Source organism: Lepidochelys olivacea (assembly GCF_965140295.1).
Source record: "Lepidochelys olivacea isolate rLepOli2 genome assembly, chromosome: 5".
In the NCBI taxonomy this organism is placed as follows: Eukaryota; Metazoa; Chordata; order Testudines; family Cheloniidae; genus Lepidochelys; species Lepidochelys olivacea.
In genome coordinates, this window is record NC_140415.1 from 103,106,306 (window position 1) to 103,555,069 (window position 448,764).

At 41.4% G+C, this 448,764-nt stretch overlaps 1 protein-coding gene across 2 annotated transcripts; it reads right to left on the reverse strand.

Annotated features, from left to right (window-relative positions):
- Positions 1–104,460: 104,460 nt before the first annotated feature.
- On the reverse strand, positions 104,461–371,954 carry GLIS3 (GLIS family zinc finger 3). Of its 2 annotated transcripts, none has more exons than XM_084628537.1 (11): positions 371,443–371,954; positions 359,807–360,286; positions 314,262–314,469; positions 307,270–308,395; positions 194,624–194,785; positions 190,423–190,533; positions 165,794–165,935; positions 144,103–144,271; positions 120,627–120,808; positions 107,157–107,339; positions 104,461–105,385 (listed from the first exon to the last, which is right to left on the reverse strand). In XM_084628537.1, the coding sequence occupies exons 2-11, from the start codon at positions 360,189–360,191 to the stop codon at positions 105,249–105,251; spliced, it is 2,805 nt and encodes a 934-aa protein (XP_084484663.1). In that variant the 5' UTR covers positions 360,192–360,286; positions 371,443–371,954; the 3' UTR covers positions 104,461–105,248. The 2 variants fall into 2 exon arrangements, with proteins under 2 accessions (XP_084484663.1, XP_084484664.1); XM_084628538.1 differs by lacking the exon at positions 371,443–371,954 and adding an exon at positions 367,702–367,829.
- Between the last annotated feature and the right edge of the window lie 76,810 nt (positions 371,955–448,764).

A 448,764-nucleotide genomic window follows, 5' to 3' on the forward strand; every position in this document is an offset into this window, starting at 1 on the left:
CAATCCTATGCACACAACTCCTGTGCCCTGTAACACATTCCTACACACATTCCCAACCATGCACCCTGTAACTTAGCTACTGGTCCCTCTAACATTTCTGCTACATGCAATCTGTAAACCAGGTACACCCTAGAAACTTCCAATAACTTCCCCCAAATACACACATCCGGAATCCTTATGCATACCTGTAACCAGCCTATACCCTCACAAACAATTTGTACCAAAGGCACAGTCTGTAACCCGCTACTCCCTCCCCACACAAAGCCCCTATCCTTACAACATATTACACCCCTTTAGAAGACCTTTAGCATCTTGCATTTCCACACACCACATCTCCAAACAAACTTTAATCCACTTTACTCAGCTTGTATTCTCTGTATCTTCCTAACTACATTGAACAAGGTACAAAATTTTTCACAGCCCTGAGCAATGTAGCTAGGTTGATCTAATTTTTAAGTGTAGATTAGGTCTAAGACCTACAGTAACTGACTGGTGGAGACTTTTTCAGTTAAGAAATAATATTAAAGAATTAGTAAAACTATCACTGTGATCGAGTTGACATCTGGATTATTTGCTAAAATAGAGCCTTATTGTGAGATGCTGAGCAAATGCTGCTCCTATTGTCTTCAGAGGCTCCACAAGGGTGCAGCATGGAGGTGGCGATAGAGCAGAGCACTACAGACGCTTATCTTCAATAAAGCTTACAGGTCAGATGGTGGCCCACAATACAGCCTCTCTACACCACTCCAGGCTGCCAAGGATTTGTCCATCATACTGGGATCCCCAGGTCATGTAGGCCCAGCAGCGAGGTGGCCAGTGCACAGTTACATTCCAACTATTCCTCTCTGATAGAAAGGCCCCTTGAGGCTGTTACCTGTTGGTGTAATTTAGAGCCTATGGAAGTAAAGTGACCCTCCTGACATTATGACTCTTGCGGGGAGAACAGTGGCTATTCACCTCCTGTTTCCCACTGCAAGCAAATAGAGAAGGATGGGAATATGAGGAACCCTGGGTCTGCCACCTACTAGTTGGCTGAGTGATACAGGGGAGAGTAAGCGTAGGTCTGCACAGTAGCTGGAGTATAGTTTCCAGTTTGGGTAGATGTACGCACACTAGTTTGATCAAGCTAGCAGACAAAAAATAGCAGTGTAGCTGTGATGGTGCAGGAGTTTGTCTCAGGCTAACCACCTGAATACAATCCCATCCAAGATCCTAGGTACATATTTGGGCAGCTGGCCTGAGTTGCTACCAGTGCTGCTGTGGCTTCACTGCTGTATTAAGCATGCTAGTTCAATCAAGGCTAGCATGTGTACATCTACCCAAGCTGGAAATTACACCTCTAGGTTCAGCATAGCTGTACCTTAAGGAGCTTAAATAGAAGGGATAGAATAATTTACTCCTTCCCCAGAGTAATGTGGGAGCAGGGGAGAAATTTGTTCTCTTGTCAGCTGCTGAGGCGTTTCAGTTATGTGCCTCCCATTACCCAGGTTAGATTATATGGATACAAGCTGAATGTAAGCAATCATCATGCTACCAGAAAACCAGGAAGCTTTTTGGCAAATGTCATTTGTGGATGGTTCCCGCAGTGATCTGTCTGGAAAGTATCACAGCTTCTCTCTGGATAAAGTTTTTATAGTTAAAGAAAACAAACTTTTAATAGAAATAAGGTTTTTTAAATACAATTATCTATCCACCCTGAACAATAGACATAGCTGTTCTTAATTTAAACTCAACATGTAAACATATACAATTTTTAGCCAAATTACGCCCTTAATTACACACATACAACTCTCCATTGAAATCAAATGGGCATAATTTATCCCTACCCTACGGCCTTTTTGGCAGCCTCTGCATTTGCAACCAAAATCTATGTTTGTGGCTTGCATTTTATATTGTATGTGTAACAGAATATGGGGATGCTGAGGCAATATTACATTTTGTTTCTTCAGCACCTCAGCATAACTCTTTGCTGAAGCACAGGCCAGAGTTTGATATTTTTTCAGAAAGCATTAGAGTTAAACTGCAGGGCTATCGCATGTAAAATCTTGACAAGTAGGTGTTAATGGTTTCCAGTCAACTTCAAAGAAAGAGCCACACATTTTAGTGAACAAACATTCAAAGCACACAGAATAGAAATAGTATGAAAATTGTAAATAGTATTTAGAATGCTATGAGTAGCTTTTAAACAAAAGCTAGTAGACAAATCTACATGTGTTCTTGATATAGCCTCTACCCATCCATTGTTGCTGTTACATATTTGAAATTCAAATGTAAGGTTTCAACATAACATTTACACTCCTATACTTTAGCACACACATATAAATACATTCCCCTCCGGTATTCTTTCAGAGATGATTTCTCAGTCTTTATAGTGTGACTATAATATGTAATGTCTGGCACCGGGACTTTTCAGAACTTGAAAAGAATGGTAGAATCTCAGTCCTTTTCCGGACACTTCAGAACGCTTTCAAACAGTCTGTGGTCTCCAGAGCTAGTGGTATTCCAGCCCCTGGGTTAATAGTTGACCAATTCTCAGATTCTGGTGAAACAAAGATGTAGCCTATATCCAAAGTAGTACAGGTACTGGGATCAGTATATATAAGATCCACTCCCTGAATTTCTATAAGGCTTTCAATCTGTAGAACACTATGTTCTCCCCATAAACCCAGCTAAATTAGGTAAGAATGTAAAATCCCACATCTCACTCCACACTGCCCTTGTTCTCTCTCTAACCAAAACAGAATCCCAGTTTAAAGCAGTTAGCTAATAGCTAAGAGTAAGTTCCATAGGCTCTGTAGCATCTATGAGTACCAAATGCTTCCTTAACACTCTCCCTCTAGGTCTACTAGAAGTGTAGTTTCTGCCTCATTAATCAAACTGATAAGAACAGATTTAAAAATTTTATTAAAGCTAATGTTAAAAAAAATGTATAATACACAGGTTAAGAAAAAAGAGTGTCTGTACATCTGGGTATAGTGCTTAGATTATCCACAAATACAAAGTTTGTTTTAAAAGTCAGAAGATACATATAGTGCATGATCAGCAATAACCCAAATTTTGGTGAATAAATTTACTAATACAGTTTAGATCAGCTGTTCTCAAACTTTTGTACTGGTGACCCCTTTCACATAGCAAGCCTCTGAGTGCGACCCCCCATTGTAAATTAAAAACACTTTTAAATATATTTAACACCATTATAAATTCAGGAGGCAAAGCGGGGTTTGGGGTGGAGGCTGACAGCTCGCAACCCCCCATGTAATAACCTTGTGACCCCCTAACGGGTCCTGACCCCCAGTTTGAGAACCCCTGGTTTAGATATTAGCATCCAAGAATCCACTCTCCCGCTAGGTCTGTAATACACACCACACTATACCAAACATTTCCTGCTTCCCTGGAATAGCACTCACCTGTATCCAAAGTGGCACATGTAGATAAGACATGTCTTGTCTACACTACAAAGTTTTGTGAACGAAAGTGATGTAGAAAATCAAAAATCTACATAATAAAAATTGGAATGTCATGTTCACACTCGCTCCCTCTGTCGGCAAAGCACGTCCACAGTTAGGGCACTATCATCGACAATGAGAGCGATGCACTGTAGGTACCTATCCCATGCATCTTGGGACCGGGCTCCATGTCCCGTGATGTATTGCTTTGTGTCCCAGCACGCCATGGGCTTCAGGCTTTCTTTTACAGCTTTTTTTCAATGGCCCTTTTTTGCTATGCACCCCGGCATCTTTGTGAGAAGGGACGGATTCTGCACTGCTCTCCTATGCATTGTTAACTGTCATGAAGACATTGTGGATGGCAGTGCGTTAATCACTAAGTTCCTAACTGAAGAAGACTCCCAGTCGCCTGACATACTGTGTGATATGGATAGGAGCAACTTTAAATTGCTTTTGGCATTCACAGAACAGCTGCATAGGATAGACCATCACTTTTGGGATCATGAAACAAGCACGGAATGGTGGGATCGTATCATCATACAAGTGTGAGATGATGAGCAGTGACTATAGAACTTTCAGATGCGGCAAGCCACCTTCCTGGAACTGTGTGTAGAGCTCTCCCCAGACCTGGGGTGCAAGAAAACTAGAATGAGAGGTGACCTCTTGGTAGCACGTGGCAATTGCTATGTGGAAGCTGGCAACTCCAGATTGCTACCACTCAGTCGCGAATCAATTTGGAGTGGGGAAGTCAACCGCTGGGGCTGCGTTAATGCAAGTGTGCAGCACAATAAATCACATCCTGCTATGAAGGACCGTAACTCTGGGAAATGTATGTGAAATAGTGGATGGCTTTGCAGAAATGGGTTTCCCTAACTGTGGAGGGGCAATAGATGGCACACATATTCCAATTTTGGCATCAGAGCACCTCGCAACAGAGTACATCAATAGGAAGGGGTACTTCTCCAGGGTGTTGCAGGCATATGTATATCACAATGGGCATTTCACTGACATCCCGCGGTGGTCCGGGGCGGTGCATGACTCATGCATCTTCAGGAACACTGGCCTGTATAGAAAGCTACAAGTGTGGACTTTCTTTCCAAACCAGAAGATTACAGTGGGGGATGTTGAAATGCTCATAGTGATCCTGGGAGACCTAGCATACCCCTTAGAGCAGTGGCTCATGAAACCTTACATGGGAAACCTGGAAAGCTGTAAGGAGCACTTCAACAACAGCCTGAGTAGGTGCCGGATGACAGTGGAATATGCCTTTTGCAGATTAAAGGTGTGCTGGCGATGCCTTTATGGCAGGCTAGACCTTACTGAGGATAATATTCCTATGGTCATAGCCGTGTGTTGTATGTTGCATAATCTTTGTGAAGCTAAGAGTGAAAGGTTTGCTCGGGGTGGAGTGTTGAGGCAGACCACTTGGCTGCCGATTTTGAGCAGCCAAATACCAAGGCTATCAGAGGACTCCAGAGGGGGGCAATTCGAAACAGGGAGGCTTTAAGACAACACTGAAAATGAGAACCAGTAATGTATATCTCTGTGATTGGTGCTACGATGTTACATGTAGTTTTTCTAGAAGTAATGGTGACATTTGGGGCCTTACATTCAAGCAAGCACATGAATAAACTGCTTGTTTATGTATTGGTAGTGCCTGCTATCTCAATTTGTAGAGAACAAATAAAGATGAGTTACCATTCAAAAACGTTGCTTTTATTGCACAGGAAACAACTCACACAAACACACATAGATGCTTGGTGGGAAAGGAGGTAACTTTCAGAGCTGTGTGTAGGTCCAGCTATCATTATGAAAGTTGCCAAGGGGGTGGACTGAAGGGGAAACCCAGAAGTCCCAGAAAGTGGAAAGCAATGTTTGGGCAGAGTTTGGAGGCAGCATGGAAAAGAGTTCTGAATATGCTGCAGGGGAGGGCAGGCACGGATCTGCTCAGTCTGCAGCACTATTAAGGACTTCAGCATTTGCGTTTCCCCTTCCATTAATTTAATCATCCACTCAGTAGCATCCTTAACAAACTCCTGATTTTCTTTTCTGTCCTGCCTTTTGGCTTCCCACCACTCCTTGTGTTCCCTTTTCTCTGCATTGGAGGAGTGCAGTACCTCCGGGAACATGTCTTCTTTGCTCCATCTTGGGCGCTTTCTTATCTGGCGGAGACGCTCGGCTGGTGTGTGGGGGGTGTTCCTGAAGGCCACATCTGCCAAAGCACAAGGAACAATGCACAGAAGCATGATTGTTAAAGTCACGCACAGCATTGAAACATTTCAGTAAAATACACCTTTTGCAACAAAACAATCATTTTCTCACTGATTCTTGGCAAGCACACATATCTGCGAACACCCAAAGCATAGTGAGTATTGGTGGTGGGGGGACGCTCCACATGGGGAAAAGAGCACTCACTCTGCAAGGATTGTGGTGCAGCCAACTAGGGGGAAAAATCTAAAATTCTCCCACCCTTTTCCACAGGTGGGTGTCATTTTAGCAGGGAAATTAGGGTACATCTACCACATGCTTGAGGCTTCTGCTCTGCTCCCTGTGCTGCTCACCTGTGTGCCGCTATGGTCCCTGCACAAGTGATTACCAAATGGCATGTGTTGTGGAAAACGAGTCACACCATCTGTTTGGTTCAAACAGTCTGAGGTCCTTTTATTTGAATACAAGCATGCAGGGAGAAGGAGTCAGAGATGGCCACACGCAGGTGCCACCCTGGTCTCTTTCTGTCCTGCCCCTATAATACCAGTCTTACATAGTTTTTTACATTCAAGTCAAATGATACATTTCCTTAATTTTTTTATCACTCAAGCATTGTTAATAAAGCCTTATAAGGAGCCAAAGTAAACAGTTTCATAATTAGCACTGTGCTGATGCACTTCGTTATTATCAAGATCTGCGGTTTGCTTGTGGCAGCGTTTTGCCTAGGGGCTTTTGCAGGTTTAGGGGTGGGGGGTTGCATATAATGGACAGCTAGGTACTTGAGCTAGGCTAGAGGTTGGCCTAGTTCGTTATCTGGGTCAAAATACTACAGCCCAGCATATGCAAATGCTCTTAGCTTAAGCTAAGTCTTACAGGATGCAGGCCTGTAGGCCTCTTGCGTTACCGCTCTTGCCTATGCTGCATATAGTGCATAGATCTTGTCACAGAGTGGGATGGGGTCAGGTTCAACAGCAAGGTTAACAGCAATTTCCCCCATAATTTCCCCGTTTTGTACTTTTAGCACAACTATTAGTTTTAAACGTTCATTTTTATCAAACCTTGTATTTTTTTATTTTAAATTAAATGGCTTAGCCTTTGGGGTTTTAGTTGAATGCAACAACAATGCATGGTTAGGATAAATATGGAAGGTGCTAGTTTTATTACATCCCTTACAATAACGATAACATAATCCTAAACTAAATAACACTAAAAGCATTAACATTCCCATTGTAACAATATGATGGGGTTGTTGTATAGCCTTAGTCACAGAACACAATACATTATACTTAGTACATAAAGTAGACACTTTATAGGCTGTATGGAAAGCATGCTTTTTAATTTGATATATTTTTTGGAGCATATGAATTTTTTCTTGTAATTCAGGATTTTTTTAACCTCTGGTAGGATTGAAAGCAAATTTTAGAATTGGTCAGGTACTAAACTAGTCCAGTTAAAAGGGTATTTGGAACCTAAGGGCTAATTGTAAAATTTTATCCGCAGGCCAATGAATGATATGATTGCCTGGGGCTATAGTGAGATTAAAGTGTACATCATTCAAGGTAGTGGTCTTAACATGCACACAGCTATTATTAGCTTGGAAAAGTAGGTGTCCTGTCAGGGTAGTCCTGTGTCCCATACCCTCCCAACAAATGGTGTCATGAACAGTGATAACCTCTCCTGGTTTTAGTTTACGTACACACTGAAGTTGATGGGGTTCTAACGGCCAGAGTGGCTTCCAATCCCTACCCAAATGTCGGGCGTTATTCCAGGAGCACTGACTACAAATCAGTTGGGCATACTAGGTAGTTCAAATTCCCAGATGTCTCGGTGAATTATCCAGTCCCACATGCATCCTCCTCACGGACCCGGCAGGATTTGGAAGGTGGGAGCCCATACCCCTCCGACCAGCCCCTATGCTTGGAAGGAGCACTTAGAACATCTGCATTTTCACTTAGAAAATCTCCAAGTGTGTCTCCACGGCCACAAATCAGATGGTACTCCCGAAGTGACTGTAAGGGTAAAGGGCCATGCCTGATGTTCAAGATCCCTCTGAATGGCCGTGAGCTGGTCATTCAGAAAATCCTGAACCTCTGAACAAGCCTGATCCCACTATAACGCCTTTCCACCGTTGGTGATACCCAGTACCATCTCTGTTAACGGCTTTTGGGTCATTGAACTAAGGGCTGAGATAATGTATAATTCACCAACACCAGCCTGAACCTGGGCTAGCTGTGCTCCAGTAATAAGGCCCATGGCTTTTTCCAACTGTCCCAATTTTTTCCTCATGTTGCTGACCTTTACGGATATTCCAGATTGCAGCTATGCTATTTGCACCATCCCATAGGTGTCCAGCCAAGTCCCTCTTCTTTCTAGTGGAAACTCAAGTCCGTTGCTGTGCCAACAGAATGGCAGCTCCTTTTGAACAATTAGGATATACAGAGGTAATCTGAAAACTAGATAAGGGTAGTGTAAATTTTATAGTCCCTAGGGTAGCATTAATTATAGTCCATTGAAACGCCAACCCATTTCTCTTTGAGGAAGTATTATATCACATTTGATGGCTGAACACCCTATATACTGTCATAAATATAAAGGGAAGGGTAACCACCTTTCTGTACACAGAACTATAAAATCCCTCCTGGCCAGAGGCAAAATCCTTTCACCTGTAAAGGGTTAAGAAGCTAAGATAACCTCGCTGGCACCTGACCAAAATGACCAATGAGACAAGTTACTTTCAAAGCTGGAGGGGGTGGGGGGACAAAGGGTCTGTCTGTCTGTGTGATGCTTTTGCCGGGACCAGATCAGGAATGCTCTTCAGAACTCCTGTAAAAAGTTAGTAAGCAATCTAGCTAGAAATGCGTTAGATTCTATTTTGTTTAATGGCTGGTAAAATAGCTGTACTGAATGGAATGTATATTCCTGTTTTTGTGTCTTTTTGTAACTTAACGTTTTGCCTAGAGGGATTCTCTGTGTTTTGAATCTGATTACCCTGTAAGGTATTTACCATCCTGATTTTACAGAGGTGATTCTTTTACTTTTTCTTTAGTTAAAATTCTTCTTTTAAGAACCTGATTGCTTTTTCATTATTCTTAAGATCCAAGGGTTTGGATCTGTGTTCACCTATGCAAATTGGTGAGGATTTTTATCAAGCCTTCCCCAGGAAAGGGGGTGTAGGGCTTGGGGGGAAGACATCTCCAAGTGGGCTCTTTCCCTGTTCTTTGTTCTTCACGCTTGGTGGTGGCAGAATAGGGTTCAAGGACAAGGCAAAGTTTGTACCTTGAGGAAGTTTTTAACCTAAGCTGGTAAGAATAAGCTTAGGGGGTCTTTCATGCAGGTACCCACATCTGTACCCTAGAGTTCAGAGTGGGGAAGGAACCTTGACATATACTCTTGAGAGGCCTCAGCATCAATAGCATAGGATGGGGTGTACTGCAATATGGTACAGTTTAAATTATTAGTTATTGGGACATTTTCAGTACAAGTAAGCTTTTCAGCAGCAGAACAAACTTTTTTGGGGTATTTGTTTGATTATTCACCAGCTGGGTGATCAAATAACAGTAAGGGCCTACTTCATCCAATACACTGTGGAGTACAGGAGCTGATATCATATTTACCCCGTCACAGAACCCATTAATCTCAATTTCTGATTCCTGTAGCTCATTTGTAGTAATACTATATATTTTTATTTTCACTGACCCATTTGAAGGCCTGGACCATTGGGTTTCATTAGACTATATAGTATTATCTGTATTTGGGTAAATTTTAGGGGTGGTGACAGAGGTGGAGGGAATGGTGGGAGTAATGTCTATGGTAGCAAGATGTTTTTGGTATTTATCCTCCAGAAGCCAATTAGGGAGGGCAGTGCATTTTGATGGTACTTGTTAGTAAGCACAGAGCCCAGCCCCCGGTAAAATACCCATCCCACCACTCAACTTCACACTTCCAAGCGTAGTCCCCACAGTCCCCTCCCTGCCAATTAACAATACTTAGTCTTTTCCATCAGGGCCAATTCCTAATGTCTTTTGTAGTCAGGAATCCCTGGACGTTGGTGATTTCAGCAGAGCGAGTGTTCCTTCTTTTTACTTGGAACAGCCATGGTTTAGCATTATGCAGGGGAGAGGTTACTAGCACATCACCCTGTAATGGTTTGGTTCTTCTAGCAAAGTCCAAATGCAAATAGTTTTGTCAGTGGATAAGGGAGAGGTTACTAGCACTTCACCTTGTTCTTTTCTCCTGCTGTCCAGAAGGAACGGCAGCATCAGTTGGAGGATCATCCTGAGGTGGAGGGATGGCAGTCAGTCCCAGGCACCCCAGAGCTGTGTTGGTAATTAACAGGAATTGGTAAGGGCTTCTCCAGCGCAGGGCCAGGACGGTCTTTCACTGATGGACCGTTATATAGACCCAGTCTTTTTTGGTCCCAGCGAGTGGCAGGGTTGCTCAGGATTCTTGGATAGTGCTTCTTTTACCTGTGTATAAAGAGACCTGACACACTTCATTAGTGCCTGGCGATAATCAAGCATTGTGCCATTCATTAAATGAATGTCCATCTGAGCCAGAGCCAGTGGGGGCGCAGCCAGTAGTTGCATAGGGTACCCCGTTAGACTTTCATGAGGGCTGAGTCCAGTTCTTCGATTGGGAGTGGCCCTCGTATTCATTAATGCTAATGGGAGGGCATTTGGCCACTTTAAATTTGTTTTAGCACAGATCTTGGCCAGTTTATTTTTCAAAATCCCATTTTGATGTTTTACTGTCCTGGCAGACTGCGGGTGGTGCTGGCAGTGGAGATTGTGTTGGATCTGTAAAGCTGCACATAACTTGTTATAATTTGTCCAATAACATTAGGTCCATTATCACTGTTTCTACTCACAGGTATGTCAAATTGTGGTACAAAATTCTTAAACAAAGTTTTACAACAGTTTTGGCATCTGCCTTTTTACAGGGAAAGGCCTCAACCCAGTTGGAAAATACATTAGCTAAAACAAACACACTTAAAATTACAACATTTAGACATTTAAATAAAATCAATCTGAATATTTACAAAAGGTCCCCAGGAAGGGGGATGTGCTGCTTGCCCAACCTTGACAGCTTTACCAACACTATGTTGCTGGCAGATTACACACTGTTGGCAGTATTGCTTAAAATAGTCCTTTCTTTGTAAATACCCTTGCTGATTGCAGGCAAAACTGAGGAATTACTCCCCATATTTCTCTGCATTTGTTTTATAGGCAGGTCAGGTTTCAATGGCTTCTATCTTTATTATTTAGGTGATTTGCATTAACACAGACATTCTCGGCTTACTTTTGGATTCAAAGTTATTAGCCACTTAGAGTCTTTGTCTCAAAATGACGCAATTAACTTCCAGCTTTTAACTTCTGCTTTTAAACACACATTGATTTGAAAAGGAAAAAACACAACCCATTTTGGCTCCCCTTTGGCAAAATGACCATTGATTACACAGAGCCACCTTAGGACTTAGTGTGGGGCACTGACTACAGCTTTTATCTTCTATTTGTTACCAAAACAGATTTAAAATCTTTTCCCATTTTCCTGGCTTTGACTGCCCTGCTGCAGCCACAACTTTGGTCTTTATTTAAAAACATTTAATTTTAAATCTTGTAAAGCATTAAATCACCTTAAGGATTAATGCTAAATACCAAAATTAAACAACACTAGTTTCTTTTGTCTGGCAAAAGTATTTTTTGGGTTTACAATTTTAAAACAACACCAATTCATCTTAAACTTATAAAACAAAGATTGTTCATAGTTAAATGATTCCACCTAAATAACCTCTTGCCTGGATTATCTACAGACATTCCCAAAAGGAGTGGCTGCAAAGAAACTAAGAATTTTCTTTTCATAACACCTTCTTTTAACATTTGTACAAAGTTTCACTGCTTAATTTCCTCCAGTAACTACACAGTTAACCTTTCCCTTTTTTCTTTTAACTTCCTTTACTGTGGTTGCCTGCTTGTCTGGGCCCGATCCTTTTTTTTTCTTTTTTTCTTCTTGTTACATTTTTTTTTTCCATGGGCACAGGTATTGTTTCACTACCAATTTAGCAAGGAGGGTGGACTTTTTGACTAACCCCCCTTTTATTTATTTATACACACCTATTTACATACACGCACATTCATTCCTCATATCTAGATGCATCTTATTTAACAATATCTTTAATCCTTTATGTCCGGACTTAATACAACCTTTTCCTTATTTGAGGTGGTAACAACCCCTCAGCACCGGTGCTTTGCTGGAAAGGATAGTAGCAGGGGGCTAGGGAAAACATGAATGGTAAGGAGAACAGCAGCATTAACAGCATGGTGAAATGGGGAGTTACACTCACTGACTGTAGGAATGATGTCTCTTTGCTGAATTAAGGAGGTGATTACTGGTCAAATTTTTTCCTTGGCCTATTTTGAGAGAGGATTCAGGTGAATTTTAGGAAGAGATCTTGCTGGGTTCAGGTGGAATTTTAACCGGTTGGGCAGACCCAATGTACCCAACCTGGTCAGCATGATCAGCCCACGGGGGGGGGGGGGGGGGAACCTTAGTCAGCAGTTCCTGCTGCAATGAGGTCTCCCTCTTGGAGTGTCCATGTACATTTTAATTTACATAGCAAGCCTCTTCCCAAAAGGTTAACCCGTGAGCAAGGGCTGAGGAGGAAGGCATGATGGTCAGACAGAGGACCGATAGAAACAGTCAGAGGTAAAGAGATGGGGTGGGGATTAGGAATATTGCCCACCGCTACTGAAGTTTAAATATAAGTTTATAGGATCTTCAGATGGAGCTGAGGGGGTACCCCAAAGAGGCTTTAAAGGGTAGAGAGATATCTGCTGGCCAGCAGGTGCTTGGAGAACCCAATTTCTCTTTTGTCTCCATTAATTGTGTTTTAAGTTTCTCCTGGGAGTCCTTGAGACTCCTCCTTTGAGATTCATGGTGCCGTTTTTCTGTTTCTCCATACCAATTGAAATATGCATCAAACATTTGCCAGAAGTGCACCTCTGAGGTGCACAATCTTGTCAAGGGCAAAACTTTCCCTCTGGGGAGACCGTAATTTTGAATCATCCCTGGTATACCAATTCCATTTTTTCCAGAAACTTGCAAGTGAAAGGACTAGGCCTTTTGGCGGGACGATGATCCCTCTGGACCCACCGGCCCCCATTTCTTCCCCTTTCGGGTCCTATTCAGAGGGTGGACTTTTTTAGGGTGTCCACAACCTTCCTACAGCCCCCTTTCACCAAAGAGCGTCAGCTAGTGCCGCATGCTCTATCGCATCAGGCGAGGTGTAAGACCAGTCAGTGGTCCTAGCCTGTGACCTTCCCCACAGCCCCCTTTCGCAAAGAGCATTGGCTAGAGCTGTATACTCTGTCGCTTCAGGCAAGGTGTAGGATCAGTCAATGACCAAAGAATTAGGGTCGTCCAAAGACGGAGCATAGGGACACCCATGCTTTCCTTGCCTTAGACGGGGTCCGTTTCACCGGTCAAACCATGCAGAAACGACCCATCTTGGCCAGGGCTTTTACCGCCCTTCTCCGTTGGGGCCACAGAGCTTGCTTTAGAGACACCTCTGGTCATGAGCAAAGCTTTGCAGAGGGCTCTGGGCGTCTTTCTGTGATCCTTACTTTCACACTGACACACACACACACAGACTAAGTCCTAAACAACCACCTTTGTGACTTTTCCAGCCTACCTGAAGGCATCAGAACTGTCTGAAAATAAAGTTCAGATCCAGCACGCAACTCACCCAATTCCAGAGCCTACAGTCAGTTCTCCACTGAAAACCCAATATAGAGATTTAAAAGGTCTCTTACCTTTTACATGGCACCTTGGGTTTGGAGGGAAATGGCCTGCGGTTCTCTAGTCATGGATGGTATATGGTGGATCCCGGACAAGCCCCCAAATTGTTGTGGAAAACGAGTCACACAATCTGTTTGGTTCAAACAGCCTGAGGTCCTTTTATTTGAATACAAGCATGCAGGGAGAAGGAGACAGATATTGCCAAACGCAGGTGCCATCCTGGTCTCTCTCTGTCCTGCCCCTATAATACCAGTCTTATATAGTTTTTTACATTCAAGTCAAATGATACATTTCCTTAATTTTTTTATCACTCAAGCATTGTTAATAAAGCCTTATAAGGAGCCAAAGTAAACAGTTTCATAATTAGCACTGTGCTGACGCACTTCGTTATTATCAAGATCTGCCGTTTGCTTGTGGCAGCGTTTTGTCTAGGGGCTTTTGCAGGTTTGGGGGCAGGGGTTGCTTATAATGGACAGCTAGGGACTTGAGCTAGGCTAGAGGTTGGCCTAGTTCGTTATCTGGGTTAAAATACTACGGCCAAGCATATGCAAATGCTCTTAGCTTAAGCTAAGTCTTACAGGATGCAGGCCTGTAGGCCTCTTGCGTTACCGCTCTTGCCTATGTTGCATATAGTGCATGGATCTTGTCACAGAATGGGATGGGGTCAGGTTCAACAGCAAGGTTAACAGCCATTTCCCCCACCCATGGGAAAGTTTCCTACAATGGGGGAAGGAACAGAGCTGCTCTGCCAAGGAACCTTCGGCCGAGGATTGCCGAGTACCTCCAGGAAACTTTCCTAGAAATTTCTCTGAACAATTTCCATGAGATCTCAGTGTGCATCAACACCCTGTTCCACTGTACTGATTAGCTACACGGGGAAATGTCCAGCTCACAGAAACACAGCCAGCCTTCTACATTTTCATACCCTGAACCCACCTACGCACTACACAAACCACAGCCACTGACCAGGCATCTCCTCTCCTGAATCTTGCTTGATGGAGAGGAACTGCTGAGACTGGCTAGACATCTCTGGAGTGGTGAACAGTTCCTGTCTGCCTGCCCCACTGGGTGACCCTGCCGACAGCGCCACATTGTCATGTAACTCCACCTCTTCATCAATAACTTCTTCCTCCAGGTTAGGTCCTCTTTCCACCGCATCCATGCCCGCCAAAGTATCCACAGGGCTTTTGGCAGTGGAGTCGCCACTGAGGATAGTGGCCAGCTCCTTATAGATCCTGCAGGTCTTAGGTGCAGCACCAGAGTGATGCTTCAACTCCCTTGCCTTAGGGTACGCCTGCTTCAGCTCCTTTATCTTTGCTCTACACTGCAGCATGTCCCAATCATAGCCCTTTTCGCACAAGCCTCAAGAAATGTCCCCGTAGGTATCCCAATTCCTATGGCTCAAGCGCAGCTGGGACTGCTCAGCCTCCTCTCCCCATATACTGAGCAGATCCAGCAGCTCCGCAGTGGTCTAAGTGGGAGAGCATTTGCTTCGATAACCTGCCACGGTCACCTGGGAAGATGTGATGAGACCTCTCCACGCCGACCAAACAGGAAATGGAATTTTAAAAATTCCTGGGGCTTCTAAGGGGGAGGGGCAGATGGTTGTTTACCTGGCTGCAGGGCAGTGGAGTTCAAACTGCTGATCAGAGCGGTCATGACAGGCATTGTGGGACAACTCCTCATGGCCAATTAAAGCGATAAAATCAAGCATGGTGTCTACAGTGGCACTTTGTCGACAAAAATTTAGAGGAAAAAAACTTATGTCTCTCATCCGGGTGGTTGAATTTTGCTGCCAAAAGTCGCATCACGGTTTGTACACGTTCACTGCTTTGTCGACAAAAGCTGCCTTTTGTCAATAAAACTATGTAGTGTAGACAAGGCCCAAGTCTTCACAGCAAACACAACTCTTCGTCCTGTATGGATGGTCCACAGGGCTATCCTTAACTCATATTTGTAACCTGCTGCCCCCCTAGACTCTGATTGGTTCAGCTTTCAGAGGGTAACTGAGTGTGACCCGCCAAGTGCTTACCTACAGTGAAAATTTCTATGCAACTTCAGAAGCAGCTACTAAGCATGTCCAGTAATTGCCACACTCTATTTCCCAATGTTTCTGTACCCTTATAGCTGAATTGCATTCCCCTGTATATGTGTTGCGACAGAATATTCCAACTAAAATCCATGTCTCCTCCCACTGCTTCTGTCCCTTTCTTTGAGGGCTACAGTATAAAGCTTGTGGGTTACATATGTGTGGTCAGTTGGCCAAACATGTATAATGTTAAAAAAAATTCCCAATAGGAGTTGAGTATGTAATGAAGGGCAGAATTTGGCCCATAGAAAGAAAAACTATAAGAGATTTGTACCCTTTTATTTAGAATGTTACCTTTTTCTTTTCTTTCTTGTAATAACTTTTTTACTTTTAATGTTAACATTATGCCTTGATTTTGGTATACTCTTGTGAAATTTGGCACACTGATTTTTCTTTCTGTATTTAATGAACAATTGTGTGGAGCCTAGAGAAAACATCTGTTCAAGCTTCTGGTCTATTATTTCATTCTTGCTCTTAACTCATACACTAAAAACCTATCAAACTCAAACCTGTTTGTTGTATACAGAAGGTTAAAATTGTTGCTAAAATGTTTAATATTAATAATTTTCATGTAGCATCTAACACCTCAGTCCTCCAAAGTGATTTAGAAGTGTGTAGACCCTCATGCAATGAGGCATCCCATTGATCCCAACTGGACTCTGCCAGGGTCTAAGAGTTCTCATTTGTGGTCCATTTTGCAGGAGTGGTCTTTATCTGAGCATTTAGTTATGGCAACATCATATCTTTAGCCAGTTGGCTAAAGTACACATGTAAAATGTGAAGCTGCAAACATAGTTTGTGATTGTAAATGCTAAGCATTTGCATGTATATTTTTTATGCCACTTCCGAAAATAGGACTTAAAATCTGCATGCAATTTTTGCATAAACTTGCATGTGTGTATGTCATTTTTATTCTCTTGAATTGCTTTAAAATAATTTGTGTGTCTAGAATTGTATGTTATAATTTGCATGGGCAAATATTTTAAAAAGGAGCTCACTTCAGTTTGTGGTGTGCGTGTGAGGAGCTGGGAGCAAGAGGCACTAGGAGCTGAGAGTGAGAACGCGGACTGTTCGATGACTGAAGTGTACAAGCATTATCAGACACCAGGAGGAAGGTTCTATGGTGAGGATAAAGAAGGGGTTGGGAGGAGGCCATGGGGAAGTAGCCCAGGGAGTTGTAGCTGTCGCATAGCTGTTCCAGGAAGCACTCTAGACAGCTGCATTCCACAGAGCCCTGGGCTGGAACCCGGAGTAGAGGGCGGGCCTGGGTTCCCCCCAAATCCTCCCAACTCCTGGTCAGACACAGGAGGAGTCGACCTGGACTGTGGGTTCAGAAAAACGGCCAAACTGAGGGCTACCGTGAAGCTCCAAGGCGAGCAAATCCGCCAATAAGCGCAAGACCCACCAAGGTAGAGCAGGAACTTTATCACACCAGATTGACTATTCTCCAGCAAATTATGTTCATCTATGAGTCTGACAATTTTGTTCTTTACTATAGTTTCAACCTATTTGCGCGGTACTGAAGTCAGGCTTACCAGCCTGTAATTGCCGAGATCACCTCTGGAGCCCTTTTTAAAGAGAAAAGAAAAGGAGTACTTGTGGCACCTTAGAGACTAACCAATTTATTAGAGCATAAGCTTTCGTGAGCTACAGCTCACTTCATCAGATGCCCGATGAAGTGAACTGTAGCTCCCGAAAGCTCATGCTCTAATAAATTGGTTAGTCTCTAAGGTGCCACAAGTACTCCTTTTCTTTTTCGGATACAGACTAACATGGCTGCTACTCTGAAACCCTTTTAAAGTGGCGTCACATTAGCTATCCTCCAGTCATTTGGTACAGAAGCTGATTTAAATGATAGGTTACAGACTACAGTTAGTAGTTCTGCAATTTCACATTTGAGTTCCTTCAGAACTCTTGGGTGAATACTATCTGGTCCTGGTGACTTATTGCTGTTTAATTTATCAATTTGTTCCAAAATCTCCTCTAATGACACCTCAGTCTGGGACAGTTCCTCAGATTTATCACCTAAAAAGAATGGTTCAGGTTTGGGAATCTCCTTCACATCCTCAGTCGTGAAGACCGATGCAAAGAATTCATTTAGTTTCTCCTCAATGGCTTTATCGTCCTTTCGTGCTCCTTTAGCATCTCGATCTTCCAGAGGCCCCATTGGTTGTTTAGCAGGCTTCCTGCTTCTGATGTACTTAAAAACATTTTTTTGCTATTACTTTTTGAGTCTTTGGCTAGCTGTTTTTCAAATTCTTTTTTGGCCTTCCTAATTATATTTTTACACTTAATTTGCCAGAGATTATGCTCCTTTCCATTTTCCTCACTAGGATTTAACTTCCACTTTTTAAAGCATGCCTTTTTGCCTCTCATTGCTTCTTTTACTGTGTCGTTTAGCCACAGTGGCACTTTTTTGGTTCTCTTACTATGTTTTTTAATTTGGGGTGTACATTTAAGTTGCACATCTATTATGGTGCCTTTGAAAAGTTTCCATGCAGCTTGCAGAGATTTCACTTTTGGCACTGTACCTTTTAATTTCTGTTTAACTAACTTCCTCATTTTTGTGTTGTTCCCCTTTTTGAAATTAAATGGTACAGTGTTGGGCTGCTGTGGTGTTTTCCCTGACATAGAGATGTTAAATTTAATTATATTATGATCAGTATTACCAAACAGTCCAGCTATATTCACCTCTTGGACCAGATCCTGTGCTCTACTTAGGACTAAATCAAGAATTGCCTCTCCTCTTGTGGATTCCAGGACTAGCTGCTCCAAGAAGCAGTCATTTAAGGGGTCAAGAAACTTTATCTCTGCATCCCATCCTGAGGTGACATGTACCCACTCAACATGGGAATAGTTGAAATCCCCCATTATTATTGAGTTTTTTATTTTAATAGCCTCTCTAATCTCTCTGAACATTTCAAACTCACTATCACCATCCTGGTCAGGTGGTCCGTAATATATCCCTACTGCTATATTCTTATTATAGGAGCATGGAATTACTATCCATAGAGATTCTATGGTACAGTTTGGTTCATTTAAGATTTTTACTTCATTTGATTCTACGCTTTCTTTCACCCATAATGCCACTCCCGCACCAGCACAACCTGTTCTGTCCTTCCGATATATTTTGTACCCTGGTATTACTGTGTCCTATTGATTAGCCTCATTCCACCAAGTTTCTGTGATGCCTATTATATCAATATTCTCACTTAATACAAGGCACTCTAGTTCACCCATCTTATCATTTAGACTTCTAGCATTTGTATATAAGCACTTTAAAAACTTGTCACTTTTTAGCTGTCTGCCATTACATGATGTTATTGAATGGTAAGTGATGGTCACATAAACACCACCCTATACTGGAAACCTACTGACCACTATACTTACGTACATGCTTCCAGCTTTCATCCAGACCACATCACACAATCCATTGTCTACAGCCAAGCTCTAAGATACAACCACATTTGCTCCAATCCCTCAGACAGAGACAAACACCTACAAGATTTCTATCAAGCGTTCTTAAAACTACAATACCCACCTGGTGAAGTGAAGAAACAGATTGACAGAGCCAGAAGAATACCCACTAGTCACCTACTCCAGGAAAGGCCCAACAAAGAAAGTAACAGAATGCCACTAGCCGTCACCTTCAGCCCCCAACTAAAACCTCTCCAGCGCATCATCAAGGATCTACAACCTATCCTGAAGGACATTCCCTCACTCTCACAGATCTTGGGAGACAGGCCAGTCCTCGCTTACAGACAGCCCCCCAACCTGAAAAAATACTCACCAGCAAGCACACACCACACAACAAAACCTCTAACCCAGGAACCTATCCTTGCAATGAAGCCCATTGCCAACTCTGTCCACATATCAATTCAATGGACACCATCATAGGACCTAAGCACATCAGCCACACCAGAAGAGGCTTGTTCACCTGCACATCAACCAATGTGATATGTGCCATCATGTGCCAGCTATGCCCCTCTGCCATGTACATTGGCCAAACCGGACAATCTCTATGCAAAAGAATAAATGGACACAAATCAGACGTCAAGAATTATAACATTCAAACACCAGTCGGAGAACACTTCAACCTCCCTGGTAACTCAGTTTCAGCTCTAAAAGTCGCAATTTTCCAAAAACAAAACTTCAAAAACAGACTCCAATGAGAAACTGCTGAATTGGAATTAATTTGCAAACTGGACACCATTAAATTAGGCTTGAATAAAGACTGGGAGTGGACGAGTCATTACGCAAAGTAAAAACTATTTCCCCATGCTATTTTCCCCCTACTGTTACTCACACCTTCCTGTCAACTGTTTGAAATGGGCCATCCTGATTATCACTACAACATTTTTTTTTCTCCTGCTGATCATAGCCCACCTTTTGATTGGTCTCGTTACAGTTGGTATGACAACACCCAGTTTTTCATGTTCTCTGTGTATATATATCTGTGTATATATATCTTCCTACTGTATTTCCCACTGCATGCATCCGATGAAGTGGCTTTTAGCCCACAAAAGCTTATGCCCAAACAAATTTGTTAGTCTCTAAAGTGCCACAAATACTCCTCGGTTTTTTTTGCTGTTACAGACTAACACGGCTACCACTCTGAAATCTTTTCATTTGACTGTTTCTCATCAGATCCTATATGTATTTTATCATCTTCCATCCTTTCCTCCTTACTAGGATATAGAGAATCTCTATGAATAGATCCTCCCCTAAGGGATGTCTCTGTCCGAACCATGTGCTCCTCCTCACCTGTCGGCTTTCCCCCAGCCCTTAGTTTAAAAACTGCTCTACAACCTTTTTAATTTCAAGTGCCAGCAGTCTGGTTCCATTTTGGTTTAGATGGAGCCCATCCTTCCTGTATAGGCTCCCCCATCCCAAAAGTTTCCCCAGTTCCTAGTAAATCTAAGCCCCTCTTCCCTACACCATCATCTCATCCATGTATTGAGACCCTGCAGTTCTGCTGGTCTAACTGACCCTGCATGTGGAACTGGAAGCACTTCAGAGAATGCTACCATGGAGGGCCTGGATTTCAGTCTTTTACCTAGCAGCCTAAATTTGGCCTCCAGGACCTCTCTCCTATCCTTCCCTATGTCGTTGGTACCTACATGTGCCACGACCATCAGCTCCTCCCCAGCACTACACATAAATCTATCTAGATGTCTCGAGAGATCTGCAACCTTCACACCTGGCAGGCAAGTCACCATGCAGTTCTCCCAGTCTTCGCAAACCCAGCTATGTTTCTAATCAATGAATCGTCCAATACTAATATCTGTCTCTTCCTAATAACTGGAGTTCCCTCCCTCATAGAGGTATCCTCAGTGTGAGAGGATACCACAACATAATCTGGAAGGAGGGTCCCAACTATGGATCATTTCCTTTGCTCCCAGTTGGATGTTCTCCTTCCCTGAGACTTTCATCCTCCTCAACAGCACAGAGGCTGTCAGACCCGGAGCGGGACCGTTCTACTGTGTCCCAGAAAATCTCATCTATGTATCTCTCTGTCTCCCTTAGCTCCTCCACTTCAGCCACTCTGGTCTCCAAAGCCCATGATGGTCTCTGAGGGCCAGGAGCTCCTTGCACTGGATGCACACATACGCCACCTGCCCATAGGGCAGGTAGTCATACATGCTGCATCTGGTGCAATAAACTGGATAGCCCCCACTCTGTTGCTGGACTTCTTCCTGCATTCTCTTTTTACTCCTGAAGCTCATTCCTTTGTCATTGTTTTGTTTTTATCAGGGCGTGGTTTTGGCTTTAAGTTTAAAGAATGGTAAGTGTATCTAGCCCCCCCCACACACACACACACATACACACACACTCTCTCTCTCTAAACTCCCTCACAAAACTCCCCTGTTAGCTGCTTCTGTTCACTGGCTCCTCTGGTTGCTTAGGAGCAGGCTTTTTAAAGTACTGGTCTTCCTGAGTATCCCGGTTCCCTGATTAAAGGTTGATGGGTGCTAAAGGGCTTAGGGATCAAAGCCTCTTTAAGAAGCTTCCAGCCTTGCCTAGCAGGCTGCTAGGCTCAGCGCACAGTCCCCCAAACAAAGAGACACCAGGGAAAATTTCAGCCAAGCAGCAAGCACATCACAAACACAAAAACACACACTACAGACAACAAACTTACTCCAAGGGTCTTTTCAAATGGAAAGCTTTAGAAAACATATATGACATGATTATTTTGAAGTGGATATACTGAAGAATTTTTTCTCCCACAGAGGTTGAAGTACTTATTCAAAAATAATTGTACTTCACTAACATGAAAAAAATATTATGAACTTTGGACTGCTGATTCACAAAGATATTAGGGGGAAAGTGTAATGAAGAAGTGAGGACAATTTTTAAAAGATGATCACTTAAGTCCCTTTTAATTCAATACATTGATTGGGCTCTGAAATTATGAAGTAATGCATTTAAAAATAAGGTAAAGACATTTGATTTGCAGTATAGGGATGTCCTATTTGCAGCTGCAGACATATGACACCATAATTATAGACTTCTTATTAAAATGTGATATAATTCTTCATCTAGAAGAAATAACCTTTAAAGAAAGAACCCTAATTTGAATTGAAGATTGATGAAAGATTGGTAGTGCTAATGAGAATAGTAAAGATTACATAAAAAATAGTAGTCCCTGGCAGAAGATTTTTAGCAGGGTTAATTATTAAACATGTCTGTCTTCTGAATGAGAATTTTTAAAAATCTGCATTTAACTCTTCATAAAATCAAACCTAGAATTCAGTAAGAAAATTAAAACATTGTACAGAGAATAATAATAATAATCCAGATAAACGGATGGAGAAACCAGTTGGTGAAACTCCCACTGAAGTCGACACAATGGATCCTCCATTTGAAAGGTCTGTAGTATAGTTTTAGCTTGGATACATATTGCCTTATGCTAGTACTCTGGGTCAGCATTATGCTAATTCTCAGCAAAGTATTAGAGGGCACTACGTTGCTGGAGTTGCTGATTTTCAAGTGAGACATAAATCTAAGGTCCTGATACTTTTGATCATTCAGATTCCCATGATTCTTTCTGTAAGAGCAGATGGTTAAAGCCAACACACTATCCAAATTCCAATTTGGACAATTACATTCTGTATAACTAAAATTTCCCCTGAAGTTCCTAGTCTTCATTTCCATATCTAAACCTGTTGCATAGTGTGGCTCTTCATTGTTAAATAGAGGGCATGTTTTAGCCAAATTGGCCGTGCTTCTATGGTAGATGAGGTGTTTCCTTTTGAGTTGTGAATCTCAGAAAATGCTACTGAATTTGAAAGCACAGAAGCATATTTCTAAAGATACTTAGTGCAAGCAGCTCACCTGAGACTGCAGATATGGCCATTATATTGGATCATATTAAAGAAGTTCTGTATTAAAATCACAAATGAGTTTGATTCCCCATAGTTTAAATTCCAGGGTATTACTAATTAAGAGGTCTCTTGGTTTTTGGTACTGTTTCTCTCCCTCTCTGTGTGAAACTTGCAAGCTGCTAATTGTGTTAGTACATTCTAAGACAGAGTCTGTTCTCAAAGCAATTCTTTGTAACAACAACTACTCACACAGAGAGAGACTCAAAGCAATACTCTGTAACAACAGAAACAGCACCCAGAGACTCCCCACCCTTTTGTTGTATTCATCTCACTTTGTTAACAATTGTGATTAAAATAGAGATAGAGGATGGATGTGGATGGATGCTTGGTGTGGATAATAACTGAATGATCAGGGAGGTGCCAGCCTAAGAATCCAGTGTCCATTGGCTGAAGAAGGCATCAAGTGGAAATAACCAGAGGACCCCCAGAGGGCAGACTGGAATCCACCCAACAGCCTCAAGAATCGAAGAACCAAAGAACAAGATAACATCTGGCAGCACGGAGTCGTCAGGAATGTGCCATCTACTGATTGATTCAGCAACAGCATGATGAAGCAATTCCCATAGACTGGCACAGGAAGAAATTCCTACAAAAATGGACTCTAGAAAGTGAGAACTTTGGGGTCCGATTCTGCAAACCAACTTCCAGGAGCATCAGATGAGCATCTGACAAGGCCCTTCTCCCTCCTCATATCCAGGCCACCTGGCCAGTGGCTTGGCATGAGCAACTCTAAGGCTGATAACTATGATGACAACCTTGCAGAACCTGTGTATGTGTGTGTGTATGAATGAATGTGTGAATAAATATGAAATTGAATGGAATGTTATAGCTATAACTAACCGCTTACTATGATTCTTTCTGTATTCACAATAAATGTGGCATTTTGCCGTTTCCCCTTTAATAAGATTCTGCTGATTTTTATTTTATTGGTATAACATTAACTTCCATCACTGTTGAACAACAAAAATTATAACAATTGTGTATTTGCATATGTATTTTATAGGATGTTTCATATCTTAAGGCTTTGGATGGGTGCATTTTAAAATAAATATAAATTAAATATACTCATCAGAAATCAGAGGTTATCAGTTTTTAACTACTGTGGCATGCTTTACCCTTTTTTTTTTGTTAGTAAAGTTTAGTGGAAACTGTAAGGGCTAGATTGTGCAAATTGCACACTGCCAACAGTAATAATAAATTTGCACTTATATAGTGTTTTCATCCACTAGAGCTCAAAGCACTTTATCAAGTAAGGTAAGTGTAGATTACCTCATTTAAATAGATGGGAAAGCTGAGAAAGAGAAATGAAATTATTTTCCCAAGATCACACAGCAGGTCAGGGCAAGAACAAGGAATTAGAACCCAAATCTCCTGACTCCCAGTCCAGAAGTAATTACATTTTCCTCTAACTGGATTATTATTACACATGTTTATAAGGCACTCATTTAAGAATATGCATTTTGAGATTTTCAGAATTCCTCCCTGAGCTCCACAGTGCTGAAGAGCATTGCTACATCCCTTCTGGGGGTGCACCATACCAGTTTGCTTTGTGGCATGCTTCAGAAAGGTAGAGTTGGTCTATGGCCCTACACTCTCCCTGCTCCTTTCAGGTGGATTACATCCTGAAATAACAGTCACTGGTGTGGGGGACTACAGTTGTGGAGAGCTCTTATCTGGGCAACGCAAGCATAGAGAAAGGCACTTTCTGCCTTCTGCCGTGGACACCCAAGTAAGGGCCAGCCAGAATCTGTCCTTACATTTGCAAGAAAGATGGTCTGAAAACCAAAAAATGGAACACATTTAAATGGGCACCTTTCAAGCATGTGTGGTATCTAATTCAACTAACTTCAAAGAGGAATGGTAGGTAGGCAGAATGGCCAAAGTACAATTTAGCAATATGGGGCCAGCAGTCCTATTCGTCTGGAAAGTACCATGGACTCTCTAATGACTGAATGTTTAATGGAGCTACTAATGGGAGAAATCTAGTGGTTGGGGTAGGAATCTTTTTTAAAAGACTTTTGGGGTTTGTGGTCAATGTTTAAAGCTTGTAAATATCACAAGAAAATGTGAGTAAATTAAATTACATAGTGGTTTCTTGGGGAGAACTTCTTAGGTTTGGGGCTGCCCTTTGATGAAGAGAGTCTTTTTAATGTTTATATTTTAAAAAATTGTTATTAAAATGTATAATTGCATGGCATGCTGATTGGTAGGGAAAGTTAAAAATAAAAACATGAAATAAACTGGTGATCAATGTAATGATGTTTCATTTTAAAGCTACTGTATTGTAACCTGAGAACCCCAGCATAATTGGGAGTTAGTCTAGTTTACAAGGTGTTTGATTGTGGAGCAAATTGCTAGTACTCTGCTTATTAAAAAACCTTAACTGTATGTTTGTGTGTACCTGAATTGTCTGAAACACAACACTGTTATCAGGACATCAGTTTTACACATTATCTGGCAGGTGGCAAAGCTGAAATGTTAATATAGTGGCTGTACTATAACAGGTGAAAATTAACTGAGACGATTAACATTTAATAATTTCCAGTTACAACATCCTTCCAGACATTTCTATGATTTCTATGTTAACTATCTGAATCTTCCCCCTTTTGGGTTGACACTTTCTAGATGTGGTCTCTGCCTGAAGTGAATGTCCATGTAAACTTGAGCAAAAACTGGTCAGCTGTTTAAGCATGAAGAGAGTAAAAAAACACTTTCCCCATAATAAAAAAATTCCTGACGTGTGTCTGTGTGTGTTCATCCAATCAAATCAGCTGACGTTTGAAAGTTGAAAATTGGCATGTCAATAGCCTTCAGTGAAGACCAGGGCACAGATTTGTTCTGGCCAAAATCAAATTTTTATATGACTAAGTGTTAGCACTTAGCAATCATACATGGAGCATACACAGTAAATTGTGTTCACTAAGATTGCTAACTGTGACTCTACGGGCATATAGAGCAAAGCCATCTTCCCAGTGAATTGGCTCATCATCTAAATTGCTACAAATTGGTAGGAAGAACTGGTGCAGAGAGAAGGGTTCTTGGGAACTTGTATCATGTAGAGGTAAAGAATAAGGCCTTCTGTGGACCTCATAAGGTTGACAGGTGCATTGTCAAAATTTCTTCCAAACCTTATAAGTTCTACAGGAGCCCCTGGCTTAATTCCTGAATATTTCAGCAGTTCTGCAGCTGGGGAAGGCCTCTGAGCTAGTGGAAAACATAAGTTCTGCCAGATCAAAGGGCTCTGCTCCAGTGGAGCTTAGAAGGACTTTTGCTGCAATTGCTCCTCCTGACAAGTGAGAGTCACACTGACACTGAGCACAGGAACTGAGACCATGGACACTGTCTTCTCCTGTGCTCTGAATGTTCCTCCTGCTGTTTTGCAGGAAGCAGAGAAAAGGAGCAAGTGGCCTGATCTCAGTGCAGAGGGGTGAGGAGAATGACATGGGGTAGACTGGTATGAGCAGCTGAGGTAGGTGGAAGTGGTAGGGGGAGATTGGGACATGTAGCCAAAGAGGGTGTTGTTGGGAGATGGGGACAAGGACAGGTTGGATGGGATGGGGTTAGGTTTGGGAGGGATAGGGGCAGAAGGGTCTGTTACCACTAAATACACTCCCCTCCACAAACTGGAATAGAACCCATTATTCCTGAGTATCAACATTCCTCTCCTGTCAGCAGATAATTGTGAAACCCACTGGCAAAGTGTGTGTTTCACTTCCCTCTAGTGATTGACCTACATGGAGGATTACAACCTCCTACTGCTACCGGTTACTCTGTAACGTCAAATAGCAGAGATCAGTGCTGTGGATCAAAAGGTTCCAACCCTGTTGATGAACCATATAGTAGTCAACATGATTCCACAGGATGAAATTCTGTTTTTCAGTTTGCTTTTATTTTAAAAAAACATGAAATCATACTCAAAAACTATATTAAAAGAATATTAAGATTGCAAAATCAAGTATTTAAAACTTGGAAGTATCAGAATGAAGGTTGTCTGTTCAACCTTAATTTGCTCCCCATGTGCATATGCATTATGATATCATCTTTAATTACATCATCAAACTCTACTTTTTCCACATTTTTGCCTCATTCAGTGCAACCTTAACTTTCTTTTATACAGTGTTTTGTAGTTAATTGAATATTAAAGTTGTACAATTAAGCCCTTGGAAGTCAGGAGATGCCTAATTTTGGTTTACATGTATGACCTTGACATTAATATTGTAAACATTTAAAAATATTTTATTTTAGTGTTTGAAAAACAGTAAGTTCTCGTGTAATGAAAGACTATCATAATGCATGAGCCAATGGAGGCAGAGTTAAGGCTGAAAAATCAACCTAAATTCGGGCATTTCTGAAATTGAGCACATAACTGTAGAATATTAATGTTTTATTAGCATAGATTTTGTATGAATTTTTAGAAGGCGGTATTAGGTCTAATTCTGTTGTCATTTACTCTCATGAATCCTCACTGACTTCAATATAGTTGCACAGGTATGATTATAAGTATTCATTTCTCTATGTGGTGTGTATATGTAAAATTGAAGAATGAAGGAAATTGTTCTCAGACAAACTATTTTACATATTTATGTATTTTCTTGTTAGTCAAGGGTGATACTTAATGAGATTACTGACCATACCCTTGTAAAATAAAAGTGTACTATTTTTATTAGTTACTTTTCTATAAATGCAGTTCCCATGTAAGCATAGCTCCTTATGAACTACAAATATTGCAGTGTATGAACAGCATGTCTTACTTTTGTTTTTTCTTTCTTTCTATTTCCCTTTTCTGTCTTTTTGGGCAACCTCTGGAGAGCTCAGTATTATTTCCCTTTACCTAATAATAATTCAAATGAAAACAAACATTTTATATTTTTACACTATTATATTTTAATACATTGGTGCAAAATCAATATTATTCTATTGGATTTTTCCCTTAGTACTTATTGTAATTTCCTATGACACGGTTCATGCAAAAATAATGTTTAATCAAAATTTTTAAAAAGCTATATATCTGATTTCAGCCCTTTAGATTAAGGCTACAGGCTTCACTCTTAGGAAAAGTACAAATTTATTAGTTTACTTAGAACTGTTGTAAATTTCAGAGTATGATCCTTCCACTGTGTTCTAAATAAAATCATCAGTTCATGGTTACTAATTAAAGTACAGTTCTACTCTGAAACGTAAAAGGAGATGCCTATTCCACAAATGTGCTCCTTGTGTGCAGATAGTATGTGTATTAGTTCTTCCTACTTTTATCCTCCCTACCCTAGCTCTTTTTTGCAATTGGCCTCTGTGGGTTCTTTTTGGTGCCTTTCTTAGGCATTTTGAGGATGGTATAAGCTGAGGGACCATGACAATATTGTGCTGAGCACTCTGGCAACTAGACAGAAGCCAGGTTGAATTTATCAGCTAATAGGAATTATTGAAAGGAAAAGAAAAAATAATAACATGGGGTGTCTTGTAATTAAAGACTGTACCATAATTCATATGAACAAGAGGGCTGAATTAAGGTTACACAGACAACCTTAATTCTGGCATTTCCTAACTTTTGCAACCATAACATTCTTTTAACTTTTCTTTTAACATTCTTTTAACTAAAACAAAAAGGAGTCCTGTGGCACCTTAAAGACTAACAGATCTATTTGTGCATAAGCTTTCGTGGGTAAAAAACCACTTCTTCAGATGCTTGGAGTGAAAATTACACATGCAGGCATTATATAATGACACATGAAGAGAAGGGAGTTACCTCACAAGTGGAGAACCAGTGTTGACAGGGTGGATGTAGTCCACTCCCAATAGTAGAAGAGGAGGTGTCAATTCCAGGAGAGGCAAAGCTGCTTTTGGATAACAGATTGACAGAGCAAGACGGGTACCCAGAAATCATCTACCACAGGACAGGCCCCACAAGGAAAATAACAGACCACCACTGGCCATCCCGTACAGCCCCCAGCTAAAACCTCTCCAGCACATTATCAACGATCTACAACCTGGAAAACAATCTATCCTGGAAAACGATCCCTCAAGCTCACAGACCTTGGGAGACAGGCCAGTCCTCACTTACAGACAGCCCCCCAACCTGAAGCAAATACTCACCAGCAACTACACACCACACCACAGAAACACTAACCCAAGTACCAATCCCTGTAGCAAACCTCATTGCCTACTCTGTCCCCATATCTACTCTAGCAACACCATCAGAGGACCCAACCACATCAGCCACACCATCAGAGGCTCATTCACCTGTACGTCTATTAATGTTATATATGCCATCATGTGCCAGCAATGCCCCTCTGCCATGTACATTGGCCAAACCGGACAGTCCCTACGTAAAAGAATAAATGGACAAAAATCGGACATCAGGAATGGTAACATACAAAAGCCAGTAGGAGAACAATCTTCCTGGACATTCTATAACAGATTTAAAAGTAGCTATACTTGAACAAAAAACCTTCAGAAACAGACTTCAAAGAGAAACAGCAGAACTAAAATTAATTTGCAAATTTAACACCATTAATTTGGGCTTGAATAGGGACTGGGAGTGGCTGGCTCATTACAAAAGCAGCTTTGCTTCTCTGGAATTGACACCTCCTCATCTACTATTGGGAGTGGACTACATCCACTTGATTGAATTGGCCCTGTGAACACTGGACTTCCACTCGTGAGGTAACGCCCTTCTCTTCACGTGTCATTATATAATGCCTGCATGGGTAATTTTCACTCCATGCATCTGAAGAAGTGGTTTTTAACCCATGAAAGCTTATGCACAAATAAATCTGTTAGTCTTTAAGGTGCCACCGGACTCCTTGTTGTTTTTGTGGATACAGACTAACATGGCTACCTCCTCATTCTTTTAACTGTATCTTTTAACTGTGTCTTTAGTGCATCTTACAGAGACTGATGGAATGCAGGCTGGCAGATCATCCCCTGTCAAAATGGTAGCTGTTAGAATAGTGCGGAGAACAGGGAAGTCAGCTCCTAACTATTCAATAAAGTCTTCATTGGGAGTTTTATCATCCTGTGAAGTCTGTACTTTAGGGATCTGAGTGGAGCTTTCAGAGATGAGAGAGTGTGATGGAGTTCCTTCCTTCATAAAGGCAAATCATACTAAATGTAAAACTCCCTAAGCTTTTAAAGTAGTCCCAGGACCTTTGCTCTAAAGAAATTCCATTGTTATAGATCTTCTTTGGAGGCACTGGTCAAGTTTATAATGAAAATATCTTACATATTCATTTCAACCTCAAGGATCCTAAAGTACTTTTATATGTATTCATACATGTGTTCAGTGCATAAAAATAACACACAAGAGTTAGGAAAGGAAGTAAAGAATACTGAACACAATTGAAACTGCAAGGGCAGAATAAGTAAACATTATGCAGTTATCAAGATTGGAATCTGGCCAAAACACCAACAGCAATTCTTGCAAGAAATGCCCACAGGATCTTTAATGAGATGTGATAAAGAATTATTTTACATCCTGGCCAAAAACATGCTGCCTCCAGCAGTACAGTGCCTCCCTAACATAAAGGTTTTTTCGTTTTGCATTACCAATTTAAAGTTTGCACACTAATTTGTAGCCTTGGGTGATGAGTCTTTAGATGAAAATTCTATTTGCATCGTTCATATCTTGACTCAGACTCAGCATGCATATAACCAGTAAGGAATACCAATCTGCCATCTCTGCTTGTCATTACAGAAATCCCTTGCTAGCCTGGGGTGAAGAAGGTAGCACTTTCAAGAGTTATTGCAATTAACATTTCACTGCTGGAGAGAGTATTTAAATCATGTTTGATTACAAGCTTTCAGACCTTCTAGGTTCTAATGGAATATTTGCCTATGTAAGCTTTTTGGGGCAGGGACTGTGTCTTCTGTCAACCTAGCTGTGTCTACACAAGGAGTTAGGTCAGCATTGCTATGGAGCTCAGGGAAGTGGATTTTTCACACTCCTGAGCACCGTAAGTTATGTCGACATGAGTTTTAAATGTAGACCAGGCCTCAAACATTTATAACTTTAAGCATGGGAATAATTCCACTGAAGACAATTGAATGATTACTGTTCTTAAAATCAAATACATGCATGTTTGCAGGATCAAGGCCTGTAAGTCTTTTTATTGTTGATGACTCATTGTTTAATCCTTTATCTCTCTTGAAAGAATGGCAGCTAAAAAGCCCCCAGGTACATTGGCTTGCTGGCAAAAATGAGATCAGGCATTACATTCTCACCTCTGCTACAATTTCCCCACTAAAACCTTCATCAGCTCACCAGGTTGGTCCCTCATTTGTGTCAAACAAAAACAAACAACAAAAGAAAAATGCAAAAAGGGAAAAGTAAAATTAGATTTAAAAAATTCTTTCAATTTTAATGATAAATAGCATACCTGACAGTATTTCTCTAATTGCTAGGTATCTATAAAATAACCTGGGCTTGATCCTGCAAACACTTATTGGATTGCTAGGCATAGTGCTATACTTAGTAGAAGAGTTTGCAGAACTGGGCATTTGGACTGGTTAAAGTCATGCTTCAAATGGCTTCAAATGGAACCAACCCAAAATGAGCTTAAATATGAGAAAGATAATTTAATGTTTTAATAGTCCACTGCAATCGTGTGCGTGTCTATAAGATACTGAATATTGGGAAACACTCCTCTGAATGAAAATCCTTAGCAATGCCTCTGGAGAATTCATGCTTCAACCCCTCATGCATTCCTTTGGACTAAGGTTCATGCTTAAAGGACAGTTGTAATTGTTGTGTGCTTTGGTACAAATAGCCTACACATAGAAACCCTAAGCTGATTGTGCACTCTGTACATGTACTTTGTGCTTTGATTGGGACAGACCTATATTTTCCTTCCTAGAGTATAGCGAGGTCTAACCTAAATCATACCTGAGCCTCAGTAGGCACTGTCTGTTTAGATCAAATCTACTCTTATCTGCTTTCTCCCTCTTCCTAGTTATGCTCATTAACACCTGGGTGAGTTACTTTTGCCTCAGTTATAGCTCTCCTGAGCAGCATTGCCACTTACCCACACAGTACCCTTTTTATAAAAATGGATCAGATGTTTCTAACTCCTCAGATGCATCTGCAAGAGGAAGTGAAACCATATGGGACCCTGTCCCCCATAAGTAGTATGGCTTTCAGGAGTCTCCTCAGCATTTTGGAGGGATAAGGCCTAACATCATGGTCTAAAAATAAACAGATGGTCTCATTATTAGTACAGGTTATTTCTTAACCAGAAAAGAGTTTTATACGTTTGCTTAGCACTTTTGGAAAATAATTAGGGCTGTTGATTATTCGCAGTGAACTCACGCGATTAACTAAAAAATAATAATCGCAATTAAAAAAATTAATTGCAATTAATTGTAGTTTTAATCACACTGTTAAACAATAAAAGAATGCCAATTGAAATTTATTAAATATTTTTGGATGTTTTTGTACATTTTCAAATATATTGATTTCAATTACAACACAGAATAAAAAGTGTAAGTGCTCACTTTTTATTATTTTTATTGCAAATATTTGCACTGTAAAAATGATAAAAAAATTTACCACATACAAGTACTGTAGTGCAATCTCTTTATCATGAAAGTGCAACATACAAATGTAGATTTTTTTTATGTAACTGCACTCAAAAACAAAGTAAAACTTTAGAGCCTACAAGTCCAATCAGTCCTACTTTTTTGCTAAGACAAACAAGTTTGTTTACATTTAAAGGAGATAATGCTGCCCGCTTTTTATTTACAATGTCACCTGAAAGTGAGAACAAGCATTGCAAGGTATTTACGTGCCAGATATGCTAAACATTTTTGTGCCCCTTCATACTTTCAGGTGTCTTAAAAAAGCAACACTCTGATGCGGAAACTACAGAACCCAAACTGCCAAAAAGGAAAATCAACCTTCTGCTTTTGGCATCTGACTCAGATGATGAAAATGAACATGTATCGGTCTGCACTGCTTTGGATTATTATTGATCAGAACCCATCATCAGTATGGATGCATGTCCTCTGGAATGGTGGTTGAAGCATGAAGGGACATATGCATCTTTTAGAGCATCTGGTATGTAAATATCTTGCAATGCTGGCTACAACAGTGCCATGTGAATGCCTGTTCTCACTTTCAGGTGACATTGTAAACAAGAAGCAGGCAGCATTATCTCCTGCAAATGTAAACAAATTGATTTGTCTGAGCGAATGGCTGAACAAGAAGTAGGACTGAGTGGACTTGTAAACTCTAAAGTTTTACATTGTTTTATTTTTGAATGCAGTTATTTTTATACATAATTCTACATTTGTAACTTCAACTTTCTTTTGTTTTTTACAGTGCAAATATTTGTAATCAAAATAAATGTAAAGTAAGAACTGTATACTTTGTATTCCATGTTGTAATTGAAATCAATATATTTGAAAATGTAGAAAACATTCAAAAATATTTTAAAAAATGATATTCTATTATTGTTTAATATCATGATTAATCACGATTAATTTTTTTAATCACTTGACATCCCTAAAAATAATTTCAAAGTTTAAACTTTTATTCTAGCTCCTCATGGGAATAATTTAGGCCTGATCTTCACTTAAAACTTTGGTTGACATAGCTACAGTACAGAGAGGTGTGGATTTTTCACACCTGAGTGCTGTAGCTATGCTGACCTAACCGCCAATGTAGACCTAGCTAAAACAAAGGAAGAACTCCTTCCGGAGCTGTAGCATGTGTCTACACTACAGGGTTATGTCACTATAATCCTCATAGTGTAAATGTGCCCTTAGTTCCTTTACTGTGGGCTAGATTTTGCCATGCTCACTCTCGCTGAGTAACACCATCCCCCTTCAAGTACTACCACTGAAATCACTGGAATTGCTTGCAGAGTGTGGTACTACTCATTGTAAGGAAGGGTGATACACTCCACCTTATATTAGCATGGGGCATTGAGATTTAACAAACATAGGGAAAACAGATAAAAACACAGTAAATTCATGGTGCAAATTAATGATTAGATATGAAACAAAACTGAAATCCACTGAAGAATTGCTGACATCTCATGGAATACACAGTACTAAAAACAAGAGTTTCCCCTTATTTTTTTATTTAAAGAAAGCAGAATTTTTGTTTCTGTCTGCTCAGTTACTTATTCCTTTATTTAATATTATAATTTTTCATTTGTGATATCACAAATAAAGGTGCTGCTGGGGAGGCAGCCATGATGTGACCAATGGATTTAAGGTGAAATACTGTTCCTAGCTTCTGTCTTGCAAGAATGATGTTCAATGAGAGTGTTCTCACTGACTTACACAGGAACAGTGTGTGAACTTGGGAACTGTGACTTCAGGTGAATTATAAGCAGCAACAAGAGTGTTTCAATTCATAAGAAACAAAGCTTCTGAATTCATGCAAATACCCTGAATAATTAAAAACTTTCTCCTCTTGAGTTTTGCTGAATGAGGCATTCTAAAAGGGCACAAACTATCACCGGACAACTTTAACTCTATGTCAACAAAGTTTTTTGCTATTCAATTATACTGATCTTGATCCTGCATTCCTTGCATACTCAAAACTCCCATGAAAGGAAGGCAAGTCAATAGCAGTTTGGGGTATGTAAAGAACACAGAACCAGGCCTTAGCATTTTAAATGAAATGTAACAGTTCCTTTATAACAATTTAAAAATGATTTTTGCCAAGAAACCAGTTCTTCAAGTGAAAGTTGGCTATTGAACAATTGTGAATGAAAAAACTCCAAACATTTTCCCATCTGCTTTTCTAGATGCTTAAATGACAATAACAAATCTAAATGGGAATGGAAATGTTATTTAATACAATGCTGAAGCGTACAACCAACATTTTAGGAATTGTTAGGTGAAAATTCTTTTTTTACCCCAAAATAATTTTCCTTGCTTTCCATCACAACTCTCTTCTGTCCCCCATTACACGATATATCTGGTGGAAGGACAGCCTGAATGAGTGGTCTTAATATTTCCACTGAGCCTGACTGTGCCTTAGTATTTATAACTAGGCTATTAAGGTTCCCCATCTAGTCTACTGTGTCCCATTCGTACCAAATGAACTTGCTGGGGCTGTGTATAGCAGAATTGGCATACACAAAATGGATTTTGTATGCTCTTGTGACAGGGTGAATGAACTCAATATTACTGTTTGTCTTTGACCTGAATAAGACTTCCCCAGCTCTGCTGTTTAACTTAGTCATTCCAGAGTGTCCGCCCTTCATATATCCTTTCCAACACTGGCTTCCAATCAATGTGGGAACTCCTATTTTTTAATCTTTCATAAGTATGCCTAAAATTGCTGAAAGCTCATTGTATATTGGGAATCCACAGATCAGAAGTGTTGATTCCTCCATCCACTACCTACAGCTTGTAATGTTTTTCCATCCTTAGCTATTCCCTCCTCCTATCTCATCCCATACGTTTGGTGACGCAACACATGATGCTTGCCCCCCATTCACGTGTACTACCTGACAGACTGTTTTAGAAACTATTCAGAAAGAGTGATACTTGCAGTTACCATAATATCAGCTGAAGTCAAGCACATTAAAACCATGTTTGCAAGTCATGGACTCCGAAGGCCTGCAATAATTGATTCTAGCTCCCTAAGCTACTATTTGCTCTCCCTGAGCCTTTTTCTAGTTGTCTGAATCACCCTCTCATCTTTTTCTATTATGTGTTTGAGTTTTTCAAATCAGCTGGCTGTTTGTTTCCTGTGTGTGACATGCAGAGCAATCAATGGGTATTGCTGGTGCATGAGTGGTTTAACTGTGCCTCCTGTCTGAACCAGGCACCAGGCATAACTAACTTAGGAGCACCTGGCAGAATGTTTGGGCTGCTGAATGCTTTTGAAAAGGTCATTTGAGTGCTCAGCTCCTCTCCAGGCCCTGACACTGCCATCTTGAAGGGCTTAGCATCCAGAGCACTCAGAGAACAGTACATCTGCAAACCAGTTCTGAAAAGCTGCAGAATGCCTACACATGTGCTGGGCTCCATTTGGAGTATGCAACAGGCTACTTGGGCTGTGCGAACATTTAGAAATTTCACCAATAGTGTGTGGAGCAGAAAAACCAAGCTCAAAGATTGGGCTCATTGTTTTCACAGTCATTTCCCATAAGATGTCTTTAGAATGTTTTTCGAATGAAAAGAAAAAAATGATTGAAATCAACCCAGAAGTCTTAACAAGAGAGTGGATCATATTAGCTGACAGTGCATCACGTTTGTTAAACATACATTATACTTGGCCTCGCCTGATGCTGAAAGCAACCAAAACAAATCCGCTCCAGAAAAGCTGCTTTTCTGACTTTTTGCCTTTGCTCTTTCTGCTTCTGAGCTGATTGTTGTTGATTGCTGCCAACCTCTACATTGTTTAATGGTAATTCTCATTAGTGTGCTGCCTTACACACTTTCTATCATCTTAATACCAAGAGCCAAAACTTGCTATGATCAGGGAGACAAGGAAATCTAGGGCTAATACTCCGTAGCTAGGACAATATATAGTACATTAGCACAAGTGCATTGCTCACCTGTCTTCCCCTGCTGTTGACTGCAGGGCTACTGCCATCTCCCCTGCAAAGTGGGGATCTTCTGATCTATACTACACCTTCTGGTTTTTCCTACACTAGATTTTTTTGAGTCTCTGTTCCTGCTCTGAACACATATGCTGCTTTTAGTTTTTGTCCACTAATTTGATGAATTCCAACGTTCTAGTGCGTGACTGGAGTCAGTCCCCCTCTGGGGCTAACATCATTAACCTTGCTTTGTGTGCGTTGCTGTGCAGTAGCCAGCAGTATGGACTGAGTGTTCCATGTCTTTTGTATGGCTCTCCACATTAACATGCATTATACCAAAATAAACTGAATTTTGTTTACCATGTTTCAGATGCCTGAGCAGATGAATGGTACTCTAAGAATATATGTTCAACCTTGCATATTCACAGTCTATTTAACATTGGCCATACTTCTCACAAAGGCTTTCAGATACCATCTGTTGTCACATGATTGTGTGTGCCAGGTCCTTATAAGAAATGTATTTGATCACCCAGCTTCTAATTGCTTCTTTAGAAATGGTAGAATAAATAAGGTACTAGCAGGTTTCAGATAAAAGGAATTACGTGTATATCCAGTATAGTAAATTAAAATGGCATTCTAAGCATATTTCCACTCATCCTGGCCATAATGGGCCACTCTGCACCCCTGATCATGGGAGTGACCAGATTTCTCATTTCTATGGACTTAATCCAGAGTTGTTCAGACTGTGACTAGCTGACTCAACTATGTTTTAATACAAAAAAATCTTACCTAACATTTTCCTACAGTTCTGCCAGTGCTAAACACCATCGGCCCCAGTGTCTGCCGTTGGGATATCATATTGTCTCTGAAATAAAGAACTCTGCTCAGTGCTACATCGAGAAAGGCCGATTCAGGGAGCAGCTGTGAAGATGTAACAATGTTACCAGCTGTCATGATTTTATCATGAGTCTCATGATATTTGGGGTTCTCGGTGAAGTTCCAGCACATGGAGTCATGTGATTATCTCAGCTTTCATTTACAAAAACGTCTGGAATTTGTGGTTGCAGAGAAAAGCTTGAAAACATGACCCCTCAAAACTCAAGGGGAAAATAAAAAGAAACAAAAACGTAATATTTAAAAAAAATCTTTTTAAGCCAATCTCATGATTCTGGCGGCTTCACTCAAGCTGCTTGAACGCTTGGGGTTGGCACTACTACTAGAACAGCACCGAAAGAACAAACTGGTAATCTACCTTTCTGAGTTGCTGTTTTTTAAAGTAGTACTGGGGAAGGAGAAGAAACATTGTGGGGGAGAAGGGAAAAGGACATATAAAATATTCAGAATGAGACCAGCGTTACTTTCTACTTGCCTCACAAAAACCCAAGTGTACTTGTTCTGCTACAGTACACAGAAAATCAAGTCAGGGTTAATTATTTATTGATTTTAATTAAAATGGCCACTACACCTATAGCAAATCTAAACAACAGGGTGTTTTGCCTGTCACGTGAAAGCAACTGAATCATTATTACTTTGGCATGGATTGAGTACTAAAATGAAACATTTGCAAAGTAAGAGAAGCTTTCTTGGGATAAAAGAAAAGGAGTACTTGTGGCACCTTAGAGACTAACCAATTTATTTGAGCATGAGCTTTCGTGAGCTACAGCTCACTTCATCGGCATCCGATGCTTTCTTATGCTTTCTTTTCTTTTATGCTTTCCTTTTCTTTTTGCGAATACAGACTAACACGGCGGCTACTCTGAAACCTTTCTTGGGATAGTTAAACAAGGCAATAAAATAAAGAAAGGTTTGATAGTCACAAAGAAATGTATAGCAGTGTACCACTTGCACTTTGTAAATGTTTATCTTGTTTACTTCCTTTACCTTAGGTCAGTGGTCCTAAAAGTTTTCCATACCAGGACCCTCTTCCCATTTAGCCAGGAGCTAATTAGGACCCACACCCATTTCAAAAAATATGGGAAAGACAGCATAGTTGCTACCATGTGACACCTGGGGTCATGATCCCCTGATTTAACTAAATAGTAGTAGTATCTAGAGGGACTGCTGTTATATGTTATATGAAAAAAATAAATAGCACTTTATGAAGTCATTCACATCCATAAAGATGTACTTCACATATGTTAATGTTGAAGATGATGGAAAAATGTGTTTACATCAGTGTACCCTTTTTAGTCCATGCATGAGTAATATGGCACAGCCCTGCACTATGTAAGATGCCCTAGAATCATGTATATCACTTTAAAATAGTACCATTTGTCTCTAATTTAAAAAAAGTAAAAGCAGCTTGTGCGGACAAACACTGTCAATTCTGTGTTTTCTTCTTCTCCTGGCTTGTGCACTTACAACATGATGTAACAACTGCATTATTGAATGTTCATGTTTTATTATGACCTTCTGCTGGCTGGGGAGTTAGAATGGGCTGTCAGAGTGAGCACATGTAACTGAATGATCTTTCAGCATAGAAACTTATATCAGCCCTGCTGAGGGAATCGCAGCTCCACCTGCCGACTCTATGTCTGCCTGCTCTGAAAGAATGAAATGCATAAATAAGTCACATGGCAGTGGTTTCTAGTATTATTTCTCAGTGGAAGTGCAGTTTTCAAAATATTGATCAGAATCAGATCCGCACCAGCTTTAAAGCTGAAATTGCACTAGTTGGTTTAAACAGTGTGTATGTGTTTGTGGTGGCTAAAACATCTAAGTAATTAGTTCAGATTCATGAATTGTTAAAAACACAACTCTCTGGGAATAGTGCACTTTCTAAAAATAGCACCTTTATACCATACATTCCTATACTGTTACTGACCTAAGAGTTTGATTTTAAATAGTGCCTTGTTGTATCCAGAGTCAGAAAGTTGTGTCAAGTCACCCATTCACCTCTGAGGAAGCTAGTGAAGTTCAACTCTCCACAGAAGAATTCAAAGCAATCCTAGGAAGCTCCATTACTTCAGACATTTAAAACCAGATAAAGCAGTGGGAAATGTATAGCAGAGAAGAATCCTGCATTTTCAAGAGCATGGACCTTTCCATCTCTTAGTCTATAGTGTAGATTTTATTTAATTTCCTAATGCATGCAGATACAGAAGCAGTGTTGCACTAATACCACAAATGAGTCAGGTAAAGTGCTATTTCTTTAAATTTCTGACCCCTTTCTCTTCATCTTAGCTGCTTCTAAAGCACTCAATCTGTAGTCACAACTATTTCCTACTGTGTAACATTGTTATATGTCAAGACTTATATGTCGTGGTGGCATGAATGCAGCATTTGCCCTTCTGTTTACTGTTCTGCGGTAAAGAATAGTGTATTAGGATAAAATGGTGTGCATTATTCTTATTTGTGCCTAATTCTTCATTGAGAGACTCACCTTCAATTCCTATTAACTTCATTGGGAGTTTTCTATATTTCTCTGAGGATGGAATTTGTTTACATTTTGCTTTCCATTTGACTAGACGTAGGCATAAAACTTTGGGTTTACTTTATAGCAGTCTACGTTGTAAATGCTCATATATTTTTCATTAGAAGCTAGTCATCACCCAGCATACTGTCTCTTACAAAGGAATTTTCCCAGAGGCTAAGGAGCTGTAGAATTTATTCTTAGTACAACACCACTGAATTTAGAGCTTCAGATTATATGCATACATTTCTCGAGAGGATACACAAAGACTGGGGCTGAATCCTAGTCACATTGAAATGAATGGCAAAATTTCCATTGACTTCAAGAGGATCAGAATCTGCCCCTGGTTTCTAGAAATAAATAAATAACTACCAGGTAAACTTTTAGTGCCATGTGTGCAAGACTTGAATTGGAGCAGCTCACAAAGGGGTGGGGGTGGGGCTACTGCTGTCTGCTTGAGGAACTGCAAGTGTGCAGCATGAGAGGCAGTACGTGAGAAGTGAAGGGAAGTTTGTTGTGGAGGTGAAGAATCTGTGAGTGGGTGTTGGTGCTGTGATGTTTGGGTGGGAAGATAAGTGGACTAAGTTGATCTGAATATTAATACAGCCGTAACTAGTGATGGCCTGATTTCTACTGATTGACTGGATAGGAAATGCACTTGAGCCAACAGTAACTAAGTTTTTGTAGATAAACATATATGGTTCTCACTTCCAGCTATTGGACCTACTTCTGTAACCCTTACTTACATAAAATTGCAATCAGTGGAACTCTTTTTGAATGGTCTACTTATAATATAACCCCTTCATTACTCCTTTCTCCTCCCATTGACTTGTTTCTCTGTCTTTTCTGTTCTTGAGGTCCAAGGAACCTATGTTTAACAGAAAGAGGGCAGGAATAAGAGTGAAATATTTGTACAGTTACGTGTTTTGTCCATTGGATCAAACAGATTTCTGCTTCCGAGAAACCAGAGGTTTTGTAATCTTAAAGATTTTAGAAAGACGTTCTCTGAAGTTCATAGGAGGAACCTCGCAGACTCAACAGGAAAGGTGAGAAAATATCTACTGAAAAGCCGACAAGGGCCACTTGACAGGTATGCAATGGTAACTACAGGCTTTGCTCTCAGACCAGGGACGGAGTTTTCAAGTACAAATAACTAAAGGAGAACACAATTTAAAAAGTATAAGTGGCAGATGTTATTAATAGACTGGCTTAGATTAGTTAATTAGCAAAACCCTGACACTCCGTTACTGTCAGTCCCTATTGATACTCTGCTGTACTTTAGAAAATTTGCAAAACTTTAGGCCAGATCTTTAGCTGTAGCGCAAAGCTGTCCTAACCCTAGCTGATCTAGCCATTGCTAGATTCCTAGTTTAAGAGCTAATCTTGGCTGAGACTCATTGGAAGAACACTTTCCTTGGCGCACACAGACCACTGTGAAATACCTATTACAGAAACCAATATGAATGAACAATCCTTGCATTCTTTCAGTTGTATATTACATTTGGTTTTGCATTCATTTCAGTATAGTTTTAAAAATTTTAAGTTAAAATACTGATAATTTATAAACAAAAACAAAACAACTAGATGTGCCATATTGAGTTAAAAATACATATCTTTCTTTCCCAGAAACTCTTCAGGTGAAAATCCCATACTTTAATAAGGCTTTTATGAATGCATTCACCTCGGGTGAAATTCACTCCTGTTCAAAGGGCCAGCCAAGGCCTTTACGCCACTGGAATTTGCCCCTTGTGTGCCTCTTTCTGTAGATAGCAGCATTGATGGCAAAGCCTTGACTGGTCCCTCTAAGACATACTGCTTATTTACAGTAGATTGCTATTCTGCATTAACATGCAGTTTCTAATGACATACACTGTGTATGACAAACCAGAAATACTATCATTTTTCACTCACTACTGCTTTGATTGTAAAAGGATTAAACAGACTCTCTTAGCACCAACAACTGTGTTGTAAATATTATGTGGCATAAACAACAGATTTAGCATGTGAAGTTGTCTGTGTACTGCATGGGGCTTCTGGTGGAAAAAAGCAAAGCCCTAAAGTCCCTAACTTCTCAGAGAAAATGGTAGGAGACTATTAAGAGTCTCCCTTACACTCCCAATGCGGGTTGCCACACAGCATTACTTTTGTCCTCTGTCTAGGCCTCTTTACCTTTAATATTTGTTCCCTCTCTGTGATTAATTAGCAACCTGTTGCTCACCTCCTTGGACTCTCTTCTGATTGCTCTAATCCTGCACAGGCTTGCTTAGTCCCCTGCATCTAGCCTCTCTTTCAGTCTCTTTCCTTCCCCCAGCCTCGACTCTCTTCCCTGAAATCACCAGCCTCTGGGAACACAAGCACTGACTTCCAGGCTGCTGCAGTCCTGGATGCCTCTGTACAAGTAGTGATAAGCACACCCCAACCCCCAGATCTGCCAAGCATTCCCCATAGCATTCCCCATAGTCCAGCCCCTTAGCCACTGAACACTCACAGAATTACCAGGTCTGCTGTTCCCAAAGGAACAGTACTCCACAGCTTGCTAGTTATACCTCAGAACACACCTCTACTGAACACACAGCAATTAGATATATTTATAGTGATAGTGCAAACAAGAATAAGTTTATTATCAAAGAACAGAGATTCAAGCGATAGTGAGTAAGAATATTGGAAACAAATGGTTACATATAAAACAAAATCATAACTTGCTTTCTAGATACTAAATGTAACTAGCAAATTATCCTCCTGTCTAAAGAAGCTTATCTCACCAGAAGTTCTCTCCAGCATTTTCAACCAAGTCTGGCTGAGAACCTTTTGTTCATGAAGCAACTTGCTGTCCATTTACTTCCTAGGTAAAGCATGCCAGGATATGTCTTTGCACCTCAAAATATGCCAACACGTGCCTTTGATACGCACCCTGAGATAGGGCCCCCTGCTGTTTACCCCTTCCTGTTACTTTTCTCTCTTTCAAGATTTCACAATCCTTCGTTAGCATTTAGCTCAGACTGGTGAACGGAGGCCCACTGTGACCCATACAATCCTTAATTTACATGTAAACAGACAGATGGATCAATGTTTTTGGCCTGAAAGAAAACATTTTTCACCTTTGTTGATGACCAGTCCCTAGGCACAGACTTTAAGAATATAATTTTCAGTGTATATACATAACTCCTTACATAACCAGTGTGGCACAGGCTTGTATTAGAGACCTCACGTGACGCCTTTTGGTGAACACACGGGATCCCTGGTACCTCTGTGCCCTCTGTCAGCTGGCATCAAGGGGTCCTTGAGTCACAGCTACCCAATAAATAATTTCTCAAGGCAATGTAAGGTTAAGAAAATTTTGTACAGATTGCCTATAACTTAATGTAAAAGCTAATTATCCTGCGTTTCATTTTCAAAACTGTTGAAAGTAGCAACCCTAACCACAACATTCCTCTATTATCTTTTTGGACGATCTATATTATTTTTCTTGACTGTGCCTCTCACCTTATTTTGACTTCTACTTGGTCTACTTTTGCTCTCTCCAGGTTCTGTAATTTCCTCTAACTTTAGCCTGTGCCAAACATTCACCTCCTTAGGAGATTTTTCTCCCTTTGGTGCTTTATTTTCTTAATTCCATTGTCCTTATTTAGACTTTTTGGCTCTAAAACCTCCCTTAGAATCCAGTGGTTTGCTGGTTTACTAGCTACCTATTCTTCAGTTACTGCCCTGGCTGTTGTGTATCCCCTTTCCTCAGTTTCTAGAACTTCTCTCAAGTGGTGTAAATACTAGTCATTCCCCTCTGATGCTCAGACTTTTCTTAGATAGCTTCTGCTCTCTTTTTTCTTTGGGTTACTGCCTCAACTTTGCTGTACTTCCAGGGCCAGCTCCAGGCACCAGCGAAACAAGCAGGTGCCTGGGGCGGCAAATGTAAAGAGGCAGCAGGACATCGGGCTCTGGCAGCAATCCACCCTCGGTGGCGGCGGCAATTCAGCGGCCACTCCGTCACAGCGCGTTTTGCACTCGGCAGCAATTCGGCGGCGGGGACGCAACTCTTCTTCGGTCGCCAGCAGCAATTCAGCGGCCGCACCATCACTCTACCTCCGTGTTCGGTGGGCAGGATTCTGCCTCCCCGTTCGGCGGCAAGATTTTTTTTGGGGGGGGAGGGGGGGCTTGGGGCGGCAAAAACACTGGAGCCAGCCCTGTTTACTTCTATTTTCTCCAACTCTGCAGCAAGATTGTTTTTATGCTGCCGCTAAACCCAATGGGAAAACAGAGGTTTTCACCAACATAGAAATACTTATACCTTGGAACACCACCTTACAAGCCTCATAGCCTTCAGAGCACAAAATAAAAATGTTTTCTTTGGTGGAGGAATGTACTCCTACTCTATGTCTTACTTTGCCTTTTTGGAGAACTTCTGACAAGTTCTTGGTTAGCTGTGGATGAATCTTGAGCTTTCCTTGCAACTGGTGACCTACCCAGAAAACAGATGAATCACATCTCCCAGCTGTTAGTCTATCTAATTTTTATTATGAATATCTGTCATGCTCTTATGTTGAACAAAGTGATTTAGATGTGCAAAACATTGTCTGCAGTGGAGTTCAAAGTAGATTTAGCTCTTCATCTGCTCAGAACCCTGTATAGTCCGAAGCATTTGTCACCTAAATTGTACAAGAGAAGGTTCTGTTAGCCCAAGACTGTGCATTGTTCAAAAGACTAGCCAGAGATAACTGTTCAGAAAACAACGATGGGTATCTAGACTGCACTGAGAGGAGAAATTTATTTGAACCCAGATGACAGGAAAAACTACCTGTTTCATCTTTACAGAAAAAAATGGATTTTAATCATGAGCTTAGTATTTGTTAAAATTGGCAGCTTATTTAGGGAAATTTTTAATTGAATTTATTACAATTAGTCCCTTCTTGTTTTCTTCCCCACTCTAAGATTTATTATTGAGGTTTCAAGGATGAGCCACATGCAAGTAAAAAGGCCTAAACCGAGAAACATCTTTAATAAGACTAGGTTGAAGTAAAACTTTATTATATAATCAAACTACACTTGTATTGATTTAATTGAGTTTATTTTACTATCTTAAGTTTTAAACTGAATTGATAAACATTGAGTTATTCTTAATTCTTGAGTTAGATTTCACCACTGGTGGAATCCAAAAGAAAATAAATCAAGACTCTAAAGTGGGTTAATATTCTTTCTTCCGGGGAGCAGGAACTGGACTTGTACTGTGTGTGTAGTATTCTTGTAGGACGATAGTTCAAAGAATCAAGGTTTGTATTTTGCTTTGAAAGAACTGAGGTTCTTGATCATCCTGATCTTTCCTAGAGCAAGTTCCAGCATCTTGGACCGGTTTCTGAGAAACCTCCATACCCTACACATGGGTTTCACTCTTGAGGTTGACAGTTCCACTGGAACACAGATGTCATGGGAAGTGTAGCGGGGTGGATACCCGCTCGGGCCCAGAGGGGTTTAAGATAGCCTTGGGAGAGGGCTGGGGCAGGGGAAGAGCTGGGCTGATTGGCAGAGCAGCCACAGCTGGGGGACATGCCCCAAACAGACCCAGTGGGCCTTATAAAAGCCAGGGAAGCCAGGAGCAGAAGAGACACTCTCTCTAGTTTCTGAGAGGGAGGGACCTGGCTGCAGGGACCTAAGCAGAGTACCTAGATTGGAGCAGGGCTGGGGAAGGGCCTGAGGAGCTGGGGAGCTCCAGCCAGGAAAGTCCCAGGCTGCGGCCTAGCATTAGGCCCAACAGGTACTGGGGTTGCAGGGGGCAGCCCAAGGTTAGACAGAGGCAGCAGGTCCAAACCCAACCTTGCCTGTGATGAGTGGCTCATACTGCAGTCTGCCCCAGGGCGCAAGGGCTAGCTGGTGACTGGCAGGAGCCTACGACTGAGGTGAGGTACGGATAATGGGTGGGGGGTTCCCCTGGGAGGGGAAGACCCAGAGCTGTGGGGTACTTCCAGGGGGCAGCACCCAGTGAAAGGGGCACCGGGGTCCTGGAAGGGACACAGGAGCCAGCAGCAAGGCGAGACACCAGCCTGAAGAGGGTGCTCCAGAGGCTGGAAAGCTAATTCCCAAGGATGACCAGCAGGAGGCGCTGCCAGTGAGTCTGTGCCCGGTTACAGGAAGTCATGATCTCATAGGGCAACATAATCCTTCTGGTAACTTGGACTAGTCCCGTGGCAAGCTTCGAAGAGAGTACTGAAACCTTGGATTTGATCCAGGATTCAATGAATAGCCTGTGAAGAGAGGGAGGTACCAGCCTGACTTGCTCTTGGTGACCTGTATTGCTAAATAGACAGGCTGCCATGTTTTTAAAAAAATGGTGGTTTTACACTGATAATGGCAAATATCAAGCTTGGAAGTCACAAATACATACAATACCTGTTCTCCCATTGTCACAGCACAGCAATGCTGCTACTGCTCTTGAAAATGGACAACATTGCTGACATCTTTATAATAAAGGTGTGGCAGCACTTATAAGGTGAGCACGAAAGGCCCAAGATGAACAGTTTTGGGCTAGTCATTTCCTAGGTGTAAAATGCAGGGGCAAGGAGAAAGAGCTATGTGGTAAGCAGTCAGGTAGGCTTTATGATTCAGTGTAAGATCATGGAAAGAGACAGAGAGAGAAAGGCAAGACAGCTGCTTCTGGGGACAGAGTAATGGCATGTTGCCCAAGGTTTCTGAAGGAAGGAGTTGCCCATTACCTCCTCTATTGAAGGAAATAGAACTTGTGTACATTTTGTAAATACACAAACTATATTAAGAAAATACCTAATGCTGTGTCACCAATTTCTGTTCCAACTAGGAAACTGACCTTCAAGGCCCCAAAAATCTCTTACTGCATGACTGAAGGGCAATCGTATGAGCATGTGGGTGAGAAAATTCCATCTTCACAAACTTTGAACACAAGAGATTAATGTTATGCCTGTTACATGTGATGCAACATCTCACATTCCTCATCCATTCTATTTCTGCAGCAGAGCTCTCTTCCCATCCTTAATGCCCTCCTCTATTTGTTCATCCTTACCATTTTCTCTTCTCTCTTACTAAAGAGTATCATTTTAAGAACTTGAGCTTTGCTGGTGATTCTGCTTTTCTCTCATTCTGAAATCAGAGTATAAAATAGCTCCAGTTTCTGTAGGCTCACTGGCACATAGAAAGTAATGCCAAAAAGGAAAGAAGGAGACATTGCTGAAGATCACTGTAAAAATAAGGACCAAATTCTAATCTCAATCATACCAGTACAAATCCACAAACTTCAGCAGGGTTGAACAGAGAGCAGAATTTGACCTCTAATCATTTTGTTGAGTCACTGATATATAAAGCAGTGGTTCTCAAACTTATTTGATCACGCCCCCCTTCTTTGTGTCTATAGCAGTTTATGCGCCCCCCCACTCTCCTCACACAAGTACATATTACCAATAAAAATGCAACTCATTAAATATTAAAAACAGTAAGGCATTGATTCAAACAGAGCTATTCAAGTATATAGCAATGTAAATTTTATGTGAGATACTACTTACTGGCATCACGTTGTTAGTGTGATGGGTGCACCTGTTTTTTGGAGAAGAGAAATTCCACAAATTGCACAAATGAGCTAATTATCCATTGTAATAAGAGCAAAAGCAAAACCATGATTGTGGTCAATGCTTACAATTAAATGTACACGCTGTCGTAGCAAACTGATTAACCTACAGATGGCAACAACTTCGTATAATGCTATACAAGCTTAACAGAAATGCATCAAAATGTACAGTGCCATCTGAGGACCTGATATGTCTGGAGGAATCATGTTTTCTAGTTATTCATTGCTGTAGGTAAAATGTGTGCAGTAAGTTTTTCCCCTAAAGATTCTCAGCAACCTCTTCCCTCCTCCCCCACCGAATACATTCTGTGCCCTCCCAGTTTGAGAACCTCTGATATAAAGGGCAAACTCTGCATATCAAACTCCCATTGTAGCCAATGGGAGTTTGGAGTAGACAGGGAATGTAGACTCAAGCTCTACAGTATGTTAACATTCCATAGATTATTAAATTGACTCTCAAATTGTTGGTATAAAATATGGTATATACTTTTTCATAATTCAATTTTTCTGTGCTCTTATTTAAGGAGAAAACAACAAAACAAAAACAGAGACACAGTCACATAGATAGGATGGATTTAGGTTCATTTTATATTATGTTTCTTCTTTGCCAGACCTCAGTTTCCTGAAAATCTTTTTAACCTTTTATACGCAGTTAAACTTTATCAATAATATTTTAGATTTCACCCATCATCAATAAGAATGAAAAACATTCGCCTCATCTGAAATTATATTTTAAATGAATGACAGACTCTCACATTCTTGAGATTCTGCTCCACCATGTTTATTTAAAATCCCATATTATTTCAATCATTTTCTATTTTGTTTCCTTGTTTTATTTTCTTTCCTTCTTGCATGTAAAATTGTTGGTTGTTGCCATGGTAATTCTAATTGATTTCTTTCTCCTGTTTTTGCAGGCTTTTACAAGACTTATACAATGAGTCCTTCATATGGTTATTTTTATCTCTGAAGATTTATAATAGTCTCTAAAAAAAAATGCTGTTTAGCAAAAGCATCAGATATTGCCATTCCCAAATTTAGGAGTTCCTCTCATTAAAAGTGAATGAGTCTGTCTAAATCTTTTCCCAGAATTGGGCTGGGATTTCATGAGGCTGTAGAATTGCCTTCTGTTGACCACTATACCATTTATGCACTTCACACTGTTTCAGGTATACTCTCTGTTGGCATTCATGCCTGGCCAGAAAATACATTCCTGGATCATCTCAAACATGCCTCCACCCAGGTGTGAAGAATGTATCCATCTCATGAGGTCAGCTCTAAAATTTCCTGGGATTACTGCTTGGTTCCCCATAAATAAAATAATTTCTTACACATCCAACTCATCCACAGGAGATTACCTCCTACTACCGGATGAGGGAACTTTCTCCTTTTGATCTGACCCAACCCTAGAAGTCTGAATCATTTTACTGCCTGCAGCACCCCATCCTGTTCGGTGTTTTGTTGGATTGCCTGGAGCCTCCCATGAGAGATGCACAGGTATTGTAACACGTTGACAGACTTTCTCGTGTTCCACAGAGCCATCTGTGTATATGCCTTCAGCTATGACTTTGCTGGGCTGTACCTTATCCTCACCTCATGGCACTGGAGCCTCAATAGCATGTGTTGCACTCAGGTGCACCCAACAGTGACTTCTTCATGATACTTTCGAATGTCTTATGATCAGACTGCAGGTCTACCTTGTGCTCAAAGGTTAATTGATGGAATCATTCCAAAGAGCACAGCCAGTAGCTCCTTTTCTTTCTGAGAAAATCCCCTTTCTGTGTCTGTTGGAGGGTCTACTAGCAAATGCTATGGGCTGCTGGCTTTGCATCAATGCTGCTCCTAGGCTTCCTTCTGAAGCATCACAATATAGTTGTAGCTGCTCTGCAGGGTAGTAGTAATTTAGGACTGGTCTCATGTTTATGATTTCCTTTACTCTTTCAAATGCCTGCTCTTCTGACAATCTACACACTGCAACATTGTGTGTTAACTGTCTCAAAGATTTCTGATAGGCATACACAGGGTTCACAGGTTTCTCATAGGCATATGCAGAATCTGGAAAGATAGTCATCTGTCCCTATAAATCGCTGGACTCCCTTTGCAGCCTTTAGTCTGGGCATTTCCTTATTGTCTCTCAGTTTCTCAGGGTCTGGCTGTAGTCTTTCAGAAGTGAACAGATGTCCAGTTTGACCTCATCTTCAATGTGTCTGCATTTAGATGCATTTTCCACTCCTGGCAACTGTTTACAAGTTGTCACAGCTTGGTGTCATGGTCTTGGATTGCCTTTTCCTTGGTATCTTATCTCCTACAATAAGAACGTCATCAGCTACAATCTTGACACCTGGGAGTCGCTCTAGCGCCTAATTCAGTTTACACCGGAACAGCTCTGGGGCTGGGTTAATGCCCACAGGTACTCATACCCAGCAGTACCTGCCAAAAGGTATGGCAGGTGTTGTCAAGTGACTGGATGGCTCATTGAGCTCAATATGCTCCAACCCATCCTTGACATCACAAAGAACAAATACTTTTGCCCTGAATAGATGAGGTAGTATATCCTCAATCACTGGTAGAGGATAGAGACTTCTTTTCGATGCTCTGTTAAATGGTTTTGGCTCACTGGAGATCCTCAGTTAACTGAAGGTTCTCTTACCACTGCTGATCCACTCTGTGCAAGTTTCAACAGATGTAACGATGCCACCTCTTTGCAGGCTTGCCAGCTCCTTCTTCTATTGCTCAAAGAGGGCTAACGGAACTCTGTGTTTCAGAAGTCTCACAGGCTATACATGGGCGTTTATTTCTAACTTCAGCTTGGCCTCAAGGTGTCTATCTCCTTGAAATATATTCTTATATTCTGTTAGACTGCTGGACAGAGCCCATGGTGACTGTTCTCCGTCCTGTCTCGCATCAAGGATATTCTGGTTTTGTACTGCGATCATATCCATGGCTTGCACTGCTCTGCTGTCCAGCAGTAGGTGGTACTCTGGCATGTCAACTACTATAAACTCCAAACAATAATGTCTCTTGTTTCATGGGTTTCTTATCAACAGCCTGTATTTACCCACTGGCCACAGAATCGTTTATTGTACATCACCAGCATTTGGTCACATTTTTCCAGTCTAATATTGCTGTTTATCAGAGTTGCTGGGATTACATTGCAGATGGCTCTGAAATCCAGCTGGACTTGAATTGGTGGTTGATCCAAAAATATAACTGCAAATATGGCAGTTGAATAGCTGGTAACCTTCTTTGGAAGTGCATGTATATTAAGAGTCTTTGGTCCTGCTAAAGTCACCCCGCAGACATCTTCCTTTTCATTGGAAATCTGGACATTCTTAACCACTTAATGTACTACTGCTTTTTAATTCTTGAGGTACCTGTTGGTTTAGGTCATCAAGTGGCTCTGTTTCACACACCTTGTGTACTGCTGCCCATAGGCTGGGCATTTTTCTTTCTGGCTTCCCTGCTGCTTTCTACAGTATGTACATTGGACCATGATGCCTGCATTCTTCGTCAGTCTGTCTATGCTTCCTGGGTTTCTTTAATACTGTGTACTTTTGTGTCACTAATGGCTGTCACTGTTTTTATCCTTTTCCTGGACAGTTCAACTGCCCTTGCTATTTGGAGGCATTTCTCTAGGGTTAGAACTGTTTCTCTCAACACGTAAGCTTCAATCACTTGTCTCACAAACAATTCTGTCTCATAGAATCATAGACTAAGGTCAGAAGCGACCATTATGATTGTCTAGTCTGACCTCCTGCACTACGCAGGCCACAGAATCTCACCCACCCACTCCTATAACAAACTCTAACCTTTGTCTGAGCTATTGAAGTCCTCAAATTGTGGTTTAAAGACTTTGAGGTGCAGAGAATCCTCCAGCAAGTGACCCATGCCCCATGCTGCAGAGGAAGGCGAAAAACCCCCAGGGCCTCTGCCAATCTGCCCTGGAGGAAAATTCCTTCCCAACCCCAAATATGGCAATCAGCTAAACTCTGAACATGTGGGCAAGACTCACCAGCCAGCCACCCAGGAAAGAATTCTCTGTAGTAACTCAGATCCCACCGCATCTAACATCCCATCTCAGGCCATTGGGCATATCTACCGCTAATAGTTGAAGATCAATTAATTGCCAAAATTAGGCTATCCCATCATATCATCCCTTCCATAAACTTATCAAGCTTAGTCTTGAAGCCAGATATGCCTTTTGCCCCCACTGCTTCCCTTGGAAGGCTGTTTCAGAACTTCACTCCTCTGATGGTTAGAAACCTTCATCTAATTTCAAGTCTAAACTTCCCGATGGCCAGTTTATATCCATGTGTTCTTGTGTCCACATTGGTACTGAACTTAAATAATTCTTCTCCTTCCGTGGTATTTATCCCTCTGATATATTTATAGAGAGCAATCATATCTCCCCTCAGCCTTCTTTTGGTTAGGCTAAACAAGCCAAGCTCTTTGAGTCTCCTTTCATAGGACAGGTTTTCCATTCCTCGGATTATCCCTAGTAGTCCTTCTCTGTACCTGTTCCAGTTTGAATTAATCTTTCTTAAACATGGGAGACCAGAACTGCACACAATATTTCAGATGAGGTCTCACCAGTGCCTTGTATAACAGTACTAACACCTCCTCATCTCTACTGGAAATACCTCGCCTGATGCATCCCAAGACCATATTAGCTTTTTTCATGGTCATATCACATTGGCGGCTCATAGTCATCCTGTGATCAACCAATACTCTGAGGTCCTTCTCCTCGTCTGTTACTTCCAAGTGATGCATCCCCGGTTTATAACTAAAATTCTTATTATTAACCCCTAAATGCATGACCTTGCACTTCTCACTATTAAATTTCATCCTATTACAATTACTCCAGTTTACAAGGTCATCTAGATCTTCCTGTATGATATCCCGGTCCTTCTCTGTATTGGCAATACCTCCCAGCTTCATGTCATCCGCAAACTTTATTAGCACATTCCCTCTTTTTGTGCCAAGGTCAGTAATAAAAAGATTAAATAAGATTGGTCCCAAAACTGTTCCCTGAGGAACTCCACTAGTAACCTCCTTCCAGCCTGACAGTTCACCTTTCAGTGTGACCCGTTGTAGTCTCCCCTTTAACCAATTCCTTATCCACCTTTCAATTTTCATATTGAACCCCATCTTTTCCAATTTAGCTAATTCCCTATGTGGAACTGTATCAAATGCCTTACTGAAATCAAGGTAAATTAGATCCACTGCGTTTCCTTTGTCTAAAAAATCTGTTACCTTCTCAAAGAAGGAGATCAGGTTGGTTTGACACGATCTACCTTTTGTAAAACCATGTTGTATTTTGTCCCAATTACCATTGACCTCAATGTCCTTAAGTACTTTCTCCTTCAAAATTTTTTCCAAGACGTTGCATACTACAGATGTCAAACTAACATGCCTGTAGTTACCTGGATCACTTTTTTCCCCCTTCTTAAAAATAGGAACTATGTTAGCAATTTTCCAGTCATACGGGTCAACCCCTGAGTATACAGATTCATTAAAAATTCTTGCTAATGGGCTTGCAATTTCATGTGCCAGTTCCTTTAATATTCTTGAAGGAAGATTATCTGGGCCCCCCAATTTAGTCCCATTAAGCTGTTCAAGTTTGGCTTCTACCTCAGATGTGGTAATATCTACCTCCATATGCTCGTTCCCATTTGTCATCCTACCATTATCCCTAAGCTCCTCATTACCTTATTAAAGACTGAGGCAAAGTATTTGTTTAGATATTGGGCCATGCCTAGATTATCCTTAACCTCCACTCCATCCTCAGTGTTTAGCAGTCCCACTTCTTCTTTCTTTGTTTTCTTCTTATTTATATGGCTATAGAACCTTTTATTATTGGTTTTAAATCCCTTTGCAAGGTCCAACTCTACATGGGTTTTGGCCCCTCTCACTTTATTGCTACATGTTCTGACCTCAATAAGGTAGCTTTCCTTGCTAATCCCTCCCATCTTCCATTTCTTATAGGCTTTCTGCTTTTTCTTAATCACCTCTCTAAGGTGCTTGCTCATCCAGCTTGGTCTACAACTCTTGCATCTGATTTTTTCCTTCTTTCTTGGGATGCAGGCTTCTGATAGTTTCTGCGACTTTGACTTGAAGTAATTCCAGGCCTCCTCCGCCTTTAGATCCACAAGTTCTTCAGTCCAATCCACTTCCCTAACTAATTTCCTTAATTTTTTAAAGTTAGCTCTTTTGAAATCAAAAACCCTAGTCACAAATCTATTTTTGTTTATCCTTCCATCTAGTTTGAACTGAATTAGCTCATGATCGCTCAAACCAAGGTTGTCCCCTACTACCATTTCTTCTATGAGGTCCTCACTATTCACCAAAAGCAAATCTAAAATGGCATCCCCTCTTGTTGGATCATCAGCTACTTGGTGAAGGAATCCATCAGCTATCGCATCCAGGAAGATCTGAGCCCTATTATTATTACTAGCACTTGTCCTCCAGTCTATATCTGGGAAGTTAAAGTCTCCCACGATCACACAATTCCCATTAGTATATACTTATTTAAAAACATTAAAGAGGTCTATCCATATCCAAATCAGATCCCGGCAGTCTATAGCACACCCCAAGCACTAACCCAGGGGAGGTTCCTAGTAGCTTTCTTCCCCAATGTGATTTTTGCCCAGACAGACTGTCATATCCATTCCATTCCTTCTTGTTTCTTTACAGTCTACCTCATCATTGATATACAATGCTACTCCACCACCTTTGCCTTTATTTCTGTCTTTCCTAAACAGCACATACCCTTCAATAGCTGTAGTCCAGTCATGACTACTATTCCACCATGTTTCTGTTATCCCTATATCTGGTTTCACTTCCTGCACCAGTAGCTCTAGTTCCTCCATTTTATTACCTAGGCTCCTCACATTAGTGTACAAACATCTTAATTTTTGCTGTTTGGCCTCACTCACATTCTTTACCCGATTAGGCAAAGACATTCTACCGCCAGTATCACCTATTAGACTGGTATGTACATTACCGTTCCTCCTTATGTCCATTCTCCTACCCATGGCTGTATCCTTTCTTACTTCGTTTTCTTTCCTCTCAATGTTAAAATCCAGCATGGAGATTACCTGAACATCTCCCAACCATCTCCCCCAGATTCCTAGTTTAAAGCTCTCTTGATCAGTTGTGCCTTCCTCCATCCTAGAAGTCTATTTTCCTCCTTACTCAGATGAAGTCCATCCTGAGAGAACAGTCCTCTGTCCATGAATGCTTCCCAGTGGCCATACATCCCAAAGCCCTCCTTATAGCACCGCTGCCTTAGCCATCTGTTAAGCATCATAATCTTGTGACACCTTTGTTGCCCTTCTCTAGGAACGGGCTGAATCCCACTGAAGATCACCTGAGCCTCGATTTCCTTAAGCGTCTTCCCCAGCCTTGCATAGTTTCCCTTGATACATTCCAGCAAGAATCTAGCCGTATCATTTGTTCCACATGAAGGACAATCAGTGGATTCTTTCCTGCTCCTGGAAAAGAATGGTGTAGTCTCCATTAACTCTTGCCCTTTTCCTATAGGACTAGCTGCTCTTCTCTTCTTCCTTGCCCTCTCACTTTCAGTGACCACTCGCTGTGCCCCTTCTTCATTTTCCAACTCCGCAGACCTGTTCCTGAGCTCTGTTTCTCCTTCACTAGCCTGTCTTTTTCTCTGCGCCACATGCTTCCACTGTCCACTTTCCTCACCCAGCAGTATCCCCTCAGAGTTCTTTGGTCCTGCTTCCATCTGCAAGTCTGAGCTTTTCTCTTCAGCCTCCTAATATCTTTGCTCCATCATCTGCTTGAACTCCCTTCTAAACTCGACCAGAGTTTCCACCTGCATCTCCAATCCTCGGATCTTTTCTTCCATCAGCTTTATCAGGCGGTACTTCATGCAGACTAAACTCTTTTCAGGTACCCCCTCCAGGATCATGTACATGCCTCAGCTTCTACATCCCGTCATCTTCATTGTGTCTTCCACTACTTGGGTCACTACTTGCCTCTGTATCTGTCATTGCCTTCTCACCTAAGTCCTGTTAGTCAGGGAAACACAAACCAATCTACATATCAGAGTCATTGCAGTTATACTTCTGTGACCATAGCTCCTACCCCTAAATTACAGTTCTTTTCCTTTTCTGCACAACAGCAGAGTGATAATTTGACACCGGGTAAGAAGGGGGTCTGTTTGGCTCCCTTGTGAAACGATTCCTGATGCTTGTCAAATGATGCCTATTGTAAATTATTGAGAACACTGAAGAGCAACATGGCTTCCATCACCCTCCACATTCTTCACTGAAGGTGAGCCTCCCCCACCATGTGGCATTTGGGGGTTTGCTATCTGAAAGCCTGAGATACCATTTCCTTCAGAGAACACATCTCCCAGTTGTGCCACTGTTGCACTCCATGCCCCCAGTCACTGTAGGGGCTGTTTTACAAAATGAAATGATGAAATTTTGGCTCCGTCAGTCACATTACTGTTCAATATTTGAGGACAATTCATTTTAGCTTCACAAAAGTTAGCAATGGGCTTTTCTAAATAGAGCTTGAACATCTTAAAAATAAATCGGAGGATTTAATGCTCTGTAATTATCTTGTCTATTATCTCATCTGCTGCTTAATCTTTCATTCCTTCCCTTGATCTTTTAACTATATGGGGGGTTGCCATTTTTGCATATCTCCTGAAGCAAATTGAGTATTTTCAACGGTTTTTTCCCCTACTGAATCTACCAGTGCTTCATAATATTCACTTTAAGGAAATTAACTCTTGAAGTTTTATATAGAGGAGATGGCTGGATATTTTAATCTTGAAAAAGGTACTTAATTATGTTGTTTCATCACAGTATGTGAATACAAGGGGAAAATATTTTGTAATGTGCTTAGAGGATGAATGATAACACTACTGCTTTATTATATAATCTTATGGACCACGGTACAGCAGAACTAAAATTATTTCAGGAGATAATGACTTTATAAATATACCTGGGGAGAGAAGGGACTTAGGATACATCTACACTTTGAACTGGAGGCATAATTCCCAGCTCAAGGAGACATACCTGTGCTAGCTCTGATTGAGTTAGAGCACTAAAAATAGAGGGTTTTGGCAGTGGCAGGAGCAGCAGGGCTGGGAGAAGAAGCAGGGGCACTTGTCACCCTGAGTAGGTGCCTACTGTCTTCGATGGGTATGTATACAGTGGCTAGTCTGTCCCGCAGCTTGTGTTCCCATGGCTACACTCTTATTTTTTGTTCTTCTTATCTTATACCTCTCTATTCCACACAGAGCATAAGGTCTTCACCACTGCCTTCTATTTTTGACAGTCTCCTGCTGCAGTCTTTGCTTCTTTCCATGTAATTTTAATAGCTTTCAAGTCTGCTTCTATTGTGAATTACCATAGTAGCCTTGGTCTACCTTGTTGCCTCTTGCCCTGGGTGTTCCAAGTCCTGTGCCTGTTTTGTTATGTTATTCAGGTCTTTCCTCCATATTGGTCATAGCCATCTCCATTTTAATTCCTTAATTTTCTGTCCTATCAGTTTCTGTTTTATCTTCCTCCAAAGTTCTTTTTCTGATTTTTTTTTTCTGGTCATCTGAAATTGAGGATGTGTCTAAGGCAGCTGTTTATCAAAACTTGGAGTTAAGCTACTCAGGTCTTTAACTCTCCAAATTTCAGCACCCTTTTGTAAGACTAACTTTACAATGGTGTTAAATATTTAAAGTTTAATTTGAAGGGCAAGATTTCTGTTTCTCCAGATCAGCTTCAGAGTTACAAATGCATGTGTGGCTTTTGCTATTCTGCCTTTCATGTCTTCATCTGTTCCACCTGTTGTACTTATAATGCTACCATGATATGTGAAATATCAGATTTCTTGTGTGTCAGTCCCAGAAAGTATTATTGGTGTCTCTTTTTGTGTGTTGATTCTCATGGTTTTAGTTTTCTCAGTGTTGATTTTCAGCCCTACTAATTGTGCATAGGAGATAATTTGTTTTGGTTTGCATGTCTGTGTAGGTATGGGATAGCAAGTTGAAGTCATCTGTAAAGTAAAGATCATCTGACTTCTGTGTAAGTCTATTGTATGCCCCTTGGTTGTTCTGTCTCTCCCATTACCCAGTCCACTACCAGTAAAAGGATCATAGGCGAGAAGACATCCTTGTCTGATGTCCATAGTAACCTCAAATGGCTGAGTCAGTTTATTATATATTTCTTGGCATGTCATGTTTTCATAGAAGCTCTTAATTATGTTCACAAATTCTGGAGGGATTCCATAGTGGTGTAGCAACTTCCATAAAACTGTCCTAGCCACTGTATGAAAGACATTTTGGAAATCTATAAATTCATATAAAGCAGTGACTGCTGTTCAATTGACAGTTCTATGATGATACGTTGGGTTACTATTTGATATACACCTGATTTCTCCTGTCTGAATCCTGCCTGTTCTTAGCATAATCTTAAATCTACTACCTTCTCTATTCTGTCTAGAATAAAGCATTTAAATACCTTACTTGCAATAGAAAGCAATTGAATGCTCCTCCAGTTTTTACACTAGTTGAGGTCCCCTTTCTTTGGTTGCTTTACTATATGATCCTTTTCCACTTGTTTGGTATTTTTATTCTTCCCATATCTTTCATAAGAGGCCTAACAAAATGTCTACTGTGTTCTTCAAGTCTCCCTTAAGAATCTCCCTTGGAATGTTACCTGGACCTGGAGCCTTTCCACTTTTTAACCAATTGATTGCCCTCTCTTTCCAAAACTAGTGACCATTTTATCAGGCTTTTGGCTGCCCTCCTTGAAAGTATCAGACCCATATCTCTGTGAACATTTGGTAGTCCAGAATGTAGCAGGATGTGTTCAGTTGACAACGTAATTTGTCTTGCTTTCACTTAAGCCTAGAATATATCTGTCCATTTCTTTTGTTACTTGGATTATTTTACCAGGTTCATATAGCATCTTCACATTTCATGTAACAATTTTGTTAATGTACTTAGGAGAGAGCAAATTCCTCAGTAGCTTTCTTGTGGGTTTGCCCACGGCATCATCTCTCTTCTAGGTCTATTTGAATTGAGTTGAGTTGGATTGAGCTTGTTGAACTGAGCAGTAGCGTAGTGCCAAAGAGTGGCTGGCCCCTGTGATGAAAATAGGTCCAGCTCCCCAGTACCAGAGAACATGCTCCCAAATGAGCCAATTAAGGGGAAAGGGGCCTGGGAATGGCACCTGTGCTATAAGGGGCCTGGGAATGGCCTGCCAAAGCAGGAAGGTTTGGGAGGAAGAGAAACCATTATTTGTGTAGATTATGGATGGACTTTAAAATTTTATTTTGAATGTTTGATAATTTAATAAAGTGTAATCTCCGAGGGGTGGGTATGGATAAAAGTATTTTTTCAGTTTCTTGAATAGTCCAAAAGGGGAAAGTGAGGCAGGCTACTTGTAGCATGAAGCTAGGCCACAAGGGGGCATACAGGAAGCAGCCAACCCAGTTACATGTAGGTTTCCCTAACGACTTTGCTATTTTTTTTAAACAGGTGCAGGTCATCATTATCCCAATCCCCTACCAGAGAGGGCCTACCCTTCAACATATCTAGTGTAGGTGACCTTACCAGGAGTTATGCACCCACCAGCATAGCTCTTGGAGTTATAGGGGCACACTAGCCTTCCCACCACATCAAGGCACAGTCCATGGGGAATGATTTTTTCTTTTCCTCTATAACTAATAGCCAAAATGGATTTCCTCGAACAAATCAGGTCTAATCAACATAATTCCCACCTTTGACAGGGTTACTGACCTACTGGATGAGGGGAAGCAGTAGATTTGATATCTTGATATTAGTAAGGCTTTTGACACAGTCCCACATGAGATTCTCCTAAGCAAACTAGGGAAATATGGTCTAGATTAAATCAGATTTGCACCCATATTATAGTAATTTTTAAGACCATATTCAGAGTGTAGTTATCAATGGTTTGCCATCGAAATCAGAGGATGTGTCTAGTGGGGTTCTACAGAGATCTGTCCTGGGTCCAATACTAGTCAATACTTTCATTAATGACTTAGATAATGAAGCATAGAGTATGCTTGTAGAATTTATGGATGACACCAATCTGGAAGTTGCTACCACTTTGGAGGACAGGATTAGAATTCAAAGGACCTTGATATATTGGAGAATTGGTCTGAAATCAGGAAGATGAAATTCAATAAAGACAAATACAAAGTACTCTGCTTAGAAAGAAAAAAAAATCAAATGCACAACTACAAAATGGGAAATAACTGGCTAGATGGTAGTACTGCTGAAAAGGATCTGGGGGTTATAGTGGGTCATAAAACTGAATGAAAGTCAACAATGTGATGCAGCTGCTAAAAAGGCTAATATCATTTTGAGGTGGATTAATAAGAGTGTTGTATGTAAAACATGGGGGATAATTGTAATGTTCTACTTGGCACTGGTGAGGCCTCAGCTGAAATACTGGGTCCAGTTCTTGGCACCACACTTCAGAAAAGACACTAAAAAATTGGAGCGAGACCACAAGAGAACAACAAATTATAAAAGGTTTAGAAAACCTGACTTATGAGGAAAGGTTTTAAGAACTGGGCAAGTTTAATCTTAAGAAAAGAAGACTGGGGGGGGATGACCTAATAACACTCTTCAAATGTGTTATAGACTGTTATAAGGAGGACCATGATCAATTATTCTTCATGTCCACTGAAGGTAGGCAAGAAGTAATGGCCTTAATCTGTAGCAAAGGAGACTTAGGTTAGATATTCAGAAAATTTGTCCAGCTATAAGGATAGTAAGCCCTAGAAAAGGTTTCTAAAAGATATTGTGGAATCCCTGTCATTGGGCGGTATTTAAGAAGAGGCTAGACAAACACCAGTCAGAGATGGTCTAGGGTGACTTGGTCCTGCCTTAGCACAGGAGGATGGACTAGATGACTTCCAAAGGTCCCTAATTTCTATGATTCTGTTTTTAGCAAGCTAGCACGGGTTTTTCTCCTCAAGCTGTAAATCACCCCCGGCTCAACGTGTAGTCATACCTTAATAGTGCAGGTCATGCAGAGGACTGGGCATTATGATAGCCTTTGATCTCTGGGTCACTGGTTTGGAGTCAACTGAAAGTCTTCACCACTCAATGACAATGGTGCTGGAGCTTTATGTGCTGGGGGTGCTGCCACACCCCCTGGCTCTAAGTAGTAATAACAAACACCAAATACATGGGTTCCTTGATTTCCATCAGCAGCACCCCACTTATAAAAATTGTTGCAGCACCCCTGCTCAGTTGTTACCCAAGGACCAGCCCTGGTGGCTTCACTCCAGTTTTTAGTGGATGGTTTTCTACATCACCAAATCAATCAAATGCACAAAACACAGTTTGGAGAGATGTGCTTAACTCTTTGCATTCAGAATCTGTCCTATTCAGATACAGGGCCTGTGTGCATGGGGGTACTTAGATGAGGGAGTAGGGGTGAAAGGCCTCCCTTCTGCTGTCATCTTTTCTCCTCCTGGAAGCTAGAAGTGGGAGCACTGAAACAAGAGGAGATGATGATGATGATTAATTGTACAAACACATAACAGAGACAGGTTTTCCTAACTTCTAACAGTCCTTGCTCCAAAATGCTAACAGTCTAAAATGAGACAGTAAATGGATACAAACAGATGGGGGAGCATGAGCAAACCATGAGATGGCACAGATCAGCTTGTAAAGAGTAGATGAAGGGACAACAGGAAGATAGGCAATATTGAAAGAGATGAGATGGTGGTCAAAAATGGTCTTTCCCCACTCAGGAGCCCAGGGAACTAGACATTATATTCTCCTTTTCCCCACAGTCCAAAGGATGAAGAGCTGCGGGTGAAGATTGTGTGCCCCTGCTGAGTATCTGGATACTAAAGAATTAACCGTGTTTTACTACTCTCTTGTAACATGAGCCCTGACTCAGAGAAAGGCTTTATCTTCATCTAACCGAGCCTTGACTAGGATCAGGCAACAATAAATCAGTCACTGGACCCTCAGAGTGCCCAGTCATTTCTGAGCTATAAGCACTGCACCCCTCCCCCACACCATTCGAAACAGGGGCTAGATGATTCCCCCCCCCCCCACTTTTCCTTTATAGTGGTTTAGAAGAAGGAGAGTGGCTGGCTGCAACACAAATGCCACTGGGTCTTTTGATATGGGGTGGGAGAAACTCACTGATCTGTGCTCCTATTCTAAGAAAAACTGTCACTAACCACAGCAGGCCTCATGCCAACTGCTTTTCCAAATCTAAATAGCAGGGATAGTATCTATTTGAACTCTAATATTTGTGATATACAGCACCTGACACCTGGCACTCTTGTTAGCAGTCTCAGTAAAGAAGACAGCAATTAAATTACCCTCCCGGCTCGATCAGGGCTGAGGCACATTGGCAGGGCAATGTGTGGGAAAGCTTTCACTGGTGCCTATTCTTGTGTATCTGATCTGTGTATAAACAGAATACAAGTTTCCAGAGCTGTCAGTCTAGTGGAGACAAATCATCGGTAATTTTTACCTCAGCTAGTCAAAGTCAGCTCCAGGAGGGGGATATAGAGTTGACCTTGAGTATCTACACTGAAGTCAAAACTACCCATGACTTACTTACACTAGGGTTTTGCATCAAGACAGCTAACTTGAGTTAGCTTTCCTCTCACTCCCCTCCTCCAGTTAAGACATAGTCTGAGAGGATGCTGTGACTTCAGGCAGCACAGAACTGTAACAACTAGGACCAGTCAAAAAAATTTCCATTAAAACTTTTCAGGGGAAAATTAGGGTTTTGACAAAATATTAAAGAAAGCAGATACTTACCATACAACTTTCTTTTTTTACATCAGAAAACTGAAATCAATTTTTTTTGGCTGTAAGCTTTTTTTTTTTTTTTTTTTTTTTTTTAAGAAAAGTCAAGAATTTATTGCATGAAAAAAACCCATTTTCCTAACAGCTCTAGTAATGACCTACATGCTCAGCTTTGAGCCAGACACAGATGTGCACTCACAGTTTAGATTCCCCCAATCTACAGTGATGGCAGGCTTCCTCTACCTGCACCTTTTATGCAAAGTGTATCATTATTATACATCAGTGAGACAGGTGAAGTATATTTATGGGGTCTGAGTCATCCTACTGTGTGTGGACCTTGGAATGGGAGTGAATTACTGGCCAATTCTACCATACATTTGATAAGCTCACTATAAGTTTCATAAAAACATAATGCGAATGGCAGCAACTGGAGAAAAGTAAACACAATATGATTATTTTCCCAAGTATTGTTCCATTTGATGAATGAAGAATTTATGCTGCTTAAGGGTATGCCTAGATATTTGGTTAATTAATTTATTATTATTATTATTATTAAATAACAAACTTCCATCTGGAGATGTGGTCTCCAACCCTGGAACGTTTTAGCTAAAAGAAAGAGAGTCATATTTTGAGTTTAGGTTTTTTTTAAGGATTTATTTCATCTCTGGAGTCCTGGGTTAAAATTTGACATGTCATATGAAAATATGAATTTGGTGAACTTTTTCTGTGCTCATACGATTAAAACCCCAGAGTCCAACGCCATTGTTCTAGAGATGTTTCAGGTCCAGATAAAGATGTATCGGTAGAACTGTGGTTTCATTTCAGGAAAGCATTCCTCTTTAGGACAGCACTTAAGCATGCGCTCAACTCTTACTGAACTGAATCTGAGTCACAACCTGCTTTCCAGCCTGGTCCTGGGCAGAGTAGCAACATGACCACCCCAAAAAAAAAAAGTTTGACAATAGTTTGGCTGTGGATGTGCTGGGACTGCTGCCTATCATGCTGACCAGAACTGTCATTTTTTCTTGTACTCCCCCCGTCTCTCTGTCCGTATCAATCTGTTATCTCTTATCGTATACTTAGTTTGTAAATTCTTTGGGGTAGGGACTGTTTCTTTGTTCTATGGGGTCTGAGTCATCCTACAGCACCTAGCACAGGTTTCAGGGTCCATGACTAGGGTGCTAAGGTAATGCATACAACAGCAATGACTGAGCCCAAAGTGATCATTTTCCTATCATGGTGTCCTGAACTTTTAAAATTCCATTGATCATCTGTCACATTTAGGTTTTGTAAAAAAATTAATAATAATAATAATTAAGGGGTATATTAACTAGATATCTAGCCAATTTATTAATTTTTAAGAATGTAAAGTAACTTCAGGCTCTACAAGCTGCCCCTGAGTCCCCCAGCCACTTTTTGTGATTTTACAACCACAGTTTCCTATATTTTAAAGTTGTTCTTCTTTCCCCTCACAAGACCCACACAATGAAGGGGAAACTAACTGACTCACTGTACAGGGAAAAAACATGAAACTGACTATACACAAATGCTGAGTAGGCACACATGCTTCTGTGATGGGCTGTAGGCAGACAGAAATACACACAGGAAGCAAACTGAAAAGACAAAGAAAGATGGTTTGTTCTCTAACTCTCAGCGTAAGAATATTTAGCATAACTTGTAACAAAAATAGATAAACAATTTCAGAAAGAAGTGCCATTTTAAAATTGATAGTGTCCCTGTAATGAAAATATTTTAATGATTTTTTCAAACAATTCATTTACAACAAATGATTTTTTAAAAAAAAATTAAACATTTTTCTGTCAAGGGTTACAAGTCAAACTCCACAATGTTGTGCTAGTACATATGAAACAGATTGCGAAACTGAATACGAACAAAAGTGAAATTGCTTAGTCTATTTTCATTGTCCAAGATGAATGAAATACAAGAAGGAAATACTCAGCATAAATAATGCAAAACAATTTCATTTTTCATACTGCAAAATATTCTAAAGGATTTTTTAAAATCTGATTTCTAACCTGACCTTGTCCCTTTCAGTTTGTGAGTTGAGGCAATAACTTCACACGCCTACACATCCTTATAAATAGACATCAGCAAAAATTAACCTGCCCCTTCAGGGTGGTAATTGGTAAGATAAGTAGATATCATTTGCAAAAATAATGGTTTCCCAAATTTGATTCTATAGGAGATGCTGAGACAGAATGTCTGTAGCTCTGGAATATAATAAACTTTGCATTTCTTTACTACATAGGACACTTCTATGTAAAACAAGAAACAAAAGAAACATTTTTTGTATAGTGTGCTATAAAAAGTGTTAAACTGAAACCAGTCTACCTTTTTGGTGAAGAGGTACATATAAAGATGAATCTTGATTTACTTTATCCATAAGCCAACTGTCCAACTATATAAAAATGCTTCCTAGCTGTTTGCCAGATCCAATGCCCACAAAGGTTAATGGAAGTTGGATTGTGCCCTATCATACCAACATTCATAGCAACAAATTGTTTTAAAGTCTCATTGAAAACATGAAGTTCTCAGTGCGTACACGTGTACGGTTAAAATGTGTTTGTTGTATGAAATAATACTGGGCACTAATATGGGTGTTTATATTTTTCTATAGACATAAGTTTTAAAAACTTATCCATACTATATCATTTTACTTTATGGGGGTGGAGTGGTTCTGTGGTGCCTCAGTTCTCCACAGGAAAGTTGAGACAAGCTGTATTAACTCACCAGAGCATTCCTGGCAAGGTTGTAGATGGGACCCAGCTCAGATCCCTCAGCCTCAACAACTCTTGCCCTCTTCTTGCATGTGTGGATCTTGGAGGCCATGAAGAGCTTTCTATTGGGTTCTGGAAAAGGGGAGGACAGTGCTCTGGGAGGAGGATATTCTCTACATGCAGTGTTAGAGGAGTGACAAGGTCCTAGATCCTCAACAGTTAAAATGGCATTCTCAGATGAGACAAATTGCTCATTCATCACAGATTTATGTAAATCGAACAACTGGCCAACATTTTCTCATAGGGCAGCATGAGATGCACCTGCATCTGAAGTTATTAACCAGCTACGAAGACACTGGTGCCAAACTGATTTATACAGCATGCCACTGTCTCAGATATCTGAATTGTCTCTGTCAAGTCAATATAGTATAGCTAGATAAAATAGGCAGAGTAGCTGGAGAGAGATGAGCTGACTCCATATTTGAATTTGTCAAAAATTAGCATTAAATCCAAACATCAATAGCAGTTCAGATACAAATTTATATCCAGCACTTGTACCAATCTGGCAGAAATCTGGGATTTCTACATGCCCTAACATCCTCCTCCTTGAGTCCCCATTCATGTTTACTTTCCTCTGACAAGGTAGGCCCACAGGCATTCAACACATGCTTGGGCTCTTCAGGAAATGTGGTCTGACCACTCCCCCCACCTACCTTTTTAGAGTGAGGAACGGGATACTACTATGCAAGGACAACACCCCTTTTCATTCAGCATTGTCACTTGGAGGGGAGGGGATGGTAGCAGACCCAATCCCCCTCGAGTGCAGACATGGGAGATGGGAGTGACACAGCTCGCTCCCCACTGTTACTAGAACTACAAGCTGAACACAAAATCTGACTGTACGAATCCTGCTCTTCAAATTTCATAGCCTCTAAGCCACTAAACAACTTTCCTTCAAAATTGGTTTATTCCTTAGAACTCAATGAGATTTACAAAACGATCTAAGTTTGATGAAAATTTGTTCAGCCATTGCTGAATTGTGCACAAGATTTTAGATTTAAACCTATGGGAGTAAAAAGTTAAGAAAGAATATCACATAGAAAATGGCTACACAGACTTTGGCCAAAAATTAAAGATGGAAATTTTTAGCCAAGAGGATTTTGAGAAAATTATGTGCTATTGAAGAGCTATGTTCCTGCTATAAAATATTTGGCAATTAAAATGTGGCACTTACCTAAAATTCTCCCTGCTTTTCCAATGCGATAAGGTGTTCTTCACTTCCACTTTCACATTGTTCAGTAGTAATGCTGTGCGCTGTTATACAGGTGCCAGATTTCACTATAGAATGACTTTATTTCGGCAGTGGTTGAGGGATCTGAGACAGTCAGGGTCCAGACAATCCAAGGGCAAGACAGGGGGTCTGAATCCCAAAGAATAAGCAGTTGATTCAGCTGATTGTATGTAATGTTATTGTATATGAAAATATGCTGAATAAGGTCTTTTATGAAAGCTTGCAATGTTCTGAACTTGATGATTAGGACATGTGTATAAGGCTGTGGTTTGAATTTATGTATATAGAAAACTGTGCTCATAACCTGTACTACAATTTTACATACACCTCACAGTGGGGTGGGGTGGTGGTGGTTCTCAAACCAGGTGTTTACACAAAACCAGATGCATTGTACAACCCAGGAAAAGGCAACAATGGGCCATTAAAGTTAATGGGACGACACTGAGACAACTGGGGATTTCTCAACTTTGCATATCTATAGTGACTAAAGGAAAAAACAAACAAACCCTAAAAAACCCTTTAAAAATGTAAGGGATTTGACATGAAAGGCATCCATATACTGAGGTACAGTTGCTTGGTGGGTGCCATCCATGAAATGCTGGATTTTTTCTATGGCAAGGGGTATGCTGGAAATCTGTTCAGAGCCAATAGGTTACTTTTATTAAAAAAGGGAGTCTATCTAATTTGAAAGTGTAAAGCCTGAGGTTGCATCTGTTTATTTTCTGTGTTGCTTGTGAATGTTTGCTGGTCCTTACTATTTTATCTTTGAATCTGCGATTTTTCTATTAAATAAACCTTTTTTCTATTTTTATCCCAAGCAGGTAACTGTTGCACAAACGGTGTGGAGTGTGTGTGCTTAAAATAAGCTGGTGTTGGGGGAATGGGTTTTATGCCTTCATGAGTGATGAACAAGAGGGGAAAAGTCCAAGTGTCTCATATTTAAGAATCCGGGGCAGATGGATGGGGAGGCTCAGGACTGGAAGTGCTGTTGGTGTCACCCTCCAAGGAGTAACTAGCATGTGGAAGCCAGGGTGAGACCTTGTGATTGTGGGCAGACTATTGGTGTCAAGCATCTGAACCAAAGCTACACAGCATAAAGGCACCCAAGGTTACAGGGTAGGCAGTGACAGAGCCCCTTACTGGTTTGGGTAATCCCCAAAACATCATGGGTCCCTGTACATAATCTGTATAGGATATTACTTTGCTAAGTTTGGGGTCTTTTTGGAATGAAAAGCACTACATAAATGGGAAAGATTATTTATCTTAAACATAGGACAGTACTAATTATTACATATATAAGTAAGGCCAAATCAGACCTCTTTGAATTTAGCACATAATTGTATTCTTATGATTAGTATGAGTAATACTCATGCATAGATAGATTCCTACCACCCTTGATCTCCTCTCCAAAAGTTAAAATAATTTATTTCTCATTCATAACCTGATAAAATCCACACTGATGAGGATAGCTTACTACTGCCATACACAGTGTAGTCTATGTACACATCAATGTACAAGATGCAACCTTTTAAAAAGGCTTTTTTATTTTATTTTATAGATAAGATACAGTAGGAGTCTGCACAAAAGGAATTTTGATTCACGAGGAGCCAAAGGCAAAATGATCAAGCCTGTAACTTTAAATTTTAGGTAAATAAGGTTAACTCTTCCATGAAACAGGACTTGAGACATAGATAATCTAACTGAGGCCACAGCATCAGGATTTACCATCTCTAATACTCCATGTAATTGCTGTATGGATTAAACTTTTTTGTTTGAGGGTCATAAGAGACATATGATATATTTGCACTGTAAACTAATTTTTCCCCCAACAAGCTTGCCCAGTTTGTATTACAAGGATATAGGAATGTAGAATTTCATTATCTGAAAATCTGCTTAGATTGCCTAAAAACTTGTACTGTAAGCTCTGATAGTACTCCAGCTGCAGAAAGCCTATTTTCTTTGGCACGCCAGCTATGTATTTTTTAAAAAAGAACAATATTTCTTTGTTATTTGACTATTGTGAGAATTGCGTGGACTGTGCTTCAAATACAATTTTTAGCTAGCATTTCAATGCAGTGCTTAGTTTATTCACCAGGGGTCATCAAAGGTCTGAATTTTCTTTGTCTACTTGTTGACTCTTAGATGTATTGAATGTTGAAATTGCACAGCTTTCTTTAGGATCTGGCTTTTGGAAATGTTTTTTTCCCCTCCACTGCTGAGATTGTGGTAACGGTACAATGCTCTTGGAAGACTTATTTCAGATATTTACACCACAAGGGTTATTTTGGCAGACAGTTGAATCTGAAAGTTTTTTTTTTTTTCCAAGAGAACTGTTCTTTTTCTGTTAGAGAATCTGGGTGTTTCTTTTTGTCTTGTTTAAAAGAGAATTAATGAATGCTGAGGCAATGGTGCCTGGTTGTTCCTTGTGTATGTTTGTAAAATAAAGATAGGACTCAACAGCAAAGTTTGCTTCTGAAGCTAGAGCCAATCTTCCTCAATATTCCAGAATGTTTTCATGACACAGAGGTAGATGCCAGACCCTTTCCACCCTACAGCTTCCAGCAATGGTTCAGAAAAACACTTGCAAACTTTCCTAGTGTAGCACCAGAGGTAACTAAATCTCAGTGCTGGATAGAATGGACCCTGTGTAAAATTTCCGTATCAGTTTGGGATTAAAGGTGCAATATAAATACGTTATTATCTTTAGGGATATGGCCACTCAGGTAGCATGTGAGGCAGGCATCACCCCACACACAACATATCATCATAAAGCTACCTCTACACTGGGAGCAGCTTGAGTAGACAGACATACTTGTGCTAGCTTTTATGGAGGTAGAATGCTAAAAATAGCAGCGTAGCTGCAGCAGCACAGTTAGCAGAGAGTGGCAGCACAGGGCCACCGTAAGTACAAGTCTGCCTAGACCCCATGGTTACATAGACAGCACAGCTATTCTGTGTCGCTGCTGCCCACGGTACCATGACTATGCTACTGGTTTTAAGGGCCTTAGCTCAATGAGAGAGAGCATGAGTATGTCTTTGTGACAAAGGCGATGTGTCGGGTGGAGGGGGGAGGCAGGGTCAAGCTCCCTGCAGCAGCTGGCCTGGGTGGAGAAGAGAAGGGGCATGACCAGAGCCGGAGTAGAAGGGGCAGGGTCAGAGCCTCTTCCCACCACAGGGATGATGCTGCCTGCTTCAGCGTGGCAGCTGCCTTGGAAAGCACCTTGCTGTGGCCGCGGCGGTCTGTTCCTCTGCCCAGGCTCAGCTTCTGGGGACAGCAGCCGAGTGAGCCGGCATGCTCAGCCCCTATCACGGGAAGCAGAGCCTGGGCAGGGAGTCAGCCGCTGCAGCCCTTCCCCAGCCAGGCTCTCACTCAGGCAGCTGGCTACGCTGCATAGAGCAGCGACTGGGAGCGGCTTCGTTCCGCTCCCCGCTTGGGCTCAGCTGCGAGGGAGAGCGGCCTAATGTGTTGGGGGTGGGGGAGCCAGTGCAGTGGGAAAACAGAGCCTCTCCCCGCTGCAGCTAAGGTGGGGCGAGGAGAGCGCAGGGGCCCCAGGCGGGGAGCAGAGCATGGGGGGTGGGCACGGAGACACATGGGGTGGTCAAGTGTCTTCCCCTTTAGCTTGTGTCCCCCCAGTATGGGGAGGCACCAGTCATCTATTCCTAATATCTTTCACTCTTACCAACATTTAGATCGCAATTTGGGGGTAATAAAACTGATATAATGTACAGTGTCCATTAAGTGCACCAAATAGCCTCATCTTTAACATGGGAGAGGAAGGATTGTCCTGTGGTTAGGGCACTTAGGGGGGAGACAGGTTCAAGTCCCTGCTCTACCGCAGACTTCCTGTGTGAAGAAAAACATTTCCCCGACTGTCTTGGGCAAGTCACTTAGCCCATCTGTGAAGTGGGACTAATAGCACTTTCCTACTTTACAGGAGTAGTGTGAGAGTAAATATAAGCTGCATGTGAAGTACTATGGTGCACAGTTCTCTAAAAACATCCACTCAATGTGCAGCAGCAGTCAAACAAGCTAACAGAATGTTGGGAATAACCAAGAAAGGGAGAGATAATAAGAGAAAATATCATATTGCCTCTATATAAATCCATAGTATGCCCACATCTTGAACACTGTGTGCAGATGTGGTCGCCCCATCTCAAAAAAGATATATCAGAATTGGAAAATGTTCAAAAAAGGGCAACAAAAATGATTAGGGGTATGGAACAGCTTCCATCTGAGGAGAGATTAATAAGTCTGGGACTTTTCAGTTTGCCAAAGAGATGACTAAGGGAGGATCTGACTGGATAAAATCATGACTGGTGCGGAGAAAGTAAATAAGGAAGTGTTATTTACTCCTTCTCATAACACAAGAACCAGGTCACCAAATGAAATTAATATGTAGCAGGTTTAAAACAAAGAAAAGGAAGTATTTCTTCACACAACACACAGTCAACTCAACTTGTGGAAGTCTTTGCCAGGGGATGTTGTGAAGGCCAAGGGTTCAAAAAAAACCCCCAAACCTAGATAAATTCATGGAGGATAGATCCATCAATGACTATTAGCCAGGATGCACAGGGATGGTGTCCCTAGTCTCTGTTTGCCAGAAGCTGGGAATGGGTGACAGGGCATGGATCACCTGATGATTACCTGTTCTGTTCATTCTCTCTGAAGCACCTGGTATTGGCCACTGTCGAAAGACAGGATACTGAGGTAGATGGACCTTTGGTCTGACCCAGTATGTCCGCTCTTATGTTCTTATTGACAACCATATAAGAACCTCAGGTGCATAGATAGCATTTAATATGAAAAATTCCTGATATTGAGCTTAGGACCCTAATAAATCCCTTCATATTCCCCCACCATAGCCAGAGGTGGCATTACCTCATGGATACGCATTTCCACTGCTTCCCCTTATGAGAGAATTCAGCAGCAGTCTAACATATTTAGATGCAGCTTATGGATACTAGTTTTCTCAGTCTCTCTACCCCTACCAGAGCATTCCCAGCAATCCATCAGGGGACTCCAGCCCCTCTCACATCTTCCTCCCATTTAAAAAGATAATAAATCCCACTGTTTATTTTGTTACTGCCACTCCCAGTACCAGGACGTTGGTGTCAGGGAGATGCCTTAAGCAAGGGGCAGCCAGGGTGGCTGCAATGTTTGCACAGCTCTAGGATCAGCTTTGAAAAGATTCCAGCTATTTAAAAAATGCCATTTCACTGTTACAGGCATAAAACAGATTAGGCCTTAGATTTTTGCCTATTTTTTTTGTTCATTCCTGTGGGAGAACTTTTCTACACTTATCTTTCATCCTACAAGGAGGGCACTCTGAGACAGCACTACTCTCCATTTAATATAATAATGACAATTGTCCAAGGAATACTAGTCAGCTTTTCCTTATGTTTCTATTTTTATCTAGCTACTTATATACCCTCCCTCACCATCATATCGAAGTGTCTTTATAGTGAGAAGTCCAACACTGCAGCCAAGGAAAATCTAACGGAACACTTGACAGTATTATATTAAATAATGAGGTCAGATGGTCATATTTAAAGGAACACAAAGTCTGTTGAGAAATTTCCACCCCACAAAGGTCCTTATTTTATATCTAATTATGATATATTCTGTCCATTTCTTCAGTTTCAAAAATGTAAAGGTATCCCATATCTGCAGAACTGATTGCCATAACAGACCCATTATTGTTTGCAGTGTTTTTGTAGCCATGTTGGTCCCAGGATATCAGAGAAACAAGGTGAGTGAAGTAATATATTTTATTGGACTAGCTTCTGTTGTTGAAAGAGAGAAGCTTTCAAGCTCCGCAGAGCTCTTTTTCTGTTCTGGGGAGCTCGAAAGCATGTCTCTTTCACCAACAGAAACTGATTCAGTAAAAGTACCTCACTCACTTTGTCTCTCTCGTAACAGATCCAAGGCAGCCAAATAGAATTTGAGAAGGAAAAATAGAGCCCTGCAAATCCAAGGATGCCCCCTGCATATCTGCACATGCGGATATGTGCAGACCATTTTTGTGGATCAGATGCAAATACAACCACACAGGGCTCTACTCACGGGTGGTGCCTGGCCAGTGTCTGGCTTGGGCAGCCTGGAGGCCGCAGCATGCTCAGGACTGGTGGCAGCAGCCAGTGGCTGGGGGGGCAGGTCGGAGTTGGGGCTGTTCAGCACCTGCTTGCTACACTGCTTCCTGTCCAGCAGCTCAGGCCCCTCAGGCAGCGCCAGCGTCCCCGCCATGGCCTGACCCGGCAGCACTGGCTGTGCTCCCAGTCCCTACTGCCCAGGAGCCGGCAGGCTGGGCCACAGGGATTGGAGCAGGTGGGCCCACGGCGATGCAACACACACTGCCGCTGCCATGTGCTGTCGCTTGTGAGCCCCTCGGAGTAGCACATGATGCGACTCCCCTTCCTCCCAGACCCTCCTCCGTGCTGTCCCTTCTCCTTGAGACCCTGCACTACCTCTTACCCCCAGTCCCCACCCTTGCACTGCCTCTCCCCTGCAAGTCCCTGCCTCCCCCACGTTCCCCCTCCCCCGTTGCTAACCCTTGTGAGATGGCATGCGGGTGCAAATGCAGGTAAAAGACGGCTAGTGGATTGTGGGTCGATCCTGGCAGATGCAGATTGGATGTGGACCCACCTTTTTGTGTCTGCACAGGGCTCTAAGGATAACTGACTTAAAACTTTAAACAAGGAGCTAAATGACTGGCTCCTCAATCAACTAACTAGTCTTAGGCCTGCTTCATAATCATTATTTATTACTGGTTTCCAGTAACACCCACAATGTGCGAGGCACTTTTCAAACAGGCACAATTCCTGCTCAGAATCGGACATGAACATACAGAGAGCAAAAGAATGGCTATACAATATAAGTAAAGTCCTTGTCATGGAACTGCTGTACCTTCCTATTGAGATTCACCACTGTGCCTCAGTTTCCAATCCTCTTCCAGCTGGTGGGCCATCATCCCCCTCTGGCAGGCAATTCAAAGATTGAGTGATTAGCCCTCTGGCCAATCCTAAATTAAAACCCACCCTCTTTATATGAATTCTTAATACATTTTATATATACGTGTGTGTGTGCACGCATGTACATATTATAGGTGGTGCAGAGCTTGCAGTTTAGATGGCCCAACACTTTCTATTACGAAACTGGGGTTTCAGGTGCTTAAAACTTTTCCAAACTTTAGCTGTTTGGATGACATTTCCCATGTTGGGTGTCTACATGAAGCTGAATATTTTGAAAAGTTTCTGCTAAAACACTAAAGCTGTTTCAGAGAATTTGATTAGGGGAATATACATTGTTTTACCCATGTTAAAAAAAAAATCTTACAACTGTTTCATTGAGAAATTCTAGCACCTAATGCTTTGGAGGAGGGACTTGAAATTTGATAGTGATGTCACCTTGTGAGAGTTGTGCCTTTTACCATCCCTGTGAAAATTTGCCCATGTTATAAGCCTTTGAAAAAAATCTCAGTTTGTGCATGCTCAGTAGAGACTTGTTAAGAGTGTGGTAGCTAAATTCTTTGAAAACTCTATCTGCACTGAGCATTTTCACTCCCCCCATGGTTCCTGGACTGCACATGGACCCCATCCTTACAGAGGGACTGAGCATGCTGCAGCTCAGGGTTGCAGGGGCTGAGCAGGACTTTCCTACTATTGCAGCTCCTGAGCTGCCTTAGTGCTTGGCTCAGAAACCGAGAGCAGGCAGATGGTTCCTCTTTTGCCCTTAGTGCTTCCTCTGCTTGTGCCTGTACCATGATCTGTGGTACTGGAGTCAAAGGGCTCATGTTTCCTGGAGGGACTGTGAGTGAAAGAACACTGGGGAAACAGAGAATATGGGTAGTTAGGCTGGAAGCAACTGAGCCAAGTGGACAGAGCAGTGCAGGGGGTTTAATAAAGTTCCACTTACTCAACTTAACAGGCATTCAGCTTCCCTCCTTGTGAATGAAACATGGTGGCAGCTGCTGAACTGTGAGTTTTCTGCAGTGCAAACCATGAAACTCACTCTGAATTCCCCTGAAGCCCTGGGTTTTGCACACACAAACCTAGCCCAGTGATGGCCCGATGAATGGAGTTCAAGCTGTACACAGAACTGGGCATGCAGCTGCATGATAACAACGGGAAAGTAAATCTATTATTTTACCTTATTGGGGAACAAGGCAAAGAGGTCTTCTGTACACCAAAGCTCACCATTGCTTGAAGCTTTCCAGCAGAGGAGCCAAGGGGGTCTATTGCTCCCAAAGCAGAACAAAATTGTGGAGTGACACTGGTTTTTCACTAGAGACCAATCTGAAGGGGTGGGGATGGACCCCCCCATTACAGCCTTGCACACACTGCCCGGGCTTTATCAATAACACAACATAAATCCCAGCCTATATTTTCTCAGGGAATTCAGCTGCTTTCCTAGCTTCTTCTAGCCCAGATTGAGACTCCCTCACCCATTATTTCCTGGCTGGAGCTACTGGTAATTAGACTCACCTGCCCTGAATTTTAATGTAAGTTTGCAGCATCACAGCCTAAGGGACAAGACAAATCCTGAATTTCTTTGTAGGATCCTTGGGTCTGCCACTCTAAAATTTCACCTCCCAGTTCAACCTTTTCGGGGCTAGGAATGGAGAAGCGAGTTGCAAATTGTAACTGATGTTAGCCAACACCCCAAAACATAACTTATTCCTCACAAAGTCTGCAGTAATTTAAACATTCAATTGTGTTCTGTTATGCTTTAGAAAGTAGCTAGATACTATGTATCTACCTAATTCCACCCCTTTCCCTGCAAACATGTCCCTTTGTTAATGTTCACTTAACCTGCATGTTCAAATCTGTATAGTATTGATTATAATCATTTATAGAGAGGTAGGGCATGCAGCAGAGGTAATGGTACTTTAAATGAATTTTGGAGTTTGGTATTCAGAGACTTCTGCCTGTTAAGTACTATAGCAAACGCACCATGAACAATTCTTTGAAAACTTTTTCCTAAAAAAACAGAAAAGGAAAATCAGTTAAAGAATTTGAAATACAGAGTATTAAATAAGGCTTTCACTTTAACACTATCCTTTGTTCCCTTTAGCTGTAGTGAGCTTTTATAAGGGGAAAAAAACCCTCTTTGACAGTCTTTTAGACTCTATTGAAGATGCTAATAAGTGTCCTTTTTGGGGAAAAGAGAAGTTAGTTAGTTTGGAGCTACTGTTGTTGCTCTTGTTAAAGCCCAATATGGCTTCCTGTAAGACAAAACAAGACAAACACACAAAAGAGGAAGAAAAAAGAACAGCAAAGATAGAAAATGTAGCTTCTGTCTCTGGTGTTGACCCACTTGCAGCCTCACTGTGAGAGAAACACAGGCACAACACAGGGTTTTAGCGGCTACTCTGAGATCTGGCAAATTTGTACTAGTGTTGGGCTGTTTTGGATTAGTCTACCACTTTGGTCACAGGCTTGTAACAATGTTACAACATACACAGTCTTGGCTGGCTAAGCCAGTCTTATTCAACAGAGGGCAAAATGGTATGTGAAGGGGTGGGGTGCTAAAAGCTGTTGAACAAAACTGTAAAACTTTTGGTTGCTATTATTACTTCAAGCCATGGGCTGCTGCTGCACCCCTACTTCCAGCACGCCTTCCTGTTCTGTCTTTCAGTCAGCCAGCATTTGCCCCAAAGTCTCTTTTTTAAGGACCCTGAAAGATGGATGATGGGAGAAACAATCCACCTTCTCATTATCTTGTTCACCAGTTAGGCCTATTGTCCAACACACCAGGTTTGTCCATGAACTTGTAGTCCCACTCTTTTTATTTTCCAGGTATGTTTGAATCATATCAGTAAGAATTTTTTTGGAGCTAATTCAATCTCTCCCTTTTGCATCTATTATTATATGTTATGGGATGATTTTATAAACTTTTAACCACTTTCCCAAAGTTAGACTCACAACTGGGATAGGGCTACTAGGCCCCAATTATCACTACAGAATACAATCTGAATTAGATAAGTTTACATGAATAAGATTTAAGAACATTGCAGGGGGAAGGTAGGAGGGAGGAGTGGATTAATAAAATAAGAAAGAACATTTTTCATTTCTTTTCCTTTATCTAGGATTTGCTACTTATTGTCTTACTACTTAATTTTTTAGAACAAAAATATATTATGGAACAGGTGTTAATATCATGCACATTATGAGTCACTGAGGTAGAAGCACCCAGGATGAAACTCCTCATAGAAACAGTTGAAGTTAACCATGCAGTAGTCTCATCCAGACTGCTGTTGAAAGGGGCTGTATGGGTTAAAGAACTCTCTGATTGGCAGTTAAACCCTTTCTGGTATCCCTATGTGTTGCAAAGAAGCCAAAAGGAGCATTAATGTCATTTCCACACTATGTGGTCTTAAGCGAGCAACTTTGGGTAAGGTGGTTTCCCAAGTCAAGCCCAGCGGTTGAGGCAGGATCAGGAAACAACGATTAAGCTGTGGGTTTCCAGGAAAGACAGAGGCAGGGCTGGCTCCAGGCACCAGCTTTCCAAGCAGGTGCTTGGGGCGGCATTGAGAATGGGGCGGCAGTCCGTGTCCCGCAGTGGCAATTCGGTGGCAGCTCTGCCGCTCTTCCATCCAGACATGGCGGCAATTGGGCGGCGACTGCTTGGGGCGGCAAAATTGGTAGAGCCGCCCCTGGACAGAGGCCAAAGATAATGGCCTTTAGGATAAGGGCATGGTGCGTTAGCTGAGGTTTCTGAGTTTAAGGTCAGAAGGGATCATCAGAGCATATAGCCTGACCGCCTGTTCACACAGTGCACCAACACCAAGCAGCATCTGCACACTAAACTGAACTGAAACTCGATCAAAGTATTACAGTCCACATCATAAGTATTACAGTCCACATCCAGCACATTCCTGTTGCAGGAATCAGGACTTTTGTACAGTGTATGAATAAACAAACTACACTGAGAAAGTCCCTTGACTCTGCATCACACATTTATTTTCTAATGGAAAACTGAGCTGAAAGGTCCCAAAAGCTGCTATCGCTTGTTCAACAGGTAACAGTATTTTTCATGGTCAGAAGCAGGATAGGCAGTGGGGAGGCCCGAAACAGACAGAAAACAACCTAGAAAGGAAGATGGATCTGAAGAGAGGATTGATCTGAAGATGCATACCTGATGGAAGACAAAAGATTGATTGTAGAGTGTTAGATAAGTAATGAGGCCAACTGAAGCCTCACATATATGCTAACATAGTTGGTGTAGACAGGATGGCAGAATTTGGCTGCAGTTTTCAAGTCAGTATTTGTGTTTGTGCCCTTTAATAACCTACTGCAGCCTTTTTTGTCAGAGCCCAAGTTAGGCCCTAATTAAGGTATTGATTCTGAGTCTGCTGTTTTCCTTGATTGCTTTCAAAACACAGCTGGTTTAAAATCAATTGTGATTACAAGGCCATTGTTTTGATTTAGGGAACAGTAAGACCACTGGGTAACCCAAAGAATTAGGGCCAAAAACAGCCTCTAATTTTATTCTGCAATGCTGTACATATTAATAGGATAGATAAACACCTTCAGGTTTCTGCATGCGCAAAAATTGCAAACACAGATTCAGAAACCAAGTTATGGCCTCAGAATATTTTATCCTAAGCGTAAATAAATTATTTTAGAAAATAATGAATTTATCCTCATAAATTAATAAAATTCTACCAAATATACAGGCACAAAAATCAAGAACTTTTAGCAATCATTATCTTGTGGCATTGCGGTCAGAAGTACAATCCACAACTTTATTGCCTGTCTAGGGGAGATTAGCAATCCATAGCACAACTTCTAAATTAATAACATTATCTAACAAACATTCAAAAACTTGTACATTTGTTTTTATGTTACTTGCATGAAGACTATTAATACTTCATGAGGTTGTAGGAAGGATTTGTACTACACAGTTCATATTTACATTCAGAGTGAAAGATGTTGGTATTCTGTTATCTGTGTACCTCACCTTGAAATGTCAGTCTTTTTGCTATGTGGTCAAATACCATTTTATTGTGTGTTTTGCTTGAAATACAGAGAATTACAGAAGTAGTCACTGCGCTGGATCCTCTGGTCCAGCCAAACTGTACTTGGCAAGAGTCTGTGTACGCATGCACGTGCATGTGTGTGAGGAGGAGGGGAAACAAAACAAAGCAAAGTAGTGCCAATGGGCTGTTTGGTCAGTGATCTGAATCTGAGTCCTTTCTGAGCTATCAAACATCCCTTAGGGCACAAACAAGACTTTGTCATCCCTGTGTATACCGGGTCACTCTTGGAACATCCTCTATGTTAAGTTCCATTAGTTTTCCCCCTCTGAGCAGTTTTCAGAGGGATTCTTTCAGATGGCCCCTTTTATGTGTTCCTCCAGCTGCCCAATGGCACACCTGCAGTGGCAAATGCTCTGGCTCATTCTTAACACGTCTCAAATATTTCTATCTTCTTTTCTGGGTAACTTTAGAGATAAAGGCCTGTTGAACTCTCTGACAAATCTTGGCATTTGTTATAAATTAATTACATTTTATACCTAGTGTTTGCCCGAGGCATTTGTTTTTGAAGGTATTTAGACATCTGTCTGTACCTGTGGTGGATTTCCAGCTTTTACATTGATATGTTATAGTGGAAATAACATTTGAGTTAAGGTTTTATAGGTTGCTCTTCAAACTGTAGATGCTCAGTGACCAAATCTTGTTTAAGCTGGTGAATGCAGCCATTGCTTTGCCAATTCGTGATATTATTTCTTTTTGGATAATCCTATTGGTTTATACTTTACTGCCAAGGTATATAAACTGACTCACCCCTTGCATTCCTTTTCTTTTAATGTAATGTCTTCAGTTGGGAGTTGCTGGTGTTCTGCTTAATTTGTTTCTTGTAACTAATTATTAGCCTGCTCTTTTTTTTTGTAATGCTGGACAGTCTTTTGGGCTTTACTTGTTTGTTGGGGGTTGATTTTATTGTCCTTGAGTGCCTTCCACTTCACAAGCAGATGTATTCAGCCCTTTTCCTCCCACCCCCAGCACACTTAGAAGAGCTATGTTATCAGCAAAATCCAAATCTCCTAGTATACTGTCATTAAGCCATGTGATCCCTGTGTTGTATCTGTCTACACTTTTTCTCATAATAAGAAAAAGGCAGTGCCAAACAGGAGAGATGAGAGAATGCATCCTTGTTTGACACCAGTGTCTATACTGAACCATTCGCTTAACTCTGCCTTTATTTTACTGTGTAATCTGAATTTTGATAATGCTCATTTTTGCTGGCCTAACACTTCAAGATTTTCCAGACTGAATCACAATAGAGGCTGTTGAATGCTTTCTTAAAATCTATGAAGTTTATTATGAATGGTTATTGCCATTCAATGCGCTCTTTGATGATTATTCTCCGGTGAAAATCTGGTGAACACATGATCTTCTGGGTTGAAATCCAGCCTGCTCTTCCCTTAGCTTTGCCTCAACCACTTCCTTTATTTTGCTTAAAATGATATTTCAGAAGATTTTGCCTATTGCTGAAAGGAGGGTAACACATCACCAGTTATTGCAATCGGTGAGTTGCCTTTCTTTGGTTCTTTGACTATAAAGCCATTTTTTCCCATTGTTCTGGAGGCTTTTCCTGGTGCTATACTTTTTAGAAGAGTTTGTTAATTTTATTGGTGGTCTCGTCATCACAAGTTTTTAACATTTCTCCCCTGACTTGATCTTCACCTGCAGGTTTCCCAGATTTTAACTTTTTTATTGCATCTTTCACTTCTTTGTGTGTGATGTGAGTTGTTATGATGTCTAATCTGGGTGCTTAAATTCTGTATCAAAATCAATAGATCTTGTGGTATTGGTCTAACACCTCTTGAAATTGTTCTGTCCACAGCTCTCTTTGCTCTTTTTCTGTTGAGGTCTTTCTTTGTTTGTCCTCAACAGGCGGTATGGCTGGTGTAAACTTGCCAGTTACAACCTTGTTGAGTTGGTAAAGTGTTTTACTATCACCTTTTTCAGCAGTTGCTTCAGCTTCTTTGGCAGTGTTATCCACTGGTCAGTGATATGGGGAGGATGTGAATATCCCTCCAGGAGGGTGGTCAATGTGAGTTGCATAAGGAGGAGAGAAGGACTGGATTTAGAAAACATTTATCTAAAGACTCAAGAATCGGATGCTCCAGAGAACACTGAGGAAGGGAAGAATTCCCTAGGCATCTCTGAGTAGGGGAAGAAATTAAACTAAATAGGGCCTTCTGGAGGTTGAGATTGAAAACTGTGTCTCTTTACTTAGTTCCATCTGTCAGCAACCCAGAGACAAAGCTGGGAAAGGAATTCCCTGAAGGGAAACTTCAGAGGGAGCTGGAGCATTTTTAATTGTCTCAACATTGTCATCTGGTTTGGTCTCATGGAAGGACAGGGAAATCCACAGCATCAACTAACTATCTGGCAGCTCACACAGACTGCAATTGGCATCTACACCAGCGTGTGCTGCTTGCACTGTGCAAGGGAAATTGTGTTCATGAGAGCTGTCACAACTAACTCTTTTCAGTTTACCTGAGAATGATGGTCCTTTTTTAATAGCTGATGGGTCTGATTCTTATCTCACGTAGACCAGTTTTGAACTGGTTTAATCCAAGTGATTTCAACAGACTTATTTCTGATTTACAATGACAGGAGAGCAGAATCAAGCTCAATGAGTTTTTATTTCTTCTTTTTATTGAGCCTTTGTGCCATTCTTGGAAGATATAACTAGAAGTTTTCAGCTTGCAAACCATCTCCCCCTCCCCAAAAAACACCTCCAAACCAAAACAAAAACAAGGCCATTTTTGAGGCCGGTTACATTCTTTCTGGAGCTCTTTCCACAGTGAACAATGCGATCTGCATCAGTGGGTTTTGGAATCTTAACCACAGACCAAACTACAAGGCTTGGTTGCCCTGCAAGACATAAAGTCATGTTAAAATTACTGGAAAAACAGCAAATATGTATTATATGAAAGTTTTATTGCTTTTGCTTATTTTCCTCTTTCTGTGTGATGTCAGCAAATAACAAAAATGCCAGTATCTTTTTCATGGATTACTAACCAGCTTCTTGAGTAACCATTGTTGTGTTGTAACCTTCTGGCAAGAACTAAAAATTCCTTGGAAGTGATACTGAAGGGGAATTTTTTATATTTATATATCTTAATACTAAATAGTTTAGGAATCTAAAACCTCTGCATTAATCTTTTCTTCACTGCAGTTTTTCCTCAAAAGTGGTAGGACTCGGATTTTTATTTTAATCTCTTCCTTTTCCTTCCCTCACATAACTTTTGTCCTCTTTCTCAGAGGTAATCCGAGCAGTCTGGCAACATGAAATGACTCAGTGAGATCAGGCTGGTAAATGGTTTAGAAGAACTGCACAAAGGGGAGAGTAAAGACCTGATCCAAAGCCCATAAAAATCAATAGAAAGAATCCCACTTAGTCAATGGGTTCTGGATCTGACCCAAAATGAGGGACGATTTGGGGTTTTTTAACCAATAAGAACAGATCTACCATGGAGAAAAAAATGTACTTGATGAAATTATATAAAAATAATTTTATTGGCAAAGTGTACATACAACTAGAATAGCGTAACAAACATAATATAAAATGGTTATTAGTAGAGATAGTCCATAAAAGTGGTGTTGGGATCTAGATGTAGTTTAGGCTACGATTCATGCTTCAGGCCTAGACAGAACTAGGGTTTAGGTTCTGCGCCAACAGTGCCAAAGTCTTACAAGCAGTTCTCATGATATTTCTAGCACTGGATAAGGAGAGAGTCTCTCAACATTATCTGAAAGAATATGGTTGTTTTTTGTGTTTGGGAAAAAAACATGATAATGCTGGTTAGTTAGCCAGACAGATTTCACTATGAAAGTATGAATATGAACAGCTGAAATCTGACAGCATGTGCTCTGAATGAAATGAAAATTATCTAGGTTATAGTAGGAAACCTACATGCTTCATTGTTCTGTACTAGTAAATAGAAGTAGGCTAAACTTCAAATTTAATGTGACCTTATAGTTCTTGGTTTTTGTCAGATTCCCAAATCTGGTAAAAGCCTGATTTCTGGCTCCTGTCTAGATGTGGTTGATTCTAGCCCATGACAGACACAAGAATAGATGATTTCATCACTATTCAGAATGATTGTCATCTTGGGAGATTTTTGCTTTATGCACATTCCTCTCCAATCATAGTCATAATACAATATCTGTAGACAGTTTAGGTGTTTTACAATGCAAACCATTTGGAGATGGATTTTCAAAGTATTGGTTGGAAGTTAGCCTTAGTATTTGTTGCTCAGGTTATATCTAAACAGCAACTAGACACCCGTGGCTAGCACATGCCAGCTGACTCAGGCTTGTGGGCTGTTTCATTCCTGTGTAGATTTCTGAGCTTGGTCTGGAGCCCAGGCTCTAGGACCCTGCTAGGTGGGAGGGTCCCAGAGGTTGGGCTTAAACCCAAGCCCGGAAGTCTACACTGCAATGACACAGTCCCACAGCCCAAGCCCTGCGAACCTGAGTTGGCTGGTTCTAAAGGGCTAAATTCTGTCCTCAAATACACCTCTAATGGAGAATTTGGCCCACACAGTCACTCAGATTCTCAAATAATTGAAAATAGCCCCTTTTCAAATTATCTGTAGAAAATTTTGCTTAAAATCTTTACAATAAGTGGAAGGTATTCAAGGATAAGATTCAAGAGGTTACTGTTGAACTGCACACTGCAGCCACATTACTATTGAATAAGTTCCTTATGAATAATGTTATTACCATACAATGAAAATCAAATAGCTTTAATGATTAGCCACTATTTGTAAAGTGCTGCCAAACTTTCTTCTGGTTGTTACTTTATAAAGCCATTTTCTATTCAGCGTGACATTATAGAACAGGAACAAATATAAAGTAAGGGAGCATGACTAATAAAAAAATAGCCAATAAGACAAATCTTGATTTGTGGGGAAAAATTATTGCCTGTAATTGTTTCTGCAGTATCTCTCAATTGAGTCTTAGAACCATATAATGACCTCAATCCAGCTTGCAGTTTCCATGGGCGTTTCTCTATGAAAGTCAATCTCCATTTATCTAGACTGTAAGCTCATTGGGACAGGGACTTTCTTATTATGTGTGTATAGTGGCCAGCAGAATGGGTCCCTAATTAAGTCTTCTGTGCCCTATCGTATTACAAATAACAATAATTGAGATGTAAGACTGTAAACTCCATTGTTTCCTTTGACTATAAAGGGTCAATGATCGGGACGCGGGCAGTCAAACCCAGTGGTTAAAACAGGTGTTGATAGCCAAGAGTTAGAGTCCCGAGTCAAACGTGGAGTTAGAGACCAGATGCCAGAGCCTAGGTTCAGAGTCAGAATCAGGAATCAGAGACCAGGGTCAGACCCAGGTTACCTGGCGTGAGCTGGGGCTGGAACAAGACTGGGAACAAACAGGCACAGGTGCTATCACAGCTGAGGACAAATGCTTTGAGCCACCACAGAACTGCACCCGCTGTGGGGCTCAGAGCAAGTCTGCTGACTCTTCCAGCCAATCAGGCGGTGTAGCCAGTTTGGCAGCCTACTATTGGCCATCTGCGCTCATTAAGTTGCCTGGAGACTGGCTTTGCCTCAGGCCCTGGTTCCTGACACAAAGTACCTAGTTCTCATTTATGCTAAGGCCCCTTAACACCACTCAGGCTGTTTGGAACAGGACGACATCAACAGGCACTATGGAACTTTTAGTGTGGTGTAGCAGTGTCCATGTGGGATGTAACTGTGTGGCAAGCTGGTGCGCTGTAGTGTCACACCTTGGCTTGCCATGCAGTAATGGCCCATGTAGACAAGCTCTTTGTTTCTACACCTTCATGGAGGGCTCAGGGAAACAGAGAGCATCAAATCTCCAGTACCATGCATTTCTGGGTATCTGCCTGCAGCCAAATTGAGGAGGTACCATAGTATTCTCCCAGATGCTTCCATACCACCACTGAGAAAAATTCTCAGAAAAATAGACAAATATGGACAGCCATTTTAAAGGACCAGGGTCATCCAAATATTTGTATAATGGAAGAATATTCTTTTCAGTCACATAGCTCAACAAGAGCTGATTTTGCTCAAATTTTCTCGGGTAATTTTCTATGTAGGCCCGATTCAAATCCTGCTAAGGCTGATTTTACACCCAACTAACTCAATTGACTTCAGTAGAATTTCTCCTGATTTACACTGGTGTGACATTTGAACGACGAACCAAGTTTGGAAAGTATGAGCCCAAAAGGTAATATATTCAGGAAGTGCTGAGCAAACACGAATAAGATTTTATAATGTCTTCTCATCCTTAACTATAGCATCATCAGCACTACTCTGAGCAGTTTCACTTTAAGGGAGGAAGTGAACAGATGTTTCAAACTAATATTACACATGGGCCTCTTAGATCTCCAGATCTTTTTGTTTGAACAACCTTTGGAATATCAATAAGGCACATTACACGTTTCCACACAAATGTAGCATTCTTTTTAAGAGAGTTAGTCTGAGTCTGTTCTCACTTTTACCACTGTATGTGTAGTCATCAGCTCAAGCTCAGTATGGCTACAACAGAGCTCCTAATCTTCCCCAACAAACCATCCTTGCTACCTCATTTCTCTGTCATTGTGGACACCACCATCCTCTTGCCTGTCACTCAGGCCCATAACCTAGCTATCAACTTTGACTTGGACTTCTTTCTAGAGCCTCATATCCTGTATACATCCAAATTTTGCCAATTCTTTGTGCATCTCAAAGATACAGCTTTTCCTATCCATCTATACAGCTACAGCTGTCATTCAAGCTCTTATTATCTCACATCTTCATTACTGCCACATCCGGTTTTCTGGCCTTGACAAATGCAATCTTCGTCGAATTGAAAAAATAATTTTCCTAGCCCGCTTCTTTGACCATGTCACCCCTTTCTTTGCATCCTTCCCTATCTCATCAAACAAATTTCTTGTCTTCACCTTCAAGGACCTTGATGGTCTAGTCCCACTCTACCTACCATCTCTCATTCACTACTGAGATGTTGCCTCTTGCCTATGATCGTCCCATGATGCCGGCCTCCATTGCCCACTTGTTACATTTTCCAACAAGCACATTTGTGCTGTCTCCTGTGCTGCGCCTCACACTTGGACGAAGGCCCCTTAAATATCTGCAGAACAAATGCATTATCCCCCTGCAAAACCCTCCTCAAGAAACTCTCCTTTTTTGTGCTTCTACAAAATTCTTGACAACTTTTTGGCTGGTGGCGTGCTGAGACCTCTGCCACTAAGGCTGATCAATATTGTCTCACTGTTTCCTTGTGCTCTGCCATCTGTTTATATCCACCTTTTGTCTCTTGTCTTTTCCTTAGATTATATACTCTCTGGGGCAGGGGCTGTCTTTTTTTGTTCTGTGTTTGTACAGTACTTAGCACAGTGGAGTCCTGTTCCATTACTAGTACTGCACGATGCCATGGTAATAAATAAATAATAATAATAATAATGTAAAAAGAGGAGTAACTCCACTGAAACCAGTGGAATTACACACAGATAAAATGAGTGTGAAATCAAAATCAGGACCGAAAAGCGTAAAGAGAGAGGAAGAGAGCAAACAAAATTAGCATTGTTGAGAAGTATTCAGGCTGTAGAAGTTCAGCCAATTTAGACAAAGATTACATACCAATTATGTGAGATGTATGAACAGTTTCAAGAATGATAGCTCAGTTTCTTGGAATCCTGTGACTCAGCAAGTTTATTTGGGTTTGTAGGGAATTTTGGTTTTTTTTGTATATCTTTTCATGCATTAGGCAACTACTGTATATGGTACTGGTGATGTCACTGTAAAATGTATAACTACCATGCACTGGACTTTGCTGATGCACACACCTTTTCTTTTCTTTTTCTTTCTCTCTCTCTCTTTCCGATAAGTAATAAAACTTCTTCAACAGAAATTAAAAAATGTAGTTTTCAAAACAAAGATTAAGACAGTTTGTGGATTTTAAAACCAATGGAGGGTACTTTCACAGCCTTTCCCAAACAGTATTATAAAAACATTACTCCTTGTGGACATGCAGTTAGTTCTACCAACTGCTGTAAAAATGAGGTTAACTCCAGTCCTCACTGTCACAGTTCAGGACAACTGCACCTGTATTTCCCCTTCCTAGTTCATCAAGGGCATCCACTGTAGGCTCTTGGCTCCTCAGCCATCACCTCTCTCTCTCCCCCACCCCTTACCAGGGTTTTTCCAGGCTGCAAATTTCCCTGCTTACATTGTGATATTCACAGCAAGCCAGACTGCCTGAACAAGCCAGCATCTGCATTTTGCTTCCTTTCCAGAGGCCCTGAACAGCATAAATTGCCATAGCCACAATTTACCACCCCGCTCTTTCTAAGCAAGCACATTTATTCTTAAATATATAAAACATATAAAAATAATAAAAGAACGTACATGCATGCTAACAAGTTTACCAGAGGTTACCCCAACTCTAATCTTGGACTCCGGTAGGTGTCAGTACTTCAAAACCCCCAACTCTGTTTTCTCCATGGTTACAAATTTTGAATCTGAAATAGTAATGAACCAGAACCACCAGGTTGGGCCTTTGATCTTGGCCTCATGTTCCAGGTGATTCAGCAGCGAAAAGGCCCTTTCTTTAGGATATAGCTTGAAAAGGCTGGGTTTCTGCAGAATCAGAGATGGGGAATTCACATACATCTCCACCTAGATATTTCCCAGGAAATCCACTGCACATGTATCGTCTCAAAAAGCCATTCTTGTCTGCCACATGGCTCAATAGTGTCCTTTGATCATCCAGGCCTTGCAATAATACACAAACTTTACACTCAATACAATGAACTCCAAAGATACTTGAAAAAATACCTTATCGAATTAAGTTTAAGGTCATTGCAGGAAATTGCCATATCTGTAACATTCACCACTGGCCCAGTCATGTTCACCTTACTCATGCAAGCAGTCCTATTGGCAGTAACAGGAGCCATATCTCATATTATTTGTGTAGTTCCCAAATGTGTACAGACACTTTACAAATCACAGAAGGAGTCAAATTCAGCATTGCTCCAACCGTGCATTGTCATTTACACCAATGCAACCTAAGGGTAAGATGCTACCATTCTAATCTGGTAGTGCTTTATATCCACTTTCTGTTGGGGCAAATGACTACACAAGGTGCAGTGTAACAGTGAATTGGGCCCAAGGGATTGTAGTTTCACACCAGCGTATTTGAGGAGTAACTTCACTGAGGTGAATGGAGTTACTCCAGTGTAGGATTGGTGTAAGTGAGATCAGAATCAGGCCTGAGATCCCTGCCCTAAAGAACTTATAATCTATCAGAAATATATGATATACAAGAAAATAGTTAAAGTAAGGAATAATGAGGAGGTATTGGAAGGGACCAGCAAAAGAAAGGTTTGCCAAGGAAGTGGATTTTGGAGAGGGATTTGAAAGAAGGAGAAGCTGGGTGCCTGGCTTGTAGGAAGAAGCAGGTTATCCCAAGTGCAACTGAGGGTGGGAGGAGACATAAGAAACATGTATGAGATGGAATGTGAAAAGAGCAGGATGGAAATTTGGGGTGAAATAACAGGAGTTGTAGGGAGGGCAGAGTTCTGAGGAGAGGATGAGGAACTGAAGCATAAATGTGCTTTCTATTCTTAATACTCACGATAAGCTCAGTTTTTGCAAGTAGGCAAGGGGCCTCTGCACCCAGCTAGTTTTAAACTTGAAAAAGCCACTCAATAACTGCAAGATTAGGCCTTGTCCTTGAAAAATCTCTTTACAGCCCTGATTCTGTGGAGTGTTGAGGGCCACCACATCCTGTAGCTTTTACTAGAAATGGAGAGTGCTCAGCACTGCAGTATCACCCCCTAAGAAATTAAATGCACATACCTGTAGGCTCAAATCCTTGGCTGTAGCATTAAGCCACCTTTGTGCTTCCTCAGCTCCGGGCCAGGTGAACATTTCTAACTTTCACTAGGTGCCTGTGGCCACCAAGGGGCTTTTATGGCAGTTAGAAGTTGCCAGAGCTTCCCCCTCTCCAGCTACAGCTAAGAGTCTGGAGTGGAAGGTGTCACAGTTCAGGGGAACTGAAGCTATATTCCCCCTCCATGGTCTACCAAGGGCACCCACTTAAAGGTTTCTGGCTCTTGCCCTTATCTCTCTTGGGTAGAGACCTGCATCTTCCTCCTGACCGGAGTTTTTCAGGCTGCACAGCGCTATGCCGTACATTGTGATATTCCTATCAAGCCAGACTGCCTATATAGGCCAGCATCTGCTCTGCTTTCTCTTTGGAGGCTATGAACAGTGTAATTGTCCACAGTTACAAATCACCACCCAGCAGTTTCTAACCAAGCACATTTATACTTAAGGTGAGACTATTACAGAGAAAACATTAAAACAATAGACGTTCCTATACACATGCGAACAGTGTATGAGGTTCTTAGGGGGGTCTGGTAGGTCCTTCCAACCCTTCCACCAGGATTGGAGCCCTCTCTTGGACAGAAGGTCCCGTTCATTTGTTGAATCAGAAAGAAGGTCCAGAGTCAATTTACATTTAGGCTGTTTTTCCAAAAGTCTGTTCTTTGTCTGTTGATCTCTGGAGGTTCCAGTTTGAAGTAGTATCTATGAGCCTCTCCAGCCTCTCCACCTCTCTGGAGGTGTTACAACCTGAGCGAATTTACCTAATCACCCCCTACTGTTCTTAGGTGGGAGTACCCTTCCCCATGGAATTACATGCGATCCTTGGCCCACCATAATACATACGTTTTGCATTTAATACAATGGACCCCAAAGATAGTTAAATTTAAATCAATAAGGTCTCCCAAGGATATGTAGGAAATTGCCATATCTGTCACAGAAGCCAGTATGCCAGCTCTAGGGCATGGAAGTTATGCTACTATATAATTCTGTTTATTTACAAAGAATATGTATATAAAGGCCTCTTTCCCTGAATACTGTAGGATTCAAACAACAGGAGATAGTTTCTTTGCTCACCATTCCAAACCTCTTTTTAGCACTTTACCCAAAAGTGCTCTCAGCTTTTTCGCAGAGACACACTACAAGTATGTCTCTACTTGTCTCTGGGGGTTCCTTGCTGCCTTCTGTGTTGTGTGGTGTTTCTCCCCTTTCTCTCACACGTACAGGGCTTGAATCTGATTCCAGCCTTGCATACGGCTTGTGTTTTGGGCAGTGACTCTAATTGTTTCAGCTATCTATTTAATAAAGGAGTGTAGTTGCTTTTTACAATCAAATCATGAATGAAGAGAAGCTGTTGCACCCAACCCCAGTATAACATGAGGATGATCCTCCCATGGCCAGCTCTGTTCTCTTTGGGGTTGCTTTTTGCTGGTGGTTTGGTGTAAAGCAGCCTGAACATAGTGGATAAAATTGGCTTTCATCTATTGTTTATTGGTTTATTTGCCCATGTGTGCTTACTTATTTAATGCAAACCCACAACGGGAAGACGTCTTCATTCTTAATCAGTTTTGGAGAACAAGCCTTTCTGCTTTACAAATCACTTCCCCTCCCATGGCATGCATATATATCCAGAGGCCATAACATTTAAATTATGCAAAGAGTTCAGTAAAGAATGTGACCTTTGGGGAGGTACAGTCCACTGGCATTTTTTTTAGTGGCCTTATACATAGATAAATTGTGTCACTGTTGAAAGCTGCATGCTTGGAATTCCTGGGCGCAATTTTCATGATTAATTATTGGAGGTACTAAGGCAACCCAGTGGAGCAAAGAGCCTGATGATCTTTTGCATGTAAAATACGCATCAGCAAGATACGTTTGCTCAGGATGAAAGGTGTGCAAACAGGAGACACACTTCTGACCTTGATTGCTTCCATTTTCATAGCATTTCCTCCACCACTAGGGGAAAACCTTTCTGAAAATGAAAGCTCATTCCAGGATCTCATGAAACTCTTGTGCATGGAGGGCTTATATTATCCAAGACAGCTGAGTGAATTATTAACATGGCATCGAGTCAGGTGTTCATTGTCCCCTTTCTCTCTCTCTCTCACTCCTGATAATTAGTTGGAACTTGGTATTCAATAACACAGTCTTTGTTAAATGCTTGCAGGATGAGGTAAGACTGTAGGACTAAGGCCAACATTTCTATAGTTACACACGCTCCACAGCTTTGGCAGGCAGACATTTGAGGCAAAGCAAAGTTTATTACACACTTTTTCTCTCCTGCCCACCCAAAAATAAGAATAGAAAGCTTAGATTAACTTTTGCTGCAGCATTTAACAGGCCTGATTTGGGTTTCACATTAGTTTTACACTGGTTTAACTCCTTTGATTTTAGTGGGGTTACTCCTGATTTACACCAGGACAGGTGAGATCAGAATTTGGACCAATCTCTTTATGCTTCAGAATGAATAGCAAGGCCAACACTCTTCTAGTATACTTTTCTTCGCTTCTTTTCTTTCATTAGTCAAAGCTCAGACAATGGGTCTAAAAACCAGAGGATTAAGGAAGAAAGTGCCAAAACTCTTGGCAAATATGTAAATAAAGTCTTTTCTAGATACAAAATATGTCTGTAAATAGGGAAGCAGAGGGCCTGCCTTTATTTTAAGATAGGGGGCTAATGACAGATTGGCAGGTTGTTGGGAAGGCAAATTCTTGTTTTCCAAAATGTGGGCTGACAGAGAGCATAAAGAGTGACAAGTAACGGGGATTTTGAAAGTTCTTCCAGTTTTAACTCTCTGGAGGGAAATTTTCAGAGGCACAAATGGGAGTTAGGTACCCAACTGCTATTCACGTTCAATGCCTTGAAAACCTCCCCACCAAGCTGTGTGGAAGTAACAGAGGGTCAGATCACTTTCCCCAGGGAAACCTACAGGAAATGGACTGTGGACATTTTCTCCTGATCATTACTTTAAGGGACCGAATCGGGTGAGGTTTGCCCTCTTTCCCTGCAGAATGAGTTTGGGGATTTGACACCTACCCTGAATTTGTGTGTATCTGGGGGTATCCATGGGTGGCCAGGGCCATATACAGAGACCTTTTGCCTCTGGGGCAGCTCTAGAGCTCCTTCATGAGTGGGAGACAAAGAAAAGGATGAGTCAAGTGAGAGGACAGAGTAGAACAAAGAGCATGAGAAGACTGGGGCCCAGATACTCCATTACTGTACATCTTGTGCAGTCATTTACACATTTACATGTGCAGGGCAAAGTAGCAGTACCCACTCAGAATGGCAAAGTGACTGCAATGACTTCATGGCATGCAGGGCAGTGGAGAATCAGGCCCAAGATGTTAGCATTTTTCCAGCCTCCATCTATCTGGAGCCAGGGAGGTCAAGTCAAGGAGACTGATCTATGTTCAGAAGCTGACAGATAACGAGGGGTCCTTTTTGTAATTTTGTACATATTCCGACAAGCAATAATTGCCGCCTTTGGTGACAATTGACAATCATTTGGCTTGAGCTAAGATGAAGGTGTACAGGCAACTCACTGATATTTTGTGAGTTGCTATACAGTAAACCAACTTCAGATTGTCAGTTAGTGGCTTCATTCATTAATGTTTGTAGTCTGCCTCGAGAGCCTTTAAATAAAGGAGCTAATCTCAGTTCCTGGTTTCCCTGCCCATACTTTATACTGTTGCTTTATTATTCTTCTGGCCACCTTCTTTCCCAGAAACAAGTCACTATCACGAATCTTTTGGACCAAGTTTTACAACTTGTTTCCAGGGCCAGCTCTACCGTTTTTACCACCCAAAGCAATGAAAAAAAACCCAGTCGCTGCCGAATCGCTGTTGCAGACAGCGGAACGGAGAAGCTGCCGCCGAATTGCTGCCGCCGCAGAAACTCCTGCTTGGAACGCTGGGGCCTGGAGCCGGCCCTGCTTGTTTCAAATGTCTTCCCCTGTAACATATTCCATTGATCAGTCTTTACCTCTTGCATTAAATACTTCCACCCGAGTTCCCAGTTTAAACCTAGTTTTTAAAATATGGCCCTTTACGAACTTCTTACAGCAAACTGAGCTCTGTTAGCTTTTTTCATCATCTCCCTTAATAACGTTGTCACCTTTACTGCCCTAGGCTGCCTCCTTTACAGAGCGGTAATATTCCTTCTAGCCTATACTATACACAGTATTCTAGATGGGAGACAAAACTGCCCTTTTCCCATCCCTGGGGCCAGATAAATGTTGATAGGGAGGATAAGAAGAGTATGAAGCGTGCTAGATCTAGCATGACATAAACATAACACCAGGAATTAATTTGCCCCAGTTGTGTTGTGGTTATTAAGAAAAACAACTCTTCAATTTCTTCCAAACACAACTGACCATAGAATATCAGGGTTGGAAGGGACCTCAGGAGGTCATCTAGTCCAACCCCCTGCTCAAAGCAGGACCAATGCCCAATTTTTGCCCAAATGGCCCCCTCAAGGCTTGAACTCACAACCCTGGGTTTAGCAGGCCAATGCTCAAACCACTGAGCTACCCCTCCTCCACAGAACTATGGCTCAGTTCATTGGCATGCCCCAGATGGTCTTTGCTGTTCCATAGCAGCCTAAATCCATCTTAACCAGCCATTTGAGGACCCCAAGTGTAGGGGAATCCTCAGGTAGCTCAGGACTGTCATAACAGCTCATACATCAACCCCACTTCCTCGTGGCTGGTGCTAGGGATGCAGCCAGGGAGAAACCAGGAGTGACTACTAGGCCATCCCTGTTCCACATTGATCTATGTCTGCCATAATAGCCATTTGGCCTTCAGGTTGCTCTAACTTGTGCTGGATATCAGACCAGTCCCAGGATCAGGGGAACAAAGATGGCTGAAAGCCACCTTTCCCTCTTGCCCCCATGTTTTTTGTGCTGCGAGCAGGTTGGGTGAATGAGAGAATCTGGCCCTATGTTTTAAATTGAACAATGACTCCACAAAACCATAATTCATACAAGAAAAGTACAGTGCTTCACTGCTTCATTCAGAAAAGGCAAGAAAGACTAAATGCGCCAATCAATTTGGTTTCAGCTTGTTCTCATCTGATAAATGTCCTGTTGGAGGTCACACAATCATGTGAAAATGAAATGAGGAACAATGGGATTGGAGCACACACTGCTTTTCTCTTTGAATCAGCGAGCATGGTGTCTGCTTCCTTGACTATAATGTATAGGTTAGGGATCAAAAGAAGGAACTAAATCATTTTTCTATAAATGCAGTAGAGCACCTATTAGCTAGATTTTTTTATCTTAAAAAATTCCTGTTATCAAAATGTGGGTTTTGCTCACCACTCTGTGTTTTTTACATGAAAAACTCTTCAAGAGCAAGACGGTTTATCAGCACAAATTACATATCCAACCATCTATTCTGATAAATAGGGCTCTCCTGTAATTGAGATCTTGCTATTTTTAGAGGGGGAAAAGGTTAGCAATAAGTAATTGGTTTCATAGTGGGCTAGTGCACTGACCTTTCTGTTCTGGAGATGTGGATCCAAACCCTAAACGATGTTTCATGTGAGTTTGGTAGTCTCAAACTAGTCATTGGTCCATAATGCAGCATGTCTGGCAATGTCTAATACAGATAGATCCAGGCCTTGATGAACAGAGATGTTGCTGGTCAAACCTGAGGAGTGTTGACAAGGCAGATTGATATGGGTGGCTTCAGGGCTTGCTAATGGAATAGAGAGTCTTTCGTCTTTGCCTTGTCTTCAGTGGGGGGGGGGGAGGGGGAAAGGTGTATTCTGACATAGTGTTAGCTAACCATAGATTCAACATGAGGTAAAATCCTAGATAAGACAAGGCAGTTTGTAGTTTTAACATGTTAACGGATTTTAACGTAAACCAGAGGCTCTTCACTTAAATTTGAACTCTACCTGCCAACTTGTGTGAAAACTACAAACTGCCTTGTCTTTACTAGGATTTTACTTCATATTAGTTACCATGTGCTAGCTAACACATGGTAAGAACACCTTTCTCCCAGTGAAGATGCACCAGGAGACAGTGATTCAGATTCAGCCAGGTTGGTAGTAATAGAAAGTAGTGGCATTTGTTAATAGCATTTTAGTGGGCCACCTGAAACAATTTTGGTCATTTCAATCCAGGTTCCATTCAATAGGTGTCCATATCACAGAGTAACTACCACGTTTTGCACTGTTGTTGACAGTCTTGGCAGAGACACCAAGGAGAAAGTTGACATGGAGACAACTACTCTCACCCCTGGAGAAGGGCATGGATACAGGGTTGAGGCACATGAGCACAATAGCATGATGAAGCTTACTTTGTTGCTGCTACTGTTCTGCATCTAGAGGACTTTGTGGCTTAATATTCAAAGCACTCAGAGCTCCCACCGATGTCAATGGGTGGTGAGTACCTTTGAAAATCAGAACATCAATATCTAGGGGTTTCATTCCAGAATTAAGGTGTGGGGAGGGGATGACAAAGAGAACTACAAGGGAAATTGGCTACTTCACTCCCTTAGAGTCCTCTCAAAACCCCAGCATAAATTCATTTAAATAATTAGAACAAAATACAGTTGCTCCTAAGACTGTCACAAGGTTGCCACCCCACCCTGTCACCACCTGGCTGGTTTTGGTGCTGCAACAACTTTTGCCTCAGTTTCCCCTGCAGTCCTTCAGCCTACTCCAGGCATAGGAGTGACCTGGCCATTCAGCCAAACCACTTTATGAAGTCCAGCCCCTTCTGGGGCCAGCGTCCTTTACAAAAGTCCAACAAAAATACTCAAAACAACTGAATCTGCAGCCCAGCCAGGCTCTGCTGGCTGCCTCTTCCTCACAAAGGCACTTTGACCACTACAGTTTGTCCCCAAGCCTAGTCCCAGGCTCCTGTGCCTCAAAGAACCCCACAGTCCAGGGGCTAGCATGCTCCTCCCCCCGTGCAGGGGTTCAGAAAGGATGCTACTCTCAGGGTTCCTGCCTCCAATCAAACCTTCCAGCAAACCTTGGGAGTAGCCTGTCTGCTTTTCTCCTTCTCAACCTTCCTTCAGGCTGCTTCTCAGAGCCAGGAGACTTCCCACCTCCTCTCCTCTGGCTTTCCCCTTCCAACTGGCCTTACCCAGCTCTTTTTGAGAATCGTCAGCTCTTCCCAAGCTCTGTCTAATAACTAAGTTAAGCCATCTGATCTCTAGCCAATCAGGATAAACTGGGGAGTGGGAGGGCAGAGGGGGAGTTGATCCATCACAGGCTGAGCCCTTAAGGGCCAGCCAGCCTGTGACAAAGATGTATGTATTATTGCACCCACTATGCTTACAGCATTGTACTTCTTAGGCCTAGTCTATACACAACCCTGACCAAAACAATTACATGTGTACAAAAACTGATTTTTTTTACCACTACAATTAGATCGTTACAACTGCTGTAGCAATAATACCAGTATAAAGTTGCCTTTTGTCAGGATAGTTTATTCCCCATCCCATACAAGAATACGCTATAGCAGCGTAAGAGCTTTTATACTAGTGTAACTGTGTCCACACTACAGGGGTTGTGCCACTCGTCCCAGGATAGTTAAAGCAGTACATCTTGTGTGTTTAGACAAGACGATAGTGTGCAAAAATGGATTCTCACAGACTGGGAGGTTGGACTAGGTTGTGTGTCAAAAATATATACAATATTGAGGGTAAAAATATTTCCCTCTGCCTATCTGGGATGTACTTGTAGCACTTTATCCTGTGTACACAGTTGCAACCATGCATGAGGTTGGCATTTGCTAGTTATTTCAAAGGTATGCTGGAACTTTTAACAAGGAACACAGAAAGGAGTTCTTTGTTACAGTTCACTAAACCAGCCCATCTCCTTTGTGAATCATTAATGATACTGACTGCCAGGTAAATTTACTTTAGCTGTAAATCTATAAATGACATGGGAAGATGTGGTAGAATGATTTTCATATCTAACTTTGAAATAAGAACAGTTTCGTTTCCAGGGGGATAGAGGAGAGATATAAATTAAGAATCTGGGAGATTAGACAGTGGGGAATTTAAAAAGCAAGTATTTCTCTTAGTGTGGTGGTAACTTTACTCACACTATTTCCTGTTCTTACTGTATATATTGCAGTAAGGAGGACATACTTTGCTATGGAAAGTGTTTACTTTAAGGCTGCCTACTGAAGTAGAAACCTTTTTAGCTGATGTTGAGGAAGCTCAATAACAGTGTTTTCTAGAGAGAGTTTAAAATTCTGTTTGTGCCAAAGGTGATTCAAAGTGAGTTTGAAGTTGTTTGCAGTGATAAAAGTAAAGGGAGTCAAGTTAGAACATGGCAAGATCTCTGAACATGGTGGAGTATCAGGGGTATTTCCCTGATAATCCTAGCCCAGGAAAGTAGACGGTTGTGCTTTTGTACAGACCTAGTCCCTCTAAAAATCACATACAACATAGCATTTTAATAGGTGTCTCCTATGATGCCCCTGCAATCATGCGACTCCCATGATGCACCATGCCACTCAGTCGGAGGGGAGACTGCCCTGCATCATAGAAGGTGTAGACCAGCTAGGGAGCCCAGTCCATAGGAGAGCACTGGGGCTTCAGGAATCCAAACTACGATTTCCTTGAGACAACTAGAACTTCCATAGGAAAACGCAGTTGAATGCTGAACGGATTAAACAAAAAGTTTCAGGTCAGTTAAACAAACCAAGCTAAATAGATTTTGGAGCAATTCAGCCCAAAACAAAATATTTCATTTTGATTTTCCTGAAAGAAGTATCAAAAATTTCAGCAGAAGCAGAAGTTTTCCCACTGAACATTTTGATTTTGCAGAAACTACATTTTCTATTGAAAAATCATTTGGATGGAGCATTTCTGATCACACATAAGAATGGCCATACTGGGTCAGACCAAAGGTCCATCCAGCCCAGTATCCTGTTTACCGACAGTGGCCAATGCCAGGTGCCCCAGAGGGAGTGAACCTAACAGGTAATGATCAAGTGATCTCTCTCCTGCCATCCATCTCCACCCTCTGACATACAGAGGCTAGGGACACCATTTCATACCCATCCTGGCTAATAGCCATTAATGGACTTAACCTCCATGAATTTATCCAGTTCTCTTTTAATCCCTGTTAGAGTCCTAGCCTTCACAACCTCCTCAGGCAAGGAGTTCCACAGGTTGACTGTGCACTGAGTGAAGAAGAACTTCCTTTTCTTTGTTTTAAATCTGCTACCCATAATTTCATTTGGTGGCCCCTAGTTCTTATATTATGGGAACAAGTAAATAACTTTTCCTTATTCACTTTCTCCACACTATTCACGAGATTATATCTACACCTCTATCATATCCCCCCTTAGTCTCCTCTTTTCCAAACTGAAAAGTCCTAGCCTCTTTAATCTCTCCTCATATGGGACCTGTTCCAAACCCCTAATCATTTTAGTTGCCCTTTTCTGAACCTTTTCTAATGCTAGTATATCTTTTTTAAGATGAGGGGACCACATGTGTACGCAGTATTCAAGATGTGGGCATCTTGGATTTATATAAGGGCAATAAGATATTCTCCATCTTATTCACACACCCCAAGAACAGCCAGAAATCTAGAAACCACTGCCTGCTTATCCCCCAACTGGATGGCCCTCTGTGTAAACTCCCACCATATGTCCTCCAAAGGACTCACCCAAAACACAAGAGCCGTAGGTGGAGGACCAGCCAAAGGGACTTGGGGGGGGAGGGGCAGGAGCAGCTAGGCACTCAGCAGACCCTTGGAAAGCTCTCTTGGAGATGGGGATGCACTCACCTAGGAGTCTGTCATATTTGAGTAGTGGCTGCAAAAACACACCAGCAGTGGGTCACAAAGCAAGGTGGGAAGGAGCTGTGGTCCTGAATGGGCATGTCGTCCAGAGCAATCCTTTCCAAGCATCTCACTAAGAAATCAAGATAGGTAGCGTAGAAACAATGTCTTCTACTTGTAAGAAAAATCCCTGGATGTTTGGGGCTTGAAAAGGATGAGGTGGCGGATGTACTAACCTTAGTGGCACCCAAGCTGCTTAGTAAAGCAGGGATGGGGAACACCACTGAGCCACTTACGAACTTCAAGGAAAGGAGGGGCGGCTGGACAGAAGGTGCAGCCGCCATTGAACATTCACTGATGAATGGAAGGGATGGAGGCTGCTATTTGCCTCACAGATGGCAGGGGGAAGCAGAGTGAGGTGAAGGTGTGCTGCCCTCACCAAAACGCTCCTTGCCTGCCTATGAGGTAAGATGTCTCTTATGAGTTCTTTTAACATTCCATATTTGCAATATTCTGCAAGACTACGAACTGCAGTAGTTGAAGTCTCAGCTGTTTCCCCTTGTTCCTGGCACCTCGTATTAAACTGGCCCTTTCATATATAATATTCGGTCTGCCTGTGAAATGAACATCAAGCCTCCTTCATTCTGGAGTATTCTTTCTTTTCCTTAGCGGAAAGGGGTAGGGTACATAGGATATCATCAGCAGTATCACCCATGGCAAATATCAGGGCATTTACCTGGTATTCTTGTGTTCTGTTGAGTCAGAAGCCATCTGGAATTGCTCAAATCTATGGATCCAGCAAGGCCAGTTGTCTGGGTTGCCAAAAATCAAACTTCTCAAACTGATCCATTTGTGCTATAGACTCCATTGCTGTGCTGAGACTGTGCACTGCCTCCTTCTTGCTGCAGCTTTCACAGGTCTTCTGCCTGCTTTTCCATTTTCCCCACTCACTCACCACTCTGGCAGGTCTGTTTTTTCTTTTGCTCCTTCTGTAACTCGCTTATGACACCATGTAGCGTGAGGACCAAAGAGCCATGCTTTAAGCAGCAACTAGAGAACTTCCTAACCAGGAAGATCCTATGTGTATTACCCTGCTGCAACACATCCCATTCCTCTCTGTGGAGGGCCAGGAACTCTATAACCACTCCACAGCTTCTATTCAAGGCACAGTCCAATGACTCAGCCCTTTTCAGCCTCCTGCTACAAGTTCTCCAGCTCAGGAGAGTTGGCAAACTAGCCCCTTTGCTGGTCTCTTAGCCCTTTTCAGCTTCCTGGCACTGCCTGTCCAGCTCAGGAAGGTCAGCAGGCCAGCTCCTTTCCTGGCTGACTCTCAGGGAGATGTCACCTGCCCCTTTCATTACGTTTTCAGTCTGTCCTCTCCTGCCTCTTCCTACCAGCCCTTTACAAGGCCCAGGTGCCTTCTTTTAACCCCAACTGGGAAGCAGCTAATCAGTCACATGTGCACTAGACCCTGCTCCCTCTTAAAGGGACTGTTCTATGGCTGCAGACCATGAAGTTGTGCTGGGCAGAGATGGGAAGCAAATGGCCACCCACTTCCTCTGTGTGTTGGGTGAGGGGAGGGAATGCTGTGTCTGGCTGGCAGAAGCGTGTGTCCTTGTTATCCCCTTTTCTCATTCCTGGCAAGAGCAGCCTGGCTCCCCTGCCAAGGAACTAGAGCAAGAACTGCCATGCTGTACGTTCAAAATCTATTTGACATCTTTTTTCCAGAAGTCTCATCCCACGGTCTCCACTGGATGGTTACTGTACCTGCCTCGTAGTGCTGGGGCCATCAGACAGATGAGCATTAACTGCAAAAATCTTGCAGCTCAATCATGTTACATTACTTCAAAGTGGCTCACAGCAGTCAGACAGTATTTGATAAACCAACTGGTGAGTTTCCTTTAGTAATTGAAGGTCAAGCCCAACAAAGTATCGGGCAAATTTAATTCCTGGTGTAACTCCACTGAAGTTTGCAGTTATTTCAGGGGTGGGGGTGTGAATTTGACCCATTAATTTTGGTCCTGCTCCCACTGGACTCAATGGCAATTTTGCCATTGACTTTAATGGGAGTAGAATCAGGCCCATCATTTTAGGAGCTTTATGCACAAATATCTCAAAATGGCTTATTAATTATTTATAGCTTGAGCTCCTATCTGCCATTTCCCTGACAAGTTTAACTGGCATTAGAGACGATCAGGTTTTGAAGCATACTCCCTTTGTGATGTCTTTTCATACTGGATTCATTTCTTGGTTTAGAATTTCTGCTTGATTTAAAAACAATTATGGCATGTCTGCTGTTATAACATGAGGTTGGGTAAGAGATAACCAGCTGCTTTCCAAAGCACACTGGACTTTCCAGCACAAATGTTGTACAGGATGGACAGTGATAGAGGGTTAGATTGTGCTTCTGTCTTGGCCCGTATTTTCCCTCGCACAACATAGTCAAAAGAAGCAAGGATCTATTTTAGTGCGTTCAGAACTTATCTCAGAGAGCTGAACTCCATGGGCATATTAAAAATATGATGTATCAAACGTAACAACAAAAAATCCCAGTGCATATTTGCTCAGAGAAGGCCATGAATAGGAAAAACAATACAAATTAAAATGTGAGTGTTTTAATTAAACAAAACTTCATGTTTTATTTATGCATCATCCTAACAAGTAAAACACACGTTAAGACAACCATTTTTTTCTGCAGTTCCTCATCCCCTTATATATTATTAAATCCAGACTTAAACTCTGGTTCCAAAGCCGGAAGAATTTTTAGAACAAACTTCTGAGATTTATTTCCCTATATCTGTTTCTAATTTCATTAACTAGTCCAAAGTCTAAGTAGCCTGATGGTGAAAAACAATGACTAAAGCAATCTTGTTTTAAGGCATTCCACCAGTCATGTCAGTGTGTTATAAATTTCCAGTTTTATTTTGTATCATATGCACAAACCCTTCATTTTACCTTTTACATAAAAAAGACTTCTCGAAACAAGACAAAATAACTTATGATTATATGAAACATAACTGTAACAAATCACAAAACTGTACATATTAATTGAAAAAAAGGTAGAGCTAATTATTGAAATGATTCTGCCTTGCAATGTGCAGCAGATGTGCTAGTACAATAAAATCAGCCAGAGATACAGTGTGGAATATGGAGTCCCGATCTCTCTCTCTATGAGCACATATAAATATGTACAAGAGTCTGTAAGGCTTACAGAAAACATATTTTCACTCCCTCTCCTCTCCAAAGTGCTTTGTGTAAAAATATTACACAAGATACTCTGCTTTCTGTACACAGTAAAAAGTTAAAACACACAATTTTAAACGTGTGGTTTTTTGCTTTATCTGGTCCAAGAAAAAAACAAAACTAGAAAAATTCAAACAACAAAAAGTGCTGTTTACAAAAATGCTGCTATAAAATTACACAGCCAAAGCGGGTAATGAACACACTTAATGCCGGTTTATACAAAGTCATTCACAATGTTTCAAGAAAATCTGAAAGTACAATATCATGTGACAGACAGCATTAACATTGCAACACTTCAGCAACTGGTATTAGTAAACTAGGATGTCTTTATTTTTTGATACAAAAAGCTATTTGAAACTACATTTTAATTCCAGTGTAGACCCCTTTCTCCTGTAGATATAAATACACCATTTGAATATGAGGACAAAGAATAATATAAAAAGAATTATTGTAAATTATTTCATTATAATATTGTTTAATGTCCACTTTCTAAAATAAAAACATTTTAGATTTAATCCCTTTAGAAAGTTAATATTTTCCAGCAATCTAAAACAATAACAAAATCTTGAGGAACATGTATTGCATGTCATTCAGTAACTTGCTTTAAGCTGTGTATGTTTTTACAAGCACCAGTTTTTCTTTGTGATGGGACAAGCAATTCGCTATTTAAATATTCAAGAAAACAATCACATAAGAATTTTTTTTGTTAAGTATCCAGCTGATGCAAGATGATCTCCTGAAGTTTATGAGAATGAGAATGAAATAATTGTGAAGTCTCTCTCTCTCTCTCTCTCTCGATATATAAATAAACATGCATACCCTTTTTGCAGAATGGTAGCCCATCTCTATGTGCTTCTGGAGTCAGCATTTTAACTATTTTGCTTTAAGTTTAAAGCACTTTACAAGCTGTGCACAGTAAAAAATGTGATCGACTTACAGGACTATTTTTTTTCAAACTTATCTGACAAAAAGGAAAACTCTTGACATCCTTTTTTGTTTTGTCTTCTTTCTTCTACCACTTCTGCCATGTCTTTCTTTATAAGCCCTCCTCACTGGATAGTTTGTATGTTCAGAGATTAGAAAAAGTAGCTTCCAAGGCCAAAAAGGTATATATCTGAACTCTGCAGTTATTTTTCGCTTTTCATACACAGTGAGTGACAGACAAATCATGGACAACCATGTCAGGGTTGCAGTAAGGAGGAAAACGTAACTGATTTGATGGTCCAGAGTCACAAGGGGCCCAATCCTGCTCCCATTGACTTCAGTGGTGTAAAATAGAGCCCTGTGAGCCTGAAATTACAACTTTAAGCATGCCTACAACTCCTGCTGAAGCCAAAGGGAGTTATGTTTCTGCAATGACCATAGAGGTGGCCTTAATATAGGATAAAATGAAATCTCCAGCAAAGGCTAAAACTCAGGGTTAACTTGTTGGGCAAGATGTTCAGCTGATGAAAATAGGGCGTATCTCCAACTGTGCTGCACTTTAGCTCAGTGCAGATGCTTTAAATGAGTGTGCAACATCATTTACCATTGCAAACAGGATGATATGATGTCTAGGCACAATGATGTGAGTTAAGACAAAGGGCCAAATTCATCCCTGGTGTCAAAGTTCGAATACAAGAGGGATTAATTTTACACAGAATTTCCAGATTTAGACCATACCCTTATTGTTATTTTTGTATAGTTTGTGTGTGTAAGTACTTAATTTTGTTTAAACATTGTATAGTTTTTATTGATAGACTAGAGGAAACTCTCCCAATTAAGTGTATATGTGCAGATGTGATAGAATATAGAGCAGGGGTGGGCAAACTGTGGCTTGGGGGCCGGATCCGGCCTGCCAGCTGTTTTAATCCAGCCCTTGAGCTTCCACTGAGGAGCAGGGTCTGGGCTTGCCCCACTCCGGAGCTCCAGCTGGGGAATAGGGATGGGGCCACTCCACGCGGCTCCCAGAAGCAGCGGTATGGCCCCCCCTCAGGCTCCTACACATAGGAGCAGCCAGGGGGCTCTGCTCTGCATGCTGCCCCTGCCCCAAGCACCGCCCCCGCAGCTCCCATTGGATGGATCCCCCTCCTGTCCTCCAAACCCCTCGATCCTAGCCCGGAGAACCCTCCTGCACCCCAAACCTCTCATCCCCAACCCCACCCCAGAGTCTGCACCCCCAGCCAGAGCCCTCACCCCCCCCACCCCAAAGCCCTGCCCCAGCCCTGATCCCCCTCCCGCCCTCCGAACCCCTCAGTCTCAGCCTGGAGAACCCTCCTGCACCCCAAACCTCTCATCCCGAGCCCCACCCCAGAGCCCACACCCCCAGCTGGAGCCCTCACCCCCCCACCCAACCCTTCCACCCCAGCCAGGAGCCCCCTCCCACACCCTGAACACCTCATTTCTGGTTCCACCCCCAACCAGAGCCCACACACACACCCCGCACCCCAACCCCAATTTTGTGAGTATTCGTGGCCTGCCATACAATTTCTATTTCCAGCTCTGGCCCTCCAGCCAAAAAGTTTGCCCACCCCTGATTTAGAAGGTCCTCTGAGGCCTGGTGTTTTGCCAAATTCATCCCTGGTGCAACTCCAGCAAAGTCAGTGCAGTTAAATGAGGAATGAATTTACTTGACGGATCATAACAGCATCTCATTATAAGCAGATATTTGGACAATTTTTTAAAATGTATCTTTCTAAACTAATGGAAAAGTTTTGGTCTATTCTGTGAATAATCCTTTGACATGCATGAAAACTTGCTGGTCTGCAAAAACTTCTTTGGACCTTAGTCCTTCATATTTTGTCAGGCCATAATATGAAGCCATCATGATATTAATAAGCAAATTAAGAAGTCCCAAAAGCTTTTATTCACAATATGGATGAATAATTTTAAAATAAAGTTTTAAATAAGTGATAAGAAAAGCTGCTCTCCAATTACACGGGTGCACAGCACTGACAAAATCCACATCTCTACTGCGTAACTTCATTCCCTGCCCTGCCTAAACACTTGTGGCTTTTAAGATGACCTAACTGATTTGCTTTCAGCCCAAGCTAAAACTTGCAGGCCAGCCAAAGGTTAAAAAACCCAAAACGTAACAACTCAGTTGTAGTCCCTGAATAACCTAGCACAAACATCAACAAACCCTTAAATATAGCAGCCCTTATGGAAAAGGCCCATAGACTTAGATAAGGATGAAGCCAATAGGAATCAATATAAATTTAATAAGGTTTCATACAAATTGCTTAAAAAAGCTACAGAATTTAATGGAGAATGATATCTTTTCTACAGGTTATTTTTAACCTTCCTATAGCATTTTACAGCAGGAATATAATTCTCTTTTAAATTGCATAGTACGGTTAAAAATTCTATTGAAAGTTTATCATTATTTATTAAATTCTCCACAGCAGTACTAATAAGGGCTGCTCAGATATAAAGGAAATCCTAGTGCCTTTTTAGTTAAACTCTTTTTATTCATTGTATAAAATGTTAAAATGGAAGTAACAGTGAAAAAGATAGCAATAGCCATTCTGGAAGGCTTATATTCTAGTGGAATGGATCAGGAAACCAAAACAAGGATGGCAGGAAATCCAGTACCAGCTCTTTGGCTCCAAGAAGCCCCAATAATGCTTCTAGCTGGTGGTGCCATGATGCATCTCAGATTGTTTTCCCTTTTTTGTCTTTGTGTGTCTCTAGCTCTGTAAGCACCACAGACGAATACGTTGTGCAAGAAGCTGAGCCTTTTAAAATTTTTGTAGTGTTCTCTGGATTTAGTTCTTACAATCCCCCCCCCCCGCAAAACTGCAGTCTTAAACGATGTCGCCGATTCGGCGTGAAAAGATGACAGCCAGCAGCAGGGTTCTTATTCAGTATTTGAATTCCCTTTGAAAAAAAAAAAGGAGTGCTGCCATGCCGCAGATCAAAAGAAAAGTAACACTTGCTAAAGTTTTGGCAAAGTTTTCTTGTTTTACCCACATTTTCCCCTTTGATTGGCTGTTTCTGTGAGGTTGAGTGTCTGATGGTTGCATTTCCTCCTCTTGCTGAAACCTACAGACAGACAGCAGTCTTACGGAGGAATGATATTTGTAACATTTGTTCCTGACCATCAAAAAGGAAAGATGATATGCACTAGAGTATTTGTGATTCTAATTAGATTATTTTAGCCTTCTGTATAGACCGAGGAAAGCTGGCTAGGACAACGATCCACTGCGTTTATCTGAAGGAAACTGGCGTCCTCAGACCCATTGCGCAACGAATCACCAAAGATACCTGTTGACCCTGATGGAAGATCATAAACTGGAAAAGAATACAGAAATCATGAATTAACACTGACCAACTGTCTGTAATAGTTACACAGAAAACAGCTGTAAATAGCTTTTTAAATAATACATGGGAACTTAAAGGTTCAGATAAATTGCTTACTATGAGGGAAAACCTATCCCCATTGAAATCAATGGTAAAACTCCAACTGACTTCAATAGGACTAGGATGTCACCCACTGTATGTATAAACACACATTATATACACACACACAAATAATTATATGCGCTGTGTGTGTGCGTGAATATAGGGATGGACAGATCCTGCAGCTGCTCTGCTGTGGCGTTTCCCATAACTGTGCAGTATAGCTGAGTTCCTTTTATTTTATAAATCTGCCTTCTGCCCTTGGTTATAGGATTTCTACACATGCAATATAAGATAAAAAACAACAAACTATTGCAGGATTATTCTGCAGTGCAGAGGACCCTATCCTGCAAACACCAAATTTCAATGGGACTGTGTGCAGCATTAGGTGTGTATACTGGAGAATAACTGCAGAGCAGTGTCCTTATTTTGGATTTTTAAATGCTTGTGTAGATGGCTGCCATGAATCTTAAAATTGGCAGTTAGGTATATAATTGGGCTTTTAAGCACCTCACACCGGGATTTAGATGTGTAGCACATTTTAAGTGCAGAGGGATGGCACATAGCCTAGGCATTACTTATTAAGTCCCACTTAGGCCCTCAGGCGGTGTATCTACACTGCAATAAAACAACTGCGGCTGGCCCATGTGAGCTGACTCAGCCTTGCGGGACTTGGGCTGTGGGGCTATAAAATTGCAGTGTAGATGAGCCAAAGCCCAGGCAGGGCTGGCTCCAGGCACCAGCGAACCAAGCAGGTGCCTGGGGCAGCACATGTAAAGGGGCGGCAGGACATCGGGCTCTGGGGCGGCAATCCGCCCTTGGCAATTCGGCGGCCGCACCATCACTCCACCTCCCCGTTCGGCGGCAAGTTGTTCTTTTTTTTGCCGCTTGGGGCAGCAAAAACGCTGCAGCCAGCCCTGGCTCTGGGACCCTGTGAGTGGGGAGGGACCCAAAGCTCCAGCACGAGCCTGGATGTCTATACTGCAACTTTATAGCCCCATGAGCCCTAGTCAGCTGACACGGGGCAGGCGCAGGTGTTGTATTACAGTGTCCACATACCCAGAATAGACCATGGGCCTTTTGCAGGTCCTCTGCACAGGTGTAAATTTGACCTTTTCAGGGTAGCACGCAAATCTTTATAGGGAGCTGAGAGTAAATGAGCAAATTACATCTTGATAGAATTGGTGTGCACCACGGCCTATTATTGTCATGCACATCTAGACAAATGAATTCCTTGACTAAGAAAATTATCTTGGGCAAAAAGGTATAAAGCAAAACTAATGGGTTGAGTCATCCTGATTAGATGCGACAATGCTTCTAGGAGACTGCAGGAGCAGAAAGACTTCATAAGGCTCAGAGGACAGTATTTCAGCGTGAATACATGAGCTGGTGCATGACTGACCCTCTACAGGAATTCAGAATCTAGAGAAACATACAGCCAACACACAGTCTGTATGCATGCCAGATGTTATAGAGATATGCCCAAACCAGATCTCCATAGCTAACACCCTGCAAAGTTCTGATACACATCAGATTTTCGAGGGGGGGGGGAGGAAATCAAGCCCATCATCTCTAGTTGTAACTGAGAAGTCAGCAAAGCCTGGTAACATTTACAACTGGAATGTAGGTGTATAGGTATTTCTAGTTCACAACAGTCACTTACCTGTAATACCAGAATGTGCTGAAAAAGCTCTGTGGAAAACATCAAACCCCGCCTGGCCCATTGATGTGGGAACTAGACAGTCTTCAAAAGGAGGGACCATATTACAAGAGCCACCATGTTGTATGTTCCTCTGAGCATCAGTATAATGTGGAGGACAGAAAGTCTGTAGCTGCCCATAAAAGCCTAAAACAAAGAGACGAGATAAGACATTAAGATACCTTGATATTTTGTCTGGATGGCTCAGAAAGAGAGGCAAAGAACAATAACAATGACAAGCACAGTGATGTGCTGTCCACACTGATGTCAATGGCAAAATATCCCATTTATTGCCATTGTTTTTCTGCCTTAATATCCGATTCACTATAATGTTCTCTGCAGTAATGCTTCCTTCATTAGATTTTGTCACCTTTGGCTCCTAACTACTTTAAATCCATCTTTGAACCATCCTGGTTCTAATGCCACCTTTGTGGAGGCAGCAGTTGATCAGGAGTCATTATAGGGAGACTGATGTTTTCATGAAAACACTCCCTTTCTTCTGCAGTCCTGTTCAAAGATCTGACATCCTGCATATGTCACTTAGCTTCAAGTTCAGGAAAAACTTTCATTAAAGATAAGGAAAGATTTGCCCGAATAAGGACTGCATAAATCCCTAGGATTTGGCTCTGGGTTTAAGGCGACAGATTAAATCCTATCCAAGTGCTTGAAATTGACTCAAACTGTTGGAGATGGTGGAGACTGATGTACAAGGCTTTGAATGATGGGGCTACACTCACAACATATACACACTCCCCCTTAACTATTCCCGCATGTAGACATCAGGTCAGATTCTCAGCTGGTGCAAATCAACACATCGCCATTGACTTCAACGAACCTATACTGATTTGCACCAGTTGAGAATCTGGTCCATTATGTCTAAATCACTTGAAAACTCCTCAGAGGTTATTTAAAAAGAAGCCTAGTTTTATGTTCTTTATTGACATTTTAAGACTATAACGGGCATACAAATATCTGGCGAGTTAATGTTCTACAAATATGGGTATCAAGTAACCGAGAGGAAACAATCTAGTACAGAGTGGGTGAGATGGCAGTTCTTAGCGGGCAACACACAGGGCAAACCTAAGGCCATACAATTTAGTAAGGTATACAACAGAACGAGCTATCCCATGGAATCATGCTCCTCCCACCCACTTACAGATTTGCACGTTAGGTCGAGGTAACAGGCTTATTTGCTGGAGATCTGAACAGCTAAGACATTTACTTCAGGTTTCTAAAATGTGCTCATCACAAGTTTTAAAGCATGTGGCAAACATAAAACCACCATTGGATCAAAAATATTTACAAATTGGCTCAATACCAACCAAAGGCTTTTCCCCACTGTTAGATGCAAGACCTCTCTTTCCACTCCCTCCCTCCCCTAGAAAAACAGACAGGGCTTATAGCATGCTCTGACGGTAATCAATTTAGGCTCTGGCAGACTCAGAGAGGAGAGGATGGAAGAAAATATCAAAGCTGAGACCCCTACATAAAAACACCCATTATCACCCCTCTCTCATTTGTACCAACACATTACTAGCTTGAGTGCTTTGCCTGATCTGAAATGCTGAAGAATCAAAAAGGAGAAGAGGAGTTTGAAAGGTAAACCCACTGAGGGCTTTATAGTCTAAATCCAGTATCTTTAAACTTCACCCAGAAAGTGTGCATGACTATCTCCTTTCCCATTAAAAGACAAGCCCAGGAGCAATACAACCTCAGAAGATTTTGTAAGCAAACAGTCCATTGTCTAGGGGTCGGTGTGCCATTTCTCATGCTGAAGAATATGTAACAGTAAGTCATACCAAAAAGCCACTGCAATGAAAAATCACCCCCATCTCAAAAAGCACCTTAAGGAATTTCCTGTATCTCAAGTTTCTTCCACAGATGTTGCTATCACCAGAAATGCTGACGTGCGAGGCTGACTCCTCTAACTAGTACAGTGAACTAACCGTCATATGATACAGCCCCCCCTAGAGTAATTTTCTTTTAACTTTATAGAGTAAAATTTTTTTCCCCTACTGGCACTAAAATCAGAAAAAGCCCATCTCTTGACATAGCTGCAGTAAATAAAGTGATCGCTGCAGGTTTGGGGCTATGAATCAAACTTGGATGACAAATCTCTTCTCAAGCCAGAAGAAAAAAAATCAGTAGCAAACTAGTTAATTGTAGTGTGGATGAGATGTAAAGTTAAGACAACTTTGCCAGCTTGTGGTCATTAAAAATCCCTGCAGCTTTTCCTTAGAATAGGATAGCAAAAGGTATTATAAGGGAGCGTTAAATCTGGTGTGATGGACAAATCTTAGTTTGGGTACTTACCAGGGACAGGCAAGTCAAATACATTAGCCCAATAGTGCAAACTTCAGTGCTGTTCAGCAGCCTAATATTGCACAAATATAATTCAGACACTGCTAGTCTCAGTCATAGCCAAACCGAATACTTATAAATGTGTATTCATGATAATAGAGAATATTCAGTACCCATCTCTGGCCTCTGCTGATGTCAAGGAACCATAGCAGACTCTGAATTTCCTGGAAGTTAGTTAGTCCTGGCAGGTCTATGGATTGTCTACCCCCTAAACAGTAGCCATCTTGATGGCTTGAGTGGTTAAGAGAAGATGCGAGGGCCTGTTGCTGACCCCCCAATAACTAAGAAATGAACAGCCAGCTACCTGATGACATGGAAGAAGGTAGAAGACCACCTAAGACAGCTGAAAGTAAAGGGAGTAGCCCTTTATAGGATGGCATTGTCTCATGCAGGGTTGGATGGCTGATGTTCATTCTCATGATATTTATATTTGGGAGGGGTGTGTCTAAATATCATTCAAATTATAGGTCACTTGAATCTGAATATCAGTCAATTTGTCCATTATTAATGATTAAAGAGTTCCCAACCTGAGTCATCCAGCACTAACTCATTTATAAAGAATCATTTAAAAAAATACTCAATGCATTTCTAAAGCTGCAGAGACTATTAAAAAATAAAACACTTCCGATCTAGGATTGCTTTACAGAAGGGATACTTTTCACTTTGATAGCACCCTACATGAGCTCAAAGCACTCTACAAAACTGTTGTAGTCTAACTACGATCCAAATATATTTTTATTACCTTTCCTAGGAAAATGTCTATAAAGGACATGTGCTAAGTGTTTATGCACAGATAATGTATTTCATAAATATTAGTGGGTAAAGCAGCAGAGAGGGTACACTGGAAAACGTGCTGTATCACTTTGTGTGATACAATTGATTTCCTGCCAAGCAGAAGAAAAGATTTGCCATTTAGGAACTTTATGATTCTAATTATTTTTCCTTTGAGACTACTATCCTGTGGGCTCATTGAGGAAATATACCAATCTTGGCATGTGTAGCGTGTACATGTTCAAAATGGAAAATTTAATACTTAAGTGGATGTATATGGGCCAGTATTAAGGATGGGGAAAGCAGTCTGACCCTTCACTTAGAATTCAGAAGAGGAGCTATTTGTCAGTTTGTAAAAGCAGCGAGGAGTTTGATAAGAAACTTAGGTTCACCCACATTGAGATAACCAACCAATCTGTGTGCATGCATTGTACACACACACACACACAATTTTGTCCATGTAAAAGGTTACATGGGAAAAAAGCCAGCAAATACAGTTTTATAAGTTGCTTTAAAGTTTTACTCTCAAATTATTTTCTTTGGGAGCAGAAGGGACACTGGCTCACCCTGAAAGAAGCAGAAAAACAATGCACAAATCTGACCCTTCCCTTAAAGCAGACAGCAAATGTGTGCTATAGGCAGTGGTAACATACTGTGGGCTCCATCCCAAGAGAGGCTGAACACTCCAAACTCCCACTGACTTTAGTAGGACTTGTGGGTTCTTAGCAACTCTTAGGTCTGGGCTCAGTGTTTTGAATACTTTTGTATTTAAAAAGTTTAATTGGAACAGAAATGAGTCAGCTTCCAAAGCATGTTAGCTATTTACAATACATCTCCCCATTGCACAGCGCTGACATTTAAGAAAAAAACTGTAGTAAAATAAAAAAGGAAAAACAATACTTTCCAAAACTCAATTTAGACCATTACTATTGACAAACCTAAAAAGTGCTCTTAAAAACAACTGCTGTCTCAATCAGCATTGGGCCACATTGTGAAAGTTTACTGTTGAGTCAGACCAGTTACCAGAAATACAATCATTTCAATCTACAGTAGTCAGAGCCAGCTGGCAGGGCCCAGTAAGACACATGCTGAAAATGTTCTTTCATTGCTCTGAACTCATTCTTTATTTGTGCCTTTTCACAGCATCCCAGTCTTAATGCAGAACAGTCTGGCAATAACATTGACTATTGCAAATTATAGCCTGGTGCAATCACTAACTGAGCCCCAAAGTAAGCACAACGAGCCAAGTCCTCCTGTCCCTCCTCACTCATTGCTGAGGCAAAATAATTTTGTCTGAGAAAGCATTGTACCTTTTGGCCCAATGTAAAGAGAACTGCTATTTTCTGCAGACATAATGGATAAAAAAAATAGAGAAAGCACACAAAGCATTTAATTAATTAACAAATTCATCAATCATTTTTAAGCTAGAAAGAGAGAAAAATATGCTGTATTCTACTGGTTCAATGAATATGCATCCATTGCACATTCAGGTTATGAATACCAACTTATAGTATGGAGAATCAAACCGACAATAGCAGAACATTAGGGAATAATGTACACACACACTATTTAGAAGCATTCAAAATATCTTGGAATGCCTGTAGATAGTAAACACTGTAATGTTAAAAAAGACTTAATGAAATCTTCAAATACTCAAATGTATGTATTTATATGAACACTTTATGTCTCCAGCTTACACCCAGCTATTTTAGACCCAACCCAGCTCCATGGAAATCATTGGGTATACATCAGGGTTGAACTTGTCCAAACTGGTTTAGGTGAAAAAAAAAGAAAAATCATGTTATTACAGATAGGAGATATATTGTGGGAGAACAGCAAAGTGAAAAATGACAAAAAAGACTTTTTGGTTTGTTTTAGCAAATGTAGTGCTAGTAAGAAAAAAAAGTGTGAGATGAACACAACCTTGCAGATTGTAGGTCCAGCAGCAATATACCTCAGACAAGAAGGCAATTCAATCCCTTACCATTCTTGGCCTCACAGCTGGACCTGCCCACAAGGGAGCTAAACTGTGGTAGTGGTTTCTGTGCTGTGATGCAACGTCTTTAACAGAATGTCTAAGAGACAGGTTTAATGACGTTCCAGTCGCAGAATCACTCTTTAGGTCTATGATTGTAGACGCTATTATTTAAACTGCAACAAAATTATTACACGCCTCAGTTTAGTGAGGGATACTGGTGATGAGGCATCAGACTGGAAGAAACCAGTTGGACTTTCCAAATCCAGCTGGAGTTTGCAGGATTGACAATTAGGAAAAACATCTTTTTATATACTGAGCAAGTTAATGTGTAAGTCACTGAAGAACAGTAAGCACAGAACCCACTATGCCTTTTTTATAACTAAACAGAATGAGAGTAGTAGTGCAATTTAAGTTGGAATCTGGAGCTAACAACTAATAGTTTATTTTTATTTCTAGCCATTCCTCCAAGTTCTCAAGACAAGCTGATAAAACAGCAAGCACAGAAACAAATAAGACTCATGTTAAAATAACTCTGTCTGATCTACATACAAATGAACATCTAATTCATATCCTATCACAGCACACAAAGGAACCATGTACTGTAAACGCTGATTAAGAATGGACCCAAAGCATTACCTTTGACGATACCAGGGAAAGCTGAAGAGACAGCTGATTTACTGCTCCCAGTAGACACTCAAGAATGTAATAAAATACATATGATAAGATAAAAAGCAAATGCAATTCCTGTCAAACCATTGTAACATTCCAAATGTTTATAGCAAAGGTTCAGACTGTGGCACTGTGCCCCAGATGGTGTGGTGGGTCCAGGCCAAGTCAGCCTCATTTTGTTTTGTTTTATTTGTTTAACACACCAACCTCGTTACCAGATGTTTCTGAGTTTTGTGTTTTATTTTAAATAACCACCACCTCCCTCTATTCCAATGTATTCAATACTATTAATTACCCATCCACTTGACATGGCAAATCCAAGCTGTAAACATTGGAATTATAGAACATAGTGTGTCATTAATACCTCCAGGCATGGCGGTTCAACATAAGGATTGAAAATATATATATATATACACACACACACACACCCAGGTACGGTTATTTCAATTGTTTTTCCTTTCTTTTAAGTGCTGTAGTCGAAGTTTGATAACTTCTGGACACAAAAACAGTTATTTTCTGGCATGATAATTTTCCTGAGGAAAATTTTCCTGAGGAAAATGAAATGCTTGTCAATAGAATAGAAGTAATAGCTGTATACTTTAAACAGGTCTTCTAACAAAACATTAAAATCTTGTACCAAGCTGAGGGGCTGACCCTGAGAGGTGCTGAGCTCCTCCCACGTACTGAGCACATCTAAAGTTCCAGGGTGAAATGCTGACTCCATCGGCACCCATGGTGCAACTCCCATTGAATTCAATGCAGTTAGGATTTAACCCCATGCCTTGTAATAAGCAGTGATGGGGTGGTGTGCGGGGAGGGGTCCTGTGACCTCAGTATAAGTGGAGATCTCTGGGATTGCAGGGACCAGAGGAGCCCCGGAAGGCCAATGTCTCCTCATCGCAGACGCTCCAGAGACCCGGATTTGGTCACTGTGAAAAGGAAATACATATGCGTGCCCTGTAGAAAATGGAGATATCTGATCTCCTTTTTGCACACAAGCACAGTGAGGACTGTTTTCCTGAAAGTTTCAGAAGACAGTGGAGTTCCCTCTGTGAGAAACCCTATTTTGCAATGCAGATTTCATCAGCTCTCTGCAGAATCTCACAAAGCCTATCCCGATCACATTCTCTGAAGGACATCACTGTAACTGAGACACAGTGGGTGAAGTAATATCTTTTATTGGACCAACTTCTGTAGGTGAGAGAGACCATCTGTCAAGCTACACCGAGCTCTTCTTCAGGTCTGGGAAATGTATAGGTCAGATATAGCGATTGCTTTGTAAAACACGTTCACCCACAGGTGATGTGGTGTTTTTGTCTTTTATCATTTTCCTGTGTGAGTTGATTTGAGAGTGCTGGGTGAACACTTTTCACAATGCGATCACTCTATATCTGACCTATCAATCCTCATCCTCAAAGGAAACCTGCACCCCATCTTGTGGTGCTGTAAAATGGTGTTTCTTGGTGCATATTTCTACTATTTCCATTAGACCATGCAGGCTATCAGACTAAAGTGAAATGACAATTTAGTGATGTTTATGCTATTTAAAAAAAGAGAAGTGGGTCACATTCTGTATTGCCAGAAGGACTCCTAGTTGTGACAGATGTTTTAAGATGGTTACTTTACTAAATTAACTATTTAAATTACTTTTGTAGCAATTAAATTTATTTTCTTTAAAAATCTGATGGTTCCCAAGACAAATAAAGAATGCATAATTGTTACTTTGGTAGCTGATTGTATACTTCATGGCAAGCAATATTTGGGCTTGTCTACATGGTGCGGTAGTATGCATCAGTGGAGTGTGAATTCCAATGTGCATCAATGTGTCACACACTAACTGGCCCACATAGAACCTGCTGGCTTGCACTGAAAGTTTCCCAGTGAGCACTAACTTAGTCCCATTTCAAACAGTGCTACGCTGACATGCAAGAGGGACTGTTCAGTGCATGCCAGCAGGATCTACACAGATCAGTTAATGCACAACATGTTAGCATGAAACAATTCAGACACCACGGCTGCACACTGCCACACTGTGTAGACAAGCCCGTTGTTGCACTGTTGGCAATTTTCTCCACTGAATTATAATCACAAGTCATCTTCTTCTTTCATTATTCAGCCAGCTCTAGTTACCACCATAAACCACAAATAGGTAACAAGTATGGTCCAGACTTAAAGTGTAACCAGGTTCTTATTGCAGAAATGACCAAAATGATAGCAGCAGCAGCAGCAGCAGCAAATATCATTGTACAGCGTTAGCTAGCTCTCCTCCCCAGTGGACTTTGGCTAACTGGATATTGTAAGCACAACAAGATCCTTTTACTACAAAGACATGGCTTTTCATTATGGCTAGCTCCTGTCCCTCATTGCCCCCACCTCATTTGTTAGTTTCTTTAATCTATTATGTCTGGTCTTAAACTAAGACCCCCTGTCCTGCAACTGCCCCTGGGCTAATGGAACTTTGTGGGTATGACTACACAGCAAAGAAAAACCCACAGCTGACTCAGGCTCAGGCTATGGGGTTATTTCATTGCTGTGTAGACTTCCAGGCTCAGGCTAGAGCTTGAGCACTGTGACCATCCCACCCCACAGGGTCCTAGAGTTTGGGGTCCAGCCTGAGCCTGGAAGTCTAAACAGCCCCACAGCCCAAGCCCTGTGAGCCCAATTGGCTCGCGTGGGCTGACTGTGGGTGTCTAGTTGCTGTGTAGACATACCCTTTGTCTACAATAGCCCCATTGGCTTCAAGAGGGTTCCATTGGGTACAGAGATTCACAGAGCAGAACTAGCCACAGGATCAGGGCCTATAACTGCAGGTTCTCAAGTGTCAGGACTGTCTTTACAACACCTAGCACAATGGGGCCCTAACCAAGTTGTGGGGTATCTCGGTGCTATCAATAGTAAACAAATAATTTCTGTGTCACAAGCATTATGCTTCATGTGCACAGTTTTGCTGTATACAGTAATCTTAAAAAAAGAGAGGTGATCAAAGGGAAAAAATATACTTTCTCAGCTCAATACATTGCCTAAACACCATGTAGGCACTTCCAAACCCACATGCAGTACGCAATTCTACCCATTTTTTATTTCACAAGAGAAAGTCTTCATATACAACTGTCTTTCCTGTGGAAGGAAAGGGAACATTTACTCCCTCGAAGAATATTCTTTGAAGAAAAGCTCTGTAGTGTTCTGATGTTGGATATCCCCAGAAACAAGGCATGAGATCTCAACAGCTGCCAATGTTCTTCCAAGAAACAGCAGTACCACAATGCAAGAAGTTGATAGAGTATATAAGACTAGTCAATCTTGGACCTGTCACATCATTTCTTTTTTAAGTGTTAGCACTCGGAGATTTCCATGAGCTTGTAAGATGTTCAAGTTTTCAGCAAAGGAAACCATTTACAACTTGTTTTGTTAAAGAGGCTTGTTGGCAATGAAGTCCTTTCTTCCTTGGTACAGGCAATTTAAACTGAGCTGACAAGTTTAAGACTACATATTAAGACAGAAAAATGTCACCATTGTTTGGTAGCAGATTGAGCTGAAAGTTCAGTGGCTATAGTTACCGCCATCTAAATCATGAAAAGGCAGGTTATGAACTGCAGAAAGCCGAGGCTAGCAGAGCTTCCCATAGCCACCTGATATATACCAAATAGCCCAGGCTGATGAAGTAGCTCCATGGTATTCTTCTAATACATTATAATGACGTGACTTAGGAAGATTGACATCCTTGTGTTGCTACAGGGAAACTTAGCTATGAACTCCTGAAAATTTTTTTTTTAAGTGCCAAAGGGAAAATTTAGTCCAGTAGATCAGACTTACAGGATAAAGCTTTCAGTGTAGTGCAGGGAGTGTGATATAACTATGTATAACTCTTGCTGAAGTGAGAGGGAGCACCCAGCTAACAGCATCCCATGTCAAAAGACAGACTGTGACAAAAAGTTACTTAACATGTGAAATAAAAACAATTTACATTTGTAATGTTGTTACTGTAACTTACAGTTTCTCTTGAATATATAGCTGATGAAATCACACACACATCTCATTGATACCTGCTTTAAGTGCGAGGCTCAGCACGATCTCAAATATGAGTTGCTATTGATTCCTACATGAAACCCACTGACAAATTAAAATTTTCAACACACACAAACTTTACTGAGCAAGGCCAAAAGTATATAGTAAACAACAGAGGTGGGGCTGAAAAAGATCTGGAAACATGTCCTGGCCTCCAAAACTTGGGGGTGTCTAGATCAGGGGGTTTGGTCCAGCCCATGAGAAAGAGAGAGCTAGAGAGAGAAGAAAGCTGCACAGTGTGGATCCTGAGTTGGATTCAAACTCACAAACCCAAAGTTCCTCCATATGCTGGATGTTTCAAAAGTGGGATTTTGGCTCAGGCCCATCTCTAATAAACAATGCATGTAATGGACTAGGTCTCTGCTCTCTCTTAAATGCTCTTTGTGCTGTTGGAGAGGTGCAATGAGGATTTGATGCTATAAGGCAGCTGCTGAGGATTTCCCTACCACAGGAGAATGCTGAGCTGGTTTCAGGCCCCTAAAGCCATAAAGGGTATTCCAGGATGAGCTGGGAGTTTGCCAAAATCAGGGCCTCTTGGAGACCATTATCCACTAATGCCAGTTATTGTGGTGACAGCCTTGTTAGCCCCTGGAAGCTCCCAGAGTCCTGGGGGTTGGAGGAGTTAGAACAGGGGTGGGCAAACTACGGCCCCTGGGCTGGATCTGGCCTGCCAGCCATTTTAATCCGGCCTTCAAGCTCCGGCTGGGGAGCGGGGTCTGGGACTTGCCCCGCTCCGGCGCTCTGGCCAGGGTGCAGGGTTGGGGGCCACTCCACGCAGCTCCTGGAAACAGCAGCATGGTCCCGCTCCAGCTCCTACATGTAGGGGCAGCCAAAGGCTCTGCACTGCATGCTGCCCCTGCCCCAAGCACTGCCCCCACAGCTCCCATTGGCCGGGAACCGCAGCCAATGGGAGCTGCAGGGGTGGTGCCTGCAGACAGGGCAGCGCGCAGCAGAGCTGCCTGGCTGCGCGTCCACGTAGAAGCCAGAGCGGGGACATGCCACTGCTTCCGGGAGCCACTTTAGGTAAGCACTGCCGGGAGCCTGGACCCCTGAGCCTCCCCCTGCACCCAACCTCCTGCCCAGCCCTGATCCCCCTCCCACCCGCCAAACCCTTCGATCCCACCCTAGAGCACCCTACTGCACCGCAAACCCATCATCCCCAGCCCCACCCCAGAGCCCACACCCCCAGCCGGAGCCCTCATCCCCCGGTGCCCCAATCCCCTGCCCCAGCCCTGATCCCTCTCCCACCATCTGAACCCCTTGGTCCCAGCTCAGAGCCCCCTCCTACACTCCAAGATCCTCATCCCCAGCCCCAACCCAGAGCCCTCACCCCCTCCCACACCCCAACCCCAATTTTGTGAGCATTCATGGCCCACCATACAATTTCTATACCTAGATGTGGCTCTCGGGCCAAAAAGTTTGCCCACCCCTGAGTTAGAAAAGTGGAGTAAAGCCATCTGTACACTCCAAGTCCACTGAGAGTCCCTTTTCTTGCAAGAGAAGTGCTAGACTCTCCATCTCTTGACATCTTCAAATCAAGACTGCAGATCTCTCTGGAAGATACACGTTATTGGGCCACATATACGGATAACTGGATGAAACATAATGGCCTGTCACATACAGAAGGTCAGACTAGATGATCTATTTATTCCTTAAATGCTATGAATTTATGACAGCTGCTTTGGAATACCTGGGTATCTAGTGGAATAACTAGTCCATTTCTCTTATAACAATGAATACATTTTGTACTGGATAGGCCATAAATGAAGCTAATTAATATTAGCTAATGAAGAACACCCAACAATAAGCTGATGACATCCACCTGTATACCTCATAGTCCACAGATGTAACCAGCACTATTACAATTATGTCACAACGCCTACAAGAGATTAGCTCCTGGGAGAAGAGAAAGCCAGCTCAGATTGAACCCATATAAGATCACGGTGATGCTGGTCAGAAAGGGTAAATGCTTCAAAGAACTAGACTGGACTTTGTCTTTCCTTTTCACTGAAGGCATCCGTCCATCAAATCAGTAAAATGCCTTGGGGTTTTGTCTGAGTCATCACCAAGCCCAGACAATCAGGTGCCATCAGTGGCAAATAAAATAAAAAAAAGGAAGAAGGAGAAGTAGCAGCCATTGCCCCCTTGTTCCTTCTGCAGCACGCTAAGAAGATTTTGTTATTTCTATTGTGATGATTTGCCAAGAGATCCTGATCGAGGAGCTGGGCCCCATTGTGTAAGGCGCTGTACGGCCTATAAAAAGGTACTTCCTTCCTCACCTTTTCCTCCCTGATAAGAATGTTGATGATGATCCATGCAGTGTTGTTGTAGCTGTGTCAGTCCCAGGATATTAGAGAGACAAGGTGGGTGAGGTACTATCTATTATTGGACCAATTTCAGAAGCTGATTCAATAAAAGATATTACTTCATGCACCTTGTCTCTCTCACGATGATCCGGGGGTTTATTTCCTCCAGACTGGATTACTTTAACTTGTTGTATCTGGCACCAGATATGAAAGCATTACAGAGGCGCTATATGCAGAACATGGTGGCCCACCTCCTCAACAGGATGGGCTGATATGAACTCTAGAGTGAGCACTGGCTCCCAGATTGCCTTATTGTTAGTTTAAAACCTTGGTTCTGATCTTCAAAAAGATCAGCTGTCCAGGCCCCAGCTGCATCAGTGACTTCATCTCCACTTAGAAACTGCCACAGTGCAGCTTTCAAAGCCCAGAATGAAGCTGGAGACAGAGTATTTCCAGTTAAAAGAAATCTGTCTGTGAAATGAGATTCCAGAGTAGATCAGGCTAATCCAGAGTCTGACCACCTTCTTGGCAAGCAACAAGGCCCTGCTCTTGGAGAGTAATGGTCAGGAGATTGTAAATACTGTACTCCTGTTCAAACAAAAGTCTTTGTTCATGTGCACATGCAGGCCATTTGCTAAACAGTCAGGTGAAGAGAGCATGAATGCTCATGAATGACAAAGGGCACGAAAGTGGGTGAATTATATGGATGTTCTGAACAGATGTTTGCAAATACTGTTCTACAGCATGTGATTAGCTCTAGCAATGACAGACCACAGAACAGTTAGTGTGACATTTAAAAAAAAAAAAACCCAATATGCTCCCAATTTGTGCATGCAAAAATGAGAAATTGCATGTTTTACTTAGAGGAAATAGAGCTGTCCATATCAACATATTTTCAACATGTTAAGGTATTTACCATTCTGACTCAACATCAGTAAAAATTTATTTTCAGCTGCTATTGATTTTCTTCTTGGTTACAAAGGCTTATGTTTGAACAAAGAGGGAGAAAGAAGCTGTTAACATAGTGCAAATGAGAACACAAACTTGAAAGAACATGTATGTTAATAAGCAAGATGGCCTTCATCACTCCACAACTGCAAGGGAGAAAAAATGTCTGATTTCTTGAAAACCTGATGACAGGCTTGGTGTGCCGTTGGGAAGACAATCAGGAGCATAAAAATGGGTATGTACAACACAGAATTATTTTCAGCCATCCTTCATTTACAGCTTTATGAGTAAATAGTGACATGAAAACAGCTTCTAAATTCAAGATGACTTTCTTACCTTGGACGTGGATGCTGTTTGGTTGAAAAGAGGGGTTTGTTATTGGCTGGTATGTCTTTAGATGTGTTCCCATAGTCTGCTGGAGATGGGGAGTCTGGGGTGTCCGTCTCTGCATCATGGGAGGGGGAACTGGAATTCTCCTGGGGCTGATATGGTGGGGAGACGGAGCAGGAGCTGCAAACCTGAAAATCATGAAACAGATTGAAGTATGAAGCCCCCCAAAAATAAGAGCAAAAGATCGTTTTAAATTATTTAAATCACCAAAGTGCTTTAACAATGGGCACTGATACAGATTTCTAAAAGAATAGAGTGCAGTCCTAAACACTCCGTCATGATCCAGTTTCTCAAATTAGATGGATAAATTACACCTGATAAACAACAATGAAAACCCAGTCTGAAGCTTCTACCAGGCAAACTCCTCAACTTCCAGGGAAGAACCTCAGGCAGAACATGTGTTCTGTTTGACAGTCCGGTGATGAGGGTCATATAGATACTTAGATGGGATACCTGACATCAGGGCCGCTGCTAAATTGCAGGACTGTATTGTGGGGAGGCAATGTGATGCCAGTTGACAAATGACAGTCCTTCCTTTTTAGAAGGGCTGTAACCAGTCAATTCCAGTGCTTCTAAGGGGCACAGAGAGTGGTTGATGGGGGGTGGGGCATTGCCTAAAGGAAGAAATGCCGGGCAGAAGCAGTGTAGGATGAGTCCCAAGTCCTTTTATTAAGTATTGTTTTCTGTTGCATATGATGCTCTAACAGCTCTTGGAAATTTTTCCACTTTATATTCAAGTATTTTGAAATAATTGATCTTAAACCAATATAAAATAGACAACATCAGTTTTCATGAAGATCTGGCAGTGTTAAATGATTTCAAATGGAGATGAGCCTGAGCTTATCAAAATTTGGATCTGGATCCAGTTTATGAACTTCCAAACCTTGGGCATTTCCTGAGCTAAGGCTTTGGTTCAGCTGGGAAAAGGACTGCAACACTTCAGAAGATAGGGCCTAAAACATATGATTACTTCTGCTACTATAAGGGGATGGGTTATTTACCTGGATGTATTTATGGGCTTCCTGGAAGGGTTTGAGCCATGTTAACAACAACCCCTTTGAATTGTACATCTTAAGCTCTTTACAAAGTAGGTAAGTAATATTCCCATTGAAGATGGGAAGCCGAGGTGTAGAGAGGTTACAAGGCTTGGTTTCCTTGACTCACATGACCACTCTCAATCCACGTTGCCTACCCAGCAACAAATAGTATTTTCTAGGCAACAATGGAAGAAGGCTATAGTCTCACAAATAATACAGTAGGAGCTATAATTATAGTAATCTTACCACAGAATACGCCTGCATCACATGGGAAAGCATATTTAAATCCAAGACACCTGAGTTCTTCTGATTTAACAGAGAAGAGATTTCTATCAAACATCTTCTGCATGACTTGGACCTTATATGGAACCCATTTACTAATTTTTGGCTGATCCATAGCTCATGTTAACATTATAACAAATTTCATAGTGAACCGTGTATGCTTTACTGCTTGTTCTATTTGCTTTCATTGAGTAGTCCTTTTGTTTCTTATTAGTTACAGTTTAGTTTGTCTCTGTATTGCTTCTACATTTACATACAAACTCAAATTTATTCCTAAAAAGATGTGTCTGTACAGGAAAAACTATAGAAATACAACCAGTAATGGGATAAATTATGAAGTGCTTACTGAACCCTGGTCTACACTACGGGGTTAGGTCGAATTTAGCCGCATTAGGTCGATTTTAAAATGAATGCGTCTACACAACCAACCCCGTTCTGTCGACCTAAAGGGCTCTTAAAATCAACTTCTGTGCTCCTCTCCAGCAAGGGGAGTAGTGCTAAAATTGACCTTGCTGGGTTGAATTTGGGGTAATGCGGATGCAATTCGATGGTATTGACCTCCGGGAGCTATCCCAGAATGCTCCAATGTGACCACTCTGGACAGCACTTTGAACTCCGATGCACTAGCCAGGTACACAGGAAAAGCCCTGGGAAATTTTGAATTTCATTTCCTGTTTGGTCAGTGTGGCGAGCTCAGCAGCACAGGTGACCATGCAGTCCTCCCAGAATCGCAAACGAGCTCCAGCATGGACCGAAATGGAGACACTGGATCTGATTGCTGAATGGGGAGAAGAATCTGTGCAGGCTGAATTCTGATCAAAAAGAAGAAATGCTAATTTGTATGCCAAAATCGCACAGGGCATGGTGGAGAAAAGCTACAACAGCGACACACAGCAGTGCCGTGTGAAAGTTAAGGAGCTCAGGCAAGCCTACCAAAACACAAAGGAGGCAAACAGTCGCTCCGGGTCAGAGCCCCATACATGCCGCTTCTATGATCAGCTGCATGGCATTCGGGGGTGGGGGGGGACCCTACCACTACTCCACCACTGTCCGTGGACACCTGCAAGGGGGGAGTCTCATGCAACAGAGAGGAGGATTTTGTGGATGAGGAAGAGGAGGAGGAGAATGCACAGCAGGCAAGAGGTGAATCAGTTCTCCCCGGCAGCCAGGACCTTTTCATCACCCTGGAGCCAATACCCTCCCAAGGCGGGATCCCCTACCCTGCAGCCAGAGAAGGCAGCTCTGATGAGTGCACATTTTTAACTACAGTGCAGGGTTTAAAAGCAATAGTGTTTAATGTTTGATTTGTCCTGAAGAATTGGGATGCATTCGTGGCCGGTACAGCTACTGGAAAAGTCATAGAATCATAGAATATCAGGGTTGGAAGGGACCTCAGGAGGTCATCTAGTCCAACCCCCTGCTCAAAGCAGGACGAATCCCCAACTAAATCATCCCAGCCAGGGCTCTGTCAAGCCTGACCTTAAAAACTTCTAAGGAAGGAGATTCTACCACCTCCCTAGGTAACGCATTCCAGTGTTTCACCACCCTCCTAGTGAAAAAGTTTTTCCTAATATCCAACATAAACCTCCCCCACTGCAACTTGAGACCATTACTCCTTGTCCTGTCATCTTCTACCACTGAGAATAGTCTAGAACCATCCTCTTTGGAACCACCTCTGAGGTAGTTGAAAGCAGCTATCAAATCCCCCCTCATTCTTCTCTTTTGCAGACTAAACAATCCCAGTTCCCTCAGCCTCTCCTCATAAGTCATGTGTTCCAGACCCCTAATCATTTTTGTTGCCCTTCACTGGACTCTCCAATTTATCCACATCCTTCTTGTAGTGTGGGGCCCAAAACTGGACACAGTACTCCAGATGAGGCCTCACCAATGTCGAATAGAGGGGAACGATCACGTCCCTCGATCTGCTGGCTATGCCCCTACTTATACATCCCAAAATGCCATTGGCCTTCTTGGCAACAAGGGCACACTGTTGACTCATATCCAGCTTCTCGTCCACTGTCACCCCTAGGTCCTTTTCCACAGAACTGCTGCCTAGCCATTCGGTCCCTAGTCTGTAGCGGTGCATTGGATTCTTCCGTCCTAAGTGCAGGACCCTGCACTTATCCTTGTTGAACCTCATCAGATTTCTTTTGGCCCAATCCTCCAATTTGTCTAGATCCCTCGGTATCCTATCCCTACCTGCCACCGTATCTACCACTCCTCCTAGTTTAGTATCATCCACAAATTTGCTGAGAGTGCAATCCACACCATCCTCCAGATCATTTAGGAAGATATTGAACAAAACCGGCCTCAGGACCGACCCTTGGGGCACTCCACTTGATACCGGCTGCCATCTAGACATGGAGGCATTGATCACTACCCGTTGAGCCCGACAATCTAGCCAACTTTCTACCCACCTTATAATGCATTCATCCAGCCCATACTTCTTTAACTTGCTGACAAGAATACTGTGGGAGACCGTGTCAAAAGCTTTGCTAAAGTCAAGAAACAATACATCCACTGCTTTCCCTTCATCCACAGAACCAGTAATCTCATCATAGAAGGCGATTAGATTAGTCAGGCATGACCTTCCCTTGGTGAATCCATGCTGACTGTTCCTGATCACTTTCCTCTTGTGTAAGTGCTTCAGGATTGATTCCTTGAGGACCTGCTCCATGATTTTTCTGGGGACTGAGGTGAGGCTGACTGGCCTGTAGTTCCCAGGATCCTCCTTCTTCCCTTTTTTAAAGATGGGCACTACATTAGCCTTTTTCCAATCGTCCGGGACTTCCCCCGATCCCCATGAGTTTTCAAAGATAATGGCCAATGGCTATGCAATCACAGCCGCCAACTCTTTTAGCACTCTCGGATGCAACGCATCCGGCCCCACGGACTTGTGCACGTCCAGCTTTTCTAAATAGTCCCTAACCACGTCTTTCTCCACAGAGGGCTGGCCACCTACTCCCCATTCTGTGTTGCCCAGTGCAGCAGTCTGGGATCTGACCTTGTTTGTGAAGACAGAGGCAAAAAGAGCATTGAGTACATTAGCTTTTTCCACATCCTCTGTCACTAGGTTGCCTCCCTCATTCAGTAAGGGTCCCACACTTTCCTTGGCTTTCTTCTTGTTGCGAACATACCTGAAGAAACCCTTCTTGTTACTCTTAACATCTCTTGCTAGCTGCAGCTCCAGGTGCGATTTGGCCCTCCTGATTTCATTCCTACATGCCCGAGCAACATTTTTATACTCTTCCCTGGTCATTTGTCCAATCTTCCACTTCTTGTAAGCTTCTTTTTTATGTTTAAGGTCCGCAAGGATTTCACTGTTAAGCCAAGCTGGTCGCCTGCCATATTTACTATTCTTTCGACACATCGGGATGGTTTGTCCCTGTAACCTCAATAAGGATTCTTTGAAATACAGCCAGCTCTCCTGGACTCCTTTCCCCTTCATGTTAGTCCCCCAGGGGATCCTACCCATCAGTTCCCTGAGGGAGTCCAAGTCTGCTTTCCTGAAGTCCAGGGTCCGTATTCTGCTGCTTACCTTTCTTCCCTGTGTCAGGATCCTGAACTCAACCAGCTCATGGTCACAGCCTCCCAGATTCCCATCCACTTTTGCTTCACCTACTAATTCTTCCCGGTTTGTGAGCAGCAGGTCAAGAAAAGCTCTCCCCCTAGTTGGCTCCTCCAGCACTTGCACCAGGAAATTGTTCCCTACATTTTCCAAAAACTTCCTAGATTGTCTGTGCACCGCTGTAGTGCTCTCCCAGCAGATATCAGGATGATTAAAGTCACCCATGAGAACCAGGGCATGCGATCTAGCAGCTTCTGCGAGTTGCCGGAAGAAAGCCTCATCCACCTCATCCCCCTGGTCCGGTGGTCTATAGCAGACTCCCACCACTACATCACTCTTGTTGCTCACACTTCTAAACTTAATCCAGAGACACTCAGGTTTTTCTGCAGTTTCATACCGGAGCTCTGAGCAGTCATACTGCTCCCTTACATACAGTGCTACTCCCCCACCTTTTCTGCCCTGCCTGTCCTTCCTGAACAGTTTATAACCATCCATGACAGTACTCCAGTCATGTGAGTTATCCCACCAAGTCTCTGTTATTCCAATCATGTCATAATTCCTTGACTTCACCAGGACCTCCAGTTCTCCCTGCTTGTTTCCAAGGCTTTGTGCATTTGTATATAGGCACTTGAGATAACCTGCTGATCGCCCCTCATTCTCAGTATGAGGTAGGAGCCCTCCCCTCACAGACGTTCCTGCCTGTGCTTCCTTCCGGTATCCTGCTTGCCCACTTACCTCAGGGCTTTGGTCTCCTTCCCCCGGTGAACCTAGTTTAAAGCCCTCCTCACTAGGTTAGCCAGCCTGCTCGCAAAGATGCTCTTCCCTCTCTTCATTAGGTGGAGCCCGTCTCTGCCCAGCACTCCTCCTTCATGGAACACCATCCCATGGTCAAAGAATCCAAAGCCTTCTCTCCGACACCACCTGCGTAGCCATTCGTTGACTTCCACGATTCGACGGTCCCTACCCCGGCCTTTTCCTTCCACGGGGAGGATGGATGAGAACACCACTTGCATTTCAAACTCCTTTATCCTTCTTCCCAGAGCCACGTAGTCCACAGTGATCCACTCAAGTATCATTGGTGCCCACGTGGAGAAGCAGGAAGGGGTACTGATCCAAGCGCTTGATGAGTCTCGGCAGTCTCTCCATCACATCGCAAATCTTAGCCCCTGGCAAGCAGCAGACTTCTCTGTTTTCCTGGTCAGGGTGGCAGATAGATGACTCAGTCCCCCTGAGGAGAGAGTCCCCGACCACCACCACCTGCCTCCTTCTCTTGGGAGTGGTGGTCGTGGAACCCCCAACCTCAGGACATTGCATCTCATGCCTTCCAACCAGCGGAGTCTCCTGCTTTCCCCCCTCCCCCAGACGTATCATCTGGTCCACTCTCCGCAATGGTACCTGTGGAGAGAACATGAAAACGGTTACTTACCTGTGTCTGCGTTGCTGGTACCCGAACATTCCCCCTTCTTCTTCTGGAGGTCACATGTTGCAAAGCTTCTTCACTGGCCTCTTGGCTCCGCTGTCTGTTAACATGTCTCGGGATGGAGCGGGAATCCTCCAGAGACATCTCTATGAAGCTCTCCTGGAGGTACTCTGAAAGCCTTTGCAGAAGATTTCTGGGGAGGGCTGCCTTATTTCATCCTCCACAGTAGGACACTTTACCACACCAAGCCAGTAGCAAGTAGTCTGGAATCATTGCAGCACAAAGCATGGCAGCACAAAGCACATGGCCCTGGGTTTTGGTCGCATTCAAGCAACATTTGGTCTTTATCTTTCTGTGTTAGCCTCAGGACAGTGATATCATTCATGGTCACCTGGTTGAAATAGGGGAATTTTTGTAAGGGAACAGTAAAAGGACCCCATTCATGCTGCATTGTTTGTGCATGGCTAAAAGGGATCATCCCGGAGAATAGCCATGTGGTGGGGTGGGCGGAGGTGTGTGCTGCACATCCACCCGAAAACCACAGCCCCTCCTTTTAAATGTGAAACCCAGTCGGCATTGCTTGCTATGGGAAAGGATGGTGCTACAGTTTGAAACCATTCCCACATGTTATGAAGGCGTAAGAAGCCAACCCCACGTACCAAAAGGCTTACCATGGCTGCCTGGAAACCAAATTCTGTTGCCCAGCCGTGTGTGATGTGTCACCATACCAGCAGGCGCTCAATATAAAAGGCAAAATGCGACATTGTACCTAAAGCACATATGCTGTCTGCTGTGAATTGCTTGATTCACTGTGAAAGAGTCTCCCTTTTGTTCTCAGAAATGTATCATCTTAAATTTTACTCTCCCTTTTTATCTCCCCTCAGGTGCAAATGTTTCTATGCTCCCCCTATCATCTCTGTCCCTGAGGTTATCGCAGATTAGAAGACGAAAAAAAACACACTCACGATGACATGTTTCCGAGCTCATGCAGTCCTCCTGCATTGATAGGGCACAGCTTAATGCATGGAGGCTTTCAGTGGCGGAGGCCAGGAAAGCCTTAAGTGAGCGCAAAGAGCGGACGCAGGAGGCGATGCTGAGGCTAATGGGGGAGCAAACGGACATGATGAAGCGTCTGTTAGAGCTGCAGGAAAGCCAACAAGAGCACAGCCCCCCGCTGCATCCTCCTCCCTAAGTTCCATATCCTCCTCACCCAGATGCCCAAGAAAGCGAGGGGGTGGGGGGGGGGGGAAGAGGATGGCCCAAGCAACAGAAGGCTGTCATTCAAACAGTTCTGATTTGTAGTGTGGCTACAACAAGCAATGTGGCCTTGTTCTTCCCTCCTCCCGCACCCCACCCCACCAGGGCTACCTTGTCAGTTATCTCACTTTTTTTTGAATTAATAAAGAAAGAATGCATGGTTTCAAAACAATAGTTACTTTATTTCCTTTGCCAGCTATGATCGAAGGGGGGAGGGTGGTTGGCCTACAGGGAATTAAAATCAACAAAGGGGGCGGGTTTGCAGCAAGGAGAAACACACACAACTGTCACACCGTAGCCTGCCCAGTCATGAAACTGCTTTTCAAAGCCTCTCTGATGCGCAGCACGCCTAGCTGTGCTTTTCTAATCGCCCTGGTGTCTGGTAGCTCAAAATTGGCCGCCAAGTGATTTGCCTCAACCTCCCACCCCACCATAAATGTCTCCCCCTTACGTTTACAGATATTATGGAGCACGCAGCAAGCAGCAATAACAATGGGAATCTTGGTTGCACTGAGGTCTAACCTAGTCAGCAAACAGCACCAGCGAGCTTTTAAATGTCCAAAGGCACATTCTACCATCATTCTGCACTTGCTCAGCCTATAGTTGAACTGCTCCTTACTACTGTCCAGGCTGCCTGTGTATGGCTTCATGAGCCATGGGAGCAAGGGGTAGGCTGGGTCCCCAAGGATAACTACTGGCATTTCAACATCTCTAACGGTAATGGGGATTGGAAGTAAGTCCCTTCTTGCAACTGCTCGAACAGCCCGGAGTTCCTAAAGATGCGAGCATCATGCACCTTCCTGGCCATCCCACATTGATGTCGGTGAAATGTCCCTTGTGATCCACCAGTGCTTGAAGCACAGTTGAGAAGTACCCCGTGCAGTTTACGAACTGGTTGGCAAGATAGGGATATGCATTCCATTTATCGCCCCACCACAGTTAGGGAACCCCCTTGCAGCAAAGCCATCCAGTATGACCTGCACATTTCCTAGAGTCACTACCCTTGATAGCAGAACGTCAGTGATTGCACTGGCTACTTGGATCACAGCAGTCCCCACAGTAGACTTGCCCACTCCAAATTGATTCCTGACTGACCAGTAGCAGTCAGGCATTGCAAGCTTCCACAGGGCTATCACCACTCACTTCTCAACTGTCAGGGCAGCTCTCATCTTGGTATTCCTGTGCTTCAGGGCAGGGGAAAACAACTCACAAAGTTCAAGGAAAGTGGCCTTACGCATGTGAAAGTTTCGCAGCCACTGTGAATCATCCCATACCTGCAACACTATGAGGTCCCACCAGTCTGTGCTTGTTTGCCAGGCCCAGAATTGGTGTTCCACTGTATCAACCAGCCCCACGGCCACCATGATGTCCCAATTGCCACAGCCCAGGCTTTCAGGAACGTCTGTGTCCATGACCTCATCACAATCATCCTGATGCTGGCGTCTCTTAGCCCAGTTCTGCACATACTGCAGCATAATGCGCGAGGTGTTTACAATGCTCCCAACAGCAGTGGTGAGTTGAGCGGGCTCCATGCTTGCCGTGCTATGGCGTCTGCACGGGTAACCCAGGAAAAAAGGCGCGAAGCGATTGTCTGTCATTGCTTTCACAGAGGGAAGGAGGGCGGGGCAACTGACAACATGTACCCAAAACCACCCACAACAATGTTTTTCTTCCATCAGGCATTGGGAGCTTAACCCGGAATTCCAATGGGCAGCGGAGACTGCAGGAACTGTGGGATAACTACCCACAGTGCACTGCTCCGTAAGTCGATGCTAGCCACAGTATTGAGGACACATTCCACTGACTTAATGCGCTTAGTGGAGACATACACAATCGACTGTATAAAATCGATTTCTAAAAATCGACTTCTATAAAATCAACCTAATTTTGTAGTGTAGACATGAGTAACTCAGTCTATAGCACGTCACATATTTTTGCTGCTGCAGGTAACTTCTGCACTATACATTTAAAATACATGCAAAGGAATGTGGGGATGAGGTATGTGTATTTTGCAGTAACAATTGAGGCTAACAAAAGAAGAAATATACAGTAAGTGTTTATAAAAGAAAATATAAGAGGGCTTTAAAAAAGTGCTACAACTGCAGGATTACAGATTTCCCAAGAAAGAGGAAAGACTGGGGTTAGTTTTCTGGATAGCACTCACATAGAAAGATTATTGATTTGCTGCCAGAGATCAGCAACAATGCACACACTGGTCTTTTTTTACATTATTATTTAAAGAATCGTGGGATATCATCCTCTGTGTTTTCAAAATTCATTTGTGAAAACTAATCAATGAAAAATGGCTTTAACCGTCAGCCAACAACAGGGAAAAAATCCTTTTCAAAGACTTAAAATGAAAAGCACAGTTTTAAAGATTTCACATTTGATTTCACATCTAAAAAACCTCCCAAAGATAATACACCACTTTGTATAGCTAGACAGGGATCCTTTTTAGTAGACTTTAGTAGTCTTTATAATGATTTATGAATCACTTCATGAATTCCTGGCTTACTCATATGAGTGACTATAGTATCTACTTATACTTCCCTTCTGCTTCACAAAAGAGAAACTTGGACCTGTTTCAATCCAGATTTGTCCCCGAATAAATCACAGTGTGTTACTGGGGGAACTGCAAATTTAATTTTCTTTCTAAAACAATCAGGACCAGCTTGTAACTGCTAGGAAACTGCCATCCTGAACTGTGGCCATGCCCTGCAGCCCATGCAAACAGGAGTAGCCAAATTTGTAGAGAGGTGCCTTCCTCCATGCTATCTGGGGTCTTCAAAACTAGAACTAGCATATTCTAGGAACCATTACACAGTATGCCATTCCTCAGTGGGAGCTAGGAAAGGTGTCCTGTAAATGAATGATTAGATTTGAAATGGTTTCAAGATTTGATAGGGGGAACCAAGATGATTACGTTTTCAAAGCTTAACTGACCAGATTAATTTACACAATGTGACATGCATAGATGATTTCTAATTCGTCAATATGGATCACCACTAAATGAAATAAATGTCATGGTAAGTGTTGGCTGGACCTGTACATAATGTAAATTAAGAGTACAGTATGAGCAAACTCCTAGCAAGCATCAATAGAAAAAACCAAACCAAACCACTACCACTATCACCAAGAAACCATGTTTGGTATTAGTAGTTTTTTGCTAAGTGACATGCAGGACCCAGCACACTGAAAATGATTATTTGGAGGTGGTGGTGATGAGTGGGAAGTTTTTATATGTTTGGAAAAAGAATTCGTACAAGTGTTTTGAGATTCTTGGCCAGAGAATTGACTGTTGCTAAATTGTTTGTGCTTCACAGACTCTAAGAAGTGATTTGGAGGGGAAAATCCTCATTCTTGCAATTCCACACAAAACAGAACTTCCATTGTTAATCCAAGCTGCTGGATTCCCTTCACAGAACCCGATGTCAGTATTATGACTGCGGTATCAATTGACTGTCCTTATTCAAGCTGGTTAGAATCAAACAAAGCAGAAAGAAAATTACCATTCAGGGTAAACCTGACCTCTTAAAGGTTTTTTGATGGTGCTCCACTTCTTCATAGAAGTATTCGAAAGACTTTCAAAGAGTTGTCACCTTGGAATTCTCTTTGCTAGTGCTCTTTTTGGCCAGCATTCCTTTATCTGATTTCACACTGCCAGTCTCAATGGGGACATGGAAATACATGACTGGCCTAGTAATATTCGACAGTGTGCTTAAACTGAACTCTCTCACTGAGTTTGCCTCACCTTCACTGCCTGATCTTCTTGGAGTTGTCATGTCTACTGAACTCCCTTCCATGAATCCCCCTTCTTCTTCTGGTTCTGTTTTCTCTGTGTGAATCTTCTACAACAGTGAACTGGTTTCAGACCAATTAATCTCTGAGCTAGTGGCCATGCACTGACAAGCATCTGACTGCTTATGCATTCAAATAAGGTCACAGGCATTCCCTTTGTTTCAACCAGAAAAGGGAACAAAGCAAATAGCAGTTGTGCACTTTTACACAGTTTGTAGTCTAAGGGAGTCAACTGTATCCCCTGAAGTGTGCACAAAAGTTGCATGGATTCAGGGCAAATGGATGCCAGAACAGACTTCAAATATTGTTAGGCTGGAAGGTATTAATGGTTGCCATTGGCCATGTCTGATCTCTAGGCTACCACAGATCTGGTTAAAAGTGATGAGCGTGCTACCCACCCTTCATTCAGGCTACATGGCAGAAGCAATTAAGCTACTTTAATGGACTAAGATACCTGGAGACAATGGAAGCCTCTGTCCAAGGCACTAGCCATATGCAAGGCTGACCAGACACTAAACCCTGCTGGCTGAGAGTTTTTTTCCTGGGGACGGATTGCAAACACAGAGGCTGGGTCTTTGATTCGTTGCAGAGAGCTGAAAGCAACCAAAAAGAAAGAGAAAGGCAGCAAAAAGCCACAGAAGCAGTGGTGAGCATGGCCCTGCTCCATGAGGCACAGGACTGGCTGGAAAGGCAGGTTTGGAAATTGTGTTTGTTTCAACTGTGTTCGGGGAACCAGGACTTTGTGTACTTTGTAAATAAACAGGATTGCACCAAAGAATGACCTGATTCATAATCAATATTTCCTCCTAATGGAAACAACCCAGCAAGGCTCTGAATATTGGCTAACTATTCAGGCCAAGAGGTAACAAATGCTAGCTACTTACTGATCCTGGCACTACCACTTCTCACTCCCTACTATTTTTCTGAACTCTTCTCTTCTGGTGCTAGTTCAGAGCTGGGAGATAAAAATGGATTTTCAAGGCCAAGAAAATGATAATCAATCCTAACCAGCTCGTAAACTTCTGCCTTTCACCCTGCCCAGCAATTAGCTTCCCTCAAGAAGAGTTTACTGTTTGAAATACACAATTCCACTTATTCTGCACTGTGGAAATCTTGTGGGGGATTAAAAGAGATGACAAATCAAGAATAAATTCCTGTAAAATAATAGTAATAATATCTAGCTTTTATATATCATGTTTCATCAGTAAATCTCAAAGTGCTTTACAAAGGGGATAAGCATCACTACCCCTATTTCAAAGATGGGGAAACTGACACATGAGCTATTACCAGCAGGATACTGAGTTTGTGTGTGTGGTTTTTGGGAGGGGGGTGAGGGGGTGAGAGAACCTGGATTTGTGCAGGAAATGGCCCAACTTTATTATCATGCACATTGTGTAAAGAGTTGTCACTTTGGATGGGCTATCACCAGCAGGAGAGTGAATTTGAGTGGGGGGGTGGAGGGTGAGAAAACCTGGATTTGTGCTGGAAATGGCCCACCTGATGATCACTTTAGATAAGCTATTACCAGCTGGACAGTGGGGTGGGAGGAGGTATTTTTTCATATTCTCTGTGTATATATAAAGTCTGCTACAGTTTCCACGGCATGCATCCGATGAAGTGAGCTGTAGCTCACGAAAGCTCATGCTCAAATAAATTGGTTAGTCTCTAAGGTGCCACAAGTACTCCTTTTCTTTTTGCGAATACAGACTAACACGGCTGTTACTCTGAAACAAAATAGTATGGTGACTTGCCCGGGGTCATCCAGCACGCCAGGGGCCAACTAGTGCTCTAGCCACTAGGGAACACTTTCATTGAGTGGCCACAAAAAAGTATTTTTGTTAAAACAAATTAGTTGAAAGGGAAGGCAAGCATGCCTATTTGTAACTATTAAATTGGAGGGGAAAAAATGGTTCAACAATGGTATATCCATGTGAAAGTATGACATGTCATGTTACCAGTGACCACTAGTGGAGATGTAGTCTATGTTGGAAGTCACTTTATCTTGACTGCCTACTTTTCTCAACATAGCAATAAAATTTAGGAGGTGTGTAGCTAGCTTGTGCACAGCCAAATATCTTTGTTTACTCTGAGAATAAGTGACCCAGCAACTGACACACTGGATGTGCAACAGCAACGGGTAAAACTCTATAAAGATTGAAGATTCAGCTGTACAACCAATATTTCCAATGCTTTTCTGAACATAACAAAATGTCGTTGAGCTGGTATGGTCATAAGATCAGGCTCTTATTAGATTTCCTGAACTTCCTTCTTTTTGACTGTGTTGGGGAAAAAATGTAAGCTGCATGGGGCAAGCTGTTGTCTACCTCAGTGCTCTGTGTAGTGCTCAGCACACAATAATCAGGAACAGACTTTTTCTACATATGTTAGTATTTCTAGTCAAAGCCAGGAAGTTTTGGGCGAAGTTCCAAGGCAGTTCTCATATAAAAATAAAAATCCCCATGACGCCTTACATTCTGGCTTTCACCAACTCTCCACATTTTGCCGTTGTGGACGAGTAAAAAGTCCTGTTAGCTCACAGTCTACTATACCCCAGTGAAATGCACCAGAATGCCAGGTGTCTACCAGATCTGTGACATAAAAAAACTTCTGTTTAAAAACATGTTTAAAGAACAATGTGATTTGTTGCAAAACAGAATTGTGTGAAACTCGATGCTTTCCTAACAACGTCATGAATACACATGGTTTGCCTAAGGTTTTACAAAGACAAAAATAGCACAATTTTGCAGCTGTGACACAAGACTCCTCACCCCCAGAAGATGGGCAAACCAAAGCTAGATTTTCCACTGAGCACACAAACGTCTGTCATCCGAAGGTGGCTGAGCGTTTCCCTTACCTCCGCGCCTGCTACTGTCACCAACTCCACTGGCAGCGTCGCTGAGCTGCTGCGGGAACATTGATTTGTTCTGCTAGCTGTTCCAACTTGGTTGGCTCAGCAGGCTGCATTTGCACCACTGGAGGGCAAACCCTCTTTCTTGTAACCTCCAGGGATGAGGAGACAAATTCCCCGGCAGTATCTTTTCTATCTGACTGGGGAGAGAAGACCCTTAGGGTAGTTTTGTCTCCCTGAAAGTGAGGCAAATGTGTTCCTGAAACCCAGGATTGACCCAGGTTCCTGAGCCCGTCCCAATGTCCCCGATGGTTAGACAAAAGGTCCCAGGATTTTGTCCCAGTTTTTGTGTGCACCACAGGCAGACTCTGGCCGCCTGAAGGAAATGTCAGTCAGCTGAGCTAGTGAAATTGTCATCAGAATGGATAAGCATGTGTGCACCTATAGCTGCAAATACCACAGCGATGAGCTTGGTATAAACACCTAGGTAGATTATCCCACCAGGCCCATCACTTGTTGACACCTTTTCCTCATAAGGTTTCCAGTTAAGCCAGTTTTCTGCATGAGTCCTTGTCACCCATCCTGATTTTCATGGTGCACTCCCATAAAACAGGGAGTGTCCCAATTCTGAGTGACAGGAGTCCTGCCAAGTTTCAGGGCCCTGCTGTGTACATAAGGGCTGGGGCAGGCTCAAGTGGCCATTGAGCAATTGAGGAAGGCTCCCTGATTTGTGTCAGCAGCAATGTTGTTGATCTGGCTGCAATATTCCCAAGCACAAAGGTTCAAAAGCCAGGGTCAGATCCCCCAAAACCATGAAGTTTTTTTTTTTTTTACAAAAAAAAAAAGATTATACAGTGTTTTGGGCCTGACTTTTGATTTCCGAACTGCCCCACCCACACCCAGTGCATGTGTGAGACACTTAGTGTTGCCAACACGCCCAGATTTATTGAGGTGATTTTTGGCCCCTGCTGCAGGAACCCTGACCTCTACATCTGTTCATCCCCCCCCTACCCACCAATTAATTGTGCCTCCACATCAGTTCTGCCCCTTCCAGCCTCAACTGCATCCCTCCTGGGGCTCTTCACCCCCTCTCCCAGACCTGGGAGGCTGCAGCAGGGTCCCCTCTCCCACTTCTATCTGGGGGTACAGGGGAGGGAGTGGCTTCAGCCTTCAGTGGTTCTTCACTCTACCTTCTGCCCCTCCCAGGCCAGGTGGTACAGGGAGGGAGAGTGGAAGAGGGAGCAGCAGGGGAACTGTCCCTGTTGCTCATAGGAAAGGAGGGATAGAGGCCTGAGCTGCTGGGCTTTTAGCTGCTCCCTCTTTCCCCCTCCCCTCCTGTGAGGATGGTGTCGGCCCCTGAGGGGAGTGGGAAAAAGCTCTGCCTGCCTCCTGCAGCAGATCTGATTGGCTGCTCTTCCTCAGGAGGTGGGGCAGTGGGGAAGGCAGCCAGCTGGAAGGTGTTTCCTCCTCACCCACATGCAGGTCTGAAACTGGTGCTGGTGCTTCTCGTAACATGACCCGACGGGTTCCAGCCCTGGCTGAAATCCCATGACGCATGAAAAAATCAGGAGAGCTGGCAGTTGCCAAGCCACTAGGAAAGCTGCCTCCACTACCCCACAAGTGAGAGGGGTTGGGAGAAGTGTCTCCTCCCCAGCCTGTTCACCTGAGCCCCTGTGAGGGGCAGGGGCCAATGAGGGGACAGAGGCCAGAAGGGAACTCAGATTGGTCCAGTTCCAGCTCCAACATCACAAACTTACACACACACACTTTACACTTACTCAGCAGAAAGGCCATAAATTGCACTGGCTATGGAGATTGAACGAGCCTTGCTACATGTAAAGGAAATCCCCTTCCCCTCATATCAGGTGTGAAGCATGCCAGTGCATGAGAAGCTTGCCCTGATGCATGCTTTATTTGTAGTTACACAGAAAACTTCATTCAGCAGCATTGTCAAGCTCATGTCTTCACCAACACTAAATCCATGCATTTTTTTTTTTGTTAAAGCTGCAGTTTACGGTTATGTGCAAATTATTTGACTTTTTGCTTACATGTAACAGCACGCAAGTGTTTCTACATTTTTCCTTCCAAAAAAAGCTGGCAGCCATAGTCTTTCCAAATATAGAAAGGAGACTGTTGCTTGGTTAAGAATTAGGAGGCATTGTTGCTAAGACCAACCTACCTTGGTATGAGGACGTGTGCCCAGAACAGTCAATGGCACACTTCTACTCCTGCCCCCAGGACTGGGGTCTCAGTTTGTCACAGAAAATGTAGTCACTCTAGACTCAGGAGTGAAGATTCACCCTTGACTGACTCTACTCATCAGCAGGTGAAGAGCCTTTTCTTACTGCCAGTGGCTACTCTGATATGATAACGGCCACCTTGACCAACACAGTGGGAATTGAACAGAGGATCTCCAGGACTAGAAGTATAATCTGCTACATCTTGAGCTAGAGCTCCTTAACTGTGGCTGTAACAACTCATATCCTTTGTGGGTCAGCACAGAGGGGGACCTGTAACACAATGATTGGTGGGTTACATCTATGCTTGAGAATTAAGCTGTTGGTAAAGGCAAGTGAGGGCGGATAACCTCTCTAAAAAAGAGACAAAGCATGGAAACAGACTAGAGAAAAATATCAAGCTTTGCTAGCTTGGCTAAGGCAGGGCCCAAGGTTTGATCAGTTGCTCACCTCCATCCTTCAGAGTCTGTCATTGTTAACAGGCAGACATTTCCTCACTAGCAGAAAAGATACAGCCTCTTAGCAGACAAATCTCCAGCTGTCCAAACCATGGGAGGAAATTATGTACTGATTTCAGAACAACATTGTTATGTGCTTTAAGTGGAATCTTTCTTAGAGCCAGCCTGTTTCATACCACAGACAAGAAGCTTTGTAATATGTAAGCATTAGCTGCCCTGACTCTTCAGTTAGAACCACTTGGGGGCTTTTGCTTTTGGAGGTCTGGCTGGGAATTACTTGCTGTTTTATAGTGAAGCCATAAAAAGAATATAACCACATACTCAAATAAGCAAATAAAAGCACTGCTCCAACTCTTATTATAGCACTGCAGTAATAAAGTTGAATACTTCAATTCTAAATCCTTCTATTCAGCCATTAATAACAGCCTAAAAAATTCCTTTCAAGCTAAAATTTCTCATGCTTTAGGAATACAGGAATTGCTATACCAGGTCCATCTAGCTCAACATCTATCTGTCTCAGATAGTGGCTAGTATTAGAAGCTTCAGAGGAACATGAGAGATCCCTCACAGTGGAGAATTACAGAACAGCCTGCCCATAGGGGAAATGTCTTCCCAAACCCAGTCAGTTATTGGGTCATTTATGTCCAGAAACATGCCTTAAGAAGCAAAATGTAACTGCAGATATTATTATCTGTAAATACAACTAATCCCTTTAAACTGGGCATTTGGGCAACAATGATCTTGTGGCAGTGGGTTCCACAAGTTAATTAAGTATCATGTAAACAAGTATTCATTTTATTGTTTTTAAGTTTGCTGCTTTTTTGATTTAATTGAATGTTCCCTTGTTCTTGTATTCAAAAGTGGATGAACAGTAGGTCGCATTTACCTTCCCTCTACCATACAATATTTTGTATACCTTTATCATACCCTCTCTTAATTAAACAGTCAAAATCTTTTCAAATTTGGTGAGCATTAAAAAAAATAAAAACAAAACAATTAGAAAAAATGAATTTTATGGTAGAGATTAGATTTGAATTCCAGTTTTATCCTAACTTTGCTTCCACCACCTGAATTTTAGAGAATTTGGATATGAAAACCTGCCCCCAAACCAATCTTGGTGCTTTGACTTTTGGCATGGAACCAAACTTGCACAAGATGTGTGCATTATTTTTCAATTCCCCTTCCCACAACTGCGAGGCTCAGGTTCACAGGGCTTCGTCAGCTTCTCTACAGCCTCCTTCCCATTTTCCAAAGGAAGAGAAAGTTGAAGAGAAGCCTCTGATTCCTCCACGTTTTCTCCTTCTTATTGTCCATGGGAGTGAAAGGAATGAGAGTCACTATGGCTTCCCTAGAATCCTGAGCCTGCTGCCCAAATGTAAGGGTCGAAGAGGAGTCTCCTTGTCCAGGGAAACCATCACTCAGACAGAGGAGAAAAAAGTGTGTAGGAGGGGAGCTTAATGTTGAAACAACGCAGACTTGTGTGCATGTGAATGGGTCAGTAGATTCTACATTGAATGACATACCATTACCTATAATGGGACATTTCACCTTGGGAGATGATGGATGTGAGTATTTCTGCAGCTGGAAAACAAGCGACAGCCTTGTTCTGTTATAGCGGTAGAGAAATTTCTGCTGGTGGGTGTGGAATTAGGTAGTAGCAGCCTCCGTTTTTTGTTGTTTTTCCTTTAAAATTTTAATTTTTGTAATTGAATATTAAAAGCAAGAACTATGTTAATGCAACATTAAGGTTGAGAAGTTAATTATTCAAAATGCAGAGAATCCAGTAGTTAAGGTTCTCAGGGTAATACTGTAGAACCTCAGAGTTACGAACTGACCAGTCAACCAGACACCTCATTTGGATCCAGAAGTATGCAAGCAAGAAGCACCAGAAACAAAAACAAACAAACAAAAAAAGCAAATACAGTAGAGTACTGTGTTAAATGTGAACTACTAAAAAAATAAAAGGAAAGCTTAAAAAAAAAGATTTGACAAAGTAAAGAAACTGTTTCTGTGCTTGTTTCATTCAAATTAAGATGATTCAAAGCTGAATTTTTCTTCTGCATAGTAATGTTTTGAAGCTGTATTAAGTCAATTTTCAGTTGTAAACTTTTGAAAGAACCATAACGTTTTGTTCAGCGTTACGAACATTTCAGAGTTACGAACAATCTCCATTCCCAAGGTGTTCATAACTCTCAGGTTCCACTGTGTTAGCGGAGCCACATTGCTCATACAGAATATACAGCACCTCATGCACTACATGGCACAGTGGCCACAAAGCCTGCGGTAAGAACTCCTAAATTCTGTGGCAATATTAATTTCTTGTATCTCCGTGTATGAATTTATTGTATCTCCGGGAAATATCCTGCATTCACACCCCTTCCACAACCAAACACACGACTATGACTCGTAATGGGCTGTACAATTTACCAATGATTATTCTCAACCATACTTTGTACACTACGCGCCCAGCTCCAAGGGCCTCAGCAGTTACAACATTGCCTAGGTGGTCCAGGACAGATTATCCTTCCCCTTCCTCATGTGTGCCATGAAAGAGGGGAGGCAGAGCTTGTGGTCTGCTTCCCGAGTTCATCATCTCAGCTCCCCAAGCCCCTTGGCAGCATAGTTGTCCAGCCTGCCCTTCTGCCTCCCCCTTCTCCCTACCTGCAACCTGGACTTGAGCATTGGCACCAGCCCTCCTCGCTCCTGCCTTGTTCTATAAAACAGTGATGTGAGCATGCACTGTAGTCCAATTAACTTCCCCTTGTGCAGAACGGTCCAGAGCAAGAGACAGCTGCAGGCAGGTCCCAGCAGGCCAGGGAGACAAAGCAAAATGCTGGGCTCTTGGCTGCAGCTAAATAATTAATTTTGTATGCAGAATTCTGTGTTCTCTTGGAAAAAATGGCACATTTCACGCTTGCATAATCACTAAGGCCATGTCTACACTATGGGTGCGACATTGGCAATGGTGCCATAGCTATGCCATTATAACCCTGTAGTGTAGATGCAGATAACAGCAAAGGAAGAGGTTTTTCCATTGCTGTGGGAACTCCACCTCCCTGAGTAACAGTAGCTAGGTTGACCGAAACATTCTTCCATTGACCTAGCTGTGTCTGCACTGGGAGTTATGTCAGCATAGCTGCAGCATGCAGATGTGACTGTTTTTCATACTCCTGAACAAGATAGTTATGTCAACCTAAATTTTAAGTTTAGACCAGGTTTAAGTCGGTGGGTCCCAGAGTGAGATGGCTGAGGCAGTTCACACTGCTCAGAACCATTATTTCAGGCTCTTTGCACACTCAAACAAGTTTATACTTAGTTCACATTTTCAAGATTATCGTCACAACCATGAAGGCTTGACATTTAATTTTTTTTAAATGGAAATAGAGATTCTGCAGCAAGGGGTGAATTCTGTGGAAAATTCCATGATGGCAGAATACACAGTGTCTTGGCTATATGTAGTGTTTTGTATTATTTCTCCTGTTAAATATTTGCCTAAATATATATAGGTGCCCTGTGACCAAGTTATCACTGCTGTGGTAATCTTCACTCTCCTGCATTTAAATGCTTCCTCTTAACATTGCATTAATGTAGTTATTGGCACTTCCTCAGTCTTGAATCCAAAGAAGCCCCAAACATAGACGGGGAGTAACTATGAAACAGTTTATGAAAATGTGTATATGGTTAGTGTAAGGGGGAAAAAAGGCTTGTAAGGAAGGAGTGTATCAGACCAGAACTTCATTATTATTCATTATTGTCAGTATCATCATAGTGTCCTGAGGTCCCAAACAGGATCAGGGCCCCAATGAGGTAGGAACTATTTATACACATCACTATTAAAGTGCTTCAACAGTGGTCTCCCAACAGTAATCTTCTCAGAAATGTGCTAATAAGAGGATCTGGACTTGTTTTTTAAACAGTGATTTCAATGCTAGTAATAAATACTGGACTGACCCTGCTAGTGGTCTAGCAACAAAAGGCAGCAGAAACTTCCCAATAGCATTTGCCAATATCCCTCAACTCCGACTGAAAGGAACCACTTCTACAGGGAAGAGGAGTCTATATATCATTCACTCCTTGGCCCTTCTCCTAACAAGGATACTAACAATTAGCAGCAATGATGATTGTATTTATGATGAGGCACCTCCACTAGAAGTGGACTGATACTGCCCCCATACAGCAGATGGTTCTAACCCCTTTCAGCCATGACTGAACTAATTGAACTCAAAGTGGCAACCTAGACATGAAAGACACCTTAGCCCAATCGCGCAAGCCATCCCATTCTTCCATCTTCAAGATAAAAGGCAGAGCTGTAGTACTGTTTTCATTATGGGGGAATTAGGTCCATTTATCAGCAACTGAAATCCAGGAATGTTCTTTTGAGGTTTATAATTGGATTTTTTGTGCTTTCCTAATTACTGATATTTCTATTCCTCAAGAAAATTAAACACCTTGCGATACATTAGTGAAATATAGAAGTGTGTATTTTAGTGTGTTGAAAATTATGTAAAATCAGCAAAACTATATTTAAAAATGTCCATAGATATATAGTAAGAATAGAATATTTATATTAAAATTAAAGTGTAATATGTGTACCATTGAATTTATATCAGAAATATGTTTCTACTGAAAAACTATTTACCTAGGTCTCATGCACTATAGTCAGAATTTTGATTTAATATACTAAGTGGAAACCATTAACATCATGCAATATCTGATCAATAATCATTTAGGTAATATTTAAAGATGAAAACTGGATCCCTTTCAGAGGATTTGCTTTTATATCACTGAAATATCTAAAGTAATAGAAACCATAAAGATGGGAGATCTTGTCCCTAACCAGCAATGAATGACTTCTGACTATGACTCATAGTCCTTTGCTACTAAATTAGAAGTCAAGTCCAGTCATTGCACACTAGTTTCACAATATAGAAGATATCAGCTTCCTGCAAAAATATGAGCTTATTTCAGTCGAGAAAGCAACTTTAGTTTACACCAGAGTTTTCAAAGCGGCAAATGTCAATTAACATGCAAATCAGGGTCCCAGTCCTTCAAGGTGCTGATCTGCTCCTAAGAGGTGCAAAGTGACCTGAACTCTACAAATTCACTGTGTTTGAGGGGCATTTATAAGTTCACTGGAGGCATGCAGCATCTTGCAAGTTCAGCCTGCAAATTTTCATGATTAAATAACTTCCTCCTACTAAACATGCTGAAAACAAATACAAACACATGCAATAGGAGTTCAACCCATATGTATTACACTTCTCAAAAGCAAAGTCAGTCAGCAATAATCAAACTGACAACCTGCCCACTTCAACATGTTGGCAAGTAGGACAAGAATATAAATGCTAGTGAGGCTCTAATAATCATGGCTCCCAAGCCACTTACACAGAGTAACTCAATAATTAGCATTTTCATTCTTATTAAGAAAGCTTCTCCATCTCTCCTCCAACTTCTCTTTTCTCCTTCAATGCAATTTTAAATTGGAGAGACACTATCCTTATTCATAGGCTTGGCAAAATTCCATTATTTTTATTTTTTTGTAATTTCAATCAATAATAGCAATGTTTACTTTAAAACTTTTTTTTAAGATGATCAGTTTAACTTTTCATGGTTGTGCAGAAATTACAGGATTTAAGCATTTTAAAAATTGTATCTATTTAAATTTTTACAATTGCAGGTAATTATTGGGGGTCAGACAATAATTGTTGACAGTAGACATCGAGATTCAAAAGTTAAAGGTTTCTAATGGTCAAAACACAAATTGTCAGCATCAAATGTCGAAAAACACAAAGTAAATATCCCTAAATCAAACTCTAATAAGTTCTCACACAACATTGTGCATACTTTGCTTCTCTGTAAATTTTGATAATCATTGATGGAAATATATTTTTGTTGGTTTGTGTATGTAAAGTGAAATTGATGTTTATTGACTTTAACCAATGAAAATCTAATCCTTCCAAGCCTACTTATTGTTTATAGTTTTCATATAATGGACTTGTGGATAGGACACTTGACTAGCAGTCTGGAGACCTGAGGTTCTGTTACAGTTCTACCACTGATCTACTGAGTGACCTTGGGCAAGTCACTTCATCCCTGTTTCCCCTCCTACTATTTGTCTTGTTTATTTACAGTATAAGCTCTTCTAGGCAGGGACTGTGCCTTATGATGTGTTAGCACCTAACACAACAGGACTCCAGTCTTGGTTGGAGCCTCTGGGCACTACTATAGTACAAATAATACATTTTTAAAAAAGTAAGAATCTCTCTCAAACTACCAGTGAATATAGCAAGGTAAATCCCAGAGGCACAAGTATATACTCTGAGATTAACTTAGAATAGTGGTCACTTACTCTACATTTGTGCACTAACACAAAATATATGTTGAAGTATCATCATAATCCGGCTGTGCTGTTAACAACATTCTAAACAAACAAGAGTAACAATAAAACTACTACTAAACTTAGTAATGTTCAGAGTCAATTGCTTCTCATTTTTAAAATGAATAAAGATAGTCTTACCTCTCAGTGCTGGAGTCGACAGCTGAGAGAGGAGGTAACTGAGATGGTGGGTTGCAGGGACTACCCTGTACATTATGCCCTGGAGAAGGGTGACTGACAGGATGTGATGGTGGACCACCCCCAGCAGCTGTTCCACTCCGACTTGAATGAGTACTGGAGAACATTGTAGCTGAAATCAGAGGGAGAGCAATATTCAGTATCATGGTAGGCACAACATGATTTCAATGATCAGTCAGTACTACCAGATAAGTGATCACCCTTTCTATGAATCATAGAATATCAGGGTTGGAAGGGACCTCAGGAGGTCATCTAGTCCAACCCCCTGCTCAAAAGCAGGACCCATACCCAATTAAATCATCCCAGCCAGGGCTTTGTCAAGCCTGACCTTAAAAACTTCTAAGGAAGGAGATTCCACCACCTCCCTAGGCAACGCATTCCAGTGTTTCACCACCCTCCTAGTGAAAACGTTTTTCCTAATATCCAACCTAAACCTCCCCCACTGCAACTTGAGACCATTACTCCTTGTCCTGTCCTCTTCCACCACTGAGAATAGTCTAGAACCATCCTCTCTGGAACTACCTCTCAGGTAGTTGAAAGCAGCTATCAAATCCCCCCTCATTCTTCTCTTCTGCAGGCTAAACAATCCCAGTTCCCTCAGCCTCTCCTCATAAGTCATGTGTTCCAGACCCCTAATCATTTTTGTTGCCCTTCGCTGGACTCTCTCCAATTTATCCACATCCTTCTTGTAGTGTGGGGCCCAAAACTGGACACAGTACTCCAGATGAGGCCTCACCAATGTCGCATAGAGGGGGACGATCACGTCCCTCGATCTGCTGGCTATGCCCCTACTTATACATCCCAAAATGCCATTGGCCTTCTTGGCAACAAGGGCACACTGCTGGCTCATATCCAGCTTCTCGTCCACTGTCACCCCTAGGTCCTTTTCCGCAGAACTGCTGCCTAGCCATTCGGTCCCTAGTCTGTAGCTGTGCATTGGGTTCTTCCGTCCTAAGTGCAGGACCCTGCACTTATCCTTATTGAACCTCATCAGATTTCTTTTGGCCCAATCCTCCAATTTGTCTAGGTCCCTCTGTATCCTATCCCTGCCCTCCAGCATATCTAACACTCCTCCCAGTTTAGTATCATCAGCAAATTTGCTGAGAGTGGAATCCACACCATCCTCCAGATCATTTATGAAGATATTGAACAAAACCGGCCCCAGGACCGACCCCTGGGGCACTCCACTTGACACCGGCTGCCAACTAGACATGGAGCCATTGATCACTACCCGTTGAGCCCGACAATCTAGCCAACTTTCTACCCACCTTATAGTGCATTCATCCAGCCCATACTTTCTTAACTTGCTGACAAGAATACTGTGGGAGACCGTGTCAAAAGCTTTGCTAAAGTCAAGATACAATACATCCACTGCTTTCCCTTCATCCACAGAACCAGTAATCTCATCATAGAAGGCGATTAGATTAGTCAGGCATGACCTTCCCTTGGTGAATCCATGCTGACTGTTCCTGATCACTTTCCTCTCGTGTAAGAGCTTCAGGATTGATTCCTTGAGGACCTGCTCCATGATTTTTCTGGGGACTGAGGTGAGGCTAACTGGCCTGTAGTTCCCAGGATCCTCCTTCTTCCCTTTTTTAAAGATGGGCACTACATTAGCCTTTTTCCAATCATCCGGGACTTCCCCCGATCCCCATGAGTTTTCAAAGATAATGGCCAATGGCTCTGCAATCACAGCCGCCAACTCTTTTAGCACTCTCGGATGCAATGCATCCGGCCCCATGGACTTGTGCACGTCCAGCTTTTCTAAATAGTCCCTAACCACGTCTTTCTCCACAGAGGGCTGGCCACCTACTCCCCATTCTGTGTTGCCCAGCACAGCAGTCTGGGATCTGACCTTGTTCGTGAAGACAGAGGCAAAAAGAGCATTGAGTACATTAGCTTTTTCCACATCCTCTGTCACTAGGTTGCCTCCCTCATTCAGTAAGGGTCCCACACTTTCCTTGGCTTTCTTCTTGTTGCGAACATACCAGAAGAAAACCTTCTTGTTACTCTTAACATCTCTTGCTAGCTGCAGCTCCAGGTGCGATTTGGCCCTCCTGATTTCATTCCTACATGCCCGAGCAACATTTTTATACTCTTCCCTGGTCATTTGTCCAATCTTCCACTTCTTGTAAGCTTCTTTTTTATGTTTAAGGTCCGCAAGGATTTCACTGTTAAGCCAAGCTGGTCGCCTGCCATATTTACTATTCTTTCGACACATCGGGATGGTTTGTCCCTGTACCCTCAATAAGGATTCTTTGAAATACAGCCAGCTCTCCTAGACTCCTTTCCCCCTCATGTTATTCCCCCAGGGGATCCTACTCATCAGTTCTCTGAGGGAGTCCAAGTCTGCTTTCCTGAAGTCCAGGGTCCGTATTCTGCTGCTTACCTTTCTTCCCTGTGTCAGGATCCTGAACTCAACCAACTCATGGTCACAGCCTCCCAGATTCCCATCCACTTTTGCTTCACCTACTAATTCTTCCCGGTTTGTGAGCAGCAGGTCAAGAAAAGCTCTCCCCCTAGTTGGCTCCTCCAGCACTTGCACCAGGAAATTGTTCCCTACATTTTCCAAAAACTTCCTAGATTGTCTGTGCACCGCTGTAGTGCTCTCCCAGCAGATACCAGGATGATTAAAGTAACCCATGAGAACCAGGGCATGCGATCTAGCAGCTTCTGCGAGTTGCCGGAAGAAAGCCTCATCCACCTCATCCCCCTGGTCCGGTGGTCTATAGCAGACTCCCACCACTACATCACTCTTGTTGCTCACACTTCTAAACTTAATCCAGAGACACTCAGGTTTTTCTGCAGTTTCATACCGGAGCTCTGAGCAGTCATACTGCTCCCTTACATACAGTGCTACTCCCCCACCTTTTCTGCCCTGCCTGTCCTTCCTGAACAGTTTATAACCATCCATGACAGTACTCCAGTCATGTGAGTTATCCCACCAAGTTTCTGTTATTCCAATCATGTCATAATTCCTTGACGTCACCAGGACCTCCAGTTCTCCCTGCTTGTTTCCAAGGCTTTGTGCATTCGTATATAAGCACTTGAGATAACCTGCTGATCGCCCCTCATTCTCAGTATGAGGCAGGAGCCCTCCCCTCACAGACATTCCTGCCTGTGCTTCCTTCCGGTATCCCGCTTTCCCACTTATCTTAGGGCTTTGGTCTCCTTCCCCCGGTGAACCTAGTTTAAAGCCCTCCTCACTAGGTTAGTCAGCCTGCTCGCAAAGATGCTCTTCCCTCTCTTCGTAAGGTGGAGCCCGTCTCTGCCCAGCACTCCTCCTTCATGGAACACCATCCCATGGTCAAAGAATCCAAAGCCTTCTCTCCGACACCACCTGCATAGCCATTTGTTGACTTCCACTATTCGACGGTCCCTACCCAGGCCTTTTCCTTCCACGGAGAGGATGGACGAGAACACCACCTGCGCCTCAAACTCCTTTATCCTTCTTCCCAGAGCCACGTAGTCCGCAGTGATCCGCTCAAGGTCATTCTTGGCAGTATCATTGGTGCATACGTGGAGAAGCAGGAAGGGGTAGCGATCCGAGGGCTTGATGAGTCTCGGCAGTCTCTCTGTCACATCGCGAATCTTAGCCCCCGGCAAGCAGCAGACTTCTCGGTTTTCCCAGTCAGGGCGGCAGATAGATGACTCAGTCCCCCGGAGTAGAAAGTCCCTGACCACCACCACCCGCCTCCTTCTCTTGGGAGTGGTGGTCGTGGAACCCCCCATCTCAGGACAGTGCATCTCATGCCTTCCAACCAGCGGAGTCTCCTTCTGCTTTCTCCCCCCAGACATAGACATAGAATGATTTAATGCTAATTCTTAGAAACTAACTTTTTTTCAAATCTTGCTTTCCGTGTGAAAAAATTTCACTGGTCCATAAAAAACAACCCAAATTATGTTATAATGAAAGAAACACTGATTGAGTTTTGAAGATATGCATGTGATTGGACAGTTCACAATGGACAATTGTCTAAAATCAAAAAGGACAACACTATGGACCCAGTCCTGGGAGTTTTGCTTGAAAAAATACTGCAAATCTGGAGTCTATCATTGTTTCATATTGCAGAACAAGTTGTAAAGCTATAAAGCATAGTTCTTAGAGCTGATCTAAAAACTGATATAAAATATCACAATTAAAAACAAATGTTTACTACTTTTTGAAAATTTGAATACTTTCATAATTTTTCAACAAATAAAAAAACTAGTCACATGCTGAATGATTAACTTAAAATCATTATAGAAATTCCTCCCTCCATGCTAATGAGATGACCTAAAGATCAGTAGCTTCATTTTCAGAGATGCTATAAATGAGGACGCCAGCATTTAGCAACTGTGTGAGGACTGTAGACAATCCTTGTTGTCTTGCAAATTGTCTCAGAGGCAAAGAGTTTCCTTTCAAATGTAAAGCACAGATGTTTTTACTTTTGGCAAAGCAAAGAAACAGTAAACAGGGAGAGGGACACATTAACTTGGTCCCTGACTAACTTAGGTGCTTTTTACCGACATCCGTGTCACGTCATGCAGTTGATTTTGAGTGAAAACATAGATACTTAATCTTCATCAAAAAGATAAAGAACAAAAAGTGTATGGCTTAGCTAAACAAAAAGGAGAGGTAAGTCTTCCAAGTTTCTGAGCAGAGGAATTGTGTAGGATAACACAAGATATATGACAGAGAAATTAGATGAAATTAAGAATATTAAAATGTAGGCTGCATATTAAGAAAAATTACCTAAAGGTGAGATCAATTAAACTGGAGAATAGTTTCCAAGGGAACTGATAGAAGCCACATTGCTTGGGACAAAGCTAAATTGGAGAAAGTACTGTAGGGAACAAGCATGCACTGACAGGCATCATAGAGTGACCTAAGAGGTCTTTTCCATCTCCAACATCTACGTTTCTATTTAGAGACCTTAATCTGCTGACAAAGAAAAAAATCTGCTTGTTTTCATCTGAGTAATGTAGGGATGTATAATGTCCCCTTAGCACACATATAAAGAGCTCCCATAACTGTTAGTGTGCCAAATTCTGCTTTTGGATGTACACATACACAACTCTTATCAATTAACAATTAGCCATTGACATATAGATGGACCAAGTCCTGACCCACACACGTAGTGCAGATGTTGACAAGTAAGTTCTATGTTCCCTCCGGAGCTTTCCACAGATCTGGTCTTTCTCTCTCTCTCTCTCTCTCTCTCTGTCCTTCCCTATTTATTGCAATAGTGGTGTTTTCTTTGCCCTAAATGGGTTCTGCATTCCACCCCTGCTCTGTCTTCCCTGTTTCTTGATCGTCCAAAAGGAATCCACCCCTTCTTTCCCCACACAGAGTAAGGGAAGCCTGCTGAATACAGAGCCCTTCGCTAATCTCAGCTGTCAATGTCTGGGTGCAGTGGAGTTATGGACTCCAAAAGTGGGCAGAAGAAGGGCTTGGTTGGCTTTATGGATGTTATGGAGCACTGTTTCCATCAGCATCCATGGAAGACAGCAGCCTCCAAGTCATGCCATGTTATGTCACACAGCCTTGACAGCCTCAATGCTACAGGAAAGTTGGGGGCCAGCATTTGGAGCTATGATTTCAGATGCATATCAATAAGAAGATATTTACGTGCATTTCTAGAGCACTCATGGCTGTAGTATCTACACGTATGTCTACACAGCAGCTGGGTGGTGTATTCCCAGGTTGGGTAGACATACAGTACAACTCCGTCTGAGGTCCTAGGTATGTACTCGGATGGCTATTCCAAGCTAACACCCATGCCACCACAGCCATGCTGCTATTTTTAGCATGCTAGCTTGATCAGAGCTAGTGCAAGTATGTCTACATGAGCTATGAATTACACCTTTCAGCTCTTGTGTAGATGTACCCTTAGATCTGAATCTCTAATTTTTCAATATACTGTACAGTATGATAGTAACTTCCAAATTACTTGGAGGGTCCTTAGCATCATTATTTGAGAAAGCAAATCTTTCTGCTGTCAGTTTCTCTTAAGTAATTGCCTTTTGCTGCCTGATCTAAGTTAAGCACATAGTTTGAACAGCATAAAACCTAGTAAACATCTGTGACAACAAACATTCTTCTTATCTCCAATTTACCATAAGCTAGATCTGCAATAGAAACATTATGAAAAAGGGCTTTTTTTAACAAAGCGTTCTTCGGTAAAAAAGTATTTTCCTGTTTCTTCAATAAATATGAAACTCAATAGTTTGTATAATACTCCAACATAAATAAAACCCATCAAAAGAAATTCCCAGGAATAAATGTCATGAAAAAGCTGTTGTTCCGCCATGATCCTTAAGAAGCTCAGGTTACGGCATAGTTTCAGATAGATAGTCTTTTGGACTTGAATGTGAACCTAAGATTGAGTTACACCTTTTTAGGTCATCTAATTTTGATAATTATATAGGAAAAATTCAAGCTGCCATTTTCGAGGTCTCATCACAGAAGGATTTACCAACACAAAGATTATCCAACAGGCATCTCTCTTCCTACAGATTTTCTCTGTGTGGAGCTGCATTCTTATGTATTCTATTGACATGCAATAAAAATGAAGTGGATGGAGGGAAAAAGAAACTTGATTCACAAGTAAGAAAAAAGAGAAATAGCATTTTAAAATATTAAAGAATTTATACTTTAAAAAATTCAATTTCTTCTCTTAATGGAGCAAGAACCCTGTAATTTAAAGAAACATGTTTAAAATGCAGAATTACCACCTTTCTTCTCGCAAACTACCAACTATGGTGTAATTTATTACCATGGATTTATTACTGTCAAATCAGTGTTCTGTCAATCTATTTCTGCCCCCAAAATGTCTCTCCTCCTACCCATGCCCACAAAGATTTTGAGGCAGGGTTGAAAATACTTTCCACCTAGAAAAGACAGCATAAGCCTTTTGTTTGTGGTTCAGCTTCAATTAAAGTTGCATATTTGCTAGCATGTTTTTTACTTTTAAATCACTGTATTTAACATTCGATTTGTATATGGAATAATTATATCATCCTTGTGAACAGGATATTTGGCATCAGAAGAGAAAAACAGACATGCCCACCTGGCTGCATTCAGGCCATGTTTCTCCCTTCCCCATGCCTATCTCCCTCCTTTCAGCTCCCCCTTTTGTGTTTCCATGTTCAAAGGCCCAAATCCTCCTCAAAGGTATTTAGATGCCTAATTCCCATTTTATTTCAGTGGGAATTAGGTGCCTAAATATGTTTGAAGACCTGGATCAAAGTCCTTTACAAACATTAATCTTCACAACCTGGGAGTTTGGAGATAATGATACTTACTAACCTTTTTACAGCTAGGGAAACTAGGCATAGAGCTTAAGTAACTTTTCCAAAGCCACAGAGGAAGTCATTGGCAGAAGTGGAGTGAGAACTCAGGGCTTCCAAAAACCACTAGACAATATCAAGGAAATCAAATAACAGCTAGCAACATGAACTGAGATTTACAAACCTAGCTTTCTGAGACTTTTTTGCTTTATTCTGACGCTTGTGCCTGGCATTTCTTCACTAAAGATCTTAACACTCACCAGAAATTTGCAGGTTTCAGAGTAACAGCCGTGTTAGTCTGTATTCGCAAAAAGAAAAGGAGTACTTGTGGCACCTTAGAGACTAACCAATTTATTTGAGCATGAGCTTTCGTGAGCTACAGCTCACTTCATCGGATGCATATTGTGGAAACTGCAGCAGACTTTATATATACACAGAGAATATGAAACAATACTTCCTCCCACCCCACTGTCCTGCTGGTAATAGCTTATCTAAAGTGATCATCAGGTTGGGCCATTTCCAGCACAAATCCAGGTTTTCGCACCCTCCACCCCCACCCCCCCACAAATTCACTCTCCTGCAGGTAATAGCCCATCCAAAGTGACAACTCTTTACACAATGTGCATGATAATCAAGTTGGGCCATTTCCTGCACAAATCCAGGTTTTCTCACATCCCCCCCACCCCCATACACACACAAACTCACTCTCCTGCTGGTAATAGCTCATCCAAACTGACCACTCTCCAAGTTTAAATCCAAGTTAAACCAGAACATCTGGGGGGAGGGGGGTAGGAAAAAACAAGAGGAAATAGGCTACTTTGCATAATGACTTAGCCACTCCCAGTCTCTATTTAAGCCGAAATTAATAGTATCCAATTTGCAAATGAATTCCAATTCAGCAGTTTCTCGCTGGAGTCTGGATTTGAAGTTTATTTGTTTTAAGATAGCGACCTTCATGTCTGTGATTGCGTGACCAGAGAGATTGAAGTGTTCTCCGACTGGTTTATGAATGTTATAATTCTTGACATCTGATTTGTGTCCATTTATTCTTTTACGTAGAGACTGTCCAGTTTGACCAATGTACATGGCAGAGGGGCATTGCTGGCACATGATGGCATATATCACATTGGTGGATGTGCAGGTGAACGAGCCTCTGATAGTGTGGCTGATGTTATTAGGCCCTGTGATGGTGTCCCCTGAATAGATATGTGGGCACAATTGGCAACGGGCTTTGTTGCAAGGATAAGTTCCTGGGTTAGTGGTTCTGTTGTGTGGTATGTGGTTGTTGGTGAGTATTTGCTTCAGGTTGCGGGGCTGTCTGTAGGCAAGGACTGGCCTGTCTCCCAAGATTTGTGAGAGTGTTGGGTCATCCTTTAGGATAGGTTGTAGATCCTTAATAATGCGTTGGAGGGGTTTTAGTTGGGGGCTGAAGGTGACGGCTAGTGGCGTTCTGTTATTTTCTTTGTTAGGCCTGTCCTGTAGTAGGTAACTTCTGGGAACTCTTCTGGCTCTATCAATCTGTTTCTTTACTTCTGCAGGTGGGTATTGTAGTTGTAAAAAAGCTTGACAGAGATCTTGTAGGTGTTTGTCTCTGTCTGAGGGGTTGGAGCAAATGCGGTTGTATCGCAGTCCACAAGCTGAAAATGAAGCCATACCTCCTTCTTTATTAATGATACTCCAGATCACCTGACCTGATGATCTAGCACATTTTAATATTTGGCTCTGAGGTAGCAGCCCGCTGCAGAGTGTTAACTCTATCTTCACCTTGGAGGTGTGGGAAGAGATAAAATGGCAGAAACTCTTCCCAACACCATAGAAAAGCCAACTTGATGTTTCAGTGTGTTACAGCAAGTTACTGGAGAAGGATGCTAGTTGCCAAAAAAGGTCCCCAGGGTTTGAAACCTAGGGCAGGAGGCAGCCTTCAGATTCTGAGCATCAGCCTGAGCCTGAAGTCTATACTGCTATTTGTAATGCCATACTGAGAGCCCAAGTCTGTAGACGTGGGCTCTGAGACTTGCTGCCATGGGTTTCTGCTTTCCGTGTACACATAATATGAGTAGCAAAATAAAATCTGTCCAGTACGTACTGCAATAACTATGAGCCTGCTGTGATACAATATGTAATATGTCAGGGACGTCTGAGGAGAGGTTAAAGTTCACTGTCTAGACCCTTCAGTGTTAGCAAAGGGTCACAGCTGGTTTGTTGGCTGGGATGCATTTGTTAAGTCCACAGTACTTTCTGATATTGCCAGTGATTGGGAGCTGGAACAATTGATTAAGCACAGCAGTTGAACATATTGGAAATTCTTATTACTTTTGTGATTAAGAGATGGTGAAATCCCCAAAGCAATAAAGTTTGTGATCTGGATTAAAACCTGAGGTTCTTGCTTCAACTGAAGGTCATTATATCATATCCTTGCCTGACTCTTACTTGTTCAGTAGATTGTAGTTTCTTTTCACTTAGGTTTTCTCTTAGCATGAAGAAGGGAAATAGAAATAACACAGTTGTCACTTGTTACTTTGCAATGGTAATGCTAATTCACCAATACACATAAGCTTTCCTTCTCTCAGAAGCTGAATGAAAATCATTACCATAAAAAGAAAAGGAGTACTTGTGGCACCTTAGAGACTAACAAATTTATTTGAGCATAAGCTTTTGTGAGCTACAGCTCACTTCATCGGATGCATGCATGCAATTCACATAGCACCAGCAAACTGCATCCAAGTGGAAATAGCTACCTTAAAGCTACACTAAGAACTAAACTTCTAAAATTCAAAACTAAAGCTGGGGAAGTAAGGGACAAATCTGCACGAAATGTCTGCATTCTGCATAAAATATGTAAGATATTAAAGTTAGTGAGTCCTTGTAAAGTATATGTACAAAATGGGCCTGATCCTGACAATAAAGTTCATTTAATGAGAACCTTAGGTGTTTGACAAATTCAGAACTGGACCTCAAAAAATGTTATTCGACGCCAAGGATAAGGGTCAAATGTAGTATTAGGCCCAAATTTTCTGTAAACATTTAAGCACATGCCTAATTTTATACCCAGGAGTAGTGCACTGACTTTAAACGGAATACTCACCTGCTTAAATATAAGCACAATCATAAGTGTTTGCACGATCCTGGCCTTACCAGAATATTTCAGCTAGATCACACTAAATAGTAACAATAGTAAACAATCCTGATTTGTGAATATATAGCAATGAATAAACACAGCAAGTTTGGTTTTGCTACCATTAATGGCTCACATTATTCATAATTTGAAAGTATTTGGACAACTGCAGGGTATTCATGAAAATGTTTGTGAATATGAAATATTAGCAGGAATTCTTGACTATTGTAATCTCCTAATTCCCAACTTTGACAAATCCCATTTTGCCCCACGTTAAACCCATTCAAAATGCCGCCTATGAAAAGCTTCAGAACAGAAAAGAATGAAATGTCATATTTGAAGAGGTAAAGATGATGTTGAATTTGGCAGGCCCTGGATGTGACCCACCTTTTTGTTCTCTCCTGTAATGCCTCTAGGGTTGGTTAAGTGTGCTCCATTCCCTGCCTCTTCAATAGTAGGTCACAAAAGATAGCAGGTCCTACAAACACAGTGTTTCTTCTTGATTGTAATTAAAAGGTAACAACTGACTTGTTGCCCTGACTACATCATCCCTATCTTTTCATCCCTCTGCTGGCTCCCCCCTTTCCATTGCACAAACACAAACTACTTGTATTCACTTTGATAGCCCTTCACGGCTTAACCACACCACACTTGCCATCTTTTAATTGGCATTGAGCTATTGCTCCCACCTCTGCTATGCCAACATGTCAGCCTTTATCACTCAGAAGGCCAGTTTTCCTACCAACACCTTCATGCTTTCTCCCATATTGCCTTTTATCCACAAAGTCACTATATTGATTTCCTTCTAACTCCTCCTTTGTCATGATGATTAGGCCACTGATGTGCTGTGACAGCTGTGTATGCTTATAATAATAATTGTCTCAGAGTTACCTAGTGCTCCCCTTACCTGTGTGTTGTATCCACCAGTTGCCTCAGATGCCTATTAGCTGTTTGTGGCATCTGTTTGTTATATGTGTGTACAGCATCTAGCACAATGACCCCTGATTGGAGCACCCAGGCACTCTACATTTCAAATAATAATAATAAACCAACACTGAAGCACATGTGTAACATTACTCACATGTATAAGCTAAACAATGTTAGGAACCATTAAGAAAGGGATAGGTAAGAAGACAGAAAATATCATAATGCCATTATATAAATCCATGGTACACTCAGACCTTGAATACTGTGTACAGTTCTAGTCACCCCATTTCAAAAAAGATGTATTAGAATTGGAAAAGGTACAGAGAAGGGCAACAGAAATTATTAGAGATTGGAACCACTTCCATGTGAGGAGAGACTAAAAACACTGGGACTTTTCAGCTTAGAAAAGAGATGACTAATAGGCAGGGCCGTCCCTATGGAGGTGCGGGGCCTAGGGAGCAAATGACGAATCCATCACTTCCAGGACCGACTGTGCCTGAGGCCAGCCAGTTGCACCAGCAGCCCATGGGACCCCCCAAAGTGCAGGGCCCAGAGCAGTCACCCCAATTCACCATACTGAGGGGATGGCTCTGGTAATAGGGGATATGATAGAAATCTATAAAATCATGAATGGTGTGGAGAAAGTGAATAAGGAAGAGTTGTTTACTCCTTCACATAACACAAGAACCAGTGGTCACCCAATGAAATTAACAGGCAACAGGTTTAAAACAAACAAAAGGAAGTATTTCTTCACACAACACGCAGTCAACCTGTGGAACTCATTGCCAGGGATGTTGTGAAGGCCAAGACTATAACCGGGTTCAAAAAAGAACTAGATAAATTCATGGTGGATGGGTCCATCAATAGCTATTTGCCAGGATGGGCTGGGATGCAACCACAAGCTCAAGGTGTTCCTAAGCCTCTAACAGCCAGAAGCTGGGACTGGATGACAAGGGATGGATCACTCAATAATTGCTGTATTCTGTTCATTTCCTCTGAAGAATCTGGCATTGGTCACTGTTCAAAGACAGGATACTGGGCTAGATGGACCATTGGTCTGACCCAGTATGGCCATTCTTACGTTCCTAAGTTAAGCATGTATGAAAGTATTTGTAGGATTGGGCCCTATGATATTACTTAGAACAGTGGTTCACAACACTGTCTTCAGGGCAATGTTGCAAAAATATTCTGCAGAATCTAAAAACTCTTATTACAACAATTCTGTCTTTCCGGTGCAAAGAAAAACTTGCAAATGTGAACAGCTGCAGTAATTAGCTTGCTTCATTTTAGAGCATTGGAGAATGTGCAATTCATGACATTTTCAGAGAGAATTTATAAATTATACATTTTGGTTTATTTTAAAATGTGAAACTGTTGAATTTTTGCCACATATGGCACAATAAACTTAAAAACTAAAAAAAATTCTATATTACAGCATTTAGGATTTTTTAGCATAAGAAATTCTAGGAGATGGGGCACAAAATATTTTAAGATATAGGGATGTAGTAGAAAATACATCATTTATAAATTCTGACTGAAAATTTCATGATACTATAATACTGAATAAACCAGAATGACTAGGATTTTTTTAAATGACAACATAGGGCTAGATCCGTAAAGGGGTACTTACACTGAGCATTGCAACATCTAATATGTAGGCACTCTGCTGCCCACCTGATTCCATAGCTGCAATTTAGGCACCCAGGTTCCTTATACAATGTGTGGGGAGAGCTAGGAACCTAAGAATGGGATTCACAAAAGCCAGTAAGCTGAGTGGGGAGCTGGCTAAGCTAGCCAGTAGGAAATGCAGAAGAAAGTGGTGGAGCCTAAGCCCTGTTTCTCAAAGGGAATTAGGTGCCTAACTCTGATCCAGAAGGAGATGCCTCCCTCCACCTGTGATTCTCAACCATGAATACTCTCCTGGAGTTAGGTGCTTAAGCTGGGCCAGCCTTTTGTCACAAAAAAATTGTAAAAAAAAAAAAATGAGGAGGAGATAGTGATGGTGCCACCCTTATGCCCAAAAACCCAGTGTGCTCACCTAGTATGTGGGAAACCCAGGTTCAAATCCCTACTCTGCCTGATTCAGAGCAAGAATTTGAACCCAGGTCTCTAACCTCACAGGTGAGTGCCCGCACCACTAGGGTGGGTCTCTCTCAGTCTCTCCTGTTGAAGCTGTTCTACTTTGTATAAAATACTTACATACTCATTAGAGCAGGGACTGGAACCTGGGTCTCCCAGGTGCATACCCTAACCACGGGGTTATAGGCTGAGTCTCACTCTCACTCTGGTCCAAGGAATATTTAAGTAACACTCCTGCAAATACATATGCACATGCCTAAATTTACACCTATGAGTAGTCCCATCAACCTCAATGGAACTACTCACATGAGTAAAGTTTTGGACTTGCTTAAGTGTTTGCAGGCTCAGGCCCTCAATTATTCTGAGTCAAAGTCTACTCTGCCTTGCACCAGTGCAACACAGATCAGAATTTAGACCAAGAATTAAATATATACCTAGTGGTGAGGTTAGTCCTAACCATGCAATTCATATAGAAAACAGTAAAAATAACAAGTTTTTCTAAAATCTAGAAGGTTTATAAAAATACATTAAATCTTTACATTTTAATAATTTCTCAAATATTATAGCTTATGAAAAAACATTGTTATAATTATATATTTTATACTATTGTTATTATAACTGTTTTTCTAATCTATAATGCTCATTTTATTTTTTGGATCTGTTTTCACCTTTTTTTGGTAATAAAAGATCCATAAGTGTACTCCACTGTATTATTAGGATGATTATTCTATATTTAAACTTCTTATATCACAAGTCAGAATAGGTTTCATTTTAGGCCTTGATACTGCAAATTTTTATGCATGTGCCTAACTGTAAGTATGAGTAATTTCAGTGAAATCAAAGGGACCACACACACTTAAAGTTAAACACACATTTGTACATGTTTGCTGAATCAGGCTCTTCAAAGGAAAGGGCTTTTCTACACAAAAACATAGTGCACAGCAAGCTGAGGTGTGTGCTATGAAACTTTTAGTGCACGGTAGCAGGGTCCACATGGCCAGTAGTGCATGGAAAACTAGTGCACTGTAGATTCATACAATGGCTTCCCTTGCACTAAGTGTCTATAGAGACAAGCCCTAAGTCACTTTTATGCATGATTATACTTTAAGCCATAAAAATGTGCTAGTCTCAAAGTTTTTCATTTTTGCCATTTCTTAAAAGAAAGAAAAAAATAAAAGAAATGGTCTTGTACAGTTTTCTGAATTAAAAAAAAAGACTAATGACTTTACTAGTGCACTACGATGAACCACAAAACTACAGTGGTTTTTTAAAATAAAAAATCCTTTTATCCCATTTTCTAAAGCTAATTAAATGTAGGGCTACTTAGGACCTTTAAATATGCAGGTTAGCTTTACAATTCATGTCTAAATTAATGTTTAGTGGACTAATGGCCTGATTTTCAGAGGTGCTAAGCACCTGAAATCACTGAGAGCTATGGATATCCAGCTCCTCTGAAAGCTAGCTCAGAGCTTTAAAGGGACACCCTCAACATGGAGTTTTTAAATTGACTTATTTGAAATGCTTCCAGTTTCTGACAAAAAACCCTTTAAATATTACATTCTGAATGTAAAATTAAAACATATAAGTGTTTTTTCTGCTCCTTCTGTTGATGGTTATAAATATCTTTTCAGAATGGAAGAAATTGTATATACAGGAGAAAAGTGAAAATGGCTACATACATCGTGCTTTCAAATGCACAAAGTAAACTGGGAAAAATAGAGAAAAAATATATTTCCACTCATTTCTTTCAGTTATAGTTTTCTAAGGCAATACTTGTAACTTGAGTGGGTACAACAGTTCCAAAGAGAGAAGTGTGATTTTTCAAGTTGACAGTATCCCTTCAAGTATATATTTTGTGCATCCCTTAGACGAAAAATAATTTAAAAAATTTCTTGCTTTTAAATATGTATAAACTATTAAAATATCTCCAATTGGTAAAAAGTTTGATGAAGGCCACTGGTAACAGAGACATCTGCTCATGTCTATAATCGGAAAACAGCACAGTCACAGTTCAGGTGATAGGTGATAAACTGTGTAACAGGTTTCAGAGTAACAGCCGTGTTGGGTTTTCTCACATCTGGATTTGTGCAGGAAATGGCCCAACTTGACTGTCATGCACATTGTGTAAAGAGTTGTCACTTTGGATGGGCTATCACCAGCAGGAGAGTGAATTTGTGGGGGGGGGGGGTGGAGGGTGAGAAAACCTGGATTTGTGCTGGAAATGGCCCACCTGATGATCACTTTAGATAAGCTATTACCAGCAGGACAGTGGGGTGGGAGGAGGTATTGTTTCATATTCTCTGTGTATATATAAAGTCTGCTGCAGTTTCCACGGTATGCATCCGATGAAGTGAGCTGTAGCTCACGAAAGCTTATGCTCAAATAAATTGGTTAGTCTCTAAACTGTGTAACAGTTTACAGTAAAAGTGAGTATCATCTATTTTCTGCTTCAGATTGTGTCGACCCTTTTTCTCCTCAACTTGAGTGTGGGATCATTTTTGCTGCTTCCATTTGTCAACTGGAACAGTCGCTTCTCTAGGACACCACAGCCAACTTTATAATGCTTTTCCATTCTCTGCAGCATGAATAATTTTAATATTGCCATTCCCTAAAAATCCAGTCTCTCCTTTATTATTTCACTTTTTCATTATCCAGTAGCCCAGATAAGTAGTTAATGAAATAATTTCTTCCAAATGGATTGGGAGGTTGTCAGAATGAAATGACATGGCTTTGTCTATCCCTGACATAAAATCCCCAGCTAATTGATGGGAAACAATACTACCTGTCTTCTGTGCACCAAGAAAAAAGCAAATAAATGTGTCAACTGATTGATAGATGCAGCAATAAATAAATAAATGCGTTAGAGAAACCAGTCTATTAACTAATGAGAAATTACAGCTCATAAAAGCATGATGATTAACTCTTAGTTTACAAGAATTGCTGTTCAGTAGGAAGCAGAGACAAATAGTGAGAAATGAAAAATTACCGATTTCCTCCAGGAATCCAAACAGTCATGCAATATTGCCAACCCCAAGCAAAAATCATGAATCAGACTGTAAAATATCAAGAAATAGGATTGGAAATCAAGCTATTAAAATACATTTATTTTCTTCACTACCCTCTATTTTTTTTAAAGCCTTAAGGGAGAAGCTACCTGCCCCAAAAGATCTCAGGTTCAAAATTCAAACTTAAATGCACACACAGAAAAATTGCCAGCTTGCAGGGGACTCCACTTTACCGCTCAATCTGGTTTAGCATTGACTCATTACTTATCCTTTTACTTTCTCCCCTCCTGACTCCCTCCACAGTCCCAAGTCCCCTAACTGCTCTCCATTCCCCCCCTCATGTTCTTCTATCCCTCATACACATCTCTTCCCCTATTCCCCATCCACCTCGTCAGTCTCCTCTCATATTTCGCACATCCCTGTTCCTCTTGTGATTATTTCCTGCATCTAGATTCTCATCTCCCTCCTCTTCACTCTACATTACCATCCTGCACCTATGCTCTCCTCTCTTGCCTCCTCACAATCTCCCCAGTCTGCCCCTGGCTCCTCACATCCACACCCTCTCAGCCCACTCCCTGACCCTCAGATCCTCTACCACTTCTCTTCCCTGCCTCCCAAACAGAATCATAGGGTTGGAAGGGACCTCGAGAGGTCTTCTAGTCCAGTCCCCTGCACTCAAGGATAAATATTATCTAGACCATCGCTGACAGGTGTTTGTCTAACCTGCTCTTAAAAATCTCCAGTGATGGAGATTCCACAAACTCCCTAGGCAATTTATTTCAGTGCTTAACCACCCTGGCAGTTAGGAAGTTTTCCCTAATGTCCAACCTAAACCTCCCTTGCTGCAATTTAAGCCCTTTGCTTCTTGTCCTACCCTCAGAGGTTAGAGAGAACAATGTTTCTCCTTCCTCCTTGTAACAACTTTGTACATACTTGAAAACTGTTATCATGTCTCCTCTCAATCTTCTCTTCTCCAGACTAACCAACCCAATTTTTTCAAGCTTCCCACATAGGTCATGTTTTCCAGACCTTTAATCATTTTTGTTGCTCTTCTCTGGGACTTTCTCCAATTTGTCCACATCTTTCCTGAAATGTGGCACCCAGAACTGGACACAATACTACAGCTGAGGCCTAATCAGTGCAAAGTAGAGTGGAAGAATTACTTCTCAGGCCTTGCTTACCATACTTCTGCTAATACAACCTAGAATGATGTTTGCTTTTTTTGCAACAGTGTTATACTCTTGATTCATATTTAGCTTCTGATTTACTATGACTCCCAGGTACGTTTCTGTAATACTCCTTCTGAGGCAGTCGTTTCCCATTTTGTATTTTGTATGTGTGCAACTGATTGTTCCTTCCTAAGTGGAGTACTTTGCATTTGTCCTTACTGAATTTCATCCTATTTACTTCAGACCATTTCTCCAGTTTGTCCAGATTATTTTGAATTTTAATCCTATCCTCCAGAGCACTTGCAACCCCTCCCAGATTGGTATCATCTGCAAACTTTACAAGTGTACTCTCTATGCCATTATCTAAATCACTGATGAAGATATTGAACAGAGCTGGACCCAGGACTGATCCCTGCGGGACCCCACTTGATATGCCCTTCAAACTTGCCTGTGAACCACTGATAAGTACTCTCTGGGAATGGTTTTCCAACCAGTTATGCACGCACCTTATAGTAGCTCCATCAAGTTTATATTTCCTTAGCTTGTTTATGAGAAGGTCATGAGAAACAGTATCAAAAGCCTTACTGAAGTCAAGATCTCCCACATCTACCACTTCCCCCCATCCATAAGACTTATTACACTGTCAAAGATAGCTATTACGTTGGTTTTATACTATTGGTTCTTGACAAATCCGTGAAGACTGTTACTTATCTTATTATCTTCTAAGTGTCTGCAAATTGATTACTTAATTATTTGCTCCATAATTTTTCCACGCACTGAAGTTAAACTGACTGGTCTGTAGTTCCCAGGTTGTCCTTATTCCACTTTTTATAGATGGGAAGTATATTTTCCCTTTTCCAGTCCTCTGGAATCTCACCTGTCTTTCATGATTTTTCGAAGATAATTGCTAATGGCTCAGCTATCTCCTCAGTCAGCTCCTTGAGTATTCTAGGATGTATTTAATTGGCCCTGGTGACTTGAAGAAATAACTTGTCTAAGTAATTTTTAACTTGTTATTTTCCTATTTTAGCCTCTGATCCTACCTCATTTTCACTGGCATTCATTAAGTGATATGTCCAACTGCTACTAAACTTTTTGGTGAAAACTGGAACAAAAAAGTCATTTAGCACTTCTGCCATTTCCACATTTTTCTGTTATTGTTCCCCCCCCCCCCCGGCCAAATTAAGTAATGGACATACCCTGTCCTTGGTCTTTCTCTTGCTTCTAATGTATCCCTCCATCCCCCTCACAGTTTCCCAGTGACAGAGTAGAGTGGGTGGCCATATTGCCTCCCCGCAGCCTGGATTCAATCATATTGGAAACACTGGGGCACTTTAACTTTCTTTTTTAACTTTTTGGCAGCCCTTCTTACACATGCAGATACTGTAGGGGAAAGGCAGTCATCTTGATTAAGAACAACCTGTGCCTTCAGTGCTATTGACAATAAAGGGAGATGGCAGCCACTGACAATAGGGGCAAAAATTTATGATGAGAAAGCAGCAGAGGATCATAAAAAGCTAAAACCCTCATCCTGAATAGCAAAAAAAACCCTTGATAAAAATCACAAGATTTGGCAACACTAAGTTTCTTGCCTAGCAGCTTTCCTCCTGAGCTTCCAGTTTCTGCACTGGGGCCTGATCTAAAGTCTGTTGATACCAGTGGCCTTTGGATCAGGCCTTAGTGGCCCAGTTGCATTTCAAACTTGTATTTCAGCATAAAACCAATGCATTACTGGAATTTAAATGAAAATAAACTGATTTGCATATAAAATGTCCTGAGCTGAAAACCTACTAAAGTTTATAACTAGTCAGTAATTTCTTGTGTCAAAGAGCTCAACTGGGGGATTTATTCAAATCACCACAGTTACTTTAAAGGTTTGAGATTCAATATGGATAAAAGTACAAAAGTTTGGATGCTTATGCAAACCTCATCCAAACTTCCTGAGTCTATAAAACTTAGCTAGAAATTAATGAGATTTCTAATATTTCTTGATTTGAATAAGTCTAGAAATATTAATTCTCACAGTATATTGTCACTTTTGCTCCCTATAGGACCATGCAGAAATGAAAAATAAACAAAAAATCTAATGAAAGATGCTGGAGTCAGAGGCCATCTATTTATCCACTAGTAAAGCACATGTAGGGGAACTACTAGCTCTATTCTGTGTCACTAGCATCCTAAAACACCAGTTGCAAGCGAGGGGGGAGTTCAGTTTTCCATGCTTATTTGGTCCTTGATCTCTCTGCTGAGACTGACAAAGAGAGTGCTAAATTGTATCATTTATAGAGTGGACAACTGTTGACTAAGAACTGGACTGAGCTCATTAATTCTTTTGGCCTAGAAACTTCTGGTCCTTCCCAGCCTGTGCTGGATTTGAATCAGCAACCTAGAACGGAAAAGTTCAACAGCACATATAAGCCAGATATGTAAAATATCTCAGCAGCTCCCACTGAGACATTTTTGTGAGAACATGCTGAGGTCTTCTGGAACTCTGGCCCTGTCTGTCCCCAAGTCAGTAAGTCACCAATGAAAGATATTTTTTTTTTGGGTGGAGGGGGGGGAGGAGGGGGGAATAACCAACCTTTTTCTTTCCTGAAAAAAGTTTTAAGTTTTTGTTCAGATGAATGAAGGTCCAGCACATCAAGTATTTTATTCAAACTTCTTCAGTACCCATCCCCTCCTCAAAGGGCAATAAAAGAGAATCAGAAGTACACAAACCTATGTTAGTAAAGTAATTATGATAGTTACACAAATGTAACTTTGAATTTTGACATTTCCCTCAACACTCAGATTGAAAGAAATTGAATAGACTACGTGGATTAAGGCATTAAAAATTAACATAATATGCAGTAAGGCAAAACAGTTCTTATATGAAAAAGGCCTGAGTTGTAGTCACTGTGAGAACCACAACTTTCAATTTCCTGACTTTTCTTTGTGTAAATCTCAATCATAACATTACACATCAAACACAAATGAGAAAAACAACATTAAAAGTACTATATAGTTCAATGACAGCCTTGGGAAAAACAAATTGAGAACAGGCATGTCTTACAGCAAAATGAAACTACTATATAGTGTGTACACACACACACACACTCACACATATAACAACCTTCATTCTCACTTAGCTGAGAGTCTAATTGAAAACCTCACTAGCAAGTCAAAGAGTTAGCTGAATCTTACAATGAGGAGTAGAACATTATTTAAAATAGCCACTTTATATTGTTCTCCTCCTCATTGTAAGATTCAGCTAACTCTTTGACTTGCCAATGAGGTTTTCGATTAGACTCTCAGCTAAGAAAGAATGAAGACTGTTGGGAGATGCAACAATATTCTAGCAAATAATGAAAAATAGGTGTTTTTGCAGTTATCTAGATATTTCATACTAAATGCTGAAATGTCATCCACTGCATGTTACAGATGATCTTGAACTTTGGAAAATATTGTCACTTTTAGTTTCTTAATATTTCAATATTTTCTTAAATTTGAACAGCTATAACCACTGCAAACCAACATCAGTCATTATTTGAGAGTGAAATTCCCAAACACTTAATTGAAACTATAAAAAAGGCTTGTTATGTAAACAATATATATATGTTTATTGGTGGATTTATATTTACCTATAGGACAAGGGTTTATTATACTTTCTAACAAAATGCCACATTTAACCTAATTTATATACCTTTATTAAAAAAATTATAGATGAATAGCAAAGAGGGAAACATTCCCTTTCAGTTCTAAATCGAATTTAATGAACTTAAGGAGCCTAGAAGGAATGGGTGAATTGAACCTCTGGCAAGAGTCCAATTCCCATAGAGCAAACATATTCCTTATTGTGGTATGTCTTTTCATGGGCAAAATGAGACCTGCTAAAAAAAGACTTAAATATCAGATAGAGACATACCTTTCTAATATACTGTACATTGTTCTGTCCTTCTCAGGAGTAGTTTAGGAAGAAAAAGAGGTGGATTTTAGAGAGTTTTTCACACATTAAAAATCCCAGAAGTATACATCAATCATACCTAACTTTAAATGTTCTGGGATCATTTCCTGTCTTTTTACTATACCTGTGTAGATGTCATGAACAGGCCCTGGCGATCGTCCCATGGTATTGTCTGCAGCATCATGTGGTGAAGGGGCTGGTTGGAGAGGCTGAATAGTGAGGCAATCGTTGAGGATGTCCTGGTCAAGCTCTGAGCTTGATCGCAACTGAAGCACAAGAGATAAGAAGGAAAAACCATCATCACAGGAAAATGATCACCAAGATATTGGGCAGTGATAATGAAGAAAGACTGAAGGGTTAGAAGAGGAAACTGAGAGAGAAAGATTCTTCTATATACAATCCTGATAAATGACTGTTCTGTTACAGCAGTGGTTCTCAAAATATGGGCCACAAAACATCCTGATGTCCCACAGAAGGAAATATTTTGAGAACCAAGGGAGGGGGATGGAGTGCGGGAACGGTGAGCAAAAGAAATCCAAGAAAGATGCTCTCTTCTTTGCACAGTGCTCCACAGAATTGAAATATTGGCTTGACTGCTGCACATTAGAGAAACTATCAAATGGGACCAACATTTCCTTTATGAGCAGGGAAGTGATGTGTACAGTATAAACATTTGTAAGACGTCTTAAAATAGTGATCTCAGCCTGTAGCTCTAAAGACACATGTAAGGTTTTGTTATCCTCATATACAGCTCATCTGGAGTTTATGGGCCTCATTCTCATTTACACTAAGACCACTTTGGCAATATAAAGTAGACATAAAGAGTTATAGTTGCAGAGCTGTAGCTGTAAAATGGCCCTAATGTAAATGAGAATGAGGCCCTATTGATCTAATTGGAGCATCTTTCACTTTGCCTGGTCTCATGAGAGGCCATACAGAGAGTGCTAAGTAAGTGGGCTATAGAAATCCAGGATCTAACCCAATTCCTCCAACAATCCAGTGGAGGAAGATAGGGAGAGAATAAGCAAGAGAGGAAAAGAGAAACATCCCTATTCCCACATTCAGGAATGGGGAACCAGGGAAAGAGGCAACAATGTTGAATAGAATTATGGAAAGCCACAAAATAGTCAGGTGCATGATGCTGATATTAATTTGTGAATTCATCATGTTGCACTACTACGTGATGACAGTGAGTAACTGACATAACATGAAGGTCAGGCAACATCAGGATTTCGTGCTGGGATTGATCTGTTGGTGGCTTCATGCAATGAATCTAGGGTTTCCCCAGCTCTTCAAGGATAAGCTTCATTGTTTCAAAGCCTTAAAAACACATTGAATCATTCCCCACTCTGTTAGACCAGCTTTAAGCTGCATGACTCTTACTTTACATTGGTATGACTTATTGACTTCACTGGATTTACAATGGTGTAAAACTGGGGTAATGGAGTGGAGAATCAGGCCCATATATTCAAAGCAGTGTGACTACATTAACTATAACAGAGACAAATAACATTGAAATAATAAATGAGGACTGTGATTAGTTAAAATAATTTGCTCAGCCCATGTATACTGTACATTATTTTTCTCTTTGAAACAAAAAAATTATGCAACAGTTGTGCTTAATATTCCTAAGGGTAAAAGATGTTTGAAAGGTATATTTGTATGTATGTATGTTTGTTTTTCTGGAGTTTATCTAAAGCCCAAAGCATAGAAAAATTCAAAGAAAAAAATCAAGTTTAATATGAGTTCTGGAAATCAGTTCTTATTTATCTCCCATATTTACAATCTGCTCAAGGGCCCAGATGTTTTTTCTACTGTAGCCAGGGACTCCTGTCTGCTTTCTATTACTTACTGGTTCTTATGCCTTTACTGATACCAGCAGTAATATGGCCTTTTATGAAATTAAGTGCATGTGTACTCCTGGGGCCAAACATATTCACATTCTTTTTATCTATATTTTTCTTAACATAAGAAGCAGAAGTGGTGCTAATTTCTATCAAACCTGATTCATCATCATCATAATATAAAATTAAATAATAATACAACAAAGACAACCATCCTTTTTGAAGAAAGATTTCAAATAAATGTTTACACAGAGTGAGGATTTCCAGAGGTTCCTGTGTAAAATTGCTTGTCTGAAATTAATTGGTCCTTTTTACTTCATAGCATGGAACTGATCACCTTTTTCTTTAGGAAGCACAGGCAGGTACAATTAAGGGAAAAGTATGTTAACAGAACCGAGAGAAAAGTAGTTTGGGTATTTGCACATTAGATATGCGTGTTAAACAGAAATGTCAACCAAATATACACAAAGTACATGACACACATTTCTCTCTATTTTGCTTTGTTTGTGACATGTGTTTTCTATCTGGCACTGGGAATGATTCCCTCAGGACAATCAGTGCTAACACAAAATTTTCTGACCTGCCCAGCCATCAGGGATAATTCTCATAAAAAACTCTGGAAGAAAGCTGTGCTCTGGTTGTCTGTCTGCAGAGGGTTCTGAACCCATGTAATTATCTCCCAGAAAGACCACACTGCAATTCAGTACATTCAGCTCACATTTGGAAGGGTTTCTTCACAACTATGAGGACTAAAAACATTTATTTTTAAAATGAAAGCTTAGATTCTGGAGAAAGAGGTGGATTCTGCAGTCAGTTGCACAACTGCAAAACAAAAACTATAAAAAGGTCAGTCATGAGACATACTACACACCCTTGCAAGGGAATAATGGTGTTAGGCGCACCCTTTCTTCTCCATATAGCCTACACTGTGAGGGGTGAGTGGGAAAAGAGAAACAGCTGCCCCTGGTCTGCTATTTCCCTTCCTGCAAAGATGGTGCTAGGAAACCACTAAGAATGTCTGGGCAGCCTAGTCTCCACCCCACTAATGCATCAGGCAGTGCACCGGAACCATTGCAGAGGGGGGAAGTTATCTGTGCCAGTGAAAGGGCAAGCACAAACTATATACTCCCTGGAGAAAAAGAGATGGTGACTCTCGGCATCATAGTTTCAGCTGGTTAAAAAGATGTATTTTATTTCTTGCAAACATTTTTAAAAAATTAGTCAGAAATTTCCATAGAAATTTTCAGGTTTTCACTGAAAGCCTGAAAACTAATTTTTTGGTTTACATTGTCAAAAACTAAAATTGGTTTTTGGAGTTATTTTTTCCTGATTAAGCCCCCCCCCCAATTGTTGATAAAAACAAATTCTCTCATGAAAATTTCTGTTTTTTGTCAACCAGCCTGTTTTCATAGAAAAAAGTTAAGAAAAAATGCTGACCCGCTCTATGTTGACAATCTAATTTCCGCTTTGCTTCTGTGAGAGCATAGTTACATGTGCCCCTTACTCAGGCTGGGTTATAGGGATATCATCTGTTCTTAAAGTACTTTCTGAAATAACCAGACTTTGATTTGACTATGCAATGTGGCTCACTTCAAACTTGCAAATCAAATATACTGTATTCCTGGCTGTGACATAGTCCATCTCATATGAGCATCCAGCTAGTCACCAGTGCAATTTCGTTGTGACTTAAAACATGCCAATCATTCTACCCTTGAGCAGAGAGGCAAAGGTACTATCTGTAGCAAGTTACCTTGCCGAGTGATGGAATCAATGACAGACATTCTGAACACACTGAGCACAGAGGTTTCTGGTGTGCCATTTCTTGGCCTGAATTCATGGCTGGCCCAGGTGCAAGTAAACAACCCAGCTCCTGAGCTGCTGCACAACCTTCCTTCATGAAATATTTGTTCCAAATGATAGATTTTCATCTTTAATAATTAAATCACCCATAAGGGGGAGGGATAGCTCAGTGGTCTGAGCATTGGACTGCTAAACCCAGGGTTGCGAGTTCAATCCTTGAGGGGGCCATTTAGGGATCTGGGGAAAAAATTGGGGATTGGTCCCGCTTTCAGCAGGGGTTGGACTAGATGACCTCCTGAGGTCCCTTCCAACCTTGATATTCTATGATTCTATTCTATGATTCTAAGCCTTGACAAGCTCTGTCCTTAGAAACTTGAGCTGCTTCCATCACAATATGGGGATTTCTTTTAATATATAAAAACAAGGCACTGTTAACAGCGATTTACATTTGTTTTTTTCCCCATGACAGATCTGCTAATGTTTATAAGCTCTCAGAACAAGAGATGGAAATTCTACTCCCATCATTTTCTCATTTCAGGTATGATTGAATAATCACCCAAGATTAAGTGAGTCAAGTGGAAGTAATTAGGAGGGAATAAGGGCCAGATTCCTCAATTTTCAATTTCATTATATTTGAGTCTAAAAGCAGAGGCATTACGTTAGTTTGATGCATGACATATTTCCAAAGAAAACGACTAAGAATCAAAGACCTTTTGTTTTGCATTTCTCTAACCAATGTGTTTTATCTGGGTTGTGCGTGTTTCTGCATAACATTGGTAGGTTCTTCTTCTTGTTCAACAGGAATCAGATGCTACAAAAATGTGTGTTTATGAAGAGTCTTGGCCAAGAGAAAAGTAGTTTAAGATTTTTCAAATAGCATTAGTTTTTACCAAACCATTTAAAATAAGATCATAGTAACTTCAAAACCCTGCCTGGTATTCAATATTACTGTAGCATTTTAACATCAGTGCTTCTTCACAAAGACTGGGCCTCTCTCACCACAAAAAATTACCAGCTATATAATTTATATCCAAGAATTTTCAATCTAATTATTCCGAAAGCAACTTGTATGGGCTGTATGTACACTTGTGTGCATAACAGAAGATCTCCATACATAGGGTCAAGTACCAATAACAAATGTGTCCACTTGTCTTTGGTACTTGTCAGATCTACTGTGGCTGCTGTGTCTTAAATGGCAAAATAAAACTGAATATCAATTTTTTAACGGGGGGAATTCTTTACACTAAAATGTCATAGCATTATAAAACTATTTTTCTATGTATAGATATAAAGTGAGTTGCATAATTTATGAATCAATAACAATAACAGCCGCAGCTGACAAGGACTGAATAAGGCTTAGTGGTGGTCAAGTATGCCTATCACTGTCTGCCTGGAAGACGGTAGTGATGGAAGTAAAGCACGATCCTCTGTCTTTGCCTCCACACATTTTCTGAATTTGTCTAGGAGAGTATCCAGAAGTTAATATTTGCCTGCACTATTGCAGAGCCAAATTTAATCCCTGCTAGCCTAATGGCACTGATAGAGTACACCAATCTGACCACTGGAAAAATAAAAATTAAACATGAAGCCAAAGCTATGTAAGAGTGTTTATTCATGCTATATGTTTGTATGGTAGATCACATGCTGCTTATACAGAACAACTTCATCAAGGTCTAATGCTCCCATGCACAGGACTAAATCATGCTGACAGTGGAAATTCTGCAAGTTTGTACTTCCCAAGTTTTCTCCTTATTCCTTCACCCAGAAGTAACAGAGAGCTGGGAAACAACATAGAAGGAAGGGGTCTCTGTCCTGATGCTCTTCGCCTCTATTTAATCACCTGAAATCTGTGCAGCTTTAACAGATAAATACATGCTCTGTTTTAAACAGCTTTCATCATCTGTTGTAATTAAAACACTTGACCAGTAAATAGAATAGAAGTTAACAAATAAGACTGGTCTATCATCCACTGAGATTAGCATTCATTTCAATATAAAAATAAAATAAAAAAACACATTATATTTGCTACTCTTGCTCCATAACTCATACTGAAGAGCACAACAGGTAGAATGCTATGATAAAATATAATTCATTTTTGTGATCTTTCCTAAATCAAGAAAAAACATCCTAGATACTTCTTAAAGATAAATCTAAAAATTAAAAAAACATCTGGTACCTGTGCACTAAGTTATCATTGGCTACTAGAAGATTTTTTTTTTAAGGTAACAAAATACTTTGGCTTTGGAATAGCGGTGCAAGATAAGAAACATGGCTTTCTCAAAACTAAAGAATGTTGTGAAGGAGAAAGACTGAACTGAATTCTACTATTACTGTGTATATAAAACACTGCTTTCTTATAGATCAATATATTCAAAAACTGCCATTGAGCAACTCACATTCTTTCTTGTCAGAAAATGATATAGACGCAAGAACGCCATTTGAAGGAAGAAATTTCAGCTGGAACAGACCCTGTGCAACTTTCCAAAAATCAGAAAGTAACACTAACGCTTTGCTTTTTGAGAAGTCAATTAGAAATTCAGTGAAATCTGTCTTAATTAACCATTTACTGGCTCAACCAAAATTGCTTGCTTAACAGCGGTTGTCATCTAATAAAGGTTGATCAGAATTCTACTACAGAGACTTGGGGATCCTTTGGGGTAGTCTTTTAAGACAGGAGGTTATCTATTAAGGTGGTCTCTTGTGTAACTTTCACTATATTATTGAAGCTCACATTTTCATAAAGGAAGATTCCTTTCCTCTACAGTCTAGTCATAGGCATGAAAACTAAGAGAGAAACACACACAGCTTCTTACAGAGCTAATGTCTGATAGTTAAACCCATTCATATTGCCACCATCTTATGTAAAACACTGCCTACAATATGTACGATCCCTCCCATTCAAGCTGCTTTTCTTTGCGATTCAGAAAGGTTCCTGGTCTTTGTTCATAGTGACCAGCAATCTAGCAGTGGAGCCCATGCCATTTTAAAAAATCATCTTATACTATTCTGTGCCAGATTGACTTGGAAATATATATAGCTCCTGTATGTTATTGTCTAACAGCTAGTTCCTCTCGATGAATGCAACCTGACAAAGAGCCCAGTTATGCTGAATAATTGCTCTCCTCCTTTGAAAAGAGATGTGCTTGGCAGATCTCTCTTTTCATCTGAGTGGAGTATCTTCTAAGTAGAGTAATGAACAAATGCTACATCCATCTGGGGCTCCATTGAGAGTGAACCCATCTTTTTTCCTTTGTTATCTGTGAAAAGTTGGTATGAAAATCTGTATACAAAATAAAGAATGTTCTTAGTAACAGAAACACAGACGGGGTCAAACCAAAACCCAGATCTAATCACTTCTAAACTTTGGGAAATTTCATGGCCAGATCCAAATTTTACAGTGTCCCCTCTTTCTAGATTAATCTGAACCAAAACCCGTGTATCCGAATCCTCACTCCCCAACTTTGGGAGGTTTGCACTAGGATCTAAATTTGATGTTTGGGCCAATTTCTAATAGTAAACAGTTGGAGTTGGACAAAACCTGGCAGTTTTGTTTAGGAGAGGGATCCCCTAAACCTTTTATAAATTTTGGGTTCATGGGTTTGTAACCCTGTGAAACATGTGGGTAATATATGTATTCATGGTAAGAATGATATATGTGTGTGTGTGTGTGTGTTTGGTGGTTATTGTGTTGCTGGCTAATATGTAACAAAGGGTTAAATCACTCATAGGTTGCTGTGGCCTTGAGGAATCCAAAGACTAGGTCACAATGGCTGTAGACAGAGCCGGATTGCTAGTACTCAAATGGACAGTAGAGGTGTTAGAGGTCTTTGAAGCTCACCTCCATTAATGTGGAATCAGGATCTGGCTGAATCCCAGGATGTGAGTGGGGACAGGAGAGGGGAGGGTTTTAGCTGGAGGCTTTGGGGGGAAGCGGGAAGTCTTTAACAAAGGACTTGGAAACTGTATTAAAAAGCAGCCTGATGAAGGGAGGCAGTCTGCAGAGAAACAGACTGTAACATGGCCCCTGATGCTGGGGCACCACAGATAAGTGGAGGGCCACTTAAACTTTCAAAGAATGGTTTCAAAGCTTAGCTAAGACAATAAGAATATAGGCTGCTGTTGTTTTAAGACTTTCATCTCTGTTTCTATGGATAAATAATGCTTTGCTTTGAACAAGTTGTTCTCTGTTACTGCACTTTCATATTGGTGATAAGGCTACGATTTAGTCATGGGTATTTTTTGTAAAAGTCATGGACAGGTCACAGGCAACATAGGCGCCAGGTTCTCCTGCTGCCGGTGGGTGCTCGCACCCCCCCCCCGGCCCCGCCCTGACTCCACCCCTGATCCTGACCCTCCCCCATTCCAACCACTTCCCCAAAGTCTCCACCCCAACTCCGCCCCCTCCCTGCCCCTATTGGACTCCTTCCCCAAATCCCCACCCCAGCCCCGCCTCTTCCCCGCCTCCTCCCCTGAGCGCGCCATGTTCCCGCTCCTCCCCCCTCCCTCCCACAGTTTGTTATACCATGAAACAGCTGTTTCACGGCAGCAAGCCTGGGAGGAGAAGCAGAGACGCCGCGCGTTTAGGGGAGGAGGCGAAAGCGGAGATGAGCTGGGGAAGGGCGGGTGGAGTGGGGAGCTTGGCTGCAAGTGGGTGCAGAGCACTCACCAATTTTTCCCCATGGGTGCTCCAGCCATGGAGCACCCATGGAGTCAGCACCTATGATGGGCAATATACAAAAATTCATGGCCCATGACCTATCCATGACCTACACTAAAAACACCTGTGATTAAATCGGGGGGGGGGGGACACTGGGGGAATGTGGGGGGGCTGTTACTGGGGAGGGGGGAGCCAGCAGCACCAGATGCTGGGGGCCAGAGGACTGTGGCTGTTCCAGCTGGCTGGCTGGCTGGGGACTGCGGCTGCTCTGGCTGCTGGCCCAGGGACCGCTTCCAGGACCAGTGGAGCAGTGGTGTGTGTGGCTGTCCCCAGGGCCGCTCCAGCAGCAGCTAGTGTGGCTGTCCTGGGGGCCTCCCAAGTAAAGCCCCCTCACACTTCCTCCTGCAGAAGTCATGGAGGTTGTGGAAAGTAATGGAATCCATGACTTCTGCAACCTCTGTGACAGACACGGAGCCCTAGTCATAAGATCCCAGAGGGAAGCCTAAGCATGGGCCAGAAGCCAGTTGGACTTGGGATACAGCTGGTGAACAGGGCGGGGGGAGTGGTTTTACTTGGGGATCCAGTGTAAAAATGGGGTGAATCACAGAAGGGACCTCAGGAGGTCATCTAGTCCAACCCCCTGCTCAAAGCAGGACCAATCCCCAGTTTTTGCCCCAGATCCCTAAATGGCCCCCTCAAGGATTGAACTCACAACCCTGGGTTTAGCAGTCCAATGCTCAAACCACTGAGCTATCACTCCTCCCCACCCCCATAAATCAGGAGATTCCATCCTGAGAGAAGCACAGATATGGGCCTGTTGCTTCAAAATGTGTCCATAGAGAGACAGAGTGAGGGGTCAAAGGTACAGTTCACCCTTTAACCATAACACCCCCACCCACCCACACACATTCTGCTATGAGTTTCAGGTTCTAACAAACTCACATCTCAACCTACAACACAGCCAAACCCCCTGAGTCTTACTGAAACTGTAAATCAGTCTGGGGACTCTCAAACAGGGCCAGCTTTTCCCAAAATTTCACAAGCCTCAGTGAAGCTGTCCAAGTTTTGGTTTTCTAAGAAAAAACATTAAGCCTCAATGCTCCCTTTACTCAAATTGCTCTTGAAAACTCACTACTTCCACAAAGCCTAAAGTGAGTCGATTATATTCTTTATCTATAATTATCTTAATCATCCTTACTTTACATGCATGAAAAAAACCAGAAACCCAAAGATGTGCACATGCCTTGAGAAGGCTCAAAGCAGGTGAAAGTCAGTCTGTTATCGAAAAGTGCAATTCTAGTCTGAAAAGTGATTAAGTAAAATAGTACCTTTGCCCTCAACAGAGCTGCTCGATGTGTGCATTCAGTCAGGTCTGCTTTCTTTAAGGACAAAAATATATTTCATTTTTAACTCATGTTAGCCTGTATAGCCAACCCAATTAAGAAAGTGAGAGCTGAATTCTATTCTTCAATAGAATTGTTGACTTAGTTCCAATCAGTTACACTTGTGTGAAACCACTGAAGGCAAAAGGACTGCACAGCTAACACCAAGGACCTAATGTGGCCTGCAGAACCTTTATCACACATAGTCTGTGAGACTGTATATGGCACTAATACAGCAGTGATCATCAGGTTCTATAGCTTAAGGATACAGGATTTCAGTGGGAAGAGTTTGATATCTGCTTATATATTTTATACACACAGTTGCTGAACTATTTACTGACAAGTCTTTGCGACAGTGTCACAGGAATATGCATAAAAGTAGAAGGAAACAATCTCATAAAAATCCTGAAGGGAGAGGTGAGAGGCATGAATGAAAAGGGGCATAGTTTGATAACAAAAGTAGAATACAGGCATAACAAACATTGCTTCACTTGTCAAATAAGGGATATTTTGGTTGTGTTTTGATTCAGTTTCTTTTTGGTTTGTTTTCTGGCCCTGTGACAATATATTTATTTCTTCAAGTGTGATGCTAGCTCTTCCTCCTTGAACATGTACCACTACTCCATATCGCCAAAGCCTATAGCAGCACAAGGAAAACCTCAGACTGAAAGCAGTGATGGACAAATGTAGTAGAAAGCAGACTATCTGTAAATATTAATGGCACAGTGCTTTGTTAATCTCCTGATTATAACAACTGCAGCAACCCCAGTAGCAAGATGAAAAATGCAGGTTGCTTTATTGTTTCTGTTTCCTAGAGATCAGAAGAGTCCTCTATACACCACCATTAAAATACCACCCCCATCTTGGAGCCTTCTCAGTGGGCACACCAAGTACATTCCATGGTTTCTTAAGTCACAGCAACTGCTGCAATGATGTAACAACAACAACAACAAATGGGGGTGTCAGCCAGAGCCAGCCCTCTAATCACTTTCAAAGTATGTTTTGTTGTTTTTCATTGGCCAGGCTCAAAAGAACTGGTCACTCGTAGTCTCAAAAGTTTTACAACAAATTGTGTGATTAAATTCCTTAAACACTTCTGCCCATTACTAATCCTTTTCTCGCCAACGTCCCTTTCAGGAAAAATTGCTGCACTCCATGGTGCCTGATTTATATTTCATTTTGAGAACAGGAAGTAAAGGGATTAAAGTTGAGGATTAAAACACTTACTCTTTACCACATTTTTTGTGCAGAATAGTTTCTTAGTTGCCATGGGCACTGCTCACTGACCCTTACCCTCTGAATGCACTTCTGTTTGCATTAATGACATATTTTAAATGGACTCCATAGAAAACAAGTGGGGGAGAAATATCCTTAAATTCATCTGCTCTCACAGCATGGAAATAGATTCCTCCCCCCTCACCCCTTTACTCAATTCTCTCCCTGTTGCAGTATTAACAGTGAAATCTGAACTAAGAGTTTGAACAAGAGCAACTTAAAACTGAAAGACAGACTCAGAATTATACAGGGCTGGTACTTTAGGAGCTGGAGAAAAGCTGTTTGCCCTGCTTCTGAACACCCGCCTTGTTGTGAACAGTTTCTCCAGATACATTTAGGCTAATAATCTACAACATTGCTGTTTGCTGTCACTAACACAACACACTAATAACTGCTGAATATCAATAGAATAAAGTTTCAGCCCTTCATGGCTCCTGCTTTTGTTGGCAATCATTCCGAGTGACAGAGAGAGGGAAAAAAAGAATGAGTTTATTTGCTGCATTTGTAAGGCATTCAGCAAAAAGGCACTAACATTGTTTCCACAGGCAAACAGATCCTTTTAAAATACTGGGGAAAGGATTAAAAAGACTAAGGCAAGAGAATGAAAAAACTAACTCAAGACAATTCTGTACATTCCAAAGATTTCAGCAAAAGAAAAACCCTGGACACCGTGCTCTATCTGTGCTCTCCACTAAACCCAAACACTGGCATGAAACTCCATTTACTCAAAAAGAAAAGGAGTACTTGTGGCACCTTAGAGACTAACCAATTTATTAGAGCATAAGCTTTCGTGAGCTAGAGACAAACACCTACAAGATCTCTGTCAAGCTTTCTTACAACTACAATACCCACCTGCAGAAGTAAAGAAACAGATTGATAGAGCCAGAAGAGTTCCCAGAAGTTACCTACTACAGGACAGGCCTAACAAAGAAAATAACAGAACGCCACTAGCCGTCACCTTCAGCCCCCAACTAAAACCCCTCCAACGCATTATTAAGGATCTACAACCTATCCTAAAGGATGACCCAACACTCTCACAAATCTTGGGAGACAGGCCAGTCCTTGCCTACAGACAGCCCCGCAACCTGAAGCAAATACTCACCAACAACCACATACCACACAACAGAACCACTAACCCAGGAACTTATCCTTGCAACAAAGCCCGTTGCCAATTGTGCCCACATATCTATTCAGGGGACACCATCACAGGGCCTAATAACATCAGCCACACTATCAGAGGCTCGTTCACCTGCACATCCACCAATGTGATATATGCCATCATGTGCCAGCAATGCCCCTCTGCCATATACATTGGTCAAACTGGACAGTCTCTACGTAAAAGAATAAATGGACACAAATCAGATGTCAAGAATTATAACATTCATAAACCAGTCGGAGAACACTTCAATCTCTCTGGTCACGCAATCACAGACATGAAGGTCGCTATCTTAAAACAAAAAAACTTCAAATCCAGACTCCAGCGAGAAACTGCTGAATTGGAATTCATTTGCAAATTGGATACTATTAATTTAGGCTTAAATAGAGACTGGGAGTGGCTAAGTCATTATGCAAGGTAGCCTGTTTCCTCTTGTTTTTTCCTAACCCCTCCCCCAGATGTTCTGGTTTAACATGGATTTAAACTTGAAGAGTGGTCAGTTTGGATGAGCTATTACCAGCAGGAGAGTGAGTTTGTGTGTGTATGGGGGTGGGGGGGATGTGAGAAAACCTGGATTTGTGCAGGAAATAGCCCAACTTGATTGTCATGCACATTGTGTAAAGAGTTGTCACTTTGGATGGGCTATCACCAGCAGGAGAGTGAATTGGGGGGGGGGGGGGGTGAGAAAACCTGGATTTGTGCTGAAAATGGCCCACCTGATGATCACTTTAGATAAGCTATTACCAGCAGGACAGTGGGGTGGGAGGAGGTATTGGTTCATATTCTCTGTGTATATATAAAGCCTGCTGCAGTTTCCATGATATGCATCTGAGGAAGTGAGCTGTAGCTCACGAAAGCTTATGCTCTAATAAATTGGTTAGTCTCTAAGGTGCCACAAGTACTCCTTTTCTTTTTGCGAATACAGACTAACACGGCTGTTACTCTGAAACCTGTCATTTACTCAAAGTCTATGCAAACAAACAGGTAACTTCAGCCATACTGGGGTGAAATCAACATATACTCATAAAAGTTAAACAGAGAACTTGGTCCTATTGTAAAACAGTGTAAACAATGAACAATCAAGATGACATTACACAGCATTATATGCTGCCCATATTTATAAAACTGGATCTATATTATTTGTGGGAGAAGGATGTATTTGTCAAAGCATCCCATAGCAGACAATAAAAGTAAACTATCTGTCAAGCCTTTTTAGATGTTATTAATTACAGACTGGAACTCAGGCTGCAGGGGATGCTACAAACCCTTGGCGTGAAGCGGTTTCCATTATATACAGGGATTACAGCTTGGTTCAATGGCTCTCAGCATTCCCACTATAAAAATTGTTCCAGTGCTCCATTACAGGCTAATGTAGAACTATCATTGCCTGAGAAAATATTGCTCAGAAAAGGAGTGTCTTTTGGCTCCCCTTTTCCCTTTTTTTATTCTACCTATTTTGCTTGTTTTTTCATATTTTAGGACAGACAGCCTTATATATTTGAGTAAGTCAGACATAAAGGGGAAAAAAGGCAACCTGCTAGGGGATACAGAGCTTATCAGGATGGCCAAGGTCCAGAGGCATAACAGTGATCCAGATTCCTCCCTGACGGTGAAATTGACCTATGGTGCACAAATTAGGCACTGCATCACTTATATCATTTGTACTAGGAATGCATTGTGGGGGAAGAGGTTTGGCTGTGGGATGATGTAGCTGGGAAGTGCCTCTTTGCAAAATCTAGGGGCTACAGAAGGGGTCTCTTTACCCAATGCCAGCACAGACTAGCAAGGAGGGCAATGGTTGGAATAAGCCAGGGAGTGGCCACATAATTCTTGTTGATGCAACTCTTATGGCCCCAACACATAAGGATTGTGGAAGGGTTGTGGCTACTATTTCAGCCCACATGAATAGCAGACACAGGTAGGTTGCAATGCAGCCCCTGTGTCTTGATCTCAGGGTTGGAAGGGTGGATTTCACCTCTCCTGCCCTTCACCTGCATAGAGCCTAGATACTTGGAGTTTATACAGGGTTTTAGCCAAAGTGAATTGCCTCAAATCCTAGTGACAGTGGGCCAAATTCAGAAGTGATGTGAATGGCAGTATAAGTAAGAAATCGCCTTTCACTCACTGAGGCTATGTACACCTGCTTTACTGATCTGTAAGGAAGACTGAATTTGGGTAATTTATTCAACAAGGAACTGGAAGATCATGTAGAAAGGTGTGAGTCAGTAGCTCCTACCCCACTTTAACTTAAACATTCCTACCCCATGCAACCCAGGGGAATTACACATGTATAGAAACAGTGTAAGTGAGAGGGGAACAGGGCCCCAAACCTCTGTAGACTCAACATTTCCCTTCCAGATATTCTGCGTCACACAAGTCCACCTTTGCTACCTCTGTTCTTCATGGTCATCTGCAGTATTTATCTAAACATTCTAGGCTTCCTGCAGATCTGAAGGAAGTTGTCTTTTCTGATTATACAATTATCAGCCATATTGAAAAATGCTATTGATCCCTGAGCCACTACATTTCAGTCTTGTTTATCTTCTTCCTGTTTGTTCTCAGGCTCCCTTATAACAGTGTTCATATCTCAGAGCATTAGTTTCACGAAGAACACACTCTCAATAACCTGGAGATTTAAAAAAACCCACTTAATTCAGATTTACCAATGTCAGGCTAAGCTTGTTTACTCCTCAATAAAAATCAAGGTAGAAGCTTAGAGGAGACAAGGACACTATGTACACAACTAGAATAAATAAAAAAATGGAAAACATTTAATGAAAAACTTTGAAGTCATATTTATTCTGAAGATTTTGAAAAGGAACAGTTTTTCATGTTTGTGACATTTTTATCGTAGATTTTCATTGTAAATATTTGATTTTGAAAATTTTCATTTTCAAAGTTTTTAATTTTTCATTTCCCGCCATGTTTTTCAGTTTTCTTGTTCTTCCTCCCTTTGTTACAATTTGCCACTGAAAAAAACAGTAAACCAAGAAAGACTAAATTTTTCATTTCCCAGGTTTGTTAAAAATATTGAAAAAATTTAAAAGCTAAAATTTTAAGATGGAAATGCCTACTTTTGAAAAAGGCCATTCTTTCAATGACAAAAAATTTCATTTGAAAAATTTCCAACCAATGCTAGCCCGAGATACCATTCAAACAACTAAAATGCATCTTTGAGAGAGTCAGGACAGGAAACCCTGCACTGAGTCCAGCCAAAACTTCCTCCTTCCGGTTTTTTTAAACGCCAGAAAACAGGCTGAACGACTGCTCTTCTCCCTCCCCAACTCATTTACTTCCACAATTTGACAGAGCCAATCAGAGAAACTCAGAAAGCCTCTTCATGGACTTCATAGAAACAACAGTGTCTGAAGTGTTTTTTCCCCTGGGCTGTTTGGTTTATGAGCTCACCGAGAGCAGCTGTGCAAAGCCCCCAGTTTTCATGTTGCCAATTTTGGTACCAAAAAGGGAGAATTTTCAGGAAAAACTGAACCATGTTTGTAGCAAACTTGGCGAATGTTTGTATAGTCAGTCCTTCCCCAGATCCAACTCCTGTGACAAATAAGATGTTCTACCTCCCTAGCATCCTAATAGTGACATTTGGGAGACCTCTGACTCTTTGGTGAAATAGAAAGTCAGGTGTTTTGCAACATCCATAAGGCTAATATACAAATCCAATAAACTAACTGCAACTAACTTCTAAAAACATTTGAACAATTTTTTGAAGTGTCATGTCAGATGCTGACTGTATGGAGTCAGTGGAGAAGCAATAAACAGCCTTAAAATGGAGAAAGAAGAGATAGTAAACACATAGCACAATTGTTGGGGAAGAGGGCTATGATAGACACAAGAATGTATAAATAAATAAATAAATAAATAAATAGCTGCACAACGATATCATTGTTTCATTGAAGTTCACATTCCGCACTAGTGACACTGTTAGGGTGACCAGATGTCCCGATTTTATAGGCACAGTCCCAATTTTTGGGTCTTTCTCTCACATAGGCACCTATTACCCCCCACCTCCTGTCCCGAATTTTGACACTTGCTATCTGGTCAGCCTAGACACTAGGGTGACCAGATGTCCCGATTTTATAGGGACAGTCCCAGTTTTTGGGTCTTTTTCTTATACAGGCTCCTATAACCCCCCACCCCCTGTCCCAATTTTTCACACTTGCTGTCTTGTCACCCTACTAGACACTGTTGTTCTAATCTTTAGCTGCTCAGCTGAATGACATTGTATATAACAGTGGAGTACCCAGAGCAGCAAAGGTGGCAGTCTTTCAAACCTGCATTTAGTAATGTTACAGAACCAGTAAAGATGGTAAATTACCTGGCAAAATTAATCCAGGTTTGGTTTCTTTAAGAGCAATTTGAACAAGCTAAAATGATGCAGAAACAGCTCCATAAGAGAGAGTCCTGTTTAGTATCAGTGCAATGAAGTGGTCAATTTCTCAAAGACTGCCTTATAATAAATCTGAACTAGAACATCTAATGTTCAAAATAGTACAGTTTGCAAATAAGGAACTATTAAAAGACATGGCATCTATATAAATAGCTAAGGACTAGATGTTTGATCAAGATAAATAAGACAGTATTAGATCTAACTTGGCTCTCACTTTTCACTTCAGACTCTCACATGTGGATTTATGAACCCCGAGAGAGGTTCTAAATTCATCTTAGGTGGTCTTGTTTACTTTAACTATTTAAATGACTACCAGGGCTGTTTTACTGATATCACAACATAGGCAAACTTAACCTAACTTTATTTGTTTCTCTGCTAACAACCTTTCAATATTTCTTGCAGAAATATGTTACATCACTGTCTTAGCTAAATAAAAGTGTCATGAATAACATTTGTCCATCGGTATAATTATAAATACATTGGAAATTGTAATTAAAAGTACAGCCACTGCAGGAAATGAAGTTTATATCTTGGAATTATAAGGCTGACATTGTCAACTAGGCTATCTTGTCCCTGCTTAATATTTATGGAAATTTAGAGGTACTATTTTGGCCACTGGAGGGCTCCAATAGGTTTTCCTTAATGTAACAGAAATATATTTAAAAAGACTAAAAAAAACACAATACAAAAGCTTTGAAGTTGAAAGTGGATTTCTTGGTTCATGCCATGATCCACACCCACACACATACACACACACCCACACCCACACCCACACACACACACACACACATTGAAGAAGCCCAGACTCCATTTATTGCATGGGTTGCTTTTTCAAAAAAAAAGTGGGAACAATAAAAATGAACAAGAATTATCACACATTTTACAAATACACTTTCCTTAAGCAGGGCTCCTGGTGAAATAGTGTATCATATCTTAGAGTATGTCTATATGTCAGCTTCCCCAACAAATCTGTCATATAAAGAAATAATGATAATATTCATTTTCTAACTTGGCTTTGAGTCAATGGTGGGTTAACAGCATGAGCTGTGGATTTTGTTACTGATTTAGTTTTGTCATTTCCCAAAAGTAACTTCAGCACAGGAGTCTAATAAAGAAAAGAGCTATAGAATGGTCATGCTCAAGCACAACATCATCAAACAAACAGATGTAAGAAATTTCTGTGCAGAACCTTCCTTTGAAAATGTTAAGCTTACTGACTGCAAAAAAACAACCACCCCCCTTACTCATGTTGAGTAGTACCTTACTTCTTTAGTAATCTCACTGGCTTCAGGGAACTAATAGAGGAATAAAGAACTACTCAATATGAGCAAAGGTATCAGCTACTGGCCCTTAATCATAAATTTCAGACAGGATTTTCCCAGAATAAGGACCACAGGATTTGGTCCTTAGACATCAGAGGGATTTACCTCTAACTAATATAGATGAACGGATATAAAAATTATCAGATGCAACAGTTCATACTTTTCAGATTGCAGTGTAATAGAACAATGTCATAATCATAATCTATAATGTCATAGAAATGGTTGCCAGATTTCAAGAAATGTAAGGTAAAAACAAATATTATGAGCATTATCTGCAGCAAATATCCTGCACTTTCTATCCTCCTACTTTTCTACCTCCCATTTTGTCAATATTTGCATGAATCCTCATCTCACCCACTATGTATTTGTCAGAAGAAATGAAATAACAATTACAGTAATTGTTTCTTCCTTCTACCTAGGGTTGCCAACTTTCTACTTGCACAAAATCCAACACGCTTGCTCCTCCCCTGCCCCACCCCTCCTCTGAGGCCCTGCCCCTGCCTCGCCCCTTCTCCGAGGCCCTGCCCCTACTCACTCCATTCCCCCTCTCTCTGTCGCTTGCTCTTCCCACTCTCACTCACTCACTCACTCATTTTCACTGAACTGGCTCAGGGAGGTGTGGGAGGGGGTGAAGGCTCCAGCTGGGGGTGCAGGCTTTGGGGTGGGGCCAGGAATGAGGGGTTTGGAGTAGGGGAGGGGCTGAGGCAGGGGGTTGGGGTGTGGGAGGGGGTATGGACTCACGGCTGGGAGTGTGGGTTCCGGGGTGGGCCAGAAATGAGGGGTTCAGGATGCAGGAGGGGGGCTCTGGGCTGGGTCAGGGGGTTGATGTGCAGGGAAGGAGGGGGAGGGCTTTGTCTGGAGGTGTGGGCTTGGGGTGTAGGAGGGGGCTCCAGGCTGGGACCGAGGGATTCGGAAAGCGGGAGGGGAATCAGGTCTGGAGCAGGGGGTTGGGGCATGGGGGCGTGCAGACTCCGGCTGGGGGTGCAGGCTCTGGGGTGGGGTTGGGGATGAGGGGTTTGGGGTGTAGGAACATGCTCTGGCTGGGACTGAGGGGTTCAGCGGGTGGGATGGGGATCAGGGCTGGGACAGGGGGTTGGGGCAAAGAAGGGGGTCAGGAGTGCAGGATCCAGGTAGTGCTTACCTCAAGCAGCTCCCGGAAGCAGCAGCATGTCCTCCTCTGGCTCCTATGTGGAGGTGCGGCCAGGGGGCTCTGCAGCGTGCTGTCCCATCCACAGATGCTGCCCCTGCAGCTCCCATTGTCCATGGCATAGGAGCTGGAGGGGGAACATGCTGCTGCTCTGGGAGCTGCATGGAGCCATGGCAGGCAGGGAGCCTACCTTAGCCCCACTACGCCGCTGACTGTACTTTTAACGACCCGGTCAGCAGTGGTGACCGGAGCCACCAGGGTCCCTTTTCAATCAGGCATTCCGGTCAAAAACTGGACACCTGGCAACCCTACTTCTATCCCCAAATGCAGAATTTTCCCTGCAAAACTCACACAGTCCTGAGGTCGAAACTGGGCAATATTCAGCCCTAGGCCAGTCACAGTCTTTCTTTACATAAAAATCTGTTACTTCATGACACTGCAGGGCTAGAAACTGGAGCTTCATTCCTTTGGGATGGAGGGATTCCCAACTTCCCAACAGAAAGCACAACACTTGCTTCTGGCCCTAGAAGTGATATTGAAGCTGGGACATATTTATGTATAGAAAGCAGATTTTATGTCATTTTTGGAGCTTTCACCTTTAAAAGGCCAGAATCTCATCATTTGTGTAGGTGCACTGAAGTCAAGATGCCACAGGATTGTTATATAATCATGAACGGGAGACTAAATGATCCATGTGACTCTGTATTAATATGTTATCCATACTACAAAATGATAAGCAAAAACGTTAAATGTGAAACATTTAGTTGCTTTAGCATATACATTTCTGAAGAAACAGTTCAGATACAGAATGTGTATGGTGACAGAGGAAGGGTAAAAGTAAGGGAGGAGAGAAGAGAAAAGCAGAGTCTATTAAAGAGACAGAAACAAAGATAGAATGATACTGGGACTAATTTTACTATAGCATATGCACCACAACCTCCCATTACAGTTTTGGTTGCATATCTTAAAAAAAAATCATACCTAGTGAAAGTGGGAGATAGAATGAGAAGGGACATGGAAAGCGAGAACAGGAGAAAAGGAATAAAAATGGAATGGGGGAAAGGAAAAAGCAAGAAAACACAGATTGGAGAATTACTTTTTTGTTCATTCATTTAGAATTAAATTATTTTTTGTTACTCCATTTAGAACTATTCACATTGCTGAATTAGATCAGGCCCAAGATCCACCTAGTCCTATGCTGTCTGCAACAGTGGCTTGGACCAGATACTTCAAAGGAATGTGCAAGAAACCCCAAGGGACCAGTTATGGAGTAACCAAGGTTCTTTCTAATCTCATTACTATGACGTTGACTTCTGTCCTGAAGCATGAGGATTTATATCCCTTACAAATCTGGGGATTTTTAAAAATCTTAATGAATGTATTGTGGATACATCATCCATATAAATATCCAGTACTTTTTTGAAACCTGCTAAGCTCTTGACCTCTATGGTACCTTATGGAACTCATTGCCACAGGATAATTGCACATTGTGTAAAAAAGTGTTTTAAAATTTGTTGTCTTTCAGATTCACTACACTGCATTTCCCTGGCATAAAAGGAAGTGTTTAAAGGAGGGGATAACTCAGAAGTGGGGATATCTTACAGCTGATTATAGGTCAGAGGTATTATAAACCAGTATTCAATCCTCTCCCAATCTGAGTACTGTCTGTACTTACATATTACTGACTTCCATAGGCCATGCTTAGGGATAGTTGCACTAACCCGTTTTTAGGGAGATGGACTCCAACCATGGAGGCTGCATTTTTAATTTGTTTAAATTAAAAAATGGGTTATTTTTTGTCTCCAATTAAACATGTAGAAAGAAAATACTTTGTGTTGTTATTGTCTACAGTTTTCTATGCATGACTGAAAGTCATTAGAGACCTTTTAAATAGAAAATTATCTGGATAGCATTTTAGACTTCTTTGATCAGAAGATTTGATCAGATATTTGACATTTCTGGCTTTGCATTCACTCTCTGTTCTGATTCCCCTTCCCCTCCCGCACCCTTTCTGATGTCATGTGGGGAATTTCTTAGAAATTTCACACGGTGAAAAACTAGAAGTTGCTAAACTTTTGGGTTTTATTTTCAATACTGTATTTAAAAATAAATTACAAACTCTTGCTCACATTTGTTGAGCTGCATACATTATACATAGTTTTGCCACTGACTTCAATGGGTCAGGAATTCATTCCCTTAATAGGAAAGACTTCCATTTACATCAATAGGGGTTTTGCCTGCAAAAGAACTGCAGAATCAGGCACTTTGCCTTGCACAATAGAGCACAAAACCACATCAGTGAAAAGTTAGTACATGATAGATAGATAGATAGATAGATAGATAATCCATTTTGATTCTCACTGCAACATCTCTCTGTTCTACATTACACAGCAGAGGGAGGGGCAAGGAGCTTTGAGGATGGATTATGAAAAGTTGTGTGGAAGAATCAGCGTAACTTCAGATTGACATGGTGAGTACAGTACTTTATTCCAGGGCATCTCCATTGCCACAGATACATTTCCCCTGCTATTTAAAATCTGTGTAACATGAAGAGCATATTTTAGTGTGCAATCTTGGAGAGCTAGCAACTTAAGACACCAAAATAATGTCATTTAGTGTGCAGGGGGAGGTTAAAATGAGGATTACAGGCAGTCAGGCAGGATATATTAAATGAATCCATGACTAACAGGGTGTGACAGCAAAGGGTTTCATTCTTTTCAACAGAACAGTTCCCTAGGGCTGGAACTATTACTCCACTGTGCCTTTATCACCTTGGAATTTTTATGGTTATTTTTGATGAATTCACATTTTTTGTAAAGGCTTTTTTGACATTAAGCCAATTTTCATTTTTAATTAAAGTCGTAAATAATCTTAATACTGCCTTAAAGGTTTATTGTTTCTTACTTTTTATTATTATTATTATTACTGCCAGGAAATATTTCAAATACCAAAGCATGATGCAAGTTAGCAATTATAAGTTCTCAAAGGTCCAGTAACTACGCTGTACCTTGTAAATATTATACACTGCAACCTCAGTGCATGTTTTTAAACATTTGGCTTGATTGATGCCACATTTCTTCCTTTGTTTTTTTGCTGGGTTGACTTATTTCCACTTCCACATATTAACCCATCTCAGATAAATAAATCCTTATCAAATGGACTGGATGAAAAACTAAACAACTTTAAGTTAAATTCTAAAAAAAATGACCATGTGAGGAGTTAAAAGGGCCAGCTTTAAACTGTTATAACAGAAGAACTGAAAATGAACAAAAACATATGGGAAATGCCATCCTAAGAATAAAGAAAAGGAGTACTTGTGGCACCTTAGAGACTAACCAATTTATTTGAGCATGAGCTTTCGTGAGCTACAGCTCACTTCATCGGATGCATACCGTGGAAACTGCAGCAGACTTTATATACACACAGAGAATATGAAACAATACCTCCTCCCACCCCACTGTCCTGCTGGTAATAGCTTATCTAAAGTGATCATCAAGTTGGGCCACCTTGATTACCATGCACATTGTAGGGAGAGTGGTCACTTTGGATGAGCTATTACCAGCAGGAGAGTGAGTTTGTGTGTGTATGGGGGTGGGGGGGTGAGAAAACCTGAATTTGTGCTGGAAATGGCCCACCTTGATTATCATGCACATTGTAGGGAGAGTGGTCACTTTGGATGAGCTATTACCAGCAGGATAGTGAGTTTGTCTGTGTGTTCTTTGGAGGGGGGTGAGGGGGTGAGAGAACCTGGATTTGTGCAGGAAATGGCCCAACTTGATTATCATGCACATTGTGTAGAGAGTTGTCACTTTGGATGGGCTATTACCAGCAGGAGAGTGAATTTGTGTGGGGGGGTGGAGGGTGAGAAAACCTGGATTTGTGCTGGAAATGGCCCAACTTGATAATCACTTTAGATAAGCTATTACCAGCAGGACAGTGGGGTGGGAGGAGGTATTGTTTCATATTCTCTGTGTGTATATAAAGTCTGCTGTAGTTTCCACAGTATGCATCCGATGAAGTGAGCTGTAGCTCACGAAAGCTCATGCTCAAATAAATTGGTTAGTCTCTAAGGTGCCACAAGTACTCCTTTTCTTTTTGCGAATACAGACTAACACGGCTGTTACTCTGCATCCTAAGAATGGAACCCTCCCATGCTCCTGCAATTTGACACAACCATGTACAGAGCATACCATATTATTTTACATTCAATTATGTAATGTTACCTAAGAGTTTAATATCCTCTGTTCAGATACATTATCCAAGTTTTATTTGATGTGTCATATGTAAATTTGACAGAACATTCAGGCATGACCACCGCTTGCCTCATAAGCTGACACAAGGGAGTAAGTCGGGGGCATATAACACCCCTTTGCTGCTCTCTATGGGCTATCTGTCCTATGGTTCACAGTGCAGCCAGGAAACCAGTTTGCACAGGACCACCACCAGCCCTCCTCCACACATGGGCAAGAAGAGGGCAGGTAGGGGTGGGTCAAGGTGCCAGCCAGCACAGTAATGACCACTAGGAGATTACTTTTCCCCTGACACAAGGGGGATTCAGGAAGGAAACTATAATTCCCAAGAATTAAAATTCTTTCCCTGGTCTCTGGGAGCAGCACAGCTACATGCTCAGGGCAAACAGTTAAATCACAATCTAGCCCTACATTTTGCAGTTTGTAAGACTATACTTTAGTGTTTCAGACACTGACTAAACAAAAATTGTTACCATTCAAATCAAGGGCAATCCATGCTGTCACTCAAGTTAAATATAGCCCCTTCTGTAGGTGTTATGACTCTAGGGTTTTAACTTTCCCTACATTATTCTAAGACCATGTCTACACTTACTGGGGATTGAAGCTGCTGCAATTGATGCAGCGGGGGTAGATTTACAGGGTCTAGTAAACACCCACTAATTTGACCACAGAGCACTCTCTGGTTGACTCCGGTACCACACCGGAAAAAGAGGAGTAAGGTAAGTTGACGGGAGAGAGTCTCCTGTCGACACAGTGCGGTGTAGACACCGCAGTAAATCGTCCTAAGCTATGTTGACTCCAACTATGTTATTCGTGTAGCTGGAGTAGCATAACTTACCCCAGTAGTGCAGATAAGGCCATCTCCATCATCATTTTTTTAAATGAAAGCATTGCACTTATCCTCATTGGTCTAAAACAGTATATCATGGATTATAGTAAAAATGGGCTTGAGATGTAGGGAAAAAATCAGATCATGTCCTCAGATAACCTTTTTTCCCATGGGACTGAGAAACCTGGGACTCAGCATTGTGAAATAGCTTGATGTTTGAAAATGGCTGGGATGTATGAAAATATAATTTATATTTCTATACAAGTCAGTTTGAACAACCATCCATCAATCCTCAACATACATCTATCTATCTCAGGTTGGCAGCGTAAACTGGATGTTGCATCACAATATACTTGTGTGGTGAAAGAATTTTACAAATAAAATCTTCCTTCTCAAAATTATTCTTCCGTATGCTAAGTTACATATTCGTTATGATTAATCATTAAACCAACAGATGATAATCTTTGCTGGACTTCTAGTAAAACAGTCAGCCTTATTGTATCAAAACTGAAAATATCATCTATACACACACTGGATTTACCATTTGTTCATGGATGGTTTCTTTAATCAAGCAGTCCTAGACCATGGCTTTACAGTTTCACAAGTGCTGGTACTTAAGATGTCTCAATGCTTCTAGTGTTACAACTTTAATATAATTCCTATGCAGAACAAACCTCTTGGACAGTTACCTTTTTCCTGGCCTGTTGGTCTTTGGAAGAATGTGCCTTTACATGCTTTCTCAGAGAGCTTGGGTCTGTGTACCGTTTAGTACATCCTGAAATCTGACATGCATAAGGTTTCTAAAACAAAAACAAATAAAAAAAGCACAAAGAAAAATCGGTTAAACCACATATTATTTTGCTCGGGGAAAATCCATCTGAAGTCTTACTATTGATTGGATATACCGAGAAGTACCACAGGTAGAATGCCCAGTAACTTTATGGCATGGTAAAGAGGAAAGGAAGGCTTGCAAGCAAGAGAAAGTAAAAGAATCTTTTCTGATGTTTAAATGCCTATTTTTAATTTTACCAGGCCATATTTCCTTTTACCTCATCATTGTTTTTATCATTATGAATGAGTATCTCCAGCAGTACTTACAATTATGTCACCCTCACAGCAGTCTTTGACTTAGTCAGAAATTACATTCTTTAGTAAGTCAGGTAAAGAAACTGTAGTAAAGTCCTGGACAGACTGCTTAAGAGTTATAGAGGAAACCTGCTTCAGAAAGACAGAGAATAAGAGAACAGGTTAGTCTACTACATGACAAAGAGAGGAAACAACAACAAAGCAACCTTTAAACACTACCTTTAAACATTCTAAAACACTGAAGGCAATAAAAAGGAATATGCAAAGAATATGTATTTTTATGTAAAGGACAAGACAATTTTTTTCATCTCTTAATTGCCAATCACAAATATACAATATTGCTAACATATACGGTCCTGAAATGACCATGTACGGTTTTTTTAGGTTCACTAAAAGTCATATCTACTTGGTCTAACTTGCCTGCTCTCTGACACCCCTTGAGGTATTTCCAGAATTGTAGTTGCACCACCATATGGAATGTCAATAATATGTAAATATTAGAACTGGTGCAACTATTTGTTGCAAATAATTATTTGATAAATTTAACTCTTTACTTTGTTCACAGAATATATGCAAACACGTCACATTTTTAATGAAATTGTGAACTGTCTGTACTGAATATTCTGTTCATTATTTGAAATTTGCTATTTAAGTTATGTGACTGGTCAGCTAAGTCACATGCTATTATTTCTTTTTCCTGATGGTATGTCTTTTGTAAACTCTGTCTGCTTCTGCTTAAAACTAAATTTTATTTTGTTGTAAAACAAATTTTGTTTATTAAATAAACCTTGGCTAAAAACCCATAATTCACAAACAATATTTTGGTTGCTGTTAGGATATAGATATTCAGGCCTGTCTGTAAAGGCCTATACTCTAAGAATTTAGGTATATTCTTATCACTTGGCTAGTTATAGAGGTATAAAAGAAAGAATCAAAATCACTGTCTGCTGGTGTAAGAGCCTTCTCTTACTGTGACAGTCTGAGGCCCTGTTCTTAGGCTAAGGCCTTTGGCTAAGCAGCAGAGGCAGCCATAAGCTGGGAAGCGAACGGTCACATCCTCACATTCCAAACTAGTCACATTGAAAGAAGGTGCTATTGGGCTCTTAGGAATACAATCCTGTCCTGATAGTGTCTATTGCCTCCAGAGAAAGGGAAGTGCCTAGAAAATGTAAAAGGAAACTTAGTTTGATAGCATCCTGTCTGGCAAGAACTCACTTATAAATAGCTGGGATGTGAAATCCTCACTTCTGTATTGTTTTGTCATTATAGTTCCCACTTTGCTATTGTTTATTGGCATGGTCTCTGTCTGGTTCTGTGATTGTTTCTGTCTGCTGTATAATTAATTTTGCTGGATGTAAACTAATTAAGGTGGTGGGATATAATTGGTTAGCTAATCATGTTACAATATGTTAGGATTGGTTAGTTAAATTTCAGTAGAATGATTAGTTAAGGTATAGCTAAGAATATTACTATATAAATTAGGGGCAAACAGGAAGTAAGTTGGGATTCGAAAATAAGGAAAAAGGAACTTGTATTTAAGCTTGCTGAAAGTTCACCCCAATAAACATCGAATTGTTTGCACCTTGGGACTTCGGGTATTGTTGCTCTCTGTTCATGCGAGAAGGACCAGGAAAGTGGGAGAGTGAAGGAATAAGCTCTCTAACAGTTGCATAACATTTTATTTTATTTTATTTCTTGCTAATGGAGTTTTGCCCTTAACTTCCTGATAGGTACTCTCAATCTTAACTTTATCTTAGTAAAACTTTTATCTAGTGATAACTATATATTATTATTGATGTTTGTGATTATTGGAGTCTTGAGGATTGTAGAAGAGGGGGGACATTTACTCCCTCAAGCACAGGCAGGTTGTGCGGCTGCAGCTTAGCTCCTTGTAACTACCTATCTGGCTTATGTATGCATATTTATCACTTTAAGGTGACACATTTATTCTGTTTATTATCTTGAAGCACTATGTTCTAGATATTTATTTTTTTCTAAGCAGCATTTTAACTGGCTTTCAGAAATTACAGGCTCTTTGCAGTGAAAAAAAATCCATTTCTGCTGAGAAGAATGGTTCCTTCCCACAGAAAGCATTTCAGAGTGAAGGCTACTTGAAAACGGATCTCTCCAGCCATTCTCCTTCCTGCAACTATTGAACTGATGCAGGAAGACCTAAAAATGTCCGTTCACTAAACGAGAAACTACGTAGTTTTGTAAAATTGAATCTAGTTGAATGTTCTGCTTTCTGGTAATGTTCTCAGCAGTCTTTCATTGCACATTCATTATATGTTGTGACATGGAATAACTTATTATCTACAGAACCTGCAATACCACATAATGAATACCTATGTGTCTTAAAATAGAGCAGAACTTCATAGTAAATAGTAACCATTAAGGGCCACATTCAAAACCCAATGGAGCCAATGGAAAGATTCCTGTTGACTTTACTAGGCTTTGAATCAGGCCTAAGTCAATTGCTTATAACATACCATTTTTTAAAAAGTAGCATGCCACATTTGCACTGATCACTAATCTACCAGTAATAAGAGTTAAGAGCCCAAATAAGGCTCACCTTTCCCAAGTGAATAGTCAGGCTGAAGTTAATGAAGTAGTGTGTCTAAAATAGACAGGTCTTTGTCCTTAATGTATTCTGTATTTTGGGATATATTCTTGTGGAAGATACATTTTGATTTTCCAGAATCTTGCTCCTATCTGAATGGGTTTTATTATGCACTAAGGTATCTCTGGAGGCAAAGGCTAATACGTTCATCATCAGACCATTCTGTTATGGCCAAGGCATTCATGCCTTAATTCCAACTTCAAATTGTACTGACTGGAGATAGCCCTGATCCGAAACGTCACATCTGGAAATCTCCAAACTTCAGAATCAAACCTGGATCCAAATTCCATAATGGTCCATTATCATGTTTCCAAACACTCCAGAATTTTGTGATATTCAAAATCTGAATCCAAATCTGAATTTTGTAATCTTGGCCCTTCTCCACTACTTACCTTTATATACCTCAGTCAGTAACCAGAGCTTCCTCAGAACATATAGGCCAGCAGACTGTTTCTGTCGCAGTCAGTCCCAGTGTTATTAAATGCAAAGGAAATGGAGAAAACTGAACACAACTTGGTAACTGTCCTAACTGAGACTGACTATGTCAGGGATGGATAAATTTAATGACCCTCCAAGTCACATACGACAGTCTTCAGAAGTTTGAGACTGAGAGCACACCTGCTGGGAGCCAGGGCTTGGGACTTCAACCCCACTCCTGCTGAAGTCCCAAGCACTGGCAGATGCGCCCCGCAGGGCTGAAGCCCCGAGACCCTCCTTCCCGCTGGATAGAAACTCCTACCTCTGCAAGGCAGAGGTCCTGAGTCCCCCTCCCATCCCCAGCTGGGGGGGATTGCAAGCTGCACTTTAATGGTAAAAGAGCCACATGTGGCTCACAAGCAGGGCCGGCTCCAGGCACCAGCTATCCAAGCAGGTGCTTGGGGCAGCATTCAGAATGGGGCGGCAGTCCGTGTCCCTCGGCAGCAGCTCCGCCGCTCTTCCGGGCATGGCGGCAATTCGGCGGCGACTGCTTGGGGTGGCAAAATTGGTAGAGCCGCCCCTGCTTGCAAGCCAGAGTTTGTCCACCCCTGGACTATGTCATCTCTGCCACAGCTCAAACTCTATTAACTGACATCTCTTCCTATCCTCCCATCTCCAATTATATACAGTATTTGATGCAATCAGCTAAGAGAAAAAGGATTTAACAGGTTAACAAGAAATCAAATTTGAGATCTTTTATTTCTTACAGTGTCCAAGTGTGTCCTCTGATGCTTGGCTCGATCGCTGGAGTTACTGAATGCTTTCTGACAACCTGGATGCTGACAAAGGTAGGGCTTTTCTCCTGTGTGGCTCCGTAAATGAATCTTGAGATTTTCTAGTCTGGAAAAGGCCTTCTTGCAGCCCTCAAACTGTACAAAAGAAAAGATTTTTTTTCTTTAAAGAAACCCACATTTGAATGCCTTCATCTTTTAAAATCCAAGTGTAATTTTTACTTTGTAATTTAAAAATATTCAGTTACTAAATTAAGCATTTGTCTCAAAATGTACTGAGAGGGATTTTCCAAAGCACTCAGCACTGACCTACCTTCCTCCACTGAAGTCAATGGAATTTTTTCCATAGACTTCAATGGGAACAGAGTAAGGCCAACACTAACCACTTATGAAAATCCTGTCCCACTGTTTTGTTTTTTCTCATAGAGATGGGTCTGAACCAAACTTCCAAGCTGAACACCCTCACATTTTGAGAGAGTTCATGTCTGTACTTCATAGCTCTGGCCATTTCATTTCTGCTTACATTAGAGACTACGATGTGTCTTTACCTCTATTTAGACATTAAAGCTCTGGGAAACGGAGCTGGAATTTATCTCACAACCCTGGGTTTAGCAGGCCAATGCTCAAACCACTGAGCTATTCCTCCCGCATGGCATGGCAGTGTGCACGAAAGAGGTGTAATTTCTAATGCACACCAGCATGTTTTGCACTAACTGGACCACGTAGACCCTGTTGATGTGAACTAAAAGTTTCCTAGTGCTCATTAACATAGTACTGTTTGTTAGTAGGCCAGTTAGTACACAACATAGTGATGTGCTTTAGAAAATCACATCCTTCTAACACCCATTGCTATGCCGACAAGCCCTTATGTACTTATATTACCCTTATGACTACTGTATCTGAGCAACTCAGAATCTTTTAACGTATCTATTTTCATATCACAGTGTGAGGTCAGAAACCACAATTATTCCCATTTTGCAGCTGGGGAACTGAGGCACAGACAGTGTAAGTGATTAACATAAGAACAGCCGTACTGGGTCAGACCAAAGGAAGCATAGTAGGGAGTGAACCTCAGTTGCCCTCGTTCTAGGTTAGCACCCTAACCACTGGACCATCTTTCCTCACAGGTTTTTTCCAGCTTGCATATCCATCAGGAGAATTGAATAACAAAAAAAACCCTCTCCAAAACAAAACAAAAAAACCCGTACAAACCACACCCTGCGAAACCCTAACCTCCACTGCCTTGCTAGTGTTTTTGTATTAAAAAAACAAAAACTAAGCTATAATGATTGTGCAAATATTTGCTTGATTAGAGATCATTGATCCTCAGTGGCATTAAAATAACCTTTAAGATATTATTTTACCTTTCTATTACAGGTTTTTGTATAAGGTATAAAAAATAAAGAGTTCATCATTAGACTCCATCAAAACAGGATTTAATCTATACGGGTAACCAATAATGGAATACTGTTCCTTTCCCTAATCAGCTACTTAATCTACTCAAAACAGAAGTGCACCTCCCAAGTGCTAACACAAGTTCTTTCCTGATCAGGCTTCCACAGTATCTCTAATGTTAGGGAAACTAAAAACAAGGATTTCTGTGACATCAAGCATTTTTATACATATATTTGATTTCAATTAGACTCCATCAGTCAAGAGCAATTAATGCAATTAATCATAGCTGCTGTGTGTTTCATTGCACAGTATTAGAACCTGTCTCCTGAATGACATGCTAGTTTGCTGTTCTTGTACATTTGCAAAGATAAAAATGTACTAGCATAAATGTCAAGCATTTATAATATTGCAGATATAATTAGCTATTTCCAGAGTTCCTCTTATAATTCATTTCATCTAGTCTACAAGCAATAACTAGAATAGGGGCAACTTTTAACTTACTCTAGAGTACCATAAATAACATTTGTTATATTTTATTTACTGTATGAATGCTTGCAAAAGTAAAGATTGATGAAACATCAAAATGACTGATCATAATTTGCATTGGGTTGTCATTAATTAGAACTAATGTGAGAAAAAGAGAAAAATAGGAATTCCAACTTTTAATTCTTGGAATAATGAGTAAAGGATCAGGTAAAATCCACAGAATGAAGACGCATAGGGAAAGGATGGAGAAAGGAAACAAAGAACTAGAATGTGGTGAATCTCAGGGCCTTGCTTCACAATTTTTTTTTGAACTGTAGAAAAGAAAAAACTGACTACACATTGCCCAGGCAAACTTAGGAGATGGGACAAGATATATAACTCTGATTTTTAAATGCTACAGTATAAGAAGAGGCATACTCATTAGGGATGAGTGAGCCAACCCAAACCTTCACCTTAAACTCAATCACAATGCGATTTTTTTTCAGAGTCAGAGAAATTCAGAAATCTTTCCAAACCATGCCTTTGCTTCCTTGATTTACAGAACCAGAGATGCTAGTGATGAAATACTGAAATGAGAGGCTTTATTCAATGGTATTTGTGGCCCAGTTCAAACACAAAGTCAGAAGTCTTTGAAGTCTCAGAAAAACAAGTTTTTGCAACACTTCTAACCCAACTCTGACAACCCAATGGTTCAGAACATTTTTTGTGTGTGGGGGAGCAGCAGGTTATCTAGATTTTGGGGTTCTTATCCAAACCAAACCTCCAAAGCTTTTGAGGCTCTCCAGTCACAAACCATCATCCAGAAATTCAACTGTGCTTGTAGAGGGAGAGGAGAGAAGCAAAAATATTGATTGTTCTATGTCAATGAAATCTTGAGAGCAAAAGTCAAAACTGAAGTAAAAAATGTAAAACATAATCTTCTTCTATAGCACTTCATTACTCTGAAATATTTTAAGATAGACTCACGAGAAATCAGACAATCATGTACCATGGAATTTCCCTTACATTTATTCCATCCACTGTAACAAAATTTTGAGAGAAAAATGAATGAGAAAGGAAAACATAAGGATGACAGGATTGGTATGAAAGAATAGCCAGTATTTTGAAAAAGAAAAAATCACTCGAGAACAGGTAGGTGGTAGCAACAGCGAAAATCACTGACAGTAGAAATTATATTATTTTGGCAGGTTGCGAGTGGTTCCAAGAGGAAAGTTTAGAATAGAACAAATTTCCATTCAAATGACATGGATTAAACTGTATATAGCTGTAATATAAATTCCATTTTCTCAAGTATCTTTCAATCTTATAGGGTGAAATTCACCCCACTACAGAGATTCCAAAGAAGACCCTCTGTACTGCGTCAGCTCTGTGTTAATGACTTAGGCCTTGATCCTGTAGATAATTACGCAAAGTTAAGTATGTGTACAAGCATCTATAGGATTGGGGAATTAACACAGAGTTTATTTCAGATTATGTGGTTAATTGAGAAATGAGGTGAATTTCACCCTAAAAGATATAGACATTAACATTTTTAAGAACTCTGCGCTGTTGAGGAGAACTTGAAAACAATGAAAATATATTGAAGCTTTTCCCCCCCATAGTACCTTAATTCATGCATATGACATTCACAACTCTAGATATTGTGAATTCTTCTTTATCTTTTACTAGGTAATTAAGCCTGAAATGTTGGAAAATCCTTTTTCAGACAATAAAGTATAAATGTTAATGCTGAAAAAAAAATCTGAAATTTAGGCACTCTCTCATGCTTTAAAAGACAAAAAGCTTTGAGAAGGATATTCTTTAAAACTATATATAATATGGACTATTCCTTGCAAATAAGATTTCTGTTAAATTATTCCACAGAAGCCATGATAACCTGAAGGAACAAAAAGTCAAGTAGACTGTAGTTGTATTTTCAAATGGAAATCTTCATAGTTTCCAAGTTATTAAGTGTGGTTGTAGAAGAGGATGTAACACCTTTACCGCAATTAGTCAGTTTAGTAGGTGCCATGCATTCGACATTCTAAAACTGAATAACACTCCTAAACATAATCCTGATTCAGCCAGATTTTCTGGAAGTATTAAAGTTTTGTGGAATTAATAAAAAAGCCCTTTGTAATGTTTTCCTAATCTGCAATAAAAGAATCATAGTTACTGTGTTTTTCTTTTTACTGTTCCATGCAAATTGAAACCATTAACCAGCTCATAAAGACAATTTCCTGGCTCAGCATGCTTCTTAATTTTGACCTAGAGTTTTCTTTAAAACAAATTCATTGGACTGTCCATTTATTTATATATGCAATTGTTTAGTTTCTCTTTACACAGACATTGTATATTAGTTATCAAAATTAGAAGTTTATAAACACTGTGTATCTAAAAATAATGGTAAAGCATATTAATAAAACATTGAGTGGATTGTGACTTCTTTATGACATCTACACGGATTTAATAAGAAATTTACATACCCACATACAGAGGCCCCATCCCCTCTATTTACTGTATGTCTGTACGCATACATAAAAAACAAAAGTTTAAAAGAACATTACATTTTCAAAGGGAAGCACCCAGAAATCAGGTCCCTATGTCACCTTAACTCTTCTCCCAGTGCATATGCATTATAAAGTTGGGCTTGATTCTCAATTACACTCAGACCCTTTTACACTAATCCAGCAGTGTAAAGAGGCCTTAAAGTGAGTGTAAGTGTAATTTATGCCCCCTTTTGTACCCCTTTACCCTGCCACAACAGTACATAAAGGCTTCTGTGTAATTAGGAATCAGATCAATGGTCGTTAACTTATATGATCAAATACTACTTTCCACAGGTGCCAACTCCTTCTTTTAAGATTTGTGTATACAAGTTATCCAGTCCTGCTGATTTTAAAATGTTTTACATCCTGCCTAAGAAATGTAAATAGAAATAGAAGACATGAGTGGAAACAACAGCTTTTCTCTTTTTCCCATTCCAGACTATAGGGTAAATAGCTTGGTTAGTTTGGCTTCTTATAGATGTTGAATGATATGAGGGCAAGAAGTGAGTCTTGTGGGACTCTGAAAATGAGGGCTTTGGACATGGAGGAACAGATGCTCATGGAACGTGTTTGGTCTGAGGGGAAGAACCTTTCATCTCATCAGCCTCTTGGAGGCAGGGCAAGATTATCTGGTGATAACATGCACCAACGGCTGCAGCAGTGAGGTCCAGGAGGATAGGCGTGGAAGTACTTTACTGCCAGTGGACAAGCGGAGATCATCCACCAAAGGAACATGTCCTGTCTTTATAGCTTGTGCTGGCTTGAAGTTGGCCTGAGGATATAGGCAAAAGCAAGATGTTCCTGGAGACTGTTTTTGCTTGATTCTTGTTTAGCTTGCTTTGAAAAGGGCAGGGGACTTTGATACTAGGCAATAATTTGTTCTTAGGCTCACCACAGACATGGAAGTCTTTTGTAGATGTTTCCAGTGTAGATTTTTGGAAAAGTTATAAGCATCTGAGAAAGGCTTAAGATTGCAAATACAGGCACTGCTATAATACATACACACAGGGTGCATATAATATAGAGGCATATAAAAAGGAGATATACATATATGTATTTATAAACACAATACCATACACATGAGGCTCTGAGATTGTCTTGGAATTGTCCCATGGTAACATATTTTTTAAAAAAGCTTCCTTTGCAGCAGATAAAGGAGTAATTAATGAATCCAACAACGTTAAAAATCAATCTGCCATTAGTATTTTAGGTAATAGGATACACTGCCCAACCATGCTCTTCTGTGTAACTACTGAAGCGAGTGGCACGAAAGGAATTAAAGATTTCCCCCTCTCCCTCTTTTTTAGAGCATGGAGGGAACAGATGTAGAAACTGCTCCTAAATTGCTTTCAAACAATGGTGATGCATTTTAAACATTAATTAAAAGCCTTTTAAAAAGCATTTCCCTTCGCCCATAGCATTAGCAGAGTGCTGCTCTATAAAACGCATGAGGGCTTTTAAAAAATTGAGAGTAAGACCTCATATCAAAACCTTTTAAATAGTTGTTTATTCCCCCTGAGTCTCTTGCCTGGCAATCCTGTGAGTGACACATAATTAGTGTCAGGCATCACTCAAAACGCCGACATCAGGTGCTCACCAACAAGGACACTGCATGCCACAGCTGAGGTTTGAAAGTCTGGGTTCATTTTATGTAAAATGTCTGGTATGATTTTAACCCTTAGAGTAGATAGATGGGGAAAATATAACATCCAAAGCTACACTTCATTGCAGAGGAAATATTTCCATCAGAGTGGAAGCACATTTTATGACATGGTGCTTGTTTGTTTTTTTGTATGCACAGTGCTTGTATAGGACTATATTTTCAAACAGTGCATAGGCTGGGAGATTTCCTCCCTTTCAAGTTAGGCTCTGAAATCACAAAGAGCCATGGCTCCTGGAATTCATCAATTCCAGTGAATAACAGTGGGCTATATGTACACTTACTGTAGATGACTACAGTTGGTGTTTGCCAGACAATTCACTAAGTTCCTGATCCAAAGTTTGTTGAAGTCAATGGGCGTTTTTTGTTGACATCAAGGGGTTTCGGATCAGCCCTTGAAATGGCTGATAAATTCTGTTATCTCTGCTGCAGAAATAAGCTGCAAATTCCAGCTTCAGACATATTCAGAATTTGGAGACCCTGAATACGTGAGCATATATACGAAGAGAAAAAAGTTACAGACCACAGGAAAGCTTGGAGTAAATCACAGTTAAGTTTCACTGTGGTGTTAACAATTCTGGAAGGAAAAACAGAAAAAGGGGAGCAAGGATCCACATCAATGGAAGTGCAGTACCTGTAGAGGGCTGTTACCACACCACAAATTTCTCTTTGCATGAGAGCTCTCTCTACTGACAACCCTTTATACTTAGTATGTTTCCAATACAAAATCAAACATGAAATTGCAAATCTCTTCTTTCATACTTCATATATTCCAGAGATCTTCATATTTCTCTCTTAGTAATGGCGCCCTCCTCCATATTCACACTTGAAGACAAGCACTGCACTTACGGGGAACCCCAAGGATATAAAATATGCTCAACTGAAGCAAAGTACTGTATATCGGATGTTATTTATCCCACAAAATGTAGGTGTCACAGACTCATCCACCATGGAAATGGCTCTTGTTTTCATTCATTTTAATAAGCCTGGCCATTTCAGCCCTGGAAGACATTCCTGTTGTTGCAGAGTAAGTAAATATTATGACAAGTTTCTTGGAAAGAATCTACTACTGAACACATCATCTGGTAATAATTCAAAAGACATGGATTGGAAGCCAATAGAGGAAGAATGAACTTCGGAATTGGTTTATTGCTTCCCTGTGTGTAGACAGTGTCTCTAGTCTTTTTTGTTTGATACTCTTCTCCCATTCTCACTTTCAGTAGTTTCCAACATGCTGTCCTTGGTATTGCTCACATATAATCTTTGTCTCTAAAACCCTTTTATAACAGAGGTTGTCCTGTGTATTCATACAGCTTCCCCTACCAAAAATCTTCTCCCTTTGTTTAAACCTGTTCACTATTGCAGCTAATATTGCTGTTGCTAAGCTCTGGAGATGTCATACAGAATTGGGAGCACTTCTTCCTGACAATAGATGGGATCAGAGAAGGGAAGAGTAAGATTCAAAGGAAAAGGAAAAGACATGATATAGTCAAGGAAAGGAAAGGAGAAGTGAACATAACATTCACTCGCTAACATCTACAATGATTTACAAAACACATGCAGCCTGAATGCTTTCTAGCTTCTCATTAAAGATTCATACACATTAGAGATGTAACTAGGCAGTGTAGTTCAGAGCTGAATGTGGATCCAAAGTTAAGTCCTGGTTTGGCCCAACAGAGTGTATCCAAGAAAGAGATGGGTTCAAGACTTCAAATCCAGATGGATTTTCACTGAAGTTCAGGTGGCAATGGGGCTTGAACATGGTGTTCATGTTGGGGAACTTCTCTGTATTACAGTATTTTGACAAAGTGAGCCTCATGAAGAGCTCAGTTCCGATCTCCATTACCTGGTGTAAAACTAAAGTAACTCCGCTGAACCTGAACTGAAAATACAAAAGAAAAGAAAAGAAAAGAAAAGAAAAGAAAAGAAAAGAAAAGAAAAGAAAAGAAAAGAAAAGAAAAGAAAGCTAGCTTTCCTGTAAATATTATTAAAGTAGTTTGAAACTACAGCTAATTAAAATATAGGGCTCTGTTGTGGCTTGTTGAAGATTTTAAAGCCAGAAGGGACCATTATGATTATCTAGTCTGATCTCCTGCATAACACAGGCCAAAGAACTTCACCTGGTAAAATCTGCATCAAGTCCATAACTTCAGTTTAAGCTTTGAAAGTCACAGTCTGCCTCCCTCCTCAAAGCCAGATCACAGAGGCACTCTTGCTGCCTCAGTCATGCATTCGTTAGTAGGAGGCAGCATGTGTTTTCCCTCCCCTCTAGTCCTGTGCATCAATCCTGATGTCCAAGAGCTAGTCAGTGGTGGGGAGAGCAGAACCATGGCTGTGGCTGGGGCTCCATGGGTGGACTCTCATGTTGCTGGCAGTGTTTTGACTCCCCAAACTGCTCAGCACTGTGTACAGCAAGAACTGAGACTGTGGCAGCCTTTTGCACAATTGCACAAGGTGTGTGTGTGTGAGGGGAAGGCTCTTTCCACCCTCCATATGTCTATACAGAGCTAGCTGCAGTCTGGTCCTACTCTATTAGTGAACTCTTGTTATGATTCACAGAGTCACTGTTTATTTTTCTTAAGGAAATAATTTTTTTTAATTAAAAAAATCCATTATGGATCAGAGCCAAGAACAAAATGAAAGCAGTGAGTGCTCCTTTTGATCTCTCAAGAGCATAGTATTTGCTTAAAGAAAATATGCTGGAATAAAGTAAAACATGTCCATAACACCAGCTTTGTGACCAGGAAATGTATGTACTTAAGAAAAATAGATGTGTTTCTATGGTTCCAATTTTTTTTGGCAAGCTGACTGATTTTAATTAAAGGGTCTGGTTAAAGAGTTCTTATTAAAACAATTACATTAGGCACAGTATAATTGGCCATTTGGTTATGTACATTGATGTTAAACTTGACATGCTTGAGATAGAAAAGCACAATATGCACAGGACGGGGTATCTATATGAGAAAGAAATATACCTGGTCAAACCTCAACCTTTACTTAGAGATTCAAGTTTAGCTGGGAAAATGCACTAAATTAGACAATGAAATTAGGCGTGTTTCCTCATTTTAAAATAACTATTTCCACTGCTGTTGCACTGGCACTTATTTCCCCTTCATGAACCTGAGAGGACAAAGGATGTTTCCTTACCTGAGCCTAATTTTAATCTATACATATAAAGCCATTTCTTTAAATACTAAATCTTAAATTGTGGTTCTACTCTGGATGGTAACTGTGCAATAATGGCCACTTTTTACTGAACAAGTCTGCTTGTCTAGGAATATGCAGAAGCATATTTCCCACTTTCCGTGACAAAAATAAATTTCACATTGTCCCTTATGCAGGAATAATCTCAGTAAAACAGGAAAGCTTGCAAGTTTCAAACACTGGAATTTCTTTAGAATTCTTCCATCAGTAGGTAAGGTTTGCCCAGGGCTGGCCCACAGCATTTTGGCACCTGGGGTACGGAGCTCAAATGTTGCCCCCATGCCTCCTCGCTTGGGCCAAAACTTTGAAAGGCCTCAATTCTGCCTTCTTCCTGTTCTACTCCTCTCATGGTACTGCTCTGCTACCTACCCCAATAAAGGAGAACTAACAACTTAAAAAGCCTTGTTCAAAAATTTTAAGTAACACTTAACTTTCAAACCCCTAAACAGCAAATGTAACTTTTCTTGTCTGCATCGTAAACGCTGGCATTTTTATCTGTTTGAATAATCAAAGTGGTGCTTTCCGTGCCTTCTTGGTTGCAAAGATTTGAACTGCTTCTTGAAGGTCCACAGTCTGGGCCAGCTCATGCTCTATTGAGATGGTTGCAAGGCCGACCAGCCTCTCCTGTGTCATTGTGGAGTATAGATGTGTTTTTATTAACTTCAGCTTGGAGACGCTGCATTCTCCACTGGCAGCTGTTACAGGAAGTGTTAGGAGTATGGGCAGAGCAACAAAATCATTTGGAAAGAGGTTGGTCATCTTATTTGTGCACATATATTGCATGGGACAAAAAAAAGCTCGAGGGTTTAACTCTCGGATCTGTGTCTGCACTCCTCTATTCTTTCTTCTCATGTTGGCACCATTATCATAGCCCTGACCTCTCATGTCAGCTATCGCAATTCCCGTATCTTCCAGCTTTTTAAGAAGCACATTTGTCATACCAGCTCCTGTAGTATCATCAATGTCAATAAATTCTAGAAAATGCTCTGACAGTCACCATTGCAGGGACATTTTCACTAGCTTCTGTTGTTGTTCCAAAACTCACCATTAAAGTCATTTGTTCCGTATGGCTGATGTCAGGTGTGCAGTCCAGAATAACAGAGGAATATCCTGCTGACTTCACATCTGCCACAATCTTCTGTTTGACTTTTGTTGTCAGTAACTGTATGATCTCATTTTGAATGGTTTTTCCAAGGTAGCGGTGCGTGTACATTTCTTGTGTGGTGACTATTAAATGCTCCTGAAGTACAGCATCAAACTCAGCCGTCAGCTCCACAGCTTTATGGAAGTTTCCATTGTTTGGCACATACAGCTGATCTGAAGTGCCACGCAGTGCTAGGTTTTGGGTAGCAAGCATTCTCACAATGGCAACGAGCCTTTTCAGAACATTTTGGCAGTAAAGGGACTCTGATGCAATCTTCTCTTAATGCTGATCATCTATGGTGGCCTTTAACCTTAGTCTCATCTCAAGCTCTTTCCACCTATGGAATGCTCTCTGATGATTTGCTGCCTTCTCATGGCATGCCAGATTTCTAGCCAGATTTTTCCAGTCCTTTGTTCCTGTAGAACCCAGTGTGGCTGGAACATTAGACTGGAAGAGTTTGCAACAAAAACAGTATGGGCCAGTATGCAGAATTCTGGGTTTTTGAATACATAAGCCATGGCCTCTCTACTTTGTCACCACTGGGGATTTCACACCAATAATGTGTTGGATGGAAACTTCTATTTTCATTGTCTTTGGGGAACGTGAAGTTTTTCACTTGCTGTGGCCCATGCAGTACAAGGAAGTCCCTCAGGCTACTGCTCAAGTGGGGGTCCACAGTCCTGGATCATCTAGACTTAAGGAACTAAACTCAGCAGCAGCTGTTTCTTGAGCCTCTACCACACTCTTCTCGGATCTACACTTTTCTTCAGGAATGTGCATGGTTACATCCATTTGAGATGGAGATATGGATGCTGCAGTAGCTGCCAGGTCACCTGCACTCTGACTAACTGGAAGATCAGGCATCTCCTCACCACTCACATCCTCACTGGGGCTGGAAGGCTCACCATGAACATTTGTGTCTATGTATCTCAGGAGTGCTCCTTCCTGCTTAGATAGAAAAGCTTCCTTTGCTTTCTCTTTCTTTCATTCTTTTTCTGAATGCTGCCCCAGAGGGATGTTTTCTTCTTTCACTCACGACTGCTGTTCTGGGCCAGCTATAGTGGCTTTCAACACTCAATTGAAGGGGACAAATAAGCAGGCTGGTAGCAGGGCCTAAGTGAGGGAAGATATCAGTGTCTTAAGGGCCTAACTGGCTCCTACTACTTCAGTTGACTGCTTGTTCTCCTCTAGTGGGTTCAGGGAAGCAGCAGGAAACAGGAAGCTCCCTGAGAAGCTGGTGTTAATCAGTCCAGGCTCCTGGGGGTGCTAGAGAAGTACATAAGAGGATCCTCCTCCTCTCTCTCCCTGCAGCTCCTGCTGCTTTCTGTTATTCCCTCTCACCTTTTCTCCCGCCTGTCTGTTATGCCCTCCTTCCTCCAGCACAGCACTCCACCACCACCTCTGTGCATCTAGAGCAGAGAGAATACACATGCACCAGCAGCAGACACAATTTTCTCCACTTTGGGTCCTAGTGGCACCCCCCGCACAGTCTGGCACCTGAGGTGGCCGTCTCATTTCGCCTCATGGTAAGGCCAGCCCTGGGTTTGCCCACCTCCTACACCCTTGATGAAGTAGTTAGGAGTTTCACCCTCTTCTCCCATGGTTCTCTTATAATCCACACAGACCATAATGTTGAAATAAATGCTTTTATTATCTTGTGCATGAGAATAGAGCCAATGAAGGTTAAAAAATGTGATGAATCCTTTATGGATAATAATTCTTTGTATTTCTTTATCACCTTCTCATCTGAAGCTCATTTATAACCTTTAGCCCAATGATTTGGGCACTCACCCAGGATGTAGGAGACCCCAGTTCAATTCCCCCTTCTGCCTGATGTGGAGTAGGGATTTGAAGAGGGATCTCCCACCTCGCAGGTGACTGCCCTAACCACTGGACTATGGGATATTCGAGGGTGGGTCTCTCTTAATCTCTTCTGTTGAAGCTGCTCCCCTGTGTATAAATAAATAAATATACATTTGGCCAGAGAGAGTGAAAGAATTATTGAGTGAATCAAGTGGGTAGGCATAAAGCAAAGCTGTAGCATACTGGCCAGTTAATCTGGGTTACAGCTGTTGGCATCACCATGGTGGTGCAAAGCAGCCCGAAAGTACACCTTAGTTTCCTGCTCCCTCCAGTCTTCCACATTCCCTTGCACACCTCCCCACAAATTCCCCATATCTTTCAACCTGCCAACACCCAAAGGTATGACAAAGATCCAAAGTGAGGGGGACAGACAAAAATTAATCATGTGGGAAACTGAAAATGCAGTGGGATTGCTTCCTCTTTGTATAACCTCAGCTTCATGATTCTTTATTTCTGATGTAAGCAATGTTCAGCGGTGAAAGTGAGGGGATGCCAAATTTGTATGGAACATAGGGAACTTTGGGGCTAAAATGAGTGCTGCCCCACAAAACAAAATATAGGTTCTGAGAGGTTTGTCCCTTCTGCCTGTAACTCCTCCAGGCCCTGTACACACCTCTTTAGTTTCTTCTTTCTCCCCTTTCTGCTGAGTACCTCTAGTGCAACAGACAGTTTTTTTAAATAAAGTTTTAGGATTAATAGTCATTTCCCACCATTATTCTTCTTAAGTGAAAATGTCTTCTTCCAGCGATGCTGGCACATGAGCTCTCCTCCGCAGAAACACATCAAGAATTGCCCTGTTCCAGCGTTGCTCATTTTTCTTAGCCAGACTGAGGCTGCAAGCTGCCCTCAGTTAAGGTAGCGTTCTCAAAATGGCCACCACTTTCTGGTAATTCACACAACTGAAAGTGAGTCCTGTAAAATCTTGGCACCCAGTGCCAGACCTTTTTGATCTCAAATGTTCTCTCCCCAGATATTGGCTATCCAATCACAATTCACCTCTTACAATTTTTTGTGTTGATAGGGTGCCCTCTGAGCCTGGGATATAATCAGTGCAGATGGAATTTTAGAAGATATCAGCAGCCTCTAATGACCATGTGCAAACAGTGATTTTCACAGGTATGAAATTCAGCCAAACAAGGGTGAACTTTTGCAAAAACAGTGAAAAACACTTTCCAGAAACCAACGCTATAATCCTAACAATTTTCAAATTCTTTATTCAGACCACAGAGCTCTTCAAAGAAACAGTTGGGGGTGTCATAAATATAAAGGAAAGGGTAAACCCCTTTGAAATCCCTCCTGGCCAGGGGAAAGCTCCTCTCACCTGTAAAGGGTTAAGAAGCTAAAGGTAACCTCGCTGGCACCTGACCAAAATGACCAATGAGGAGACAAGATACTTTCAAAAGCTGGGAGGAGGGAGAGAAACAAAGGGTCTGTGTGTCTGTCTATATGCTGGTCTTTGTCGGGGATAGACCAGGAATGGAGTCTTAGAACTTTTAGTAAGTAATCTAGCTAGGTATGTGTTAGATTATGATTTCTTTAAATGGCTGAGAAAAGAATTGTGCTGAATAGAATAACTATTTCTGTCTGTGTATCTTTTTTGTAACTTAAGGTTTTGCCTAGAGGGGTTCTCTATGTTTTTGAATCTAATTACCCTGTAAGATATCTACCATCCTGATTTTACAGGGGGGATTTCTTCATTTCTATTTACTTCTATTTTTATTAAAAGTCTTCTTGTAAGAAACTGAATGCTTTTTTCATTGTTCTCAGATCCAAGGGTTTGGGTCTGTGGTCACCTATGCAAATTGGTGAGGCTTTTTATCCAACATTTCCCAGGAAAGCAGGGGTGCAAGTGTTGGGAGGATTGTTCATTGTTCTTAAGATCCACGGGTCTGGGTCTGTAGTCACCTAGGCAAATTGGTGAGGCTTTTTACCAAACCTTGTCCAGGAAGTGGGGTGCAAGGTTTTGGGAAGTATTTTGGGGGGAAGGACGCGTCCAAACAGCTCTTCCCCAGTAACCAGTATTAGTTTGGTGGTGGTAGCGGCCAGTCCAAGGACAACGGGTGGAATATTTTGTACCTTGGGGAAGTTTTGACCTAAGCTGGTAAAGATAAGCTTAGGAGGTTTTTCATGCAGGTCCCCACATCTGTACCCTAGAGTTCAGAGTGGGGGAGGAACCTTGACAGGGGGAAAAATTAACATTAGCCAAGCTGCTTACTTTTCCCTATCCTCATCCTTGAAAATGACTGAATTGTTTTCACTGAGACATTAAAATAAAATCAATCCAAGGAAGAGAGCAAGCATGAAGAATTTCAGACTGAATAGTTAAAGTTTCGCAAAATTATAAGCAACTGAAAACAGTGGTTTATCATGCAAAGAGTTAGGCAACTTTAGCTCTGGTCCATATTGTTGCCAGCTCATATTATAATGATTCTGTCATAACAGGGCCCAATTCTACATTTTTTGGTACATGCAACATTTCCACTTAAGTCAATGGGAATTTAGGATAAACAGGGAATGTCAAATCAGTCCCTTAATACATTTTTCTTTTTAGGTCAGAATCCACGATAACTATGGTGCCACGTCACCAAAGAACATTGCATACTGAACAAGACTGCAGTGCCTACCAGGTGCTAATTGTGGGATGCTAGTTATTTATTAAGATATCATATCAGTATCTTGCCTCTATGCTCTTATCTGTAACAACTTAATTAAATTAAACAACCTAAGACTTGGTGTGAAGTATGTTATGAGTTCGATATTAAATACAGTCTTAGCTACATTCAGTTGTCTCTGGTTAAAGGGGAACCAGAGTGTGGTTCCAATGTGACCTAGTGTTTAAAATCCAAACAAATCTCCTCCTATTCTGGACACAGCTACTTTTCTTGCTCTAGTCTTCTTTTGCAAAGTGCAAGTGCTCTTCTTTTTCATTATTCTTTATTCTTTTATTATGCTTATTCATCCTGTTTGTTAAGAGAAAATGAAAGCAGAAAAGAACAGTTGGAGAAAACAAGGCAAAGGACGGTATTCTAGTAGGTGGGAATCCATCACAATAACAAACAGGCTAAGGATGTTTCTTTTTTGCCCCATAAGTAATCCATATGCAAATTTCCTGCAACATTCAATGTGCACTTCCCAGCTCAAGAAACGTTTTCTATTGTTTGCTGCTTAGCTCCTTCAGCTTTTTCCAATTAGGCCCTGTTTATTTAGAAAAAAAAAGTCTAAAGAAAGGATTAAGCTGTGTATTTTATGGAGAAAGAACATATATTAGAAATTCTTTTAGAATCTAGAGTATGCATTCTTTATTCTTCTACCCTGCTGGGAAGTGTAATAAGAATAAAAGAGGAAAAAAAGCTTTTTTGCTTCATTTGATTTGCTCAGCTGAAAACATGCTTTTGACTATCTGGAACTAAATCCAAAATTCATGACAATTCAGATAATAGTCCCACATGTTATAAGCCTCTGAGTAAAAAGCAGAGTTGTGAAAGCTTAAAGGAACCCACCTGGTGAGCAAACTCTCCAGACTTGTGAGTGCAAAGAAGAGAGGCCAGAAAATGTGAGGACATGAAGCAGGACTTCTATTGTGGGAGAGTGGGAAGAGATTTTGGGTGCTGGTGTCAGCAGTTCTGCAGACGTGTATGGCCCTGGAAAGACAATAACTTTTAAAATACCCAACAAATCTGACTATCAGATACACATCTGTAGGGTAAGAGGCATGATCCAGGGAGGACAAGACACCCAGGGACAGGATTTGGGAGAGACCCCATTGACTACTGTATACTTTTTCTTTGTTGAATGATGAACTGAAATTTGATGGTCACGCTGCCAGCTTGACATTAAAATAAGGAACATTTGTGTGAAAAAAGGGAGCCACTAGAGAGTGCAACAAGTAGACACAGGGGTGTTTTACTTTGTTTAAATGAAAAGTAAACTGACCTGGTTGAAGCTCAAAGGGCTTGATTCTCTTCTCACACTGATGTACACAAGACAGAATCAGGACTATAGAGAGTTATGGTTGACAGCAAGAGGCACTCTAAAAAAGTCACTTTCCCAGTTTTTGGTGGGAGTTTGAGAAATCTAATCTGACCTGCAGAGACAATATCTGAGTTCACAGAGGAGGAAACATACACAAAAGGAAAGAGAACTGCAATCAGTTTTTTCTTAGAGTTCTTACACTAGGGGAACATGAGGGAAGGAGTATGAGCTTTGGATGGTGGCTCAGGTTCTTACCAGAGAGTACATTTTCCTATGAGACTCCATTTAGTGGCACCATGCGAACAGCTGGATGCATTGGTTTTCAATAAGTGGCTTGTTTGGGTTATATTACCTTAGTCCCAGATCATTCACAACTCGGCAGCCTCCGCAGATGCCATGCTACCAAAAACTCTCCTCCACTTTGCTTGCCTGCTGGGGTCCAAAGCAGCTGTGGAGGCACAAAGCTTCTGGGTAAATGGCCCCAGGGACCCATAGCTTGGTCTGGGCCCACTATCTGTACCCGGAGGTTGTGGGGGGAAGAAGGGGAATAGGGAAGTGAACTCTGTCCTACAGTGAAATTATCAAGGAGAAGGAACTCACAAGGGGATACCCTGGCAAACCTCATCCCACAGAAGAAGATGATCTGGCCTCTCTTTTAGAGAAAATGTGTGGTTCTGTTTTGCATTAAGTATCTAAAAGAAAATTTCTCTCAGTCAGTTTGATAAATTTAAGTCACTTTAATGTTTTCAGTTCCAACTTATTGAGTGTCCAACTTGGAGCAAAAACCAAAATGCAAATCAAAAGTCAGGTCAAAGATCTGCCAGCTATTGCAGGGTTGGCTATGAAAACATTTTAACCAACCAGCACTAGGTTTGAAAGCTCAATAGCTACCCCATGACTTTATTCAGCAGAAGTGTCCTGTGCGCAGTAGCCTACAAATGGCTATGGAAGTGGCTTGGATACCATTTTGACTAATTCAGCAGAAATTTTGTTCCCCTATGGAACCATTTTTTACCATTTTCACAACAGCCATTTACAGAGAGCCAAAGGAGGCTGAGACACTATTTGACAGCTCATCCATCCTTGCAGAACCCTAGTGTGATGCTTCCCAGAATGAGAAAGTCTTGTCTGTGCCTTCTGTGGAACAGCTCCCTGACTCCACCAGCTACTGGCACCACAAGCATTGCCTTGCAGGCCTCGTGCTCTCTGTACAGGTTAGCAATAGGAACACACCAACCCCCAAGTCCTCTGAGCATCCCTCTGAAGTGCTCAGCCCCTACTTCCCTGGATAGTCACAGAACTCTCAGATTCACTGCTCCCAATGGAATAGTGCACACCAGTTCACTAGAGTCACCTCAAGATCGCCACTCTGCTTAACACATAGCACCTAGATATATGTATAGCGAAACCAAGAGTCTGTTTATTACCAAAGAACCGCTCAGATGGTAGTAAGAATATAGGGAACAAATGGTTACATGTAAAACAAAATCATAACATACTTTCTAGAGCCAAAATTTTACTCCCAAGACAGTCCCCTGTTTCCTACAGGACACCTTACCCCAAGTCCTTTTCCCTGCATTTTCGGCTGGGTTGGCTGAGATCGCCCTTTCATAAGATTAAGCCTACTGGTGGCTTGTCCTCACAGACTGAAGGATGCCAGGGTGTCTCTCTGCACTCTCAGATGTATCAGACTAGACCCCTGATGTTCACCTGAAAATAGGGTTCCTCCCCCACCGCTTACTTCTTCTTGTTAATTTCCTTCTGAAGTCTCTGCAAGCTCTTCATTGGCATTTGACTCAGTATGCTATTAAACTTCTATTGTAAGACACAATACATGATGATCCACAAGGGAAATAAGTGTTTCCCTCCTCCTGTCTGGAGAAGTTTGTCTCAGGATAAGCTACCTCTGAGTCACCTACCTTTAACTACAAGGCCCAGATAACATAAATTTTAAGTGTATATATCTAACTCCTCACATATTTTTTGTGCTCACATCTCGTAATGATTATGATGACTTGTGTGCCACAGGCTTTCATTAGAGACCTTACATGACATTTTTTTGATGAACCCAGGGGATCCCTGTACTTATAACCCAGGGGATCCCTATATATCCCAGTTCCCTTTGCCAGTTGACAACAAGAGGTTTTTGGGTCACACCTAGCCATGCTTCATTAGAACTAAAGCCTTTTTTTTTTTTGGTACATTCTCATTTTTCACCTTAGCAACAAAATGCAAAACACAGACAATAATGAATTCTTACATCTAGCACTTAGCTTCTGCACCCGTAGGTGCCTTGGAAATACCTAACACAGAGAGATGGCTCAATAAGAAAAGTACAAACTGATCCTGTGTAAGCCATAGTGCAATGCAGACAGCAGTTTAAGAACATTGTGTCCGTCTATATAGATTACTGGTGCTTCTGGGAAAAGTAGCACCATAATGGGTGTGCAAACCTAATTACAAATCGATATATTGGAATAAATATTCATGGTGCTTAAAAGAGAAATAAAAACAACCAGAACTGCCTTCCTCTGCAGCATGGGGCACAAGTCACTTGCAGGTTTAAACTTGTGTAAAGGGTGGATTCTCTGTAACTTGAAGTCATTAAATCATGATTTAAAGACTTCAGTAACCTAGCCAGAGGTTAGCGATCTATTACAGCAATGGGTAGGTGAGGTTCTGTGGCCTGCAATGTGCAGGAGATCAGACTAGATGATCGTGATGGCCCCTTCTGGCCTTACACTCTATGAGAATACCTGCCCTAGAACTCAGATCCTGCAATGGATTCTTTAGAAGCTGCACCATGAGGAGGAATTCATTGTCTGCTGATCAGCTGTTAAACGAGGACAAGACCAGAGGCCTAAGCTGGATAAAGAGTGACTCACATCCAGCTAAAAGCAGTTAGGAACTTGTGATCCCAGAAAACTCCCTCAGTGGGGTCTGAAGGACTGTTCATTGGCCAGAGCCCTTGTTGGGGTTGGGGTGATCTCTGGTAAGCTTATTAGCATGCGTGCAGGTTGTTGTTTTTTTTTTAAATATTTTTACTCTGCTATGCTTTTACCTGAATAATAAATACATTTGCTTAAAAGGAGTTGTGCAGTAATTTATAACTGTGGCAATTACACTGTTCATAGCCGTCAAAGAGAATGAAAGGCAGAGCAGGCATCCTTAGGTAGTCTGACTTTGCTGGAAGAAAAGGAGTACTTGTGGCACCTTAGAGACTAACCAATTTATTTGAGCATGAGCTTTCGTGAGCTACAGCTCACTTCATCGGATGCATGCCGTGGAAACTGTAGCAGACTTTATATATACACAGAGAATATGAAAATATACCTCCTCCCACCCCACTGTCCAGCTGGTAATAGCTTATCTAAAGTGATCATCAGGTGGGCCATTTCCAGCACAAATCCAGGTTTTCTCACCCTCCACCCCCCCACACAAATTCACTCTCCTGCTGGTGATAGCCCATCCAAAGTGACCATTCTCCCTACAATGTGCATAATTAAGGTGGGCCATTTCCAGCACAAATCCAGGTTCTCTCACCCCCTCACAAAAACCACACACACAAACTCACTATCCTGCTGGTAATAGCTCATCCAAAGTGACCATTCTCCCTACAATGTGCATAATTAAGGTGGGCCATTTCCAGCACAAATCCAGGTTCTCTCACACCCCCCCCACCCCCATACACACACAAACTCACTCTCCTGCTGGTAAAACCCCTTCAAAACTGACCACTCTCCAAGTTTAAATCCAAGTTAAACCAGAACATCGGGGAGGGGGGGGGAGGAAAAAACAAGAGGAAATAGGCTACCTTGCATAATGACTTAGCCACTCCCAGTCTCTATTTAAGCCTAAATTAATAGTATCCAATTTGCAAATGAATTCCAATTCAGCAGTTTCTCGCTGGAGTCTGGATTTGAAGTTTATTTGTTTTAAGATAGCGACCTTCATGTCTGTGATTTCAATCTCTCTGGTCACGCAATCACAGACATGAAGGTCGCTATCTTAAAACAAAAAAAACTTCAAATCCAGACTCCAGCGAGAAACTGCTGAATTGGAATTCATTTGCAAATTGGATACTATTAATTTAGGCTTAAATAGAGACTGGGAGTGGTTAAGTCATTATGCAAGGTAGCCTATTTCCTCTTGTTTTTTCCTACCCCCCCCTCCCAGATATTCTGGTTTAACTTGGATTTAAACTTGGAGAGTGGTCAGTTTTGAAGGGGTTTTACCAGCAGGAGAGTGAGTTTGTGTGTGTATGGGGGTGGGGGGGATGTGAGAAAACCTGGATTTGTGCTGGAAATGGCCCACCTTAATTATGCACATTGTAGGGAGAATGGTCACTTTGGATGAGCTATTACCAGCAGGATAGTGAGTTTGTGTGTGTGGTTTTTGGGAGGGGGGTGAGAGAACCTGGATTTGTGCAGGAAATGGCCCAACTTTATTATCATGCACATTGTGTAAAGAGTTGTCACTTTGGATGGGCTACTACCAGCAGGAGAATGAATTTGTGTGGGGGGGTGGAGGGTGAGAAAACCTGGATTTGTGCTGGAAATGGCCCACCTGATGATCACTTTAGATAAGCTATTACCAGCTGGACAGTGGGGTGGGAGGAGGTATTTTTTCATATTCTCTGTGTATATATAAAGTCTGCTACAGTTTCCACGGCATGCATCCGATGAAGTGAGCTGTAGCTCACGAAAGCTCATGCTCAAATAAATTGGTTAGTCTCTAAGGTGCCACAAGTACTCCTTTTCTTTTTGCGAATACAGACTAACACGGCTGTTACTCTGAAACCTGACTTTGCTGGGGAATTCACAGTAGGTAGGGAACTGCGCAGCCTGGGAATACCCCCAATCAGTGGGAGACAAATGCAGATCTGTGCCCAAGAGAGATGACAGCTAGAAAGCCAGAAGCCTGAAAGTGGATGCCTTGCTGGACCATAGAGGGGGAATTCAGGTGCAGTTGCCCTGAACTATGACAAAGGTAACAAATTCATGTTGTTAGTATGGAAGTCACAAATCATGAAGGGTCTACGAATTTTGTTTATACCTTGTGAGAGACACTGAACCTTTGAGGGGAGCTGAAAGAGGCTTTGTAGGCTTCATAGAAGGAGTAACATTTGGAAAAAGACTTAAAGAAGAGAAGATTGAGTCACAGTAGACGACATCAGGAAAGCATTCTCGGCAAAGGATGCCAGATGGAACAAGGCACAGACACGTAAGTGGGAGGAGAAATGGGGCTGGTTGGGTAAAGAGAAGGGAGTACATCTGACAGAATATTGTCACTCAAGTAAGATACTTGACAATTATTTATACTATAGATCCAACAGTAGTGTAGCTGGGGGTGAGGGAGCGGGGCTGCGGCCGCTTCCCCACCGAGCAGAAGTGGCTCCTTTTTAATTCTTTGGAACCTTTTAAATTTTTACTCACCCGGCAGCGCTCCGGGTCTTTGGTGGCGGGTCAGCTCTAGGTCTTCAGCAGCATTTCGGCATCAGGCCCTTCACTCACTCCTGACACTGAAGCGCTACTGAAGGCCCGGAGTGCTGCCGGGTGAGTACTAGAGGGTGGTGCCTTTTTTTATCTCCGCTCCCCCTGTTTTCTCCACCTGGCTATGCCACTGAGATCCAGCTCTATGACTGGTTGAATATTATCCTTAGAACAAATAATATCCTGTCTTACTAGATGAACCACATCTAGGAGACAAGGGATAACAAAGGAAACAAGGTCAGATGTGTAGATAGGGGTTAAGTTATGCAGATCCTTGAAGGAGATGATAAGGAATTGGAACACAGAGTGGAACAGAGTGAATTAATGGATGGCTCAATAAGTCAACTGACTATAAAATGAGTCTCCAGTCTGTGAAGTTATGATTTATTTTTTACTTTTATCCACATGGAACATTTCCCTCAGCGTGTCTCTCCTAAACTAGGTAACTGCATGTAGATCCACTGTGAATATTCCCAGCATTCAACAGTCCTTGAAATATATCATTTCTTTCTGTGGAGGAGTGTTCTAGGGAAGATACAATAAGATGCAGAACTACTTTTACACAGTTTGCAAGGCAGATTTGTATGTCATCTATTAATTTACAATATATACTTAATTCTATTTTAATGATTCACACCTTTAAAATGAGACAAGGTGAGATTATAAAGATTCTTCTGATATAATTATAAGAGTACCACACACAATCTAATTAAAGATGAATGGGGAAGAAGCTCACATGAGGGAATAAAGACAGAAGATGAGCTCTGAACCTGGATTTTTGCCCACATGGTGATCAAATACACTGCCAACAAGCCTAACAGGTGAAAATACACCTGTAGAGTCTCATCCTCATTGCAGCTGTGTCTTTCTGGAGTCACTCTATGGAAATGACTCTGAGCTTACGCATTTATGAAAGAGATCAGTATCTGGCCTGGTAGAATTGAGTGGCTGAGTGAGAACGCCTTTGTATCTATATTAACACATTCATTTCAGGGTATACTTATCTAATAGGTATTGGTCACTAACAGTAGTATACACAGAGGTGATCATCTCCCTATGAAAATTTCTCTCTATCTTATGCATTAACTTCGACAAAGGTTGTGTGTGCATAAGTGAGGGGCAAATCTGAAGGGTCTGTAGGGGTTTCTTTTTGGGGTGGGTGGGAGGGAAGGGAATCAGCACCCAAGAGTTTAGATCCTCCCTTGAACTCTCTCAGTCTCCTCAGTCCACTAAAACCAAGCTTGAATTCACATGAATCTGGGCTCTCTCATTAGATTTTCTGTCCTTCTTACTTCCATTTGGACTAGTGATGTTGCAAGAGTAATTTAACTACAGCATTTAAACACCTTCCACTTTCCCCTTTGCATACCAGCTACTACCAGGGAGTGCAAAGAGCCACAATAATTAAATTAATTTTAAAAGAGTTAACTGAATTTCAAGCCTCAAAAAAGATTCAGATTGGGTTCAATGGGGTTTTTTGGTATCACTCCAGGTCCATTCTTATTTTAGCTAAACAAGCTGATGATAGCACACTGTGCAATTCAGGACGTTTTCAGAAAGGATGACCTGTTTTGTCCCACATAACACTATAAATGCTTATCCAAAGCAAGAGATACTGATGAGAAAGAGATCACCAGGAGTCCAGGAGGTACTATACCCATTACAGTACTCCCTTAATACTGTGTATCCTGTGGAGCCCATCAACATGACTCACATGACTGATAAGGAACACCCATCTCTTCACCAATATTAGGACAATTTATAGCACTGTTTCTATTTTTTTTTAAACCTTGAGACAATAACAATGCCTGGGCAGTGGCCTTATGCTGCTACAATGTTGCAGACAGTCTAAATGGTACAGCTGGTCCAACAGATATGACTCTGGACTGGGAGAACTCCTGGGTTCTATTCCCTCCTCTGCCATTGACCTGATGTGTGACCGTAGCCAAGTACCGCTCTGTGCCTCAATTTCCCCAACATTAAAACTAGGAGAATGTTTCTACATTTGTAAAGAACTCTGAGATCCATAGATGAAATAAAAAATGCTGTAAGTGCTAAGTATTATTTATTTATAAATAATTTAATTGTAATTACATAGTTTGCAGGCTTAATAAACATCTGTAAAAGTCTGCTATGATCATTTTTTATATAGAGGAGGGAGGCAGAAATAAGAGGAAGAGACAGGGTCAGAATTAGGGCCTCTCCCTTTTAAGAAAACTCTCCTAAAATGTTCCACGTCTGGTGTATGCTCATTCCAAGATCCCTAATCCAAAGTGCTAACACCTCTGTCACCGTCATCTTTTTGTCCAATTCATTTTCTCTCCCTTTCCAAGCTTGCTTATATACTCTGCAGTCTCAAATACATCTGCTATAACTGGCTGAGGTTAGGACTATTTTCAATATCTATTTTGTCACCACGATGTGTGCCATGTATAGACCAGGCATTAACAGTATCAGGTAAGTGCATACCAGCTGTTACCGTTTTACATACGTGATCTCTATTATTTTACTCTAGTTGCTTTGTTATATAGTCTGAAAACCTGGATAAAATCTGAAAGATAAAAAAGGCTTGCATATAAATGTCTCAAAACACACACACTTTACCTGAAACACTCTAGCTTACTACAGTCAGTGTAGTTCTAAAGGGCTCTTACAAAAGATTTCCCTTTGCTTTGTTCCTGAGTTTATAATATGAACATTGCTTGAAAAGCCCAATTGTTTCCTTTGATGTCCTGATGTCCCGCCAAACAAAATTGAATTGATTGAAATACAGCCTGTTGATGCTTTTGTAAGACTGTAGAAGCTGATGGCAACCTTCCACTCCTTTTGCTGAATGGTGTAATTGGCCTGCCAGAGAGGATTTGGGATTTTTAACACATTCCCTGTTTGGCTGAGCTAGCCAATTATTCTGCCGTTGCTATCAAGGCTGCAGACTTTTCTTCCTTGGGGTCATTAAGCTTGTCAAAACTAATTTGTCACCACAACTGCTGACCCTCATTGCCTCTGACAGCAGCACAAGTATCACACTAAACAGGACCTTGCATTACAAGAAAGTAAATGACTGATCAGAGCCCACCATGTGTTCCAACTGTACAGCATGCAGTGGCCTTTTGACCTCACAAGAGGTGGAAACAGTATCAGTCAAATGGCACAGGTCACACAAGCCATGTACTAATCATTTTGTAAAATAAGTAAACAAACAAACAAAATGAATACAGACTTGGAGACTGAATCTGATCTGCAGCGATGTTATTAAGGTCCTATTTCTAAAAAAAGTCACCAATATTCGGAACGTTTTCATATCCTGAGGAATTGGCGACTATGAAACCAATTGTACAAAAAGGTATTTAAGAAATTAATTGCTCTAAATAATAGTTTTGGAAAGCTATTTAGTCATGATAGGTTTCAGTGGAAGATATGGGCCTAACCCTGCAGTTCTTTGCATATTCTTTACAATGGGAATTTTGCCTTGATAAAGAGCTGCAGATAGTAAGTATGATAAACAAAGAACCTATTAAAAATATTTGCCAAGAGTTTTCCACGGTGGTGCAAATTCTGCCTCAGTTACACTGGTATCAATCTGTTACACTGGTGTAAACCTGGGTTTAGCCCCACTGAATTAAGTGAAGGTGCACCATATTTTCAGCTGTGTCAGCAAGAGAACCCGGCCCTTTACATTATCTTAATGGCTTTAGTAGTTCAGGGCCTGATTTCCAATCTTACTTACAGTAATATAAGGTCACTGACTTCAGTAGAAAACCTTCTGGTTTCCAATCATGAGGAATTAGAATCAGGCCCTCAGTTACTGTATAGTATATAGTTTGGAAAAGTGATTTTGCACAGACAGTAGAATGTTTTCAAAATGTCTTCTTAAACTGCATTTCTAATGGTTTGCAATCGTTAGTGTTGAAACATTTTAGCTGTTAAAATGCATGGTCTGCCTATCTGAGCTAGATCAAGACAGCAGTTTTACAACCTTAGGCCCTGATCCTGGAAGAATTTATGTATACGCTTAAGCTCACACACGGTGAGTAGTGAGCAATCCTTTTGATTTCAATGGGATGATTGCAGTGCCTTAAATTAATCATGTGAGTAAATCTTTGCAGGATTAGGGCAACTGAGACAAGTTCTGCAAACACAGGGATGAGGAGAATTGCGTGGTCTCCCATATGAAAGTCTCCTCAGTTTTATTTATTTATTTATTTTATTTAGCAATATTTTCTTCCTCAGTCTTCGGGAAGACATCTCTTTACTGAAAATAGTCAGGGGCAAAACACCACTGCAAACAGGACCCAGTCTTAAGAGACAAAGCCTGCCTTTTGCCTGTTGGAATTACATTTATTCACACAAGTTTGAATGACTTACAGTTCATCACTGATGTAATGACTTTGAACAGCAGTATTTTTATTTAAGAAATGGTTGTAGAATAAAAGAGGAAGAGGAGAAGAGACAAAGAAGAAAGAAACGGAGGGCAGTGCTGCATAGGAGCCTAGCATTTTGTTGAGTCCTAATGATGTCATTCAGCATTTAATCTCTGGTGACAAGGAGGCTTTTTCCCTTCTTTCAGCAAAAGTACCGCTAAAATCTTGGCAAAGCCCATGTTAACAAAGCCCTGCATTAGAAGCCAAGGTCTGGATGTGAATTTTAAGTTGTTCCCCTGCCACCTCCCCCCACTTCCCGCCCCGTGACATATGAGAGCAGCCACAATCAAAAAATTATGTTTAAAAAGCCACATCATTATTTTAAGTTGTTTTTAACTGACATCTGGGATAGTGTCTTTCAAAACATCTATTACCGTCACTAGCTGAAAAATAAATAAGGGCAAGGGTAACTGTGGTATGAATAATGGGAGAATTGCCAAATATTGCAACTTGCCAAACACCACAAACAAAAGCTTTAAAAAATGTGTGTTCTTTGAATAACGTCTCTTGCTGTTAAAAACGGGCCTGCGTGAACCAATTTGGGGGTGGGGAGAGGTGACAGAGCCTCTTTGCCCCTGAATTCTGCCCACTTCTAAAACTGAATCAATTATTTTGGAAATTTGATGAACTTTTTCTCTCTTTTTTAATTTTTATTCAATAAAATTGAAGTTGGGACTTGATGATGCCATAATACAATGAGGATACAGGAATTTCTGTCCCAAGCAGAAGGAAGAAGTATTAGAAATCTCATGATAACTAGTTCTCATGAGATTTACAGACAAATTTTGGAGAGTCAGAAGGTCTGGATGGTTCTTATAAGTATCCAGAATTATTTGTCCATGTTTACATTAACCAAAACCTGAATTCTGAACCTTTGGTGTTTGTCTATCACTATTTATAAAGATGGGTTTTTTGGATGGGATTAACATCTAAGCAACAACAGTTAATGGGCTTACTATCAGGCCCCAACTCAAGGAAGCATTTTTGCACATACTTAACCTTAGGCATGTGCTTAAAAGTGCTGTCCTGAAGTGGGGACAAAAGTTTTCCCATTCCTACCTACTAGAATGCTACTTGTACAGCTCAAAATTCTCAAAACGGAGAACAAAATCACTAAATATAGCTAATTCCCACATCAGTGTTGATTTACTTTACATCCATAATAGATGTTCAGGTTAATTTTGCAAAATATTTTAACTACAAAAAGAGAGAAATGTCTGAATATATCTATTATACATATTACAGAAAAATATGTGTAGCCTCAATGAAGCTAGTTACTCCACTTAGCTGCTGTAGAATCATGCAGAACTTAGGGTATGTCTTCACTGCAGAGTTAACTAGCGTTCTTATTCAGGTGTTGTCCCTAGCCCAGCTCCCGTCCATGCACAAAAGCCTCGGACCTGAGTGTGCTAATGCTTTACATCCAGGCTAGCTGTCCTGGCTGGACATATAAGCTAAAGCCAGAGGGCTGCTGTCACTCAGGCTACTACGCACTTTGCGGTGAGGATGCAAGCTAAACCAGTTGAGTGCCGATAGTCCTCCAGTGCTTTCCCAAAATACCCCCAGTGTGCCCAGGACAGACATTTTCTCCTGAAATTCACTGGGAAAGAATCACACAGTGGCTCATCTTACTGCAGCTAAGAAACATGGGGTATGTCCCCAGAAGTCCTAGCAGCACACATAGGTGAGTGGAGCATCAGTGAGGACACAGTCACTCAAATATGGTGTTGTAGGGTATGCTGCTCAGATCCAGGCTACACTAACCTGTGTGCTCAGACTTGGATGCCTATCACCTCAATTAACTTGGCAGTGAAGACATACCCTAAAGGTTCAGTTCACATGGGGTTCAATGACTTTCTTTTAGATTTTGGTTTTGTGTTCTTTTAACCACCTGAATTTCACTTTGAGTAAGAGGTTCAAAGAACTGTCACTATCCCTCGTTTGCTATGTGGCAGGTACCCAGCTAGCACAATGATGAGTATGTTAGAAATGTCTGAACAGACAGAAAGAGAAACTCAGCCAAAATTGCAGAGTTCTGAATGATGCTGAAACAAAAGCATAAACACAGCATAGTAAATACTGAAAAAAATCTGATTGTTCACTCAAATGTTGTAAGGAATTCTCTTCGGTCAAGCTTAAATCCCATATGTGTTCACTTTAAACATTTGTTCAGTCAAGTTATATTGGCATAAATGTCTATGGAAAGTCAGTTTCAAATTTGCATGTACGTCTGGGATCAGTAGGGTCTGATTCAACATTGCTCTGCACTTTGTGTAGTCATTTACACCAGTGCAAAATGAGTGCGAAGTAGGTGTAAAGCATTACCAGATCAAAAAAGTAGCATTTTGGACCCACTTTTCATTGGTTGCACTAAAAATGACTGCACTAATTGCAAGGCAATGGAGAATCAGAGCCCTATAGCTGAAAAATCCACAAAAATGTAATCTATTTTTTTCAAATAATAAATACATCTGAGGAAATCATAACCTGCTCATAGATATTCCCAGAAAAGAAAAATGGTTACATTTATGAGATAAATTATTTGATTAGCTCTAGCTATAAACCCAACACTGTATACAGACCTACACTTACCATAATGATCTGACACACCCTTGAACAGTGACATGCATTCAACAGATTTTAAAAACACCTACTGAAGATTTGTATTTATGGTGATGCTGTTCAGCCTTTCAAATACATAAGCACAAATCAGCTGGCTGCAGCCTCTAAGCACAATACTTACTTAGTAATTTCAGCTCCCTGAGATTTAGGATTTAAGAGTTCTGTCAAATACGGAGAAAATCAGTGATTTAACTGCTTTTTCTCCTCAAACTTTTGTGGCACTCTTTTTGGATACAAACATGAATGAGATTTGGCTGAAAGTTTACTTATATTTCCAACTGCCAGTAAAAAAAACTCCTAACCCTGTAAACTTACAATTTCAAGGAAAACTTACTCTTGCAAAAGGAAAATATACAGGGCAAAATTCATTCCCAGAGTAGCTCTAATGGCTTAAATGGAGTTAAGTCAGTAATGAATTTGACCTAACGGACAGTGACTAAAATAGAGGAACCCTGGACGGGCAGGTCACCAACTATGGTGGCCATCAAAATAGGACTCAGTTCATCTGCAAATATAAACATTTTAATCAATTTCATATTTTGGGTATTCCATGGTAGTTTTTTTATTATTATACTAGATGTAGTTAAATGTAGTACAGAAAACAGACCAAGACAGATTATAGTGGCTGTTGGGAGGTATAGGCTCAGTCACATTTAAGTTACTGAATATTTCTGAATATTGTCCTTTTCGTAGTGGAGTTTTACTTTCCTAGCTGCTTATGTTTGTCTCTAGGCTCCTGAAGAACATGATGATATGCTCTTTTCTATGTATTTGGACCCTTACTAACAGCCGATGACTACAACAGTGTAGTATCATGCTGTACATTAAATAGTCATTTACAGGGCCAGTAACTACTTTAAGAGCATATTTGCATAGTTTTGAACAATTCATGAATCAAGCACAAGGATACATCTACACAGGGATAAAAGCCCTGAGGCATGGCCACGGCTGGCTCAGGTCAGCTGACTTGGGCTCATGGGGCTCGGGCTCCAGAGCTAAAAATTGTTGTGTAGACAATAGGGCTCGGGCTAGAGCCTGAGACCTACAACAGTGGAGGGTCCCAGACCTTGGGCTCCCGCCTGAGTCCAACGTTTACCCAGCAATTTTTAGCCCTGCTGCTTGAGCCCTGTAAGCCCGAGTCAACTGACCTGGGCCTGCTGTGGGTTTTTTATCCGAGTGTAGATGTATCCGTACTGCCCAGCAAGTCTAATTGAGAATTACCTCCAAGAAGCCAAAATTTTATATAGCACCCCATCCTTCCTAATTGTAGAAGAGTTCCAAGACAACAACCTGGCACCTGGTGGGTGAAGGTCTTTTTCTAACTATACACTGCAAATATCTAACCCTATACTTTCCAAGAATTGTGTATGCTTTAGCAATCTGGCTCCTATTAGCCTCCTGAGGAGCCCCTGATGCATACTAAAATTATATAGAGCTCTGATTCAAACAGCACACAACTAAAGGGCTATTCACCTGTTACTTGACAGGTGTGCATGCAGGGCCTGATCCAAATCCCAGTGAAATTAAAGGGAGTCTTTACATGGATTTCAATGGGCTTTGACTCACATCCTATATGTCTATAGGACATGAAAGGATAAAACTGAGTGGGACAGCACAAACAGAAATTAGCTGAATGTTGAAAATGTAACCTTTCGGGAACATGTAAAATCCAGCTACAGGTTCGAGTGTGAGAGTTACCAAACTCTCATTATGCAAATGTCTAATAAAAGAATTTCGTCTCACTTGAGGTTGGAACCTGGCACCAGCAATAGAATTTACATGCATGCATACATACTTTTAATACATATTATCACATTTAATACATAATATTTAATTAATACATAGTTTTACCTTCCTGATCACGGAAAGAATCATCACTGAAGTGAGCTTAGTCTCCATCACCAGTATGTTATGTGGTTCTTTCCACACTGTTACAAAGGCATTGCTTTTAGTTTTGATGAGTTAACCATGTTTTGTGACAAAGGTAAGCATCTGACTCATCTTTGCATTGGTTGGCCCCTACATTTTGTCACCAAGAAGAAGTGTAATATAGAAAAATCATTTTATAATAAAATATGTAAATATTTATATTTGCCAATTATGTGGTGTTTTTCATCACTGGTCATAACCTATTTAGGAAGGATTCAGTGGGCAAAACGGAAAGAGTAGCAGCACTCTATGTCGAAAATGGCATGACCTGTTTTCAAGACACTGACCAATCTGAAGCAATGATTTTGAATGCTTATGGATTAAAGTTCTAACGAAGGGGGTACTAACTGGTATCAGTGACAGGCCACCTAATCACACTAGAGAACAGGATGACCTGCTCTTTTCACTCCTATCTACAAAGTATAGGGAAAAAAAGATCATGGGGGGCTTCAATCTGAGGGACACATGCTGGAGAGCCCATGTGGCTAGAACTAAAACATTCTTGGAAATTTTAACATTTGTAGTTGACAACTTCCCAACTCAAAAAATATTGCCTCCAACATAGGGGAATGTGATATTAGATCTCATTTTGACAGATAAAGAGGAATTAGTAGTTGCTGAGGAGCAAGTGATCATGAGTTGATTACATTTGTTATGCGCAAACAAAATAAAGTCCAAACAAGTAATATATCCACTTGGGGCTTTAAAGGGTCATTTTCACAAAGCTGAAAAGACTTCAGTGAGACTAGGATTTCACATCAGGTCACTGGCTTCCCAGTCCAGTGCTGTATCCACTGCACCATGCTACCATCCTATGATATGAGATGCCTTCCTCCATGTGATATAGCAATGCCTTTGCTTGACTAAGATATCATTAAACAGTACCAAAAGATAAATAATTTACTAGCATTTGGGGATATATTTTCTTATTTACAATATAAAGCCCTTCTGTGCTAAACTGTCTGCGAGACACAGAAAGTTTCAACCCCAAAGAACTTACAGTCTAAAAAGACAAGAACATGAGCTCTGCTCCCTTCCAAACCTAGTTGTTTTGGACAAGACTTATAGCATAGGACAAACTGAGTAGCTGAACACTGTGCAACATTATTCTCAGCTATATATCCATAATCTGAAAGTGATGTATCTAGAAAGCTGTTCACAGTTCAGCCATTGTAGTCATAAGTTTGCAGGTATTTTATAGTAACCACATACATTCACACTGTTCCAACTCTAATTTTAGGATATACTTTTTAATTGTGTTGATAACTGATTAATGTGACCAAGATTTACTATGGTTACATTGCAGAGAAGTTTTCTACATCCACTCTCTGTGTTGTATTTAGTCATTAGTCTTGTTTGCTTTCATTAGCAGCCAGGAAACCAAATTTAATTTTAGTTTTCATCTATTTTAAGTGCAAAGAGCTAGCTGTTAAGGTAATTTGAAAATCATTATAATTCTGGCTTCCCATATAAGCACAAACATAACTACTATGGCTTTTGGCATCAGTTCTTCTGTGTAAGTTTAGAGATTTCCTAAAGCTGAGCATGTGTGTGTGTGTGTGTCTCTCATTAGTGTCCATAAGGAAAAGGGGGGAAATAGATGCAAACAAACTCAGTAGTTTGAGCCAAAATCTGAAATATGCCCTAGCTTTAGCATTTATATTATTCATCTGGGAATGGAAACAGACATCAAGATTCTGCACACAAAAAATCTGCAAGATACTTATTTGGCCTATATTATTTGTTGTTTTCTGTAATCATCTTGGTCAAATTAAATGTTTTTAAGAGGGGACATCATTTAAAGACAAAAATTGACCTGAAGGCAGGGTGTGTTGAAGTTAACACACCTAGTAGGAGAGGCAATGGGGACAGTGTAACCGCACTGACATTGCAGGAAAACAGATATTTGGGATGTCAGCTCATTTTCTTTTTATCAACCACAGCCTGAGACAGTGCGCACCCTAGAATGTGATATGCTTCAATGTGACTAATTAACGTGCATAAGGCACATATACCATGTTGGGTATTTTCAATGTTTTCTTTCCTCGATGGGCAGAAGTTCTGCAGAACATCTAGTGTGTCGTGCTAGATTCCAGGTTGATACAGCCACCATATCCCTCTAGCCCATGAAGCAACTGAGACTTGATATTCATTATTCTAATCAGCTTGTTAAACACTTCTTTCATCTTGGTACCAGTGCCCTGCTGTAACCCTGGGTCACCTAAGGAATGTATGGTGCTTTCTGCAGCAACATAAGCATCAGTTATATTTCTGTGCATGTGTACATGCCACTCTAGAATAGCTTGCTTTCTAAATAAGTAATGATTGTTTTATTTTAAGAACTCTCATGGAAAATAATTTTTTTTAAAATCCATGCTGTAATTAAGATATATCCACAAATGAAATGATGTGTGTCTGTTGAGATCATAAGTGCCAGGTTGCAAAGCCAAAGTCTAAACATAATAAGCACTAATCAGTGGTGCACACAGTAGCATGATAGGCCTGCAGTTATCTGATTGGCACTCTTTAAATGCTTTATTTGGTATATTTACATTTAAGCCTGTAATAAAAGTACTTTCAAAAGGATTTTCTCATGTGTTTAACAGATTATTCTGCTTCAGCAATTAAACCTATTACACTCTAGATTTCTGAAATGTTTTGCTATCTTCCTGACTATTAAGTTCTGGGGGCTAAAATGAATTCAGTCACCTTTGAATGCTCCTCTTTAGCATGCCAAGTATATACAGGTGCTGACAGGCAGATAAAGTATGTACTTATAAAAAAAATCCCAACTAGACAGCATACCATTTTGAGTGGCACTGCTATGTGACAAAAAGTTGTTGGAGAAATGGACGTACTGCTGTTGCCAGTAAAAGCTTAGCTTCAGGGAACAGCAGTCTCCTACCAGGAATATGTATGCAATAGGTCTTGGGAGCTGAAGAAAGAATTAGAGTGAAATCCTGGCCCTACTGAAGTCAATGGCAAGTAGAGTCAAGATTTCACCCTTAGGATCTATACTCCTCAATCACTGAAATGGTAGACAACACCTGTTCCATGAGGAAGAATCGATGGATCTGTTAATACAGTCATATCCCCAACTAGATCATTGCTTTCCCAGAAAGAGGAAATGACATTCAGGGAACACTTTGAAAATGTTCTGTTTTGAGAAAATGTTACTTCTCAGTAGCCACCGTGAGAATCTACACTCTGTAGCTCCAATGCAATCCCACTGAATTCACTGGATGGCATCGTTATAATAGCGCAGAACTTAACTCTTTCTCTAATTTTCTCTGCAGTACTTGAGAAATTGCATGAAAACCAAATCTTTGTTTCCCAAGAGCTAATCTTCTTTGAAGTCATAATCCTCGGTTTTATTTCCATGACAATCATGGTTTCAAGTGAGATATAATGAGATATAGCAGAGGAACAATTAAGAAATGAAGTTTGTGTTTTAATGCAAGTGTTCTGGTAACAAAGAATGAGGGAGGAGAGAACAAAGAGGAAAAATGGAAGAAGCAAAGCAACAGATCTCAACACCCATGAACTCTGGATCCACGCAATAGCCCTTTGCCCAGTTAAGGTTTCCAAGATGGGTCCTCAAAGCTTTGTGATACAAATAGTACAAGAAAGGTATGCTCTACTGCAAGAGCACAGTAGCTGTAATGATTAACAATAACAAATGTTTACACCTAAAAATAATGGAAAATACATTTTAAAATCATGATGGTATCCATTTAAGAAACTTGCATTTCCTTTGCAAATATATACAAAAATAAGTCCACAGAGAGTTCCAATTCTCTCATTTTTGCTTTTTTTTTAAAAAAAATGTTATAAATATAATGTGTAAAGCTCTTCAAGACCTTTGTTAAATTATAATTCATTAAAACAGATAAAAGGGTTATGGGTTTACTTCACTCTTCTTTTCATAATATTAAAATTTATGAATTAGATTATAAGGGAAGCCAAGAAGGTCTAAAGAAACTTGTGATTTCTACTGCTTTTTCTGAATACCATCTACTGGATACATCAGTAATCTAAATAATACTTGCTCTCTTTTTCTAATCTTATTATCTGAGACTTAAGCCTTCCCATGATGTATACATAATAATAGAAAATGTTGCCTTTATACTCAACAGAAACTGCTGGGTTACCTCATACTCACCTTTTACCATTAACAAGGACTGCCTGTGTCACTAAGGGAATTTGAAAAGAATGCTACTCTGCTCAAAATTCCTATTTACTACCTATTGTTAATGTGGTTGATGCACTTAGTGAAAAATGATATTTCTGTTAGTATGGGCCGATAGCTCTGGCTTATGCTGCTCTCTAAAAGTCAATCAGCACTATTCACACCTTTCTGAAAAGCAATTTTCCAGTAATAGAAAGGCAGGAAAGTTCACAGGGAATTTAGAATGAAACAGTTACAAGTTTAAAAGAATAATCTCAATTTTTTTTCATATATAAAGTGATAAAAGAGTGTAGATTGCAGTTTGAATAAGAATTTGGAACTCCTTGTTCACAACTTCTCAGTATGACTGAAGCAGAAAAAAAAGAACATGATAGTAAAAGTATGCAATTTATTGAGACAATTTCATCTTCTTACTCTGGGTAAAATTACTACAATCTATCCAATTGGAAGGTACAGTGTGTATTTTCAGGGCTTTTCTAGGTCAAAAGATAGTAGGAGAAGCAAGCATAAAATATGCAGAGTTAACCTTCCAAAAGGAGGATTCAGATATTTTGAAAATATCTTATCCCTCTCCATTTATCTCAGATAAAAAATAACTTTCAAAATGTAGATAGTCATACCATATTGCTGGGTCACAAATCTTCACTATCTTATGTCTGAAAAGTGGTTTAAAGGCAACATAGCATATGTTTGAGGTGGAACTCCCACTAATATTATAGGATGATGCACTATTGCTCAAAGGCAGATTGTGATTCAATCGTTTCAGCTAACAGAAGACTGTATTAAGAGTCAGTGTACACTCTCAATCCATGGGGGAGCTTCCTTTGGTATCAGTGAATATTGATACCTTCATCCATGAACAGATTGTTGAGTTCTGGAAAAGCTTACCTCAGTTTTGGTTCAAATTTGATCTGAGAGCATCCCCCGAGAAGTATCTCTCTTTAAAAATGAACTGAGAAATATGTAATGAAAATTACTTTGACATCCTTTGTAACTTCTGGGATGAACAGCCTAGGCAGAGTTTTCTGCTAACTGTTCCAGAATGCCATGTGTGAGGAAACCAGGGGTGAAAGTAAGTTGAGTGACCTACCAGTACGCTGGGGCCAGCTCTGGCCCCTGGAAGGGGCAGGGCCTAGGGTGGAAGGGGCGGGGCTGAGGGGATCAGAGCCAGACCCAGCCCACCCTGCTGCCGCCTCCCCTCCCGCACCGGGGTAGCAGTAGCAGCCCGGGGCTCTGGGGGCTATTTAAAGGGCCCGGGGCTCCCCTACTTCTGCTGCCCCAGTCCTTTAATTAGCTGCTGGAGCCCTGTGGAAACCACAGGGCTCCAGCAGCTATTTAAAGGACCGGGACAGCAGAGGCAGCTGGAGCCCTAGCCCTTTAAATAGCCCCCGGAGCCCCCAGAGCCCTGGGGTCGTGGGGGCTATTTAAAGGGCCTGCGGCTCCCCTGCTTCTACTGCCCCAGTCCTTTAAATAGCCCCGGGAGCCCTGCAGTAGCGGCGGTGGGGCTGCGGTGGCTATTTAAAGGGCCGGAGCGGTAGAAGCAGGGGAGCCCCGGGCCCTTTAAATAGCCGCCGGAGCCCCGCAGCCACTACCCCAGGGCTCCAGCAGCAGGGCTCCGGAGGCAATTTAAAGGGCCTGGGGCTCCAGCCACTGCTGGGAGCCCCAGGCCCTTTAAATTGCCCCCTGGGGAAGCCGGGCTGCCCCTGTACAGTGCACCGGCTCTTGCTGATACGCAGTACCGGGGCGTACCGGCTTACTTTCACCTCTGGAGGAAACATAAGAGAGGAAACTGCTTAGATGTGAGAGAAGGCTGCATGTCATAAGCCTGCCTTTCAAATGTAGTGTCATACAGCGCAAAGGGTGTTCCGCACGCCAAAAAAAGTCACACCTCTCGTTTTCTCTTGGAAGCCAGCATTAGAGACAACAGTATAAATCACCATAGCTCCACTGAAGTCTGTCATCAGATAACCCCTCCCCCCAGAGGTGCTGGAACAAGCGATGCTGGGGGTGCTGCCCCACCCCCGGCGTGAAGTGGTTTCCATTATATACAGGGTTTACAGTTTGGTTAAATGGTTCTCAGCACCTGCACTATAAAAACTGTTCCAGCGCCCCTGCATCTCCCCCCGCCCCCCTCAATAAGCCCCTCCCAAAACCAAACCAAACCAAACCAAAAGGTGCAATAAACAACATTTGTTGTGGGTGACATTTTTAGAATTTGTTTTTCCATCATGGAATCCTTATTTGGGGTAGCTGTTAAAATTCTGATGGTTTCCAGCAGAATTTTATGTAGGTTTTAGATTGCAGTTTCCAGTTAGCTAGACTATCAGTGTGCTTTTGGGAAGGATAAATACTCAGAAAGGGTTCTACATGTAGAAGCAAAAATAAGGTCCCTTCAATGAATAAGACACGCTTAATCCTACGGCCAGGTCAGACACTGGTCCAATTTTGACCATAAAGCATACTGCACCTATCAAGATTTTAAAGCTAAAATAGGGATAACACACAGAGACACTGCTGTGAACACTGTCGAAATTCATTAGAGCAGGAGAGCTTTTGGGAGAGACAGAACAAAGGTTATAGATTTTGCTGAAACCCAGGAAATGCATAAGGTTTGGTGATGCTGCCCAATTACATATTGCCACTCCTGGAGGCTGGTTATTGTTGAGTCTGCATGCTGCTGCTGAAAGGAAGGCTGGAGTCAGAGGTGAAAGTAAGCTGGTCCGGTCTGGTACGCCGTGCCGGACCGGACTGGCTTTCCCAGGCTGGCGCTTTTAAAGGGCTTGGGGCTCCCCGCAGCAGCTGGAGCCCCGGGCACTTTAAATCGCCACCTGAGCCCAGCTACCAGAGCCCCAGGGTAGTGGCGGTAGGGCTCCGGCGGTGATTTAAAGGGCCCAGGGCTCCGCTGCGCTAGTAGCAGCTGGAGCTCCAGCCCCTTTAAATCACCCCTGGGCTCCCAGCCACCTCTGCAGCTAGTAGCTCCGGGGGTGATTTAAAGGCCCCAGGGCTCACAGCTGCAGCTGGACTCCCGGGGCCTTTAAATCTTGAGTTAAAGGCCCCGCCTCTTCCGGTTGAGGCCACGCCCCCGCTCAGGAGTCTGGCATACCAGTAAGTCCTCTAAGTTACTTTCACCCCTGGCTGGAGTAGGAAAAGATATTGCTCCTGAGGAGGCCAAAGAAGGGTGCGCTATGGCTGAAGAAATGCTGCTGCTGAAGCTGTGCAGTGGCAGGGAGAGGAGATAATACCCAGAGGTGATGGACTTTCGGGGCTTAGCTGGAGGGCCAAGTCACCTTTGCAACCTGACTTCACAGAAGACAGAGAAGACCTTGGGCAATAAGCTGTCTAACCTCTCTTTAAAGAGTCATTGGTTCACGTAAGATTGCAAAGGAAACCTTCAAAACGTGACATGTAACCATTGCAGACTTCTGCCTGAGCTTTCAGAGAGCCTAGTACAATAGCTCTGAGATGTGAACTGCCCCATTCATCTCTATGGGTGCTAATTCGGCTGCCAACATAGACACTTTAAATGTCACCATTGTTATATAATTTCACTGATCAAAGCATGTAAGAAAGGAGGGAACATTGGGGCCACGCAGTGAGAGGGCAAGAGGGGCAGTTTGCTCCTGTTTGAGAGGGCCTCCAAACCTAGTGCCATTGCGACCTGGTGCACGTGGCTGCAGCTCTGCTCAGGAGTGGCCTGGCCAGCCCTCTGGCATGATGGAGAAGCAGCTAGCCAGACTTGAGTGGCACTGTGCCCCTCACTCAGTTTTGGCCTGGCTGTCCCTCTGTCATGACAGAGGAGCGGCTGGGCCAAAGCTGAATGGCAGTGCAACCCCAAGCAATGGGTCGCAACATGGGAGCCATGGGAGTGGGGAGCCAGGACCAACCCCAAAGCTCAGTGTCCAATCCTCCCCCTCCTCTCCTGGGGCCTCCCTCAGTGATAAAGTTTTGGAAGGGTGAGGGGGCCCATTTCAGATTCTGCCCCAGGTGAGGAAAATATCATGAGACCTACACCAGCACTTTTCAAAGTGTACATGAAGGACTAGCTGGGAGGTGCAGAAGATGCATGATATGGTAATTGCAGAGGTTGTAACTGAGTTCATTGCCCAGACTGGGATAGTAGCGGGGGGGTGGGGGGGCTCAGCTTTCATGAGCATAGGAAACGCTGTACTACCACTATAATCATTACCTAAAAACTCCTCTGATATCTTTGGTCTTCTATCTGCCAGCCTTGCAACCAGTTTGTACTAAAATAAACAATTATCTAGTGGTTTAATTAAAATCCTAAAACATATTAATTTTTAGTGAATTTGTTAGCAACTGCTATGGTTGAGTGATTAATAAATTATTCTCAGGAGATAATAGGGGATTTATTGCATTATTTTTGGCACCCAATGCAGTTTGGCAGCAAATGGCATACCAAACAAATAGACTACACACACAAAGTGTGTATGTGTTTCTATATATAAATACATCAATTCCCAGATAAGAACTACATTAACTGGAGTTAAAGTTGAGTGTTTACATATAACTAACTTATGGGTAGCAAAACATTGGAAGGATTTGCTATTATACCCAAACAAGCATTACAAACCTAGGAAATTCAGAGCTAAGGTTAAAAGAAATCTAAACATGTTGAAGCATGGAAATGCTCAGTTAAGGCACCCAAAAAAGCACACCATACAATATGCATAGAAGTATGATTAGTGCATAGTATTATTTGGAGTCCCAGGTTCAGAGAAACTGATTTTTTAAAGACACATTAGCGGTTTTTGGAGGGTTTTTTTTTTTTTCATTTTTCTTTTTCTCCTGGTGTATATATACACACACACTTAGATTACATATAGTCACTCCAACTTTAATTAGATATTGTAACTAAAAATGGTTTAATCAACAGTTGAATAACTTAGTTCAAAGCACAATGAGATGTTAGACTGCGTCAATAGTTCTCTAGTACAATTAAACATTTATGGGGTTTATGAAACATTAACTAAAGCTATTGTACATCGAAAGATTAAAAATATTCCCAATTGAAATGAACAACATTTAGTAAATAAAACTAACTTCTGTGGGACTACTTATGTGAATAAAGGCTTGTAACACCAGGCCCTAATTCCTTTTCTATGGTCCTTCAGTTACCATGCATGCAAAACTCCCATTTACTTCAATGACAGTTATGTGGATTTAAGGGGCTGTGGGATAAAACACTCACATCTAACTGCCTGGAAATGACTGGATACTATTTTCAAGTTCTGTATGCAGAAACAGAAGTACATCAACTTTGCTCCAAGAGAGCAACTTATAGGCTGGAAAAAGAACAGGCATCTCAGGCTAGGTCCATCTACTTAAATGTTGAAATATTTGAAACAGGAAGTTCTCATTGTAAGAGTAATTTCTGATCATTTGGATACCTTATTGCATGTTCATTTCAGGAGTAAACCATGGGAAAGGACTAAGGCCATCGTATTTAAACAACATCTGTGTTTTACTCTCACCTCAGGGGGTAGCAGGAAATGAGACTTGTTTGTTTTAAGGACGTAAGGTATTTTGTTATTACTCCCTCAAACCCACACTGATAACATGTTTTGCATATGAGACCAGAAAAGGGTAGGGGGTAGAGTAAAGGGTCAGTGCATTTATCAGTTTAAAAATGAGCATCATGCTTAAGTAAAATACTGTAATCAAGGGTTTAAAAATGTGCTCATGGAAAATACTAGAGACCGTATCATCTGTCTGAATCACACACACTGTCTGGTTCCGTATTCTTCTGTTTCTTGATTACTTGCTTTCAGGTTTTTATTCTCACTTTCCTGTTTCCAGCTTCCATCACAGCAGCTAATTAAATACCAGCCTGGTGATTACTCTGCATTTCAATGACCATTATGGGTTTTCTATGTGGTCTCTCTCCAGCCCTCCTGTTCAGCCAGCAGACAAGTTGTGCACTGCTCTACTGAATTGAATCAATCTGATTTATTATGGTAGTGCCTAAGGACCAACCAAGAATGGCTCTCCATTGTGCTAGACACTGTACAAACACAGTAGTAGACAGTCCCTGTCTCAAAGAGCTTATAGTCTAAATAGAGAAGACTGGCATAGGTGGAGGAAAAGGTGTAACACACAAACAGAACAAACGATGTGATGGTAGCAAATGGCATGTTAGTTTCATAGTATTGGGAGGGAAGGTTGGGGATGAGTTTAGTTAGCAAGGGATCAGCTAAGTGGAAAGAAAAGTGCAGGGAGAGGTGACACTGAAGGGAAGGGTGCAGCAGGGCCAGGACAGGGGAGATGAAAGTAAGTGGGGCAGGTGTGAAGCTGAGGTGAAGGGACTGTGAAGGAGAGGATTGGAATGAACAGACAATCAGCCCAAGACAGAGGCAGTCCAGTCAGAACTGTAAGAGTTCTCTAAACATCCAAAGATCCTGGCTTTGGCCCTTCTAAGGCTGCTCCTATCAGCTGGAGTCTCTGTCTGGCTCCTTTCTGCAATTTCCCCCCCAGTTCACATGGTGAGAGAGAGGACACCACCTGGGTCCTTGTTTCCCCAAAGTGTGTGTGGGTCTTTCCTGCACAGTTTTGGTCTAGGGATGCTGGGGGGCAGGGGAAGGGTAGCCTCAGCTGGGCCCAATTTTAGCCCCTCCCCACTGGAACATTGATGTTGAAATGTGGGAAGACCCACGGAAAGATGATCTGGTGGATCAGCATAGTCCCTAAAAGTGGCAAAAGAACCTGCTAGTTATTTTGAGTCCCAAACTACCCACAACCTTAATGTCCTTGATATTTTATAAAAAACATTACAGATTTACACATTATATTAACACTTTAAAGAAACAGATACAATATTAAACAAACAAAAAAACCTAACCAAATTAAATTGACTGTTTTTCTTTTCATAGAATGGGATTTTAGTTTTATTCTTCATCCTTCCTCACACATTTGGCTAAGCAATTCCCCCAGGGTTGAATACACTGATACTGTATGACCAAGGATCTCTCTGTTCACATAGGACCTTGATTTAGTCTTAAGCAAAAGTCAAGGAAATGGTAAGAACTGTTCCAGCCCCTCAAAGATCTTGGGCCAAACCTCATTACTCGACACACAGCTAACAAACTTTCAGGCTTTTTCTATACATAAAATTTGCATACAGTTAAGACTGCCACAAACTAGCACAGATAGCCTTCATATTGTTTTAGCACAGTGGGATCAAATTGTAAGGCAGCTAGAAGGGCCAGATCCAACTGTTTTATTAGCCAATTAACCTCTGAGCCTTTATATTTTGAGTTGATTACAGCAGAAAAAGTAAGACATCCACTGACAATTTGGCTCTTTAGTATCCTCAAGTAGGGACTGAGGAATGAATGATCTTACATCCACAGCCACCAAGTTTTTTGAACATTCAAAAGTGCGGAAATGCCCCCACACTGTTCACTGTTGCAAAGTGAGCATTGGGCTAAGGAGAGTGACAATGCTGCCAGTCGGCATCTGCATGGTGCCCTACTGCTACCGCACTCTAAAGGAACTGCGTTCAGGGGAGGTTCCAGGGCTGACTGCACATTTTCAAAACCTCAGGCCTTGGAGTTTCATTTAATCTTGAAATCTCCAACACTCAATTGTACAACTAGGAGTAAAATTTCTTAAAATCTCTAATCAAAAAATGATATGCATCCTTCCAAAAAGTGACTGTAAAAATGACTTTGAGACATGATGGACCTATGCTATGCAACCAAACAACTTGATAATCTGTGGTAAGTGATCATGGGAAACTGATTCTTTAGAGTTAGAATATCATTGTGAGATTCATCCTAATGGACAAGTCTTCATCCCTTGGTCAGAATCTCTCCAAAGGTTTCCTCCATTTTTACTTTTCCCTTTGGGGCCCCACTTCTTAGTCTTCAACCTTCTGGCTGAGGACCAGACAGGGTTTCTTTTGGAGTTCAGCAAATGAGAACTTAATCCTTGAAATTCTTTCCTCTTCTTTGAATCCTAACTAAATAATTTCCTTTTGATTTATTCTTTGGAATGAAGAAGTTAATTTTGACCAGCTTCTCTATCAGGGTTCCCTCCGCACTCTGAACTCTGGGGTACAGATGTGGGGACCTGCATGAAAGACCCCCTAAGCTTATTTCTACCAGCTTAGGTTAAAACTTCCCCAAGGCACAAATCCCTTCTTGTCCTTGGACAGTATTTGCTGCCACTACCAAGTGAGGTAGACAAAGATTCAAGGAAAAGAACCACTTGGAGTTCCTGTTCCCCAAAATATTCCCCCCAAACCCCTTCACCCCACTTTTCTGGGGAGGCTTGAGAATAATATCCTCACCAATTGGCACAGGTGAGCACAGACCAAATCTCTGGGGTTTTAGGACATTAAAATCAATCAGATTCTTTAAAAAAACCCAGAACTTTATTATAAAGAAAAAAAGTAAAAGAAGCACCTCTGTAAAATCAGGATGGAAGGTAATTTTACAGGGTAATCAGATTCAAAACACAGAGGATTCCCCTCTAGGCAAAACTTTAAAGTTACAAAAAACAGGATAAACCTCCCTCTAAGCATAGGGAAAATTCACAAGCTAAAACAAAAGATACTCTAACGCATTTCCTTGCTATTACTTACTATTCCTGTAATTTTAGATGTATCGTTCAGTAGGAGCTGAATTACTTGCTTGGTCTCTCTCTTTGTCTCCCAAGAGAACACACACAGAGCACAAAAACACAGCCTTTCCCCCCTCCCCCCACCAGATTTGAAAGTATCTTCTTTCCCCATTGGTCCTTCTTGTCAGGTGCCATCTAGGTTAACTGAACTGATTAACCCCTTACAGGTAAGGGGATTCTGTACCTCTGGCCAAGAGGGATTTTATATTACTGCATACATAAAGGTTGTTACCCTTCCCTTTATATTTATGACATTGTCAAAATAAGGAGCAATAGAATTACATAACTAATTTTGATACATGCTCTTTGTGGGCAATTTGTCATCCATTTCACACTTGCATTTACTGGTTAAAAAGGAAGCACCAAAGCTCCTGAACGAATTACATAAGGCCACTTAAAAAAATCCTTCAATGAGACACTCTCTAATATGCCTTATATGGTTCTCATCAATTCTAAATCCATTTGTTGTGTCTTTTGTACCCTTTTGTGTGGAATAACAATGAGTATTGATATTGTGCCTTCCAAAATGTCAAATGCTGCTGTGGAAGCCAAATTATCATGACTGATAACAAGATCTAATTTTCTTTAATGTGTGTTGAAACCTTACTTACAAGAACAACTAGCTTTTATCTCTGCCAGATGTATATTTTCACAAATTATAGTATATTTTCACTACAAGTTCTCCAAAAGTGTATTTTTTTCAAAATCAAGAAGTGATGTTTTAGGTGAATGAGATTCACAAGAAGATATTATTATAGTCACCAATTTCGAGAACTGTACCAGAAAAAAAAAGTACTTTGGCATTTTAAAATACATGTACAGCAGATATCACCACTGTACATAAAAAGCAGGTTGTCGAGGAACTACCACTCACCCTGGTGCCATTATGCCTGTTTTTGTTCTAAAACTCATGTAGTTCACTCATCCATTCAACCAACAACCAGATATTACTAATAATTAGTAGTGCCATACTTAGTCATAATCTTAAATTCTCTGATTTACTCCACCTTCATGGTTTGTCCAGTAAGCAAGTTGTGTTAAATTCCACCCATCTGATGCGTGCAACCTCAACATTAAAGTTCCACAAAGTTGCAATATCTTCCATTGCATCACTGGTATAATAGGAAAGTGAACACATGCCTCCTGGCTGATTTCTGTGTATCAGCATTTCAGAGCATAATTACTGAAGAGAGGAAGTTAAACAGAATCCCAGCATCCCTGTTTTGTTTTGTTTTTTTGGCATATTTAAGAAAAAATATTGTAAAGGAGATCCAGATACCTTGAGTTCATGCAACAAACAGGGTTTTCCAGCCACTTTCCTGGATTGTGAATATAGACGTCTTAACCAGTAAAGGAGGAATGTCAAAATGTTCTGTGTTCAGGTTTGGTTCAAACATCCAAAGGTTTGGGCATCTTACATTAGCAAAACAGCTGAAAATCACATAGGAATAGATTCTCTTCTGCTTTTAGACATGACTGAAATACTGTGAATGAAAACTGATTTTCATAGGGTATCTGCAAAAGCACACAGTGTAGGAACATTTCTAATCCTTACAAAGAGTTTGCTGCTCTAACTCAGAGAGGGGTTCACACAAGAGCTTGAATCTTATTCCACCTGCAATGCAAAGGCTTATTAAAAAAAAATTTAAAAAAAATCCTGGATTGGCCTCTGTGAGCTCATTATGCCTTTACAGAATGGCACATTTAAATTCCTTTGTTTTCTTGCCGTGCTATTGTATTTACTTGCTAATGCAGAGAACAGAAAAGAACACGACATTCCAAAATGCACTCTTTCCCATGATTTATAGTGCCTCTAACAGCATGTGGTAAGTCTCCTTAAGGTTTTAACACAGCTGCATAAATAATAAAATAAAACTGTTTACTAGTATATCTGGTTGAGTAAAAGGGTCTGAATATAAACTACGGTTCCCCTCCAGGAGTATTTTGCGACTGTTCTTGGTAAGTCATGCACACTTGTGGCCAATCAGCAGGACAACTTGCTAGGGCTGAACTGTAGCAACTTGTAAAGGCTTAAATGTTTTGCTACATTTCTGAAACATTTATAGGTCTGTTCCATTCTTTTTTGGTAACAGTGTCTCGTAACAGAACAAAGGAGAGTGTTTCCCTTTGTTTCTTTGGCTGAAGTAGTCTAGGACCTTATGTGACGAAGAAACAAAAGAGATTCTGGAAACAAGAATCAAGGGCAACTCAGATATGAAAAATCAGAACCAGTGGGGTGCTGCCATGAGATGAAGTAACTGGTTGAAGATTTACTGCATATTGCCAATGGAGAGGCATTATACATAGTATGTTGCATACTGTAAATCTGATGACTATACCGGATCTGATCATCCAGCCATTGACTTCAATGGGATCAGGATTGAGTTGACAATATAATCTACAACATCCAAAAGAAGAATATACCCAAAAGGCTACTTAGGTTTATCCAACCAGCAGTGATCACGTGCAAGATGAGTTGTCATCAGCTGAATTTTCCCTTAGAGTTGCTACATGGAAGGTGTCATTTTATTTTATTATTTTAAAATTTTGTAAATAGACACTGCAATGAAAGCAGTTGAAATCATTTTTTTTGTTCAAGCAATTGTCTGTTTAAAAAATACCCCAAACAACCCAGAAATCTTTTACATAAGAGGAAAGATAAAAACTGAGGAGAATGTTACTAAAGATGCCAGGAGCTCTGGTCTTTTGGCACAGAGAGGAAATTGTTCCAAGAATGCAAGATTTATGAATATGTAATATTTTGCTGCAAAAGAAAATGTATTTCAGTTAGGAGCAACATATTGAATCTCATGCAAAGGAACGATACAACAACAGAGTTCTGTACAGTCAAATTTGCTGCTAAATGTTTTCTCTCAGTTCTTTGCCTTTCAGATGCTAATTAGAACTCATATAGTCCATTTTTAATCATTACAATTTAGATTGCACATTTCTTTTTAGTTTCTAACTCTGAGGAAAATTAACATTATGAAAAAGAGGACTAATTCTCTGTCGTCCTGTTCTAATCCTTTACAAAGGAGAAAATAGAATGGTTGCAGGGCTAAAAGACAAATGCCCAGTTTGAAAAAAGGATTAATTTGGGTTTAATCAAAATAATGAGAAATGGGACTTTTCTAAATAAAATAAATATGCTGAGCTACTGTAACACTTGCTTCCTAATTCTAGTTTCCTATACTTCATTAAATATTAGTTGGAATACCCAATAGCCAGGAGTTTAGGGCACTCATCTGGGAACGCAGGAGACCTGGGATCAAGTCCAGATCTGTATCAGGCAGAGAAGAGATTTGAACTTGGGTCATCTAACCACTAGACCAGGACACACCCACACCAATGTTCACAACCTGCTTGTTCACAGCTATCTTTTGAGAAGGGGTGGAATCCCACTGATGTGCTCTGAGCATGCCTACAGGATTGGGAACCATGGCAGGGAAAATCCAGCTGGGAGTCCGAGCAGCTTGAGAGTTGCAGGACAGTGTTAGTGCTTAGGCAGCACTGTGCAGGCCCACCAATGGAAACTTAGGGTACGTAAGCACATTTGGGGTTAGGCAGCAGCTGAATAGTGGTTATGAGGATGTCAGTTGCACCTGAATGTGGGACCTAGGTACATATGAATCTATCCCTTAATTCCTCATTGAGGCACTCTCTGTTTTGCAGGATTGGGCCCTTTGAGTGGGACACTTTTAAGTGATAGTGACAGTGCAAAAAAATTGCTCCAGGACAAAGGGGTACATAAATCTGAGCCTTTCCCAAATCTGGATTCACCTGCTCATTGAGCCCCAAATAAGAAAATGCAGGTACTGGGAAAAAAAACAAAGCCAAAAACAGACGAGAGTTGCTGCCCCTGGGAACATGTTTTATTTCTCCCTTTCTCCCCCTCCCTACCCCCACGTTGATAGCGTAAGGTAAGTATAGGTTAAACATTTGTTAACCAGTGTGATGCCATGTGTGTGTCCCTGTTTAGTTGAAGTGTCAGCTGAAATGATGTGAACTCTCTCTGCAGTTGCCTGGTTGCAGCCTTCTTTTACACAAAATACTCAGAGATAAAAAGGCCAGTGTGGGGGAGGAACCACCTGAATCATGTGGTCTGACTCCATGTAATCTGTGAGAGCACTCATTACATCAGCTTCAACCAGTGATGGTGCCTCTGCTGCTCCCTTACGAGTAGCTGGAACAATTCATACAGCTGGGGTGCTGAGAGCCATTGAACCAAACTGTAAAACCCGTATATGATGGAAACCACTTCAATCCAGGGGGTGCTGCAGCATCCCCAGCACCCCTAGTTCCAGGACCTATGCTTACTAGTCTATTCCTCAATCCCAATTATACTTATTATTAATCATTTCCCATACCTCTGCAACTAATGAATCAGTAACATTGAGCAGGGATATGCATGGTTTTTTTTTTTTTTTTGAGGCTTCTTTATCAAATGTGTCAATAACTTCTCTAAACCTAATCTTTTCAGTGTCAAACTATGCATCTTTTCAGTGTCAGACTATGGAACTGCACATCATGAATATGCCTGCTATAACGTTCCATGAACCATATTTTAACCACAAAGACTAAAGAGCTATTTCAGCAAGGAAATATTTGAATGCCTAATCATCATGGTGAGTTTATTCATTTCCTATTCAGTTTCAGCCATGATTGTAACAAATTCACATGGGATTCATCAAGTGGGTGTCATATAGAGCTTTTTTCTCTCATAAGTTTATTACCACGAACGGAGAATTCATAACGAATGTACATAAAATAAAGGAGCACTACTAGTATTTTCCATTAAAATATATTTGTTCTGATTGTTTTAACTGTCAGGGTCCCCCCACCCCGTTTTAATGGGAAACTTTAAACCTGATAACTTAGGTGTTTATCAAGCAGGAATGTGGTTTACTAAAGGGAAAACATCAAAGTTCTATTTATTGAGAATCATGTAATGAATATTCAGGGAACACTTCCTGCACAAGGCTGAATATGATCTGATTGACTAATTTAAACTCAAGTATTCAGCATGAGTGATATTCAGTGTTATATTATGACTGTGTGTGAGGCTAAAATGGATATGCACATCAATAAGTGCACATATCTAATACGTGTGCATGGAAAATACTGTAAATGTAATTTGTGTAAGTTAAAAGTAAGTTTAAAAACAATCTTATCACTTTTCTAAAAATTAAAGACACAAAAATAATGTTTAAAATCACATTTCCCAAACAACTATAGACTTTAGTGTCATGTTGATAATGCGTGAGTACAGTGAGCATATACACCAAAAGCATGCCTACCTTTTGCCCTACAATCCATCATATTTCCATGTTGGGTAGTTAGTTTTGCAGTTACCTAGACTTCTGCAACTGGCTCCACGGGGGCATGCTCTGTGCAGGCAGATCCTGAAAGTTTGGTCCCTAATTTGTGCACACCTATACTCATTTGAAGTGCACTAGATGCCTGCTTACTTTTATGAGCATGCCCATGGCTGAAAACTTGGCATTATGGGCTTGAAACCAAAATCTTTCCTTTGACTTTATAGGACTGTAAATCAGGTACCACTAACAGCCAAAAGATCCCAAAGTACACAGCTGTTTTTTATTGCAAAGAAGCACTTGTTGCTTACAATTGACAGATTGCAGCTGAAATGCACAATGGGTAATTTACAAAGATCAGGGACCACATGTTATATATATCCTGACAGAGTCCTGTGTCAACCATATATGTATCTACCACACAGGGAATAACTCAGCTCCCAAGAGACATCTACAGTTCTTGTATTAAAGAAAAAACTGCACATGAAGTTGAAAAAAATAAGTTACTTTTAAGTATGTAAAGATCAAGAGGTCAGGGTAGAAAACAGTAGGACCGCTACAAGATTGCAAGCATAATTTAATGACTAAGAAGGTAAATATGTAGATTGCTAGAGAATTAAATTAAGTATTAGCCTCAGTGTTAATTTAAGAAAGAGAACAGAGGCCAGAATCAGATATAAGACTTCCCAGAGGAGTAAGAAGAAGTGCTGAAGGAAATTAGAACCATACCAGAACAGATCAAGAAATGTATGGAGAACAGCAGAACTTCAAGATGATCTTATCAGATTAGTCCAGGCCCAAAGGTATAAAAGCAAAATAACTTTTAGCCAATGGGTAATGAGGTTAGTTAGGGAAACTGATAGTTCTGTCAAAAAGCTAATTAGAAATATTATTTCAAAAAGTAGTTAGGGAAGGTCAAAGCAACTATCAAGCTGTATCTGACTTTGGTAGTGGGGGAGATATTGAGAACACTAATAAGAGGAACACATGAAAAAAACATTTTACTTAGCATTGAATCTTAAATGGGCAATCATGCCCAACAAAATTATCACATACACCAAAATTAAATACACAAATTGTTTGAAAATTTCATATCAACCATCCCCAAGCTTCAGACAGAAAAGTACCAGTTCAAACCAGGGATTTAACAGACAAAAAAACAGTACTTTATTTTAGCCTACAGTTTTCATGTTTTTCCATATATTCAACATCTTCCCAACTCTTGTGCTTGATTTCACAATCTTTTGGTATCACTTAAAATAACAAGTTTACCTATTTGCACATATTTTTCATTAAAACTGGCACAATAATTGTTCTAGATTTCTCCTGTTCATATCTGTATCACATGTGATTGAACTTGTCACCCACCCTATGCTAGTGCATTAGGTCACACAGAGCATAAGATCTACAGTGGCAAGTAGTAAGGCACCTGATCCCCTGCCTGTGAAGCAGTCAGAGAGAATCATGGGACAATATGCAAATGAAATTAGAGTTACACAAGACAGAGGTGGGATTATTCAAACAAGCATCACACACAGACCCTATGGCAGTAGTGCTAGTAAGAGCACATGTGCCCCAGGTACCATAGCCAGCACCAGTTTACTCTGCCAGCCGTGTGCGAACAGAACACAGCAGCCTACATAGGATGTGGTAACTGACCCTCTTAGCACCCTCTTGCAAACAGAAGGACAGGCCCAAGGACAGCACTAGCCATCCCAGGCCACACTGATGAGACAAGCAACTCGCTCAGGGCTGCATTATGGAAGTGAACACAGACTTTTCCAGGGAATACTGGGATCTGTGTAAGCCTCACTGGGTCGTAATGTTGAACCTGCCTCTTTTATATCCTCTTTATGCACACAGGGCAAACTGCCAGGGCATGGTTTTGGAGGTGGCTTGCAGTATTGTGGGGGCAGTCAGCATATTACACTGTCTCCAGTGTGGACTATAACACTCTCAGCAGGATGTAATACTGGGTTATAATCTTGATTTCTATTCTGAATAATTTTAACACCCGTTTAGTCTAAAACTGATCTCATTTCTTAGAAAATAAATGCATTTTAAAATGTATTTTTCAGCTTCCTTTTGTTGGTGGTGTTGGTCTGTTTTTTGTTTTGTTTTTGAAAAAAATCTCAAAAATGGTGAAGGAAGGCAAATGGTGTTCATACAGATTTTATCTGAACTTCAGGGAAGCTCTCCAGGGATACCATAGATACGGCTTGGGAGTAAACTCCTGGGGGATGCCAGCTACATCACAGTACCTCTGCACCCCCTCTAGAGCATGTCTGTTTGCAGATTACTAAATATAGCCCTCAGCTTGGACTTTGTCTGGCTGAAAGGTGGCTCTCTCATTCTGAGATAGGTGAAACGAACTCTATGTCCATAATCAACTAGATTGTATTGACTTGCCCATATTTATCATAGATTACATTATTAGGCCTCTATGGTAGAAACCAGCTCCACCAGTGCCGGTCCCAAGCCCGAATCAAAAAGGAGGAGGGTTGGTCGATGGGGCGGCTTCCCATTACCGTAAAAAAAAAAAAAAAAAGTTCTAGCTACAGAAACTACTCACATAAACCAAAAATCATGGCATGAGGAGGATGGAAAGCATTCAGATGTGCATATGACAGTGGATGATCAAATCCATCGCGAAGTCACCCACTCAATGGTCCAAATTCACGGCCAAAAAGAGTACATCCATAGCTACCTGGAATGTACAAACTCTAAATACTGCAGGAAAATTAGCACAGGTAATCAAAGAAATGGATAAATATAAAATTGACATCCCAGGACTTTGTGACGTTAGATGGAAAGATAAAGGTATGACGCAAAAGCTGGATGTATTTCATCACAAATGTCAGAGAAGAATATTGGGAATAACATATAGAGATAGGAAGATGAATGAAGAAGTCAGAAAAATTACTGGATAAGGTACCCTCACACAAATAACTTACAAAATAAGACTTCCGTGGCTGGGATATGTGCTGAGAATGGAAAAAGAACGCTTACCAAATACTGCCCTTAAATGGAAGCCAGAAAACGCAAGAAGAAAGAGAGAAAGACTGTGATTAACATGGAAATGAACAGTTCTGAACGACATTAAGCACCTCAGCATGAAATGGGAAGATTTAGAGAGAAGGGCAGTTGACAGGCAAGGATGGCAAATGTGGGTAGCCCAATATGCAACAAAGCACGGGATAGACTAAATTACTAAATTAATGGTAGAAACTGCATCTTCCTCTGTGCTTACCAAGTGCCTAACACAATGGGCCCAGACTCTGATTGGAACCTCTTGTTGCCACTGCTATAGAAAAAATAACAGTAATCATTCATAGACAGTACACATCTTCAGATACAGAGCCCTTTTAATATGTCTACATTTTCTAAATAATCCAAGTATGAGTTCAATAAATTAACCCATTCATTTTTGTTGAACACTTAAGAAATCATCACAGAACGGAAATTGCTTATATAAGATCTGAGGACTACAGCATCTCATAATATGTGGTAACCTGGCTTTTCAGATGTGCCAAACAGGGAGACTTAGACTTGCTGTTCACTGTGAAACATTCAAAAATTCTCACAGGACGAGAAAACTGTTTCCAGCCCAGCTTAGCTGCAGCCTGCACAGCAAAATGCACCTAATCCACAGTAGTTTGATATAAGCTATAATAGATTTTATACTGAATTGCTTGGCTAAATAATATATACTTCTGGCTTCTAACCTCCTTTCCTAAGTCTTACATAATATTGGCTAAACTGTTTGAGCCCTGCAATTGCAGTGACAAAGTGTTAGTTGGCTAATCATACCTACTAGCTGCTCTAGGTTTTGACTGGCAGAGAAATGAATAAGAAGCCAGTTCTGGATGGATAATCAGCAGACGGAACCAAATGGTAGACAGACAGCCCCCATCCCTGACTTAACTACAAATCTTTACATGGACATAGGGTGATCAGACGTCCCGATATTAGGAACTTGCCTTTGTCTTATACTCCTCCCCTGCATCCTCCCACCTCTCCCCCCAAAAAAACTGTCCCAATTTTTCACGCTTGCTATATTGTCACCCTATATGGACACAGGTGCAGGCCAAAACACTAACTATATTTGGCAGAAACATGGATATGGGACCCAAACCCCAGCCAGATCTACATGCAGAAACCTATCATAACAGCAGTATACAAAGTACTTTGTGCTGCCCTTACAGTACACAGATATGCACCAATTTTTTCCATTTGTGCAAATTTTGCAAAGAAAGAACTGAATTTCATCCTTTGTTTATGAGTCTTTTTTTAAAATCTGATCAATTACAGACTGATTGGAAGGAATTAAATACATAAAATGAAGGGTGCTATATAAGACACTAAAATAGATAGTGTGAAAAAAGTAAATGTGAAATCCTTTGACAATACCACCTCATCCTATAGAAATGGAATGAAAAATAAAACAGAAAAACACTATAAAACTGACCTGTAAATAAACAAATTCCAAATAAAGAGGGAACACAGTGCTGGCAGTAAGTGTTGCACAAGGTTGCTGATATTGTATTGAATACACTAGAACTTTATACACACACATACATTTAACCCTGGAAATCTCTACTATTTTGCCCCTGTGAGCCAGAAATCTGCCTGTTAGGTTTGCCATGGAGAACCTGCAGAAACAAGCAACTTCTAGAGCAAGTGGGAAATTCAAACTCTTAAGAATCTTAGTCAATGCAGGGGCCAAAACAAGACATAACTAACATATTCTAAATTATAGATGGGCATGAGCTACGAAGTCATGATCTGCATTCAAATTTCCAAAAGTTCAAAGTTGTTTGTAAACCAGGCTTTTGGTTTAACCCATTAATGGCCCAAATTTGCACTCATTGCTTGAACGTTGTTGACGACTTCTACCCCGAATAAATAGTGCAGGGCTGTGCCAATAATCCACAACTGTTCAGATATATAATTTTTTTTGTCCTGTTGGTGTTAAGTTATTGTACACGCACATTACCAGGGATAATTTAGACCTACAGTTCAGAATACAGTCTATACAAATTAAGTGGAATGACAGATTCTTATAAATCCACACCACAAAAAAAAAATACTTAAAAGCCACACACAGTCCTTACCTGCATGTTAATCAAGTGTAGCATATGGCCCAAAGGTAGGGCCAGATCATGCCTCTTATTGGAAAGCCAGAGGTGGGGCAGGAAGACAGAAATAGTCTGTGAGGTTCCTTCAAATTCTTCCCATTGGAGAAGAATCTCCACTGGGAGAAGCAGAGGTGAAGCTCCCAGAGCCGTGGAGGTGAGCACAGATCTCAAGGATCTGCTGGAGACAAGACCATCTGCACAAAGGTGTTGTGCCTCCACCCTTGTTGTTTCAGAGCCCTGTGAGGCTTTTCCCTGACAGCACAGCTTCCAGACAGCCTCCTGCTGTATCAACCTTCCTGTGGAGCTCTCACAGGTTGCCAGGAAAGGCTACTGTGCATTAGCCGCACGCCCATCTCCCTCAGCTTCTCCCTCCTTACCCTGGCACAGGTCTGGGAATGGCTCTGTAGAGGCAGCTAACATGCCCTCTTTTGTGCAGCTGGGGGGAAATCCATGCGTGGAAGACATCCTTGATTTGTGGATCTGCGGGTAACTTTTCACACAGTGACATATGGGAACACTTCACTCAATAGTCTGTAATTTTACCTTTTGACATCATTGCCAGAAAAAGGTCTCACATCATTGCTGACTTTGTTTTCAATGTTCAGTGGTTAATTTATTCAATTTAAATCTTCCTCCTCCATTTAATGTTCCCAACCCAAGTACTGGACTGGATGAGTTGAGCCACACTAGCCTTCCCATAGGGATCAATAAATTTCTAAAAGTGGTCTGTGCTGTGAGGAGATCCTAAAGTCTAAGGGCAAGGCTCCCTCTGCTTTTAAGATTACTGTGCTATAAATTTTTCATAGTCTCCCTTTTGTCAAGCACTGACTCCGTCTATTCTTACAGTTGCACTGTTGTTATGCATACTTTAAGAACTCCTACACATGGCTGTGTTCAATCACTCCTTATTAAGTGAGACATCCAAGAATACTGCCACTCACAATTTGTCATGTTTTCTCAGGTCCTTTGATGACTGCATTGTTGTTCAAAGCTACTACAATCCCATTAACAGATGGCAGATGATAACTACACTGAACACAAACACTTAAACATTGGAAGGAATGATTGGGGTCTCATTGTTGGCCAATGTAGCCCAGGAGATTTTCTGATACATGATCTGTAGCCAAGATTTACAACACATTGTCACATTCAGTGTCAAAGAACTCTTATACAATTGGCCACCACAGGCATATTATCTGGTCTTGAGTGCTGGGAAAGAAGTAGATCAGACCCTTCTCTCCTAACACTCTCTTTTAGGAACCAGGAAACCATTCCAGAAATACATTTTTCAGGGTTTGAAAATGGCATATCCTGTTAAAGACACTGTCTGTCTCTGTCTGTCTGTGAGTGTGTGTGTGTGAGAGAGAGACCAACTCATTTCCTTAGGTAATAAGAACACACGTTGTTCTGAGTGGGGACACTATATTTTTAAATGATATCTTATTTGGGATAAATACAGCATTTAACTGTAATGATTGTTAACAAGATAAACAATACAGTATTTTAAAATAGAAAATTCTCAACTCACAAGCTCTATTGTTGATTTTTTTCTTACCAGAAATCCAGTCAGGATGTGTTGTCTAGTGTTTAGAGCATGGGATTGCATGGTATTGGTCAAATCTTAAATTTCTCTCTCGGTAAAATGGGATACTATTTTTTACAGACCCACCTTTCAAAAATGCTTTGAGATCCTTGAATAAAATGTGCTGTATAATGTGTAAAATATTTTAAAATCATTCCTCGGTTAAATCAATGAGTTACAAAGTGATTGTTAGCCCTTTGGGGGGAAAGTTTTTAAAAAAGAAATAATTCTTCCATTGTGGGCTTCACTCTCACTTCCCCATCCTACCTCCTGAAATAATGTTGACATTTAAAGTGCCATCAGGCATTAGTGTTAACTTAATTAACAGCAGGGGGGAGGGAAAATCTGTCCAGTGAATCAGGTGTTTGACAGCACTGGATCAGAGGTTCAAGAAATTGTATGTAAATAGACCTGCTAACGTTTTTCACTCCACAGAAGAGGCAGGGGGAAACAAAGTCCGATAGGTAGACTCCATTGGTCAAACAGTAAACTTAAAAATGAGCAGAAGTCCTTTTTTTTGTAAAAGGATAGCAAGAATAGCATACTACTTAAGAACTTTAAGGCTCTCAGTATAAAAAAAAGTTTACACCAAGTGAGGAACAGCACTCCTCATCTTCTCTAATCCAAGTACTGTTGCATTTATCCCTAGTGTAACAGCAGGATTGCCCAACCAATATTTTCAACACAGCAATTTTTGAAAAAGTTTGTCTCTTGGCTTGTGCTAAACCCTGCATGCCAGAAGTACATGTTAGGGATTGGAAAGTCTATTCATTTATGTTCCCTTTTAAATAAAAATGCTGTCTCATAATCTAGAAGGGAGGCAACACAATTTGGCAAGCTAACTCCTATCACATGCACTTTTAACCAAAGTTTTGATGTTTTCAAATCAACAGCAACCTTTTATCCTTGAACCCAGTACAGTAAATCTAAACCCTGTTCAAGTTATCCTTTTAGTATATCAACCACAGGCTATATCCCTTGTGCACCCAAAGGTTCCATTGACTTAAATGAGAGTTTTGTCACGTAACTTAAGCAGGATCAGACCATAGACTTATAAAAGTGTAACCTACTGGTTGATGTGTGTTATGTATAGACCTGGTCATGAGTTTTCCAACAAGCTTTTTATTGAAAAAATGTCAATTAATCAAAATTGGAGCTGTTACAGAAAAGGGTTAGTAGTTTTGATGAATTTCCCACTGTGAAAAAAAACAACTGAAAAAAGTTTGGAAATTGCTAAAATGGGATATTTGAATATTTTGTAAATGAAAAAAATCCATTTTTCACACTGAAACAACTTTGCATTTTGAGATTTGCTAATTAATAGTAAAACTACAAAAAATTAAAAAGACAAATCAAGGCAAAACATTTTGATTGACCTGATCCAATTTTTTTCCCCAGATTTTTCAGTTTGTGAACATTTTTGAGATTTTTGACTTTTGGTCCAATTCAGGACAGGAAATTGTTTTGAAATATCAAAAATTTTAACAAGATAGAAAAACTATTTCCCAGCCAGCTTTAGTTATGTATCCCTTCTATGCCCAATCCACAGAGGATACAGGTCTGTTACAGCTCTCCGCTTGAAAAGCTGGTGCTTTAGCTCAATCTGTAGCAACACTTTCTTTTTAGTTCTGTGAAGGGTTGGGTCACAGAGACCCCCTTGGGATTGCCACCTGATGTGCTGGGACTACCTCTGAGCCCATTTTCCCTGGCAGCTGGGGACTTCAGTACCCTGCCTTTCTGAGCCAGACACGCTAGCCTGCTACAAACACAGACCCAGGTCTGAACCATGTCCCCCAAAAGCTGCAGGCTTAACTGAAAACAGCTTAAGAAGTGCTCCTGTCTCTAGCACCCAGATACCCAGGTAGCAATGAGGTCCAAACCCCAAATAAATCTGTTTTACTCTGTATAAAGGTTATACAGGGTAAACTCATAAATTGTTTGCCTCTATAACACTGATAGAGAGATATGCACAGCTATTTGCTCCCCCAGGAATTAATGACTTGCTCTGGGTTAATTAAGAAGTAAAAAGTGATTTTATTAAATATAAAAAGTAGGATTTAAGTGGTTCCAAGTACTAACAGACAGAACAAAGTAAGTTACCAAGCGAAATAAAATAAAACACGTACGTCTAAGCCTAATACAGTAGGTAGGTAAATCTCACCCTCAAAGATGTTCCAATAAGCTTCTTTGACCTACTAGACTCCTTCCTAGTTTGGATCCAGCAATCACTCACACCCCCATAGTTACTGTACTTTGTTCCAGTTTCTTTCAGGCATCTCTTTGGGGTGGAGATGCTATCTTTTGAGCCAGCTAAAGACAAAATGGAGGGGTTTCCAGGGCTTTTTATATTCTCTCTCTTGTGAAACATTACAGCCACAAGATGGGGTCTCTAGCCACCTGGGCAAGTCACGTCTATGAAAGATTCAGTGTTTTGCAGGCTGATGCCATTGTTTACATGCTAGTTTGAACGTTCCCAGGAAAGTTCAGATGTGGATTGGCATCTCCCAAAGTCCACTGTCAGTTAAGTACTCCCAAGTACTTGAATAGCCCCTTCACACCAAGTTGATCAAATCTGTCTTATGTGCTTCCTACAGCAAACACTTTAAATACAAGCATAGAGCCAAAGCTCATAACTTCAGATATAAAAATGATACATGCATACAAATAGGATAAATATATTCAGTGGATCATAACCTTTGTAAAGATATGTTACATGGCATATCTAGCATAAAACATATTCCAGTTATGTCATATTTAAATTCATAAACATATTTCTATAAAGCATTATGGGGTGCAATGTCACAAGGTGCCTGGTTCAGCTGCTGGTGTGTCAGCCAAAATGGCAGCCATCACATAAGGAAGTATCCAGAGAAAGTATGTAACTCATTAGTCAGTGTGAGTTACATGTCTCCTTTGTGCCCAATCCACAGATGATGCGTCACAAAGCCTGGCTTTTTAGCTCAGGCTGTAGAGATGCCTGGGTTTAGCTATAGAGTGCCCCAGGACAATGCTAAGTGTGTCTTCCAAGATGGCAGCCATCATAAAAGCATAAATGCTACCTAAGGAGTTAAAACAATTTAAATCAGGAGCGCTGTGATTCTGTTGTTCTAATTAGTACGACTGCATGTTACAAGTTGGCAAGAGCAGTGAGCCAATAAGCCTGTCATCACATCAGAAAAATAATTGTGATAATGAAAATGTGGATGACAGTTCTCTTTGAGTTAACACATGTGATCACCCACATACACAAAGACATTTAGTCCAGTTTAGATCAGAACTTCTTAGAAAAAACAAGTTCGAGAAAGGATTAAGCACTCTGTGTTCACACACAACTCTCTTGAGGATCCTTTTTCCCCCTTTTTGCTAGTCAATAAGTCTATGGAAAAGACAGAACCATCTACAGGACATCTTACACTGGGCAAGGAAAGCATTGCAGGGACAGATATTTCATGAATTTGTTCAGTGTCTCCATTACCAAAATACATGTAGCAACAGTGCTTCTGACAACCATTTTGGTGATACACAAACACAGAGCTTGTGGAACTGTACATCCGGGACACTTAAAGCACCTAGTTCATGGTGTCCAACATTCTTGTCTATGGCCCTGTCTACAGATTTGTTGCATTGCCCCTGGATGGACAAAAGGCATTGCAACTAACCATTGGTTAGAATTAGGGCTGTCAAGCGATTAAAAAAACATAATAGCGATTAACTGCACAATTAAAAAAATTAATCGCAATTAATCGCGCTGTTAAACAATAATAGAACACCTTCAAATATTTTTGAATGTTTTCTACATTTTCAAATATATTAATTTCAATTACTATACAGAAAACAAAGTGTACAGTGCTCACTTTATATTTATTTTAATGACAAATATTTGCACTGTAAACAACAAAAGAAATAGTATTTTTCAATTCACCTAATACAAGTCCTCTGGAATGATGGCTAAAGCATGATGGGGCATACAAATGTTTAGCATATCTGGCACATAAATACATTGCAATGCCTGTTACAAAAGTGTCATGCAAACACCTGTTTTCACTTTCTGTTGATGTAAATAAGAAGCAGGCAGCATTATCTCCTGCAAATGTAAACAAACTTGTTTGTCTTAGCGAGTAGCTGAACAAGAAGTAGGACTGAGTGGACTTGTAGGCTCTAAAGTTTTACATTGTTTTGTTTTTGAGTGCAGTTATAGAACAAAAAAAAATCTACATTTGTAATTTGCACTCCATCTCACCGTGACGTGCCGTATGTGCAGAAGTTATCCACAAGCCCCATTTCTAAAAACAGCGTTGGGCATTATGAGATAAGTAGTGCAGGTGGCACATAATGCACTGATATGGCCACAGTTGTTGGAGGGACTGTATTTGGGTACTTCAGAACCACTGGACAAAATCAGCTCTAAACTGTGCAAGAACAAAAATCACTAGAAGGACAAAAAGGACACACCATTCCTTGCAGTCTACAACCTGGCAATGACTTTTTTATGTAGTGTATACCCAGTCTAAAAATCCTGGGCTTCTAATGACTACAGTTTTTGTATTCTATAGGCAAAAAAAGGTGATAAATAGTTTTTAAGTTCACTAACCTACTGGGAATGGCTCTAGCAGTTAAAAGGTGACAGGTTCATTTACAATAAGTTAATGAGCCCCATGGACTTTTGAAATCACTTCCAATTTATTTTTGCTTGCAGCAGAGAAAGACCAGAGAGTACATATTTTTGTAGTTATAGTATCAATATTTCTATTTCCAAAAGATAGGTTTTTATTCAAAATATGTTTTGAGAGAAATATTTTAAAGCCATTTAAAGTTTGTTTCCTGATACTGTACAAATATATTTCCATATTTGAAACAGCATATGAAGCTTTTACAATGTGTTAAATATTTTACAAGGAATGAAACAGGAAAGGTCTAATCCAGTATTGAAATCTATGAACTAATTTTAAGTAATGCTGAAACAGAAATGTTAAGGTAGATAAACATGTTGTGCCCTCTGAATCCCCCTTGTGCCCTTTACCCCATTACATTAAATGTGATATGACCATTTTGGGAAAAAAGCTATTTTTTGTTGTTTTATTCACTTTAATATTTTCAAGACATGCTGTGCAGGAAATTAAACTTCTATAGCCAGATTCTTCTCTCTCTTACACCAGGGTAACTCAATTATTTCAGTGGAGTTAATCCTGATTTACTCCAAAATTGAGAGGAGAATCAGGCTCACTGAATTTTCCCTCTGGTAGTTGATTTTTATGAACGTTATTGTTCATAAGAACATAAGAATGGTCATTCTGGATCAGACCAATGGTCCATCTACTCCAGTATCCTGTCTTCTGAGGGAATGAACAGAGCAGGTCAAATATCATGTGATCCATACCCAGTTCAAGCTTCTGGCAGTCAGAGGTTTAGGGACACTGAGAGCATGAGGTTGTGTCCCATCTTGGCTAATACCCGTTGATGGACCTATCCTCCATTTATTTATCTCATTCTTTTTTTAACCTAGTTATACTTTGGCCTTCACAACATCCCCCGGCAATGAGTTTCACAGGTTGCTCACATGTTGTGTGAAGAAATACTTCCTTATGTTTGTTTTAAACCTGCTGCCTCTCAATTTCATTGGGTGACCCCTGGTTCTTGAGTTATGTGAAGGGATAAATAACTCTTCCTTGTTCTTCACTTTCTCCACACCATTCATGATTTTATAGACCTCGAGGGTCTATAAAACCTTATAGGGTTGCCAAATTTCTAATTTTTGAAAACCTGCCCCCCTCCCTGCCCCTCTTCCCCCAAGGCCCCGTCCCTGCTACGCCTCTTCCTCAAGGGCCTGTCTCTGTTCCACCTCTTCCCCCCAAAAGCCCCACTCCGCTCTGCCTCTTCTCCCCAAGGCCCCACTCTTGGTCAATCCTCCCCCTGATAGCTCGCTGCTCTCCCTTCTCCCCCATCCTCATCGCTTGATCTTCTCCATCTCCCTCCCCTCCAGATGGCTTCCTCTGCTCTGGAGCTGGGACAGGAGCTGCAGCCTGACATGGAGCCTGCTGCCTGCCTACCCACGAGATTCAGGTAGGAGGCAGCCCCCGCTGAGCAGGGGCTGGTGCAGGTTGATGACCTGGCACCTCCCCCGACAACCCACAGTAACAGGACTTTTGGTGTCCAGTCAGCACATCTGACCAGACACTGCCAGGTCCCATTTTTGACTAGACTTTCCAGTCAAAACTGGACACTTGGCAACCCTACCATATTACCACTTGGTCATCTTTTTTCTAAACTGAACAGTCTCAGTCTTTTTAATCTCTCCTCATAGGGAAGCTGTTTCATATCGCTAATAATTTTTGTTGCCCTTCTCTGTACTTTTTTTAATTCTAATGTGTCTTATTTGAATGGTTCAGCTAATGTTGATAGGCCAGTACATTTCAGAGAACATTTGAGAACAGGACAAATTATGTTTCCATTTAAGTTGAACGACTACATAACATGCTGTGTACTATGCTTGTTCCAGGATTCTGATAAGCTCTTACTGAAATCAGTCATTGAGGCAATTTTGCTTGACAACTCATTAGTTTCCTGTTAAATCCAGCCTGTTTCCCAATATTGTCTTTCCAGGAGTCTGAGGTGCTCCCACAGCAGGCTCTTACTAATCAATGTTAACGCTGTGAGATCCTCTCATGAAAGGTGATGTAGACAAGTGCAAGATGCTTTACCAATTTTAAGTAAGCCTCAAATTACAACAGCGTCAGTATTATACTGTATGGTCCAAGACAAACAGAAAGGCTCCTAATATGAGACCAAACTCTCCAGGTTTCTCTTTCCCTAAGGCTTCTTCCTCTAGCGCTGCTGCAGTCCCTTTGCTCTTCGTAACTAAGGGATGCCTCTCTTCAGGTACTCCTGGAAATTCCCTAGCCATGCCCCCCCTTCAAGCATGGTCTCCTTCAGGGTTCCTTTAAGCCAACCTTCACCCCCTGCCTGGTGTACTTTATTGAGACCTCTGGCTGAATCTTTAAGCTTCTTCCCAAGCTTTTTAGCTTCTTACTCCCTTTCCAGCTTCACTCCACTCTGAAGGAAGAGGGCTGCTTATAACTGCCAGCCTCTAATGCCCAGATGTTCCTCTGCACTATACAGGAGCAAGTAAATTGCTGGTCTGTGAGCCTGCTTTCCAAGGCCAGCACCAGGGCCGGCCCACAACATTTTGGCACCTGAGGCGGGGAGCGCAAATGATGCCCCCTCGCTTGGGCCAAAACTTTGAAAGGTCTCAATTCTGCTTTCTTCCTGTTCTACTCCTCTCATGGTACTTCTCTGTTACCTACCCCAATAAAGGAGAACTAACAACTTAAAATGCCTTGTTCAAAAATTTTAAGTAACACTTAACTTCAAATGCCTGAACAGCAAATGTAACTTTTCTTGTCTGCATAGTAAACACTGGCATTTTTATCTGTTTGAATAATCAAAGTGTGCTTTCCGTGCCTTCTTGGTTGCAAAGATTTGAACTGCTTCCTGAAGGTCCACAGTCTGGGCCAGCTCATGCTCTACTGAGATGGCTGCAAGGCCGACCAGCCTCTCCTGTGTCATTGTGGAGCGTAGATGTGTTTTTATTCACTTCAGCTTGGAGAAGCCGCATTCTCCACTGACAACTGTTACAGGAAGTTTTAGAAGTATGTGAAGAGCAACAAAAGCATTTGGAAAGAGGGTGGTCATCTTATCTGTGCACATATATTCCAGAACAGCCTTTGGAGTTGATCCTGCTGAAATGTATCTTGAAAGGGCTTTCAGTTCATCACCTAAATCACTCACAACAATATCATGCATGTCATCATGTGTCAACACTGTCTCTAATGCCCTGCATTACTAGTGTAGGTCTTCTTCAGGTATAGTGAGGAGTTTTGGAATATCATACAACATCCCAAATATACTGCTATGTTCCTTGAGCTGCATAAAATGTTCTTCAACTGACTGTATTGCACAATCTAGCACCTGGTTAAAGAATTCAACTTTGAATTGTTGTTTGGGGTCTCTTATGGGATTATCCCGTGCCTCGTAATCAAAATGTCTTCTTCGGTGACTCTTGTATTCTTGAATGGGTGGGAAAATAGCTTCAGTGTGAAGTTCCTCTGCCAACTTCTGTGCAATCTTCAGACCATTTTGAAATCCATCATCTAATCAAGGAGACTGTAGGTATGACTTTGCTTTGTCCAGTTGTTCCCTTGTGCCAGATATATCAAGGTCAGCACTTTTGGAGTCTCTTGCTTACAACATTTATTTCAAACAGTATGTCATGCTACCCCACATAAATTTGAAGTTATGTATGTTTCTGGTGATTCCATTTTCCTCTGCCACTGTTCACCAATGAACAGTACCTGTCATAGCATTATCCTCCATAATGGCAACTATGGCAACATCTATCTTCCCAATTTGGTGTTTGATAGGCTTTATCACCTCCCATCGACTTTCCCATTGTGTGGCACTCAGTGGTTTCAGGGTCAGAGAGGATGTTCCCAGATATTGCTTCAAAATTTGCCATTGATGAGTTGATGAAGAGAAAAATACATAGAATTATTCATAGATAGAAAAATACATAGATGCTTTGAATTACATTAAAAAATCCAGCAGCCTCACTAGAAGCTGATGCTGCATCACTAACCACCAAGTTCAATGAATGAGAATTGCACGGGACAAAAAAAGCTTGAGGGTTTAACTCTTGGATCTGTGTCTGCACTCCTCTATTCTTTCTTCTCATGTTGGCACCATTATCGTAGCCCTGACCTCTCATGTCAGCTATCGCAATTCCCGTATCTTCCAGCTTTTTAAGAAGCACATTTGTCATACCAGCTCCTGTAGTATCATCAATGTCAATACATTCTAGAAAATGCTCTCTGACAGTCACCATTGCAGGGACATTTTCACTAGGTTCTGCTGTTGTTACAAAACGCACCATTAAAGTCATTTGTTCCTTATGGCTGATGTCAGGTGTGCAGTCCAGAATAAGAGAGTAATATCTTGCTGACTTCACATCTGCCACAATCTTCTGTTTGACTTTTGTTGTCAGTAACTATATGATCTCATTTTGAATTGTTTTTCCAAGGTAGTGGAGCATGTACATTTCTTGCATGGTGACTCTTCTTAGATGCTCCTGGAGTACAGCATCAAACTCAGCCATCAGCTCCACAATTTTAAGGAAGTTTCCATTGTTTGGCACATACAGCTGATCTGAAGTGCCACACAGTGCTAGGTTTTGGGTCAAGCATTCTCACAATGGCAATGAGCCTTTTCAGAACATTTTGCCAGTAAAGAGACTCTCATGCAATCTTCTCTTGATGCTGATCATCTATGGTGGCCTTTAACCTTAGTCTCATCTCAAGCTCTTTCCACCTATGGAATCATAGTGTCATAGAATATCAGGGTTGGAAGGGACCTCAGGAGGTCATCTAGTCCAACCCCTTGCTCAAAGCAGGACCAATCCCCAATTTTTGCCCCAGATCCCTAAATGGCCCCCTCAAGGATTGAACTCATAACCCTGGGTTTAGCAGGCCAATGCTCAAACCACTGTGCTATCCCTCCCCCCAGAGAATGCTCTCTGGTGATTTGCTGTCTTCTCATGGCATGCCAGATTTCTAGCCAGATTTTTCCAGTTCTTTGTTCCTGTAGAACGCAATGTGGCTGGAACATTAGACTGGAAGAGTTTGCAACAAAAACAGTGTGCAGCATTCTGGGTTTTTGAGTATATAAGCCATGGCCTCTCCACTTTGTCACCATTGGGGATTTCACACCAATAATGTGTTGGATGGAAACTTCTATTTTCATTGTCTTTGGGGAACATGAAGTTTTTCACTTGCTGTGGCCCATGCAGCAAAAGGAAGTCCTTCAGGCTACTGCTCAAGTGGGTCCACAGTCCTGGATCATCTAGACTTAAGGAAATAAACTCAGCAGCAGCTGTTTCTTGCGCCTCTACCACACTCTTCTTGGATCTACACTTTTCTTCAGGAATGTGCATGGTTACATCCATTTGAGATGGAGATATGGATGCTGCAGTAGCTGCCAGGTCACCTGCACTCTGACTAACTGGAAGAGCAGGTATCTCCTCACTATTCACATCCTCACTGGGGCTGGAAGGCTCACCATGAACTTTTGTGTCTATGTATCTCAGGAGAGCTCCTTCCTGCTTAGATAGAAAAGCTTCCTTTGCTTTCTTTCTTTTTCTGAATGCTGCCCCAGAGGGACGTTTTCTTCTTTCACTCACAACTGCTGTTCTGGGCCAGCTATAGTGGCTCTCAACACGCAATTGAAGGGGACAAATAAGCAGGCTGGTAGCAGGGCCTAAGTGAGGGAAGATATCAGTGTCTTAAGGGTCTAACTGGCTCCTACTACTTCAGTTGACTGCCTGTTCTCCTCTAGTGGATTCAGGGAAGCAGCAGGAAACAGGAAGCTCCCTGAGAAGCTGGTGTTAATCAGTCCAGGCTCCTGGGGGTGCTAGAGAGGTAAATAAGAGGCTCTTCCTCCTCTTCTCTCTCCCTGCAGCTCCTGCTGCTTTCTGTTATTCCCTCTCACCTTTTCTCCTGCCTGTCTGTTATGCCCTCCTTCCTCCAGCACAGCACTCCACCACCACCTCTGTGCATCTAGAGCAGAGAGAATACACATGCACCAGCAGCAGACACAATTTTCTCCACTTTGGGTCCTAGTGGCACCCCCCGCACAGTCTGGCACCTGAGGCGGCCGCCTCAGTTCGTCTCATGGTAAGGCCAGCCCTGGCCAGCACACCCAGTTCTGTGCCCTTCTCACCATCTCTAGGAGAATGCTCAAAAATATAAAAACGTAAACTACTTCAAAATCCCCACGCATAATCATTGTTGTTACTTTCTCTGCTCAAGTCTTCAGGAAAAGCCAGGGCGAATAAATCAGCCATGTAATGCACCCTACAGCATTACTAAGTTGGGCTCTGTCAGACCAATGGAGGAAGAAAACAGAAACGAAGGCCCTCCACAAAGAGTGCCCTGTCCCCAGCCCCCAATGAACATCCCTAGGTGTTTCATTCACTTCAAGTAACCCAGATGCCATGACATTGAGAGAGAGGGTCTCTGAAGTAACCAGCACAAACCATACACGGCTTTATAAATTGAAATCTACACTTTTAAATGAACGTAGAAATAAACTAGAAAACAGTGTAATATACAGAGCACCAGTATATTGGCCTCCAAACATAAACACTGTTAAGTGGGCACTATCTTTGGGAAGTTTCAGTGGTCCACATCCCTGATTCCAAGTGCAGCACATCATAGGAATCTAGTCTTGAGTGGACCCAGGTGTGGATAGTTGGGGTAAAATCTGAATCTAAAAGGAAATAGTGCAACTGCCTTGCTAAGTGAAAAAGAAAGGATTGTAATACAAGATGAGCATACTTTCTCACTCAGAGGATCATCCCATTTTATCTAATTAGTCATACTGCCCCATCGCTGTAGTATCTCAGTGCCTCACAATCGTGCCACCTCTGTGAGGAAGGGAAGCACTATTATAAGCCTTTTACAGATAGTGAACTGAGGTACAGAGAGACTAAGTGACATACAGACAGGTTTCAAAGTCAGACGTTCCTGCTAACTGCTGGAAATGGCCCACCTTGATTATCACTACAAAAGGTTTTCTCCCCCCACTCTCCTGCTGGTAATAGCTCATCTTAAGTGATCACTCTCCTTACAGTGTGTATGATAACACCCATTTTTTTATGTTCTGTGTGTATATAAATCTCCTCACTGTATTTTCCACTGAATGCATCCAATGAAGCGAGCTGTAGCTCATGAAAGCTTATGCTCAAATAAATTGGTTAGTCTCTAAGGTACCACTAGTACTCCTTTTCTTTTTAAGTGACATACAGTCACACTGGATGTTTGTGGCAGAGCAGGAATTGAACTAAGGTCTAGAGAATCTTAGACATGCATCCTAACCACTGAACCATCCTCCTTCCCCTAGCATCTCCTTCAGTAGCTGCCATTATGCGGCAAGCATTGTCTCTGTAGGGAGCCAGGGTGGCTCCCCTCCGAACCAGAGGGTAAAGAGCCACCCTCTGAGCCTGAGTGGGCGGGGCCAGGCCAAGCTTTCGCCAATCCCCGGAAGGGGAAGGGTGGGACAGGAAGTACAAAGGGCGGGGCCCTCTGCCCAGTGAGGAGAGCACCAGGGAGGGAGACAGACACAGGCTGCTCCCTTGTGATCCTGCTGCTGACCCAGGCGAAGCCCTGGGCAAGGAGGAGCCTGACCGGGGGGAAGGCCTGTGGCAACCAGGGCTGCCGGCTGCTGAATACCCAGAGGACCTGGAGGGGCCTGACTGCAGCCCGGGCCAGTGTGAGTCCGATACCGAGAGGGAGCGGGGGTGGCCCGCAGCAGAATACCCGGAGGAACCGGAGCTGCCCGCAGCGGAATACCCGGAGGAGATGGAGGATCCGGAGTTGCCTGCCTGAGAGAGACCGGGTAGGAAGTAGCCCAGGGGCCTAACTATACCATGGGGGACCTTCGCCTCCCGCCACTGTCAGGGCCCTGGGCTGGAATGCAGTGGAGTTGGGTGGGCCTGTGTTCCCCTACCCTGGCGCGCCCCTGCCGGAGGGGCGCGCTACTGACCCTGGCCGGCGCGCCCCTGCCGGAGGGGCGCGCTACTGACCCTGGCCGGCGCGCCCCTGCCGGAGGGGCGCGCTACTGACCCTGGCCGGCGCGCCCCTGCCGGAGGGGCGCGCTACTGACCCTGGCCGGCGCGCCCCTGCCGGAGGGGCGCGCTACTGACCCTGGCCGGCGCGCCCCTGCCGGAGGGGCGCGCTACTGACCCTGGCCGGCGCGCCCCTGCCGGAGGGGCGCGCTACTGACCCTGGCCGGCGCGCCCCTGCCGGAGGGGCGCGCTACTGACCCTGGCCGGCGCGCCCCTGCCGGAGGGGCGCGCTACTGACCCTGGCCGGCGCGCCCCTGCCGGAGGGGCGCGCTACTGACCCTGGCCGGCGCGCCCCTGCCGGAGGGGCGCGCTACTGACCCTGGCCGGCGCGCCCCTGCCGGAGGGGCGCGCTACTGACCCTGGCCGGCGCGCCCCTGCCGGAGGGGCGCGCTACTGACCCTGGCCGGCGCGCCCCTGCCGGAGGGGCGCGCTACTGACCCTGGCCGGCGCGCCCCTGCCGGAGGGGCGCGCTACTGACCCTGGCCGGCGCGCCCCTGCCGGAGGGGCGCGCTACTGACCCTGGCCAGTGCACCTTCCCGCTAATTCCCCAATGCCCGGGAGGTGGGGCCGAGGCCTGCCACGGAGACCATTGCTCTCCGTCGCCCCTAGGGGCTCGGAGGACCAACCGACGCCTGTCACAGTCTCCATTTGGGCTGGATTTAGCTGAAGCCAGCTAGCTCTCATCCAAGTCCTAACTTTGATTGGACACTGGGAAATTAGAGAAACCAGGCCATCTCGGCCCGATGAAAAATTTAGTGAGCAGAGGATCATCTGCCTACTGATGAGACTGCATCCAACTGTGTGTCCTAACAGCCTTGGAGAACAAGAACAGGTGACAGAACAGAACCCAGTGGATTATTTCACAGACAGCTCTTGGAACAGTTGAGCAATTCCCTAATACAAATCACTAGGGTAAGAAGAATTGTCTACTGCACTGTCTCTCAGTCATCCAGACTAGTGACTCCTTATTCAAAGTCAAAAATTTTCACAAGCCCCTTGCATGTCCTATAAAAGAAAGAATAAAAATATATAAATGATAACAATGACAAGCCTATTGTGTGTGTGAGAGAGAGAGTATGTGTGTTGAGAGTTTGACAGAATACTTGACTTTGAAGGTGAGGGTGTATGTGGGGAATGGAGGAGCGATATTTCTTTGCTTTAGATTGTAATAAATTTTTCAATGTCTTGTGTTCCCACTCCCCTCCTCCCCCCAGATTGCTTTCTGTGACTCCCCTCTGGGCCCAAACCCACTGATTGAGAAACACTTGTCTAGTGGATAGGGCAGCAGATGGGGACTCCGGAGACATAGTTTCAATTCCTGGTTCAGACACAGATTTTCCTTGTGCCTCATCTGTAAAATGAGGATAATACTTTCTGATCTCACACAGAAGTGGTGAGGATAAAATCCAATAATAATTGTGAGGCACTTAGATTCTATGGTGATGAGGGATATATAAATACCTAGGTAGGTTATAGTTCAAAAACACTACTCTAAACATACATAGTAGGGAAATGATTGCAGGTCTATTTATACAGTGAGGTACCAAGGGAGAGATACATTTCTCAAAAGCTCACATACCACATTTTTTTCTGGGTTAAACTGTAAATCACCTGTATAAATAGTACATGGTGCTTTTATGAATTAAGCCCTTAACTGGTAATGCTCTGGGGTTTGCAACTCTGAAAGTGAGACTCAATAAATCATGCAGATAGAGGGATCACTTGTTATGTAATTAATCAATGGTTTTATTTTAAGGTGATTAGCATCCAGTCATCTTCCACTTTTGACATTCCAAAAATATTATTCCCTGATTGATTGTTTCTTTTGAAGCTCTGCAGAGAGTTGCACAACTCGTTACCAAGCAATAAAGATCTTTTTGTTGACACGCACAGAAACCTCTAATTATATGAGTCATTGTAGTTTTACAACTGAATAAACTGTTAACTAAATTGGAAAAAATTGTCATAGGAATGATAACGGCTGCTTGGGAGTCTGACACCGAATGCTCCCAACTATTAACTCATTTCTTGTTTAAGTGAAGCACCTGCTTGTAAAGAAATTGATGACTGAAAGACTAAAGGTGAAATGTGATACAGCCCTTGACAAGCTGACTAGATCTGATTAGAAGAAATCATCTGGGTATGTCACTTAATGTGACAGCAGTTCATTGGGCTGCTTTTAGAAAACACTTTCCCAAGCCTGAGCAAAATGTTTGATCATAAAGGGAGCTCCTTATATTTACATACAGAAACTTACAAGTATATTTTAACTGTCTTTGTAGTTCTGCAATCACTGTTACCTTTACACTGAATAGGTTTTTTTTTTAATTTATATCTTCAACCCATGTCTTGGATTTTTCTCTCTTTATGGACCATGCAATCACTGAATTTTAATAATGCAAATTTAGCTCCAAAAGCAAAATAGTTCAAGAAAGTTTCCTGACAAACAGGTCAGTGTTACGTTGTGAATACTAATTTTTCCTCCCAGCAGCAGAAGAAAATGCTTATTTGTTTCCTGTCAAATAACTTTGTGGGAAGCAGATCCATAATTCTGGCTGAAGTTTGTATTTTGAAGCTAATTGCATAAGAGTTTGTTGTTTTTAATCATCAGTAACAATTTTTTATCACGTTCCCTACTTCTCCTTTGTGATCTCGCTGGAGGCCCACTGCCGGCTACTGATTCAGTATTTCACTTCTGTCCAGGGAAGACAGGTATATAGACTCTCCCCTTCCCTGGTACGTTACTTTGCAGCTTCAAACAGTACAGCTGTTTCATCTGATTAGCCAATATGTTACAAGGGCTATGTTTCCCACAAAGGGCCCAATTCAAAAAATCTTATGGCTAAGCTTCAAAAAGCCATACATGGTTCAGAAGCTCAGCGTAATTAATGATGAAGTGAGTCACATTCCTGAGATCAATTCCCCTGTCTATGTTCTCGTATGTCAAAAAATGCAGAGACTTTCTTTTGGAATCAAGCATATAGTTATAAAAATTCCCCATAAAACACATTAAAAGGCTGATCTGGTTGCCTTGTGGTGAGAGATATTCATTACCCTATGAGAGAAACTAGTCTGAGCTGCTGATGGGGGAGTAAAGGCTGCAAGACCCTCAAGGGAGGAAAGAGCTAATCATTCTACAGAAGCAATGCTAAGGTGCTGTGTGGGAGTCACATCCAGGCCCACTTTGCTGAAGCAGAGGAAGCTAGGGAGGAAATTAGAGACCTCCCCTTCAATCAACATCAGCCAAGACATGATTGTCTCATAGTTAGATGCATAAAGACATGCACACTTTGTGCACATAATTACTGGTGATTGCTTGTGCAAACTGGATATGTGCATGCAAAAATGACATTATGCCTCTAACACCTGATTTGCAGGTACAGGCACAGTAACCCGTAATCCCAAATTAGGCATTTTTGTGCACGAAGTTATTTACCTTGGCCAAGATTTTCCAAAGTTACTGGCGAATGTGGATGTCCGAAACCATGATGGGGATGATCAGGCCTAGCGGTCGAAGCCATGGCAGTTGGCCCAAGTGGTCAGAGCCAGAATCTGGAGTCCAGAGCAGGGCTGGAGTGAGGCTGGCCTGAAAGCAATACTGAAACAGGACTAGGAACAGGCTGGAGTGATAGCAAGACCGAGGCTGGAGCAGGCTTAGGTTTGGGGAGTCTGTTGCCACCATCATGCAGAAGAGAGTCCTAAACTCTGGAGCGCCGTTAAGCAAACTTTGCTACTGCTTCTACTATGGGGCTTAGATACCTGCCCTCAGTGCCCTGGGTATCACCAGACCATTTTCTGGCTTGTGGATTGGCTGGAAATTAGCCCAGGAGTGACTGATCACCTTACAGATTCTCAGCTTGAGACATTTTAAAGGACCCTCATTTTCAGAAGGTGATGAGCCACCACCCTGTCAAAGTCAGGTCTCCAGTGGGGCACCCGAAAACTTATGCCCCCAAAGTCACAGGTCATTTGGGCCTGATTTTTGGCCCTGATTTTTTTTCAAAATCTGACCCTTACAGTGGAGATGCAGTCAGAAAATTGACTTAGTAAAATAGCTTCGTGATATGATACATACAGTGCTGGCTCTCTAAACAGCTTGAGGATTTCCGAGTCTTATCTGATTAATTTACTGACAAAGGCTTTGCGACAGTGCTGCCAGGTGTGAGAGGGCAGCACAGGTCTCATTTGAAAAGGTAGCTCTGATGATCACATTCAAGATATATTTTTAGACGGATATTATAACCATCCTGAGAAGCCAAATCACCCAGATAGTTGGGGAGGGTTTGCTCCAAGTTGCTACTTTCTTTGGATTAAATATATATATATATATATATATATATATATATATATATATATATTTATAAAGTTCTAGTTTTGATGCCATTGCCACAAATAGCTTTCAGAACCACAACCATCTTTTTGTAAGTGTTCACATTTAACCATTTTACAAGACAGGCAGTTTAGAACGGAAAGTTCTAATGACTCTTTAGAACCTGGTATTATTTACAGTGTAAATTCTTTTTAGCCAGCAGATTATTGACTTGTTAGACCAGATCCAAATGTTAAAATTCCTAATAATTTTAAAAATATATTTACCCCGCAGAACAGTTTTAAAAACCTTTATTCCAGCCGTTTTAACTTTTTTTTTAAAAATTGGCAAAAGTCCCTGCAGATTTACTGCTACACTGATTTCTTTTTTTGTAATCAGAAATCATTTTAAAGGTATGACTATGAGTAGAGGGAACAAAACTCATGGTTAGAGCAGAGTTGTTGAAAAATAAGATTCTTGGGTTCCATCCCTGTGTCCCTCTAGGCAAGCCACTAAACCACTCTGTCCCAATGGACAGATTATTCCACAATTGCTTATTATGGGATTTCTTGCACCTTTCTCTGAAGTATTTGGTACTTGCAAGCTCAGACAGGATAATGTGGATGAAGAGCCATTGTTCTGATCAGGCATGGCAATTTCTATTTTCCCATTCATCTTTAAAATACCTTGTTAAAATACATACAAATTAATGGGCTGCTCACTTAATACAGAGTATATACCAGTGTAATTCACTTGACTAACATGGAGTGATTCCTAATTTACAAGGATGTAACTGAGATCAGAATCTGACTCATGATCCTCATGGACATTCATGGGGCAAGAATCTGCAACCATAGATCTCCTATTGATCAGTGAGAATTCTGTGCTTGTAGGGAAGCAAAATATGAGAATAAAGATGTAACTTGCAGTTCTTGTTACAGTTTGCTCAATTGGGGCCCAACTCTGCGCTGATCCAATGATGTAACCCCAGAGAAACTCCACTTAAACCACCCATGTAAATGAAAGCAGAATTTGGCCCCATATTTTTGCAAAGGTAAGGACTTTGACATAGCCATGCTTTAAATTTTCCCCAAAACACCAAGCCGCCTGAGCCATAGGTAGAGGATGAGTGGTAGAGAATAAAATCTCTCTAGATCAAAGGCAAACTCAGGAAGTTTTTTACTTTCAACACTGTTGTTATATTTCTAACAGAGGGAAGCAGTGAGAATCATGTGAGGTCATGAAATGAAGCCACTTAAAAAGGCCAATCTCATAAAAGTACACTCCAGAAAGACTTACTTCTGCTCACATATATAGGAACTTTTAGGGAGAAAAGAGAGAGAGAGAGACCTTTTTAACTATTACAATATATTGGCATAGGGCCTCTGTAGCTCTTCCTCACTGGTGGCATGGCTACAATTAAATAGTCTCTCAAACATAGATAGAAAAAGAAATACCGGTACCTTCTAAAATAAGAAAAATATCATCTGTTTAAATAACCAAAAAGCTTCTTACATACAGACACAGGGATACATTAAGGCAGAGAGACACAGCAACATATGGAGTATTTTTAGATATTATGTAACATACTACATCAGTCTGTTTAAAAAAAAAACTTTAAAAGAGATTAAATATATCAAGGAAATAGCAGCTGCAAAAGAGGGATAAAACTGAAATAAAGTTACAAGACCATAAGAACTTTTTGAACACCCAGTCGTCAGACCACAGTTTGTTTTCACAATGATTTTAAGTTACGTTAGTGGAAGGGAGCCTGTATTTCAGGGGTATAAAAGCTTTCTCAGACCTGTGATCCACAGGTGGCAGTATTTCTTTCAACATCTCACACCTCTGCGTGCCTAGTAAATTGCCCCTTCTCCATACTCACAGATTAATTTCACCATTGTGCATGGCCTACTTTCTTTCTCGTGGGGAACTCTGAAAGTTACAGCTGTAACCACCCACCAAACAGGCAGCTGTACTGCAGGGATGAACATTAAAGAGGCTTATTGCACAAACTTCCTTGCCCAGTACTAGTTTCTTGTTCCCGAACAAAATATGTGGTTGTGTTATCCTTTTAATCAAAATGTTAATGCCACCCTCGAATTGCTTCATTGCATTCTTTCATTGTAAGTAGTCAAACATACACTATGACTTAAGAGTTCACAGACAGGCATTCTAGAACTTTCAAGTGTCAGCATTTAACAGATTGAGCATATGAAGTAAACGTTAAATGTCAAATGACTTGTTTGTTAGTAGGGGATTTTGCTGCATCTTTAGTAAAGAATTGCATCACACACTGATAAAGGGTCAATTTAACTGCTGCACATCATGAGGAGTATGGAATGTTAGGAAACAATAACCTCCAGTTTTGTGCACTATATCACCGACTACAAGTTAAAGTAATTCAGATTGCTACAGAACACAGAGTACCTAAAATCTTAGCACAGATCCTGGAGCATAGGGCCAGCAAACTAGCTGTAAATACTGCAAATTCCTACAAATGACAAAGGCTGCATTTACGTGGCACCTGTTAGCATGTCTATAGTTAAAAGTGTGTCATCATTTTCTTGAAATAGCCAATATTCAGGGACACATGGCACAAATTCTGTCATCCAGCCAAAATGAATGCAAACCTTTGGCTTTTTGGATTAAGTCAGCATGCTAGTCATCTCCTGTTCCATTGACCTAGAAAACCCCCTTGCCCATACTTTCAAGAGAAAATATAAATGTTTGAAATACAGCTGAACTTGACCCCAAACCCTAGATTTAAACACATCCAAAACCACAAGCAAATTTGCATTCAGATCCAAACCTGCTGGCCGTTCCTATCTCTGAGCTAAACCAAAACCCTATTCCAAACAACCCTGAACTTTGGAAAATTCAGACTCAGATTCAAGCTGTGAGATCATGTCATTAAACCTGCTGGAACCAACCAGAGTCTCTTTGCTGAGTATGGTTTGTCTTGGTCTACCCTGACCAGTAATTTGTGATCAGAATCATGTCAGCTAAATGAATTCTTCACAATCCTGTTCAAACATAAGAAGATTTTGTAACGGAGACAAGCTTTAAGACGTCAAAGTTCATCTTAGGGCTTAGCTACTCTTAGGGTTTCTACTTCAAACTGCTCAGACCACACCCTAACTCCTTCTTCCCCAGAGGGTCATTCCTATCTCCCTTATACCCAGTTGAAGAATGAGTCAATGGCTTCTGAGTCACCAGAACCCACTTAGCGCTTTCCCAGTAGGACCAACATTTGCAAACAGCGCCAGCCTTCAGTAAATGGGTTGTTCTGTCATCTTCCAGTGGGATGCTACAGTGCAACCATGGGAGCGGGTAAATCAGTTTACTTCCTTTTTAAGACTGCCAACCCTCTTCTGTTTGCACATTCACTATTTTGTCACCAAGAAACAGAAAAAAACAGCAGCAGCTAACAGACACTGTTCCAGACACTGTTCTAGCACATTCTTCATAGCCTTACTGGGGATGCTGGACCACAGAGAAGAGAATCACTGGTTGCCATGTTGACTCCTGCTGTACATCCCCCACCCAGAAAATTCATCCCTAGTTTAATTCAAACAATTCAAACAAATGGAGTTACACCAATGACAAATTTGGTCCCAATACATTTAATTAAAAAGAGAGATTTGAATGAGCTTTAACCACAGTTTCCTGGGGTGGAGGGTGATTTAAGTTTTGTATTTATATGTCATGTTCTGTGTATGAAATAACACTGTGAGGGTTAGAATGAAAGATTACAATGTCACCAGTATATGTTTTAAACCAGACTTGGAGAAGGCAGAGCAACCCAACAGTTCTTGGCAAGTAGTACCTAATGAGTTATCAAAAGACTTTAAAAATTAAGAAAAACACAAAAAACCAAAAATCCTCCAAAACAAAAGCAAAACCAAAAATAAACAAAACAAAAACACAATAGCAGGAAAGATGAGATCTCAGCATTCTGGTATTTCCTGAACCCTTTTTTTTTAAATAAAGACCTCATGATATTTTTCATTAACCCTGTTGTTCTGGTCAGGTGCAAATATGGGTAAATTTCTCTTCTAGTTTCACTTTAATACAATGTTACTCTTTGCTTTCTGCCTCACCCTGTGGTATAGTGTTATTGTGTGTTGTTCAGGGATGTGTGAAAGTTATTACTATACTGTATATATGTATGAATATGTATATACACAACCCCACACACAATTTGTTAATCACTTTGAGATCCTTTGGATGAAAGGTGCTTTATAAATATTAGCCATTATCAATTCCTTGCTCTAGCAGAGCCAGAAATTCTGGGAGAAAAGTCACATGCAGTATTTCAGTACTTCTACTTCCAGTCCTGGACAGAATCGGAAACTGCAGAGGCATGCACAAATCAAACTAACATCCCAAACCTCACCATTAAAAACACAAATCAAACAAATCTACCACCCTTCAAGTTGGGTTGGAGTTTTGGGTCAAATATCCTGCTTTTTTATTGTATCTGAACTAGCTCACCCATGCCCGATAGTGGAAACTGGGCTCAAATGTGCATTAGGCACAGCCTTTAACAGGGAGATATAAGCAGCTGCCCTGTGCTAGAAGAGTTCAAGGAGGGATTGCATCTCACAGAGGCACATTCCCTTCCTCGTTTCTTGGTGGAGGGGGAGAATGCCGTGGCTGCTCCATCCTTTACAATCAGTCAGCTTGCTGCCACCAATACAACTACCCCAGCTAGTGCTGGGACTGCAATTGTTCCTGGCCCTTGCACAGAGTACAAAAAGGCTTTGTGCCCTTCCCATACACATATGGACACCATGCAAGGGTCAAGGACAAACTGGCTTGAAGATTGGTTAGCCTCTTTTGGAATGACAGTATAAAGAATGTTGAATTTCTTAAATATTTGTTCAACTCCATGCCATATCAAAAGGTCTTTGACACATATTGATAAGTTCTATTAACATTGTTTTCCCATTCTGTGAGGTAATGTGTGATGTGGGGGAAGGTACTTTCAGGATAACAGGCTAATGATTTAAGTTCAGGGGGACCTAAAAAATTCTTTAAAAAAAGGACATACATACTGAAATAAAAACATCCAAAAATAATCAAATTACCTAAATTACGCGTTACCAAGAGCTCCCACAGCTGACAGACAACAAATCAGTTGATAACAAGTTTTAATAGCTACATGAAAGAAATATACAATAGTAGGTGTTCTCAGGACAGAGACATGATTAAATAGTCTGTGGAAGAAGCTTACCTGAATTACAATAGCATGCCTTCAGTTTTCTGGGAAAAAGAAATTAACTTTAAAAAAGGCACAGCCTAAACCAATGTAACTTTTATGGTGAAAAACATCCAGCATGGCAGGAAGTGGGAGTGGGAGAAAGCTGCATATCTGCCCCTTTTCTTAACCAGCATTGTGTTGATTATAAGGTATTAATGGAACTTGTTGAATACTATTCCTTGGAAATTATGGTCAGAGGGATGAAACAAAGCCTTTTAGAGTAGAAAGAAAGAAAGAAAGAATCTATATTTAGATTTGGTTAAATGATTTGATTCTATTCCAGTGACAGGAAGATTAAAAGGTCAGCAGTGAGGATGTGTAAAAAGGACCCCCTCCCAGGGGCAGGGTGAGAAAGGAGATAGAGTTATAGGTTTGAAAGAGAAGGTTTTAAGTGAAAGTTTGGTTTGGGGGCATAATTATTTTATTTTTACCTAGCTTTATAAACATGGGCAGGTTCTTGATTTGTACTTAGTGCAATGTTGTGCATATTTGGCATTGGCCAATTATTTTTCTGCCTAAGGTACTTCCATGGCCCTGTCACAGTAGTATATGAGTGCCTAACAATCTTTAATATATTTCTTCTTAAAACACCCCTGTGAGGTAGAGAAATTTTATCCCCATTTTACAGACGGGGGAATCAAGCCAGAGAGAGGCTAAGTAACTTGCTTATGGTCATACAGGAAATCTGTGGCAGAGCAGGGAATTGAATGTGGGTCTCCTGAACCTAAGCTAGTGCCCTAACCACTGGACAAGCATGCTTCTATTTTTGTGATCTTTGGATGTATTGCTTGTTTTGCACCTGCTCATTTTTGCTATCAGTACACAGAATAGTTATTTCATAGCTCAGACTGTTCTGGGATGTTTATTTCTTACTCTTCTCTTGGGTGGTGTGTTTTTCTTGCTTTGGCATAAGAGATGGCATGCTGTCAGCCTACATAGCATGTGGGTCTCTCACTCACATGATTTCAAGGGTTCAGCTTCAGTGAATGTAATGAAAAGAAAGGTATTACTGATTTAGTCCCAGATTCTGCCACCCTCATTCATGCTGAGTAGTAAATACTAGGGCTGTCAAGCAATTAAAAAAATTAATTGTGATTAATTGCACTGTTAAACAATAATAGAATACCATTTATTTAAATATTTTAGATATTTTCTATATTTTCATATATATTGATTTCAATTATAAGACAGAATACAAAGTGTACAGTGCTCACTTTATATTTATTTTTATTACAAATATTCGCACTGTAAAAAACAAATGAAATAGTATTTTTCAATTCACCTAATACAAGCACTGTAGTGCAATCTCTTTATCATGAAAGTTGAGCTTACAAATGTAGAATTATGTACAAAAAATAACTGCATTCAAAAATAAAACAATGTGAAACTTTAGAGCCTATAAATCCACGCAGTCCTGATTTCTTGTTCAGCCAGTTTGTTTATATTTTCAGGAGATAATGCTGCCCGCTTCTTGTTCACAATGTCACCTGAAAGTGAGAACACGTGTTCTCATGGCAAAGTTGTTGCCGGCATTGCAAGATATTGTGCCAGATGTGCTAAAGATTCATATGTCCCTTCATGTTTCAACCACCATTCCAGAGGATATGCATCCATGCTGATGAGGGGTTCTGCTCAGTAATAATCCAAAGCAGTGAGGACCAATGCATGTTCATTTTCATCATCTGAGTCAGATTACACCAGCAGAAGGTCGATTTTCTTTTTTGGTTGTTCGGGTTCTGTAGTTTCTGCATCAGAGTGTTGCTCTTTTCAGACTTCTGAAAGCATGCTCCACACCTCACCCCTCTCAGGTTTTGGAAGGCACTTCAGATTCTTAAACCGTGGGTCTAGTGCTCTAGCTATCTTTAGAAATTTCACATTGGTATCTTCTTTGCGTTTTATCAAATCTGCAGCAAAAGTGTTCTTAAAATGAACATGTGCTGGGTCATCATCCGAGACTACTTTAACATGAAATATATGGCAGAATGTGGGTAAAATAGAGCCGGTGACTCTCCCCCAAGGAGTTCAGTCACAAATTTAGTTAACACATTATTTTTTTAACAAGCGTCATCAGCATGTCCTCTGGAATGGTGGCAGAACCATGAAGGGGCATACGAATATTTAGCATTTCTGGCACATACCTTGGCACAAATACCTTGCAATGCCAGCTACAAAGGTTCCATGCCAGCTACAAAGGTCCAAGCCTGTTCTCACTTTCTGGTGACATTGTAATCAAGAAGCAGGCAGCATTATCTCCTGTAAATGTAAACAAACTTGTTTGTCTCAGCAATTGGCTGAATGAGAAGTAGGACTGAGAAGACTTGTAGGCTCTAAAGTTTTGCATTGTTTTGGTTTTGAGTGCAGTTATGTAACAAAAAAAATCTACATTTGTGAGTTGCACTTTCATGATAGAGATTGCTCTACAGTATTTGTATGAGGTGAATTGAAAAATGCTGTTTCTTTTGTTTATTGTTTTTACACTGCAAATATTTGTAATAAAAATAATAATATAAAGTGAGCAGTGTACACTTCGTATTCTGTATTGTAATTGAAATCAATATATTTGAAAATGTAGAAAAACATCCAAAATATTTAATAAATTTCGATTGGTATTCTATTTTTTAAAAATACAATTAAAACTGCTATTAATCGCAATTAATTTTTTTAATCGCGATTAATATTTTTTAGTTAATCTCGTGAGTTAACTGTGATTAATCAACAACCCTAGTAACTACACACCACCCACACATGAATCTAACCCGACACTCAGCCCTGTCCCTACTCTTTGAGCTTTACACGGGGGTGTTAAAGGGCCTGTATCTTCATATATGTGTAATCAAAATAGTTGATAATAATTGCACCTTTCTGTGCTATCATAAAGTGTAGCCATGGCCTTCTCCAGAAAACTGTACATCTGTTTGGGTAGACAGGACTCATGGGCACTAACATGAAAAGGCATGCATATTGAATGACGAGTTGCTCTCCTTGAAATAGCATGCCACAAAGATCGTGGGTGAAATCTTAGCTCCATTTAAGTGTAATTTTGCAAGACTGTTTAGATTTCCAATATATCATTTTTTTCATTCTAAGAGTTAATTGTAAAAGTATTTCAGAAATGTTCTTATTATTTACCACCTCCTCTTGCTTATTATCTTAACATACAATAACGTAACAGCTCTCTCGTTATACCACCTTTGTTTTGTTCAGGCATGACAATGAGACAACTCAAAAATGTGAAGTAGGAAACAAAACTGATGCTCAGTGGAAAGACAGACAACTGCTAAATACTTTTAAATACTGTAAAATTGCTGCATTTTTAATGTAACTTTTGTATAATATACACATAAGGTGACCAGACAAGAAGTGTCAAAAATCAGGACAGGGGGTAGAGGTAATAGGAGCCTATATAACAAAAAGACCCAAAAATCGGGACTGTCCCTATAACATCGGGACATCTGGTCACCCTATATACACATTACTGAGATAAATACATCTTTTGTTAAGACATTAGTATTCAAAAACATTAAATTTCTGAATCTGCTGACTACACATTTTATTGTGCATGGCTGAATAGATAAGGCAAGCAAATTAGGCTTAAAGAGGTTTAAGAAATAGCCACTATCAGTTACTTCAATGAGGACAGGAAATGGGTGATTCATAGGTTTTACAGCTAGAAGGGACCACTATGACCATCTTGACTGACCTCCTGCATAACATAGCCTATAGAATTTTTCACCCAGTAATGCCTGCAATGAACAAAATTATTATTCCCTATTGTGTAAGTGAAGGTTATGGAGCCCAGTAACTGTGATTTAACTAGAACATATCTTCTAGAAAAACATCCAATCTGAATGTTGATGCTGGAAATTGTCAGAGAGAAGGGGGAAACTGAATCTCAAATGACTAAATTCACTTGTTTGAGAAGTGAAATTGCAAATCCTCTGAAAGAAATTCTCATGAACTATTTTTCCTTATTTGTTTGCTATCTAATATTTACTCATGGCACTGGATACATGCCATGGCAAAGATGTGAAAGTGTCAGAACTCACTTTCCCACAGTAATGTTTGTTGATGTTGCTTTTGCTATCATTGCAGGTAGGCCTTTAAAAAAAATTGACTGGCCTTGCAAAGCGTACACTTTGGGCTGCTATTGATTTTGGGTGCTGCTTTCAAAATCAAAGGGGACACAGAAGCAGCACCAGATTATGTCCATATAATCTGTTTAACTGTTCCACTGATACTCGGGTAGGAATATATCCCACTATCAAACACACATAACTAGAAATAAAGTTAATGGGCCAAATGCATCCCGGAAGTAAGCAGTGCAAATCTCAGGGGAGTTGCGGGCAAATTAATTGATGATTTAAATGGTGATGTCAATGGGTTGGACGAGAGGTAAAGTAGTGTGACTTGCACCAATTTGGCATTCAGGGACTATGCAAAATGAATGGAATGTACACGCTAAGGAGGCAAAAGAGGGTGTTGCTGGAAAGACCACTAACAGAAGGATGTTAAACTAAGTAGGGAACAATCCCCGAAAGCTGGACTGTGTTGGCTGGAGAGAGGGCAGCTGATGGATTTGCTGATTCAGCAAATCCCATAGGCAGTTTCCGCAGGCTGGGCTCCTGTAGAACACACTGTGAATATTAAACCTGCCTTCCATCAGCAGAAACTCAAGGAAAGGCAGAATCTGATACCACTTCTTGGCTTATGTCAAGTAGTTCCCCTGCCTCTACCAGGGCACAGTAGCTAGTCTGGCAAAAAGAGAATGAATCTGGACTTCGATGTCTTCCTGTGATACTTAATATCTTGAAGAGCCAGGAATTTGTAAAACACAAGTCATGCCAACTAGTGACATATTCTCCTAACATAGGTCCTCATACCACACTGGTATGATACATTTCTTACAGCCCAATAAAGCAAAAGGTGATGAATGATTTTCACCATAATTCAATCTGCTAATAGTTAGAGAAACTAATAGACAGTGAATAATGAAGGTGAATTAGGTTTACTCAAGATGTCTGGGTTTTGTGACAGCAAAGGACATTTAATTATACGTTGCGCATAAGAAAAGTGTGTGTGTACTTTATAATTATTCATATACCTCTCTATATGGTAGTAATTATCTTAAATAGAGGTTGTGTGACAAATGTGTTGCATATTGTATTCAGGCACTATTAGAAAGCACCCAAGAAAGTAATTCAAAGAACACCTACTGTAACACCACATTATTTTAATTCAACTGCAAAGTAAGCACACAGAGGGCCAAATTCTTCCCTCAGATATGCTGCTGCAACCCCACTGACTTTAATTGATTTGAATATTACAGTGCTTTAAACACAGTATTACCACTCTAGCCAGAACATAATCTGACTGCCAAATTCCACCCTCACACCTGTATAACTCTGACCAAAGTCAGTGGGGTTAGATGTGTGTCAGAGCAGAATTTGGTCCCAGGATGCAAAAGGGCTGTGCAGGGTATTATTTCTTTATTTATATTTATAAACATGTTAAAAGGTGCTTATCTATACACTAGGGCATCCTTGATATAAACTTAAATTGTAAGGGCTCTTACCTCTTTTCCTCTTTATATTTTCTTATTAGCTGAAACTTTTTAATTATTATTTTAAACACAGTTGCAGAATTATCAAGCATCTTTTTGTATTTTTTTTAAACAATTAGTCAATTGCAACCTCATTTTCAGATAAAGGTAAAATGTGCGTCAGAATTAAATGTTTTGTTATCTCCTTTGTGTACTTAACAAATTTTAAAAAAGCATATTCAGGCAAAAGCATTTAACAGGTGTTGCACTATTTTTTAAAAAAAACTCTTGAAAGCAAGAATTCGGAACGTATATATGCTAGTGTGCCCATCACACTAGACTCCTCTTTTTCCCTGAATACTTGAAGACTTACAAGCTTGCTTTTAAAAGGCTGCTGGTCACATACTGTAGCTGGGTGAATCTGTGTAACTACTTAAAACTTAAATATTGTCAACTATCTTGAAGAAATATTCATCTGTACATCTCCATTTGAACACAAATGTATTCAACTTGCAGTACCACATAATATAATTGAATTTTATTTGTTATAACTTGGCCCTTATACCATAAGTAAATTTATGAAATATTTTCATGTGGATAGCTGAGATTTTTATCTAGCGGAGAATGACCTAACAAGAACCCAAGGCTGGAAGCTTAAGCTAGACAAACTTAAATTGGAAATTAGGCACAACTTTTTAACAGTGACGGTGATTAACCATTGGACAAAATTACCAAATCTCTTGATTTCTTTATATCAAGACTGGAAGATATGCCTGAGCCATACGCAAGTTATGCTTTAGTCAAAGACACGTACTGGGCTCAATACAGGGGTAACTTGGTGAAATGTAATAGTCTGAGATATACAGGTGATCAGACTAGATGATCTAACAGTGCCTTCTGGCCTTAAACTCTTTGAGTATAGGAATATACTCATCTGTTTCATTAAAATGCCTATAGACCAAAGTTGGAACTCTGTTTTGTTTAGTTGCCTTGAAATAATTGCACATTCATTTTACAGTTTTGCTATATCACATCATACCTGTGAATTAAAAGTATGAAACTGGAGACAGCAATTACACTGCCTTTGCAACAGTTTCTGTGCATGAGCTGAAGTTTCAAAATCTGTCAACACTTTTTAGTGGAGTCTTTTTCTCTATGTTTTGATTTTCTCTACCTTTTTGTTGTACATGTTTACAGATATGAATCCATTAATAACATGGACCAGCATAAGTTCTGTATCCTTCCTTGTATGTTTAAATAAGTAAGTAGTTTTAAATGTGGAGGGTAGGGGAACAGGCAGGTTGGTTTCTTTGGTATTCTTAATGTATAAACATTTATTTTTAAACCTGAATTTTTGAAGGTCGCTAGATTGTGATGTAAACTAGTGTCCCTGAGGATTGGGGTAGGTTGGCCAGTATTTGTTCCCTTAAAAAAACAAACAAAAGAAAACTGAGATTTCTTGAGAAATACAGTTCAGCAATCATCTCCTATTTTGTTGGGTCCAGGTATTTCTGGACTCACTGTACCATGTAGTAAATTTCAGATATAAGTTTGAATGTCTTTGATTATCTGTTTAAGTCAGTTCCTTGAAGATACATTTTCAATGTGATATATGATGCCCAATGCACAACTCCTTGCACTGAACATTCACCCCCCCTTTGTATTACCTTAACAGAGTTACCTTGTGGTTTAACATCAGAGACTTAACTTACATTGCATATACCCATATATCTATGTATTCGGGTTTTTGTGTGTGTACAAGTTTACTGATGCATCACTTAGCTTACCCATGAATCTCCTTCAGTCCCATCTACACAAGTGACATTATATGACTGTTTGTTACTGTATATTTTCAGAAACACAGAATCTTGAAATGAACTGCTATGCAAAACTTTTACAAAGCTGCCAGCTCCACACTGCACAGGATTTCCCCTATGATGGGAAACCCTCAGTTAAACAGGCTTTGTGGCCTCTTTGCATAGTCTGAGCTGCATAAAGGGACCACACCATGGGGAGAATTTGGCCCCAAGGACATTAGAATGAAAGTAATTAGAACAAGGGCTTGACTAGGGCTCCAAGGTACTGTGGTAATACAAATAATAGCAACAGAATAATGATAAATATGTGTATGTAAGTTATAGAAAATAGTATGATAATATATTGCATGACAATAGGACCCTTCTTTACAAACTAATTGGGGCTTGACGAGTTCAGAATATTGAAAAGTTCATAATATTCAATATCTCAAAATCACAGTAGGTGCAGGTGTTGTAGTAGGGTGCATGGCATTGCTTCAAACAACCACAAAGTGATTTCCAAAGCACTGAAGGCACCAGAATGGGAAGGGATGTTGACTTGTTCTTCATCAACACTACTTTCATGAAGTGATTTTTTCCCCCATTGGGAAAACTGGTTTGTATAATTGCTCATCCGTAAATGTGGTGTTTGTAAAATCAAGGTTCTACTGTATTTAAGTAGCATATTGTTAGGTGCCACCAAGTAGTGCTATTGTACATAGTCTTCTAAGTTCTTTTTCCTTAGGGTTTGTGTACGTGGAAAGTTACTACAATGCAATCCAGGATGTGAATCTACAGAGCACCAGCCTGCCACACAGTAACATCCCACGTGGGCCCTGCTACAGTGCAGTGAAAGTCCTGGGGTGTAGCTTAGCTTATTAGACAAGCCCTTAGTGTGTGAGCAAGGTTTGAGCCTTGAAGAAATGCATGTATTATTGTTGGTTTGGCTGCAATGTTTCTATATAGGGCCGTCCTTAGGATTTATTACACTGGTGCCCCTATGCTCCACTGAAGGCGGTCCCCTGCCACCGCCGCTGACCGTGTGTTGAGGGGGCACAGCCATCACCCCTGCCTGCAGACCCCCAGAAACCCTCCCCATTGCTGACACACACTGAGCTTTGTATGCAGCGGACGCTGCGGCAGTGGCTCAAGGCAGGCTTCGCATTGTCACATGGGGACTGCATCTTGCCAGAGCCCACGGCCCTCCTGCAGCCCCTTGCCACTCCTGGCTCACCATGAGCATTCTGACAGGAAGTACCAAGCAGTAACAACAACAACAATAATACAAGTGTGTGTCTGTGTGTGTGTGAGAGAGAGAGTGAGCGCCAGTGTATGTGAGAGAGACAGAGAGAGAGCCCGTGTGTGTATGTGTGTGTGAGTCTGTGTGACAGTGTGTGTGTTGGGGAGTGTGAGACTGTGTGTGTGTGTGTGACAATCTGTGTTGGGGGACTGTGACTCATGAGAGGCAGAGTGTATGTGGGTGTGAGAGTCAGTCTGTGTGTGAGAGAGACTCTGTGTGTGTGTGTGTGAGGGAAGTATGAGAGACCGTGAATGCACTGTCACTTTAAGTCCCTCTCCCCCACTGACTCAAGTGGAAGTTTCACTTCTCCTGTCCTGGCCCTGGCCCAGCCCCCACTGGAGACCGAGTGGCGCAGGCAGGGTCCAGGGAGGGACTCGTTCCAGGTGGCAGTGGGCCAGGCCACCAGTGACTGGCTGCGCCGCTCCGGGCTCCCCAGGGCTGGGGTGGCACAGCCAGAGGCTGGAGTCCTCAGCCGGCCAGCTGAGGAGGGAGGGAGGGAAGGGTTGGGGGTAGGTTTGGGGGCGGGGAGAAGCCCACTTGCCCAGCACAGGGGAGAGGCCAGAGAAGAGAGGATTCCAGCTGCAGCCAGCGAGGGGAATGGTGCCTCAAATCTTCGGGTGCCCTACGCAGCCGTGTACGCTGCCTAAGGACGGCCGTTTGTAAAGAGGAAGTTCTTGGAGGTAGCAAGATTTCTGGAAGAAGGGATTGCCTGAATGCTGTTTGAGACAGACTCTCTTCCAGGACTGGTGTAAATATATGAGTAAAGAAAGCTATACTTAGAGTATTCCCAGATTCCACATTACTGTTTTCTCCTCCACTGGGAAGCTGACTTGCAAGGCCCATAGGAGTGACACAGGTGTCAAGGGGCAACAGCGATGATGATGTAATTAAAGACATTATCCAGCGCATGTGCGCAAGGAGATAATGTTAGAGTTCAGAGTAACAGCCGTGTTAGTCTATATTCGCAAAAAGAAAAGGAGTACTTGTGGCACCTTAGAGACTAACCAATTTATTAGAGCATAAGCTTTCGTGAGCTACAGCTCACTTCCTCAGATGCATATCGTGGAAACTGCAAAGCCTCCTCTAGTGTTTTCTCCTCTAATTTCCTCCTCTAGTGTTTTGTGTGTAATATACACATACATACATTGGATGTCCTATAATAGAGAGCAGATTATGCCTGAATAGTTTGCAAAGGAGCAAATGTGCTTGGGGGAAAAAGGACACGAGGAGTTTGCCTCTTTCCATCCCCAGGCACAGTTATAGTCCTTGCACTCCTCTGAATGCAGACTGCCCAAGCCTGGGACACATAATGACACTTGGCTTTCCAAAGGGGATGTAGAGGTGGTAGCCATGAACCCACCCCACCGCATTTGGCCTCTTGCAGGAGTATAAGGAAATATGTTGCACCTAGAGGTGAAAGTAAGCTGGTCTGGTCCGGTCCGGTGTACCGGCAAGAGCCAGTACGCCGTGCTGGACCGGACCGGCTTCCCCAGGCTGGTGCTTTAAAGGGCTCAGGACTCCCCACAGCGGCCGGAGCCCTGCTGCTACCCCAGGGGCTCTGGCAGCAGGGCTCAGGGGGCACTTTAAAGGGCCCAGGGCTCCGCTGTGGTAGCGGCGGCCGGAGCCCGGGGCCCTTTAAATCGCCCCAGGGCTCCCAGCCGCCTCTGCAGCTGGTAGCGTTGGGGGGGATTTAAAGGCCCCGGGGCTCCCAGCCGCAGCCGGAGCCCTGGGGCCTTTAAATCTTGATTTAAAGTGCCCGGCCCACCTCTTCCAGTGGAGGCCACTCCCCCTGCTCAGGACTCCGGAGTACCAGTAAGTCCTTTAAGTTACTTTCACCCCTGGTTGCACCCTTTCTTGGGGTGGTGTGCTCCTGGACGCATGGTGCTTGCCTGGGGATAGTTCACTTCTGCCCATATACTATACTGATAAATGCTTTAGAAATCCGAACAGAGATTAGAAATGACACGATAACTTCATGTCTGCTCTACTCACACAGCTGAACCCTATCATTATATCTATATCTCCTGCAGTGCCTGTATGGTATTATATCAGTTAACCAGTTACAGTAATGATGAAACTTCCTAACGCTACACTTAATGAACTATGCTTAACAAAGCAGTCTTTTCTTTTTAGCATCAAAAACCAAGGGAAATATTAATGAAACCCCTAGTTAATAACAATCAATTATATTGATCCTTGCTTCTTAAATAACCTGGCACAAAAACATAATCCCCAAAATGGTTCTGAGCTGCAAAATCTGGATAAGTAGTTGAGTACAAACACCTGTCTAACAGGATTAAAATGTTGCCTATAGATGTGTATCACCAGTGCCGTGGCTCCCACTTACACCAGTAATGAATCTGGACAATTTTGTTATTCTCTGGAAGGATTGCTGTTGCATTACCATAAATTCTAATTTTGATCACTGAATATCAGAGGTGATATCTTGCCAAAATCCAACAAAATAATTACATCTCAGAGTAATGGGTAAGGATTCATAGACAAACGACAATGTCACAGTGTCAATGGTTGTCAGCACCAATTCACTAGCGTTCTATACATTTTCACAACATTTTCAACACACAGCATGTTTATGAATAACATGAAGATACTGCATATCCTTCAAATAAGAGCACTAAAGGGGACTAAAGGAATTCTGTCTTAGAAACAAATTGAACATTGTGACTACTAATAAACACTCACTCCAAGCAGACAAGCCAACAACCCTAAGTCTTCTGAAAAACATCATGCAGAGATATTAGGTTAGTGCTTCTGACCCATGGTCATGCTGTATGCTTCTGATTTATTAGCAAAAATCTTCTGGCAGTCCAGAAATAACGCACTGAGAGACATAATGAATGACTCTTTGCGCTAGAAAAATTCACAGACTTTGATCAGTGTCCCATGAGGCAACAGGTCAAGATGAACCATAAAATCTGATTAGTATCAACTGTCATCAGCCCACATGCTTTAAATATTAGTTTGTCATTTTCCATCTTTCACTACTGAGCTCTGCTAAGCCACCCCTAGGAAAACGTACTACGAAATCAACACTCACTTCTGACAATGTGCACCAGGAATCTAGTCGGACATTTTCTATTTGATAACTGTTACATCTTTCATCTATAAATATGATTTCACAGGAAGACAAGAATGTTTGAGGCCGACATTGCCTGTAATCACAGTGTATTTTGCAAGTCATTTGGAAGACTTGCATGTTAACTGCATGTGCTGTCACCAATTCCATAAGACACTGTAGAGCTGGAATAAAGAAGCCCTTCAACCATTATTTCAAAATACAAGCAGAGAATTTCTCTTTCAAGTTGGGCGGGAGATAATTTTAATATTAAAAGCCTGAAGTTGCCCACTGAAGAGCTAAGTGTGCTATAAGTTCAAGTACAGAATACTTATTTGTTGGTGAATACATTCTGCAATCTTATAAGGATAGGCTTGGATTTAATAGGTCTTTCCCATCTGTGACTTCTGTGAGCCTACAAAATATTGCTAATAATTATAAGGGTTGACAAACCAGTGACAAATTGAACACATCAATTTTTTCCTAAAAAAAAAAATAAAATAAAATCCAGTAGTGTCAATTATATTTTGGGCCTGACCCAGCAAGGTGCTGAGTGTTTGCACCTCCCACTGATTTGGTAAGTCATAAATTAAATGTCTAATGCTTACCTTACTTGGCAGTGCACATGGCAGAATTCCTGTACAGCCTCCCGTCTCCCTCAGAACATTGAATAGAAGGGCTAAGAAACCACAACCCTCTTGTGCAAAGTCTGATTCTCATACTTTCTAAACTAGGCCAAATCAAAACCAGTTTTCACTGGAACACTCAAGGGCACTTCTCAATAAATACTATTTCCCTGCCAAATGTCAACTTCTCAGCACCAGCCATTTCAGTTCTGCAGATGATCAAAAAGGTTACAAGATTTTTTTAATAACTGGAAAAATGTATTCCCTACCACACACATGTCCTTATACTCAAAATCAGCTCAGCTGTTTTTGCTCAAATTTACCAAAATGATCACATTTCAGTGGACACCAGGCCTGCAAAATTTCAGCCTGAAACATGAAACTTTTGAAAGTCATGCACAATTGAAAACTGGGAGTTAAAAAGGAAATGCTTAGACAACCTTGGCTATAGCTGTCATTAGTGCTTCAGCTATTGTATGTTTTAACATAAGCAGAAAATGAGGAAAATGCCATATCTGGGTATATTATAGACAGAGCTGCTAGCTCTGCCTTCAGTTAAGGTTGCCCAACACTTGCAATTGTATTACCCTGTTTTCAGTTGCTCATAATTATAACAAACTAACTGTTTGGACTGAAATTTCCTGTCTCATGTGTCTGTCTTAGGCTGAATAATTTTGGAAATGTTCAGCAAAAATGGTTCAGCCATTTCTCAGAACAACATTAGGGCAAATATGTTTTGCTCATGGGAATAAAAATTCTTCCAATCATTTTGTTGACATAATCGAATGCCTATATGCTTTGTAGCAAGCACATTTCTGTTGAAATTTGGCAGAGGGTGGCCTTTGTGCCAGGAATGTGCTTTTTGCTCTTCTCATGAAAACCCACGTATAGTTGGCCAAGTTATTAAAAAAAAAAGTTTGCACATGCTCAATAGAAACCGGTAGCTCACTATAGACTTTAAGCAGGACTATAATCCATCTATTTTATAATTTCATTACTGAATTGAGTTTTCAGATTTGCCACAATAACTCTTCATAGGACAACTGAATTTTGTTAGGGTTTTCCCCCCCAGTAAAAAAAAAATTCTCAGGAGTGCAGAATGCTCCTTTCTCCAACTGAAGTCAAGCAGCATGCCAGCACTTCTTTAAAAAAAATGTGTACTGTTTTTATCACATTGTTTTGGGCTCCTCTAGCTAAACAGCCAATAATTGCTACAATCTAGAGCGATAACACCTCAGACACAGGCCACTTTTGAAACTAAAAAGTTAAACACCTAAATCAGAAATACCTAAATGAGTTTCACACAGCTTAACTGATGTAACTGCTCAGAACCATCTGTGCAGTGCCTCTGCTTTGTTGTTTGGTGTTCTGATATTTTTATTTCAGATTAATTTGACATATATGGAAAGAGATACCACAACAAAAGAAAAATCAGATGTCCAGGGTAAATGCACAAGCTGAATGTATCATGGAAATGTACATTCGATTGATTTATATATGTTATGTGGATGTCACTTCAGTAAAGAGCGACATCAAAAAATGTAGCGCTAGATTTACAAACTGATCTCATGGCTCTGCAGAGCTACAAATGGAAGCTTTATCCAACAGTAAAGGGAGATTCTCAAATTCTCAACTGGACCTTGGCAGCACTCATTCTAACTTTGGAAAGACCTATGATATTGGACCTTAAAATTATGGCATTTGTATGTATAGAAACTATTTTAGGTACTTTTTAGGGGGATATTTGGATTCCTTTGAGTATTGCAGAACTGGACTCATAATAACTAAGTCAGGCAAAGGGATACCAAAATTTCCCTCCTTAAATTCTGTATTTAAAACATTTATGATCCTTCATTGTTTATATACAGAGGACAACTTTGCTCTGTGGAAATTGGACATCTGTCATACCATACCCGTGATCTTAAATCACTAGCCATTTGAAATCGATACCTACATTTGCTTCAGTTGACAAGAACCAGAGTAATGGTAGACGTGAAAGTCAAAAACTCAGTTCTTTGAAAAAGAGTGAGAGAAGCTGGAGGAAGAGATAGGAAGAATTGATGAAAGAAAAAGTGTCAGGCAGTTAGAAAGCACTCATCAAATAGTCTGCGTGGAAAAGTAAAAAAATCCCTATGAAAAAGAGAAATCCCCACATAACTTCCACTATAGACACATATTACTGTGCTGAAGGCACTTTGCACCTTTTAATGGAACTTGTTAGTCTCTAAGGTGCCACTAGTACTCCTTTTCTTTTTGCGAATACAGACTAACACGGCTGCTACTCTGAAACCTAAACAAATAACATTAACCAAAAGCAGAGTGATTGAATAAGGAAGTATGTCTTATTAGTTCCATGATCTTTGTGGAGACTTTACTATATGTATTTATTTCACTGGGGAGTAGGGAAAACAGAGGTCTTGTTTGTAAATAATTTCCTGAGTGTAGCATGGGGTTTTTAAACTTGTTTTAAAAAAATGACTTTAAGAAGGGACTAGAAAAAGGAGCATGGAAATTGCTTATTGCAGGGGTTCTCAAACTGGGGGTTGGGACCCCTCAGGGGGTCATGAGGTTATTATATTGGGGGTCGCAAGCTGTCAGCCTCAACCCCAAACCCAGCTTTGCATCCAGCACTTATAATGGTGTTAAATATATTTAAAATTGTTTTTAATTTATAAGGGGGAGGGAGATCGCACTCAAGAGGCTTGCTATGTGAAAGGGGTCACCAGTACAAAAATTTGAGAACTACTGGCTTATTGGATTGGAAATCAGGACTTCTGGGTTCTATCCCTTGTTTTGCCATTGCCCTGCTGTGTGATCTGGCCCAAGTCACATTACTTTTGTGCCTTAGTTTCCCCAAACATAAAACAGGGATAATGGTACTTTCCCCTCATTTATAAAGTGCTTTGAGATGTATAGATGACAACTGCAATATGGGGTCAATTCTTCAAAGCGCGGAGCAGTCCTCTGACATGATGAGTGCCCTTAGAAGGCCACTGAAATCAGCGGGAGTTGAAGGAGACTTACTGCACTGGTTCACTCCGGATCAGACTCTGTAAGAGCTAAATATTATTACTAGTCCCCAATTTGAAGATTTCAGATTATTCTCTTACCTCACTGCGAATTGCTATTTGCAGGTCTGAATTGTTCAGCTTGAAGGGCACTGTAATTATATTGACATGCTATTCAATGACCTTGGCATATTCTTAATGAGATCTACTTCAGTGACACAACAATTACTGAAAAAGCTAGATGAATGATTCAAACAAAGGAAAACTGCTCACATTTTCCATGATCAAGATCAATATGCATTACAACGCAGAAACAGAATAAAATGCATTATTGGCTAAGTCTCTTTACCTACCACGAAGAGTAACCCATACGTGTATAGTACATCTGGCAACAGAATCAGGTAAACAAATTATTCTGGGAGATTAATTGTTTGTGAACTAAGGCCTTTGCAAAACTTCTTTCAACAGACTGAACACAATGCAGACATGACTTTTATTTTTTTAAAAAAGGTCAGAAATCAATATTGCTAAACGTCCTACTTACTATTCTACATTGGGTCACAAGTTAAAAATCACCCATCCCCCCGCTGTCCTTTTTAGTGATGGCTCCTTGCCTATGTTAAAAAAATTATTTTTGGTATTTAGTAGTACAGACAACATCAGTCTAAGTGATGTGATATTTTCCCCTGTCCACAACGTACTGATAAGCTTTACAAAATTAAATAGTAAAATAAATGTACAAGTTGATGTACTTATAAAATGAACAAGGAAGAAACTTTCTTGCTTGTTTTTATATAGCTGGTGGCAGTTGTAGGTAAGAGAATACAACCTGTCACCTGTTTGATTTAGCAAGACATAAGTAGGTACTCTAAGAACAGCCAGCCAGTGAACTGATTTAGGGCTGAGTGAAGCTAAATTGCCAGGCAATGGCAGCCATTTTCTGGTTAGGTCAGCCAAATGCCATAATAGTACTAAAACCTTTCTAGCATTCTGTTGTTTTGGCTCTGATGCTAGAATTATGCCAAATTAAATTACAATAAAACCTTACTCACTTTGAGCTTGATTCTGCAGTCCTTGGTTATGCAAAACTCCCATTGTTGTCAACTGGAGTTTCTGTATGAGTAAGTTTAGAAGGATCAGACCCTTCATGTGTTTATAACTCTATCATTTAGTTCTAGTTATTCTCAAAGTGTATTGCTTTATTTCCTGTCTGATTTTCCTTCACATATCATTCCTGAGTCATCCAATTTCTCAACAGAATCTACTGTTTCTGTGAAAAAGAATCAGTACCGTATCACTCGATTATTTGCTGTGTCCTGAAAATATATACCTATAGTAACCCTGCAAATTATACACATGTATCTGTATACCACCTAGTATCACTGCTGCATATTATCCAAAAAACAAACACATGAAAAACAGAAATAAGAAGAGAGAATAAAATCTGCTGATTCTCTCTCTCAACATATGGTGACTTTGAAATAACATTATTTAACAGAGGGCAGCCTGACTAAAACTGACAAAGTTTTATTACCATAAGCCATAAAGACCATGTTCTTGTACAAAAGCCAAGATACTGATATTTTGTTGTGAATGATTAGTAAACAGAGCCAACACATTTTAGACTGAAGATATATTATTAAGGTATGTTCTTGGCGAATGAGAAGCAGAACTTTTTGAAATGGTTGTTCTTAGAAATATAAATCTCTGTCTACATATGGCTGGTGAAGCAAAGCAGAGTTTAAAGAGTTTCTTCACATAAAATAATGATTTACACCTAGATGCAAACTTGAAATATATCTTGAACCACAAAGTTACAAACACCTCATGAATGGAAGTTGTTCATAACTCTGAAATGTTTGTAATTCTGAACAAAACGTTATGGCTGTTCCTTCAAAAGTTTACAGCTGAATATTGATTTAATACATCTTTGACTTTACTATGCAGAAGAAAAATGCTGCTTTCCTTTTATTTTTTTAGTAGCTTAGGTTTAACACAGTACTGTACCGTGGTGTGGTTTTTGTGTGTGTGGTTTTTTCTTTTCGTTTGGTCTCTGCCTGTTTGTGTACTTCTGGTTCCAAATGAGATGTGTGCTTGAGGGGCAGTTCGTAACTCTGAGGTTCTACTGTACAGCTAATCAAGTCAGACCACACTTTACAGTTCCTGGGGTAGGTTCCTAGTTGAAACACACTGCAAGACCATGTAGGTCACATACTCTACACCTGCGTATTTGGCAGGACTACAACCTAACCTGCTCTTGAATACCTGCAGTGATGGTATCAAAACCTCCACCTGAGCAAATAAATTCCACTGATAAATTGTTCCTGCAGTTAATGACTTTCTTCTCATCTTTTTTTACTTATTTCCTGGTCCAAGCAGTTGTGTAGCAGAAATGGCCACAAAATTCTTCTTTTGCTGTGAAATGAACAGGGCTTCACAGAGAACACCTCTGAAACAGCTTCTCTCTCCTTCTCATAGGGAGAGCTGTGAAATCCTTTGTTTCCCTCTATTTCCACCCCACTTCCTGCCCCAACACTGGCCACAGAGCAGTTAGATGTGATCAGTATTGTGTGTACAGTGAATTTGCAGTGTTGTGGTCGCCATGTCGGTCCCAAGATATTAGAGAAATAAAGTGGGTGAGGTAATATCTTTTATTGGATCAACTTCTCTTGTCTCTTTCACCAACAGAAGTTGATCTAATAAAAGATATTACCTTGCATAGTGAATTGTCATTCCTGTAGCATGAGAGCTAGATATTTTGTAATAGAGGGGTTTTTCAGTAGGATCAAATGCTAGTAACACAACATGCAGTATTGATGGTTATTAATTTTAATATTTAATTAAATAAAACATATGCTTGCACATTTTTTTCCAGCTTATTCCATGTTGCCACAGCAATTGCAACGTGCCCCAGAACTGGCTTGCCAAAGAAACTGGGCTGAAGTGTGAAGATTGCTGGAGAATTTAAATCAGGCTTGCTGCAAAACACATAGGAGCTTGCATAAAATCATGTATCCAGAAGCTCCCTCCCCTCATGTACAATCATATATCAAGCATTTCCCTATCCTCCCAGCTGTACAATCCTGTCTGCAAGCATATCAACAAATTATTTATTTGGGGGGGGGGAAGTAAACCACTGCCACTATGCAAATTGCGGCAAGTTCAGTTATTTAAAAACAAGCACACGCCTTTGAATAGTTTGAACATGTGTTTGGACATTTCCGATTATATTTACAGTCAGATAAACATATTTCTATGAACAACAAACTGTTTGCAGACCGAAGCTTGGTATCAGTTTTAAAAAGTAATTAATCATCCCAAAAATAATAAAAAAATCTACCTTCCCTGGTTTAAACAGTCTTCTAGCAGATCTCTGTTTATCTACAGTTCAGTGAAACTAAATGATAGAGGAAAATCTTGAGGTTGTTACTGCCTGTGGTATTACTGGAAACAACAGAAAACAGTACCTCAGTGGAAGGTCTTTTATCTTCAGCCCCAGGCTAATATGGATGAAAATATTCTAGGCCAGCAATTCTCAAATGCAGCTACCAGGGGCTTTTCTTGCGGCCACAACCTCCCGGGTGGTGATTGGGAGGGAGGGGAACAAAGCAGCAATCCTTACCCCAACGCCACCAGCAGGGGCTTGTCCCAGCCCACTTCTGGATCCACAAACACTGTTGGAGCAGGCGATCAGTATGAGTTCTCCACCTTTCTGGGGGTGGTGGGCTTGGGCTTCAGCCCTGGGGTGGTGGGCAGCAGGCTCTGTCCCCCAGCTGCAGGGCTTCGGACTCTGGCTCTGCGCTCATCCCCTCCTCCCACATCACCCATAGCCCCTGTTGCCTCCTCCAGCCCCCCAGCCTCCCTACCCACCTCCCCATCCAGGGCTTAATTTGTCCCCCAGCTTGCCAGGGCTGAGTAACTCTGCTGTGAAAAGGGATATTAACAAATATACAACTATCACTTTTTACTAGCTAGCAAGTCTAAAAAAGGAAATCAACCAAAAAGAGCAAAACATGCAAAGCACCTTATTTGTGTTTCTATGCTGTTTAGGTCATAATTTAGACATGTATATGTGTATATTTATTTGTTTTTCTTAAAGTTAATTAAGTATTTTAGGAAAAATTGTCAGAGCGGCCACTAGTAAGAGATGGTGATCACACTCTGAGGCCACCAAAAAAGTTGCTGTGAGAACCCCTATTCTAGGCAAACAATAAATACAATACACTGTCACTGCCATTAAGGATCTGGGACATGGTGCCTTTCATTTTCTGTTTGTCCTCTCCCTAAATTTTGCTGGCATTTTCTATAGAAATCCAATACTACACAGACTTTCTGTATAATTTTAAGGCCTTGATTTGTCTGACAACATTTTCAAGTGCTAAACATTTGGGGGTGCGGGGGTTATATTAATTATATATGATATTTATTAAGTTATAGCCTTGAATGAATACATTCCCTTGGAGATTTGAAACAAGAAATTATTGGTCTGGGAGTCAGTTCAGGCTATTTTTTTTCCTTGTAAAGATTTGAATGGACTTAAAAAGAAAAGCCTATATCATGTTACTGAATTAGATTTACAGTGTATTAAGTAGAATTATGTGTTTCTCTGTACATTTAACTGCAGAGCTGAATGTTTTCTTCTGGAAGATCTAGTGAATAATCAAGCCAAAATATTGACTGGATTTAAGCAACAGAACAAGAGAGAAAGTAAACTAGGAGAGTATGAGTTGCTTTTTATACATTATGAATAGTAAATTTTACATTTTCATTTCTCAAAAACTTTCAAATTATCTTCAGTAGCCTCTATTTTAATTTCAGAGAAGTCGGCCATTATTTAGCCCCTGTACTTTACATGCATGCATTAATACAGTAGCAATTTTCCTCTATTTTAAGATTTCTTTTAAATCAAAGCTGAGGTGAAGAATCATGCAAAATACCACACTGAAGGACAAGAATGGATCAAGTAACAGAAAAAGAATGGCAATGAGCCAGATTCTGATCCCTTTGAGACAAATTTAAATCTGGAATAATTCCATAGACTTCACTGGCGTTACTTCAGATTTAAACCAGTATAACTGAGTTCAGAATCTCCTCCACAACTTAAAAAATGTAGTCCTGTTTCTGCCACCCTTATTTATACTGAGTAACATCTTATTCATGTGATTGATTAGTCCCACTAAAATCCATTGGACTACTTAATGAGAGCAATGACTATTCAATGTGAACAAAGTTGGCTTAATCTGACCCTTAAAAAGTTTAAAGTTAAAAATACAGATTTAAAAGGACAGGCATATGCAAAACAAAAAGCCCAGCAAGACATCTCTATGGTGTCTGGAAGCCTGGAGGCTGTCTAATAGGTAGATTCTCCTCTCTGTCTCATGACAGTGTGTATAAATATGCACTACACGTCCCCATGTCGGGGTTCACTGTGACAGGACCACAGGCAGTATTAGCTCCTGCTGGGTTCCAAAAAGGGATGGCAACTTTAATTTCTGCCATCAGCACAGTCTGCAGTACCCCTGGACACAAGTCAGTCCAAGTCATCACTGCCACTTTTCAGCCTGCACTGATCACCTGCAACACCTCTGAAGGGGAGTTTGTGTCTGCCTTACTTTATTGCAACCTTCTCTTTGTGAGCTTTCGACTAGCAGTTGCCCTTGTACCTTGGTTTATACCAACAAAACACGGCTTAAATCAGAAGTGTATTTGCCTTTAGTCTTAGTTTTACTAGTGATACTTAATGATGTTTAGACAGCAGGATGATGATCAAGGTATAAAAAAACCTAGACAGAATAAATTTAAGCCAACTATGAGGAGTTCCCGTCTGGCTATCTTCCAGGCCTGGATAGATACATCGCAGGAGCCATTTGCTTTGCAGTATATGGCTACTGTATATCTGGTAGTGAGGAGCATATGAAAGATAAGGGAATTAAACTTGGGGCTAATCGCCAGAGGTGGCTAGATGCTGAGGAGGGAGGGGCACGTTTCTACAGAGATTATCATCCAGCAGTGATTTTTCAAGATGCATGGTGATGCAATCTCACTAGCTGAGATTAAAATTTCACTCAATGACTTTTCACCAACCCTTACCAATACAGATTGGAATTAGCAAACCTCTACATTCAAAGGAAAAGTCAACTCACACAAATTACACATGATACACTTTTTAGCAAATTCCCACAATTAAAATAAATCAATGAAACTGCAGATAGTTGAGGTTTGCTTTTAATTTTGCATTAAATTGCCTGTTGTTTCATTAATATTCTATGCTTTTGACCAATGGGTCACAGAAATTCATTTTCTGAATTTAAGCGTCTGGGAAAGTATTGGTGACTCACGGATATATTTTGATTTATTACCTCTGCAGAACTACTAATTATAATGAATTCTGGAATATCCACTCAACCCGTATGTGTCTTTCCTTGACGTGTTCTGCCATAATGGGCCCATTTCACTGGTCCAAAACAAAATCAGTATCATAACTAGCAGCTCAAATTCTTTTAATTCATACAATAGATTCAGATCTCATTGACCCAGACAGCCAGAAAACACAGCCAGTCCTTGCCAGATGGTCAGAGAGGAACAAGCCTGTGTATCACCACGGGCATGCTTACTAACAGGAGTACTACAGATAAAATTAATAAACCCAACGATCTATTAAGTGCATAAATGTTCCTTAGTTCCATTGATGATGGAGTCACAGGTTTCTATAAACAAACAGTGCAGACCTCATTGTCATACCATATAACAACTTCTGTGCTGGATAGTGCACACAAACACCTTAAACAAGTTTCAACAAGTGAGGCTGAATCACTTGAGGAGAGCTGAAAGATCACAGGACTGAAACTTTGTCATACTGATTATCTAAAGCCACTGGAAAGAAATCCATGCATTTTAGTAAGCAGGCAAAGTAGGCTTTTCACCAAACAAAAGAAACTTTGTCTTTCTATTATGTGACAAATCCTAATTAGAATCAATGATATTTAATTGTTGGCCCAGATAAGGTTTTTTGCATAGTTGCACTTTCTTAAAATACAGATCTGATTGCTACTAGGGAAATATCTCCATCAGCTGTGCTCTACGATCGACCTTGAACAGGAATCGTGGCATTTCAGATGTTTACATCTGATCTCTTTGGGGTAATTTTGAAAGTGTAAACCACTAAAGAACATAGTAAAGAGCCAAAGCAATTTCATTTTGTGGGAATGTATTTATTGAAATGTACCAAAAGTACCCAGGGAGGCCTATTATCATTTTTGTCTTAAGCATGTGCTAGTTCATGACCAAAAGAAAGCATTCCATGAGGGAAAGGAGGGGGAAAGCATTCATAACAACTCTTTATACCAAAAAAGCTGCTTTATGAACAGATGGGGAATATTACATTTCAGTACCACAGGCAGCAAAACAGAACATAGAAAAAGAATTGCTTAGCATGATGACATCTCTCTAAACCATTCACTTGTGAACTTGAACTTTGTCATGATGTGTTAATCCTCTAGAGCTGAGCACTTGTGGGACAAAGTTGCTGTCCATCCTCATAAATGATGGTGGCAGGAATGAAAATGGTGAGCAAAGTACCAAACCAATATTAAAAAGACACTGGAAAATAAGTACTTTAAACAGTTCAAAGAATTATGGCAATCCAGCTGAACCCATTTACAGTGAACTCAGATGTAGTTAACAAAGTTGGCTCTCGGTATGTCAGTTGTCCGTAAGGGAAGGTGGTTTCAGCACCCCCTATCATCATAGCTCCCTACTATCCGCCTCCAATTCATCTTAGCAACTCACCTAGGCCCTAATATGTATCTCCATCACTGCCTCCACCAAAAGGGCACCCTGTTTCCACTCAGTCTTACTCAGAAATACAGAGGACATGTAGACAGCAATTCAATAGAAGAATGACTGTGAGAAATCAGCAGCAGTCTTAATGCTATTATAGCACCCCATTGTAGGAGCCTGCTTAGGACCTATCTACACTATGGTACAACCATGTCAGGGGATCCCATTACAACCTGGTTCCATTTTGTAGGATCGATGATATTTAAACCATGTCCATGAACCATGCTAAAGCCTTGCACAGTCCAAATCCTTTGGAAACATGCTTAAGTTCCCATTTATACTATAAAATGGAAAAGTGTAGTAACTGCATCAGTACTGTAAGCTGCTTTACTGACATGGTTGTGCTTGTTATACAGACAGGCTTTTAGCTTATGCCTAATGCCCACCCCAAATAATGAGACCAAGTATAGTGAAATAGAATGAAAACCACAAATTATTTCAATACTTCAGAATGTGCAAACTGCAACTCAGGTTCTAGAGAAGCTCCTGTTAAAGAGAATTTGTTCTGCACAAAGATAAACAAACAGACAGACAGACGATAGATTTCATTGTTACAGAATTCACTGTTCAGAATACTTTAGACTTGCCTTTTAATTAACAAATATACTGATACTTTAAAAATATCTTGGTCGGGAGGAATAAACAATCCTCTTCCAGAATGCTCCCATTTCCTTTCATTCCCAATTCAGACTGTCTCAAGCATAAAGTATTTAAGAAATTATATACTGGGGAAAGATATCCCCTAAAAGTCTTCTCCCCCAGCATTTTAAATATCACACATTCACCTCTGTGCTACTGCAACATGCAATATAGTTTTCAGAAACAAAAAATAAATATTTCCAGTGAAGGTTATTAGGTTGTTTGCAACATGGTTTTTGTTCCCATTTTTGGTTTTGGTAATAAGAATGTATCTTTTATTTAAATAGGAAAACAAATACCTACATTTTCCAGTCCTTCACTCCTCCACTTTTGTGGGGACCGCCACCTCTGATTCAAAAGGTTTATCACAGTCTGAGGCAGAACTTGTTTGTGGAAGCTTCTTGTTAGGGATTGACAATGCATCACTAAAACAAAGTTTGGGGTTTTGCTTTTGTTGTTTTTACTAATTCTCTTGAAACAGAAAAAAATGTTACCTGTCAGACAGGTAAGGTGGAGAAAGGACCAGAAGAGGTAACCGTAAATCAGAAGCTGTGCATTGGGAGTGCTGCAATCCTTCAATCACAGAGTAGCCCTGGCATGCTACTAAAATGGAGCATCACAATAAAGAAATTAAGGATGGAACAGTCCTCTCTGATAGAAGAGTGGGTGATAGATTACATACCATACAAGCTGAAAAATGTAGACACATCAACGTGAGTTAGGGATGCAACGTGATCAGAGAGACCCATTCTGCCCTGAGTTCTGAATTTCCTGGGTGTTATGGATTCTTAACCCCTAGATTTTTTTAATCCATGCATGGAATTACCCACAGGGGCCTCGTATGCAAAGTCTTATGCATGTGCTTAATTTTATGTGCTTGAGTGGTCTCATTTAAATCAACTGAACTAAACAAGTGTGCAACTGATTGCAGATCATGCCCATGAGGAACCCCATTGAAGTCAATGGGACTGTTCATGTACATATAGTGTATTCTTTTAGGAATCTGCAGGATCAATGCCCTCACTTGTATTTCTTTAAACACTATGTTATACACATTCATTTCGCTATTAGCAGAAACAGTCTAAACTAAACTGGAATGCTGAAAAAAAATTTAAGGTTACCTGAACTTTAAATAAGGAGCTGTGATCAAAACCCTTCTGAGCAGTTAACTTGCCTTTGGTTTGCAAAATATTTAACTAATGGAAAGTTATTCATGTGCACATACACAAAAAATATGGCAACTGTCCACTTCTTAACTATTCTATACAAACAATCAGATAGCTGTTCTATAAGATTTGATCTTCAACATTAGATTTTAAGACCCATATTCACAACTAAACCTTCATATTTGTCCTTCACTGTGCATACCACTGAATTTCACTCTGAACACTTGGGATAAATCAAAAGTGTCACATGTCTAGAAGGTTCTTTGCAATGGGCTAGAGCATTAATTCTTAATTCAAAGCTTAATCCCTAGCAAATGAGTTGTCAGTACTCTGAGCAGAAGCTGACAATTTTTGTTTGAGCTAAAACTTTAAGAGACGTATTTCACAGTATTATTAACTACTAATTTTTTATGTATTCCTTTTTAAAAAATGCTATCTATATTGTGGGGGGTCGCTTCTGTCTGTTTCTGGTGTAACAAACAGAAGCTGGGGGATACAAGCAGCATATCATAGTTGGGGCTTCAATTTATCCAAATGGCTTTTACTATTTATCTTTCTAGAAATGTATTAGACAGGTCTATCAATAAATGGAAAGCTGAAAAAGCTGTTTGGGGTTATTTTTCATCATTTATTCATGCCACTCCTGATACAACTTCAGCCATGAGCAAGCATTGCTCTCCAAGGGCAAGGTAAAGCTGGCAACCCACATAGAGACTGGAAGTTACAAGGAAATAGAAACCTCATTCCACAAATTCTTACTCACATGACTAGTCCTCAATTCTATCAAGCAGCCCACAGAAGTCAATGGAGCTACTCGCTTAAGTAAGACCTACTCACAAGATGAAGTGTTTGAAGGATTGGGCCCATTATCTGTTTTCATCATAAACTAATGGATACATCTAATTTCATTAAAGCTCCAGCCCAATTTTGTATATTCAGGTGGTTTGGATCCTGTGACAGGACCATAGGCAGTTGGATCCTAACGTTCTGATGCATATTCAGACATACCTCTGAACTGAACCCTCAAATATAAAACCAAATTCAGATAGAATTTGTAGCTCAACCCTAACTCTATAGTGAGCCAAATCCAAACTCCAAATCTAAATCCTCTGAAATCTGGGAAGGTTTGAGTTTGAATCCAGATTCCAAACCCTATGTTCAGGAGCCATCAGATAACGGGTTTTTGTTTGGTCCATTAGAGAGAGAGACAGAACTTGGAACCAACTCTAGAACCAAATCCATAATTCATGATTTGAAGGTTTGTTTCAAGCTGATTTCTACTTTTATTTGACAAAAGCTTTATTGAAGCATTTGAAAATCAGGAAAACATTCCTCTAAAACACAGCACAAGGGAATGAAAAAACCCAACAACAAATATAAATTGGTGTACTGCTACCCACCCACTTTCTAAAGTGAAGTAATTATTTAAAAATATAGTACTGATGACAGAAAAAGTGTTGTTACTACTTGGAAATTCCATTTACATTTTTAGATACTTTACATTCATGTTCTGAGTTACAGTGAAACAGAAAAGAAGCCTATTTGGACACGAATTTTCTACAGATTAAAGTCTTTAAAACAGAGAACAGCTTTTCAGGTAAACCGTTTCAAATACCTCCTTATGGGAAATGAAATTTAAAACACCACCAAATGGAAGATTCCTAAAGTGTGTTCTGTGATGTGAAACTGGGTTTCACAAATAACCTCCCTGAAGATGACAGTGCGGCATCTGGGACTTCTTTCTGTATTTTTATATATAGCATGGATAACTATATGTATATACTTTGCGGCTCAAGTCTGGGATTTTTAGATTACTTTAGAGAGTAAGGTGCCTATTGACAATGAATTTGGGCAACTAACTCCCTGGAAGTTCCTTTGAAAATCCCACCAAAACATCTAACACAAGTAATTGGGAGTAGTTGTAGTGTCTTACTAATTGTTCCGCTCTGTGGCTACATTATCTATTTCACAAACAAACAAAACTGTGTTAAAAGAACATTATTTAGATTGCAATGTCAAGCTCCTGGAAGTTAGGAAATGCCAGGTTTACAGTAGCCTGGGCAACCTTAACGGTTGTCCCTTGCATGTCCATCCTGTGTGCTGAATGAGGCAGAGGCCCTGTGGAAAAAACAGTACATGATCGTATAATTGAAAATTGTATCAGTGCATATGCACATGGGGCAGGATTAACGTTGCCTGGGCAACCATAAACCTGGCATTTCCGAACTTTCAAATGGTTGACTGTGTAACCTAAATAACGTTCTTTAAACCTTTTTTAATGTATAATTTCCTAATTTTTAAAAGGTATAAACAAACTCTAATATGTATGATTGTAACAAACCCTTCAATGAGGTTTGAATGCTGAAATGTCAGCAATGCAGCACCGACGTCAACCACTTGAACTACAGAACTAACTACATTAGCAGCAGAAGGATGCTATCACAGAGTTGGGGGTGAGCCACTGGCTACATGTGCTAGGTTCCTGGGCAGATCACAGGGAGCCTGAACTGATTCTCTCTCTTCTCCTGGGGAGGTAGGGTAAGCTCCTGCAGGATGTGGTACCCCCAGAGAGGGTATGTACTGCTGTCCATTCACCTTTGGGGAGTGGGCTCCCCGGCATTCCCAGAGCAGTGTCTGCTGTTGCTGTAGCTCCTGTGGCTTTGCTAGCAGCATGAGTCCAACTCTTAACAACATCTGTGTTCAGTTGTTATTTTGGCCCATTGACAACATTTTCCTCAGGAATGCAAGGACGAGACAGAAAAAGCAGTTTTTTAAACAGTTTACATTTCTGCCAAACTTGAACAGAGTTTCATGGGACAAAGAAAAGGAACATCTCTGGCCTGAGGGTTTTCTCCCTGCCAAATTTAAAAGTCCAGTGGAGGTCTTAGAACATCTCAGAAAAGGCTGCAGAAATCTTTTATAATGGAAAGTGTTAGATGACCTCAATATAGGGGCTGCTACCAAGCTCCCCCTATAATATAGATATCGTAGTATACATACTGAATGCATGGTATATGCTGTACATAATGTATATTGTATGCATGTAGGTACATTATTGGATCTCATTAGAAAATGGAAGAATTTCCATAAAGATTTTGCAAAAAATTGTTTCTGATTTTCATCAAAGTTTCATTTTATGGAAATTTTCTGAGCAGCTATTATTCAGACAAATACATAAATACACCATAGAAGAGGTTTCCTTGCATTTCATTTAGTAATCACTCAAGTGTTTTAGGATCTTAGTCTCTCTTCGTTAACATATCAACTGTTTTATGTGTTTGCTAGACTGATGTGTCATGTGATATATTCTGGAAGCCACGATATTTCTGATATTTAACAGATGTTCAGTTGATGTTGTTTCAGACCTGACAGGTGGCTATTACTGTTAATTTTATTTATTTAAATCACATCAAACATATTAGATAAAAAGGAAAATTCAACATTTTTGTAATTATCCTACACTTCAAAAATATTAACAACAGCAATAGCAGCCCATGGGACTATCCAGAAGGAAATAATGTCATGATTTATCAAGATGGCAGCTGTATTTACCAGCTTAAACAAGATTTGGTAATTGAAAAATCTACAATTTAAAGACCAAACTATGAATCATCAACTCAAATGTCACCTCCACCTTACTATATGGATGTGAAAACTGGAAACCCACCAAAAGGCACAGATATCTAAATGCATTCTAAAGCAAATGCCTCAGGAAAATATGAGGTATAAAAACTGAATGAATTTATAACAAATGCCAAGATTTGTCACAGAGTTCAATGACCTCTTATCACCAAAGATTTTCCACAGAAGACAACAAAGTGTCTGGGACAAGTTTTAAGAATGAAGCCAGAGCATCTGTCATGGTAGGCATGCCATTGGGCATCTGGAAAAACTTGAAAAAGGGACTGATTGAAAGAATCCCTCTGTCAAAAACTACTCAGAGAGGGAACACTTGTTGGACTTAACAACACAGAGGACAAAGAGCGATCCAAGACAGATAGGGATGGCAGAGCCTGGTTCATGCCCTTAGCAATGTCTGACAGCACGGGAAAGATTAATTTTCAGAGCAGTAAGTGTGCTTGAGGATGGTTCAGGTGTTATTAAAAGCAGAAAGGCTGTATTTTGTTTCAAAGGGGGAGAGCACCTCAACTGTAGCTGTATCAAAATGTGAAGAGAGAGCCTGAAATTTCTAACTGCATACTTCTATTATTACATTAAGGTAAAATATTTAAGCTTATCATTTGCATAACACTGGCAGAAAGTTAATTAAATACCGTGCTTGGCCGCTGAACGTTTAAGTACAAAAAGCATCCACTGTAGGAGAAACACAGGGTACAAAATAAATTCACATGTACAGTAAAAGTCATTAAAAAGTCAGCATTTGCCAAGTGCTATTGTACAGTTACCACAGAACTTGCCTTTTCTAATATCGGAGGAAACTGGAAACCTCAAATACTGCTATGTGGCAACTGTTGGCAAACATTGCTGGGGGTTTTAATGGCAACCACAGGTATAATAGCCATTGGCATGTCAATATCAATTTTTGATTCAGTTGTCTCTCTACCCATCAAACCAGAATTTTTTTTATTCAGAAAAATTATTTTCTCCTAAATAAAAGTGAATAAAAGAGTACACCAGCCAAATTTGAATGTGAAACATTTACGTTTAGATAAAGGCAATCTACTGTCCTAATTGTAATGTCCTGGAAAGATTCTTTTGGTTTCCTAACCAGGTAATTGGCAAGTAACAACAGGAGCCCCTAAAAAATCCATCACAGATTTACATGTTAGGACAGAATCCCACGGGAGTTCTAATTAGCCTTTGGAGAACGGAGTGTTAACAGACACTGAATGGAATTCCTTCTCCAAACACAATCAACAGTGGGAAAAATCCCTCCCGTGCATGAAGCATTCTCCAACTTTCAAAAAAAACATGTACTGGGATTTTTAGTAGCACTGAAAAAATGTACCGGAAAGGGACAGCCAACTCCAGTGCCTAATCTGAATGTGCTGTTCTATCAGTAGATCCAGCCAAATCTATACAGGAAGCCTAACTTACTGGGTAGTTCAGACAGGTGCAGAACAACTCACTGTACTGGCAGTAAGTCTAGTCAGGACCAGTCTGCAAGTTTCTTCCACTACACTCTAGTTTCATTGTATGATCACTTCATTATAGTCACACAGGTTTCAAAAAATAACTAGATAAATTCATGGAGGATAGGTCCATCAATGGCTATTAGCCAGGATGGGCAGGAATGGTGTCTTTAGCCTCTGTTTGCCAGAAGCTGGGAATGCGCGACAGGGGATGGATCACTTGATGATTATCTGTTCTGTTCATTCCCTCTGGGGCACCTGGCATTGGCCACTGTTGGAAGACAGGATACTGGGCTAGATGGACGTTTGGTCTGACCCAGCATGGCTGTTCTTATGTTCTTATGTAGACTTCTGTAACTGTTGCTTTCACTGTTTCATGGCTATTAGCTCTTGGTATGATAGTATAATTATATTCTGGGTTCCTGGGAATGAAATTCCCAGTGCATGTCACTAAGTTTGAATCTAACAAACACAATCATTCGCCACTCATCATATCTACTGTCAGCTGGTTGACTCATAGCATACACTACTTTTACTATATCTTTCAGAATCATAGCAGACTGCTTAGTCATAACCAGATGCTATCAGTGGCTACGTCATCTCGTCTTGAGATATGTTACACGCTACTCCAAACCTCTATTTCATCAACATAAAGAAACAAGCTCATCCCTGATATAAATCTATTTAATTCAGTGGAGGATTTTTTTCTTGGCCCTAACCTTACTTATGTAACCTTGTGCACTTAGATGCTTATAATCACTGGAAGATACAATATTGCAGGTTTAGCAGTTCCTTGATTTTTTTTCAGATGTATAACTTAGCATAGAATTATTAAAGGTTATTTGAAGGAAGGAAAACTGAATTCTCTAGTTCATCTTAACCTTAACAATTAATTATGGATCTGAGTCTGCATTAGTTCTGTTAGCACTGGCGTAATATAGCTTAGAAGCATCTTTGACCCTATATTGTGTTGATGGTACATTGAAAAGCAATGTCATTACAATACTAGGAGATTCCGTAAAATAGTCAAATATACCATATATTACATTGACAATGGACTCCAATAGATAGGTGCACAGAATATGGGATGATGAATGTACTGACCATGGCCTTTTCTGACACATGAATAAAAGGAGGATATTTCTCCATTGCAGACAATTGCTTGGTGCTAAGAACCATTATTTCACTGAAATGTTCATGCAGTATGATGTGGTTAGCTTATTGCCTGAGGGTTATTTCATTTCCTTCTCTTACTGTCTCTGGAATGCCCACTCCTTCTCTAAAAGGATCAGACTCATCCACAGCCTCTTCCTACCTCACTCCCTCCAGCACCTGGCACTGACAAAGTGCTGGATCCCTTAGTCTGACATGCCATCTGCAGTTGCCCTCTTTTATGGAGCTCTCTCCTTTTCTCACATTTCCTGCTCTTGCTCAGACCACAGTGGTGGCGTCAGGCTTCTCTTCTTCCATTCTTGGTGCTTCCATTCCCCCCCTTCCTTCCTCTTCCCATTCTTTATTCTCTTTTGAGCAAGACTCCAATTCACTCTTCTCTTCTCTTTTCTCCCTCTCCATGTTGCTGTAATCTACACCCACCAACTCCTCCTCCTCCCTCTGATTTTAGCTCCTGGCTTTCTCTCTTACTCTCCTCACAATCTCCCACACTCAGCTTCAGTGACTTCAGCTTTCATGTTGATGACTTGTGCAACCCATAGCTGCATGTCTCCTCGCCTTCACCTCTTAATTCAACCTGCATCCCAGGTCACCAAAAGGGCCATTCACTTGACTTGATCTTCACCCCACATGGCTCTCTCTCTCTCTGATCTCTCCATTGCTGACTTCCCTTTTTCTGACCATCACCTGGTCTCTTTCAGCATCACCTATCAGTGCCCTGCCCCCACATCGTGTCACTCAACCTTTCTGTGATGTCCAGTTCATCGGTGTTGAAGATTTTTCATCTGCTCTCAGTCCTCTCCTCCCTGCCTTCTCTTCCCTTTCTTCCGTTGTTATGGTTGTTGATTCTCTCCAATCCTCGCTCTCCACCCTTGACTCTTCGGGGTCTGCCGACTCCCAGCCCTGGCTCACCCTCAACACCCACTTCTTCTGTTCCTGCTCTCATGCTGCTGAGCACCTCTGGAAGAAATCCCATGACCAGGTTGACTTCCTCTGCTACAAATTCATTCTCCCCCTTTCAGTTCTGCCATCTTGCTAGTTCAACATCTAGCTTCACTGAATCCCATGCCCATGATTTCAGTCACCTTTTTGACACTTTAGAATCACTCCTCAAACCCTTCCCTCCTGCCTCAACTTCTCTCTCAACACAGGATCTTGTCAATTTATTTCAAGAGAAAATTGACAAAATATGATGTGACCTCCCCCCTCTCCTCAACTCACCTTCCTTTCCCCCTTTCCTCCTCATTGCCTGCACTCCCTCAGCTTTCTGTGGGGGTTCCACAGAGCTCTGTTCCTGGTCCCCCTCACTTTTCCCTCCATGTTTTATTTCTCCACAAACATAAATGTGCTGATGACTCAGAGATCTACCTCTCTACTCCAGGCGTTTCACCTTCTGTCCAAGTTAAAATCTTGGCCTGTCTCTGACATTCCTTGTGGATGTCTAGCCATCAGCTCAAGAGCAACATGACTAAAACAGAGCTCTTACTCTTCCTCCTTTCTTTCCCCCAAACCCTCCACACCACCTCTGTTCTTGGTCACTTCACTCTGGACAACTCTGCTATCCTGCCTTTCACACAGGCCTACAACCTGCCTGTTACCTTTGACCCAGACTTCTCTCTAAGTCTTCATATCCAGGCTATATCTAATCCTTGCAGATTCTTTCCACATAGTGTCTGTTAGCTATGACCTTACTTATCCATCCACACACCTAAAGCTTTCATTTAAGCTCTCATCATCTCAATTCTCAATTGCTGCAACATCCTTTTCTCTAGCCTTGAAAAATGCAATCTTGCCCCACTCACATCCATTCAGGATGCAGCTGCAAAGATCATTTGACTGAGCACAGGAGAACAGCACCTTCTCTATTAACTAAAATAAGTTGAGACATGGTATGTTTGTCTCTAAAATTAATCAGGCATAATTCAAAACACCTGCAATTATACATTAATGCATAGGGCAGAAATCCTGTAAATCGGAAAGCACCAACTTAAAAAAAAAACCCAAAAACATGTCTCCATTTTGCCTACTCTCTTCCGTAAGTGATAACTGTGCTTTGTGTTGCCACATTATATGTCATGCTTCCAGTGACATAGAAGAATATGCTATATACACAGAGTGCTCAGGTTCAGGAACATTTGCTATACACAATCATCTTAAGGTAAAAGAAATGCTATTCATTTTAAGTTTGAAAAAAAATTTCTGCAATGCAGCAAATCCTTCCTGTTGTCCTTTGGGTTACATTGTGCTTGTAAAACATTAATTCATTTTTAGCGTTTCTGATAGGTGTGACATAAATATTGCATCTTTTAGTCACAATGAAAAGTTCAGGCACCTTACAATGACAAAAAAGCACTAACTAGTCTTACAAATGTTTTTATTACACCCTGTAAGGTTTTTACTGGTTTTCACAATGTTAAGTGAAGAATTCCTCTCCACGTATTACAGCCACAAACAATTACTTGGAAGCAGACTGACAATAGCTTCCTTGGATTGATTTATGTTCCACATGATATAGAGAAAACCCAGTAAGTTCCTTCTAGTAGAATACCCATCAGCAGTTATTCCTAGAAAATATATGTTCTTTTGTTGTGAGGTGTTACGCTGGAAGTTGGGAGACACCTCACTGACGCTGGGAGGCATAACAGTTGCCTTCCATGCATGCTAGATGAGGGAAAAATTAACTGTCCTTTTGTTTCAAGATAGCTGAAAGATTAGAAGCCACCACCCAAAACATAGGACACACATAAGGCTGCTCAGGAATCTGATCTATGATGTCAGAAGGGTTTCACTGTGGGTTGAATGTAAATACAAGTATGGGGGATTGATTTGCCTGCAGCTGTGTGTCTCTAAGAGGGAGAAGGAGCACACAGAGCAGCACCAAGGTAGCCCCAGACGCAACCCGAAAAGCACTGGTAGAGTGACCCTGAGAAAACCCCTGGAGAGAATGCTTTTTGAGTAGAGTGCCGGCTGAAAGATACGTAGAACTGTCAGGGAAAAAGCTATCTCCTATTGCTTGAGTCCTACTATGTTCAGGGAAACAGGATTTTTGTACATGCTTCATAAACACACAGGATTGCATCAGAGAAATACCTGACTCCATCATCTATTTCTCCCCCTAACAGAAACAACCACCAAGATCTTGCATATTGGCTAACTGCTCATGGAAAAAGTGTTAACCTAAGGCAAGACAATTTAATTACAACCAGTAATAAATATGCCACAGTACTTATCATGCAGGCAAGTTCACACTCTCATGGCATCTACTCCTTGCTTTATGAAAGTCTCATATGTCTTTCTCAGGTTGGATTCAGAAATAATTCAGATAGGCAGAAAAAGTTATTTCTGGTCAAATGTAAAGAGTTGATATTAGAGAACACCTCTCCCTAACTGTGTAGGTGGAAATATGGGCAGTCATTCATTCATTCTAATTTTTTTTAAATTCTGTCCACCAGCAGAAATTAGTGCAGAATTAAACCTTATCTAAACTTTCATAAGCAGTGAACTGTACTTCTACCCGACAGGATCTGTCACTTTAGACTTACCGTGCATTTGTTTGGCTTCTCTCCTGAATGAACTCTCATGTGAATCAGCAGTTTGTAACGGGCATTAAATGGCTTGTATCTTCGAGGGCATCCTGCCCAAAAACAAGTGAAGTCCTCTCCCTTTCTCTGATCTATATGAACCTTTTCTATGTGCCGCACAAGTTCCTCTTGCTGGTCATACAGAGCACTGCAATCTATCCAGCGACAGCAGTGTTTACCATTGAAATCATCTAATTCACCATCCTCATCCAACAGAGGGCCCTGGGCAGAGGAAGGCAAGGCAAGTTGATGGGAATGGTTTATGAGGTCATGCTGATGTCGGTGCTGATGTGCATGGTAAGGGGGTGGTGGACCTTGTGGTGGAGGAGGTGGTAGAGGGGGAGGAGGAGGCATGTCAATTGTGCTGCCTGAAAAATCATCCACACGTTCACTTTTTAACATGCTTATTGGCTGGCTGTCTATCAGAGGTATACCTTGTTGAACCACCATGTTGTTCATGACTGCCGACTGCAAGCTACTTTGTTCCAACTGCTGCATCCGCTGGTATTCCACAGTCCCATTTTCACCATAACCTGGGAGGGTGATGTTGCTGTTAGCCACAAGAAGACCTTTCTGAGTGTTTGGAATAGAGCAAGGCTGGGGAATACAGCTTCCTCTTACTCCCAAGAAATGCCCATAGACCTCAGGCTGTGGGGATATGTTTGCTGGTGATGTTCTTGAACCGTTGATGTAGGCAACCAGAGAGGTTGGGGATGTACGGATGATTGTATTGAAGTCAATCCCAATGCCATCAGACAATGGAGACAAAGAGAGGGCTCTTTTTTTGGAGCGGGCTGAATGAGATCTGTTTGAAGAATGGCGAGGGCTCGGGTAAGGGGAATGGTTATTTTCCATACCAAACAAGTAAGAAGGTAATGAGTTAGATACACTGTTGTTGGACATGGATGTTCCAGGTGGTATACTCAGTATGTCTCCTAGCTCACTGCCATTTTGGGATCCTTGGTTGGAAGGAAGGGAAGGAAGAATCCTGTACCCATGAGACCACTCATGTTTCACACTCAGCGTTGACTGACTTTCTGACAGGCTTAATGTTGTAGAGGCCAGAGACTCACGTGACATGAGGGACCTGGAATAAAGGCAGGAAAAAGAAAGGCAGGGGTTTAGAAAGTCACCTTAAAAGTTCGGTTCATAAATTTATATATTACTAATGTACTGGTTCTTCTATCTTCTCTCTGTAGGCATAGTCTCACAAAGTGTCATAGCAGGGCCAATATTTTAAAAAGTGCTCTCTAATTTTATGTTTTCAAAGGTTTGCCTGCTCAGTTACTACACCTGCAGGCACACACAGTCACTGCATGCATACACTGGGCAGTTGAGAAGCCAACTGAAAATCTGTAAAGCACTTTAAGAGTCTTGGGTGAAAGTTACTCTATACGCCCCTGGATCCTGCACCACTGAAGTCAAAGGAACTTTGTCATTGACTTCAATGGAAGCACAAGCAGGCCCTGAGTGCAAAACATTATGCTTCCACTTCTTATTAAACAGATATTAACTTCTGTTGAGTTGACCTGCCTATCCATCCATTTTGGTGGCAGGTATTGGTGGGAAAAGTTGGAAGCCGATGAATAAGCAGAGAAATAGGTATTAAACTCAAAGGAAATTATAGACTGTAATGGAGGCAAGCTGGTAAATATCATTCTTCTTTAAAGATATAACTCAAGGTTAAAATGCAGATAATATCTAACTGTACAAAATCACAGTAAGTGAATTAAAATAAAGAAGAGCAACAATTTGAGGAGTTTTAGTTTTGTTTTTATGATGTTTCCACAGCTAAGTCAGAAAAAGTGTTTCAGAAATTCTCACCTTCCCAATCTTGTCAAGTAAATTCTTCCCAGAAATATCAGGAAATTTGCTTATACCTGGGATTTCTTAAGTGTAACCCTAACATCTTAAGCCAATAATGGCGCTGGTTTCCTCAAAGAGGCAGGAAGAGGAGAGGCAGGATGGGGCTACAATTCCCAGCTCCAGCACAGACTTCCTGGGTGACTTTAGGCAAGTCACTTAATCTCTCTGGGCTTCGGTTCCCCATCTGTACCATGGGGACAATAGAACTTCTCACTTTGAGGATGTTAGGAGGATAAATTCATTAATATTTGTGAAGTACTCAGAGAGATGAGGTGATGGGGGCCTTATAAGTACCTAGACATACAGGCAGATATCATTGGTTAAGATAGTTATAGCATGTGGGTTCAAGTTAAATTGCTGGATTTGTTGCTTTCATTGCACATTTTGTGTTTTTAAGAAGCACAGAGTTTTGATTAAGGCACTGGACCAGTACTCAGGAGATCTGGCTTCTACTCCCAGTTCTGCCACTCACTTCTTGTGTGACTGTGTGCAAGTTACTTAGTCTCTCTGAGTCTCAGTTCCCCCTCTGGAAAATTAGAATAATAGCTTATCTACTGCACAAGGCAGAGGCTAAATTAATTAAAACTTGCAAGGGGAGAGGGGGGGCGTTTACAGGCTGTGATGAACACCATAATAAAACTACTAAATAATGAAAAAAATTGTCAGAGCACTTAGCCCCTGGGATAAGCATTTCTTTCTGTATTTTAATCTAAAGAACTATGCCTACCTGGATGTTATGCACATATACTGCCATAAACAATTGGTTAATATTATTTTACTATGTACTTTTATTGTTCAAAAATTACAGTAAGAAAACAAAAACAAAAAGAGAAATAAACCTCATCTTATATTTGCATATATTCCAGATATTGCTATGGCAGGCAGTACCAGGTGGAGCTATTACACATAGTCTTCCAAGTTCTTGTTCTCAGAGTACAAGCAAGTTTTGACTCTTGGGAAGACATGCTGCGTTGCCGTTCAGTTTGGGTTATGCACAGTCTTTGTGTAGATACAGTTTCAAGAGAGAGGGAGCAGTGCAAGCAGCAGGAGAGATTGTTCTCTGCCTTGGTATCTGATTAGAGTCAATTCTTGAGGAAGAGTTCAGCCCTAGGAACCAGGCATTGGTGTTGGGCTGAGATTGCCCTGCATGCTTTTTGACCATCTCATCTCAGAACTGAGGTATGTGTGTAATTAAAGAAAATTACAGTTAGAGTATACCCAGACTCCGCATCTCTGATCTTTCCTCCTCTGGGAAATCAATTTACAAGGCCCCAGAATTCTGCTATTATTTGGTAGAGGTATAACACTAATGTCATAATGGGACAATGGTGTCAGCAGTAGGGGCAACACTCAATACAAAGCCAAAATTCCAGCTTTAGTTGTACCGGTACTGAATGTATGTGAAAAAGATATAGATACAGATATATAGTTCACAGTTTTGCTATCAGTTTTGATTAAGGCCAAATCCTAATCCCATTTAAATCAATAAGATTCTTATCACTGGATTCAGCATGAGCAAGAGCAGACTCTAAACAATGGCTGGTGTGATATTTCCAGTGAACGAGGTAATGTTTACCAAAGATTACACAAATGATGCAATTGTATGCTGGCTGTCCTTGACATGATTCTCTTTGATACTACAACTTTTCACCTCTGAGATTGGTATAACTTTTGATCAGATTAGTAAAGTTTGAAGAGTGTATGAAACACTAGGCAAGAGAAACATAGATGGCTTTTGACACTCAATTCTACACAGTTATGTGGTTTACAGCTGAAAAATCCTCACTGTGTTTGTTTCTACTGAAACACTCTCCTTAACCCGGGAGGCAGGGCCTATGTGAGTTCTCCTGTTGCTTAACATAACAAGCATTTTACAGTGGTCAGGAGTCAATTGATCAAAAGCATCAGCTAACAGTAATTTGGGCTCATTGAGGGCTATACTATATCACAAGGACAAACCACTCCAGGAGCATCTCAGGAAAGAAGCAAAAAGAAAAGGAGTATTTGTGGCACCTTAGAGTCTAACCAATTTATTTGAGCATAAGCTTTCGTGAGCTACAGCTCACTTCAGGGAGTCATAATTGCCTCCCTGCTCCAAGGAGATAGTAAATTGCCGCTCCCAGGGACTGTCTTAGCTCTGCTAGCTGATGTGCTTTGTTCGAGTAGGAGGTGGAGCTACCTATTCACAGCCACTCCTCAGCCAGCGGTTCCAGAGTGGGGAGTAAATGGCTGTGCAGCATCCCGAAGTTGCTTCTGCATGCCTGGTCCCAAGGTCCAGTAGTCAGCACACTCATGTAAGGGGAGAACTCTTGCTTTTGTTTAGGCACCTGGAAGGGCAAAAGTTCTAGGCTGCAGTGTGGCCCTGAATACTACTATGCTCTGGCCCTAAACAGAGATGTACTTACCGCTGCAAGTAAAGTGTAATAACATTTGATTTTTACATGGTAGGTTGAGTATTTCTCTAGAAAATAAAATTGGGGATTTTTTAGTTTAATTCATTTGGCATGGCTATTGCTCCTTTACGAACAAACCGAAACATGTGCGTCCGGCTCAGGCTCATTCAGAAAGATATTGAACTGGTTTAAATGCAAGTGGATGCTCCTGCTAATTTTTTTTTTTAAGTTGCACTTTATAAAATTAAACTAGATTGTGGCCAGACTGTCAAGTGTTCAGTGTTCACAATTAGAAGCAGATTGTCAGCAACCAAAATGCTGAACTCATTTGAAAATCTGTCCCACGCTGATGAGTAAATACTTACAGGGGACACTATATGTACTAGTGTAAAGACGGAGGTTCTGACATAGTTATGTAACACAGAGAGCCAGATCCTCAGCTGGTGTAAATTGGCACAGCTTCATTTACTTCAGTTTAGACCAATTGAGGATTTGGATCAGAATCTTTTAAGTTTACCGACAAGGCATTTCTATTTATGAATATAATTACTCATTCTCTCTATAATTTGAAATGCAACAGTGCTGCAATATGAACTGCTGATTTGAACCTTAGAAGTAAACATGAAACAAGTGTGAAAATCTTGTTTTCCTTTACTCATGTATGATCACCTAAGTTCAGCATTCTTTGTTTCCCCTGAAAGAATTCCCTGCACTTCCTAGGTCCCAGTCCTGCTCCCATTGGGAAAATCAAAATGAAACATTTAGTTTTGGACCCTTTCAACATCAATTTGCACCAGGCAGAGCTGCCAGAGTGTACTATGGCATTGTGGGGCATCACAAGGGATATAGGCCAGCCCAACTCATACAGAAGAATGGGGTCACGAGGCCCCCAATTACAACACACACATACGACACTGCCGCAGCTCAGGCAGATGCGGTTTAGTGTTGAACCAACCCAAAATGAAACGTTTCAACTTCTCTGAATTGAAACTTTTTGGAACAAGTTTCAATATTTTGACTTTTCACTCCAATGCAGGACAAAAACAAATGTTAAAATATTGGAATTTCCTGTGGGATCCATTGGTGTTAGTTACTGCCATGTTATTAAAAGGAGAAATACAGGACCTTGAATTCTGACAGGCTGATGATTTCAGTTAATCTTTAGCAAATGTCTCCTTAAAATGAAATCACCCAAGTGAATTACAATTCGGCAAAAGAAGAGCCTAAAAATGGATACGTGGAAGGCACAGCTTAAACTCAATAAAAGTGACACATTTAAATACCTGAGAATATACATATACAACACACATATATGTGGCTTTAACTGTAACTACATTATGACTGCTGTCACACTAATCATGATGGCTTTTGGCTCAGAGGCATGGCCTTGGATATGAATGGCTCACAGTGACACACACTGGATGAGCAGTTAATTTGCAAGTCAGCAAACATATGGAGGCCCTACAGGCACAATCTTCAGTGGTAAAATGATGGAAATCCCCTCTTCACAATATAGCTTACAAATAGACTAAAACAAGGTTTCAGCCTAGCCAAATACTAGTATTGTTTTTAACCATTTCAAGATAACTCCTGAACTTGCAGTGAAGTAATGAGATACAGTACAAGATATTTTAAAAAACAGTAACAGTTGCATTTTGTAAATAAAAAAAAATACATTTCAGCACTGAACACAATGGTTAGACACACTGACAAAAATTCTTAAAAGCACCTAAGTCACTTAGGAGCTTAAGTCTAATTTTCAAAAGTTCCTAAGTGACTTGGGTGTTATTGAAAATGGGACAACTTCCTCTGTCACTTAGGCACTTTTGAAAATTCTACCAAGTGTTTATACAACTAGTCTGTCAGGGACATGCTATATTAGTAATAAGGTGGTCTATACAACAGTTCTTTTCTTTCCTTAATGTCTATGATTCTATAATATTTTCATTCGCAATGTCAATAGCCATATTTTAGTTTACAAATTCATGGAGACACTGCACCATGAGTTTGACATTAGTATAATTTGGTAAGCACTGGCACAACATACAAAGCTCTGTACCAGACATAAAATACAGTGAAACCCTGCACCAATAGGATTTATTGTTAGGAGTTTTGCTGTTTTCATCCCACAACTCACCTACTGAGCCATAATTTTTTCATTGTAAAAAAAGTAATTTTTTTGCAGTTATGAAAGTCTTCATCCAGTAAAAGAACGACAAAGCATGGAAGCTTTGGACCAAGTTCTGCTGTTAAGTTTGGTCTATACCTAGAAGCTATATGGGCATAGCTATGTTGGTCTGGAGTGTGAAACAAAACCCACACCCCTGACCAACAAAGATATGCCAACAAAACCCCCAGTACAGATGCAGATATGTTGATGGAGGAGTGCTTCTGTCGACATAGTTAATGTCACTCAGGGAGGCAGGGATCCCACCCCAACAGAAAAATTCCTTCTGTCACTGTAGGCTGCAGCTACACCAGGGGACTATACTGGCAAAGCTATGCCACCATAGACTCTGTAGTGTAGACGTAGCCTTAGTTACAGTGGTGTAAATCCAGACTAGCATCACTGATATAATGGATCAGAGTAACTCCATTTAAACACAACCTGTTCTGATGAGTGTAAGTACTTAAATGACAGAAAAATTAATATGCTCTTTTGTAATACTGAAGAGAAGAAATGTAACTCAGGACCTTGTATCTGATGGAGGTATATTCAGGTTTGAAGCATTCATAGCCCTCTGTAAGCTAGGACTGATCTGGTTGCATGCTGTTGAGACCTGGTTTGCAGGAGGTGATATAGGACCCAGTCGCTGAACCATCATGGGACTGCTGGTGACAACTAGATTGTTGCAGCTGCCTTTTCCAATGGACTTGCCCCGAGGCCCACAGCCAAGACCTCCTAAAAATAAATCAAACAGATTAGTTTTCATGTCCCTTTTACACATGACAAGAACAGAGAATTCACAATTATGTTGCGCCCATTTCTATGGTACCAGTGAGGAGAAATTATTGGAACTGAGCATCCTTAATAGGGAAGTAAGATGACTGAGGGCCCTATAATTTTCTGCAAATATATAAAGCGATGTTCTAAAATGGAATCAATTATGCATGCTAATCAAACAAGGACAGAATGAGAACGAACAGGCTTGAATAGCAAGAGGGACCACCTAGGTTCAATATTGGGGAAACCACTTTAAGAACAATCTGGGTAAAGAGCAAGCTTCTGAAGAAGGTTACACAATCACTTTCACAGTGTTATTCAAAGTGAGATAAGACTCCCAGGAATAGCTGAGCCATAATTAGGGAACGGTTTGAGTCCATCCCCGCAGAGCTCTGGGGGTCTGCTCACATGCATACCCTGCATCCATAATCCTGCTGGGAGAGGCACTGCTCCCAGATCTGGAGACCCACTGCACCGCTAGTATCATTAGCTATATGAAAGGACTGGGCATAAAGGCAGACCCATAACTCCTTAGCCCACACAGACAGCAGAGGTGTAGAGGAGAGTGCATGTTGTATTCGCTGCAAAGTGGGACAGACCTGCGGCTGCAGCCTGCAGTCCAATGGAAGTTTGGAGCCCTGAGAGAAATTCTATGAGAGTCAGAGTTTCTCTTAGGGCTCCCACTGTAGAGCAGAACTTCCCAGAGCTCCCTCTTACCACACAGACATAGCTAGTTCTTTAAAAGCCTTTCATCTATATTGCCATGATTCAAATTGATGGACTATTATACAGCAGTATGGGAAACTATCAAGAGTGTAGGCAAGTGGGACATAACCACAAAACATTCAGAATATTTTGTGTCCTAAAGATAATGATTTAAGACTACCGAAGGGAAGTTTAACAGCTCACTTTTGTTCATAGAAGAGAAGATGAATGAGTTTAAATATGTCAAGTACATGAAAGGCAGATGATATAAAGTAAATGATTCCACTGACATTATGGTTAGGTATAAGTACTAAAATTATTTATATCTCTATTTGTTCTTTGTTCCAAATCCTCCCCAAGCCAGAAAGGAGAACACAGGGTGAACACGATGAGAAGTCCCTTACTACTGATTTAAATTATTCTCTACCTTCTGTCTATGAGTTCTAGCTATAACTATGATGTATATTTCTTATTAAGAGTGCTCAGGGGGTTTTGAACTTCACAAAAAGGCATGTTAAGGCATTCATAGCAAAGGCAGGCTTAGGAAAAAAATCCATACCCTTCAATCTCCTCCTGATCAAACTAGATTCCCTTTAAAACTGGGAGGAAATAATCAAAGCAAACTCATTCAAGAAACTCCACATGATGTGGCAAACATTTCAAAAAAGAGTGAGTAAGGTTTATTTATGTCAGTTTCACAGTTCTACACTTCTTTTTAAACTGTTGCCTTTCTCTTTATCTGAGTAATAATGATGGAAATAGCTTACATTTACACAGGGTCTTTTATCCTTAAGGATCCTAATGTGCTGTATAAACCTAAACTAATGCACAAATCTTACATAGTAAGCACATCACCTTCCACCAAAATGCAGAGTGAGTGAGAGAGAAATGTGACAGCCATTTAAGCAGACACACTGTATCAATACTATACTATTTAGAAAGGGAAGTGAAGAATATTGTGTCCCATTGGAACTACAAGGGGAAAGAAATCAGGCAGCCCTTAATAACCCAACCTGAAATTTGACGGGGATATAAGGATTAGTAATACTCTTCTTACAAGAAATAACATGAAATCTTTAACAACTACAAGTTTTTTCATCCCATTGACCATATCCATCAGCACAGCACCCCTGCCACAGAGCTAGAGCATTGGTTCAGTGCTCCTTGCCAACATTACCTATTTTTAGAAGTAACAAAACTACTACAGTGATCAACATTACTACTTGGTCCCCTTACATCGGGAAGCTCCTGGATCTTATCTCCCACTCCATGATACCACCGACTGAATCACCATTTCCAGCAGCACCTGTGTGTGCTCTGTGTATTTCACCAACTGCTGACCTGACTGTGTTGCTTGTGCAACCTGAAAGGGTCAATCCACAAGGCAGCAAGGCTACATATCAATTACAAGCACTGGCAGCTTTCACACTCCCTTTCCATCCCTAATCTAACAGCAGAATGGCAGTAATTTCCTAATGATCTGACTGGCAATAGTTTAATACTCTGCCAAGCTGTTCTCTACAGATCAAGGAAAATGCATTAAAAACCACCTTAATAGTCAAAGAGCATTGAACAGGCCCTGAAATGCTCCAAGTAAAAATGTTAAAATTAACACTGAAGCACAGGAAGCTGTTATACAGTTCTTTATGGGTGGGGATCACATTCATGGAAAGGAGGTTGGAATCCCTGAAAGTGAGTATCTAAAGATAATTCCACATAGCACATCTTAGCGCTACCTATAGAATCATAGAACCATAGGGTTAGAAGGGACAGCAAGGGTCATCTAGTCTAACTCCCTGTGAAGATGCAGGATTTGTTGGATCTAAACTATCCAAGACAGGTGAAAACCTTTGAAAACCTCCAGTGAGGGAGCTTCCATGTATCAAAACAGCAGCTCTCTGGCTGTAAAGGAAAATCATTCCTTACCAATCCATTAGAATTCTTTGAGGGGGGTCAACAAACATGTAGTAAGGGTAATCCAGTGCATACACTGTACATGAACTTTCAGAAAACCTTTGACAAGGTCCCTCTCCAAAGGCTCTTAAGCAAAGTAAGCAGTCATGGGATAAGAAAGAAGGTCCTCTCATGAAGCAGCAACTGATTAAAAGACAGGAAGTCATATAGGAATATATGACCAGTTTTCAGAGTGGAGAGAGGTAAATAGTGGTGTCCCCCAGGGTCCCGTACTGGGACCAGTGCTGTTCAGCATATTCATACATGATCTGAAGAAAGGGGTAAATAGTGAGATGGTAACATTGGCAGATGATACAAAATTAATCAAAATAGTTAAGTCCAAAGCAGAGTTACAATGGGATCTCACAAAACTGGGTGTGTGGGCAACAAAATGGCCAATGAAATTCAGTGTTAATGAAATGCAAAGTGATGCACATTGGAAAACATAATCCCAACTATACATACGAAATAATGAGATCTATGTTGGCTGTTACCACTCAAGAAAGAGATCTTGGAGTCATTGTGGATAGTGCTCCGGAAACTCAATGTGCGCGACAGCCAAAAAAGCTAACAGAATGTTAGGAACCATTAGGAAAGGGATGGATAATAAGACAGTAAATATCATAATGCCACTATGTAAATTCATGGAATGCCCATATCTTGAGTACTGCGTGCATTTCTGGTCACCCTTTCTCAAAAAAGATATATTAGAATTGGAAAAGGTACAGAGAAGAGCAACAAATGTGATTAATGGTATGGAACAGCTTCCATGTAAAAAGAGATTCAAAATACTGGGACTGGTCAGGTTGGAAAAGAAACAACTAAGGGGGGCTATTATAGAGGTCTATAAAATCATGAAAGGTGTGGAGAAAGTGAATAAGGAAGTGTTATTTCCTCAATCACATAACACAAGAATCAGGGCCCACCCAATGAAATTAATCGGCAACAGGTTTAAAACAAACAACAGGAAGTACTTCTTCATGCAATGCACAGTCAACCTGTAGAACCCCTTGCCAGGGGATGCTGTGAAGGCCAAAACTATAACTGAGTTAAAAAAGAATTAGATACGTTCATGGAGGATATGCCCATCAATGGCTATTAACCAAGATGGCCAGGGATGCAATTCTAGGTGTCCCTATTCTCTGACTGACAGAAGCAGCGAGTGGAAGACAGGGATGGATCGCATGATGGTTTCCCTTTTCTGTTCATTCCCTTTGAAGTACCGAGCATTGGCCAATGCCAAAACACAGGATACTGGGCTAGATGGATCATTGGTCTGACCCAGTATGTCCATTCTTATGTTCTTATGTACACCTGCCTCTGGGGGTTACTATGAATTCTTCCCAGGGAGGCTCAACCAAATCCAAAGAAAACAGAGAGGGATTTTTTTTCTTTCTTGGCTAATCATTTGCACTTAGTCCTAAACAAAGAGTAAAGAACTTACTATTTAATAGATGTTCCTATGTTTTGGCTAAGTTCTTACTGGAAACAAGTCAGGAAAATAACATAGGTTGCCCCCTGTCCTCTTGTTAATAATATGCACCTTTTCGCTCCACACCGAAAATAATTCATCAGCTGCTGTCATTTTATAAGGTCTGTCCATCCTGGGGAAGCCCAACGAGTTTTCTGTACCGTAAGAGACAAATGGGTTTCCAAAAAAACAAAAAACAAAAAACCAACACCCTGGAAAAGCATGCTATAGTAACAGAAGAAACCAATTTTTGCTAGTATATCACAACTGTGAATGCTTGACTAGACTCTGTATATAGGAGAAAGAAAAATAGACAAAGTGATTTGTAAAGAAAATGCATAGTTTAGCTCGGTGAACTTGTTTTTTAGCTTTGAAAAGAAGAGCCCTGCCTCAGAAATCTGGCAAATGTGATCTGATATTTTCCTCAGTGCTACACGCCCTATGCCACTCTCTAGAAATGTTAAGAAACAATAACAACATCCACTTTCTTAAATTCAAGGAGAGAGAAGCAGGAAACCAAAGACTATGAGATTATCAGGTTTCTTTTGGGGGACAGGCCATATTTTTGTTTAGCTGGTCAAATGAAAATTTGAAACCATACAATTAGACTGTTGTTTATACATGATTAACCATGAGCTCATTGGAATTTACCTGCCAAAAAAGTCAGAAAGGTGATTGGTGCAAAAAGGAACTGTTAAACAAAGAGACACAAGCCCCACAATACATTACATTTTTCACTTGTGAGTAAAGGGTCTGGTCTTGCAGTCCCTATATGCATGTAACTCCCTTGAAGTTGATGGGAATTAAGAGCATGTAATAACTGCAAGATAAGGTTCAAAATATTCAGTTGGTCTCTGAAAGGGAAAAAAGAGAAAACCTACATTTCAGAGAGAAGTGTTTAGGTAAATTTTAGTGGTGAGACTACGCCATAAATATACCTCACTGTTAATGGGAAACTTTTGCCTTTCAATTCCTCTAACTCAGAACTGGAAGGGAGTGAATATTGTCTGTGGTAAATTTTTCATTATGCTTTTGTTTTTATGAAGAAGGGGTGGGGTCACAATCTCTACCATCAAAGAAACATTAGTTATCAACTAGGAATCTGCTATCATCAGCTCTCACTATTTACGTTCCTTTGTTAATGCACAGTGAGTGTACCGGTGGATATAAAATACTACCGAAGCAGAAAGGTAGCATTTTACACTTCCTTTACACAGATGTAAATGATGACACAGGTTCAGTGGAGGTTCAGCCCTGTCCTCTTTACTCCAACTGAAATCAATGGGAGCCTTTCCACTGACTTCAGTGGGTTTTGGATTAGGCCTCAAATTCTAAGGAAAACTACCATTTATAAAATAGTGAATAATATTCATTATTTGAAATGATAAGAGGATCCTATTTCTCCTCTCACTCATACTGGTGTAAAATCAGGAGATACTCCAGTGAAGTCAATGGAATCATACTCGTGTAAAACTTGGGAAAGGGCAGAATTGTTCCAGAATTGGCTGAAAGGAATAATTGCAGATAAGTAGTGAATAATTTATTCCAAATCAACATACTACAAGTAAATCAAAACAGTTTCCCCATCAATAATTAACATTAATAATTAACGAGTGTAAACAGTAAAAATATTTTATGGAAATATTTTAATCCATCCATTTCCTCATTCCTCAGCCTGACTATTTCCTTCTGTACCCTTTGTATTTGGTTAATAGCTAAGCCTCCCTCATCTCTGACATGCAATAATACACCACTGCAATCTTCCCAAGAATGTGGCCAATATGCACAGAATACAAGAAAATCTAACTGCTGTACTTTGACAAACTGAACTTCAAATAAATAGATCCTCTTGTTTATATCATTCTCATACCATTTTGAGAAGCAAGAGGAAGACCTTTTGTTTAAACATATTTTCTTCTAGCAGGAGATGTTGATGTAAAAGCCAGTTAATTTTTTGTCCCCAAGTCTTGGTATCTGCTAGTTGTGTAATGTAACCCATATCATATCCTCCAACAATGCAACTATTTTATCTTGTTTTTGTAACTGGAAACTATTTTTAAAAATTGACAAATGATAGTACAGCAAAAATGTCCAACTAGGCCAAAACTGTTTTAATGTTCAATATTCTGAATTAGACACCACACCAAAAATCCAAATCAGTCTTCCAATTAAATAAAAGGTGTATTATCTTCAAAATCTTTTTCTAAATTAATTATTCTTGCATTGTCCATTCATCAGTGGTAGATATGCTGGAGGGGAGGGATAGGATACAGAAGGACCTAGACAAATTGGAGGATTGGGCCAAAAGAAATCTGATGAGGTTCAATAAGGATAAGTGCAGGGTCCTGCACTTAGGACGGAAGAACCCAATGCACAGCTACAGACTAGGGACCGAATGGCTAGGCAGCAGTTCTGCGGAAAAGGACCTAGGGGTGACAGTGGACGAGAAGCTGGATATGAGTCAGCAGTGTGCCCTTGTTGCCAAGAAGGCCAATGGCATTTTGGGATGTATAAGTAGGGGCATAGCGAGCAGATTGAGGGACGTGATCGTTCCCCTCTATTCGACATTGGTGAGGCCTCATCTGGAGTACTGTGTCCAGTTTTGGGCCCCACACTTCAAGAAGGATGTGGATAAATTGGAGAGAGTCCAGCGAAGGGCAACAAAAATGATTAGGGGACTGGAACACATGAGTTATGAGGAGAGGCTGAGGGAGCTGGGATTGTTTAGCCTGCAGAAGAGAAGAATGAGGGGGGATTTGATAGCTGCTTTCAACTACCTGAAAGGGGGTTCCAAAGAGGATGGCTCTAGACTGTTCTCAATGGTAGCAGATGACAGAACGAGGAGTAATGGTCTCAAGTTGCAGTGGGGGAGGTTTAGATTGGATATTAGGAAAAACTTTTTCACTAAGAGGGTGGTGAAACACTGGAATGCGTTACCTAGGGAGGTGGTAGAATCTCCTTCCTTAGAGGTTTTTAAGGTCAGGCTTGACAAAGCCCTGGCTGGGATGATTTAACTGGGAATTGGTCCTGCTTTGAGCAGGGGGTTGGACTAGATGACCTTCTGGGGTCCCTTCCAACCCTGATATTCTATGATTCTATGATCACAGAAAACCCAAACAATTCTTATAGTGATGCACTTCTGAGTTATGCAATATTAAGTAAGATGTTCATGTTAATTTAATTGGTCAGTATGAAAATGTATATATTGAAAGGATAGCATCATCTTAAAAACAAAAACAAAAACACTTCAGTCAAATACTTTTACCTAATATTGGTAGAAGTGACTCCTAAGATGACTGCAACAGACAAAAAATCTTTTTTTCTCTATTTCTTCAGTCTCTTTACTTTGTGCACTTGATAACACTTTGTGAATACTCATGTTCACAATTTCCCCCTGTATAGTCAGTCAGTTTTGCATGTTGTTTGTGTGGGTCTTTCCTTCATCAATAAAGGAGGGGAAAACATTTTCCAGAATGAGATTGTAAAACCATAATAATTGGCGGAATGACTCAGGACCCAGTGTAGTACCTGAAATTATTTGAACACATTTTTTTAATCGGCTACATTTCAAGGAGCCTGACTTATGAGGAGAGGCTGAGGGAACTGGGATTGTTTAGTCTGCGGAAGAGAAGAATGAGGGGGGATTTGATAGCTGCTTTCAACTACCTGAGAGGTAGTTTCAGAGAGGATGGTTCTAGACTATTCTCAGTGGTAGAAGAGGACAGGACAAGGAGTAATGGTCTCAAGTTGCAGTGGGGGAGGTTTAGGTTGGATATTAGGAAAAACTTTTTCACTAGGAGGGTGGTGAAACACTGGAATGCGTTACCTAGGGAGGTGGTAGAATCTCCTTCCTTAGAGGTTTTTAAGGTCAGGCTTGACAAAGCCCTGGCTGGGATGATTTAACTGGGAATTGGTCCTGCTTTGAGCAGGGGGTTGGACTAGATGACCTCCTGGGGTCCCTTCCAACCCTGATATTCTATGATTCTATGATTCTAAGTTAACAGTGCCCCTCTGAACTACCTTCCATCACTCCCACACCACAGCATAGTTCTTCATGGGTTGTATATCTTCTCTAACGCATACACCTTTGCTACAGCTAAACACTGCCTGCAAGGTTCTGTTCATAGGGATCACTCAGAAAGGCCCTGGACCCTTACAATGGTTGCGGCTGGAAAAAACCCTGATGGGTCACTTAGAAGGGGAAAAGACCACTCCCGTGCCTCAAAGCTCCCTACCAACTCCAATCAGGTCCTTCCCCTAGATCCTACAACCCCACCATTGCTGACTTCTGGGGAGTTGGTGACTATCCCCATGCTTCCTCCTTGAGCACAGTGTCCCCCTCCCTGACATTTTCTAGCTGCAGGAGCCACCAGCCTGCCCTCCTCACCCATCAGGCTCTTCAGGGGACAGAAAGCAGCTTGTACCTTCCTCATAAAGCAGAGGAGGAGGAAAGACTCAGCCCACCTCCCCTCCCTGCCCCTCAGAAGACAGCCATGTTAAGACTGGAGTGGTGGTCTCCCTGAGCCTTTTGGGAAGAAGCAGGAGAGGAGGAGGAACCCGAGGACTGTGCCTACTGCATCAATCCAGGTCTGCGAATCTTTGAGAACTTGAGACTGGTTCACAGATAGGGCTAGTGCCCAGAACCGAACCTGACTTCAGGAGGGCTCGGGGTTGTAGCTGAACTACTCTACATTTAGCCAAAATTTCATTTGATCTGATAAACATTTCTGAGATACTTATACTCAAATACTTCAGAGTACAAGTTGGCCACTAACTGCTTTGCCAAGAAACAATTTTACTACATGTCACGTGAACCATGGTGGAGGTTCTCCTAAAGAATCCAGCTCCTGGAGTTATGTGACTATGTCAGAGTCTCTGCTTTTCTATTTTCTTCTCCCATTCACTTTCTAGCCCTCACAGTTACAGAGAAAAGCTTGACATTTAACCCAACTGCATCCGACAGACTCAGAAACCAGAAAACAAATAAAAATAACTGAATTTTTAAAAAAATCTCATGATTCTTAATCTGATGGGTTTTTTGAGGCCTTACTCCTGAATTTTGCACACTTAGGATTGGCAACACTGTGTCAGTAAGAAACTTCCTCTGCTACAAGATCACATTTTGTAAATTAGCTTGCATTAATTTCCAAAGTGATTTGCAGTTCAGTTCCATGAGGCAATCAGGCATGTACTTTCAGCAGTGCAAATCTGAGACGAAAGAGACTGACAAAGCATCATGAAGAACAATGTCTCCCTTCAAGTGGAACTGGGGTAAAAAATTATCCAGCACTGACCAGTGCAAACAATACCATGCAGGTAATTAACTTGGCTGGTTCAAAGCAGACAGCAATGAGATCACCTACTTGGAAACAATTTTTAGTGGCTGCGTTTAGACAAATGAAAACACTGGGTTTTCTAATGGCTAAACTAAGAATGTATTATAAAATGTGAACTTTGTGAGGCTTCCAGGAGAAAATGCTTTAGCACAAAGACAATTTGTATGAAACTTTTTTCACTTAGCTCTGGAGTCCGCATATATATATTTATAACATTTCATATTAATTATGTATTGGTATTTACATTAGCAAGACCCACATTGATAAAAAATTATTTTGGAAGTGTTGTTTTGTTTTGGATTTTTTTCTCATTTTGCATAAGGACGAATAAGTTATCGGTTAACTACACGTACCAGTCAACGTTTAACTGAAGGAGTGGTAATCTTTTAATGCTCTTATTTTTCACTATCAGTAAAGCTGCAATGAGTAGCTCTTAATTAATTATCAGCAATATTGGATAAAATGTGCTCTATGCAATATCAGTTTATTTTCTAAACAGATTTGCCAGCTGTTCCTGTTTTTCTGCTTGACATGACATAGTGAACGGAATATCTGTATTCCTCTGTTACGGCAGATCTCTTGCCCTCCATCTCAGTTCCAGGCCATCACCTATTTCACCACTGTATATGTACCCTCTGAGCTTTATAGACAGTAGTCAGTGACTTTATATGCACTCACAACTAACCAAGACATTTTCACGTATAAAGAATTTTTTTCTTGAAAGGTGAATAAACTACTTTCTCCCACCTGTTAATGACATACTCTGTCCAGGCCTGATTTTCTTCTCACATACACCAGTATAAATCAGAATAATTCCACTGAAGTAAAGGGAGTTATACAGGTATTAAAGCAGTGTAAGAACAGAATCAGGCCCTCCATCTCTAGATAGAGTAAAAGTAGGACAATTACAAATCTTCATCTCTTATTACTAGTCTGAACTTTAAAGTTTAGTTGTTACAATATCAACACCAGGAAAACTTTGAATAGCATCAAAATGAAAACAAACACACATGAAAGAACAAGGAAGCGTAATGGAAGTCAGGACAATGGTTCTCATTCCTGACTCTGCTACTGATTTAATGTTTGAAGTTGGGCAAAACAAGTGTACAGTATCAGGGCTCACCTATATGTGCACCATTTTTCATGCAAACTGAACTGCTTGACAGGTTTCAGAGTAGCAGCCATGTTAGTCTGTAACCGCAAAAAGAACAGGAGTACTTGTGGCACCTTAGAAACTAACAAATTTATTTGAGCATAAGCTTTCGTGAGCTACAGCTCATTTCATCAGATGCATGAAGCTTATGCTCAAATAAATTTGTCAGTCTCTAAAGTGCCACAAGTACTCCTTTACTTTAAACTGCTTGAGCGGTTAAATACAACACATATCATGAAAACTTTGGGCTATATTGTATATTGAATAGTACAGCTCAGCGAAACATGTACCAGAAAGTCACTTTGAAATTAAAGAAAGTTGCAGATAGCCACAAAATAAAGCTGGATGTAGCCATGATGTTGTATTGGAAGATGTCACATCAGTGGAATTCATCATAATGTATTGATGCAACATCACCAGGAAGACACTGCAAAGCAATGCTAGGACATTGGACAATGACCATGGGCAGCCTCATTTTTGTAAAGAATTATTTTTGCAAAAAATAGCTTTAATAATTTCAAAGTGAAGCTATGTTATCTTGTACATAAGAACAGCAGACTATGGACATCAACAACAAGCCAAAACTTTACAAAAACAATGTCTTAGACTTCTACACCACTTCACCTCCCACAACACCTCCCTTGCAATATCATTTACCTCTCACTGTACCTTTGTGCTTTTCTTTAGATAAGGGATATATTTTTGCAATATCACGTGAAATTCTTCAGGTTTGTCATTAATCTTATATACAGGCTGATCATATGAGGCAATTTCTGTCATGCCAGCATCCCAATCTTTTAGAAATGGGACACAAGAGCTTTTCCATCTTGGAACAATCACTCTTTTTGTACAGCCACGGGTAACTGGAGTTCACTTTTGAAAGGCTTTGTAGTTTCAGATAGTGAAAAAACACAGCTCTGACTGTGACAGTAACTTATGATTCCTTGCTCTCTCCAGAGGTCAAGATTGTGCCTAATAAGTACAAACCAGTGTGAGGACAGCCTCCCTGGTGTGCACAGGGAGAGTGCATGTTGCAGCTCCTTTAAAAGAGTGCTGTATGTACTCCCTTCTACAGTCAACTAGCTTAGATGGGCTGTGTGGGGAGGGCATGACCCTGCTTCAGCCACTCTCCCATCAACATAGCGCTGTCCATACCTGTGCTTATGTTGGAGTAATTTATGTCACTCAGAGGAGTGGTTTATTCACACCCCTGAGTGACACAAGTACTGCCAACATCAGCTGTAGGGTAGGCATAGCCTCAGAAGCAGAACTTCAGTGGTCTGTTACAATTTACACCAGCTGAGGATCTACCCCCAAAACACTGCAGGGCTACTGCACATGTGATGCAAAAATAGAGAGGTTCCTAGCACCTCTCTCACTTAGAGCAAGGCCCAGTCTCACTCTTCAAATTTTAGCAAGACAGTCCAATCTTATTCTCACCTTACCAACACAAATCATGTTCATTGCTGTCCTGCTAGACAAAGTGTGCAATGAACAAGCATACAATGAATGATCTGTCAGATTTTAAAATGTGATTGCAATAGAAAATTTCTAGTGAGTCTTTTAGTATAGACCAGAATATTGGAGTATTGTTTCTCAGTAAAGTGTCTCTCTCTCTCTTTTCCCCCAAGAGACTGACATGTACAAGTAGGACAAAACAGGCCAACTGCTACCACATAAGTTGAGAGGATGAACATTTTAACATTAACAGAGTTACAGGAAATGGCAGAGGTGTTATGCAAGCAGGATTGCGTAAATAACTTGACATTACACTAAATCCCTACCTACTTCCCAAGTTAAAGATATTGCCCAAGGATGCTACATTGCTGTAACTTTTAAACCTGGAGTTGAGTTAAATATTCCACATCTGAATTTGCAGGAAATTTAAGTGGCAATTTCCTCCTCTATGCCAGTAATGCAAACGTGCTGCTGCTCATGTTTGTTCCACGTGGGATCAGATACAGAGCAGGGCATTTTAAAGAGACAGCTTCTCTTTTTTTATAGTTATCACCTATGCAGAACCTCTGCCTAAAGCAAACCAGCATTAAGAGCAAAATTTAATGTTGTTTCTCCTAAAAGATTATATGAGAATGTTATCCTAGATGTCAATTTAACCAGGCAGAAATAATAAGCATGCAGCCCACATAACATATGTATTCTAAGGGCTTTATGCTCAGTTAATTAGTTTAGCTATTGCTTTCATGGTTCATTTACAAGCTTCATGCTTCATTAAATATCAATACATCTCATCGCCTCAAAAAAACTTTTCAGTAAAAATACAATTGTCTTTTCAAGTGATAATCCTGTTAACTGATATATACATTTCAAGCATGTCTATCAGACACTATGAAAGTCTGAATTCTACAGTAGCACTATCTTGAAGCAGTAGGCAAATCTCAGGCTAAAATGGAGGGGGGGGATTTAGAAGTGAACGTCTTTTGTAAAGAAAAATAAAGACATGCATAGTTTTCAATATTAAATAAAGCAATGCCCTGACTGCTACATGCTCTCCTCAAGCCCCTCCATGATACCAGCTTAGCAGTTCTGGCATTCCTGCATGGAGGAAGGATAGTCTTGGCTTTCCTTTCTACAAATCAGAGAGAAGCTCAGTTCCTGCAGAGGTAAGCCCTTTTACACAACATATAATTAGCCTGTGGAATTTGCAGCTGCATGGTATCACTGAGGCCATGAATTTAACAGGATTTAATGAAGCTGTTAATGTGGCCAATCAGAACATTCCCAGTGACATTAGTTAGGATGCACAATTTTTATATAAGGGATATAAACCCTTGTGCTTCAGGACATATGCCAGCCTTTGAGTGGTTTAGAAGTAGCTTCACAAATGGGCAAGTTATTTCATAATTGCCAACACTGAGGATTATTGCACCTTCCTTTGAAGCTTGTACTATCGTCCTCACACTCCATGTTGTTTTGTGGTCACTACTGCAGATTATATTAATACAAACAGAAAATGGTCTCATTCTGATAGTCTTAATTACACTGACTTTTACAGGCCAGCCATTATCAGCATTCTTCAATTTATGGCCTATTTATGTTCCTTAAAAGCTGAAACGTTGCTACACCATGACCCACACAAAACCTTCCACTTGTCTTTCCACTCTTATCCCATCAAGTCACAGGGAGGCAAACCCTGGGAAAATTATACAAACAGCCACAAATATTTAAAACATGCATTGTCCCTACATGCTTCCACTCATCCCAAAGACTTGGGCATTTCTCTTTCAGTTTTATTCTTTCATTAGCCCAAGGCATGCTAATTAACTGCAATTTCCCAGGGCTTTTGTTGTGACAAAAAAAAAAAAAAAAAAGCAAGCTCATTCCTTCATGTTAAAGTGCATCCATCTACCTTCCACAAAGCTAGTGGGAATAAGAGGTAGGATTAAGACCACTTGAATGACTCAGGCCCTGTAAAGACTACTCCAGTTCCTGCCCTCAGTCTTCATTCCTGCCAAAACTGATTTATGGAGAATCACATCTTAACCACAGCTTTTATTTCACCGAGGAGGAGGCTGCTGAGTTTACATTGTTTGGGATCTGAAATTGGCTACTGAATAACATCTAATGTAAAGATGTAGGAAACAATATTGGCATACCAAAGCAACTGTGTGCGTATGTGTATGGGGTGGAGGGTGAACAATCTGAAAGATTACAAGAATTTTTCATGGCTGGAAGTGCATAAAAGCCAGGCGTATGCATGTGTTACCCTAGAATAAAACACCTTTGTTGAAAAGACAGAAAGTACTGATGGAGACTGAAATCTTGTAAAGAAGTGCTGTAACCAGTGAGTGTATTGTGGGCAGTCAGAATTTTGTTTCTCTCAACCTTGCCTCTAAAAATAAAGAGCACGAGCAGCTTGAAATAAATTTAATGTAGCCAACTCTGGGTACAATATTCAAATGTACCTAAATAATTTAGGAGCCTAGGTTCCATTTTCAAAAGTGACTTAGGCATGTAGGAGCCTGAGTCTCCTTGGAAGTCAATGGGACTTGGGATCCTAAATCACTTCAGCACATTTGAAAATGCTATCCTATACAGTTATGTGATCATCTTTCATTGTAGGATTTATAGTGCATTTACCATGATATTCTGGCTTGATTTTCATTAATGGTGGACACATACAACTTTCCCTGAAATTAATGGGAGCTGAGGGGGCTCAGCATCTCTCAATATCAGGTCCTGTTAATAATTTTACTATTAATTTATTATTTTATTATCTATAGCACTTGAAATGTGCATAAAGCTTGTCAGCCTGTAAAATATATATAAAAATTGTTTGTTAATTACGGATGATATGCACCCCATTCTACAAGACACAAAACAGAAGTTACCCTTGCCTCTCGGGCAGTTAATTAAACACTGCACATATGTTCACACACATGGCTTTAGCTTTAAGGCTCAAATGAATTTCAATCTATTTCATTCTCCTGGGAAATAAAATTTAAAATGAAAAAAAAAACTGCGTGGAAAAATCATATCTTTGCACATAGGTAAGTCTTGTAGTTATTCACACTGTAGATGCTTTGCATTGTATCTACAGGTGTCTACACTATGAGCAGAGGGTGTGATTCCCAGCTGAGGAGAGATACTCATGCTAGCTCTCAACCAGCTAATGTGCTAAAAATAGAGTGGAGCAGCACAAGTCGGGGGATGGGCTAGCCGACCCCCAAGTATGTGCCTAGGGTCTTGGAAGGGTACCCTATCTTATCTAAATCTATTTACATAGCTATATGTAAACTTTTCATTGTAAATTACGTATTTTAAACAGCAGCATATGGTTGCTAGCACAGTAGCACCATGTCATTAAAAAGACTGGAGGTTGACGAGGGGTTTTAGCACTTGGTTTGGACAGTGCTTTGGAAACTGGGATGTTTGTGAAAAAAGCAAAGGCAGTAACAGGGGGAGTGAGGCGGGGGGGGGGGGAGATAGCAGGACTACAAAGAGGAAGGAGGTGAGATTGGGATGGAGAAGAAAAGCAGCAGAGGTAAAAGCCTAAGTTGAAACATCCCACTCCCTCTACCTCATTTGACTTCACTGAGTCTGTGAAAGGCCCTTCTCCCCAAAGGAGTTGCTGCATGAGCAGCTCAGACACTGTGTACTCACTGGCAAAGTGCAAGCACTGAACTGGCTAAAGGTTATATACACACTTATCATTCCTATTACAGGCATTGACATATGTCTGTACAGGTGCTATGCAGGCCTGTCTGACATTCACAGTGCATGTATAAATAGAAAAGGAGGACTTGTGGCACCTTAGAGACTAACACATTTCATAGAATCATAGAATATCAGGGTTGGAAGGGACCCCAGAAGGTCATCTAGTCCAACCCCCTGCTCAAAGCAGGACCAATTCCCAGTTAAATCATCCCAGCCAGGGCTTTGTCAAGCCTGACCTTAAAAACCTCTAAGGAAGGAGATTCTACCACCTCCCTAGGTAACGCATTCCAGTGTTTCACCACCCTCTTAGTGAAAAAGTTTTTCCTAATATCCAATCTAAACCTCCCCCACTGCAACTTGAGACCATTACTCCTCGTTCTGTCATCTGCTACCATTGAGAACAGTCTAGAGCCATCCTCTTTGGAACCCCCTTTCAGGTAGTTGAAAGCAGCTATCAAATCCCCCCTCATTCTTCTCTTCTGCAGGCTAAACAATCCCAGCTCCCTCAGCCTCTCCTCATAACTCATGTGTTCCAGTCCCCTAATCATTTTTGTTGCCCTTCGCTGGACTCTCTCCAATTTATCCACATCCTTCTTGAAGTGTGGGGCCCAAAACTGGACACAGTACTCCAGATGAGGCCTCACCAATGTCGAATAGAGGGGAACGATCACGTCCCTCGATCTGCTCGCTATGCCCCTACTTATACATCCCAAAATGCCATTGGCCTTCTTGGCAACAAGGGCACACTGCTGACTCATATCCAGCTTCTCGTCCACTGTCACCCCTAGGTCCTTTTCCGCAGAACTGCTGCCCAGCCATTCGGTCCCTAGTCTGTAGCTGTGCATTGGATTCTTCCGTCCTAAGTGCAGGACCCTGCACTTATCCTTATTGAACCTCATCAGATTCCTTTTGGCCCAATCTTCCAATTGGTCTAGGTCCTTCTGTATCCTATCCCTCCCCTCCAGCGTATCTACCACTCCTCCCAGTTTAGTATCATCCGCAAATTTGCTGAGAGTGCAATCCACACCATCCTCCAGATCATTTATGAAGATATTGAATAAAACCGGCCCCAGGACCGACCCTTGGGGCACTCCACTTGATACCGGCTGCCAACTAGACATGGAGCCATTGATCACTACCCGTTGAGCCCGACAATCTAGCCAGCTTTCTACCCACCTTATAGTGCATTCATCCAGCCCATACTTCCTTAACTTGCTGACAAGAATACTATGGGAGACCGTGTCAAAAGCTTTGCTAAAGTCAAGAAACAATACATCCACTGCTTTCCCTTCATCCACAGAACCAGTAATCTCATCATAAAAGGCGATTAGATTAGTCAGGCATGACCTTCCCTTGGTGAATCCTGCTGGCATTTATTAGTCTCTAAGGTGGCACAAGTACTCCTTTTCTTTTTGCGAATACAGACTAACACGGCTGCTACTCTGAAACCTGTATAAATAGAGGTATACTGCAAAGCACTGAATTATCGAACCTTGAATTGAACTAAGCAGGCATGTTCCAGGCAAAAAGAGACATACTGAAGGTATATATCTGGTACTTAAAAGGTATTGCTACAGGCACTGGGCAGTCACTACTAGACAGTAATGTTCCTTGTAGCTGCACATTTTTGGTGAAATAACTATGGACTGGGGGGCACAGAGCATTAACAAACAATGACTGAGTGTCTTGAAGAGCAGGCACTGAGAAATCAGAAAAAAACTAGTAATTCTTAAAAACTGGCAGACAGATCTGAGGAAGATGCATATTTCATATGCTCTTTGTTATATATGGGGCAAATTTGCCATAATAGGTTCTGTCTTTTAGTACAAAGAGAACAGTTGCTGTGAAGGATCTTGGCTAATCTCAGTCTCTTTTGTGATTGTGTTATCACAAAACATACAGCAGTAAGCAGGGAGTTCAGACACCACAGTGAATATGGCCTTGGAAATGCCACCAGTTAGATAGCTATGGTGAAGATTCATTTGCATTTTGTCAGTCATGTCCACACAAATTTAGACCCTCCACGCAAATCATTACATAAATGGATACTAAGTTGCAATATTTTAAGCAATTAAGATATTCTGTAGGAAAGAGAGGCCAAAATAATTCTTAGGAGGATCAAAAAAAACAGTAAACTCTAGCATACAGGGTTAAGAGCAACAACATACTTACTGCAATAAAAATAATTTAAACTCTATTATCAATAAATCATATTGCACCTTAACATCTGAATAGTTTGCTATTGATGCCACATAAAGCATACATGCTGAGTTTTTCTTTTAATTGTTCATAATAATAACAGTGCCAGAAATTCTAGTAATTAACATACTTCTAACAGAGTTGTCATGTTCCGCTCCAGAATAATCTGGGGCTTTTTGAATGTTCAGAGAATACAGACATCTCCTATATGTTATTTTTCCAACTTCTTTACAAAACTATCTCTGCTTATTTAACATGCCTCTTCTATTTGGCAGTATGTCTCTAAACTGGAAATTAACCTTCTTTCAAACATATTTTTAACACATGAATCTCCATGAAAACGCTCTTATGGAAAAGTCTGAAAATAGAATTTAGTTGGGATAAAATGAACTAGTTTTCCATACAAATTATTCTAAAAACCTAGAGAGTATAATGCAGAATATATGTTTTTAAACCATTTCATAGAATTCTATAGCAAGGATATAATTTTCTTTTAAACTCTATAAAGTGTTTATATTTTCTACTAAGTTCTATAGGACTTTTCCACAAAGACTAAAATGTGAGCTACTTTAATGGAAAACTACAATTTTTTGCTTCATGCTTTAAAGAAAAGCAAACTCAAGATTCCAAGGCCACAAGGGACCATAAATGGTTTATAAACTCTGGAGACACCCTGGCAGCTTCATAGATACTAAGGTCTCAATCCACAAAACATTTACGCACATGCTTAACCTTAAGTATGTGCACAGTCATTCAAGTCAATGGGAATACTTGCATGATTAAAGTTAATGTGCATACATATTTGCCTACGCTTGCACTATGAACTGAATTCATACCAGAACTAAAATCCCTCCATTTCACATTTTAATATTTACACTTAGTCTCCAGATTTTAATATGGACCATTTGAATGTTTTGATGGGCAAGAGGAGAGCTCTTTACTCACACTGAGTAGTGTCTTACTCCACTAATAGCCCCATTGCTTTCCATAAGACTATCTTTGATGTAAAGTAATATTCTTCATAAATAATAGATTCACAATCTGGCCCTATAATATGTTCTGGATCAAATATTCACTATCTCTGACAAAGACACCTTTTAAAAACAATGTTTTCCTATGAATTTTTTTCCTATTGTATTTGTTGAAACTTGAATTTTTCAAACTCCTCTAACTAAAGAGCCACAGTCCCTCCAAACTCCAAGTTTCATGCTCTCAGACATTTTCATAACAGTTCAAAGAAGGACGATGTAAAAAATGAACCCTTCTCACAAACTTAAAGTTATTCTCCATATTTACTATAACCTACAATATTGGTTCTCTGCAAGACAAAACTGTCAATTTCTATTTTCTACTTCCATTCTTGGACACTGTCCGCCTGCTTCCTCTCTCATCAGTGCTGTTCGTCACAAGGGCCCTGGTCCCTGGGGAAACAGGCTGGAAGGCAGGGGAAAATCTGTGGGGAGAGATGAGGCTCAGGAAGATATGGGGAGAAGGCCTGTTAGGGACAGGGACAGAGTGGGAAATATCGAAATTGACAGGACTTTCATATTGCCCACCAGACTGCTGTGAGATGAAAGCAGCTTTCTGTCACTACCAAACTGGGCTAGATTTGGATCAGCAATAGAAGTTAAAGATTTTACAACTCCTTATTAGATTCATGATCCATCTAGTCCCCTTTGTCTTTTAAACATTTTCTGGGGCTGACTCAAAAAAATGTTCCACATTTCAAGTAGCAGTGAAAATGCTCATAATAGTCTGAAATGTTGAGATATTCAACAAGCCAGCCCTATTTAATTTAATTTCTCTATAGGACATGCCATGAGGTAAATGAAAGTCTCCGTTTAACAGCTTCCATATTTAGTAAGAAAACAATTTTTTTTAAATGAGAGAGGAATTCAAAATAGTCAGAGGAAAAAATGTAACGAACTAATGGCATTAGACTCTGCGTAAGACTCCAGTTACAGTGAGCTGTTAAATATACAAAATTATGTTCTGAAACAGCTAATTCCCCCCCCCCCCATCAGTAGCTAATACATGGCCCGATCCAAAGTCCATCAAAGACAATAGTGACTTAATTGAGCTTTGTATTAGGCCTAAAGTTTGTATGATCACACCATCTTTACAAATGAATAGAGAAATGTTGCACCCATTTGCTACTTATGCTCATAGAAATAGTCTGTTTAGCAACTGTTATAAATATAAAATGCATAAAAATACATATACATAAAAATGAACACACACACAAAAAGAGGCCACATCTCTTCCTTCTGCATTTTTAAAGGTTTGCATACAATCAGGAATCTTTTATTAAGATTTCATCTGCTCCTACCAATGACTATCCCTCACTTACAAACATCCTGTTGATGACATCATAATCATTTCTATACGAACCAATTATGATATCATAAAAAACATTGTTAGACAAAATCTACTCAGATACATGCATGCAGCTTCCCTTAATTTCAGTGAGAACATCATGCTTGTGTAAGGGGACTGTTGCCCCCTTACTAACATTCAGTGGGGGTGTTTTAGTTGCTAGCTTCCAGTACTAAAAACGGGGAAGGGTCTATGGGGAATCAGGACCCTCAGACTGCCAGCCCCCAGGAACAATGAGGAGAGGCCAATGCTCCAGGTCAGCCTGAATGACAGGGCGGGCAGGCTAATCAGGGAGTCAGGAGGCCAGGGAGGTCTGTCCTCCGTGTGAGCTGGATTTGCCTGGGTCAGACAGAGCGGGGCCGAGCTAAGGAGAAAGCAAGGGCCCAAGCTGAGCTGGGGAGCAGAGCTATGCCAGATCCAGAGAGAGAAGACCCTGTCCCGGGAGCAGAGCTGCAGCCCCAAAGCCAGAGGCACAGCCCAGAGAGAGCAGACTCGCCCTGGGAGGAGAGCTGCAGCAACCAGAGCCAGAGGGGCCAGAAAAGCAGCCCAGGAAGCAGGTGAGTGCTGGGAGCAGAGTGACAGAAGCAGCCTGCAGAGCAGACCTGTCCTGGGAGCAGAGCTGCAGCAACCAGAGGCAGAGGGGCCAACGAAGCAGCCCAGGGAGCTGGAGGCAGAGCAGCAGCAGCAGTGCTGAGACCGAGTGGTGGAGCTGGGGCTGGAGCAGTCCGGAGCTGGGTGCGGTGAGCAGCTGGAGAGAGCGAGGGGGACCCTGGGCAGCAGGCCCAGCACAGGGAGACGTCTCAGCCAAGAGGCTCTGCAGGCCAGGCTTGGATCGTAACCCCGACAGGGCGGGGGCGACACTGGGAAGAAGGGTCCTACCACTTAGCGCCTGAGAGCGTTTGGCCACCACCAGAGCAAGTGTCCAACCCACAGCATCCCTGCAGCACAGCCAGGGCCTGAGAAGAAGGCCTGGGACTTACAAGGAACAGACTCTGAACTGCCCTGACATTCCAGAGACACTGTTTGTGAAGTTCCCTGCCACAGAGCGGGTTGATGTGTTTCCTTTAACCTTTCTCATTTTCCCTTATTCTTTTTAAAATTAATTGTTGATTAAATAACTTGCATTTGCTTTAACTTGTATGTAATGGTCAGTGGGTCAGAGAAGTGCCCAGTGCAGAGAGAGTACCCCGGAGTGGGGACACCCTAGCCCCTGTCCTAGGTGACCACAGCAGGGTTGGAGGTCGAGCCCCGCAGGAATCCTGGGCCCAGCCTTGTTGGGGTTACGAGGACTCTGCCAGACAGGAGAGTGGGAGTCCTCAAGGGCAGGGAGGCCACTAGGTAAAGGAAGTGGGAGCGAGGACTCAGATCCTTTCGCTAGCCCACTTCACTGGGGTAGTACAGAAGCCAAGAAAGTTCCCCACAATAGCGGAACTATTCCTCTGCTTACACTTACATCTGAAGACAGAATTTATCCTGGAGACTTCAGATGAGGGGCTAAGCAGCAGAAGTAGACGAACACTTAAATATACCAAAGGTACCTTTTTTATGCAATTGTTAGAATGAAACAAGAGAAAAGAACTATTGAAAATATACAGCATACAGCTATCTCTATATTTACATACGTCTTTACATTTTTAAGGATAATAATCTAAACTGATTCAGACTACACTAATAGTTAGACATGAAAGTGTAATATTGTCTTTACAATGCATGTTTTACTCCTGCTAACATTAGTGTTAATAGAGGGTATGAGTTGACCTCTCTGATATCGATATGGCAAGGGATAAGGAACTCTGCATTCTTCTCTGCCTAAAACTTCCTCCCGACACTCATGAAAATGGGTTGGAAAGAGGTTCTGAAGCTGGGAAGAGGCTTCTGAGCCATTTCTCTACAGGCCGGAGCAGGGGGTTAGTGAAGCTGGAATTTCAATCCAGGTCAAATCAAGTGACATGGTCTGACTAAATGCTCCACATCTCCTCTATTACACAGAAAAAGTTCCTCCTTTTCTTCCATCCTATTGAAACTTACACTCCAATATTTTCATCCACAGAGCCACTATCTCCAGACAGACTGCAGTATCCTGATTGTGGGAGGATTTGGGGATAACTCTTCACCTACCCACCCTGCCTCGCCCCGGCACTGTCCACTTTCACAATCACAGAATGTGCACGTATGACAAGTAATGCTCTTGCTTCCACCACTATCCAGCAGCATGCCAGAAAAGGAACTCCTTCATGCAAACAGTCCTCTTGCTACATACACTGAGCTCCCAGTGAAAGCAGAATTTCTCCTACATTACAACAGTTTTTAATTTATTTACTAATAGAAATCTTATAAAACTTGTTTTACAACTTAAATAGAGAGAAGCTTAATATATACACAATACAAAATTATGAATTGGCCTATGGACATTCCCACTGCTGTAGTGATGAGACCTACTATCAGACACTTTCTTCAACTTTGCGTTATTGATCACATATTGTGGTCATGTTTTTCTATTCTTCCTCTTCTGTCTTGTCAGTTGGTAGTGCTGGTTAAAATCTTTCAATATCTCATGTTTAGGTCCAAACTTCTGGGTTTTTTTACATTTAGATTCATAACCTGTCACTTCTCTTCCACCACCTCGCTATGCTAATTCTACCAGCCACTAGGAGATGAGTGATGAGTTCCTTCATTGCTTACATAAAATGCAGAGTTTACAAGACAATTTAACAAAAATACTAAGGAATTATCTTGACAGCTGACTCCCTACTATCTGATTTTGGGGCATTTTCATCATACATGGAGAAATCCTCCCATTTCATTACATTCTCTCCAGCATTTGCCTGTCCCTGTACGCTAAATTGTTTAATTTTAAGGGCAATTAGGTGCCACTGATAAATAATTTTAACACAATTTTCTTTTATTGTGTTTATTAAAGTTGAGGAGCATTGTCCCATATTTTCTCCCATTTCTCAATTTTGGTGTCTATGTCTCCATCAACTTTCCATCTTTTCCTGAACATAGTTATTTCTTCTAAGTATACGCTTCCCTGATGTAGTAGTTTTTCAAATTCTGTCAATTTTCCAAAGGTTTGCCTTTTTGAGGCGGTGGGTGGAAGAATGTAGGTTCTGATATATTGGAATACTGGGGTCTTTTTTGAGTTGTTGGATTTCTTATAGTGATCTAAATGTATTGTCTCTAAACAGCTGTCCAAATTGTAATATACCTATAAAAATTCCCAAATGTCCAAATTTCCCAAGCTTTTATTTGGGTTAAATTCTTAATTGTCTGCACTGGGCAATAGAGGTGATGGGTATGGGCTCAGTTTTCTAAATAAATTATTCCAAATTTCTTTTTTTGCTTTCAGAAAATGTTGGTTTATATACTAATTCGGGCCTATGGGTTTTCTTTGTCCAGGGGATCACATGGAGTTGATAGCACAACAATCTTGTTCTATCTGTACCCACTCTATGGGTTAGTGTTATTCGGTACATCAGGTTTCTGATCTGACAAGCCTGATAATAGAGCTTAATGTTTGGTAAAGCCAATCAGCCCTTTTGCCATGGTCTTTTTAAAGTAGGGGCAAGTCTACACTGCAAAAAATCCCCGCAGTGCCAAGTGTCAGAGCCCAGGTCAATTGTGGCTTTGGGCTAAAGGGTTAAAAATAGCAGTGTAGATGTTCCTGCTTGGGATGGAGCCCAGGCTCTGAGACCCTCTCCCTTGCTGAGTTTCAGAGTCCAGGCTCCAGCCTGAGCAGGAACATCTACACTGCTATTTTTAGTCCTGCAGGCTGAGCCCTGTGAGCCCATGTCAGTTGACCTGGGCTCTGAGATTTGACATAGTGGACATTTCTTTGCCGTGTAGGCATACCCTAGATTGCTCAACCCTGGGTTTTTTATTTAACCAAATGAATTCAGGTATCATGGATTGTCATTGATCTCAGAGACTTCCTGGGAGCGTTTGGAAAAGAGAATCAATTTAGGGTAATATATTCATTTAAGCTGCCATAGTTCTGCATAAAGTTTCATATTTGGACCAATTTCCCAGATCTGTTTTGATTTTCTTAAACCAAAGGAGTGTGATTAATTGTACATAAGCCTTGCCATCTTTTAAAAATGTATATTCCCATGGCTCTTATTGAAGTAGTTACCCATTTGTATTTATCTTTTATATCATTCTGCAGATCAGAAAGCACACTTATAAATCAGGAGTTCTGACTTGTAGCTTATTTTAAATCCTGACACTTTGCCAGACTTTGCGATTTTGTCTTGCAATTTGGGTAATGTGTGCTGGACTTGTAACAAATGTCATGACATCATCTGCATATAAAACTAACTTGTGTCCCTGTTTCCTATTGTAATTCCATTTATATGAGGATTATTTCTGATCTATTGGGTGAATGACGGCATTACCACAAAGGAAAAAAAAAGACATTAAAATTGGTACCATTGATATGTCTCTCTAAGAAGGGGGAGTTTTTTTGATCAATATCCGTTTACTCTCACAATAGTGGGTGGCTTGGACGGTAAGACGAAAATCCAAATTTGGGCCTAAACCAAAGGTATCTACAGTAATTTGAAGAACTGCCAGGTCACTCTATCAAAAGCTCTGCTTCTAGTGATAAAAACAGATGGGACTCGTTGATAGAGTCTGCAAAGAGGATCAGGTCTAAAATTCTGAACATTATCTGTTAACTGCCTGTTTAATACAAATCCTGTCTGGTCTCTGCTAATATAGCTAGGTAATATGCTTCAGTCCTAGCAAATAGACTGAAGAACATTAAGTTTTTGCATCTTGATTAGATTTTTAAAACATCTTTCCTGTTCTTTGGAAGCTAGGTGACCTTCATGCTATGCACTTTAAACAAATACCCGCAAGTCCTCTCGGTGCTGCCAAAAGTGGTCAAAGGTTAACAAGTAACACTTCAGATCTTATTAAACTGAACCAATGCTAATTAAAGACACGAGTGCTAAGCTGATTTTTTTAAAAGCACTATATGTTCTGAGAATGCTGATTAATGAGAGAATAGTTATAATTGATTAGCTGTAATTTTCAATGCAACTGCAGATTTATTAATACATGTTCCAACAGTAATCTTCAATAAATATATACTGTAGATCAGTTACATTGCAGCTGAACGGTTCTTAGAAACCAGGCTTTAGAGATGTCATAATAGGATATAACAAAGTATACTTTGATATGGCTATTCACTATTCTTGGCTGCCAAAGTAAATTTCCTATTGTTAATGTCAGAGAGTGGAGAAGACTATCCTGCACTGTTATTCAATACAACATGAACATAGGTGAATGCTCAAAGATCATTCTGGCTTCTTTAAAATGTCTCCATGGTCAGAATATAGACTTCTTTTCCATCCTTGTAAGTAAAACCTTTAAGATGAACTAATACAGTCTTTGATTTATTTTCAGTTTTCTACATCATATGTTTAAATAAAAGTATTTAAAAGGACACTGTTGAGCCAGGAGGTAAAAATGTTGAAAGCACTAAAGTCCTTTAGGTGCCAAAATCCCATTGAAAGCCACCTAGAGGCTTCTGAAAATCTTACCCGTAGTCTACAGAAAAGGTTTACCTTGAAAAATGTATATTGTAAAGTTGCATGGGTGGACTTTTCAAAGCACTCAGAGTAGGCCTGACTCTGCACCTACTGAAGTCAGTGTTAAAAATATTAACTTCAGTGGAAGCAGAGTTAGCCCAATGTTGAGTGTTTTTGGAAATCTCACCCTGTAGATACTTTGTGTGTCACCTTAAAAGCTATTTTAAAAATTCATTGTTCCACATAGAATAAATATAAAATAAAATATGGCTTTTGTCTCAAGCTTGTGCATAAACAAAGTTGTAGTTTACACTATGGAATTGTTGCTCCTTTCTTGCTAGTGTAAAATCAGTGGTAATTTAGGCCTACAGCTAAAACTTAGGTCGACCAAGCTATACCGTTCAGGACTATGTTTCCCACCTTGTGTGACGCAGTTAGGTCGACCTAACCCCCGCACTGTAGCTGTAGCTAGGTCGATGGAAGAATTCTACTTCCACTTTCCTGAATCTAGGCAAAGCCACTCAAATTAATGGAAAAATTAATCTGTGATCAATTCGGCTCTCTGGATGTATTAGTTTTAGTTCATTTAGTGTTTTAATCCATTCAGGGGCCAATTTCTTTTTAAAATTACTGTCGTGCAATTCTTGTAACCAGGAGGTTGCCTCCAAAAGCAGAATTTAGCCCCAGCAGTGTATCTTTTAGGATCAGGAAGAAAAGGAGGATATGCATTTCCTGATTGTCTCAATATGAGGAAAAAATGTCAGGGAGGAAATGAAAAGTTCCTGAGACTTCGACAAAAAAACATGGAATTCTATTGTGCTACATTTCTAATTTAAGCCTGTATGTTTTATTATTTTAACTTTGTATTTGTGGGACTGATTTAGAATGTTGCAGCCTTTATTTCTAATTGACATTTGTAATTCACTGTGATAGTATGAGTTGCAGGGAAAATTTTCAGCGATTTTGTGGCATCTAGATCGAAAGAGGTGTGGGGAGGGAGCTGGTGCTGTTGGTGAGCTGGGTGTACTGCTGAGTTGCACAGTACTTGGATCTGGAAATTGGAAGATGCTGCTCGGAGGCCTAGAGAAGGCAAGTCCACAGCACCTCAAAGTGTGGGAATGGTGGGAATTATAAGCCCATCTGCATTAGGTGGAGGGGGGAAAGGGAAGGGGCAAAGAGAGCCGGGCAACAAGGAAGGAGAGGTTAAACAGCAAGATACTCGTACCGCCTCCTGCCCTGGCCTCTAAGTGAGTTGTAGTGCGCCCGGGATGTTGAAGCTCTGAGCTGGTGTGTGGCTCCTTATGACACAACATGCATTTGGGTCATAAACTTCCAGTTGCTAAGAACGGCTACTCTAGCTAGAGGAAGTGAAAGCTTTCTCTTACGATAAAGATCCCAATTCAGATTCTGTCTGGTCACTCCAACAGATATAGCACAATAGAGGAAATTAGTGTTTAAAGGCTCTTTTCTCCTGAATTTGCAGAAAATCCATCCCTGCTTGGCCTAACCATTTGACACACTAATAGCCTGAAACAGAATATGGGTCAATTTTACCACTGCTGCCTTTTCACAAAAAAAGGCACTTTTGAAAGCCTTTATGACAAGATGATCAGAGAGAAAAATTTCTTACAGGAGCAATTTCCCAATTCTGTGTTGGGATTTGTTCCATTTAACTTTTGTCATGAACTAGGATGTGTGTTGAAGCAGAACCAGTATTTGGACAGTTAGGACACTGGAAAAAGCATCACTAATTGGGTGTCTTAGAAATTATTTTCTCTCTTGGATGTGTATCATTTAGCTTTAAGGGAATAAACAAGAGTACCACAATAGGTTTCTATTCACTGCACACTATAAATGTTTGAAATTGACAAACATTACATGTGATTAACCTACTTGTCTAAAAGAAAGCTAATGTACCTGACTGTTTTAGTGACACTCCTTAGTTGAGGTTCAATTAATTAAACAAACAGCTACCCAGGTGTGTGTTTGGTTATCGGGCACTCTATGAGCTGGATTCCATCATCCTTAGTCACAGTGAGTCATACCTTACTCTTTCAGTGGTTCCATTGATGATGAAGTCCTATCTTTTTACACTATAATTTTGGAGATAGGGAGTGCCTTCCTATATGTCTGTTCCGTGATTGGGTCTAAACAGTAAAGGAGAATTTTTCAAAACTTGAGGTCTATGGTTCACCCACAAAAAAATGTATATGCACAGCCACACAGCTGTTTGCATGTATAAACAAGCTGATTGCATATGTTGCACAAGTACACAGTTGATTGAGAGTGCATATACGGACAGTATATAAATATCTTTTCACATTCAAGTACTTTCTGTATGCTTATGCAAACTTGTTACTTATGTGCATGGGCATTTTTTATAATTGAAACGTATGACCAGAATTTTGAATATTTCTCCCTAAATTTTATCTTATCTGAGCCTGCAGTGCAATCTTTTGGGCCTATAGGACAATCAATGAAGATGGCAGTGCTGGGAGGGTCGGGGGGGTTATGTCTATCAGTTAACCAAATAGCAGTAAGATACAATGGTTCTGTCTTCCCTAAGCACTGCAAATGATTATTATGACCGTGAGCATAGAAGTGTCTATCTTCACAAACACCAGCTGGACTCCTGCCATTGTCTCTTTTCCTTCAAATACACTGTTGTTTATAACAGATACAAAGGATGAGGATGAGAGCGTCATAATTCCCTTACTTACATTTTGATAAACAAAGACTTCTTCCTCCTGTACAGTGTTGTCATAGCCATGCTGGTCCCAGGCTACTAGAGAGACAAGATGGGTGGGGTAATATCTTTTAATGGATAACTTCTGTTGGTGAGAGAGACAAACTTTTGAGCTTACATAGAAGAGCTCTGTATAAGCTCAAAAGTTTGCCTCTCTCACCAACAGAAGTTGTCCATTAAAAGATATTACCCCACCCACGTTGTACCTCTTCCTCCTGGCATTTTTGTGCATTAAGTTAATTTACAATGAACCAGAGATTTTGTTTGCTGGCAAGAACACAGATATGAAATCAGTAGAAAAGAAGCAGTGTTCACAACTTTTATTGTTAGGAAAACAACTATCCAGGCAAGTTTGCTGTCTTGAAGGTCCTGGGCTATATTGTGGCATGAGAAGCAGAAATAAATAGGTAGATTTTATGTGAATCTGTCTTTATTCCTGACAGCAAAGAGGAGAAAATAAATGGTAGCTCATCTTTCCACATAATTTCATACAAAACACAGTGGACCTAGATGAGTGGGGCTTAAGAGTTAGTACAAACTGGAGCTGCATATTAGCTTTTTGAAGGTTTCCAAGTTCCTCAAGGAAAAATGTGTAACTTTCATGTATATGTCCCGACTCCACTCCACTTCATTGTACAGATCACCGTGTACTGTATTTTTAATCGTTGCCTATGCATATGCAGAGGCTAATTTTCTAAGTATATGCACCAATATATGTTGCATATTGATTGAATAAATGACGGCCTCACACATTTGTCCTCTTTAGGAATATCTGGACTTCACTTCAGTAAAGAAAAGAGGATTTGCAATATTACTGTAAAATATGGTCAAAGGCAAAGTGGGCAACAAGGACATCATCTGGAGCAGTCTTGCCCATGGTCCAGGGGTAGGAGAGGGCGAATCAAAACTTAGACGCCTTAAAAATGCCATCGCAGAGAAGTATCACAGTTTCATCACATGCTAGCAATTTTGCACATAAAAGTGTCAAAACTTGAGAACATTTTTGTCGTCATTATATTTGTCCAACAAATACAACAATGGAGATAAAATATATCAAATGCGTTTTGCTCCTGCAATTCATTTTTCAGCACAGTTAAGGGAATATGCTAACCAGAACATAACTTTGTATTTGAAACCTTAATTTTTTACAGCAGTTGTAAAACTTTTGCTCATTGTACAAAATAAAATAAGCTTCTGATTTAATTTACTATAAGCATTTGCATCACACCCATCACCATATTATTTATATAACACTACAGTCTACAGGCCATAACTGAAGTCAAAGCCCATTGTGCTAGGAACTGTACCATCATTAGTAAATGATATGCTGCCCCAAAGAGCCTACATATTTTCTTCAGTCATTGAGTAAAATCAGATTATGGAAGTGATCAGGACAAAGAAACAGATTTAGTTCCACGGTCAACAGATGAAGTTTTCTCTATAGTGATGTAGAACTACTCAGAACAGAAGCAAAAGGTTTGGTTCTCTTTGAGAAGACTTTAAAACACAGGGGCAAAGGTGGGTGTTTGTGGAGGCACAAAGAGGTAAAACGACTTGCTGAAGGGCACACAGCAAGTCAGTAGGGAGTCCAGCAACAGAAACCAAGGATGAAATCCAGGCACCACTGAAGTCAATGGGAGTTGTGTCATGGACTTCAGTGGGGCCAGATTTTCATACCAAGTCCCAGTAGCCAATCCACTAGACCTCACTGCCTTGCTGGTATCTGTACTATCACTGAGAAGGTGTATGTTTTCTTTTAAGTGCTTAAAAAAAGCTTGCTCATTAAAACAAAACATAGAAAGGTACTAATTGCAGTAGAAAGCATACCATTCTAGTTCATTTTGAAAATAGGGTGCTTTGTAGATTATGGCATATACAACTCCAAACAGCATATACAGCTGGGATGGGACTTTAGGTGCAACCCCTAGAGAGGGTAAAAGCCACATGGTCCAGAAATGTAGGTGCTAACATACCATGAGAAAGGCCATGCTTGCACTATCCAGTGCACTAAGAAAGAGGACACACCGGAAATCTCACAAGACAGTTATTATCCAAGGCAAACAGAATCCCAAATATTTCAACATGGTGTTTTAAAAATGAGTCACAAGACCCTGACCCTGACCCCATTGAAGTCCATGGCTCCCTAGCAAATTCAACTGGAGCGGGAGCGGGCATATACTGAATAGAGAATGTACCTCTTAGTCTATCAGGACTGCCCATATTTTTGGACCAAATTTTGTTCTCATTTGCACTGCTACAATCTGAATGATTTCACATACATGAGAGCTCTGGAAGGCCATATTTGCACTCCAAGCACAGAGCAGCTGTAGCAGGAATGGCTCCTCTTTACTTCCTATTAAGAGCAGCTGAAGCAAAGGCAATAGCTGGGAAACCTGGGATTTCTTCCCTCTGTCTTCTCCAAACATGGTAGTGACAATGAGGACCAAATAAAGCACTGAGATACGATGGTGAAGAACATGGTATAATACAGCTAAATAAATTGAAATTGTCCAAGGAAGGCACAATACAAGTGGCTTCCAAAAACCTGGATTTGCACACATGCCTGGGTAACTGTGCACAAAATTGCCTAGTGGACACTCAGTTACTCAGTTGGGATACACACATGCCTAATTATGCATTTTTTGCATGTTACTCCTGGGGGAATTATGCGCCACTGCACATGCACAGAATTTGTGTCTCCTGCAGATTTCTTTGCTTCCCCGCAGAAAAATGACTTTCTGACAGGGAAGCAAAGGGAAACTACAAGAGCGATTACATGACCCTTCCCAGCAGTATGTTTCAGGGGCCTAGGGCAGCCTGTAGAGAGGTAAATCATTGTGGGACAAGAGGCAGAACTGGGGAAGACCTGGTGAGTGACTCCTACCCTGTGCTGGGCTCAGCTGCTAGTCCTCACTGGGTTAGGGAGGAAAGGACTTCCTCTTCCCCTGCACAGCATCCAGGGCTGGGTCAGACCCACCCCCAGATTTTTCCCCAGCTGCAGGAAGACCTACAAAGTATCCCCCCCCCCCCGTCCCCACCCCACACACTCCTGCTTCCTGCACCCATCGCTCCTCAGCTGCAGGGGGAGGGATCCCTGTACAGGGGAGCTGCTCCCCCATCCGCCCAACCCCCATGCATCCAGATCCCCTCATACCCAGACCCTCCCACCAAGCCTCACCACCCATGCTCAGAACCTCCCTGTTGAGCCCCACTCCCTCTGCACCTGGACCACCCCAATGAGCCACCCGCACCTGGATCCCCACCCCACTGAGCCCCACTTCCCCAGTATCTGGACCCCCACACCCAGACCCCCCTGCTGAGCTCTATCCCCCCCCATAACCAGCCCCCCCACTGAGCCCCATCCATCTTCACCTGCCCCCCCGAGTCCCATTACTGTTGCACCCAGAACCTCCCCAACAAGATCCTGTGCATCCAGATCTCCCCGCACCCAGATCCCCCACTGAACCGCCTGCACCCACATTGCCCCACACAAAAAACACTCAACCCACACCTGGATCCCCCCATACTAAGCCCCTCCACACTTGGATCCTGCCTTGCTGAGCCTGCCTGCCCACACCTGGTGCACCTGGCACAGATGGGCAAGGCCCTGGGGTGTTTCTAGGGCAGGCCTGGTCCTTGAGCTGTGTCAGGGTTGGGTGCACCCTCACCGCTGAGTCCATGACCCGGAGGGAGCTGCACAGTGATCTCCCATCTCTATGCAGCCAGTGGCCTGTGCTCCCCAATGCCATGCTGGAGCCTCCACATTTATTTCACAAATAAAATTTGCAGAATTTTAAAATATTGTGTGCAGAATTTTTATTTTTTTGGCACAGAATTTTTAATTATTTGCCAGAGGATGTCCTCAGCAGTAGCATGTACACCTATTTCCCTTTCCTGTGAAAATGCAGCCCTGAAATGTACTTAATACTGTGTGTTAATAGAATGTTTTTCATCCAAAGATCTCAAAGTGCTTTTAAAATGTGTAGGAGTCATATTATCCCCAATTGATAAATGAGGAAACTGAGGCACGGAGATGTTAAGTTACTTACCCAGGTTACACAGCAAGCCTCTAGCAGAGCAGGGAATAGGACACACATTGGAGTCCTTGTCTGGTGCCCTCTACATTAGACCTTGCTACTTTCTAGGTAGATATTATAGTGATTTCAAGAATTTGCTGATACACCAATTCTAAATTTCAGCCAGTGGAAGGGCAGTTAAAATGTGTACCTTGTACCTCCGGTATGAACACAGACATTGGTGTTGCACCTATTGGAGAGAAAGCAGAACTGAAGGTCTCTCGCTAATGTGCAGATTCTCAAATAAGGCTAATGAAACAACATAAATAGTAGGCTGAGCGTTTTGTTTGTTAGTTGTTGTTTGGTGCGTTTTTATCTGGGTTTTAAAAAAAAAGTTTAAAGTTAAGGAGCCAATTTTTCCTCTCTGTCACACTATTGTAAATCCAGTGAGCTTGAGTCACCCTTTGTAGTGTAGAGGGATGTAAAATGCACACACACCCATCCACACCCCTGCACCAGTGAGAGCTGCTGCCCCAGGAGAGAGCAGCTGGCATCTGCATTGTCATCATTCTCCAGAGATTATACTGGGGAGGGCATTGCTAATTTACAACCAGTGCTCTTTAAGAACCCCACCACTGAGAGCTACCTACAGAATTTGTTGAATCAGCATATCATTCCCCCTTGGAGCCTGCTCATGCCTCTGCCATAGCCAGTAATGCCAACTTTGGGGGCCTCATTAGCCAGCTGCAGGCCTCCTGCAGATCAGAGTCCTCAGGTACTTTTCACTGCTGTAACCTGCCCATAGGGTGAACCACAAAGTGGCATAGAACAGTGCTGAACAACACCCTCTGCCTTCAGTTGGTTGCACCACTGTAACAGAGGAGAATTTGGCCTCAGAAGTTTGCAGATATGTGTTTTGTTTGACTGGACTTTTCTGTTATGCTTTATTTGGGATACATGTGATTTATCTAAAAAAAACCCAACCCTAATTGCCATAACCTACAAAGCACTGGAAAAAAAGGTGAGGGATTGAATATAACAGGAGTTAAATTAAATTCTAACATAGAATGGATAAGTGCTGGAATTATGCCTAATACTCTTGAGGGATTTTAGAGTTCCAATATAAAAGTAGATCCATTTGGGCACAAGGCCTAATATTCTTGAGGGACGTCTGTAAGTTGCCTGGGGCCTTTTGGATGAGTGTCTGTGTGTTTGCTAGTTTCCTTGTCTGTTCACATTTTCTTTAATTTAAAACAAACAACAACAAAAAGAACCAGAAGTTCATGCTTGAGATCATTTCTTTTAGACTCCTCATAAATGACTCCTGGGATTCACATGGGTATTGTGTGACAGTATACTTGAAAAACTGCACATCAAATACATATTTTATGCTTAAGGAGGCTTAATAGTTGAATTACATTTGAAGCATGACAAATGCTAAACAAATTGCATTCTGAAACATCCTCTGCCAAAGGAACCTCTTGCAACAATAATGTACCTACCAGAGCTTAAATGGAAATCAGGGAAAATATACCTCAAATATACTCTATCTGCAGTATGCCAAGCCCCAGAGTGAATTTTTCCCTCACCTTATATTTTTTCCAGCATCTTTACCAATCCATACAAATACTATTGTATGGGTTGTTGTAATTAAGTTCTGGGAGTTTCATGCACTAAATTGTGTTCTTTTGGCAAAAACCATATCTGGTTGAAGAATTCACCCAGGCCTCTTTCTGTTGTCTTCAAATGCATCTCCCAGCCAATTGCCAGAAGTCCCCATTTGTGATCTCCTTGTGATCAAGTCTTGTTTTGTTTTTTTAACCATGTCAAGTCTGCTGAAGTATGTGGATACAAACTAGGGTCAGTATCATTTAATCACTTCACTGCTGCTTAAACATTGTCAATAATCAGGCTTATAAACTGTTGAAAACTGATTAAAGAGAATAACTGGAAAAAAAGTAAGACAGCATTAAGCTTTCCGTGTAAGGAGCTCTACAGCATACTGATGAACTTCTTTTTCAGATTGTGCCAACACACACATAAAAACAACAGTACTAAAGAGCAAAATAACTCTGTAAAAGATTTTGAATGTGGCTCAAGCTGCTTACTGATTAATACTTTTGCACATAACACTCCTCTCAAACCTGTGCGGTTATTGTTCCTGGTAAAACAAGCCTTTGTTGACAGCTAGGGGCAAATGATCCTTGCTGACCAAGTTCACAGTTCTCACACAACTTAACAGTTTGAGAGCTGCTCCTTTTTCCACAGCTAGTCCAAAAACCTTGGCATGATTGACAATTTTTTTTTCTTTCTTTCTTTCTTTTTTTTTTTTTTTTTTACAGTGTGGAAGAGTCTTAGGGCTTGTCTGCATGAACAATTAGTCTGCAGTAAACTAGGGGGTAAATCTATCCCACAACAGCCTGCCACAGTCTAACTGTTCACGTGCCCTTTGCTGACACATATTAACAGTTCGTTCGAGTGTTATGAGCTGGTCACAGAATGACAATATCCTGGATAAACCTGATGGAATTAAGTTAAACCGTACTGAATTAGATGTAATAACTAGATGTAATAATTAGATGTAATAACATTGTATTAAAAATGCAATTGGTTATGTAGTATTTTGAGATTGTATGTAACTTTGGGTGCTAATGTAATTCCTTCGGCTATCAGCTGTAAACTTGTGACCTCAGAAGAGACCCCTTTGGTGGGGTTTGAATGACTAATCACCTGCCAGAGCCCATGTTGAAGTTGGGGTGATCTCTGGTGAGCTTATTAGTATGTGTGTACATGCTTTCATTGTTTTTAATATGTTGTCTCTGTACTGCTCGTATAGGAAATGCCATGTGATAACTTATAACTGTTAGTTATCTCTCTTACTAGTCTCTGAAAAGCAAGCCTGTTTAGGAAGCCTGTCTTTTGTTGGGAATAACACAGTAAAGGCAGGGAACCGTTCAACCTGGAGATAATCCAATCTGAGGAGAGAGAAGGTCTGCACACAAGAAAGGCAACAGCCGGGGAGCCAAAAGCCTGAGAATGGCTGCCCTTGCTGAACCACTGAGGGGAAATATAGATGCAGTTGCCCTGAATTGTGACAGACTAGATCAAAGTACCCTCATGAACTGTTACCATGCGTCAGCAGAAAGAACAGAGCCAGTTAGACCACAGCAGGCTAGTATGGGGCAGATTCGCATCCTAGCTTGTCGTGGTCTAATCGTTCATGTAAACAATCCCTTCATGATCTCATATCAAGCACGTCCCACTTTATTGCACACTGTTTTCAGCAAAACTACAACAGAAATCAAACCCACAGCTGTCAGATGTGTCAAGCTTAGAACTTGTTGGAATCACAGGAATTAGAGATGGAAGAGACCTTTGCTGGAGGTTATGTGGCTGTGTAAATTAAAGCACAACTTGTTCTATGTACTCTGGAGAAGGAGGGTTTTTTTTGTTTGTTTGTTTTTAAATGGCTCCCGTTTGGTAGTTTTACTAACAAGTGTACTTGGATGATTTTTTATAACGTACGTCAAATATTTCCAAAGTCTCACTCTAAAGGCCAGATTCAAGCTTCAATTACCTCCCAGTACTTCAACTACATTGATTTCTACAGAGTTTTTTTTGGTGTGATTGAAGGCCAGATTTGATTCCAAAGCACTGATTCTCCACTACATTCAATGTGGTGGCCACAAGAACCTGGTTGCAACTCCCTGATTCAGACATTCTCCGCACTTGTGCAAGGTATTGCTGCACAGGGCAGCTCAAACTTATACCGCTGGCCTAAGATCCCTAGAGGATTGGATGTAGTAGATTAGACCACCACTCTGATACCCTCCCTCCCCTTCTGGTCCTGCCCATGCCATGCCCCTTGTGCACCCCCCCTTTCCTCTGAAATTGGGCGTAGGAGGGGAGGATGGTGTCGCAGCAGAACATCAACTGTATGCCAGCAAAGAGCTTCCCTAGCTGGGGGGAATTCTCCATTAGCCATCTTTTGCTGCTTTAAGGCCACTTTGTGCTGGCCTGACTGGACTGGAAAATCCAGCCCTAAGTTTGTAATCGGCAAAGTTTTCACCAGCATTGCAGGAAAAACTGCAAAGTCATAGACCCTTTCTTTAAATACTCATCATTTTCAGAGCGATTTTTTGTACCATGTGCTATCTGAGTGCATCAATGCGCAAATTCATGATTAAGAAGATTTCTGTCTCACCTGCACATCTTCTCAATAATTTTATTGAGGCATTGTTGAGTTTGAGTACTTGTGGGATTGTTGCTTGGAACATGAAACGATGAGACTATCCCCTTAGAGACACAGGTCCGTTTACCAGGCCAGAATAGGGCTCATTCTGACGACTGTAAGCCCAGTGAGACTCCAAGAACAGGAGGTTCCATGCATGGAACTTATGGACATTGAACTCCCTCTAGCAGCAGTGTACAACTAGTTCTTTTACTTGTTTGTCCCACAATGAAGCACTGTTTTGTGCCCTAAATGCTGCTTTCAGTGAGCTGGGAGTGACTCTTGGTTTTCAGAGCTGCTGAAAGTCTTAGCCATGACTACATCATCCATTTATTAGTAAAAGTAAGATGCTGTTGGAGTTTAAAGACAGAGGGCTCAGTACTGTGCTTCCATTAAGATAAGGGGCAGTTTCATCATTGTCTTCAGTGGGGCAGGCCCTGGGTTTGCCCAAGTTAACAACAAAAATTAAGTTTCTAGCTGAGATTTTCAAAGCTGGCCAGCGGTTAATTCTAATAGAAGATGCATAAATTAAATCCCCTCACTGTTTTGAATATTTTGACTCCTGTTTCTCATCATCTAACCAAGTTCATTGGGGAGCATTTTCAAAAACACTCAGTGTTGGCCTAACTCTGTTTTTATTAGTCAATGGGAGTTTTACCATTCAGTGGCATTAGAGATAGCCCTGAAAGCTGAACCCTTTTGAAAATCCTGCCCAGAATAGACCTTTATTTCACTTTATTCTTCAGACTCATTCGACTCTAATAAAATTCTCTGACAAAAAATGATAAAAATTGTCAGACCAAAGAAAACCGTGAGGCTATTCAGAGCAGTAGTGGTATGACCACATTCTTTGTGTCCCTTCTGAGTTATTTTATTAGTGTCTTGATGGTGCTTTGAATTGGGCTGGTGATAAACTATGTGTATATGTCCTTCTAGTTCAAAAACTGTCACTACAATAAAAACACTACGGGCTTTATCCAAAGCCCACTGAAGTCAATGGGCTTTGGTTCAGACCCTAACATGCACCTTTAGGAGCTACTATCATACAAACATGCAACAAAGAGGCAGTTCCTACCCTGAAGAGTTTGCAAGACTACAGACAAAAGGTGGATAAATAAAACAGAAGTGGGGAGCACAAGGAAACAATGGGCTTGGCTACACTTGAGAGTTAGAGCACATTAAAAGGAGCCCCAGGTGCACTAGCTCACTACCCATCCACACTGGCAAGGCACGTAGAGCGCTCTGACTCCGCAGCTACAGTGCTCCTGGTACTCCACCTCGACGAGGGGGAATAACATTTTGTGCGCCCCAGCTGGAGCGCCATGGCGCCAGTGTGGACCCCAGCTCTGTTAGTGCACTGTGATCGGCCTCCAGAAGTTTCCCACAATGCCTGTTCTAGCCACTCTGGTCATCACTTTGAACTCCACTGCCCTGCCCTCTGGTGACCAACTGTCAGACCCGCCCTTTAAATTCTCTGGGAATTTTGAAAATCCCCTTCCTGTTTGCTCAGCCAGGCGTGGAGTGCTCTCAGCGAATCTTTCCAGGTGACCATGCCCCCATGCGCCAGGAGATCCCCAGTATGCAGCAATGGGAAGGTGCTGGACCTCATCAGTGTTTGGGAGGAGGAAGCTGTCCAGTCCCAACTGCGCTCCAGCTGCAGGAATTACAGTACCTTCGGGCAGATATCAAGGAACATGATGGAAAGGGGCCATGACCGGGACGCACTGCAGTGCAGGGTTAAAGTAAAGGAGCTGCGGAATGCCTACTGCAAAGCCTGCGAGGCAAACAGATGCTTCAGTGCTGCCCCTGCAACCTGCCGTTTCTACAAAGAGCTGGACGTGATACTTGGGGGTGACCCCATCTCCACTCCGAGTACAACCATGGACACTTCAGAGCCCAGTTCAACAAGGCAGGAGGAGGAGGAAAATGGGAGCAAGGGTGCTGAGGAGGAGGGAGATACCCTGGTATCCCTAGATACATGCAGCCAGGAGCTGTTCTCAAGCCAGGAGGTAGGTAGCCAGTTGTGGCGGCTGGTGCTTGGGGAAGGACAAACACCAGAGAAGGTTCCCAGTAAGCAGCTCTTATTTTGGGAAGGAAGTTATTCGGTGTGGGCTCTTGGGGCAAGGAGGGTTAGGGCTGCATGCATACCTAGATGCGGAATAGGGCACTGATTGCTCTCTCACATCGCGGTAATTGGCCTCAGTGATCTTTTCAAAGGTCTCATCCAGAACTTGGGCAATGCGCTTGGGCAGGTTTCTTGAGAGAACCACTGTGGTCCTTGTCCCAATAAGGCTAACTTGTCCGTGCCACTGTGCCGTGAGGGGTGGGGGGACCATTGCTGCACACAGGCAAGCTGCATATGGGCCAGGGCAGAAGCCACATTGTATTAGAAGACCCTCCCTTGCTTCCCAGGTCACCCTCAGCAGTGAGATATCTTCCAGGATGAACTCCTGTGGAAAATGTGGGGACAGTGTTCAGTAGAGGGGCCCCCTGCTGCTGTTGGCTATCCCCAAGGCACAGAAACCCAGAGGACAGTAAAGCCGTGAAATGGTCAGTCACGCTTGACCCTGTGCTTACTCACCATTTTGGGGCTCCGTGGGTTATGTGCTCTTGCTTTGGGATGGGCAAATTATGTGTAGACTGTTTTTGCTCTTAAGTATGGGGGAACCATTGCGCTGTCTGGTATGAGCAATGCTGCCTCTGTTAAGTGTTCCATTTTGCCTTTACAGATGCAGCCTTGAGATCTCAGCCGTCTGTGTTATCACCAGCCGAAAGACTCCAAAGAATCAGAAAGAGGCCATGTAGAAGCAAGGAAGACATGTTGCATGAAGTAATGCAGCATTCAAGTAATGAAAATCAAAAAGTGCAGGAGTGGCGGGACAGTGACAGGAGGATCCGCCAGCAGAATGAGGAGCGGCGGCACAAAAGCGCGGTGCTCCGGCAGCGAAGCACGGATCAGCTGATAAGCATAATGGAGCGCCAAGCGGACTCGATCCAGGTGCTCGTAGCCATGCAGGTGGAGCACTACCAAGCTGCCCCCCGCCCCCCCCCCGGCAGCCCTTGTCCTAGAACGCTTTCCCTTGTGCCCCCATGTCACCTCCAACCCGCTTTCCCCAACATCCAGGTTCTTATCGCCACCCGCTGCCTCCAACACCTGTAGCTTCTCCACCCAGCCCTGAAAACTACGACCCTTACCCACTGCACTCAACCCCCATCACCATGCACTGTAGCCATCCTGAAGTGCAGCACTCATTGCACAGCACTCCAGACAGGAAGGCTGAGTATGATAACAGGACCGTTCACAAATCTGTGATTGTACCATTCCCCACCCCACCTCCTTGCCCTTTCTGTTTCCCAAGCAGTTGTGTTTCTTTTCAATAAATGAATTTTTTGGCTTTGAAAACATTATTGCATAAAGTAAAAGATACCTTCGCCCAGGAAAGCAACAGGCACTGCAAGTCAGCGCAGATTCCTACTAACATTGGAACCACTGCACTTCACTCCCGTGCAGGGCACCAGAAATTACTGGTGGCTTTCAGCCTCGAATTGCTCCCTCAAGGCATTCCTAATCCTTGCAGCCCCGCACTGGGCCCCTCTAATAGCCCTGCTCTCTGGCTGTTCAAATTCAGCCTCCAGGTGTTGAGCCTCCAAGTTCCATGCCTGAGTGAATCGTTCACCCTTCCCTTCACAAATGTTATGGAGGGTACAGCATGCCCATATAACCGCAGGGATGCTGTCATCGGCCAGGTCCAGGTTCCCATACAGAGAGCACCAGCAGCCCTTTAAACGGCCAAAAACACACTCTACAGTCATTCTGCACTGGCTCAGCCTGTTGTTGAACTGCTCCCTGCTGCTGTCAAGGCTCCCTGTGTAGGGTTTCCTGAGCCACAGCATTAAAGGGTAAATGGGGTCTCGAAGGATCACAATGGACATTTTGATTTCCCCTACGGTGATCTTCTGGTCTGGGAAAAAAAGTCCTGGCTTGCAGCTTCCCTGAACAGGCCAGTGTTCTGAAAGATGTGTGCGTCATGCACCTTTCTGGGCCAGCCTGCGTTCATGTCAATGAAACACCCATGGTGAACCACAAGCACCTGGAGAACCATAGAAAAATACCCCTTCCGATTAATGTACTCAGAGGCTAGGTAGGCTGGTGCCAGAATTGGAATATGTGTGCCATCTATCGCCCCTCTGCAGTTAGGAAAACCCATTTGTGCAAAGCCAGCCACAATGTCATGCACTTTACCCAGAGTCACGGTTCTTCTGAGCAGGATGCGATTAATGGCCCTGCAAACTTGCATCAACATGATTCCAATGGTCGACTTTCCTACTCCAAACTCGTTAGCGACCGATCGGTAGCTGTCTCAAGTTGCCAGCTTCCAAATTGCAATAGCCACCTGCTTCTCCACCATCAGGGCAGCTCTCAATCTCGTGTCCTTGTGCCGCAGGGTGAGGGTGAGCTCCTCACACAGTCCCTTGAAAGTGGCTTTTCTCATCCGAAAGTTCTGCAGCCACTGCTCGTCATCCCAGACTTGCATGACGATGTGACCCGCCACTCAGTGCTTGTTTCCTGAGCCCAAAAGTGGCGTTCCATGGTGGTGAGCATGTCTGTGAATGCCACAAGCAAACTTGTGTCATGCGTTACTCGAGTCTATATCATCATCGGAGCCCTCACTGTTACTTTGGATCATAAGGAATAACTCGACTGCCAAATGGGACGTGCTGGCGAGACTCGTCAGCATACTCCTCAGCAGTTCGGGCTCCATTCCCACAGACAGAAAGGGAAGACAGAGCGCGCAGTACAAGAAACGTTGAAAGATAGCACCAAATTGGACAGAAGCACAAGGATTGCTGGGATGCGAACCGATGCATCACAGGGTGTTGGGACAGGACCCAAAATGCCCCGCCCCTCTCTGCCCCCTTCCCACAAGCCACAGCACCAAGATGGGTAGAGGTGCAGTGTGGGATAGCTGCCCATAATGCACCACTCCCAATGCCTCTGCAAGTGCCTCAAATGTGGCCACGCCACTGTGCTTGCAGCTGTCAGTGTGGACAGACTGCAGCGCTTTCCCTGCTGCACTCTCCGAAGCCAGGTTTAACTCAAAGCACTCTACATCTGCAAGTTTAGCCATGCCCAACGAGTTGACACTGTCCAGCATGACAACAGTGGTCACAGCAAATCAGCTGCCTAACCATTATCAAGATTTTTGGAGGCATCACTGAAAAGCATAGTTTTAAGGAGGGATTTGAAGGAGGATAATGAAGTGTCTTTTTCAGTATTTACAATGAGCTCCCCCCATGCATTAGGGGAAGTATGGGTGAAAGCATGGAGGTGCTTGTACGAATATTATAAAAACAGGCAGTCAAGACTGGCATCATTAGTGGAATGACAGTTAATATCTCAATACTAAGAGACAATAGGTGGGTTGGGGCTATAGACCTCAAAAGTGCAGACAAGTAGTTTGTGCTTGTTGCAATGGAGAAGAGGCAGCCCATGGAGGGCTGCAAGGAACGGGGTGAGATGGACATAGAGATGTTCCAGGAGAATGATCTTTGCAGCAGCATTTTGAACATCCACAAACAGTGCCATAGGCATATATGATGCTCTACCAATAGAATAAAGATAGCTCCTTCTCCAAGAAGGTTACAGAGTAGATGTAAGGGCATTAATTACATTTCTGATACAGAGGTTTCTAGACAGGAGTTTACATGCAGAATGTGAAATTAACACACAACATAAGGGGCAGAACTGAAGCATAAAAATAGTCTCCCTATTCCCAAATAGAAGTTTTCTACTAAGATTTTACCCTGAAAATCCTACTATGTTACAGTTAGCTGTTGAGGTAATTCCTCCTCAAATAGAGGGCACAGCATTCTGTCGCCAATTATTGGCTAATCTTGCAGTATGGTTATATGCTGAGAAGTAACTCTAAAAACAGCATTGTGGGTTTCAGGATTATGGTCACACAATGATTTCAAGATCAACTTTATGACATTTCCAAATTGAAAGGTTTTTTTCTAAGTTCCAGTGTTAGAATCTCACCATGGGATATAAAAGTCACGCTTGTTTATTTTTGGTTCTTGCATTGTTACCATTCACAGAGAGTCTGCAACTTAGTTAACAGTTCTGCAGCTGATGTACAGGCCAGAACATCATCCAGGTTATTTTCACATAACTGTTGACTATGTAAATGTAGGGATAAGAGGAGTAAAAATATAGAAAATATTTATTTTTGCCAGAAAAGTAAAAAGCAATCAACTGAAAGAGACATAGGGAGCAGATATGTTACGTAATGGCATCCCATTTATACAGAGTCATTTTTCTGAGCATAACTACACTTTAAAGGGATGAGGTCAACTTGATTATGTGAAAATGGTACATTTTTAAAATTTACTTTCCCGAGAGAACTCCCTTTAAAGAATATATCCTGGAGTTTTGGTAATTATTATTTATTTTAATAATAAGACTTTTCTACTCCCTGTTGATATTTCAAAGGATCTTTTAGGCAGGCCTCAAAGCAATACCAAACAGGCCCAGACCCACTTCTCTTCCCTTCTGCCCTAATCCCTTTTCTCTCAGCCCACTCCTGCCTGCTGCCTCTTAAGTGTCACTTTCAGCTTTTCTGATGCTGTTTCTAGTGAATATCCTTTTGCAGAGCCTGGGTAGATTAAAAAAAAAAAAAAAAACAGTGAAACTGATTGTTCACAAAGTGCTGTTAAATACACACATATCTAACAATAAATTCTGTCTATTTTGTAATATTTTATGTACTGAAAAATCCCATGATGTCCAATATTTTCTTTATTAGATGCTTTAACACTGTACTTGTAGCCATGTTATGCAATCAGTGCCACAAATGAAGTAAGGTAATACTTAACTAAAGTAAGAGACATACAATAGTGCCTGTTCAGACTTGCCTTTCTTATCCAGAGAATAAGAAAAAAAAAACCACTGTATGTTATGGAGTCTTACAATACACAAATGCATTACAAAACATTACTCTTAATAGGACAGAAGGTGAGTACCATTTTGAACAACATTTCCTTTTGAACTTTTTCAACATAGTTACAGAATATAAATGTATCCTTTATAGAACTACTAGTATCTTGAGCAAGCATCTTTTAATGTAGATTGTTACCATTTTCTTTTCTTGATTTCAGCACCAATACCTATATAACTTTATTAAAAGCAATTCACATAGCTCAGTGGTTTGAGCATTGGCCTGCCAAACCCAGGGTTGTAAGTTCAATCCTTGAGGGGGCCATTTAGGGATCTGGGGCAAAAATTGGTAGGGGACAGGGATAGCTCAGTGGTGTGAGCATTGGCCTGTTAAACCCAGGGTTGTGAGTTCAATCCTCAAGGGGGCCATTTAGGGATTTGGGCCAAAAATTGGGGCTTGGTCCTGCTTTGAGCAGGGGGTTGGACTAGATGATCTCCTGAGGTCCCTTCCAACCCTGAGATTCTATGATTCTAAGTTCTCTATGATTCCTGGGTAGCCCAAAATTTTCTGCTTTTCCTTCCATGCCAAAGAAAAGATCCTGACTTTTCAACCCACTTTATCCCTTACTGTAAAAGAACAGGGAAAGTTTTCCAAAAAATCCAGTATGCCCAATATGCCTGTTATGAGCAGATGTAGACATGGCATATTCATTATAGTCAAGAAAAGCCTCAAATACTGCAGCCACATACTTAGAGTAAAGTTGTGAAAAGCAAGAGACAGCTGAAGCAACCCACTGGGAATAAATAGGATACCCCACCCCACCCCCTCTCAACCCAAAAACTTTTCCTGATGTTTGGAAAAGTGTAACTTTTTTATTTCATTCAATCTGGAATTCTCTCAACTTCCAGGACAGGAAGGGAAGGTGCCAAAATACCTAAAATGGTGATCACTATTTCCAACCTGAAACAAACCCCCCAGTTCAAGCCTTGTTTTGCAGGCTCCAGAGCTTCATGTAGTTCAGATAAGCCTCTGAAGTAGCAAATGCCTATCCAAATAGAACTGAACTCCACACCTTGTGAGGTTTGCGTCACTAGTTAGGATGACGCATACAATGGTTCCCAATCAGTAAGTCATGGTTGAAGGGTGCTCAGTGGCCAGCAGCCCTTCAAAGTATCTAAAGAGTTTTACATACTGTGCAGTACACTCACTTCAAAAACATCGACAACACTGCTGCTTCCATCAATGAGCATCCACTACAGAATTTTTCCTGTAGCACTTGCACAGCTCTGCCACAAAAGCAAATAAAATTCCCCACTGCACCATACAACAATTCTGGGCAATCACTAGATGTTGCAAATCCTGGGGTAATAATCAAACTATGAACGATTTACATTTTTAGCCAATACTGTTAAGCATGAGATAGCAGCAAAGGAAGGATCATAATTAGAAAAATTGCTCCTACCTTTAATTGTGCTTGGGCAGAAGATGTTCCCAAACTCCTGCTGCTTTGGTTTTAAAGACTGTGGTGCTGGCAGCCCTGGAGGCTGTGGGACTTGGAATAAAGGCTTCCCATTTGTAACCACTTGTCTCCTGGGACTTAAAGCAGGGAGGTGGATGGTACTTTCAGTGACGTTGCTCTGAGGAGCTACCCCTCCTCCAAGGGGCATCTTTAAATGGAGGCTGGTAGACAAGTTTCCAATAGCTGGCCTTGGGGTGCTGCTATTTGAAGATGGGCAGGGTGTTCCTGCATGAACTCTTATAGGCGGAATTTGCTGTCCGTTGATCATCCCGGGACCATGGGGAGTACCTGAGGTCCGGTGGTTCATACTGCATGACCTCCCATTCATTGTCAAGTAGTTGCAATGATCAAAATGTGTTATACAAATCCACAGGTATCAATGACATCAGGCTAAGGTCAGTATGTTATCCATAGTGATTAAGCCTGTTAAAAATACATAAATAAAAATATTTTACATTGTAGTAAATAATATATGATGACAGGGCTGTTCACAATATTTAACTATATGAAAAAATATTGATTATGATCAGCAAAGTGTGAGCAATATACAGGCAATCAAAGAGAGAGGACAAAGCTAAATGATGACTCAGAATTGTAATAAGAAAGCCTGCCCCTTCAAAAGCAGAAGTTTACAATAGGGTCAGCTGTCTTCATACTAGATAAACTAGCCATGAAAGGGAGTGAATACTGAGCAAGTCAAGGAAGTCAGCCTGGAGTGAAAAGCAGGGGCTGAGTGGAAATCAACACCAGGATGAGCACCACTATCCCATTCTGCCAGCTCTTCAGTCTGTTGATTAAAAAGGTGCTGAAAACCAAAAACACAGCAGCCAAGCAATATTCAGACACATACAAGACATTAAAGAGATGCCAGTTGACATTCTAAAGGTCAGAAATACAGCAGAACAGATTGCAGAGGGTTTTTTCTTTACTACACAGCATGGGACTCACTAGAAAAAAATCCTGTAAGAGTGCTCTACTGTGCTAATTTCATAAAAAATAATTGCAATCATTGCAAAGGTGGATCAAGATGTAAATCTTATAGATTCAGATTGTTTTTAATGTCCTAATAAAGCATAGGGCCAAAATTTTCAAAGGCAGCCTTTTAATTGTACAAGTCCAAGTTTTTCCAGAGTATTTTTCCACTTACATTTTTATGAATGTTCACATATACACACACGCAAACAGATCTGTGAACAGAAGCAGCATTTGTGGATGCAAATCAGGTGGTTAAAGATATCACACAAATGGGATAATTTGGGTCCCAGTTCAGCAAAACACTTAAGCACATGCTTAATTTTAACAACCAGATTCAGGTGTTTAAATTTAAGAATATGCTTAAGTGTTCTACTGATTAAGGACTTAGATACCTAGCTAACTGTTTTGCACAATTGCAGTTTTCACACACAAAACTGAGGCTCAAATTACACACGTTTATATTCAGACACACAGGATTCTATCTTGCAAATGACTAAGAACCCTGGCCTTGATCCAGCAAAACACTTAAACACATGAGTAGCCCCACTGAAATCAAAGGACACTGGGCTAGATGGTTCATGATTGAAGTCCATAGAACTATGTGACACAGAGGACACTTTGCAAAGGGCCCCCTTTTCTTTGCAAACAACTCTCATCTCATACCTGACAAACTCACTACACCAAACACATGTCTTTCAGGGTATTTATCCATAAAGTGAAGTATCTAGAGAAAACTCATAACTTGTGAAGACTCATTATCATTGCAAGATGTATGTACAGGTAATATTTAAGGAATAATGTAACTATATTGAAAATATGCTTTATGGTCTTGCAGAAAAAATTAGTCGCCATGGAATAATATTTTTTTGGTGATGACCCATTGGAGTCCTCACCACTCTTTGGTTAGCTGGTGCTGTAATGCAAGACTAATTGTCTAGCCTTACTCCATCCCAAGACTACCAATGGAAAGGCATCAGAGACAACCGGAAACAATCAAAACCAGCTAGAAGTGTTAAAAAAACAAAACAAAAAGGAATGTTTCGATAGATAGGGAATCTGACAGAGACAAAAGACTGTTTCAGTATATCAGAGAGTGGGGAGAGACACTCTGAATTCATTCACTGAGGAAATATCTTGTGAAGAAAGGGTGTTTTCATGAATGTTTGGATCCTGTTTCTGTAAAGTCAACCATCTCTGCAGCAGACTGAACTTTCAAGAGAAAACTACTTTATTAGGTAGGAAACGTAACTGTTAGTAAGGGTAGACCCAGGTTCGTGTTTTAGGATTTTGTTTTGTATTGTAACCATTTGTTTCTACCACTCTGTATTGTTTCTAGTTGAATCTCTACTCTTTCTAAAATAAAGCTATTTTTGTTTTAGTATAAGTGCTCATATGTGAGGTGTGTTATACAGGAGTGGTGATTTAAAGTCTGACCAGTAAACTGGGGCATATTGCTCCTTAGGGGCAGAGGCTCTGGGGTTTCTGTGAGTAGCCAGCGTCAGGAGCTAGATATCACAGGGGAACACTTCAAGGGGACTCGGGTGCATCTCTTGTTAACCTGCGAGACAGAGACGGGGTGGCATAGGCCACAGAAGAGTGTTTGAGTAGCTGAAAGGCTGGTGATGTCAGGGAGCTAACACCCAGTTACTACTATCAAGACTCCCTCATGCTGGAGGCAGGGGTAACAAGGTGACTCTCAGTGCCAGGTACCCAGAGAGCCATCGCTGACTACTCTACTCACATGCTTAGAGTTAAGAACTTCAGTCCTACAAGGTCTAAGCACTACGGCCCTGATCTACCCAAGAAAAGCATACACTTAACTTCTTTGGTGAATTGGGATCCTAGGTCTCAGTTCCATGAAGATCAAGCGTGTGTGCGTGCACATGTGTATTTTATATATATACCGTTTAATATATATCAATTAGACACACACATATACACACATGCACACACATATTTCAGTTTGTTATTCGATAACAAAGGGTCTAATCTAATCCTATTCCCTTATTTTTCATTGTTATTTTTTATATTACAAGAATATAAATTAGAAAACATATTGGTTAAAAAGCAATATCATTTATTTTCATGCATGGCTGCAGCATAAATCACATTTTCCAACTCAACCAAGGACAGACAGAGCTGAATGTTCTTAGATTCCCAAGGTTCATTTTAGTAAGCAGAATGTACTTTGCCCTAACACAGGTGACTGGCTCTTTAGAAAAGAACTTATAAACAAAAAGCTGTCATGCTGTTGGCAAGGCTATACACTACAGCAGTATAAATGGGCAGCAAGTCAAAATCATTCTTGTCTATAATTTTTAACTACATTAGAAAAGTACAAACATAATAAAGAAGAGATTATACATGACAGGTTTATTAGTTTTGTTCAGCAACAGTGTATTTAGATTAATTGACGGAAGAATATTTCTACACAATATATATACACACACCTAAAGGGCCCTATCAAATCCAGGGCAATATATTCCATGTGTTTTTAATACTCTGATTTCCTTGTTATTTTTTATGTAATACTGTATGCTACAATAAACCGCAATACTCGGGTTTGTTTTTGTTGTACTTTTATCATCTGTTACTGTTTTTCACACTTACAGAAAAAATTTACTATACATCATTGGATTTCAAGCTAACCATTGTACCAATATAATTCATTAATTTCAATTATACTTAAGTTGATGTTCTTCTTTTGATAGTCATGTGTAACTTCTTTTAGTACTGATTGAGATTTATGTGCATGGAAGAAAACACACCCATTAGTCAACAATATTAAAGGGACACTGTCAAAATAAGTATATATTTTAAAATATAATTATGTGTGCTACTAAAAACACCTTAAATTTTCAAAAATAAGCCAATTTAAAAAAATCTAATTTAATTTTCACCATCTCTGCCTCTGTTTCCTTTTTCATACATATACATAAGTTATATTTTGAACTGCAGCAAATTTACAGCACCTGCAGAGGTCCCCAATATCCTCTGTGGAGAAGGCAATTGCAGATAAGTCATTTCGCTTCTCTGCAATTTCTTCCTTAGTTTCCCCATATTTCTGTTACAGGTACTTACCTGCCCCCCACAACCATAGTATCTGACTGCCTCACAATCTTTAATGTATTTGTCCTCACAACATCCCTGTGAGATAGGAAAGTGCTATTATTCACATTTGACACATGGGGAATTGACGCACAGAAAGACTAACCGATTTGCCCAAGGTTACAAAGAAAATATTTGGCAGAGCAGGAAACTGAAGATGGGTCTCCTGAGTCCCAGGCTAGTACCCTTTCTCCCCTTTACTCCCAGCTAGCCTAGCAGACCCACTGATTCTCTCATAGGTTTCCTGATTTTGATATACTTTGAGAATGTTTTAATGTCTTTGGCTATTTGCTATTTAAATTCCCTCTTCACCCTCATTTCCATCTTACACTTTACCTGGCATAGTTTATGCTGCATTCTATTGGCTTCCCCTGGGGCTGGATTTCCGTTTTCTGCAGAATACCTGTTTGGTTTAAATAATCTCCTGAACTATGCCATTTAACCCTGGTGGGGGTTTTGTTGTTGTTGTTTGTTTTTTCCTCCAGCCCATCCTATTTCCTTTTTTGGTTAATGGTGTACATGACTTCTGTGACTGTTTACATACAATTTTGTAGCCTACATGCCAAACATAAGGATTTTAATTTCTGTACTTTTTACTGTAGGGTATTTTTAAATTCCCTTCCTCATTGGTAAATCCACTGGTCTAGATTTTGTTATGACTTCTCTCTGAGCGATGGTGAAATTAATTTTATTGGGGTCATTATCACATAATCAGTCAACAAGTGTTACATCTTAGACCAACTCTTGTGTGTCACTTCAGGCTAATTTGGAGAAGGACACTTGTGTGCACTCAAATCAGTGTTCCAGGAAGCCACCATTTATGCAGCTGAGAAATTGCTTCTCTAAACCTTGCCCCATTGTGACATTTGACCAATTTATATCTGTAGTAGTTGAAGTCACCCTTTGCTAGTTCTATTACATTTAGTGCTTGTGTACATGGCAAATTAAATCAATGAAGCTATATCAGTCATAAGTCTTTGTGTGCACACTCTCTTATTTCAGTGTCTTTACATTGATTTTGTTAAACTGATAAGGAAACAACTTAAGTTATATTGCTATAAAAGCACTGTTATACAAAAATAAGAGAGAGTGTCCACACAGAGACTTAAACCGAAATAACTAAGGATGTAAAGTACAACAGATATTGCTATTTTGGTTCCATTAACCATATAGATAATACCTTAATTGCTCTTTGATCTCCCTCAACATTGTGTGTACAGTATCCCTCTTCTGATCAGGAAGCCTCTGAGGAAAAGATAAAAAAAACTGGGCGGGTTTAGTCTTGAAAAAAGACGACTGAGGGTGGGACCTCATAACTGTCTTCAAATATTGAAAAGAGGAGAGTGATCCATTGTTCTCCACATCCAGTGAAGGTAGGACAAGAAGGAATGGGTTTAATCTGCAGCAAGGGAGAATTAGCTTAGATATTAGGAAAAACTTTCTAACTATAAATGTTGTCAAGCTCTGGAATAGGCTTCCAAGCAAAGGTGTGGTATCCCTGTCACTGGAGGTTTTTAAGAACAGGTTGGGCAAACACCTGTCAGGGATGATCTAGATTTACTTGGTCCTGACTCAGTACAGGAGGTTGGACTTGATGACTTTTCAAGGTCCCTTTTAGGCCTACATTTCTATGATTGCATAACCCTGCTATTATTTGTGTGTGGCTTCAGATTTATATCCATATGCATTCTACTGTATGGTCTTTACCACGTAGAAATATTATCTGACTAGATGCTATGGAATCTTTTATATACAGTTTAGTCTGTTCATCCAGATAGATTATAGCCAAGTATTATAATATGTCACTGATTTTTATCATTTCATGATGTTTCAGTCATATCTATTATTCACACAGGGACCAGTTCAGAAGAGCATTTAAGTGTATGCTTAAGACCGTCCCTACTCAGCAAAGCACTAAAACATGTGCTTAACTACAAGTCAATGGGACTTAAGCACATGCTGAAAGTTAAGTGCATGCTTAAATGTTTTGCTGAATAGTAACTGACCGTTGAATCAGATCCATAACCACCCGCAACATGGTTTAAAAAAAAAAATCCTTCTGACCATACTAATCATGAAAAATGTAAGTACATCGCATCAAAGAAATCATGGAATACAAAATTATAACTGAAACATGTAAATACAAATGTATTAAATGTAATATCTTCAATCAACTAGACTTACCAGTTCAGAATTTAGAAACACAAAAATATTACTAATAAAATTAAAACTGTCCTGAGATTGTATTAATTTATTGGACAGATTTTACTTTACTGTAACATCAGATATGTGATATAAACATGAGCATTTTATTTTGTTTATAGTTTGAAAATAACATTTAAAAATGGGTAAAGTCCATTCTCGGGTCTATCCTTCCTCCCACTGATGTCTGCAGAAACATGATTAGGCCCACTATTTTTAAAACTGTATTTTATTTAGCTGACATCATTGTTACTAACAACATGACAACAGTTACTCAAAATCCACATGTCTGACTCATGAGTCTACTCTCAGTAAACCACATAGTAGGAGTTTAATTCAAGCTGCAGGACTGGAAAAACTGAATCAATTCCTTCATAAAGAGAAACAAAAGATGAATTCACAAATATCTGTGCCTCTACTACAGTATGCATACGCAATATAAATACATTGAGGGTAGTCCTATCGGAAGATAAAACTCATTGACTTCAACAGAAGTAGAGTTAGACCCTTGCTGAGTGTCTGAAAATCTCACCTGTACAATTTGATCCTATAATTCCTATTTAGAAAAAAATTCCCAACAAAGTCAATAGTAGTTTTGCTTGAGTGAGAAGTGCAAGACTGGGTCCCTATAAGAGAATAGGTCAATAATATTTGATGGGTCTAACTTAAATTATCAGAAATATTGAACATTCAGGGTTCATATTCTTATGCTATTTGACTCATTCTGTTGCAGCTCTTATGGTACCCCATTCATTGTTTGGAAGATACTCAGAAAAAAGACTGATCCTTTCTTCTCTCTAGAGATATTCAGACTTTTAATCTTATGTTATGCATTTTTTGCAGTGCATCTCAACAAACCAGGATAAGAAGTATTATGAACCAAAGATTTTCTGACAAAAGTATTAATATACAAAACCACTACATAATGTGTGAGTTTATATTGCTCTGCACATAACATTACCTAACACAAAGCCACGAAAGCAAGAAGACTGGAAGTGAAGGCATCTAACAGTCCCTATTCTCTACTCCTCCACCCAGAGACACACATCTCACCACTGGCACAACCAACATATACCTCAGATAACACCCACAACCATAAAATTCTGCCCTTGTAGGAATGCAGCCTTCCAGCACCCCTTCCCTGAGCTCCTCATCAACACTCACAAACCAGACTTCCTCCAGACTCTCTCCTTGCTATCTTTTTTGCACAGGTCTTTAAAAAAACCCAACACCACTCACTTACGTTCGGGTAAGGGGGTGTTGGAAGGGGACAGAGCTGTCATGATAGCCACTCAAATTGGTTAGCAAAGCTCCCCCTCTGACAAGAACACTGTTCTTCACCCTGCAGGCTTCCCTATTTGCTTCTTGACTATCCGTTTTAGCTTGAAGTTGTCAGCCATAAGAGATCTTCAGGTAATATGGCCTCAGTCTTTCACAGTCAGTCAGTCAGAAACCCATACATATTACCCCCATTGAAATGGTGAAAAGTCATTACCCTCCTTCACATCATCTCCAAGGCCTGATAAGTCACTTGGTTAGAATCCTGAACTCACCCTGAACAGGAGAGAGATTGGATGCCAGTAAGTGCTACATGTCTGCCTCCAATTTTTGGTTTCTTCCTCTGAAGCAGCAGAAGCTTCAGAGTCCAAGAGGTCCTTGCGGGCTCCTGCAGTTTCTGTGTCACAGGTGCTGCTGGGGACAAGATTTAGCTGAGAGTAGGCCCAAACTTAGAAGCTGATTTTCCTTAATATATGAGGATGTGTGTTGTGAATTGGAGGTCAGGATAAAGCCCTTTCTAGGGTTATCTGGCTCTAGTTCAAAGATCACACAATAGTATTGCTATTAGGTCACTATTAAAGGCTGAAATCCACATTTTTCCTCCTTAAATGGCTGGAACGTACCCATTACAAGTGACTTTTAAACCATGTTAATTCATTGAAGTATTAATTTGAATAAAAATTATTTTAAATCACCCAGAACAGAATTCTCTCATTCACACTAGTATGAATCTGAAATAACTCAAGAGTCTGTCCCTGGAGTAAATTTACACTGATGTACCTAAGAATAAAATCTGTTCTCTTAACTTTCAGACTCCATCTAAATGGATATAATCATTACAAGAAAAGAAAACAAAGTACTGAAGAGAGTACAGGAACCCACAGAGTGTATTATTCTCTAAAGCCCTTTTCACATTAGAGCACACATTGTGCTAATTACAGCCACTTGTCTGAAAACTCATCAAGTCAGTTTTAAGCAGAACTATGTCTGATACCTAATTCCAAACACACTTGTAGTGAGCAGACTGTGGATCTCTGATGTGGAGAGGTCAACAGCCACAGACCCAGTCTTGCAAATCCATGCTCATGTGAAAAGTCTATACTTCCCATTCACAGTCCCATTAGCTTGTCTACACTAGTGCCCCCCACCCCAGTCTTCCATTGCCAACCATCAGAGCTAGCTATGGTGAGCTCCAGTGCAGAAAGGACAACAGCAGCTGTGTATGGTTTTGCCACCCAGGTTATCTACCCGACTCAGAACAGGCTTAGATGACAAGGTGATAGAATCACAGGCACCACTGGCAACTCCTCTACACTGGATCTCCCACTGCGGCTAATGCAATGGTGAGAAATATTAAGAAAAGCAGCAGTGGGGATATTGGTCTGTGCTCACCTTGTTTGCTCTCAAGCCTCCCCAGGAAAGGGGGTGAAGGGGTTGGGTGGGGGGATATTTCGGGGAACAGGAACTTCAAGTGGTCCTTTTCTTGAATCTTTGGCTAACTCACTTGGTGGTGGCAGCGATATAGTTCCAAGGACAAGGAAGAATGTGCGCCTTGGGGAAGTTTTTAACCTAAGCTGGTAAAAATAAGCTTAGGGGGTCTTTCATGCAGGTCCCCACATCTGTACCCTAGAGTTCAGAGTGGGGAGGGAACTCTAAGACAGCTGCTCTCACTTTCACTTTCCAAAGCTTTTAATTAAAGAGTTAACAGTTTCCAACAAGGTCAGAAACTATCTTAGTGTCTCAGGGGAGAAGAAAAAAAATATCCAGTTGAAGCCTGGAACAGAAATGACAACTTAGCGAAGTTTAACAAAGAGAAATTACCAGTGACACAAAAAGGCCTGAAGATTAAGCTGTCACTTTGGGGAGCATTAAACGGCTCTCTGGCATTTCTTTGACGTGAGTGACACTTGTGGTTGCATCTGGACTACAGAAAGTGCAGGGCTGTTGTTTTATTTTGTTTTTAAAGGGGAAGATTTTTACCATCTGGAAGGGACAGAATTTGGCTCTAAGGAGAGATGGGAGAAGCTTTTCAAGATTTTGACAACATTTTTTCAGGAGAGCATTCACAAAAGCTCCCAAAGAAACCTGTCCGTCTATTTTGACCAGCTGCAGCCCCCTTCCTTTCCTAAAATCATTGGTGCAATGGTGTGCCTGTTCACCCTTTGGCTCTGGTTTGCAGCCGAAATACCAGCACCAACCCTGGCTGCAGTGAGTGAGACCCTTCCCCAGCTCCCACTCCTCCCTGCCGGAGGGGGACAGGAACGCCCTGGCTCCCCCTGCCTCCTGCTTCGCCCATTCCACTGTCCCCTGCTGGAGGGGGAGGGCAGTGCCCCCGGCTAATGGCTGGGTGCGGGGACTATCCCCAGCTCCCAAGACTGCAGCAGGGAGGGTACAAGCAGAGCGGCAGCCACGCTGCCTCTGGTCAGCCCCCCACCCGCGGCCCCCTAGCAGCAGCGCTGGCTACCGAGCGAGCGCACCAGCTACCTGGGCTCAGCCTTGAACTCGCTTCTGAGGCTGGCTTAGAGGAGGGAGGGCGCCCTGGTAAACTGACATGACCTCTCAGGTGGATTGCACACCGCTGGGGGCACCACTGGGCTTCTCAACCAGGCTGCGAGCGTCCAGGTCTCCTGTCCTCTCTGCGGGGCTCTGAATACGGCACTTCAGTACAGCACACGCTGACGTGCTTAGAGCAAATTAGCCGATCCCTGCCAACGTGTGTACTAATCTATTAAATGCACCATCTATATCGAAATCAGACAGGTACCGGCCAGCTGCCAAAGGGGAAATGAGGGACACTTCCAGTGTCAAGGTGCCACAAGTACTCCTTTTCTTTTCGCGACTATCAACCAAGTGCTTTACTCTATTCTCTGCCCACAAAAGAAACGCAGAGGAGAGCATCAAACAGTCATGTTCTTTCCAGAGTTAATACCTTGAGGAGGAAATTATGAAATCTTGACTTAATCATCGACCCGATGACAAATCCCGCGGAGTCAGAGAATGCTTGTCCCGACGTTCCAGACATTGCTATTTCTCTATCGCTACAGCAGACTTTTCATTAAAGTGAGTAACTTCGAAGTAACTTCACCACAAGATTTAAGCAAACAAACAAACATTGAAGCCTGCGAGAAGATTGCTGCAGACTCATGCTTTCCAAAGCAGTCTCGGCAGTTTGCAGAAAAACACCAGATAATTTATAGGACTGGAGCTGAGAAGCAGGATATAGTCCCTTACAGTGGGAATGAGACATGGGAATAATATTTGACACTAGGCATGAATAAAATGTAAAAGCATATGTTTGCTGGAGAGCTGACAAAAACGGAGCGGTGAAGGGTCTTACATGTAATTGTTGGATGTGTATACATACCCCAACTCCAGCATTTATATTTACACACACACTCTGTAAAACAATGAATCTATATTACAACTACACTTTAAAATAAACTATAACTACTGAAGACTTAACTGTCTGCATATACATATACAGCATTCCTCACGTCATTCATTCACCCGGTTCTTACTCTTCTCTAAAAAGTCTCTTTCGGTCTAAAGTTTACACTAGTTACTAGTTGACAAACTACCAAGCCTTTGCTTTGCCTGTAAGATTTCATGAGCCTCATCTCTTGTCAATTAACCCTTCGCCTCCTCCTGCAAATAAATCTCACACCCACCTATGGTCAGATTAAAACAGCCACCGCCCCTTTCATTTTTACACATTGTCGTTCTACGATACATACAGCCATGGGCTACATTTCAGATTCCTTGTGGGAAGCTGTACTCTGTCCACCTCCCAGCTGATCAGTAAAGCACACTCTACCTTTCCCTCTCACACACACTTCCCCCTGAAGAAGGAGAGGGGGAAAGTGTGTATACAAAACAGTTTAGACTCCACAGGATTGCGGCTGCTGCCGTGGTGTTTTTGCTAATGTGCGTCTCTTAGCTTGGTTTGAGGATAGGTCAGCTTTTACTTTTGTGTGCTTGCGCCTGCAAGCAAAGTTCCTATGGCAGCATCCACTTACCAGGTAACCAGGTTTTCCACAACAAAGCCCAAGGTGCATATTCCTTCTCCAGGCAGAGCCTCTCTCTCCTCTAAACAAGAATGACAGCAACTACTTGCAAGCAGAGAGCTGAATAAAGAAATGCAACTTTGGTTCCCTTCAAACACACTTGAGAGAGGCTATCCACTTGAGCATGAACAGTTTCCATCAGGGCTCGGGAAGAGACATACAAAGAGAGGAGTGGGGAAAGTTGCTTTTTCTTTTCTTGTGGGGAAATCTGGTTTTACAAAACTTGAGGGGCTCGCCTCTCACTGCCGTGTCCCGCAATCAGTGTCCGTAGGGGAGGAAGATGAAGTTGACTTGTTTGGTGACCTTGCTAGCTCACTGCTGTAATTTTGTTCCTGTGATAGGAGAGGTGCTGTCTGTCCAGGCTTGTCTGGGGAAGAAGGGGGTCCGGGGTGCAAGCGCCAGGAATTGCGCTGCCCGTGCTCTCCGCTGGTTGTATCAATGCTGTGTGGACAGGGGGATTGCAGTACAGGGAAGGAGGGTGAATGCTTAAGGGCCGCCAGCCAGCAGCCTCCCGAGTGCCAGAGCCTAGGAGGGGAGGGAGGGGGCAAGGGGGCGGGTAACTCCTGGTCAGCCGGTTGGCTAATTCAAAGGCAGAGTGTGTCTCTCCCCCTCGGCACTCACTCTGACTCACACACACGGGGAGACTGGGAAAGAGAAACTAGGCGACTGACAGGCTGGTGACACTTCCCTGCCTCCCTGGGCATTCTTTATGGTTGTACTTGATTTGGTGTGAATAAGGGTAGATCTGTTTCCATGTAATCCCCCTGCACTGCTTCCTGGTTCTGGAAACATTGACAGAGAACATGGAAAGCCCAGTAATCCCACAGAAAGGACCAGAAAAATACTTAGGCTGGTTTCTGACCACCCCTCCCAAAAGAGTTCAGGGGTATTTGCTCAGGGTTATGGTTCAGCCCATTAAAGAACTAGATCCAGCTGTAAAATTTGATTCTGGTTCAGATTCTCAGTGTAGCCAGGGTATTGGAGCAAATCCTCTTCATCTTATACTGCATACCCACAGCCACACACTGTGCTTGATTCTCTTCTAGGATTCGCCAGTGGAACCAGGCAGCTGGGTACTGTGGAAGGCAGAGCAGGCAAGCGCATCTTAGGACATGGACAAAGCCAGTTGCGTGCGTGTGTGTGTGTAGTGTCAGTCTATACTAGGGCCTGCCTACACAAGGATAAAAGGCATACTAACACATCAGCATGAACATATGCTGCTAACACCTGTTAAAATGCAAGTTGCCTTGTCTTCACTAGGCTTTTAGAACCTGTTAGCTAATGTGTTTTTTTTTAAAACACACGTTTTATCCTGTATGGGTAGCCCCTTAGAGAAGCATGAAATCAGCTTCTGTGGATCCTGGGGGCAGTACATCAGAGCAGAAGTCCAGGGATAACCATCATGCATTCTTAGTGATGGGATCTGCTCTAAATATAATCCCCAAGAAAGGGTAGCTGTGGTACTGTGGATGCAGCTGCCGCCACAGACAATGGAGGTTTTAAATTCTGTACCTACAAGGGTGAATCAAGCCCACTAATGTGCAAAGAACTACAGAGCCATGTGATAAATTGCATTTGTGCAATTTATGGTCTCCTCCTATGTACGATGCCCACTAAATATATCACCACCAGCACACTGCCCCCTACTCCATCTTCACCAGGGCTACTTCTAACATTCCAAACTGCTGAGCAGCTGCCAACACCTACCTTTAAAAAAAAAAAAAAATCATGGAGAAATGTTTCTCCCCCCCGCCAAATTTGGAGTTTTCCTCCAGAATTACACTGGCTTGAGGCCCCAGACAAGCAATGTACAATCTTGTACCAGAGATAGTTTAAGATTTAATATATCACAACGTTTCATAGATAGAAAGAAGAGTATTAAGCTTTTGGAAAGAGGAGATGGCCTGATTTCCAATGGGACACACAATATTTGCTTGGAGTCCTAGAAGTTCCAGAGATATCGGACCTTAGCAGCACAGCATAACTATGTATGAAAACACTAATTCAGGAATTTTAAAAGAGGTTTGGTTTTTTAAAATGCATGTTCTAATTTTTATGTCTTAGGCCTAGAGAGGCAATTGGAATAATGGGGGTGAAATCCATGCTCCATTGACTTCAGTGGGGCTAGGGTTTCACCGATGGTAACTAAAGGCTGGATCCTACACCCACTGAAGGCAGTGGGAGTGCTGCTATTGACATCAGGGGGTGTAGGATTGGGACCTAACACAGCCTGGATTTAGAAGCAAAGGTTTTAAGAAAAACAGTGTAAGAGTAGCCACTGGAGTCTGTATTCTTGTCAGCAAGTTAAGGAAGTATGGGCTGGATGAATGCACTATAAGGTGGGTAGAAAGCTGGCTAGATTGTCGGGCTCAACGGGTAGTGATCAATGGCTCCATGTCTAGTTGACAGCCGGTATCAAGTGGAGTGCCCCAAGGGTCGGTCCTGGGGCCGGTTTTGTTCAATATCTTCATAAATGATCTGGAGGATGGTGTGGATTGCACTCTCAGCAAATTTGCGGATGATACTAAACTGGGAGGAGTGGTAGATACGCTGGAGGGGAGGGATAGGATACAGAAGGACCTAGACAAATTCGAGGATTGGGCCAAAAGAAATCTGATGAGGTTCAATAAGGATAAGTGCAGGGTCCTGCACTTAGGACGGAAGAACCCAATGCACAGCTACAGACTAGGGACCGAATGGCTAGGCAGCAGTTCTGCGGAAAAGGACCTAGGGGTGACAGTGGACGAGAAGCTGGATATGAGTCAGCAGTGTGCCCTTGTTGCCAAGAAGGCCAATGGCATTTTGGGATGTATAAGTAGGGGCATAGCGAGCAGATCGAGGGACGTGATCGTTCCCCTCTATTCGACATTGGTGAGGCCTCATCTGGAGTACTGTGTCCAGTTTTGGGCCCCACACTACAAGAAGGATGTGGATAAATTGGAGAGAGTCCAGCGAAGGGCAACAAAAATGATTAGGGGACTGGAACACATGAGTTATGAGGAGAGGCTGAGGGAGCTGGGATTGTTTAGCCTGCAGAAGAGAAGAATGAGGGGGGATTTGATAGCTGCTTTCAACTACCTGAAAGGGGGTTCCAAAGAGGATGGCTCTAGACTGTTCTCAATGGTAGCAGATGACAGAACGAGGAGTAATGGTCTCAAGTTGCAGTGGGGGAGGTTTAGATTGGATATTAGGAAAAACTTTTTCACTAAGAGGGTGGTGAAACACTGGAATGCGTTACCTAGGGAGGTGGTAGAATCTCCTTCCTTAGAGGTTTTTAAGGTCAGGCTTGACAAAGCCCTGGCTGGGATGATTTAACTGGGAATTGGTCCTGCTTCGAGCAGGGGGTTGGACTAGATGACCTTCTGGGGTCCCTTCCAACCCTGATATTCTATGATTCTATGATTCTATGATAAAGATCCTGTCACCTGATGGGGAAATTAACTGTTTATAACCCTGATGTGAATGAGACTAGGAAAGTTCAGTCTCTTTAGCCAGCACTCCTAAGCCTCACTCCCTTTTCACCTTTTAATGGCCATGGAAGAGCCCTATAGTAACTCCCACGGACTGTGTGCCTGTGGGAGGGCAGACGGACTCTCCTGAAAACCAGGAATAGCCCTGCATAAAAGACTTGAGTTCCCTAGAGGTAGCTCTGCCACTCATTCCCTAAGGGGACAGAATGGAGGGGATGTTAAAACACTTTAGTATCTGGACAAACTTACCCCTGAGCCAGTGTTGATCTCCTTCTGGGGCTTGCTCAGCAGGAAGTCATGCATAGTTTGTATTGGGAAGTGCTCTGCAAGAGTCCTGTGTGCTACTGCTTTTATGTACTGTGCACTCATCACCTTATATTATCACTGACGTGATAGCATAGCATAGGAACAGGGCCCCAGGAGGAGCAGCTTCATGCTCATGTCATGCGGTGGAGTTGCCTTCATCCAACCTTGAGCCTATGGCTTCTGAGACCTAATTAGAGCTAACACTCTTTTTCCATTAGCCTGGCCTCATTTTTACTTCTGTATTTTATTTTAAAGAAGCCTGGAAATGTACAAGAGGAGATGTACTTTTCCATACAATTTTCTTTAAGCTTCCTGGGTCCAGTAAATTTGCATGAAGATATTAATGCATCAAGAGTTCCCATAATCTTACATTGTTATCCAGTCTACTTATTGCTAAGTATATGGATGCCCCAGCAGTGAGTGGATTAGATCTTAAGTGTAACTGCCATATAGGACATTTGTAGTTTTATGCAGAAAGTATGTGTAAGTTATGGATATGACCCTTGACACTGAAGCAGAGTTTGGGGAAGGCCAAAAGAGCATCTGAGTGCTTTCACAAACCCAGGATTGGAGCTTCCATTAGAAGGAAGGAGGAAGCCCCTCTTCAACTATTCCCTGTTGCTGTTGGGTAGCAACTTGTCGTAACCCATCAGAGCGCGTAAGACCAGGTATTTTTAGTGTAGACCCTTTTGTCATATATCTCTTATACACCAGCCTCCAGGAGAGTTGTGCCCTCGGGAGAAGCACCTGGTAAGAAGGAACAAGAGGAGGAAGTGAATTATTTTTGTTGAATTCTTTTGTCCAAACTGACCATTTTATTTTTGGACTTCTGTTACCCTGGAAAGGGCAGCGCTTAGTTTAGCCAGAGGGAAACTAGCAATGGGGAAATGGAGAAAGTGGCTACATCACCAGAGGACCAGGTAAAAGATATGTGTGATAGATGGTTTAGGTTTAGCTGGCTTTTCATGCCTGTGTGCTGTTCTTACAGTGTAATATGGGGTAAAGTCTGAGCATTCAGCACTCAAAGCTGGAAAAAACTTTGCTTATTCTTTCAGATGTTTGTGGCACCTTGACCAAAAAAAAAAAAAAAAAAATCTTGCTAGCTGATTCAAAAGTCTAATTCTTGAATTTTATCTCTGATCTTACCTTCTGTTTCAATAGTAGTAGTAGTAGTAGTAGTAATGTAACTGATACAATTTACATTAACTAAGGTGAAATGATAAAAGACTGAAGTGCACCCTATGTAAAATAAGGAATAGCACGTACCCAGGATTAAAGTTAAATCCATTCCAAAATGCTGGGGTTATATTCCCCAGTTTTCAATGTGAAAGCAAGTCTTGTGTCTCACCACAGGAAACAGACTGAAACGCTTGAGAGGAGCATATATGCACATGCATTTTTCGCCCCATTGTTTGTCGCTCCAGCAGCCCTCAGCTAGAAACCTCTTCCTGTTCCTTGAACTTAGATGTTTAACACCTAGATGTGGCAGGACTAGAGGGAACCAAAGCTCTTTATTCAACCTGACTGTGGTAAGTTTTCAGCTAATAGCTAGTCCTACAAATGGGGCACACTTAGATGTGAGTTCTTGGGTCAAGGTCTTGTTCTTCAGCTTGATAAGTACTAGCCAAAGCCTGTAGCTCTGACTCAGTCCTTATGTTAAATCAATGAGAGTTTCCCCATGAATAATTACAGAGTAAGGGCTACAGAATTTGGATTGCTAATTTTATTCTCCATCTACCTGGCCCAATTTTACAAACAAAACCATCAGAAAGAGTCTTATTTGCTATGTAACCATCAACATCTCCCTCACTCCCTTTATTTCAGAATACCTCTGGACGATTTCTGAAATTCCTATCACCAACAAAGCCAGCCTCTTCTCCCTTCCACTCCTGTGCAAACCTAAATAAGTCACCAAAACAACAGAACACACCAGTGGAAGCTAAGACATATGCATTTAGAACCCAACATGAGAGAAAGCTGTGTTAGAAAACAAATGAAAAAGCACCACACATTTTTATAGCACTTTCATCTTGAAGCACAAAGTACTTGACAAATTATGAGCCTGATTTTGCAGTGTTCTTATTCAGAAAACACTCCTGCTAACACATAGCAATCAGAGCATTAAAATTCAGGCCTATTATCTATTATACACAAACATACAGAGGAATCTTTTCAACAAAATGCAATTGCCTTTGGGGAAAAAACACAACCGCTGCTTAACAGTATACAGTGACCCTATGAGACCTTTTAGGGACAGGAAGTTAAGAAAACTGTACCCAACGGAAATTGCAGGGGATTTTTAGATTCATAGAAGATACTTAGATAAACTGGAATTGAGACATGACATTGGCATGAACACCTCAGTTCCTACAAAAGTTTGATCAGATCTCTAATGACCATGAGTGTCAATCATTTCAGTTATACATCTCATATAAAGACACAGGAACAGCAAAATACAGTTGACGGGATAGCTAATGCAATACTCTTTGGGGGACCAAAAGTTAAGCTTTCAGAACTCAAGGTATGAGCATCAAGTGTATTTTCAAATAGGAGAAAGAAGACAGGGGGACCAAAATTTCGCCTAGACTCTCAATCTGTATGTCTGAACATAAGTAGGGTTAGGCCTAGTCTACACTAGAAAGTTTGGTTGACATAAGCCGCCTTGCATCGACCTAATTATGCATGTGTCTATACTTAAAATTTGTCTCTCCCCAATGTAAGAACCTCACTGTGGTGACGCAGTAACACCCCCTACCCAAACAGCAATGAGCTATGGTTGATGTACTGAGGTCAATGCAGTCCAAGTGTAGACACTGCATTACCTATGTCGACCCTAACCATCCTTCAGCAGCTGTTCCACAATGCCTGACACTGACTCCTCTGTTTACAGTCATGAACTTCACTTCCATGGGGTCACAGAGACCACAAGCCCATCTCCCCCCCCCCCTTTAAAACCCTGTGAATTTTTGAAATGGCTTTTCCTGATTGCCCAGCTTGGTGAGCACATTAGCAGCTCTCCATTGCTGTGTGCAACTGGCCAGCCAACAATGCCAACTACATGCTCTAAATGCACTCTGGGCTGGAGTAGACAGGAGATATTGGATCTCCTGGGCCTGTGGGGAGAAGAGGCTGTGCAGTAACAGCTATGGATCAGCCATAGGAATATGGACATCTATGAGCAGATTACATGGGAGAAGCAGGATAGGGGGTATGAGAGGGACCAGCAGCAGCGCTGCATGAGAGCAAAGGAACTGCAGCAGGCTACCAGAAGGCCAGGGAGGCCAACAGTCCCACCACTTTTACAAAGAGCTGCATGCCATACTTGGCAGGGACCCCACTACCACTCCACACACCACCCTAGATACTTCTGAGGAGCCTGAGTCACAGGCCCCTGCCATGAATAGTGAGGAGGAGGATGTGAGATGTGGAGCTTGGGGGGTCTAGCTATGCCATAAGCCAGGACCTGTTTTAGACTCCATCACAATCCTAGCAGTTAAATACAGGCAAGCCTGATTCAGGGGAAGGAAGCTCAGGTAAGTGTGTAAATGTATTTCCCCTTACAATGATGCAAACAGCTAGAAGAGATAGAAGTACAACAAAGACAGGTAAGTTATCTGCTTTTCATTCCCCTGCAGAGTTAGGCAGGGGAGCATGGGGAGCAGTTTATGTACAGAGATGGTACGCATTGAATCCTTGCAAATCTTAATGAAATTTTCATGGAGGTACTCTGCAATCCTCTCCCAAAGGATCCTAGGGATGGTGGCCTTATTTCTTCCACTGCAGTAGAACACTTTCTCACACCACTCCATGGTGACTTTGGCAGGCACCATTGCTGTGAACAGGCTAAGGGCATACAGGCCTGGTCAACTTTGGGATGTCAGCATTAGCTGTGCTCTGTGCCTTTGTTACCCTCAGAAGTGAGATATCAGTAAAATCATCCCTGGCTATGGAAAATGGTGCCAGTATTCAGTACCATTGCCCTAGATTCAGTTTCATGTAACTGAGCAATTCCCTCATTTCCCTTACCCCTATGGGCCATACTCACCATGGCTGGTGCTGTGCACAAGTACTCCAAAGCAGAAGTGTCTTAAACATGTCTGGTTTAAAACTTTGGGGAGCAAGGGAAGGGAGTTCAGAACCTTAATTTTTGCTTTCCATTGTGACTGTTCTGACAATGGTACCTCTGTGTGTCTTATTTGTAGTTGCAGGCTTGAGGGGTTCTCCCTCCTCACCCATGGAATGCCTGAGCCAGATAAGGAGGAGAAAGAGGGGGAGAACCTGGGATGAGATGTTCAGCGTGAGCCTGCAAGCCAGTGCTGCATCAGACCATAAGCAGAGGGCCTGGAGGGTGAATCTTTCAAGCTGCTTGGAGAAGGAAAGAGGGGACAGGAGAAAGGCCCAGGAGTCCCAGCAGGAAAAGGAGAGGAAGATGCACTAGGGGGCTTCTCTGGCAGTAAACACAGATGCTGCACATTTTTGTGGACCTATAGGTCCACAAATCATAGGCTTGTCTCCCTTTGCATTCCATGGAGCTCTCCACTTTAGCGCCTTCAAACCCTCCCCTACCCCTACATTCCTCCTGGCACCAGAGGCTGCATCCTTACCCCTACCACTCCACAGCAGAAGACAGTAAGAACAACCACAGATTCACATACACTAACTTGAGAGCACCACTGTTGCTGTAAGTGTAGTCAAAACGGATATGAATGTTCTTTCCCTTTGTCAATTACTACTGGATCAGAACTTAAGTTTTGAATGCATTTGTTGTTAAATTCCATGGATTTTTTCCACTGGTTTTGTTACTCCATAAAATTCTACTCTTTGGAACATAATTCATCTTTATTAGATCACAATGTATGCTGCAGAATGCCTAGCAGTGCTGAAAGCACTCACTTACTTGTTTTTGTACTGTGTGACAGTACTCATAGGATTAGTGACAAACAGTGTAATAGTTATAAACATACAGCAAGGACCAGAAAATGAATAGATGCGCTGACAGTGTTATAGACAGAGGTGCACACCAAGTGCCATATAATTCCTAACAAGCCCCAAAACTGCAAGGCCAGGTACAGCACACAGTTCCCAACCTATTACTGTGGCTCACTGTTAACATACTCTTTCAAAGCCTTCCTCAGCCATATAGCTCTGTGCTGAGCTCTTCTAGCAGCCTTTGTGTCTGGCTGTTCAAACTTGGCAGGACAACCGCCCCACCTCCACCCCAGCAGTAACATTCCCCCTTTGCCTCACAGATATTACACAGGACACAGCAGGCTGCTATAATCATTTGAGAAAAATATCCCAGAGATCTAATCTTATGAGTACACAATGTCATTGTCCCTTCAAGCTACCAAAAGGACAGTCAACTGTCATCCTGCACTGGCTGAGCCTGTAGTTGAATCTTCCCTTGATGCTGTCATGGTGGCCTGTGCACAGTTTCATGAGCCAAGAGAGCAAGGAATAGGCAGGTCCCCCAGGATCTCTATTGGCATTTCAACATTCTTTCTTAACCGGCGGATTACCACGGGCAAAGTCCCTGCTTGAGGTTTTCTAAACATTCTTGTGTTCTTAGAGACACAAGTGTCATGCATCTTCCCTGACCAGCCAACACTGATGTCAGCAGAGCATCCCTGTTGGTCCTCCAGCAGTTGCAGAACCGTGGAAAAGTAGCCTTTTCTGTTAGATGCTCTGAGGCAAGGTGGGCTGGTGCGTAGGATACGCATGCCATCCATCACACCACCACAGTTCAGGAATCCAATTGCTGCAAATCCCTCCACTATGTCCTGCACTTTGCTGAGAGTCAGAGTCTTGTATAGCAGGAGACGATTAATGGCCCTGCACGCTTACAAGACAACAGCCCCCACAGTGGACTTTCCAACTCCAGAATGATTTCCCGCGTACTGGTAGCAATCCAGCATTGCAAGTTTTCACAGTGTGAATGCCACTTATCTAACCACTGCCAGTGTTGCTCTCATTCTAGTGTCCCTGCACAAGGGCTAGGGCGAGCTCGGCACACAGATCCATGAATGTGGTCTCTCTCAGGCAAAAGTTGTGCATCTACTGCTCATCCTACCAAACCTGCATTATTATGTGATCCTACCAATCAGTGGTGGTTTCTCGAGCCCAGAAGCAGTGCTCCGCCATCTGCATCTTCTCCATGAACTCCACCATCAACCTTAAATTGGTTTTTGCTGTACCCCACGTCTATCTGTCCTCCATGAAACTGTCCTCTTCCCCACTGATGCAGTTCTTCTTGCAGCACTGCAAATGCTGGAAGATAATGCAGCCTGTTCTTGAAATGCTCATGACAATAGTGCAGAGCTGTGCAGCATCAAGCCTTCTGTCAGAGATGGCAGACAGAGGACACCATGCAGGTTCATGGGATTTATTTTTTAAAGGTACAAAAAAGTTATGGGATATGGTTGACTTTATAGTCTGGAGAAAGTTGCATGTCAGGAACTTTGCACCTTTCTCCCAGTCACCCCTGTTTCTGCCACACCATGCATTGACAAAACTTCCTGAAAGACAGTGCACTGGATGGTGGTGAGCTGTACGCTGGAATACCAACCTATGGGGCACCACACTGTGCACGCATTCCTGGTGAGTACCCGCAGAACTGACACAAGGAGCCAAGCATGCACATGCACAAGCGATATACCAAGTACAATAGATTTATGCCAACACAAATTGTGTTGGCTAAAGTTTATTGCGTAGACATGCCCTTAGGCTTTGATCTGAGATGGCAAAACTTATGGAAAATTTATACTCTGCCATACATGCCTAATTACCATCCAAAGGGTTTGTATGTCCTGATTTCAATATCAGGAGCTGGCATGAACTCATCCTACCCCGTAGTATATGCTGTCTTGACACTACATATAGTACAGTGATTACAACTTTAAGAAGAAACAAGGAAAGTAATTTCCCCACTGCCCACACAGAAACATTAGAAGGAAATGCTGAGATAAAGTGGAACCACCATTTGTTTGTCCTATACTAAGATCCTCTGATATTAATAATTATTTCTTGTGTAAGCCACAGCAACCTGAGATTGTTTGTCTGATAAAAGCAATACTGAAACTCACTTTTCTTGTTTGCGAGCACCAGCATTTTTCTAATCACCTCTGTGGCACGCACATGGTTAGTCTTCTGTTTTCTCTTGTTTCTATTCCTTCAGATTTTAACCATACTTTCTGGAGTTCAAATTCTTTTTCATAGTCTATTATAGATATATATACACATACATAGCCCATTCCTGGAAATCAATGGAAGTTTTGCCTAAGGAAGCACTAAGGTCCAGAAAATGCATGTTAAAGGACAAAAAAAAAAAAAAAATCCTAGAGCGACCGGGGGGAACTCAACTCCCTACCATGCAGTTGTCCAGAGATCTGCATGGATCTTGGTACACCCATAAAGGGCAGGACCACCCATGCAGAGGCCAGTGCCTCTGCCCAGACAATCACTTTTGCATGGAACACTGCTCTCGCAGGAGTTGTATTCCCACTGGCCAATCACCTTGTGCAAAACCCTCAGCTCCAAACGGCATGCAGATGTGGTGCTTAGGCACAGATATTGCGTTGGCTCTCTGCCACCTCTGGAAGGAAACATGTTGATCGATGGGTGGTGGCTGCTCCTCAGCGCTACCATCACCAGCGTCCAGACCCCAATTCCTAGAGCTCCCACTTTTTTTTTTGGCAGGGGAGGGGGTGGGACAGAGAGCAGGGAATAATGCTGCAAAATTGGTACCTCCCTTTCATATTCCACATCCACTTCAGATGTACCCAATCTGGCTCAATGCAAGGTATCATTGTGGACAATCAGGTCCAGAGTAAGGAGAGCAAGATGGGCCCATCACTTTAAATAGGTTGATTTCCAGTGTAATAGTTGATGTCTAGTGTAATGGTTGGAAGATAATGACATCTAATCAGTCCAGAAAATTCTTTTGCATTAACTTATCACGAAATCAGGATGCACACACTATGCAGCCAGCTACAATTTCCAAAGCTTCATGGCCTGGGCCATTACATGAGAATTAAAATCCTTTTAAAAGCTGTAAATTATGGTGGGGGGACTGATCTTGATTTTAACTAAATATCACTCAGACTTGTCCGAACAATATTAGAATCAGATCATAGAAGTCTAATACACATTGACTGTTCCTTCTATCATTCCTTTAGAAAAGATTCTATCTAGCTTCTGCAAGTATGTGCCCATCACTGTGGTATCTAGACAGCATCTACAAGTTAAAAGCCATGCATCCAAAATAATGTTGTGCAGCTCTTAATTATTTGATTTTGTAGGCAATTATTTCTAGTAGACTAAATGTCTTGTTTATTCCTAGGATTATTTGCTCAATTTGAGGTTTATGTCTTTTGTTCCTACACAGTTACGTCTATTTCCTAGAAAGGTCCCACTCCTCTTGAAGTTAGTGACAAAACTCCTGTTAATTTCACTGAATACAAGCTCAGGTCCCAGGCTGGAGCTGCTCACACACTAAGTCTATGTTTGCACATATCTGAAGAAAGAAAGATGATAAACAGGTATCAAAATGTTATTTTTCTTCCGACATTGCTTTTGGGTCTACATACAAGCATGCGCACATTTCTGAACCACGAGAAGTTTGTCTCATGGTGGGTGCAGTGGTTTGGAAGTTTGTATTCCTGCATTTGCACTTTACCCTCTGACTTTTGTCAAGTCACTATTAAAAAAATCTCTGTGCTTCAGTTTACTCATCTGTAGAATGGGCATAATAATAGCTACTTCAGTGAAGGGTTGTGAAACTTAACCCATTCACGTTTATATAAAAAGTGCCCCAAGCTCCATATATAAACATTACAATAATTGTAAAATACATTAACAATATGATATGGTACCTATCAATAATTCTTTACATTAGTATCTTTATTCCTCTTAAAATAGGGCTCTAAGTATAGGAACAGTAGAAACAGTTCAGGTTATAAACTCTTGATCAGGCACATGATGTGGAATGTGAATGACTAAAGAATGTATGGATACAGCTAAATAAGTAATGAATCATATAATGCCACTTTAGCAAGTTCAGTGCTTTTATTAAATTTTGCACCATGGTACTCCGGACTGCAGATATGCAAAAGTTCAGATACTGTAAAAACAGTAACAGGTCTATCATCAGTGAAAAGTGTCTTCCTGACATAATTAAATATATTTAAAAACACTGTAAAAACTATTGTAATGATATTTTGTGAATGATTTATCTAGAAAGTTTCCATGCTGCCCCCTGCTCCCTCGAGAAATACTCCATCCCAATATTGCAGGCAATTTCTGTTACAATAGCTATAGATCAAATCCTCCTGTCTGAATTTAAAACTCCTGAGTTCATGTTGAAAATACAACTCTGATTGGCCCTGATGGAATACACTTTTTAGGACTTCCAGAAAATGGCACTGAACTAAAAGTTGGCTCAGTGAGCATGACACATTTCTTTAAGTCATCTTAGTCATTTTAGCTTGCAAATGCTCCCTCACTGACTTGGCTCAATGTATTTCCTTTTGCTACACCAAATTCTGCCCTCTGATGTGCACTTGCAATTCATTGACTTCAATGGGAATGGGAGTACAAATTTTAAGGGATAATTTGGCCCTATGCATGTCTAGGTGTTCTCCCTCCATTGCTAGAAGTGTATTCTCGTCCCTGCTCACTGCAGTTTTCCCTCATTTAATTCACTCTATTAAAGACAGTTAAAGCCCCTTTTAAAATTTCTAAGCCTATAGTTTGGCTGTAAAAGAAATTCTTAATTAATCCACTATTCACTATAGCTGGAGAAGTTTGCATTTCCGCAAAAACCACTGGCATTCAGAGTTTCAGCTGAGAATGTGCTTGGATGAGTACCACTCTTCAAAGTTTCAGAGTAACAGCCGTGTTAGTCTGTATTCGCAAAAAGAAAAGGAGTACTTGTGGCACCTTAGAGACTAACCAATTTATTTGAGCATGAGCTTTCGTGAGCTACAGCTCACTCAAAGTGTTCAATTACATTAACATTACAGTAGCAAGCCCGTTAAAGGTTACCTTTAGAAAAAGCCTGCTAATGCTCTTGAGCAATAGGTTGAGATCCTGCCCTAGTGATTTCATGAGGTCTCCTTGCCCCCAAGTACACCAATATAGAGGGGAATGACTATCCTAATCTTTTTAAATGCTCTCCTACAGTGATAAATGATTCTTGGGAAGCTGTATCCAAAAAAAAAAACTCTGTTGTTGCTGGGGTTGTATACAAAAGGGGTGTTTGCTAGAGCACCCCTTTTGTGTGCCAAATCGGATTGCTTATTTTTGCGTAATCCAGAGATATGCAATTTATTTTAGAAAAATAGAGCACAGAGATTCAGATCTTTTATGAATAGGAAATTGAAAAATCTGAATAACTGATAGGTACATGGCATTGTTTCCTTCTGTTAAAGTAATTTACTTAGCAAGGAATAAATGTTGTTAACTTATCAGCACCCAAATACCTTTGTGAGCCTTGACACAAACTAACGTATTTTCAAGAGAAGCAATATGTCTCAAACTGTAGAAAGGGAATATGCATGTACACACACACAAAATAGCCCCATCTACCACCCACCCAACTTATACAATCAAAATGTTGTCAGTACAGGATTCTAACTACTCAAGATTAAAAAACAAACCCTTTATGCTTCATGGAGTTTTTGGACTTGCTAAAAAAAGGTTATTTATTTAGCTGCTGAAAGAATGGAATCACCTTTACTATATAAAATTATATTACTATATAAAACAAAAGGTATGTTTACCCTTGAAAACAAAACACAAACCAATGCCATAATGTTTTATGTTAAGTAGCAACTGCTAGTGTGTACAGTTACTGCTATTGATTTTTTATTTCCAGCTCTGCCATTTTACAGCTCAATACATAGCTTTTACAATGAAACGTTTATAAGGCCTGCATAAGTAGTCAAAGTAGTTTGACTTCAATGAAATACTCAAATACTTAAAGCTAAGCATGCGCTTAATCATTCTGGAAGTCAGTTGGCTCTTCAGTTTTTGAGGGTTTTTTAAAATCATAAACTACTAACTAGTAATTTAAATGGCATGGAAAAAAATGCCACCTCCGCCTAGGGTTACTACCTCGCAGTTATCATTCCTAAGTGCTTTTGTGTTACGTGTCATATTGAGATCAGTAAATGATTTCTTAGGTTCCTCTAATTATTCAGCTCAAGACAGAGCAACTATTGTAACATCAGCTCCATTTTGAGATTAGTTTGCTTCATGCTATATACTGCCTTCGATACATGGATAATGAGAGAGACTGATTAGCTCAAATAACAGCCATAAAAATCAATGGATTAAATTTTCTGCCTAATAGTCAAGCATGACATACACTCTGGATTGACCTTTTGCTGTTATAAAATGGCTTTATGTAAATATCTTACAGAAGTTTTTAACGTATAGTTATGCATATACGGAGACATATTTATATAATAAAAATGTAAGTGTCTTGGAATCATCAAAGTATACACATTGCCAGTTTATGTAACCCACCTGTTCGTATTGCTGTTACTCATCTTCCTTTCTCCATTCCTCCCATGATGTTTGTTACGTCCATTTGATGTCTTAACTGATTCAGACTTCTGGGCACTCCTACAACACAAACAAATCAATAATGATACGCTGTTGTGCAAATAAAAATGGTGCTACAATAACATTTGAAGCCAGCTGATTTTGCTAGCCCAGTGGCAGAGCTCTGCAGTAAGGCAGAGAAGACCTGAATTTCATTCCTGACATGAGTTTTTGGCTTCCTAGAATGGTAGATGCTTAGAGTGCTGTAGATAGAGCATCTTTACGCTCTGAGGTGGGAAGTTGTTCATGCCACAAGTAGTAGTTCACAAACACCTCTGGACTTGTAAGAAAATATGTGGATAGGCTCCAAAGGGAATCCATCCTAATCCTCTTCCACAAAAGTGATGTGGGCTTTGGTCTTGAGAGTGGAGAGTGTAATACAGAGATACGGGTCTAGAAAGGAGATAGAGGACCCCAAGGGGGGGAAAAACAACATATTTCTTCCCGCTTTGGACGGACTTGCACTCCTTGCACTACCACGTCCAGGCTTCACCTGAGCTATTTTTAAAGGTGCCTTTCACTGACTTCCAAAATTATCCTAGCACTCTTGGATCGATTCCGCTCTCAGGCGGTCGCTATTAGCATGGGTAGAACTCTTCTTGGCAGGCTGGAGTGCACTGTAGAGCTCGTTTTGCTGTTTGTCTGAGAAGATGCAAAATGCACGCAGCTAATAATCTGGGAGGCTGGAAAAGGACCCTTATATGGAAACCTGTGCAATAAGGAGGATGATCTGGTACTTAAGGCACTGGCATGGAACTCAGGAACTCTGGATTCAACTCCCAGCTCTGCTACAGACTTCTTATATGTCCTGGGCAAGTCATTTAAATTGGTAAGTTCCCCATCTGTAAAATGGGAATAATATTTCCATTGTCTACCTTATCTATATAGACTGCAAGGCCCAGATTTTTAAAAGGTATTTAGGCATTGCTGCACTCACCATTGCAACACCTCACTGATTTAAGAGCCTAAGTCTCATTTCAAAAGGGATCGAGGCACTTAGTTGCCAAAATCCCATTGACCAGAACAGTGTTTTACTATAGATTTGTCTAGGGTCTAACACAGTGAGGCCTCAAGTTGCTACTATAATACAAATTTTAAAATAACGTAGGGTGCAGATAGGATCATTAACCATCTCTTCTAGTGCTTGAGTACTAGAGGAGGATCGTGTCCCACTTGTTTCAAAAGAAAGAGGTTCCTTACATTCCTTATCCCCCTTTGTACTCCAATACAGCAGATAAGCCCTTTAAATACATTTGGAAAATAAATCCATGAATAAAAGTAATCACAGATTCCTGTTAAGGTGGAGCTGTTTGGTGTACCTCATTTGGTCTAACTGAGCACTCAGCTACTACTGGTGAAGCCAGGCTGGCTTTGTAATTTTTTTTTTTAAACCATTATGTGCACACTTTTGAACATGATTTAAGTACAATGAAAATTATTTGCCAACCACCTTTGCCAATACATAGAAAGCTATGATGTTGTTTCTATGGAAATTGCAGATCCACCTTAAAATGGAGGAAAATGCAAGGTAGATGTGAGAATTTTATTCTCATTTAGAGATCAGGGTTAAACTATAAAATGCATGGTGCTAACATCACGTTTTCTTCCTTGGAAAAACCAAGTTGAAAATTTAACTTTTGTTAATGCCCTCCTCTCTGGTACAGTAGGACTTATTTATGAGGAGTAAAAGTCATTTTCATTTGTCACTCTACAAACATGCATGAGGCATAAACATTGCTTAGAGACAGATAAGGAGTCTTCAGCCTACATTTAGTATTAACATTGATTCTATTGTGAAACACAATGTTGCCTCTTCTTCACAAGTGAGTTTGCAGTGACCTCTATAGGATAGACCTAAAATAGATGCACTTGTGTTCCAAGCTAGGATACATGAAATAATAATCATGCTGAACCAGTTTGTGCCCCCACAGGTCCACATACAGTGGAAACCCTCCACACACAGATCTTCCCATCTCTGTGTGGGAGGAGGAGGAGGATCACCAACCTTGGTATCAAGATGCACCCAGTCACAAGGAACCTGCTGAGATGTAATACCTGTGGCTGCATTGAAGTTTCTAAAGAAAACTTCTGCTCTGGGAAACCCTTTTTTGGGATGGGTTGCAGGGACAGCAGCAGGTGGAGAAGTCAAGTGGAGCACAGGTTTCAGTGGAGCACCACGACCAGACTGAAAAGTGCAGGGCAGAAGGCCTGATCCTGTAAGCACCTGTGAGGTGCTGAGCACAGGTATAATGCGCGGGGTGGGGGGGCAGAACTTGGCTGGAATTTCCACAGTCCAGCTTCTGGAGGATGTTCAATTCAATTTACACCCTGGGTGGAGAGCAGTGGAACTGAATGATATCCCACTGTGCGGCAGGCACTCTTCATGTAGAGATAAGAGACAGGAGCTAATTTAATTTCCTTGGACTGTTTTGACTGAGCAATAATAGAATGTAGTTCTTCAAATCAGAGATCATGGAGAGGAGCAAAGGTACATAAACACAGACCCCAATCACTATAGATTTCCAGTTCCATTTCTAAACCAGATAGATAAAGTCAACTGCAAATGCACATTCATACTTGGGGATGCCTATCTGACTCTTTTGAACTTTGTGCTCATCACTAATCCAGACAAACAATGGTGAATGGTTCCTACAAAAGACTTCACCAAAAGCCACATAGCTGAACCTCATGCTTTCACTGCTGTCTAGAACAAATAAACCATGCATTAATTATTAGGGCCAGATCCTTAGAGGAGAAATCCTTCATAGGCAGAGGATATCCGCTTTATATTGTGAAAAAACCCACACTTTAGACACTATTAATTTTGAAACCAAAAGTATCCAAAAGCAATACAGCTGCATGTCTCCCAGTCATACGTTCATATGCAGCCACTGATTTTGGTTGAAGACAACACTAAGATACAGTAAAAGCTGTGTTATGCGGCACTTTACCAACCCGAAAGCACTATAAACCAGCATTTCTGATCTTCATTGAATGTCTGGTTTATAGTCCAGTTGGCATGGGGCCAGCTAGCTGCCTACCTGGCTCCACATGACTCCCCGCAAGTGCCAATGTGTCCCTGCTGCTCCTAGGCGGAGGTGCAGCTAGGTGGCTCTGCAGCTCCCATTGGCTGGGAATTGCGGCTAATGGGAGCTGTGGGGGCAGTGCCTGTGGGTGGAGGCAGTGCATAGAGCTGCCTAGCTGCGCCTCCGCCTAGGAGCAGCAGGGACACGTCACTGCTTGTGGGGAGCCACCTGAGATGAGCACCACCCAAATCTGGCACCACCCCATCCTGTGCCCCAACCCCTAGCCCTGAGCCCCCTCCCACACCCAAACTCCCTCCCTCTTAGTTAACCAGAATTTTTGACTTATCGGCACTCCTCCATGCTGGAGAACAACAGCATATCTGTTCTGAGCTCAGTCTGTTCAGGCAAAGCTTGTGGTAGCTTTTCGGACTTTACTGTATATTGAACTGAGAAGTGCATATTGATCTTGAATCTGATGGTTAGTATTTACCTTGAAAGATAGTCTCAGTGTTGAAGAAAAACAAGCATTAATATGTACTTCAGTACTTTTCATGTTCAGTTCACTTTAATGTTAGGCAGTGCTTAATTTGTGTCAGGGCTGAGCCCTGGCACCTCTATGCTTGGCAGTTCATAGCCCCAGCAACTCTGGGCTTGCTGCATCAGTTATGAATGTAAAAAAATTGCTTGCGCCCCAGCACCCAAATTGCTTGACTCCCGGCACCTCTGTCATTACAAATTAAACACTGATGTTAGATAGTAATAATAGTGGTGGGGCAATTTATAGATCTCAGAACAGAACAGTTAGTTACAGTGCTTAATTTGTGTCAGGGCTTGCCAGGGCTGAGTGCTGGCACCTCTGGGCTTGCCACTTCAGTTATGAAAGTCAAGAAATTGCTTGAGCCCTAGCACCTCTTTCATTACTAATTAAGCACTCGTTAGTTCCTTGTCTAAGGACTAAGAGGAGATTAGCACCAGAGCACACAAAACTATAGTTCATTCTCTTCTATACTTATTCCTTTCGTTTATCTGCATACAGAAATCCTCTTGATTTTTTTTAAAAGTAATTGATTTCAAAGGACTATATTTACAAAAATCCTTGCATTTTACCAATACAAGATTGCACTGCACGTCTGGACTAGAATCCTGAACTTCAGGCTGCTAGTTCTGTGGTTGATCGAGCAGTGGTACCAAGGCATCATCTTATGGTGACTGAATTAGGACAAAAGGGAACGAAAGCTACTAGTTCCCCCCCCACCCCACTTCCCCTTCGAATGCCCTGCAAGTAAGAGTTCTTTACAATCAGGTTCTGAGTTCACTTCTATTAGAAGGCATTCTTCATAGCATATGCCTCATGTGCCTCATTGGGCACATGACCAGAATTCCTCACCGAATTTGGTCTGCTGATTGGATCATTAGCTTCTCCAGCTTGGGCCAAGTACTGACGAGGAGTTCGATGGGAACGGTGATTCATGTCCTCCATTAGAATGCATTGGGAAATGCCTTATTCACAGTTAATATGTGGGGATAATGGCTCAGCTGTGTGGCTTTATAGCCTGATTTTGAGGCACTGTCTCCTTTAGTTAGACTTTAATGCTTAGAGCGACTGACACCTCACAGCAGGGCTTAACAATTGGGGTACACCGGAGGCACAGCCCCGCTCAGATAAATGAAGAAACATTTTTTAAATGACAGCTGATGAAAGGTGCTAGACTGATGACCCAGGATACTGAGGTCCTGCCATTATCATCCATACAGAGCCTACTTGTGCATGCCTTCTTCAGGCAGAGCACCCACTGAACTCTGTGTAAGTCAGAAAAGCCACCACAAGCTTTGCCTGAACAGACTGAGCTCAGAACAGATATGCTGTTGCTGCCCAAGCTGTACAATTTCCCCCACACTGCTTCACTCATGTGCCTCATCCCCACCCAGGAGAGGTCACTTCTAAGAGTGAAAGAGATGTTCACTTTCATTGTCCATTTTTTCCCACTGGCTACTCTAATGTTGTTGCCAAGGGCATTAACAGGTGATGAGCACGGTAGCATATAATGATTTTTAAAATTAGTGTGTGTCAGGTCAACCTAGGGTTACCAGACAGCAAATGTGAAAAATCGGGAAGGGGGAGGGAGAAGAGTGGTAATAGGACCATTTATATAAAAAGAGTCCCAAAAACTGGTACCATCCCTATAAAAATCAGGGCATCTGGTCATCCTAGGTCAACCTCAGAGTAAAATAAATTTACTTCACCTTAATTCTATAAGCACAGCAACCTGGGCCAGATTTAGAGGCAGGTCACCCAGGCGACCGGTTGGTGTGCTGGTTTTGTTGTTAGCGACAAAAGGGAAAATAGAATGTTTGAAGTAAAGTGTTTCAGGTATTCCACATGTGGATTTGTTTTTCCACTAACCTCCTAGAATGTTCTGGAGGTTTGTAGAATCTCAAGGAACCTTCCAGACTTTCTGAGAACTACATTTTCCTTGAACCTCCTAGAATGCTGTCAGCCATGCCCTTGTAGGTATATAAGTGACAGGGCACTGCCAGTCAATCAGGGAGATTGGGAACAAAGTGAAGTGAGAGCCCAGCTGCGACATTGTGAACCTTGTTATATTGTTTCAGAGTAGCAGCCGTGTTAGTCTGTATCTGCAAAAAGAAAAGGAGGACTTGTGGCACCTTAGAAACTAAAATTTATTTGAGCATGAGCTTTCGTGAACTACAGCTCACTTCATCGGATACATTATATTGTGTAATTGTGAAAGTGTACTTGTGTTTTAAGATTTGACGAGTGTAAGCAATGACTAATAAAGGACATATTTAATGAGACGTGCTTCAGTTCGCAAGAGCAAAGGGGAGAAAAGCGACCTTTTGAACTAAAGGACAAGGGTTAACATTGTAAAACTGTCACCAACTGTAACGCTATTTAATACTGGTCCACGCAATGTTGGTGCACAATTCAATTTCTTGAAGTTAATACATTTCAGTTATTCTTAAAAAGTCTATAAGCTTAGAGGAAACTAATTTTTATTTGCTTTTATATGGCATGATTAAATACAGATTTACAGATCCTAGCATGCAAATTTATCTTTCATGACAGGGATAAATCACGCATGCAAATTATGCAAAGTTGTGAAATGGGCTACAAATGCAATCAAAAATACAATATTCAAAAATTTAAACAAATGTGGGGGAGGGGGGCTTCCAAAGACACTCCTCAGAGTGCCATTTGGTCTAGGCCCGGCCTTGACAGCAATTAATGCTGATGAGGATCCTTGTGGCACACTTGTTCTAGTATCTACAGTGTATAGCATGCATTTTGGTAAAGAGGCTCCAGTACAGCTGCAGGATATCAATGAATAGCTTGTCAGCCACAAAATAGCATGGAAAGGCATTTTCAAAAAAGTGTACTTAATTAAGGAGCCTCTGTAGAGCTCAGACAAGTTACAATGCCCCACCTTCAATCAGACTCTCTACAGGGACAAAACAATTTGGGTGGGGAAGTTTTGATAGCAGAAGCCAGTTGATGCTCTGGACTTGAGTTACTGACCTCTGGCCAGTCAATAGGGAGTCAGAAAAACTTTACTGTAATATTGCAGTGTTCATGCTGCAATCCTGCTGAAGATGCTGCTGCTGTCACTTATTAAACTCACTCCAGAAAACTCTGGATTGGTTATATGACCTTTTAGTCGACAGTCCTAGGAGCTAGCAAATGTTTGAAATGCCTAACCGTCTCTAACATGAGATATTTATCTTGTGCTAGTCCAATTTGTATCAGCCTTCCACAACAAATGAACACAATTGTTCTTTTGGGTATCCATTATTTTTTGGATGCTACCTTTTAAGAGTGTTAGCATGAAGCTCATAACATGTATAACACAAAGCTAGTTAACAATGCAACATACACTACAATGTATTCTTTGTGCTGTACGATCCTGCCATTGCCGGGCCTGAATTTGTAACCCACTTTCCCTCATTTATCCTGTGAATGAGAAAATATGAGTATTTTAAGAGTACCCTGGATAGAAAAAAAAAACCTGGTTGGAGGAGCTAGTGTAAATGGATTCTACTGGTATCAGGACACCAGAGAGCCTGTGGGCTATTCTTCCCAGGAACGTTTACTGGCAGAACTGTAGCAGTATATAATTATGGCAGCTTAGCTTCACATGTGGACACTCTATTCCAGAACAAAAAAGTGACTTTATTCTGGTGTAATTATTGTACTTCCAAAGGAGTAAACAGAGTAATTACTCCAGAATAAAAGAGTGACCTTATGCTGGTATAGTGTGGCATAGCTATAGTACTACCAGCCAGTTCCCTTGTGTAGATAAGCCCTTCCAGTACTGGAATCCCAGAATAACTCTACTGAAGTCAATGAATGTACACTGGTGTAACAGAGATCAGAATCTGATCTCTGGGCAGCAGCAAGGAAGCTTGCAGTAAGGAAGTTGAAGACTCCAAAGACCATGTAACTACATGGCCTTTGTCCTTGAGCAATAGAACTGGTGGCAAATGAAGCAGCTAAAGGCTTGGGGAGTGGGGGAGGGAGGGTATAACCCAGAATTGCTATTTGAAAGTGGATTAAGTAAAAATGGTACAAAGGCACTGTAGCTCCCCATGTGGGCACTTCTGATCCATGCTAAGCATGGAATGGCTATTGCGCTTTAAATTTACACCCTAGCTGATTTTGCAATGGCTTCCTCACAATGTCAAGTCCTAACATTTTTCAAAGGTGTTAAACCCTGACTACGCTAGGTGCTAAACTGAAAATCCTGGTCCCACTGAAGTCAATAGGAGTTTTGCCACTGACTTCAACGGGGCTAGGATTTGTTCTGTAAAATGTATAAATCTTCTTATCTCACATTAAAACAACACCTTTTTGTTAGTCTAGAGAAGGCCTATGTTCCTTGAAAAGCTCGATCAGATTTGGAGAGAGGGAGTTTATACTGAAGCCCTGGCAGGAGTGCAGCTAACAGCTATGCTAGGAAGTCTGCACACTGCACCAGAGATCCATTAGTGAATTGCCAGCATATCACCTTTCCACTCTGTGTGCCATGCTTCCAGGAGGAACAGCCCAGTGAGAGGAAGAGCACCCTCGGGATTCTGGGCTGCTCTAATTTACAGCAGCCTGCAGAGGTCTGTTTCACAGCCTGATGCAGCCCACAATCCCCATCATACACTATAGATCCACCAGCAACCCACACCCAGCACCTAAATTTATACCAGGGGCAGCATAGGGCCAACCTAAAACAGTGTTTGTGCCTGGAAAATGTCCCATGGCTCCTTGCAGGCTGAGTGGAGAGAGAGGGCTGAATCCCTCCCAAGCTCTGATAACTCTCCATATTTAAAGTCATGGACATTCATGCATTAGATCTGACCTAGAGGAGCCCAGGGTGGGGATAAGCTTCATATGGCTCTGTCCTATCTACCATTCTTTTCCCCCTAACTCTGGACAAAACAGTTAGACTTTTGCAGCTTTGACACTACCTTCAATTTCAGGGTGCTTCAACCCTTATTCAAATGACTTCATATTGCATACACTCTACTCTAGCCTATCAAGTTTCAGGCTGATCTGTCTCCACCTGTAGAGTTTAGAGGTGATGGAAAATTCACCTTCACCAGAATCTCAGCTGCAACCTTCAGAGAGGAGTGTCTGGGTGCTGCTTCACAATAGCAGAGAGTCACCCTGCACTGAGAGGATCTTGAAGAGGTATAGAAGGAAAAGACACTTCAGGTAGTTGGGTCTATCCTTTCAAAAGTAGAGGATACGAAGAAAGAACAACAGGAGAATATCCAGCTGTATCTGTAGTTGTAGTGTCACACTCACCATAGCATCAGCATGTTTTAAGCAACGTTAATTCTAAACTTAATTTGTAGAAAATATCTTGCCTTCAACTGTAAAAAAAAAAAACCTTAAAATAAATGAAGCATTCAAAAAAATGGGAAAGAGGGAAGATTGTTACCCATTCAGCCTAAACAGCGAATGAAGGGAGAATAAGGGCACATCCAAATGCCAGTCAGATAGTGATGTCTCAGTAAAAGAGAAAGAATGACTTTTTTTGTTCTAATTTCCATACAAATTAATAAGGAATCAGTTATATCGTCCCATGTGGAAAACTTGGTACCCATATGTGAGTTGAGAAAGTCTAGGCAAGGCAAGAGACCTTTGTATAATAGAGACCTCAGAGCATTTCCCTTCTGTGGAATTTATTCAGAGGAATGAAGAGCCATTTATCACGACAGCTATAGCATTTGGTGCTGTGACCTTACCAGATCTCACAAGCTAAGCAGGGCTGGATCTGGAAATGAGCAGCCTTTCAATGGGACAAGATTAGATACACCCAAAATACTACAGGAAGTGTGCTGGTGGATCCAGCAGATGACACTCTTCTCTTCTGAATCAGTATTTAATCAGTGCGCCAGCATGGTGTTAAACAGCACTGTGGTTGGGGTATCTGACTAAGTATTCATATCATGCTGATCACCATACTAGCTGAGAACTTGATTTTGCAGGGCACTAATGAATGTAAGGGAGAGACGGTTATGCTGATATAGGCTAAGGTGTGAATTTAAAATATTCTAGTTATGCCATTATAATCTCTAGCACAGACACTCATTTTGACATACATGCCTTTTTGGTTTAGCATGTATCACTTGGGAAAGGGTTTAAACTAATAAAAAGTCACTTATATCAGAACAGAGTATCCACATGGGGAGTTACCAGTGTAACCATGTAGACAAGGTCTTAAATGGGCAGGACCACATTTTTCCTCTTTTCCACACTGCTAAATAGGCCTCCCATCTCCACTAGCTCACAACACACTTCTGACCCATCCAGTTTGCCACAAACTATCAGATGAACTGCGTGAAGCCTCCTTGCCTACTTATGAGCCAGAGCAGCCTCTGGCAAGACCCTCTAAATGGATGCTACTAACAAGGGATCAAGGCCAGGTCTATACTACAAATTTTTGCCAGAGTTGCTGGCCAGGGCTGATTTGTGACCAACATAACTGTGCCGGGAAGAGCCTTTAGTGTAGATGCAGTTATAGTCAGTCACCAAACAAACTTCCAAAGTATCATTGGCGGAAATGATGCTGGAACAAGTTAGTTGATAGCTTAGAACAATGTTGCAGACAGATTACAATACACTGAACCACAAAGCTGAGTAGTCATGGACAAACTCTTGATTATTGGACCATAGAACCAAATGAAGAATGGAAAAAAAGGAAAAAAGTACAATGGCTGAGTCATCACCCGGTTAAACAAGGGCCATGGTCGCTGCTCAGAAACCAAGGCAGGAGTGAAAAGTATGTGATCTGAACAAATAAAAACAACATGCAGAACAGGGAATTACATGATGTACTTGAAAGATAAGAAATTATTCCTGAACATAGAACATAACATTATACTAGGCTAGAGCACTTGCAGTAATGATGCAAGTGAAAAGATATGAGTGTGAAATCGTCTATGCAAAATGATATGGGAAGGCAATGGAGAATTCTATCATGATGACCACAGGATATTGAAAAAACAAGCAGTCCTTGTGGCAACTTAGAGACTAACAAATTTATTTGGGCATAAGCTTTTGTGGTCTAGAACCCACTTCATCAGACGCATGGAGTGGAAAATACAGGAGCAGGTATAAATGCATAAAAGGATGTGAGTTGCCTTACCAAGTGTGAGGTCAGTCTAACGAGACAATTCAATGACTCAACCACTCCCAGTCTTTATTCAGGCCTAATCTGATGGTGTCCAGTTTGCAAATTAATTCCAGTTCTGCAGTTTCACATTGGAATCTGTTTTTGAAGTTTTTTTGTTGAAGAATTGCCACTTTTAGGTCTGTTATTGAGTGACCAGGGAGATTGAAGTGTTCTCCTATTGGTTTTTGAATGTTATAATTCCTGATGTCATATTTGTGTCCATTTATTCTTTTGCGTAGAGACTGTCCGGTTTGGCCAATGTACATGGCAGAGGGGCATTGCTGGCACATATCACATTGGTAGATGTGCAGGTGAATGAGCCCCTGATGGTGTGGCTGATGTGGTTAAGTCCTATGATGGTGTCCCTTGAATAGATATACGGACAGAGTTGGCACCGTGGTTTGTTGCAAGATTTGGTTCCTGGGTTGGTGTTTTTGTTGTGTGGTGTTTCGTTGCTGGTGCGTATTTGCTTCAGGTTGGGGGGGCTGTCTGTAAATGAGGACTGGCCTGTCTCCCAAGGTCTGTGAGAGTGAGGGATTGTCCTTCAGGATAGGTTGTAGATCCTCGATGATGCATTGGAGAGGTTTTAGTTGGGGGCTGTAAGTGACAGCTACTGGTGTTCTGTTACTTTCTTTGTTGGGCCTGTCTTGTAGTAGGTGACTTCTGGGTACCCTTCTGGCTCTGTCAATCTGTTTCTTTACTTCACCAGATGAGAATTGTAGTTTTAAGAACACTTGATAGAGATCCTGTAGGTATTTGTCTCTGTCTGAGGGATCGGAGCAAATGCGGTTGTATCTTAGAGCTTGGCTGTAGACAATGGATCGTGTGGTGTGGCCTGGATGAAAGCTGGAGGCATGTAGGTAAGTATAGCAGTCAGTAGGTTTCTGGTATAGGGTGGTGTTTATGTGACCATCGCTTATTAGCACCGTAGTGTCCAGGAAATGGACCTCTTGTGTGGACTGGTCCAGGCTGAGGTTGATGGTGGGGTGGAAATTAGAGAAGATGGTGGATATCAGGGTGGAGTTGCATTGGTGCTGAAGCTAAAGGCAAGCCTGACTCTCAAGGCATTTAACCCGATATCTCTTTGTATGCTGAAGAGGAGATTCAGAAACAAATCCTGTGCTGTTACACTTGTATTATTGTATGTGCTGACCTCAGCAGCGCCCAAGGAAGTAACTGCTGAATTTTTAGAATGATCCACAGGAGAGAGAAAGACGACATACATGGAAGTACAGCTTGCAAAGAAACAAGTGTTTAGACCAGGACAGGTTTCAGAGTAACAGCTGTGTTAGTCTGTATTCGCAAAAAGAAAAGGAGTACTTGTGGCACCTTAGAGACTAACCAATTTATTTGAGCATGAGCTTTCGTGAGCTACAGCTCACTTCATCGGATGCATCGGATGTACAATAGATCTATTATTTGTGATAAGACAAATAGAGAAGTATATAGAACACAACCAAACCTATTACAACAACTCTACAGACTTTAGAGGCTTTAATAGCATTTGGCAGAAAGGCTTATGGCAAGTTTTGAGAAGGTATGGCATCCCTGAAAAATTGATCAAGCTACTAGAAAACAAGTTGGTCAGGGTAGACAAGAAGCTGATGGAATTGTGCAGGACAACCATAGGAATGAAACAAGGATGCACACTATTGCCAGATTCGTTCAGCTTGGCTGTAGAATGGAGAGATAAAATGGATGGAGTCATGTTATGTGGCAGGACAGTGCATAACCTTAGATTCACAGACAATATTAACCAAGGAGGATTTACAGAGAGTGACTCACAAGGTAGACTGGAAAAGCAGAAGACTCTGATTTGAAGATCAGCACAGAGAAGACAAATTATGGCAATTGGAAGACAAAAGAAAGAGATAAAGATCAAACTGGAGAAACAAAGAACTAGAACGAGAGGAAATATTTGTGCACCTTGGAGGATTAGTACTGAAGAATGGGAATGGTGAAGATGATGTAAAATGAACTAACTAGCTGCTACTGCATTCAGAGAACTCAGAGATCTGAAAGGCTAAAGACATTTTGATTTAAAAAACAAAAATCACTGCATATGAGAACGGCACCGTTACTACTGCTGATGTTATATTCGTAATAATAAAGCAATGGAGAGGGATTCACACATTAATGCTTTGTTTATTTCTCACTGAAAGGTGCTCAGAAACCAAGGTGATGAGTGCAGTGTAAAAAACATGAATTGTTTTGCAATTGTAGCCTGGGGCATGTCTGCGAAGTTGAAACCTCCTCTCTTTCTCCTGGCTCAGATTTGGGATTTATTTCTTTGCTTAGGTGAAAGCTAGGTTAGGATTGCTGAGCTGTGTAGCTATACTGGTAAAATACTCACTAGGTTTAGCATGCCAGATGAGGCAAAGTCACGGCAGTGTGTGGCACTGTTGTGCTGTTTGGAGCCTCTTCTGAGAGTAAGTTGCCTGGACCAACTGCAAGAGAACCATCATGTGTGCATGCAGCCGTCTACTGTGCAGAGGTATTCTTTGGAGCTCCGACCATGCACTCCTACTCCTCCACTCAAACTAGTGTGCTAAAAATAGCAGTTTGGCATGCTCCCAGCTGCTGTGCAGGTATACGCTCCATAGACTGATGGATCTGGCTTACTCTGCTGGTTTCCTATGGTGTTTCTGCTATTCATGACCAAGGAGGGAACCAAACAGTTTTGTTTAAATATAGAAATAGAATACATTTCCCCAGCCTCTCAGCCATTTTCTTTGTTGTACACGCACCCTGGTGCATGAGGTTGAAATACAGGTCACAGGGAATACTGGTGGGTCAAAATATTGGCAGCATCTTACTGTATCTATATCATGCATGGGACAGCAAGGCTAGCTCCCTAACATTTATGATCCCCTAATTCTGATTATTACATATTTTTTTCTTCCATCCTGAAGTTTCATTTAGCCAGATCTCTTCAGTTAGGAGTGTTTGTTTCCTCAAGCTGTGAGTTATGAATTTTCTGACACAGGCTACTCATAATAGCAACTGCTTTTTTCTTTCTCGGGCGAGAGAGCGAAATTTCTTTTGGCACATAGCGGAACAAACAAAGCAACAACAAGACTGGGAAAATATTAGCATGAAACACAGTGGACACAAGTACATTTTCCTAGAAACTGAAATAGTTAACAATTTACAAGCAACCAGAATGACAAAGGCTTTACCAATACTCAAGGGCAAATCCGCAGCTGTTGCAAATGGCTATAGCGGAGGATTTGTCCCTTGGAGTTTTTTGCTAGCATTTCCCACTGTTGCTACCAATGGCAGCAGCAGAGAGCGCTCTAGTCTAGACAGAGCGTCAGGTGTCGACTGGCATTTTAAACATGTGGGATAGCCTTGGCAGAAATCAGTGTTTTGTAACTATATATTCTTGATTTTTTTTAAATCCATTTAAATGTTCACAATTGTGGGAAATACAGGGCAGACATAAATTGTCAACATTGCAGGTCAAAACGTACAAAATAGTCTTAAGTCAAATTCTAAAGTTCAAGCAGCTTTTTTCCTTGCTTTGCCTGTTAATTTTGATCATTGGAAACACTGTCATTTTGTGCATGTACAGTGAAATTGATGTTTACCAAAATTTACTGATAAAAATTAGGGCTGTCAAATGATTAAAAAATAATCACAGTTAATCAGGAGATTAAAACTGTGATGAATTGCAACTTTTTTTTAAATTGCACTGTAAAGCAATAGAATACCTACTAAAAATTATAAATATTTTTTACATTTTCAAATATATGGATTTCAGTTACACAGAATACAAAGTGTACAGTGCTCACCTATTATTAGATTATCTTTTTTACAGTGCAAATATTTGTAAACAAAAGAAATGAGATGAACTGAAAAATAGTATTTTTTGCTTTTTTAGTGCAAATATTTGTAATAAAAATATGAAGTGAGCACTGTACACTTTGTATTCTGTATTGTAATTGAAATCAATATATTTGAAAATGTAGAAAAACATCTAAAATATTTTTAATAAATTTTAATAGGTATTCTATTATGGTTTGACAGTGTGATTAAATGGCTATTAATCATGTCTTCTTTAAAAAAAAAGCTAGTTAATTTGTTGTGTTAATCGCATGCATTAACTGCGATTAACTAACAGATCTAATAAAAATCTAATCCTTCAAAGCCTAGCTATGGGTTGTTTTTTCCAAGATGTTCAGTGTCAATTTAAAACTATTCTCCCACTCAAGTCAGCAGTAGAATTTGTAAGGACTTCAATGGGAGCAGAGTTAATCATTGCTGAGCCCTTCTAAATATTCCTCCCTATGCTGTATAAGACAGTGCATAATATGCCAGCAACCACCAGAACCATGTCTCCATTTGCACTTCTATGACTGCAGTCACTGATGAAGATGAACCAGTGGTAGCAACAGCAAAAAAACAAGACAAAAAAACCCACCATAGTCTTACTGTATTAAATGCTTATAAGAAGATTGAGTAGAAGACATGGCTTTAAAAAAAGAAAAAAACAAAAAACAAACAAAAAAACCAAAAAAACCTCCTAAGGTTTTGTGAAGTCTCAGAAGATATCACACTTTCACTATTTGTTAGAAATATTTTGCTGTCATTTTGTGGTCACTCCCCATGCCACTGTTCTAAGCAGTTATGCATACACTCAAAAGAAGTGGTATGGTTGCCTCTATTGGGATTTACAGTGTATCATACTCAGAGCTCAGGACCAGAGCTGGTCAAAAACTCAGAATTTCCATTCTGCTGGAAATTCTGGCACATAAAAAGAAATGGCTCCAAATTCAAAAGAAGAGTTCAAATTCTGAAATGTCCTGCAAAATGAATTTGGTAAAAAAATAATTTTGGCTCAATCAAAACATTGTTTGACTAAAATTGAAAGGTTTTGTTTCAGTGATGATTTTTTAAATATTTTGTTTAATTTTACATTTTAAAATTAGGGCTTAATAATTGTTAATATAAAAGCAAATTTAATAAAAATAAAACCCAAACACATTTATAAACAAACAAAAACAAAAAGCGTTCCATATTTCTCAAAAACAAAGTGTTCCATACATTCAACATTTTTGTTTCTAATTATTTTTAAATGAAATTTCATCAAAAAAAATCACATTTCTGGAGAAAGTTTAGATTTCAACAAAATGGGTTTTTTCCCCCAAAGGCAAAAAATATTCTGCTGGAAAATTCTGACCAGCTCTTTTCACTACTAAGAACGCAAGGGCTCAAATCCTCAACCTGCTGAGCTTCTTCTGCAAGTGCTGAGCACCCTTGTTTCCCCAGAGCTCAGCAAGAAGATCTTGGTATGAAATTACCAGGGAGAAAATAAAGAAGGGTTGGGTAAAGGTGTTGCCAAGAAAGGACTGTGACCAGCGACACACATGCTAGTGACAGGAGAAGTAATGAGGAAACGTTGTTAAACAATAAAGGTTCAGAGGAAGGGAGGTCCTGGAAATAGAAACTCAAGATGATGTAAATACAGGGAAGGTAAATTGTTGCATTGTTTACAGGCCTGATGATAATGTACTATAGGTGGAAGTGTTTCGGTAGAAAGCAAACTGTAAAGTTCAGACCAGGAACTGGAAGAGGAGCAGGTTCCAGAGGCATCTCCTGCTGGGCACATCCACCTACAACACAGCCCTCCCACAAGCCAAAATTTATTTTAAAAATCAGAAGACTTGTCAGTGCACAGAAGCATCAGCTATTTTGTTTGCAGCCTGTACAGAGGGGAGGCGCGTGTGCGCACACACACACAGCACGCGCCCTATGATGGAGACTTTATTTGTTCTTCCTTATTGTTGCTTTTCTCAATCTAAAATAAGTATGTGAAATTGTTGTTCTTCATAAATGCAAATATACCAGTGAGTGATTGTGGCTGTTCTCACAAGATCCTCTTGGGTCACATCCATGCCAGATCTAGAAAAAAAAAATCTATTTTAGGATGCCATTTAGACCCAGAGCCATAGGATCAGATAGAGAGTTGAGGATTTGAATTGGAACGACACTTGAAATTCAAGGGGTAAAGCAGAATGCCCTTGCCTTTACTCTGGGAGAGAACAAGTTAAAAATGGAGAGCCTTATTGAATAGGGTTCATGTAGTTGCTGGCAGAATTCAGGCAAGAGTTTTTAAACAAGAATTGAGATCAAGGGATACAAATGAAATTTGGAAGTGGGGGAGCAAAAAAAAAAAAAAGTGACAAAACGTATAGCTAGGGGCCGGATTTACCAGTTCATTATACTAGTTGTATTCCAGTTTACCTTTACTGAATCAGTGGAGTTTCCTCCCATGTAAAGTTCGTGTTATGGAGTGATGAGTGATACCCTTGATATTTACTACTGAACTGTTTTATTAGTGTGTAAGAATTCAGACTACCACTTCAAAATAAGAAAGGAGACATGGGAAAATCCTGGGATAGCTACAGACTATTTACTTCCAGTTAGACTAACTTACCACAAGATGTCACCAACGCCTAATAAAAGTTTAGGAAATAAAAATTAGGTTTCTTTCAGCACAATTTTTGCAAAGTGATTTAAAAAATATGTTTCAGAGTAACAGCCGTGTTAGTCTGTATTCGCAAAAAGAAAAGGAGGACTTGTGGCACCTTAGAGTCTAACCAATTTATTAGAGCATAAGCTCTAATAAATTGGTTAGTCTCTAAGGTGCCACAAGTCCTCCTTTTCTTTTTAAAAAATATGCACACTGTTCTTTGGACAAAGCTCACCATTGCCATAAAACTGGGCCCTTCTGTTCGAGATCAACCATTTCCCAATTCATAGTTTACTTGTGACACATGGCTTTATATATCTGCAGTATTGTTGTTGTTTAAGAGGTCTTCTACAATATGCGAGACCCCCATTATGCTTAACAATCTGTCCCAATATGTATGTAGCTTAGACACTCTGGTTACCTTCCCCAGATTGGAAGAAGAGCTGTATGAAGCTCAAAAGCTTGTCCCTTCCACCAACAGAAGTTGGTCCAGTAAAAGATATTGCCTCACCCAGCTTGTCTAACAAGGCTACATAATCATTCATAAATGCACACAAATCAGTGCCCCAGTTTGCTATGCAGCTCCCTAACACAACAATTTATAGTAAAGGTGGAGTCACTGTGCATTAGTGGTGCCTGACCCTGGGAAGCAATGCCTTGGGACAATTCCAGTGTTGTTCTAACTAGAGTAACTGATCATTAAATATGGGCCTTGGTTCTGTAGAAACCCAAAAACAACATGCGAGATTTTCAAAGGGACAAACAGGAGCTTACTTTCAATGGGAGTTGGGAACCTAACTCCCCTTTGTGCCTGGAGTGGGGTGTGAGGGGGAAAGAGAAGGAACCACACACACCAGGTTCCAAGGGCTGAAATAAAGAGCTGTTTGTTAACATTAATTTTGTTAAGAAAAAGTTTTCACAAAAGGATGATGCATCTGATTTGTTTTCCTTCAAAAAGTACACTTTGGGGCATGCCCTTAAGACTCTGTTCACTGACCCTACTCTTTTTAACACAGGCTATTGTGTAGAAGTTTCCAGCCCTGGCTGTGCATTATTTTACTCAGGTGTTTACAGCTGCTCAGTACAGTCGGTAAAGATATCTGGAATCAAAGAGAGGTGAAGTGACTCGACCAGTTCCTGGTGCTCAGCACTTCTGTAGACAAGGCTCAAGAAGTCTGGAGTCGGGCACCTAAAAATTAAGATGCCCACAATCAAATGCCACCTCGGACTCTTTTGGGACTGGATTAGCTGGGTCATTCAAATGTCATACAGCAGAGGGAACACATAGGTACCTCCTTTGATCTCTGCCTCATCGGTCCTAGGATATTTTTTGTTGTTTAAAATAGAACAACTAAAATCACTAAGCAGATGCTGGGGTTAGCTGAGCTGTGGAGAGCACAGGCCAGATAGTGCAAAGGGGGATTAAACTCATCACCACAATTTTACTCCCTGGACTGCTGCTCTGTGAAGGGTCAGTTCCCCTCCACTGTGTTACAGCAGTTGTCCCCAACATTAACTCTAGCAGTTACAGGGGGGAAAAACACACATCTGAACATCAGCATAACCAGGAGTATCACAGCTCCCTTTTCCCCTCTGTTACAGTGGCATCAAGGGGTGAGTGTCACTTTACAGTGTAAGAATGATGTCTGGTGGTGGTGTAGTGATCTTCCCTGAGCTGATTAAACTATCTTTAGTGACAGATTGCCTAGGCAGAGTGGCGTAAAATGAGTATACCACACACCAGATTCTGACCCATTACACTTACATCATTTAAAAACAATGTGGGGGGTGAGATGGGAGAAAAATCTCAACGCCCCGGGAGGCTGATTATTGTGTAATAATGTATTCTTGGCTATTGTTTCATCATGTCCTACCTCCAGCATGCCATTATTGTACAATAACACAGGCCTTATGGCATCTTGTTGCTTAGGTAACAGATAGCAGGGTCCAGACGGATACATGATTACAGAGAGCAGGACCAGGTCATTTGCACTAAACCCTAGTGGAAAATAAGTTAACAAAACTTGTGTGCACTTCTGCAGCCCACTGACATTAGAAAAGAGAGTTATTCCACGTGGTACTAGTGAATTAAGGGATGAAAAGAGAGGATGCCCAGTTTAAGTTAAAATGTTTTTACCAAAAGATTTTTGAATAAATCCAACAGTTGCTACTCTGTGCCAATAAGAAATACACCAAATCTGGTTGTTCAGTCCTGCAGTTCTTATTTGGGTGAAATTTTTCTTGAAGCCAGTGAAGGTGTTTCTATAAGGGTTTGGGAGAAAACTCTTACACATGGCTCAACAGCTTGAAGTTAGTAGAGCTATATATGCAGTGAAGGAGGTAAAGATACAAAATGCCAGCTTTACTTAAAAATAGTACTAACTAAACATCCACATTCAAGATGGGTCTGAGCCACATAGTTGTGAAAAGGGGTCAAACCCTGTCTTTTCAAGATCCAGGCCCAGATTGCCGTCTTGGGCTCACCTCTAAACTATACTGGGTAAAATTCATCCCAGGAAGAGAGCCAGCACAAAGCCTATGCATCACTTAAACCCCCCAGAGATCAAACTATTCATCTAAGCTCTCTGACATGGAAGCTAAGTTTTCCATTCCCCCAGCCCACTGCATTTCAGTTGGCTTCCAACTGCTATAGCTCTAGGACAAGACCCCAGCCCAACCACCTGTAGGCTATGTCTACACCAGCACTTGCTGTGGTATAATTTATGTTGCTCAAGGGTGTGAAACCCGCCCAAGTGATGCAAGTTATGCTGACTTAAGCGCTGGTGTGAACAGAAACTCTCTCACCGACATTACTCCAGACCTGCGAGTGGCAATAACTGTTAAGCTGACGAGAGAGCTCTCTCCCATTAGAGAGCTTACAGTGGCTCGGCTGCATCGCTGCAACTCCGCCGCTGTAAACACTAAAGTAGCCGTAGCCTAAATCAAGTCCTTTTGTAAATACATGTGTGTTCTGTCAGTAAGAATCCCTACTCTCATATAGCTTCCACCATGCCATTCTGGGTGTTTTGCAACTGGGTTGCCTCCACCCTTAGGCCCTGGTCCAGCAAGGCAAGTTAGCACAAGCCTCACAACACTGCTGTAAGGTAAACAGGTAAGTAATATTATTCCCATTGTAAAGCCAGTTTCCCCTTCATAAGGGAAGGGAGGGGAGGGGGGGATATCTGCCAAGCTCAGTGATGGAGTCAGGAAGAGAACCAGGACCCCACATCTCCTGCTCCCCTGCCTCAACAAACCATGCCCTCCCTTAGATGTCTGCAAGACCCTGTGGGTCACCAACCTCTCTGTCTCCTTCCTGCTCACTCTTAACAGGGAACTTGTTCACAAAATGAACTACCAGAAAATACTGTAAGTTGAATAGGTCTTAGTTGCACACATGCCCTGAGCCTGGACCTTCTTTCCATTACTTTGTGGGTAAAATACTGTATTAAATAAGCTCCGTGACACAAGATGGGTTTACCCCCCTTACTTGTATTATAGTGGTTTCTGCACTAGTTGCCAAGATCTTGCCTAAGAGTTTTATGTCAATCGCTAAAACTATTAAATCAGCACGTCAGGGCTGCAGCAGTCGCATTTTCCTTAGTTTATACCTGAGAATGATGGAGGCTAATTGAGGGAATCTGGCAGCCTGTTTCTGAATGCTGATTTATACAGGTTATGGTGGCTCTGGTGTATTAAGAGGTAAGTCTGCCTTCACATGGGGCATTTCCCTCAATGGTTAAAATAGACCAAAACAGAGCAATTCACTTCTCATCATGGTTGTTGATATTGTGAAGAAAAAAGTGTCAATGCATCATTTGGGATGGGTTATGTCACAGGAAAAAGAAAATAAATGTACCTGATAGGAGAGTCCATGTCCCCAGCCAGGTCCACACTCAGCCTAGTAAGTGTATTGGGGAGTGCATTCAAAAGGTGAATATGGAACTGTGATGGGGAACATCCCATCCACACACCCCACTAGGGATTGCCAAGAAGGGAGAGGGAACTGACAGAGCCATGCTGTTTCCCCTGGTATCTGATAAGGGAGGGGAAGCCAGGGGCATGGTCTTCCTTTTCCCCTGGAAAAAGGAGTGATGGCTAGAGGGGGCAGGCTATCCCTCTCTGACCCCTGGAGGGGAGGGGGAACCAGCAGATGCTCTGTCCATCTTCCTCCTTTCTTCTCCAGGAAGATAGGGAACAATTATATTGAATTCTTCTTCTTCTTCTCTCTCTCCCCCTCCCACGAGATGAGGGAGCTGTTTCACTTACTGGTGCAAAGGCTTGAAACTCAAGGAAGTTGGAGCTCAAGGAAATCCCCAGCCCGGCACCAGCTCTTCCTACTTCACACTCTCCCAACTGCCGAGTCCAAATTTCCCCACTTAGTGAAGATGCAAAAAGAAGGAGCATTCGAGGAGAGCTAAGCTCTCCAAGCACACACAAGTAAGAGGAACAAGGACTATCCTGCTTTAGGTAGAGGAGTGGAGCTGCACTCATATAGCCACTGCTCAGCATCACGAATTTGTTGGGCTGATAACCCCCCCTGTGAGCTTGTTGATTCAGCACTTCTAGGTTGCTGGCCAGTTTACAAGCCTCTGAGGTCACTGGATTAGTACCTCTAAACTTGCTGGGTTTATGTCAAGGAACAGGTTTTTGTGGGGTTACTGGCTCCTCAGATCTAGTTTCCTGGGCTTATGGCAAGGGACCGGCCTCTCAGAGGTCACTGTCTCAGCCCTTCTAGTTCTCTGGTATGATGTCAAGTTGCAGGTCTTTGTAAGTTCAGTGACTCAGCAACTCTGATTTGCTGGTCTGATATAAAGGGACACGTCTTTGTGAGGTTACTTGCTCAGCACTTCTAGCTTGAGGGGATGATGCCAAGGCCCAGATCTTTATTAGTTCATGGGCTGAGCACTATTAGCTTACCAGCATGATGTTGAGGGATTGGCCTATGTGAGGTTACTGGCTCAGCAGCTCTAGCTGGCTGGTCTGATGTCAAGACAAGACTTTGATGCTATTGGCTCAGCACTCCTAGCTTGCTGGGCTGAAGTGAAAGCATGTGCGTGAGGCTATGGAGAGGAGACAGCAGTGCCAACCTCCCCCTAGTTATTGTGTTCACTTTACTTGTTGCTATAAGTTTTCCTTTTCCACAGGAAATATAGCTTTGGAGCCACATAGTCCAGTTTATAGCAGCCAGACTGGAGATATTGCTTAGAATAAATTGCACAATCTTTCAAAATGTTGTGTTGCAGTATAACCTTCATGTAAGAAGGTGATTACATTCGTCTCATTTGATATACTGGTACTCTTTGCTTGATTTCAAAAATGAGTTGTTCTACCATTTTGATGTCTGTCTAATCCAGTTCTCTTATTGTCATTTACATTTTGGCTCCAATGCAGACTTTATTTTCCAGCATTGTGACTTTTATCAGTGACTTTGTTTTTGGCACTGGGGGAGAGGTTCTTAGATCATGTAGGATAACTTCCAAAGCCATTTCAGAGCATGGAAAATTGCCTTCTTGCTTTTTTTTTTTTTTTTTTTTAAACAAAATATGATATATGTCATCTCCTTAGATATTGGCATATATGTGCCTGGCTCTCCACTGCCTTGTCCATATGTCCCTATGCAAGCTAAATGTAAAGTGTTTCCATGCTGAGCTGGTAGCTTTTTACACCTACTTAGTACTGGTATTAGTGACTTCACACAGTGCAAGACAGTGAAGAATCAGATCCATCATTTTTGGAATTTATAGGACTAATTCTCCTCTCAGACTGGCGAGAATCAGAACTCCAGTGAAGTCAACTGAGTAAGGGTGATATAAAGCCACTCAGAAGCAAATCATGCCCCTGGATTTCAGTTCTGGAAATGCAGAGTTGTTGGCCCCGATACGTCACTGAGGGAAGTATCACTTCCTCAGGTCAGCTAGTTACAAGTGGAAGGGGGACGGGGGAATGGCAGGCTTTTATTAGGAACTGCCCTACGAATCAGACCCAAGGCCCATCTAGTCCAGTAGCCTGTTCCCAACAGTGCCCAGTACCAGATGCTTCAGAAGAAGGTGTAAGAAACCTTCCTCAGTAGGCAAATGTGAGAGCAGATTATGCCACCTTCGGTCTCAGACTCTAGTAGTTAGAAATTAGTTTAAACCCTGATGCATAAGATTTAACATCCCTCCCAAAATATGTTAGCACGAATTACGGTTACAAGACTATCCATGGTTATCTGTATGACTGTCCAATCCCTGTTTGAATCTTGCTAAACTCTTGACCTCAACATTTTGTGGAAGTAATTTGAACAGCTAATTTCAGTCTAATTGTTTGAAAAAGCATTTTCTTGTGTCAGTTTTAAATTGACCACCTTTTAATTTCATTGAATGTTGCCTTACTTTTGTGTTATGGCACAGGGACAATAGAAGTCGCAGATTGCTTTTTTTTCTAAAACATTTAATTTTAGACTTTTATTGTTTCTCCTCTTGTCATCTTTCAAAGTTAACAATCCCATTCTTTTCAATCACTGTTCATCTGTGATTTTTTTCTATCCCCTTGATCATGCTTGTCATCTTTCTCTGAACCCTCTCCAGTTCTGCAATATCTATTTTGAGGTGGGGTAACCACGAACTCCACACAGTATTTCAGATGAAGCTGCACCATCCATTTATGTGAAGGCATTTCAGAGATTTTCTGCAGCTGTGTGTCCCCCTCATGCTTTGAGCATGGAGCCAGTTTCTTGAAGCTTTATCACTCCAGTGTGTTAACTATGGGACACAGTCCAATACAGTCAATTTGGGGACACCAGATAAGTATTAGTTAGCTACCGTACCATGTTAATGATAGATGGAGCAGCACTGTCCTTTGGGCAATTTTAAATTAACACTGTTAATGTGTTGCAGAAGTGGAAAGAAAGGCATTCAACTATGACAGCTGTTAACTCACAGTATCACACGTGTGCTGTATATAGAAGAGTGTTTAGCAAACAGAAAGCTGTACAAGTGACAAGTACTGCTGCTGCCTGTCACTCTTTAAAACACAAACCTCAAAAGTTTCTCATTAACAAGCTTGTAATCCTTTTATAAATTAATCCTTTCTGTTGTATTTGTTCTGGTAGTTTTTTTTGTACTCCAACATTAACGTCTCAATTTTTGGAAAAAAACAAAACCCATACTTGCTTGTTTCCCCATTACTTCGGTTTTTGTATTTTTATTTTTGTTTGTTAAGCCTAACAGAGGCTTTCCCCTTCTCTGCTCCTCTCCTTGCATCTATGCTGTAAAGTATGTCCCTCTTGTTTCCCTCCACATCAAGCATAGAACTTCTCCCCCAGCATAATATTCATATTCATTCTAGGCCTGATTCTACCTTCAGGTAGATGAATCAACTCACCGCTGGAATGTCTTCTCACAGCTAGGCATGACACAGCAACCTTTTCTCCTCTAGTGCCCCCCTATGGACAGCAGTTCCAGCCCTGCCATGGCCTGTGTCTTCTCATGACTCAGCTTTCCAGCCAGATCATGTTTAGTCCCACCCCTCCTGGGGTAACAGCAAATCCAACAATCCTACCATCTGGTCTGCCACTCTCAATTCTATACCCACTGGTCTGTATGCCCTTTTCTCAGAGCTTCCCATAGCCCATGTCCCCTTCTCAGCAGCTTCATACCACCTTACCAGTGGGTGGTAGGGGGAAATCTAGGCTTCCCTCTCCACTGGGTTCTAGTCCAGGGACCCCCGGAAAGGCAGTCAAGGTTTACTCCACAGATTCCTTGCTGCCACCGTGGATTTCTTGCTGTTATCTCTTTCCTAGACGCTCTCCTCACCCTAGAAGTGCCTTCCTGTTTCCCACATCTCTTCACTCAGTCTCCCAGTAGCAAGGACAGAGTTATTCCCTACAGCCCCTTCTACTCCAAACTTCCTGTTTATAGAACCATGCAGTCCCTACCCAGCTAGGTTTCATTTACAGGTGCAACCAAGTGGGCAAACTGAGCTCTAAGACTCCTGTTAACTCTTTGTTCACCTATCTGGGGTAAACACCCCATCACACTCCCTTACTGACATTGAGTAGAATCTTACTCAGCAAGTAGTCACACTGATTTTAAATGGCATTCCTTGAAGAGTAAGGTACTACTTTAGGGGAGTAAGAATGATAAAATATGGCCCTCTATTTGCTCTGCCTTCTTTCAGCAGTCATGTTTTTCAAGTTAGGTTCTGAATAAGTTATTAGAGCTGAATCACTACGTTAATTCTCTTAAAAAGGAAAGTATCATGCCACTAGAGCAGGAGTTTCTCAATCCAAACCCCCTGGGTATTAGTGAATGTTTAACCCATTGTAATTCATCTGTTTAACTAGCACTATTAAAATTGGATTCAGGAATACCATATTGTGAATGGCTGGCTAAAACAGTCCTCTTAGCATACAATTAGTGACCATATCATCAAAGTCCGCATTAAGGATCAGTCCTCATCACCACTCTAGCGCCAATTTCTTGCATACATTGCTGATTGAAGCCAAGATGGATAGTCTCAGGGTTTGTCTATGGTGCTAGTTAGCGCGCAGCCAGCAGGAATGTGAACATACAGTGCTTTGCACTAATGGGCCATATGAGCCTTGCCACCATGCAATAAAAAAGTGCACTACAGAAATTATACATTTCAAATGGAAGTTTCAAGCCTTCAGTGACAGTCTCATATTGGGCAGAGGGAAGGGCCCCACTGCCTTAAGGAGAGCACTGGGAGGTCTTACTTGCCAGAAATTTAGTAAGGCCACAGCCAATGCTCTACTCCACTGTCCAACCCCCCTGCTCCCCACCCCCTTACCATGCTGCTCTGAGCACCAGGACTGGCAGCCATGTTGCCTGGCAGGAGCTCACCGCCCAGAGTGCTGGTGGCACAGCGAGCAGAGGCTGTGGGGGAAGGGGAAGCGCGGGGGAGGGGCCAGGGGCTAGCACTAGAGCCTCCCAAGAGACAGCCACACCCTGGCTATGTCTAATCTTGGAGCTAGGGGTGCAATTCCCAGCTCACAGACACACTCACACTAGCTGTCATTGAGCTAGCATAGCTGAGGTAGTACAGTCCGTGGCAACACAGACTAACTGCCCCAATACATACCCATGGGGCCCAGGTGGGTTTGTACTCTGAGTGGCTAGCCTGTGCTACCATTCAACACTGCCCATGCTACCATGGTTATAGGACTATTTTTAGCATGCTAGCTAGATGAGAGCTAACAAGTATGTCTACACAAGCTGGGAATCACACTCCTACCTCCAAGTGTAGCTGTATCCCATAACTATTAATGGTGGTATGCTTATTATTATTTTAAATCTATGTTGTAACTCCATGTTAGAAGCCCTGCCTGCTGCTAGCATGGACCATTATGTACTTTCAGTGAGCCAACTGTAAGAACCATACAGCATCAGCTAGAAGGACTGGCAAAGGCTCCAAGCCTCCATTCCCACACACACTATCTCATCCCTGTTGAAATAAATGTAACTGAGTAGAATTTGGCCCTGAGTCTACTAAGATAGTACATTTGCCCCAAACAGATGAGAAAGCTACTGGCATATTCTCTTATATTAATCACCTTCCTAATTATGAGCATTCCACTGAACTTGAGGGCAGATAGTAAGGGTGATGAGCATTCTAATACACTACAGAGCATGCTTTACATCATTAATGTGAAAGATGGTATTGCTTAGCGAACAGGAAGTATGCTTGTGCAATATTTATTGCAACTCTAGCTGAATTTCCACAAGAAAATTTTCCAGCATTTAATCCTTCTATTTAAAACTGACACTTTCCCCTCTTAGTTGAGCTACAGTATCTACACCAGCCAATACATTAATTCATGGGTTGTGTTTACATGGCAATCACAGATTAGGTTCATGGACTACATGCAGTCATTTTCAAGTGGAATAGTTGGCCCAGTCTAATAAAACACCACAGGAAGCTCTTTTTTTAAAAGTCTACTTCCTAAATGATTTGCTACCAGAGGGCCAAATTTCACTCCCAGGTACACACACATATATATATCTGGAGTAACTCCAATACAGTTACTCCAGAGTTTAGAATCTTCTCTTTAATTTTTTACACTTTGGAATTTGAAAGAAATGGTAGAAATGGCCAGTTATGAAAGAACTGATTAAAAGCATAAGAAAATTAATAGCTTCATCATTAAATATAGAACTTTCACCTGGTTATTTCACTATGTCTGATGGCATAATAGGTCTTGTGATTTCCAATTAGATCAGAAATTTAACTAGCATAAGCTCAATCTTTCAGTCCTTGGGCAAAACTCCCATTGACTGCAAGAACTGCTGGACAACGTTTTGGCTGAGATTGGCTAAGTTACAATTTTCTGATAAGGAATAAGAAAGTTTGACTGGAGGAAGAAAGCCTTAGTGTACACTTAGGAGGCTAATACCATAAGCTGCTGTCTATGAAAAAATCTTAAGGCTCCTTTTGATAAACACCACTTCTTCATTACCCCTTTCAAAAACAGGGCAATGGCCTAACCCAAGTCCCCCTGAAGTCAATAGAACAACTCGCATTGACTTCAGCAGCAGTTGGATCAGGCCTCTCATGACTTTGACTTTGCCACAAGCCCCTTACTTAGGACAGTGCATACTTATAGATGTGTTGCCCCAGGAGCAGTCCAGGAGTCAGACTGCGGCTCCACAATCACAATTTGGTTCCTGGTTTCTTACACTTGCTTCAGGGGAGAAGTCATTGGAATTAGCCCTATGCTTGGCACACATCACTTCCCGCTGTGGTGGCCAAAATATTTCAGGGTGGGAAGGAAGCCAAGGCGCCACCCACTTACTTCCTATACATGGACAGAAATGTAGAGGAGCAGCCCTACAGAGGCTACTCTCACTGCTACCGGAAATGCCCACACAAAGGAGTAAGGGGACATCTTACATCCCCCCCCCCATAGGCATGCAAATGGGCTCACAAGTTAGTGCAAAGATTGTCTATGCTTTATTCTCCTCTCACTTATACTAGTCAATAGAGCTGTAGTGTAAAACTTCAGTGGAGTTACTTCTGAATTACCCTAGTGGGAAAGAGAATCAGTTATATGAGGAACTCTTAAGGAAATGAAACGGAGATAGGACTGTGTTCTCCAGTTGGGCATGTATACTATTAAAATCACATTTAACTGCTTAATCAGCAGTATAAGAGTAAGCACATTTATGATGTGCATCAGGCTCTTACAAACTTTTAGTTAAACAGCCAATTGTCTGAGCAGCCCTTTCAATATGCAGCTCTGTTTAAACAATAAATGGCTCTTGCCAACCCTTAGGCATCATACAGTTTGGTACAATATAATAATTACACAAAAAACTGTCAAAAGAACATTAAGGTTGAAAAGTTAAGTCATGCCAGTTTAAGACTGCCTATGCAACCTTAATTCAGCTTCTGTGTGCGTGTGCAAGTGTGCGCACATTGATACAATCCAATAATCATATGCTATTTGTCACAGGACGCCTGGCTCATTCAGTGCCCAGGATGGATGTTGCTCATAGAGTGAGCAGCTGTCATAAATATAAAGGGAAGGGTAAACCCCTTTGAAATCCCTCCTGGCCAGGGGAAAGCTCCTCTCACCTGTAAAGGGTTAAGAAGCTAAAGGTAACCTCGCTGGCACCTGACCAAAATGACCAATGAGGAGACAAGATACTTTCAAAAGCTGGGAGGAGGGAGAGAAACAAAGGGTCTGGGTCTGTCTGTATGCATGCTGCTCTTGCCAGGGACAGAACAGGAATGGAGTCTTAGAACTTTTAGTAAGTAATCTAGCTAGGTATGTGTTAGATTATGATTTCTTTAAATGGCTGAGAAAAGAATTGTGCTGAATAGAATAACTATTTCTGTCTGTGTATCTTTTTTGTAACTTAAGGTTTTGCCTAGAGGGGTTCTCTATGTTTTTGAATCTAATTACCCTGTAAGATATCTACCATCCTGATTTTACAGGGGGGATTTCTTTATTTCTTTTACTTCTATTTTTATTAAAAGTCTTCTTGTAAAAAAACTGAATGCTTTTTCATTGTTCTCAGATCTAAGGGTTTGGGTCTGTGGTCACCTATGCAAATTGGTGAGGCTTTTTATCCAACATTTCCCAGGAAAGCGGGGGTGCAAGTGTTGGGAGGATTGTTCATTGTTCTTAAGATCCAAGGGTCTGGGTCTGTAGTCACCTAGGCAAATTGGTGAGGCTTTTTACCAAACCTTGTCCAGAAAGTGGGGTGCAAGGTTTTGGGAAATATTTTGGGGGGAAGGACGCGTCCAAACAGCTCTTCCCCAGTAACCAGTATTAGTTTGGTGGTGGTAGCGGCCAGTCCAAGGACAACGGGTGGAATATTTTGTACCTTGGGGAAGTTTTGACCTAAGCTGGTAAAGATAAGCTTAGGAGGTTTTTCATGCAGGTCCCCACATCTGTACCCTAGAGTTCAGAGTAGGGGAGGAACCTTGACAGCAGCTATTCAATATTTTGTTTTCTCTTCACTGTTCAATGTTTGGCCCTAGTGCTTTATTTATTACATAGTATTCAAAACCCTTTCCGAAGGTAGATTTATTGATTTCCTCATTGCTTTCTGTATTGTGCTCGCGCATCATTGTAGTAGCTGAGTATTTCAAAAAAATTAACCTTATTTTCACAACACCTCTGGGAGATGAAGGTATTAACCACCATTTTACAGGTGGGGAACAGAGAGACAGAGATTAAGGTCACAAGGGACTGCTAATTTTGGGTGCCCAATCTGAGAAATTTAGGGCCTGGTTGTTCAGAGTACATAGCATTATATTGCACTTTATATGGTCAAAGTACAGTGCTCATTTGCTTCAGTTGCAGCAGTGAGTGCTCAGCACTTCTGCAAATCAGATCCCAAGTCTCAAGCGGGCACTTAGAAAATGAGGCTCACACATGGCCACTTCTGAAAAGTCTGCTTGAAGTGACTTGCCTAGTCTCACATAGGAACTCTGGGGCAGAGGCACAGCTCTCCCAGGCAGCACTCAACGGCCTTAGCCAGGAGACCATGCTTTCTTCTGCTGCAGTTCCCTGCTTCATTTAGTGAACACCTTCCAATTTCAAAAACAATGGTCTCCTTCCCTGAACAACTCTAACTTATCCCCAAAGCAGGACCATCCTGTGCACTGAATGAGTCCGGGCTCCTGCGGAAAAAATAATATGTAATCATTTAATTAAAGACTTTCATAAGGTCTATGCACAAGAGGGTTGAATCAGGTTGCACAGGCAGCCTTAATTGTGGCATGTCCTAACCTTTGAGTGCTTTGACTTTGCAACCTTAGTGTGACACAGGCCCATTGGCGGTTCACTACTCTGTGTCAGCAACTCTTGTCAGGCCTGACATACTCACTACACCTAACACACTGTTGTCATGATATATATCCAAAAGGTGGCATGTAATATATCATGGGAAAACAAATAACTCACTGGATCATTAATACCCTTGGATGATGCATGTACAGGGTATGTGCAAGGAGTTACGGATATCTACTAGAATTATGTTTTAAGATCTGCTTGGCAAGCAATTCATAAGCACAGTCTGCCCTCAACAAAGGTATGTGTCTGTCCAGCCTGGTCATCAGGCAGACACAATGAAGGTCCACTTACATATAAGGTAACAAAGCTAACAAGTGGGAGAGAAGACAGCCTGGTGTCTACACTCCAGCAGGAGAGAGAAGCTTTATCTGGGCTATAAATACAGGGGTCTGAAACTCAAATGATAAGCAATCAAATCAACTGCATGCATACAATATTACTGTATTATAAAAGTGCATCAACTAAGATCTTTTACGAAAGCTAATGACACACTGGACTAATATAATTGTGAAATGTATGTATTAATACCATGAGGACTTACAAATACTCAGTGATATCATGCTTTGAAGTCTGACTAAACAGGGAGAAACAGGTTCCCTCCCAGATAGGAGGGAAAGAAATTATCTGTCTCCAATGAAATTAAGCAAGGTGTGACCAAAACAGTGGAAGCTCCATTTACACATGAATCAGCAGGGTGATGGGAAGTTCACAGGAAGGAAGGAACAGCATGAAGTCATTCTGAATCTAGGGACAAAGCAGTGAGTTTGGAAAAAATATAAGGAGAGAGAAGAAGCCATCTTGGCACCCATCATTAGACATACATAAGAAGCTAGAGATCTTGCAAGCTGAGAAAGATGTGTCCTTCCACCAGGGGGACAGAAAACTACCTTGAACAAAGATCGATACAGAAGGACCTAGACAAATAGGGATAGGATACAGAAGGACCTAGACAAATTGGAGGATTGGGCCAAAGAAATCTGATGAGGTTCAATAAGGATAAGTGCAGGGTCCTGCACTTAGGATGGAAGAATCCAATGCACCGCTACAGACTAGGGACCGAATGGCTAGGCAGCAGTTCTGCGGAAAAGGACCTAGGGGTGACAGTGGACGAGAAGCTGGATATGAGTCAGCAGTGTGCCCTTGTTGCCAAGAAGGCCAATGGCATTTTGGGATGTATAAGTAAGGGCATAGCGAGCAGATCGAGGGACGTGATTGTTCCCCTCTATTCGACATTGGTGAGGCCTCATCTGGAGTACTGTGTCCAGTTTTGGGCCCCACACTACAAGAAGGATGTGGATAAATTGGAGAGAGTCCAGCGAAGGGCAACAAAAATTATTAGGGGTCTAGAACACATGACTTATGAGGAGAGGCTGAGGGAGCTGGGATTGTTTAGCCTGCAGAAGAGAAGAATGAGGGGGGATTTGATAGCTGCTTTCAACTACCTGAAAGGGGGTTCCAAAGAGGATGGCTCTAGACTGTTCTCAATGGTAGCAGATGACAGAACGAGGAGTAATGGTCTCAAGTTGCAGTGGGGGAGGTTTAGATTGGATATTAGGAAAAACTTTTTCACTAAGAGGGTGGTGAAACACTGGAATGCGTTACCTAGGGAGGTGGTAGAATCTCCTTCCTTAGAGGTTTTTAAGGTCAGGCTTGACAAAGCCCTGGCTGGGATGATTTAACTGGGAATTGGTCCTGCTTCAAGCAGGGGGTTGGACTAGATGACTTTCTGAGGTCCCTTCCAACCCTAATATTCTATGATTCTATGATCGTAAGTTGCTGAAGTTGGTCTTAGCCATTAGAAAGCATATTTACTGTTTGTAAGCCTTTGTAACTTCATTACTTCTAGTTGGTATCCCTTAACCCATCTCCTTTTGTTAATAACCTTGTTTTACTTTTAATCTAAAGCAACCCAATGCTGCATTTGAATTAAAGTGATTGTTGACTCCAGTTAATGTGGCAAACTGCTGGGTATTGTCTCTTTAAAATTAGCAAACAAACCTTACTACTTCTCTGAGTAGCTCAAGAGAGGGCTGGATCCTCCAGGGTAGAGGATTTGGGGAAAATTTAGGACTGAGAGTGTGCTGATCACTTGGCTAGTAGTAACCAAAGCTGGTGGAGACCAGGCTGTGGTGTAACAAGCTGGCTGTTTGAGTCAGAGTTGCTGGACTAGGGCTGTTTAAACACAGACACTCGGTGCATGCTGGCTGCGAGTGTTCAGTATGGGAACTACAGCAGCAGAGCATTTAAAGCATGCCAGGGTTGCAGGGTAGGCAGTGACGTAACTCCTTACTGGTCTGGATTACATCCCAAAACATTACACTTAGCATTCCTCTTTCTTTGCCATGTCTCGTACTGGGCAGTATTTGGAACAATCTATCGTTAAAAAAAATTGCTGTTCACAAATACTTTGTCTTGTACTTCAGTAAAGGAGAAGAGAATGACAGAAGCGGTCAATTGTGCTTTGAAAAGGTCAATATGGCATGACCCCAATATCCTATATGTCCTGACAGTCCATCTACAATTTGCTTTTTCCCTTTGAAATTAAGCATCACAGAAGGATTTTGATGCCAGCTGTTATTCCTTTGCCCTGCTGTGTTCCAATGAAAGCCCATTTATCCAGTACCTGTGGTGACAAGCAGGGACCAGTGGCTAGGCTATATATCACCAGGTTAGGAGACAGACCTCTCACTGTTTTCAAAGTTGACATTAACAAAACATTTACATTGTTTGTTGCTGGTGCAGGAGAATACACCTTGACTGGCACACAGGAGTCCACACACAATTCTCTCCCCCTCCATCATCAATGCATGGAGCCATTTCTCAAAGTGGGAGGAGGCTTGGAAAAAGAAGCCAGTTCAGGGCTGGAGGGAGGGTTCTCCTATGCATGGCATAGAAAGGTATCAGTTCTTGGAAAAGAGGCCAGTTTGGGGGTTGAGGAATCCCCCTCTCCCAGTACATTAAGCCAGATCCAGGAATAGGATTGGGAGCAAATGCTGGCTCAAGAGCACTGCCCCGCATCTGTCACTAGCAGAGAGAGTTGAGTGACATGCTGGGAAAAGGGCAATACTTACACTGTGAACTAGTTTCACTGGCCTATTGTGATTATAGATGTAGCCTTATCTTTTTTCCCCCTCCAATGTGTTACTATAATTTAAACTGCTGGCTAAGCATATCCAGTCACTTCTAGGAACACTGTACAAAATTGCACAGCCTTCCTTGTCTGAAATTCAGCCCCTCTTAGCTCTTCTAGGAGCAGTGATACAAAAGAACATTTTAGCTAGTGCAGAAAGACATGGAAGAAAGATCTAGGCATAGAAGGAGCCATCAATTTCTCTGGGAACAAGTGGTATCATACTTGTACTTTCATAAGCACTGTCATTTGGGGTGCCTGGGCCACAGCCAGAAGCAACAATAAATGTGGGACAACTTCCTGTGGTCAAAAGGCAGAGAGATAAAGGACAAGTGATTTTTCATAATGTTTCCATTTTCTTTTTGATTTCCTATGATGGGTCTCTAATCACTCAGAAACAGCATCCAATGCCTTCTCACGCATATCTGTGGTTTTGTCTATCAGCTGAGGGTAGTGCCACTAGCCTAGGCAGCTTACATGGCTTGGGAGCAAGTTTTTACTTCCCACTCATTAGAACGAGCTAGTCAGAAGGGGATGACATTTTAGCCTACGGCCAGAGTAACAAATGGGGTTAATCCGCCACTGACAAAAAGTACAAGCATCTCATTAAAAAGGTATGTAAAAAATACAGCCAGGGCTGTATGTTCCCTTGCAGCATCTCTCATGCAAGTGAAGTAAAAGAGGTCACATTCAACTAACTATAACTTTGTTACAACGTCCTTACAAGCCCTATGGCCAAATGCTCCAGAGGAGAAAAGACTCTCCACTGCCTCTATGGGTGAAAAGGGAAAAATTCTGCCATAGTAGAGCTTCATTTGCTTAAGTTACCTACCCTCTGTTTCTCTAGCAACACTCTTGGGGACACACCATAATTTACATGATCTTGGATTGGGGTGGGTAGTGGGCTCCCATCAAGGGGAAAGCACTCTTACCTTGTGACAAAGAGCTCCCTTCTGTGCAGCCAGGCCACTGTTCGGGGTCCTAATGCTCTTGCTTACCTTTCACAGGGAATGTGGAATGAGGAGTCTGCTGCAAGAGCAATCACAGAGAACAACAACAAGGGAGCCAAGTGGACTCCGGTGAGATCCTATCTACCCAGTACTCTAACAAAGCTGAATCACCAAGCTGGGCTAGGGAGGGTGCCTCCCGGCAAGCAGCTCCCTTTGAACTAGAGACAGACCTACACAGAGACACAAGGGCTATTGCTACTCACTGATCCCAATCAGAGTGGTGTTTGGTGGGTGAGTGAGATGATATGGCCAAGAGACTGTCACCTGTGGGACAGTCTCACCAGGGCACAGGAATGGAGTTAGATGCTGCCAAAATTACTGGAAGGAGGGTATTTTACTCTTTATTCGCATACATTTTCTGTTGCTGTGTTTTCCCAATTTTATAACTGCATTCCCTTTCCCCAATCAATATTCCTTGTTTGTACAGCCTTGGCTTGCTTGTGAGCGAGAACATTCTGCCTGTTAAAGGCCTCCAGGGAGGGTGTATTTAGTTTTCCCAGGTTTCTGGATGGGATTCATGAGATGCAAATATCAGGCATTGGTTGCTATAGAAGGCTCTCATTAAGCAGATTAATTATTTTCATGAGTGCAAACAGAGGTGGTGCTAGCCCATTGGGGGCCCTCAGCAGTAATATTTTTGTCATCCCCCCCCCCAATAATAATAAAAAGCAAATAGGCAGGGCCCTGGGCATTGCTTAGTCTGCTTATGCCTAGTGCCAGCTCTGAGTGCAAAACATTTAGTTCTGTGCCTGCACTAAATATTCAACAAACAGCTAATCCAGATTTTAAAAATTCTGGCACATACCTTTCCTACATTTTTACTACAGTGCTACATGTTCTTGGATGTTCATTGGAGAAAACAGAAAAATGTATTCAGTTCAGGTAACGTTTACATTTTCTTAATGGCCTGGTTTAAATTCACAAACTCTGCGAATAATAAGAATCTGACAAAATGCACATGAGTTAAAATAATGTTAACAACTAAACAAAAAGGAAGTCTGGAAATACAATGCTCATTCACCTCTAACTGGACAATAAGTCTACAATATGACTGATTTTCCATTGTGTGTCACTATTTAGTTCTTGGGGTACCCTCATTTCAACCCATGTAATGGGCAGATATGTCAGCTCTGTTTAGATTATACTCTCTTGATCCTGCAATCATATCATCTTTCTTGGGTTGTAACTTCATCAGAATCATCAACTAAGCATTTTGGCCTCAGTTTGTAATGGGATGGGACACCCCTAAGCAGGGGTGCTGGGCACCTCCTGGCTTGAAGTAATAATAGCATGCATGGCTTCCATCATACATAGGGTTTACAGTTTTGTTCAACGGCTTTCAGCACCAGCCCTATAAAAGTTGTTCCAGCATCCCCGTCCCAAAAGGAAAACCTAGGTGTTATAGGAAATGTTGTTAACTCAATAGAGGCCACGCTTTCTTCTGAATTAAGATGATAGATCACCACATACTGTGTGAAAAGTGGCAGATCACTAGCATCTGATCAAATTCCTGATCAGATACCTATATTATGCCTAAATAAGGGCCCGATTCTGTAATCTTCATTTAGGCAAAATTCCCATTTAAGGCATAGACTGAGTAAGTAAGATTTGGCCTCTACTAAATGCCCCCACAGTGTCTATTAGATAGTTAGTAAGTACCTTCATCTCTAAAACACTAGGCCAAATCCAGAAGTTCTTATTCAGACCTTATAAAGCAAAAATCCTGTTTAAGTGAGTAGGAATTTTGCCTGAATAAGAATTGCAGCATAGGAATCACTGCTCTCTTATGCTCCCGGTACAGAATGGCTATTACATTTCTATTCTACATTCCAATGGTGATCTGTACATAAACAGTCTAATTCAGTTCTTATCCTCCAGAGCACGTGGAATAGGCTCACCCAGTGAAAGAAAGAAAGAAAAAATATAATGTGACGAAATCCAACTAACCCAGCTCAAAAAGACACTATAAAAGACTATCAAAATTTTCACTGACTTCCAAATAGCAGGGGGGAAAATGTCATGCCCAACTTGGAAAAATGTGGGTGATATGACAAATTTTGCAGAGAACACTGCATTCTTGGAAAGGCAGATTACAGAATGATTTTAATTTCAAATAAAATGTCTCACAGCTGTAGTGTCTATTTAGAAATATTGACAGCCTCAAGCTTATTTCCATGGTAACAGTAAGTAATCAGCAATGAACATTTTCTTTCATACATAAATGGAAAGAAGGTTGAACACAAAATGAAATACAAACTGTAGCAGGGCCAACATGCCATGAGACAAACATGCTTTTGGAGAATTCTGCGAACCAAATTCTGCTCTCAGATACACAAGCACATGGAGCAACTCTCTCGGGTTCAGTGGAGTTACTTCACGTTTGCACCTGTGTAAATGACAGAAGAATAAGGGCTTTACAAGTTGATACTGCAGAATGGCCCAATACATTTTTTTTGTTTGTTTGGGCAACTACATTTATTTTGGTGAAAGTGAACAAGAGCCAGAATTGTACTAAAAAATGTCTAAAGCAAGAGCCTGCCCACAAAAACAGAACTTGGAAAAAAATGTCACATCACCCCATAAGAGCGCAGAGTTCTCCACATTTGGTGGTAGGCTGGAGGCATGGCTCTATAGACACCTCACTTATCAATCTACTGATTCAATAAATCTCTGTGAGAACTCTTAGACAGTGGACAATATCAGAAAGTGGACAATGGGGTGTGTGATAGGTTAGGCCTCTGCAACATGCCTCCATGGCCAGCCACTTACCCTGCCTCATGGTCTTCAGGGGTCAGCCCTCACCTCCCATGAGGTCCAATGCAGTGGTGCTATAGCTCTCCAACTAATGCACTCTTCATTTCCACCAGTGCTGAGATATTAAAGTCCGAAAATAAGAGAAACCAGGAACTCAAAATGTTGTTGTCCCATAAGTCCACAGCAGCACTCCAGGCCTATCTTCAAACAACCACTCATTTGGTTATCTTGAGGACCCAGTCATCCAATCCACCAGGAATCATCCAACCAGCGAACTGTCTCAGACTCCTGGCTGCAACCTGGCTTCTTTCACAGAAGGGGAAGTAGAGTTATACTTTCCTTCCTAGTCAGACATCCACTGACTAGTTTTCTTCTTTAAATCCTCTCTCCCCAAGTGCAATCTGTTACAGGTGTAACAGAGCAGGGCTAATTGGATCCACAGGCTCTCATTAACCCCCTTCTTGCTAATATGCTGCCCGTATGCCCCATCAACAAGGGAATAGGGCTGATAATGGAATATCCCACAATAAAAAAAAAAGATTAGTTTATTTATAGGCAATTCTCTGGTACTTAACAAAATAAGCTTTTATTTATAGATGTTTGGCTCAAATCCAGCCCAGGTTAGTTCTAAAAAAGAGTTGTTGCCCTTTGGTACCTGTTTGGTGGTCTCACACCAACTGCTAGTGAAAGAGGGTCCACATCACAAACCTCACAACAAGCACCCTTGTTAGCAAGTCACAGCAAGGAGGACAAGGACCTGGAAACTGAACTCCCCTCTCACCCACAACAGGTTAGGGCTCAGCAACATTGTCAGGGTATTACAGAGATGCTTGCACTCCTTCTATTTGTTCTGGAGTTTTAATGTGGATAAAGAGAGCTTCACACTCCAGAGCTGTCAGTCAGACATACTTCACGAGCACTACATTTAGTTGAAAAGAATTAAAACTTGCCTGAGTGAAGGGCAAAACTGAATTGCTCACCACTTGAATGACAACTGCTGAATGGCGGATTGACACTGAACAGGAACCTTGAAGGTGTGGAAAATGAAACTCAAAGATACTCAAGTGGAGGAGGTAATTATATTAAGAGCAGCAATTACAAAACACACCTACTCCCAAAGACAAACTCAGTTGCCAAAAAACCAGGCCTGTTCTCAGAACTTGCTAGATATTGAGATACAGGTTCATGGCCAAAAAATATTGTGCCCCACAGCTCAGCGGGATTCAAAGAAGGATTGGATATTAGTCAGTATAACAAGAACTTCCAGAGTAGTAATAAAGGATTTTTTAAAAAAAGAGAGAAAGAAGGGTGTGTTTTGAAAGGGATATAAACTCACATGCTGCAGGATATAAGCCAACTTTTAAATCAGTGGTTCCCAAACTTTTTACTAAGACAACCCATCAACTGCTCTCTGCCCCGATGCTGCAACCTTAGTCCTGGCCACATGCAGAGGGGAGGCTTCAGGGGGTTGGGACTGGAGAGCGAGCCCACCCCACAGACACCTCGCAGCAGCAGCTCCTGTCCCAGAGTCCTGCTTCAGGCTTTGTGAGCTGATGCACAGGGCTGCAGCATCACGCAGATTTGGTCTGGATGCCTTTTCATCTTGATGAAGGTGCAGTAAGACCAAATTTGAGTGAGTAGCTCTGCAAACCCATCCGCCAGGTTGGAACACCCAAAGTTGCCCCAGCCCTGTGGGACAGACTGAGTATGGAAGGGCTCATTCTCCAACCCCCCACAGCCTGGGCCTCGCCTCTGCCCTTGGCAGGGAGAAGCATATATTTGCCTACGGCCCAGTGACAGGTTAATATAACCCTGGATGTGGCAACCCATACAGAAATTTCCCATAATCCACTGGTGGGTTGGGATCCACTGCTCTAAATAATGGGTATGAGGCTGAAACTTTCCCTTGAGACAGGTTATCCCATAACTGCCTACTGCAGGTTTTCTTGTACCTTTCCTGAAGCATGTGGTATGGACCACTATCAGAGACAAGATAGTGGACTAGATGGAACTTGGGTCTGATCTAGTCTGGAAATCCCTGTCTTCCCATGGTACCAAAGTCAGAACTATCTTGGCTTTTATGGAAGAATTGCTAGCAAAGCTACTGGGAATCAATACTAAGGAGGACTCTGTGTATATAGAAAATAGTTAAAGGATGCTTGGCATGCTTGTCCATAAATCAGGGCTGTGAAGGCAATCATAATGGAAGATTTACAAGAACACGAGAGACAGACACAGATGCTCAGCTACTATACTGAGAACGGAATGTCTATTTTTCCAAATCTGAGCCCTGTTACTGAATCTTGATGGAAAGACAGCTACTGATTAGAAGATAGATTAGCCATACAAGCTTCAAGTCTTTTCTCAAGGTAAGAGAAAAATAATGTGTATCTTTTGGGACACAGCCATAGCTAACCAGTAACTTACATGTTCAGCAGGAACTTCAACACTGCAATTTCAGCTATATATATTAAGTTGAGGTTGAGGTTACAGGGACAAACCATCCCGATGAGTCGAAAGAATAGTAAATATGGCAGGCGACCAACTTGGCTTAATGGTGAAATCCTAGCGGATCTTAAACATAAAAAAGAAGCTTACAAGAAGTGGAAGGTTGGACATATGACCAGGGAAGAGTATAAAAATATTGCTCGGGCATGTAGGAATGTTATCAGGAGGGCCAAATCGCACCTGGAGCTGCAGCTAGCCAGAGATGTCAAGAGTAACAAGAAGGGTTTCTTCAGGTATGTTGGCAACAAGAAGAAAGCCAAGGAATGTGTGGGCCCCTTACTGAATGAGGGAGGCAACCTAGTGACAGAGGATGTGGAAAAAGCTAATGTACTCAATGCTTTTTTTTGCCTCTGTTTTCACTAACAAGGTCAGCTCCCAGACTGCTGCGCTGGGCATCACAAAATGCGGAAGACATGGCCAGCCCTCTGTGGAGATAGAGGCGGTTAGGGACTATTTAGAAAAGCTGGACGTGCACAAGTCCATGGGGCCAGACGAGTTGCATCCGAGAGTGCTGAAGGAATTGGCGGCTGTGATTGCAGAGCCACTGGCCATTATCTTTGAAAACTCGTGGCGAACCGGGGAAGTCCCGGATGACTGGAAAAAGGCTAATGTAGTGCCAATCTTTAAAAAAGGGAAGAAGGAAGATCCTGGGAACTACAGGCCAGTCAGCCTCACCTCAGTCCCTGGAAAAATCATGGAGCAGGTCCTCAAAGAATCAATCCTGAAGCACTTGCATGAGAGGAAAGTGATCAGGAACAGCCAGCATGGATTCACCAAGGGAAGGTCATGCCTGACTAATCTAATCGCCTTTTATGATGAGATTACTGGTTCTGTGGATGAAGGGAAAGCAGTGGATGTATTGTTTCTTGACTTTAGCAAAGCTTTTGACACGGTCTCCCATAGTATTCTTGTCAGCAAGTTAAGGAAGTATGGGCTGGATGAATGCACTATAAGGTGGGTAGAAAGCTGGCTAAATTGTCGGGCTCAACGGGTAGTGATCAATGGCTCCATGTCTAGTTGGCAGCCGGTATCAAGTGGAGTGCCCCAAGGGTCGGTCCTGGGGCCGGTTTTATTCAATATCTTCATAAATGATCTGGAGGATGGTGTGGATTGCACTCTCAGCAAATTTGCGGATGATACTAAACTGGGAGGAGTGGTAGATACGCTGGAGGGGAGGGATAGGATACAGAAGGACCTAGACCAATTGGAAGATTGGGCCAAAAGGAATCTGATGAGGTTCAATAAGGATAAGTGCAGGGTCCTGCACTTAGGACGGAAGAACCCAATGCACAGCTACAGACTAGGGACCGAATGGCTAGGCAGCAGTTCTGCAGAAAAGGACCTAGGGGTGACAGTGGACGAGAAGCTGGATATGAGTCAGCAGTGTGCCCTTGTTGCCAAGAAGGCCAATGGCATTTTGGGATGTATAAGTAGGGGCATAGCGAGCAGATCGAGGGACGTGATCGTTCCCCTCTATTCGACATTGGTGAGGCCTCATCTGGAGTACTGTGTCCAGTTTTGGGCCCCACACTTCAAGAAGGATGTGGATAAATTGGAGAGAGTCCAGCGAAGGGCAACAAAAATGATTAGGGGACTGGAACACATGAGTTATGAGGAGAGGCTGAGGGAGCTGGGATTGTTTAGCCTGCAGAAGAGAAGAATGAGGGGGGATTTGATAGCTGCTTTCAACTACCTGAAAGGGGGTTCCAAAGAGGATGGCTCTAGACTGTTCTCAATGGTAGCAGATGACAGAACGAGGAGTAATGGTCTCAAGTTGCAGTGGGGGAGGTTTAGATTGGATATTAGGAAAAACTTTTTCACTGAGAGGGTGGTGAAACACTGGAATGCGTTACCTAGGGAGGTGGTAGAATCTCCTTCCTTAGAGGTTTTTAAGGTCAGGCTTGACAAAGCCCTGGCTGGGATGATTTAACTGGGAATTGGTCCTGCTTTGAGCAGGGGGTTGGACTAGATGACCTTCTGGGGTCCCTTCCAACCCTGATATTCTATGATTCTATGATTCTATGATTGTCAGTTCCTATTCCCCGTGAAGTCTATGAGAAGTTTGCCAGGGACTTCAGGGAGATCAGTATTGGGCTGTGAGATGACACATGATGGTTCAGTTACCTTACTTTTTAATTGGCTATGTTGGATCAGTTTGCTTACTGTAATTGGTTATAGGCTGGAATGTTTTGGTCATTTATTGGTTGTATTACATATTTAGGAGAAAAATGTGTTTTGTTTTACAGATGTCATTCCCAGGCATTTTCCTTACTAAAGGAATCTCAGGCACAGTGGCTCAGATCCTGATCTCCAGCACAGGGGAACACAGTGGAGGTCATGGCAGGAGGGGTGCAAAGGTGGCTTTTGTGCTCATCCAGTCCTGGACCTACTGTATGACAGTCCATCCCTGTGACATAAATTAGTGCACCCCAATAATTGATCTAAGTTACTGCCAGCAATGAACAGTCCCAATGGACCAATATAGCATCTGGGGGACAGGAGGGTGCTAGGATCCTCTGACTACAACCCCTTCTTGCTGGCCATATTCCCAACATGGGCAGCAGAGAGGGAGGCATACAAGCCTCTAAGCTAACTATATGCCACTAAGGGCTCTCTGTCCACTGGAGTGAGCCTCTCGCAGCTAGTTATGTTGGCTGTATGGACAGAATGATCTTGTGATGTAGTGTAAAGCAGCCATACCAGACCCCAAGATCAGTGCCAGTGTGCCTCCCATTAAAGCAAAGTGCTTAGCTTCATTCTCACTGAGTTTTATTTTCCTTACTCAGGCTTTTATATACTGGGCTAAATTCCGCCTGAGTTATATCCTAGTCTCAACCCTGCATTCATTGTGCACCTAAAACTCTAGATGTCTTCACTCTGAGTTGAGTGTGCCAGGATTGCAGGATTGTTCCCACATGCAGCTTTATTGACTTCCACAAGTTGTTAGGGCAAAATTCAACGTGCAGTGTAATAATTATGGACCAGATTCTGTTCTCAGTTGTGTTCCCAATCCCCATTGACTTAAATGGGATTTGTGTGACCCTAACAAAGTGCAGAATGGGGCCCTATAGATGGCTTACACTTGATGGACCTATAGATGGTTTACAATTTTAGCTGTGTATTAACATGTGTTAATTAACATAATTCTAAATTCTAGCATAGATACTGCACAAACATTTGTTCCAGATAAAGCTGAGCAAAATTGGGATGGAAATATCAGATTTTCACAATGTTTTTGTCCTGAATCAGTACAAATTGAAGCATGGATTTTTCATGGAATGACATGTTCCAAAAAAATTTGATTCAGAAATGCCAAAACGTTCCATTTTTAGTCAGTTCAGTAGTAAAGAAACTATATTTACCTGTGGTGGCTCATTGCCTCATGGGAGCTGTAGTATGGGTTCAATGCCCCTATTCTTCCCTATGGGCCAGGCACCCTGGCTGGAATACATCTTCCACAATGCATCTGCAGCCATATGACTCCCATGATGCACAATGTTTCTCTGTCAGCAGTAAGCCTTATTGCATCATGGGAGATGTAGATCAGGCCTCCAAACTACAGGTCCCATGAGGCAATGTATCAAAACAGGAAAATTCAGTTAAACACTGAACTGACCTGAAATGGAATATTTTGTTAAATTTTTCTCATGAGAAAATTCAAACATTCTGGCGAAATTGAAGTTTTCCCATGGAAGTTCTCAATTTTGTTGTGGAAACGACATTTTCTGTTGAAAAAAATTTCTAACAGAAAATTCCCGACTAGATCTCATTGCAAGCCTGATTTTCCACTGAAAAACAGAAATAATTTCACTGAGGTCAATCAATGGAATTATTGTTTGAGAGAGAAGAATCAGGCTCACAGTTTGGTACTTATCAGCACCTAAAAGTTGTCATGTTATTCCAAATATCTGTGGCCAAGAAAAGCTGGAAATCTCAAAGATGCAAGAGTTATGATTAATTTTCTAAGCTCCCCTGCTTCTGTTAGGATTGGAAATATGATTAAGGATATCCTCTCTCACAATGGAAAGGATGAGGGCAGAAAGAGTCAAGCTTGATGGGGGAAAGGGCAGAAGAGTCTGTACACACTAGAGAACACTCCCTTCCCAAGCCTGGAATGGAACCCAAGATTCCTGAATCTCACCATTCCTTTGCTGTCAGCAAATATTTGTGAAACCCACAAGCAAAGCATGTGTTCCCCCTCTTGCTCTAGTGCTGGTCCACACAGAGGATGACAATTACTGCTATCAGTTACTCCATTATCAGTTATAATAACTGATATATTATAACTAACAGTTATCAGTTACTCCATTAGCTCACGTGGAAATATGCACACTTAAAACACATGTTAAACTATATTGTTAGGGTTGTAAAGTCAAGCACCTAAAGTTGGGAAATGCCAGAATTAAGGTTGCCTGTGCAACCTTAACTGGGTTCCTTTGTGTATATGCTTCATAAGACTCTTTAATTACATGTTTACATACTATTTTTTCCCACAGGACCTCTGCCTTGCTCAGTGTACTGGATGATCCAAAAACATACATGACTGGAAATGGGAACGGAGGGTGGGACATAAGCCCTAAATGGGGCATGGAAACCTGTCAAAATGTATATGATGATGAATACTATTGAGGTTATACTACTTTCATAGAATCATAGGACTGGAAGGGACCTCAAGAAGTCATCTAGTCCAGTCCCCTGCACTCATGGCAGGACTAGCTATTATCTAGACCATCCCTGACAGCTATTTGTCTAACCTTCCCTTAAAAATGTCCAGTGATGGAGATTCTACAGGAAATTTATTCCAGTGCTTAACCACCCTGACAGTTAGGAAGTTTCTCCTAATGTCTAACCTAAACCTCCCTTGCTACACTTTAAGTCCATTGCTTCTTGTCCTATCCTCAGAAGTTAAGAAGAACAATTCTTCTCCCTCCTCCTTGTAACAACCTTTTATGTATTTGAAAACTATCATGTCCCCTCTCAGTCTCCTGTTTTCCAGACGAAGCAAACCCAATTTTTTTCAATCTTCCCTCATAGGTAATGTTTTCTACATCTTTAATCATTTTTGTTGCTCTTCTCTGGACTTTCTCCAATTTGTCCACATCTTTCCAGAAATGTGGCGCCCAGAACTGGACACAATACTCCAGTTGAGCCCTAATCAGCACAGAGTAGAGCAGAAGAATTACTTCTCATGTCTTGCTTATAACACTCCTGCTGATACATCCCAGAATGATGTTGCCTTTGTTTGAAACAGTGTTACACCATTGACTCATATTTAGCTTGTGGTCTGCTATGACTCCCAGATCCCTTTTCTGCAGTACTCCTTTCCCATTTTGTATGTGTGCAACTGATTGTTCCTTCCTAAATGGAGTACTTTGCATTTGTCCTCATTGAATATCATCCTATAAACTTCAGACCCTTTCTCCAATTTGTCCAGATCATTTTGAATTTTAATCCTGTCCTCCAAAGCACTTGCAACCCCTCCAGCTTGGTATCTTCCACAAACTTTATAAGTGTACTGTCTATGCTATGATGAAGATACTGAACAGAACAGAACCCAGAACTGATCCCTGTGGGACCCCACTCATTTTGCCCTTCCTGCATAACTGTGAACCACTGATAACTACTCTCTGGGAACAGTTTTTCAACCACTTATGCACCCACCTTATAGTAGCTCCATCTGGGTTGCATTTCAGATACACTGCTGTTTCCCTGGGCTACTTCCTATCTATTAGCCACTTTTGCTACTTTCCTGCATGTACATAACATAGGTCTACTATGGTTCCCAGGGCTCTGGCTTCTCCCTAGGTTCTCCCAGCTCCTTCTTTCTCTTGCTGGAACTCCAACCCATCAGGACAGCCCCTTTGTGCCCTACACCAGACATGCCAAACCTGCAAAAAAACAAACAAACAAACAGAAATTGGGCTTGGTTTTGGCTTAGTTGGCTTGTGAGTTGCTTTTTGGCTTGTAGCTTGGTGCTTGTTTGGCTTGTAGCTTGTTGCTTCTTTTTTTTTGATCAGCTCCCGGCAAACAGGGCCAAGGGGTAAGCAGGGGCAAGGGGGGAGAGAGTCAGCGGTGCACAGTGGGCCCACCACAGTCCCAGAATGCATGCCGGAGGGATCTAGTCACATAGAGTGTTGGGGTTCTTAGGGATTGGCTTGTTTTGGCCTTGTTTTGAAATGGAATTAGCTTGATTTTTGGCTTATTGTGGAAGTCAGGATGCTCATTTACCACATGAAAGTTGGCAACTGTGCCCTACACCCTTCCCTTCTTCAGTCTACCTTCCTAGAAAGCAGGAACTCCCTTCCTCTTCTCTCCTGGACCTCCTCCTTCACTTCCTTCTTTTATGAAGACCCAGCTCCTTCCCCACTGAGTCTAATAAAAAATCAAACCTGAAGCACCCTCCAGGTGAAGCAAGGTGGGCTGATCTCTCAGACTCCTTGTTCCCATATTCTGTTCGGTAGACACCCCATCACACGGGGGTGCTGTGAAAATTAATTAATTAATATTGGTGAACCACTTGGATACTACAGTGATGAGCACTACAGAAAAGCCCATGAAAAAAATAGTACTTCTCTCTTCAGAGAAGGCTTTGAATAGTGTGTGATAAATAAGGCATAGGGCCACACATTAAACAATGAGGAAAAAACTAAATATTGAATAGCTGCTCATTAAGTGAGCGCTGTCCAGGCTGTGCACTGAATGAGGCAGGAGTTTGTGGAAAAAATTGCATGGGACCATGTAGTTAAAAACTATGGCATAACGTATACACACAAGGGAGCTGATTTAAGGTTTCACAGGCAATATTAATACTGGCATTTCCTTACTTTTTAGTGCTTAATTTAGCAACCTTAATAATGTTTCTAAATGCAGTTTTTGTGTGCAATAATTTCTGTACACTGTAATAGACATCTTGGGAATAAATATATCAGGATTTATATTTTAAATATTTGGACAGTGTTGGTTTTTCAAATCAAATTTACAGAAACTATAATTTTTCTTGTTGGTCTCACATGTACACCTGACCTTGCCATCATTTACAGACTGTTATAGGAATCAAAAAATGATCCCCTGTCCCTGATCCACCCTGTAAACTCACACTCTTCATGCCACAACTGTTTTTCAATTATTTATCATCCCTCTGGATTATCTAATCACAGCCTGAAGTCAGCAGTGGATTATCTTGTTATACTAAATCTTGTTTGAGAGGAATCCCATCTGTGTGGCAAGCTCTTTAATGGTTCTTCTTTAAGAGGATTGGGATGCATCCATTCCTGACTGTATCCTAATTACATGTTGAACATTGCCTATAGTTACAGCTTTGGTTTCTTGGCATGACAATGGGCATATTCCTCTGAAGTCAAATATTTACTAGAATGAAGAATCCTTGATTCATGCCTCAGGTTATAATTCACCCCCAGATAGTCAAGTGTTCATACTCTGTGGCAGTTGTTAGGGTTGCATAACAATTCATTCTAGTGAAGTAGAATGAAAACTACCCAATTTGTTACCCAATTTGCTCTGCTCCTCCTCATTTCCTTTAACTTCTGCTTACATATTTTCATTTTCCCCTTTATTAAGCTGTCTTCTTAAAGTGCTTTTCTCAACACAAAGCTACGCAGATTGCTGTTAACTTCAAATTAATGCAAAACAAATTATTCCCTCCCTCCACAATAACCACATGATGCACTCTGAAGATTCTCAGATTACAGTTGCTTATTACAAATTACTAGACATCATGGAGGCCATTCAGCCAGCAGTTTCCTTGACTAAGTCTTCACTACACAGATCACCCAAGGGATTAATACCTGGGTATGAGCACCCCAGGTAGCCTTGAGCAGCTGAGAGCATCCCCACTGCGAAGTTTTACCCATGTTACAGCGTACTTGCTGTTTCTCCACTCACCCATGTTTGTCTGGGGGCACGTCCCATTGTTTGTTATGTTGAGACACTCAAACTTTCTTTCCCAGTCAGTGGTGCCAATTGCAGGAGAACTTGTTTATCCACCAGTGGGAATTGTGGGAAAGAAACTGGAGGACTATCAGCACTCAGGTGATGTTGCCTGTGTCCTCACGGCACAGTTGGTGGGTTCTAGCCTGAATTAAACTGAAGCCCAGGTTCTAATCTTCACCCCCATCTGGGTAAACTATCCTAGGCTTAAAGCACCTCCAGACTGAAGTCAGAGGTTTTTCCTGTTTGGATGGTTGGGGGGATTGAGCTAAGAGCCTGAGTTAACTGTGCCATGAAGACAGACCCTTTAAGGGTCATCCCCTTCTCCTCCATCACTACCAGTTTCTCTAGTCCAGTTGCCCTGACACCTTTCTGTATATTTTCCTGCTCCTCACCTAAGGGAACATGAAGATGCACTGAACAAAGATGACTGTTTTAATTCAGATAATTGTATCCTACCTTTCACTATAGCTCTTTCGGATTTGTTTGGAGAATAGCTGTTATCTTCATAAGGAATGATTTGCACTATTCAGTATTATTTGGAAAAACATATGGCTAGTTACTAAAAAGAAATCCAGCCACAGAGGATGTTGTTTCTACCTTTGCATCCTGACTTCAACAAATAGATTAGTACCCTTACACGAGTACTGATGCAATATATTTCAGCAAAACCAAGGGTTTGGTCTTTGTATGTATGACAAGTCATCTTCATTTCTATTCTTCAAAGGGTTTGCCACTTTATGCTGTTTGTATAATAAATTAATTATTTTCTTTTTCAATAAAATTGCCTAGATTCTTAGGAAATCCAGATATCTGTGGACACAAACATCTTCACAACATGTTCCATGCTATTTCTTGTGCATTGACCACCCACCATGAACTGATCTGTATAACCACTATTCTCTTCTCGAGACCCACATTTGCTAAAATGCTTGTGAGAAAAATGCCTGTTAAAGATGGCTTGAGGAACAGGCGGGGATACCTTCATCTTTATAGGTTTTTTTAAAGTGTCATGTATTTAATTCTATCTCTCTCCCCTCATTCTTCATATGTCACTTGTCTTCTGTCCAGGAAAGGGACCATGTTTTGACATGTATTTGTATAGCACTTAGCTCACAATGGGGCCCCAGTCTTGGCCCTTTGAACACCACAACAATCTAAGTATCATTAAATAATGCCCATCATTACCTGGCACCTAAAACATGTGTTGGGTCTACTTAGTGAAATCTCTTGAAAAATGACTTTGTTGGGCTAGACCAAATATTTCCTCATGAATAAACAGCACACTGATTACAGGAAGAAAAAACTAGAGGAGAGAAAGAAGAAATATATATATTTGTAACTGTGTACTGTATGTTGTCCTATCACATAACCTTTTAAGTAACTGATACATGGCATATAATGCAGGGAGAAGCAGCAGCAGTCGCATTGGAACACATACTTCTATAAATAAGGTAATGTCCCTGCAGCGAATAGACTATCAGATTACCAGTGTGCTGTAATGAACCTATAAATGTCATGCTTCATGTATCAGTGATGATAGCAACATGAAAAGTACTCTAGTCAAAATCACAATTCCTTCCAAGTCTTTCTTCTCCTTCCCTGATAGGACACTCTGCCCCCCACATACCCCTTTTCTACCAAAATCAGATGCCCCTCTTTTACAAACGTTATGAGTTATTATCTGGGAGCTCATACACCATCAGATTCTCCTCCCTGTTTCACAGTTATCTTGGTATGGAAAATAAACAAGCAGAAACATTAAAGTATTCATTGATCTGTGAGAATAATTTCCTAATTTGGTACTATATTTTAGTTTATTTCTGCCACAACCAACACCTCCTGCATTTCCTTAAGTAACAAAACTGGCATATGGCTTACGCTGCAGATGGAACATTAGAGGCATGTACCATATCTTCCAAGATAAAGAGAAAGAGTTCCACAAGACTCTGAAGGTCTTCTGGAAATTAGAAGCATAACATCCCTCTAGCTGTCTTGAGCTGCTAAATACATAGGTAAAAATAGAGTACCAATAATATCAGAGCTCAATCCAGCTCACTGAAGTCAATGGGAGTTTTGCCACTCATTTCAAAGAAAGCATGATCAGAGTCATTATACGACAATCTTTTCTTAGAGGAATTCAGAAGAAATACCAATAACTCCTCTCTCTCTATCTCTCTCTCACTCTCATTTTTTTAAGCTAAATGTCTATCCACTTATTTCTTAGAACAGCTTTGTAACTGTGATAGCCAGGATAAACTCTGGTGGCATGCACTGTAATCATATGTCTACACTACGAAATTTGGTCGATTTTATAGAAGTCGATTTTTAGAATTCGATTTTATACAGTTGATTGCCTATGTCCACACTAAGCGCATTAAGTCAGTGGACTGTGTTCTCACTACCATGGCTAGCATCGACTTACAGAGCGGTGCACTGTGGGTAGCTATCCCACAGTTCCCGCAGTCTCCGCTGCCCATTGGAATTCTGGGTTAAGCTCCCAATGCCTGATGGGGTAAAAACTGTGTCGCGGGTGGCTTTGGGTAAATGTCACCAGGCCCCCCTCCCTCCTTCCCTCCGTGAAAGCAGTGGCAGACAATCGTTTCGCGCCTTTTTTCTGGGGTCCTGTCCGCCAGCCCTGCTCAGCCCACTGCCTGCCTGGATGATCGGGTTTATGTAACGTGTGGTTGTGTATTATTAATAGTTTGGTGTGTCTTGGGGCTTCTCTTTTTTTGCCACAGACTTTGCCAAATGTACAGGATTGTTTTCTCTAGCTACAGAAGCTACTTAATGCAATGTCTGTATCTATGGCCTTCCTGCTCACAATGCGGTCATGCCTCCGCCCAAGGCTGACACAGCGCGGAGTGCATGTGACACGGCAACCTGGCTTGGGCAGGATCGCTAGTGAGGCATGATACTTTTGCTGTTAAGCAAACACAGCAATTCTTTCCTGGCCTCTGCCACTGAATGCCTCCATGCATTAAGCTGTGCCCTATCAGTGCGGGAGGACTGCATGAGCTTGGAAAACATGTCAACACGAGTGCATTTTTTTCGCCTTCTAATCTGCGATAACCTCAGGGACGGAGATGATGGGGGAGTGTAGAAACATTCTACGCTGTACGATTCTGAGGAGACTGCATGGTCACCCGTGTTGCCGAGTGCTGCTGAGTTCACCACACTGGCCAAACAGAAAATGAAATTCAAAAGTTCCCGGTGCTTTTCCTGTGTACCTGGCTAGTGCATCTGAGTTCAAAGTGCTGTCCAGAGCGATCACAATGGAGCACTCTGGGATAGCTCCTGGAGGCCAATACCGTCGAATTGCGTCCACACTACCCGGTGAAAGTAAGTAGAGTGACTTACCAGTACGCTGGGGCCAGCTCTGGCCCCTGGAAGGGGTGGGGCTGAGGGAGTCAGAGCCAGCCCCAGCCAACCCTGTAAGGTAAGTGCCCCCTACACTCCTCCCCCACCAGGGTAGCAGCATCAGTCCAGGGCTCCGGGGGCTATTTAAAGGGCCCAGGGTTCCCCAGCTTCTACTGCCCCGGCCCTTTAAATAGCTGTCGGAGTCCTGGGGAAGCGGTGGCTATTTAAAGGACCGGGGCAGCAGAGGCAGCTGAAGCCAAGGGCCCTTTAAATAGCCCCTGGAGCCCCTGCTACCTAACAGATGCAGGCCAACATTTTCAAAAGGAACCAGTGATTTTGGGTGCTCAGCCTGAGACACCTGAGGCCTGATTTTCAAAGTGCTGAACATCAACAACTGTAGGGAGCTGCAGGTGCAAGATGTCTGACAAATCAGGCCCAAGGCGTCTGATGTTAGGGAGCCAAAAAGTGGAGCAGATTTAACATTTTTAATATTTGACCCTTAGCCTTGTAGAATCTCAAGAACTGAATTATTTGACAGGTTTCAGAGTAACAGCCGTGTTAGTCTGTATTCGCAAAAAGAAAAGGAGGACTTGTGGCACCTTAGAGACTAACCAATTTATTTGAGCATGAGCTTTCGTTTCGTGGAAACTGGCAGTATGCATCCGATGAAGTGAGCTGTAGCTCACGAAAGCTCACGCTCAAATAAATTGGTTAGTCTCTAAGGTGCCACAAGTCCTCCTTTTCTTTTTGTGAATTATTTGATTAGCTCATTTTGCATGCAGTGATACCAAAACTATGAATACTACAGTATCACACACACTATTAGAAGTAGTCACTTTCTTTAAAGATGTCTTATATTCATGAGGAACAGCACAATGCTAATCCTATTCATTCATAAAATATTACAATTATAAAGTGTATGAGCAACACAGAAAAAGTCATAATAATATTACATAAACACTTGTATATAAATGGCATGGGGGAACAACTGGCTGAGAAATACCTCTTGTATCAAGCTGTAAACCACACAGGGACTGATTTTGCAAACCCTATTCACACTGAGTAGAATTTACTAGCCCACTGAAAGGAATGAGACCATGCAGCATGTGAGAAAGTAGTATTCAGAGTAATAAGGATTACAAGAATTAGGCCCATAGCATTAATTAAGGTATTATAATAAAGTAGAACAAAATTTATATTAATATATGTCCTGTAATAATACTCTATAATTATAACAGGAGGGTTAATATTTTTAACTGGACACCTGCTCAGTGGGTCTTTTCTCTCGCTAAGAAACCAACAAAGGAAAAGTAGCTAAGACAGTCTGTCAGCAGCCGGGAGGGCTCAGAGGTAAGTCCCCTTCTGTCTCATTTTGTGTGAGATCTTTAATCTTCCTGTTTTCCATCTTTTATTGCCCTTTAACTCTACTCTTCCTACGGAGCCCCTGTGTCAGGCTCTGCTACCTCCTGGCTCAGGACTGCTCTGGTTTATGGCATTAGGCAAGTAGAAGGTGCGAGTGCAGGAAATGGTCTGAGATGATAATCTATGCAATGGTAGGGTGCCAGCTGCAAGCTCTGCCTGACTGAACAGAAAAGTTGCTAAGCTTGTCAGGAAAGTTAGTGATATGGTTATGGAACTCACATGTCAATCTGTGACTGAGTGGCCTCAACAAAACTTGGGACACATCTGTTAATACAGTGATCTGTGTATCATTATAGGCTTGCTTCACTTGTCAATTAGTAACATTAGTAACTAGTGGGTTGGAGTGGCTTGGGTTGAAGGTGGGAAGATGTATTTTTCCAGATATTTCTCATTAATGGTTTTTGAAGAAAACCTGAAAAGTGATCTACTTCCTGCGAAGAGTTACTAGAAGGCAGGCTTAAACAGGTTTCTATAGAACTAGTCTTCTAGGACTACTGTAAACAGAGATGGGTCTATGCCATGATGGTTCTGTGGTCATCCAGATCTAAACTTCCCTACAATGTGAGGTAAATTGGACCAAATGTTCTAGTTTGAGCTCATATTTAATGAAAAGGTATTTTTCCATGAATGTTTTCCCTATTTGTAATTTAATTTTTAGTTTGAACATCTGTAGGAGCTTGCAATTTATTTCTGTTTTGAAACAATGATTCACTGATTATCATTCTCTCACCCTTATCCAGAAGGATGGCCCACACCTTTCTTTCTTTCTTTCCTTTCTGCACCCCCCCTGCACAAAATATATTTCTTGCCTGGTAAAAAGTCCCAAACATGGAGACCTAACCATAAACAATCCATACCTTTGGGGAATGGTGAAATCTACCCTCTAGCTGGGTGGAAAGTAAAGAGCAAGCAGGGTGAATCAAAGTGCAGTGGCCCAAGATCAGCAGGTCTTGTCCCCATGGATCTTGGACCATTTACTTGCAGCCATGCACTCCCTGGTCCTGACTTCAGCAACAGCACAACTCACAAGGCTGCTATTGACTGCCTCAACATCCACCTGCCATTGCACTTATCCCTTCCCTTACAGAATTTGGAAGAAATACAGCAGCAAACTTCCCGGACATCTTACTCATAGATAATGTAACCTGCCACAGTAATCTGCAAAGCACTTTTTAAACCACTCCATTTCAAAGCTTTCTCACTGAATAGTAGCATCTGCTGGTGATTTACTTGTTGCATTTTTCTGGCAAGGAAAAACATTACAACCAGAAAACAGCCTAAGTATGGATCTTTACTTTATTCAAGTTAATGTCAAGATTTCATAAAAGAGAGAGTTCTTGCAAAGTGCCTAATTAGGGTAATTTCCCTGGTAAGACTGGCACATAGAAGATCTTCAGAACTTAACTGATACCCTTAGCTCAATGCAGTTTATACATTTGAAATCTCATGTTCTGAGATTTTTCTGCAGTTTCCTCCAAGTTAAATTCTCTGCAGCTTCCTGCACCTTTTATCTTTGTGCAGTGCTACAAACTATAAACTAAGTGACCATGGCCTTGGTGAAAGTCATTTGACAGAACAAATCTCTCCTCACATATCTTATAATTTCTTCTTTACATCTCTGTAATATTTGAGGTGACATAACAAGCTAATAGAAGGAAACTATCAGCAATGAATTATGCACATATTCGTTTATCACAAAAGGAGGAACTGTTTTATGGCAATCCTTAATGTACATTATATCTCTTTCTCTACCACGTAAATGGATACAGCTGATTCACTGACTTGTCCTTGACATAGTGTCACACAGCACAGCTGATAATAAGTCATTCACGACCACATTGCTAACACACCCAGAAAATCTAGACATATGCAATACTGCAAAGACCAATATCCTGAACTATTTCCATTTGTAATGCAGGATGTATTTTTAATTTAAATCACTTCAGTGGTCTGAGACCTAAATGTAGGTCTTCAGTCCTAATCAGGGTGGAGTCAGATTACATAATTAGTAACGATATATGTCACAATTTAACTGGCTCACCCATGCTATAAAATAAAGTGATCTTCCTGCATGTCATATTATGTTCAAGAGGAACACCATAATACTAGTCCTGTCCCTGATAAAAGGCATGTTTTGCCTTTCTCTGCGGGTTCATATCACACGGTCATAGAATGTGGACGAGAACTACAGTGGACATATCCTCATGCAGTCACAGATCTGTGAAACGGGGTTTGGTTTTCTCATTGAGGACATCTCTGTTTGTCCTTCTAAAATGTTTAACCAGTCCCTATTAGTTTGAAATGGGCACAGCACTTGAAGTTCTACTGCACATTTTGAGCCAGATTCATTACTGCCCTTCAGCCCCTTTGTGGTAGCACAGCTGGTGGAAAGAGACACAGGGCAGGCAGAAGCCCTCCCCCGCACCCCACCCACCCCGTGAATAGCACCAGCAGAGGGCCTCTGTGCCAAATACAGAGGCAGCTCTGCTCTGCTCCCTCAGTAGCTTCTGTTGCTGGGGGCATTCCAAAGTCATCCATGGGCATACTGGAGGTCAGCTGGAGTTGGAGGTGTGGCTGGAGTGGTCCTGTGCCCTGAAAATTCCCTGCTACCAAAAGCCACAGGGAGATAATGGCAATGCAGAGTCTGTTCATATCCTATGCCAGGGCTGAACTGGCCTCACAGTCCCTGAACAGTGGTGCAAGCCATCTGCACTCAATTCCCGCACTGGCACAGGGATGGACTCAGATGTTCATATTTTAGTCTTTTGGTTACTTTCCTAAGCGACAAAAGCAAATACTGTACTAGGAACAGGGATCACACTCAAGGTATTATGCCTCCTAAGGGAGTCCTGTCATTAGCTTTTTCTTCTGTTATCTGCGGTGTTTTATTTTTACAAAGACTATTTTATCAGTTCAGAGTTTTAGAAAGATTTGTTTATTCTCACAAAGCATTTCAAGTCAGGACTGTGAAAATATGATAAACCTGTAGTCAATAAAGTTAATTATAAAGCTATCAGAATGCTCAGGTTGAAGTCCTGATTTCCTATTGATAACTGCCAGTCTTTATCTGCTATGAAAAGATAACTGCTATAAATCAAGCAGTGAATCTATGACAACATGCTATTGTACAGCTCAAATTTTAACCTTTCAAGAGATACAAAGGTAATTACATTAATTGTCTTTATATTTTTATACTTCACATTTTAATGCCCTTCAGGTCAGGGACTTCTCAGTAGTTAATTATCAGATGGATTAAGGCCCTGAGGCAAAGCCAAGGGACTTCAAATTTTCCACCCTCTGGCCACTAATAAATAAATAATAAAGTAGTTACACTTAGTACTTGTACAGCACTTTTCATCTGTAAATCTCAGAGAGCTTTACCAAGGTAAATAAGTACCATCATCCCCATTTTGCAGATAGTGAAACAGAGGTGCAAAGAGGTGAAGTGATTTCCCCAAGATTATATAGTGAATCACTGGCTAGAGAGGGAACACTAGTGATGCCTATGTCTCTTGTGAGTGAATATAAACAATCCCACTGAGATAACTACTTGTATAATTTCCACTAATATATAGGCTTTTGTATACTAACAGCTGTGTGAAAGATTTACTTACCACACTGACTGAGCATTCACCAGGCTACATCGTACTACACTACATTTATTTCTGTACCTTCCCTTATCCCCAGTAGACACTCTGTGGAGCAATTGCACTGGGACGGTTCCTCAGCTGTGCCGGTCTTTATCTCCTACGTCCTGGTCTACACTGCGGAGCTGGAGTACAGGAGTCGACAGGAGGGTGCTCGGGAGTCGATTTATCACGTCTAGATTAAGATAATGGAGCTGCACTGGTTTACACTGGCTGGGAATCTGGAGCTTGTACACACTAGCGCTTACTTCAGTATAACTTACGTCGCTCAGGGACATGGAAAAGTCACACCCCTGGGCGATGTAAGTTTCACAGACTTAAGTGACAGTGCTATGCTGGCGGAAGAAGTTCTCCCATTGACATAGCTACTGCCGCTCAGGAAGCTGGAGTAATTGTGCTGACAGGAGAGCGCTCTCCCGTCAGCATAGAGCATCTGCACGAGCCGTGCTACAGCAGCACAGATACCTTGGTACAGCTGAGCCACCGCTGTGATTCTAGTGTGACTAGCCCTGGCCGTTTGCTTCTGGTCAGTAGGAACCAATCCCTATGTTCTGACTGCCAGGGTTTGCACCAAGCGTCATTGTTATCTCATCTCCTTTACCATAGGAAACTTTCCAAATGCCAGTGATCCTTCCAGATTCACCAGCCCCTGCTTCTCAGCACTAAGGATGGAATTTGACATGGCCTATACGTTCATCCCTCTTAAAGTTGTGCAGGGGTATCCTCTGCCTATGGGGCATTTCTTCGAACAGCCAACTACTGTATCTGTGATTTGCTCCAATATAATTCATGAGGAGATTCTTACTATGGAACACATAATGGACTGCTCCTAAATATTCGCCACCAGCTGAGGCTGTGGCATCTCCAGTACTGACAACCAGTTTTCTCTCCAATTGCCAGTGCTTTCAGACAAAGATAAATCTGTGTAGAAAACCTGCATAGAGGTAATGAAAATCACAGAATTTCAATTTGCAGAGTTTTTCCAGAGCATCATGCAGTTAAACAGGCAGGGGCAAGACCCACTAAATTCATGGATGTCCTGAGATGTCTGGAGAAATCCCACAGTTCTCAGGACACCTGTGGAAAGCTGAGGCAGTTGCATAGAAGACCAATGCAACCATAGGGTACTCAAGTACATCGTGTTCCCCATAGCATCAGCCTGGCCGCTATGAACTCCCAGCTGCAGACTCTCCCCCAGAAATCCATTTTTAAGAGCAATTTCAAAGCATAAGAGGGGAATATACATCCAAATTGCTGTCTGTGTCAACATTATCTTCCATAGTGCACAATGTAACATCTAATGTATATTGGCCTAAACATCATCTAAAAATAGCTGGTAACAAGAGTGTTTTCCATGAGGAAATATTAGGCAAACAAATCCCAATCAGATCATCCTACTACATTTCCCTCCAGCAGCAAAAGAGCCTTTTAATTCTGTTTATACATATCTCGATAAGGGAAGGAGACTGTCAATAGTTCTTCTCTGACTTGAGCTGCCTGATAAGGTTTTAATCTTTTTCATTGTCTAACTAATCCTTTTTGGAAATATCACATTTTGCAATCTCTTTAAGAAGTAGGCAAACAAGTATATGATTCAAAACTACCTCTCCCAAGTCACTTACTATATTCTGCTAATCATAATTTTCACAAACGCATTCCATCTCCACTGCCACGGGCAGCATTGAGCATTCAGTATGCAGCAGGTATTGTCAGAACCTAATTACATGACCAGTGCAACCATTCCCAAATTGTATCAGCTTCTGTCAGTTGAGAACGAGCCATTTCAAATACTTGTCTTTGTAGATATTCACCAGAAAAATCACTCTGTGATTAATTAAAATGGGTTATGCAGCACAAGCTGAAAACCTGGCCCTCGCCCAAATCAATTCAGCATCATTTTTCTTCTCTTGCTCCCCATTTCTCTCCTCCCACCCCATTTTTATTCCCAGACTTCCCTACCTCTGCTATTAGTCAGCATTCATCTGTACAGTCCTTTACTTCTTAATAGTAAAGAAAGTCACACAACTTCTGCCAATGCTTCAGCCTTCTCCCTCTGCCAGAGACTGAGTACATCACCTCTTTAAGATACTCAGCCTTTGTCAAGAAAAAAGTGGAAGAGTCATGTTCACATCTCCTACATAGCTGAGCCGTTAGCATCCCAGAGAATTACAAGGCACTGCTACCCACAAAACAATATGGAGTTGCATGCTTTTTTTAATCCTCGCTGCAGACACCACTCAAAGTTAGTCATGCTGGGCATCAACACCAGTGCAAATTTATTTCCCCTTTATTTATCTATATTGTGGTAATGGCTTGGAGTCCCAGTTATGGTCCAGGACCCCATTGTGCTAGCCAATGTAAAAGCACAAAAAAAAAAAGAGATGGGCCCTGCCCCAAAGAGCTTACAAACAACAAAATAAAGCTTTCTCTGTAAGGATGTGTTTATTAAAATATTGCCAACGCCAAATGTTAACAAAACCATGAGTTAGTCCCTAAAGAACAATAAGGCTATCTTAAAAACCATGAGATTACTAAAACATACTAAATTTTGAGTTCTTTTTATTGGCCTTCTGGTTTTCCAGTCTTTAAGGTGCACTGGGGTTACATTTTTAAACTTTTCTCTACAGTCATAAGAGCTAAAACTTACTTTTTTAAAAAATGGAAGCTGAGATTCTCATGTATTCATGCAACTCCAAGACCTCAGGCTTTAAGAAAAACACCAAATATTGCGAGACTTATGATAAAAATCATGAAAGTTGGCTACAAAATCATTGCTTAGCTATGCCCAGCATGAATTTTATGGGCACTGGCCAGTACTGAAAATAAATTGAAAGTTTGGCCACATGGCTGTAATTATCTTTAGTATGCTTCGCAGTCCAGAATTTTTGAAAGCTTTCCCCATTTTGGCCTCTAGATCTTTTGGGAGTGTGAGTTAACCTGTTTTGTCAAACTTGCTCAGCACAGTACAGATTAATGTTCACCCACTCATCCATTTCTATGTGTTACTGAGTGATTTAAGCTTTAAAACCCTCTTGTCATTCGCTATCATTATCTTCTGCAGGAAAAGCATTCTGCTTCATTACATTATGTCTTCATTAAAATAAACCTTCAAATAGCATGTGGGTGAACAAAGCCCTCCAGTTCCATCTACGCCATTTGTAAAGAGTGGCAAAGAGCCCATTGCCTGCACAAATCAGTAATAATACAATTATATTAAAGTAGCTACATGTATGACACATCAATATTATATAATGAGTCATTCTGCAAAAGTGCAGGAGTGGCAATAAAATATTATACTGTCCTTCACTCTTCATTTATCATTATTGTTAATGCACATTTCACACTATGGAAAAGAAAAAATGCCAACCTGATTCGGCAACATAACAGCATAATCTTTTTAGTGGAACAATTTGCTATTCCATGAGCAAAACAATATTTGCTTAACACATTATTATTTCTCAGTTTCTCGGAAGGAAAGAATTTAGAGCAAGCGTAAGCAGGACCAAATTTTCTGTTTGTTCCTGGAGCTTAAACACCATTGCTATTATTAAACAACACTTGCTCTGAGCTGGAAGAGCATTCCCTGCGCTCAGACAGGAAAAAGTATAACTAGGCCATCTCTGATAGGTGTTTTTTCAACCTCTTCTTAAAAACTTCCAGTAGTGTGGATTCCACAACCTCCCTCAGAAACCTATTCCAGAGCTTAATTATCCTTATAGTTGGAAAGATTTTTGTAATACCTAACCTGGATCTTCTTGCTGCAGATTAAAGCCATTACTTCTTATTCTACCTTCAGTGGACATGGAGAACAACTGACCACCATCCTCTTTATAACAGGCCTTAACATATTTGAAGACAATTATCGGGTCCTTCTTCAGTGTTCTTTTTTCAAGACTAAACATGCTGAGCTGTTTCTTTAACATTTCCTCACAGGCCAGGTTTCTAAACCGTTTATCACTTTTGTTGCTCTCCTGTGGACTCTCTTCAACTTGTTTGCATCTTTCCTAAAGTGTGGCACCCAGAGCTGAACACAGTACTCCAGTTGAGGCCTCACCAATGCTAGTAGAGTGGGACAGTTACCTCCTGTGTCTTACATATGACACTCCTGTTAATACATTCCAGAATGATATTAGCCTTTTTTGCAACTGCATCACATAGTTGATTCATATTCAACTTGTGATCTACTATAACTCCCAGATCCTTTTCAGCAGTACTGCAACCTAGCCAGTTATACCCCATTTTGTAGTTGTGCAATTGATTTTTCTTTCCTAAGTATAGTACTTTGCACTTGTCTTTACTGAATTTCATCTTGTTGATTTCAGACCAATTCTCCAATTTATCAAGGGCATTTTGAATTTTAATTCTGTCCTCTAGAGGGCTTGCAACTCCTCTCAGCTTGGCATCATCCACAAATTTTATAAGCATATCCTCCACTCTGTTATCCAAGTCATTAATGAAAATATTGAATCATATCAGACCCAGGACAAACCCCTGTTGGACCATACTAGATAGGCCCAATGCAAAAAGTCTGTATCCAGGTAATCCCACAAGCAGCACGTACAATTTTTTTACCACTTAAATTAGGAAATAAAAATTTCAACATATTTCCTCTGTTGGAAATTATTTTAATTATTATACAGCTAGGACCTGTTCTAGTTCCCATTGAAATATATGGTAATACTCCTATTAGCATCAATGCCAGCAGGAACAGGCCTTAATAAAAGTTATGAGAGATTTGGAGTGATTTTTAAGATATAGTAGAGTCATTAGTAATGAGGGTTTTTTTAAACAATATGTAAATTAATTATTCTGGGTTTTTTTAATAAGAGATAAGGAGTTGGCACTTTTGTGACATGGCTCTCAAAGGGAAGAAGCTGTTATGATGTGGCCAGTTAGTTTACGCGGAAGTGGCATGGGTTTGGTAGAGAAAAGCTATCCAGCAGAAGCTGTCACCACCAGGCGATACACTTGCAACTTAAAAGATAAATACCCTAGAATAAATTAATATATAGGGCCAAATGTATCTCGACTATAACCCTATTGGCTTCAGTGGAGTTGAACGAGGATGGATTTGGCTCATAATGTTTTATCATAGCCTTATTAATTTGGCATGACTTTTATAAAAATATTATTTAGCCTTTCACTGCTGATTGCAGGCCAAATCCTGCTGTTTTGATTCATGTTGAAACACATGCTGATCAGCCAATCTATTTTGAACAAACTCAGCTGTGGAAGATACAGAGAAGGGTTATTAAGCTGATACGGGTATGGACGGTCTTTGCTAAAACAGCAGATGAAGCTATGCAATCTGGAGGAGAGGTCCTTACAGGGAATCTTACTGCAGTATACAATTACCTAAAAGGGGATCACAAAAATCAAATAAGGATCTCTGTGTGAATTTAGAAGCAGCAACAGGAAAATACATAGACAATCCTATAAAATTAAAAAAGAATATAGATTAAATACACAGGATACTGAAGATGCAACTCATATTGATTTAAATGGGAACTCAATATGCAGATAAGCTGTAGTTTTAGGGTCTTTTCCCCCCCATCAAAAGGTAATAATCAGCATTTGGGTAATCTCTGCCCCTGGAGGTAATGGTAGACTCTACCCAAGAT

What these genes read in the sequence shown, in the direction of transcription:
- GLIS3 (XM_084628537.1), bottom strand. Translation starts at nt 360,191, where the DNA reads ATGAATGGGAGGTCATGCAGTATGAACCACCGGACCTCAGGTACTCCC. An exon ending in AGAAGCCAAACAAATGCACG is followed by an intron (nt 194,786 to 307,269) that starts GTAAGTCTAAAG and finishes TCTTTTGTACAG; the next exon opens with TTTGAGGGCTGCAAGAAGGC. An exon ending in AGAGGACACACTTGGACACT is followed by an intron (nt 190,534 to 194,623) that starts GTAAGAAATAAA and finishes TTTTTGTTTTAG; the next exon opens with AAACCTTATGCATGTCAGAT.